At 44.1% G+C, this 485000-nt stretch overlaps 24 protein-coding genes, 2 long non-coding RNA genes and 1 other non-coding gene across 57 annotated transcripts in view; 4 read left to right on the top strand and 23 right to left on the bottom strand.

Moving 5' to 3' along the window:
- The window catches only part of btaf1 (BTAF1 RNA polymerase II, B-TFIID transcription factor-associated), a 26342-nt gene extending 5637 nt beyond the window's left edge, over positions 1-20705 (bottom strand). For 2 of the 3 annotated variants that reach the window (XM_035400409.1, XM_035400410.1), the window contains exons 1-29: positions 20288-20704; positions 17854-17977; positions 17476-17590; positions 16826-16969; positions 15565-15773; positions 14787-14920; positions 14281-14410; positions 13946-14014; positions 13535-13624; positions 13109-13204; positions 12668-12844; positions 12235-12375; positions 11898-12022; positions 11554-11674; positions 11117-11224; positions 10740-10889; positions 10260-10402; positions 8809-8983; positions 7852-8055; positions 6549-6969; positions 6097-6281; positions 5627-5780; positions 4818-4927; positions 3994-4195; positions 3429-3577; positions 1972-2124; positions 737-858; positions 203-370; positions 1-51 (exon numbers count right to left, since the gene is read on the bottom strand). The exon at positions 1-51 is cut by the window's left edge and continues 27 nt beyond it. In XM_035400409.1, the coding sequence (XP_035256300.1) occupies positions 1-51; positions 203-370; positions 737-858; positions 1972-2124; positions 3429-3577; positions 3994-4195; positions 4818-4927; positions 5627-5780; positions 6097-6281; positions 6549-6969; positions 7852-8055; positions 8809-8983; positions 10260-10402; positions 10740-10889; positions 11117-11224; positions 11554-11674; positions 11898-12022; positions 12235-12375; positions 12668-12844; positions 13109-13204; positions 13535-13624; positions 13946-14014; positions 14281-14410; positions 14787-14920; positions 15565-15773; positions 16826-16969; positions 17476-17590; positions 17854-17977; positions 20288-20301 (4184 nt within the window). In that variant the 5' untranslated portion in view covers positions 20302-20704. Of the gene's footprint in view, positions 52-202; positions 371-736; positions 859-1971; positions 2125-3428; positions 3578-3993; positions 4196-4817; positions 4928-5626; positions 5781-6096; positions 6282-6548; positions 6970-7851; positions 8056-8808; positions 8984-10259; positions 10403-10739; positions 10890-11116; positions 11225-11553; positions 11675-11897; positions 12023-12234; positions 12376-12667; positions 12845-13108; positions 13205-13534; positions 13625-13945; positions 14015-14280; positions 14411-14786; positions 14921-15564; positions 15774-16825; positions 16970-17475; positions 17591-17853; positions 17978-20287 lie in introns of all 3 variants that reach the window. The other variant, XM_035400411.1, reaches the window with a different exon arrangement.
- Positions 20706-25427: 4722 nt separating this feature from the next.
- ccnj (cyclin J) lies at positions 25428-29791 on the bottom strand. Of its 5 annotated transcripts, none has more exons than XM_035399658.1 (6): positions 29571-29791; positions 28747-28911; positions 27884-28094; positions 26577-26876; positions 26137-26296; positions 25428-25841 (listed from the first exon to the last, which is right to left on the bottom strand). In XM_035399658.1, exons 2-6 carry the CDS (start codon positions 28777-28779, stop codon positions 25481-25483), a joined length of 1065 nt encoding a protein of 354 aa, XP_035255549.1. In that variant the 5' UTR covers positions 28780-28911; positions 29571-29791; the 3' UTR covers positions 25428-25480. The 5 variants fall into 5 exon arrangements, with proteins under 5 accessions (XP_035255549.1, XP_035255547.1, XP_035255550.1 ...); XM_035399656.1 differs by having other exon boundaries at positions 28824-28911; positions 29571-29787; XM_035399659.1 differs by lacking the exon at positions 28747-28911 and having other exon boundaries at positions 29571-29786.
- An 18687-nt stretch (positions 29792-48478) lies between these two features.
- On the bottom strand, positions 48479-55487 carry LOC118217806. Of its 4 annotated transcripts, none has more exons than XR_004763302.1 (5): positions 55344-55487; positions 51428-51517; positions 51100-51246; positions 50275-50341; positions 48479-49676 (listed from the first exon to the last, which is right to left on the bottom strand). It is a non-coding gene; the product is annotated as an uncharacterized LOC118217806 (long non-coding RNA). The 4 variants fall into 4 exon arrangements; XR_004763303.1 differs by having other exon boundaries at positions 51100-51197; positions 51383-51517; positions 55382-55484; XR_004763300.1 differs by having other exon boundaries at positions 51100-51197; positions 51383-51517; positions 55344-55482.
- Positions 55488-55809: 322 nt separating this feature from the next.
- Positions 55810-64472, bottom strand: LOC118217766 (protein SPEC3-like). Its single transcript, XM_035399779.1, has 3 exons — positions 63850-64472; positions 58932-59126; positions 55810-57405 (listed from the first exon to the last, which is right to left on the bottom strand). Exons 1-3 carry the CDS (start codon positions 64004-64006, stop codon positions 57368-57370), a joined length of 390 nt encoding a protein of 129 aa, XP_035255670.1. The 5' UTR covers positions 64007-64472; the 3' UTR covers positions 55810-57367.
- Positions 64473-65567: 1095 nt separating this feature from the next.
- On the bottom strand, positions 65568-96405 carry LOC118218203 (heterogeneous nuclear ribonucleoprotein L-like). Of its 3 annotated transcripts, none has more exons than XM_035400699.1 (13): positions 95753-96405; positions 81157-81275; positions 76577-76814; positions 75598-75683; positions 74706-74802; positions 74322-74394; positions 70533-70613; positions 70038-70252; positions 69535-69656; positions 68345-68546; positions 67713-67770; positions 66998-67096; positions 65568-66540 (listed from the first exon to the last, which is right to left on the bottom strand). In XM_035400699.1, the coding sequence occupies exons 1-13, from the start codon at positions 95963-95965 to the stop codon at positions 66485-66487; spliced, it is 1659 nt and encodes a 552-aa protein (XP_035256590.1). In that variant the 5' UTR covers positions 95966-96405; the 3' UTR covers positions 65568-66484. The 3 variants fall into 3 exon arrangements, with proteins under 3 accessions (XP_035256590.1, XP_035256591.1, XP_035256592.1); XM_035400700.1 differs by having other exon boundaries at positions 70533-70604; positions 95753-96404; XM_035400701.1 differs by lacking the exon at positions 95753-96405 and adding an exon at positions 92990-93454.
- A 5316-nt stretch (positions 96406-101721) lies between these two features.
- galm (galactose mutarotase) lies at positions 101722-111879 on the top strand. The gene is made up of 7 exons (XM_035400263.1): positions 101722-102605; positions 103333-103487; positions 105600-105806; positions 106557-106638; positions 107165-107315; positions 107775-107949; positions 111143-111879. The coding sequence occupies exons 1-7, from the start codon at positions 102419-102421 to the stop codon at positions 111218-111220; spliced, it is 1035 nt and encodes a 344-aa protein (XP_035256154.1). The 5' UTR covers positions 101722-102418; the 3' UTR covers positions 111221-111879.
- Positions 111880-114993: 3114 nt separating this feature from the next.
- dhx57 (DEAH (Asp-Glu-Ala-Asp/His) box polypeptide 57) lies at positions 114994-128037 on the bottom strand. The gene is made up of 22 exons (XM_035400262.1): positions 127799-128037; positions 127217-127417; positions 125765-126696; positions 125313-125494; positions 125008-125129; positions 124679-124874; positions 124350-124474; positions 124101-124234; positions 123359-123413; positions 123009-123247; positions 122631-122747; positions 122361-122457; positions 121447-121620; positions 120998-121198; positions 119999-120275; positions 119614-119709; positions 119314-119397; positions 118711-118848; positions 118105-118179; positions 117756-117890; positions 116997-117197; positions 114994-116356 (listed from the first exon to the last, which is right to left on the bottom strand). Exons 1-22 carry the CDS (start codon positions 128020-128022, stop codon positions 116213-116215), a joined length of 4149 nt encoding a protein of 1382 aa, XP_035256153.1. The 5' UTR covers positions 128023-128037; the 3' UTR covers positions 114994-116212.
- Positions 128038-128051: 14 nt separating this feature from the next.
- Positions 128052-129547, bottom strand: LOC118217985. The gene is made up of 3 exons (XR_004763341.1): positions 129224-129547; positions 128399-128635; positions 128052-128167 (listed from the first exon to the last, which is right to left on the bottom strand). It is a non-coding gene; the product is annotated as an uncharacterized LOC118217985 (long non-coding RNA).
- Positions 129548-133826: 4279 nt separating this feature from the next.
- Positions 133827-143627, top strand: mat1a (methionine adenosyltransferase I, alpha). Its single transcript, XM_035399487.1, has 10 exons — positions 133827-133845; positions 134439-134711; positions 136896-136973; positions 137750-137872; positions 138498-138610; positions 139173-139316; positions 140049-140267; positions 140593-140775; positions 141068-141201; positions 141680-143627. The coding sequence occupies exons 1-10, from the start codon at positions 133842-133844 to the stop codon at positions 141780-141782; spliced, it is 1374 nt and encodes a 457-aa protein (XP_035255378.1). The 5' UTR covers positions 133827-133841; the 3' UTR covers positions 141783-143627.
- Positions 143628-145914: 2287 nt separating this feature from the next.
- Positions 145915-158733, bottom strand: zgc:154058 (uncharacterized protein LOC795538 homolog). Its single transcript, XM_035401161.1, is given in 9 exon segments — positions 145915-147586; positions 147588-147753; positions 148549-148726; positions 148859-148986; positions 150490-150557; positions 152735-152821; positions 153044-153091; positions 157513-157782; positions 158232-158733. Coding segments are annotated over 8 exon segments (822 nt in total). The 5' UTR covers positions 157578-157782; positions 158232-158733; the 3' UTR covers positions 145915-147504.
- Positions 158734-162703: 3970 nt separating this feature from the next.
- On the bottom strand, positions 162704-169220 carry ftr14l (finTRIM family, member 14-like). Its single transcript, XM_035401159.1, has 6 exons — positions 167505-169220; positions 166494-166589; positions 166092-166325; positions 165494-165653; positions 164635-164694; positions 162704-163356 (listed from the first exon to the last, which is right to left on the bottom strand). Exons 1-6 carry the CDS (start codon positions 168018-168020, stop codon positions 162833-162835), a joined length of 1590 nt encoding a protein of 529 aa, XP_035257050.1. The 5' UTR covers positions 168021-169220; the 3' UTR covers positions 162704-162832.
- Positions 169221-171374: 2154 nt separating this feature from the next.
- On the bottom strand, positions 171375-178263 carry si:ch211-198a12.6 (uncharacterized protein LOC563253 homolog). 2 transcript variants are annotated; one of them, XM_035400301.1, is made up of 2 exons: positions 178088-178263; positions 171375-175348 (listed from the first exon to the last, which is right to left on the bottom strand). In XM_035400301.1, exon 2 carries the CDS (start codon positions 175201-175203, stop codon positions 173557-173559), a length of 1647 nt encoding a protein of 548 aa, XP_035256192.1. In that variant the 5' UTR covers positions 175204-175348; positions 178088-178263; the 3' UTR covers positions 171375-173556. The 2 variants fall into 2 exon arrangements, with proteins under 2 accessions (XP_035256192.1, XP_035256193.1); XM_035400302.1 differs by having other exon boundaries at positions 178100-178262.
- A 9374-nt stretch (positions 178264-187637) lies between these two features.
- On the bottom strand, positions 187638-206299 carry stox1 (storkhead box 1). Its single transcript, XM_035399443.1, has 4 exons — positions 205611-206299; positions 191669-191821; positions 188855-191108; positions 187638-188138 (listed from the first exon to the last, which is right to left on the bottom strand). The coding sequence occupies exons 1-4, from the start codon at positions 205939-205941 to the stop codon at positions 187997-187999; spliced, it is 2880 nt and encodes a 959-aa protein (XP_035255334.1). The 5' UTR covers positions 205942-206299; the 3' UTR covers positions 187638-187996.
- Positions 206300-214925: 8626 nt separating this feature from the next.
- On the bottom strand, positions 214926-238707 carry ccar1 (cell division cycle and apoptosis regulator 1). 4 transcript variants are annotated; one of them, XM_035400344.1, is made up of 26 exons: positions 238408-238707; positions 237456-237612; positions 234958-235133; positions 234551-234697; positions 233808-233840; positions 233178-233374; positions 232420-232546; positions 231595-231708; positions 228782-228974; positions 228444-228585; positions 227940-228095; positions 226852-227077; positions 226497-226610; positions 225910-226076; positions 224845-225055; positions 223715-223798; positions 223002-223190; positions 221919-222110; positions 220908-221153; positions 220673-220808; positions 220208-220296; positions 219636-219776; positions 219225-219345; positions 218796-218978; positions 217887-218092; positions 214926-216233 (listed from the first exon to the last, which is right to left on the bottom strand). In XM_035400344.1, the coding sequence occupies exons 2-26, from the start codon at positions 237565-237567 to the stop codon at positions 216180-216182; spliced, it is 3756 nt and encodes a 1251-aa protein (XP_035256235.1). In that variant the 5' UTR covers positions 237568-237612; positions 238408-238707; the 3' UTR covers positions 214926-216179. The 4 variants fall into 4 exon arrangements, with proteins under 4 accessions (XP_035256235.1, XP_035256238.1, XP_035256239.1 ...); XM_035400347.1 differs by having other exon boundaries at positions 231595-231669; XM_035400348.1 differs by lacking the exon at positions 231595-231708.
- Positions 226308-226372, bottom strand: LOC118218620. The gene has a single exon (XR_004763500.1). It is a non-coding gene; the product is annotated as a small nucleolar RNA SNORD98 (small nucleolar RNA).
- Positions 238708-240420: 1713 nt separating the features above from the next.
- zgc:110319 (uncharacterized protein LOC796111 homolog) lies at positions 240421-247364 on the bottom strand. Of its 3 annotated transcripts, none has more exons than XM_035401185.1 (8): positions 247239-247364; positions 245762-245862; positions 245406-245541; positions 244660-244726; positions 243026-243137; positions 242502-242568; positions 242119-242293; positions 240421-241061 (listed from the first exon to the last, which is right to left on the bottom strand). In XM_035401185.1, the coding sequence occupies exons 1-8, from the start codon at positions 247301-247303 to the stop codon at positions 240990-240992; spliced, it is 795 nt and encodes a 264-aa protein (XP_035257076.1). In that variant the 5' UTR covers positions 247304-247364; the 3' UTR covers positions 240421-240989. The 3 variants fall into 3 exon arrangements, with proteins under 3 accessions (XP_035257076.1, XP_035257078.1, XP_035257079.1); XM_035401187.1 differs by having other exon boundaries at positions 245406-245547; positions 245768-245862; positions 247239-247352; XM_035401188.1 differs by having other exon boundaries at positions 245780-245862; positions 247239-247352.
- A 1790-nt stretch (positions 247365-249154) lies between these two features.
- si:dkey-228d14.5 (uncharacterized protein LOC796266 homolog) lies at positions 249155-257358 on the top strand. Its single transcript, XM_035399669.1, has 8 exons — positions 249155-249197; positions 249289-249496; positions 253404-253451; positions 253954-254016; positions 254888-254955; positions 255868-255998; positions 256423-256600; positions 257085-257358. The coding sequence occupies exons 2-8, from the start codon at positions 249432-249434 to the stop codon at positions 257270-257272; spliced, it is 741 nt and encodes a 246-aa protein (XP_035255560.1). The 5' UTR covers positions 249155-249197; positions 249289-249431; the 3' UTR covers positions 257273-257358.
- A 7337-nt stretch (positions 257359-264695) lies between these two features.
- eif4e1c (eukaryotic translation initiation factor 4E family member 1c) lies at positions 264696-276988 on the bottom strand. Its single transcript, XM_035401109.1, has 7 exons — positions 276854-276988; positions 274664-274755; positions 268950-269045; positions 268318-268381; positions 267676-267789; positions 266747-266886; positions 264696-265832 (listed from the first exon to the last, which is right to left on the bottom strand). The coding sequence occupies exons 1-7, from the start codon at positions 276869-276871 to the stop codon at positions 265718-265720; spliced, it is 639 nt and encodes a 212-aa protein (XP_035257000.1). The 5' UTR covers positions 276872-276988; the 3' UTR covers positions 264696-265717.
- A 4669-nt stretch (positions 276989-281657) lies between these two features.
- Positions 281658-320064, bottom strand: tet1 (tet methylcytosine dioxygenase 1). 4 transcript variants are annotated; one of them, XM_035399942.1, is made up of 12 exons: positions 319804-320064; positions 317022-318623; positions 303302-303352; positions 297261-299460; positions 297046-297136; positions 291009-291102; positions 290313-290521; positions 289930-290080; positions 288011-288100; positions 286328-286465; positions 285551-285857; positions 281658-285187 (listed from the first exon to the last, which is right to left on the bottom strand). In XM_035399942.1, exons 2-12 carry the CDS (start codon positions 318447-318449, stop codon positions 284073-284075), a joined length of 5874 nt encoding a protein of 1957 aa, XP_035255833.1. In that variant the 5' UTR covers positions 318450-318623; positions 319804-320064; the 3' UTR covers positions 281658-284072. The 4 variants fall into 4 exon arrangements, with proteins under 4 accessions (XP_035255833.1, XP_035255832.1, XP_035255834.1 ...); XM_035399941.1 differs by having other exon boundaries at positions 319761-320063; XM_035399943.1 differs by lacking the exon at positions 303302-303352 and having other exon boundaries at positions 319761-320063.
- Positions 320065-322658: 2594 nt separating this feature from the next.
- On the top strand, positions 322659-326371 carry LOC118218165 (40S ribosomal protein S24). Of its 2 annotated transcripts, XM_035400618.1 has the most exons (6): positions 323079-323100; positions 323556-323621; positions 323810-324019; positions 324356-324469; positions 325255-325274; positions 326287-326371. In XM_035400618.1, the coding sequence occupies exons 1-5, from the start codon at positions 323098-323100 to the stop codon at positions 325258-325260; spliced, it is 399 nt and encodes a 132-aa protein (XP_035256509.1). In that variant the 5' UTR covers positions 323079-323097; the 3' UTR covers positions 325261-325274; positions 326287-326371. The 2 variants fall into 2 exon arrangements, with proteins under 2 accessions (XP_035256510.1, XP_035256509.1); XM_035400619.1 differs by lacking the exons at positions 323079-323100; positions 325255-325274 and adding an exon at positions 322659-322742 and having other exon boundaries at positions 326287-326366.
- On the bottom strand, positions 325717-338686 carry gcfc2 (GC-rich sequence DNA-binding factor 2). Of its 3 annotated transcripts, XM_035400615.1 has the most exons (17): positions 338297-338686; positions 336761-337003; positions 336212-336312; positions 335198-335298; positions 334541-334724; positions 334021-334144; positions 333320-333383; positions 333115-333209; positions 332051-332250; positions 331238-331382; positions 330305-330426; positions 330126-330202; positions 327972-328038; positions 327664-327810; positions 327412-327551; positions 327198-327311; positions 325717-327155 (listed from the first exon to the last, which is right to left on the bottom strand). In XM_035400615.1, exons 1-16 carry the CDS (start codon positions 338613-338615, stop codon positions 327215-327217), a joined length of 2226 nt encoding a protein of 741 aa, XP_035256506.1. In that variant the 5' UTR covers positions 338616-338686; the 3' UTR covers positions 325717-327155; positions 327198-327214. The 3 variants fall into 3 exon arrangements, with proteins under 3 accessions (XP_035256506.1, XP_035256505.1, XP_035256507.1); XM_035400614.1 differs by having other exon boundaries at positions 327003-327311; XM_035400616.1 differs by having other exon boundaries at positions 327003-327311; positions 335198-335295.
- Positions 338687-339029: 343 nt separating this feature from the next.
- On the bottom strand, positions 339030-371432 carry LOC118218049 (polyunsaturated fatty acid 5-lipoxygenase-like). Of its 3 annotated transcripts, none has more exons than XM_035400420.1 (14): positions 350274-350423; positions 349170-349368; positions 348494-348575; positions 347180-347302; positions 346526-346632; positions 345980-346152; positions 345481-345627; positions 344691-344894; positions 344471-344557; positions 343782-343951; positions 342936-343057; positions 341921-342021; positions 341272-341442; positions 339030-339794 (listed from the first exon to the last, which is right to left on the bottom strand). In XM_035400420.1, the coding sequence occupies exons 1-14, from the start codon at positions 350421-350423 to the stop codon at positions 339615-339617; spliced, it is 2016 nt and encodes a 671-aa protein (XP_035256311.1). In that variant the 3' UTR covers positions 339030-339614. The 3 variants fall into 3 exon arrangements, with proteins under 3 accessions (XP_035256311.1, XP_035256312.1, XP_035256313.1); XM_035400421.1 differs by lacking the exon at positions 350274-350423 and adding an exon at positions 371283-371432 and having other exon boundaries at positions 339615-339794; XM_035400422.1 differs by lacking the exons at positions 339030-339794; positions 341272-341442; positions 341921-342021; ... (9 more) ...; positions 349170-349368; positions 350274-350423 and adding exons at positions 358879-359303; positions 360480-360650; positions 361132-361232; ... (9 more) ...; positions 370208-370406; positions 371283-371432.
- Positions 371433-376830: 5398 nt separating this feature from the next.
- LOC118218050 (polyunsaturated fatty acid 5-lipoxygenase-like) lies at positions 376831-388932 on the bottom strand. Its single transcript, XM_035400423.1, has 14 exons — positions 388783-388932; positions 388460-388658; positions 387540-387621; positions 386226-386348; positions 385546-385652; positions 383846-384018; positions 383349-383495; positions 382157-382360; positions 381937-382023; positions 381257-381426; positions 380414-380535; positions 379249-379349; positions 378600-378770; positions 376831-377452 (listed from the first exon to the last, which is right to left on the bottom strand). Exons 1-14 carry the CDS (start codon positions 388930-388932, stop codon positions 377273-377275), a joined length of 2016 nt encoding a protein of 671 aa, XP_035256314.1. The 3' UTR covers positions 376831-377272.
- A 3365-nt stretch (positions 388933-392297) lies between these two features.
- Positions 392298-401505, bottom strand: LOC118218333. The gene is made up of 3 exons (XM_035400925.1): positions 401460-401505; positions 393651-394350; positions 392298-392446 (listed from the first exon to the last, which is right to left on the bottom strand). The coding sequence occupies exons 2-3, from the start codon at positions 394249-394251 to the stop codon at positions 392298-392300; spliced, it is 750 nt and encodes a 249-aa protein (XP_035256816.1). The 5' UTR covers positions 394252-394350; positions 401460-401505.
- Positions 401506-410313: 8808 nt separating this feature from the next.
- LOC118218047 (polyunsaturated fatty acid 5-lipoxygenase-like) lies at positions 410314-423668 on the bottom strand. Of its 3 annotated transcripts, none has more exons than XM_035400417.1 (14): positions 423377-423668; positions 419982-420180; positions 419412-419493; positions 418461-418583; positions 417823-417929; positions 416620-416792; positions 416123-416269; positions 415451-415654; positions 415231-415317; positions 414033-414202; positions 413597-413718; positions 412552-412652; positions 411911-412081; positions 410314-410755 (listed from the first exon to the last, which is right to left on the bottom strand). In XM_035400417.1, exons 1-14 carry the CDS (start codon positions 423524-423526, stop codon positions 410576-410578), a joined length of 2016 nt encoding a protein of 671 aa, XP_035256308.1. In that variant the 5' UTR covers positions 423527-423668; the 3' UTR covers positions 410314-410575. The 3 variants fall into 3 exon arrangements, with proteins under 3 accessions (XP_035256308.1, XP_035256310.1, XP_035256309.1); XM_035400419.1 differs by lacking the exon at positions 423377-423668 and adding an exon at positions 422654-422752; XM_035400418.1 differs by lacking the exon at positions 423377-423668 and adding an exon at positions 421562-421654.
- Positions 423669-428787: 5119 nt separating this feature from the next.
- On the bottom strand, positions 428788-438589 carry slc25a16 (solute carrier family 25 member 16). 4 transcript variants are annotated; one of them, XM_035400763.1, is made up of 10 exons: positions 438199-438589; positions 436987-437125; positions 436418-436510; positions 435780-435913; positions 434992-435055; positions 434710-434831; positions 434525-434591; positions 433467-433629; positions 431640-431708; positions 428788-431249 (listed from the first exon to the last, which is right to left on the bottom strand). In XM_035400763.1, exons 2-10 carry the CDS (start codon positions 437078-437080, stop codon positions 431093-431095), a joined length of 963 nt encoding a protein of 320 aa, XP_035256654.1. In that variant the 5' UTR covers positions 437081-437125; positions 438199-438589; the 3' UTR covers positions 428788-431092. The 4 variants fall into 4 exon arrangements, with proteins under 4 accessions (XP_035256654.1, XP_035256652.1, XP_035256655.1 ...); XM_035400761.1 differs by having other exon boundaries at positions 438224-438589; XM_035400764.1 differs by having other exon boundaries at positions 438350-438589.
- A 2791-nt stretch (positions 438590-441380) lies between these two features.
- On the bottom strand, positions 441381-447152 carry ankrd1a (ankyrin repeat domain 1a (cardiac muscle)). The gene is made up of 9 exons (XM_035399859.1): positions 447071-447152; positions 445824-446009; positions 445561-445686; positions 445011-445118; positions 444814-444912; positions 444573-444671; positions 444249-444347; positions 443635-443733; positions 441381-442218 (listed from the first exon to the last, which is right to left on the bottom strand). The coding sequence occupies exons 1-9, from the start codon at positions 447092-447094 to the stop codon at positions 442120-442122; spliced, it is 939 nt and encodes a 312-aa protein (XP_035255750.1). The 5' UTR covers positions 447095-447152; the 3' UTR covers positions 441381-442119.
- Positions 447153-485000: the final 37848 nt, after the last annotated feature.

Below are 485000 nucleotides of genomic sequence, written 5' to 3'. Positions count from 1 at the left end.
ACATCATATGATGCGACCACAAGGTTGTGCTTCTTCACCTGGTGTTGTAATCTGAAATAAAAGCAGTCATTATGCTCCAATACTGCAAAGGAAATGAATCTCAATCGCAATAGCAACTCTACTATGAGTAACGAGATATGCCATTCTTAGCCCGTAGAGTACGCCCAGGGTCAAAGGTCAGCGTCTGAGGGCCGCTTCTCACCTTGCTCGCTCCGTTGGAGGGCCGGTGTAGTGAAGCGGGTTGAGGAACTCCTTGGCGCAGAACTTCCCCACCTCGTCCACCCAGTGGCCCGTGAGCGTAGGGGGACACACCACCAGGGAGGGCAGAAACCCACAGTCGGCTGCCTTCGTCTTCGCATACTCCTGCGCCCTGTGGGTAGGAGCCGCCTCCCTCATCATCATCATCATCATCGTCATCAGCGCTTTACTTTACTTACTCCCCTTTAACTAGGACTCAATAAAACATGCATCTGTTCAGCACACAGACTCACCGGCGGAGACCGTAACACCAGCGCTCTGTTAGACCGTTCTACCTCTGGTAGCACCAGTCCTCATTTCACATAGGGTATATGAGGACAGAGTGGAAAGTGGGTTATGGGGACCGTGCAGCGTTTGGCTTGTGGGGACAGTGTAGAGTGGTCTGTGGGGACAGTGTGGCGTGTGACTTGTGGCTTGTGAGGACAGTGTGGTTTGTGGGGACAGTGTGGTGTTTGGTGGGGGGGGGAAGTTGAGGTACCTGAGGTAGTGGTCCCCTGCCAGAATGCAGATGGACTGCAGGGTTTTCCCTAGCCCCATGTCATCACACAGGATCCCGTGAAGCTTGTACTTATTCAGGAAAGACAGCCAGTTCACTCCATCCTGCGGAAACACACACACACACACACACACACACACGTTCACAGAGGGTTTGAATTACAGATCCTCTTAGCTGTCACTTTCTGGTCAGGAAAAGGTCAGATTTTTTTTAAAATCCCATAAAAATCATATTCAGGGCTGGTGCACTATGAACAGTTGCACTTGCTTCATTTCCAGATGAGCTCCAGATTTCCATAATTTAAGGTCAAAAGTCTGTCAGACACTGTAAAAAAAACATAGCCTATATATAGACACAGAAACAGCATATTGGAAGAACATTTCTTCAGAATACCATTTCCCCATTGTGAAATTACACACAACAGTGACTAAGCACCTTGCAGAGAATAACCTTTCAACTGATTCACACAAGTCTGATTGACAGCCCATTGCAGCTCCACCCATTACAGCACTCCTGCATGCAGTCAGTATTTCTTCAGAAATTGCTGATGTCATCCTCCTCTCTCTGGCTCTAGTCCTCCTCCTCGGCTCTAATGATAAACAGCTCACTGGCGCATCGTCTGTTCTCTGCACCGGCTGCTTTTTAGGAGATTAATTTCCGCCCCTCTCTCAGAGAGATGGGACGACGTGGGGGGGCTGGCAGGAGCCGCAGGATAGCTCAGCCCATTTAAATCTCTACGTTCCTTCAGTCTGAAAGCAGCATGCTCTCGTGCTATTGCCCGCCTACACGCGCATATAAAGTGGTGGCCATTTGTAAATTTGGCAGGAGGGCACCTGAGAAACAGAGCTAGAAAGCTGGAGTGTAGAGAGGGTGATGGAGGAGGAGGGGGGAGGACAATCACTCACACAGCACTGGGGATCAATGTAACGGATGGAGACACACACGCGCTCGCACACTCACACACGCGCTCGCTCTCGCTCACACACGCTCGCCTACTCACACACACGCTCTCGCTCGCTCACACGCGTGCTCTCACACTCACACGCACCCGCTCGCTTTTTCTCACACACACACACACTCACACACGCGCTCGCTCTCACTCACTCACACACACGCTCGCTCGCTCACACACACGCACTCGCTTGCTCACACACACGCACTCGCACCCGCTCGCTTTTTCTCACACACACACACACACGCGGTCGCTACTCACTCACCTGCTGGTACTTCCTGAGTTCAGCTTTAATGGGCACAGGGATCTTGTAGTTCTCCAGCTTGCGTCCGTCCAAAAGCTGCTCCAGGAAGTGCCTCTCCCTCGCCTTCTGCCTGATCAGATCGTCTGACATGTTGGGTGGGTCTGGTATCCCCGCCTAGACAGCCACAACCACACAGTAATCAGTTACACATCCACAGAGACAAGTACATCGCATTTATTGACTGTGTACCGCCTGTTAAATTCCTGTTAAAATTACCAATACATTTAACAGGTCTTACCCAGAGTAACTCACAGAAGAGCACATTATAGAGGTTCAGCCAAACATCAGGGCCAATGCAAAACAAACACAAACATGGCAATATATGCTATGCTATATGTGGAAGCTGAATGACATCACCGATGGACACGCCAATGCCCAACTGCTGAGTAAATGCAGAGACACTGCCATCAACTGGACAACCGACAGTATAACACCACCTGAGGAGAGGAGTCTCTTCCCAGCTCAGTGTCTCTGGCTTGGATGCACAACTAGCAGGGTGAAGGCAGAAATCACAGGAGGAGCACGACTGTGCGCACTCAACCTAACCTGCTTATGTAAATATACTGCAGGAGCTTTACAGCGTGCATTTATACAATGCAAACTGGGTAAGAACAGAAACGATTTAAACAAATGAAATTAAATGGACCAAAGCAGTTGTAATAATGTAATTTAGTGATATGAAATACAATTTAGCAATGCAGATTAAATAATTGTAATGTAACAAAATTATCTAATGATGCACCGCAATAATTTAGTCATGTAATTCAGTAATATGTAGTGATGTTGTACAGTGATACATAGTGATGTAGCAACATGTAGGAATATGGATGAAGTAGTGTATGTAGTGTAGTAATATGCATGATGTAGTGTAGTCATATGGATGATGCAGTGTATGCAGTGTAGTAATATGGATGATGTAGTGTAGTCATATGGCTGGTGCAGTGTATGTAGTATAGTCATATGGCTGATGCAGTGTATGTAGTGTAGTAATATGGATGATGCAGTGTATGTAGTGTAGTAATATGCATGATGTAGTGTAGTCATATGGATGATGCAGTGTATGCAGTGTAGTAATATGGATGATGTAGTGTAGTCATATGGCTGGTGCAGTGTATGTAGTATAGTCATATGGCTGATGCAGTGTATGTAGTGTAGTAATATGGATGATGCAGTGTATGCAGTGTAGTAATATGGATGATGTAGTGTAGTCATATGGATGATGCAGTGTAGTAATATGGATGATGTAGTGTAGTCATATGGCTGGTGCAGTGTATGTAGTATAGTCATATGGCTGATGCAGTGTATGTAGTGTAGTAATGCAGTATGTAGTGTAGTAATATGGAGGATGCAGTGTATGTAGTGTAGTCATATGGCTGATGCAGTGCACTAATACGTAGCGTAGTAGCATGCAGTAATACCTCCAGCGGTAAGAGGCGTATGAGCGTGGCGAAGCACTGCGTGGCCATGAAGCGCACGCTGTCACTCTGGTCACTCATGCGGCCCAGCACCGGCACCACCAGCAGCACGATGTAGGGCACGATGTCCACGTCCAGCTGCTCCATCACGCCTGAGGCTCGGTCAAGGAGCACACGCGTGTATACACACGTATACAAACGCACGTGTATGCACATGTACACACATACACGTGTGTGTGTGTGTGTAGATTACGGTTTTTTTCCACATGCACACGTACGTACACACACACACACACACACACACACACAAATCCAAAAGACTGAACAAAATATTGCATTTTCTTTCACTTTGTGCACATTTCGCACTTTTCAAGTCTAAACAAGCAGATTTTAGCCATCTATTTTTGATGAGCCTTGTTGAAAAAATGACTGCAGGCCTTTTCTTGTCAATTTTTCCCCCCTTCTGTAAAACTAGAGTAGCTCTTGCCCTGGGCAACATTCCTATGCATGCTCTTGGACTTCAATACCCAGAATCCCCATGGGCCCACATGGTCCACAGTAAGGATACAGGCCATGGCCTCAATGGCGCCCTCCTGCTTGGTGCTGTCATCAATCGCCCCGAGCCAGGGCAGCACTCGCTCCAGGAAGACGTTCATGGTTTCCATGGTAGCGATCTTGCTGAGCACTCCTACGTTGCGAGCTGCCATGTGACGCACGGCCGTGTAGGGGTGCTGCAGGCCGGTGCACAGGTGAGGGAGGTGCTCCAGGAGCTGGGGGGGGGGGGGGGGGGGGGGGAGATAACATCTTAGGCCCAGGCATTCATGCATTTATCCGTGAGACTACTTACACAAACATACAAACGAGTGTGTGTGCGGTTTGCCATGACAGTGAACCAGAGAACAGCAGCGCTGAAGAACTGCACTTTGAACTTTACATTTAGAACACCATAAAAAGCACACTGCCTCTGTAATGGTGGATGTAATGGTCTACTACAGTCCTGAACGGTTCAAAACAGTGATCTTCTGGTTACCGCACCTCAATGCACCTCAAATACAAACTGTTAAGTTTAAAGACAATGCTTACACTTTAATGATATTTGAGATCTCTGCCAAGGTACATAATTTTAATTATTTGTATCTGTGCAAGACCACTGAGCGCAAGACAGGGGAAATGCTCATGTAACCAGAGGACTTTGTCAAACACGTATCTATATAAACAGAGCAGCTGCCCTACAGCTATACACACAGAAACAAAGTGTGGACCCATTTAAACTTGTGTTAATGTGTTACCATTTCTCCGAAATACACCCATTTCCCTGCACTGCCGGACATGGGCCTTTTCTGAAAACTTCTTAAATGGGAAGGAGGGTGCAGACCCGCCCCCCCCTCTTACCAGCGGGACGAGCTCAGGCGACATGGCCCCAGCAGTCACCTCCAGCACCTGCAGAGAGCTGACCAGCTCCTGGGCAGCAGAGTCGCCCTTTTCCAGATGCAGCCTGTAGTCTGTCACAACACAGAGAGCACGGTTCACCTCAATACACACAGGGTTAGAGCTCTGAACACATGGACTAATCACACACAGGGTTAGAGCTGTAAACTCATTGACTAATCACACACAGGGTTAGAGCTCTAAACTCATGGACTAATCACACACAGGGTTAGATCCTTAAACTCACGGACTAATCACACACAGGGTTAGATCCTAAAATGCACTGACTAATCACACACAGGGTTAGATCCTTAAATTCACTGACTAATCACACACAGGGTTAGATCCTAAAATGCACTGACTAATCACACACAGGGTTAGATCCTTAAACTCACTGACTAATCACACACAGGGTTAGACCCCCAATCATAAATACTAATCACACACAGGGTTAGAGCTCTAAACGCATGTACTAATCACACACAGGGTTAGATCTCAACTCGTGGACTAATCGCACAGGGCTACATCTCTTCACAGAGAAAGGGTCTGTTAGATCCCTACACTTAGACTAATCACACGTATGATTAATTTCCAGCTATACGGGACTCATCTCATCAGACACAAGGTTAAAGCAAACACACAGAAACAGGAATGGATGACACAAATAGACTTCACTCCCTTCAGTCAGAGTAAAAACACAGATCTGGTTTAATACAAGGAACAAATCGGCACTGGCATCCGTGCCCTTTGAAGGACGGGCAGCAGGGGCGTACCGAAACCGTGCCCGTCCACGACGGCCTTCAGCAGTCCCACCATGGAGTCCCAGAGGTAGGGCAGCACCACCGTCAGCTCGGGACCAAAGTGCCTGGCGACCGTCATCAGGCAGAACTCCGCCCCTCTTCTCTGAATGAGGCAGGGTTTCTTACTCTGAGAAACACAATCAGTCATCATCACAATCAATCATCATCATCACCATCACCCTCATCATCCACCGAGCTCCATCAGGTTCACATGAAGGGCTTAGGTAGACAGGGTTGACATTCCAGATTTATAGCAAAAACCACAAAGCCAAAGTGCAGCTTTCACAGAAGCCTCTTTTTCCCCGTGATTTATTTCACGTGTTTAGTCAGCTCAGATGCGTTTCTCACGCTGAGGTTGAGAGAATTCGGCCGCTACCGCACGTCACGGTTCTTTATCATGCGACACCTGCAAGTGTCGCCCCCCCACCGCCCTTCGAGCTCACCTCGTCCATATCCGCGGCGACCATGCTGCCGGGGGGCAGCTCAGCCGTGGGCGTTTTCGAGGCCTTTGGAGTGGGGCCCCTCTTGCTGGTGATGGCGAAGGCCGCCCTCTGGTGGCGGTACAGGGTGATGATCCCTTTGGTCTTATTGACGACGTGGTTCATGCCGTCTTTTTCGGGGATTCCCGCTGAACCATGAAGGGCATAAGAAAGCACACCGTAAAGAGCGGTTCATGGGTTTCAGTCCATTCTCTGCCAAACATCCAATCAGTGCCCACCCTTAAAGAACACTGATCTGTAAGTCACAGAATCTTTCATCTAGAATCGTGCCATTTTGCCTGAGTGACTCCTGATGACCAGTAACACACATTATGTACTGTGGAAATCCAGTGTCATTAAACCAAACAAGCCATGGTAAGATGTGTTTTTAAGTTCTTCCGTCCCTGGACCCTCACCTTTGGCGGTGTCGTGTGCGGGCGGCACGGGGCAGGCGGCGGAGGGGGTGAGCAGGGGGTCGACGCAGACGGAGGCGCAGAGGTTCTTGATGATTTTGGGGTTGGGGCAGGGCGAGCGGGCCGCGCACTGCTGCAGCAGCTTGGCGGTGAAGGCGGCGGCGTAGCCCTGCACCAGCGTGTTCTCCTCCCTCTTCAGCGCCTCCATCAGCGGCCGGATCACCGGGTTCAGCTTGTCGGGCAGCGCCTGCAGGTTGACCACGGCGCAGGCGGCGAACATGTGCACCCGCTGGTGCAGGAGCTGCCACTCCTGGCCCGTCTCCGCCACCGTGGCCAGCACCTGCTGCCGCTTGCTGTCCAGCGGCTGCCAGTGCCGGGACTTCGTGGTCAGGCCCGCGGTGGACTCCGAGAACACCGTGGTCACCTGGGCAACGAGGCGCGCACAAAACGACAAAATATGAAATAGTTTGAAAACTTTGAAGTCTTGTTCTTAAAAAAATATCAAAAATTGAAATGAATGTCATTTGCCACATTAATTTCCAGCTAATGAAAATGGTGACTCGACATTTAAGGTCATCGACCTCAAAGCACATACGTCTGAACTGGACCGAGGACATGGAAAATCATACATAAGCAAAACGGAGAACTGAAAATCACCTTTGACCCCAAGAAACCAGGATCTGATGACTCACTATGGTGCGATATGACTGTACACCCAGGGACACCGGAGCAGCAAATATTACCACCGCAAACAATCCTGCCATTCATCACTTTGAATCAGCAATCATAAAGCTGCCTGTAGCACAATGGAAACGGCTGCAGGCCGACAGGCACTTCTCACCGTCGCATTCTCTCCTTTCTCCGGTGTGTTCGGAACGAACACAAGCGCTACATGAGCCCACTGTTAAATAAACTCCACCATTATGGCTCTGCATCAGATAACGCAGAGGCACTTTCACGCAGGAAAGTCAAACGCTGTCCCCTCTTATCTCCTGTTTGTTTATCGCCCCCGTGCCACAGCGTCCGGCTCCCGGTGAACGGCACAGTCACCTCCACCTGGCTCTGAATGCCTTCTCAGGGGGCGGAGACCGGGTGTGTGTGTGTGTGTGTGAGCGTAAGTGTGTTTGTGTGTGTGCGCTTTTGCATGAGTGTGCGCAAGACTGCGCATATGTGTGTATGCAAGACTGTGTTTGCGTGACTGTGTGCTCGTATGCGTGACTGCACGTGTGTGTACGCGAGCGTACAGTATCTGAGTGAGTGTGTGCGCGCACGCGCGCGTGTGTGTGTGCCGTCCGTGCCAGCTCACCAGCTCGTTGGCCTGGTCGATGGTGAACACGCTGCAGGAGACGCGTTCCCCCACGTCGATCTGGGCGTCGGCCAGCAGGGCCAGCAGCTGCTTGCACTCGTTCTGCATGCGGGTGAAGGGGATGGCGATCTCGTCGTAGTACAGGTGCTCCGACAGGATGGCCAGCAGGCGGGGCTGGACCGCGGCCGACACCACGCTGCACTCCTGGGGGGGCGGAGATGGGGGGGACGGAGATGGGGGGGGACATGGCTCAAACGCACAGCCCACAGAGCCAAGCTTCCTTAGGCAACTTCCGTCTCCAGCGCTCCCTCTCCCAGAATAAGAGGTGGGAGAATCAGAGGTTCTCCATAGCAACCAGATGGCCAGCCCCTACGCTCCTTCTGTCCAATTCCTTACTCTGAGGTTCCAATTGGTAATTCTGCAGCTATATTGAGGTTTATGAATATTCACAAAGAGCTTTACCACACGGAGGATAATTTGTCATCTAAGGGTCCTTGGTTACACCACTTCCTGAATATTCCTAAAAGAGCTCAAATCAACATGTACTCTGATCTAGGGTGCAGTAGATGTGCATAGACTCTGGCACCAGGGTGTACTAGGTTCACATGGTCAGTACTGCTTATAGACTCTGGTACCAGGTTGTAGTGGGTTCACAAGGTCAGTACTGCTTATAGACTGTGGTACACCAGGTTGTAATGGCTTCACATGGTTAGTATTGCTTATAGACTCTGGTACCAGGTTGTAATGGGTTCACATGGTTAGTATTGCTTATAGACTCTGGTACCAGGTTGTAATGGGTTCACATGGTTAGTACTGCTTATAGACTCTGGTAGCTGGTTGTAATAGGTTCACATGTTTAGTATTGCCCTTAGATTCTGGCACCAGGTTGTAAAGGGTTCACATGTTTAGTATTGCTCATAGACTCTGGTACCAGGTTGTAACGGGTTCATAGCCCACCTCCTGCAGTGCGGACCATTCACACAAGACCAGCGCCACAGCAATGCGCTGCAGGGCCGACTTGGAGTTGAGGTGGAAGAGCAGGAGCTGGGCCAGCGACTCGGCGGGGCGGATCTCCTGGGCGCTGGAGTTCAGGCGGGCATCGCAGATACAGCGGCACAGCGCCCCCAGGAGCCTGCGGGAAACATTACAGCGTTTCCACACAGACAGCACAGCTGCAGACACAGGGCTTTACTCCACTTCACTGACCTCACAGACTCAGCTACAACATTCACATCTTCAGGGTTGAGTTCTCTCAGTCCCCACAGACACAACTACAACGTACACATCTCTCAGTCTGCACTCCCCAGACCCCAAAGTGAAAGAATCCCCAAAAATAGTGCAATCTTCATCAAAGAACAGGAAGGCTGATCACACATACAAGCATCCTCTTGGATGCAGACAGAGACACAAATACTACATATCAGATGTGTCTAATCTGATCAGTAAAGGGTTGGTGCGGGTGCAGGTTTATGTTTCAGCTCAGTAATGCGACACCCGATTCAACTAATTAACTAAAAACCGGCGCCCACACCGCCCATTTTTTGATAAGACTGGACGCCCCCTGCTACAGACCATATGACCTCAAAACATTCGTGCCACTGTAAAACAATCCACATACAAACAATGCAAATGCGCATTTACTCACGTTAAATACTGCCAAACAAGGACGTGCTTCAGCATTGGTTAAATGAGACGCTCACTGAGAAAGCCTCCAGAGTTCAGAGTGATCTCCGAGGCCGAGCTCAAATTCACAGGCATTCTTTACCTTTTCTATAGCAATTGCCCACATTCAAACCCTGGTCGTTTTTCCACTCGGAACGCTAGCTGATGTCATATCCTTTGTAGGGAACGAACACAAAACGAACGGAGAAACCTGCAGGCGGTGGCATGACCCCACCGCCCAGCTCTCCTCCTCCGTTCAGATTACACTTTTTAAATCCCCTTCCTGTTACTCGGGTCTTTAAAATGCTTTTTTCCTTTCAGGACTCACAGGCGTCGATAACGCCAAGGCTGAGCCACAGATGGTGCGCGTGCGTCACGGGGCATTCTGTCGATCGGAGGCTCACGCCAACGAAATGAAAAGGCTCGAGCGAGTTGAGCGAGGGCCAGATTTCGTGAGCGCTCTGCGTTTCAGGCGAGAGTAACGGCACTTCGGGGCACGGGGTCAGGTGGCAGCAGGACAAGGACACCCGTGGGCGAGTCATAAATCCAGAGCCCGTCCTTCGCTTGCGTTGGAGAGAGGCGCCTACCGCGCACGCAAGCATTGTGGCGAATGACATCACAGGCTGCGAAACTGGCCCTTTCATCGGGTTGAGAAGCGGCCTGTTTCATCAGCGCATTCAGCAAAGGTGTCCCTTTATGCAGGCGGTGCAAAAGCGAAAATCGAGAAGAGGAAGAGCGACACTTACTTTGCGGCCATGAGGCGCGCCCGCATCACCACGTAGTCCCGCGTGGCGTGGTCGTCGGTCACGGTCTCCGCCCCGGCGATGTACTCCTGGACCGTCTCCTTCACCGGGTTGGGCCCCTGGCGAGGCTTGGCGCCCGCCTTCTCCTGTTAACCAATAGCACGGTCAGAACGGGCGAGAGACACACCTCCCCAGTGCCACTCCTCCTCCCACCCCTCAGCCATGTCCCCACAGACCGGCCCCCATGTGGTACTCATGCAGGCTGGAAGACTTCACTTTGCATAGCTTTAACTTACCTAGTTTGGCAGTGTACACAAACACGCGCACACACGTACAAGCACTTACACACACGTACACACATGCACACACGCACACACGCACACAGGTACACAGGTATACAGGTACACACACACACACACAAGCACAGTTGCTCTAATTAGTTCATTAACTGCAGTTGCGTTTGTAGCTCTGCTTTAGCCTCACCTTGGAGCGCACCTTCACCTCCAGCAGCATGTTGAGGTCGATGGGGATGTGGGAGGGCTGCATCATCAGGCAGAGCCACGCCCCCATCCAGGGGCAGCTGGCTGCCACCACGTACTGCTGCGGGGCTCGGCCAATCAGCTCCATCCAGACCTGGGGAGGGGAGGACCAGGGCACGGTCACACACCGGTGTGTGTACACACGAGAGAGCGTCCATGCATGTGGGTGTGTGTGTGAGTTGGCAGTTGGGAACATTCCTTTGGGTGTGTGTGTGTGAACTCTTGCATGCAGCCATGCAGTGCATCGCAGTGACGCATGTGTGCAGGTGCATGCATGCATGTACATCACTGTGCAGTTGCGGTTGGGGGGGCACATTATACCTTCTGAATGAGGTCCAGGATCCCCTGGTTACTCTCCAGGATGCAGGACTGGAAAATGTGCCTCAACATGTCCTGCAGGATGGGGGTGAGCCAAACTGCACAGCTCTGCTGCAATCACACACACACACACACACACACATATTAATTCACAAATAGACTGTTGTGATGGAGCATGCCAGCCCAAGCCACAGATTCAGCAGAGCATTTACAAAAAGTGTTAAAAACAACATCAGCTGCAAAAACCACACATTTTATTCAGCAGTGTCCCGCTTTCATCACATTAACATGCATCAATCCTGGAGTAGCAGGCTAGCAAACCTGACTGGATTTCTATGCCTTTTATCCTTCAGATGTTGGGTAAATCTGGGCCCTGGCGTGAAACCGAGCTGTGTCCCAACAGCAGCAAGACCTGAACTGGCAGCCCCCCCGGCGCTCACCTGGTCGGCTTTGGACAGGAGGGTGAAGAGGGTCTCCAGCGCCGCCCGCCGCACCGAAGAGATGGTGTGCCGGAGGAAGGGCCAGACCCGCGGGACCAGAACCGTGAGCGACTGCTGAATGCTGGGAAAACAGAACCCGGACAGAGACCACACGGGCCTTTATCAAGTGCCTGTCACATGGGAAGCCCCATCTGTTACCAGCCTTTGAGTCATAACAGAGCAGGACAGCCACTAAAACCAAAATCTGTGCCATCGTTTCTGATAAGGGTGCCCCCTTCTGGGGACCTCGAGGCACAGGTATCCCACCCACGCATCACCACTGGGGGGCGCTGAGAGCAAGGTACCTGCACTGTCGGACCTGGGGGTAGGTCAGCAGGGACGACAGAAGGGTCATGATGCTGTTGGTGGAGGCGGTGAGGTCGTCCAGCTCCAGAAGGGCGTCCCACAGCGTGTTCACGATGAAGGGAACCTAAACACACAAGCACACACACATGCTAACAGCGCTACAAAGCTAACCAGGAGAGCCCCCTGCCTGCACATATGAAAAAATCTGGAGAATCTCCAGGGAAACCGGTTCTACTGTGAATGGCGGCCCCAGTGCATGGCACGCGCTCGGGTCCGGCACGTTTAAAATGAGCCGAGCAGACAGGGGTGGGGGTGGGGGGGGGGGGGGGGGCTGACCTGAGCGGGCTGCAGCTCCACGAGCCCCTCCACCACGGGGATGAGGGCGGCGGCCGCCACGGCTCTGACATCATCGTCCAGGTCCTGCAGCCCCTCGGTGATGGCGGGCAGCACCCTGGGGAGCAGCGCCGCGATGAGGTCCTGCCGAAAGGGGGCGGGGAAAAAAGACAAACATCTCAGGCATCCGCGCTAAAATTCCAAATACATACCAGACGCGCACACACAGGCACGCACACACACGCGCACACACGCACACACACAGGCACGCACGCCAATGGAATGGAATGGAATGCAAACATTCAATAGTTATTATATGGCAGTACTGCCAGTCCACAGACATAGGAGACAAAATCTCTACTGTAAATTAAAAACAGCCAAAAATAGCACGGTGAGAAAGCGGTTACAGGAAGTGAGGAGGAGGGGAGGAGTTTACCTGTCGGACCGCCAGGACGTATTTGATACCCAACAGGCCTCCGTGCCGGACCTCCCACTGATCTTCTGTCAGCAGCTTCAGCAGGATGTCCACAGTCATGGCAACCCCGCTGTCCGTCATGTGCCGGAGGGCCACGCCCAGTGTCTGGGCGCAGGTCTCCCGGACAGGCGCCACCACCTGGAGGGAAGGATGAACTGCATGGTGACAGTGCCAGAGCAACACTCATTCCCCTCCTCACCACATAAGCACATTCCAAAACACTTTGCAATCTTGAAGCTGGATCTATATTCTCCAAGCCCCACCCACCACAGCACACAGTAGTGATGCATGTATCCAGGAATAAAAGCTGACTTCTCCGACAGTCCCAATTCAAACATTTAATTTGCACTCCCCACCCACCACGCCCTGCAGCCTGAACAAAAAAAAAAAACTAAATCTCACCTCGTCAGACACAAAGTCTCCAAATCTGTCCAGCGCGAAGACGCAGAGTAGCCGTATGACCAGATCTTCAAGCCATTCCTGATGCTGCCGTTCCATCTTGACAAAAGGTCAAAGTTGTGTTAAACTCAGAAAATGACTGGCACTCTGCTGAAGCTGGTTTTGGGCCCTGTACTCTGTAGAGCTAGTCTCGCTCAGGGAACAGAAAGCCCTGAAGAATAATAGAGACCAAGTCCCTGCCAATGCTTTATCTCAATTACTGCGATAATCACAACAGTCAATTTTATACAATAGTATACAAGCCTTTGCCAAATGCAGTGGTCACTGGTTGTCAATATCCAGAGTCTAAGACACCTTTTAGGTTTTAAAAAAATAATAATTTTTTTTTAAACACAGAGAACAGTGTTGTTGGAGAATTTCAGGACAAACCTCCTCCAGCGTACATCCGACCAGCTTCCCACCGCCGGTGCCGTGACCTTTTAGGATTTCCCGGAGGCCTGTCCCAGCACCGTGACGAATCTACAGGAGAAACCCCACTCCAGTCATAAACTGCGGGATGAGTTCTCATTTTTGAATTTTTTTGTTTTCATACTAATACACTTGAATTTGAATGGAAATGAATAAACAAATTGATGATTAAAAAAACAGGACATGGTAGAAGAGCACAAAACAGTACATGCTGCTCTTCTTTCATTTTGTCATTCAGCATCAAAATTAATTCAGAATATTTATGCGATTTAAGATTTAATATGAATAAACTATGATTCACACCGCCTTCACTAATCTCACAGAAAAGCCTCTAAAATGGCACTTCTTAATGTCGCTCTTATAAATCCTCACCTCCCAGGACGGATTGAAAAGGTCATTACAGAGCTCATCACAGAAGCTCTCCAGGGGCCACTCCTGGGTCTGCACAGCAAGGACAAGCACATTATTATTATTATTTTAAATACAGACATTTCACCATTATCGACCGAAAACTGAGAAAATACAGCCATTTCCAAATATCCCTATAACACACGCTCATCTAATATGATATATACTTGCAAACAGACCTGTTGAAAACCTGCAAACTTCACATTAGATTTTAAAAAACTGAATTTTCTATTTAAGTAATTCTGCACACTTTTGTGCCACAGAAGCCCAAGGGGTTTTTCCCCCCACCCTCCACGTACCTCCTCGAACAGGCCGGTGTTGTCCGGGACGTTATCGATTAAGACTTTGTGCTCGACCGCGGGCTGGTCGATGACGACGTTCGTCGTTTTCCTGCGTTTCTCCTCCGGCTCCCCTTCAAAGCTGTCATTACTGAAGCAGGGCCGACGTCACGTCGGTCATGTGATCAGGACATTCCTACATTAACTGCAGTCTTCCTACAATTTGCGCTGAAGTTTCTATGGTCAATGTACATAATTATCTATATTTCCCTCTGCAGTTACAAAGGACAACATACAAAATTATGAAAATACTCCACTTTGGAATAAAGTAGACCATTTCAGAAATGTTAAAACAGGATATTTCACAAACTGTCTGTTGACATTGTTCATCATATAATCTCACAATCCAGGACATGCTGCACCTACAATTTTGAAATACAACCAACAAAACATGCCTAGCACATGGTGATTTCCTATTCAGACGATGATAAAATATTGTACAGTCTAAAAATGTCCATTAATGATACCTTTTCTCATTGGGGTCCATGTCTCTTGATCGTTGTTTGGCCACCAGTTTTGCCATCCTCTTGGCCTTGTTCTTCTGTCGATTGCTCATGCCTGGTCGGAACTCTGAGTCTATCAGTTCAGCCGCCTGCATGGTCTGCAAAACAATCCCCACATTAAATTGCAACCCTGAAATGACCGGCTTTCTCAACGCATAGGATGTCCTGAGCTCTGCAACAGCAATAGTCATGCAGCTCAGAGCATTACTCCCACCAAATTCTTCCATGATGATTACATAAGAGCAAAATCATGTATAATATAAGCTTCAGTGCTACAAATCAAAAATGTACCCTTCTAAGAACAAATGAGGAGGACAGGAACATGAGGTCCCCCCCCCCCCCATACAATGCCTACAGGCTGAAGACCGTCCTTAACCAATGAAACCTTACCCAATACAAGGCAGCCCCACCCATCCCCGAGAGCCTGATAAGGGCTGTGGCTGATAAAGAACCTAACATCTGTGTTCTGTATCAGGACCTACAGGCTGTTAGAAAAACCAGCCTCATCACCAGACAGATGGGTGCGTACCCTTGAGGTTAAAGGACAACACCTCAGACACTCAGCGAATCGTGTTAATAACAACAGACCAAGTGACTCAGCCACTCCACTGCAGCGCTACTCTATCTTCAGGAGAACGAAACCCTGGCCCTGGCCAGCCGCAGTGCCTGAAGGGTCTACGGGAGGGAAGCGGGGGTCTCCTAAATGACAAACGAACGGGACGGGGAGGACGGGCAGACTCACCGTGTGGTTTCGGGAGCTGGGACAGGCCACAGGCCGCCCTCCCTGGGCCTTGAGCCCCGCGGGGCCGCAGACGGCGGGGTTGTAGTCCAGGTCCTCGTCGTTGAAGAGCTCCTCCGTGTCCATGCCGATGGCCGCGCCCATGTCCAGGCCCAGCTTCTTCTGCAGCAGCCTCCTCTGACGGGCTAAACGCTCCTTAGGGTCCACCTCACCTGGGGGGGGGGGGGGGGCAGGACAGGTTAGACACTCTGGGATCGGGGGGGGGGGGGGGGGGTTAGCCACACTGAAAGACTGGGAGGAACCACAGGAGAGATGGTGCAGCACTCAGGGAAGCCCGCAACCACACAGAGCTCAAAGCTCTGCTCAGAATGTTAATCATCTTACAGATTACATGATTTACAAGGAGTTTTATACAAAGTCTACAAACTGATACATTCTAATTATATTACTGAGTATGGTCAGGATGGCATCAGTTAATAGTGAAAGGATTAGGAACATGACAGGTTGCTGGGCAGTTAAGTAAATGAAGGACTCGACATAGCCTATGTTAAAATGTCAGGTTGTTGTAAAAGAAATAAGTCTTCTTCTGTGGTCAGCTGCATCACCACTCACAAACTCAGTAAGGCCAATAGGGAGGAAGATATGACAAATAAAGAGCCCGGGAACAAAAGCCACTTCAGTGAGCAATGGAAAGAATGAGGAGGGGAGCAAAAGACAGCAGAAGGAAGGGCTTTGCCGCAGAACTGCAAAAGCAATCCAATTCGCACAAGAGAATGAGGTAGCAAGCGGGTGCAGTTTATGTGAGGAAGATGGCTGATAACTTCTGTATCTTTTTTGACTGGGCCTGGGTGTGAAGGAATGAGGAACATCTCCAACCACAGTCTATCACCTCTTTTACCCGACATCAGAGCTGAGTGCAGAGTTAAACATTACAACGTATGCATTTAATCATACAACAGTTCTTGCTCCTTTCCATATTAATTTCGCGAGCAATAGTGAAGGGTCAATGTGTGCCAGTGCTTATGATGTGATGCTTGGTACAAACATCAGTGAGTGCTGGACAGACATTTAAAAGCACAATCACTCATCAGAGTGAGTATACAAGGGGAGATAGAAGTTGGCTTTTTATGTCACCTTAGCCTATCTGGCTTCTCTGACAGCCCGGCGCCAAGCAACGTTCTTCTGGTCCGATGGATATAAACATGCAAACCTTCCAAACATCTTCCAACATATAACGCAACGATGACATGGAGGAGAGCCTTGCCTGCTTTGTCATCCTGGACCTCGAACTCGGCACCCGCCGACCCCAGGAGGGACGCTCCGTGCTTGAGCAGTCGGGAGATGTCGAACCTGCTGAAGCTCAGGCGGTCGGGCAGGGACTCCTCCAGGGAGCAGTCGGAGCAGGACTCTGGAACGAGAGGGAAAACGGAGTCCTCGCCATCATCGTCCCTCACCACCCTGCCCACAGAACACCCCCGGGCTCCCAGACAGCAAACTGCCCGCCGTGCTACTTGGCCCGGCGACCAGACAAAGCCCACACAACAAATGTTCAAATTCCACACGCCCACCCGCTGCCCCAACAAATAATCCTGAAGCACAGAGATTCTCTGCATACAGACCTAACTAATCTCGTAGAGAGAGCTCACTCATGTAGACGTGGAAGATGCCGGATGCAACGGCAGGGGCACCTCTGGCCAGTGCTTCTCCCTTAAGCTTAATCACTTGCACACACACAGAGGCAGTGATGGTGAACTTAGGCTAAAAATACAGTTATTGGCCATTTTGCTAAGTTCTGCCATTCCAATTATAAAAGAGGAATGTTTCCACAAAAAAACATCTGAAGACCTTCAAATGTTTCCTAGCATTAAGAAAAAAAAAGCCCCTGAAGGAGAGCATTATAAGATGGAATCTCACCATCTTTTGGTTTGGGGGCGGGGTTCCACTCCGGAACATTCTTCACGATGGCCTCCACAGCCTGCCCAGCTGCAATGCGCGTGTCCCAATTTGGGCTCCTGAGGTACGTCAGAACCTTAAATAAACAAGAACAAGAAATAAAACAAGCTTTTAATGCGATGTGCGGTGCAAATGTGTGAGAAGCACAAGAGGAAAGTCACGACTTTCGTTCTATTTATAAGCAAGAACACAAAGAGGAACCGTAGCTTCTGTGTTACATATTAACTCTGTGATCCCGGAGGGCACAAAATAATGGCCGAATTTAAATGCCTGTGACCTTTCTGGCCCCAGTCTTTGATTTTCCAGCGCCAGACAACGTGGAGTCGGTGTGCTGCTCACCTTAGTTATCAGGTTGTTGAGCTCGTGGGGGTGCAGCTTCACCACGTCACCCAGCTGCTGGGCGGCGGCCTTCCGTGTCACTGGAGTCGTACCCGTGTCCAGTAGGATAAACAGACGGTCGAGCCTAATGAAAGAGGAGAAGAGAGAAAAGGAACAAGGATTGAAAGAACAGCAGGGGATACCAAGAGAAGGTGAAGACATAGAAAAATTCAAGGCTAACAACAATATTATCAGGCAAAACCAGCCTCATCATTGAAAATAAAATGGAGACATTAACCTAGCTTACATTTTGAGGAAAACATAATTGCCTTGGTTTTTACAACAGAGTACAAGCAACCAGTCATTTGCAGTGAAGAATTAAAGAGCAGATTAAATGCTTTAGGTGGTGAAATCAGTTCTTGAACACTGACAGCAGACTCCTATAAACCACCAAAGAGGTGGCGAGGTGAGGCTCCGTTGCCCCCGATTTGCATATTTCCAAAGCACGGCCTCCTGGATCATTGGAGGCCAATGGAATAACTGCACAAGAGGGACAAGCCCCTTAACCTGGGTCAAAAAAAATGAGCTAAATTCTGTTGTGCGCACTTTTAAACCAGCTCAGCATTACCAGCTTAACTTAGTTGCTCCAGCTTTATCTTAAAAAAGACAACACAGCAGACTTGAGGAAAATCTGCATGTGCAAATCTGGTATGAGCAGAGATACACTGAAGTACTGGATATTCATATTGAGGGAAAGGAAATTAATAAAATGGCATGAAAATCTGTCAGGGAGAGGCTACCTGTGATGCACACCTGTTCAGCTCAAAGATTTGCATCCCTCTCACAATCCCAACCCGATTTTTCTTTTTGAGAATAATATTAATATAATCCCATTGGTAAAGACCTTCCCGAAATGACACAAAACCCGTTTTAGAAAAATGCATGGGTTATATAACTGTAGCATGCACCAATATATTTTCGTTTCTACAGTGGAAAAAAAACGCAACTTTTACGCGCATTAGCATTCCAGATTACAGTTTACAACACCGACACTGCCAAAACATTCTGAGAGGAGGAAAGTGCCAAGAGGAAAATGCATGCTCCAATGCAAGCAAGGGAATCTGGCAAGGCAAGATGACATTACACTGCCAAAAGCGGCTAACAACAACACAAACACTCTTGGCAACATGTAATCTCAACCTCACACGGTTCTATAATGTTTACCTAGCCACTAATAGAGGTCACGGTGAGTTAGACAGCAACTGGGTACCTCAAATAATTTGTTAAAGCCTAATGCCGCAGAAGGATGCATTACCATAAATACGATCATTATTGAGGATCAGAGCAGTACTTGTGATTTAACACCGTTCACGTTGTTACATATTCGCCACACTCTATATTTTTTAATCCAATGGAAAAATCAATGACAGTCACTGGTACACCAAAAACTGCAATGGCATCGATGTTTTTACAACGTCACCCAAGACACACAAACACACACACGCACGCACGCACGCACACACACAATGCGAGCACACACGAGGTGAACGAGTTTATCATGTTAACTTGCAGAACTATAAATAGAAAAGATTGCGGCTAATAGGGGACTAACGCTCAATTTCCACTTATTAGTAAGAAACAATAGGAATATTCCCCCACTCTTCATCCGGTCCCTCGATCTACTAGCTAGTTATCTTGGCAGTGACAGTCCTAGCTACGTTTGCGACCTACAGTATGCATGACAGAACACGCCGCTGGCTAGGAAGTGCCTAGCCCAGCAAGCAACATCTAGCCCACGCTGGCTTGCTGGAAAGTCACAGTAGCGTTAGCTAATCGCAGAGCAGAATCTCTGGAGAAAATTAGACAAGAGTGTAATCTAATTAGCCAGCTAACGTTCGCTAAATAGACAGATGCTTAGCAGACAGCTAACCCACATGCAAACAGACCAGGCTACTCCGGACAACTAACGTTACCTACCCAGCCAACTAACGATACCTCCAACCATGATTTAGCCGAATGCCTCTATAACTAGTCAAAATCAATCAATCCGGTTAGATAACTATGATCCAGTTAGCTAGATAAATAAATAACTAAAGTACATACGTAGTGACCCAATTAGCAAGTAAGCTATACATTTAAACCGTATCTAATAAACCAAACGTGTAGATAGCAGGACGTTGAACTTAGCATCACAAGCTGGGTATAGCTTCGGTCACCATCAACCACTGACCCGTTTATTTGCTATACAGCATACGTAGCAAGAATGAGATAAATATGCACAATAAAATTAGATTTAGCGAGCTACTTGGGTCTTACCAGCTATCCAACTTGCTAGCCTAGCTAGCAAGGCGAGAACCACGGCCTGGCTTGTGACACATGAGCATTCTATTGTTGTTAGCTGGCAAACCAGTTGGCTTTTATTCGCCTTCTAAAAAACAGAGAAAACTAATCCCACCTTGATACGGCCATGCTGATCAACTAAAAGCGTCGCTGTGATCTCTCCCGATCCGTGCACCAGCAGAAAGACAACATGAATTCCCCTTAAATTTTGATACGATTATAATCTCAAAAGATCCGGTGGCTGGACAGGCCCAGATCTGTCGCGCACCATCCGAATCCTGGCAGTCGTTGGGCGCTCCTAATTCATAGCTTCAAAATAGCTCCCCCTTTATTCTTGAACAACTTGCTTCACACAGCAACGATCTAGATTACACTTATATCGCTTCAGACCCTAGATTATCCTTCAGAACTGCTACCGCGCATGTACTTCAACCTAATCAGATATAAAGAGTAATTTTGTTGTTCACAACAGAGAAGCCAGGAGGCTGGTTTTATATGAGGAGCCATCTTGCATTTATTCCTTCCTCCATGGTAGCCGCAGCCTGATTGGTTACATGGGCTACAGACGACCAATCAAAAATCATGTTTTAAGGGGAAGCAAGTAGCTGGGAGAAATTCTGTGCAGGAAATGGTAATCTTTTCGCAGACAGAATGAAACCCGCCCCTATTTATGTCAATCATACAGACCACGCCTCCTATTATTAAGAAGCAACGAGTGGCATACAAGTGAGGTTTTTGGATAGAAACCCCTGTAGACAAGTTAGTGCTCTCACTAATGAAATAACAAGGTTTTATTTTAATCGCCGCCAGAATGTCAGTGGCTTATAGCGAAGCTTTCCAAATACTGGCTTAATTATTCTGTGGACCGAAATAATTGACATCAGATATATTTAAATAACCAGACACTACGTACGTTTGCATCGGGTTTAATTTATGTATATTAAAGATGTACCACATTACAATGAATTATGGGGAGAAATGTATTTAATTCGAGGGAATTTGAACTATCAACTATTGATTTTTAACTATCATGTTAACAGAATTTTCCCATACGGAATAAAACCCATCCAATGGAGAATGTTGGCTTGGCCAAGTAATTGTACACATTCTGTGTTTTGCATAGACCAAATGTGCTGTGAAGACTGCATTGTGTCGGTCCTCTGCGCAGTTTGAAAACTGGCTGAACATTTTGAGGAAGAGAAAAATGCACTCTTCTCCTTTTTGCTGCTGTGCTTAAATGTCCAGAATAACTGCAGTCACACTTTTAAACTCCAGAATATCCTCATGCACTTATCATGATGAATTTGGTGAACCTGATTACGAAGCTGACCTGAAGATTTGATTTAAACTGACACCAAATGTCCATTTCTGAGCTTCCACCCATAGCACTCACAAAATGCAGACAAAATTAGCGGAGGTTTCAGATGTTTGTTCCATATGGATTGAGTGTTTAGATTAGAGAGAGATTCGATCTTTGAGCACAAACCACCATTTGCTATATTGCTTTAGCAAAATAAGTCAATTTCAAGACCTCTCATTGCCAGCACAGAATGTAAGGTGATGGATGGAAACAAAATCCACTTTGATGGACTTTGTATCCAAGGCAATGTAAACTGACTTTAACCAATTCCAACACATTATTTTGTTTTCTATTATTCTTAGAATGACTGTAGTTAAAGCAAGCTTTTAAAACATGTCCAATCCATGAACAGCAATAACAACTACAACAACAATAATAATTATAATTGTAGTAATTATTATTAGTAGTAGTAGTAGTAGTAGTAGCAGCAGCAGCAGCAGCAGCAGAAGCAGTAGTAGTAGTCGTATTAGCAAATTTCAAGAACATAGAAAACCCACATTTGTGTCCAAAAAATAACATGTAATGCAACTCTGTGCCTACAATAACATTTGCAGTAATCATGAAACCATCCATATAGTGACAAATACAGCATACAACACTATCCTTACAAGAACACAATAACATGCATTCTTGTCCCAACAATAGCAGTTGAACATGTGGGAAAAGAATAGAGGTTACAGTGTAGGGACAGACTGTATTTGCATTTTCTTTGCAGTGTTTATTCATTGAAAACTACAACCCAACTCAACCCAGTATTCAAATCAATGCATTAGAAAGTGTATTTCCTATTCTAAACCAACACCCTAGGTATAACCAGTATCTCCATCAGAGTCTGTGCTCTAGGTTTTGTGTATAACATTATAATGTTGAAGATCCTAAATCTGTGTATTATTTCAGATGTAAAATAGTAACCTTCTGGTAAATATGTTAGTCTTTCCAAAGCTATTGGCCAAAGTTGTGATATCCCTGAAGTTAATAGCCTTTTAAAGCATGCCTGCTTCTCCAACTCATTAAAATTTTCCAATGACCTAATATTTTTATAGGCCAAAAATATTTTTTAAATGATCTGTCTCCACGTAGAATAACAGTGTTTCTGGCAGAAAAAGCTTCCTGGTTGGAGCTGAAGAAGCAGGTCAACTCAACACTTTTCACTATGTGTACACCTCAGTAAGCTTGTGATGCTGTGCCAGATTTAGCTTTCCTCCACAGAAACACATGTCTCACAGCCAGTGCCTGAAGATTCCATAATATTCAGACAGGAAGCCAGGTGCAAACATTAGCATTATCATAGTATATTATTTAGGTTGTTGAGGCCAGCAGTAGTCATGCCACAGTGCTGTTTATCCAGCTGAAGATTGTAGTCAAGGTGATCAAGTTTGCTTCACACACCTTGAGGATTAACAGACCAGAAATATCTTTTATTGAGGTTGACCAAACCCACGAACCTTAAGTAGCATGGTGGTCTTTAAAAATCCCAGGATGGTGGCGGGTGCTCACCATAAGAATAATGTAGATCTGCTCAAACAGGTGTAGGTATATTTTAGAACTGAAATCACAACGAGGTTTACACAGCAAGGTATTTTGCCATATGTCAGATAGTAAGACATTTCAGGTTATGTCCTCCATTTAATAGCACAGTGAAGGTGCCCCATCTATGAGCTAAAACTGTGGCCAGATCCCTCCAATTAATATGCTTATTATTTTAGAAAATTAAGTAAGTTACCTTACTTAGCATTTGAGACATCACCGGTCTGGTTCAATTCAATCTGAAACAATATCCTTCATATCTGACATTGATTTATGCACTTAGCTCCTTACTTACCTGGTATTTGGCTTGTTCCTTTAGTTTGTCAAATTAATAAATATGCTTATTTTATTAACATGTTAAGACAACATAGGAAACTTAAGCAACCAGTATGCCTAGTTTTGGGAATACAGACCTCAAGGACATTAATGTTGCTAGATTCTCTTTTCTATCTAAAAGTTAATTGATTAATGCCACAGCTTGGGTAGGAATTCCACATATCTGGTGCCCCAGGTCTATTTCAGTCACTGATTTGAGGGAAGAATGAATACAAACAATAGTCCTGGCCTTCAGGGCCAAATGTGTGTGACTCGCTACCCTATAAATTCATTTGTAAATCAATGCCATCTGGCGTTGACTCTGGTAACTGCAAGTTATTTCAACCCATGCTGTCACCAGTTTTCCAAAGGCATGCAAGCACAGTAGCACACATACAGTGTTCTGGACTGTGTAATGGAAATATCACCTGCAGCTGGTCAGTTGTGTAGAACATTATGAGGCTAGTCAGTTGGGTTACTCAAAACTTCAGTCCTGCTGTGTGTCTGGCCTACCAAAGTTGACTTTGCATGCCTGGGGTGGATTCCATATTTAACAAAATTTCAAAATGGTGTGAACACTTAGCTCAAGAAATACTGCGGAGGGTTGGCAAAGGAGCCGATAAGGTTTGTTCCTCCACTTTGGTTGCTGCCAGCAGTACCCAATACTTCCAAAACCTGACGTGCTTTCAGGACCGTGGACAGCGCCGACATCGCATACAGCTATGCACAGCTGAAGCTGATTAGTAATCAGCCCAGGTTTTGCTCATGACCTTCCCGGTCCTGCTATACAGGTACAGCCAGCTGTGCTTTGCATGGGGAGCAACCTACGTCCGCCAGTGCACGGACAATAGAATGACCACAGGCAATCACACCAGTCAGGCATCATTTACGTTCTTGCTCAACCACTGCCCTGCACAGTAGTCCATCTTAACACCGTACCAAGATCCCATTGAATTGACCACACTCTGGCTGAGGATTTCCATTTCAATAAACAGGTTCACTTTTACCCAACATTTACACAAGTACATGAAACCACAACTTTGAAAAGAGCATAACAGCCCATTGATACAATAGGCCTACATGTATTTAGTTCAAAGTAGTCATTTAGTAAGTGTGAGGTCAGATACCCTGTGTATTTGTAATTCCTTTTCTTAAAGAATGACAGATTAAACATGACAACTGATAACTGAAACTAAAAGCAAAACAAGATATAAGAATATACAACTCACAAGTTGCCTTTATTAAAATGGTTGTTTTTTTAAGTGCACAGCACTCATTGTAAATTCACATGCAGATGTGAATGTGGAATATTCATACAGCAATTACAGCGTTCTAAATGCAGAACAATCATATAAAAAAAACACTTACTGAGATGAAAACAATACTGCCAAATAACCAAGGAGCTAGGAGCTACTTAGGGAATTTAATGAGGTAGCATACTGTGGAATGCTAATGTGCATCTCCTGATCAGCCATATTACAGATTGGGAAAACATCCTTCAGATACATGCTGAAACAAGTCTCCCACAAATACTGAGCACAGGTTCATGAAGAAAATAAATGCAAATGAAACAGTCCAATATAAAGTATCAGAATAATAATTTAAGTAGTTCAAAGATACTAATTTACATTCAACATTCACGAGGTAGCTGTGCTTTTAAGAAATACTGGGCTGGACACAGGTGCTTTGTTAAACGATACATATGGCACCCCACCTTCATCTGTTATTCGATGAATGTGCCTTCTTTGAAATGTATTCCCAAGAAAAAAACAGGTTCTACAAGAAAGCGAACAAAAATTAAATTACATATCCAAGTAATTATATTGCACAAAATTTGTAAACTTAAACCTTATTTTACAATACAGTGCTGAACTCCTGATATTTTTCATATATTTTCTTCAGTACTTTTTAAATTAAAAACAGTTTGAAGATTAACACTGCTCTTAGGCTCAGTTTGCCTGCCCCATTCCCAAGAAAAAAAAGACTTAAGAAAAAATAAAGATGCTTTTCCTCTTCAGATTCTACCATCCCACCCCACCCTACCCTACCCTACACCCCACCCCCACCCTAAACAGGCACAACTGCTTTTGTGATGAGCTCCCATGATCACCGGTCAAAGCAGGGGGGAGCACAGGTGTAGTGTGTGTTAACCTGGTAGCCCCTGTTAAAGGGGACGCTAGGTTTGGCATCCAGAGGGGCGGAATGGGCGTGGCCAACAGGCTGAAGGTGGCCATGTGATTGGGCGCCTGACTGCTGCGTGTTGAGGTGGGGCATAAACGGAGCAGAGCCGTGAGTGGAGCCAGGTACGGGCTGACAGGGCTGCTGGGGGAAGTGCTGGGCGGGGCGGGGCAGGTAATGGGGCACGGTGGACACCTGTCCCTGCACGGGGAACAGCGCCTGGCTGGGCTGGGGGCTGGGCTGCTGGTGCTTCTGCCTGTTGGCCTCTTTCACATCGTTGTCATGGGCACTGAAAAAGAAAGAAAAGAAAAAACGCAGGACTGTCCTTTAAATTCAGAGATAGCAGGGATGTGCAGTAAGGAGCACTGAATGGGCAGCAGTGCCAGCCAATCAAGGAGCAGACTACCGTCATGAGTGTTCCCTGCCTACTGGTGGCTTTCATTCAGCAAACTAACAGCTTTCTATTAACACAAGCATCGGACTGCATGAAACTATTTAAGACCTAAATGACTAGACTGGCCAAGCTTTGTTTGTAAGACCAGTCTAACACAAGGTAACACAAGGGGCAGGCAGACGACACTCACATGAGGAGGCGCTCAGCGCAGGCTGACAGGTGATCCCAGGAGTACACCGTGAGGCGCTGGAGACGGGACGGCCAGGTGGGGGACAGGCGCAGGACGACCCGAGAGGAAGCCACGCACGCTGCAGCCACCAGCGACGGGGCGTAGCTCAGGAACACCTGGTCTGGAGAGAAAGAGGACAGGAGGGGAGATATCCCGTGTCGGACTGGGTTTGGAACAGCGCCTCAGCCAATCAAAGACGCCAAGTTCAAAACTGTTTTAGGCAATCGTTTCTACGTTTCCTAAATCTACCTCCCCTACCCCCCAAGAGTACTACTCGCGCGCATCATGTCCTGAGGAGCGGATTTATTTTTAATTCCCCTTCTTTGGACCATTAATGACATTGGCTTAATAATCGCTCTTTAAATACAAAGAGTACAAAACCACAGAGAGGCGGGGCCCACCTTGGAGTGACACCTCCAGGAAGTAGTCGGCGTACTTGGCCACATACAGGCTCGTCTTCTCCAGGCTGGCCACCGGCCAGCCGCCGTGCAGGTCGGACTCCTGGACGGTAATGGACAGGTAGTACTCGATGAAGTGGGCGGCGGTGGGCAGGTACAGGTTCCACTGAAAGGTCTCCAGCAGGAGAAGCTCCATGTGCAGCAGGCTCTGCTTGGTCAGCACAAGATTCATGGAGCTCATGCAGTCCAGGCTGTTGAGCATGTCCAGCTTAGGGACACGATCCTCCCTTTCTTCAAACTTACCTGGAATTACACATCATTATTATTATTGTTATTCTGACATTAATAGTACTATTAATATTCAGTTAACAGGAACAACAGTTTGAACACAAACAGTGAGAGCCACTGACTTTGTCACAAAGCGGTTGCACAATTCATGTTTGACATGCTGATGACAACAAAAGCAGTAAAGCACATTTTCTCCCATCTCAGTCACTGATCCCTTTCAAAGCTGTTGTTGACCTCACAGTCGCGTCAGTTACCAGTTACCCGTTTGCTTGACTGCTCAGCTTGGAGAGACAGCCTGATCTAGGCAGTGCTTGTGCGTGGTATGATGCTTCTTCCATGTCACGATGTCATGGTGTAAACGGTACTCACAGGGATGTTCAGAGACTTACCTTGGAAGCTCCTTGGTCTTCATGGTTAAGTCTTTGCTTCAAATTCAATACAGACACATGAGATCTACTATTGTTTATTCTGAACCACTATTATTGCACACAGACAGAGGCCATTCAGCTAATTGGGTGGCTCGTTAAGGTAATTTGTTACACCAGAATTGATTAAGGTTTGCCACAGTAAAAGGGTCTGAATACTTATTCAATGCTTATATTTCAGTTTTTTTCTGTAGTTTTTATATTATATTATAGTTTTCTATAATTTCACAAAATATGACAACATAGGGAGGGTCTGAACACCTTTGTAAGCCACTGCACAGCTGCGGTGATGAATGATCAAAGCATTCACTCTCCTATATGAATGCAAGACAATTTGGTGGGGCATTCACTCTTCAAGCGGTTTCTGGGCTCAGAAATTCTGGAAACCACTGATACGGACTACCATAGACTGCTACTACAAAGAATGAAAATGAAAAATGCAGAATGCTGTCCATTTTTCTAAGCAGATCAAACAGGTGATCACATAGTATCAAATCTTCAGATGATTAGAAAACAGAAAAGGACTGGATTTAAGAAAGATTATGACTTGACTTTTGGTGACGATGAGAGACTTGACTCGTCGTGTCCTGTACTTACTGGCAAGAAGCAGGCAGGAGAGGGCAACCACGTGCAGCTGCTGCACAGAGATATCATAGCGATCCATGACCAGGTCCAGCAGGTAGACAGCCAGGTGCCTTGCCGTGGGGCAAAGCCTGAAGCGATTACTCACAATGGCAATTAGATCTGCAAAGTACCTCCTGAGGGTGAGTTGGGGAGACTGCCCTTTGTAGGTTGGCAACTTGAGCTCCTGAGCGAAAGGCAAATTTACGAGCTTAAAATAAGCTGCAGCAAATGGTACTGTCTGGTACCACAGAACCATGCAAAGCTAAGGCATTTTTTCAGTATTTTGTTTCACCTTATTTGGAAGAAACAGCCCAAATGAGGTTCTCATTTAAAGAAAAATGCACATCTCTCAGTTCTCAAATGATTCTCGCTGCTGCCATTATCAAAATTTGCATAGCCCCAATTTCAAAGTATCAAACATCAATTAATCAACAATTTTATCCCATTAATTCAACATTATGAAACTTAGCTTCAAGCCCGTAATTTGTTTGGGAAAAATGATATAATGCCTTAGTTAGACAAACTTTTTACTCAATTTTCCATTTTTGCAACAAAAAAAATGCTCCTGCAGCTAAAGACGGCATATGAGAGCATCAGTGGAATTTGACCTGCGTTAAGACCCAAGCATTAAGCCAGGGGTAACTGGTTGGTGCAAAAACAAACCTACACAAAACCAAAGTTTGACAACTCTGTACTGATGTAACTGATGTCAATGCGGTGCTTCGCACAACCACACAATGAAGTAAAACACCATGTTTTATGAGGTGTTAATATCGTATAAAACATCTACCACCACTAGGAGCTCATGTTACAAAAATGAAAGCGAGTGAAATTACCGACAACAAAATGACCCCGTCTGAAGACAACATCGGGATGAGAGTAAATAGGCGAATTATTCACAAAGAAGCCGTACTTTGTAGCGAAGAGCTTGGTATATGTCTCCGGCAAGTTGGCCTTTCCACCACTCCACCTCTAGCTCCATTAGAAAGTGTTGGGCTTGCCTGCAACCGAAAATATGATAATAATTGATGTATTTCTTCTAAAAGTCATGCGTAACAGGGATCTGTACACGACTCATTCTAAAGATGCTCAAGTTCAGATACTGGCGTGTTCGAGTTAATAGACCATTTCAGTTATTTTGCACCAATTCGATGCCAATTTAGGATGGCTGTTGCTTGACATGCGCCAGTGAAACCACTTTGATTAAACTAGCAAACAACCTCCTATTGGTTTTGCGGTTTGGATCCTCCTCAGCGTGCCAAATAGATTCGCGAAATAGGAGAAACAGCTGTGTTCGCTCTCTTCATGTAGTGGAATCAAGTGCTATCTAAATATCAGATCAGTTTGTGATCGTAGTTAGAATTGTTTGTTGAAAAATAATGGCAGCTTCCCAATGCTGATGTCAATTCACTAAGTGACGCGATAACGAATATAAAAGGAAAGGAGAACGCCAGCTTTCTAGATCGCGGGTATAGGAAAGCGCTTCATAGCTTCGAGATAAGTCGAGATCTCATTTTGTTGGGAAACTGATTTCCAGAGAGTCAGCCTATTATTTGCCTTGCTGTCACCTTGCCTAATCAGTAACTAGCAAGCCTGGCTTACACTGGTTAAGAAAGTTGTTCATCTGAAAGCGATGAGATCGAAATCATCTGAAACTTACCCCAACGCACTCAATATGCAACGTAGCCTAACAGAAATATGAATCAGTCGTCTGCTTTACTGGATATTCAACTTGTACTTCAGTCAGGACGCCGTAAAGTTCGCCTCCTCCATTGTTAAACAGGACTGTACAATACACCGCTGTGGACACATGCTTGAAAACTCTTGCCAATTGAAACTCCCCTTACACGCCGCAGTTCTCATATTCATCCAATCGGAGCTGCGGATTCATGTAACTTCGCACAAGAACTACAACTCGTGAAAAGGGGGAAAAAGATGTTTTAACTATCATTAAACTCATCTTTTAAATAATTGATGAACATATTGTGCACTGATTAACTCATCTGTATTTTAAAAGGACACGCTTTAAAATGTTATTGTAGAGATTTATGCCACCCATACAGCCTACCAAAATATCAGAAAACTGAATATGCGCAGAATTGATTAAAAACAAACAATATAATCCTAATATAATTGTACTTTGTACAGTTGGGTCACATGATTGCATTTGCAGGCGTAAAGCTGCGGACATTTATTTGCAAATTCACTGTCTTTATGGTTGGCCATATAGGGTGGATGTGATTGGCACTGTGAACAGAATGAGCGCTCATGACCCCAGACTGTAAAATGTAGGCCAGTTCATCTGAATACCCAGTCACAGAAACAGTGATAACTTCTCCAGTGTTTCCCTGTAGAGATGCAGTATCAGTGATGGAAGCAGAGAAAGAGAGAGAGACTTGTACATAATTAACTATGGATGCAATGGGTGGGAAGCAGAAGAAATAACTAAGCAAAATGGCCTCTGAGCAAATCAACAGTGTAAGAGAGCAGCCTCCTTTGAATTTGCCAAGGTTACGATTGGGATGCATCATGAAGATACACAAGAACGGAAGACAGCTTCCACTCATAGGTTCCATTGATTCCTATGGGAGCTGCTGTGATGCATGAGCAGCATCGTGGCAGGAAGTGGTAGGCAGGAAGACCCAAATTAATCTCTGCTTCAGATACTTATAATCGTAATCAGACGCTTACAATGACCTACATCTGAGTCATGAATCATAAATGACATGCATCCAAACAAGGGAGTATTTGTAAGCGTAGTGTAACGCAGGTTATTTGAATCGCCGTGATATTTTAACAAATTACCTAAACGAGCATAATTCTCTATTGAATTAATGTTTATTATATTCTATTGATAGGTAGTTGGCGCCCTAGTGGCTTAATTCGTCGGGGAAAAGCCTGCGCGGGAAAGTGACGTACATTTCTATTGTACTCCACTTACTTCCGGAGAGAGAGAGACTCCGGAACACAGCTAGCTAAACTTGAAAATAGATCGAGAAGGTAAGTTGGAAAAAGTAGAAAATGAAGAAAAACTAAAGTGGGAGATTCTTGCCGAAGGAGAGAGAAACATTTTTGTCGAATATCGACCGTGTTAATTTTATTCAGACATTACGTGCATTTAGATATTCCTTTGAGTTAGCTTTAGCTACCATACGTTATTAGCCGGCTAGTTGTTGGTTAATATTGAGAGATACGTATTTATTGCTCTCTAAGAAAAAAAAAAACAGTCGGAATACGATTTTAATCCGATGAGTTTATAAGTATTAAACTAAATATTTTGTTTTGTGAAATTTCATTATAGTCAAATGGTCAGAGAATTATAGGCTACTGGCTATCCTGTTTAGCTAATTCTTTTTTTGGAAATTCTATCGGTTGGTGAAACCGATTGCGGCTAATACAGGCTAATTGGGCCAATTCTGATTTAACTGATGTAAGGGATTTGGAATTCATGCACAGTTTCATGTAATGTGGTTTGGGAGAAATATATTTTAGAATTGGTATTTCTTACTGAAACATAGTTATTTATGATAGTCCTCGAAATGCAGTTGGGTAGTTGCTCTGCACATTGTGTGCAGGCTTGTTTTTTTTAAGCTTATTTCTCAGACTGAATTGTTACTGCTCAAGTCATCATCATCCCAATGTCAGACTGAATTGTGGTTGCTCAAGTCATCATCATTCCACTGCTGCTCTACTAATCACCATCTTTGACATCTTCATCGTAAGTTATCTAGCTTTAAATAGTTTTCTTGCTGACTTGTTCACCAAATGTGGATAGCGGTTACCCTGGTTTTGTACTCTACATCCAAGGTACGTTAAAAAATATTTTGAAGTATTAATAGCCTTGTAGGCTAATTTGCTGTGGTTTAATATCGGTTGAAATACCATTTTAGTCCCGTTGATCTTTAGTTATGATTTCAACGGTGTTTCAATATTAACCGAGGGTGCAAAAGTGATGAAGAATCAACATAGGAGTGATGTTGATTCTGTAAAATTAACGTTGACAGCGTAATGTTGATGTAACATAGTTTCAATGATTGTTTGCTGTCTGGGATAGCAATGGGACATGACAAGGAAACCAACAAAGGAATTTATTCTGCCTTACCTGCTCGTCTTGTTGACCCATGCTGTGCGGCCACATTTTCTATCGAAGGTGTGCAGCGTGAATCCATTCTAAATACGGGATCCCAAGTTGCAACCATTTCTGAAACCTTTTATGCCGCTTATTTATCTTTTCTTCCCATTCAACCCTTATCTTGGCTGCGTTAGAGTCCTCCGAACCTTACCCCCTACTATCACTGGTATAGAAGAGAAGCTGACAGCCTTAGCTCTCATTGTTCCAGAGTGTCACTTCAACAGCCAGATCCCATTGCTGATTGGTACAAATGTTCTACTGCGTCTCTACCAGTGTGGCATAGAGCATGAAGGATCAAAGTTATTGGAAAGGTCAGACACTTCCATTACTTCTGCAGCATGCTGCCCATAGTAGTGGAAGTGGAAACCGTGCATGTTCTGTTAACCTGCATGGCAGAAAGACTGTGTACTCAGAGATGTCAGGGTAGGCAAGGCCAGTTCCCACACATCATTCGTTCTTGAGCCACCTAAGTCTTCCTCAGTGCCTGGTGGTTAATTCCTGGAGTGTGCATTAGTAAATATCTCTTCTAAGGCTGCAAACAAGATCCCTGTTGTCATTAAGAACATGACTGACCACAGTGTCATTTTGCCTCCGAAGCGAGTCATTGGTGAAGTTTTCACAGTGCAATGTCTCATGCCACTGAACCGGGAACAGTTTCCCTCACCCACATCCAACTTAGCGAATGGGAATATCTATGTTGATTTTTTAAATTTTTATTTATTGTTTTTAAATAGAAACAGAAGATACATTATTCTGACAATTACCTTTGATCTCAGTGACTCGCCTGTTCCAGAGGAATGTAAAAAACGCATCATAGGTACGCTTAATTCCATATCAGATGTCTTTGCTACTGATGAGTTGTCATATGGCCACACTACTGCTGTGAAGCACTATATCAAACTAAGATGACTCACCTCCTACCCCTAACCCAAGGCCCATACACCCAGGAGACTGGGTGGCTGTGAAACAGCACTTGAGAGAGTTTCTTGATGCTGGCATAATCAGAGAATCCGAAAGTCCTTTTGCATCACCGCTGGTGCTTGTAAAGAAGAAGACTGGAAAGATCAGACTTTGTGTTGATTACAGAAAGCTGAATGCTCATACCGCCCTCCCTAATATTGAGGAGACATTACTTCTTAAGGAGTGGAAGAACCTTGAGCTTAGAGAAGGAGTGTTAAACTGGAAATCTTCTGACCGTGGCCATGAAATCCATAAGCTTGTACTCCCAGGGCAATTCAGAGAGCGGGCCCTGAGAGGCGTTCATGACGAAGTGGACCATTTAGGGTCTGAGCGTGCACTCACCCTTGCACGTGCCAGATTTTATTGGCCTAGAATGGCAGAGGCTGTTGAAGAAAGATGTTGAACATGTGAGGTGCACCTGGAAGAAAGTTAGAAAACTGCCCCATGAAGAACATACAACCTACCTGTCATGGTTCTGTGTTCCTGTCTGTGTTTTCCCTGTTGGGCTGCCAGATGGCGGTACTTCTGTTTTGTGTCCTGCTCCCCCTGTGTAATTGTATGGTTGTTTTCAATTGTCCTATTATTGTTTGCTGGTTGTCTCGTTTTCCTTTCCCTCTCTGTAGCCTGATTGTTCATGGTGCCCTCCTGTGTCTCATCAGTGTCTGTTCTATTTAAGTTTCCCTCTTCCTTAACTCCGGTGCTGGATCCTTGGTTGTGTCTGGTTGTGTTTGTGCGTATGCTTCTACTCATGTACCTGCTCCATGTGTTCCTGCCCATGTTCTGGTTTCCTTGTGTTTTTGGATTTTCTGGATTTTCTTTGTTCCTGTGTTTCTGAAGTTTTCCTTTGTTTTGGAAGAATTGCCCTGCGGGGCTTTTTGTTCCCTTTGTCCCCTTTTTTGTGAAGTAAAGTCTTTTGTTCGTACCCTTTTTGGAGCTTGTGTTTTTCCCCCTCTGCATTTTGGTCCGAACCCCCCACGCATCCTGACAGAAGGATCCAGCCAGTGCTGGACCCAGCAGAGGTTTTTTTTCTCTCCCTTTTTCCTTTTCTCTCCTTGGGGTTTTTTTGGTTTTTTGTTTATCATGCCACCGGGGTGGTGGAGTGACCCGGAGGACTCGCCACCCAGCGACTGGGAGCTCGACCCAGTTTTCGCCCTTGAGCCTCCCAGTGCCCGGGGCGGGCGGTCACGGAGGCGCCGTGGTCAGGCTGCCTCCCGGTCGGCCAGACCGCCAGCTGCTCAGCCAGCGGACCCCTGGCCTGCGTCTTTTGAAGGATCTCGGCTGGTAATTTTTCCAGGGCCCGGTCCCGTCCGGCTGCCCAGCCGGGTTCCCTGGGGTCTGTGTTCCTGTCCCCTGCCCCCGCGGCCTGCCCTGGCCGCTGTCCTGCAGGCGAAGCCACCTGCCTCGCCCAGTGTCCACGCCTTGCCCCCTAGTGTCCACGCCTTTCCCCCTAGTGTCCACGCCTTTCCCCCTAGTGTCCACGCCTTGCCCAATGTCCGTGCTCCCCCTAGTGTTCCTGCCTCGCCCAGTGTTCTCGCGCCCCCTAGTGTTCTCGCTCCCCCTGGTGTCCACGCCTTGCCCCCTAGTGTTCCTGCTCCCCCTAGTGTTCTCGCTCCCCCCAGTGTCCGTCCTTCCCCTAGTGTTCTCGCTTCCCCTAGTGTCCGTGCTCCCCCTAGTGTTCTTGCGCCCCCTAGTGTGTCCAAGCCATCGCTGCCCCTACCGAGTGCCCAGAGACCTCGCCCCATCCTTGCTCCCAACCGTGTGTCTGCCTGTTCACCTGCCCCCTTGTCTATTTGTCTGCCCGCCTGCCTGTCTGCCCGCGTGTGTGTCAGCCAGTCCGTTGGCTTGTTTGTCGGCCTGTCGGCAAATCTGTTCGCCCGCCTGTCTGCCTGTCTGTCGGTGTGTCAGTCTGCATGTTTTTTGTCATGTCTTCCCATTTGTCAGGTGTTGTCAGAGTTCACCCCTCTCTGTCTGTCCCTCAGTATGTCTGTAGGTCTTGCCGTGTGTCTCCCCGCCTGCTTGTCCCTTTGTCTGTCCTGGTAGGTCTCCTGGTGTTGTTGAGTCGGTGTCAGTCGTTTCTGTCTCGTGTCTGCCTCGTCCTGGTCCAGTCCGGTGTTTGTCACGTCCCTGTCCAGTCCGGTGTGTCGGTCTCGTCTCGGTCCCATCCGTGTTTCTGCCGTGCCATAGTCCAGTCCAGTGTTCTGTCTCTGCCATGTCTTAGTCCCTTCCTGGGTTCTGTCGTGTCTTAGTCCCTCCCAGGTTTCTGCTGTGTCCAGTCCTGTTCCTGCCCCAGTCCTGAGTCCAGTCCAGTCCTGTTCCTGTTCCTGTCCTGAGTCCGGTTCCGGTTCCTGTCGAGTCCTGTCCTGAGTCCGGTTCCTGTTCCTGTCGAGTCCAGTCCCGAGTCCTGTCTCCAGCTCCCACCCTCTGTTCACTCCCTCCCCAGGTCGGCCTCCTGGGGAGGGGGGGGTACTGTCATGGTTCTGTGTTCCTGTCTGTGTTTTCCCTGTTGGCCCGCCAGATGGCGGTACTTCTGTTTTGTGTCCTGCTCCCCCTGTGTAATTGTATGATTGTTTTCAATTGTCCTATTATTGTTTGCTGGTTGTCTCGTTTTCCCTTCCCTCTCTGTGGCCTGATTGTTCATGGTGCCCTCCTGTGTCTCGTCAGTGTCTGTTCTATTTAAATTTCCCTCTTCCTTGAGGTGCTGGATCCTTGGTTGTGTCTGGTTGTGTTTGTGCGTATGCCTCTACTCATGTACCTGCTCCATGTGTTCCTGCCCATGTTCTGGTTTCCTTGTGTTTTTGGATTTTCTGGATTTTCTTTGTTCCTGTGTGGAAGAATTGCCCTGCGAGGCTTTTTGTTCCCTTTGTTCCCATTTTTGTGAAGTAAAGTCAGAGGGTTTCACCTGAACCTACGGAGAGTTCCTATGCCCAGGTGGAATATGAAGAGCAGACAAGTGTCATACCTGACAGGGCACTTGACGAACCCCAATGTTCTGTTCAAGAAAGACGTACACCTCGCAAGTTCACCTACGATGAGCTTGGAAAGTCCTTGATTCTTGCTCTTAGTTCATTCTTTGAGATATTACAGGGTATCCTTTCCCAAACTTTCACTGTTTCAGAAAGTTACTCATGCAAGGGTCCACACTCATGCAGAGACTCATGTGGTTTAGAGGGGGGAGAGCGTAACCCAGGTTATCTGAATTGCCATCATATTTTAACGAATTACCTAGACGAGCATAATTCTGTTTTGAATGAATGATTATTATATATTTTATTGATGGGTAGTGGTGCCCCCTAGTGGCGTTTTAATTCATTAGGGAAAAGCCTGCAGGCAAGTGATGTACATTTCTTTTGCACTCCTCCTACTTCCGGAGAGAGAGAGACAAGAGAATTCCAGAATGCAGCTAACTAAACTTCAGAATAGATCAAGAAGATAAGTTGGGTGAATAGCAACCATGTTAATTTTATTCAAACACTGCATTTTGGATATTCTGGTGAGTTAGCTTTAGCTATAATTACTAGCCAGCTAGTTGTTGGTAAATATTGAGAAATACGTATTTATTGATTTCCCTAACTAAAAACCAGTCAGAATAAGCTTTTAATCTGGTGATTTACAAGTATTAAACGAAATACTTTCTGTCAAATAGCCAGAGGATTTTAGGGTACTAGCTATCCTGTTTAGCTAAATCAATACAACATGGTGCTTTGTGCTTTATTCCCCTATTGCTTTATTGGAAATGCTGTCGGTTGGTGAAATCAATTGCGGCTAATCAGGTCAATTTTTATTTAGCTGATGTGAGTGAATTGCAATGCATGTACATAGTTTCATGTAATGTGGTTTTGGAGAAATATGGTATATTGTAGAATTGGTATTTCTTACTAAAATATAGGTATTTATGATAATGCATGTAATGCAGTTGAGGAATTGCTCTGCACATTCTGTGCAGGCTGTTTTTTTTTAGTGTATTCCTCAGACTGAATTGTTTCTGCTAAAGTCATCATCATTCCACTTCTGATCAACTAATCACCATCTTCGACATAAGTGGAGCCACTGGATGGACAATTTGATGGGAAAATAAGGAAGAAGGACTAGTATGAACTTCAGTGCACTCATTATATATATAAAAATGAAGGGAAACAAACACAAGAGGCCTTCCTCTATTCTGATCGCTTTTTTTGGATTCTTAACTGTTGGTACATTTTCTAATATTTGGTTTTTAGATCTGTTTTGTTTTAAATTTAAAATTGGAGAATGTTTGTTTTCATTGGGCCCAGCAACCACAAAGTTATATTTGTGAGGTTTCTCCTGACACATTGGGCACATTCTAGTCTAGTACCTGCTCGTTTATTATTCAGCTAACCTGAGATAAAAAAATTATTCAGTTTTAAATAGTTTTCTATCTCACTTGTTCACCAAATGAGGATGCTGGTTAGTTACCTACCCTGGTTTCATACTGTACATTCAAGGTACATTTCTGAAATTTGAGTTCAAATGTTTGTTTAAACTGGAAGCTATACAAAGGACGGGAGAGATTAACTCAATCATTTTCTATTAGGAATCTGTTTTTGATGGCTGTTGTAAGGGAGTACTACACTGCAGTTTCCTAAGGTTATCCAGTTGTTGAGTGAGTTATTTCTGGGATGGTTTAAGTGCTGTTATAGAGTACTTACCCACTTAAAATCTGCAAATCTCCTCATAGAACCTAGATATTCACTGACCTTCTAACCTAATGATTCAGGCAGCGGGTTACAATAGCACTATTTTCAAATGGAATTATTTAATTGAAATCATGGTCAGAGAAAATTGAACTCAAACATTTATATAGGTCAACTTACAGTGTTTACATGTTACATGTTTACATTCATTTAAACAACTGGATAAACTTACTCTACCAACTTGGATCACATCCCCCAATGCGTATACCTTACTTCACTCTAGTGTTTCTTTTGCGCCTCTACATCATGAAACCTATGCACTTGTTGTACGTCGCTCTGGATAAGAGCGTCTGCTAAATGCCTATAATGTAATGTAATGTAATGTATAACCTGGATGCTGCATGGGGAATTTTTACACAGTATTCTCTGGTTGCATAGTTATGCTGACCTGTCCACTTAAATTCCATCATCAACCTCCTCATCCTACCCTTTACTGTTTTTTTTAATGGTATAGTGGCTTCATATTCTCCCTAAATTGTTGTTTCATGATGGAAGGAGGAAGACTTCCTGATCTGGTTTCATATCAGCAGAACACCTGTGATCAGGTCCATACCTTTTTACAGTCTGATCCATGCATACAGACGGGTGACATTAAAGGAATTACCAACATAAAGTGTCAGAGTATGGTGTTGGCCCACCACAAGCCACTGAAACAGCTTCAATTCACGTTGGCATAGATTCTACAAGTCTCTGTCACTCTACTGGAGGAATGATTCACATCATTTTCATACTCATCAAACCATTCAGATGGGTCATGCCTGTGGTGAGTACTGAGCATGCTCAGATGGATTATGCCTGTGTGGTGCACTGCGCATGCTCAGATTGGTCATGCCTGTGGAACACACTGAGCAGGCTCAGGTAGGTCATGCTTGTGGAATGCACTGTTCCAAAAATAGAAAATCAAAATAGATATGACTTTAGTCTTATGTCAAAAATGTGGAACAAATATTCCTGCTTTATTCATTGAGTTGCAATATAAATTATTTTTCTGCAATATGAAGGAGAAATACAATCTATTTTAAATGTTTTTATGATAGAACATGTTTTTCATTAAAAATAGGCAAAATAGATAAGACTATAGTCTTATGTCCAAAATGATAAAATGGGGTCAACAATTTTAATTCCGTTCGTATGCATTCAGTTGCATTGTAAATTATGTATATTTATGCAATATGAAGAAATAAATCAAATACAATGTATTTTAAATTTTTTATGATAGAAAATGTATTTTATTAAAATTAGGCAAAATAGATAAGACTATAGTCTTATGTCCAAAATGATAAAATAGGGTCAACAATTTTAATTCCGTTTGTATGCATTCAGTTGCATTGTAAATTATGTATATTTATGCAATATGAAGAAATAAATCAAATACAATGTATTTTAAATTTTTTATGATAGAAAATGTATTTTATTAAAATTAGGCAAAATAGATAAGACTATAGTCTTATGTCCAAAATCAGGAAAAATGGTCAGAATTTTTAATTACTATTTTAAGCATTCAGTTGCATTATAAATTTTGTATATCTATGCAATATGAAGAAATAAATCAAATACAATGTATTTTAAATTTTTTATGATAGAAAATGTATTTTTTTTTAAATTGGCAAAATAGATAAGACTATAGTCTTATGTCCAAAATGATAAAATAGGGTCAACAATTTTAATTCCGTTCGTATGCATTCAGTTGCATTGTAAATTATGTATATTTATGCAATATGAAGAAATAAATCAAATACAATGTATTTTAAATTTTTTATGTTAGAAAATGTATTTTATTAAAAATTGGCAAAATAGATAAGACTATAGTCTTATGTCCAAAATGATGAAATAGGGTCAACAATTTTTATTCCGTTCGTATGCATTCAGATGCATTGTAAATTATGTATATTTATGCAATATGAAGAAATAAATCAAATACAATGTATTTTAAATTTTTTATGATAGAAAATGTATTTTATTAAAAATTGGCAAAATAGATAAGACTATAGTCTTATGTCCAAAATGAGGAAAAATTGTCAGAATTTTTTATTGCTCTTTTATGCATTCAGTTGCATTATAAATTATCTATATTTATGCAATATGAAGAAATAAATCAAATACAATGTATTTTAAATTTTTTATGATAGAAAATGTATTTTTTTTTTTAATTGGCAAAATAGATAAGACTATAGTCTTATGTCCAAAATGATAAAATAGGGTCAACAATTTTAATTCCGTTCGTATGCATTCAGTTGCATTGTAAATTATGTATATTTATGCAATATGAAGAAATAAATCAAATACAATGTATTTTAAATTTTTTATGATAGAAAATGTATTTTATTAAAAATTGGCAAAATAGATAAGACTATAGTCTTATGTCCAAAATGAGGAAAAAATTGTCAGAATTTTTTATTGCTCTTTTATGCATTCAGTTGCATTATAAATTATCTATATTTATGCAATATGAAGAAATAAATCAAATACAATGTATTTTAAATTTTTTATGATAGAAAATGTATTTTATTAAAAATAGGCAAAATAGATAAGACTATAGTCTTATGTCCAAAATGATAAAATAGGGTCAACAATTTTAATTCCGTTCGTATGCATTCAGTTGCATTGTAAATTATGTATATTTATGCAATATGAAGAAATAAATCAAGTACAATGTATTTTAAATTTTTTATGATAGAAAATGTATTTTATTAAAAATTGGCAAAATAGATAAGACTATAGTCTTATGTCCAAAATGAGGAAAAATTGTCAGAATTTTTTATTGCTCTTTTATGCATTCAGTTGCATTATAAATTATCTATATTTATGCAATATGAAGAAATAAATCAAATACAATGTATTTTAAATTTTTTATGATAGAAAATGTATTTTTTTTTTAATTGGCAAAATAGATAAGACTATAGTCTTATGTCCAAAATGATAAAATAGGGTCAACAATTTTAATTCCGTTCGTATGCATTCAGTTGCATTGTAAATTATGTATATTTATGCAATATGAAGAAATAAATCAAATACAATGTATTTTAAATTTTTTATGATAGAAAATGTATTTTATTAAAAATTGGCAAAATAGATAAGACTATAGTCTTATGTCCAAAATGAGGAAAAAATTGTCAGAATTTTTTATTGCTCTTTTATGCATTCAGTTGCATTATAAATTATCTATATTTATGCAATATGAAGAAATAAATCAAATACAATGTATTTTAAATTTTTATGATAGAAAATGTATTTTATTAAAAATAGGCAAAATAGATAAGACTATAGTCTTATGTCCAAAATGATAAAATAGGGTCAACAATTTTAATTCCGTTCGTATGCATTCAGTTGCATTGTAAATTATGTATATTTATGCAATATGAAGAAATAAATCAAATACAATGTATTTTAAATTTTTTATGATAGAAAATGTATTTTTTTTTAAATTGGCAAAATAGATAAGACTATAGTCTTATGTCCAAAATGATAAAATAGGGTCAACAATTTTAATTCCGTTTGTATGCATTCAGTTGCATTGTAAATTATGTATATTAATGCAATATGAAGAAATAAATCAGATACAATGTATTTTAAATTTTTTATGATAGAAAATGTATTTTATTAAAATTAGGCAAAATAGATAAGACTATAGTCTTATGTCCAAAATGAGGAAAAATGGTCAGAATTTTTAATTGCTCTTTTTTTGCATTCAGTTGCATTATAAATTATCTATATTTATGCAATATGAAGAAATAAATCAAATACAATGTATTTTAAATTTTTTATGATAGAAAATGTATTTTATTAAAAATAGGCAAAATAGATAAGACTATAGTCTTATGTCCAAAATGATGAAATAGGGTCAACAATTTTTATTCCGTTCGTATGCATTCAGATGCATTGTAAATTATGTATATTTATGCAATATGAAGAAATAAATCAAATACAATGTATTTTAAATTTTTTATGATAGAAAATGTATTTTATTAAAATTAGGCAAAATAGATAAGACTATAGTCTTATGTCCAAAATCAGGAAAAATGGTCAGAATTTTTAATTACTCTTTTAAGCATTCAGTTGCGTTATAAATTATGTATATCTATGCAATATGAATAAATAAATCAGATACAATGTATTTTAAATTTTTTATGATAGAAAATGTATTTTATTAAAAATTGGCAAAATAGATAAGACTATAGTCTTATGTCCAAAATCAGGAAAAATGGTCAGAATTTTTAATTACTCTTTTAAGCATTCAGTTGCGTTATAAATTATGTATATCTATGCAATATGAATAAATAAATCAGATACAATGTATTTTAAATTTTTTATGATAGAAAATATATTTTATTAAAATTAGGCAAAATAGATAAGACTATAGTCTTATGTCCAAAATCAGGAAAAATGGTCAGAATTTTTAATTACTCTTTTAAGCATTCAGTTGCGTTATAAATTATGTATATCTATGCAATATGAAGAAATAAATCAAATACAATGTATTTTAAATTTTTATGATAGAAAATGTATTTTATTAAAATTGGCAAAATAGATAAGACTATAGTCTTATGTCCAAAATGAGGAAAAATTGTCAGAATTTTTTATTGCTCTTTTATGCATTCAGTTGCATTATAAATTATCTATATTTATGCAATATGAAGAAATAAATCAAATACAATGTATTTTAAATTTTTTATGATAGAAAATGTATTTTATTAAAAATAGGCAAAATAGATAAGACTATAGTCTTATGTCCAAAATGATAAAATAGGGTCAACAATTTTAATTCCGTTTGTATGCATTCAGTTGCATTGTAAATTATGTATATTTATGCAATATGAAGAAATAAATCAAATACAATGTATTTTAAATTTTTTATGATAGAAAATGTATTTTATTAAAATTAGGCAAAATAGATAAGACTATAGTCTTATGTCCAAAATCAGGAAAAATGGTCAGAATTTTTAATTACTCTTTTAAGCATTCAGTTGCATTATAAATTTTGTATATCTATGCAATATGAAGAAATAAATCAAATACAATGTATTTTAAATTTTTTATGATAGAAAATGTATTTTTTTTTAAATTGGCAAAATAGATAAGACTATAGTCTTATGTCCAAAATGATAAAATAGGGTCAACAATTTTAATTCCGTTCGTATGCATTCAGTTGCATTGTAAATTATGTATATTTATGCAATATGAAGAAATAAATCAAATACAATGTATTTTAAATTTTTTATGTTAGAAAATGTATTTTATTAAAAATTGGCAAAATAGATAAGACTATAGTCTTATGTCCAAAATGATGAAATAGGGTCAACAATTTTTATTCCGTTCGTATGCATTCAGATGCATTGTAAATTATGTATATTTATGCAATATGAAGAAATAAATCAAATACAATGTATTTTAAATTTTTTATGATAGAAAATGTATTTTATTAAAATTAGGCAAAATAGATAAGACTATAGTCTTATGTCCAAAATCAGGAAAAATGGTCAGAATTTTTAATTACTCTTTTAAGCATTCAGTTGCGTTATAAATTATGTATATCTATGCAATATGAAGAAATAAATCAAATACAATGTATTTTAAATTTTTTATGATAGAAAATGTATTTTATTAAAAATTGGCAAAATAGATAAGACTATAGTCTTATGTCCAAAATGAGGAAAAATTGTCAGAATTTTTTATTGCTCTTTTATGCATTCAGTTGCATTATAAATTATCTATATTTATGCAATATGAAGAAATAAATCAAATACAATGTATTTTAAATTTTTTATGATAGAAAATGTATTTTTTTTTTAATTGGCAAAATAGATAAGACTATAGTCTTATGTCCAAAATGATAAAATAGGGTCAACAATTTTAATTCCGTTCGTATGCATTCAGTTGCATTGTAAATTATGTATATTTATGCAATATGAAGAAATAAATCAAATACAATGTATTTTAAATTTTTTATGATAGAAAATGTATTTTATTAAAAATTGGCAAAATAGATAAGACTATAGTCTTATGTCCAAAATGATAAAATAGGGTCAACAATTTTAATTCCGTTCGTATGCATTCAGTTGCATTGTAAATTATGTATATTTATGCAATATGAAGAAATAAATCAAATACAATGTATTTTAAATTTTTATGATAGAAAATGTATTTTTTTTAAATTGGCAAAATAGATAAGACTATAGTCTTATGTCCAAAATGATAAAATAGGGTCAACAATTTTAATTCCGTTTGTATGCATTCAGTTGCATTGTAAATTATGTATATTAATGCAATATGAAGAAATAAATCAAATACAATGTATTTTAAATTTTTTATGATAGAAAATGTATTTTATTAAAATTAGGCAAAATAGATAAGACTATAGTCTTATGTCCAAAATGAGGAAAAATGGTCAGAATTTTTAATTGCTCTTTTTTTGCATTCAGTTGCATTATAAATTATCTATATTTATGCAATATGAAGAAATAAATCAAATACAATGTATTTTAAATTTTTTATGATAGAAAATGTATTTTATTAAAAATAGGCAAAATAGATAAGACTATAGTCTTATGTCCAAAATGATGAAATAGGGTCAACAATTTTTATTCCGTTCGTATGCATTCAGATGCATTGTAAATTATGTATATTTATGCAATATGAAGAAATAAATCAAATACAATGTATTTTAAATTTTTTATGATAGAAAATGTATTTTATTAAAATTAGGCAAAATAGATAAGACTATAGTCTTATGTCCAAAATCAGGAAAAATGGTCAGAATTTTTAATTACTCTTTTAAGCATTCAGTTGCGTTATAAATTATGTATATCTATGCAATATGAAGAAATAAATCAGATACAATGTATTTTAAATTTTTTATGATAGAAAATGTATTTTATTAAAATTAGGCAAAATAGATAAGACTATAGTCTTATGTCCAAAATCAGGAAAAATGGTCAGAATTTTTAATTACTCTTTTAAGCATTCAGTTGCGTTATAAATTATGTATATCTATGCAATATGAAGAAATAAATCAAATACAATGTATTTTAAATTTTTTATGATAGAAAATGTATTTTATTAAAAATTGGCAAAATAGATAAGACTATAGTCTTATGTCCAAAATGAGGAAAAATTGTCAGAATTTTTTATTGCTCTTTTATGCATTCAGTTGCATTATAAATTATCTATATTTATGCAATATGAAGAAATAAATCAAATACAATGTATTTTAAATTTTTTATGATAGAAAATGTATTTTTTTTTAAATTGGCAAAATAGATAAGACTATAGTCTCATGTCCAAAATGATAAAATAGGGTCAACAATTTTAATTCCGTTCGTATGCATTCAGTTGCATTGTAAATTATGTATATTTATGCAATATGAAGAAATAAATCAAATACAATGTATTTTAAATTTTTTATCATAGAAAATGTATTTTATTAAAAATTGGCAAAATAGATAAGACTATAGTCTTATGTCCAAAATGATGAAATAGGGTCAACAATTTTTATTCCGTTCGTATGCATTCAGATGCATTGTAAATTATGTATATTTATGCAATATGAAGAAATAAATCAAATACAATGTATTTTAAATTTTTTATGATAGAAAATGTTTTTTTTTTTTAATTGGCAAAATAGATAAGACTATAGTCTTATGTCCAAAATGATAAAATAGGCTCAACAATTTTAATTCCGTTCGTATGCATTCAGTTGCATTGTAAATTATGTATATTTATGCAATATGAAGAAATAAATCAAATACAATGTATTTTAAATTTTTTATGATAGAAAATGTATTTTATTAAAAATTGGCAAAATAGATAAGACTATAGTCTTATGTCCAAAATGATGAAATAGGGTCAACAATTTTTATTCCGTTCGTATGCATTCAGATGCATTGTAAATTATGTATATTTATGCAATATGAAGAAATAAATCAAATACAATGTATTTTAAATTTTTTATGATAGAAAATGTATTTTATTAAAATTAGGCAAAATAGATAAGACTATAGTCTTATGTCCAAAATCAGGAAAAATGGTCAGAATTTTTAATTACTCTTTTAAGCATTCAGTTGCGTTATAAATTATGTATATCTATGCAATATGAAGAAATAAATCAAATACAATGTATTTTAAATTTTTTATGATAGAAAATGTATTTTATTAAAAATTGGCAAAATAGATAAGACTATAGTCTTATGTCCAAAATGATAAAATAGGGTCAACAATTTTTTTTCCGTTCGTATTCATTCAGTTGCATTGTACATTATGTATATTTATGCAATATGAAGAAATAAATCAAATACAATGTATTTTACATTTTTTATGATAGAAAATATATTTTATTAAAATTAGGCAAAATAGATAAGACTATAGTCTTATGTCCAAAATGATAAAATAGGGTCAACAATTTTAATTCCGTTCGTATGCATTCAGTTGCATTGTAAATTATGTATATTTATGCAATATGAAGAAATAAATCAAATACAATGTATTTTAAATTTTTTATGATAGAAAATGTATTTTATTAAAAATTGGCAAAATAGATAAGACTATAGTCTTATGTCCAAAATGAGGAAAAATTGTCAGAATTTTTTATTGCTCTTTTATGCATTCAGTTGCATTATAAATTATCTATATTTATGCAATATGAAGAAATAAATCAAATACAATGTATTTTAAATTTTTTATGATAGAAAATGTATTTTATTAAAAATAGGCAAAATAGATAAGACTATAGTCTTATGTCCAAAATGATAAAATAGGGTCAACAATTTTTATTCCGTTCGTATGCATTCAGATGCATTGTAAATTATGTATATTTATGCAATATGAAGAAATAAATCAAATACAATGTATTTTAAATTTTTTATGATAGAAAATGTATTTTATTAAAATTAGGCAAAATAGATAAGACTATAGTCTTATGTCCAAAATCAGGAAAAATGGTCAGAATTTTTAATTACTCTTTTAAGCATTCAGTTGCGTTATAAATTATGTATATCTATGCAATATGAAGAAATAAATCAGATACAATGTATTTTAAATTTTTTATGATAGACAATGTATTTTATTAAAAATTGGCAAAATAGATAAGACTATAGTCTTATGTCCAAAATGATAAAATAGGGTCAACAATTTTTATTCCGTTCGTATGCATTCAGTTGCATTGTACATTATGTATATTTATGCAATATGAAGAAATAAATCAAATACAATGTATTTCAAATTTTTTATGATAGAAAATATATTTTATTAAAATTAGGCAAAATAGATAAGACTATAGTCTTATGTCCAAAATCAGGAAAAATGGTCAGAATTTTTAATTACTCTTTTAAGCATTCAGTTGCGTTATAAATTATGTATATCTATGCAATATGAAGAAATAAATCAAATACAATGTATTTTAAATTTTTTATGATAGAAAATGTATTTTATTAAAAATTGGCAAAATAGATAAGACTATAGTCTTATGTCCAAAATGATGAAATAGGGTCAACAATTTTTATTCCGTTCGTATGCATTCAGATGCATTGTAAATTATGTATATTTATGCAATATGAAGAAATAAATCAAATACAATGTATTTTAAATTTTTTATGTTAGAAAATGTATTTTATTAAAAATTGGCAAAATAGATAAGACTATAGTCTTATGTCCAAAATGATGAAATAGGGTCAACAATTTTTATTCCGTTCGTATGCATTCAGATGCATTGTAAATTATGTATATTTATGCAATATGAAGAAATAAATCAAATACAATGTATTTTAAATTTTTTATGATAGAAAATGTATTTTATTAAAATTAGGCAAAATAGATAAGACTATAGTCTTATGTCCAAAATCAGGAAAAATGGTCAGAATTTTTAATTACTCTTTTAAGCATTCAGTTGCGTTATAAATTATGTATATCTATGCAATATGAAGAAATAAATCAAATACAATGTATTTTAAATTTTTTATGATAGAAAATGTATTTTATTAAAAATTGGCAAAATAGATAAGACTATAGTCTTATGTCCAAAATGAGGAAAAATTGTCAGAATTTTTTATTGCTCTTTTATGCATTCAGTTGCATTATAAATTATCTATATTTATGCAATATGAAGAAATAAATCAAATACAATGTATTTTAAATTTTTATGATAGAAAATGTATTTTTTTTTTAATTGGCAAAATAGATAAGACTATAGTCTTATGTCCAAAATGATAAAATAGGGTCAACAATTTTAATTCCGTTCGTATGCATTCAGTTGCATTGTAAATTATGTATATTTATGCAATATGAAGAAATAAATCAAATACAATGTATTTTAAATTTTTTATGATAGAAAATGTATTTTTTTTTAAATTGGCAAAATAGATAAGACTATAGTCTTATGTCCAAAATGATAAAATAGGGTCAACAATTTTTATTCCGTTCGTATGCATTCAGTTGCATTGTAAATTATGTATATTTATGCAATATGAAGAAATAAATCAAATACAATGTATTTTAAATTTTTTATGATAGAAAATGTATTTTTTTTTAAATTGGCAAAATAGATAAGACTATAGTCTTATGTCCAAAATGATAAAATAGGGTCAACAATTTTTATTCCGTTCGTATGCATTCAGTTGCATTGTAAATTATGTATATTTATGCAATATGAAGAAATAAATCAAATACAATGTATTTTAAATTTTTTATTGAAAAATTGCAGCTGCAAGGTTTCAGTAGCAAAATCAATCACACCTCACAGTTTATTATATAGAAATTTTAATTCTGTATTGATAAATAAATAAAGGAAATAACATTACAGACAGATGAGGTCTGTTAACATTGCACAATACTTGTCAGAAGGGGTGGAATTGGAGTACAGTACTCTGCCTTTAAAGTTGAACATAAATTATGATAGTGACATGAGTTACACACATTTTTTTACTGTACCCAACCCTTCCACCAAACTGGCTATTTCTTACACATGCACCACTCATAAATATTACATTTAAAATAGTACCCAGAAAGCAATGACAGTTTTGGTTGGAATTCTTACTGCAACATTGGTGCATCTGGTACTGATGTTGGCACAAGACAAGACAAAACAAGTCATCATATGAGTATCTTTCACTAGAGAGGGAAAGTGCAGTTTTACAGGAAATAAAATCCATTGTAGAATTCTGAACCCCTGTTGCCATTTACATATCCTTGGCTTTTATGGTGTAGGCCACATAGACCAGATAACATGCATTGTTTCATACGAATGGAGAGAGACAAAATTTGAAGCAACAAAATATATAACAAAATTTCCACTACAATGATAACAGCTCTAAACTGTGCATGTTTTCTTCCACAGTTAACCATAGAACACCTGTTGGAAATAGGCCTCAGAAAAGGCAGTCGTGAAGAGATTCACTGGGCCACAGTGCAGCTACCATAGACCGCAAGTTATCACTGAAGTTAATGTAGCAGCAGTCATGCGGTCAATCTCTGAAATACCCCTGAATCCAAAAAGCACAACCAGCTTATAAATGTAAAGTAAAACATAAAAACACATTCTAAGCCAGCCTTTGATAATACAGACATTCTCACTTTAAAACCCTATGTTTAGGAATAAAGTACTATAGTTTCAAGAGAACGACGTTCACATGACAAATACCCTGGTGAACCCCTTGCAGGGGATCTAAGTGGAATGCAGTATATGTTGGAGAGGAGCCAATGAGCTGGCAGTATATGTTGGAGGGGAGCCAATGGGCTGGTAGTAAGACGTAGAGCCAAAGCTGTGGCAGCGTTCAGAAATGTCCAACCACAGCGGAAGGCAGTAGAACTTTTGTCCTGCAGTCCATGGGAAAAGCACGCTGAGCAGAAGCCGGTCGGTTCGTCTTCAGCCTGGCGTGCGGCGGACCCGGCTCTGGCAGACGAGCCCTGATGGAGTTGGCCACACTCCGCTTCGATGGCGTCCTTTCATGAGGCGATCGCTCAAGGGCTTCAGCACCTGGAGGAGATGGAAACACGAGCGGACAGGACATCAACAAAGAAGGGAATTAAAAAAGAGAAAGAGCACTAACGGACGAAGCCGTACTCTATGCGAATTGAAATTTTGCTAAATTAATTAGCATACAAGTATATATATTTACAAGACAAGACAAAGTTTTAGTTCTACAGCCTTTAAAAATATACAAGTACAGGTGTTCCACAGGTAGAGTGAAGGGACAGAGGGGGGAAGGAGAGAGGGGTGAAGGGACAGAGGGGAGAAGGACAGACCTATGAAGGGATAGAGAGGTGAAGGATTCATACTAATACATAATGGATCCATGAGAGTGAGCAGGATTTAGGGAGAAATCTTGCGCAAACCTTTGCCTTCCACAATAAAATTCTACACACTGTACCTACTAAGTGTAGTGTAATGTGTAGTCTTATGCGTATGTCTTCTATCTGTTGAGCCTAGACTGCAGACAGAATACACTGTAGTCTATGACAAGTGCAGGCTTCCGCAGATAATGACCACTGGAATAGTTTACAGTAGGGCGGGTGCTGCCAGTTCCACTCCAGGCACCACAGCAGCGAGACACAGCAGATAGGTGCACGCCTACCCGCTCTTCTGACGTAGGCTTCCTTGGCTCCAGCCACGGCAGCAAGGTTGTTGGCTTCTGCGGTTGCCTTGGTAACAGAAAACAGAGCCTCAAGGTCATATACACTGGGGGGATTGAAGAGCTTATGCCACCCTGCTGACCAGGTTAATAACAGCTTGAATAAAGAAGTGTAATATTTCAGTGGCCAAAGGCTGTGACCAGTGAAAAACTGAAGCCGAGACTCGGCTCCCAGGACAAGAGGAGATTAAAACTGTCAAGCCTTTTATTAGCAAGCCAGCATGACACAGCAGGCAACCACACAAGGATCCAGCCATTACTACCATCAAGAGCCTCAACACAAAACCACTAATACAATAATTGGCATTATCACTCTATCAGAAGGCTTTCATGAATGATTACCATTACTCTTATTCAGTGAAAATGCTCCTTAAGGTGTAGCAGCAAGATCAAGGACAAATTCTCAGCTGTATTAGTTGATGACAAAATGTCTCAACTTGATCCTTGACATAAAAATGCTTGAATGGGGTGTAGGAGACTATTCTTTAAGATTGTACAATAAAACTAAGGAACAAACACCAAGCAAGGTCACTTCACACAGACCTATTCAGAGTAAGTTGATGCAGAATTCAATAGCTTTCAAAGGACCTTCAAGGATTTTCAAAGGTTTCAAGAACACCATTTGCAAATGTGTGCACTTAAAATTTACATAACAGCGGCCTGCTCACTGCAGGGGTGTAGCACACTTTTAGGGCCCCCGCTGGCCCTAAAACAATCGATTGACAGGCTGTGGTTTCAGCAGCTCTCAGCCAGGTGTGAACAGCTCACCTGTACAGAGCTGGTCACAGTGCTGAGAGTTAAACACGGTCTCTGATGGTGGACTGACTGTCAAAGGCCACCTGAGTGTCCATGGGGAGAACAGCAACCTGTAGAAAAGCAGAGGGGGTACCATAATTCCTGCTTTGATGTGGACACCTGTATGCAGCACATGAAGCAGAAAGGGGAACGCATGAAACGCTCTCAGAGGAAGCCTGGTTCTAAATAAGAGAAGCCAAAGGTCACGTTCTGCAGTTGGGGGTGGGGGGGGGTGGGGGGGGGGGCATGTGCGAACCTTCCTCCCATCCGGCTTTTCCTCCACAAAAACTTCCCTCCACACCTGTATGCTTGTGGTCTCCCTCTCACAGCACCCCCTCCAGGTGAAGCTAGTCAAAGGGTCTCCATTGCCCCCCAGCCAGGCATCACAGCCCTGCAGGAGGGGGTCAACAGGCAGCAAGAGCGTCATGATGTCAAATGACCACATGAGGGCACTGTGCAGCCATCATTCACAATCTAAGATGAGTCGCCAGTTCACACACAGACACAGATGCACACAAACACACAAGCGTGCAAGTGAGCACACACACCACACACGCAGACACACGCGCGCAACACACACACACACACCTCTCTCTCACAGGACAAGATGAAGGGCCCTAACAGCACTCTTAATGTAAATACGTCAGGTGAGCTCAAATCCAAGCACACCCTCAAGCAAACGCGAAGTGATCAAACTCCAGGCTGTTAGGGAGGGAGCAGGAATTAATAATTAAAGCAGTTAGATCTCTCCACATTGTGGCAGTTAGCAGAGCACTACATGTCCCAACACAGCCAGGTCACACAGCAGAAAAATACCCCAGTCAATCCCAATGCAGCAGGTAGGCTAACGCACGTTTCCTCTGCCACTAAATCAAGGACTCCCAAATCGTTCCAGGTCCTTTCCTGCACAATGAAGGACCCATAAACCCGTATGACAGGCTTTAAAACAACTGCTGCAGTCCATCCACAAAGAAACATAAAAATGGCCTCAATATAACTGAAAATGAGTTCGACCCAGAAACTCCAATCTGAACAAACTATTTCTCGCTTTGTATGGTCTTAACCTGCACCGATTTCTAAGGGTATAAATATCATGATGCATGGACATGAACAACCGTGGCATTTTTAAGAATACGCACATCTTTGAATTTATTTCTCCAAAACAGAGGGCCCAGCAAAAGCCTGTTAGTGTCACACTCGCACTCCAAATTCACCTCAAATTATGAGCCGCACCAAGCAGCCATACTTCCAGTGGCCACTAAAGCGAGACAGGACTGCATGTAAAAATACTTTCCCTGAGCTAAATGACCTACAATCATCATGAACACACAGGCAAAAATACTTTCCCCAAGCTAACTGACCTACAGTCGTCATTAACACACATGTAAAAACACTTTCCCCGAGCTAACGAACCTGCACTCATAAATCACAGAGCGTAAATTGATCCACATACCGCATCCCCGGGAGTAAGCCCGGGCACCCCGCTTCCATTCCACACTCTACAGCCCCATCTCCAGCACAAAGCCGCTTCCAGCAGGTGCCTGATCTTGCCAATGCCCCCCCCCACCCCCCCTCGCCCGGGCAGAGTGACAGCCGACATAAAACTTCCGTGGGAAACATGAGCCGTATCCGTGGCGATTTAATGGGCCCTCTGCCGCTTTTAGCTGGATGGAAATCAGGTAACAGAAAGAAACCGTGCTTAAAGGCTGCTCAAGAGCACATTATGCGTTCATCCAAATGGCCCAGCTGTAATCATGATAGCCGTAATAATAATAATCAAATGCCATCTAGGAAGGTAAAATGGCACTGGTGAGAAAATGAACAGGAACAGTAACCGTGGCATTTACACTCAAGAAACAAAACTAAGGTATCAATGGGTTTATGAACTGCACCAAGGGAGTCAAACTCAACACTGAACTCTTACTAGCTTATATTTCAACTGCTGCTCATATTAATTAGCCCAAATTTCATTGCCTAATTTCTCCCCCAAATGAGACGGAGGAAGACTGCAGGCAAACATGTACCTCCCCACAACAGTGCATTCTGGGAAAAGCAGCACAGGCCTACACTGGCAGTGCAAGGAAGTCTGATTCCCAATTTTAAACAAAGAGGGACACCATCAGGGTGAGGTCAGTACTGCGGGCACACCTGAACACCCTCTACCCGCACCTGAGAGAGCAGGAACCCACACCCAAATCACAGGCCCAGTGGTACAGAACCAAGCTTAATGACATCTACGGGCTGCTTAGCCAATCAAATATAGTAAGACTGGAGTTTCCAACACTCTTTCCAGCCTGGTCACAATCACCCCAAGCATCTAAGCTACTACTCTGGGTCCTTCTGAGCCACTCAAGAATCAATGCTTACAAATGAATAGTAGTCACTCAGTACGTGGAAAAAAAACTTTCCTAGCATCAGTGTGTAACCGACCTTTGACCCATTTCCAGCTATGCCCTCTGACAGGATACACGGTAAATCTGCAATTCATGAGAGTTCACATCAATACCTGCCACTCACACTTAAGAGTCCCCCGGTTTCCACTCACTGAACACCCTCCACTACAGTGCACTCATGTTCAATCCCCAAGCTTAAGTGAAGATCCCAGTAATTACTATAAAACCCACTTCCTGCAAAGTGGAAAGCCCTTAGACCTTTTTAAGCAGAGAAACTGTAAGCAAAATGCAGGAGTGGTATTTGACTTTTACCATACTGCACAAATCCTAAAACCAGCTCTGCTAGCTGCGTTTATTTAAGCCTGAGAAAATGATAATTAATTGAAGACCAAAAAAGGAAAAAAGCTCCAAGTTGAAATGTCTCCCAAACAATAAGAGCGAAGGCCACAGCAGACTGACTCATGTTCAAGGCCTGAGAGCAAGCAGACCAAGCAAGAATTCATATTACAGCCTGGCCGTCTTCGTTTTCATTTTGACCATTTGGAATAGGAAGTGGGAAGGTCCGTTCTGGTACTCAGATAAACATGCACAAGCGAGTCACAGAGGGCTAGTTAGCCACACCGCTCGAACAAATACCCAGAGAAAGAACAGAGGGACAGACAACAACAGCAGCGCCCCCTCCTGGCACACTGAATTACTGCTATAAATGTAACTATTTTAGTAGAGCCAGATCATAATCCCAACTCCTGTCTGTCTGCAGACAGAAATTTTACTCCGGTGCTGATCTTTCTCTATCCAAGCAACAGTTTCCAGTCAAATAGCTCCATGTCCCCTAACACACACCGGCCAATCTGAGATCGTGACACCTGCCACTCAGACAGCTGGCTCCTTGACCAAAGTCACACACAAGGCCAGTGTTCAAATTTAAATGTGACAAATGTTTGCACCAAGGACAGCATAGGCATTACCCTCTGCCACACATGCAACACTACTTTACAAACTCAATTTAAGTTCTCAAAGTAAGCTTCTTAACCTGGGGGAAATTACTATCAGTGCAGTTTTGCTCAGTAATTCACAGGAACCAATTTTATGCAAAACTGTAATTTATTGTGCACCTTGTTGGACTTAAATTACAAAATGAATGAATTAAAGTACACTTTAAAATCGCGTGTTTAACAGAAAACGGTCTGACTGACTGCGTGGGCTCCCCCAGCAAACGGTCTTAACCACAACTACAATCATAGCATCGAAGGTATCAGTAAAATAAATAGACGTCCAATCCACCATGCCCAATAACGAACTAGTCTACACGAAACGACGGGCCGTTCATAATTCTACCAAATTACACTCCATCAATGATCTGAAATCACATGCACATTCAAACCCCATTGTGATCTAAAGTAATCGTAGGCATTTAGGCTTCTGCGAGCACTGATGACAATATACGATGATTCGTTATTGTGGCGCTATAGCCAGGTGATGTTACAACAACTTCCTAGGAAAGGCGAAATCAGGATTCATTGGTGGGATAGAGGCGCCGCTGAATCACAGCGCAGTTAAAAACGAACAGATCAGGTGATCAGAACTAAAGCACACGCCGCATACTCGCCTCTCACCAGACTAGGACCAGAGACTGTAAAAAACGGCCAGGACATAGTAAAACACACACCTGCCGATACACCCGAGAGAGCAAACGAACACACATCCAAACACACAGGTGAGAGCAAACACAAAGGACGGTTCCAGGTCAGTCATCAAACATCACAACTTTTAAAGATTCCAAGACATTAGGTACTCCAAAACGTTTCTTGCATAAACTATTACCGCCGTTCAAAACGTTGTTGTTACAGATCTGTCCTCACCGGCTCCGATTCCTCAGCACGCTGTGCGGCGCCATCTTGTTCCGTTGGGATTAAATTATCTGACGTCACAGAAAAAGACCCCCGTTGCCTCAAATTCAGGAGCAGGCCAGACAGTGCAGGCCGCAACTCCGCTAGGTCTTGAACCACGAACCCGCGGATGCAAATCAGTCCCCGTGAGCACCCCGTGGATGATGTTTTTAGGTTCATATGATCGCTCACTTAATTAGATTTTGCGGAAATGTTAATTGAATAGCCTACCAATCTTTTGTTGGCTTCACTTTAACATGTACCTGATTTAAGTTATTCGTTACACAGTTGTGTTTTACGAGCGTGCGTTCTAAGAACGATACAGGCAGACAACTTTTTGTGTTATATTTACCTACAGAATCAAATCAGTTATACTCAGTTGACTGAGTGATGACGCTCAGTGGAGCCAAAAACAATTTATTTGACAAATAAATAAGCAGAGGTGACTTCTCTCAAAGGGAAGAATGTTCAAGGACAATATTTATAAGCATAAATATGTTGCTTAGAAAACAAAATAGCCTAATTTTACTTGCAGACACCACTCCACAAAACACATATTTGACAAACAATTTATAACATTTTAAATATAGGAAGTTAAATATATACATGTTCAATTAAAAGCACAATCAAACCGATTCAGAACCTAAGTGGGTGCAGAAATCAGCAAACATAACATGACCCCTGGACTGGAAGAGAACTAGGACACACTGAAACAAAAACAAAAAAAACCATTTACACAAACCTGTGTAACCTTATATGAGTTAATACATATTGGAAGAATGGAAGCAGATCCCTGCAGCAATGTTCCAACATCGAGTATAAAGCCTTCCCAGAAGAATTAAGGTTGCTATAGCAGCAAAGGATGGACCAACTCCATGTTAATGGCCATTATTTTGGATGAGATGTTGGATGCCAGGTCTCCACACACTTTTAGCCATGTAGAGTATCTCCACACAATTCCTTGTTATTCCTAGTTTTGATGTTATGTAGTTCAAGTAAGTTTCCAGAATCAACCCTTGCCCACACACTCACACATATTTCAGATGAAACAGAGACAGTGTTGTTTGAGGATAACAGCATTCAAAGTGGTTCGCGTACATATTTCAAATTCAGAACTGTAACAAAGCAATGGGGAGATATGTTTATATCTATGTGAAAATCAGCAAGACAATCTGCCCCATGTCTGCCTGATATGGATGGTTTTTTTTTTCTTTCAAACTTTGTGCACAGAATCCAGGATTCAAAGTTCATTCAAAACTAAAAAAAAAAAAGAGTTTCCTGCTGAGATAAATCACACAAAAAAAAAACCCCATCAGCTTTCGCTCAAATCTCGATGCAAAAGCTGCGAGCTGTCAAGCAGAGATCACAGAGTACATAGCTATCAGCCTCCATGGCTCACAGCACCGCTGTAGCAATATTCTTTCTGTCCGTACTGACCGAGTTTGCAGATATTTCACTTTCCAGATAGCACTACAGGAGATTTTCAGGAGACAAGCCCGAGGTACACCCTGCTGCTGAAGATTGCAACGAGAGAATTCCGCCTCCGAGCTTTCAGCTTTTCCCCAGATGAGATGAAAAACTTGACTTACACTGGGAGCCTTGGGGGGGGGGGTTACCTTCCTACCCCAGCCTTACTTTAGATTGAGTAGCAGAGCGTGCTTCTCCTCAGTCCACAGCAGTGTGGAGACAGACAGGGCCATCAGGGCCAGCGCGATTGGTGCAGGAGTTCAGAAAGACGGGTCACAGCACGCGGAGAGGCGGTGGATTCCGCGGAGGTGTTTTGGAAAGAATGGGGTGTTTTGGAAAGAGGGGATGTCCCGGTGTATTCATGGGGAGCAGCCCAGCAGACCGTAGAGCAGAGTCTGACAGTCACTTGGGTGGTTAGTCTGGGTCAGAGTCTCCATGGAAGGGGAGGGGGGGGGGGACACAAACATTTTTTGAGGGCGTTCTTGGATGACTTCAGCTGATAATAACAACCTGGACTTTGCTGCTGTGATCTGTAGAGAATAAACCAAACGCTGGGTTATTTCACAATCTGTAAAAAATATGTTTTTTCTGTTTTCCCTCTAGTGTACCCTATGTACACACCACTGAATTGAATAATATCCACCTAATATCCAAGTAAAAAATCTATGCCACACATTATTGGATTATTTCTAGGCCAGGAATAGTAAACACGAAATGACTATACAGCACACTCCTGAATGTATAATATAAAATCAGTAATGAGCTATATTAAATGCTCAAATATTAGAAAGTATCTGCACACCTGCCTAGCCTTTGCCAGAATATTAGCATATGAAAAAACCACCTTCCACTACTAAGAAGTTTAAAACCACCAAAACAGCGGTAAACCTGCCTGGTAGAGGATGCAAGTGCACCCACACACAGCGAGACAGCAATTTTTCTAAGAAATGTATTTGTAATATGAGAAAAGTGTTATTTTCATTGATTCCACTGAATAGTTATTTGAGTAGAATATTTTTCTCACGTTCAAGAACTAAAGTACAGTAGAGTACTTGTATTATTGTATTATTTATCTACCCATTCTTTCTTTCTCACCTTTATCATTTGAATAATTTTGGATGGCACTGTTTGTGTTTCACAGTAGTTGAATTAATTTTTATTTAGAATCTGAAATTTCCATCTAATATTTTATATATGCATCTCTGTTTGGGAGTAATCAGGAACCGTGCATTTTAATACTTTTTTTGTGGTTTGTGAAAAGGGAGAATTTAAACAGAAACACCTTTTGGAACTATGCTAATTTTTCTTCCTCAACTTGCCTTCACTGGTCATTTAAATGAAGAGTCCAAACCCCTTTCCTCTGGTGTGTGACAAAATTTGTTAGTGAGTGATATGTGATTTAAAGGGATCGATACACCCCTACCCCCCATGCTGGGAATTCTCCTGCCGCTACATGATGATTATCTCACTTTCAAGCGCAATATTACAGATTAAATGGACTTCTGACCTCCTGGCCTTCTGCCTACTTCAGCTTCAGTTCCACTTTTTCTGTCTTTTTCTAAAGGCTGTACAAAGCTAAAACTGTGCTTTAGTATGCAGTTAAAAAAACCACATAAATGGAATTCATTTATTTTTCCACAGAGCGAGCGAACATGGACATCACTGGAATGAAAAGAGGGCAAAAGGGCATTCTCCGAGCCTCGGCACAGTAATTCAGTTTAAGTGCTCTTTGTGTACACCCAAATGTGACATTTTAAGGGATTTGGCTGAGGAATTCCTGTATGATGCCAAGGTTAGTGTGGAACAGTAAATGAGGTGGGGGGGGGGGGGGGGGGGGGTTCACTCTCCTCCTAAAACTCTGCCAACAGGCTGACAGAAAGGACTCTGAGAGAGTTATGGAATTTCAGACAAACACTTTCAGTGGAATGGCGCTAGCATTACATGGCCCAGGTATTGATTCACCTAAGGGCTATAAACTCATTGAATTCACCTAAGGGCTATAAACTCATTGAATTCACCTAAGGGCTATAAACTCACAGATATAAAGCAAACCTACAAGACTGCTGCAGCAAGATGACTCCCCAGACGAGGCTCCACAGCCAGCCAATCAGAAGGAAGGTGACAGTGAAGAGTTGAGACAGGCCCACCCATAGGTTGATGCAGGCCAGCACCAGTGGGTCTGCCTCTTGGCCCCGCCTCTTCCTGGTGTTCTGGGGACAGCAGAGCAAAGCCAGGCCAGCCAGCATGGTGCCTACAGCCGGGAGAGGAACATAAAGCACAGCCCTGTAAGAACTGGGGGACCCCAGCATTAGTATCACTGCACTGGGGGGCCCCTGCATCAGTATCACTGCACTGGAGGACCCCTGCATCAGTATCACTGCACTGGAGGACCCCTGCATCAGTATCACTGCACTGTGGGACCCCTGCATTAGTATCACTGCACTGTGGGACCCCTGCATCAGTATCGCTGCACTGGGGGACCCCTGCATCAGTATCGCTGCACTGGGGGACCCCTGCATCAGTATCACTGCACTGGGGGTCTTCTGTCTCAGCATCACTGCACTGGGGGTCTTCTGTCTCAGCATCACTGAAATTAAGTGAACCGCAAATGTGGCAGCTGTTGGACCAGCCGTAGCCAGCAACTAGTCTGGGTACCCCCACAACAAGGGGGGGGGGGGGGGGTTCACAGGGGCTGGCGGGTATCACATAACAGCCACAGCACTGGATAAACATGCCAGGGAGGCTCCGCGCACCCTGGATTAGACGTGGCGTTCTGATGTGGATCAGCCAGTAATGCAGGGGCATAGGAGTGATTTTGAACCCGCACCGGATGCAGACAGTTGTTCAAAGTGCTGTCATTTTAAACTTTTACACTTTAATCACAATTAAAGATCACCCCCCCAGCACAGAGACACCCAGAGAGGCTGCGATGAAAGGAGTCTCTCTCTCATCTTTTTCAGAGGAGAAGAAACTAGAAAAAGGAGCCAGGCGCTGAAACGCAGCTGCTGCTGTGTTTCCATGGAGACTGAGAGAGATTTTAAATGTTAAAATGTCTGTCTGTCTGTCTGTCTGTCTCTTGCCTGCCTGCCTGCGTGCCTGTCTGTTTCTGACTGCCTGTCTATTTTAGATCTTCCTTTCACCAAGAAGAATCAGTCAGTAAAATTCAGACAGCAAAAAAAGAAAAAAAAACAGAAAGAAGGATTTTTACTTCAGAGTTTGAGAAAGCTGAGAAAGCTTTTCATCACATATTGCAGGTAAAGTTCTGGAAGGTAAACATAACAGACATATTCTGTCATATTGGGAATAAAGTACAACCACACAGGCAGGCCTGTGTGCTGCTTTTTTGTACAGGACGCAGTGATGAGAGTGCTAGCTTTTATGGCTTTTCCTTATGTATTTTCAGAAACCAAATATTTTTAAAAATATTACTTTCACAATTTTAACCGACACCTGTTGAACACTGGTAGGATACTGGAAGGATACTGTAAAATGGAAGCCAGGACTCACATTTAGTCCTGGTGAGCATCCCTGCACCACAACTGTGCCACCCGCTGCTCATATTTAATAATAAATCACTTTAATATTGGCCATTTAATTTCAGTTACACTGGTGATGTTCATCAACCTTTATCACACTGTGTTAACGGTACTAGTTGCCCAGGCAATGTTTGACCGTACCGCATTATTAATGGGGTAATAAAGGAGTAATAAAAGGGTAATAATGGCGTTATAAACGCATGCTTGGGCTGAGTTTGTTCAGGGGCGCTACTTTTGTAGACTTAATAAATACTAAGTAATTACAATGTGTCCATTTTGTGTTTAACAGGAATCACCCAGAAAGACTCATTTCAGGGGGAACCTAAACAGGTACGGGGACTAGTTGGTGGAGGTTGTGCCCTGCTCCCCTAGATATGTTGGACGTATTAGGCACAGTGTGAGCAGTGTGTGTTGGTGTTGTTGTGTGTTGCAGAATTTAAGGTTGAGAAGCAGCTGTCGTGGCCCACAGGCTAGAAGGGGCTCTTCCTGGGGGGCCCTGGGGCCGACGGACCAGCCTGCAGCAGGGATACTAACACATGTACCCTTGCACAGAGCTGCACATTCTCACTTTGCACGGACGATTTGCCAGAAAACTGGTTAAATAAAGCGCTGTACAGTTCTTGGAATTTTGTCTTGTTTTTTTTCTTTAGCTTTTTCTCATTTAACAGAAATAACTGCTACATTTAGATGGTAACTGAAATATGTTAAATGTCAAATTACATGAAACTTACATTCCAACATCATTTTATTTCAGTAGCTTTATTAATTAATTCATTTTTTTAAATGTGAAGCACTTCATGGCCTTGACTTGAAACTCACTCAGTCCCTCCCACGTGTTTAACAGGCTGAAGATTCTCCACAAGGGGGAGCTATTAGCCAGATAACTTCGTATCAATGACACTGTGTGTCCTGGTTATGAAACGATTGTTTGCAGAGGTGGTTTAAAGTGCAAGGCAGAAATGGCCTTGATAATTTGTGGTTAACATGTGAACTGCGCTGTCATGGAATAGTTTGCTGCTTGAATCTGAACCTCTCCTTGCGGGCTTTCCTCTGCAGTTGCAGGTACAATCACTGCTTTTCCACACCCACTCCAGTTTTAAGTCATCGTCATTTATTTAAAATGCATTTCACAGAAGTCGCAACACACCGACCATTTAAAATGCAATGAAAGAAGCAAATCAGCGATATAACAAAAACTGAAAATAATAAAACACTAATTTAAGGGCCGTGCGACCGGTCACGGTGGGCTGTAGGAGAATGAGAGAAGATCTGTTTTGAGTTTCGATTTTAAAATATCAACGGAACTTGCTTTTCTAATTGATGAGGGAAGAGCATTCCAGAGATAGGGAGCGCAGATCCACTACATATAAATAGCAGATCAAAATGACTATGCGAATGATACAAGATATACATATTGATTCAACTGTAATATGGACCACTTAGTGACACAACCTATACTTTCACTGAGAAATCGGTAATATGCGTACAGGTAGGTATAAAGAGCTAGCTAGCTAAGTTAGCATTAGAGCTAGCATCACATGGCTACTAAACTATTAGCGGTATTACTCCTTCAAAACAACATAGTACATTATTATAGGTGCTTATGTCAGGAAGGCACACAAATACTCCTTTGAATTATAACAAGTGGAGGAGCTAGCTGGCTAAACTAACCAAGTGGATAGTGGTTGCTTCTTTAGATGAGTGGTGAACAAAGATTTTAAAATGGTATATCCACCCCATCAGAGCCTCAAACCTGCCCAATCTTGAAAGAAAAAACCTGTCCAAGTTTTATCCACAACAGACACTTTTCTAAGTTTGTCTTCGACTTGGAGAATGGAATAAAAATAACCCCCTCCCCTCTAAACATTCAGGATAACGCCTGACAACAACAACAGCGTTTAACCACCCACAGGAGCTTTGTAACTTGTAGGTAAAAACATTTTTTTCATTATCAGTTATACTGCTGCAGATCTGCCATTGTCTGCAATGTCGGAAGAAATGTTATAGCAACCGTCCCTAAGCAGGGATTGGTGGACTGCAGTGTTCATTCATTTGCTAAAGCAACAATAAGCATTTTTGAAAAGTGGCCACTATCCACTTGGTTAAAATGTGGAGGGGGGGGGGGGGGGGGGGGGGGGCACATCCCCCTCAGTTATAGTGGGTCCTAGGCCCGTGCAAGAATGCCATATCCTGCAGGGGTGCAGGGACTAATGCGCTGTGCATTCGTGGCAGGCAGATAAAGCCATTAGCACACTGTAAGTGCAGAAGGTATAATTTGGCAAACGAGGAAGGCCAAGCAGATGGCCTCTTTTGAGATCCGAGACTCATTAAACACGCTTTTCAGTGTTCAGCGGGGCTGAACTTGCTAACTCCAGCAAGCTTCAGGTCTAACAGGCAGGTGGTGTCAGAACTGGCATATTCTCCACATCACATCAAATCTGAGAGACTGAGTAGGAGCACTTTGATCTCCACATCACTGTACCTGGCACAGACACAAGCTGCTGCCCTTCAGACAGATTTGACAGGAGGCCAAATTGTGCCTGCTTTGGGGTTAACGTGGAAAACCTCTCCTGATTGGCTCCTCACGGTCTGCAGCTGTTAAGCACTCGTTAACACTGTAGAACACTCAGGGATTCAAACGCTGTCACCGTAGCGACAACATACAAATTCTAAGTGGAACTGCGCCATAATTTAAGCCTGATGATGTGACACTTACACTGCTACTGACAACAACGCAGTCCAGCTGAGTGCCTAGGTACAGGAGCTATGATCTCAAATGCAGGAGCCCTGCAGGTTTAGTAAACCTGACTGAAATCATTAGATTAATTTCTGAGTACAAGAGAGAGAAAGGGGGGAGTGTGTGTGTGTGTGTGTGTGTGTGTGTGTGTGTGTGAGAGAGAAAGAGATGGTACTGACAAGTTGTGGAAACTATGCGGCAGTAACATGTTAAATAAGCCTCATGTGATGTTAATACATTTCAGACTCCGACTCAGACAGTACCTACAGAGCACCCACTGTTGCACCAACAGGCTGAATTCAATGCAATAAATGATTCAAAGTGCCCACACAAATCAGATCAGTCAAAACCAAGGGACCTCAGTAGAACTACATAAGACCACTGTTCAGCCATAAGCTAATAACTGAATAAAGCTTGTTTCCGTCTCAACTGTGCTGATCCAAATGGCTACAACACAGGAGCTGCTACCTCCCTTCTGTCTGTCTGATGACGTCAGGCTGGTTTGCAGCCAAAATTGACCTCCTGAATAACACCAGCATGAACAGACAACCAGATCCTTCATCAACCAGATTCTTCACCAACCAGATCCTTCATCAACCAGATTCTTCACCGACCAGATTCTTCATCAACTATCCCCTAAGCCTCATGCAGCATTCTGGCTCTCTACCTGTGCTCTTGCCGGTCTTTACCTGTGCACTTACCTGTGCCTGGGAGAAAGATGTTGAGGAGCAGGCAGGTGATGGCCAGGTGCTTGCTGAGGTTAGGAATGGCTCCCAAAATTCCCACCCATTTTCTGTGGATCCCCACTGGGCTGTGCCTTCGAGGGGCGTCTCCAGTGCCCTGGCCTTCGGGCATCATAGTGACAGGGCGCTTTTGGGCCCCCAGCACCACTCACCAGGGCACAGGGGCCGATTCGTGAGGGGTCTGCTCCCAGTATCCCTCTGGAATGGATTCAGCAGGGGACAATACAGCCCTGCGACCTGCTCCCCCAGCAGCCTGCACCTGCCAAAACTCCACACACTCGCTTTGTGTGCACCCCGTAACCATGGCAACCCCCCCTCCCTCCCACTTTTGATTTGACACGTATGGATCTTTCCGAAAGAGACGAAAGGGCTGTTCATTAAGCGGTTGCTCCTTCAGGCAGGGCGTGTGTCATGGTGTGGTTCCTCACCCCCTCCTACCTGCTGGTGGCCATGACAACACATGTGATCCATGTCGTATGCATGGCAGGCTGGGCAGTCTCCATGGTGATGTGCAGTAGGCTGCCTCAGAGCCCTCCCACTGGCAGTGTGCCCATGACAGCAGAGCCCCCAACTGAGCTCCACCTGCTCCCACAAACCCCCACTTGCCCCTACATACCCCCACCTGCCCCCACATACCCCCACTTGACCCTACATAGCCCCACCTGCCCCCACATACCCCCCACGTGCCCCCACTTGCTCCTACATACCTCCACCTGCCCCACATACCCCCACCTGCCCACACATACCCCCACCTGCCCCCACCTGCCCCCACATACCCCCACTTGACCCTACATACCCCCACCTGCCCCCACATACCCCCCACGTGCCCCCACTTGCTCCTACATACCTCCACCTGCCCCACATACCCCCACCTGCCCACACATACCCCCATTTGCCCCTACATACCCTCACGTGCCCCACATACCCCCAATTTCCCATACATACCCCCACCAGCCCCCACATAGCCCAATCTGCCCCTACAGTACATACCCCCACCTGCCCCCACATACCCCCACCTGCCTCCACACCCCCTCCCCCCTCCTCTCCTATCCTCAGGTGTCTGCAGGCTCACACTCCTCCACACGAGCTCTGATAGAGTGCCTGACCTGGTGTTTTCTTACTCTCATACACACCCAGCTTAGCTGGAGCCATGAATGAGAAAACAAACCTGCTGCCCTTAAACTGAGACCCAGCAATATTCCCAAAACACAAGCGCTGGGACACACTCGAAGCTAAGGTCATTTCTTGTAATCCTTGTCTAATTCATTGGTGCCTGAATAAATATTTTTTATTAGAATTTTATTTTTCTGAAAAGGAGAGCCTTGACCATACTGGATTGATTAGCCTGGCCCTTCTGAGAGTTTTTGTGAAACCACAGTCATATCCTTTTGTTGTAATTTCATCCAGCACTTTTTCAGATGAGAACAGCTCCAGAGATTTAAATCAAATAAACACTACTCTATGCTTTTTCCTTTCTATAAACTCGCAATAATTCAGTCGTGGGACTTTTAGATTAAAAAGGGAACTGGGTCCCTGGCATCTCCTTTGAAATGCATTTGATTAGACAAAAAAAAAAACCAGAGGTACAAGACTGGGCTCCTAAATTGCATTACATTCCAGACTTAAACAAGAAGGCGCAGAGCAGTAAATCAAATCAAACGAAGAAGACGAAGCAGCAACCGGCAAAACGTTTAATGACCGTCATGCTGACAGCTAAAACCCCAGACATGGCCGTGTGCACAGGGGTACAATGACATCAACACAAAGCCTGGACCTTCATGTGTAAACACTATACAACAACAGAGCCTAAAACTCAAAATGCCCCCTCCCAACAGTAAAACTACGCTCTCCTCTCAGACACCAGGTCTTAGATCATATGTCAGCAGTCCTAGCCCAGCCCACCCAAACCCAATTTCAAATACTATACACATTTATATATTACAATGTGGTCTAAATTTTACAAGGCTATAAACACTTTGTTCGTTGATCTTTAGAGAGGTTGGCCAGGCTGTTGTACCCAGTGAATTCAGCTACGCTACACAGATCGGTGTGTTTGGTTAGCGCTACACAGCTCAGTACAGGCCTGTGACATCACTTATATATGTAACCATGGGCAACCGTCAGACAGGCCAAACAGGTACATTATTTTTAAAAGCCAAAGACAAATCCTGGTGGATGTGTGTGTGTGTGTGTGTGTGTGTGCACGTGCGTGCGTGGCTGCGGGTGTGTACCTGTATGTTTACGTATGTGTGTCTGTGTGTGTGTGTGTGTGTTTGTGTGTCCATGTGTGTATGTGTGTGTTTGCCTGTGTGTGTGTATATGGGTGTGTGTGTGTGTGTGTGAGTGTGTGTGTGCATTCAGATGGAAACTGAATACAATAAAAGCATCTGTGTTTTGCTCTTGTGTATTAGCGGTGTGTGTGTCCTCTTGTCGCAGGGTGTGTCGCATTGGGTTGTGATGAGGAAGGAATCTTCATCCTGCGCTCCTCCTCCTCCTCTTCCTCTTCAGTGCAGCTCCACTCCTGCCCCTCTGCTAGCCCCTCCTGACCACACCTGCTGGCGCCCCACCTGGCCTGCCCCGCCCACACAGGCTCTCACAGGTGTGAGGAGGTGGAGAAGCACAGCTTCAGGGTGTAGGGATTGGAGCCATCTGAAAGGAGCAAGAGCAGCAGCACGTCCGTTCAGCACTCCCTGCCATTACTGTACATATACGCACAGGAGCCCGAGACAGAGTCCGCAGTGTGACCAGAACCTGCCAGAGGTGGCCAACATCTGTGCCGTTAAACCACCTCCGAGCTGCGTGTGGCAGGCCTGTTTCAGCCCAAACCGTGAGCCCATACAGATTCAGAAAAGGTTCTGGGGTTTGGACCACGGTGTGAGTTTGGGCTTAGATCAACGTTAGAGCTGAGGGCTCTGTGGGAAGTTAGTGCTCGGGTTACCGTTGGGGGGTTGAGGTTGCGGTTTTGGTTGTGGTTGAGTTTAGGATTGAGGTAGCTCTAGTCAGGGATAGGGGGTTGAGGGCAGGGCTTGGGGATGACGTCATGGCGTTGGGTTTGGGACAGAATGCCTTCTGGGTGGCAGGCAGACCTTAATCTGACAGCACTCACTTGGTATTCGGATCTGGTAGTGGTTCAGCACCGTCAGCACCTCCACAGCATGCGTCTTGGTGTCAAACTCTAGCAGCCCCGAGATGGTTTTACTGGAGGCTGTGGGGAAAAAAGGAAAGGGGGGCATCAGTAAAAGGGGCTCCCTCCATGAGACACGGCACCACCTGACCAGGAGGAACACCATCTCCCCACCTCCTGACCAGGAGGAACACCATGTCCCCACCTCCTGCACAGGAGGAACACCATCTCCCCACCTCCTGCACAGGAGGAACACCATCTCCCCACCTCCTGACCAGGAGGAACACCATCTCCCCACCTCCTGCACAGGAGGAACACCATCTCCCCACCTCCTGACCAGGAGGAACACCATCTCCCCACCTCCTGACCAGGAGGAACACCATCTCCCCACCTCCTGCACAGGAGGAACACCATCTCCCCACCTCCTGCACAGGAGGAACACCATCTCCCCACCTCCTGACCAGGAGGAACACCATCTCCCCACCTCCTGACCAAGAGGAACACCATCTCCCCACCTCCTGCACAGAAGAAACACCACCTCCCCACCTCCTGCACAGTAATAACAACTGTCCTGCCAAGTTATGGCAGCCTGCCCAGCTGGCTGCAACTTTCTAATGCTGAATATTAAGAATTCAAAGACAAATGGAAGCCATAGTTACATACATGACTTTGACAGAAAAGAGGCCTTCGTACTTACGTTTCGCATCAAACACCTTGAACTTGACAAAACCAGGAACATCGTGGTCTGTACAAAGCTGTTAAAAAAACAAATTACACACAATCACACCACAAGCACACACACACACACACACACGCACACACATGGATGCACACATATACACAATAGAGAGCAAAGTATAAAGGCAAGGATCTTGAAAAGAGTCGAGTCATTCTTTGTGCTTATCCAACAGAACGTGCTATTCTTCTGTGAGTATTGAAAGAACTCGATTAACCTTGAGAGACATACAATGCCTCAGCCAGACAATCCTTCCACTAAACTGCTACCTCCTACATTTATCTCTTATTGTTGCGAAGAGAGAAAGACTATCTTTTAAGACAAACTGTATTGGCTATTAAGAGGACTATGTGTTTAAACACAGCAACATGGTGTTCATCGCCTTAAGTGGAATCAGAGACCATTGTGTCATGGTTTTTGATTCCACAAAAGATGATGACCACCATGTTTAAATTTTTTTGCTGTGATGTTAGATAGAGGTCAGCTCAACAGAAGTGAGGCGGGAGATTCATAGGCATACTGAGCATGCTCCATAACCTCTCATCTCAGCATTTTAACTGGGGGGGGGGCCTCCTCCCGGGGGTGGGACTCACCCTCAGCAGCTCCTCCTGGGTGACGCAGGGCGGGACGTTGTAGAAGTGCAGCACGCAGGACGGCGGCTGGATGATGTTTTTGGAGGCCTGCCCCGCGCTGGTGAAGCGGTTGTTTCGGGTCATGGCGAAGTCTTTGTAGCTGCTGGTGCCGTCCTCCAGCTCAAACACCTGACTGGGGATGACGGCGTGTTGCTTGGATACGCTGTAGGGGTCGGGGGGGGGGGGGGGGGGGGGGGGGGGGGGGGGGGGGGGGGGGGGGGGGGGGGGGGGGGGGGGGGGGGGGGGGGGGGGGGGGGGGGGGGGGGGGGGGGGGGGGGGGGGGGGGGCGTTACAGGAGAGGCGAGACAGCCTAATCTCTCTCTGTCTGAATCTCCTCGGCTGTGCCTGATACAGCCTCAGCTGCAGATGGGCTCCCAATTCAAAGACCCAAGCCTTTAAATTGCAAAAAAAAAAAAAAATCTATTTAAAATGTGGTGGACGGCTGAACGCCATAACCAAACATGACATCCAAGCTATCAATAGCAACAACAATCTCCTGGAAGGATTTATTATGATATAAAGTCACATTTTGTGGACAAAATAACAATTGGAGAGCTACTGATTATTTTCTTGCTAACCAATAATTCCATGCTACAGTGAAGTGAACTTTCGTGGCACATACGCGTTTTCATTTTGGACCACATTTGCATTGCAGCAACTAGGAACTGTTGACGGGGGGATCTGCGATTAGTGGGCATTGCTTACAGAAATAAACAACTAAATACAAAAAATCTTTTTGGGCGGGGGGCAAATCTATTTGGGTGGGCCACCCAACTCAGTGTATGGGAAACACAGGTGTGCGCATATGTGTTAGTGTGCACGTTTGCATGTGTGTCTGTGTGTGTGTGTGCATGCATGCGTGCGTACATCTATGCGTGTGTGCGTAAGACAGTTCTGTGTATGACTCATTACCACTACGTCATGATCATCACACTCATTATTATTACGTCATGATCATCACACTCATTACCATTACCTCATGTTGATCACGTTCATTATCATTACATCATGATCATCACGCTCATCGTTACTGCAAACAGTCTAATGTGCCGTTTCACGCCTCTTGTCAGAAATACCAAAGGGCGTTCCGGAAGCTGAGAGAACAGGCAGGCCGTGGGTGGGATTAAGGGGGAAAGAGAGGAGGCACTTACCAAACGTTGAGCCTCTTGCCAAACAGCTTTATGCTGTTGAGGTGTGTGATGGCGCGGTCGACGGCGTACTCCTCGCCCATCTCCACCAGCGCCGTGCCTGGAACGCTCTTCATGAACTTCACCTGACGCGGCACATGCAGGTGAGCGTGCTGAGCTTTACGATTGGCTACCACGCGTTCTCATTATGACATCACCACACAGAGTACAGCGTGCATCGTTGAGGTGACAAGCACAGAAACAATGGCATCTCAATCACTCTCCCCTATGACTCCAGGTGAACCTCTTTCTCCTGCCAAAAACCAATCAACTGCTACAAAACAGCATTAGCTTTCACTCTCTCAAGCACTCTGCAGCTAACAGCGCCAACAGTACTTCATAACACCCATTTATATTTTTGGTTGAATACGCCAGCTGGTCAGAGCAAGGGCGTGGCATACTTCCAACCAATCCTACTTCATTTTACATGTCACCCTCTCGTTCCAGCCAATCACAACTCTCCTCACCTTCTCAATGTTGCCATAGAGACAGAAGAGGTTGAAGATCCTGGTGCAGTTCATATTGGCGGGGTGCAGGCCGCTCACCATGGCGACGGAGCTGGAGGAGTGGGGCATGTAAGCGGAGGACTGGGGCAGCGGGTACGCCACCACGTCTGGGACGTCCTGCGAGCTCATCTTGTACCTGTTGTTGCTGGGGAGGGGCAGCAGGGGGCAGTGTGTACCTGAGGAGGTGAGAGGGACACGCGCATCACACAGGGAGGCCTGACGTAGCACTTCTCCTCCCAGCAAATAAATAAATAAATAAGACAAAAATAATAATAATGCTCTATTCAGAGCTGGCAGCCTCTCCAGGCCTAGGCAATAACTCGCTTGGCACTGTACTCAGCACAACCTGTTCTACCAGCTCTGTGCACTCTCTAGCACACACAGAGGGGTTAGGACTATGTGCTCAGCTGGGATAACGCTAGGACACACAGCCATAGAGGGGTCAGTTCTGCTTACCGTAGCCATTGTCGCTGTAAGAGGACGGGTGCTCTCCCAGGATAGCCTGCCTGTGTCTCCCCTTCCCACGTTCTGAAACGCCCACACATTCAGAGAGGAGGATAAAGCACCCAAACACAGGGAGGGACAGAGACGACACACAGCACGCACATCGACGACACAAACATAACACAAACACGTGACGGAAAAATAACACAAACAAACACGGGATGAATAAGCTACAGGCTGCTATGCTGCTGGGGGCTAACAGCTAAAGGTCTGACAGACTGCAATCACGTCCAATTTCACAAATAAGTGGCTGTGCAGTCTCTCGCTCAGAGGCCAGCCTCTACGTACTGAGGCAGGATGACGACCTTTTAAAGGTCACAGTTACAGCCGAACAGCTTCAGGCCAGACACGGAGACATTACTGACGATACAATATTTACATACGAAAGGTGCATTTGGTGGCTTTCGTTTTGAGCCCACGTCAGGTAAACCAGCTGAGAGGACACTGGAACACACAGCCGTGTATGTGCGGTTGCGTCCCGCTTGGACGCAGCATGCTAACGATCTCTCACAAACAGCGCAGATAACGCCGAGCTAAACGGGTTCTGTAGGTCTGTTCTAAAACAATAACAGGAGCTGCAGTGATTTTTTTTATATACCAAGCATGCTTCCACCAGAATTCAGGTTCATGTCCAGACAAGCAAAGAAAACAGTTGCAGCTCTTACCCAGCTAACATGCAACATTCAAAAAAAGTTTCTTTTTTTCTCCCCCCCCCCCCCCCCCCAATGGCACTACAACAGTAGAGCATCAAATGTTAGCTGGGTAAACAGAATTAAAAATAACATGTGAAAGGGCACCTAGGATTGTAACCTGAACATAAATCAGCAATTTATCATTTAATTAATTCAAAATGTATTTTAGAAAATAATTTTAAATTATCCAGAAAAAAATGAACCCCAGTGAAAGTTTTTGTTTTGACACATTGTGCTTAGACAAAATCAGAGAACGGTACAGAACTACTTTTATGTCCAAACAAAAGCATTTCCTGGGTTTCATTTTCCTCTCAAACTGCCTCTAGGTGCCTTTCGAATGATAATACAGATCGCGGAACAGAAGCGGGGAAGGAGGACGGCGGGGCACATTTTCACAGAGTAGGTTCACATATTTCGGGTCTTGCGTGTCGTATCGCAACGCGGGGGCGAGAAAACAGTACCTGTGCTTCTACCATTAGCGTCAGCCGCGACGGCAAGGGCGGCCTTTCAGCACAAGCGCAAAACATCAACCTGTGTTACATCATTTTACAGTCAGTACGGCACAGTCAGGGAGGGGCCAGAGCGAGCGGAGGCACAGAGCTGAAGAAAGCAGCCACTTCCTGCCCCGCTACTCCAAACAGGCGGGCGGGGATTCGGGGAGGAGTCACTTGGCCACACCCACACGCCGGGGATAACAAGGTGGCTGCAGGCTGTTGTTTGGGCAGTTCAGCCTTGAGAAGCTGGTTAATGCCCTAGTTTCAATGCTTTACCGCCCCAGGAAGACCTGCTTGTGACAGTGCTGGCTATTACCTGGATGTGGGCTCTACTGTGTCTCTTCAGACAGGAGGATCACTGCTTTCTACAGCAGGGAGGATCACTGCTTCTACCAGGATCTAGTGGATCCCCGATGCATCAGGGAGGAGTGGAGATGTTATTCAGCTCTACGTGCCTCCACTCGCGTACAGCAACACTAACAATCAATTCATCACTGAGTCAAAAACAATTCACAGCTCATTGATAAAAACCCAACATTCCACACAGCTGATACATAACAGAAAAATGTCAGCACATTCAGAGTTAAATATTCTCTCAAATCCAATACAGAAGACATAAAGCAGACCCTGGGTTCAGCAGTAATGTCAGGTGTACCTTTCCTTTGCTGGAAAAGAAAAAAAATCAAAAGCTTTAACACCAATTTTAATCTGGTTTGTACTGCACAATGTTAATGTTCTCAGATAAACGAATGAGCATAAAAATAGCATTTCCTTTTCATATAGAGCCAATCAGGGGCTTACTGCTTTTCATGCTGTTAATTAGACATTACCCCGTATTAAACCCTCTCACCAAATCATTATAATCTCATAAACTCAAGCACTCAAGATCTGTCTGTGGTGTCAGCCATATGCTCTTTGAAGTGCTAGTGGAAAAACAGCAAAAAAAGACAGAAGACTTTCCACACAGGAATGTGTCACTGAAGTCAAGGTCAGCTTTGAATACATTCTATTCATCACTCTTTTGCAGTTAGCAAGGGAGGCTAATCGAATTAGATGAAAAGGCTTTTGAGTTTTCTCTATAAGATTTGGATTCTTTCCAGAATCAGCAGAGCCCATCTCCTCTTTGGCCCAGGCACCCTGTAGTATTTCTAAACCAAGGGAAAGTCCAGAGCTGATCTCTGAATTCAGACAACATTTCGCAAACAGATGAACTGGTGAAAGAGTGGACAGCTCTGACAAAGGATGTCTCATCAGAACAAACCAAAAGAACAAAAAAAAATCTGTCCCCTTTGCTTTGGAAAGGGTCCTGCTCGAGTCCCAGCAAATAAAGCTGAAAGTGTGAATTGGGACTGTGGGAATGTTCTTTTGGAGGCCAGTCCTCCAGGACAGAAGGGGGCGCTCTTCCTGCGTGATGAGGCGGTGCATGCGTTCAGGATGAGTGTCGGGAAGACTGTTCTCTCTGTCTCTGATGGTTTAGGGGTGGAGGGGGTGCATGTTGCCGTGGAGGGTCAGCCTGGAGTTCCTCCTCTCTGTCCCCTGAGAGCGTCTGGGCAGTGCAAGACGGGGGGGCGTGGCTCTGCTTGGAGAGGGAGGCTCGCTCGCTCACTCACTCTGGTGATGCTGGTGTGCTGCTGGCTTGACTGCAGGTCTAGGGTCCGCTGTCACTTTGATCCTTCACAGCAGGCGGTGGGGGGGGGGGGGGGGCGCTAGAGTCACAGTGACGGCTTCACACACTCAACACTACAGCAAGGCGGGGGGGGGGGAGGAGGAGGGGGGCAGGCCAGCAACAGTCTGCTTGTCGGACATAACCATCCAATAAAGATGCACCTCAAACCTGCCTCGCAGCAGCAGGTTGTGTGTGTGTATATATGTGTATGTGAGTGAGTGAGTGAGTGAGCGAGCGTGTGAGAGTGAGCGTAAGTGTGACACACACACTTACGCTCACTCTCACTGTGTGTATGTGCGTATGTGTGAGTGTGTGTGTGCTCTGCAGTAGGGCCTCAGTTGTGTGCTGTGTTTCTAGTTTCTTTGCTTTGTTTGAGACAGCAGGCAGATCTGAACACAAACCCATCAGCTTCCCTCCCTGAGAGCAGCCTGCCAGGCTGATATCTACACCCCAGCAAGAAAGAGCAACAGCACAGGAAGCACACAGAACGAAAAACACAAGCGCTCTTCATCGCTAGTTTCCGCACTGCTACGCTACTTAAATTCAGTTCAGGATTTATACCTGCAGGGCTGTGAGAGAGTCTGGGATTCAGGCAATCCCCCGGCCTTCTCAGGGACATTCACACAGTGTATCACCTTAAGGGTCTCCCACCAGTCTGAAGCAAAGACAGATCATACACACACACAAAAACACATACACACACAGGCACACGCATACACACACACACACACACATACACACACACACACACAAAAACACATACACACACAGGCACACGCATACACACACACACACACACACATACAAATGCATGCACATAAACAGGCACGCACACACACCCACACACGTGCGTGCACACACACACACAGTGAGCAGGTAATTCTTTTACCTCGTCTGACCAGGTATGGCTTTGTGTAGTCCCAGCTGTCGTTATCATTCCTTATTACATTCAGGCGTGTCGGCTGCAAGAACACAAATGAGAACAGTGCTGACATCATCAGAATGAGACATTCAGGCATCTTGGCCGCAAGAACAAAAAGGAGAAGAGTGCTGACATCATCAGAAGGAGACTAAGCATATGTACTCACCAGGAACCAAACAGGATGACAGTAAATGAGACAGACAGAAATATTTTACTAAACATGCATGTCAATTTACAATGATATGAGAATGCCTGAATAAGACAATAAGACCGCAAGAAACATTAGCCCATTAATGTGAATGCTTATTAACGCTGATATCATCAGCATGTAAGAGATGGTGAAATATTTACCCGGGCATATTCGATTTTCAGCGTGCAGCACCCGGCATAAATATCTGCTCCGTTGAGAGCTGCTTTTGATTTCTGGGCACTCTGGACAGATTCAAACCTGGACAGCAGTTAAGGAAGCATTTAAATGTACAATCATCACTACAAGCACATGCTGCTCGTTTACTGGTTCTCAGAAGCATCCCGTTTCCATTTTGACCTTGGCTGCACAGAGAAATCGACAAACACACTTCAGAGGGCTGAACTTCTGTGAGGTGCAGCAGTTCACATAAAAACCCTCACTTCCGCGAAGAGCCAAAGAGAGGTGGCAAGCCACAGCAAGCGCGTCTTTAGGCACATGGGCATCAGAGGCGGGAGTCGCTGGTTAGACACACACTGACTTCATAGCAGGGTTTTCACCAGCGAGGTGCTCTCACACCATTTCCATGACTGGCTCCGTGACAACAGCGCCTGCTGCGCCACATTAGATATGGAGAGGCCCATAATGCCATGGGGTTCTTCGGTTTGTTGGAGTACTGAAGACATCTGTAAGCCCCTGGGCATCAAGGCAGTGAGGATCACAATCATGCATCCTGCTCTACACCCCTCCCTCCATCAAACCCACCCTTCATCTCTGATTGGCTCATGTTAACTCCCCCCCCCCCCCCCCCCCCAAAACCCATACTTCACCACTCCCTCCACCACACCCACCCTTCACCTCTGATTGGCTCATCTGTCATCCCCCTCCCAAACCCACACTTCATCCCTGCACTAGACCCCGCTCTTCCAGAACACACCCCACACCCCTGACTGGCTGATCTATTACCCCTCCCTCCCCAGAGCCCGCCTTCCACCTTCCTGATTGGCTGATGTGTGTTTTCCACTCCACCCCCAGAGAAGTAGATGAAAAGGATACTCCACCATGGCCTGGATCCCGTTCCTCTTGAATATGACGATTCGCAGCACGTTACCGATCGGGTTGCACACCGTGTACAATACATCCTGCCAATCACACACACACACACACAGATGCACGCACACACACACACATACACACACACACACACACACACACACACACACACACACACACACACACGCATAAAAATGCACACACACAGAAAGCATTACTTACATTAAGCACAAAAACATGAAAGCGACATTTTTCTATTTATTTATCAGGTGAGAGAAACTTTTTAAACATTTGCTGTGACAAACAGGTTCATTAATGAATGCAGCTAAGGTTTTTTAGTGATGGGGTACAGTGGGGTCTAGGTTCTTACCATAGTGATGGGGTACAGTGGGGTCTAGGTTCTTACCATAGTGATGGGGTACAGTGGGGTCTAGGTTCTTACCGTAGTGATGGGGTACAGTTTGTTCTAGGTTCTTACCGTAGTGATGGGGTACAGTTTGTTTTAGGTTCTTACTCTAGTGATGGGGTACAGTGGAGTCTAGGTTCTTACCGTAGTGATGGGGTACAGTGGGTTCTAGGCTCTTACCATAGTGATGGGGTACAGTTTGTTCTAGGTTCTTACCGTAGTGATGGGGTACAGTTTGTTTTAGGTTCTTACCGTAGTGATGGGGTACAGTTTGTTCTAGGTTCTTACCGTAGTGATGGGGTACAGTGGGGTCTAGGTTCTTACCGTAGTGATGGGGTAGAGTGGGTTCTAGGCTCTTACTCTAGTGATGGGGTACAGTGGAGTCTAGGCTCTTACCATAGTGATGGGGTACAGTTTGTTCTAGGTTCTTACCGTAGTGATGGGGTACAGTGGGTTCTAGGCTCTTACTCTAGTGATGGAGTACAGTGGAGTCTAGGTTCTTACCGTAGTGATGGGGTACAGTGGGTTCTAGGCTCTTACCGTAGTGATGGGGTACAGTTTGTTTTAGGTTCTTACCGTAGTGATGGGGTACAGTGGGTTCTGGATGGACAGCAGCAGCACTTTGTTCCCGCTGTTGGGGTTGTCGGCGTTGGTGGGGCGCGTGATCCTCTTGCTGGTGGAGTAGTTGAAGAAGGCTTGTTGCCCGGCGATGTAGACGGCCTCGCTGGCCCCGCACGCCACGCACTTATCCGCGCTCTCCACCCCCTCAAACTCCACCAGCGCCTGCCGCTTGAAGGGCATCATCATCACGTAGCTGCAGGGGACAGGCAGAGAGACAGGCAATGAGACAGGCAGCGAGACAGGCAGCGAGACAGGCAGTGAGACAGGCAGCGAGACAGGCAGTGAGACAGGCAGCGAGACAGGCAGCGGGACAGGCAGCAAGACAGGCAGTGAGACAAGCAGTGAGACAGGCAGCGAGACAGGCAGCGAGACAGTCAGCGAGACAGGCAGCGAGACAGGCAGTGAGACAGGCAGCGCGACAGGCAGCGCGACAGGCAGTGAGACAGGCAGCGAGACAGGCAGCGAGACAGGCAGCGGGACAGGCAGCGAGACAGGCAGTGAGACAGGCAGCGGGACAGGCAGCGGGACAGGCAGCCAGACAGGCAGCCAGACAGGCAGTGAGACAGGCAGCGCGACAGGCAGTGAGACAGGCAGCGAGACAGGCAGTGAGACAGGCAGCGAGACAGGCAGTGAGACAGGCAGCGAGACAGGCAGCGAGACAGGCAGTGAGACAGGAAGTGAGACAGGCAGCGAGACAGGCAGCGAGACAGGCAGCGAGACAGGCAGTGAGACAGGCAGCGCGACAGGCAGTGAGACAGGCAGCAAGACAGGCAGCGAGACAGGCAGTGAGACAGGCAGCGAGACAGGCAGTGAGACAGGCAGTGAGACAGGCAGCGAGACAGGCAGCGAGACAGGCAGCGAGACTGGCAGCGAGACAGGCAGCGAGACAGGCAGCGAGACAGGCAGCGAGACTGGCAGCGAGACAGGCAGCGAGACAGGAAGCGCACAGCACACCTCTTCAGACAGAACGCTTTTCAGCTCGCTCCCTGTGGAGAACGCGCTTTATTTCAGCATTTTAAAAAGCCTGGGAGTGTAAGCAATGCGTCCAGACAAGACACTGAATTTCGGGTAGAGGATTGTGGATTATGAGGAGACATACATTCTGACTAGGGCAATGCATCAAAAGTGATTCACACAGCCTATTAAGACTATAAGATAAAGTAAAGAAAGCTGAACAAAATAAACAGCACGGGTAATGAACTATCTTGTATGCACAACAAATGGGAAACTTATATTCTTTCATCCTAACACAACTGCCCACAGAAAAAAAAGAAATATTTATTTTTCCAAGAAAGATTAAGTGTTACAAACTGGGTGCTGTGCCAGTATTCAGTATTACCGGTTACCGCGGAAACAAGTGGACACAGAGGTGATGCATGAATTAGCAGGGTAATGGGGTGACTATTTTTTTCCACTGTTATGCTGACTAAAGTGTGAGTGCAGCACCTCAGTGCACTGGCCAGATGCACTAGACCAGAGGACGAAGCGAGTGGGCGGTACACACACTGACACTCTCACCTCACGTCCCTTTGAAGTCTGCCGCAAACGACAGCCAACCGCAAAGGATACGCACCACAGACAGAATGGGGGGGGGGGCGAGTAGAGCATTTAGACTGAGGGACTGGTGCCAAGCTATTTAATAATTTAAAAAAAAAAAACTGAATGAATGTTGTTGTCTAAGTAGTCTTCTACACATTTGGTCATTTTTAAAAATACATTTAATTTAAATGGTCTAATAGTACAATTCAGCCACAAGATATGTTGAATCTAAATACGTTATTGTTAATGTTAATTAATAATATATATTTAATTAATTATCAGTACATATACCCAGGTTATTTCCTACACAGTATACCGTGTACCCAAATTTTAATACGAGCCCAGCCATAATTCAAACACCTAATACTTATTTTCAGTAAAATCCAACAAAGGTTGGAGCATCATATGCCACTTTTTAAGTTAATCTCTTAGGGAGATGAACCGTTCTTAGGGAACTGTATTGTGGCCTCCCATAGCAACGGTTGTAGATCGATAAAAACACGGTTGCATCCTAGTGACACAAAGTCTCCAATCTTCCATCAGACACCACGGTGCCAACAGGCTTTTTGGAAAGGCTGCCAAAAAAAGGCCTCTTTTTGAGCACAATCAATAATAATAAGTGTCTGGAGTTTGCTAAATAGCATTGAAACTCTGTTTGGATCTGAGGGTTATGGTCAGATTCGACCAAAATGGAACCTTTTTGTCCACCTACCAGCTGTGGGTTTGGCATTGGAGAAATGCTTAATGTCATACCCGTGGCGAAATGTGGCGGCAGATCTTTGGTGTTATGGAGTTGTTTGCATAAACTAACCCTGATTAGCATAAACTGTTTGCATAAACTAACCCTGATTAGCATAAACTGTTTGCATAAACTAACCTTGATCTTATTAAGATCAACAGAATCATCAACTCCAGAAAGTGCCAAAAACGACCTGGCATTTCCCCCCCGCCTGCCAGTAAGCCAAAACCTGACCACAAATGGACCTTTCAGCAGGACACCGACCACAAGCAAACCTCAAAGTCAACTGAGAAACGGTTAACTGGTCTTTAACCGGCTCTCTCCATGCGGCTCAAACCTAATCCAAAATTTATTCGTGGGTTTTAATTGAAAAGGGGTCACGCAAACAAATACTAAAGAATATGGTAGGATTCTTGCTTGCTTGCTGAACAGCTTACTCTACAGGGTTGGAGTCCTGATCGATGTGGTCACTTCTGGCACTACGATCCTTACTTTACTCTAGTGTTTCTTTTGAACCTCTACATCATGAACCAATGCACTTGTTGTACGTCGCTCTGGATAAGAGCGTCTGCTAAATGCCTGTAATGTAATGTAATGTAATGTAAAGAGTCTGCAGGCTTTCACAATGACTCTGTACGGAGGAACCTGAACTGGCGAAAGAAAACAGAGACTTTCCTTTTACGTATCCATTTCCTGTTCTGCAGGGCCTGCGTTTCCTCTCCGAGCTCACGACACGTGGACAGAGGTGTTCTGTGTAAGCTGCGTTGGAGACAGCCGGCGTCTGGGACGCTGCACGACTGTGCTTTACTCCCGATGTAGCGCATGGAGATCCCCTTTACATTACATTACATCTATTTGGCGGACGCTTTTATCCAGAGCGACGTACAAAAAGTGCATTTCATGGTCATGGACAACTACAAAAAACACAGGTTCAATAAGATACAATACTTATTTTGTACAGCTATTTCTAGCCAAGAGCACAGTTTAGTTCACACAGGGAACATTATTCTGACCTGACCTCTGCAAAGCCAAGTAGGCAGAAGAACAAGCTACAGCATCAGGACGAATACAAATGACCAAAAAGTGCCGGGATGGGGGAACATGTAACGAGTGTCATGAAGGGGGGGGGGGGGTGGATTTAGAATGAAATATACAGAGTGGTGGTAGTTAGTCCAGGTATAGTCTGAAGAGATGAGTCTTCAGGCCACGGCGGAAGATGGGTAGTGAGGGAGAGGTCAGAAGAGGGACGGGGAGTTCGTTCCACCCCTGGGGCGCTAGGGTGGAGAAGCTCTGTGATCCCTTTGCTCGGCTGGGAGGGAGTACAAGGCGCCCCGCTGTCGGCAGAGCGGAGTGGTCGAGCAGGTGCATAGGGTCGAATCACATCAGTACTGCACCGGAGGGGCCTAAAATACAGCCTCGAGGCGTCCGCAGCAGTTCACAACCGTAAAAAAAAAAAAGAGAGAGAGCCTGCGGGGTCAGCGCCCGAGGAGAAGCGTGCGCTGCAGCACAGAGCAGCGGGGACTGAGCGCTACGCACCGACACCGCGCTACGCACCAACGCCGCGCTACGCACCAACGCCACACATGCGCAGTACAGAGGGGCCTTTCTTCTGAAACCCACAGGTCCGCTGCAAACATGTTCTTTCGGTGGAAATTAAAAACGGGTGGAGCAGTGTGTGCTGCTCAAGGCCTTCTGGGTTCAAAACAGAGGCTCTCTTCAGGAAATGCTGAGAATGGACTCAGTGATGTAATGATTCCTATGTGATGTAATGATCCCACTAAACCTTTCCATGCATACAAAGAAGAAAAAAAAAAATATATAAATGGGCTCTAGGCAAAACAATTTAGCTGGGAACATTTGTAGCTGCAGGGGTCACCAGTAGACAATGTTGAAATGTTGCTGCAAATATGCAGGGGAAGTCCCATTTGCTGTTGCTAATTGAACAATCAAAATGTTCACATGAATGAATACTAAATATGTAATTACTAACAGTGTGGGGGAATTTCCTTTAAATGGGTTTTGACTGGTTTAATGCCGTTTTTTTACATTCGCTCTGTCATTCATCTGTCCATTAATGTTGCCATTTGTCATGCAGTTAGACTCCAGGTCAGGAAATCAAGAGAAATCTTACTGTGGTTCCAACAGTGGAAAAAGGAATCCTAGTCCCACAGCCCCATGTTCACAGCTAAATAGCAGACCTCAGGCCCTGTTAGGGTCAAGCTGTAAGACAGGTGGTCTGAGGAGGGGGGGCTCTTACCAGATAGTCCCAAATTTCTCCAGAGCCTCCACCAGGTCAGCCTCCACCACAGACTCACAGAGCCCCCGCACGTGGACCACCGGAGACGGGGCGATCCTGTGGGCGTCGTCCCCATTGTCCTGGAACACAAAGACAGGAGGGAGCTCAAAGGTCATAGCCTGAACATCACAGAGAAAAAAACACCCAACCGGACAGCAGAGGTGGGTGATCCAACATTTGGCAAATTTGCTTCCTAAAGAACAAAAATGTACCTCCACTGTACCTTTATTTTTCAGAGTGTAACATTATGATTCCATGTTCAACAAAGTTCACAAACCACATAAAATCAAAACATGAATATGAATTTGCAAAATTAAACACCGATAAGTAAATCATAACTAGGAACGGTCTCAAAGCATGATGCAAAAATTTGATACAAACTACTGACAGCAACTTTACCACAGTATTCTGAGAATATGAAGACAAACACGAGCCAAATACAAAACACAAACAACTAAAGGGCAAAAAACACAATAAACAAGTTAGAAATTAAAACTAAGGAGGTGTGTGATGAATAATTTGTTGTGATTGAATAAAACTGTTCTTTTGTGCGGCTCACCTCAAACACAATCTGTGAGTTCACACAAATTAAAATGGCATCTCTGGCAGCAAAGATAGACCCGCCACCTGCTGGGTTTAACACATGACTCAGTCCTCTCCTCTCCAATGCCCACAGCAACAAGCCTGTGCCAGAAAGCTCCAGCAACACAGGACATGAGTCAAGCAAGAGCACTTCCGCCAGAGCGCGAGCCAGGCCAGCTCTAAAAGAGCTCATCTTTACCGCATGCCCAAACCAAATAAAATATTCAGAAGGAAACCTTAACTCTGGCATGCATGCTCTCTCTCTCTCTCTCTCTCTCTCTCTCTCCCTCCCTCCCTCCCTCCCAGAAGGCCACAGGAGAAAAGCAGAAAAACAATAACACCCATAGAATAAGAGTGGAAATGCCAATCATGATTCTCTTCAGACAGGAGATCAGAGCAGCAAGCAGAGGGTCTTCAGGTTCAATAAACCTTTATAAGGCATCTGTAGGTCATTGGTCTCGATGGGCTGAATGGCCTGCTGGTTGTGATTTTTCCCTGCATCTGTAAAATGCTGTGGGGTCTGTGGATGAACACCAGCATCAAATCTCATACTGATACCATACACTTTCACATTCAGGTAAAAGAAAATGTTCATTGTCTCTGAGAAAAAAATCAATCAATCAATCATTCAACTAACCAATCAATCAATCCATAAAATTTTACCCACAAGCCACCACATTCCCTTGACTGACCTGAAGTTTCTCACTTAATTTCCCAGAAACCCTCAAGAGGAAGGCCACCTGCCACTTACCCGGAAGGTTCTGCCCCAGAGCCTGTTTCTGCCCCATTGCCACAGGAGATCTGCTTTCTACCCCACTGCCACAGAGCCCAATATCTGCCCCCCTCTGCCACAGAGCCTGTTTCTGCCCCACTACAAGAAAGCACCTCTCCACTCTCACCAGAGCAGGGGAACCAAATCCTCACAGCCCTTATATTCAAAATGAGATTCATCTCAAACTGTCAACATTTCTCCCTGCCCTGCAGAACAAAAGCTCTTTCGTGGGGGGGACACAGAATGAGATTCCCAGATTAATAATGGTCGGCCTACAGTGGCTTAAAACAGAGATGTCCTTGCAGCAGGCTCTCACATGAAACTCTTTCATCTGGTGTTTTTTAAAGGGAAGGACAGTCTCACACTGTGTGAAGCAGGGTAAAACACAGAGACACAGAGGAGACAGTGAGCAGAGCAGGAAGTGGTGCACGCAGGTTTCTCGCCGAGGTTAACTGCTCTGCCCTCTGTGACGTCCATTTAGCCCTCTGTGGGCTAAGGTGGCACTGAGACTGATACAAAATGTGTGTTTGTGTGTGTCTGAGTGTGTGTGCGTGTTTGCGTCTATGTGTTTGTGTGTGTAGAGTTCTCTCCCCACTCTCTCTCTCTCTCTCTCTCTCTCTCTTTTCAAGCAGTGCAGCCACTCAGATGAGACTGAGATAAGATATTTCTTTCAGATTATTATTATATTACACCAGATCTTCCTGTGTTTAGCTCCCAGTCAAGACTCCCTTCTGCACAAGAAACTGCCGATGTCCACGCAGTCTGCAGGATGCACACACACACTTCCGTTACACAACATCCCTGTGCAAGAGAGACGCAAACACACAGACCTGGTCCTACTGCTCAGGGTCAAACACCTCTCCGTTTCTGCCTGATGATGCCACTTCCCCCGCTCACACATAACGAACAGGGATGGATTTAAATTAGCTCACAGGTGTGACATTCTAGCCTTTATGTCACACCTGTGAGTTAACTTTAAATTAAGTCACAGGTGCGGCATAAAGACTAGAGATCCTGTGTGGTGCAGTGCACTACTAAGCGCAACACAACAAAGTCATTGTGCTAAATTGAGAAATTTTATGCGACTTCATGCAATAATCCGTTCTAAAATGTCAACACAGAAAAAAGCCTGAAAAAACTGAAAAACAAAAACACCACAGAACAAGAGTGGAAATGTGAACACAATTCTCCTCAGACAGGAGACCAGAGCAGCAAGCAGAGGGTTCGATAAACTTTAATAAGGTATCTTAAAAAATGGCAACAAAACGGAGCAAATCCACTTTTCAAACAAAACAAACAGGCTCATGACCTTTTTCACCTTGCACCCCCTTCTGTTCAGTCAAACATTTTACATTTTACAAACCTCTGCACTTTAAATAATATGGCCTATATTTTAACATGGGTTATTTATCCTTCCTTTTAAAACAGAGGATTTGACTGAGGTTTTTAAATTCACAAAAAGGCTTAAATTCACAGGCTTAAAGTGTCAACGCAGAAAAAAGCCTGCCCACAACAATACTACACCTCTGTACTATTTAAACAATGTAAATATTTTCTTTGTGAATTTTCCACAGCTACATTTTCAAACTTCAAAAGCATTATCTTGGTTGCATCTACCACTTCTCTGAAGTACTGTTGCAAAATCTTTATGAGACTTACATCTGCATGGTGCACTCTATCTCCTCCAATAATACCAGTTACACAGCCTGAGCCAGTACAATCAACACGACTCACTTATGGCTGCTTGCTTGACTCAAATCAGACTTGTTCACCTCAGGAGTGTGAAGCCTGATTGGTTAATATTCGCCCTTTGTTGCATTTAACATGTTTCCTCCAGGGAAACACCACACAGCAACACAGCTCACTCTCCTGGGTGCGACCCAGGACTCGAAAAATGTGTCCTCCTTTCCTCCACAACCACCTCGTCTCCAGCATAGCCGGGAAACCGATCGTTGTGTCCTCCCTCCCTCCCTCCCTCCCTCCAGTGCCCCAATATTGACAAGGAGATGAGCAAAACTGCATTGGCGAAGCGACTTCGAGCTCGTCTCCTCCCCTCCTTTCCTCCACATACCTCCAGGAAGGAGAGGAGTGGTGTTCGGGGAGTGGAGGAAAGGAGGCGAGGAGTGAAAAGCATTGGGACGCACCCTCTGACTAACCACTGGAGCAAAAGGCTGTGACCTTTCGACCCCCGTCCTTAAACGCACGCAGCAAAAAACGGTAAGATATCAATCTCGCCTTCCCCTGCAGGGAGAGAAATGTGCCCAATCGGCGGTGTAACCCCGATTGGGTGTAGAGAGAGATTAACGCACGCTTCTGCACCCTGCAGCAAACGCTTTCGCTTACAGCCGCACCGCAACAGCGCACTCTCGCCGACGCCGGCACCGCCTTCTTCAGAGTGCAAACGATTTGCTCGTTTGCACCAGAGCGCGACGATGCTGTGCTGGGTTAACAGGCATCGTGCCACACCGTTCTGTGTGAGGAGGCAACTTTGTTCCTCACCTCGCCTCACCTCAACGGGGCGGTCGTGCGGAACCCCCGGTCTCACACGGAAGCTGCGGTCGCCGCTCCTGCGGTGGGAACGCTGCACAGAAGCGAGATGCGGTGGCATGCAGCATGCAGCAGGAAGCATGCAGCATGCGACCGTTTCACAAGAGCCCCTGCAGCCCCTGCAGAAAGGTGCTTTAGCGGGGGGGGGGAGGGGTGGGGTGGGGTGGGGTGAGGTGGGGGGCGGCGGGGGGTCAGATGGAGGCCGCTGTTAAAGGTGTTGGAATAGTGGGCTGCACGGCACCAAACCTTTTTTTTTTTTTTCCCTTCCTCCCAGCTATTTATAGCACACGGCTGACATTTAAGGTGTGGCTTCAAATGTAGGCCATGCTGCAGGAGAGTATGGTCACAGAGGAGGGGGCGGGCACAGGGCACTGCGACAGGCTACCAGTCAGCCACCAGATGAGCCTGAGAAGTGGGTCTGTGTGTGTGTGTGTGTGTGTGTGCGTATGCGTGCACTCGTCTGCATGTGTGCGTGCACGTGCATGCGTGCATTCGTAAGAGCGCATGCGTGGGTGTGTTGAGGTTGTCGTTACAGATGCTGAAAGAGGTCAGATCAGGTGGAAATAGACAGACTCCTCTCAGGCTTTTGGCACAAACGAAAGGCCCAGTCTGTAACTTCCACTGCACTTGGCTAACAGGTTCTGATTCTGTCCCTCTGCCCCCGGGTCAGTGTGTTAGACCTCAGGTCAGCGTGTTAGGCTAACAGATAAAAATATGGTCCTGTCCCTTCAGCCATCAGTTCACTAAACAAACTGCAATGAGCTAAGCACCTTATAACAGGTGTGCTATCTAGGTGTCTTATATTGTCATGTGATTCTTTTGTATGTTTTGTATTGTATTTGATTTTAATGTTTTGCACATCAACTGCCCTCTGGGATTATAAAAAAAATTCTGAGAGACAAGCCCACAATAGAGAGTCCACAGTATAGCATTTTCAGACCCAAACGCAGACCTGAGAATGCATAAAGACAAAACAGCACGTTTGATTTCAAAACTGGACCCCACAGATTTGATTTTAAATTCACCTCTAATAAGCTTAATTTTCAGGGGTGCAGTGGGGCTGGGGGGGTCAAGCTAGGGGCGCAGTCGGGCTGGGGGGGTCAAGCTAGGGGTGCAGTGGGGGGCACCAGTGGGGGGTTGGGGAGCGGGTGTAGATCTCGCAGCACAGAGAGCACATTGGCCATACCCATCCTGTTCTGACCTCCAGCAAACTGCTGAGTCACTGCCAGGGAGGGGCACCCGTCCCCCCCGAACGCCCAGATCGCAGCACTGCTGCCAGCGAGGGAGGAGGACGCACAGAGGGGGTGGACACGAGGTGGGGGGGGGGGGGGGGGGGGGGGGGGGGCACACAGAGGCGGAGCCTGCAGCTCTGCTCAGGACTGATGAGCATCATCAGCTCGGAATTTGTTTCGGTTTTCTTTTTTGACCCATTTCTGTGTGAGAAGAAACCAGCTTCAACCCGAAGGCGAAGCGTCACCTCATCGCTGTGGTGCCTATTTTAGAAAAGCATAATTCTGACATATTAACTGACTTATAATTGGCTGAGCTGAACCACAGATGAGTTTCAGAAGCCTGTACAGCGTAGCCTAGTTATGCTCACAAACTGCAAACTGTGATCATATTTTGGCTTGGGAGGAGGGGGGGCTGTGGAGTTGTAAAAAAGCTTTTTATTTACCAAAAACACAAAAAGTCGATTTTGTGTTTTTTTAAATATGATTTTATATGCATAACTTATCCTCTAATATTCTAAAAAAAAGGGGTTGTTAGTAAAAGGCTTATGCTGAGATAACATTCACAGAAATACACACATTCTCATTTTGTCCCGGCTATGAACAGCATTCATTTAAGACACAGCAGAGTATTTTTGCATGGTCAAAAGTAATCACTGAAATGTGAAAGTGACAACTTTGCACTAAATATTTTTAAGAACACTGACCAAATGACCAAAACCCACCACATCATTTTTCACAGATGCAATTAATGTAAAACACAATCCCCCTACTTATGACCCTAACCCCACCCCCTATTTAATGGCTATTTATCTTGCCTGTTCCTGGGTACACCAATAGTCATCCTCCCCCCCACCCCCCACCCTCCGTCCACCCGCCACCCCTCCCCTCCCATCCCCCCTGGGAACCGTACACTTTCAAGCCCAGGCCCCTAATCACAATGTCTCCGACCGCCAAATTCACACCTCCTCAGTGACGGCACGGTTTGCCGCCAGAGTCACATGACACGGACGTGGCCCTCGGGCCTTTTGCGGTGCATCGACCGGGGGGGGGGGGGGGGGGGGGTCCGACGGCAGCCGTGACAACAGCGGCCATGGAAACGGCTGGCTCTCCCCGTGGGCCCCCGGCGCAGCGTTGGCGCGTCGCGGCACAGAGGGAGCGGTCGCCGCTCCGGGAGCGGCGGTCTGCCGGGGAGCCCTGACTCTCTCTGACTCCAACAGTCGCTACTGAGCGCGCTCAGAAAACTAAGCCTCTCCTCCGCTGCAGGGATCCCAATCCAAGCCCCCCCCCCCCCCCCCCCCCCGTCCATCCTGCACTGAGCGCGTGCGGCACTCGTTCTGTTTCCAGGAGATAAGGCAGCACGACGACTACATTTTAAGGTCAACTTCGACTCATCTAACAATGTGCTTTCTTCTCTTCAGAAGATAGCAGTTCTTTATTTTTTTTAATGTTTTTTAATGCTTCTGTACAAGCACAGCTACTGTAAGAGTGGGTAAGAGAGCTATGGCAAAAATGGACAGTAAAACCCAGGCCACATTTTTTGACCATCCTGCATTACCGCCTGAGCACTGGTGTCACAACTGAGGATGGTCCGGCTGTATTTGTAAAATTTTAATACACTATTCTCACTGCCAGTCGCACAACAGTGCTTTATCCCATACCACAATTCCGTATGTGTGCACACACCCACACATGCGGGCGTGCTCTCTCACAATCTCTCTCCCTCTCTCTCTCTCTCTCTCTCTCTCACACACATGCACACACACACACACACGCAGGCGTACTCTCTCACAATCTCTCTCTCTCTCTCTCTCACACACACGCACACACACACACACAGCGGCCCCTTCATACCTGCAGGCATGAGTTTTGCTGGGGGAGGGGGTTGGGGGGGGGCACAGTGCCACACAGACTAATCCATTCCCTTTTAACTCGTCCACACTGAGAGCCACTTAGATCGCTGCAGAGTGGGGGCGTGCATGGCTCTCTTAGAGTGCCATTAGCTAAGGACATTTCAAAGGCAATCTGCCACGTAGATTTAGATTTCCTCCAGTCAAAATCAAACGCTAAGCCGTATACAGCGTTTCCAATTTCCGACAGTGTGTAACCAATGGTAACACAAATCCAAACCACAGAAAAAATTAAAATAAAAACGCAACAACAAAAAAAAAAAACCCCACTTTAATTGCCCATCCCAGCTGGGTTTGTGCACTCTGATTTCCCACAGTAGCAGATGGGAATGGGGGGGGGGGGGGGAGGCACCAATCAATCACACTGACGAAATTCACCTGGAGGCTAACTGATGCTGCAAAAACACAACGGCTTCATCTCCAGCACATTGGCTTACGCAAAACATCACCACTCTCAATGCTGAATGCAGAAGGTTTGCAAAATAATAGAAGAAAAGCACACGGAAAGAATTGCAGATCTACAAAAATTAAATAAAAATGTTTAGAGAGACAGAGAGAGAGAGAGTGTGTAGGTCCGCATTTGGGTTTGTTTGCATACGTTTGATGTTCAGTAAAGCCTTTTCTGTATTCAGAAAAACCTTAACAGCGTATTAATTGCGGGAGGTCTTTGAACATGAGCGTGGAGAACACAGAGAGTGAATCACACGCATTAAAACAAGTCAACGCAACACACAGCCTGAAAGGCAGCCTGAAACAAGCAGCAAAAAAACCGGGCCACATTTGCACCAATGCAGGTACAAGCCCCAATAATGCACCTTCTAACATTCAGCCCGCAAAGACACAATCACATCTTTATGTGTGTGTGTGTGTGTGTGTGTGTGTGAGTGTGTGTGTGTGTTCTCTCCCGGCCAAACAGCACGCTTCTAATTACAAGATTGGCTTCTGTACCCTACTTTCATAATTGCACATTGACACTCACTGGAATTTTTTTGCTTTGATTATCTCCGAACTTTAGAGTTTTCACCCAAGTATCTTAATGCTTTCACCTGGCTCCTCTCTGGGTAATTTCTCCACCACTCTTCCTCCATTTTGAATCAGCCTTTCATATGTTGCACATGAGACAGGACGCAGTGTAAGACAATGCATTCTGGCGGCTGAAAAATGGCTCCTAGATTCAAGGCTACGTGCTGCCCATTCTAACCGTGGTCAGCTGTCTTTGAAAATCATGGACACGTACACACAAACATACTGGAGCTGTCACAGGCAATTCCAGTTCAAATGTGGAGGTCCACTCACCAGGGTTTGCCATTACAGTACATATCATTTACACCATGGCTCTGGGCAGTTTGTTTCTAATCCATCTTTAGTCACTAAGAGGGACAGCCTTGGGGGGGGGGGGGGTTGCAGCATGCAGTTTGCAGCGTGAAGTTTGCAGCGTGCAGTTTGCAGCATGCAGTTTGCAGCGCACAGTGTGCAGTTTGCAGTGTGCAGATTGCAGTGTACAGTTTGCAGCGTGCAGCATGCAGTTTGCAGAGTGCAGTTTCTAGCATGCATATCATTTTTTTATTTTGGCCACACGGTACAGCCAGTTTCTCCTGATGTCACAGCTCTGAGGCGATCCCAGTGTCCGGCTTGTTAGCCCTGAACACACAGTGCAGAGTTCCTGAGGGAACCCTACTGTGACGGACTGTGGCTACACTTCTGCTCATCTGGGTTTCTTTCACATGGAGTTCGGAGGCTCAGACCAAATCCTGCGGCAGGGGTGTGAGCACTAAGTGCATCTGACCTCCAATCTGCACAAACATTACAAGATTGCATCTCTAAAATGTCATGGGAATATTTCCCCCAAAACAGACTCACCCACAGGGATCAGGTATATTTCACTAGTCTCTGCCCATCCAGGTGATATATGAATGAGTTCATCTAAGATGATAAGCCTCTCAAACTGTGTGGTCTGATAAGATCTTATGAAAATAACTGCAAACTATGCAGGTGCACAGGCACAGTGCATTTTGCTACTTTCTCAGGAAGCTGCAAGCAATCTCCAGAAAACTGCTTTTCTGCATCAGAGCCAGAACGTGTGACATTTCCACTGTGTTGCTAAAAAAAATTTCAGTTTCGAAAATGCATTCAGCATCTATCCGCAGAGAATCATTCAGGCTGTTCAATCACAAATACAAAGGCCTGGAGGCTGGGCGGATTTCACACAAACTTCACACAACAGATATAGAGGCCCCGTGTACACCACAGCAGGGACAGCAGTGTAGTGCTGATAATGAACGGGCACTTGCAGCTCACAGATGGACTGTACAGTTATGCAGCCATGCAGCCATGGTGCCATGCCACCCCACAACCATGCAGCAATGCAGCCATACAGTCATGCCACCCCACAACCATGCAGCAATGCAGCCATGCAGCCATGCCACCCCACAACCATGCAGCAATGCAGCCATGCCACCTCACAGCAATGCAGCAATGCAGCCATGCAGCAATGCAGCAATGCAGCCATGCCACCTCACAGCAATGCAGCCCTGCAGCCCTGGAGCCATGCAGCCACACAGCCACGCAGAGGGCAGCCGGCGATAAGATGCAGGCAGAAAACCGACAATCTTGTCATTACGTATTCTCCACTCCAGCAGCAGCAGCAAATCGGGCAGAGCTGATTGTGGAGCCTCGGGGACACAGAGCAGTCAGTAGCATCCAGTTAAGCTCTTTGTGTCTGCTGTAGAAAATCTTTATAAAGCCAACGGGGCCACACAGTCCTGGCAGAATGGCAGGCAGGCTGGAATGAGCAGGATACACAATCACATCATTGACCTGTAATAGCATCAGGGCGAGGAGTCTGTGGAGAGACCCCATGAAAAAACAATGATGAAACAACCGTTGAAGATTCATTGAAAGCATAAGCATTGCCCGGGGAGCAATGGACTCTCCGCTGCGCCACGGTCAACTTTAAAATAAAAAAGCCTGTGCATGAAATTTCAGGATCATCACCAGAAAGAATGCCCATGCCATGCTGCTTATAAACACATCCATAACAGACAGCTAGAAATAGCTGGGTGGGGGAGGGGGAGCTGTCATTTTCTGATTTCACAGGCAAGATTCTGTCAAGTAGAAGCAGTTTGTCAAAAGCACCCTGGAAGCAGTAGGCACCGATAGCCCACTTCAGACCTATTTCAGAATGAGCCAATGCTAGCTAGTGAGACTGGAGTGAGGCCTACAGCTCATTACAAACATTAGGGCCATCATCACAGAAACCTTTGTCTGTTTTTTTTTTTTGTTGTTTGTTTTTTAATATTCTTTTTTTTCCCCTTGAGTTAAAAATCCAGGGTAAAACTATTTAAAAAAATAGATTTCACGCAGCTTGGGAAAAGGCAGCGTCTGAGAACAGTGCTCCCAGTGGACCTCTGACACTTTGCAATGCTTGGAGCCCTGCTGTGTTCCGTTCTGTCCAGTGGGAGTCAGCAGAATTGCTCAGCCGCTTACCGCAAATGTCTGTCCTCAGCCTTGACTTCAAATGGCTACGTCACAAGCGTAAACAGGGCCTCCATAATATCAACATCAGGCCATAATACCCAAAAACAGCTGATAATATCTGAAAAACAAACTTTCCTGCAATGGCCAATAAGCCAAGCTTACGACTGAGATGATGACAGGACACCTTTCATGTGCTGCTGATGCTGTATAGGAACACTCCAGCCTGGGTCAAATATAAACAGGGCATTACTGGGATTTTAAAGCAATACAGCAATAAAATGTATGCGCAAAAACTCAATGTGTATTATCTTTATCTGACCTATCAAACAATATCATGGTATGGTTAGTGGTTGCCATTTACTTCTGCTACATCACATTTAACAATGAAAGCGTCTTTCATTTTTTGTGTTAATGATGTGATTTATATAAATCCACAGTAATGAAGACACAAGGAGTATAAATCATGTTGATCTGTGAAACATTAAAATGAAAAGCTTTTCATGCAGTTGATTACGGCGATTCATTATTTTGAACAGACATTCTCAATTATTTTTCCTCTTTATCTTATTATATTCAAAGAAACCAAATAGGCAAAGACACATGGAGCAAATATGGATGAGAAATAACAAATATAAACACAAAACAAGAACCAAACTTTAGACTGGTTTAGTCACTGTTTATGTGATCTCTCAAAAGTGTCCTTCCTCTTTTACAAAAAGTTTAAAATGGGTCCATTTGACCCAAACTGAACATAAGGAATACATGAAAACGTCATGCAAAAAAAAAAAACACATCATATAGTCACCTGAACAGCTTTTATTCTTTTTTTTACTTATAGTTTTTTACCAGCAAAACTCACAAGCAAAGCTATACAGACTCAGTAGCTATGTGGTCATACGTTATGCTTAATAATAAAGGGAGTACGTTCAGATGTTTTGTTATGAACAATTACATTTAAATTTGCTACATTTTTCCTTAAAGAAAAATTCACATTTGTGCTCATCTGCTTCTTCTATGAACGTGTAAACTTGGTTGCAATTTGCATCTGTGTTTTAATTACATTGTATAAACACAGGACAGACTACTTTGAGAGGACAGACACGTCCCTCGATCAGTTTTCTTTCTCTCTCAGGGCTGTGCAGCCGATCTCCGCCAGATGCATACTACATTAGAAAATGAAAATCAATACCTAATTTCTTAGAAGACCTGAGCTCCGCTTATAGCAGTTTAGTCTACAGTCCCATTAAACATGTCGCAAGAGAGGAAAATCACGTTACTTTGCAGGGTGGACAGGAGGAATCCAATAGAGCAGCAGGGGATTCCTCTTGTGTCCAGATGTTAATTGGGTCAAAAGCCTGCGAGGCACTTCTTATGAAACTGCGCCAACTCTGCATCCTCTTGGTAAAAATAATAAAAAGGTAGAAGGCACAGGGGTTTTTCATTCGTCAGAAGAAAGTCTTGCGCCCTGGTTGCCATTAAGCATTTTAACGGACAGGAGTGATCACACACCAGCGCTAGACCTCGCTTCCTTTTATCGGGGACACTTCTGTTTTACAGTGAGGGAAGGGAGACATCTTGTGAAAATGTCCGGATTACGAAACGTACGTGTATTTCACCTTCTAGGGAAAAAAAATTGATTGATCGAAAATTTGCTATCCATTTGTTGTGGACAGGCTATCAACATTATAATTTATGTAAAACCAGCAAAGATAAACACATTGTCTCCCGTATCAACTGCACGACAGCTGTGCCGGAGTCTGTTTTACACCGCAGGATTCCAAGCTTTTCTTCCGCGATAAGGGAAAAGCCGGTTACACGAGGAAGATTTGTGGAGCCGCGCACTTGCAAACGCCACGGTGTTCCGTCGATAATCTCGATAATGCGTCCACGCTTTGAGGCGGTAGTCCACTGGTAATCACTGGTACGTGCCCCTACCCCTCCTCAAATTCTGGGTTTAATACTAATTGTTGGATGGAAACGATAGCGAATGATGTCTTCGGAAGAAGGAGATTCATTTACGAGCATATTCCTTTATGCTGCAAGCTGGTTCCCGGGCGTTCAATTACATTACCCATTCGAACATACACTAGAGTAGGCAGCTTGTAATTACCTATAAATTAAAACGAGTGGACAAGGTCCACAAAGGCCACACACAACAATTAAAACATGTGTGCTGTCATTGGCATAAAAACAACAGACTTTTCCACCGGGTTTTTTGACAGAAGACATGCCAAATATGGACACACTTGGTGGCAGAGCCATCCCTCCCACTAGGCAGATCAGGCACTGCGCCTGGGGCACCACCTTCTCGCTCAGGGCCCCACCGTCTTGCCCAGGGACCCAGCAGCAGCACTGGTTTCCAAGCAAAAGAATCAGAAGGTACCAATGGTTTGGAGGGGACCCCCAAAATATTTTTTCTTAAGGCCCCCCAAAAGCCTAATGATGGTTCTACTTGGTGTTCATGCCGGGACATCACATTATAAAGGCCTGCCACTTTTTTTGCACTGTTACATGAAAAGGCAACATTACACCCTCTATACAGATTTGTTAAAATAAATTTTTAAAACACATGACGTCATTTTTAACACACCTCCAAGTCTATTTAAGGATAAAACATTTTGTGTTACCCTCAACACAATCTGTGTCAAAAAGTCTCCCTTTGTAAGACATAAATTGTATATTTGCAACCCAACATTAGGAACTATGACACAAAATGAGTTGAAAGTAACACACAAGGAGTAACACAGAAAGCGTATTAAAACATCATTTTTGAGAGTGTAGTTACTGTAATATAGAGTTCTCAAACTACGTAATATTTCCCCAAAAACCCCCGCGAGATTTGGCATGTTCATATTATGGTTTTTTACTTCATCTGATTTAATATGAGAAACTATGAAAAAAGATGTAACTAACAACAGCTGAAAATTGTAACTGATCAATACCATAACAAGTCAATCCTGACCCACATACGAAAATCTTGTTTTCTGTGGTAGACCATTTCATGATTAGTTTCACCGGTGTTATTCGTAGTTTGTAACAGGCTCAAAGTTATTTTGAAACCTTTGCAAAACATCTTTCGCTATAGTATACTAAGATCCCGCCTGAAGTCAACCTTCCCGGGCTATTAGACTAAATATTGATACACAGGGGAATAACCAAAAAGAATAATTATATAAACTTTCATTTCCCATGGTAAAGTGCAGAATTTTGCTACATGTTAAGTAGGCTAAATGCCGAAATGTAGCCCAAACCCTTTAACTTCACAATACAGTTGGCGCATAAAAAAAGGCGAGCACTGAACTATATTAGCATCTGTAAGCGTCTCTGAATTCAATTTATATGCCGTTTATGTTACGAACACAAAGATAGGATGTGTTTTCAAAATGATATCCATCAGTAGGCTATAGGCCTATTCAAAGTATAGTTTCTTGTTGTCACAGGAAATTCTATTTAAAGCTGGAAAGATTGCCTGTGATTAAGTGAGATCCCATCGATGAATTCACTTAAAGCTACACTGTTTAAGTTCCAGGGATGGAGGACTGTCCTTTAAAAAAAAGAACAGCATATGATGTGATGGCTTGTCCATTCCGCTAATGGTAGCGACTGTTCTGCGCATCTCGTAAAATTCCCCATCTCAGCAAAGTCTTGCCTGCAGATTATTTCTTGCCTACAGATTTACAAGCTGAATAGGAAAGGAATGGAGGTTAATTTGACCACTTAAGAGAGTGAATTATGAATTCACTGTGATGTACGATTAATTAAAATGACAGGTTTAAGCCTAACATAACATATATTAATATTATATCAGTTAAAATAACAAATAAAATAAAAGGTGTACGTATAGCACGCGGTTTAACCAACGGTCGGGTAGGTTGTGCTGTAAAGTTAGTTTTACTGTCTTGTTTATGTAGCTAGCTGTTAATAAAAAACAAGTCAGTAGAATAAAGATAACCTGCAAATGAGCCGCGGTCCATGTTCGTGTGTTCACAGACACAGCTAATACAGCATCTGGCAAATTAGCATACTTAAACTTAGCTCACCCTTCGTGCTGATCCGTATTTCGATGTTGACCAATGGGCCCTCTTTTCGCCACCTGGACCAGCTACATCCTCCTCGTCTCCTAGCAGCCCTGTTGATGCGGAGTCTGAATCCTCTCCTTCTTCCAAGTCCTCGCCCTCCTCTACCTCCGCCGTCTTCAGCCGCTTGGGCGCCCTCTCGTATTCCCCTTCTTCGTACTCCTCTACGAGAGACATTCTGCCAAAAGGCAAATTAAATGCGACGACAACAGCGAATCCTTTAAATGCACACAGACGGGCCAGTCGTGCGAACTTGTCGAGCGTCTCTGTCCGACTGTGTAATTCTCCAGTCGGTGCGTAAAAGGGTAAAGCCGAATGTCACACTCCAGACCGCCTCCTCGTAACTGTACCGTCCCTCTTTGTTCACACTGCAGCGGTGACAGCTACGGCCCACCTCGCAGATCTCCCATTGGACAACCTTCGCTTGCTTCTTAAAAATGTGACCGTTGGTTGGTTAAAGTAACTGCGCATTAACAGCAGGGAACGCGAGCCAAAGACACTCCTGCAGTGGGCAGCACGTAGCGCTGAAGCTTCGTGGATCCACCTGCAGTGGTCGACGAGCCACCGGAACCACGCGCGCATAAGGCAACAGTGACTGACAGCACCGCCACAAACAGCTTATTCAAGGATGAGAGAAAATCGGGCAGAAATGTCAACGTCAGAGCCTTTCTGACCGATGTGATTTTTTAGTTTACACAATATCCAGATTAAAGTTGTGAACAATATTTGAATGTCGTTTTGTATGTTTATCAAAAGATTTTATTATTACAATGAAGTGCATCAACAGGACGCTATGTAAAGTTTCCCAATGAATATCGGCATGTATTAGGCTTCACAGCGAGTTTAATTTTTTATAAGCATCTTCGAAATTGTTCCCTTTGATATGTCAGTGTTTATGATAAAATTTAAAACAAACTTTTATAAGTGTGACATGCGGAAAATAAATTAACAGTTTTTTTAACATAAATTTAAATAAATAAATAATAAAATAATAAAAGCCCCTGATTAATATGCATAAACTGTAATATTACTATTCAATTATAATGCATATAAATCAATATTACACTCAACAAATAAGGAAGTACATGCATAAACGTAAAAACACAGACACACATAGACACAAACACAGAAAAGGATATACACCCAGAGATGTTACTCATTTAGATATTTTCTCACAGGCTTATATTCAGTGCTTCAGCACAATGACTGAAAATATTCTAGTGAATTCAGCGTGTCCACAGACTGCTCTCAGCCACCGGGCAGCAGAAACTCAAGAAACAAGGGTAGGGCAGGAAACAGGTATAAACTTGAATTTTTCCTTTATGCGCCTGATTACAAAATCAAAGTGCTAGTTCTGCTTTGCAGCTTCCGTGTCTTCAGAGGCCTTTCTACCACCCAGACGGAGGCTGTCGATTTCAACATTTGCACGCACGTCTTCGTAGTTTAGATTGTCAAACAATTAACTATCTGGTGCAAACTGGCAGGTGAATGTGTGACGATCACGTTGAACCCAGGATGCAACAACAAGCACATCTTCTGTTCGTGTTATTGTTTCCTGCTCTGTGAACGGAGCGGAGCTACGAGTAGCGCCCTGACCGGGTCCTAATCCAGGCAGGATCTGGAGATCCCCCCTCCCTGATGAGCTGTGCTCCACTGCATGAATTTCGGCTCGTGTGTCGGGGCCTCTTGCAACACCGCGGCCCTTGACACAGTACTTGGGCGCTGCCAGGTTTCTCTGGGCCAATGGAAAGAGCACCACCTGTTGGTGTCCCAGTGCGGTGCGTTACATTGCCAGGCACGGGCTGACCTAGTAGGAGGTCGGACTTCAGAAGGTGTACGCCCGCCACGGACACGATTAAGATCGGCCATTTACACACTTTCGTGAGGAATTTCATCTAAGATGGAAAGAATGAAACGAGAAATTAAGCTTTGTGCCTCTTAACAACATGGGAGATGATTTAAGGTTGTATTCAGTACATATCAGACTAACTTCCCCAGGAAAGATTAGGGTTGTAAGGGATGGCAGTTGACTGTTAGAATGAAAGCATGGTTATTAAATGGCTGCAGACAAGGACTGTGTAACTGTATCCCTGAATGCTCAGGATCTCTCTGGAAAACTATTATCATTCAGATTAAGGCATCGTCAGGCCACACCACAGTCAGAGAGTTTGGTGTGTGGTCGTCATGGCCAGAGGAGATGGAATTTAAGAGGATGAAGTGAGATGAAAATGACAGAGGTGATTATTCTGAGCCTGTGAAAACAAGTCTCCTGACCAGACATGAAAGACCAAAACAAAGGGACGGTAAACTGGCATTGCGCTCGCTGCCTTTCCAACAGCATCCGTGATCAGATGAAGCAGTGCACTGCCTGCTGATGACACTTCCACTGTCTGCGCGAGTCATTTCTGCTTTTTCCACAAAAAATCCGCGAGATGAGTAGTACGGCAAGAGCACCGCGCATTTATCCGCAGAACCGCGGCTCTGAAATAACGTCACCGTCTTTCACATCCCTTTTCCGAGTGAGTCAACACAAGGTAAATCTGCAAATTGAAAGTCAATAGAAATTGTGCAGATCTGTGTTGAGCCCTGTGCATTTTCATGTCCTTTTCTAGCCTACACTGCGAAAATGTCAACATCGTACACTTCTCTCCATGCAGTAAAATATATTTTTTTGTACACTTACACAACGCTTAAACATACACACACCCTTTAAACATACACTAACACAGCCCTTAAACGGACACTAACACAACCCTTAAACGAACACTAACGCAACCCTTAAACATACACTAACACAGCCCTTAAACGAACACTAACGCAACCCTTAAACGGACACTAACGCAACCCTTAAACGGACACTAACGCAGCCCTTAAACGGACACTAACGCAACCCCTAAGCCTCTTTCACATCTCTTTTCTAATGTAACACTCCCATAACCTGGGCAACTACGCAGCTACCAGCCACAGTCAGCGCGCGCACAGTCGGGATTCAATATGAGAATGTGAACCCAGATTAGATAAATAACCTTTGAGACACCTGGAGAATCTGGCTTTGATCATTATATTATTTATTTTTTTAGAAGACGGCCAAGCTTCATGCAAGGCCTTTTGTGTCTACAAAAGTGTGCTTCAATAATAATAAACAGAAATATTGGTTTCCTTCACAAATTTGACAGGAAAGCCAAGATTATTTTTGCAGTTATGAGAATGAAGCAATGAAGAATATCTTTTTGTACAAAGCTGCGATCTGGTGGAATAGACTTCCCTCTGAACTGAAATCATGTGCATCGGAGAATCATTTTAAGATATGCTTAAAAGGATGGCTGTTAAATGCTGTGTAACCCTTATTCTTTTAATAATATAATCTCCCAGTGTGTTGTCTGTCCTTTAGTGAATGTATTGTCTTATCTGTTTGTATTGCATTAACTGTACTGTATTGAATGTTTTGTCATGTCTATGTTTGAATGTCAGAGGACCACAATGGAAACAAGCATGTTGGCTTTTTTGTGTTTCTACCCTCAATAGTTTTGAAAGGATTACTGTCTGCCATGCAGTCTTATGACATTTCCATTTTAAATGGTCAAATAAACTCATTTGTTCATTTACTCATTCTTGAGAAGTTATTTGAGGCTGATTTTGTTTAGAGCCCAGTGCTTCAGGCTAATTGTGGAGCCTCAGTGTGAATGAACACAGATGGGTTTTGTAGGTGAGGAATTTTTGTGTCAATTTCAGTCCATATTCCAGACAAAACAGTTTATCTATCCAAGGTTGCTGCTTGCTTAATGCATGTTTTTCCCAAGAAGGTAAGAGAGTTGAGATTTTTTTTTAAATTATACATGTTGAGCTGCATGGCTTCTTATTTCACATTTGGTTTTAACTAACCGTCTCTTCCTCCTAATTAATAGATAGCAGGTAATAGAGCGACAGGGAGAGAGAGCCACTGGGTTTTATTTTTATTTTTTTAAAATCATACAGAATACAGATTGCATTTATGGGGGGGGGGGGGCGGGGGGGGCTGAAACACATTAACTGTTTTCTGTGAGACTGAAAAGAGGACAACAACAAATTCGGCTTCACGCTAGGATACATCCCTTACAACTATATGACACTTTCCCGGGTAGATGGCTGCTTGTTCATGTGAAATGCCTTCTGGACACTGTAATTGACACGGTTATTGTTCTGAATAAAAAATTTTGAATTATTAACATAAAAATATTTACGACCACCTGCATAATTACTTTTGCATTTTGACTCAGTGGTGCTTTCTTTTGTAACTGTAGCGCAACAGATTAAGTTATGGTTAGGTTAGGGTTATGGTTAGGTTATAGTCAGGTAATCAATTCTGAATGGGACCAGCAGACCTCCACTGCAGCTCATAATTCATTATAGTGTGTTAAAGCCTTCACTGTAGCTTGCCTGCACTGATGTAAAGAGATATTGAATGCAGTCATTTATTGGCCAGTAACTGATTGGTTTAGATGCAAAGTTTTCCTGGTTTAAATTCTGTGGTGCTCATCTGGCTCTCAGCTAGGGAAGAGGCAGCAGAAATTAATCGTATAGCAGCGGCTCTGATTTCTCCGTTTATCTGTTGTTGGAACAAATGATGCCCTGCCAGTTCTTAATGGAACTAAATGTAACATGTGGCTTCGGTTGCTACCACCACCATTCAAAGGCATTTAAATGCCTTGCATATTCACATGGTTACTATAGCAACTGATTCATTCAGCCATCAAAAGGAACTTTTTGAATAAATGCAATATAAAGCACACACACACACACACGCACACACTCAAACATTCACACACTGACACACTGGCACACACACACACAGACACACACTCACACATACATACACACACCAAAGTTCTAGAGTTCATTCTAGGTTTTGCATTTGCATTTGGAGTCTGTTGCAGTTGTCTCTCAACATGAGGACCAAAGAAGTGTCAATGCCAGTAAAGCAGGCCATCATGAGGCTGAAGAAAGTCATTTAGAGACATAGCCCAAACATTGGATGTGTTACAATTAACAAACTTGCACATTAAGATGCAAGAATAGAGGTAGACCACAGAAGACCACAGCAGAGGGATGACTGTAGAATATGTTGAATTGTGAAGACAAACTCATTTTCAAATGTTGAACAGATTAGAATGCTCAATAGGATGTAGGCATCAAAGACTACTATAAAGACTACACCAGCATAACCTCAGAGGGTTCACCGCAAAATGTAAACCACTGGGAAACCTCAAGAAAAGAACAGCCAGGTTAGAGTTTGCTAAAAAGTTTTTTATATATAACTTTTAGAACAATGCTATATGGACAGATTTGAGAAGGGAAAGGAATAAGGTACATCACCACCCCAGAGCTCAGTTAAAAGTGTACCAATCAGACTGTACTTTGGTCATCAAAGGCGTTTGTGTGACTCCTGTATAAATGATAGGTCCCTACGATATTTTTCCTTTTTAAAGTGAATACGAACAGTGGAATCAATTAATTGAAATAACTGATTTTGTTTCACACTAACTGCACACAATTAATCCCGTATTGGACAAAATGCAGGTCAATTACTAATGTAAGCTAAAAATATATGAATTACAGTTAAATGGAGTGCAATGCCATTTGTATAATGTGTACGATCCCCGGAATAATGTTTTAATTGTACTCATGGTTTTAAATAAACCATGAGTATAAACCATAAATAAATAAATAAATAAATAAAATGAAAAGGGTCAATTTAATAAAAACTACAATACGAGCCGGATAGCTATTGGAATCAACTGCTGATCTCAGATCAGCGAGGTTAAGCTAGTCAAACATACGTTGCGTTTATGTACGTTCTATGATAGGAAGTGGAGAAGGTAGGAGGGGCCAGGCGGTGAAGCCTAGGAAGTAACATGAAACAGCCTCTACTGCGCATGATTGAGGGCAAAAGCGCTTGCTGCCAATTGAATTCAATGTAGAAAACCAAGATGATTTAACAACCAAAGAAAACCTCATCGGTCCAGTTTTTATGATCATACATTTCATAGTGAGTAGCAGTTTCGGAAAAAATAGTAGTCTTGGTCCAGATGTCTTGGGGAAAAAATAATTAAAATGTGCATATTTTATTACATAATACCTATTTTTGCTATCTGCTCTTCATATGAAACCTAACGGTCGTTAATCGGGTTTCAAAATACCATCAGGGACGTTTTATTTTGCCTTCAAAATCTGATATTCCGTATTCACTTTAATAGGAGCACCAATGCCGTGCCCTCAACATGCGCAGTACAGACTTACTTCCGGGACTTCACATGGTTAGCTGAAGGCGTCCTTCCTGTCTAGATAAATGTGCATGTCTAAAGAATTTAAGTTATTGTGTTCGCACTTTCAGCTGGCCGTGTCAGCTATCTATGCGCGTTTCATCACATTCAGTAAGCCCCGTTTTCGAATTTAGCTGAAACTATTTATTCAAAGCTTCGTTGCAAAAGAAGATTTTTCACTTTGTTTGAAGTGCAAGAAAGCTTCTCACATTAAAGCAGCAAGCTAACCATAGAGTGCATATTTATATGAGTAGGAAAATCATTGAGTTTGTCATTGAGATACAAGCGAAAAAGACTTCTTTGCGAAGTAGGCTCTGAACATTTCATAAGAATGACAGAGGTATCAAAGGAAGAGTTTGGGGTGATACCCGGGCAAGGAAGTGTGGAGAAATGGAAGTTAAAATCACAAAGTGTTACTATAGAAATTATATCACTTGGTTGCATTATAACATCGTTGAAGACCCAAGACAAGAATGGAGAAATGGATGACATCGTCCTGGGATTTGACATCCTCGAAGGTAACCTTAGGTTTTCGCGCAGTCGTGTATGAACAATATTCAACTTAATTAAAATTGTAAAAATAAAAATTGTAAATCGATATCATTAATGACAATATCAACCTCAAATAGAGGGCGTATAGCCTACATAAACCACAAAATCGCGTGATTATACGCCAGTGGTAGAAAACATACTTACGGGCAATAGATCAGCAATAAAAACTTGGAAAGTCATTTAGAGCTCTGAACGTTTTAGTTTCTTTCGATTAGTTTACCGGTGTCTCACATGCAAGCTTCTATATTTAAAATGCCAATGTAGCAATACACATTTGCGATAAGGGGCCCGTACATCTTGTTAAGATGGGGAGGGTCTTTTGTGTCGCTTACTTGCTGCATTTTTAAAAATTGATTTATCATAATTAAAATGACTGAACCGATAATGTCAGCACCGTGATTGTGCTTACTGTATATTTAGACACTTAAATGAGAGTGGGTTTTGAATTATTCTAAAGGCCTTGCATCATGTTTTTTTATGAAGGACCACATCACTCAAAAACAAGTGAAACCGGGACGTATAAGAAACCATTGGGTGGGCAGCATTCCCAACGGGTTTTTTTGGGAATGTGTTGTGCATTGTTAAACACAAGTTAAACCACGGACGTTTCGGATTTTTTCGCTGTCACGAGAGGGTTTAGAGTTCTATATGATGGTACTGCGCGACAGGGAGTGACAATAATGTTTCCTGCAGGCTATCTGACAAATCCCCGATACTTCGGAGCTGTCGTTGGACGGGTGGCCAATAGGATCGCCAAGGGGAAGTTCACGATCGATGGGAAGGGATATCAGTTGGCCATCAATAACGGGCCAAATTCCCTCCACGGGGGGCTGAAAGGTTTTGACAAGGTAAGATGATGAATATATGAAAGAGATACGTAATAAATAATAATCTGAGAGAGAGAAAAAATTCATTTCAGCAATACAACACCTCCTGGACTCTTCAGAAAAGCAGCATTGAAATGTGTGCATTACATTACATTACAGGTATTTAGCAGACGCTCTTATCCAGGGCGACTTATATTGTATCCAATTATACAGCTGGATATATACTGAAGCAATGCAGGTTAAGTACCTTGCTCAAGGGTACAATGGCAGTGTCTTACCGGGGAATCAAACCTGCGACCTTTAGGTTACAAGACCAGCCCCTTAGCCATTATACTACACTGCCACTGTGCATGTGCGTGTATTCAGTGCTATTCCAGTTCGGTTTGAGGTAGTCATTTTCCAGCTCACTGGTTCCTCAGTACCCTTCAAAACATTTCCTCTGGTCTAGTAGCTTTCCTGGCTTCAGTTCTGCCAGCAGCAAGTAAAATGACGGCATCCCGCGGGGCCTTTCAGGACACCAGGGCCGCCCTTTTCATCCGGGACTCAGTTTGAGTGCTCCGTTCTAAACACGCAAAAAAGTGCAACAGAATATTCTTCTCTGGGGAAAAAAAAAAAGACGACGACAGATTTCTGAAATGTCCTCATGCAACCAAGCCAATACTTAGACCCGCCCCCTAAGTGGTTGGCTGCTGGTGACAAAGTGACATCCTCTCACTAACACTGTCACCAGGAATCATCGGTATCACCATGTTTGCCATGTCCCAGTGGCTATTAGAATGAGGCTTTTACCCAGACCTGTATTGAAGCAATGGACAGAGTTCAGTGCGTGCCACACGCTGAGTCCGAACAGTCCAGCCTCAGGCCTCGCCGCTTTCCCTCCACATAATTACATTTCAGCCAATTAATGCGCAGTGAATGCTGATAATGGCTCTGCAAATAGCACTCCGCTACCGTATCCACTGACTGCCCTGCGAATCGAAACCTATCAAAAATTCCAGCCCCTGATGGTCGTGGACAGATGGGCAGATTTGCTGACAACCTGCCCAGATCCACTGAGGATATTTTGTAGTGCTTGCACTCCACAACCCTTATTATCACGTCTCTAGTGGAACAAAACAAACACCAGTACTCATTTCGGTTCTGAAAATATATATATTTTTTAAAAACTCAGGAGTCTCATTACACAAAGGTGTGAAAGTGTGTAAAACAAAAAGAGTGACACACACACTCACGCTCAGAAGGCCTTTAAATTGCTAAGAGCCAATAACTCACACCATAAGAAGAAACAATCAGATTGAGGGGGGAGCTGGGATCTGTTATGACTCACTCAGCCTGGTCTCACACACACACACACAGTACAGTGGCTCGGAACAGTGGGTCAGAACAGCGGGTCGGAACAATGTTGCGGAACAGCATTGTGGAACAGTGGGTCAGAACTGTGGCTTGGTACAGCGTCACAGAACAGTCGCTCGTAACGCTGCCATCCCCTCTGACCCAGGAACTGTGTTTGTGCTGCGGCAGGATTATAAACTGCGTTTGTGTTGCGGCAGGATTATATACTGTGTTTGTGCTGTGGCAGGATTATATACTGTGTTTGTGCTGTGGCAGGATTATAAACTGCGTTTGTGCTGCGGGAGGATCATTAACTGTGTTTGTGCTTGGCAGGATTATAAACTGCGTTTGTGCTTGGCAGGATTATTAACTGCGTTTGTGCTGCGGCAGGATTATAAACTGTGTTTGTGCTGCGGCAGGATTATAAACTGTGTTTGTGCTGCGGCAGGATTATAAACTGCGTTTGTGCTGCGGCAGGATTATAAACTGTGTTTGTGCTGCGGCAGGATTATAAACTGTGTTTGTGCTGCGGCAGGATTATAAACTGCGTTTGTGCTACGGCAGGATTATAAACTGCGTTTGTGCTGCGGCAGGATCATTAGCTGTGTTTGTGCTGTGGCAGGATCATTAGCTGTGTTTGTGCTGCGGCAGGATCATTAACTGTGTTTGTGCTGTGGCAGGATCATTAGCTGTGTTTGTGCTGTGGCAGGATTATTAGCTGTGTTTGTGCTGTGGCAGGATTATTAGCTGTGTTTGTGCTGCGATAGGGTTCATTAGCTGTGTTTGTGCTGCGGGTTTTAGGCCATCTGGACGAGTGAAGCCACAGCCGACGGTGTGAGGCTGTCGCTGACCAGCCGGGACGGGGAGGAGGGCTACCCTGGGGAGCTGAGTGCCACCGTCACCTACAGCCTGCAGGGAGACACCCTCACCGCCCAATACCACGCCTCCTCCAGCCAGGCCACGCCCATTAACCTCACCAACCACTCCTACTTCAACTTGGCTGGACATGTGAGATCAAATCGCCTATCAGCATCCTCCCCTCCTATTCGCATATCCAATCAGCATCATTTCCTTCTATTCACCTATCCAATCAGCATCCTCTCCTTTTATTCACCAGTCCAATAAGATAGCACAACATAAATAAATTGTACCTAGTGCTCTGGTTACCTACAGACTCTAGATAGTATCTAACACTGATCAGCAGTGGAGCAGAGCTAGAATTTCTCAGATTACCCTTCTTAACTAACATTAGCTCAGGCGTGTCTGTAGGATGGCCATCTCCCCAGGCACAGTCTAAAAATATTACTGTTAGCATTAAGGCGAGAGAAACCATAAATATCTCATCGCATTAATATTTTGCCATTAGCTCTGAAATTGGAATTAAGGACAAGTAATTTTTGCACATTAAAAAATGGAGGCATTAAGCATTTAAAATTTAGGCGTTAACTCGGACAGCCCTAGTTTTTTAAAAAATGGATCAATATGATACAGCATACTTTACTTATTCTTTATAAGTTCTTCATCATTTAGACTGTAAGAATGTCCCACACATGTATGACAGTGTGCATGTTTACCCCCCTCCGCAGGTAAATGGGATTAAATCTTATTTTAGTGTGAAAAACTTACTAGGAAACTGCATTTTGTGCTCGTCAGGTGTTGAAATTGAATCGCTTCGCTGAAGCCGGTGTTTGTTCAGTGAGTGTTTTATGGCTGTAATGATGGTGTTCTGAGCTCTTTGTGCTGAACGTGCTTTTCCAGGGGACCCCAGACATATACGACCATCAGGTGTCAATCACAGCTGATGCCTACCTGCCTGTGGATGACACTATGATTCCCACAGGTCAGATGAACATTTCTCTCTGTCACTCCTTTATTCTCAATAAATATATTTTTCTGTTACGTACTGTATGTGTGGCTGTGCAGTATAAGACACACTAATGAAAACCTTGGAATTTCTTTGTGGGTTTTTAGCATTCCATGCCACTGAAACTGATGAGAATGTGTAAGAGTGAATGTGAGTGAAAGTGAATGTGTGAGCAGTGAGCTGCTTGCTGTGGCAGTGATGAGGTCATGGGGCAGTTTCTTAGTCACTCTCTCTCTCATGATCTCTCACATGCTCTCTCACTCTCCCTCACATGCTCTCACATCCTCTCTCTCTCTCTCACATGCTCTCTCTCTCACACATGCTCTCACATGCTCTCACAAGGGTGGGAGGGGCCTATCCCTGACTGCACTGAGCTGAAGGGTGGGAGGGGCCTATCCCTGACTGCACTGAGCTGAAGGGTGGGAGGGGCCTATCCCTGACTGCACTGAGCTGAAGGGTGGGAGGGGCCTGTCTCTGACTGCCGGTATGCTCACCTCCGCAGGGGAAATCAGGGCTGTAGATGGCTCACCCTTTGACCTCCGAAAGCCTGTGCTGATTGGTCCACGTTTAAAGGAAGTCCCAGGACCAGGTTTCGACCATAACTTCTGCCTGTCATCTCCTGGGGAGCCCCCGGAGGAGCGACCATGTGCCAGGTCAGATGGACTGACTTCCTGCATTTCCACGGCAACTGCAAACCTCACATCCCCATCAGCTTCCTGTCTGTCCAATCATGCTGATGACTGGGAACAAAGTATCAGTGCATATATTTATACTCCACATACATACATGCATATATAGCACAGACTATAAGTATTTGGACAGTGGCATAATCTTTGTTGTTTTGGCTCTGTACTCCAGCACATTGGGTTTGAAATCCACAGTGAAATCCATTACACGGTGACTCCTCCCACTCTAACCCCATGCTTACCTCATTATGCAGTGACTCCTCCTACTCTAACCCCACACTCACCTCATTATGCAGTGACTCCTCCCACTCTAACCCCATGCTTACCTTATTATGCAGTGACTCCTCCTACTCTGACCCCACACTCACATGCCAAATTATGCATTGACTCCTCCCACTCTAACTATCCCTCCCCTTCTCCCTGCAGGGTGCACCACCCAAAGAGTGGGCGGGTTTTGGAAGTGAGCACAACCCAGCCGGGCGTGCAGTTCTACACCGCAAACTTCCTGGATGGCAGCCTGCGGGGCAAGGGCGGGGCCACCTACCCCAAACACAGCGCCTTTTGCCTGGAGACCCAGAACTGGCCCAACGCCGTCAACCAGGTACGGAGTGGTGCCGCTCAAATCCCAAACACAGTCCAGCCCCCCCCCCCCCCACAGGAGACATGATAGACTGTCTACCGTCATCAGTTTGACTAATGAAGTTAAGTCAAGCTTATGCCATTAATATTGATTGCTTGCTTTGTGTTATTTATTTAGCAGAATAAATATGTATGTTGTGAGGTTTTGTGATTAAAGCTTTCAGTAATTTCCTATCATCTGAAGGCCTCCTTGGCAGCACCCTGAGGCCCCATTTTGGGCCCCGGCCCACCCTGTGGAGAACCACTGTGCTGTGTCGCATGCTGAAATGTTCTTTTTCCCTTCTAAGTGTACAAGTCAGCAGCTCTTCTTAGAATATTTCAATTATAAATATAAAATGTGTTCTAGAGAATTGATAAATTACCAATGAGACCAACTACCTTATAAGATCACAACTGACTGTGTAGATGGATCTAGAATAATTTGCCATTATAACTTTGAGCAAGGCCATGAAGCTGATGAAGAAATGTTTTCAGTAGTACGTAAAGTAAACCATAAACAGCTTGAATCTCTGGTCTGAAAACGTTTCCCAGTCAGTGTCACTTAGGAGTTGTACACACAGCTGCCGGTCTTAAAAAGTAAATAGCTGATAATGGTTAATTGAGTTGGTTGGGAGAAAATGCGTCATGGAGCTGAATCAGGAATTTGGTTCAGTGCTCAAATTGCATTTGTGTGAACACAAACATTTTTTTAATGGAATGAGAGTCGACCCACTGTATCTCTGTACTCTTCGGATGTGGCTGAATACCAAGACCCTGTCAGACACTACAGGAGCTGCAATTTGTCATGTTCTAATGTGCTTTCTAGAAGAGGCTCAAATGTCAGACATAATGGGCACTAACTGGATTTTTGCCATCTCTTTGGGCTGAGAGTGCAGACAGCAGAACCTGGGCATTATCCAGGTTTTTGTTGCCGTAGCGATGGCCATCCAATCGGGAGGATCCCGGACCATCAGCCACACCCAAAATCCCATTCTCTAGGATGGGGTGGGTGGGCAGATTTTAATCCAGCCTTATTAACTGCACAGAAAAGCTGCAGTAAAGCAGAGTGAGCTACAGGTCTGATGTGGTGGGGTGAGATCTAGAGTCACACACGCACGGCGTACCCACTACATGTCGCACCCCTCCCGTGTGCCGAAGCACCTCAGGCCACGCCCACCTCTGTGGCCGTCAGTGATCCCTGTCCATCTGCTGCAGGTACATGTCCTGACCTGGCATCTCGCTCAGGTTCAGGAGTACAGAGGAATTATAACCAGACCAATTATAACCCCAAAATGTAGGCTGGCAGGGTGCTTATAACCCCATAATAAAGGCTGGCTGGGTGCTTATAACCCCATAATGAAGGCTGGCTGGGTGCTTATAACCCCATAATGAAGGCTGGCTGGGCCCTTATAACCCCATAATGAAGGCTGGCTGGGTGCTTATAACCCCATAATGAAGGCTGGCTGGGTGCTTATAACCCCATAATGAAAGCTGACTGGGTGCTTATAACCTCATAATGAAGGCTGGCTGGGCCCTTTGTGGACTGTGGTCTATAGCGCTTCAGCTGGGATGTGTAGCCTGAGCGTAAACAATGCCACTGCTCTAATCCCCATGTCACACAGAGCTTTTAGCTTCCGCGCTTTCAGGCGCATTAATGGCTGGCAATTTGGAGGCTGGTAATTACAGCATTTGTGTTGGAGCAGGGCTGGATACGTGGGCCGCATGCTTAGCAGTGCCAGCCGGTGCTGACGGGCCCAGCGCTTGATTGCTGTTAGCATTGGATTGAGTTCAAGAACAAAGTGAGCATCCAGACATCAGATTGAGAGGCACGGCCATTTGCATATATATCAGAAAAGACGGCACTCAGCCACGGCGGAGGGGGTAAGGCACATTTACCATTATGTTACATTTATTTGGCAGACGCTTTTATCCAAAGCGACGTACAATAAGTGCATTCCGAAGGTCATTGGAACCGCTACAAAACACAGGACCAACAAAGTACAATATTCATTATGTAACAGTTATTCAGAGCCATGAACACATTAAGTCCAGTTCACACAGTAAGCATAGACTAGGTCAGACGGTAATGTTAAGTCAAACTAGGAGGCAAGACAGCGAGTTACAACATCAAGATAACGATACAAGTGCAATATAAGGGCATGGATGGAGGTACATGTGTAACATGGAAGTGCTGCAGGAACAAAGTAGAAGGATTCAAGTGATAAGAGTGATCCTATGTTGCGAGTGCCCTGCGGAGGGGTGATAGTTAGTCCAGGTACTGTCTAAGAGATGCGTGTTCAGACTGCTACCAACAGCACCGCCTCACCGCCCCCCTCATATTTCCTCAGATTGGTAGATATGTCCCTGTTTATTACGCTGTGCAGAGGCAGCTGCGAAGCGGGTCGCCTCTGTGGAGATCACATACAGCTAACGGGCTCGCTAGCAGCAGCATATTATCATATGAAACAAATTCACAAAAGCTTTAGGGAGCTGCTGATGTATAATCATCCTCTGTCTTTTCCAAAGTGGGCTGATCTACCACAGTCATTTTAAAAGGAGGCTCTCAGCAGGGATTACGCAACTTGTAGCCAAAACGTTTTGGTGTACTTATCTACTACCACGGCCCTTGGTCATGTAACACAGGTGCCCTGGAGACGTACCTCAGACTCCACAGTACCCGAGCAATCACCTCCTGCCTGTCCCTAGCAGCCACAGCAGTCTCCATTAGCCACACATGGCATTCAAGTAATCCATTGCAGCCTCCCAGAATGCAATTCAGTTGCATAGCGACAAACACAAGAAGCTGTTGCGCTGTGCTGGAACTGAAAGTAAAGTCCACCAGTGGGTGGTTATGGAAAGATGATTTCAGTACGGACGGGGCTTTACAAAAGAGCTAAGCTAAAAACACCATCCGGTTTGCACTTGTGGTAAACGTCTTTACTGACCTGGCAATGCAGGAGTGTTTACTGCAGTAGTTTGCCTTCCCTAACCCTAACCAGTGTCGGCTATGCACGTGGCCCTAAGCTCGGCTAGCAGCGTAAGAGAAAAGGAAGTGAAATAGAGACTGTGAGCACTGGAGCTACAGATGGGGTTTCTGGATTAGGGACTGCTTTAGCTGCAGAAACTGCCGCCCTGCCGCCGCACCTGTTGGACTCACCGTGACCTCCACTTTCCAGCCCGAGTTCCCCAACACCCTGCTGAGGCCAGGAGAGGCCTACAGCCACACCACACGCTTCAGCTTCACCACCGCCTGAAACCAGCAGAGGCCTATAGCCACACCACACAGCTTCAGCTGCTCCACTGCCTGAGACCAGCAGAGACCTACAGCCACACTACAGCTTCAGCTTCACCACAGCCTGAGCCCAGCAGAGACCTACAGCCACACTGCACACTTCAGCTTCTTCAGAGGAGTCCAGTGAAGCACCACAACTCATCTCACTTGCATTGTGGAACACGTCACTGCTCATGTTAAACCACACGCTTACTCCAGCCATGTTACAGTAAACCACACGCTTACTCCAGCCATGTTACAGTAAACCACACGCTTACGCCAGCCATGCTGAACCACACGCTTACGTTGGCCATGCTACACCATGCGCTTACATTAGCCATGCTGAACCACATGCTTACGTTGGCCATGCTACACCATGCGCTTACATTAGCCATGCTGAACCACACGCTTACGTTGGCCATGCTACACCATGCGCTTACATTAGTCATGCTGAACCACACGCTTACGTTGGCCATGCTACACCATGCGCTTACATTAGCCATGCTGAACCACACGCTTACGTTGGCCATGCTACACCATGCGCTTACATTAGCCATGCTGAACCACACGCTTACGTTGGCCATGCTACACCATGCGCTTACATTAGCCATGCTGAACCACACACTTATGCTAGCCATGCTAAGCCACACACTTACGCTAGCCATGCTAAATCACGAGCTTACTCCAGCCATGCTAAACCACATGCTTACGCTAGCCGTGCTCGGCCTGTAGATAATTAGGGACAAACATGTTACAACGACCAGCTCAAAATTCCATGTAAACATTTTTGTTTATTCCACTCTCCAACTCCGGCAAGTACGTCTCCTCAATCACTGCTAACACCCGGGATGTCTGCGCTAATTTTCTTTCACAGCTGACTGAGCCAGAGAGGAGGTTGCGTGCATTAGGTGGCTGACATTGTGCTCTGGGGCTAATGAGGCTATTTAAAGACGTGGGTAACTGCAGGGATCCTCTGCCAGTCCTGTGTGATCAGATGGAGATGTGACTGAAAGCCAAGTGAATGACTTCACTTATGCTCTAACAAACACACTGCTCTGCCTTGTGACTTTTCCACCATGTCTGGCGTGTACTGCAGTCATATCAAAAGGTGGTAGGTTCATCTGTGTATACTCAACTTGCCAAATTTCTCTCAAAGCAAACCATCAGAGGGGGAGGGGGAGAGAGAGAGATGTACATGTGTATAAGGCTAATCCCTTACCTCCTCACAGGGGACCAAAACTGACCGCAGATCCAGACTTGGGGGGGGGGGGGGTGGTTCTAACTGAAGCAGCTCTGGATACTGGCAGATGTGGTTTATCTGAGATGCACATCATAGACCAGCTCTGTTATCTTCATTCCAAGCAGGTTCTCCTGTGGGAGCGTCTTTTTCTGGTTCCTCGGCCTGTGTCTGCTGCACTTTCTGGTTTTGGAGAAAAAATAAACAAATCACCAGAAGTTTTCTCCTTCTGTTTCCCTTGGCATTCTGTCTTTAACTTACTGAGAAACCTTCTGTTACAGCAGGTCTTTACTGACCCGCGTGCTGCCGCGTGGGATTCTGTGAAAGCTAACCACAGGGAAGAGGGTAGATTCAAACCCACTTTAAATTGCATTAAATTCCACTTTAATGGCCACCAACTCATTGCTCAGTACACACTCAGTATGTCCTGAGCGATTTTTATAATAACGTGCACAAACACTGAAATTAGTTTCCCGCTCCAATTATACATTCATGTTAACTACCTGATAACACAAGCCCATTCAAAGTGTTCCAGAACTACACAGCTGAATGATTTAATATCAACATTGCAATTACAACAGCAGTTCTTTTTAAATATAAATTACAATGTGGTCGATGGCTGAGAATAGATGGGAGCTATGACTCACTTTGAGCCGATTGCTCACACTATGGGCTTGACTGTAAGAAAATTTGTTCACTCTATTCCCTCAGCTGGGGTGTGAATTAAAGATGATTCTCAGATAAAAACACAAATAAAAGAACATCAGCCTCTCATCTGTAGAAGGCACTGACTGCACCCTCCAGCTGCTACAGTCAGCCAGAGCCACACCAACCGGCTCTTCAGACAAGAGAGAGTACGGGACCTTGAGCCAGATCTTCTCGCCTGCACAACATGTACCACAGAGGAAGAAAATACAATGGTGGTGGTGATGGTGACTATTATTATTATATGCATTTATTTAGGTACCTTTTCCATACAAGGACAAAATCATAATTGCAAAGGAGGAGAAAAACACCAACCTGGGTCTCCTTGGAGACGGGGTCACATGGGTCTCAGGCTAGAGCTTGCCCAGGCTGCTCACTCGGGATCTGATGAAGCTTGAAAATCCCCCCCCCATCAGTTCTCACTGGGGGCAAACATCCCCCGTAATTTGATATTCAAATATTCCCTGCATCAGTGGACTGAATATTCTTAAATCATCACTGCATGACACCACTTTCTCACACAGAGTGCACATAATGACTCAGTGACCCGAGCTCACCCTTCACTTGCTCTGCATCGCTCACTTATTTCAGCCATTACACCCCTCTTCATGAATACTGATGGAGAAAAAATCGGTTTTGGGAACATCTTCCATTTTTGTTATTTAATAAGCATTTGCATAATGGCCAAAGGAACCGATTGGAAATCTTGCAGTTGGATATCTTAACAATCAAATATTCCAATACGTCCATAATTCAGGCGCACATGTAACTTAAAAATACAATCACAAGAGCACAATAAGAGAACATTTAACAATGGCTGATTTTTCTCTGTGAGGGAGAAATCATGCACCATAGAGGGAGGAGTTTCTTCATTGACTTCAGTGTATGGCAGAGCTTCAGCATCACTGCACTTTGAGCATACAGAAAAGTGCTATATAAATGCATTAATTAATTAATTAATTCATTCATTCACTTGCCATGAAAGCCACACACTGCATCTTCTGCACCCCTGCACCTTTCAGCTCCACAAAAGAACACCCCAGGGGGACACCTGCCCCAAGATTACCTACATAAACCTCCCTTTCTGGAAGGAAAAATGTAACAAAAAAAAGCTGGTGCTGTGGCTCCAGTTTATGCATTTATCCCATTCCAGATCCATCAAAGAAAATGTCAATTTTTTCCTCAGCTGGTTCTCAGTGGGGCTCTTGAGGTGAGCTAAACTTGGAACTGAAATTTGATGGTCCCTGTGGCGTTTGTACTGAGGTCAGCAGCTAGATTAGCATGGATTTACCCTTTGGCAACTTCACATGGCCAGGCTTAAATTCATTTTGCATCAGAAATGTGTTCTGGGAGATATGATTTAATATCAGATAGGAGCCACAGAGCCCCTGCCAACACAGCGTCTAGTTCTCATCTCCCACATAAGCAAGACAATAGCAGGCCAAGCTAGCCAAGTAAAAGGCGATTCACACTGAGTATATTAGCTCATTGAGTACAGCTAATTAATATTCAAGGTAGATCACGCAGTAACTGAGAATGCTCTAGCTGCTTACTGTTCAGCCATTTTAAAAATTACATTAAGCCTGCATTACTGGACTCAAGAAAATACAAAACCCACAATGCATTGAACCTTGGAGAAGATGGGCTTCAGCAGCAGAAGACCACGCTGGGTTCCGCTCCCGCCAGCTAAGAACAGGAAGATGAGGCTACAGTGACAGTGTCCTCGTTGCCATACAGTACCACTTATGGGCTCGAACCCCAGGTTTAAAAAGAGCCTACCACCTTGGCCCAAAAACAAAATCGAGCCAATCCCATGTTGTTCAGGCAATGATTTATTTGGTGTAGTCCAACACAGAACAAATGTTAGTTCTGCCTTCAAATATACACTTAAATTTCCTTTGGCAACATCAGACCAAATCCTATTTTGATAGCCCTTTGAATTTAATTTCCATGATTTTCATTTGAACATTCCTTAGGCACATGCCAAAAAAACCGCACAAGTGGAATAATATTTGACATGGTTTTCTTTTACAACCTGCTATGGTTGCGTTAAACGTCAGCACATATAAAACACCACACTCTCTCCATGCACCCTCGTTACATTAAGAAAATCCAATGTGGATTCAAATGCCTTCCACAATAATGTGCAGCATCACACAACTCAAGTTCTATTTTAAGCACTAAACTAGACAATGAAGGAAAACGCATTTGAAGCCTTGTAAATATAACAGAGTCATTCCTTTTTCTTTTAAAAAAGTGAAAAAACCCTTTTCTGCTCGCTCCACCCAGAGTAGCTCCAGGTGTGGCCATGCCAGTACTTGGTGCGCTGGTCTTAGTGGCTCTCTGGCACTCCATGAGCACTGTTTTTGACTCCATCTTGAGCTCTGTGTGAAGCTTCTCTGCTCGGCTTAGTTGTTGATATCAATCTTCACCAAGAGGCGTTGCTATGTTGATATCATTTGTGCCATTAGAACACCTGAAATCTCAGCATTGTATCTGAAATAAATTCTTCAAAAAAGAAATGTCCTGTCTGAACTAATAAAAGAGATTATAATTTTATTTTTCAAATATATGACCTCTGGTCATGTTCAGGGCAATTTAAATTAGTTGCTCAATTAACTGTGCCTGGCTTCATTTAATAATTATTAATTTATGAATGCCGGATCATGTTATTATATTTCAAACATGTTTGGGCTGAAATAGAAGCCAAATGGCAGATACACCCAGTTAAATGAAGCCAGATGCAGATTTCTACTCCTATCACCCGAACCCAAAGGCCAACGAATCAAAGTCTCTGCTGGAGACAGAAGCGAGTTTCCGTCAGAACCAGGACAGGGAGACCCCGCCTAACCACTGCCTGTGGCACAGGGCGTGGGGAGGTGCACAGGGAGGTGAGTCCTCCAGGTGAAGCACAGCGGTTGGGCAGTCCTCCAGGTGAAGCAGAGCAGGAGTGGCCACATAGGGGCGTGGCCGCGTACAGGGCGTGGCGAGGTATGGGGCGTGGCCACGTATGGGCATCAGTCCCTCGGCGCACTACTGGGTGGAGATGAGCTTGACGATGGTGTGGATGATGCGTGAGCCGCGGGGGCAGCTGCACAGGTCCATGCTGGGCTGGCGGATCTTATCCTCCAGGAGCTGGTCCAGCTCCCAGCGAAGCTCCTTCAGCAGCTCAGCCACCTGCACCCCAGAGACCCCCAAACCCAAACATCAGCACCCCACTACCACAGAGACCCCCAAACCCCAACATCAGCACCCCACTACCACAAAGACCCCCAAACCCCAACATCAGTACCCCACTACCACAGAGACCCCAAAAGCCCAACATCAGCACCCCACTACCACAGAGACCCCAAAACCCCAACATCAGCACCCCACTACCACAGAGACCCCAAAACCTCAGCATCATCACCCCACAACCACAGAGACCCCCAAACCCAAACATCAGCACCCCACTACCACAGAGACCCCAACCCCCAAAATCAGCACTGCAAACTACATGAGCTCCTGACTTCTGCGATCAACCCAGTTAGTAATTTTATAAGCCCCTGATTTCTGGTTAATCTCACTGTGGTACAGTTATGGGGGAGTCTGTATAACAGTTATAATGGCATCACAATGACAATTTACAGACATAACATTTTTAATTGATAAATATCTGTGCTGTGTGTGCATGCATGCATGCTTGTGTATGCATATGTGTGTGTGCAAGCACGTGTGTGTATGTCCACGTGTGTGTTTGTGCACACGTATGTGCATGTGTATGTGTGGTTGTACGTGTGTGTGTGTGTGTGTGTGCGTCTGCGACGTCGCGGTGCACCTGGTGGGACGCAGCGGCGAAGCGGATCCAGCCGTCGTCCAGGGAGACGATGAACTCGCCCTTGTGCAGCTCCACGCTGACCTGCCCCCCTCCGAACAGGACCAGGGGGTACACAGACACCATGCTGCAGTCCCGGATGAACACGCGGCTGGTCTTCACCTTCTCGTGGTACACCAGGTACGGGCTGTCGTAGTGCCGAACCTGAGGGACAGAGCCGTGATCGCACTGGGCCAGTCGGGAAATTCGCTTAACTTACATTTTAATACTGCTTACGTTACTCGGCGTAATTTAGGCTTCACTACTGCCCATCTGCACAGCTGAACATTTTACAGGTGCAATCTGTTTCAAGGACTTTGCTCAAGGGTTCTACAGCACTGCCCAGCCCCCACCCTGGGATCTGAACCCGCAGTGCCTCTGGCGGGTGGCGGGACTGCGCTGTATCCCTGTGAGAGGAACGCAGGGCAGGAACAGAGCTCAGTGGGGGCGGAGCTAGCCGTGTAGTTGACAGAGGAGGGGTGGATGTGGACACAGCGGGGGCGGAGCTAACCGTGTAACTGACAGAGGAGGGGTGGACGTGGACACAGTGGGGGCGGAGCTAACCGTGTAACTGACAGAGGAGGGGTGGACGTGGACACAGTGGGGGCGGAGCTAACCGTGTAACTGACAGAGGAGGGGTGGACGTGGACACAGTGGGGGCGGAGCTAACCGTGTAACTGACAGAGGAGGGGTGGACGTGGATACAGTGGGGGCGGAGCTAACCGTGTAATTGATGGAGGAGGGGTGGACGTGGACACAGCCATCGCTCTTGGTCATGAAGCGCAGCTCCTCGGCCTTGGGCTGCATTTTCATCGCTCCTTTACTGGTCAGCTTGTACTTCCCCTGGGGGGCTCGAACCTGCAGCACAACCACACCCATCAAGCTTTACCAGCAACACAGCCACACCCATCAACTGCACACATACTCAAGAAATCAGCACTTACTTTTAATGCCCTTCCATTCACTGGTTGTTTAAGCATAAATCCGAGTAAACTTGGATCTTGAAGTTGAAGGTAACAAGTTCAGCATTGTGTGCTGCATACAGGAAGTGAGCGGAACACTGGAGACTCACCTGGACGACGTTGGGATACAGGGCAGCGCACAGCATAGCCGACATCAGCTTGGTGTTGTCTGAGTTCAGATTGGCCTGGGAAAGGAAACAGGACAGCGACTCAAACCTGGAGCTACTCAAACCACAGCGACTCAAACCACAGCTACTCAAACCTGGAGCTACTCAAACAACAGCTACTCACACCTGGAGCTACTCAAACCACAGCTACTCAAACCTGGAGCTACTCAAACCACAGCTACTCAAACCTGGACAGCTGCACTGACCTCTGCCTCAGTCCAAATCAGCACTTCCCCAGTTACCCGCCCCTCAGGCAGCTGTATTCACTGTCATACCAAAAGCAGCACTTCTGCTTAAGTTCCTGGGATAGCGTGCTATTGCGATTCTCGTAATCATTACTTGGTAATGATCGACAGCTTGTTTGATATTTACAACGTAGCTGTCATGGTGCAATAAAGGTTTACTGAAAGCTAGTGTGCGAGTTCCCCTTCTCAGACGACGGCTTTGACAAACACCACGTGGCCACACCGCCCAGCTGTGTGACTGCGGCCTTTGTGCTTTAGGGACAGTTCAGCTGGGGCCGCCTGTGTGCTGTGACTGCTCACCCACCTCGAAGCCCGTGGCTTCCAGAACGCCGTCCGTCCCCCTGCTGCTCATGCGCTCGATCACCCGGGCCTTCAGGCCCTCCTTCACGAAGCCGATGTCCGACAGCAGCTCCGCAAACTGCCTCTTCAGGCTGGAGATCTCCTGGGGACCAAAAACAGCCTCATCAGTGAAAAACCGCTAAGGAAGCTGACAAGGCAATCTGCTTTTGGCTTAGCGTAAGCAGACATAACAACTAACAATCATTGTACCATTCACCCCTACAGCAAACAGTGAATGAGCAGCGATGACACAGCACTTTCAGAACCTGCCCATCACTCCCTCATATGAACCCCACTCTCACTGCAGTAAGAGCATTCTCATCTGGAGATTACTGTGATTGGACAGCGAGTGAGAATTCCCACCTGAAGATTACTGTGATTGGACAGCGAGTGAGAATTCCCACCTGGAGATTACTGTGATTGGACGGCGAGTGAGAATTCCCACCTGAAGATTACTGTGATTGGACAGCGAGTGAGAATTCCCACCTGAAGATTACTGTGACTGGACAGCGAGTGAGAATTCTCACCTGGAGATTATTGTGATTGGATGGCGAGTGAGAATTCTCACCTGGAGCCCTCGTGAAGACAGGAAGTTCTCCCTGCAGTACAGGAAGCCAGCCTGATTTCCGTTCTTGGCGGCAGCACTCCAGCCCTGTAGAGGGAGACAGAGTGCGTTGAGGACAGCACCTGGCACTGCACACAGCAGATATGTGGAGCTTCCTACAGGCGTACACTGCGTCACAGACGTACACGCGTTCATCAGCTCCATCTGACACCATTTTCTTTTCTGTACTCAAACAGGATGGACAGGGGGCTATACTCAAACGGGATGGGCTAGGGGGCCTTACTGATACGAAACGGGACGCACCTTGTACGCCTGCAGCAGGGCCAGGTGGTCACTGTTGGCCAGAGCAAAGCTCTGCTTCCGGACATTCGCCTCCTCACGCTTGTCCCACGGAGAGACCTGTATTTGGGACAAACAGGGGGGGCATAGCAGGTTGAGAGGACATTACGGCAGGAAAAACCAACCAGTTCTCTCCTGTCTTTATCAAATCAATTCAATTTGTATAGAGCATTTTACAGAAGACTGTCACAAAGACTCTTTACAGAATAGCAGAAAAAAAAGCAAAAACCAGGGCAGAACACCCAAATAGCAAACACATTCATAATGCATGTAACAGAAACGTAATAAGGAATCTATCCATCTTCTTCTGTGGTTTTGTGGTCGCTGCTATGGGATACGCGTCTCTTACAAAGGGGGACTTGAAGGCGAGGCTGGCGGCGATGGTGAGGGCGGGGTCCAGGCAGCGGAAGATGGCCCCGAACAGCATGAGCTTCCCGATGCGCACGTCCACGGGCAGGCAGGCCAGGTGGTACCCCAGCGGGGTGAGCTTCTCGTCCGCCGTCAGCGCCCCCAGGTCCTGCAGCCGCCGCTCGGCCGCCTCCACGCCGGCGGGGGAGGGGGGCTCGATCAGCCGCGAGAACACCGACTCCAGGGACGTCTCCGCGAACACGTCCAGGATTTTGATCCTGCGAAAGGGGAGAATGGCGGATTTAGCGGGTTACCTGCGTCTCACCTGGAGGCCAGCTCATACAGGGGGGCTACAGGGGGTTACAGGGGGGCTACAGGGGGGCTACAGGGGGTTACAAGGGGGCTGCAGGGGGGCTATAGGGGGGCTGCAAGGGGGCTGCAGGGTGGCTGCAGGTGGGCTGCAGGGGGGTTGCAGGGGGGCTATAGGGGGGCTACAGGGGGTTACAGGGGGGATGCAAGGGGGCTGCAGGGGGGCTATAGGGGGGATGCAAGGGGGCTGCAGGGGGGCTGCAGGTGGGCTGCAGGGGGGTTGCAGGGGGGCTATAGGGGGGCTACAGGGGGGCTACAGGGGGGATGCAAGGGGGCTGCAGGGGGGCTATAGGGGGGCTGCAAGGGGGCTGCAGGGTGGCTGCAGGTGGGCTGCAGGGGGGTTGCAGGGGGGCTATAGGGGGGCTACAGGGGGTTACAGGGGGGATGCAAGGGGGCTGCAGGGGGGCTATAGGGGGGATGCAAGGGGGCTGCAGGGGGGCTGCAGGTGGGCTGCAGGGGGGTTGCAGGGGGGCTATAGGGGGGCTACAGGGGGGCTACAGGGGGGATGCAAGGGGGCTGCAGGGGGGCTATAGGGGGGCTGCAAGGGGGCTGCAAGGGGGCTGCAGGTGGGCTGCAGGGGGGTTGCAGGGGGGCTATAGGGGGGCTATAGGGGGGCTGCAGGGGGGCTGACCTGAGGCAGAGCTGCTCCAGCGGGACTCTCTGGATCTCGGGCAGCTGCTGCTCGGCGAGCAGGTGTGAGAAGCAGTGGCTGGTGAAGAGGTGGAAGCAGACGCCCGAGGCCACGCGCCCGGCTCGGCCACGCCTCTGCAGCGCGTTCGCGCGTGACACCCACGACTCCTCCAGGCTCTCCATGCTCTTAGCGGCGTCGTACCTGTGGGGGGGGGGGGGGGGGGGGGGGGGGGGGTCAGAGGGGACGGGATGAAGGCGACGAGGTGGTGTGTGAAATATGGACCGTCTGTGGCTACGTGGGTTTCGCTCAGAGGCATGCTGGGATTCCAACCAGAAGCAAATGTCAACAGCGTACATTTCACTGAGCACAGCCATGTGACTGAGGCCTTTCTGTTCCCATCAGCTGTGTGTGTGTGCGTGTGTGTGTGTGTGTGTGCGTGTGGTTGGCACCTTTTCTCCTTCATCTTCCCCGAGTCCACCACGTACACCACGTCGTCGATGGTGACGGAGGTTTCGGCGATGTTGGTGGAGATTATGATTTTGGTGACGCCATCGGGCGGGCGCTGAAACACAGCCTGCTGCTCCTCATTGGACAGAGAGGAGTGAAGGGGTAACACCACACACCTGCAACACACACACACACACCACTTAGTCAATAATACCAGAGTATCAACACCACACACCTGCAACACACACACACACACCACTTAGTCAATAATACCAGAGTATCAACACCACACACCTGCAACACACACACACACACCACTTAGTCAATAATACCAGTGTATCAACACCAGACACCTGCAACACACACACACACACACACACACACCACTTAGTCAATAATACCAGTGTATCAACACCACACACCTGCAACACACACACACACACACACACACACAGTCAATACAACCAATACTTCAACACCACACACCTGCAACACATACATACACACACACACACACACAGAGTCAATACAACCAATACTTCGACACCAGACACCTGCAACATGCACATGCACACACACACACACACACACACACACACAGTCAATAAAACCTATATATCAAGACCACACACCTGCAACACACGCACACACACACATCACTCAGTCAATAACACCAGCAGATCACTTTAATATCAGCTTATGCCTCCATTGAATAAGATCCATAACTCCACCCTAGCAAGCGAGAATGGCACTATTAGTGGGTGTGCAAACAGACATCGTTCCTCAGGACCGTGTGCACATCCTATCAGCCACACACTCCACTGCAGCCTCACGCAAGCAGTTAGCCCACAGTCACAGAGCTACGGCATGCGGCTACTCCACACACACAGCGTTGCCAGGGAAACACTTTTCACACCGTTTGCACTTCCTGTTGTTGAACATCCTGTTCGACTGCAGCTGCTCGTACAGCATCTTAATCTCAGCCAATCCGGGCAGGAAGACGAGCACCGCGCCTGCCGATAGGAGGAGAGCAGGGTCATATGACTGCGGCGCACACAAGGACAGCATCATCCCACGTCCCTCCCCGACACAGCCAAAACTAAACATTACCCCTCCGGGCAAGCCCATGCCTGTGTCATAGTGCCCCCTGGTGGCCAGTTACAATTCACGCCTGTGTCTCAGTCACCTGGCGGGTAGTTATGGTCTCCATTCACAATCCACTCCAGCAGACTCTCCACCAGGTCCATGTTGATCTTATCCAGGTCCATGGCAGCAATGGTCTTCAGAACAGACTTCTTAGTGTCTGTTTTTAACACAAACCAGCCAATCAATCTCTCAAAGTGACTTTGGTATTGTACTTTATGTTGTTAACTCTTCTGTGCAAAATCATTTTGAGTGATTGATTTATGTTAAAAACAGAATTAAGTCTCGACTGTCGAAACGCATATTGATCGACTGACCAGTTCACGAATAAAAATGCACCCGCTAGGGCATCCGAAAAACATTTTGGGCAGAAGGCGCCTTATCGATTGCGTTTCCTCGTAAGCACTTGATGAGACTGCACCTTTGTATCGGACAGAGAGCTCCTGCAGCGTGAGCTGCTGGTCAGGGATGGAGTCCTTCACAAAGTCCGTCTTCTGGAAGGACATGTAGGACCAGACGTCCTCCTCCAGCTGGTCCACCGCCACCCTGCTGGAGCCCTGCTGCTTCCCTGGGGGGCCCTGCCTCCCTGGGGGGCCCTGTTTCCCGGAGGGGCCCTGTTTGCCGGAGCGCTGGTAGGGGCTGCCGTCCTCGATCACATACCTGCGTGCAGAGAGACCACAGAACCCAAACCATCACCCGAGGGCGTGTGCAAGACAGTCTCCGGTAATTAAAGAAAAGACTGTTTTCTGTAAAGATGCTCCAGTGACTTACTTTGTCATGGCAATGGCGTCTTCTAGGAAAAACTGATCAACAGGAAACGTGCGACCTGGAAAGAGAGGAAGTGCTCCTTAATCTCCAAGATGACTGAAGGATTACAGCGTTACATCATCATAGCTCATATTATACCGGACATTCATCAACAAATCAGTTTTCATCGTAGCCATTACCCTGTAAAAATCTGTTACATTCATGAGCTATTTATAGCAGCTATAAAAAAACCACCAAAAAAATGAGCCATTGGCTCTCGTACTAAAAGACTAAATTGAGACAGCGGGATGTAAGTGTAGGTCCAGCAGTGGAGAGGGGTGTCTAGGATATGATTGGCGGGGCAGTTGTATGTGAACATGGGTAGAGAGGGGTACCTGGTATGTGGATGGCGGGGCAGTTGTATTTGAGTGAGGGTGGAGAGGGGTACCTGGGATGTGGATGGCGGGGCAGTTGTATTTGAGTGAGGGTGGAGAGGGGTACCTGGGATGTGGATGGCGGGGCAGTTGTATTTGAGTGAGGGTGGAGAGGGGTACCTGGGATGTGGATGGCGGGGCAGTTGTATTTGAGTGAGGGTGGAGAGGGGTACCTGGGATGTGGATGGCGGGGCAGCTGTATTTGAGTGAGGGTGGAGAGGGGTACCTGGGATGTGGATGGCGGGGCAGTTGTATTTGAGTGAGGGTGGAGAGGGGTACCTGGGATGTGGATGGCGGGGCAGTTGTATTTGAGTGAGGGTGGAGAGGGGTACCTGGGATGTGGATGGCGGGGCTGTTGTAGAAGTACTGGGAGAAGAGCTCGGCATTGAGGGTGGCGCTCATTAAGATGATCTTCAGGTCGGGTCGCTGAAGCATCAGGTCCTTCAAGACCAGGAGCAGGAAGTCACTGCCGGGGAAACCAGTGACATCATCACTAACCAGACTCTAATGAGGCACCACAGATCCTCCACAGTCCCACAATCCCCCAGTCATGCTGGGTCCTGCAGGGGCAGGGGGCTCACCTCTCCTCGGTGCGCTCGTGCACCTCGTCCACGATGACGTGTGTGATGCCGGGCAGGTTGGCTTCACCCTCGAGCCGCCGCAGGAGGACCCCCGTGGTGCAGTACAGCAGCCTGGTGGCTGACGACTGGGGGGGGGGGGGGGAGGGGGGGGGTCTATTAATGCCAGCTCCATGTACACAAGCAAATTCAAACATCACACATTTCGGGCAGAACAGAAATCACTTCGGCGCCACCGCATGCTAAGCTAAGCGTTTCTCCATGGAAGAACCACACTTCCCGGGCGCGGAGCGGAGCTTCGCTGTTGCATGCTGGGATGCGGGGGGACTGACCCTGACGGTCTCCAGGCGGATCTGGTAGCCCACGGAGCTGCCCAGCCGCTCGGCGCGCTCCTGCGCCACCCTCTCGGCCACGGTGATGGCGGAGATGCGCCGCGGCTGCGTGCAGATGATGTTGGCGACCCGGTCGGCGGGGCCCTTCAGAGTCTCGTCCAGGATGAACTGAGGGATCTGCGTGGTCTTCCCGCACCTGGGGGGGGGGGGGGGGGGGGGGGAGAGAGAGCCGGGAAGCGGGACCGTCAGAGCACGCACACGCAGCGGGCAGCACAGAGCGCAGAGCACCCCCGCGCGACCGGGAGCGACCGCCGGAACGCGAGACTCACCCGGTCATCCCGCTCACCACCATAACCTGGCTCTCCCGCAGAAGATCCAGAATGTTCTCCCTCTCCCGCCAGGCTGGGAGCTTCTGCCTTTGCTCCAGCATCGCCATAAAGCGCCTGGAAGACTGAGCAGAACACGGTAAACTGCACATTCCTACACACTCAAAAAATTCTATTTATTTTACTCCATTTTTTCCGGATTGGTTGTAATACTGGTTGTATTTCCATGAGTATTAATGTGAGGCAGATTCCTACAGTGCAATTCCTGCACTTTCCAGTGCAGGTTGACTTCCTGCTTCAGAGCTCACCCGTTTCCTGCTGAACTCCCTGCACAGTTTGCCGTTCTCTTGCAGGAGACCCTCCATTCTGGTCTCATATTTCTGTGCCATTTTCTTCTTCAGGTGAACGTAGCTCTCACTCTCTACAACCACTGGGGTCACCTCCTCGTCCTGCTCCTCCTGCTCCTCCTCCAGCTCTGGAGCCTCCTTCGCTGAGAGACACAAAAGACACACACATATATGTACGCACATACACACATACACACACACACACACACACACACAGCTATACAATGTTTGCTACTGCACAAAATGTTACTCTCACTTATCCTGTAGGCACGTCACAGTAATTAAACACAGGAAAATGTAAGTTATCTTCTCATCAGTATCAACAAACAGAAACAAATTTTTTTATTTTATTTTTATACTGGTCTGTGGGAAGATTTGTGACCCTATCAGCACAGGTTTAGCTTGGCACTAACCTTGTGTGCCACGGCTGTTGATGGCACTGTTGGTGGCGCTGTTGTTGACACTGTTGGTCGCACTGTTGGTGATGCTGTTGATGGCGTGGTTCTCTGATGTTGCGCTGGTGTTCTTGGCGTTCCTGGTCTTCGCGGAAGTGACGGCGGCGGGTGGGGCCAACGCAGGCGGCGGCGCCAACACAGGGGGCGGGGAGCTGTACTTGTGATGGGCGGCCGACAGGAGCTCCTTCATCCTGCTCTCGTCCTCGAAGCAGGTGATGAGCGTGTAAACGACGGGCTCGCCGGCCTGGGCGGCGGACAGCGCCTCCCCAAACAGCAGCTCTGTGACGTGGAGCCGGCCCGCGGCCCCCAGCCGCTCGTCGCTGGTGCTGAAGGCCACCAGCGGGGGCTGGAACGGGTAGCGGTTCCCCCTGGGGAAGCGCACCTCCAGCTCGTACTCGGGGGCAGAGTAGCTGCTGAAGCCGGGCTGGCTGGGGCCGGGGGGGCCCGCGGGGGGGCCTGCGGGGGGGGCCCCGGAGTCAGTGGGGAGCTGGTGCTTGAATTTGCACTTGTCCCCAAATCGGCACCCCGCCCCCTTCAGGTAGAACCTGCACACGTCCTTGAGCAGGACCTGGCCGTGTTTGTGCGCGGGCCGGTCGGGCCCCGCGCTCGGACCCGGGGTCAGGTGCTGCAGGTCCAGGGACACGGTCCACACGCTGTTGGCGATGCGCTCGGCGAAGCGGTCGCCGTAGATGGCGGACAGGGCCATGGCCTCCTCCTGCCGCTGGGCCAGGCACTCGTCCATGGGGATGGACCGCAGCCCCTCCCCGGGGGCCGCCCGCGACCCGTACCGCTCGGCGAACACCTGCTGCAGCAGCTGCTCCAGCGTCGCCCCCACCTCGCCCCCGCCCGACTCCAGCGCCTGTCTGCTGCGCTCGCGGTCAAAGCCGTACCTGCACAAGAGCAGCATGTCATAAACCTGCACATCATCACACCAAATCATACATCATAATACCAAACCATGCACCATCCTACCAAGCCATACATTATCATACCAAACCATACACCATCATACCAAATCACACATCATCATACCAAATCATACACCATCCTACCAAGCCATACATTATCATACCAAACCATACACCGTCATACCAAACCGTACATTATCATACTAAACCGTACATTCATACCGAACCGTGCATTAGCATACAGAACCATGCATTAGCATACCGAACCATATATCATACCAAGCCATACATTATCATATCAAATACCACATTATCATACAGACCTGTACATCATCATAAAACATTTTAAGTTATCATCCAACTCCTCACTCACAACACAAGAGCAGGGTTCTGCTATATTTTCATATCATTACTGTAGATGGAGCTTTTCCCATCTGGCATTTAATAAGAGAAAATCAAAGTGAAGGTGCATTTGAGCCCAGGCTCCAGTAGAGGGCAGCACCTGCTCAGACGGCCCACGGCGAACAGGGACACGGCAGGCTCCGCAGACGGCTGCTCTTCCTCAGAGTCCTCCTCGTACACCGGGCCTTCGGCAAACTCCACCACCTCGTCACGCGTCTCCCAAAACTGGCCTTCCTCACGGTAATCCAGCTCATCGTACTCATCCTCCCCCTCCTCCTCCTCAGCGTCAGAGCCCGAGTACCTGAGAAGAAAGAGACAGACCATCCAGGTGAACACCATGTCACAGAGGAAAGAGAGAGAGAGAGAGCAATAGAGAAAGATGGAGAAGAGCAGAGGAAAGGAAAATCTACGCTCAAGGCCTCATGGTGTGCAGTACTGTACTAAAGCCCTCCTACCAAGCCAGAGAGAGAGAAAAGAAAGAGAGAGAAAAGCAGAGGAAAGGAGAATCTACCCAGCGTGCCTCATGGTGTGTGTACTAAATCCCTCCTACCAAGCCAGACAGCTCACCAGTGGAAGTGCTCACCATGGAAATTGTCACCAGTGGAAGTGCTCACCAGTGGAAATGGTCACCAGTGGAAGTGCTCAACAGTGGAAATGGCCAAGAGTGGAAATGCTCACTCACCTGTCCTCCTCACAGTCCTGCGACTGCAGCTCCTGCAGAAGCTCCATCACCTGGGCTTGGTTGTCAGAGGTCATGTGGATTCTCTGCAGGGGCATCTGGGGCAGATCTGCCCTAGGCCGGGCGTTGCTGCTACTGTTTCCGTTGCCGCTGCCACCGCCGCCGCCAACACCGTACTCCGGCCTCCGCCTGGGCCGCTCGCTCTGGAAGGCCTTTGGCAGCCCCATGCCCCGCCCCCTATCCATGCCCCGCCCCCTCCCACCACCCCTAGCCCCTCCTCCTCGTCCCATGCTGAACCCACGTCCTCCTCTGCTGGAAGCCCCTCCTCCTCGTCCCGTGCTGAACCCACGTCCTCCTCTGCTGGAAGAAGGCCTGCGGACAGAATAAAACATAGATTGTGTGTGTTTGTAAAACACACACACACACACACACACACACCCAGACAGACACACACACACAGACATGCACACTACACGCACAGGGTGTGAGGCATTACCCATGGCTCACTGTGAATGTGTAGGCAGTTTTCACATAGCAGAGTGACAGTGGTGTGACAGGCCGTTACTGCAGTGTGTTTCCTGTGGAGGGGATTCACTGCCCTACCTGCTCGGGCGGGCAGGTCCTGCATCCAGGCAAAAGTCATCTCCGTCATCCCAGTCACCGTAAGCTGCTTTCCGACTGCCTCCTCCGCCGCCTCCTCCGCCGCCTCCGCCGCCGCCTCCGCCGCCGCCTCCTCCTCTGCCACCTCCTCTACCTCCTCCTCCTCGGGGCTTATTGAAGCGACCCCCACCCCTGTTGGGCTTGTACCTCCTCTTCGAACTCATTTCCACCCTCTCCTCTCTAAAGAACAGCAGTACATGGGCTGATTCATGAGCATGACCTGCCAACATTAATGCTCACAAACACCATCAGTCACAATCAAACGTCTTACTAATGTACAGCTCCGTGCAAGTAGTGTCATTTTAGCCAACGCATTTCGTGAGGGTAGAACATGTGAGGGTGAATATGTTTCTATTCCTGTAATAAACACTTAAAAAATATACACAAAATATTTGCTTTAGAAAACATAGTCCGTGATTAAGAGCTAACCGTATTCAGGAAACGCAAGGTGCAATCCTTAAATGTGACATAAGCTATACCTCTTTGACAACTCTAATTTGCAAACCAAACTCTTCTAGTCTCCAACTTCTGCTAAATACAGCCAGCTTGCTAGCAATTTCCAAATGTCTGTTAGCTACAAATAGTCTACCCTCACCAGCTTCTAATATCTAGGTATCTACCCAGCCTACTAGTACAAATCTCAGAATACGTATTTTCAGTATAACAACGTCGATCATGACGTAGCTAAATATAACTTATACAAACGAGCTGATGAGTAATGTTAGCAACAAGCAAACTATGAACAATATGTAACCAACCGGTACTTACCTATGTTAGCTAGCTTGCATAATGTCCTATCCAACCGATACCACCTTCTTTCTTTTACACAGTAACGTTAAACGTTTCTTGTGAGGTTTGAAAGTCTTCCCAAGAGGTTTAAGTGCGTAACCACATTTTCTAAATTGAATGGAACAGAACACATGACTTTTTCAAGAAATAAACGTTAGAAAGCAGCCGATTTTCAAGCCTTTCGCTTTTCTTCTCCACACAACCGGCACTTCAGCAGCGCTTCTCTCATTGGTTCCCGTCAAAGGTCAAAGGATTTGATTCCGGTAGTTCTGGTTTAAGTGCGTATGTTGATGGTGATCATTGACACTACTGCTTAGTATAGGGCAGGTGGCGGTGTCCTATCTTATGCAAAAAGGGCCAGTGTGGGTGCAGGTTTTTGTTTCAGCCTAGCACTACAGCACCCGATTCGACTAACTAACTAATCACGGTCTTCAGTCAAGACCTTGATTAGTGGAATCAGGTGTCTTAGTACTGGGCTATAACAAAAACCGGCATGCACACCAGCAATTTTCGGATAAGATTGGACACCCCTGACTTAGTACGTAGCGTTTAGTGATTTTGTGTATATAGTCCCTCTGGACTCGGAGTGTCACTGTTGCTCATATTTCTAAGGTGGATGTGCTAATGTTCTCTGGTATTTGTTGGTCATTCTGGATAAAAGCATATGCAAATGAATGTAGTGTAATGTTACTGTTGTAGGTGTCATTTTTAGGTGGTGTGAATAGGAAATGGTTTGGGTAGGAGTGGGGTAGGGAAAGGCCCTGTCCTGGGGGAAGGCTGCTCTGGGGAAGGCAGGTCTGGGAGTCAGTGTCAGAGGCACAGATTAGGTACTCCTGCACACACACACATGCGCGCACACACACACACGCACGCACACTCATGTATACACACATTTTCTGGTCAATGCTGCAGTTATCATACTGACAATAATATTTATTGGTAAAAATACAAAGCCAATAATTTCCCACAAGGACATGTATTCAAAATAAGTGTTTTTTTTTCTTTGTCTAATGTCTCTCCTTGTAATTTAAAGTTGTGCCATTTGGACAATATGCAAATTTTGTGGATGAATCAGGGACAGCCACTGCGTGCCACTCGAGGTGAGGGGGGGGGGGTCTTTTCATGACCCAGACCCAGCCCAGACTTCATGTCCATATAAACCCCCCCCCCCGCCCCCCCCCCCCCCCCCCCCCCCCCCCCCCCCCATCTTGAGTGATATGCAGTGGCTGTCCCTAATTCATCCACAAAATTATAATATTGTCCAAATGACACAACTTGAATTAAATTGTAGTCTCTGACTCTGACAAATTTGTACAAAATGGCGGCACGAAAACTGCACTTTTGCGGTTTCAAAAAACACTTTTCACAAACCCATGGAAAGCCAATGGGTGACATCACAGTCACTTTGTCCATATTTATTTTCTACAGTCTATGGTTCCAGGAAGCAGCAGAGATCTCCAAGGATAAGATAATCTTGCTATCGTTTGTCACTATTGAAGTAGTGATATAATCAATCTGAGGTGAAAAGAGCCGTTCGGTTCACAGAGTTCGCAACAGGCCCAGAAGTGACAGGCTTTAATATCTCATCTTTTCTGGGTCAAGACTGAAGTCACTTCAGGTCTCCAATAACACATCTACCTGTCTGTCTGTCCCCCCCCCTCCCCCTTATGGAGCATATTTGAAGGAGGTAGCCAATCAGTCAAAGGAATTTCAATTCCACCTACTATTGTGAACACTCCCCAACAGCTATTGGCTGCCTGTGCACACACCTCCACAATCTGCAGCCAATCATGCAGGCGTATGAAAGGAGAAAAACAGAATGCAGGCTCAGAGTGTTGACCATCAGCCAGACGCAGGGGCCTGTATCATGGACAAATGCACTGAGATAAACCCCAAACAGCTCTTTTTTTTGCATTAGTCCACTTTCCAGATTTTGGAAGGTTTCGGGTTTATAAGCACAGTTGTCCAGATAACTCAGTAATCCTGCTTTGTGATGAAGGCGCTGGAACAGAGAAGGTGTTGACTGGTTGATTAATGCCATGTGACTGTGCAGTTAGCTGCAACCAGCTGAATTAAAAATACATAGATCACTTACATTAGAGTTCAACCAAATCAGTTTGGCTGAGCAAAATACAATTTACCTGCAGCCACTTTAACCGCCCTCCCAACAAATAGACAACTAAATCCGTAATATGATACAAATTTCTCTCAGTGGATGTTTCTAAGGAGTAAATGAATATACCTTTTTGTAATAAACATGGGTTGCTGTATTTTTACTGCTCTCCAGCATATGTCAGGCTTCATTCCCATGACAACCATGGCCTTGACCACGTTGGCTGGGATGGTTCTCAGTCCTCAGTAGCCATAGACTGGAACTGACTGGTTCTCAATCAAGCAAACAAAACACACACACACACACACACACACACACACATGCATGCACATGCACACACAAGAAAACACACGCACGCACATGCACACACATACACACGTACATGCATGCACACACACACACACACGCACACTTACACTTTCCAGTAAGACCAGCCTTGAACATAAAAAGCTTTGCTTGTGTTGCAGCGTGTCTTTGATCACAGCTATCTAATCTTGTTTGGTGAAGTTTTAGGCAGAGAATTCTGCACAGACTAGTGGGGAGAGGAAAGAAACCTTCTCTTGCCTCTGAAGGATGACTTTTCCTGAATAATACTTCACATAGCCACAGAACCTGGTCTACTTAAAGTTAATACCATTCTAACAACCTGATTGCCTTCTGTGTGAAATCCAGTGCTAATATAATTCTCTCTTGCTCTCAGTTCTTTACTTTCATCTGAAGTGAGGTCATCCATCTTCCCATGAACGGGAGACAGTTGTTCCACAATTAGACACATTAGATACAGTGTGATTGAAAAGTAGAATCTAGCGGGACTAAGCAAAACTAAATTTGTTTGAAAATAATAAAATCAAGCTTTACATATCTGAAATAAGCAAATCTCAATTAAAAAAAAAGGTTTTAAAATGTTCCTGGGCGTGAATAGTGTCAAATGCCCAGAAGGTATCTACTAGGTCCACTTTTTTAAACAACAGCAAACAGGTTTGCTTAATTCATCCACCGGAAAGGTGAAGTGACTGGTCATGGTGGCACATGCACACTGCCCAATCAGAGACCAGCAGAGATGGGGAGCACTACCCTGCTGTCTGTTTAAAGGGACAGTTACTTTCAGTTTTTTTTCTGCTATCATTTCAGTTGTATTGTATGATTTCCATTGGCCAAGGCAGTTTTATTTGTGTGAAGAAGGATTTTTCAAAAACATACAGACGTTTTGGTCTTCACTCCCAAAGACCCCTGCGGTTGTGTTGTTAGGACACAAGCACAGGATGCACGTGCCAAAGCAAATAGTTCCAACCACAAATTCTTTAAAAATATAATTTGTTGTTTGAGAAATAACGGGGTAATGTCCAACCCTCTGGAGGTATAATGTGGTTGTACACCATTATAAAGCCAGCGATGCAGTTCTAGAAACTTCTGTGATTATCTAAAGTATCATTCACTGCACATTAAAACTGTCTGGGCCAAAATAAATCATAAAAACCTCAAGAAAGCAAAACTGCCCCTTTAAGCTAATTTCTGGAGGTACCCCTAGCTCAAGGCAAAAGTTCACAGTTCACCCTTTTGACTCTGTTTGTCAGGGACAGCGCTGTACTCATTTACTAGAGTTCTGTCTCTTCTTCTGCTGTCCAGCCTAGTAATGGTGTACTGAAAAGACCCGAAAGACATGCTCCTGTGCATCACCTTCCTGATTAAACGACCTTTTATAAGGTTGGGTTTTCAGCGGAAAATTTCCTGACACACAGGGTGTTCAGTGACTTCCTTTTACCTTTGTATTTTTGATTCATGTATATGGAGTTACAGTATCAGGATATCAGTCGCTATTTACCTATCCTGACAATTGACCATACATCACCTGCACTCACAAAAGTCATAAGTCCTTGACTCATTATGAACTTAAATGGGGGTAGAATTTCCTCAGCCAAACCAGGAAGTAACAAAGTCTATGCCACCCCTGAGAATGGGAATACGGTTGTAAGATTTAGTTTTCAAATGTCGACAGATTGAGAATGAAAGCCGCCACTGCATGTCACTGACCCAGGGACACAGGGGGTTGTGCAATCCTGTTTGATTATACACACCAGTCCGTTCTTGTCAACAGTGGATCAGACGCGCTCTCCACATTTCTACCGTACTATCAGTCATTAACCGTCACTGCTGCAGAAGCTGGAAGCTCCTGTCAATTAACTGGGCATCTCTACGGCTGTTTAGTGAAGTCTGTAAATATTTGAATTCTTTGTTCAGCAGACAAAAATATGCCAAAGCAAACGGTGATGTTCCCCTTGGTTGGGATGACCTTCTGACCACGGGACGCAGCCAGAGACAGCTCTCGGCTGAAGTCCGTTTCCACTGAAACAGGCAGCTGAGCTGTGGGTCTGCACTACGGTACTGATACCCAGTGTTCAGCCAGGGTTGCTCTGTGAACACGTTTGTGGAGACAATTGGAATTTCCGAATTAGGGAGGATTTGGACATTTGGACACAGCCCCACATGGGTGCCAAATTATTATTATTTTTTTTTTTAAAGAAAGTTTGAAAAAAACCATCACTTCCTGACTCACACTGCTGCAAACATGCAATGTTCTGATGCCTTTTTTTGCACTGTTTGAATATTATTATTATTATTATTATTATTATTATTATGTTGTTGTTGGTCATACTTGTTGCATGTTGTATATGTGGTATGTTTCGGTGTATTGTATGTATTGCATATTGCTTTTCCAATATGACTGTAGTTATCCTGCCAATAAAGCAAAATGAAATTGAAATAGAGAGAGAGCGAGACAGAGACAGAGAGAGAAAGTGTGTGTGTTGGGGGAGATTGGGAGAGAAAGGGGGGAGCGAGGAAGGGGGAGGGGGAGAGAGGAAGAGGGGGTAGAAAGAGAGAGAAAGCTCAACCCCAAAAACCCAATTTCACCAGCCTGCTTCCCTAGATGACTCCCACAGAGGACACCCCAGAAGGGGACACAAAGGGTTAAATTAAATCTCCAAAAGTTCCAGTCCCCTCCCTCCCTCAGCACCACCCCTATGCAATGATCTGCCCCCCAGGTCACATGATGCGTGTGCGTTGTCCCCTAACCTTATATAGGAGTGTGTTTGGATTGGACCCTGGAGCTCCATGCCGTAGACAGACAGCCAGCCAGCCAGGACTCAGCACGCGGGAATATCAAGCCACCTTCGCCCCCCTTTCCCCGCAGTCTCAGCCTGCTCAAAGAGGACCCCCCCACCGCACCGCACAGCACCCCACACCTGCTCTCTGAGCCCCTGGCAGCGACGCTCACCATGGACCGGCTGATCGACTTCGCGCCTGACGACGGCTCCTTCATGTTCACCTCCGAGTCTGTGGGCGAGGGCCACCCCGGTGAGTTTCTGCCCCGCACATTCCCCCCCCACCCCCCCAATATCCATTGGGGGGACCGAGCACGTAACCGCAGTAACCAGGGGGCAGCACATATGCCAGGGCATGGGGGGGAAATCATAGGCTAAACACAAGTTAGGCATGAACTCCACAGGTCACAAACATTCTACAGGCTGTGTATTCTGCCAATGTTTATAAAGTATTATCACTGGTGCTCAGTGTGGCTCCTGTGGTATGCATGTAGCAGAGTGTAGCAGCAGAACCCAAAATTTATATTTGAGAAATAACTTAAGCCTTAAGGACTATGCAACATGTTAACGAACAAGAAAACAAACTTAACTCCATACAGCATTTTATTGTGCTATCAAAGTTATGAGATGCTGTTACCTTTCAGCTAGCATTCATCAGAGCTCTGTCATCTACAGAATTCCACGTAACAGTTGCACTTCATTATCACTGTTCTATTATTGGTTTACACATACACACACGCCTCACACACGCATATATACACCCGATCTGGGTCAAATACGTATTTGTTCTGGATTCAAATACTTTTCTGTTCTCTGTTGATCTTGCCTGGTGCAACTGAGCCTGCCAATAGGACCCAAAGGTGGGGTTTGCACTTTTTGAGAGTGTGTCATAGGTTCCAATACACCAGACAAACTTAATAAAGTGTGGAAAAGTATTTGAAGCCAAAACAAATATGCATTGGACCCAGGTCTGATACACACGCACACACGCTCCCCCAACACACTGTTTTGGGGCACGTGTTGTTAGGTAATGTTTGTAAAGGGTAGTGTTGACCTGAGATAGGAGCTAAGCTGGACACGGCCCGTATGGGAACTGACCAGACCTTGCGTTCCTTATCGCACGGCACGCTGGGTAATCATGCCACGAAGGCTGGTCACCTGGAACCTGCAGCAACAAACAAAAATCTTGTTAAACCTGTTGGCAAATATGTTACAGTCAAGAGTCAGTCAGGAAATGTATATTTGGCAGGAAGATGATTTTACTCTTCTAATGTTGCTGCTTGGGATCAGAGACCAGAGATCAACGATCACAATTCATTTAAATCTTTTCCAGTTTCCCAGCTGATACCCAGAGACAGCAGGTGTATCTCGAGTATCTTTTTTAAAAAGAAAAATTATTTATTTATTTATTTATTTGCAATCTCCCAGCCCACATTTAGCATGAACTGTCAGCACCCTCTTGCGGGCCAGTAGAGCTCCCGTTTTGGTTATTGCTGTCTGATGAAATCTGCTTTAGCTTTGCTTCAGCTGCCTGAACGGCAGTGATAAGATAACAGGGAACAGCTGCCCTGTCCCGCTGCTGCAGACCAATGCCGTCCATCTGCCGGGAAACGCAGACCGAGCAGAGACCAGGGGTGTATTTCACAAAGCAGGATTACTGAGGTAGCTGGATAACTGTGCTGTGTAAAGCCCAGAATGGCTTTTTACTTCGTTCCCTGTTCCAGATTTGGGAGGGTTCCAGGTTTTTTTACCCAGTGCAGTTATCCAGTTAACTCCATAACCCTGCTTTCTGAAACCGGGCCCAGGAACACGTTCCACAGCTTGCTGCCCTGAGAAAGAAAAAGAAAACGCACACCTCGTTCGCCATGGCGCAGACCAAGGGACTTGGAAGTAATACCGTAAAAGAAAGGTCGCACACTCTTTTTCCTCCGATGCAGTTTTTAACAGCCATCGTTTCAGCAGAAAGCTGCTTTCATCAGGGCTTCCACAGCTTTCTGTCAACATATTTTTTCTATTTGAGTAGATCTGTGTGTCCTTTATTTGAAACGTAATGCTTGCCTGTGACAGGCAGCATTCCTTATGCAGGTAAAAAGGGGAACCCCCACACCTTCCCCCTTTGAGTCCCTGACAACACACAACACAGAGAGGCATTTACAATTCTCTATGCTAAAAAACTATTATCAAACTATATAAAATACCACACACACACACACACACACACACACACACACACACATCCAGACACACACACACACACACAGACACGCACACACACATCCAGACACAGAGACAGACACACAGATACACACACACACACACACACACACACACTATACCTACACAGTGTAGGATGGTACACAGCACAATGCTCGGTGGCAAACATATTTTGATAGTACATCACAGCAGCAGACATCTTTCTTTCTTTCTTCAACTACAGACAAAATCTGTGACCAGATCAGTGATGCAGTTCTGGATGCTCACCTGAGAGAGGACCCTGACGCCAAGGTGGCCTGTGGTAAGTGGGGAGAAGGGTGGGAGTGAAGTGGGAGGGGACATAATCCGAAAGCACAGCATCATTTAACAGGAGAGAACAATGATCTTTGATTGGTTAATGCCAGTGTGTGACTGATTGTGACTGATTGGGCATGGTAGCACCACCCAGTTTGAGGTTCATTACCCTTCATTCATGTGTCCTTAAGGCAGATACACATCAACCAATCACAGAAATGAACAATAGTCTGGACCAATCGGCGGGGTCCATGTCCAGAAGCTGTCAAGTTAGAGCTGGGTGATACACCACAACAATACTTAAGAGAAATAACTAAATAATTAATAATGAAGGCTCCTCTAAAAGTGATGTTCTAACAACGGATTCTTTTTCTAGATGACATATTGTAATATGCACCAAAGTAATATGCACCAAACTTGTAGTGTAGTCTAAATAGGAGAAATCCAATAGTTACATCTTAACGAGACACGAAAGCATTTCTTATTGATTTGAGTTTTTTCTCATGGGGAATTTTGTTGATTTTATTACTCCCATTAAAGTTGTCTACAGTTTCACACTGAAATTCATTTCACATATTATTCTTGTCCTTTGTCTTACCTCACCTATCACTACTGCCATTTTAGTTTTCTGTTGCGATTTTGAACTTGAATGATTGCTTGATCGATTGATTGAATGACCGACTGATTGATTGGCCAGCTGATTCATATGCACCAGCACACATGGTCCAGTGTGCTGCGTTCATATGCATGTCCAGTCCTGACTTCGCCCTGTGGTTACCATAGAGACGGTGTGTAAGACCGGCATGGTGCTGCTTTGCGGAGAGATCACGTCCAGCGCCAACGTGGACTACCAGCGAGTGGTCAGGGACGCCATCAAGCACATCGGCTACGACAACTCTGACAAAGGTGCAGCCTCAAGGCCAGACCACAGTCACTCCAAACCATAGTTACACTCGCACATTCACATTCAGACACTCCGACACTCTCACACATATTCTAACACTCTCTCATCGTAACACTCCAACACACACACACACACTCAAAGACATTTGAATACGCTCACATTCTAGCTCACTCACACATTCACAAACTCTCAAACTCTCACATTCTAAGACACTCTCACAAACTCTCACACTCACATTCTAGCACACACACATTCACAAACTTTCACACTCTCACTATTCTAGGACACTCACACACTCACATTTTCACACACCCACATCCTCACACTTTCCTACTCTACACTCTCACACTCTGACATTTATTCTGGAACATTCTAAAGCTCTGCACTGTTCTCAGACAGTCTTAATAAGTAAACTCATTTTACATTTTGACCTGAGACTTCCCCCATAATCTCAATAAAAACCTGCACAGGCCCGACAAGACTGGAGCTGTGTCCCTCCGGTGCAGAGCAGCTGATATTTGTGCAGTGAAAACTGCTGTTTCCTGTGTGTCTTTTACCCCCATTTCCTGTGTGCCTTGTTCCCATTTCCTGCATGTCTTACCCCCGTTTCTCTTTCTCCCTCCTCAGGCTTCGACTACAAGACCTGCAATGTGCTGGTGGCTCTAGAGCAGCAGTCTCCCGACATCGCCCAGGGCGTCCACATTGACCGGCACGAGGAGGACGTCGGAGCTGGGGACCAGGTGAGGCCACACCTGTAACAGGAATACTGCATATGACCCACACCTGTAACAGGAATACTGCATATGACCCACACCTGTAACAGGAATACTGCATATGACCCACACCTGTAACAGGAATACTGCATATGACCCACACCTGTAACAGGAATACTGCATATGACCCACACCTGTAACAGGAATACTGCATATGACCCACACCTGTAACAGAAATACTGCATATGACCCACACCTGTAACAGGAATACTGCATATGACCCACACCTGTAACAGGAATACTGCATATGACCCACACCTGTAACAGGAATACTGCATATGACCCACACCTGTAACAGGAATATTGCATATGACCCAAACCTGTAATGAGAATACTGCATATGACCCACACCTGTAACAGGAATACTGCATATGACCCATAATACTGCTTTTATGAACCTCTGTATTATTATTATTATTATTATTATTATTATTATTGTGAATAAGACTACAAGCTCATGTGTACCCCCCTCTCTGGTCCTATATGTGCGCACAGAGGGTCTCCCTGATGAGGTTTTTTTTTTTGGCAGGGTCTGATGTTCGGCTACGCCACAGATGAAACGGAGGAGTGCATGCCACTCACCATCGTCCTGGCTCACAAACTCAACGCAAAGATGGCCGAACTCCGCCGCAACGGGACCGTCCCGTGGCTCCGCCCAGACTCCAAGACACAGGTAGGAGAGCCCTGCTATCCAGCGCCATGGAAACACGATCGCAGGAAACAGAATCCTGCAGGGAGCCGCCCACAAACAGCGAGACAGGCTGCTGTAGCAGGAGTGGGAGAGAGGCAGGTTGCTGTAGCAGGAGTGGGAGAGAGGCAGGTTGCTGTAGCAGGAGTGGGAGAGAGGCAGGTTGCTGTAGCAGGAGTGGGAGAGAGGCAGGTTGCTGTAGCAGGAGTGGGAGAGAGGCAGGTTGCTATAGCAGGAGTGGGAGAGAGGCAGGTTGCTGTAGCAGGAGTGGACAGCAAGACAGCCAGGTGATGCCAATTTAGCCTCTCCGGTGACACATCAGTCAGGCCAGTTTAATTAATTTTTAGAAATAAAAATATTTTGGAGCTCTGGCAGATTAATCTAGACCAACACCGAAAATATAGGCGAACAGGCTGAAGGGTCTCCACCGATGTAACACCAAGGCAGACAGCACTGCGAGTTACTGCAGGAAAAGGTACTGGGTTATAGGATAAAGGTCCTCCAACAGATTCCTCAGAATTACAAAACCTGGGCCTGCCATCAAATTAATGATCAAATTAATGGACCAATCAAATAAGAGCAGAAGTTGGTATGAAATCCGAAAAGGGGCATGGCCACCGCTGTGCACCTGTCCAGGACAGGATGTTCTGTGAATGGAAGGTGGAGAGTTTCTTAAGTTGGGCTTCCCCCCCCCCCCCCCCCCCCCCCCCCCCCCAGGTGACGGTGCACTACTCCCAGGAGGGGGGTGCGGTGATCCCCCTCAGGGTGCACACGGTGGTGATCTCGGTGCAGCACGACGACAACGTCACCCTGGAGGAGCAGAAGCGCATCCTCAAGGAGAAGGTCATCAAGTCCGTGGTTCCCGCCAAGTACCTGGACGAGCGGACCATCTACCACCTGCAGCCCAGCGGCCGCTTTGTCATCGGCGGGCCCCAGGTGAGCCTGCCCGTACCCCGGTGCCAAACATGGCCGCACAGACTGTAACGGGCTTCGTTGTTCATCTCCCCACAAACCGCACAGTCCCCAAGTGTTAGGCGCCCACAGGCTTTTATCGAGCGCTCAATGATAAAGAAAACAAACGAACAATCAAACAAGCCAAACACACATGACAGGAGAAGGGATTAGACCATACGTTGCTCCCACATGCATCTCTTATTCCAGAGCCCTGTGGTCTCAGTGCAGGTAGAACAGATAAAGTGTTTAACAATCACTGTGATTGCCTACAGCTGTTCTTTGTGACACACCAGCCTGTTTTTGGCAGGGAGATGCTGGTGTGACCGGGCGAAAGATCATTGTGGACACGTACGGGGGATGGGGTGCCCACGGGGGAGGGGCCTTTTCCGGAAAAGACTACACCAAGGTGGACCGTTCGGCTGCCTACGCTGCACGCTGGGTGGCCAAGTCACTGGTCAAAGCCAAGCTCTGCAGGAGAGTCCTGGTGCAGGTGAGGCGTAAATGCACACACGCGTCCCTACAAATCACTGCTGCATGTGGCTATCCTGCACGCACGCCCACGCATGCGTCCCCACAAATCACTGCTGAATATGGCTATCCTGCACACACAAACGTCCCCACAAATCCCTTCTGTACGCACATTTCCCAACACATCACTGCTGCACACAGCTATCCTTGCTATCCTGCACATGCATGTGCCTCCACAAATAACAATGTTAAAGCCCACCTGTGTGGGGGAGTCCCGTTGAACCCCCTACTTGCTCTTTGTGTCCGTGCTGCAGGTATCCTATGCTATCGGCGTGGCCCATCCGCTGTCTGTCTCTCTCTTCACCTACGGCTCATCCCAAAAGTCAGAGAAGGAGCTGCTGCATATTGTCAATGAAAACTTCGACCTCCGGCCGGGGGTCATTGTGAGGTGAGCTTCTCCAGACCGGTACAGTGGTATCCTAATTCTGGAACTATTCCCACTGTTATACAGTTACCAGTATAAAATAATTTATTTCCAGTGTAACACATTTACTGTTGTAATACAATGAATTACCCACTGTAATAATTATTCACAGCATTGGCCAGGAAGAGACATAGTAGCACAGCCCTAGATTATGTTAGAACAGGGCAGGCAGTAGTCGGGGTGGACTTGTACCTACAATTTCATAAAGTACAATTTTAACACCAGGAATAATGCTGGATACAGCTGCTGGGGCCCTGTTACTCAAATCGTGGCCCTACAGGGCATAGAACTGCTGGATTCCTGCCCTCCCTTTACCTGGGAGTCAGGTGTGAAAACCAGGGTCAAATTTGGATATGAGTGGCACATAGACACATTTGAGTGTCTATGTGCCAGTAGATACAGCTCTGTCGAGCACTCTGTCACTCTGAGCGTTTGTCCTCAGGGATTTGAACCTGAAGAGGCCGATCTACCAGAAGACTGCGTGCTACGGTCACTTCGGCAGGGCCGGGTTCCCTTGGGAGGAGGCCAAGGAACTGACGTACTGAGGGCGCCAACGTACGAGGAAGTTCCCCCCCCGTCCTCACTCTTAAAAGGGGGGGAGGGGGTCCCTTTAATGTACTGGTTCAAACATCAACCCCCAGTATCAGCCCCCTTTCTGTAAAACCTTTTTTTTTTGTTTTTGTTTTGAGTTTTCGCTGTGAATTTACACACAGCGCACAGATTACCAGATTTCCTGATGCCTCGTGACATCACGGGCCGCATCAGTGTTCGGGAGATGCATTGGTCACACTGATGTAAAATGTACAATATAAATTATGTAAATTGTTGCCAGTCACAGCCGCACAGCAGCACCATCACCCTTTAAACAGGCATATCACAGAGCCTTTTCAGCGGTCAATACATTCCAGTTCTGCCCCTTACCCTCGGACGTCAGGACGCCCTTCTTAACCCCGGAAAACAAGCCATTCAGGGATGGGACTCTGGGTCCACACACCACTCTCAACATTTCGCCTTGGCATTGCTAAAAAAAAAAAAGTCACATGGTGACCGCCTTCCCCCCTGTCCCCCTTTTGTAGGTCACAGGTGAACACGTCTGCTTTCTCATACTCATTTTTTGTTAACTTGGCAGCGGTTTGATAAAGGTATGATAAAAACAGCCATCCGTTTAAGACGGGTTAAATTTTTGGCTGTGACCGCTTCTGGCTCCTGTGTTTGTCATTAAGGTTGGGGGTCATTTTTTAATTTGATGACGTGCGAACAGTTCTACGCTGTTGCTAAAGTGATTTAAAAACACCACACCTTTTGGCAAAACAGGCAGATCACAGTAAAACAGTTACATAAGACTGAAAGTCTGCGCCCTATCGACCCTCTGCAGAAATTCACCCTGTACCACCAAACTGCAGCTTTTGACAGAACACTTATTTTAAATGTTTACACGTGATCTGTGAATATCCGACTTAACATTCTCATCAGTAACACTTGCAAAAGCAAGTGTGTGTGTGTGTGTGTGTGTGTAACTTCTTGAAGACATTTCAGGGATTTGAGATGTAATGGGATTTCTTTTAAATCCTATTTGTGCTGAGGATTTGCAGGTGTGATGGTGTGGCTTTTTAACTGGATTTATCATTCACATAGGTATAAAGGTATAGGTATTTTGCGGAAACTGTATGTGGGAATATATAAATGCATTTCTGTGGTACTACTAGGAGGGGCACTACAGATGTATACAGATATTTTTTGTGCTTTGGGATTTGGGTGCAATTTGGCCTTTAAGTAATGTGGGCCAAATCAATGTGTTCAGTCTTAATTTACAGTGTGTCTTGACAACGGGACTAATGTACCCAATGCAATATACTGTAACTATATTTTTATAATTTTATTTTTTTTTCAAATTATGCTTTCCAAAAATTGTTTATTGGACAGCTTAAAATCATTTTCTCAACTGAAACATTTTATCTGCGCAAATACCATTGTGCATATGGTATCTGTTTAACTTTCATATTTGTAAAATCTGACTTTTGCCATCATTATATCCTATCATAACTTGGTTTGTTAGCATGGAAACTGCCGCATATGGCCATCATGCACACACGTGTCCCCACAAATCACTGTTGCATACAGCTGTTCTGCACACACACATGCACACACACGCACGCACACACACACGTCCCCACAAACTATGCATATTGCTATCATGCACACACACACAAGCTCTCCAGCCCGTTTAAATGTTCAGTGCTGCCCAGTGTCCTGGGAGTCATGTGACAGCGACTCATGGCCCATGGCCGTTAGCAGACCACGTTTACGGGGGCATGATCCCCAGTAATATTTTTCTGTGCCCCATATACGTTTTTTTGCATTGTCTAAATAAAATCTCAACAGTAAGTGTGGTGAATTTGGTTTTGATATTTTATAGAATAAATTAGTCCCAAATAATGACCACTACCGCTGTTAAGCAAGCAGTTAAGACAGTGAAGGGGGGAGGCAGGGGGAAGGGGTGGGCTGGCTCCATTTACCAGATTCTTGCCATTACACTCAACTAGGAAATGCTTTATATTTGCTTTTATGCTTTGTTTAAACCCCTTTTTTCCTTCTGTTAAATAGCAATCCCCCCTCCCTTTAAAATACTTGCAGAATGGCCCCTGGACTTACCCAGTACTGCCCATCTCCATGGACGCTTCTGTGAAGGAGGCAGAAAAAAGTAATTATGGGTTCCGTAATTCTCATTGGTGCTGCTCTTCAGAAAGCCTATAGTACACCTGTACAGGGAATATCTCCATACAGAAAGCCTACAGTACACCTGTACAGAGAATATCTCCATACGGAAAGCCTATAGTACACCTGTACAGGGAATATCTACATACAGAAAGCCTATAGTACACCTGTACAGAGAATATCTCCATACGGAAAGCCTATAGTACACCTGTAGAGGGAATATCCCTGAACACAGTTTCCAGGTGTCGATTACACCCTCTCACCCACATTCCTGTCCCCACAGTCCACGCATAATCTTCTCAATCCATAAAGAAACATGGCAATGTGTTTGTGTTGCTGGAGGAGTATATATTACCATCACAATAATTCTGTTAATTCTTCTAATTCTGTGTGTTTGTTTGTGTGTGTGTGTCTGTGTAGGTGTGTGTGCGTGTGTGTGTGTGTGTGTGTGGGTGGTTGGGTGTAGGTGAGAGAGAGAAATATATCAGAGTAAGGTAATATTACACAAGAAAGACAAACATGCCACAATCATCTCTTGATGTCCTTTTAATGACCTAAATGATCCAAAGACAAATGTATCAACAAACTTTGAACTCAAAGGAACTTCTCCTCTCTCCCTACACAAAAAAGAAAACAGAAAATTGGGTGATGAGTCACACAGCAGAGTGGGATTGGACCCCACACACAGCAGAGTGGGATTAGACCCCATACACAGCAGAGTGAGATTAAACCCCACATACAGCAGAGTGGGATTGGACCCCACACAGCAGAGTGGGATTGGACCCCACACACAGCAGAGTGGGATTGGACCCCACATACAGCAGAGTGAGATTAAACCCCACACACAGCAGAGTGGGATTAGACCCCACGCACAGCAGAGTGGGATTGGACCCCACACACAGCAGAGTGGGATTGGACCCCACACAAAGCTCGCAACAGGCTTTGGTTTGATTAAAGGCACTTCTTTTCTCCGCTAGCTGATGAGCTGTCCAACGTGCACCTCCCACCAAAACGCAATGTCCACGATCGCTGTGATCACCAGTTAACAGAAAGTGTCAGTGAAATGGCTGTAATCCTTTGGCGCGGCTGTCAGATCACGTCCCCATCAATAGGGAACAACCCCCCCCACCCCAACCCCACCCCACCCTCCGACACTAAAACATAGTACATGTACTCAAACTAAGAATACCTTAAGTGATTACTTAAGGTATGATAAGACCCGGCATACAGAACTCACACAGCTACAGAAATTAATGTACAAGTAACACTGTGCATATAAAAATAACAGCTCTTAACTTCCAAAATGTATTTTTTAAATATTTTATATACACATATAGCACATTGGTGATGTAACCACTGCTCCTGAGAATATAACAACGCATGGACACTGAGCATGACAAGGCTATGGCACTAAAACCAGGTGTCCAGGCTTGACAGGGCTATTGCACTAGTACATATAGTAACACAATATTCAGCAAAAATAAAATGTTCACACCTTGCGATTATATTCTTAAGGCCACTTCTATGAACATATTAGTCATTCAAATCTACAACACGAAGACACATATTCTTCTTTTCTTCACACATCCCAGTTTCTGATGTTTATAAAAACAGATGCAATCCTGATTTAATCTATTTGGAATGTGAAGGGCCCAGGCACTTTAATGCAACACTGTGGAAGATGCTTGGGCTTGGCCATCTGGAAAATTATAACACGTATGAGTCAAACACTGCAATTCCCAATAGTGACACAAGGGGGTGATAAAGGATTAGGTTTCACCAAAAAGAATAGTTCACTTATTAAAATACAATTTCAGATGAATGTATATTTGCGATTGGCTCAGACCGTTTTGTGTGCGATGAATGATATTTTAGATATTTCCAGACGTTTCTGACAACTTGCCGGCTTTACAATGACAGGTTTAGGGTATCCAGGGTTTCGTGGTTTAAAAAAGAAATATAAAACAGTTAAAATAATTACAAAGCAGCTTGTCGAGGAACAGCATTTACTGATATCAGATTCGCTTTGGTTCCTTAAGTATGCATCCCAGTAAAGCACTCTGAACTGTAACTGAGCAAATTACTCAGTTACACAGCAGGTATAGTCGTAAGCGTCCATCGATACACAAATACCCGTTCAGATGTTTTTTTTTTAAATAGTGAGAGGTCTTTATATGTCCATTTCCAAGGTCGATAGGCCTTATGTTACTTTGGGAATGTCTTATCGCTCCTTACAAAAATAGATTTGACATTGAAGGCAGAGAATGTACACTGTTACTGATTTGTCTCATGTATCGAGTAAATAATAAACGATAACAAACGTGGCCTACTGGCTTGGCCCAACTCGCAATGCAGCAGTTCAACACGTAGGGCGCTTTGGTCAGTCACTGCAACAGCCAAATTTTCAGTTCAGTCTGGTCCTTTCAGTTGGCGACTAGAAAGGCTGATATCTTATTCCAGAATAATAGGAGAATCCAAGGAAAAGGAGGGTGAGTGCAGTATTAATTATGTACTGCAGTAAATCCTTTACTGTGACAGCGCATTCGTTTAACCCATCGTAGTCTTCCGTTAGCAGTTCCACAGACACAGTGGTTCAGCTCTACCAAAAAGGCAGTGTAACCCACGTGTTGACAAAGCGGAGCACAGGGACTTCATCAAATAATCGGTTTACTTTCACGCACAGTCAGGCAGAGCTCTACGGCGCTCCCATTTTAGAAGCAGAGGCTCCTGAAAATTGACGTGTGCCACCTGGAAAAAATCATTTAGGAGCACATCTACCAACTGGGATGCATTAGTGTGCTCCTAAAATTTTCAACTTAGGAGCACATGTGCTCCTTGGAAAAGTGTATCGCCCTGACATATGTGGTAGCCTGGCTAAATATCCATGGTTCAAACATAAGGTTTTGAATGACCTCCCCCCAAAAAAAGTAATACAATTATGTATAATTTTTTCAGCGACTGTAACATAATTTAATGGACCACATTTAGAATATTGGTCTTTGTAAGGTCTGCCCTGGTGGCATGCGATTGGACCTTGAGTACTTCCTACAGCATGTTGAACAGGACGGTGGCAGTGTGGTTTAGGTTGGGAACTGCAGTGAATCCCGCACTTTATGTGCGATCCACTCTGGAGTGAAGTGACTGCCGACGGGTGGCATTTAGGGGCCCTGTGCAGGGATCAGCGATTTGTGAAGACTTTGGTTTTCCTCCTTTCGCTCACATAAGATCATCCCTGGGCCTGCTCCCCCAAGGCACCCAGCAGCAGAAATTCCCAGCATCCCCCTCTGAGCACGGCACCTGAAGGCCCTCTTCTTGTTCTGGCTGTCCGTCGAATGACATCACAGCAGTAGGTAGAACAGAGGCACTGCAGTGTTCTTTATTCCTTTAATTTCGCATCCAGAGTGAAAAATTCCACCGTGCCCTGGCTCCTCCTCCAGGCATGGAGAGGAAGCAGTGGAAATGTACAGAAGCTTTGGCATCTTGGAAACTGGGGGTGGGGCCGTTAGCTCCACCCACCTGCCTCCAAAGTCTGCATGTTGATTGATGAGGTCATCACAGGAGGTCTTGGGTCCTTCCTACAGCCCGGAGGTTCTCCACCTGGTGCTGGCTCGCCCCTCCCACAGACTCCATCTTGCCCCTGGGCCCCACCCTTGGCCAAAACCATCAGAGTGTCCCCAGACACGCCCCCAAACTCAAACGCAAACGTCCCGTAGAAGAGCATGATGATGAGGCAGAAGACCCACTCGAAGACCGCCGAAGCGTGCTGTAGCACAAAGCTCTCCTGGATGAAAAACACACCACCTAGAGGACAGGAGGTTAAGGGCATGGCTTTGACACTGGTGGACACAGAGAGACAGGCTGAGAGCAACAGCGTGAATCAGTCAGACTAAAAATAAAAATGACTAGGTGGATGGAAAGCAGTCATCCATAAGGAGACTGGGTTTTTAAAGGCTATTTTAGGCATTGGTAGTGTGACCGTTTAGCTATTTACTGTTTGCTTATTGCCCAGTCAGTTATGAGCACTAGCCATTCATCTGGTCATGCCCTGTTGAAAAATAAACAGTCAGTAGTCTATCCTCGACCTGTTCCTAACCCTAATCTTTCCCGCTTGCCTCCTTACTGTAAGAGCTATTATTAGAACGGTAAGTTCTGTTAATAGCTCAGGCTACGGGAAATTCAGGGCTTTTTCTCTGTACTATGATAAAACTCTTCAAAAGGCCGTTACCATTTTTTAAATCCTTTTCAAAGCTCATCTCTTTTTGAATGAACTTTTTATTTTTTGAAATAAATTTTATTCCTGATTTACTTGTTTCATTCCTGGTATTTTTATTGTGTGCGCTGTTTTACTTCTTCCTAAGCACTGCTCACTGGACTTTTATGAGTTATAAAATAAAGTATCTTTATTTTAAGAGTGTTTGGCTCTCAAATTTTATCTGGAAAGTGCTCAGAATGCTGACATGAGAAGCACAGTATTATTATTACGTTTCTATTGTTATTATAATAAACTAATAGATCAATATATAACTATATGATTATGATGATTATTTTTACAGAGGGACAGCCCCCCCCCCCCCATCCCCCCAGTTGAGAGGATACTGAGCACCAGGGAGACGAACGCCAGCAGGCTCATGGTGCAGCGCAGGTAGGCCATGTTGTAGTCGCTCTGCGTCTTGGCCAGCCGGTAGGAGAGCGCGCACTGAAGGCACAGGAACAGCATGCTGGTGGGGAAGGCCACGCCGGCCCCTACGTAGTGCAGCACCTTAGCGTGATCCACCTATCAGAGCGCAGAACAGGGATGGGGGGGGTCAGCACAGGCCCCAGGATACCCCAACGCGCCGCCCCCCCCATTACATTACAAAACAAAAAGGTTTTGAAAAAAAAAAACTGTTGTGGCAAATCTGCCTACCTGGAAGTTTCCCACCATGATGAGGCCGGCAGCACAAATCCAGCCGGTAGAGAGGCCTGCTGTGTTCAACATACAGTGCTGCTGCTTCTCAATCACATGGGCGTATCGTAAAAGAACAATTACCATTACTGTACGGGGGGGGGGGGGGGGAGCGAGAGAGCGAGAGAGAGGGGAGAGGGAAAGAGAGAGGGAGGGAGAGAGAGAGAGAGAAAGGGAGGGAGAGAGAGAAAGAGAGAGAGGATTAGTATACAAGACCATTGACCCTATCTAAATCGATTCAGCTTATCATCAACTACATAACGTTTAACATGACAGAATCGAAACAACCCGTTTTATAATTAACATCAGTGTACAGTTGTGAGTATTAGGCATTAGCATTTGTGCAATTTTAAGTTATGAGTATTAGGGTATAGTTATTAGAATTAGTGCATAGTTAAGTTGTGGACAAGGAAAACCCACTTCTCTGGAGCCAGGGCATTTTTGCCGTGTGCGAGGGGGAGTGGCAGCGTGCATTTACTGGCAATACAGCGCCATCTGCTGGGAACCGTTTAAACAGCAGCCACTGTCCTCCTGTGATCGGACACCTGTAGCATCGTCCATACACACCTGCTGCATCAGCAGCTGTCACAGCTCCACTAAGCTTCCAAACTCTACATGACAGGTCACTGAAAATTTCAAACGGTAGCCATAGGAACAGAAACCCCACCCGCCCTCTCCTTCCCCACATCCTCTCCTGCCCCCCCCCCCCCAACACACACACACTCTCTCTCTCTTTCTATCTTTCACTCACTCACATACACACACACACACACAAACACACACAAACACACACAAACACACACAAACACACACACACACACACACACAACACACACACCCAGCACTTAACACAGGAAACTGGGTCCAGGCCATTGTTAAACTCGGCACCACACCTCGGGTTAAAATAAACCCTGTCATGCCGGGAAAACATGCATCTCAAAATAAATATTTTGTTGTTTTCAGAAAGGAAGAGAGTCATTAGCCCCCAAGGAAGCGAGTGAATGTAGTAAATGTAAAGCCAGCGTTTGTAGAAAATTACTTATGCCAAAGAACATAACACCAATACTACTACTACTAATAATAATAACAATAATAGATTAAGTTTGTGATTCTTAAAAATGACATGTATGATCAATGTGTCTTCTGATGAATCTGAGACCGGACGCTTTTCTCATGTGTTTACATGCTACCCTAATAAATGCAACTAACTGATGAAGGTCCATGTAAACAGATCTGTATATTATTTGAACATTTAAACAAATGGGGATATTTATTGGTATTTACTTGCAGGATGTATACATTACATTAAAACTAGATAATGTGTTTACTGCCTTGTTACATTTTCCAGAGCAAAGACATTATTTCTGAACTAATTACAAGAGCAGGAGTATCGGGAGTCAATACAAGAGCAGTGTTTCCCTCAGCTCCTCTGTGGCAGAGAGAGGAAGTCCTTCTGCTTCATATCCCAGTATTCTGATGGTCTTTTTTAATGCTGTTGCATAAGGCCTGGATCCTGATTGGCTATGATCAATCTGACACTCAATAAGAAAGGGGAGTAACGATTGGCCCTATTCCTGCGGCTGGAGACTCACCCATGAAGGAGCCGGTGCTGCAGATCAGGCTGAAGAAGCAGCTCTCTGGTGGGAGGGTGCCACATTTACTGCAGTGAGAACAAACATGGGGGGGGTGAGGTTAGCCCCTGAAGCCCAACCAGACTGCCCGAAAATAGGCCTGAAGCCAAAATCAGTGTGGGAGTCTGTGGATAACATCCTGCCCATATGCATGCACACACATATGTGCACAGATACATACATAAAAATATGTACAAGCACTCACACACATACACACACACAAACAGATATACACATAAAGACATGTACAAGCACTCACACACACACACAATGTTTACATTCTTACTCAGCTGTGATATACAAAACTCTGCAGAAGAGCAGACTTATAAAAACAAACTCAGTTTCTTTTCCTGTCAACGGGCAAAGGCCCAACCCTCTCGGCTACAGGGGAATTCCTGTCAGCCAGGAGACAGTGGCCCTCAGCTCTCTGTGCACTACTTCCAGGAGCGGAATCAGCCGTCAAACACCAGTCAGGCTGTGTCACAGAGGTGGGAGGTGCCGGGAGAGGTCAGCCAGGTTCCTGTTTTTCACCACGGCCCCACCAGCCCCTCACCTTTGTGCTGAGCACCGCCATTTCTGTTAACGCCGAAATATTCCAATTTGACTTTCTGAAAAATTAATTTAGGGGTGTGATCGAGAACAGTCAACAGCACAGGACAGAAAGAGAGAAAAGGAGGAAAGTAGGAAGCAAGTATCTGGTGGGTCTCTAAACTGCAGGAAAAGCTGGGGGCCAAACGCAGAGCGCATTCCCTGCAGCTAGGGGCCAAACGTACAACGCATTCCCTGCAGCTGGGGGCCAATCGCACAACGCATTCCCTGCAGCTGGGGGCCAATCGCAGGGCGCATTCTCTGCAGCTAGGGGCCAAACGTACAACGCATTCCCTGCAGCTGGGGGCCAAACGCACAACGCATTCCCTGCAGCTAGGGGCCAATCGCAGAGCGCATTCCTTGCAGCTAGGGGCCAATCGCAGAGCGCATTCCTTGCAGCTAGGGGCCAATCGCAGAGCGCATTCCCTGCAGCTAGGGGCCAATCGCAGAGCGCATTCCCTGCAGCTGGGGGCCAATCGCAGAGCGCATTCCTTGCAGCTAGGGGCCAATCGCAGAGCGCATTCCCTGCAGCTGGGGGCCAATCGCAGAGCGCATTCCCTGCAGCTGGGGGCCAATCGCAGAGCGCATTCCCTGCAGCTGGGGGCCAATCGCAGAGTGCATTCTCTGCAGCTGGTGGTGGGTTGCTGCAGTCAGGCTGGACTTTACTCACAAGTCACCATGTGACCTGCAGGAACTTAAACTTGCATTACAGTCAATGTCATGGCGGGGTCCCCATAGGCACTGGATTAGCAAAATCACCTGACTAAACGTACCATTGACCGTGACCCTTGAAAAAGCCATTTGTATTCCAAACAGATGGAGAGGAATCAAAGTAACCATGGATGATGTGTCAAACAAAAAAGGTCTTTGTGTGACTGGGTGTACCAGCATCCACCTGGTACCATGCACACAGACAGGTTCAACATGTTTTCTGCACCCAGCCAATTATCCACAGATGCACAGATGGTTACAGGAAAACTAGACCAGGGCACCCAGCCACTCTCCCATTGGCCAGCTCCATCCAGCTCATTCTATATAGGTCGGTTTTGATTGGCTGTCTCCAGGGGTATGGAAGGGATTTCCCCCTAAAAATGGCTGGCTTACTATTTTAGCCTCTTAACATAATTCATCAGACGAAAGGGAGGGCTGGAAATAGGACATAATTTAAAAATTGCATTAAAGCTGAGGTCTGTGAGCGGAACCGAGCGTGCCTTCTCCAAGGAAACAGTACAGGGCTGAACAGAGCGCCTTATTCCCAGTCTACTGTGAGCATATGTGTTTATCTCCTTGCAGCAGAATGACTTTATGAGGACCTGGAGCAGGTTCTGTCAGTAGTGTGACTTTATGAGGACCCAGAGAGGTTCAGTCAGTAGCGTAACTTTATGAGGACCCAGAGCAGTTCTGTCAGTAGTGTGACTTTATGAGGACCCAGAGCAGTTCTGTCAGTAGTGTGACTTTATGAGGACCCAGAGCAGTTCTGTCAGTAGTGTGACTTTATGAGGACCCAGAGCAGTTCTGTCAGTAGTGTGACTTTATGAGGACCCAGAGCAGTTCTGTCAGTGGTGTGACTTTATGAGGATCCGAGCGGGTTGTGTCAGTAATGAGGAAAAGCACTGACCTGATGAGAGGCACATTGTCCAGGGTACAGCATAGCACAGGTCCTCTCTGCAATGGCAGCTCCATCTCACAGGACTGGTTATACAACCTAAACACACACCACACACACACGCCACCCCCCCGCCCCACCACACACACACACACACACAGATACACACAAACCCACACAAACACGCACAGGTAAGACTTTGGGGGGCCTCAACCTACGGTCCTCATATCCACAGGAAGTTGACTTAAAACGATGGCACTAGCACATTTACTGTAGTTTAGCACACAATTTAATCACAGAAGGAAGGTGGGCATATAGTACCAGTTATCCACTGGGCAGACATGCTGATTGTGCAGAGCCATGGCGTACCTGCAATGATAAGAAACATTAAAAGAGCTAAACCTCTTTATCCAGCCCACATCTGCATTAATTAACTGATGCTGCCCTTCCGTGTCAGATATGAATCTGTGGCAAATTAATCTACAGAGAACTACGTCTCGTCAGCCTCATCACACAGCTGTGGTTAAACTGCCAGCCCCCCCCCCCCTCCACCACCACCACCACCAACACCACGCCCCCTCCATCCTCGCCCCCCCCCCCCCCCACTCTGTCTGGGCTGTCTGCAATTTCTTAATTTCTTAGACAGGTACTGATGAGATGCTACATGTTACTGCTGGAAAGGAAGACAGCTGCGTTCTTTTAATCAAAGTGCATTCTTCAAACACGAGACACATGCATCACGGAGGCAGAAACAATTACTTCCAGGGAGAGAGAATTCAGAACATTTACATGAATGCTTGCTTTTAATCCACTTCCTTTCTATGAAATGAGAAGCAGTCACTAGTGTCATTTCCCGCCCCACAAAAACTTTCTAAACTCTGCCTTCCCCCCCCCCCCATCTCAAATAACTGTTTTAAATTGCATTCTAATTTCCACATTATTTGACATATTTTACTTAAACACAAATACAGTTCAATCATGGAGAAGCTGATGACGTGACATAGCCTATCTCTGTGTTTGTTTGTATGCTACACTGTTAGCAGTACTACAGTACAGCTTCAGTGTACTGAAAGTATAACCTATGAAAACCTCACTATTTAGGGCATTTTAACAGCTTTTCGAGTATCATATTTAATTTTGTCTCCATCCCTGAAGTGTCCTCATGACTGAAGGCCTGTCCCATCACCAAAATGTAATTTTGGGACGTTGCAAACACACAGACATACACACACATACACACAAACACACACACACAAACAAACACGCACACACAAACACAAACACAGACACACACACATAGGGACCCACACAGATAAACACAGATATAAAAATGCACACAGACAAACACAGACACACACACACACACACACACAGGGACACACACAGATATAAAAATGCACACAGACAAACACACACACACACACAGACAGGGACACACACAGATATAAAAACGCACACAGACAAACACAGACACACACACACACACACAGGCGCACAAATTGGTAAACACAGATATAAAAACACACACAGACAGGGACACACACAGATATAAAAACGCACACAGACAAACACAGACACACAGGTGCACAAATTGGTAAACACAGATATAAAAACACACACAGATAAACACAAACACACACACACACACACACAGAAGAGCACCTGGTCTCTCTGAGTGTGCTCTCTATGCAGCTGAGAGCAGCCGCGGGGTCAGCTACAGGCTAAACAGTAATTAGCAGTGCGTTCATCTATGGCTGCATCATCAAAGGTCCGGAAAGCATTCAATCACCTGGAGCCTGTGCAGTGCGCACACAAATTACATTTAGCAAACAAACATTCTGCCATCTATCCAGAGCTGCGTTATGAATAACCACCTTCAACAGCACACCACACTGAGCTCGCAGACCAGACTAATCCACCTTCAGCAGAATACCACACTGAGCTCACAGACCAGACTAATCCACCTTCAACAGCACACCACACTGAGCTCACAGACCAGACTAAGCCATCTTCAACAGCACAATGAACTGAGTTCACAGACCAGACTAATCCACCTTCAGCAGAATACCACACTGAGCTCACAGACCAGGCTAATCCACCTTCAACAGCACACCACACTGAGCTCACAGACCAGACTAAGCCATCTTCACACCTTCAGCAGAACGATACACGGAGCTCACAGAACAGACCAATCCACCTGACACACCACACTGAATAAACTGTGATGGTGTTTTTCAATCCTTCAAATGAAGGGGGGGGAGCTCAGATTTCCCAGCTCATCTGATCACATGATCATCTGATCACATGAGGGGTTTACACATGCACCTCCGAGGCATTAATAATGATTTTGCACATCTTAACAACAATGGATCGCTGCAGTCCATGTGACTGTATGATTTTGAACCACCAAAGGCCCTTTTCAGTGAATGGATGCTTTTGAAAAAGCAGAAGTGCTCCTGAATGAATACTGGATACACCTCCCCACTCCCAATATTTACACCCGAACAAACCAGCCAAAACAAGAGCATTCATGCAGCATGCAGGAGGAAAACAGAGCCGCAGGTCATCTGTAATCGGGCTAAGCTTTTCCAGCAAAAACCAGTTCTATTTCTCAGAAAGAGGAGCACATCGCTCTTGTATAAACACCAGGGCATGTTCTGGACACAGCTTGCATGGCCATGTCAAACATAGGCCCAGAAGGGGACCTGTGGGTTAATGAACCCTTTCCTGATCTGAGCTGAGTGTCTTGTGCACCACGCTCTGAGACAGCCTAGTTCTCACAGACCTCTAATGTTGCATGAAACTCCAGGAAAAACAACCCAGCCCGTCATAAGAATGGGGCATCTGTATGGAAACTCCGGGACCAAATGCGTGGCAGTACACCCCCAGGGTGTGCATTCCTGACTAGCGCTGATTAAAGAGTCACAACTTGTTTCCTTCAGCTCACAAGGAGGCAGAAGTGAGAACAAACAGATGGAAGACTGTCTGCACTCTGCCCACTAAACTCCACCCACTGCCGTCACCCTGCTCACTAAACTCCACCCACTGTCTGCACCCTGCTCACTAAACTCCACCCACTGTCTGCACCCTGCTCACTAAACTCCACCCACTGTCTGCACCCTGCTCACTAAACTCCACCCACCGTCTGCACTCAGCTCACTAAACTCCGCTCACCGTCTGCACCCTGCTCATTAAACTCCACCCACTGTCTGCACCCTGCTCACTAAACTCCACCCGTCTGCACCCTACCGACTACACTCCGCCCACTGTCTCCACTCTCCTCACTAAACTCTGCTCACCGTCTGCACCCTGCTCACTAAACTCTGCTCACCGTCTGCACCCTGCTCACTAAACTCCACCCACTGTCTGCACCCTGCTCACTAAACTCCGCCCACTGTCTCCACTCTCCTCACTAAACTCTGCTCACTGTCTGCTCCCTGCTCACTAAACTCTGCTCACCGTCTGCACCCTGCTCACTAAACTCTGCTCACCGTCTGCACCCTGCTCACTAAACTCCGCCCTACTGACTGCTCCCTGCTCACTAAACTCTGCTCACCGTCTGCACCCTGCTCACTAAACTCCGCCCTACTGACTGCTCCCTGCTCACTAAACTCCATCCACTGTCTGCACTCAGCTCACTTAACTCTGCTCACTGTCCACATCCAGCTCACTAAACTCTGCCCACCATCTGCACTCTGCTCACTCAGCTACGCCCACTCTCCCTAACTCAGTCACACTACTAAAGACCAAAGATCGAAAGAAGATTGCTCACATTATGAAGTAGCTTCCTCCCCTGGCGTTTTGTGGTAAAGCTGTCATAGCCCAGACTGATGTTCCACATATTTTGCACCTTGTGATCACTACGAGGTCCTGACATTGTATTTTGCATCCAGGCAGGCATATATAGAGACATCTTCGTGCCATTAAACTGAAAAAGAATAGCTGTGTTTAATGTTCTAAAGAGACCTTTATCCTTCATCTCCACAAGATACAACCAGGGCCTTTACTACCTGCCGAGGTAAGGACAGCAAAGTGGGCCTGCATGAAAAAGTTCAGTTCATCTCTTCTCCCCCCCTCCTTGCATAACTGCCAGGCCTTCCTGGAATGGTGGAATTACAGTGGGTGGGGCAGCGAGGTCCCGGAGGCAGACACAGCACAGACCAGCCCACATGTAAACAGCCCCACCAATTTAGATTCTGAACCATCTCCGGTTAGCAGTTATGAGATTTTGGCGCAGTGTGAGAAGGAGAAATGCTGACACGTGTTGTCATGGTACCCAAGAATGCGAGCAGGCTGGAGATCATGAAGAATGCAGGCCAACATTAGGACCCAGGACTCCTCTCCTGGAGCCCCAGCGCACTGGGCGTCTTGCCTCCTGCGCGTAACTTTGACAGAAGGTTCTGGTAAACCAAACAGGCCAATTATGCTTCAGTTTAATTCTGCTGCTGCTCTCACAGCCACTCGGGTATTAAGTTACAAGGGCAGTTCCCTAACCATTATATTACACTGCCACCAAGGTAATATAATATTATTCCCATTCCATATAGTAGTGACTCATTCGGACCAAGTTATTTCAGTTTCTCAAAATCGTCAAAATTTATTTATTTATTTATTTATTTTATTACAAATAATTTGTTGCACAAATCACCGGCATTGAAGGCTGAATAAATGTCAAAAGCTATTAATGAATTCGAGCCAAATACACAGGAACAACATCACAGTAAAATGCATTTTCCAGCAGATAGAACTGCGATGTTTTGAGTGATCACAGACTGTTGTAAGATACTCACACGACCCATATTCCGGTGATGGTGAAAGCAGGGAGGCTCACAGGTAAAATCATCCAAATGGACATCTCCGACCCTGGTTCACAAGCGAAAGTGTGATTCCAAAAACAAGTCGCCTTTCTTCCGCCCTCGCCTCCCTCACCAGCTTCTCCTCGATAAGCATTTACCTCTGAAGCCAGGGAAATCAGCCACTTTGTATTTACTCCCACGGATACACAACTTTTGAAGGACTAACCTGTAGCAGGCTGCTGATAGCAAGAAAGTATCTTCTCTCTGGAACGGCAATGAAAAAAAGTGTTCAAAACGCCGTCATTTTATTGGGAAACACAAAACAGATCATGGCAATATTACAAAATAACAACAATACTAACCTACTGCTTCAAATGAGAAAACTCTGATAGATCTAATAATAGTCTAGTGACCAAGTAAAAACTGAAATAGACTCTGGTGTTTTATTTTTTTCCATGCATACTCAACGCATAATGTGGCATATTACACCAGATGACTCAGAGTCAGTTAGGTAGGTATCCTACTTGTGCGAGAATGAAACACAAAAACAAAGTTATTTTAAATAATAACTACAAATCTTACTGCAAGATATTTTGAACTTTAACGAATCGAGCAAAATGGCTGAATGATGTAGTTCACGTATTAGCTGGGTATGTAACTTCGGCAGCAAAGATGCTGCTTTGAAGCCATACGGTGAAATCTTTTCATCTTACCTTTTCTCAACTGCAGCCAACATACGGAGATCTTTTTCGGACACGGTTAGATTCTTTTTCTAATTGAGCTAATTCACAGTTTTGTAGAGCATGAAGAATGTACTTCTGTCAAACGAATATTTTCTCTTGTTACAATTCTCCGGCGCAATCCGGTCCGTGTTGTCCCAAAAATATAACAGCTACGGCAAAGACTTCCACTACAAACTCCGTCCAAGCCAAGATCCGATGTGTGGCCGTTTCGCACCCCCATCTCTCATGCTCCGTGAAAAATGAAAAAGCGTGTTTTGGGGCGCTGTGCAGACTCGTGCGTCTCCCCTTGTGGACGTCAGGAGCAGGAGGCTGTAAAACAAACCAGCTGTTTCCAGCAACTCCCCCTGCGGGGCCCGGCTATTTTCCTTGTACTTTTCACAGGTAAAATTAGCCTCAGACTTTAGTATGCCCTTTCCTTTAAAAAGGGGTCTCATTGTGCCGTCTTTTAAAGAGCGTCATCTTCATAACTCACGCTGCTCCTCTTTTTGCCCATGAACTGAATGATTGACGCAGCGATCCATTATTTCTAAACGCAATCTAGATCTTTACTCCATTTACATTTTTTTGTAAATATGGATAGTACTATATATTAACTTGATATCCAAATTATTCATTTATTTTAACCACTTGGAATAACATGCTTTTTGGTGTAATTTAGGTAAACGCAACCGAAACAACATTTCATATTGTAGGCTAGTCAAATGCAGGCTCAAATGGCCTCGTTTTCAGCCTCTAAGAAAGACAAAATTCATACAAGTGTCTCACAATATATAAGGTGGAATGTGATGATGCGTTTGCGCCGAAGGGGCACAGACAGTGTTCATTCGCTGTGGAACATGGTGGGCCTTACGCTGGTCCTGTGGATTGGGGTGGACGCGCCGCTGATTAAGGCCAGTGTTCACATGGTGTTAAATGGTGTATACTTTTGATATTTTATCAATCAATGTTCATAAACTTTGTCTAAACATGTTAATTCAGATTAAACCAGATTAAATTCTATTCAAAATATGAATTCACTGAGTTAATTAATTGTTAGTCTTAATATATCTCATGAGTACTCTCAACTTTGTAATAAATGTACGGACTCTCTTGGCACCAAATGTTTTAGAGCTGTCCAAGAATCAAATCATTTTGGGATGGTGTTCATATAGCAGTTGAAACTATGTTTAATATCAGATTCAGCAAATCTCCTTGGCATTATCTTCTAGGGGCTGACCCAAGTGTTTGCTTCAGTCTAGTTCAGGAAATACTCATTGATTACCTGAGACAACAATGTATGACTCAGATAGCATAAATATTGCCCTTTTAAAGACTATTTTAAGAAATATGTGGGAAATCAGATTTTTTTTTTTTTTTTTGGGAGTATGTGATTCTTTATTACTGTTTTTGGATGATATTGGGGTCGTAGTGTAGTAAATCTCTCTTTGCCTGTCCTATTAGCTGTCCCGTTTATATTGTCATAATAGTTCATTATATACACTGACATATTTCATGTTACATAGAAGACTTAGTACAGCAGAGGGAAGCCTTTAAACCTTTTGTACCCATATCCGAGGACATTCCACATTTAAACAGAAAGTAATTCTTTTTATGTTCCAAATGTTTCTTTTTCAGATTATGTTGTCCAGTTTTTTCAGATAAAGAGGAATGGTAGTGCCCCTCCCCCTATTGTTTTCTTTTCTTTGCTTTTTTGATTGTTTGTTTTTCTTTAATTTGCGGTTGCATCATTGTATGTTAAGCATGTTATGTACATTGTTACATTATGTATTGAGTATTTTATGTATTTGTACATTATGCACATCAGGTCTAATGTACATTTAGTATACATTGTATACATTAGCAATTCTCAATCGACAGTTTCCCCCAATTTTAACAATCACATGCTTGTGTTATCTTTGTTATTCAAATGCAGTTTATTAAATGACTGCTCCCAAAACTGTTTGTGAGGCCAAACCCCAGTGCCGATATGATTAAAATGTAAAGATAAATTCAACCTTTAAAATAAAGGTTGCCTTTTAAAGATAAATGATCTTACCCGTAAATGATACATTCTACAAATGAATGATAAATCTTACAGATAAATAATACATTTTAAAGACAGATGATAAATCTTACAGATGTTGGTTGAATCCTGGCCTGTGTTTCTACCGTTGTCTGTGTAAGACACACACACACACACACACACATGCACATGCGCACACACGCACACACACACACACACAACCCCCCCCCCCCCCCACACACACACACAGGAGATATAAATCGTCCACTTGTGAGGGGACATTTAAAGTTCTCCCCAGCGAGGCGCCAGGACTCTGAGCAGCAGAGATTTGGACAGCAGCCAGCAGCAGGGCTGACAGGAACAGGCCCGGAAAACGACCTTTCGGCTGCATGTCTAACTCCCCGCCCCTCCCTGTCTGAGCTCCTGTAGCTCACTGTAACTCCCCGCCCTGTCTGAGCTCCTGTAGCTCACTGTAACTCCCCGCCCCTCCCTGTCTGAGCTCCTGTAGCTCACTGTAACACCCCGCCCTGTCTGAGCTCCCTGTCTGAGCTCCTGTAGCTCACTGTAACTCCCCGCCCCTCCCTGTCTGAGCTCCTGTAGCTCACTGTAACTCCCCGCCCCTCCCTGTCTGAGCTCCTGTAGCTCACTGTAACACCCCGCCCTGTCTGAGCTCCTGTAGCTCACTGTAACACCCCCTCACCCTGTCTGAGCTCCTGTAGCTCACTGTTACTCCCCCCGCCCTGTCTGAGCTCCTGTAGCTCACTGTAACTCCCCGCCCTGTCTGAGCTCCCTGTCTGAGCTCCTGTAGCTCACTGTAACTCGCCGCCCTGTCTGAGCTCCCTGTCTGAGCTCCTGTAGCTCACTGTAACTCCCCGCCCCTCCCTGTCTGAGCTCCTGTAGCTCACTGTAACTCCCCGCCCCTCCCTGTCTGAGTTCCTGTAGCTCACTGTAACACCCCGCCCTGTCTGAGCTCCCTGTCTGAGCTCCTGTAGCTCACTGTAACTCCCCGCCCCTCCCTGTCTGAGCTCCTGTAGCTCACTGTAACTCCCCGCCCCTCCCTGTCTGAGCTCCTGTAGCTCACTGTAACTCTCACAGTTTACAATGAATGCACCCCATTCTCACCTTCTTCTCAATCTTAACAGCAGCACTGGGGTGTTAAAAATTTAACCGAATTAGGCTTTACATTATTATGTAATTTGCCATTACATCATTCTACAGGCCACATTCTACAGGTGTGTAAACCTGTATCCTGTCCTGGCCATGTGAAGAAAACTAGTAAAGTGTAAACATTTCCAGACTGTCCATTTAAATTTAAATTTAAAAAAACTGACACTAAATCTGATTCTTGTTATCAGTTGGGTGCTATAAAATGGCGCCTGGCTAACCTGATGGTCTTTTGGGAGCAATCCCCATTTACACAGTTTTGCGGTTTAGCTGTTCTTCAGGCTTTGAGCCCGTAGGGGAAGCCAGCGAGACCTCCAGCTCATCTCCTTTGTGTGTTGTTTGTCAGGCTGAAAGCCAGCTCAGTACTGCCATCTGCTGAAGTCAATTTCATTGCTCATATCTCATTCACAAATGCTTTCAAAGCAAAAGGCCTCCGAGGAAGGGGGGAGGTTTTAGCGAGAGCTTGAGCTGTGTGTTCAGAAAAAGGCACACTGGGATTTTAAAATGATCACACATCCTTTTATGTACACTTATTTGATCAAGAACAATCCAGCTAATTCAGTGTAAATAGTAAGTGTTGTAATTACAGACATTTAGCAGACGCTCTTATCCAAAACGGCTTACAGAACTTTTTTTTTGTACTTTTGTTATTTTGTAATTTTTGTTTTGTAATTTTATAATAGTATAAAAAGTCATTTATAGCAAAAGCAAAACAAAGCTTCATCAAACAGTGACACAGTCAGTAGATTGGCCAATTCTCAAACTAAGCTTAATTTAGCTATGATAAAAGAGTGATAGACGTTAAACTTGATACTGAGGAGCGTGTTACAGTAACAGCTGCACATGATTCAAACAACAAATTGCATTTATGAGCTAATTATATTAATTTATTCCCCAGCAAAAACTAACAAATCTCTCTGGTAGCCTGTTAGGTTAAATGAAAACGAATCTAATTTTCCTAAGTCAGGGCAATTCCCCCCTCCCCGCCCACACTACTGCCCCACTATCCACTACCACACTACTGCCCCACTAGCCACTACCACACTACTGCCCCACTACCCACTACCACACAACAGACCCCCTCCCCTCCCACACTACTGCCCCACTATCCACTACCACACTACTGCCCCACTACCCACTACCACACAACAGACCCCCTCCCCTCCCACACTACTGCCCCACTAGCCACTACCACACTACTGCCCCACTACCCACTACCACACAACAGACCCCCTCCCCTCCCACACTACTGCCCCACTATCCACTACCACACTACTGCCCCACTACCCACTACCACACAACAGACCCCCTCCCCGCCCACACTACTGCCCTACTACCACACTACCTTTTTAAGGGCCCCACCTGTACTGGAATACCCCCCGTTTTGCCTTTCGTTTCCCCGCAGCTAAAATATTTTTACGGTGGAGCCGAAACCCCACACCCCGAATCCCGGGTAGAGGGCCTCCGTGAACGTGGTCTGGACCTTGTGGATCAGGGTCATGGTGTCGGTCACGCTGTAGAAGGCCAGGTTTCCGGCCCGGAAGTCCAGGAAGACGCCGATGCGCGAGGAGCCGGGGAAGGGCACGGTGGTGCTGGCGTTGTTGTGCACGAAGGCGCACTTGGCCTCGGAGCAGTAGAGGCTCCACGACTTGTCGTTCCAGCCGAAGTTGCACTCGTTGCCGCTGGACTTCCGGCTGATCCCTTTGTAGGACACGGCGATGTCGACCTCGGTGCCCTTCCAGTCCACCTCCCAGTAGCAGCGCCGGCCCGACAGCCCCTCCCGGCACAGCGCCTGCTGCCAGTTGGCGAAGCGGCCCGGGTGGTCCGGGTACGGCAGCGGCTCGCTCACCATCTCCAGCGCCGTGTTGCCCTCCAGCAGCCGCAAGCTGCGATGCACCGTGTTGGGGTCCAGTCTCAGCTCGCAGGAATCTGAGACACAGGGAAAAAAACGGCTGCAGAATGAGACTCTGCTTTCCCCCGGCAGGTTTTGGACAGAGAAAGGCCTCGTTTCACGTGTTAATTGTTAAAGGAAAAAACTCCTCGTTAAAACACTAGCATTGTTAGTAAAAGCTTAGCAGCAACGTGAAATTCATTGCATGGTTTATTATCTGATATTTGTAATATATTTTACTTCATCACTATTTCAGATTTTTCAGTTGCTATCCTGTCAGGCTTCTTCTAGATCAGCTCCAGTGTGTTATTTTCCTACTTCCCCAAGAACTACTTTCACCGCCCCCCCTTTGTGAGAATGTGAGCTAAAAGCTGTCTGAGATTGTGGCCACACCCTCAAACCCCTCAAAGCCACACTGTCGCATTCTGGACTACTGAGGCTGCAAGGAGGGTGGCAGAAAGTTAATTAGCAGGGATTCAAGGCGAAACCCCTGACTTGTTGTCCCTAATGACCTGAAATGAATGTCTGAATGCTTATAGTTGGTGCTATAGTGAGCTGAAGACACTTTCTCCATTGTGCTGGCTGTGGTAATATCACGGTACGATGCCACATCATCAACAAAACTTCAACTGCGAAAAACTCCAAAAAAAATAGGGAAATATAACATCACAAAGCAAATTCTGAAAATGTCAAAGTCTTTCAGGCTGGAGTTTTTTTTTGAACATTAAAAGGTTTGTGATAACATTTTGATTACTTCCTTCCTCAGATGGGGGAATGAGTCATATAACCCACCTCTATGTGTCTCTGCACCACACACCTTATCTGTGAAACTGTATAGACACTTTTGAATTTCCCATTTTGTTTCTTGATATTAAATGTTTCTGTTCTTCACTGCCACATACAAGAAGCTCCATGGCAGAACCACAATATTACGCCCTACAACTATTGCAGGAGTGTGTAAGCTGGACCTCCTATAGTACTGTTTGTCACCTATAGCCTATAAAATAGTCACTGGGTCTCCTGTAGTACTGTGTGGCCTGTAGAGTGTAAAATAGTCACTGGCTGTCCTGTAGTACTGTGTGTGTCCCGTAGGGTGTAAAATAGTCTCTGCCTCTCCAGTAGTAGTGTTTGTGTCCTGTAGGGTGTAAAATAATCACTGTAAAATTGGTTTATGTCATATTTGGTTTTGTTTGTCCTTTGCATACAACTATTGAGAATTATTAGCTCTTGAAATGTTCATAGAGCGCCCCGACCCATCACCATCCACCCCCCCCCCCCACCCCCACCCCTTAAAGCGCGTCTCCATGGGCACTCACGCTGTAAGAAGTCCTCTCTGGTCCGGGGTTCGTCAGCCTGCAACACATTGACCTCTTTCACTGTGGAGAGATACGGAACAGAAAAGAGGCCCATTTGTGCATTTGAAACTTCGCTTGCTCTGTGAAATTCAGCAGCCCCTCTCAAAAGACCTTATTTGGCTGTGTGCCAGACATCATACTGAATAGAGAGGAATTGTGCCTTCTTAATTTACATCTCTCTTATAGAACATCAGGAGCACTAGGCGTACAAAGAGTGAGAATATTATCTGAAAAGGTACATATTTGAAGCGGTCCGTTCATTTAATTTAACCACTGAGGCAAAGAAAACCAATACACTGTAATACAGCTGAAATGGGCTCTTATTTATGAAGGACAGCACTTTGTGCACTTGATGACGGATTCACACCCTAAGTGATACAATTAACACATTTACTGGTTTAAGGCACACCTGTGTGGCTCTTAACACTTCCCTTATCTGAAGTTCCAATCAGATATAGATGCAAGGCGTCTTTAGACACCTCTATGCACCCCTCTAGACAACTCCATAGACACCTCTGAACTAGCTTTCGTCAATTGAATGTTCCGTCACTTCAGCAGATAGCTCTTGCAGGACTTGGCTTGTCAGGGACGGGAGGCTGCTCATCCAATCCCAGCGCAGCGTGTAAAGAGGATGGGAAAGCCTCTCTCTCACCTCCAGGCACGGCTCTCCTCCTCATCACTTTCAGACCCATTTCCAAACTCTTATGAATGAATGAATGCATCCAATCTGGGGACCTTAGTGTTTATGCTACATTGCAGGTCTTTTGCTCGATTCAGAAGAGGCTCCCATCAGAAGCCTGGCTGCCCTAGCCCCACCCACCTGTGGCTGAGATATTGGCCAGCTCTCCTTTGCATGTCTCCTCCAGCCGTTCTTTCAGTTCAGAGATGGCTTTCTTCGTCGGACCGAAGGACGAGTGTGGGTCCACATTGATGCTGGAGATGTCCTCGTACCCAGAGGGGGAGGAGAGCATCTGCCAGCTCTGCGCCAAAGTAAAGAGAGAATTAGCCTTGTGTGTGCCAGACCTGTACCTCTCTACTGTGAGCTTATAACTCTACTGTGAGCTTGTATCTCTACTGTGAGCTTACAACTACTGTGAGCATGTATCTCTACTGTCAGCTTATATCTCTACTGTCAGCTTATAACTCTACTGTCAGCTTATACCTCTACTGTCAGCTTATATCTATCTGTGCCTTGAACTTATCTCAACTGTGAGAATCCAAAGGGACTTCTACCTCTGTTGCATATAGTGACATTTGTAACATCACAAAATGCAACTTAAGCCAAAAATGATTTCAATGGTCAGATTTCCCTATAATGGCCATAGTAAGGGAGATGTGTTGGGAGCGGTGGTCAGACTCCCCTCTAATGGCCATAGTAAGGGAGATGTGTTGGGAGCGGTGGTCAGAGAGGGTGTTACCTGCAGGAAGTGGATGTGGTCGTCGGAGTGCGAGAGCTGCTCCAGCTCCACGTGCCTCCTCCTCAGCTCGGACACCTCCTGCTCCAGCTGGTGCAGGAGCGACGTGGCCCGGGTCACCACCGCCCGCTCCTGGGCCAGGACCTGCTGCTTCACCTCCGCGTGCCACCGCTGGACGGACCGCACCAGCTCTGTGAAAATCCGCTCGTTCTCCTCGATGGCCGTCTGCGCAGAGTTCTGTCAGGAGATGCACATTTCACTTTCAACGGCTACTTGGTCCAGCTCTGAGCCCCGATTGGCCCGTTTCTGGGCCCTGACTGGTCCGGGCCTGAGAACTGATTGGCCCATCTCTGAGCCCCGATTGGGCCCTCGTTTGAGTGGGCGGGTCATCCCAGTATTACTCACCTTGACGGCTGCCACTGCTTGCTTCAGATCCTGCCACTTCTTCACCCTCCCCTGGATTCTCTGCTGTGACTTCAGTAATGTGGCCCCAAGCTGCTTCTGCACATCAGTAGTTCAGCCGTTACATTTCACTGTCTTAAAGGGAACCTCACAGGGACAGCTGTCCAGATTCTCTGATCTAAACAGTATATGGATAGTTCACTATGATGGGTTAGGATCTAACACTTCTCTCTCACTTACACGCGTGCAATCTCACTCACTCTGCATACACGTGTACACATACATACACATACTCTCTCTGAGTTTGTCCTTTTTAAAAAAATTGCATTTTATTTGGTTCATACGTGACATTTATTTGGTTCATACGCGACACTGACATGTTTGTTACCCCTTGCTATTCTGGCATCCAGACCATTATGGCAGGTCTAAGTGTAGAGTGTAGAACCGTAGCAACTATAAACATCAATTTCAGCTCATCCACTTTAGATATCGGTCAGCTCGGTCTCAGGGTGAAAGCAGCTTTGGGGGTGAGTTTAATGTTCAGATTCCTGAATGACAGTTGAGTCTTCACTAGCAATATGACTATTGTGAAATGCTATTGCGCCACTTGGCATAAAAATGCTTTTGATTTTTTCAGATGGCTTAAGCAATGAGCACTAGTCAGCGACTGCTACTCCTATTGCTTGGATAATGTGACTAACCAATAGCTGGAATTATTTTTAGTTCTGTACTGTTAAGTCTGCTGTATGATTAGAAGAGACAACAGGCCCCTGTTATATTATTCAGTACAGTTTTCGGAACGTAATCTTTAAAGATACGTCATCAGTTTTTCTTTAAGCAAACAAAACCAAACAAACAAAACTAAACAAACAAAATGCCCATCCCTACAGAAGGAGAAAGAGCCACTGACTTTTAAAGACAGAACACATCGCCGACCGACGACTCACAAACTGTGACTCAGATTATCAGTGTGGGTGAGAGTGGGTTCCTGCCAGGCCACGGCGGGTCCAGTACCTGTCTCTCGGTCCTTTCCGTGGCGGCAGAGACGATCTCGTGGTTCTTGTGCTCCTCCATCATGCAGAGCACGCAGACGCACTGCTGGTCCGTGCGGCAGTACACCTCCAGCAGCTTGTCGTGGTTGGAGCAGATCTTCTCCTGGATCTGCCCGGCGGGGCCCACCAGCTTGTGCTTCATCAGGGCCGGGTACTCGTAGTGCGGCTGCAGGTGCCCCTCGCAGTACGAGGCCAGGCAGGCCAGGCAGGACTTGGTGGCCCGCCGCTTGGTCCCCGTGCAGATATCGCACAGCACGGTTCCGGGTGCGGGGGCGGCGGCGGCGGCGGCGGCGGCAGCGGCGGCGGCAGCAGCAGCGGCGGCGGGAGGGGCTCGAGCGCCACCACCACCACCACCGCCGTTCAAAGTAGCCGACTTCCCTGTTTTTCCCAGAGTGCCACGGCGGTCCCGGTCCCGGTCCCGGTCCCGTTCCCGTTCCCGGTCTCGGCCTCGGCCGCCCGCGATGCTGGACCGTGACATTCCGACGTGTGCTGAAGCTCAGAAAGCAGAGGAGTGACTGCGGAGCCAGTTTCAGTGAAACCTCTCGAGCGAAAGGAGGCGGGGAAGAATGCACGCTATGACTAAACTTCAGGCTGAACCGGAATGCCCGGTTAAAGACCACAGCGAAAAGGCGTGTGCAGAGCTGCTGTTCAACATTCTTTTATTCTCGTTTTATCCTTTACTTTTCTGCATTCCTTGAGAATCATTATGTACCATTTTATGTTTATTATATATTTTTAAAATCTATTTAGTTTACCCTTATTTAACCAGGAAAGTCCCTTGAGATTAATAAGTTCTTTTTCAAGAGAGATCTGGCCAAGACCGCACACCACTACGGTTATAAGAGTATGAAAAAAAAACTAAAAGCAATAGGGCATATACAGAGTAGACATACAATAGTAGATTCAGCTGAGGAAAAGCATGTGCACTTCAATTACACAGTCATTGATCATGGCTCTGAACTCCCCTAGAGACAAGATTATTAAAATGAAGAGTATTTTGAAGATTATTCCATGACCAAGGCGCAAAATAAGAGAGGGCTGTTTTACCGGTCTCCGAGCAGACCCTGGGTACCTGGTAGAGCAGCCATCTGGTGGAGCAAGACTGATAAGTGCAGGTGGAGGGGAGGAAGCTATACAGATATGAGGGGACTTTACCCAAAATGGCTTTATATATAAAAAGAATGATGTTTGTGTGAAAGATTAGGCCTTCAAATGAGCTATGTAGATAAAGGGTGGATATAAATTGAGTGGACAGATTATCATCAAAGCTAAAATCAGGATATCAGGCCTAACCAGACTTGTATGATAAAAGGGGTTTTGCGTGTTTAGCGCACTGAGCATGTGCAGACCGGTGTCCCCCAGGGGGACTTGCGTTATGCTGTGCTGACCTGCTGCTGGATGATGGATCTCCATGCGACTGGGCAGTAAGAACACGCTTTACTGTCACCTGCAGCCTTGCATTGTACTTCATTATTAATCACAGGCATAAGCCTAAATATCACACAAGAACCTCTGAAAACAAATAATGATGCTAAAAGCCTGAGGATGAAGAGAAAAAAAACAAAGAGAACAGGAAGTGAGCAGGCAGAGAACAGGACGTGAGGAGGCAGAGAACATGAAGTGAGGAGGTAGAGAGCAGGAAGAGAACAGGAAGTGAGCAGGGAGAGAGCAGGAAGAAAACAGGAAGAGAGCAGGCAGAGAACAGGAAGTAAGCAGGCAGAGAACAGGAAGTGAGGCGGTAGAGAGCAGGAAGAGAACAGGAAGTGAGGAGGCAGAGAACATGAAGTGAGGAGGTAGAGAGCAGGAAGAGAACAAGTGAGCAGGCAGAGAGCAGGAAGTGAGTGGGCAGAGAAAAGGAAGTGAACAGGCAGAGAGCAAAAACAGAACAGGCAGAGAACTGGAAGAGAGCAGGCAGAGAATAGGAAGTGAGTAGGAAGAAAACAGGAAGAGAGCAGGCAGAGAACAGGAAGTGAGCAGGAAGAGAGCAGGCAGAGAACAAGTGAGCAGGCAGAGAGCAGGAAGTGAGTAGGAAGTGAGCAGGCAGAGAGCAGAGACAGAACAGGCAGAGAACAGGAAGATAGCAGGCAGAGAACAGGAAGTGAGCATGAAGAGAGCAGGCAGAGAACAAAGCCCAGATGAGCCAGTGAGGGAAATCATTTGGCTGCCGCTGTACAAAAGGCTCACAGTGAAGTGCAATGGACTGGTAGTGTTCCCCACACATCGTGCTCATCCTGCTCAGGGGAGCACAGGAGGGGATTGGGAGAAGCAGAGGAGAATCACCAAATCATGTAATCAATCAAAGAGTCAGGAAGTCCCTCAGAGCAACTCCAAGGAGGAAAGGAAGACACCTGCACACTGAAAACAGGCCATTGTCACCTGAGGGGCCGGGTCAGACTCACCTGCACACTGAAAACAGGCCATTGTCACCTGAGGGGCCGGGTCAGACTCACCTGCACACTGAAAACAGGCCATTGTCACCTGAGGGGCCGGGTCAGACTCACCTGCACACTGAAACAGGACATTATCACCTGAGGGGCCAGGTCAGACTCACCTGCACACTGAAACAGGACATTATCACCTGAGGGGCCAGGTCAGACTCACCTGCACACTGAAACAGGACATTATCACCTGAGGGGCAAAGTTGTTTGTGCATCAATTTTTATGCAGTCCGTTTTTTAATGAAGCCCCATGCTTCATAATCTGAGGATGTGGCTGGTATCACGTTACCACTGGAAATGAGTTTCCTTGATTAACATTAATACGCTTAGAATAAGCACCGTTATAATTATTCTGCACCTCTACCACCAACTAGGTGGTATGGATGCAAATTCAGACGGCATGTACTTTGGCTTTAATTGCATGCAACTCGATTAAGTTATGAATGTAAGTGAAATGGCTGATGACAACTTGCATGTGAATGCAGTTTGAAGTAAAATTTCATAGTGCCAAGCTAAATATTTTATGAGTATACGAGCAAAAAACTAAAAAAATTGTTACATTTATAGCACCTCTCCCCTATTTATACATCATTTGATGCAATTGGATATAATTCCATGAGAACGTCCAAAATGTGTGCTTAGTTTATGCAAATAGGCTTTCTCTCTTTACAATGGAATGAATGGGAACCATCTAAGCCCTATTTGAGCAGGAAAAACTGACAAACCCACTGTGTAAATACAATTGCTGCCTTGTTTTACATATGCCATGCATACATTTGACTAGAATGTAGGCTGCTTACCGTGAATGAAACTCGGGCGAAAATGCTGTCAGTTTCATTAATTGCATGTTGATACCAGTACAATGCAGGCACAAGGATGGAACCATTACTAAACACATTTTAATCAATTGAGGAATCTTGCATTAATATTCACAAACATCTCAAATACTAAAATGCTATAGAGTATAATCTATATGACAATGATCACAAGGAAATTAGGCTAGATAAATCACATTTTGCACAAAATGATACTCTGGATGAAGGGGCATGGATTAACTTGATATGTACATTTATTTTTAATCACGGGCTACTTTCCTTCAGATTTATAAGGGAAAGCATCACTTTCGGACCACTAAGGCGTTCCAAGAAATGTTTTCAATCATCAGATGCCAAGTGCCCCTTGCAATGCTCTACTGACTGTGGAAGCAGCTTAATTTTGAAAAAGTGCTCTATGGTGAGGACTGCAGATTTGCACATGCATATTTTTCTAACTCAAAGTTGCATGTCCTTTTGAAAAATTTACCCACTCATGTTGCTGCCATATAGCACTTGTAGTATTGTGGACCATTTCAAAGAATGCACACTCGTAGCAAGAAAAAGAAAAAACCAAGGATGCAGAATTGGACAGTCAACCTTTATTTATCCATAAATGTGCCACTCAACAAAGATTGGGAGACGGGTGGAACAGCCTCGACAGAGAGGCGCCAATCAAAAATATGGATTAATGGTGGAACTTCTGAACCTCAAACTATCTACACTGAGGCCAATCAACAGACAGGGAAATTAAAAAGACGATAGTAACGTATTGTAAACATATATCCATATACAGAGAAGCGAAAAGGAAATAAGTATCGAATGAAGTCAAATCAAAACAAGGGTTAGTATGAAGAGGAACAAAAGGAGCGATTGCAAAACCTTACAAATATTTTCATTGACAGCTCGGCATACATTTCTACACACAGCATGCAATAAGGCACCTATATCTAACACAATGAATAAGCCTATGCTACTATAAGTGAAGCACAATTTTTATCCAAAAACATTTTCTCAACGAAAGAAACCAGGATCAATAACGTTCACTCCCATAAAAACAATATTCCGTTCGTTTCCCTTTCAAATAATCCAAACCATATTTTAAAAAATACATCAGTTTGTAAAAGAGAATAGTTGTTTTTTTTTGTTTTTTTCATACACAGAACAGTTAAGTAGAAAGCGCAAACCAATGGAATCTTGAAAATTTGAAAGAATTCAAATTAAGGTTCTTCAGTAAAAGCAAGCTATTATATACTCTGTACGTGTTGGTAAGTATACTCTACAATCTATTACTATGTCAAATTGGATAGCTTGTAGAATGTAATGCAGTCAGAATATAAGTTAACTATATGCTATACATTGCTAATTCAATTAGTTTCCAAAGCAATAGCAAGGAATATTTTGAACATTTGTAAATATGCACAATCACTTATTGGTAACATACATTTGGTATTGTACCAAACCACTGGCTAGAACTAGTCTGTAGAAGGAATATTCTGGACGCAAGTCAACTTCAAATCTTGTGAGACCAAAAACAGTTGATATTTCTTCTAGCGCTTGATTCTTTTTTTTAACCAAATGCATTTTGGTCGTGCACGTGAGCCGTTTAGACCTAGTGGAGGAGGACACGGTGGTAACCTGCGATCGAACAAATGGGGAAACAGGCTTTTATTTCGGCCCTTTCCCCGCTGGGCTGCGTGGGCGTGGCACCAACTGACATCACGCCGAGCGCCCCCTAGAGGCACAGCTCACAGCCGGTGGAAGAGGAGAGTCCACAAGCACAAGATCACTGGACTGTGTCAAATGCAGATCATTGCCCGCTTCCTGTACAAGCGGTTGCTCAGACACTCATTTTGAGCACAGCTGTATTACTCTAGAGATGAATGGAAGAATCTGATTTCCGCCCCCCCCCCCCAGTCAGCTGTTTGTCAAACCTCTTCCCACACTACTCAATTTTAATTAGGCCCCCCCAAAATATAAACAGTGGCATTGTTTTCACTTGATGGAACCATAACCCTTTGCTGACATTTCCAAATATCGCCAGTGGTACCTCAGTTGTATGCATGCGCTGGGGGGAAAAACTAAAACAAACAAACAAAAAAAAAAAAAAACTAAACAAAACAAAAAACATCCCATTTAACCAGGAAGAGACTTGCCGGGCCTTGGTCCAGAATAAAGCTACACGTTTGTAACTCAAAAACACACTATCCACCTATGAAAAACCACTGCTTATTTACATTTATCTACTGCTCAACACCACCTGAGTCTTCAGAGCTCAAAACAACATTGCAGCAAGGTATACTAACCAGTACTAAAAGAACCGACCCGCCACAAGAATGGATATAAAATATTTACAGAGGATGTTTTCCTTAGCATTTGTATACCTCAAGTATCCAGATTTAACTGCCACTAAACACGGTTCAGGGGCTCTGAAGCAAATTTATAATTTCAGCACCATGGTCAGCAAGGACACAGGCCAAATTTTAGACTCCATTCCCAAAAACATGATTTGTTCAAATTCATATTGACCGTTTTTTCTTTGTTTTTTTTTTCTTTTTAAACGGACAAGGCTCATCAATCAACGCTAGCTGTTAGCAAAGGGTTACAGTTCTGACACTGGCTACCGACTCACGCTTTGTACAAATTTTACGGTTTTCTTTTTTCATCACTTATAGAAGGAAGTCATCATCCCATGCTCAGCGATTATGTTTGTCTAAACCAAATAGCGGGGCCACAAGTAAAAAGGGTTGATCACGGGGCGGAGCTATACATCTTTGTGACGTATTCTATGGTGTCTGGCCAGGGAGGACGAATGGTTAAAACCCTGTCCGCACTGGGAGCACCTGTACGGTTTCTCGTTTTCGAGCAGCTGCTGGTGTGTCAAAATGGCGGTGTGGGGGAAACCTTTACCTGACGGAGCAGGGGTGAACGATTTCTCATCCAGCGAGTGAGTTCGCTGATGTCTGTACATAGAGGAAGAGTGGATGAACTGCTTTCCGCAGTGGTTACAATTGTATGTTTTGCCGTCTGAGTGAGCTCTTTGGTGCCGCGACAAAGAGGACGAATGATTGAAACTCTTCTCACAATGATTACAGCTGTAGGTCTTCTGGCCTGTGTGAACCCTCTGGTGCTTAATAGGGGCCCCGTACTCGCTCACGTGCGCCCTCTGGTGCTTAATTGGGGCCCCGTAGGGGAAGCCCTTCCCAGACTGGGCTACCCCGTACATCTTCTCCTCCGAGTGGGTTCGGTTATGTCTAGAGAGGGAGGAGGAGTGGTTGAAACTCTTCTCGCAGTGGGAGCAGCTGTACGGCTTCCCGCCCGAGTGCAGCTGCTGGTGTTTTTTAAGGTGGCGCCGCCTAACGAAGCTCTTCCTGCACTGGTTGCATTTGTACGGTTTCTCGCCCGAGTGAATTCGCAGGTGCTCCTTTAAGGTGGAGGCCGCCGCGAAACTCTTGCCGCACTGACCGCAGCGGTGGGGCTTGCTATCGCCAGCGTGGACCCGCTGGTGCCGCTTCAGGCTGGACGCGGTGGCGAAGCCCTTCCCGCACTGAGCGCAGCTATACGGCTTTTCGCGCGCATGCATTTCCTGATGCTTTTTAAGGTGACGCCGCCGGATAAAGCTCTTTCTGCACTGCGTGCATTTGTATGGCTTGTCGTCTGCATGCATTTTCATGTGTTCCCTCAGAGTAATGGCCGCCGCGAAGCTTTTCCCGCACTCCGAACACCTATGCGGTTTATCACTCGAATGCATCATCTGGTACGGCTTTAAGTTAAACGGATCGATACAACCCTTCCCCACCACGTCTACCCCCTTTAAGTGAATTTTCTGGTGCTCTTTCAGGCTGGCTTCAACAGCAAAACTCTCCCCACACTGGATGCAGCTGTAGGGGTTAGTCGCCTTGTGAACCTCATAGTGTTGGTGCAGGTCGGACGCACTGGAAAACAGATCCCCGCATTCATTGCATTGCAGGCCCTCATGAATGACAACCCCATTCTCAGACTCCACCGTCAGCTCGCCTGCACAGTGCTGCAGATCACCTTTGTCATTCTTCATAAGATCACCCAACAAACTCTCATGGGACTCGCCCTTAATCTGATTGGCCATGTCTGCGCCACCAAAGCACTGCAGGTCTGTCTGATGCTCGGCCTTGGTGTAGTCATGATCAGTCTCTGTGATTATCTGGTCGGTCTCCACGCAGGTGACGGAGCCCAGCTCGGACGGCCCCAGCCCCTGCACCTTGCTGAGGTCCGCGCCGTGGATGACCAGCTCGCCCTCCCTCTTCTCGTCCAGCGCCATGATGTCGGACCCGGGCGGGTAGTGCACGTCACTGACCTGGCTGTGCGGGATCACGCACTCCGAGCCCAGCGTGTCCAGCCCGGACGTGTCGCACTCAGTCTCTGACTCGGCCATTAGTACGAACTCCAGTGCACGAGCTGGGGGGTCCCCGGAAGGGACCAGCTGGGTTTCCTGTTGTGCCTCCACCTCTGCAACGCTGTCCTGCCGCTCCACACCTGGGTAGTTCTCTCTCGCTACAGGGATCGCGACACCTGGGCTCCTACGGAAACAACAATCACCTCCAACTCAGACAAGAACTAGCAGCCCCACCTTCCAAATAAGGGGAACATGACAAACACCCGACCGGTTACCCGGAGACCATGTTCATAATAACATGGTGCTAAAATTGTAACCAATGGTGTGACCGTTAAGCGGACTGCCAATCAAAACTGAACTTCATACAAATGTCCATACAGAATGGACAGACCCTCCAATGAGCATGTTCAGGCACAATCAAAATGGAACTTATGTCCCCATTTTCAAATGTAACTTCTGCACAGCGTGTAATCAAAAATGCCCTAACTTTCAGGACAAAAACCAGATTTAGAGATTGTTGCACTAATGATGCTCATCAGACTGGACCAGTCACATTTCTGCTTTTACCCGACTTACCTTAACTCAGGAACAAATAACCGTGTTACAGTTCTGGTACTTGATACTTGATAGTAAATGATACTCCTCATTTTAAGAATGGTTGAACATTTTTAGTAAATTACACAAGTTTTAATTCTAACTTTGACAGTCATTATTAAAAGTAACTAATGCTCATTTCCAGTTTAAAAGAATATCATATACAGCTAAGAACATGGATCTAATGACTCGGAGCACAGTTGGGTATTAGAACATGCAACACAAGTATCATTTTGTCTGATTAGAAATTTACAGCCATATGAAGTACCAACAGCAAAATCCCTGGTGCACTTCAATTCCGATAACCCTTGATGACAAATTGCTACCTTTCTGCATTCACGATTAACTAATGCAACAATAGCTTCGTGCACACATTTTGCCGCCCCCCCGAATACCCAACATCCTTCACTGAACATCGGCATGGAGCACCCTTCAAATAGATTTGCGAAGAAACGAAGGAGAGCATCAAAAAGTAATCTTGGATATTTTGAGTAAGGAACTATGTCAGGCCCAGCATGACCCAAGTCTGGTGTTATGGTACACTTGCGTTAAATTAGCTACAACAATGTACATTACACGCATGCCGGACCACTGCATAGCCGGTCTGCTAAAGGAACACAGGCGACTTTAAAGGGGAGCTGATAAATCAAAAAGTTTGAGCAATGTCAATTTAAAACACACTGAGTTAATCTACCGGTAAAAGGGATAAACTCGCCCTCAGTGGAATATGGTTCTGATAATGGGCATGTATGGGTGCAACCATCAGCACACGTTACAAGTGCCGCTATTTTTAAATTAGTGATGCTGAAGAAACTTTGCTATGTCTGTTGGCCGTTTGAAATATTCGCATTTTCCATGTTTAAATAAACAACTTCGTTTAGTCATCTTAAATTAATTTCGTTAAGCAACAAAATTCAACGAATCACTTCTGCAATTCTCTTCATGTATCAGGTTCGTCCAGGCGCCAAACCGGTAGCTAGCCAGTCAAGCAAGCTGGCTAAACCAAGCCAACATTAGCTCGCTAACTAGCTCGCTAACTAGCAGATAGCTGGCTACCGCATCAAGCTATTATAAGGTTTCTAGCCAACCGAGAAGCGGGCTTTTGGCTGGTAATGCTGTCTAATTAAAACAGCCACCCTGACATGTAACACTAAATCACCAACTAAGTCGAACTGTGTGATTTGGATGATGTGAAACACATAGTTTTAATTTTAATGAAAAATGCATTTTTCCACAAACACAATTTCATTTGTGACGAACAACGACACGTCGCTACCATTAGCCAGTTAGCTAGCGATTAGCCAGCTAACTAGCAGCTAGTATCTTACAGGCTGCACATTCAGTTACTGAACACCGGTATAAAGCTGCTTTACATGGAAGAAACTCGGTTACCTAGTGCGCTTGAATGAAGAGCTGCTAAAGCAGGGGCTTAGAGACACGGGATTTACAGCAGGATTTACAGGCCTCAGGGAGCAGGCATCTTAGCTATGCCACTGCGGTTCGCAGCAACCCTAAGATGGCCGCCGCAGACTTCCGCCCTTCAAAGCGCATTTTAGCTACAAAAGTACCGCTCAGAAACAGACTAAATGTTCATGGTAATATTCGAAATACGGCAACGAAAATGTTTTACGTGATCAACTAAGCAGATGTTTGGTCCACAATGTGTGGAGGCGGCCTCGGGGATTAGGGCTTAGCTTTAGCTTTGGAGGGCGATAAAACGCCCGGGAAAGGCGGCACCATCTTATATAACCAGCAACAATGCGCCTCCCTGCACCGCCGCCATGCTACACTTCTGCGGGTAAAACGCAACCGATCCATCAATAGTTTTAACATTATGCAATTATAATGCTATTAAAATTGGTGCTGGGTGCTACCACACGGCCTAAACACGAATTACCGAATCGAATTTAGCTATACTGCGGCGGAATTTATTTCTGTCCATACTGGCGTCAGGGCCCAGTATTCGCTAGCCAGCTAATAGCGAGCTAGTTAGCAGCTACCTAGCCCGCTACCTGCTAGTTAGCGAGCCAGCTGCCATTTTGACAAAACCCAGTACGGATCTGGGTTAAGATTCTATAAAATACGATTTCAAAGTATTCCATTGCAAAAAAAATACTCGCTTCGGCATGATCCTATTCGTTATTCAATGCGAACGAACGACGATTTTACACAAGCGCAAAAAAAACCTTCAGGCAAGGGGTGCTGCGAGGGAGGGAACTAAAACACAGCCATACTAGCTGGCTGGCTACGGCTATCTTCCAGCCATGTTAGCTCGCTAAACCACCACACAAAACCGGTAATAAACAGAGGGGCGATTTATATACACTACCTGTATATTTACCTTCCCGTATAGCCTTTAATTGTTTCGGTTTGTGTACGTTTATCGACGAATACTGTATTTTTTCGCTTCGACTTCCTTAAGCTTTTCACCCCGCCGCTTCTCCTCCGTCTTCCTCTCTCAGCAACGCTGGCGCCACTGGGCTGATGGCGCCAATAACGCTGAATCGCTCAGGCAAATGCTTTATGCGAACCTACCGCTAGGCGACTCACTACTGCCACCCTCAGCAGCGGATGTACGTAAAAATAGCCAAAGTCAAGCAAACCCTAACTTGCAGTGTTTTCATAAATATCTAGCCTACTGTCATCCGAAGCACGTACGTTTTGTAATGTCTCGAAATGTGAGTGAAAACCATGTGACCGTTTATTTTATTTTTCTTAATAATAACTGCCACCCATCATATGTGTACGCCGTTGAAGAATTACTTTCATTACTTTTAAGCATTTGCATGGACATTGTGTGTTTTTTTTTGTTTGTTTGTTTTTTTTACTTTATAATCGGAACAAAAATGTATTTGGTTCCCTATGGCAAAGGAGAAATAACTATTGCTATGTCCAAAGATCGGTGTTCTGCACGTAGACACTTGCATACAACCCTGTTTATTTTAAATAATCCCTGACACTGAACAGATGTTTCATCAGACAATTGGAACAAAAGAGGGGATTGGATTACCTCCGCTTGTGTGAATGGAAGTAACCTAAAAATGGGTGTAATGGTCTTTAGAAAAAAACGGCCACTAATACAAATATTTTTCAACCCCTGTTAGGTATGCAGTCAGGATTGTGCCTTGTAGCACCACATACAGTAGACATCCAGGGAATCTTAAATTAAGCTGTAATGTTTTTTTTTTTTTTTACACATTTTTACAAATTTTGGTTTTTTTAAAGATAAAAAATAGTTGCAGATCTTGTATTGAAAGCATTTCAAATTAATATTGCACAAAGCTGTACATATCTAAGGTAACTGAATTCAGCAGAACAGTTTCTCAGAAACAGGTAAATGTATCCATATAAAAGTTATACCAGGCAACTGTTATTATCCTGCTATTATGTTTTTTTTTTGCACTCACCCAATAGCTTATGTTTATTATATTACTTTTACTGAAGCAATTTGTTAACTTTTAAATAAATTAATATTTCTCTCCAATTTCCTTTTTGCTCTCTGTAGTGTCTTTATGACAGTTTTCTGTGAAAAGCACTATACAAAACAAATTGAATTGAATTGAACTACCTCACACAGTTTTACAACAGCTACCCCTTGGATTCAAACCTGCAAACATATAATTATGAGGCTAGATTGCTCACTGCAAATGACCAAATATTTGCAATTTGTACCCTTTTGAAAAAAATGACCTGTTTTCCTTCTGATATAAATTTTCTAATAAAATTTTCAGATGTTTAAAGTCTCCCTGGACAGTTATCATACAAACCCGATTATATAATCAGCCCCATCTCTACAGTAAGGACCATGGCCCTACTGTCAGCCCACAGAAATGAAACCTGGAGTGATGAATCAATTTTACCTACCTGGGAAACATTAAAAATGGCATTACTGTACCACACCTTCAGCATGACTTAATACAGCTGAAGAAAAGCAAATGTACATGTTTAAAGACAGCACATGCAATAAATGCATATTAGGTTAATTTCACAGCATAATCAGCATCACATATATCAAAGAAGACATCGTAATTGCATGTGGGCTCAATCCAGATTTGTGCAGATTGGTACTTATGGTTTAAACCATAATTATTTGTGTTGAGTAAGAGTGCTGACAAAATTGTGCCACTCAATTCTACTACAGATGGTCTGCTTGTCTTGCTACCTAATGAGGCTGAATGAGAGTAGCTGATTGTGGAATTTTGGCCACATCCAAATGATGCATTAGTTTTACCCACATAGGGAATTACACAGGGGCTACAAGTCCCCCGCTGCACCATATGCAGAAGCGCATAAATGACAGAGCTTACATGGCTAATGCGTGACTGCATGCAGCACTGCACTGACTCCAGAGGCACGATTTGCAAGTCCAAGACCAAGCACTGCTGCAGCGTATGCAGCACAACCTGGCGATGTTTGCATGTCCAGCAGACCAAGGCCGGCCTGCCGGTCAGGCAGCCAATGGGAGCAGATTAGGACAATGAATCCCAGGAGCTTGTGTGCACAACAGCAGGATGGGCTGTAGCGCTGAAGCAGTATTACGAGCTGTTAATGTGTGGACTGCCTACGTGTGAGACCGCTTGTAACGGCCCATGTAGCAGGAAGGAAACTGTGGAGCATTCTGGGCCAGGCTTAGTGCTGTGCTGGACACACTTACTGTCGGTAAATGTAAAGCCAGGATGGGTAGGGTAGAATGGTCCAGGCCTATATACATATGTATGCATGCTCTAAGCTCTTCTGTAATTGATGTGTTGGTAACAGATATTTCCAGCTTTTGTTCATATATGAACCTGGGACCAAAATAATAGTTAATTGTTAGCCATTCTGCTGTTGTCCATAGGCCTACATAGAACTATAGAGTAGACTGTGGAAGCAGTTTGTGGTGAAAAGGCGGTGACTGGCTATATCTGGTTGGCATGCCGAGGAACAGGGTCACAGCCTTTTGGACACTGAGAAAGCAAGGATTTCATTTTAGGGAGCTGTCACAGTCACAGCTTCATCCTTTCACATGACTGTCTAAAGGGATGAAATAATGACAGCATATGTGCAAGTTCACACAGAAGAATCCCTTTTTAGTCCAGTGGCTAAAAGAATCAGCACAAAGATTGTGAAACGATTGCTTGTTTTCAGCCCAGTCCAGTTGCAAGTCCACACCAGGGTTTTCCTCACGCTGTCCAAATTAAAGAGCTCTTTGTTTGCTTGAGTTTGTGGGCCGCAGATCCCCCACAGTGATGCCCCCCCCCCCCAACCCCACCCCACCCCACTATGCTCTTTCAACTGGAACTCAGATTATGCCTGCCTTTCTCAAAGATCTATATCTATGTATATTTGCCTTTAAAAGGTGCCTAGACCCATCCTGTCAGAAAAAAAAGAGAAAGTGTGTGATTGGATGTACCAGTCAACCTTGAAATGGCTGTTCTGTTTTCTGGGTGTGCGAGTCGAGCTGGTCTTAAAGAAAACTGACAGCCTTTACTGCAGTAATGTCGTTGCCAACAGATGGAGCATTTTTCCCACCAAGAACAGCCATCTTGGCTCTTTAAGGTCCCTGAAAGCTTTTAGCACTAAAGTGTAATGTGTACTTCTGTGCTGACGTCAAATTGGCATAAATCGGTTTCAAAAACCGATAAATAATTATAGGTGATATTATTTTCTAGTCTACCCACTGTGTACATATACACTTGATTTCTTTATTTTGCTCCTGTGTAAATTATTGCTGAACCACTTCCTTTGGGTGAATCCCAAGCCTCACCTACTATCACCTGACAGCTGCAGTATTCCCAGTTTTCGCAGTTTGTTATAATTCCCGCTTTTCCATGTTTTTCATCGTTCCATAAGTACCACAGCTTTAGGATTTAGTCAGTATTTAAAAGGGAAAGTTCACCGTTAAAATGAATGCTGCCTATTCCTTTTCTAACCCGGAAAAAAGTCTTTTTCACCTCATAATAGCAGCACCCCTCGTGTATTTTTGCAGATTGGATTTTGAATGGAAGTCAAAGTATTGACTGTGGTGATACAAATAGTGGATATGACGAAATTATTGACTACAGCGAGGTCGGCACACCCCCACGCATCACACATAGGACCCTATTTTGGTCACAATGGTAGACAATGTGCCAGGGTGCTCAAATTGATGTGGAATAAGAAGAAGAAGAAACATGAGGGAGAACAGTAAGTCCACTTTTTCAAGCCAATTTAAAAAAAAAGAGACTTTGGTTGTTAGAAACATACACATACCTGTTACACTGTTTTGAACCAAATCTTTGAATTTCGTCATAGAAACAGGACTATCAATCTTTACCAGTTTTGACATCATGTTACAAGAGAAGGGTGCTTTATATAACTGCATAAATAAAAGTTGTCTGTGCCAATTTAGAAAAACAATAAGGTACTTTTAAAAATTACTTACATAGACCTTCGCCAGTAATCAAAGTAGCTGTAATTAGGATCTAATTGGAACTGTCACTTTCCTACATGCTTTCCTTCATCTTCTTTTCAGTGAGCAGCTATCTTTGCTTTTGTTTGTGAAATGTTAGATTTCATGCTTGCCTTTTATATTAGAAAGCAGCCTGGATTATTTGTAGCACTTAGTCATAAGGTGTGTAATATTATAACAGACCAATGCATGTGCACTAAAGAAAAAACGAACAAAAAAAAGAGATATGCAGATGCGTGTGAATACATAAATCAGAGTACAGATAACATGTTTTGAGCCTTCCAGGGTTTGGTCTGAAACAGCTGCAATTAAATGTGTTTTTGATACACATCTTACAGTGTAACTTAACCCTTTAAGGTGTAAGATCACAAATACATGATTAGAATGTTCTTAACGGAACATTAATGTAATAATATCTAATGCTGATGCAACAATCACTACTGGTAATTGAAAGCAATGAAGTTCTAGAACATGTGACGCATAATTCTAATTCTAATTCCTAACAATCAAAACCTACTCTTCATAGGGTTCATGATGCTTTGCACCTATGGCTTTGGGTCAATTCTCTTACAAGTCACCCTTTGAGGTTCACTTTATATCAAGCATTTTATACCAAGCATTTCATGATTCTGAATTGTAGTATATCGAGGTATCGCTGTGACAGACACCGCTTTGATAGTATTTCAATTTGTTTTGATGGAAGGAAAGTAGTTTTAGTGTCTTGCTCACCTTTTTTAATGAGCTTGATATTGATGAGGCATAAATGTTCTGCTACCTCGGCTTTCTCACAGGTCTGGGTGACTGAGAAGGACTAGCAGACTGCAGAGCATCTCAGGAGCGTCAATGAAACAGCTGAAGTGGATGAACTCAAAAAGATTTCAAAATCTTAACAATTTTAAACAAGAAAAAATATGGACAAACCACAAAGCATTATTTTAGGCTTGTATATAGATGGGAAATACCCAAACTAAACAACGAAACCGTCGCACAAGTCAAGTGATACTTTACTACCCCATTTTGGCTGCCTTAATAAACAGGCATAATACACAACAAAAATATTTTTTTTAAATCCACATCAAAACAACACAAATTTGAAATCTCATAAAACCTTATGGCTGGAATGACATCTTCCTCTAGTCTTGACAGCATAATTTGCATTAAGGAGTCTTTTTTTTTTTGATGTTGAGGTGCCATAAATGTCCACGTGGCAACTGCATCTCCCAGACATGTACAAAGACATGACAAAATTGCCTTCACTGGTATTTGCACGGAAGGAAAGCAGAGCAAGGAAACTCCACCACACCCACCAGTAATTTATTTTTCTTAAACAAACTGTTTCACTACAGTGCCTAGTCATGAAATGACCAACATTGGCCTGAACTGAACTGGCGAACGGAGGTGTGCCTAAGGTGTGAGGAGAGACAGTAACACGCGTGTATGAATGCCCCTTAGGCACACCTTCGTACAGGTGCACCACTCTGCTCCCACCTGTACGAAGGTGTGACTAAGGTGGGAGCAGAGAAAATGGTGCACCTCCAGAGTAGTTAGAAGCTGGTTTACAAAGAATAAATGAGCCGTGGGGTTTGTGTGCCAGGTGGGGGCATTTGTGTGCTGGGTCCTCTGGCTGCTCCTTCGCTGGTCTACGCTCGTTGTTCTCCCCTGCAGGAGCAGCCTGGTGTTAGCCGCTCTGCTCCTGCAGCTCCTCCTCTTGTAGGCCCGTGTCCACGCCTGCTCCGTACTTTGCCCCCTCCCCCGCACCCTGATGTTCTCCTTGTGCGTCTCTTCGCTCACTCACCCGGCCTCATCTAGGGCCTGATCTTCTTCAGCCGGGCCTGTGAGCACACCTCCACCACCCTGAGCAGAGCAGCCCAACTCCCTCCTCCCTCCTCCTGGCATGGCACCTTCTCCTCCATCTCATGCACCTCCTCCGTCTCCAGCTGCAGCCTGGACAGCGAGTGGCACTCCGTCTCCACCAGTCACCCCCAGGCCTCCTCCGATACCCCCCTGCCAGGCCGCTCCTCACTTTTCCACTCTCTGGCCTCCACATGCGCCTCCATCAGCTGCAGCTGACCCTCCAGCATCAGAAGGCTGTAGGACTGCAGCTTGTCCAAGATCACCTCCCTCTCTACATGCTTCTCTGTCTCCCGCAGCTCCTGCACGCACCTCCCCTGCTGTGAGGCCTGCACCGTCAGGGCCTCCTCCAGCCTCTCACAGAGAGCCCTGTTCTCCTCCTTGCACCTCTGCTCCCTCTCCTTCTCCTTGGCCTTCGCCTCCATCAGCTGGGTCAGTGCTCGCCGTCTCACCTCCTGTTCCTCCACCACCTCCTCCACCCTCTGCCGCAAGCGTGCATTCTCCTCCTTGCGGCTCCTCCAGCACTGCTCCAGCTCTCCGTGCTGCTGCTCGCTGTCCAGGGGCTCCTCGGCCAGCCGCTCCATCCGCTCCTGCTCCACCCTGCCCTGCGCCCGCTCCTGCTCCACCCTGCCCTGCGCCCGCTCCTGCTCCACCCTGCCCTGCGCCCGCTCCTGCTCCACCCTGCCATGCGTCCGCTCCTGCTCCACCCTGCCCTGCGCCCGCTTGTCCTCCAGCTCCTCGGTCGGCACGGCGATGCGCGCGCCTCTTCTCGCTCGGCGGCCTTCCGCCGCGGGGTCCTCGCGGCGCTTGCGGAGCACGCACTGCTCCAGCGACTCGACCATGCTCCTGCAGCGCCCGGCGCTCTGCAGCACCTCGGACAGGCGCCGCCGCAGCACCGCCACCTCCATCCTCGCCTGCGTCAGCTCCTGCTCCTTCAGGCTGTCCAGCAGCTGGATTTCAGTCAGGATCTGCAGCAGTCTCCTGTTGCCTCCCAGCAAACCCTGCCACAGCGGCGCCATGGCGGCCTGCTGCCTCTCCTGCAGCACTGGGCTCGTCCCCTCCTTTAAAAACAGCAGGGACAGCTTCTTCCCCATCACGGCCCCCTAGTGGATTTAGAGCTCACCTCCAGGAACCGATTGCTCAAGAATATCAGCTTGCCCTGTCTTCGTGGGTGGGAGTCACAGGAAAATTCCATCTGATGACGATGAAAATGTGTTACTCTTATAGCTTAGAAGAAGAAGCTTAGAGAAGTTATGCTTATGACATCACAATACTTGTGTAAGATTGTACTGCTACCAGGATTCCACACAAGCTCTCCCCTTTGTGATGTCAAAATGTGATATTCTAATCTAGAATGTAAGGTATGATAGCTACCTACATTACAACTATGCAACCAAAATTATATACCTGCTTGCACAAAACATTGGCATTCAATGAAAATCCATCACATTTTATGATGGTGCAAGGTATCATTTTAAACACATTTGAATTGTGCTCTTATTTCAGCTGTTTGGTTTAAAAACAGAAGTGGACAAATATAAGGAATTCCAGAACTACGTTCATAATATTTATTTATTATTATTAATTTATTATTTGTTAAAAAAAACTTTCAGTGGAATAAACTGGCCATCTATTGTGTCCATTGAGGTTAAAATATATGCATATAAGTGTGTCACCAGACACCAGTGCATGGAGTATTCTTGTAGCAGTGGGACCCCTTTACAAGCACAAATGTCCTGATAATGTAAATGCAACCTACAATGACTTGGCAGTATTTACTAGATACTCTGGGTTTTTACTCAGGGTTAGGGTTCCTGCAAAGATGTTTAATCTGGGGACCTAGTACTGCAATTTATGCCAAGATCAAACCTCAGGGGAAAACAACACATAGGCCTATTTGAAAATAAAAAATTTGTCAAATTTGATTTAATGCTCAAATTAAAATTCAGCAATGACATTTGGTGGAATAAATCACATTACTAAGACTACCATGAGACAAGGAATAACAAGGAAGTGTGCTTAAGAGCAGATGTAGAATTAGAAATTCAAAGAGCAGGGGTGTCAAACTAAATGGTGGTTTCCTTTCAGTCAGCTGCCATTTAAGGCAATGGGAACAAGGAGTGCGGATTCCTTAGCCAATCAATGACTTAATGGACCACTGGTGCCGGAAACACTGAAAACCAGCAGACACGGAGGCCCACCAGGACTGCAGTTTGACACCTGTGTTATAGAGGCTGTAGGAAAGCAGGGGAGGCTGGGATTGGTTGGAACGCAGTTGATTTCCAGGCCACTAGGGGGCGCTGATCCCTGATCTGCTGTGGGGACAGCTGAACACATGGGACTACGTCAGAAAAATTTTACCAACATTAATTTGGAAACCAGATACTCTCTGTTGTACTTTTTCAGGAGAAAAGCACAAGTTGTCTGTGCCATTGGATCAGCAATTAAAACATCCACTACAGTCTGGAATAACTAGCAAGCTACACTACAGTATAGTAATCTCATGACTCATCTTTATAGGTGTAATGTTAACAGTATTTGCATAAATCGCTGCATCACTGCACAAAAAATTTGGTTAGCTATCTATTTAGCTAACCATCAGTAATCAAGTTCACACTTACAGAGTTCCAGAAGTTGGATTGCCAATTGTGTGTGTGTGTGTGTGTGTAGGAGTGTAGGAGACAGTTCTGAGGTTTTACTACCCAGTGAGGCCTATCAAGATATCAGCAGATGCATCACAGAGTAGGCTCAAACAGTGCAGTTCTCCTGCAGAAATACAATGATAACTGGCAGCCAACAGCATAGGCGTCGCATTCAATGACAGACACAGAGACACACACAGACAAGGAGCTGCTCAGCATTACATACGCATATGAGAGTTCAGTTTGTGTCACGACAAGCAATCAGCAGAGAGACTGATCACAAGCCCTTGATTGCATTGTTCCAGAAGCCCAAGGATCCTGCAAATGCCAAAACAGAGGAGGACATGAATGCCCATGCAGACATGATTGCAAGCACCCTGCCTGTAGCAGATTTTTAAAAAAGAATATCTGCATGATTTTCTTTCTTACAGAGTGCTTGTAATCATGTCTGTATGGGCATTTATGTCCTCATCTGAAACATGACAAATGACAAAAACATGACACCATGAGAAACCTGAGGGAAACGACCTTGGACAGACGGTCTAATATGAAATAAGCCTGCTTAGCAGACACTGCACAGTATGGGAACTGCAGAGCGGAACTATCTGTGGTCAATGACATCATCTACAGGGGAACCAAAATAGTCACCCCAAAGAGTCTAAGAAAAGTGATGCTTAAAAAGAGCCATGAATTTCCATTTTAGCCTATATTTTATTACGGACACAGGGCTGGATTCCTCCCAAAATTTCTTTTCACCAGGAAGTTTTAAAAAAAGAATTTGTTTTTACCTCACTTGCTTTTTTTTTTTTTTTTTTAATTTGTTTTCAGGAAGGGGGTTCCAGCTAAGGCTTTGGAAGTTGTTCCATTGACCCATTGTGATCATTATACACTTAATTTTTATTTGAAGAAATTGCCAATAAGCCCAATAATCTCCAATAATGACCAAGACAAGGAGATAATTCTAGACTCATTTGTCACATTTTAATTCCTGGCAAATGTCAACATGAAAAGTCAGAAAATGAAGTGTTGATAAAATATTGAACTCATTTTAGGTTTTAAGACCCCTAAAGTGTAAATTCACAGAAAACCTTGGGACCTCAGAAATAAAAGTCCCTCTGACAGAACAGTACAAAAATATTATTTTACACCAACAATCCATCATGCACAGGTCTGCAAATACACAATATAGGGTATGGATACTGAGCACCAGAGACATGGTAACCGTTTAAACTTTTATACACTGTGTATACATTTACATTTATACAATAAGACTGGAAGAGCCAGCGCTGAACGTCATATACAGTAACTGCAGTGCTCATACGTTCATGGTGGACGCAAGCTGCAGTACAGAGTTCTGGGGCCTCATGGAGTGCAACGTCTCCAAGTCCTGCAGGAAAATCCGCTGCTTCAGCCCTTCCACAATCCCCGAGCTGCTGGAGGTCAGGCTGACTCGAGTTCTGTGGGATAAGGGGCGGGGGGGGGGAAACATGAATGGTGTGTAACTCACATGACCACTTAAAATAAGTAGGCAATCCTGAATATTACAGTGCCCGTTAACAGTTTCAGAAAGAACTGAAGCATTTCATATGATAGTTCTGATTGGGAGGATTAGTGCCTCACATGGGCACCAAAACAAGGAGCATGAAATAATGCTAAATACAATAACACATAATATAAAGCAGGAACTATTTACAGTACTATAAAATAAACTTTTGAATGCAGCTTGCAATACGTCACATTCCTACATTTAATTCTGCTTCTAAAATTTTTTATTGTGATGAGACAAACTTGAATTTTTATGCATGCAGTCTTTATTTTCATTAGGCATGGCCTGCAGAATAGACAAATAGATGTTAAATAGGTGTTAAATCATAGCTTTTGAGCGACTGATGCTCAGCTCACTTGTCAAGTACTGTATTACTGAACATACAGGCCAGCACAGCTGCCAGATTCATCTGCACATTATAATGTGGAGGAACCGTTTTCTGTAGGGTGAAGTTTAGCCCAGTGTGAAGTTTAGTGCAGTTTAGTGTAGAGTACACTTTAGTAGCCACATCTGATTTCTAGATAATATTTCAGATTGGATAAGGCCCTAGATGGAAATGAACTTTAAGGACTGTAATCTCAAACCCAGGTTAAAATGTCCCGATTACACTATGACCCTTACGCTCACCTTGGAGAGTCGATCCCGCTGTCCCCCGTGCTGCTGTGGTTCTCCACCGCCTCCCCCGCGCCGGCTCCTGCAGGGGCGCCCTGACTGGCGGCAGCGGGACGAGGGCTGCCCGCGGCTCCCTGGTGCTCCAGCTCCTCTGGCCGTGGGCCGCAGCCCCAGCTGAACGACCGGCTCTCGGCTTCATCGGCAGATCTGTGCAGCGTCTCCGTGTCCGAGTCCGCCTCGCTGCCCTGGCAGCGGTCGAAGATGCAGCTCTGGACCACTTCGTTGGGCTCTGCTTCTCCCCCGGGCAGCAGCGGAACCTGGGGGGCCTGTGCAGGAGCTCCATCAGTCTGGGACACGACTGAGTGCCGCTGGGAATTCAGCTCATGCCACCTGCAGTCCACTTGTTGACTGGTTCCTAATACAGGCCCCTGGTGCACCCCAACCTCCTCCAGAAAAGCACAGTCCCGGTCCCCCTCAGTGGAGGACTGCTGATAGAAAGGGATCCTTTCTGATTGGCTCACATCGCTGCCCTCGTTCATGGAGTCCTCATTCAGATAGAGGGAGCTGCAAGCATCGTCATCCTCCACCGCCCGCTGGTAGAGCGCCTGGTCTTCATCTGTGCAGCTGTCGCTCTCTGTTTGTCCCGAGTCTACCCGCAGGCCACCGCTCTTTAATGGCTGTGGAGTGTGCTGCTGTGAGCCACAGTGACTGAGGCTCTGCTTCACGTCCCCCTTGCCATCTAGCTGTTGGGCAGACAGACCGAGTCTGTGTTGGGCGGTGGTATTTGGCCCAAATGGGGAGGCTGCTGTACTGCTCTGATGAGTGATTTGGGGTGGAAGCGGATAGGCCATAAGGTCACTATCCTTGTGGGGTGCCTGCCTTGTGGGGTGCCGAGGATGTAACCTACCCCCTGCGTTCCCATCCTGAGAAGCCTTATGCTTTGTACCCTTCCCATTATCATCCTCTAAAGCCCTGCCTCTTGCTTTAGACTCTGTCAGTTTCTTCATTTTGTCTTCTATTCTCAGGGTGCTGGTCTCCGGGTAACCAGAACTGTAGTCTCCAAGAAGCTCTTTGACTGGTTGGCTGTCTAATGTCAGTGCCTCGCAGGACCTGTCAATAGTGGTCACCGGTCTCCCAGTCCTGTTGGTGGATTTCTTTGTTTGGGATGGATCCCAGGACTTTGACCTGTGCCCCGCGTGCTCCCTGCTGTCCCCCGTCTGCCTGCTCTCTTCTGGCTTCCTCACTGGCCTACCCTGGAATGGGTTGTCAATTCGTTTCTTAAACACATTTTTGGTGTCCACAGGAGAAGAATGTTCATAAGCCTGAGGGACTGGTTCATCCACAGCCACCTCAGATCCAAGCAGGGAAGGAATGTGGTCCAGGTCTGGGTCAGCGGGGCAGCCTAAATCCTTCATCTTCTCCCTCTGCTTCTCCCTGGAGGAGCGTGTTTTCCTCTTGCTGCGGGCGGCCCTGGAGGAGGACCTCTTGCCAGGGACCTTGGCTGACGGGTGCCGCTGCTTGGAGGTCAGGATCTCGGTGGACACGCCCCGGTCGACCCCCTTGTCTCCACCCTTGTCTCCACCCTTGTCCTCCAGCTTCTTCATCAACACCGTGTGGCGCACCAGGTTGTCCACAGTCAGCTCAGGGTTAATGCGTCTGATGATGGCATGCTCCAGGTCCCGAGGCAGGTTGTTCAGGTCTTCCTCGTCCCGAACAGGCCACTCCGCCGGGGGGAACTGTCCGGAGTACGTGGCATACTCCTTCTTGGGCTTCTCCTTCTTCCCCACGTTTCGGCGGAAGAAGCTGAGGCCAAACTTGCGGCCCGGCTTCTCCTTGTCCTTGCGGCTGGTGGTGGACTTGCTCATCTCACTGGGCTGGTAGTGGGTGGCCGTGGAGGTGGACTGATGCTGGATGGAGGGCTTGGGGTCCCGGGGCCACCGGAGGCTTTTGGCTGTGCTCTCAGCGACGGAGTGCTGGTCCAGGACGGACGGGGCAAAGCAGCTGCAGGACTTGCAGTGCGCCACGGAGGGGGGGTCGGCAGTGCTGTCCATACAGCTCTCGCTGCTCAGCAGGTAGGTGATGGGCGGGGGGGAGGGGAGGTCGTTCTCGCCAGAGGTCCACCAGTGCTTGTCCTTGACAACGCTGTTGGTGATGAAGTAGGTCTGTGGAGTGACGATGAAGTAGCCTTCACCTGTGTGGTAGATCTTCCTCTCCTTTATCAGAGAGCCCAGAGCATTGTACAGGATATCCTGGGTGGGAATGGTCATACCTGCAATGGAATTTTACTTTCATGTAACTTAATTTGACTCTTTTTGCCCAATTTGGAGTTTCTCAATGCACTGCTGTATAAATGTCTACCTTGTACAAATGCAGACGTTATGCAAGTTGCTCTGGATAAGAGTGTCTGTTAAATGCCTGTAATGTAATGTAACGTAAGCCAATGTATAATGTCTCTCTGGATAAGAAGCACTGCTAAATTAATGCAATGCAATGTAAAACAATACAATGGTTACAAGGCAGCCTGAATGTTTGCCCCCCTCTAACACACAGCAGTGGAACAGAGATGACTCTAAGCCCAGCTTTGGCAGTAGGAGGGTAGCTGTGTTTACCAGGCTGTGTTCCCCTCAGGACATAAGAGAGCCCGAGCCTGTAACTGAGCACCAGCCTAAGCCTGTGCTGGGTACCTTTACCAATGGAGGCACTCAGAGGTCCCACAGCTCTTACAAACAAAATCTCTAAATGACAGGACAGATACTGCTGGACAAACAATAGTTTTGCGCCAACCAACACAATGGAATAATCCATCCGCAGGTGGCGGGAGGAGGTTACCTGGGTAAGCCTTCATCATGTGGCTGAACAGCGCCTCCTGGCTGACGGTGACCTGCGCTGCGTTCATGTCGGATATGACAGAGCAGAGCACTTCAGACAGAGGGATGAACTGGGACTGCACGATGGGAGCCATCTGCATGGGAGAGAGGTCACCTGGAACACACACACACACACACAAGCGTCATTATCTCAGTCAAGAGGACAAGTTTAGTTCTGTAGTCCACACATATCCACACAAGCAGGGCGTTCCTGCAAAAGAGCATCCGTGCTCAGCGAACCTAACCGGGGTAAATAAAGGTTAAATAAAAAAAAATGTTACTTTAAGCTTTTAAATTGAACCACCAGCTGACTGCTCTGCGCTATCTGTGAGACCCTGGTGAGCATCATCAGTAACTCAGCCGAGTGTGTGCTGTGAACAGACAGAAGGCTGGGGAAGGGAATCTTTACCCCTGGCCCTCAGAGTGCAGCTGAAATCATCCATTCACAGCACACAACACAGAACAGACAACGCTCCTAAGACGTTTAAGCATGCCACCCTCAGCCGTGCCAGTAGATGGCGCTCTTCCCCTTTTCTCAATGCAGCGCCACGTTTTGTGGGAACAGCTGTGCGGGAGCACTTTCACACAGGATCAAGAGGGGGGCGGGGCTGGTGAGTGACTGACAGCCTCAGGACGGTAAAGAACACCACTGTTCCTGCGCTCAGAGGATGTCCTGTCCAAATCCCCTCATTGTCTGTGTGCCTTTTTTTTCTTTTTTTTTTTTTTTTTTTTTTTTAAAGAAAAGAGGAAAAGAGGACCTTGACCTCAATGCTGCTGCAGGAACATGACATAACCGTGGGAAACACAGAGCGGCACAGAACAGAGCAGGCTCCAGCAATATTGAGAATTATCAATATCAATATACTGATGGAAAATATCTAAATAATTGAATATATTCAATATTTCATGCCAAACCATGGCATGTGACCGCATGTGTACTGGAAATAAAATGCTACACGATCCAGTAACAATTCACTTCATCATTCTTATAATAATTATGTTTTTCCCCCTCCAATTTTTTACCAGAGTTACCAGAAATGTAATCCAAAAAAACCTGTTTTGCAACATTTGACAATACAGGGGGAATTCTGCCTAGAAAAATTAGGCTAAGTCTTAAGCAGACTTAAACACATTTTACGCACTTGACTCAAAATCCTATCCTGATTCAGACCTTCCTGGTGACCTATAAAATAATTTGGCTCTGTCAATCATACACTATGATAAAGCTGCGCTTTGTTGTATATTACAGTACACATGATTGTTTTATTCTGACCATAGGAACAGAAGAATAATATTGAGTACCTGCCAATCATTGTCACTCAGCCAATTGTATCCTGATGTTGCTAAGGTAAAATCCAAACTTTGTTTATACTGGCATGAGTTGGTTTGTATTCCTTTTAAAGTATTCGCTCAAATCAGCTGTGTGAGAATTGACAACAAAATCTCAAGACCTATTGTTTGATTGGCAATGGCTTTTAAATTACCTATTTATTCCTGATACTCCCAAAAGACAGTATTTTTAGAAACATTAAAGTCTTTAAACTATGAAAAGTCTGGTTGTCGGCAAGCAAGCACAAGTTGGTTACTTAGTTGGCTAGCTAGCAATGTGGAAAAAATGCTCCTGACTTGTGCTAACGAAACCCTGATTGTGTTAGGTTTGGACAGGAAATCCTATTATAGCGTTCATTTACAATAATTTTTAAATATAAGGTCTGTTGGGAAACAGTGAAAATTTCATATGAGCTTCATACTGAAAATCATCCCTGGACCCTAGTGCAGAGCAGCACAGAGCAGCAGTACAGAGCAGCATAGAACAGCACATAGAGCAGTACCGAGCAGCAGCATAGAACAGCACATAGAGCAGTATCGCACAGCAGCACAGAACAGCACAAAGAGTAGGACAGAGTGGCACACAGAGCAGCACTGAGCAGCAGCACTGAGCAGCACACAGTGTGGGACAGAGTGGCACACAGCAGCAGCACAGAGCAGCAGTACAAAAGTCTAGAAATGACAACTGAATCTTATTTGAACCTGATCTAAAAATTAAAATAACTTTATCACTCTGGCTGTCAAGGATCAATGACTGATCCTCACAATGCTTTAAAACATCTTTTTCAGTACTGTTGATACATTTAAACTGTCCGTCATTAAATGTACAGATAAATTTTGTTATTATTTACCCATTTCTGAATCACCAAAAAGTATTTAAATATGGTCATTTTGGTAAGTGAGCCAAGTATGGTGTGTCAAACAAAACATTTTCGACTTATAGTCGGACCAAGAGCTACTGCTCACAATGTTCACTGGACCAATGGGATTCAGGCAGACAAAAGACCTCATTATTTGCATTTCAAAAGTTCTTCCAGAGTATGTTTGTGTACTGGAAGAACGGGACAAGGAGGCCTGGGGCGAATGAAAGGGGGTGTAGATTGGGGCTCCTGTTCTCTCAAACATTAGCAGGCGTGACTCTATTTGGGGATCACTCTTGTAACTGGCCTCTCTCCTGGGGGAAATGGCTCTTTGGATCCCTGTAACATGAGGAAGCGCGTCCGACATTCGGGCTCTTTGTTACATACAATGCGAGCACCACCGCCCCTCGGGTGCCATGGTAACGCCTGAAGCGGGGCAGGGGGGGGACTGGTGGCGGGACGAAGTGTGCAAGGCCACAGCGCTGCTGATGGGGGCGCCATGCAGAACACTCAACTAAACAGGGATGGGGGGGGGGAGTGGGGGAGTGACTCCATGAGTGCTTTAAACAGCCATATCAAGAGCCATCTCATATCAAAATTTCTGTATCCATCCCATGAGGAAGTTCAGTGCAGCATTTAATTTATGGATATTAATGGCACAGTAAGTGTGCCCATGGAAGTGTGCCTTTGAAAGACAAACAAATTACTATGCAATGAGGACTATCACAATATATCAAGATTTTGCCCCCTCAGACACATCAACTCAACCAAAGCAACTCAAGGTGAGAGATATGGTGCCCAATTGAAATTATTTACAAATCATGTGAAATACTAACAATGAAACTAATTGATCCCAGCCTCTTCACTTTCTGTACCATTTCAGCATCTCATTAACTCTCATACTAATTCAGTACCTCATTAATACTCATACTAATCAATATCTCATTCACCCTTCACCCTTAAAATATATTTTATGAGGGGGACCCAGAATTAGTGGTTATCTACTCAGATTACCGTTAAAAACCAGAAACAGAAATCATGTGACCCGTGAAAAACCTGCAGATCAACTTACATATTTACATAGAGAGGGTGTCAGATGGTCAGGTGACAAGAGAGACAGAAACCGGGGTTTATGGGATTAGCAGCTGTGTAAGCAAACTGTGAGTAAAGTGTAAGAGTAGGGAGCCAGGGACTGTGCTCTCTCCCAGTGGGAATACGGTATAATAATGTTACCCATAATGTGAAATGCATAAACAATTAGTGTGGTTATAGCACACATATAAAATCATCTCTTAGTTCTCAGAGTGAATGTTTTTCTTAAAATGGTGGTACTTGGTGGTGTGTTGACTCCGCCCTTTGAGGTTAAGGTGAGACATTAATGTGGTCCCATTAACTTGGGAGCATCGCTTGGGCGAGCAGTCTAATGCAAGACCTTAAAATACGGCCTCACATAAACGCAGTGTCCTCCTCGGGGTTACGCTGTGATTGCGCTACACCACACTGAGCCCTGCCCCAGTCCGGCTGAGGGGGAGTCTGGATGCACTAAAACAAATCTGGAGATGGCTGGAGAAATCAAGGTTTTTTAAAAACCATTATTAATGTCCTTTTTTCAATCTGGGAGGGAGCAGAACTCCTAAAATGGAGCTGAGAAAGAGAGCGGAGCTGGCCGATGTTCCCTGCTATGGCTGTAAGCCCAGGCAAGGGCAGGTCTGACTGGGTGGGGCAGATGCCTGCATGCTGAGAAAAGGGCCTCAGCTACAGGCCCCAGCAAATGGAGTCCAATGCTTTAGCTAATAATGACACCATACGCTACAGTCAGCTACATGCCCCAGCATACAGAGTCCAATGCTTTAGCTAATAATGACACTGCACCCTACAGTCAACTACAGGCCCCAGTCCATGAATTACATTGCTTTAGCTAATAATGACACTGCACCCTACTGTCAGCTACACTGCAGGATGAATGAGTTGTATAATTGAAATCATACTCCAGGGCTTTTAAAACCCCAACTGAATTATGACAGGCAGACATCTACATAAAGCACTCTGCTGAAGAGTCTCTCTACTCACTGACTGATGTGATCCCTTACAGTCACAGGAATCACATTTGCAGAGTTTGATTGCATTATGGGATGCCTTGGCACAAACACTAGGCTGATTCAGGGAGTCCATGCTGAACAGACCAGCAGAAATCACACTCTCACTGAGAGCTGTGTCAGAGCACACAGCTGCTCCGGACACGTCCCAAACCAAGCTACCTTTACTTCTTACCTTTACTGCTGTCCTTAACTTCTTACACTATATGACCAAAGGTATCTGAACACCCCTTAGTCTGTGGCCGTTTTACATGGTTTGGGCTAGGCCCCTTGGTTCCAATGAAGGCTAATCTTAATGTTACAGCATACAATCACTTGATTCGCTGGACCTCTGCCCAAGTTATTGCAGGTAATTATTAGCCAAACAGAATAGTCTACTGTAAGACATCACATAACAAGAGAGCAGAGAACTGACTTCAGTTCACAGCATGTTCGTGTGCGTTGCGTACATGTTGGCAGCATGTTTGTGTGTGTTGTATACCGGTTGGCCGTATGTTTGTGAGTGTTGTGTACAAGTTAGTTTACTGTGTACAATGTTAGCCTCTAGCATGAACATTCTCAGAACTTTTCCTACAGGCTACAGTTTCCATGGACTCCCAACCCGCAAAAGCATTTAACCGGAACACGCTGCCCTTTGTGCTCTCACAGTCTGGCTGTGGGGGCAGCACGGGGTTGCAGGGTTCCCTCCCCTCCAGTACAGCAGTTTATCATCATATTAATAAACACACTGGTGATCCCACACATCTGAGTGTTCATATCCAAACCCCCACACACCTGACTGCACGTATCCAAACCCCCACACACCTGAGTGTGCGTATCCAACCCCCCAAACACCTGAGTGTGCGTATCCAACCGCCCACACACCTGAGTGTGCGTATCCACACCCCCCCACACCTGAGTGTGCGTATCCAAATCTCCTCCCACACCTGAGTGTGCGTATACAACCCCCGAAACATCTGAGTGTGCGTATCCAACCCCCCAAACACCTGAGTGTGCGTATCCAACCGCCCACACACCTGAGTGTGCGTATCCACACCCCCCCACACCTGAGTGTGCGTATCCAAATCTCCTCCCACACCTGAGTGTGCGTATACAACCCCCGAAACATCTGAGTGTGCGTATCCAACCCCCCAAACACCTGAGTGTGCGTATCCAACCCCCCACACACCTGAGTGTGCGTATTCAAACTCCCACAAACCTGAGTGTGCGCGCATTGAAACTCACATTAACCCTAACCCAATCCACATAAACTACACAATCCTGTGTTTTTTTTTTTTACAGATGTATTAACAGTAAACACTGTAATTAAATATTTTGAGCCCTTGGGGTGTACAGGAAATTTGACTTATTCATTTACAAAATAAATGAGAAAAAAAAACCCAATGTTTTCAGCAAAATGATTTTGAATGCAATGTTATAAATACCAATACCGATAATTCATTACCTTTTATCTGATCATAATTACAATCTCTAATCCCCCTTCTAATCACACACACACGCACGCACCCTCCGTGTGCCAGCACAGCCTGTTCTCTGGGCCCACATTTTCTCGTATTTCTTATCTCCTGCACTTGCTTATCCCCTCCTTCGCTTTTCCAGTACACCTCCCTGCCTTTCAGAAAACCCAAAGCTGCAGAATCTTATCGGCAAGAACACATATCAGCTCTGTACAAATCGCATTCTCTGCAGCTTCCACCTAAGCAGTGTGAGAGTGACCGATGGAAAGAAACGTCTATGGTGCCCGACATGCCACAAAGCCACTCTAGGGCTGCTGGGAAGGCCCCATGCTTTTGGAAGGGGTGTCTTCATTTCTGCCAGCAGTGTGTGTGAGGCAGGCCACGGCCACTCACATGAGCACTGAAAGAGCTTTATGAGTCCCGGTCCCATTGTGGGTGGAGCCAAGAGTGATTTGGAGTGGGTGCTGGAGGCAGACTGAACGTCTCACCTCAAGAGTTAATCTTCTGCAATAAGATCTGTTCCGACTAAGACCCTCCCTTTCAAGGTGAGGCCACAGCTGGGAATGTCACGGGATTACACACCAACACAGCTTTCACATCTGGGAATGTCGTGGGATTACACACCAACACAGCTTTCACAGCTGGGAATGTCACAGGATTACACAGCAACACAGCTTTCACAGCTGGGAATGTCACAGGATTACACACCAACACAGCTTTCACGGCTGGGAATGCCACAGGATTACATACTAACACAGTTTTCAGGGATGGGAATGTCACATTATTACACACCAACACAGCTTTCACAGCTGGGAATGTCACATTATGACACTGTAACCCAGCTTCCATGGCTGGGAACGTTGCAGGATTACAGACCAACACAGTTTCCTGTGAAAAACAGAGCATTTATTTTGCCATTTCCCGTGGCGTACCACCAGCTATTCCTTCATACAGTTATAGAAACATGCAATTCCATTTGGCTGAGTGAGAAACTCGGGGCAGCTTCAATGTTGGAGCTGAAGTACCAACACTGATAAAGGTGAAGTGAAGTAGACCCACACACACACACACACACTAATATCAGGAAGAGATGACAGACCCAAGAGATTGCATTTTAAAGGAAAAGAGGAGGTAGACAGAGCTAGACCCATTGTACACATAGAGAAATACCAGGAATTCACCCAGCCAAGTGCACAAAGCACCAAATTAAGTGAAAATTGTTTAAAAAGAAAGGGCACTGCACGATTTAGCATACCACAGGTAAAACCAGGACCGCATCAAATTACCACCTAAAGAAAAGCTGCTTTCCTGCTTACAATGGGGGGGGGGGGGGTTGATGGAGGGAATGCAGACGAAAGAAAACACCTGCCAGACAAATGGTGGGGAGAGACCGAGGCCCTTCCGAACATTTGTCTCTTAAAATTTGTTTTCACAAACACAACTGGCTCACAACACAACCTCATATCATACCCAATATTGAGTGAGAGGACTTTTTCCCCAAAAACACACTTATTTATTCAGACAAGCAATGAAATAGGCTACCTTCTGAATTAATCGCAGACAAACCTCAACAGGATATCCTAACCTTTAAGAACCTTGTAGCTTATAAAGATAAAGCAAACTCCCGTCTTGTAAGTCAAAGACAGCCCAAAAGGCACTGTTCCCATGAGTATTAAATCCTTAATCTCCAACAAACTGCCATGTATGTGTGTGCACCCCCCCCACACATAATCTCCCACTGACTGGCAGGTATGTGTCCCCCCCCACCCCCCACACCTAATCTTCCACTGACAGCCATGCATGTGTGTGCCCCCACCATACATCTAATCTCCCACTGATTGCCATGTATGTGTGTGCCCCCACCATACACCTAATCTCCCACTGATTGCCATGTATGCCCGCCCCCCTCCTCAGAATTCTTGCTTCTTCCCTCCCTCCCTCCTAACAGAGAGAAAATGCAAGAATCCTGGGTTTCCGTTTCACACAAATCGATCTGTGAAGTTGGGCCATTCCTAATGTGTTTGGAGCAGCTGATCCGGACGCAGCACGTAAACGTAACCCTAAGCATTCCCACAATCCCAAACAAGACAAGCTGCTAGTGTGGCTAAGATGCTCCACTAACAAGTGCTTAAGTTACTTAATGCGTTTACATCCAAATACATCGAATGAAGGGAAAGTTTTATTCTTATTCTTATTATGACAAGAGTAAAAACAGAATTCCATCAGGAGCATGAAGGCAAACTGCACTAAATGATTGTAGGGTTACACCCGAGTACTTTAAAGAGAAAAACAAATCCGTCAAAAATAAGTAAAAATAAATAGGCTAAATGATCCCCAAAGTGGTACTCATGTACAGGAATAGGCAGTGGATTTAGCTGTTGGTTGTGAGTTAAGTGCTTTTCTATGACTGTCAGTAAACTCCACCTAGCGCAGTTAGGGTTAGGGGTTAAGGGTTAGGGGGTAGGGGGAAGTGCAGTTTGGGTGAAGGGAGCCAGCTTCCTGAGCAGGGGAAAAGGATGTAGGGATGGCACAGAACTGCCGTGTTCGTGAAAGGGGGTCAAACTTATCAATGGAGGATGTGGCCTCTCTTCCTATGTGGTCTAATAAAAGCATACTTAGTCAAGAAACAGTAAACACACACACAAGTACACACACACAAGCATATCAAGTATACACACAAACACTCAAAAAACACACACAAGCATGCATGCAGAAACACACACACCAGACTCATAAACAAAAATTCTGGATTAATTTTATCACCCCAAAGTTCAACAATACACCAAAAAGTCACCCATTAATACCCCAATAACACCCCAACCACACCTCAACAACAAGAATGCCGGACTCACCCATTTTTTCTCAGCTTTTAATCACTTCAAAACACACCAACTTTACAACCTGTGAAACTAATCTGAGGACAAAGGTTTTTCAAGCTCAAAACGGTAAATGTTCAAGGTCTATTTTCAAGGCTTAGGCTATTTCAATAAATGTAAAAATGTTAAGTTTTCCCTACCCTTGTTTTTAAAGTAGCAGAGACGTGTTCAATTTTTACATTTTTGATAAAAATCAGGGTTCCTAGGACGAAGCTTAGCAACAGTCGATGGGACGGTAGCTGTCATGGTCCATTTTATCGCTATGGCAACATCTCATTGGCACCATACTCATACTGTGAACGTGGAGCAGACACACGTACAGGTAAAACCTCAAAACTAGTGATTACACCATGTTAAACCAGAGCAAAAGCAGTTGGCTACCTGCCAACACTCCATACCCCAGTTTATTTCCCCTGAGACAGAGTCACGGTCATATCTGTGAAATTCCAGTGTACATGGTTCATTTTTTTTCTAAAGTCTCATGCCTAGACCCCGTAATTACCGCTTGCAGAAACTTCAAAGATAATTTGTGCGCATACGTACACAACAGTGCGATTTAATGAAAGAAGAAAAAGTGGTCCTAATGAGGAAAATGTTTGTGTTCTTTTACAAGCATATGTTTGTTGAACTTTGACCCCCCTGTATATGAGGAACATCTGGTGTATTTATTTGGTGTGGTCAGCGATGACCCCTGGGGGACCGATGGGGTGGAGGGCAGGGCTCAGCACACGGGGACAGCAGGGCATGTCACTCAGAGAGGAAGGCTGAGTCCTGAGTGCTTTCCACGGTTAACAGGGCAGAAAAGAAAGCCCAAGAAGCTTTATGAAAAAAGAACCCGTTTGGAACTTCCCTCCTCATTAGAGTCCAAACTGCAAGTTTCACTCACATTCATCCAACTGAAGGAATGGCAAGAGAGGGACATAACACTTTGCCTTTGACCATGCACTCGCAGAGTGAGAAGCATTTCCAGTAAAAATGGCTCACAAAGGCTGATGGGATACATGATCACATCCATCTCGCCTCCCTAAAAGTCCACTGCAGATACAGAGCAACTGCCAACCTTACATTTTCAAGGATCTTTCAAAAATACCGGCTGAGTGAATTCACGTTGTCACTTGAACAAAGTTCAAAGCAAATGGACATTGTTTCGTTTTTTTAATGATACAAGAAGGGTCCATTGTGCAGAGTGATGCTGGACAACTAATTACTATAGAGATGCTTAGCATGAATATTTTACCCCCAGGATTCTGCTGCTATTTCAAGCACAATCCTGCAGTTATTTAATAATGCAGAGGCCACAAACAGACATGGTGAAGGAGGCCTCCGATTTCACCTGAACACACAGGGTGAAAAACAAGGCCGATCTACGACCAACCAATGATATGCAAGGCTACAAAAACACATGGGAGAGATGACTGACTCAAATGAGAAAGACTTATGTGAAAAAACTTGCATTATATAATGTCTCCAAACCTTTAGTCATAGAATAACCTTAATCCTATACCAAGGCCTAGATCACAGCTAAAGGAAGCTTCAAAGACTCATATTTTCTTATTTAGCAGCTAAACAGTATAATTAAAATGCCACTGAAAATGAAGCTCCATCAAAGTCTGAGTCTATGAAATACAGACACATACTTTGAGAGATTACGCATTTAGATGCAGAAACTATATAACCTTCATTTTAACTGTATCATCTCCACATGAGCCAGCATATCAAAGGATGCTAATTTCACTTATAATATAAGACATACAATGGTATTATAATTCCGTACGGGTGCTGGTAGACATGCATTTTCAAACGGAACACAACTATACCAGAACTGGACAACATTGAAATCCAGAAGCCATAATATTCAATTTCTTACATCATTGAAGGACTGCTGTGAGACACAAATGATCCCAACCAGAAGTCCAGCCAGATCTTTAACCCAGCAGCAGTGAGAGTGATGATCCCACACAGCAAATCAAGCCGGTTATTTAACCCAGCGGCAGTGAGAGAGAGATGATCCCACACAGTAAGTCCAGCCAGATCTTTAACCCAACAGCAGTGAGAGAGTGAGTGTCCCACAGAACATGTCCAGCCAGATTTTTAACCCAACAGCTGTGAGTGAGTGATGATCCCACACATCAGGCAAGTGCTATTTTGTGTGAACATCATGGTGGTCCTTCGGAAGGCAGAAAAATGGCTCTTCGTCCTCATTTTACAAAAAGGAGCAGTGGCAGCCTGGGAACAATCACTCTTTTACTTCCAGGGACAGAACGAGGGAACCAGCCTCATAAATCAAGTCTTCAGATTCCTAAAGCCAGCATTACATTAACCCTTTCCTTCACGCCCAGCATAACACAAGCACATACCATTATCCACAAACCTGGACTTGACTTTCTAGGAACATTTCTGTCAATTGGCAACCTAAAGGAGTTTTGTACAGGAGGGAATTCACTACATATCAATACAACTAGCCTATATCTCAAAATCATGACTGGCGCAGCCATTTATCTGCTGTTAAAAGAGGTGTACATTACCTATCATAAAAAACTCGTATACTGGAAATTCATCCTTAGCAATGAATATTGAAAACTGAAATTAGAAGTGAAGAGATCCATTAAATTCTCAGATAGGATGTACAATTTGCATTATGTGTGTGTGTTTATGTGTGTGTATACGCCTGTGTGTCTGTATCTCAAGAACAGCATCTCTTTCAGACTCTGTATCCACTTTAAGGGGGACAGTTTTTAGTGCATAACAGTCGAGCTCACAGCCAGTGTCAGGGATCTTGCTCTAACCCCAACCCTTAGCCCAAATCTCTGCAGCAGAATGTGTGCATATTAGCTGTAGCGTCTCAGACGCACATTAAGCCCTGCAGAGCTGTGCTTCTATACAGACCCTGGGACAAGAGGGAGGGGAGGCTGGAGACACTGCAGTCATACTCAACCCCGCCCATCGTAAAAACACACTACAGCCGTACTCAGCTCTGTGTATAGGAAAGACACACTACAGTCATACTCAACCCGCCTCCCCCATAGAAAAGACACACTACAGTCATATTTAACCCCCCACTGTAAAAACACACTATAGTGTGTAAAGAGATGTGGAGCTTTTTCAGCAACTGTCCTTTCAATTATACTGCTTGTCCTGATATTTAAAAGCACAGATCTGGTCCATACAGACCAACTAACATGCCAAATAAATAAAGCTAGTGACATAGCCTATATTAGCAGCTGCTATTGGGTTTGCCCCATACCAAGAGAGGATTAAAACTAATATTACATGGCAAATTAAGTTGAATGTTGTTACAGGTTATATTTGTCACAAGTCTAATTAGAGAAAATAAAACATCTTGTGCCTTATTACACAACTAGTGCAACAATGCAATACATGATTTACAGAACATGCTGTCATTATTTCCAGTGAAAAATACATCCTGAGATGGAGTCCCAGACCCCAGTGCTGGTCAGGGCAGAGAGGGGTAAAGCAGGTCACTGCCTCAGGTTAGACATAAATACTCAGAATCAGTGGGGATAAAAAGCTCTCTTTCCTCTCTGTATAGACATACAGGCAATGAAAAATCTACAGGTGATTCAGCTAATTTGCATCAAAAACTAACTTGTATAAAGTTTTTTACTGTATGTTTTCAACAAATGCAGGATATTGACAGTTAACAAAAACATCTTACAGTTCCGATGCACCAATACTAAAGAAACCTGATACAGATGGTCAGGTCCATGTGCAAGTTTATCTGAAAGGCAAATATTTGTGGGAATTTTCATCAAAATGAAGGGAAAATTGAAAGGATGATTGACATTGATATTGTTATGACAGTATGGTGTAAGTACATAAAAGATTATTTATATAGCACCTTTCAAGTTCAAAGTGCTTCACATAGGCCTAAAACATACATAAATGAATAACTAAAATAGATACATGTAAAATATAAAATTAAAATAAAAACAATAAAACAAACATACAAACAAAGCCACACAACAAAGACCAAGCAGGGACTTCAACTGAACTTTACTGTACTGCGGTCATAAAACACTTCATGCACTTAAATATGGGCCGAATGCCAAATAAAGGCCTAATGCTAAAGCCTTTGTTCCTGAAAAGGCTCCGTAACAGTTAGACATGTGTTATCTAGAGGGTTGCACATTACAAAGGGCCCTAGGTAAACAGCTCATGTTTTCAAAAACGTTGATGCCCCCGTTAATCTGTGCAGCTTGCTTCTTCTGGGGTCGCTAATAAATTTGGCAAATGGCATTTAAAAATAGCAGAAAAAAGATAATCAGGCCATCTACAACAATACACATTCCGATATATTGTGTTAAATGCGAGTATGTATAGCTAATCACAGATAGGGACAGACAAACAGATCCATCGCAAACAGGCGAAATGACCGGGCATTCCGTCATGCAGTTTGTACTATCTGACATTCACTCAGTTTCCAAAAGTTGATAACTCGAAATCCGCACGAGACAATTGCCTGAACACGATGGACTAAGGATTGACGTATACAGTTAAAACAATCAAACGGAGAAGACCACAACCAGTGAACAACCTACTGGCTGCCACAACGCAGAGCACTGGACAGTTTGTCTACGTTCCCACACTTTTCATTTACTATTGCACAGCCACACTATATGTCTTTGGGAACTATTTTAAATTATGCACGCCAAAATCACTGCACAAGAACACAGATCAGTTTTATAATGGGCAGGCGATCTTCGAGCTTGGCTTGCACAGCAAATATAACATAACGTTGATTTGAAGCTCAATAAATTCCAGAACCTCGAGGTTCTGGAATTTAGAGCACAAAAACGATTGAGTTTTTTTGTAAGAAGTGAGTATCAAGTAAGCAAACTTTCCAAAAAATAAATAAATAAATAAGGTCAGGTTAGGTGGGTCTCTGATCTGTAGGAAGAGATTTTCGCCCCATGCGTGTAAACACGAGAGAGAAAACAGAAGACCGAAATAACTACAGCTCCGGACACTCGGTTGGATCTCAGGTCCTTGTCAATTTTCACGCCTTTATTGTTTTATTCTTTTATCGCGGCGGGCTGCTAAGTGCAATGTAAACACCGTTCACTCTACAGTTTCACTCGCATGCATTTCTTCCAGCGTTCCGTCAACACCTTGAAAAGGTTGTTACACTTCACGGAAATAGGGTGCAGTTACTTTTTAGTAGTGCGTTATCAGCAATTGAGGAATGTTTTGCTATTGGAGTGCATCTTAAAAACAACAATGAAAGAATTATGCGCACTAGTGAAGGAAGCCGAAATGGAGACTTACCCACAGCTCGGATGTTAAATCCTCTCGGAGACCGCAGCGCCCTTCGCATCCACGCTTCCCTCACTACTTCCAAATGGTTCGCATTCCCTTGGACTATGAGCACAAAATTCTCCATCCAGCCCTGGAAATAAACCTCTGCCATGGCTTTGACCAGTCTCTTATTCCAAAAGCTTCGCGTGTTTTGCGATTTAAAATCCGCAAAAATTTCTCTACCGCTCGCGCTGGACGCATTGTATTTCCCCCCAGCAGTTCTCGAGCTCTCTTCGTCCTTACCAAAGACCAGCGCGAGAGACGCCGGGGACAGCTGCACAACCCGCTGCTGTTGGGACATGATTCTGATATGTTAACGTCAAAAATCTCCTTTCATACCGAAAACATTCGCGTGAAGACCTTCCCCTCTCTAAAAGTATCGGATGTTTCGCCGTTTACTTCCTTGATCCAACCTACTATTTGTCACATTCCTCCAAGCTACTACAGAGGCTAACCTGTAGTGTAAATGCCTGGATAGTTTCTTCTCGCTTCCAAGGTAACCCGTGATGACGGTGGCAGAAGGGGCGGTATTGAGAGAATTAGGCACTGAAGATAGACCAATTAAAATAGTTAAACTTGATCACAAAGGCGTGCTTTGCTTGGGCGTAGGTTACCAATCTCGAGGTCAGGTGCAAATAAATCGTCTGGAGGTGTTTACAACTGTGTTTGGGGTCGATGCATTTGACGTCATACTAAAAAGAAAAATTGATTATTTCGACGTAATTTTTAAAAGAAATTGTATGAAATCCTGTTTTGCAAAGAATGTTAGTCATTTGCTGGTCTAATAAAAAAGGATGTATATGTACAATATTAATTTGTAAGTTTGTGTGAATGCAATAAATCATTGGTGTATTCCACCAGTATTTTTTTGCTAATTTTAATTGCAATTACATCTCTTAAAAACGATACTGATGCACTAGCAATGCTAACTTAAATAATCTACTACACTTCGATTTGCTGAAAATACTGAGCCTTATGTAGGGTGTGTGCGTGCGTGCGTGTATTTCGGCTTCAAGATTTTCCCTGGTGAAAATACCATTCTAGACATCCAGGCAGCAATACAGCAATTTTTAATGCGGATTTTAAACGGGAAATTTTAAGTGCATCAAAATAATTGACAGATAATAAAAATCCAATATTTATACAGGTCATTGTTAATGTGGAGCTTTACACCAGGAATTAATATTCTCCACATTAGGAAAAGACACCACCCTCAAAGATGCAAACATATATTTTATAATGAATCATGTTTCGTTTTAGTTTTTACTTTGAGCTGACACCACTGCAAACGGATTAAAATCAGATCCCACATCTCTCTCTCTCTCTCTCTCAGGGGATGGTACAAACACTGGGCCTCTGTTCTGGGGTTTTCACATAAAGTTGCAAACTTCTCCACATCCAAAAGCATTCTGGGAAGTTTATAGGCTCTGACACAAAAGCAACTTTTGTTGAGGGCTTCTATCGCAGCACAGTGTTTCCTGGCCCGTTGTCTTGGGTTACCACCTTGGTAACAAGATGGCAACACCCTGGCAACATGCGGGCTACACACTGGAATATGTTTGCAACTCGCCAGCAACACACTGGCAACACGCTGGAACATGCTGGCAAATGTTCCAGGTAAATATCTTTCAGAGGGACATATAAAATACATTACAAGCTCAAAACAAGCTTGACGTAAATGGACAGAAACTAGTTTATATTTATCGGTATAATCTGGTGGCAGAAAGTAAATATGGCATACTTAGAGAAAGGCATATATGGTGAATAGTTTTGCCATTGTATGTGCCAGAGCTTGTGTGTTGGGGTGCGTAGTAGAGTGTGTGTGTGTGGGAGCGTGTACCAGATTGCGTGTGCTGGAGTGTGTCACATCAGTCACAGTGTTGGTCAAGTGCACATGTGGTTATTTTATTGAACAGTGACTGGAGCCTTCAAATCAAAACAAAATAAAAGCCATCCCTCCAAACCCACTGGTAGCAAAAGCATCACATGCTGGGACACTTCATATATTAGAGGTACAATCAAAAGAACCCAAAGCTTTGGTTTTACATGACTAGGGCCCCCTGAAAGGGCTCTCACTTTAAGGCCAGTCCTGGCACAGGATATGGCACCTCTGAACATTTCTGCTAGATATTACCACAGGCAATAATAAGAGATGTGCAACATACCGGAACAAGGGGAAGAAAGGGACATGTAGGTCAGTGCATTCTGGGTAAAAAGGATTCCCACAGCAGACCCCTGAAGGACAGGCCCTTTTGAAACTTGCTTTTCTCTCCCCCAGTCCCACGCTGTTTGGGAGTGCCAGGAAGTGAAAATCAACTGCATGTCCTGAGGTTACATTAAACATCCAGGAAGGAAACAGCCCTCTGTGTTGTGTTTGGGCCGAGCTTTGTTTAGCAAACGTGTCACCAATGTCAGACGGCGGTGGCTTTTTCCAAATTAGAATAGTGTATATTGGCAGCAAAATGACTGCGCAGATGTGAATGAATGACTGAATCTAAAACCCACTTCCTCTTTCACATTTGGCAGCTGCAGGCCCCAGACACAGAACGCAGACTTGGACCTTAACCCACACCCTGTCATTTAGGAAAATGCAGCATTCAGTATGTGACCACAATTACAGTACATATTAAGTTATACTGGATACCAGTTTGTAGCCCAGTTTCCGTAATGGGCGTGTGAGCTTGATCAGCATACATCACATGTCACTCAAGTCTAGCATGCATCTAGAAACTTGGCTTTATGGGTTTTCGGTTGCTGTGCTTGTTTCGATGTGCCGGACATCGAAAAAGGCAAGACCTAATTTGCACGTCTGAGTATCTATTGTTTCTGCAATCACTGTAAATAAGCCTTTCAGAACAAACCCATGTACGTTTAAACCATTGCCGATTCGTGGACCTTTGTCCCCACGTCAACCGTGGCAAAATGTGCGGAGCTCATCAAGATCCAGTGAGTGAGTTTCTATTTGTTTAACCTGAGGAGGGAATACTTTGAGGTGCTGTTACCATGGTGATCAGTGACCTGCCCGGAGCTGCCAGAGATCAGTGGGGAAAGTCTAGACTGTCTGGGGGGTGGGGGGGGTTCCAATGAGTGATTTGGGTAATCTGTTCATCAAAGGAACGCCTGTGCCTTCAGTCTTCACTTAACACGTGCAACACCTGGACACACACACGTTCAACATGGCTGCTCGTAGGGCTGTTTGTAACGTTGTTTTCACAAAGGTTCCAACGTGTCTTAATGTTCTTGTTTACTCCGGAGGAAGTTTCCTCATTAAGTATGCAGCTCACCAATCTGTGCAATTACAGGGGCACACATGGTTCGCTGCTGCCCTAGAGAGGGCAAAGGAAGCTTTGGTCTGCTCTCTCTCAGATCTTTACTGTGTGTATTGATGTACAAAAAAGCAGCAAACACACACAAGGGCGCTTTAACACAGTCCAGACTTCCAACATAAAAAATTAAAAAAAAAAAAAAATCAATGTCCTGCTCAGTGCAGACTTGAAGGAGACCCGTAATTCAATATGAAGAAAAACAACCCACGAGCGACCGTAATGAGCGCAGTCCAGCTCGTAAAGTTTAATTGCGTCAGTAAGATCTTAATGGGTCATCTTGCTTTAATGTCAAAGTTTGTAAAAGCTTTCAAAAATGGCACTTAACTCCCCAGGTCACACAAATTAAATTGCTCCTTGGTGGGCCGGGGGTGGGGGGGGCATTTTTCTAAAATGGAACCAGTGTCCCTTCCTTGATGGTTGATGTGTTGAAGATGATCCTGCCAGACCTCTTGGGGAGAAAAGCATTATTTGACACACGTGTTTTACTGGACTGTGTTTCAGGCCACAGCGCACAGGCCCATAGGGAAATCAGAGGTGACACTGTGCTAAGCACCAACATTGATATGCTGAGTTTGACTGAATCTGCCACGGGGCGGCTTCAGGTGAAGCTGTGTTGCGTTCATGAATCAACGCAAGGAAGATCTCCCTGCTTAGGTCACGTGGAGTACTCTATGTCGTTGCAGTATTGCCAGAATGTTGGGATGGAAGGTGGGGGGGGACACCAGCTGGGCCCCTGGTGCAGTAAAATCCCCTGTGGTCAGAATGTCGTTGGTTTTTCACTTTACCTTAAGGCTACAGCAAATGGTTGAAGTCCTGGTGTTTATAGAGGTTCAAAATAAATAAATAAATAAACCTCACAAAATGATACATCATACCCCAGAATCAATCTGACCTCCGATGTCTGAAAATGGGGAGTTTAACTGAATTTAGCGCTAGATAATGGTAATTCCACCATTTGCTTCTCATTAGTGTCAATGGCACTCCCATTCTTCTCTCTTCAAAGAGTTCCATTATGTAAAAATAATGGAATTTTTGCTGTAACTGTTTGTGAAGGGAAGTAAAGCCACCACCATCCATGGATATTTTTCCACAACAAAACTCAAATCAACCAGATACATTTTTTTCCACTTTCCCCAGGAAAAGGAGTGGAGCGGGTCAAAGTCCCTTCTTGTGTTGTGATTTGCATGTAATTAGGCCCCACGGAGCTGTGCCTGCCACCTGCAGTGTGTCAGTTGTCACCACTCCTCCAAGGCCATGACTGAACAAACTTCACCATTTTATACGGAAGGACCAAGCGGGGGTGGGGGGGGGGGAAGGTCACCGCTGGCCCTGCCGAGGGCCTCCAGATCAGATCCTTCTCCGGTGAGGAGACAAGTGCCCGTGCGTGGAGCTGTAAGGGCACGAAAGAGGGCCGCCACCCCAGCCATTCACCTAAAGGCCCAGCCCCTGTGGTCCAGCCGGAGTCAGCCAAGGTGGGAGACCAGCATGTTGAATGTGCATTCAGAGTAATTAGACCCCGCTCCCCCACCCCATGGAAATTCCAGTCTGGCTCCCCTCACACCTCTAACTACCTCTCTCTGGAAGAGAGAAACTTTAAGAATGGCTTCAAAGAGCCAGAGTGGAGGAATGTCAGCAATTCATTTTTGATTCCAATGGTGAACAGGAATGGAAATTTAGCTTAACTTTTTTTTGTTGTTGTTGTTAATTACATGTGAGTGTCAACGTACCGCTTCCAGTGCCACAGCTTTAAAGTGAGAATGGGAGAGTTTTTTTGTTATCATTTTCATGGCAGACGCTGTCCTTCAGGGTAACATAAAAGGGACCTATTAAAAACCTCCTTTCCACTCCACACAGGAGAGGGACGTTGGAATATTGAAAAGAAGCCCATATTGTAAGGACATTTTAAAGCACTCAATGTAGCACCAAACAACCTGCTTTATTTATTTAGTTTTTCCTCTGAAGAGGCACTATTGTAACACTAGTAAGTACACAGCGGTGAACATGAAATCTGCTACAGTTTTCCCAGTTTAAGCGACCTGGACTTTTCCATCTGCAGTTTTTCCAGTTTAAAGGGTGTGTATTTTTCAAGCTGCTGCTTTCCCAGGTTAAAGTACGTGGGCTTTTCCAAGGTCTGGAGGATTTTGCATTTACATGAACAGAAGCTTTACAGAACAGCAGGGAGGGCAAACAGAGTGCCACCGACAAGCTGAGCTGACATGTTGGGCCCCCCCATCTTGGGGGGGGGGGGGGTCAACATTTAAGTTCTTTGTCATGATAAAGGGGACCTAGCCCCTCACCTACAGGCCCTCAGCTGTGGATTGGATTAGCAGATGAGGACTGACAAAACTGAGATGAGTAGAGACTCCAGCTGAGCTGGAGGAACGCAAAGTAAGAGGAAGTACAGACACAGACTGGGGGAGCATAATGAGATATGAGCAGAGTAACACAGCCCATTCTCAGGAGGGGAGTGACACCTCCACATTTAGGAGGGGAGTAACACCTCCATACTTAAGAGCATAGTAACAGTTCCACACTTATGAAGAGAGTAACACTACCACTCTTAGGAGGGGAGCAACACCTCCACGTGTAGGAGCAGAGTAACCCTGACCCTGGGGCCTGAGGGGAAGGGGGGCTTTTAAAAGAGAGGGGGGGGGGGGGGGGGGTTAGAAGGAGGAGTGAACATAAAAGATCATTTTTTCAACATAGGCAGAAAGCAAAGGGAATTGATTAAATATATTTTCCCAACACAGTAATACTGTTTTTGAATCATTTACATAGACCACAAGGGTTGCTGCTCAAGTTAAACAAAATAAAACTGTGCCTTTCAACCCCATCCTATGAATTAATTGTAACCAAGAAACAAACCTTAAATATTCAGCATTATAAGCCCCTTTCACATCGGCAGGTTCAATTATCCAGGTTGGGTAGTCTGTTTCGAGTGTTCGCACATGACATGGCCTTTCCGTATCGATTAGGCAGGATTTCGACCTTCCAAAGCAATGCAGGACAAATATTAACATCAGGCCTATGTTAGTTGTCTTTAAACCAGCCGATTATTTTGCTAAATAACAGTTCTAGCAGAAATGTAAATCCTACGAACACAACACAATTGAAGAGTAAGAGTTTTAAAATAACTAAATGGTAGGATTATTACCCAGTATAGCTCAGTTGCACAGTCCCAAATAGCATTACATAAACAATAGGAGCAATATTATAGTTGTTTTTGGTAAAATGCAACAAAAATAATTATGTTAGCCAAGTGAAATAGCTAGCTATATCTGCATTTGATACGTAGTGCTTGCTAGCTTGAAAATTGGGTTACAAAAGTTTACCAGAGAGAAGTATTGCATAGGCAAGCACACAATAAATTCATGATAATTTTGTTTTCTAACAATAGGAAAGCCATGTCAATCAAGGACAGGAACAGTTTATTCCATTCCTAAAATAAATTCTCACATTTCCCTTGCAAAATCACACAATGCAACTCCAATATCTCGTATCTTCAATGTCTCATATTTGTGCCAGAATTGTTGAGAGGACAGATTCAGTAAAGTATTTATCAAACAAACTGCCAGAAACAAAAGGTCTTACGCAAGAATGTCAAAACATTTTACGTGGTTTATCTGGGAATGTTGCTGCTTTTGTTGCACGCTAGTGCCGAGGCAAAGATTATTTCCGTAAATATTACCAGGTCCTGACCCGGAAAATGGGTGGAGCGTCTTCCATGGAATGCATGTGTGAAAGGGGCAAAAGCCATTGGTGGTCCAAGCCCATTTCACTTCACTGTAGCCCCTTTTAGCACAAGCAGCCGAACCCTTAAATGTTCCGGCAATTTTCCGTGTCACCCTCGTGTGTGAACATTTTATTTTTCACGTAAGACGTTCCGCCAATCCTCCGAGTCAGGACATTTACATCAATTGCCCTGCGTTGCTTCAGGTAGACATATCCAGCCTTGCCTAATCTATCCAGAACTGTCACGTCATGTGTGAACAGACATGACACTTTTCCATATATGAGACCAATGCGTGAACGGGGAAAACCACTACCAAGCTTACGTTCTGCACCCAGCTAGGCACTACGATATTCATGCCACACCTTTTCCGGTCTTGGACTTTCAGTTTATGAGCATCCTTGTTAGGATGAGCTGTTTTATTACTGAATCTGAAAAAAAACTATTGCTGGACTAAATAGAGTAAGTCCTTAAAGGAGCTAAGTGGTTCTATCTTTTCAAATGATGGAATTCTGCAAACACTGGACTTTCCAATATCTGCCCATTAACCACAAAATTAAATGAGAGCCCAAAAAAATGTCAGTGCTTAATAGTGACGACCCCTATTGCTGAAAACTTTTTGACAACAAAAAAATCCATTTTTCACGATAAACGTGGGCCAAGTTCACGGCAAACACAAACATAACGAACCAACATAACCATCCTTCTGAGCCACAGGACTGTATACCAATAACTTGGTATCACAGCGTTATTAGGTTCTCAGTGCATTTTAACCCCCTCTCCACCCCCCCACCCCCCACCCCCCACCCCCAACCCACAGCCGACGATCCTGCATTCAACCGAGCTGCCCCGAGAGTGGCACTTTTACCCAGGGCTCAGTTCTGGGGGGTTGGGTCTGGACAAAAGGGCCCTGTTTTCTGAGCAGGAGGGAGGTTCTCTGTACTGCCCACTGTTCCAGGATCCTGTTTCAAAACATCCTTCCAGACCCTGAGAGTCTCTGTAACACACTGATCTCAGAGCTCAGAGTCTCTAACACACTGATCTCAGAGCTCAGAGTCTCTAACACACTGATCTCAGAGCTGAGTCTCTGTAACACACTGATCTCAGAGCTGAGTCTCTGTAACACACTGATCTCAGAGCTGAGTCTCTGTAACACACTGATCTCAGAGCTGAGTCTCTGTAACACACTGCTCTCAGAGCTAAGTGTCTCTGTAACACACTGATCTCAGAGATGAGTGTCTCTGTAACACACTGATCTCAGAGCTGAGTCTCTGTAACACACTGATCTAAGTGTCTCTGTAACACACTGATCTTAGAGCTGAGTCTCTGTAACACACTGATCTCAGAGCTAAGTGTCCCTGTAACACACTGATCTTAGAGCTGAGTCTCTGTAACACACTGATCTCAGAGCTGAGAGTTTCTGTAACACACTGATCTTAGAGCTGAGAGTCCCTGTAACTTTCATACTAATTATGGTGATATTTTAAGTTCAGATTTTATGGTTTCAGGTTTCTCTTCTTAGGAAGCGTTATGGATGCAATATGATTGTTTTCAGAATTTGTATTTTGGCTCACAGCTAGCATTCAACTAAGGCTTTAGTTTAATGATGCTACAGGGAAACTTGCTGTTCTGGGAATGTTTTTAGTCAGGTCCGTTACTATTGCTCATATTAATTGGGTGAATGCACTTCTGTTTTTCCAATGTTGTGAATATCCCTGGAAAATGGCGTCTTCTTAAATTAATGTTGTGTATTATGGAGGAATTAAAATGGCTTTTTCTAAGAGTTATTCACCCTGTCTCCAGTGTTTCCAAATTTTCATTATACTGCAATAATTTATTTTCTTGAACAGTAGCTTTAATACAAGCAGGACTGTGAAGGCTTTTCTATGTACTGCTGGGTTTATAATGTGCAGTTTATAACAGGACAGGACACAACACCCACGGTCTCAAAGTGTTTATGGGGTAATGGTGCCATTTATTTACCTGACAACTGCTCCCCCTAGTGAACTACAAACTCAAACAATTATGCTTGTGGAAAACAGATGGGTACATGGACGTGAGGGTACAGGCAAATCATTTGGACTGTCAACCCAACCTGTGCTGCTGCAGTCAACCCAACCTGTGCTGCTGCAGTCAACCCAACCTGTGCTGCTGCAGCTAACCCAAACTGTGCTGCTGCAGCTAACCCAACCTGATTGTACCAAAAATACAAAGGGTCTGGAGCAGAGAAAGGCTAAAATGAACCACTTTTATTAGCACAGGACAACCATAGAGTACATTTTAAATAGAAAAATAATATGCATTATTCTGCTTTGGACTCATGTCTAAATCAGGTCTTTCTTTCCTTTAAGCACACCCCATTCATTGTAATCATTTCCACAGAGAACATCAGGCAGAACCAGAAAGAAACAGTTGCTCTTCAGTCACTTTCAGAACGTTCACGCATGTACGTGGAAACTCAACCATAACTATAAAACGCTGGCTGCCACTCGTCTTAGTGTAAATATTTAGCCAAACTCGTCAAATTCCCTTTTTATATGAACAAACGGAATAATTCACAAACGGGGCTAGCCCTGTTAAACACAATCTGAAGGCAGAAAAAAACTGTGACTTGTGCGTGTGTGTGTGTGTGTGTGCGCACGCGTGTGTTTTTTAAATACGATTTAAAAGGAGATTTACTCCAGAGTTGGACTGGGGGGAGCTGCATGCAAAGGAAAGCGTGTAAAGCGGGGCGTATATGTCTTAGCCCGGTCGCAAGAAGGAAAGAAATGCTCCGTTAAAAATGTGTTTATTGATCAGCCAAGTCACTGCAATATAGAGGAACGCTGCCGAACAGCGTCTGGTTTCGTACTACACTGCTTTCACGCGCGGTCCTTATCAAAGCCTTCTCTTTTTTTGAAACTCACACCACTTGAAACATAAATAACACACTATTATTGCTAATTAGACCTGGATAAGTACAGCACACACATACTGGCACAAACTATTTGGACAGAGGGATTAGACAGGATAGCAAAATAAACTGTTTTAAATAGACAACCTTCAAAAATTAATATTAATTGAGCATTATTTTGTAAAAAAAAAAAAAAAAACCTGTCTCTTTTACGAAAGACCAATAAATTTCAACAGAACCCTCAAAACACTATTCTAAACAAAATAATGCTTTTAAATATAAACTTAAAATTAAGCCTTATTATTTGAACATATTACAACTGAGATAATGAACCTATTTAATTTTAAACAAGTTATTTTGTCAATGGATTCCTTTCATTTGGATAATATGTAATGTACGAGACCTGAAATCAGTCACTACAATGACCCGACAATCATCCATAAAACTGTATCTGGGCACAAAACAATTAAAAATCAATGATCCAAAATAAAACAAGCATTTGAATGGTTAGTGCTTATGTACAGTTTTATAAGAAAGACCATTTGAGGAGTTAGTGCGTATTTACAGTTTCATAAGATCAGAAAGGCAGCTCATTCAGATCCATTGGCCTGGGATTTTTGGTCGCTGTCTTCAGAAGGAACTTCCTGGAAAACAAAATGAATTCCTTCACATTATTTTTTTTGTGTGTCTATATTTTCCGAAGAAGAACTCATTACATAAGTTTAAGAATTGTTTTTCATACTTAAAATACTGTATTTTATAGTAACTGGACAACAGGAGCAGAACCTCAGATTTAACTTAACCATTTAAGCCCGCGGGCCACTAAAGTTGCCGAAGTCTCTTTTTCCGCCTGTGAATATTTTTAGGATGATTATAGTTGTTTAAAGCTCTTCCTAAGGTTATCTATGTGCATGCCAGTTGTTTTTAATGCATCTACAGTCATCCTAGCTCTATTCACAGACGGAGAAAAAAGTGGTAGGGACTTCGGCAACTTCAGTTGCCCCCGGGGCTTAAATGGGTTAACTGAATAATACGCAATTATGCCTGAGCAAGCTCAGCATTATCACAGTCACACTTCAATTTCCACAAAATCCAGAGAGGCAAGCCTCAGCACGTCAGCCGAAGAACACAACGTGGGAAAGTCACAGGAGTATATCTGTGAAACTGGCACAATTAATTATTTTTTCTCTCGTCACGTTTAAACATCAGCGATCAAGTTATAACAGCTTGTCTTTCAGAAGACAAAATGTGGCATTGTTCGGTACAGTATTTAATTTGTTTTCTGAACATATCAGACTGCCCTACTTGTCTGATCAGGCATTTCACTTGTCCCAGATAATTGGACAATCAAACGATCCTTAATGCCAATGCTTCATGAAAATGTAATGTACGAGGTCTCAATTACAAAAAAGATAAAATGAGTATTAAACTGATTTTTGCTAGAGGCAAGACTCAGTAAATGTAGTAAGAGTTCAGTGTACTCTATTACATATACTGTATCTGCAGAGAAAAACTATCCCAATCAAGATTCAATTTGCTGAATCTGAAGGTAATTTTCAAAGCTGTGAAAATTTCTTGATAATTTCTTGGTAATTTGAGGTGGTAAAACAGGAAAAGCAGGTCACACCATTAGTGTCGATAAAGCCCTGCGCTATTTAGAATATTATGAGCAAATGGTTCAATTTTATTGAACTTTCTTTTTCTCTTCCCATTTTAACTGGGCTGAAGGAGAAAATATTCAGGAACAGCGACCTGGGAACAAAACATCTGAAGATCTGATGAGATCAAACCTGTCCCACAACCCGCGAGGATTCAGGACTGGATGACATGAGTAAACATGCAGAAGTAACGCATGAGGACATCGCACATTGCTTTAATTTCTCCTCTCTTGGTGCTGACAGGCCTTCGATGCAAAACTAAAAAAGCAGCAATGCAGTGCTAATAAATGCCCATCCGTTCTCATTTCTGTCAGAAATAAGGTGGATAAAATCAGTGTAATATCAGAGTTTTTTTTCTTTCTTTAGCTCTTTATGCCCAACTATTAAAATTATGATTTTGACTGCACAGGGTCTAATTAATGCCAGTTCCACCAAATTTAATCCTGAACTACATTTTGCAACTGCATGGAAAAACAAACGCACTTTGCCTAGTTCATGGAGTTCTTTACCAATCAACATTGGCCACATATAGTAAAGCATCGCACCAGACCTACGTGTAAATCCTCTTCAACCCCTGAGAAATTCAATTTTTTATTCAAGTACCACCAGACATGATAACAATCAACAGTCTGTACATACCTTTTGTAAAACACCTTGCAATTCCTTAATCACTCCATTCAGGTTGGTGACCGTTTTGTGCAGCTGATCTTCGAAGGAGCTCTTCGTCTGCTCCGTTGCGCTCAGGTTCCCTTCGGTCTGCGCAAGCCTGGCCTTCACGTCCTCCAGCTCTCGCGTCAGGCTGCGATTGGTCGTTTCCAGGTGCGATATGTGTTTCGCATCCTCATCTGCAAGGGAATCGCATTTGGGCCCGATACAATTAGCCAAAGGGGAAAGGTGCAGCGCCAGTAGTCTTGTCTGGGACAGGGGCATCAACCACAAAGAAGATTTCAACTGTTGATGGGCTGTACCAGCAATTTAAGTTGACTTAATTCTGCACCTTGAGCAAGTAATTGATATTTAAGATGATTTTATCAAGATCCTGCAAATTAAGTAGATGGGAGAATTTGAAAACTGTTTTGGTACATTTTTGAGACAAATACAAAGGAGCAAGAACAAGCAGATCGGCTTTAGTACACTGCAATAAATAAAAATATATATATAGTTTTATTTTTTATTTGGCATTTCCCATCCCAGTCGAATTTGGAATGTCAAATTCTCAAACTAATCACAATCCTACTCATATATGGGCCCCTGCTGCCAGCTCGGGAGAGTGAAGGCAATCCGCCGTTCTTCGCCAAAACAAGAAGCTCTGCCAGCCAGATGCTTCTTTTCACACCTCGCTCGAACAATGAACGCACAATCCCTGATCATATCCCACCCGTATCCCTGAGCAACGCAAAGCCAATTACGCGCCGCTCCCGTGGGGGCAGCCAGCCAGTCAGAACTGGCGTGGGCCGGACTCGATCCGAGACTGTGGTGCTCACTCACAGCGAGTGAGCTGCTCGTCCAAGAGGGTAAGAATTACAGCCCGATGTCTTGGCTACGTACCCATTTTAGTGTCCTGTGTCATCAGCTTCTGCTCGATGTCCTCTCTGGACTTCTCGCTCTTCTCCAGTTTCTGCATCATGCTGCTCACGTCCACCATGGCCCCGTTGTACACAATCAGGCTGCCAGACTGGGGCTCGCTGGACTCACGCTTGTACTTGTGGGAAGGCAGCAACGCCGTGTTCCCTGCAACACACCAGCGAAGCTCATCAATTCAAACACCGACAAAACAACCAGTCACATTTCAGAGTACTTTTATCACTAATATTAATAAATTTCAATGAATATAGCAGGATAATTTGGTGCAGACCAGGTTAGTTCATTCCCATTCTGGGATCATTGCCAGACTGAATTCCAAGCCTGGGATCATTCCCTTACTGAACCCTCAGCTTGGGATCATTCCATGACTGAACCTTCAGCTTGGGATCGTACCTAAAAGGCTATCCAGGGAAGCCTCAATGAAAGAGGGGCAGCCTTCGTCTTTTGCTCGGTCGGTCAGTTTCCTGTAGAAGCACGACTCCTTCACAAAGGGTCTATTTAACAATTTCTTGACCTGGAAAAGAAAAAAAAAAAAAGAAAAAAAAAAAGATTTGCACTCAGGAGATCCCTCCAGCAGCTGTGAAGTCAGCAGGGTTTCCACCGCAGGGCCAGTCCATGCACTAGAGCTGGGTCTTTCGAGGATTGGCCATCCAGCAGCAAAAAAATGGAAAAATGCTACACAACTGGGCATGTAGAATTTTTCCATTTTTTTTGCACATGAAGCATATTCAGGCATAAAGGCATGTGTGAAAACTGCGCGCAACCCAGAGAGCTGGTTTAGGATTTGGCGAGTGGCATCCCTACCTGGGCCCGGGACAGGTGCAGGCCCAGAGTATACATGATCTCCTCCACGTCCTTCTCCAGCAGGTATCCACAGTGACTTTGATCAAAGTACACAAAAGCCATCAGGAGGTCTCTGTTGTGTGTGACCATCTGCTTCTTCTCCTGTCACAGACAGAGAAACTTTCATGAGTGTGAAGACACACTAAAACTGAGCAGAACTATACGTATACATTTACTAAACCGAGTGAACATGCGAAAAACTCTGTTCTTATTTCATACAGCATAAACATATTTGAAAACAAACAGAATACTTCATAAACCCTGAAAAAACCTCAGGACAGGTTGAATAAAATAACAGCAGTGACCCACATATTTCCAGTGGAAGAACGCCAAGTAGTTACATTTAGCACTTCATAACATCTGAAGAATTACCAAGCAACTTCGACTGTTTTATTCTGTTTGATAGCAAACTGTTAATGTTTTATTGAATTAAGTTGGAAGTGATGCTATTTTTAATTCTGTGAAGTCAGGATGAATCCACGTGAGACTCAAGTCTAACGATCGGCAGAAAGAGGGCGCCACCGGTGGCCCACCTTATCTTTTGAAGACCTCTCTTTCGACTTCCTGTCATCTCTCCGATCATCCCGCCTGTCCCTTCCATTAGAGTCTTCATCATCTTTATCTGAAGGAGAGGAAACAAGGTCTACACTGTGGATGTGCACGACTGGATAAAATCAGCACCAATCAGACCACTGCTGTGAAGAATGACTATCCAACCGTGGGGATGCATCACTTGGAAGGCTGACAGAAAAAAAGTTTTGATTAGATCTTAATTGCTTCTGCCCTGATTATTGGTTATTAGCATAAAGTAAAGATTGCAGCTACACAATGGGAAGAAGCTTACTTTGAAATATCAAGCTACTGTGTATGCCTCTGTTTGCCATAAAGAATTTAAATTCTTAAAACTGGTGTATATTAATTGATTGATTTTTAAAGTTACAGTAGCAGTTTGTTTGCTGTTGTGGCACGCGGAAGGTTCCGGAGCCTCAGGCCCGTACCATCATAATCTTCATCATCGGCCTCCTCTGCCTCCATGGGGTCGTACTCCTCCGCGTTCACGTTGCTCCCCTCATCCTCGTTGTCATCCTCATCTTTGGACTCCTCCTTCTTCAGCGTTCTCTCCTTCTCCTCCTCCTGGTGGGCGGGGACATCGACACACTTCTGTCAACCAGAGAGGTCAAAAGCTCCCGCCCTTTTAACTATTCGATCCATCCACCCAAATGTTTCACCCACCTTTTTCTCCTCTCTCTCCTCTTTCACTTTCTTCACCGCTGGCTCTCCGTTCTCGTCCTCCTTTTCCTTCTTCACGTCCTTCTTCTCGGCCTCCCTCTTCTCCTCCCTCTTGTCCACCTCTTTCTTGGCCTTGTCCTTCTTGTCCTTCTTGTCGTCCTTGGAGGGCAGGGAGGCCAGAGCTTTGTAGATCCTGAAGCCGAAGTCTCGCTGGAGCATCTCGTTAAAGAGCTCAGCAAACAGAGACACCTGGAATGCCGAAGACATGGAGACCAGCTGCAGGTTAGCCGCTGACTCGTATGACCTGTCACTAATAACATTCAACAATAAAAGTGAAATTAAAGTGCACAAACACTTACAGGGAGATCAAACTTCATAGCACTGCAAGTAGTTTAAGTAGCACGCCACATATATATTGTGTTACTCATGAGGGAACCCTATCTAGTCGGTCACCTTTCTAGAGTACAAGCTTTCATTGCCTAATATGTACATGTTTCAACACTGGAAATAAAAATCTTTCCCATGAAATTGTGGATTTCTCAAGCAATCCAGAAGTGATATTTAATGGCACATTCAGAAGTGGTGTATATGGCTTTCCAAACAGTACTTCAGCTTTTCAGCCAACCTCCATCTTTGCCATATTATGAGAATCTCATCCTTTTTTTTGTATGAAACTCGTTTACCATATTGTACAGTAGCCACGCTGTTCAGCCAATCCAGTATAGTATAAGGTTTATCCATAGAAAGTAAAAAAAAAAAAAAAAAAGCTATGTAAGTCGCTCTAGATAAGAGCGTTTGCTAAATGCCTGTAATGTAATATAACGTAATGTGTAACTGTTTAATGTCACTTGCCTTAGTGATAATGATCTTAATGGAGCTAGACTTAAAGGGAGAGGAGTGTTTGCCAGAGTATTTACAGCTTATCTATGGAGATTGTAAGTGCTTATCGGCATTTCCCCGAGTGATAACGAGCCTAACGTGGCTGGATGCAGAGGGAGAGCAGAGACGGCTCACCTCGAAGGAGTGCTCCTTGTTGTCCTCCAGCCGGTAGTCCAGCAGGACGCTGAGGGACATGATGCTGCAGTCGAACTTGCCGTTTTTGGCGGCCCAGTTGGGGTGCACGATGATGGTGGGCTCGTCGGGCAGCACGTAGCGTCGTTCCCGCCGCTGCCGCTCCAGATCCTCCTGCCGCTTCCTCTCCTCCTCCTAACGGGAAATCACGCCATTTTACTCAGCAAAGCTCAGCCCTCTCCTCCTCCTCCTGACGGGAAATCACGCCATTTTACTCAGCGAAGCTCAGCCCTCTCCTCCTCCTCCTGACGGGAAATCACGCCATTTTACTCAGCAAAGCTCAGCTACACCAGCAGTTTCCTCTGTCTGCCTCAGTCTAAGACTGAGTCAGACCAAAACGAGGGAAATTATCTGCTGATTATATGGAAGTTGGGCGTAAGAATCTAACTTGTTTTGTTTTGTAATATTTCCCTTCCCAGAAAGTGGGTCAACCCCGCTGTGACTCAGCAGGACAGGTGTATCTGCGCAAGAGTGACTCAGCAGGACAGGTGTATCTGCGCAGCTGTGACTCATCAGGACAGGTGTACCTGCGCAGCTGTGACTCAGCAGGACAAGTGTATCTGCGCAGCTGTGACTCATCAGGACAGGTGTACCTGCGCAGCTGTGACTCAGCAGGACAGGTGTACCTGCGCAGCTGTGACTCAGCAGGACAGGTGTACCTGCGCAGCTGTGACTCAGCAGGACAGGTGTACCTGCGCAGCTGTGACTCAGCAGGACAGGTGTACCTGCGCAGCTGTGACTCAGCAGGACAGGTGTACCTGTGCAGCTGTGACTCAGCAGGACAGGTGTACCTGCACAGCTGTGACTCAGCAGGACAGGTGTACCTGCGCAGCTGTGACTCAGCAGGACAGGTGTACCTGCGCAGCTGTGACTCAGCAGGACAGGTGTACCTGCGCAGCTGTGACTCAGCAGGACAGGTGCACCTGCGCAGCTGTGACTCAGCAGGACAGGTGTACCTGCGCAGCTGAGATTAGGCAGGACAGGTGTACCTGCGCAGCTGAGATTCGGCAGGGCTGCCCACTCTACCTCTCGGTCCTCCTCGGAGCGGGCCGGCTCCTCCTCCTCCACAGGAGGTGCCTCGGGCTTCTCCGGCTCCTGGGCCTCCTCCACCTGCTCCTCCACCTTCAGCTGCTTGGTGAGGCGGGCGATCAGCTGGGACTTGAGCCCCTTGGAGCTCAGAGCTCGGCTTTCTAGCTCCTTCCGCAGGTCATTCACCTGTAGAGAGCACAGCAGAGCACCCGCTTTACACCTTTACCTGACACAACCTCCCCTTCATACCCCATCACTTCCTTTAAGGTTTCTGTGGGTGAGGAGAACATGTTAACATACATACGGTAGGTCAGGGCCGCCCAATACTATCCTGCTGGTTTTCATTTCAACCCTAATTTGGCACACCTGACTCACTAGCAGCTCAAGGAGACCTCTAGCTCCTGGCTGAGGTGTGATGTGTTAGGGATGGAGTGAAAACCTACAGGAGAGTAAATCTCCAGGTGTAGGGTTGGGCAGCCCAGCTTTTGAGAACAAAGCCAAATTCCCATGTCACATTTCATCTTATCTACTCATGTCCCCAATATAAACTTTTCCAACACAATTAAAGCCATAATAATTACCACAAAGTACAAGGGGAAACTATTCAAAGCACAGATATCATAGAGAAAAAGCAGCATAACAGCTCATTTTTGGTGCCGTGGTATTGATTTTTTTTTTTTAAATGCAGTCAAAGTTTATCAGTCTCCTACCTTCATTGACTTCGGGTCAAGTTTGGCCCAGTGAGTGGGAGTTGTGACCTCCTTCGAATCCTCTTCATCCTTCTCCTCTTCGTCCTGGAGGAAGCAAAGTTAAGAGAAAGAGACAGGGAGAGAGAGAGAGGGCGAGACAAGAAGAGGGTAAACTAACCACTCCCTCTATCAGTGAAACGTGAAACAAAGTAGATCCGTGCAAGTAGAAAGGTCACAGCAAGGTCACAACTGTCTCATTGCCTCCTCCTATTAAGTTCTCGATTGGTTTCTCAAGGTCCACTGCTAGGGTACACGGAAGCTCTCTACCCTTTCACAAAACCAAAATGCCACCCATCAGCCAATCAAAGCCAGTTCTGTGGAACACAAAAAGGTAATCAATGACAGTAGGTCCAAGAGGTGTGTCGGACAGATTCTCTCAAAGCTGGTTTCCAAACTCTGTGTGTGTCAGTGAGAGCCCCTGGGCCTAGCAGTCATCCTCTATCATTATCATTAATCTTATTACTTATAGTAACATTTGGCTGTTCTTCACCCAACCAACTTCCCTGGAAAAATCAAGCGCTTCACAAGAGACTAAGTACAGTCCAATCAGGGAGTACCGTACAATAAAACTCGACAGACAAGAGACGGGACTCAGGGAGTTTTGGAGTTCAGTAGATACTGAATTAAAAGGAATCAAAAAGGGAAACAAAATGGGGCTAAAACAAACATATTTACACAACTGGCGCTCCAGGTTCCAGCATACTTTTTAAAAGCTCATTACTACCTTGTGCTTTTACCTTTTTAATCATTTTTTTGGTAATTTGCAGCTGGCATCCCAGCAGTTATTTTTCAAATTAAAAACCGATTTTTGTAGCAAAATAATAGCTACATAAACTTCAATATTATGAACACAGATTGGGTTCCAATGGACGAGCTGGAAACTGTTTTGCCGGTTGAGGCAGTGTGGCGAAGGTACGAGCTAAACTCCTCCCACTGTGTGTGACGCCTGCGTGACGGGGGAAGGGGGGGGGTTTGGGAGGAAGTAGGCGGGGTGGGAGTGGCCTGTGTGTTGCGTGCGATAGGTGTGTGCGTGTGTGTTTCCTGTGCCTGTGAGAAGCGGAAATGAGGAGAAAGGGATTAGCGTTCAGTGCCTGTTCTGCATCAGCCTCCTTTCGTTCAGCCAAGAGTTTCTCTGCCAGCTGCTCCTTGAGTCCGCGGGACAGCCCCTCCCACTCTGAGCGGGTAGGAAGACAATGCCAAACATCCGGGAGAAATAAAACCACTGTCTCCACATGAGCGGGGACTGTCCGCCCTTTGTGTGTCTCCTCAGGGCGGTGATAGCGAATCTCTGCAAAGCGATACCTGTCGCAAAGGAAGAGGCGCATTGGAAAGAAAGATCCCGTCAGACATCTCACAAGCCCCACCCACACTCTAACAAGCCCCGCCCACAAAGACCAAAGACCCACCCCTCGACCCATCTCCTCTGGGTGCAGCTTAACATTTGAGCTCCCCGCCCACCTCATCACTGTGACAATAAGCCCCTCCTCACCCACAAAATCTTTTTTATAAACATTTTTTTTTAAAAGGGGGAAAGGGGTCTGCAGATCTCCATGGTAGATTCTCACGGGGAACACCAGCCAAACATTGTGGAAATGCACAGGCAAAATGCAAAAAATGGTCGAGCAAGGGTACACTCCCTCTCCACCATACAGGGTCACACAGAATTTCTCCACCTAACAGGGGGTCATACAGTGTGACTGCAAAATGTCTCGTTGAGACACAGAGGGGCTTACAGGCCCAAAGTTGTTAAAATGACACTGAACCAAAGACACAGTAAAAGCAGGTTAAATGTGTAAGATATTTTAAAGTACAGGAAGTAAGAGAGGGGGATACTGGTGCGGCTCCTCCTGGCAGTGGTAGCATCGGTGCATTCAAACGACGGGACTGCAGCACAACATTAGCCAGCAAGACAATAAATAAATAATAAAATAAATAAATGTAATAAATAAATCAAGAGCAAATGAAAGACTGAACCAGGACAAAAAGAAGCATTCAGAATATCGGGAAACGGGATTGGGGAGAGACCCCTGACACGGTTCAGTACTGTCCATATGCACTTAGTTACTGGGCCTAGGGCAGTCCATCAAAAGCTCAAACTCGTTTGAACGAACAAAGCAGAACAAATTTGGAAAGTTTCGGCGGGAACATGCACTTACCACTGCGTGCATAAACTCAGATCAATGCCTGTCAGGGCCTTACAACAACGTATGGCTGTTTTAATGAGCACGGAGGGGTCTTTCTCAGGCTCTGCGCCGTCCAGGGAGGGGGACCAGTGCCCCCCAATGGCCATGGCCTCGTCCTTGCCCCTCATCCCAACAAGGAACTGCAAACACCAAAACACACAGGCAGGCCAATCAGAAACATCCTGCTGCAAGCACAACATACAGACGGGCCAATCAGAAACACCCTGCTGCTTAATATTTTACATCTGGGTGCACTATTCCGCCGAGTTGTTTTCGTAGTCAGTTTTAATGTGCAGGCGTATACTGCTGCTGCTAAGTTGACCAGGTCTCTGATAAGAAGATTTATAAAATGACGAACAGACCGGAGAGCCATCCTCAGTTAGGGTTGTTCCACACGTTGGGTTCAGTAATGGAATAGGATTCTGACATCACAGGCGGCTCTCCACCACAGCGGCTCTCGAGCGCTGTGGAACTAGTCCTTCAATCGTTCATTAAACGGAAGATAACCGTGGCGTAGCGGTTCTGCGGGGGCCTGCCCCTGAGCCAGCAGGCTGTCGCACCTTGATGAGGCGGGCAGGGTGCTGGAACGAGTCTCGCAGCTCCTGTGTGTCTTCGGCCAGGGCGCAGGACTTGTGGTACAGCTCGTCCAGACTCGGGTTGGCCAGCAGCATCACCTGCAGATTCGAGAGGAACCATTAGCGCTGGAGGTATGTAGATAAGCCATATATGGTTACCACAGCATTAAATAAGCTATGTCCAGTTACCATAGCACTGTACAAGTCTGACTGACAAGGTTACCTTAGCACTGTACAAGCCTGAGTGACACGGTTACCATAGCACTGTACAAGTCTGAGTGACAGTTACCTTAGCACTGTACAAGGGTGAGTGACACGGTTACCTTAGTGACATGGTTACCTTGGCACTGTAGGTGTGGTTGGCATCCGGCGGGTCCAGAACAGCGGTGTTCTTGACCAGCGAGTCCACCTCCTTGTGCATGATGTGGAAGTTGCAGTAATTGCCGAACTGGAAGGGGCGGTGGAGGGGGAAGGCGTCCACCCAGGTGAACTCCGCGTGGAAGAAGTCGCTGGGGATGTAGAGGCTCTGGTACCGACGCCGCAGCTCCATCATGTCACAGTTGTACCTGCGGAAAGGTGGAGAAGTACGGTCATGCCAGGAAAACAAGTAACCCACTGCCTATGATCAAGATATTCGTACGATGGGAGTCAAGTCTCTGTCTGATACAGAAGCACTTTTCTCCTATTGGTATCACGTAAAAAAAAATAATAATAAAATAAAAAATAAATATATATATATATATATATATCCTATCAAGCACTAACCCTAACCCTCTGGCAGGCCCTACCCAGAACTAGTAAGCCAGGAGTACAGGGTTACACACGCACTTTATTCACATTTACACAGTACTGCAACCAACCACTTTGCAATTGTGTCCAATACAGAGCATTGACTGCAGTATTTATGTGCGGAAATAAGTATTCACGAATTTTCATGAACATATCTATAGATAAAATCACCAGATGGAATACAGGACATTATTTGTGTAATACGGAATTTGAAGTCAATACTTGTTAGATGCATGTCTGTATCGAGCATTTCTGCTCAATATACAACCTGTGCAGACAATGCTGCAGCAGACTGTAAAAATGTGCACTTTTTCCAGGAGCGTATTGAGAGTAATATCTTATTTCAGGTTTTTCCTGTTATTGCAATTCTTTTTCAATGTTCCTTTCCAAGCTAGAACTACATTACTCCAAATGGGACACAACTGACAAATCTCTCAGAAAAAACGAAAAGAAGCAGACTTGAGTATGATTTCGGCGAAAGCATCATTTCCATGCAGAAAAACAGCAATGAAAAATTCACGCTCCTGTGAGTTTTCTGTGAGATTCAAGCTTCCGTGAGTCTTATATGGACGGCAGGAGATGCCTGCTTATACTAGCAGTGTCTGAGGAGGGGTGCAGGTGCTTTGGGACTCCACCCACCCGTCCAGGGAGAACTTAGAGAACTGCACGGTGTATCGCGGGACCACCCGGCGGGGACGTCTGGGGGATCGGTCCCGACGAGGGGAGCGGTCTCGGGAGCGTTTGCGTGTGGGAGACCGCTCCCTCGACCTCCGCCGTTCCCGCTCTCTTTCGCGGCTGCAGGAGAGAGAAACATGTTTCAACAACAGAAGGAGGAGGCGTGGTTGGCATGGCAACAGGGCGTGCGGTTGGCATGGCAATGAGGGTGTGGATGGGCATGGTGATGGGGGCGTGGTTGGCATGGCGATGGGGGCGTAGTTGGCATGGAGATGGAGGCACGGTTGGTATGCCGATGGTGTGGTTGGCATGGCAATGGAGCCGCGGTTGTCATGGCAATAGGGTGTGGTTGGCATGGCAATGGAGGTGTGGTTGGCATGGTGAAGGAGGCGTGGTTGGCATGGCGATGGGGGCGTGGTTGTTCTGGTGATGAGGGCGTGTTTGACATGGCGATGCAGCTGAGCTCACCTGCGGTCGTCCTTCCTGAGGATGAGCTCCGGGCGGTCATTGCGGTTTGGGAAACGGGGAGCGGGTTCCAGCCGACGCACTGGCTGAGGCTGCGGCATCATCCTCACAGGGGGCTGAAGCAAGCCTCCTGAAAACACACACTCTACATACGTGCACACACACACACAGTTTAGACTAATCAACTAACTAAACAACTTCTAAGAAACGAGCAGCTTGCAATATTCATTACTAGATATCAATCAACTATTAAACCCCCCAATAAGACCAGAACACCACTTTCATCCTGAGGCCCATTAAAGAGCTTCAGGTGTGATGTCACAGAAGTGGGCGTGACCTACCTTTGGGGGGCGGCTGTGGCAGGAGGGGCTGGGGGGGGTTCTGCAGCAGGGGGGCCAGGGAGGCTGCAGAGAGCTGGGCCTGCAGGAGGGAGGGCGGCGGTCCCTGGGCAGGCATGCTGAAGGTGGTGGGCGGAGGCAGTGACTGCAGCATGGTGGGGGCCGGTTTCATCATGCCGGGGCCTGGGGGCTGGCTCTGAGACAGGGCAGACAGAGAGGGGGGGAGGGGTTACACTCCTCATTAACACCACTCCACCCTTCTTCAGTCTGAACCAATTTTCTAAGAGTGATTTTTATAAGGTTAGTCCACACTGGGAACGGCTGACATTTGCAGTATCTGTAGCTGGAAGAGAGGGCTAAGGGCAAGAACAGCACAGGGAGAGAGAGCACAGAGAGAGAGGGGGCAGGGAGAGAGAGCACAGAGACAGAGAGAGAGGGCAGGGAGAGAGAGCACAGAGACAGAGAGAGAGGGCAGGGAGAGAGAGCACAAAGACAGAGAGAGAGGGCAGGGAGAGAAAGCACAGAGACAGAGAGAGAGGGCAGGGGGAGAGAGCACAGGGGGAGAGAGCGCACAGGGAGAGATCGGCACAGAGACAGAGAGAGCGCAGGGAAAGAGCGCAGGGAGAAAGCGGCACGCCCACGCACGCCATCGTCTCGTCTGACAGCACTGCAGCCAGAGCTCAGGCACAGAAATGGTCAGGATTAGGGTTAGAGGCCAGATTAGAGCTGTGATGAGAGGGACAATCCAACCACGAACCACTGTGGTGCACCGCTGGGCACAGTCAACAACAGCACGGTCACAGTCCGTACCAGCAGTCAAATACAGTCAGTACCAGCACAGTCAAATACAGGCAGTCAGTACCAGTACAGTCAATACAGTCAGTACCAGCAGAGTTAAATATGGTCAGTCAGTACCAGCAGAGTCAAATACAGTCATTGTCAGCACAGTCAAATACAGTCAGTACCAGCAGTCAGATACAGTCAGTCAGTACCAGCACAGTCAAATACAGTCAGTCAATACCAGTATTCAACAAGTCAGTAACAGCACAGTCACATTTCACACTTTCTTAAAGCAGGCCTGTGTGTGTATGCATTTCAGAAAGAGAAGCATCCCTAATGAAGCACAGATTTATCAAAGGAGTCTGAATATTTCAATTAAAAACCACCTACAAAAGCAGATTTACTTAAAATGTTGCGTATTTCTGAAACTCTCAAACTCTGAGGGATTTGTTTTTCTTCATTATGACAGGAGGAACACTACAAAATCCTCCACCTGATGTGTCACACATCAAAAATAGGTTAACTTACAGGCATTGGGTGTGTAGGTGTAAAACACAATGAGTATGCAAGTGCGAAAGTGTTCCACTTAAAACTAAATGCGTCATGAAAGTACAGCTGTATCACAGAGTCAGACTGACCAGCCCACTGAACAGACACGAAACCGGAAGTAACATACGCAGCTACGCTTCATTAACACCAAGCTCTTTATCGCCGATGCAAACAATGAGCACAAAACTGAACAACACTTTTCATATGAAACACAGTCAGCATTGCATTTTAGCTAAACAGCACAAAAAGGGAAAATCAGGAGTATTTGATGTAAAGAAAAGCTAGAAAGTTCAGAGGACAGAGATATCAGGACTCTGAAAAGGATATAGAAAGAGAGTCACTGCAGTCATTTTTTAAAAGCTATGGGATGTTGGCTCAGAATAACTTTGTTGAAACGAGTAACTCAACAAAAAAAAACAAAAAAAATCCCAGGGGACACACTGGTGATTAACATTTGATTATTGGTTAATTTAAACTAAGGTTTGTCCGCTATAAAATCAGAGCAGCCCATTTAAAAATAACGTGATACAAATTTTTACTAGCATTACAATATAATCAAGATTTTATGGTGTTTTGTAGGACATAAGGGTTCTTCTGTGAACAGAAGCTGTTCTAATTCCTGGTGACAGAACTCAAACAGAACAAGAGACAAACCAGCATTAGCGCCCTGGAAGGTTAAGATAGTTTTGTAAGATTTACTAGAGCAAAGATATCACATCCATGAACACAAATGACTCACAGACTACTGAACCCAAAGAAGAGTAGTTAGTGCAGAGAGCTCGTTCATACCATCCCTTTGCATTTCAACTGCTTTCACTTGGACTCGATTTTTTTCCCCACTGACCCTTTTTTCTTATTTGAAATGTTTTCCTAACATATTCTTTTTCACTCCAAAAATTTTGAAATGCTCAACTGCAACTGCAGGCCTGTCTCAGTAAAGGACATCCTGGCGATTCTGGGAGGGTGCATGCCTCGGGCGACCTGCAGCGGCTCCAGCGCAGGGGTACTGCGCCGCTGTCGCGTGCAAACAGCCACACCTGCGGAAACCGCAACGAGGATGCAGGGAGGTTCCCAACTGCAGAAGCCCTCCCTCCCGGGAGAACGCTACGGGACTCCGGGTAACACTGCTGCAGTTAAACAGCCCTACTGCTCATAACGGCTGGATCACCTGCACACCTGCTCTATATGAAGGCCCAAGCACAGCACCTGAAACACACAGGGACCAAGGAGGAAGAGCCTGAGCTTCGCACTCCTCTCAGCTCCTGCGCTGGGGGCAGCAGAGTGCTCCTGAGGGGCAATCGCTTCCTCTAACAGTCAGCTAGCAGCTGTGAAACTTAAAACACAGGTCAAAGCTACAGGAGTCAAGCGGTATGAGATGGGCTGTCTGAGCCATGAGAGAAGAGAGAAAAGGAGGAAGAGCTACAGAGGGATAGAGGGATAGAAGTATGGAGGGATGGAGAGATAGGGGGATGGAGAGGGAGGGTTACATTTTGTCTCGAGTCCACCGCGGAGTGCATTTCAGAGTAGCGGGGCAATCCTGCATCAGAGTAAAAGCTCACGAGCTGTGGGGAGACTGGAGGTAAGGGCTGAGGCTGCTGTAGCTACATGGGGATTAAAAGAGGAGTGAAAAACCGTTAACCCACACACACAGCACGCGCGCGCACACACACACACACACACACATACAAACACACACAAACAGCATACACACACACTGCTAAGCACAGCATGCACACACACACATACACTCACAAACACAGCATGTGCATACACACACACTCACAAACACAGCATGCACACACACACACAGCACGCGCACACACAAAGTCACAAACACATACAAACACACAAAAACAGCATACACACACACACTGCTAAACACAGCATGGGCACACACACATACACTCACAAACACAGCATGCACACACACACACACACACACACACACACACACACACACACATTGCCACAAACAGAGCATGCACACACACACAAACAGTCACAAACACAGCATGGACACACACACACATACACAAACCAAACACACACACACTGCCACAAATACAGCATGCACACACACATACACCCACAAACACAGCACACACACACACACACACACACACACACACACAGTCACACACATAGTCTCACACACACACACACACACACACACACACACACACACACACACACAGTCACACACATAGTCACACACACACACACACACACACACACAGTCACACACATAGTCTCACACACACACACACACACACACACGGCTGTCCCCTCCCTGCTGGACCCGGCCGGCTCACCGACTGCGAGGCCAGCTGAGGCAAGGTCTGAATGCGCTGGGCGTTCCATTTGAAGGGCATGTTGGGATTGTAGACCGCCTCCACCAGAACCCGGTCACCAACCTGGGGCGTCTTCCCCTTCACAGCACTACGAAGACAAGCACAATCACCTCAAATCCGCAACATCTGCACAACTTCAACTGGAAAGAGTTCGCACTGATGTTCAGTTCTCTGGCCTTAATTCAGGCGTCAATTATCTTCCTCATAACACACTTTTGCAGAAAATAGCCAAAATCTGCTTTGCCAAACTGCGATTGGGAAAAAGAAAACTGAATGCTAACTGAATCAAAGCTTTTTTGTAAGATGCCTGTGAGGACTTAAACTGTTTGATGGGAACTGAATTACACTGAAAAAAAAAACTTTTTTATAACAGGACTGTAACTTATTAAAAAACAAACAAATCAACCGTATACTGGTTAGAGTGCCACAACTACAAACATAATGAACAGCATACAGATTTAATGACATGTGGTGTGTCAAAACTCAGCACTGAGTTGAACAAACTGGAAAAATCATAGTGGACATTTCAGGCCCTCCCATAGAAACGGGTGTTAAAATGTGAGGGTGGCAAAATACTCGTCATCTTGAGTGATCAACAGGGAGCTGACTGCGTCTTTATTGGTTTGTCTCAGCCTTATTTGTGCTGATGGTGGCGCTGTCGCCCACTTCCAGAGGCGGAGCAGAAGGGCCGTCCCGCCTCGCCCTGCCCCGCCCCGTACCTGAGCTGGAAGAACACGTCCTCGTCCACGAAGCCGAAGGTGTCGTGCAGCTTGTTGACGACCCCGGTGAAGACGCGCTGCTTCTGGGGCTGCGCCTGCTGCTGGTGGCTGGAGCGGGGGCTGGGGTAGGACACGGTGATCTGGGCCGTCTGCTGCGGGTTCGACAAGCTGAGGCTGGTCGGCAGGGCCACAGGGGGCTGCGAGCACGAGGCAATTCACACGGGGAGGGTGTGAGCGAGGAAGAGCTGGGGCTTATTAAGCCAAACCACAGCACACAGCACAGGAGGGAAACACTACCAGTAAACATCCACAAAAAAATATGGACAACGCAGATGGAAGATTCGTTTTCACTATCCGGACATACGGCATAAAGTGCTTTTTATAAATAATTAAAAAGATCTTCCCATATGGCATCTTTAGCTAATGCAGTTGAACAAGTGAGAAGGAGAGCAGATATAGTGCAGTAGGGTTAGTGTTTGCGTTAGGGCTAGTGTTTCGTGCTAGCTTTAGTGTAAGGGCTAGTGTTTCGTGCTAGCTTTAGTGTAATGGCTAGTGTTTAGTGTTAACATTAGGGTTAGTGTGTAGTGTTAGTGTTAGCATTACGATTTGCGTTTAGGGTTTTGCAGTTACCTGTGAAAGCAAGGCCTGCTGTGGCTGTGGCAGCTGAGGAAGAGAAATGGTGCGATGAAGAATCATATTTCAGCTGAAGCAGGTGGGCTGCTCACATTCTGCTATACTACAATAAGCCATCACACTGTCAAATACATCACTAACATCCTGTCTGTGCTTTATGACAATAAACTATTACATTGTAAAATGCGTCATTTCCTTGTATCAGTGTCAAAATCCTTTTAAACATTTAGTCTTGGGGGCATGAAATATTCTGAAAGGCAATGGGAATGCAGCTGACAGCACACAGCTGGGGCACTGGCGAAAGTCAATGAGAATTCAGCTAACAGCACACAGCTGGGGCACTGGCGAAAGTCAATGGGAATTCAGCTAACAGCACACAGCTGGGGCACTGGCGAAAGCCAATGGGAATTCAGCTAACAGCACACAGCTGGGGCACTGGCGAAAGCCAATGGGAATGCAGATTACAGCACACAGCCTGGGCACTGGTGAAAGCACACAGTGTGCTTCACTTTTCTTACCAAAGACCATGTGCTAAATCCCTGGTGGTACGCTGTACTCACAGTCCAATGTCCAACTGCTGTTTATGGTCTTGCTCACAGTCACTGACATCTCACTGGAAGTCTTCATTTGAGTCTCTGATTGGCTGCTGCCCTGACGCATGGGGACTAAGCTTTTATATTTGCTCTTTCAGGGCAGAAGTGCAACAGGCCCGCGTTCCTGTAACTCCCCCATGTAACTACCTGGTGAGGGACATTGTAGAGGGTCTGCTGTGGAGGCGGAGCCTGTGGTGGCTGCGGCGGCTGCTGCTGCTGCTGCTGCTGCTGCTGGTGCTGCTGCTGCTGCTGCTGCTGCTGTTGATACTGCTGCAGGGCGGAGTTGATCTGGGACTGAAATTTCAGAAGGGTTAATACTGCAGCAGAACAGTGCTGCTTGGACATGTCAGACAAGCACATTACGTTACTGAGAGTGTCCGACATCACTACAACGCATGTCGCATCAGTGCATGTTGCATCACTACAGCGCATGTCGCATTACTACAGTGCATGTCGCATCACTACAGCACGTCTGGCATCACTACAGAGGATGTCACGCCACTACAGCGCCTGTCGCATCGCTACAGCCAAGGGGACGTTTCTCAGGAGCTGACCTGTTGCAGGGCAGCGGCTGCGGCGGCTGCTGCTTGCTGCTGCAGAGCTGCGGTCTGCTGGGAGAGCTGGTAGTTGGCGGCTGATTGCGAGTTGAGAGAAGCCGCTGCCAGCGCAGACTGCTGGGAGTACATGGATGGGGAAGCACCCAGGAGAGAGGGCTGCTGCACACCCAAAGCTGGAGAGAGAGAGAGAGAGAGAGAGAGAGAGAGGAGGGGGGAGAGATGAGAGGAAAAGATAAAGAGAAAGACAGAAGAGACAGAGAGGAGAGAGAAAACAATGCTTAGCACTTTTCCCAATGACATATCTTAACCTTCAGCCGCTGACACACTACAACAAATAATAATAATAATAATACAGGTATTAACAGTACTTTGCAGATAATACAACCTATAACATAACAAAAAATAAACACATTAAGCAAAGACATATTAGAGCCATGGAAATAACAACATGAAAACAGGTCACACAATAGAAATGCCAGAAATTACATTAAAATAATAACAAAGAATAAAAATCAAGCTTAAAAATATGAGTTTTCGAAACTAGAGACTGAAGCATATCATTTGGGGGTCTGCACAGAGAAAGCTCTTTTTTCACTGGGGACTAACACACACGGGGCGACATAGCTCAGGAGGTAAGACCGATTGCCTGGCAGTTGGAGGGTTGCCGGTTCAAACTCCGCCCTGGGCGTGTCGAAGTGTCCTTGAGCAAGACACCTAACCCCTAACTGCTCTGGTGAATGAGAGGCATCGATTGTAAAGCGCTTTGGATAAAAGCGCTATATAAATGCAGTCCATTTACCATTTACACACACACAACTTTTATAAAGATCTAAAGATACACTGTGGCAGGTAGGGAGTGTAACTCAGCAATGCATTCAACGGCGAGCACAGTACATCAACGCCAACAAAGTAATAAATAAAATCTTTACATTTTATTCGAAAAACTCCTGCACCTCCAGTCTAGGCTAAGACTGAAATAATACAGTCCTCTTGTTTTTAATAGTGAATCTGCAGTCTTGCAATGTTCGTAGCATGCCTGTGATACCTTTTTACTCAAAACTCAGCTTTGACTCAAAGATGAAAAGAATGTTCTCGACTATCAGGGAGGACCTGAGATACAAAACTACAAGAATAGGACCTGGCTGTTGCTAAGAACTCAGCAGCAGAACTTCAGTTGGTGAAAACTCCAAGCGCTTACAAAGCAATAAACATTCAAAACATTTTTTTAAAAATGGCAAAACATTCAAGAAAAATAGCTATTTTACTTGGCATTGAGCTTGACAGTGCACGTTCTGCATAAAAGGAAAAGAAATGAATGCAGTGTTCTCATGCAATTTGGCCAAAAGGGGGCATTTAACAGCGAATAATACTGGCCCCAATATGGATCCTTGCAGAACTACATGGGATTAAAGGAACAGGGAAAGACACATAATACAACTGCCACTGACACTGTCCATCACAGAGAGAAAAGAACTGAATGACTCAGAAGACGTTCAGCAAGACCTAGCCAAGTTCTTAGGCAATTGATCAACACTGACTGACCCAATCAACAGCAGGAAATGCAGACCTAAAGTCTAAAAGAAGTAAAAATGAAGCTTCTTTCCCACCAGCACTCATCAACAAGTAATTTGCTCCTTTAGCAAGGGCAGCTTTAGTGTTCCGATCCAGATACTAATTTCTTGTAAGAAAGGTTTTTCTTACTCAGCAAAGTTAAAACTACTCATCTAAATATCAGAAGACAAACCTTCAGTGAGAAAATGACACTTATAAATGTTAGGGTCTATAGTTATGGATAGCAGAGGTATCCAGGTTGGGTTTCTTAATTAAAAGTTGAACCATTGTATGAAGAATGAATGAACAGACCCACTAATTGAGAGGATATCATATCACACTGTACAGTACCAACCACTTTTTATAGTCACATGGTGCAGATCACAACAAATAAATAGGATGAGGTTGAATGATTCACAGAATACAGTTAGCTTATTAGCAAAGAACACAAACCACTAAGTCGCGCTCGACTAGACGCACAGTCCCAACCACCATTTGCAGAAATCGGCTATTTCGTTTAATAAGTGCCATCACGCATTAAAAAAAATACATATAGTCGTCCTTAATCTGACAGAGAAGAGTAAAGGGATTATGGAGTTCTCTCAGCAACATCTCAACCAGGAGTGAGATGTAAGCGCCAGATCCAATTACATCTCATAACACTCGCGGCTTCTCACTGGACACAGCCAACCCCTAGATTCAGTTTCATTTTAGTACATTACGCTTCCAACCTCTGATCTTGACTGAATCTCTGGGAACTACATATAATGATGACACCGTGCCCTTTAGATTTCCAAAATAAGCTATTTTGTCTACATAAGGTATTTATGTCTAAGCGAGTCTAAATTTTAATAACGAAATATAAACGACATTTAACGGAATTGTTAAACATTACAGAGCACGTAGTAAAAAACAGGGATTTTAAAGCCACTAGGCATACTTACAGTGCAAACTGTTCAAGTCGAGCGATTGTCCTGAGTGTCCAGGCTGAGATACCGCGGTGGCTGCGAACTGTGCCGCCCACGGGGGGTTCTTCTGTCCCCCAAACTGAGCCATGGGTCAGGTCTCAGGTTTCTTGGCAGAACAGATCGTGCTGCTTATCTGTTAGAAAGATTAATAACAGACTGCTTCTGGAAAATCACTAACGTTAGAAATTGGCGCATTCAGGAATTAACATGAATTAACTAGTTAGCTAGCAAGGTATATGGTTCAAGGTCTAATTAACTTGTATAAATGCAAACGCTTGCAATGAAGCTAGCGAGTTCTTACACCAAAATAATACATTTGGCAAAACAAGTTAAACTAGCTAGCTAGTGGGTTATCATTATGACGTTAACATGTTCGGATAAAGTGTTAAACTAAACTCCAAGCGGAAAATGTAACTCGTTAGCTGCTGTTGGGGGGGATCCCACAACAATAACTACAGGACTTTCAATCGAAAGTAGAGAAGTCTACAAATTTGCCGATAAATCCAAATAAATGCAAATCAAATGTATTGCTAGCGCCCGAGCTCGCAGTTCATGAGTTCGACTATACCTAGCCTCTGCTAGCAATATGGTTTAACCGAAACGAGCTAGTTGGTGCTACCAATGTGGATTAGGATGATGACCCATCTGGTGCTAGCAATATGGGTTAAAATGAGTTGGCTGGCCACTGCGCCGCCTAAGCGAGGTGTTTTGTTTTCGTGCAAAATGGGATAACCGAGGCTCCAGGCCTTAGTAGCTAGCTAATACTATTTATCATAGGTACATAGCGAGCTGGTTTAAAGCAGCATGATAAAATTATACCTCAGCCGTATTATTTTTCAGCTACAATGCACTCCTGTTGTGTATTATGGAATTCAAGCGCACTTATTCCACAAACAAAAATGACATAATTTATTGCTACTAAGCTTACCCTCGTCTTGTTCATGCACCGGCAGAGACAGATGTACAAACTGGAAAACACCACAGAGCATGCGCTGTCCATGCTCTGCGCACGCGCTGTTTCTCCGGGCTTGCTTATAGTCTGGAAAAATGACCTATTCTCTGAGATATCGGGGCTGTAAATCGTCGCTGTAAATGCACGAAGCGCTGCGTGCGTGCGGTTACACAACAGTATCATTGGACCATCTAGTTATTTTAAACAAATGCGACTAAAAAAAGCTGATTGTAGCTACACCGTATGCTAAGGACAGAAATCACACATACATGGCTCTGTTCGCTGCGACTACTATATTGCCCTTTCACTCCCTCTCGTGGTACAGCGTCTGTACTGTAGGAGGAAAGGTGGTGAAGACATCGATAGTTCCTCACCCAGAAATATACATAATTGTTTGCTGACCTTGCTTTTCGACATGATTTGTTGATCATATTTTAAATCTACTTCAGAAATGCCATATTTTCATAATTATCTTTTGTAGCTACATTGGGCGTTTCGTCAACATATTCAAGATATTTGCAGCAAACTTACCACGTTACAGAGTTTCCCATCAGAAGCCCCCCCGAAGCCCCAGGTTAAGTACTGTTCCCAAACACAGCTCTCAAAGTGGGATTGCTCAAACCAGCCCATGGCAAGAAGAAAACCAATGGACACTTAAAGCAAAGGATAATTTATGAAAAATAAGTAAATTGGTAAATGTATTATTAATTAGTATTATAGTTATTTACTGTAATTATATTGCCCCGTCCATCTCATGATAATGAAGAATTTATAATGCAGGCTAAAACTCACCTTCTGTCTATCCTCTCTCAGCTCTCTCTCTTTTCTCTTTTGAGTGTCATGCCATCAATGTCACTCATCCCACTAATCTTTACATTGTTGCGATCTATTGCTCACCAGACTCTCCGGGAAGCTCGATGAGCTAGACTAGACCTCCTCAGCTCCTTCCCTGAGGATGGCTCCCCGCTAATCCTACTGGAAGACTTCAACATCTGCCTGGAAGCCTCCAGTCAACTGTCTTCCTGCCATTGCCCCACTCGTACAACCCCACTTTACTCCAACTCAGCAGGCAACCTCCTCTATCCCATCACCGTGAGAAACTGCTCCTCATCCGACTTCACAGTGATCCATATGCACCAATCGGATCACCACTTTAGTCGCTTGCTCCCTCCATCTCTCCCCCTTCCTCCCCAACCTCCCTTCCTCCTTCTCCCTCTCCTGTCTGCAGTCACCACTGCTTTTCCACTCTTCATCCTATCCATTTCCTTTTCTCATCCCTTAGCTGGCTCTGCCACGGGTTCTCTCATTTCCTCTCTCCTCAGCCTTTGAGTGAGAGACTGAGAGAGTGGCGTGAGGGCGTCACATTTGAACTTAAATACAGCCAAGACCAAAGATCTGATCTTTGACCTCAGACGGAATCCCATGTGACTCAAACCTTCAGTAGTTTAAAGAGAGGAGATTGAGGTGGTGTCTGAGTACAAGTACCTCAGTATCCTCATTGACAAGTGACAAGGGCATAAATGCAGTGACTGCCTTCAGGAAAAGTAGACGTTGTGTGTATTTTTTATGTTAAGTCTTTTAATGTTGACAGCACTAGTATGAAATCTTTCATTAAGAGTGTACTCACATATTGTTTGATTTGTTGGGTAATTGTGTAACTGGTTAAATTCCTTTAACTGCTTACCACTGGCACTGCGTGCACCAACAGCACTTAAGACTTAAGGGTAGTGGGGGAAAAAAACTTTTAAAATGCAGGCTAAATGCATATATATATTAGAAAATTATAGATGAATTATAGTGAAAATCAGTAAATATATATATATATATATATATATATATATATTGGTGAAGAAGACATTGCAGGATCTGTCCAACTACAGAATGAAGGTTGAAAGACAAAACCACTTTAACCATTGTGGCATGGACTGAATATATGCCCAGCCAACAGTAATGTAGGGACTAAACTTAAGTTCACAAAACACTTCAGACTTATAGATGAATAGCAATTGAGCCATTTTATTTAAGGGCAGGAAATAACTCGCTAAACTTTTAAAATCTGAGCAATGGATGTTGACATAAATGGGTCTTTACATCTTACAGAAGAGCATTCTAGAAACTAATTTAATGGAAAAGTCATTTTGAGGAAGACTTCAAGACCATAGTTTTCCTGTGCATTCCTGTTAGAAAACCTCCATCAAAAATAGCCTTTTACATCAAACTGCCGTGTGATAGAAACACAAGTGCCTTCCTACCCATCTGATAACAGCCTGAAAATAATAATAATTGTCAGTATTTACAGTCTCACCTGAAGCACGTGACAAAACACTAAATAAAATCTGGTTCTCTGTAACAGATTCTAAATTTATACCAATCTTCAGAAATTCCATTTGGATTTTCAGAATGACTTGAGATATCTGGAAAGTGCAATTCAAAAGACACTTGACTTGCAAACAAATATTGCACTAAGGTCCTAAATGTACAATACAAGGTCTAACCATTTAGCTAGTAAGGTGTGCACATGCATATAGACTGCACGTGTGGTCGGGAAGCGGACAGCATTAGGAGTCTTGTAGTTTCCGTTCCAATTCCGTAAAAACGCGTTCATTCACTTCATCCACCTCATCTTCCACCTGTGAAAAAAACAACAACAACAAAGTCTCCCTTATTTGTGGTGCATTGATGAGCCCCACAGTCTCTGATCGAATCCAGACCATGCCAGTGACCAGTAGCTCCATAGGGCAATGTCCAACTGCCGCCTGCGTAGCCCAGAGTATGAGAGGGTTCAGTTGGATAGGGTTCGGCGTTACATTGCTATCTAGCGACGCCTGCTGGTTGATCAGGTGCCTGTGGACCCCAACTCCACTCTATGTGAGCTTAGCTGTAGTGTGCAGTGAAAAGAAGCATCTAGTGACACCACGTTTTGGAGGACACATATCATTAGAATAGGGATTGGATTTTAATTTTATCGGCAAGATAAAATGCGACTGAACACCTTGAGAGACTGGATTAAATCTAGTTAACATCACCCCAACTACTCCCATCTACACAGCCACTGAGCTACTCCCCCTCTACACAGCCACTGAGCTACTCCCCCTCTACACAGTCACTGAGCTACTCCCCCTCTACACTGCCACAGAGCTACTCCCCCTCTACACTGCCACTGAGCTACTCCCCCTCTACATAGCCACTTAGCTACTCCCCCTCTACACAGCCACTGAGCTACTCCCCCTCTACACAGCCATGCTCATCTGCTGTCACTAGGCATTGTCAGGGGGTCCTGTCACTCAGATGCAGAAAGGAATTTGCGGGTCATAGCTGCCGTACAGGAAAATTTGTTTTGCAGTTTGTCGCACTACTAACTCATTATGGCACTGAAGATTTTTATTCAATTAATTCTCCCAACAGGAGTACTATGAAGCTGGATCAGTCCAGTACTGAACACTAGCACTGGTGCTACACTGCTTGAGCAACACAACCAGTGATAAACACCAATCTTAACACTTAAAGGTCTTTGTATCACTAGCAGCTTGAAGCAGAATGACAGCTGGCACAGCCATCGTAAATAAACGCCTTGTACAGCCTACAACTAGAGCCTCTTAGAACACGGATGTGTAGTGTACAAGAGGAATGCAAGAGCTTCTCAAACCCAACATCTGCGGCTGAGCCTGCTTCCTGGTTTTTGCTCACCTGTAGCACGTCATCCACTTCGGGGATGTAGAACTGCAGCATGTTCTGGATGCCATTCCGGAGGGTGACTGCGGAACTGGGGCATCCTGTGCAGGACCCCACCAGCTTAAGCTTCACCGTCCCATCCTCGAAGCCCTTGAAGATGACATCACCACCGTCCTCCTGCACAGTAGGTCTGTTGAGATAACATACAAAGAAGCTCTAACAAGAGGAGCTCTCACTGCCCTGTGTTGGGTGTGTTGAGTCTCATTTTAGGGTTATAAGTAAGTGCACTTCATGTAGTCTGTTTGCTGAAATATTAATCTAAATCAGCTGGAATGATCAATCCATGTCACATAAATAATTTTGAATAACTCTCTTAGTATATCGCATTGTAGTTGTACCTTATACGTGTGTCTAGAAGCTCCTTAATCATGGAAACAACTTCATCTTCATCCTCTTCTGACGGGCCTGGGAAAACATGTCAAATAAAATTCTGATGTTCAATGTAAATATACATGCTGGGTTACATAGACTGAAACAAATTATGGTCCATTACCTGAACTTTGGGATTACTCAATTATGTTCCCATTCACTCCATTCCTTTATTGGACAACAGGAAACGGGTGGCCAAAACTCACCCCACTTTATAGTGTTTCATTAATTGCAAAACATAAATATAATTTGTTGCACTTACACTAAATTTTACATATGTGCATAATGCAGTGCACTAGGACTCAATAAATCCAAACGACCACACAAAATAAACATAACATAACATAACATAATGACGAGAACAGGTCATTCAGCCCATCAACACTCACCATTTTCCTGACTAAACACCCAAACACCCAAAGCACAATGCACAGACATTCAGTACACAGTGCAGACTGGCCAGCAGTAAGGATGTCAGTGTTTTAATGCTCACCACTTTCTGTGTGCACCTCTCCCGTAGTTATGGGACCTCCACTCTCAAAGAATTTAGTGATGACCTCAATCACATTACGTTTGATGTCTGCCCACTCCACATCATCATCCCTCTGTTTACAAACAATATGAACATGAATTAATATTTAATACTAAACATCGCTTTTTCAAGGTAACCTGGCCAAGACAGCACACCATTACAGAGTTACAAAAGCTAACATGTTAAAACAGAACAGAAATTTAAAACAAGAGACACACTAGACAGCAATAAATAGGCTACAGGTTATGGCAAGCAATTTCACTCTTCAGTTACAAAGTCCTTCAGGCTTTGAGACCTCAGAGAGACAAAGTCATGAAGGTGTAGGGCGTTCTCAAGGTTATTCAAGTACTGAGTAAATGCTGGGACTCGTGTCCTCACATTCACTTAGTGTTTGCCCATATGCAAAAAAACTTCCATGTTAATATTTGTCTCCCAAATATAAAACATTAATCTAAATGAATCTGATGAGTACAAGACAGACAATTAAATGTCTGTCTTGTACTCATCAGAAGGGAACTGTGCGAAGTTCATTTTTCCTCATATTTCTGTACATATTTAGTATTGTCACATTTGATTTAGCTCTTCCCAAGATCATTTTCAAATATTCATTTGAGCTTTGAAACAGATTTTTGTATGTGCTGTGTAAATTATGGTGTGAATTTCAATACAGTAAAAATGTCAATGACTGCAAGCTAAAATTTGACGCATTTCACAAAAGAGCTTTGTCATGATCTCATGATCCAGCCATGCTGTACAAGCTGCTTTGGAGTTACTTATAGTCTATTTTTTTTAAACCACAAACCTGTAGATCGACCCTATATTCAGCCCTTATGAAGCCAGCAGGTCATGAGAAACTGCAAGTATCTAAAGCATTCTTCATCACATACATCACACACTGTGTGACAACCCTGTGGGAAGATGTGGCAATACTGGTTTTAACCGTAATGTTCTAATTGCGACAGAGAGAGAGAGAGAGAGAGAATATTCCACACCTAAAAACGTCAAACAAATTCATAACAATAAAATCTTCCACCTTCCCCCTCAAGGGTTCCCGGCGAAAATAATAAACCAAAATAAAGTCAAAACAAAGCAAACACGGCGGGACCAGTGGGACCAGCTCTTCGGCTTTTCCGCCAGGTTTTCTGTCACTTTATCAACTCAAACAGATTCGCTCTTTCTCTCTCCCTGCGTGCAGTATCAGTGCCGTACCACAGACAGGAGCACACCTTCGGCCCTGGTGAATTCCTGTTTTCCTACTTCACAGTCCAGAAGGACTGTATTTCTTCAGTCTACACAACTTGTTTTTAGTAGAAAAAACCTTCATAATTGATTTTTTTTTGCTACATTAGATGTTATAACTTCTGGGTTAGAAAAGACACAAAATACAATCTTTCAGCCATGACGGTGTCCCGTTTTTATAAAAATATAACAAATATGTTTAAGTTTTTCTCATGGAATGATCAACTCCAGGAAAAGTCATCAAATCTCATACTGAAAAAAAAAAATCATTTTGGAGATTTAAATTGCTATTAAACTTAGAAAGGGTCATTTTTGACCCCGAGGACAACAGGAAGGTTAACAACCAGAAGAGGTACCTTTGTCACTGTGATGAAGTCAGGGCCAAAGAACACACTCTTTACCCCTTCCACCTGAAAGAGGTCCCTGGGGAAACAAAGTGAATGTATGTTTGGTATTTCGATCAGTGATTACACTGATCATGACGTTGACCAACCCATAAGGACACAGCAGAGCATGCTATATGAGCTTCAGGCTTAAAACCAGTCCTTATTTTAAGTTCACACATTTAATTAGACTTTCTTAAACTACCCTTTCACTCCTTTATCAAATGGCTAAGAGCCATGATCTCTTGCATCTCACTAAGATCTTTAAATAGCTTTTTCCTTTCTCGCTATGAAGTTATATTTTCTGCTTGCATTAAAATAACCTAACATAACATAACAACGAGAACAGGCCATTCAGCCCAAAAATGCTCACCTGACTAAACTGTACCTAGTGCTGTGATTACTTACAGACTAGATAGTATCTAGCACCGTATCAAGCCTGGTCTTGGAAATCCCTAGAGTTTCTGTCTCTACTACGTGACCTGGCAGGCTATTCCACACATTGACTACTCTCTGTGTGAAATTATTCTTTCAAATGTCTGTATAGGATTTGCTTTTTTGCTAATTTCCATTTATGTCCCCTCATTCTACCTACAGAACTCAACCTGAAGAAGCTCTTGAAGTTCAATTTGTGAATCCCCTTTATGAATTTAGAAGCCTCAATCAAATCACCCGTAAGTCTCCTTTTGCAACTAAATGCTGTTGATAAACATACTAACCTGGCTAATGGAGAGCATTCAGCTGTGCTCTCTTTGGGAAAATCCAGAGTTCCTGTTCCCAGAACAGGTTTGCCCGGAAGGAATTTCAAACTCCTGGGATTTGGAGTGTCCAGAGTCTGAACTGACAAGCTTCTCACTGAAACAGCAAAGGAGGATGCAAAGCAAAGGCGGATGTGAACACAACCTAGCAGAATAACTTGCAGGAGTAGCCTACAGTACATACTAGCAAAGAAAAGTAACTTTTTACTTCACATTATCTATAAAAGCTAAAGGCTGAATACTTTCACCATGCTGTAGATTTGTGTAAACAAAAAAAAAAAACTGTTGATACTGGGTTCAGGTAAATCAGTACTGACTTAAAAGGCGATTCACACCTGGTTGGTACAGAAGCTGTGCTCTTCTGTTGTTTTGGTCGTAGCATGTTAAGTAGAACCGATTTTTCCCTTTGTTGGGAAGCCTACAATAGAAAATGATTTAGTTATTTTATTTAATACATTGTCAAATACCATATGCTGTACAACATGCTAAGAAAAGTTGACACTATACATTTTAAAACACATATAAGACACAGTAATAGATAGCTAGCAACCAATTTATTGGAATTTATTGGCGTTGACACTCCCATCTATCTATCCACCGATGTAGTATCCATCTGAGAATACTAAGTTTTCACACCTGGTTCATTTCAGCCTCTCAAGTGGACTCAGACCGATGACTCAGCATTTTTTTGTGCTTATGTGAACACTCCAAACGAATTCAAACCCCACTGAAACAGACCAAACCCGGACCACCTCAGGAGACGGTCTCAGCACAGTTCGTTTCACCACTTGATTTGTGCATTTGCTGTACACTTTAATACCTCAAGACTTTCCGTACATGGATTCTATGCAGCTGCAGTGACTTCTGAGCGTACCCAGCTAATAAGAAATAGCAGAATGGCTACAGGTGTTGTTCTCGGGAATTGTGTGGTTAGAATAAACCTGTGCTTTTCTTGCATCAACATCCTCAAAATGTAGCCCAACCAAATGATAAACACATCGGCAGAGGCCATCTTAAATAAAATGACCCTAAATCAGGGGCTGACATAAGTGGAATTAATGACATTAATGGAAGAAATATGAAAGTGAAAATGACTATATATTCTATATTCTAAGTACATAGAATTGCCATGCACTTTAATATTTTTGCTGTTAATGCATACTGGTGTAGTGGCGTACTACTTGTGTCAACTCCTGCCCATTATCCAATGCTACAGGAGTGGGTGAGAGAGTTCTAAATGAGCTGTTATATGAACAAATGGTCAGAGATCTCATCAATGCTTAAATGGACCAGAAAGAGAGCCACGTCCTCTGTCTTCAAGTCCACGTAAAAATGTGAACACATAAAAATAGTTTATTTTATAGCTGGTTCACTTTAAAAGAAGAGACTTCGGTTAATTTAACAAGAACTACATGTGAAAACACCCTGAATAATGCAACATTAGCTAATGATGTCTGCTAGCTAGCGCCAATACTGCTCGTAGCACACATGTGCTCATCTGTTCACAACAAATCGATCAGAAGGCTGGCGGTCGTTGCTGGCTATTCTTCCCTCTAACGTTACAGTTTTTCCTAAATTTGTCTAATTTCACTTACTCCCAGAAGCATCCTAATAATTGGAAGATGGTCGCTTTAGCTGCTGCCTGGCTATCAAGTGAGCCCAACTAAGGTTGAGCTAATTCGCTATTCAATGGGGCCCTATAATGACTTCACCGCGTTATATTGCCCAGTTAGAATTCGATATCAGACAGCATTAGAGCACACGTTAAATAGCGAAAAGCAAGAAAAGACGAACCTGTTACACACAACCGATCGTGACCACAAGATCTGTAACAGACTCCATCTTCTGATCGCAGCCATTTCATTTGTTTTGAAATTCAGGACCTCTATGATGACGTCATTAAATGTCCTGCAAGAAAAAATGATTTTTTTAACAGAGACCGTTAATTTTCCTAAAACAGAGTAACATAACACATTTATTTTCTCTGTCTGGTTTGGTTTATCTAATTTAGAATATGTAACATTACTTTAAATATGCGGCACCGTGTAGGCCACCTATAATTCAGAGATGTCCAACGGTTGGCAGCGAATTCACTTTGAATGGAGTGGAGGGTAAATGCAGATATTGTGATATCGTGAGGGTCGATTGAACATTGTTTTCCTAATTGTTTATACACAGCTATGTTTTGTTCTAATTTTAAATATGATATTGCTAGAAGGTTGGGTAAAAAAAAAAACTATATTTGGATCCAGTGAAGTATCATTTTATTATAGACTAATGCTACTGCTACTTTTTCACATGGGTGTGTTTGATAACTTTTACCATTAATAATTTCCATTAAATTATTTCCTTTTGAGTAATATTATGTTTTATCTAAAGATCTGAAACCATTCAGTGAGACAAATATGCCATAGAGGAAATAAGGAAGGAAATACTTTTTCAAGACACTGCATACAGTTCTGTGGTCTGAATCGTTTGAATGAGTGGGAAAAATGATATGCCGCTACGCAGGTATTTTGGCACAGTGAACTATTTTTACGATGAGCAACCTGCTAACTAAAATGCTCAGACCAGTATGAAATACACTTGCTACCTTGCTTGAAATGTAAAAGTCTGCACAAACATGGCATTGTTATTGAAAAGTGAACTAAAATATAACACACCCCATGTCATACAATGTAGTTTGTTATGAAAGTGAAAATATACACGGTAGGCCATCCTATGGTATATTAAAATTTAAATACAACAGCTACCCTCTGTTTAATGCAGTTAAATACAAAGTAGGGCATGTCAGACATGGAATGTCTGTTTATAAGGTTCAATTACACTATTATTGACTCATTTAGTAATTTTGAGCATCAAACACTTAATTTCCTGCATTCTGGTGAATTTTTATGCGCCAATTTGTGCCTTTTCTGCATCAATTTATGGCGGTATGCTTCTTTCATGTTTTATAACAAATACACATGTTCTAAATATTGAGGGGAAGGTATCCCCTGCGTCCCCCCCGAAATCTACGCCTATGATTGTAAGCCTTGCATCCTTTAGTGCAACTGATTGGCCAGTCTGTATTCACACCTGACTCCCAGGGAAAGGTAGGGAGGAAAACCAGCCGTTCTTGGACCTTGAGTGCTGTGATTTGAGTAAACAGGAATCTAAACTCTTCAGAGCCTAAGCTTTTTCTTCCCCATTTGGTAAGCCAAATCATAACTGTATCTTGACTGTGGGACAGCTATGTGAAGTGTGACTCGGTAAGACACTGAGAAAACTGTGGTAGGTCTTTAGGTTGGAGCACTAGAAGCAAGTTTTCGGAACATGTTTTAGAGAATGTCACACTCTATGCAAGCCAGCTGGGTAGGCCAATATTTTTGACAGGTGGCCTCACTGCCCTTTCAACTGGTTAAGTTATGACCTCAGAAACCTCAACAGTCTGTTGCCAAATGCCTTTCAAATGAAGTGCACAAGTTAGACAGGATAGGTTTTCATTGAGAGCAAACGGCCGGACAAATCATGGCAAAGTACAGAGTTAACGTGGCTCTACACTGGCCTCCCTGATGGCTTTCAGAGCCCAAGGGGCTTTTCTAAACACAGAGAGAACCCTGGAGGTGGGACCTTTCCCTCCTCATCTACCTGTAGCTCATGGGATTGGTGCAGTGAATCTGAGAGGGGAGTGGCTAACTGGAACTGAAAGAGTTACAGACGTGCTCCTCATAGCATGATCCCTCACAGGGAGGGGAAGGAAACCATTGGCAGGTACGAGGCATTCTGCGTCTCTGCCATTGGAAAGTTTAGTGTGGAGACAGGAGAAGAAGAATAAAAAATAACGACAAGCCCTTTTGTTCAGCTATATAATTACAGGAATGTGACTATACGCAGCCAGTCGATAAAAACCCAGAGGTGGAATTTGGGAAGCTTCTCCTTGGAAGGTTGAATTTGGGAGTCCTTCGGTGTCCTGTGCTCTTGGTCCATTTCGTCCACCATCCAGACATGACTTGGTGGGTCCTCCTCCCCATCACCCTCTCTACTGTGACCTTCGTCGGCTCCTGGGCTGTGTAAGTGCAGTTAATGTATTCACTGCGACTTTTTTCAGAAATCAACGGGCTCCTGAAATCATTGCTATGTATTTGAACATATCCTGGTGAATGCCAGCTGAAATATAAAACCAAAGTTAAAATTGTTTTTGTGTACAAAAATGTTTTTATATTTTAGTACACAAGGAATGAACAGTTCAATTCAACAGTTCAGAACTTTAATGAGGGCTTGAATGGTTCAGGTCACGCACGTATATCCTGGCTGTCTTGAGCCTTGGATATTATATTTTATTATATAAAGAACAACAGACTCTTAATTTAACTTGACTTTAAATGTGTTTTAGAAGTCAGTGAATCATTTTATCTGTGTTTCTTCCCCACAACTTTAATTTATGTCAAATTTTATGTAAATGCTATAAATTGTAACTGAACGTGCTATCACCCAAGATAACATATAATGTCAGGCAGAATGTAAATTTCCCTGGCTGCCTGTGAAAAGTTGTGTGTCAAGTCTTCTGTTCAGTTTCTTTTTTGCATGTGACAGAACGCTGAGTGTAGCTTCCACGGGAGAGTAAAACTTTAATGGATCCAACAAGGTTGAAAACATAGAGATCGGAAAGGAAGGAATCGGTTTGAATCACACAGGTTTTCAGCCTTTATTTAAAACAGAATAACATTTTGGACATACATGATGTCTTCATCAGAATCAAACAGGATCAATAACCACTATTATCAGATTCACACCTCCCACCGGGTACATCAGATAGGAAATTCCAAGTAGCTAAACCAAGAGTGAACACCTACGGGCAGAGCTAAAGCCTGTCTCAAAACCTTTCTACCATCATGTAGGTTTTCATTCCAATCTTTATTTGGCACATCTGGTTCTACAAATTGGCAGGTTATCAAGATCTCTCGCGGTTGAACAAGGTGTGCTTTGGAGTGAAACCCTACAGGACGTTAGATTGCCAGGAACAGTGTCGGGCAGCCTTGCCCATAAGGCATCAAATAAAACAATACCAGTAGAAAAACAGAAAATTCATACATAGAAGTTCACTACAAAAAGTAAAACACATGGAGGAGATATATATATATCCTTTATTTAACCAGGTAAAAGTCTCATTGAAATTAAAATCTCTTTTTCAAGAGTGACCTGGCCAAGAAAGCAGCATAAACATTGTTACAACAATAACACAAGGATACAAACAGACAACTGTCATACAATACAAATAAGTGAACACAATATCCAGTTAAAATGCAATACAAGGTCAAGGACATAGACAGGTACAATTTTCTAAAACGAAACAAATGAGACATACACCACACATCGAATAATTATAACAAAAAAAGACAAATTTAAAAGTCATCCAAGCCAAAAGGCACAATGGTGTTCAATGTGAGTATCCAATGTGCTTCGCTGGAAGAATTTTATTCACTATGTAACTATTCAGTGCAGATGGGGATATTTTTTCAACAGAAATTTTGGGAACATTTTTCTCTGTGTTAAAACGATTCTCTACACAAGCCACTGATTGAACCAACCGGATGAACCAATCAGTCATCATGTGTGACATGGTGTTGTTAAAGAATGCAAAGCTCCATTTCCAGACTGTTTAAGAAAACATGCCTATCACACAGAAACCTCTGCATATCTCTGCCTAGACGTCAAGAGGGAAATGAAGCAATTGAGGGTGCGGTCCTAAACCTAACTACCACACTGGCCATACCACACTGATTACAGCACACTAACTATAACACACTGACTATAGCACACTAACTATACCACACTGACTATAGCACACAAACTATACCACACTGACTATAGCACACAGACTATACCACACTCACTATACCACACTGGCTATAACACATTGACCATAACACATATAGTCAGGAATATATCAAACCTGAAACAATATAGAAAATTCACGAATCACATATGGGTAGACTTGTACATTCAGAACAAATGATTTAGCTTCTCAAAAGTAAAAAAAAAAAACAAAACATTGAATTAATGTATGAGATAGTTTTATGAATATAATAAAATAATGTTAGTTTGATTGGTTCACTGGTTTTATAATAAACAGGCCCTTGGTGATATTGCACTTTTGTATTCCTGACATGAACTCTAACATTCTCCATTTCCATAAGTCTCCCTGGATAAGAGTCTGCTAAGTGATGGTAATGTAACGTAATGAATTAGTGCTGTGAAATATCATTGATAAATGGAGGTCCCTTGGGTTTCACCGTTCCAGTTATATATAGCTATTTCAATAGTACTTTCCCGTTGTTGTGAAATTCAGGTATAACATGACAAAAAAAAACAACAAAAAAAACACATTGCTGGCAGAGCATTTTAAAATGATGAGTCCACAGAATTGAGCGAGACTAAGTACCTGTGGAGGGGATAAATGGCAGTTCTGTAGTCCACACAGTGCATTGTTCTCTCCTGGTTTTGCTTGATGCTGCACCTGAAATGTTTACTTAGTGTGAAACGTCTGAACATCTTGACTTTTTATATGTTCAGTGGCTCTCCACATCAAATGCATACACACACGCACTCATACACACATATACACACACGGACACAGACACACGCACACACACACACACACACACACACTCATACACACATATACACACACGGACACAGACACACACACACACACACACACGCACTCATACACACATATACACACACGGACACAGACACACACACACACACACACACACGCACTCATACACACATGTACACACACGGACACAGACACACGCACACATGCACACGCTTGCGCAGACATATGCGCACGCACACAGGCATGCGCTCATACACACATATATACACACACACACACACACGGACACATGTACGCACACACACACTCACGCACATACACGCGCAGACATACACGCACGCACGCACACACACACACACACACACACACACAGGCACATATGCACGCACACCCACACACACGCCTAATGGAAGGGGATATTTCAGTAACTGAGTAAATGTTTTTTCAAGGCATCGGGCCATTTGCCTTGATGGGGACAGAAAAGTATAATGAAAGATAATGAGAGGTTTCAAAGGTTTTTAAAAAATGAAAACTTAACATTTGTGTTATCTGATGTTCTTGGATGTGAAACACAGATACTTCACACAATAAATATGAACTTCAACAATTGTTCAGGCAAAACCACAGGTATTACTGTATTACGGTATGAATTACTGGTGTTGGTGTACAATGGGCACTGTTGTCCAATTACACCCTTGTTTAGCCTTTTCTGTGGTTCTGCGTTGCTTAAATATCCTGTTGTCTAAGATGAGTTTGTAGCCTCTGTATAGCATGTAATTTGTGTCAGCTAGGTGGAACACTGAAATCTGTGACGTCAGTGACAAACAATAGACAAAAATATTTGCCACACCAAGGAATGTAACCATTGTTTACGGTACTGTTTTTCCCATTAATAATTCCAGGTTGTCCCTAATGATAGATTCCAAAACTTCCAAGAGATGCAATATTCCAAGATTCTCTCATTACTTCTGGAAAATATGTGGCTTTTCCATACAGGAATTTTTGTTTCCCTACGCTGACTCACAGTAAATTTGTGGCCATAATGATTGATGGAATGATTTAGGAGAGGGAAGTTTAATCTTCCAGTTACAAGCTTCTGTACAGCAACCACCCAGGTCCTGGTTACTCATTAAACGGACAGGATCTCACAGGTGCAGCTGTGCAGCTTTGACAGGACTGCGGGTGGGAGCCTTGAGCCTCTCAATCCAAAATGAATGTCTGGATGGCCTCAACTCAAGAGAAACAAAATGGCAATAAGTTCATGTTCATATCTAACCTGTGTGTGTGTGCATGTGTGTGTGTGTGTTTGCGTGCGTGCGTGCATGTGTGTGTGTGTGTGTGTTTGTCTCTTACAGATATGGCCTGGCTGTGTTTCATAAACATGTGTGCCCCCTTAGCAACTGGTGAGTGAATTCAGTGGTCTCCTTCCAGAGCAGCAACAGTCCCCCATCTTCATACCATTCACTTCTGTTCACTACATTTTAAGCGCATAGATGTTTACTAAAGCAGAATGTTTAAACAACTGAAGTAATTACAAATGTTATTCAAATGAACTACATTGGATTGTCCAGGTTATCTTCTGTCAGAAATTCAAGGGGGCATAGGTGGAAGGGAAATTCAATACTGATATCAGAAATTATTTTTCACACAGTTGTCAATATGTGTAACAGCTATTCCAGGCCATAGACCACTGTTGTGTTTAAGTCCAGCCTTTATGGAGTACTCCAACATTATGTATTCTTATGTTCTTATGTTAAGACACCTTGCAAGCAAATTTATTGACACACCAGTGATGTGGACCTGATCACTGGTTATAAAACTGGTTTCCCGAGCTCTACAGCAGGCTTCCTGTTTCCTGTTTCATACTGCTGCCTAATTATCACCATATGTATGGTTTATCATCAGGGATTACAAGAACTCCTGTGACTCCAATAACTCAGAAGCATGCTGTAATGTTCCCACCATAAGGTAAGACATTTTGCTGTGTGCTGTCAACAATGTCAGTCTGGTACTGACAAATAACAAAGAAAAACAATGTGTAAGTAAAAAAGCCAAAAAGTGTTTTATAGAATATATATTTCAAAATTAAGTGTGAGGACCCAGCTTCTTCCCGTGGAGTGAAAGATGATGCCGGGACTCACCAAGACAGCAAACACTTTACTGAAGAAAGTAAAAGTTTATTGTAATCACACTGGCCAGCGCGAAGGTCACTGAAACACAATACAAGTTTGCAGTACAGCAACCCACCCCGCACTGGTCTTCTAGCCTCGCATACCCTCTTGGGCCTAGACTGGGTATGCATGTCCATCCTATCTGCGAGGGCCCATCTCTTTGTTCCCTAATGATGTCTGTTTTATACATAAAAAACCTATGCCATTAGTGTTGCCTGATACCGTATGGTGTGACTACTTCCAGAGGAGAAAAACTACAAATCCATCATAAACCCCAAAATACTCATTATTTTGCCTAAAATTTCTTTCTAGCATACAGCTTTTTAAAAAGGGTATTGTTCTATACACTCTTTCAAAGAGCCTAAAATATCCCAAATTTTTGTCTCAAATGAAGTCACTCTGTAGCAGTGTGTGCTAGCAAACATTTAAGATTTTACATATGCTGATAAAAGTATGAATCCATGGGTTATTAGAAATATAAACTTAGAGGAAGTAATGCTGAATAACGTCCAAACAAAAGGAGGAACAGCGCTGATTGGCTGGCTCAGCTTTAATGTAAATTACAGAGCTGTATCTCAATACTGCTATGTGGACAAAATGCCACTCATATTAAATGACTTTTCCTTTCAAAATTACACAAATGAAAAACATTGCTTCCTATTTTGCAGCACCAGTGGAAGAAGTGCACCAGAAAACTCTCTGTTCACGGCCATTACAAATGCAGGCTCCTTCCTGTGTAAGTAGAGTCCAGTGTTATAAAATGATCATACTTATAGAACTCATAAAGTTCTACTTGACTTGACTTGACTTGACTTGTCTTGACTTGACTTGACATACCATACTGCAATAGGACCAGTGTGTTGCACTGCTGTACACCAGGAACCATAGTGTGATATGTGGACTATACTTCCATGGCCTCCCTTGCTGTCCTTCTATTATGTTGAGTAACAGTGATTGTGATGATTACAGTTTTAAACGATAAAACTGGTAATTTTCTTTTTTTTCCAGTCTCATCAACATATCCTATGAAAATACTAAAACCGAAAGTGTTTCTGTCCAACTCACTATGCATTCATCCTACTAACAATTATTGTCCATCTAGTCAACGTCAATGCCAATATACAGGATGCCAATATGCCAATACAGGAACTCATAGAACTCCATTACTGTCCAAAAAAGTATGAAAACAGGTGAAAGAGACACACTGTTGCTCTGGTCAGCATAATTCACCATTACCAAGAGCCTGGCCTTTTTCTGGAACAGCTTTATAAAGTGACAATGATTGCATTTTCCATACATGGAAAGTAGTTTAACATGGCACTGAAATACTGAAAATAGTCCCCATTTAAAAGAACAATTTGCTCTGTTTTTAAGTACATTTGATAAAAACTACACTAGCCATGTTTTTCATAATAATAGGTTGCATTTTCTGAAAATGTAAATATGTCTTTCTGAGCAATATTTAATGAACTGAAATTAATTACTTTCCAGGTTGAACGCTAAACGGGGTAGGAAAATTTCAAAAAGTGCCGAGAATTGGACAGAAGCATTTTTTTTAGTCTTTTCATGGGATTTGTTTGACGATGCAGAAAATTACCGGTGTAAGAGACCACGCCCTTCTAACCGACCATGCCCTCTTCTCCCACAGTCCTGGTGTTTGCTGTCTGCCACCACGCCCACATTATGGAGCGGAACCACGGCCAGGCCCTCCTCAGCAAGGTGGCCCTGGCCTTCGGCTGCGTGGTGGCCGGCGGGGCCTTCATGGCGGGGAACTGCAACGTAAGGGCCACGGGGGGCTAGCCTGCACGCGGCGTCGTGCGCTGCTAATATTATCTGTTTTCAGGGTTACTTACAGTTACATTCATGCTTTTATTCCAACAAAAAATGTGTATACTGTACCTCCAGCATCTCTGCTGATCTGTAACGGGCTGATCTCTCCACAGTCAGCGCTCTTGTTGATCAGTAACGGGCTGATCTCTCCACAGTCAGCGCCCTTGCTGATCAGTAACGGGCTGATCTCTCCTCAGACAGCACACTTGCTGATCAGTAACGGTCTGATCTCTTCACAGTCAGCACTCTTGCTGATCAGTAACGTGCTGATCTCTCCACAATTAGCGCCCTTGCTGATCAGTAACAGGCTAAAGGCTGATCTCTCCACAGTCTGTACACTTATAACCTGCTGACCTCTGCGCCTCTCTTCCAGCCAGGATACCTGATGACGCTGCACTACCTGGGAGCGGCGATCAGCTTTGTGTGCCTGTGTTTCTACAGCCTGCTGCTGACCCTGCTGACCAGCAGGTGCACCCTCAGCGGCCTGGAGTTCCTGCTCTACCCCGCGCGCATCATCTTCACTATCATCCAGGTCATAGCCACCATCTGCTGTATCCTTCTCATCCACTCTGTTCACACCGGAGTTAAGAACGTGTGCAAAATCAGAAAATTAAGTGTAAAAGATACAAAGGTTACCAATATTCCACTTTTAGTGTCATTTCTTGCACTCAGCCCAATTAACCAACCGACAGCTGAACTATAAAATAAACAATGGGGAACCTCTGTGTATACAGAAACACGCATCCCCAAAGAGTATCGTGTTGAGTCTGAAATCCTGACAGTCCTGATATGTTGAACCTCTTGATAAACGGTAAGTAATTGTTTTAGGCACTGCTGGCTAGGTAATCTTGTTGATTGAAGGCATGATTACCTAGCTTATGGATGGCCTCCACAGTATGGTACCAAATTTGGACCATCCCTGTGCTATGAACAACCGGCCATCTTCTGCTTGCCCACTGCGTTCCAAACTGTGGGTGGTGGGGAGGAGGAGGGAGGGGGGGCAGAAGATTGTTTTCTTTAACTAAACCCCACTAGACTGTGCCTTTTTTGCCAAGGACGAACACTTCTACAACCACCTATCCGCTGTTTTCGAGTGGATTCTAAGTGCCAATATGGAGCTCTTCGAACTCAGTTTTGTTGTGGAGTTTTACATTTTTTCATCATCCATGTTGTCAGTACTGTTGGAGAAAAAAGATGAAGAAAAGTCTTTCATTTTGTCCTGATACACTCCAACTTGAGTTTAAAAAAATTTTTTTTACAAACTTAATTCTGAAAGTCATTTATGCTGAAAGTACTTGAAAGCACTTAACATGGGCCACAGGTTTCACAGGCCTGTGAATTCCCTCATGCCATGTTTTTAATGCATTTTAATGGTTTATACATTAGGTATTTTATTGCTAATTCCATTTAAAAATGATTATTGTAAATAGCCAAAATTTTGAGCTATCTGACTGCTGTAAATTGGCTGCACTTTTAATGCATCAAAAGAACAAATATTCTGTAATAGTTTTATTAATGGCCTTTTTCCTTTCAACTTTTTTCCTTTCAACTTTTGTTGAACTTTTTAAGTGAACATGTTTTGTTTATCCTGTTGTTATATTTATGAAGCAGTGGATTTTAAATGCAAGGAAGATTGTTATTCCTCAATATCTTGGAATGAGTCATATGTTTAGTCATACTTTGACTATGGTTTACAAACTACAATTGTAATTCCGGGTTACCTCAGAGTTTAGCATTTTAAGAAAGGTACTGTTTTAAGAGTTTGTGGCAATTGTAATAAAACTGACTTCTGAATGGCTGACATTTGGATGGGAGAATACTAGATCTTCAGATTTTTATGAATTAGTAAGAAATGTACAAGAAATATCACAGGACACTTACAGTCCAAGTGCAATAAACGTCATGTTTAAAGTTGTCTGCATTTCCTATGATCACACAAATGTCAGTGATTGAGTGTTCTCAACATGACAATACTCAGTGATGAACAAAGAAAAGATATGAACTTGTGTTTTACTTACTATGCAATGTCAAGATCATTCAGCAAAAGCAGAAGTACACCATATGGCCAAAATTATGGGCATTAATATGGTGCTGGTCCACCCTTTGCTGCTATAACAACCTCCACTTTTCTGTGGAAGGCTTTATACTAGATGTTTGAGCATTGCCGCTGGGATTTGCTTCCATTTGGCCAGAAGAGCTTTAGTGACGTTGGGTGCTGATTGGGTGATTAGGCATGGTTCACAGTTAGCTTTCCAATTGATGGGGTTGGATGGGGTTGAGATCAGGGCTCCGTGCAGGCCAGTCAAGTTCTTTTACACCATTCTCACAAAACCATTTCTTTATGGACCTCACTGTGTGCCTGGGGGCATTATCATGCTGAAACAGGTACGGGCCTTCCCCAAACTGCAAAGCAAAGAATTGTCTAGAATGTGAAAGTGATTGTATGCCGTAGCATTAAGATTTGCATTTACTGGAACTAAGGAGCCTAGCACAAACCATGAAAAAAAACAGCCGCAAGAGGCGTCCAGATACTTTTGGTCATATGGTGTACAAAAAAAAGACAATACTTCAGGGAAGTATTGAGAAGCCAGCTGGCTAGTGGATACAATGTAGTTTGCAATTATGCTGGATCAACCCCTTAAAGTACCCCTCCAGATGTGTTTTAAAACCTTAAAATATATTCTATATCAAATAATTTGTTTAATATGGTTTTTCCAGCAGAAAATGATCAATAAACATCTCCACACCTTTGCCCTCATTGAGAATGCCAGAATCTACGAATATGCAAATTAGCAACACTTGCTGCCGTGATCCCGGGATATAAAATTGGAACGGCATCCAGATTCAAAATCAATTCCTCTGCGAATCCCTTTGAGTTTTGCATGAAGTTCTGGAAGTAGTCATCGGTAAAATGTGCGCTAAAACAGATTCCCTTTATGCTGTCTGTTACATCGAGGCAATTTTTATAGGCAAATTCCTTGCATTTTTGTTTTAGAACGGACCTTTGGTTCACCTTTGGTAAAAAGTAGTTCCATCCTTAATATTTCACCCTAAAACTATGCAGTCTGACACGTTCAACACATCAACTGACACAACAAATGTCACAACAAATAGTCAGATTTCTGTGCACTAAGGTTTCAGTTTACCACATCAGCTCTCCTATATTCTACATATCTTTGCATGATGGACCATGACAGGTTCGCAATATTTGTGACATTACAAATCTTGCTTGCACGTGTACATTTTCAACTTTAGGGACTACAGGGAAGTATGGAGAAGCAGTGTCTGTCTACAGTGGAAGAATGTTAAAAATGCACTCTGGTGCATGTTCTGTACATAAATCAATCTTCTAAAACTTCAAATCTTCAAAGAGGAGTTAACCATTTAAAAAAATACGAAAAACAAGTTTTTCAGCAAAAAAAAGACCAAGGACCACACTTGATTTCATGAAAGCGTTTGCACACACTTTGAGTCACATTGGCCTATTTTTTTTTTTACATTCATTCCATTTTTTTTTACAGTGAAATTTTAAATAAATCTGGTCACATGATATACCGTTTGAAAGTGTTACAACAAAAAATGAGATAGCTTGTCCATTGTTTACTTAAAATCTCTAGAGGAATTATTGTTGTCTGTTCCACAGTTGCATACACATCAAAAGCACTGTGTGCATAGGAATGTTATTATCTCCAGTTTGTAAAGGCTCTCTGTAACAAGATGAGCCCATCTGCATGGTCCTCTGACCAGTACTAGCCAAACAGTCCCACAGTATAGCCAAGGGGACCTGCCGTCCACCAGCGACGACTCGACATAGACAGTATAATTTCTGCCCTGTAGGCCTACAGAAAACCACCAGCTAACGGCAAGATGTTGTAGCGATGACTGAGATGCATTTTAGCCTGTGAAATTACATTTCTAATGGTGTTAAGACGTTAGGCTTGCATGAAAGGGAAAGCATTGTTTCTCCTGTGTAAACAAACCATGTTTTCCTCATGCATGCTGAGAATGTTCTGTACCGGCAAAAAAATTTAAAGCGGAGCTTCCGTTACTTTGTTTCAGTAATATTTTGAGTAATTCTGGCTCTTGGAAAACAAACTCCCTAAGGTTTCGCAAAATTGTTTGTGCATGAGGGCGAATGGTAAATGGACTGCATTTATATAGCGCTTTTATCCAAAGCGCATTACAATTGATGCCTCTCATTCACCCATTCACACACACACACTCACACTCACACACCAACGGTGAAAGGCTGCCATGCAAGGTACCAATCAGCTCGTTGGGAGCAATTAGGGGGTTAGGTGACTTGCTCAGGGACACTTCGACACGCCCAGGGCGAGGGATCGAACCAGCAACCTTCCGACGGCCAGACAACCGCTCTTACCTCCTGAGCTATGTCTCCCCCTTTATAAGTTATAAGACTTGGAGCACCGATTAAGGAAATGACAAAAACTGACGACAAGATTGAGGGTCGGTCAGCTGGCTGCGCTGCGTAGCTGACCTGACCGTTTAACACCAATGGCAAACGCAGGTTTTACGAGGGTTGTTGCTTCGGAGTGAACGCAGTATTGGACTCTCCAGTTGAAGAACAAAAAATGGAGGTAAACCCTATTTTCACTTGCGCCATTTGCACACACTGAGTCATTCCTATGTGCTCAAAGGCTTTCATGAAATAAGGTGTGGTCCTTGGTCTGTTTTAACAGCAGGCAGGACAAACCAGTTCCACCTTTAAGTGTTGACTTTAGTTGTACTGATGTAATCAAAATTAATGTCAAACACACTTAGTAAATGAATACATAAATAGTTACTGATAAAGGAACTTTTAATAAGTCAGTCCACCTGTGACCCGTTTCCAGTGTAGTTGCTTTTCAATAAAGTTCCAGTGATAATGTCCAACAAAAGTGAAAAATGTAATCATTAAGTAGTACAAATGTCTTCCTAAATGCACACAGTGTACCAGTATGTTCCTGCAGTACAGGTTTGTGACGCATCGCTGGAAATCATTTGCACGTTTGCCTCCCCACCCAAACGACACCTTCGTCGCAAGAAACAAAACCTCTTAGGTAATCGCTGCCCCGTCGTGCGTACTTGGCCTACTCAGCCCCTTTCAGAATATAACGCAGAAGCACACTGCCGCCCACATAAGCGTCCATCAAGCGGGCTTCATAATTCCACAGGGCTTTATTCTCGGGTAAAGCAATGGGAGAGCGGCCTGCTGACGTGCGTCCGCACCCACAGAAGAGTGTTATTAAAGTGTACGCCTCGTCTCTCCGGACTCCAGCTGCCACCCAGGGCAGGCCTGAACTGCTTGAATGCTGCCGTCTGCTATTAATATTTGTACAGTGTCAGGTGTAACCAAGCAGCTTGTGGAGTTGGAATTTGACCCAGACGCGTATGGAAAAACCAAAGCGTGCGGGTTTACTTTTCTGTATACTGTTTACTCTGCGACATGAGGCTTAATTAAGATAAGTGAGGCGTCTGGCTAAAATACACACAAACTGAAATTGAATCCTACAACAAGTGGTTAGACTAAATCAGGGGGTATACAGTCTAATCTGAAAATGGCAATGTAGGTGCAGGTTTTTGCGCAAAACCAAGACATCAGTGGCCTCATTCATAAAATCATTTTGGAATTAATCCTAAATGTGAGTGCACCATTGTTTCCTAAAATGTCTAGACACGTACAATTGTTTCAAAACATGACCCATTTATAAATCATAAATCTTAAATTGTGAACAATGCACATGTGAATAAGCTCATTATAGTACGCTGCCAGATGTATTTTAAAGCCTTAAAAAATATTCTACATTGAATAATTTAACAATCATGGTTTTTCCAGCAAAAAATGTCCAATAAACTACTGAAAATGGCTTAGTAGCATCCGTACACCTTTACACTCATTAAGAATGCCAGAATCTATGAAGATGCAAATTAGCAATGCTTGCTTCTGTGGTCCCAGGATATACAGTCGGCACGGCATCCAGAATCAAAATCAATCCCTCTGCGAAACCCTTCGAGTTCTGCATGACTGTTCTGGAAGCAGTCATCGGTAAAATGTGCACTACAAACACAAATTCCCTTTGTGCCATCAGGTACAGAGGCAATTTTCATAAACAAATTACACCCTTTTTTTAGTTTTAGAACGGGCTCCTTTGGTAACGAGTGGAACAAAGTTCCTACCTCAGGACTGCACCCTAAAACTGCACGGTCAGCCATGTTCAACACATCAACCGTCACAACGCCACCAACTAGTCAGCTTTCTGTACACTAAGGTTTCAGTTTAACACGCTGCTGTCCAATAATTTGCATCTTTGCATTGTGGACCATGACAGGATTGACATTTGTGACATCACAAATTTTGGTCGTACGTACATTTCCAACTCCAGATTATAGGGAAGCATGGAGACACTCTGCCTACAGTGGAAGGTGAAAAAGGTTCAAAAATCTTACTGCACAAAAATCTAAATTTCACTCGTAGTGAAAGTCACAGCTCCAAGAGGAGTTAACCACTAAAACACGCTTTTTTCGATGGGGCTTTACATGTTATACATTTCAATATTGCAAAGCTTTCGATTTCTTACAATGATCATATTTCAATAGCGTTGTCATTGACAGCTGTCAATTTAAGCCTTCTGTTGCTTCTATAGCTCTCAACTATATAGCATTTCTGTATGTTATCTGTGATCTACATTTAAATTGTGGATTGGTTTTAAATTCTAAAACCAAAAGGCATGATTTCAAATGTCTATATGGTGTACGATCACATTGGTCAGTGATGGCTACAGATTTGCCACAGACCCTCATGGCATAATAATTCACCCATAAAACTATTATGTTCTCTCTGGCAACCGGGTAAACAAGAAATGTAGATTGATTCTTTTGAGAATTCAAGTTAGCCTTGCGTTTAGATAAATGCAGTTCATGATATCTCAAAAGTCAAATGTAGCTGGGAAAACAGGAATGACAACTTGGTGAGGTCTACTCAATGGAATGTGACCATTTCTTTTTTTCTTTTTTGTACATAAGAGAGAAATTTCAGCTACCAGTTCTCAGAGGACTGTCTGAATCACTGAGGTGAAAACACTGAGTACAAACATTAATAACACAAAAACAATGTAAACAATAAGTTTATCAGCATCCTGCTGATGATGATGCAGATTCCTAGTAGATTTCGAATGGACACTCGTCCGTTTCATCCATCATTTGAATTCCAGAGAAGTGTTGCTTAGGATTTTGGTGACAGAGATTTACTTTCGCCCGATTTTCTGGACAAACAAAATATGCGATTAAAAACAGTAACTGCTATTTGTCCTATCCCCAAGGCAAAGGCCTTTGACTTCGGACTCTCTCACACGCCAGGGGGATGATCATAATTTTTTATAATCTAATAACTGTCCGCAACAACTCAAGCAACTGCTAATACTACAATGATGGATCAGAGGGGCTAAAATTCCCCTCTGATTCATAAGCAATCAATCTGCTCTTTGTATACAGGCTAGCAGAAGTGATTATTCATGATGTGTTATTTCCATTGAGCTGTAAGCGTTTTCATGAGCGTTTGAAAACAAGCATTTCTATGTACGCAAAAAAAAATCAAAGGCGAAGTGTGGTTTTTTCCTAAATAAAAGGCAACTTCTTACGATAGCCATAATGATAGACATTCCAGTGGCAAGTAAAAGTCCTAAAAGCAAGCTACTACTTACCCTCGCTAAGATCTACCCATCATGACTTTTGTCCCTGCTTGGAAACCCAGTATATGTTACAGTAATCATAGTGTTGTGTTTTTCAAACTAATTTACATAGCTTTCGAACGCAATTTACAGCTTTCTTCTAGCTGAAACTACAGCTTAGCTTATTCTACTGCGTACCGACTTACTTGCACTTTGCATTTTCACGAGTGCATGAGTGGAAGCTTAGCACACGCTTTATTGGAGCTTTGTTTATTTATTGGAAAACACTGCAGACACTGCAGTAGTGGAAAAAGGGAATTCTATTATTGCAAATCGCTATGATTAAATATTTTTGTTCATTTTCCTCCTTGTGAGCTCTCACTCTATTGTGATCAGGTTTACTGCTGACAAGCCAGCAGCCTGGCAGCTGATTGCAGGTCAGAGAACTCAGCAAAGTAAAACCAAGTGGTTTGATTGTTTTCTAATTTCTTTTATATTGTGTGATAACTAACCATTATGAACAATTATAATTTTGGAGATAATGATGTTTATTTAAGACAGGGGATTCTTACAAATGTTATTCTTACAAGAATTTAAGTGGGGTTTAAGGGGTTAAATTTACAAAGAGATTTTATGGGAATTCTGCAAATAATGCAACTGACTTAAAAGCCAGCTTATAGCCAAGTAATGGCACAGCGAGCAAATTATAATTTCTTAAAACTTCCCTTCGCTACTTAAAACACCGGCTAGTAACCAGTATCCATAATAAGGCATTTTAGACGGCTAATTGCATTTAGCTGAATTTTCCATCAGTGTCTCTGTTGCACAGCAGAACCCAAAGTAGGTGGCCTAAAGGTTCTCACCTCCTTCAAAATAGAAAAACCCCAAAATATATTGACCCTGATAAATGTACTGAAACAGCCTAAAACTGGACCCTATTAAGGCCCAGAAAGAAAGCACACACAAAAAAAACAACCACTTGAATCTGACGTTAATGCAAAGCACTTAACCTTTACTTGAAAGAACTTAATATACATCCTGAAAAAAAAAACTGATAATAAACACACATTAAGAGCAAAATCAATCATGATGGATTTTCTTATTTTTTTGCAGTAACCTCTGAACAGAGCGTGACCTGGTGAATGTCAACAGCATTGTTAGGCAGAAACAATAGTGAGAAGCCAGTCCAAAAAAAAAGCATGGGCATCCACACCTGTAACCGATTCAGTACAACTGTATAAAATACCATCAAGCATCAGCCCATAGACCTAGCTTGCTCGGGGAGAAACATGGTTTTCCTCCAACTTTGGTTCACCTGCAATGCACATATCATAAATAACCATGTGTGGGGGTTGGGGAAACAACAGTCCAAACTAGTCCTACAAGCAGGGACTTTCAATTTCAGAATGGCCAAAAGCATAACGTGGTCATCGTCGAGTCGGAAACGAAGAGCGGTGGGGTAGAGACGGGCGTGAGCCCTGACCTGCTGCAGCTGACTACGCGCTAACGCACGCCAGCTAGCGGACTCAGGGAAGGCCCTTAAAGGAGAACCGCCCCTTCCCCCCCCCCCCTTCCCCTCTGGCACTGAGAAACATTTTCATAAGGATCAGTTTTCTGCATGAGATCAAGAAAAGCAAAAGCTAATAAATGTTGTTTTTTTTCTTTCTTTCTTTTTTTAAATTCAAGCCTTGCCACCTCCTCAGCTAGGGTAGTCAGTATTAGTCGTACACGTTTCCCAAAACTACTATTCTTTTATCATTATTAATCTTCTAGTTAAACCCAATAGGCTTCAGCTGACGCTTGCGCCATCTCTCTTGCCTGTCCGTTGATCAGCACACCGACGCTGTGCTTCCGCTGATCAGCTAAGATGAAGGATTATTGTACATATTTAAACGGTTTTCTTTAAAAAGGACACTACAGTAGTTGACAACTCAAAAAGTATTAATAATATGATGCAAATGGATAATTTTATAAACCTACAGCAAAACAAAACAAACTTCTTCAAACTGTGTACATATTCTTCGTCGTGGATCCGCTTTTGCTAGAGGTGTCGTCATGTGACTGGTAGCCAATGAGGGCTTTGCTGGGGATGTTCAAACGCTCTTTGTACTGTTGCCTGCAGTTGAGAGATGACAGACAGCGTTGCGACACAGAGTGAGAATACACATGCACATCTGAAGCACATTTAAAAGGAAGAGCTTCGCAAAAGATTTAGCAAAGAGCAGGATGGGAGGTGTAGTCCAGAGCTTAAGATTTCAATGCGTATCTGACATGGACCAAACTACACCTCCCATGGGCAACTTATGGAAGTGTCATTTGCTTTACCTTCCCTACACAGCCCTAATGAGTATGATGTGCGCATATGCCAATGCTGAGGAGTGGGAACATGCTTAACACACACACAATATGTTTAGAATTTAACATAGCGTTATTCTGTGGTTGTTTTTGCATATACTACGCATACCCTGACAGAAACCCAATACACAACTGCAATGTGTTAGGCCTGTCTATTTTTGTAATTCTGTTTGCACAGCACCACCAACTAACTGGTGACTGTGAGTAGTATTTTTAATGTTCAGCACAAATCTCACAGTAGCAGTTTGTGCCATCTTCATTTAAAAAATTAATTATCGTTATAATTAAATGGTTAACAAACAAAGAGGTTTTCAAAAACAAATAAGTCACCGAACACATGGTGGATTCGGCAAGGTGAAGAATGTGTGATACATTCAGCCCCCTGTACGGTTAGCTCCCTGTGTGAGCTCATAAAGACATTCAAAACTACATTACTGCCACCTAGTGGACAAAAGGGGAGCAGCCTGAGCACAACCATTGGGCAGCAATAGAAAGTCTAAACTAAGGAATTCAGGGAAAATCCGGCATCCAACACATTCCAGTATCACACAAACAATTTAAGAAAATTGTTTTAAAATTTTCAAGTTTCATCAAAGCTAAAATAAGTACAATAACTGAAGTGAACTTAAATTATTGAAATTAAAACAAAAAGAGCGAAAGGTTAGTCAGACTCACCCTATTGTCATAATAGCGTCCCTATTTTGGCAGTTTCCAGTCCAGATGGCTAATTTGTCCCCCTTTGGCCGGACGTTGACCACAGCCCCACACACATCATCGCTGGCCTCATCGAACGACTCTCCGATTAAGCACAACAGCTTCAAAAACAACCACAGGCGTACAGGTCAGCTGACTGGCCACCACTATCCCCTCATAGCAGCTACAGTACATGGTCTCCATGCCGACAGGCGTACAGTCCACCCACATCAGATCCCTGCTGACCACTGTGTTCAAGATGTGTGCCTGAGCACTGTTAGAGGCAGAATGCCATGACTGAGCACTGTTAGGCAGAATGCCATGACTGAGCACTGTTAGAGAGGTAGAATGCGATGAGTGAGCACTGTTAGGCAGAATGCGATGACTGAGCACTGTTGGAGAGGCAGAATACAATGACTGTGCACTGTTAGAGGCTAAATGTGATGACTGAGCACTGTTAGAGGCAGAATGCGATGACTGAGCACTGTTAGAGGCAGAATGCGATGACTGAGCACTGTTAGAGGCTAAATATGATGACTGAGCACTGTTAGAGGCAGAATGCGATGACTGAGCACTGTTAGAGGCAGAATGCGATGACTGAGCACTGTTAGAGGCTAAATGTGATGACTGAGCACTGTTAGAGGCAGAATACAATGACTGTGCACTGTTAGAGGGGCAGAATGCGATGACTGAGCACTGTTAGAGGCAGAATGCATGACTGAGCACTGTTAGAGGCAGAATGCAATGACTGTTCAGCAAAGATCTTAGAGTTTACAGTTGAGAAAAGATGCTCAATAGCAGTGTACCTACACCATGATTTCAGTCAACCACTGCTCTGCTGTGGTGTGGCCTGACAGCGCCGTTTCGGCACAGAAAGCCTAAAACACTCGCCAGGAGCGCGCGGGGCTCACCGTCTCCATCCAGTAACGGTCGAGGTCGTTGTGTCGCTGCTGCTTATTGAGGGTCATTAACCACCGGCCTCCCAGTTTATTCCTGTCATCCTCCCACATGGGTTTGATGCCATCCTGAAACAGCAGGCAGAAAAGGGTTTGTCGATCCTTCAGTCTTCAGAATCTAGCAAAGCACCGTTCCGCATGCACAACACGGCAGAACAGCACAGGCGGCGCACAGAACTACAGAAAAAAAGTACAATTCACAAAAAAAGGAAAAGGCCGAACTCGCAAGAAATGATGTTTTACTGGCTGAGTGAATGTGGCCTTCCCGGCGTGAAGCTAAGACTAACCATGCAGAGCCTTACAGGGCTGACTGATTGAGGCCTTCCCGGCGTGAAGCTAAGACTAACCATGCAGAGCCTTACAGGGCTGCGAGCACAGGGCAGACAGGATTGGCCTAATCGAATCCATTTCCAAGAAATATAATGCGTATCTGTATGTGCTGTTACTAATGGTGAGATAACCGCAAACAGCATGCAGATGATAACGATCCGACTATTCACTACAAGGGAAGAGAATTTTTTTAAATAAGCCATTTCAAAAACACATTATTCCCAGATTTCCCATGGAACAGGAGGTGATGGCTACCCACGGTCTTACCTTAAATAAACAATAGTCACATCCATACCCAAGCTTGCTCGGCTGCTGTATGTGATTATATAATCTAGAGGACAAGATCAAAGGGACAGGTTAGTGCCTGTAAGAAAATGATCACAACAATGCACAGAAAGACCTATATTCAGGTTTGCTGCTTTAAATCTGTGTTCATGATTTCACGGTGGCAAAGACCCTTGTCTGGTATTAAGGGAGGCAGGTAGATACTGAACAGGGACAAAGGTACACTGGGTGTTGAATGGAATTGCAGTTTACAATGCCGTTTGATAAAGACAAACCTAAAGAGATGAGAAAAACCACAGAGAACTTCTGCAGGGCCCGGGATAATGTGAACTCGTTTTGAGGTGAGCAGCAGTAAACATGGGGCCTGGCACTAAGCTGCTACCTTCAGGGAAAGTTAAGAGGAGCAGCCAAATGTCCACTTTTAATATATCTGACGGGAGCAGGGAGCCCAAACCCATCTCTTAATGTAAACAAAGAGCAGCCATGTCATCTAAGATTATTTTAAAAGGCGTTTGAAAAAGAACACGTCAGTCTTTTTTTCCGCCGTCCAGCTCATGTGCAGAATTTACGGTGACGTAATGCTGGTGGTGTGGAGCCCAGGGAAATGGACTTACGCCCAGAAGTCTTCCACTGTATCAAACTTGGCAATGAGTCGAAGGTTTTCTGTCCAGCTTTTGCTTTTGTCATTTTTGAAATACCAGAGGGCCCATCTGTAGACGAGAAAGGAAAAACACTCTTTTAGGATCGCCTCTCGTTAGGCCAAGCGTTCGGACGGCCAGCTTCCAGGTCACTTCAGGACACCGCTGTCACTCTCTCTCCCCTTCACCGAGTCCACCGCCCTGCAGAGAGAGAACTGGCAAATGGCTGCCATGTTCCCACAATGCCGCTGTGAGAACTGAAGCTGCTGAGCGTGCTCATCAGGGGTGGAGCCCCGTATACCTGTCAATTCAGTACGCCAAACCCTCTGATGGCGACAGCCCCCACACACAAAGGAACAAAAATTAGGGGAAAAACCCAGCAAACCCTGGTGAATTCTTTTGGAAGGAAAGTTTTGGATTACTGAAGTACAAGTTGATCTCAAAATTCGTCTCCAGTGAAGTATTTAGAAAATTTTTCTGTTAGCTTCCTGCTCATCGAGAATTGCGAACAAAAGCGAATGACCCGAAAACAGGTCTGAAACGTGAGGAAATGAACGGCAGATGGGGAAATGTGTTTGGCAGACTGTCTGATGTGAACGCACCTCAGGTGACGGTTGCCTTAGAGACCTCCGTTCATTCACTCTGGAAAAATTTCAGCCGAGGTAAATCTTTAGCTAATGAAAACAATCATGATTCTAAAGCAAATTTAGTCAGGACAGAATGTGTTCTATCCTGTTAATTAATAGATTATTATCATGCGCCTCCACTTTTCACAACAACCAATTCCAGCTCAGGCAAGCTACTTTGTGTTACTGTTACTTTTTTTTTTTCAAACGTAGATAAGAGACCAGACACCAACATACAAACACTAACAAATACACACACACAAACAAACAAGCACACCCACACACCTTAAATACTGTCTATTCCAATGATCTACTCTAACTGGTACTTTAGGGGAAGGTAAAGGAGGGGGGGTGGCTGGTATTGAATGTGAAAAGCTAGACTGCCGTGCTGGATTCCTTTAGGCACAGATTCCACCGCTCCTAGCCGACTCACGTTACACATCATCTGGAAGGAGAGGCAGGCCTGCCAGCTGGGCTCCCAGCACACTGCACCCACAGCCATAAAGCAGCCTTAGGCTGCACTTTCAAAGGCCAGCAAACTGGACGACATGAACCGAGCGCTGTGACATCATCAAACCTGAACGAACGCAGAGCAAGCGATGACATAATGACAGGCTTTTAAAAGCGCCTGCTCAGGCCCCGGGTGGGTGCCAACGGTGGCACGTAGAACGGACACACACAACTACAGCGAGGAGCAGTTAGGTCTACTAATCCACATGAATAAATTTAACACGAAGGGGAAGCTCTGACTCTGTGTATGGCCCCCCCCCACCCCCCCACCCGCACCCCCACCACCGCCCCAGTCCCGTCTCCACGGCAGCACACGCACCGTGAGGCAGGGCAGTGAGGGAAAAGCACAGAAAGGCCTGGAACATGTCCGAGCTGGTGAGGTCAGCACTTCTCCCACCTACGCTCGCGTGAACGAGAAAAGGGCGAGGTGGGGGAGCAGCGGGGACTCGAAGGTCATCCTAAAGCTGGGGTCAGAGAGAAACCTGCCTCTGCTGTGGCATTTACAGCACTGGACCAGTCCACAACAGTAGTAACCAACCGACCCTGGTCCTGGAGATCTACCATCCAGTAGGCTTTCACTCCAACCCTAACAAAGCACACCTCACTCAACAGTGAGAGGTCTCATTGAGCAGCTAATTAGTAGAGTCAGGTGTGCTAAATTAGGGTTGAAATGAAAACCAATAGGATGATACAGTAGATCTCCAGGAACAGGGTTGGTTACCACTGGTCTACACAGTGGGTTCATACTATGGGTCTACACTGTGGGTTTGTACTGTGTAACTAAGTGTGCCAGAACACTGCCAGTACTCCAGCTGCAGGGGGCCTGCAGGGAGGGGCCTGGGTACTAATGACCTGGCACTGCAGCATAATGGAAAACTTTATCAGGCCTGTATGACGTCAATATTGACAAGGACGCCTTGAAATGTGGCTCAGAGCTTTCACATTTTCCATCTCCCTGCTTAATGCTGACATAAAAACCTCAGTAACAGCACAGACTGATGACTGTTTTCCCTGCTATCATTACTCCTGATCAAACTGGATTTAATAAAGTGTAATTAAACTCATTTACCTGATTCCCCCCCCCCCCCCCAAACCCCAACCCCAACCCCAACCCAACCTCAGGACCATAGACACATATTCAATGTTATTTATAGGCTTTCCAACACTGGCATGATGAATCTTTTCAGATGCAAAGAAAGGTTTTTTTTCCGCACAGAGGCTGCCTTTATCATTTTCCGAGCCGCCTTGACAAAAAGTGTCGGTAATAATAAAGCCCATTTTACAAACGTTGCGCACAGCGGATTAGTGCCATTTGAACATGCAATGACAGCAATGCTCCAGAGTGGCACCGTAGTGTATTCAACACTAACGCACAAACTTTTTCTACCAAAATATAAGCATAGCTAGTTGAAGCTACATGTTACATTTACAGAATAAAAAATTCTGAGCACATCCACTTAGTCTGATGTGACTCACAAACTGTGTTGTGAGCTGTTCTATAGCAATGAGCCGATGACCTTAAAACAGCTCTGACAGACCCTTAATTACACAGCATTAAAGCTGTGGTAGAAAACCTTTTTTAAAAATTGCTAAATGACCATGATAAATCTGTAGCAAATGGAGTATGACATTTGTTGAGAGAAATTCAACGCCACATATCATGTTTAGGTATTCTAAACTTGCTTTTGAAACTCCTCTGGTCTCTAGTTTGCTTTATTATTTTACTGAAGGTTTAGCACTAGCATGATTGCTTTTGAGGCTTTGGGCATGCCCCTAAAGTCATAACTAGAAGTGATTCTTTTGCTTAACCGCAAACCATCAAGAGACCAAACCGTTGTTTAAAATTTTTTATTTTTTTAAACACATCAAAAGAATCACTTCAAGTGATGCCTGTAGGGGCGTGCCCAAAGCCTGAAATCTTGCTGGTGTTAACGTTCAGTAAGATGGGATGTGGTTTGATTTCAGCCGAGTTTGCCCTCTTAAAGTGCACGAGGGGGCCCATGAGCAGACTACTGCCAGATCGACCAAAAGAGTGTGCAGGGAAAAAGCCATTTGGAGATGAAAGAGAGAGCAAGGCCATGACGGGCAGTTTGTAAGGTCTGTGTGATGCAATAGGGACTCGATGCAGCTGACAGAAACGGGGGTTTATGGGAGCAGATTTCTTGGGGCACGACGCCGGGGCAGATGAGTTCTGGACATGCCGGAGTTTATGAAGAGAGCCGAGGAAAAGGTCACGGCAGTCATGCACGAGAGAGGAAACGAGTCCCGGCACCAGTGCGGGCGAGGCAACTTTACACGGTTTTTGTGATAAAGTACATCGGAGCTTAAAAGCAGAGTATAGTAGCAACGTATCCCCCCAAATCTGCGATTTCACAGAACCCCCCCCCCCAACTACCCCTCCTACAAAGAAATCCTGAAATCCCAGGAGAAACAGATCTGTTCAACAACGACACAGCACGCCATCATTTTAATGTTTTATTTAATTTACAATTGCCTGAAATGCATTTTAGTGTGGTCTGATTTTATCTGGTTTAAGTATATATTCTATGAAATGTATGAATAGAACTTTAACAAGAATTTCATCAATATGAGTGTCAAAGTCTACTTTGTAATTAGTAATGTATTCTATGAATCTCAAAATACAATTTCTGTCATTTTATTTGTAAATATATTATTTACTTAACTAAAAGTAATTCTATACTATCCTGCTATTCCCAATGGTGACGTTGTGATGTCTGTCAGATGCGAGGCAACTAATATCACCGTTTTATAAATCTATGGTCTACTACCCTTCCTCGTAACTTCAGGAAGATACAGGCTGTCAGGTAGCTGCGCAGGTGTCACCTATGCTCTACAACCTGGTTTATGAACAGGGGGTCGGCAGACCCCTGGGGGTCCATGGGGTCCCTGGCCAGGCTTGATATGCAATGACTACACATATATGGGAAAATATTTCAAAATATAAAATCTATTTTCAAAATATGACCTAAACTTATGATGGGGATCTCATGGATACCTCAGAACCTGGGTGGGGGGGGGGGGGGTCCCAGGATTTAAAAAATGTTGAAAACCCCAGCTTTACAAGGACCAGCATGGGCCGTTACCAAATTATATAGGCATTCCCCAAGTCTTTTCCCATTCACATCGGGCATATCAGTAGGATACTGATGGAACCAAGGTTCACTTCACATCTGTTACCACTAGGGTGGAAATGCACATTCTACAACTTTAAATCTTAAGAACATAACCATGACAAAGAGACCAACTGCAGTCACCGTGGCGACCAGCTGCCAGCGGCTCAGGGGCGTTCCTGAATATAGACCACTCTGACTGTAGGACTGTAGGATGTTTGACCAAACATCACCTCCACACAGGGCAGAAAACTAACCTTTTCATCTACTGGCCACAGTGCCTGGTGCATCCAAAAACTAATCAGTCATTTTCACCATTTTTCCACACAACTAGATATTTAGAATAGAACAGGGCCTTGTGACGGGTGGTTACCGGCCAATGCAACTGATAGAGTAGACAAACTTATCAGCCACAGATAAAATTCACCAGTATTTGGCCAGCGGCTGGTGTTAATTCCGCACCCAGCCTTCATGCTTTCCAAACATTTCTAGGACTGCCTTTTCCTGGGTCAAGGGTTTTATGGCTTTTCTTTTTTATTCCTTTGGGAAAATTAATAAAAATGACTAAACTAAATGACTTTGTTTAGTATAAACTGACAATTTCACAATTTTAACAAATCCAGCTTTGATTGATTGATTTGATTATGTAAAGACCAAGGGAAGTGACATCCTGCCACAATACCAAGTCAAAACTGATTTGCACTAAGCATGTTTCAATTTCAGGGCTGAACCAGACACCACAACCAAAATTACACCAATTATCAAAGACGGATAAAGCCATTAAACATCACCCTATCTACATTAGCTTTTTTAAAGGCATTTTCGCCAGTTGTCCAAATCCTAGGGAGAGTAGCACAACATGTGCCTTTTCTGCCTAAACAAACCAACCCCTGAGCAAGCAGAGCAGATTAAGGTCAGTGGCTGATCTCAGGATGCCACCATATCAAGCTGCCACTATACGGGTTGTGAACCGTGCAGGATGCTTCCACAATTTGGTTTTTCAAACAGATAGCATCTGTTTACCCTTAGCATCTGAGACGACATTTAAATCCTCAAACCGTACTGCTACTCATGCAGTGCCCTGCCGCTGCGGCGTAAGGCAGGCAGCTACATAATGAAACGGCTCCATTCCACCCCTTCCATAATAATGACCGGCAGAATTCAGCAGCAGAGCCGACTCTTGCGACACCCGGCCCTAATGTGATACAGCACATTTTCAGCAACACGGGGCAGAGATTCAAGGCCAAGAAGCTGCTGGCACTCACTTCAGAATTTCCTAGAGAAAAGCAAAACTTACCAGTTCTAATCCAAAACAACAACGGCAAGTGTTAAGACGGCGACCTGTGCGTAAGCGAGAAGGCACTGTTCCTTTCCTTTTCAGACACTAGGCCATCAATGGCAGTATGTGGCAGTGCACTGGTACCTGTTTTGCAATGGGTGTTTGATGTACTGTTCGGGGTTAGCAACTGCAGAGAGAGTAGTCTCAGTCGGTCCTTCTTCAGTGTCAGCTGCGCGCTGTTTAAAGGGAGAAAGAAAAAATCCTCATTTTCACATATTGGACAAGAATGGTTGAAATGTGCAGAGCCACACTGCCCTTCATTCTATGTGCCAACAAATTTTCAATGTTTATGGTTTCTCAAAATTTCTCACCAAAATACACCGATCAGCCACAACATTAAAACCACCTGCCTAATATTGTGCAGGTCCCCCTCGTGCCGCCAAAACAGCTCTGACCAGTCGAGAGTTTTTTAAATCATGTGGAAATAATTCACCCTCTAACAACATCTTAGCTTTTTATAGCCCTGTAGCAACTAAAAATGTAATAAACTACAAATAGTGTAATAACTCCCAATAATGTAATCCATTTCAAATTTTTCATGTAATAAAAACCAAAAATGTAATAAGTAGTAGTAGTGTACTTTATTGATCCCTGGGGGGAATTTTCACTGTTGCAGCATCAAAGACAACAAAGTAACACAATCAGATACAAATTTACAGTAGATACAAAATATCAGATACAAATATACAGTAGATACAAATATATACAGAAATCCAAATATACCAGAGGACACCTTCAGGAGTCCATGCCTCCATGGGTCAGAGCTGTTTTAGCGGCACGAGGGGGACCTACACAATATTAGGTAGGTGGTTTTAATGTTGTGGCTGATTGGTGTATACTACAGAAGTAATCTAAAAGATGTATTGCGGCTAATGACCATTTCAGGTGAACCCGGTGTTGAAAACCTGATTCTGTTATAATTCACTTAACATGTCCCACTACATTTCCCCAACGTGAACACGTGTCAGTTTCTAAGCAAAACCAACATGCCAGTTGTGTGTTACTCCAGCGAAAGTAATTATTTGAGAAAATGACATGACTGGTCGCCTAAAGTTAGCTATTGTGGGTTGACAACGTAGTCTGAAATCTGAGACATTGCCAGCTATGTGCATCTTTGTGCAACCAAACTAAAATGACTTTAAGGCGGAATTTCTATCGCAGATGTGTTCTTCTGAGAAACTGGACGCCTTTTACCCGCTCTTTCACTAAAATTTAGCTGTAGACGCGAATCTAGAATTGTCTTCTTAGTAGCCATGATTAGTATGAAGCCAGTTTCATACATCTGTACACATAAAGATGCAAGATGTTTATACGGCTAACGTTTTAGACAGTTGACTGAATCCAATGACTGAAACGAATGAGCTAGCTGGTTATTCAGCGGCTAAAGTTAGTTATCATTGGTGAAACGATTAATCCACAGTTGTTGTGATAAAGCTACAGATCGAATACTAAAAAAAAAACTACAGCGTGTGTAGAAGAGTACGTGTCCTTCTTGGCTAGCTAGCCAGTTATCTATAACGTATTTTGAAACGCAAGCGTTTTCTTTGATGCTTAACAGTCGAGGATGTAATTTAATAGGCTTCATATTAAGAGCAACATATTCTTAGCCAACGGTAACTACTACAAGAAAACACTGGCTACAGTTGATATCGAAGTCATAATAGAATGCGTTGTATTTGAAGGAATGGCCCAAATTACAGTGTCTCAGCCCTTTCCTATGCAACGTTACTTGACTCAAGCTGTGCGAATGCGGTTCATTCAGCGAGCTTGCTAGCAAAGCTAATCAGTAATGCTGTTGCGGTTAGCAGCTAGCACTAGCAAGCTAACGTTAGGAAACTAGCAAGAACAGGAACACACGTGTCTTGTTTGCAATTCCATCATACAAATGAATTGACTGTCTAAGGGGACGTGGATAGCTACGGCCCTAAATTAAATTTCACCCAATGAAGCTTCCAATAAAATTAAACCGTAAATATAAATCAGTTGAATATGTATCGACCACAACTGTCCAGTCCATGTAAACCAAGTCGACACTAGCCAATACCACCCCTCAATCCATTAGCTAGCTAGCATAGTAACGTTAGCATTTGGGATGAACATGTTGGAACCCAGACAGTAGCACTGATATAGCTTCTCATACTATATACTCCCATTACACCTCCCTCATTGTACCGTAATATTTACACGCGGCACTTGGTGCCATCTTAATCGTATTTATGTGTAATTCCTGGTCGACTAAGACCTCCAGCTGCCCGACACCTCATTCTCCCTTACCGGCTCCGATGTCGCCATCTTGCCTGAATAACCCTCCTGCCGTTCGGCGCTGCTGCGTCACACGAGCACGCGCAGAACTACGGCAGCCGGCTTAGTGCATGGCTGCATGTGTGTGGCAGCAATGCATGACTGCATGGCCGCGTCCGAATCAGCGTACTTGCCTACTACTGAGTATACAAGTTGCACACAAGTTATATACAACTTGAATACTCAGTAGTAAGCAAGTGCGCTTATTTGGGCACAACCCGTGTGTGTAACAGCGAGACTGCGTGATCATGACTCATTCATTACTCATATTTCCCTTTTTTACTCCATTTACTATGCGTGTGATGTAGTTCCACAGCTTTGGTAAATGATCCTTACTATCCTACATTTTATTCATCGCAGTTTTCAGTATATTACTTTAAGATTTGATATAGTAAGTACTTTTAGAACAAACGCAATACTACACAGTTAGTCTATGTTCATAAAACCACAACTGTAAGAAATAATTAATGCTGGAAATGTACATTTTTAAAAATGTTTTTTAATTATTATTCTTTTTTAATATGTGAGACTAAACAGTGGGAATAAACATCAGGGAATAAACATTTAGAAAAATCAATACAAGCAGGGTAAAGCATTCTCAGGACAGCAGGGGAAATAATTAAAAGTGTAAAACAGCTGTAAAAATAAAACATTAATTAGTGGTGGAACATTGTTTTCTTTGTCATTCCTGGTAGACAATTAAAGATGATACAATCTACCACATAACACTACTGTGACCGTACATTAAATTCAAAAAATGTATCTGACCATACATGAAAACTGTTACTATATTGTTTACTACGCTGACAGAAAGTCAGCAAGTGTGATGAAGAGACAGTGCTCAGTTGAAAAATATCATATTGGATCAGCATTATGTAAACTTCAGGTTCTCCATAATACAATGAAAGCATGTTTTGTATTGTTGGAAAAATAATGTCATGGGGAACAAGTTGGTGTCTTTAGTGGTGGGGTGCTGACTAAAGATTTTGATACCTATGGGTCAGTGCCAGCCAGATACAAAGTTTAACCTGGTGTGATATGCTTACAGAGGTAGTGCAAGGAGAATCATTGATATATACTGTTTTTCCATAATTGTGTCTTCATTTGAAGACTTATTGTTTTGCTTTGATCTTTTTGTATGTAAGGAGAGAAGTGCAAAGGGCCAGGACATTGGGACTGAGACAGGTAACTCACCTGGCCCATGGGGAACACTGAGACTCCGACAGGTTACTCATCTGGCCCATGGGGAACACTGAAATTCTGGCAGGCTACTCACCTGGCCCATTGGGAACACTGAGACACCCAACAGGTAACTCACCTGCCCCATGGGGAACACTAAGATTCTGACGGGTTACTCACCTGCCCAGTGGGGAACACTGAGATTCTGGCGGGTTACTCACCTGGCCCATGGGGGACACCGAGACTCACCAACTCACCAGACAGGTTGCTCGCCATCTCTCTGCTGCATTAAAAATAAGGTTGCTTGGCTCTTTTCTGAGTGGGTGGGTTTTTTAAATATATTAATTATTTAATATTCATGAAACAGTAGCTCTGTTAAGAAAATATTTAAGTGACAAAATTTAGCTATGATGCAAGTCTTTTATAATAATTCCTTATAGAAATGGGAGGCTATTAGAAATCCAGAATTCTGCATAGGAGCTACCAGTTGCCAACCTGCGATTTAATTTGTCAAATGTTCTTAAGTTTCAGAAAATATAGTGCAGTAAATAGTCTGAGAAAAATGTAAATGTGGTCATTAATTTGAAACTTAACCCTGAAGTCAGTTTTTATTTCAAAAAGTTCTCCCCACCAAAAAACATGGTTAAAAATGTACACATTTTCTAAATATCTGTCTCCCATCCTGGAAGAATTAGCCAGAATAACACGTTTCAAAACCCTGTAATTCCCAAAAAGTAATGTGTATTTCTTTGAACATGGAACAAGTGGTGAATTCAAATTCAAATTTTAGACTTCACAACCCCCAGTCCCTCACCCACAGGAATACTGTAATGGTAACACATAAAATACTGTGCTGGACTTTTTACAGTTTGGGTGCCACCTGCCATGCCTGTGAAACATGGCAAGCACAAGCAATTTGACTGAGAACTTTCTAGAACAGAAGGTACTGTATGGTCTACATGAGGACACTCTGTATATAGCAGAGTCAAAGAAGGATATCTCAGATGTAGGCCACAGTAAGGAAACTAACTACATAACCACTTAGAAAAATCAGATTAAAAAAAAAACATTCAGGCACTAGACAGATCAATAAAATACAGAAATTTTAAGTTTGCCTTGTGTTCGTGCATTTTCGATGCAATTTCCCAACCCTTATCCCTTAACAGCACAACCAATTGTCAGAGAAATCATGAAGCAAGTTAACTGCTGTTTCTTGTAGCCCACAGCCGATAAGAATGTCCACATTCTTCAAATATGAAAAAAAACTATGTAACAACGTGTGCAGTCAAAACTACAAAAAAATACGCAAAAACAGTTCAACTGAAAAATATAAATATATCTTTATTTTAAAATCACCCATAAAGGTGGGCATCATTAGGAATGCTGAATTTAGGATCTTCTCAAGTCTGTAAAATCGATAGTTACCTAGCATTTACGTACAGTAATACATTTCAACCAGAAGCAGAATAATAAAAACCTTGGTCTACAACATGGAAAATACAGTTAAAAACTCAAGAATTTACAACAATTGGTTTCACATGGAAAATAAAAAAAGTTTACATGTAGCTGATGTCCACTTAAATCTTATTTCTTCCTATAATAACCTCTAACTTCTAAAGAGCTGGTGTTGGTTACATGTCATTGTCTTGTGACAGGTTCAAGTTACACACAGGTACAACTCAAGAATCTTCAAGTAAAATGAGCAATTACACAATTTCACAAGACACGTCTCTTCTGCATTATGCACTGCTCAAATAAGGAGAAAAATGGAGAAATCTCACAGTTCTGAATCACTGCCTTGCATGTTACATTCTCAGAAAAGAAGCTTACATTCCTTATCACTTTGATTAAGACTACTTGCCCAATTTCCATTATTTATGCTGTGGAAACGATCTTTCTGTAATACAAAAAAGCATTTTTTTTAAACTAAAGGTAATCCCTTTTAATCTGTCATGGGAAGGACACGTAACAATACGCACACAACAGTCTGGAAGACTATATTTTCACAACCTGTATCCTGACTAAAATAAAACTGAGTAACATAAAGGCTTCAGACCTGAGAAAATAAAAATAGCTAATGATTGATAGGAAGGGGTTAAGCTGTCCGTTTCTTAAAACAGCCAAAATAGCTTAAAGGCTACACAGAATAGCGGTTTGGGCGATAGCTGCAAATATTAGTCAGGTTTTTTTGTAATCTCTCTGGGGTCTGTATATTCATCATTTTGGCTTTGCTTCTACATGGGGCATTTCTGGGACCTGAACAACATACAGATCCACTGCAGGGGGTCTTTTATACAGTCCCAATTTCCCTGGCATATATCAGTGAACAACACATAGCAAACAGCCACCATATAAACAGGTTTCCCTGACAAAGAAAATACAAAAACCCAGTGCAAACTGACAACTGCTACGTCACACACATACACACACACGTACACACATACACACACACACACACAGGTTCAATGCTTACATACACACAGTAATGATTTAGGACTCAAAATGGTGACATTTGAGAATTTGCAAAACCTTCTGAGAGCTTTGAAAAGACTAACATGACACATTAACTTGGCCACTGTGAACGATCTTAAACCGGACAATCTGAAATCTGTAAAATTTATTTCCAAACTAATGTGACCTTATTAGGATTTTGAAAAAGATGAAGATAAGGCTGTTGCTATTTCATAGACCAGGGTGTCAATGATTTCAGGAAACTGTACAATACATTTAAAATCACAAGAAAGTACAAAAAAAGGAAACCCTTTATGTAAATATTGATTATGGTTTTTCTTTAACTATGCTTGGCTGTTGTCTGGTCATGACAGCAGAGTCTGCAGTGGCTGAACATGTGGATAAAAGCACAATCCCACAGATAAATCAGTTTGAAAAAGCACCAATCACTCAGAGCCATCGAAGCTCAAAGCTCGGCTCATTCATGATGAAAAGGATGAGTGACACGCCCAGCTACCATATCTGTTGCAGCAAATGAGTGCCATTACAGCAGTGCTGTCACATGCCTGATGTGCGGTAATGTTGCCCAGAGGGCCAGGAATAACACACTCTGGCACTTAGCACATTGAAACCAGTGTCTCACAGCATTTTCCATGGTGGAGTGACGGAGGGGCCCGGCTGCACTTCCTGCCCCTGCAATGTCCAATAGCACCATGACAAGGAGGAAAAGGTTCTGCTCAGGCAAACTTCTGTAGGGCTGAAATCCTGAGCAGGGTGACCATGCTTCGAGCCGCCTGGGGAAGGGGGGGAGGGGGGGGAGAACTATTTGGAGTGACCCCGTTTTGAGCTGCCCAGTAGGGGGGGGGGGGGGGGGGGGGGTATTTGGAGTGATGCTTTGAGCTGTCCAGGGGAGGTCATTTGGAGTGACCTTCCACTGACCTGTCCAGGGGAGGTCATTTGGAGTCGGTCCTGCTCTGAGGTCACTAACGATACGGCGTTGTCCCACGCCAGCGTGACAACCCTGGGAGGGAGATGCGGCCCCCAAACTTGTGGAGAGCAGCACACCTTTAAGCACCTGCGCTGATTAGCTAACGCAGCCCAGGTGCGTGTGCCCTCTCCACCAGCCAGGGCGCAACCGAGACCAATCCGCCTCTCCGGCGGACCGACTGCCACAGGCGTGTTAAGCCATTATTCAGGCAGCGGTGTGAGGTAAGGCGCTCTCTCCCTTTTGCACCGTTTAACTCCCTTTAACATGAAACAGTGTTGCAGAAAAAGCGGTAGTCAGCACCAGTAAAAGCTGCCAACCTCCACACATGCCTGCGATACAAGATCACTTCTCTTCTGATTTTAACATTCCTACACTCTTCCTCCTCTGACATACTCCAACTCCACCTCTATCTGGCGTTATGCTCTCCAGCTGAAAGACCCGGCAATGTGTTTCATTATGCGGAACTGAATGAAGCCACATAAGGCAGGCTTCTGGATTAAAGGATTACAGCTCAGGGACTTCAAGGTTTTCACGTGTAGTTGTGCCTTTGTTGTTGTTCTTGTCGCTGTTAAGCTTCAAAGACCAGGTAGAATGATCTGAACACTGCTGTTCTGAACACAGTCCAGACAGAGCATGTGCAGTACAAAGCTTACGCTCCATTTCTGCTGGAGAAATAAATCGGCAATCTTTTGGTAGCAAGCACCGTTAATGTGAATGGCAAACAAAAGCTTATTTAGAAGAACAACTTTGTGCACCATATATTGTAGCACCAAGATAAAAAGCAAAATACATGCTTAAAAAGAATTCAACTCAGGTCTTAAATGCGAGCAAAGGTCCAAAAAGCCCTGTGACAGAATGCCTGTAAACTTTACATTTAAAAAAATTTAAATCAACTCAAAAAGCAAAACAGAATTAGATTTCATAGTTACATATAGCACAGCACTTTCTTCCCCCATGGATGCTTTGAGATGTTTGCAAGGACCAAAGAAAGGGTCAAGGAGCAACAATCCCTGTGTTGCTACAAACATTTTAAAAAATCATCTGGAGGCTATAAGCTAGCTTGTTGGGGGGTCTTTTGATTGTGGCACACACGCCAACCTGTAGATCCCCCACACTTCTGCAGAGAAAAAGGAGGGTTCACTACATGCCCTACACCTGCGTCATACACCTTTACCATGTGACCATATGACTCGTAGCCCCCCTGAGGACAGAGCCATTCGAGTCAGGTCATTGGTTAACCTCGGGAGCAGTTGCCTGGCTGTGTCATAAACCCTACCTGGCACAAACTGTACAGGGATGCTCTGCATGAGTAATCCATGATACAAAAGCGAGTTTAAACCCACGTAAAATCCGTGATTGCGATCGTGCTGGTGAAAGACCAGCCCGAGTATGAGGAGTGATCCTGCTCAGGGGTAATCACCCATCATCTGTCGAACCGCAATGTAATTACATCCAAAGACGGACTGTCAAGCTTTGCATTTAGCCCATGATCTCATGGTCTGGGAATTTTCAAAGCTTCTTTGAGGAAAGGGAATCGCTTTGTGTGATTTAAATGACCAATTTTAGAAGTCCTGCATCTCTGAATGCGGTACATGACGTTACACAATTATTGCTTCAAACAGCACGTCGTGTTGGTAGTCAGCTATTACAAATGTGAGGAGAAACCGCTGAATATTGTACACCACAAAGCGACACGGACAGTGAAAAGAAGACATGGATCAGGTACGTGGGCCTCGCCCAATCTCTATCAGTACAGATTTGAAGTTGATCTATTTCAAGTTATGCTTTAAAAATAAGAAAGTGCTTTTCAACATGTCATCTTTGTACACTGTAAATATGCTCATGTAACAAATCCAAAACCATATAAAAATAAAGTACCTTTCCTTCATTGTCATAATTAGCCAAAACACAGTTGGAAAAGGAATATTTCAGGATAATGCTACATGTCTTTCAGTACAAAACAAAATTAAAAACTCACCTATGAAAACAAGAATATGTCCATATTTTTCTTTTATCTTGAATGTATTTTTTTCTGCAACAATGGCACCACATGAAATCCATATTCATTAAAAACTCATCCTATAAAAAGAGCACCAGGGACTGGTTCTTATGTCCAAAAGCACATCAATGCGAGCAAACAGTAAACAATTAATGTTTCACTGTAAAATTAGAGTGTTTACTCTTTGCAAGCAACATGTAGGCTGACACACAGCACAATTGCAGTAAACAGGCTTGATTAAATTAAAAACAGCTTTGACAATGATCAGAATAAATAATCTCACCTAGGTATGTATGTTCTTTTTCAATTTGTATAGAAAACCTGTTGAAAACATTTTCAAAATCGGTTTTGGAGCACCATTCTGGTTACAAAAACAAAACAAACACAAATAATGTGCATGAATATGCACACACACACACACACACACACATACACACTTACATAGATACAGAAATACTCACAGTTAAAACCCAAACTGTAAACCCTCATTCTGGTGACAGCTGAGATGAAAGTAAAAATGAAAGAGGAAGAGCAGACGGCGGTAAGGTGACTGAGGTACGGTCCGGCAGGGCGGGTCACGCCCAGCGGCTGTAGGGACCGGTGACTTGGGTCAGGGCGTACGGGGACGCGGTGACCAGCCCATCCCGCGTGACGGACGGCGCGTGCCGCGTGGGGACCTGCAGGAGACCCGCCTCCTTGGGGAAGACCTCCTCCTCCTCCTCCTCCTCCCCGCCGTTCCCGCCGCCCGGCCTGGCCTTTTTGGCTTTGGACTTGGACGGGCTGGCCTCGGCCCCGCCCACGCCCCCCAGCCCCGCCCCCAGCCTCTCGGCCTCCTCCTCCCTCTCCCTGGCCCGCTCGGCCATCTTGGCCTCCCACACGGCCAGGCCGTGGCCGCCCTCGTTCAGGTTCTTGTGCTGGTAGAAGACGAGCGAGACGCGGGTGGGGTGGCTGCGGTCGGGCTTGACGATGGGCGTGGTGGCGTGCAGCTCCCGCCGGGCGCACTCGATCAGGATGGAGCCGTGCGAGGGCGCCACGGCGACCCCGCCGATGTCCTCGTCCAGGAAGTTGTGCTCGCTGTCCGACCACACCTCCTCGCATTTGACGCCGCCCGAGGCCAGGGCAGGATCCTGGACCTCCCCGTGGTACCCGTTGGGCCTGCTTCTGAGGCCCTCTTGGACTTTTGGGGAGGAGTCTTCAGAACTGCCCTCGCTGGACGGCCTGTGGAAAGAGGACCGGCAGCCTTCCTCACCCACCTCCATTTTGAGAGCGCGGGGGCAGCCCCCCACCCCTGGAGAGCTTAAACACGCTGCGGAATCGGCTCCCAGCTGCTGGTTGCTAAGCAGGTTCTGCTCGCCGACACTGAGCGAGTATCCATTGACGACTGGGCCTGTGGTGCCGTACTGCAGGAAGGGAGTTCCGTAGTTGGTTCCGTGGCTCCCTGGCAGGCCAAGATACCCATAAGGGGGGCCAGAGACACCGGGCTGGAGGGGGGAAAGTGCCTCCACGTCGGGGACGGGTGCTGCAGGGATTAAAGGGTATGGACTACTGACGTTATACGGGACAGAAGAACTGTAATTCTCAGCTAAGCAGTGCGCAGTGGCAGGTGTTTTGGGCAATTTCAAAGGGCTGTAGTAAGTCTGGGGCTCCATTTTGAATGAGGGCACCTGCTCAGCTAAAATGCTTTTGGAACCTGTGGAGGGAACAGACACGTCTGTTAAAGGGATGGAATACATTTCTCACAGAACTCCAACCACCCATTTCACTTAAATGGGAAATCACGTTAAATAAAGCAATATAAAGTGCAGCAGAATGCTCATAATTATGGTCTTGTGTTTCTGGTGGAAGGATTTTGTGCCCTGTAAGGTGGTTGAAATCCATGTTTTTTTTGCAACATACAATCAAACTCAACCATTAACTTTAAAGTTGACATATTCCTGGTGAACAAGGTACTGATACTGTATATTTTCAGCTCAAAGGCAGTGAAATCACTGCACACTTTCCTAAAATCCCCAAATTAAAATCACAACGTCGAATGTCAGGAGGGCGTCCGTACCGCTCTCCGCCTTGGTCCTGACCAGGGCGGCCTGCTTCTTCTCCTGGAGGGCCTGCCTCTCGGCGGAGGCCTTGCGCGCCTCCAGCTTCTTCTTGCGGGCGGACTTCGCGGGTTCGGCCAGCAGGCGGACCTCGCGCGGGAAGGCCGTCAGCACCTGCAGGGCCCCCGAGTGCATCTTGGCCCACTGGCCCTCCGCGCAGCCAAACTCGTCCCGCTCCGAGATCTTGTAGAGGGGCAGCACGTGCAGCTGCTCGTCCTCCGGAATGTTCCGCACCGCCCGGTTGTCCTCCTTGGTTAAAGTGCATACCTGCATGCCGGGGGAAGGGGGAAGATACGTCAAGGGTTGGGTCAACAATGGGTTAACTTTGTACTCAATCAATCAATCTGCACTCTGTTGCTTCTGTCTGTGTGTTCAATTAAGGTGAAAGATCTTTAAAAAAAAACACCTATTATGCGTTATGCGTATGTTTCTATTATGCGTTGGTGTCAACACAAAGAAATGCTTACTAATTAAACAGTTCTTCATAGTTCTTTACAGCACAATGGCAGGTTATGTCCTATGAGAAATACATTGCAGGTTTGAGTGGATCTGGTTTGAGGTTTGAGTGGACGCTGCATTAGGTCCTCCCAACAACAGGTCAGACACCTGCAGACCACCAGATGTGTTCAAGTACAAAATCTGCCACTCCTCAAAATAGTCACTGGCTCTCCTGTAGTACTGTGTATTAGCACAAAAACAAAAGTGAGTGCTGGTGTTCAGCAGTTAAAGACACACACCACGGTGCTCCCGTTGTTCATGTTGTGCGTGTCCTTGTGTGCATGAGCACAGAAGTCCACGCAGGCGGTCACCCCCGAAAAAGGCTTGCCCTCCTTTAGGCCCAGCCGACAGTCCTGCCCCGCATCCTCCTGCTCCACCTGAAAAACAAGCCCAAAGGTCATATCTCAGCCCAAAGATCATATCTCAGCCCAAAGATCATATATCAGCCAAAAAGTCACATCTCCAACCAAAGGTCATATCTCCACCTTTCAAAGGTCACTGGCCAGTCAGGCCACCAAGAACCCTATGAGAGGTAAACAAGAAAGGCACTGATAAGCATTCATCTAACATTATTTTGTAGAACTATAAAATAATCAAACTAATTGATGCACCCAATTTAGATATTTTATTTAGGTGCAGTCCACATAAACTGCTATAAATAAAGTACCCAACATTCTATTTGTATCAAATTGCTTCCTGATAACAATTAAGACACGAAGAATCTAAATAAATGGTCAAAATCCACCCATGGACGCCCCAAATGCTTGATGAGTAGCATGAAGCTATGGTTTAGAGTACTGTTCATTCAATCTAATGTATTCTCAGTGAATATGGTTATTTTCCCCTGTATAGATAGATGTATAGTCACTGAAGTTGTTTATGATCCATTATATAATATGATAGTACCTGTTTCTGACAACTAGATGCCGCTTTATGTTAACATGTTAACATGACGTCTGTTAAAAATTGTTTAAATTGCTATCATTTGAAAGTAAAGTTTTAAATGAACATTGAAGACATGTTTCTTCTTCAGACTTTTTAATCGAATAACAGAAACAGCACTGCCTGGTGGTAAGAACCAGGAACTACAAGACTATGATGGGACAAAACACAAACCTCCTAACCCGTGCAGCTAATTGAGCACGCAACCACACAACATGCCTAACAGTCTTCCCAAGTGTGCTGATGACACACTGCTTCCCATCTCACTTCACTGGCTGCCTGTTACAGCTTGTATCATGTTTAAAACCAGAGTGTCGGCCTACAGGGCAGTGAATGCAACACCCCACCCCACCCCACCACCCCCCACACCTCCATTAAATCTGCAGACTCCACACCCCGGGCAGGTTTCTCCACTCCACAACCACAAGCCGACCGACTTCCCCCTCCCTACTTCCCCCAGTCACAATGCCTGTCTGTACTGGCCCTGCAGTGCTGGAACCACCTTCCCATAGTGGTCAGGACAGCAGGCTGATTGGCCATCTTCCTACACAGACTGACATAGACTGAAGACCCACCTCTTTAGACTGAATCTAACCCCTTACCCATCCGATCCCTACCTCATAGCATTCCCTCATTTGGTACTAACTCAGGTTATGATATTTTAATGAATTTAGGAAATACATTTTATGGTTTTATGTTTCTGTTCTTAGGGCTTGCTGTAGATGCAATCTGCATATATTCAAAGTTTGTATTTTTGGTCAGTACTTTGTTAGCATAGTTAACTTGCACTAGGGCTTTAGTGATGTTGCATCTTTACTCACTAATCTGGGAATATTGATGGTCAGTTCTGGAACAATTGCTCATATTAATTAGGTGAATATGTTCCTCCTGTATTGTAAGTCCTTCTGAACAACAGCACCGGCTGAAGGAATGTAATATAATCTATCATGAGCCATTATTCCCGGTTTCACGTGTCTTACCTGATTCTGAAAGGCTTCTGGGGCAAGCTTCTTATAAACAGGGGCCAGGTCTGTGGCTAGACTCTGAAGATTCTTCTCTAGCTTCTCCTCCTTTGAAAATCAGAAAGACAGCAGGTCACTGGTGGAGACGGTGAGAGAGAATCCGCTTCATCCCCGGTCTTGAAACAAAAAGCTGCTTATTTGCTTATATCCATTCACAGTCAAATGCTTCTCAAGAAAAATTAACTGCAGCTAAGAGGGACTGCACTTAGGACAGGAGAGCTCCCCTGATGTTCATAGAACAGTAGGGGAGGGCCCTTACACTCTGGACAAGGTAAAATTAAATTCCCAGGTGCAGTGATAAGGACACTGTACTGCGGGAGATACCTTCCTTCAGTTGAGATGTTATAAAGAGGTCCTGACTCAATGTGGGCATTAATGAGTCCAGTTTGAAACAGTGCGGGTTTTAACCCCGGAATCCACCGACAACACACAACTCTCCTTCCTTCCTTCTGATAAGCTAATCTTAGCCGGCATTTTGGCTTCCAATAGGATATCTCCAACTCAATGGCAGCCATTGCCCGAGGCTCAACTTGGCTTAAACTGAGATACTGCATTCCCAACCACCCTCCTGCTTGACCTTTCCTTCACCCTGGATGGCATCTCTGTCACCCTCTTTATCTGTTGGCAATCTTGGAGTGGTACTGAACAGCAAATTGTCCCCTTCCGGGAACATCCTGTTCGTGAGAACTGCAGATTCAACTTGTACAACATCCAGAGAATCCGCCACCAACTCCAGGTGCTGGACTACTCCCGCCTGGGCTACTGGCCTCCCTGCTGGCCTCCTCGCTGGCCTCCCTGCCTCTGCCACCAGACCTCGCTTTCAGCTACCCTCTTTTTTTCTTTTTGCATTTCATTTTGGGATAATGTTACAGATGTAGCTGTGTAAAGATAGGTTAGGTGTCTATTGCCATTTCTTTTGTTACAGCACAAACTGTTGGTTTGTCTGGCTACATCTGATTATGAATGGGTCTTCTGTTCTTTCTCAAGCAGCTCTCTGCTTCCCCAAAATTGATCTGACGCAGGATCACATGCTGTGCTGTGATGTTGGGATGTGGCCACTCATCAAAGCTTTTTGATACCACTTCATTCACCTGTTACTGTTCTGCTGTGATGGGAAAGTCTGGCTGTCTGGCTCAGGTAGGCCAGCAGAAATTCCTCTGTTGAGCTCAGACTCTGAGTGACTCATAGTTGGATCACATGATCATGTCTCCTAGCAACCCTGGACTCTTTTCACTCTCCAGGATTTTGCTGACATGGATTGTGCAAAAGATCCCTAAAGACTTCCACATCTCAGTTAATCCTGAAATAAGGCATGTCTGATATAACAATAATTCCGATCAGGTCAGAACAGGTACATGTGCCAATCTTAAACTAAAAATAATACATCAGTATCCCGCTTAAATCTGACTTGATTATTTTTAATAAAATACTTGCACAATCCTTGTGGAGTTTTGGAAGTTCTCCAAAGTGTGATACATCATACATGGATTTGTACAGTTATTTACCTTATGATTATTATCTTCTCCTTATTATGGACTATAATTACTATTGTATGAAATCAAGTAGCTGTCAGGAGGGAAAAAGAAGGGTTTGCGGGCTCCTGTAGGACAGGGAAAGGAGGGTTTGGGGGCTCCTGTGGGACTGAGAAAGGAGGGTTTGGGGGCTCCTGTGTAACTGAGAAAGGAGGGTTTGGGGGCTCCTGTAGGACAGAGAAAGCAGGGTTTGGGGGCTCCTGTAGGACAGAGAAAGCAGGATTTGGGGGCTCCTGTAGGACAGAGAAAGCAGGGTTTGGGGGCTCCTGTAGGACAGAGAAAGCAGGATTTGGGGGCTCCTGTAGGACAGAGAAAAGACGGTTTGGGGGCTCCTGTGGCACTCACCTCCTGTGGGTAGTCTCCGAGCAGCCGAAACTTGCGGGGGGTCTTGCTGCGGGCGAACTTGCAGCCGTTGAAGTACATGCTCCAGGAGCAGCCGAAAGAGAAGGAGGCGCCGCAGGTTTCCGGGTCCAATCCCTGACAGGCGCAGGTGCGACTGCAGCAGAGCAATCAGAACAGGTGTGTTTGAGAACGAGCAGCAGAGCGATCGGAGCAGGTGTGTTTGTGAACGAGCAGAAGGTGCCAAACTCTGGCTACTCTGGCTGAATCAAATGGGCGAGGCTCTGCAGTCCTATTTACACTTTTCGAAAAACATGAAAATCAGCTCTGTGCCACTGGTGATTCATCACAGTTATAATAACGGGCGCAGTGAGAGGTGCGGGGCTCACTCTTCGTTGAGGGCGCAGCGCCGGCTGGTGGGCGAGCCGTATTTGCACAGCGTTTGGGTCAGGTCCTCGTAGAGCCGGTCCGCCACCGCGCGCGGGAGGCCCTCCCACGCCAGGATGAGGATGACCACCACGGCGTCCTGGCAGGAGTGCCCCGCCCGCTGCCTCACCAGGCACAGCAGCTTCTCCTCAGCACTGCTGCGGCGTATCACCTGAGACACATGAGCAGATATACACACACATATACATACACATACATACACACACACACACATATATACATATACATTTGCACAGGCGCACACACACATTTATACATATAAACACCCACAGGCACATGCACATGCACACACACACACACACATGCACACAAGCACAAAACACAAACACACACACACACACACATACACAAACATATTAAGATCAGTAATGTAACCGAGGAAAGGAAAGACTTTTGCTCTGGTGCCACTGAACATCTCAAACACTATTCTCTGACTATTACATCACTTTTTGGCAAATTCACTGTTTTACAGGGTGTAGGAACACAGAGATTAAATTCAGTAATTCCAGGCTCCACTGAGGACGCCAGTATACATTATCACTTACCGCAATTAGTTTATCACCATAATAATTCTTAAATTGTTACGCACTCTTTATATGATAAATGTCATAAATATCTTTGCTGAACAGATTACTCACCCATTTGGCGATGGGGCAGCCCTGAGAGCTCCTGCCCTCCTTCCCAGTGTACACCACCACCTCCACCCGCACAGCGTTCCCCTTCTGCCCGTACCTACCCCGCCAAAAAACATGCCCCCATCAGCAACACACCCACTTCAGCTCAAGCTCAAGAACAACCCCTGTGCCCACACAGTCACATGCACACCTATCTGGTCATATACTGCAATGAAACTATACTAAAACACAATACACTAATCCTTGAGTGAACTATTTAAATAATACAGTGAGTGCTGTAATGTTTGGGACAAAGATATATTTTATTGATTTGGTTCTGTACTCTGCAATTTTAGATTCGCAATCATACAATTCACATGTGGTTGTACACGTGTGTACACATTCTCGGTTTTTATTTAAGGGCTTTGTGATTTCTGAGCTCACCAGTGTTCTCTTTCTTCTTAATAATGCTCTTAATAATAACGGTTGATATTAGTTAGGCTAAAATTTGATCTACGTCCCTGACGGATTTTCTAATTTCTCAGCCTCATAACGGCTTCCTTGGCTTTTATGGGCACAGCTCTGTTCTTCATGTTGATAAATGCCAATAACAGACTCAAAAAGGCAATCACAAGGCAAGACTCAAGACTAGATACTGAAAGCTCTCTTATATCCGCGCTAAGGAAGCAACTGCACACACCTGACTAATCAGAAACACAGTGACACCATATTATTATGACGCCCTGAAATGGGGGAACTATTTATACAAAGTGCTGTCATTTCTACATGGTGAAACCAAAATGTATATAAATGTCCTTCGATAAAAGCTGAGAATGTGCACTTTAACCACGAGAATTGTTTGATTGCAAATATAAAAATCTGGAGTACAGAGCCAAATCAATAAAACATATGTATTTTAAGAGAGGTTATTTTCTGATCTATTTAATATTCACAATTTTCAAATGTTTTCAGTCCATTAGTAATTGTGCAGGCCTTCCTGACTGACCACGCATTGCTTGAACACTAATCTACAACTACCCCCCTTTAAAAAAAGAAAATAATTGAAAAGATAAATTCACCTTGGCCTGGCCTCAATCTGCCCTTATCTTTAACAGAACGAAACATTGTTAAACAAGTGCACTTTACAAGTGCATTCTTCTTAGCAGTTTTCACTAGCATAATTAAACTGAGGTAGAGGCAAGCATTTTGTTTTTAACTTGGAGTCAAAGATTTCTTGACTCTAGGCCATTTTTGTAAAAGGTTACACTCATAGCTAAGATATGAAAGTGCTCTAACTAAAGGGAGCCATTTATCAAACTTCAGAAACAAGAATGTGTGAGCCTGCGAGGGTTTGCGGTACAGGGCCCCTCTGACACAGCGCTGAGGGTTTCCTGTTATAACTCGCAGGGCGTGTACAGCCTGATCCACTGGCCTCTCCCTTCTCTGCACTGCGCATGCTTAAAGCACACACTAGGGGGCGCAAGACAGGAGTCCTGGCCGAGCAGCTGCTCTTCAGCAATTTGCACTGCATAAGTAAGAGAGACATTTAACTGATTAAATTAAAAACTGAAGGTGAATCTAACTTTCACCTAATAGGTGAAAGTGCGGTTACATGGTCACTAAAACTAACCATTTGATAATGAAGAATGCAAAGACAAAGAAAATGATGATAATGAGCCATACCTGCATTGTCTTAATAAGTTAAAGGGAAAAAAAATTTGATCAGTTAAAAAAAGTGCTAACTCTGTTTGTAATTGTTTGCAATATAGCACAAAAAACACTATCAGAACATGGGACATTTATTCTTCATGGCTTACATAGCTATTTCTGGTATTATGTGGCTAAAGAGGATAAAAAATCCATCAAAATATAAAAAGCACCTAATTCAGAAAAATTAACAGCATGTTAAAATTCTAGGTCTGCGACTGTGGTTGGAAAGAAAACCCACATACACAGGGGCTCCCCAGGACTGAGGCTGGGAACCTCTGCCTTAGGGGACTTACTCCCACGTGCACCGACTGGAGTGTGAATTTGGGAACACAGCGGTGCGGAGCGCGGAAGTATGCGGTTTGAGACGCAGCCAAAATCTTGAGCCTGATCTACATCTGGGAAACACGGAAAGTCTCGAGAAGATCCAGCGTTCAGCCTCCAACTCCAAAAGGCAGGCTGCTATTGACCCTGGATGTTTACTACAATCAGGTATGATTAAAATTGAGAAAGATGATGGAAAGCCTATATGCCCCATGGCAACAATGATTGTCATTAAGCTTAAAAAACCAGAGCTGGAAAGTCTAGGGGACAGAAAGAAAAAGGCCTACCATGTGTAGCTTCCACCTATGAACCCAGCCAGCTGATTTTACTACTTCGTTCTACCTCCTGGCTGAAGAATTGTGCTAATTAGCAAATCCGGCTGGTTGAAACAAAATACTGGAGAGGACTTTTACTTTCTGAACCTGGATTTTCCAAGTTGGGAAAAAAATAACTGATAATTGTCGGTATGGTTTTTCCTCCCATCTCTAACTTTCATGGGGGGGTAACATGGGGCAAGATTCCCCCCTTTTACACATTCATATGATTTAAAAAATTACTTAAAAAAAGGTTTAACATACTGGTCCATCTCTCACAAATTATGCAAGAAACCGATGCAGAAAACCAAACAAAATATTTTTCATGTTAAGTGGGTATAGTTAAGTATAGTTTTATGTCATGGGGAAATGGAAAAGTATTATAAAGAAAGTATATATAGTTTAAACTTGTAATTTCAATTACAATGAAAGACAAATGATCACTCACACTACAGATTTACTCTGCATAAAATAAAATAAGCTAATAAACTGCATTGTGCTAAAATAACTAATTTTTTAGCACAATGCTAATAATAAATATTAAAATAACGTGTTATATCCAAATAAACCACAATGTAATTACACCAAGATTTATTAGAAATATTTGTTACAATTCATTCCCTTTATATATATTGATTAATTTCATACAATTAACCAACTATTACAAAAACCAAACTTAAGAAAAACATCCACTAAGAAGAGTTAAAACAATTCACTGAAGGGACAGAGAGGACTATGATCAGGAGCAAAGAAGGACTGTGGTGCTCCAGGGGATTCTGTGTGAAATAAAAAATAAATAAATATTTCTATACTTACTTCCCATTAAGAACAACATACAAAAGATTGTGTGTTTATTTTTTCAAACCAAAAAACATTTGTACAAAAAACATAAACACTGCAACTTCCTTAGCAACTGCAACAGCAGGCACAGGTTCATCCGTGACCTCAGCAGCCAGGAAGTCGTCATCCTGGAAAATCCCACTGTTGAGAGGTCAAAGTCCAGTCACCCGGAAGCTGTTGACCCCCCTTTCGACAATGGCCACCCTCTTGTATGCCTTCACCAAGGAGCCCAGCCAACTCATTGATGTCAAACTCGCTTTCTTGGGTGACTGGTCACCCAACTTTCACAAGCCTGGTTGTGGGTGGCCTTCAGGTCCTTGAACAGGGTCCTGTCCAGCAGCTGCAGTTTGTGGCTGCAGTGGGGGTGGCAGGGCAATCATGACGATCCCTTTTTCTCCCTTGCAAAAGGACTGCCTTTTTGTGAGAATGGTGCCCATCAAGGATTAGGATATGTGTCTCATCTTTTAAAGACTTCAATCCACCCAGAGTCTGAAGCTCTCCTTGTTGATCCAGGTGTTACCCAATTTAGCAGCAGGTCGTTCCAGCACTTGTGCAGATCCCCGTTCGGCACTTGCCATCCTACCCACCAGATGAATGCCCTTTTCAGCAAAAACATTCTGGAAAGTCTGAACGTTCTGGATGCCAATTTTATTCATATGCCAAGTTCTCACAGGATAGATATCCTGAAAGATTTTGAGCTGTTCTCAAGTTCTGAAAAACTGGCCGATTTTAGACTTGTTAAAACCAACTGCGCAGGTTATGTGGGCTATGATGTAATAGTGGATTAGCCATAATATATGGGAAGACACCATCTTTGATGTTTCTTTCTCTATGGAAAGCATTTTGGTGGTTTAAAGGAATGGAGCAAAGGATTGTGTTTTGTTTAACGTTATTGTTGTCTTTATGTTTAATCTGATAATGTCCTATGTACTTACAGTTGTGTTCTCTGTGGACCACAGGAAGAATAGCTGCTGCTTCTGCTGGAGCTAATGGGGATCCTAATAAATGAAATGCTGGTGGCCTGTGGAGTGTGAACAGACAGGGATGGATGGCCAGTCCACACCTGCTAGCTGTCCATGTAAATGGACGTTTGATCCCAGTCTTATGGGCCAAATGAAAAGAGAGTTTCCTCTGATCTTTCTCATACTTATGCAGAAAGACTGGCGATTTCCCCAGATTTCTTTGGCCTGGGTTGGCCACATTCTTGTGTTTATGCCACCTGATGGTTTTTGGCGGTACATTAAACCTTCACGATGCACCCTAGATGGGTTCTCCACCTTGTATGCTTTTCAGAGCATCAGCTATAGCTACACCGTGTTGTCTTCCTCTTGTAGTTCCACATCTTTGACTGTTTCTGTGTGAAACAAAAAATTTTTATAAATACATTTTTTCCATACATTCTTCCCATTCATAAAGTTACAAAACAGATTGTGTTTATTGGAATATTATAAGGAAGGAGGAAACATCTAGCTATCTAATCGAGCATCTAGCTATCTAACTAGTTATAGGCGCATCTTCTTATCTGATATTTGAATACTGGACCCAGGAGGAAAATCTTTCCCCATGTAGTTAAGACAAATCAAGTATAGGCATACTAACTTACCTAGACCCCCAGACTTAACCATCTACTTAACCACTGACTAGCTGTCAAGCCAAAAGCAGTGATGCCCTCAGGAAGAGTACTGTATGTTAACTAGCTAGGTAGCAAGCTAACTAACTTTTCACCTCAACTTTTAAATTTCATCAAGCACATTAGCTAGCTTGCAAGCAAGCCATCAATGGAATGGACAAAATTCAGATGTTAGGTAATGTAGTAGCTATGTATAAATACAGCTAGGTAGCTACATATTAGGCAGCGAAAAAGGATAGCAAAGACACGCCTGGGGGTATCTCTCTCAAACGTCTTGCCTCACCTATGCTCCACACAAATTGTAATCTTTAATATAACAACTGATGAACTAAGTGATTATCGCCCTTAAGGCTTCACTAATGACATGTTACAGTTGAATACATAGATTAATCTTCCTAAATATACATTAACAACACATTTTTAAAGAACAAGGAGTTACATCAACTTACCTCAGAACTGATTTGGTGAAATAGCTTCAACCGTTGAGTTGTTTCACTTGAAGAGCTCAATTGGTAAAGAAAAGTGGGATCCAAGGAATGTGTCGAGAAAAGATTTGGTGCCGCCTAGAGCTTAAATAAATCATTACAGGGGGGCATTGTTCTCATGTTACCTATTGGTAAGGCAGCACCCAGGGCTAACAGACTAATTTGGGTAGACCTGCTGCTGTTATACATTCCTAGGTACTGCTAGCATTATTGTAATACATTTTAGAGTACACACTGGGGTCTATATGCAGAGGCAATGGCCCAGGAAAGTGGCATGGGGCTTATTGGGGAGTTGCTACAGAGCCAGGGGGAAACAACATATTTGAAGTATGTGATACTCACTTAGGAATGCCATTTCACTTAGCCAAGAATACAAGAGTATCCACTACAAATGATTCATACTCACATGCTCCAAATACACATTCTGTAACAGTCACTTTGTGTAATGCACACATTCTGCCCTTTCTCATTTTCTGCCTGAATATCAGTAGCAGTTTGGTTAATACTTACCAAGGTTTCACTTACTGTAAACTTAAAGATTGTTCTGGGGAATCAGGCCCACTAACCAAAGCTGATCTTCTGTACTAGTTCAGCATGTGGGCTTGAAGAACACACAGAGGCAGCTATGCTGGTACTTCTACATGAAGTTTAATGCAACAAAAAATGTAAAATGTGTGCATGCAGCTTTACTGATAATAACTGCACTGGACTGCATGCAGCTTTACTGGACTGCACTGTCAGAGTGATGAAGCCGTTCCTACCTGTTTTCCATCATTTCCCGCACAGCTGCCACAGTTGGGCCTGATCCAAGGTGAGTATAATATGGCCCTTCTTCTTTTTCAATTATTTGCTCTACAGAGAGATTCAGAAAAACATTGGTGCCAAATATAATTGACGACACAAAAGCATTTGCAACAAGATTCACATTTTTTCAGCTGCCTGAATGAACCAGGTGACACATGAGGGTCTGACTTACCCATGCAACCGCAGTGTGAAGGGCTTGTGCCTTTTTTCGATGGGGTGTCAATTAAATTCTTGGTTGGTGTATCCAAGAATCTGAGAGGAGACTCCAGAAAACTGTTAAGAGTGTTTTTAGTGGGAGTGGATTCCCCGGGAAAGGTTGGGTTACTTCCTGCGCCGCTGGGACTTGAAATGGACAGGACAGTGACTGACCCTGAAGCCTCCACCTTGCAGTATCCCTCATTGGCTGGAAAAGCTGGTCTCTGATCTCCTGCAGAGCTCTCAGTCACGGCTCTGTCGTGAAACGCAAGCCTGGGGTCGGAGATTTCACTGGGCAAGCAGGCCTCTGTAAAGCCCGCCTGGAGCGTAGCACCATTACGTAGAACATCATCGGACTGCGATACCTGAGTAATTAAGTCATGCTGACATCTCGGTGCCAGCGGAGATTCCGGGTGACCATTCCTCTGGCCGTGATCTTGGTCAACATTACAAATACGCCCGTCATCATGGGAGCCAATGGAAGCAGCCAGCTTTGGACTTTTGCAGGTGACACCGTTCTGAACCCAGGACCCAGAAAAAGGTGGCCTCTCAGGCTCTCTGCAGAGGTTGGTGCCTTTCTGAAATTGATGCCTCTCGTGGTAAGCTTCTGCTATATATCTTTTAAGGTCCATTTGGGCTTGGGGAGGAAACAGGTTCTTGTGGTGGCCTGTCACCTTCTGCAGCGGGAATACTTTTTGGACCTTGGTCTTATGAGGGGTCTTGCCACTGGCTAACCGTTTTGGGAAGTCGGACTCATGGCTGTTATCGCTCTTGTTGGCGTTGACCTTTTTCTTTGAAATTCTGGGCTTGGAAGGTGTGGTTTTGGGCTTCTTGGGGGTAGGCTTGTGCAGGAGCGAATGGTAGCTGTTCTTAATGTTCTGGTCCTTTGTACTCTGCGGGGCAAGTGGACGGGCTGTGCTTACAGTGCTCTGCTTGTGACTCGATTCAATTATGAAGGCAAGCTGTGCCAACTGAGCTGCCACCTCCTCCTCGTCCTTATTCCTTGTGACTTTGCTAAGTGGCGGTATCCTTTCCTCCTTTTGGTGCCCCTCGAAAGTGCCGTCTACCCTCTCCACTCGACAAAGTGTATGCTCACTTCTCCTGTTAAGATCTTGGTCCTGGTTATGGAAGTGCTTTTCACAGTTGATACATGATGACATCCTTTCCGCTTCTGAGCTGGCCTCTAAGAGGTCCTGCAAGGACAGCTTGCCTATTGTGGAAAGGCTGTGTGAGCTGTTGGTGAAGTTATTTTGCTTACTTAATGGAGATTGGATGACAGAGGTTTGGTTTGATGGTGTGCTGATTACTGGCACTTTGTATGAAATAGTATCTGATGCCAACTTGCTCTGCTGTGGATCTAAGTCTGTACTTGAAGCCAAACTTGATGAGTGCCTGTATTCGTGGGGCTGGCCCTGGTCAAGTGCTTGTGAGGGGGTCATTAGGGGTGCTACTGCAAGTTGGGTTAGGGCCTCGATAGCAATAGCTTGCTCAATACTGATGTGTCTTTGCTTGACCAAGGACTGCACGCTTTGCAAAGAGAGCCTTTGAGCATCTCTCCCAAGGGCAGGGTCAGCGATTAGCTGAGTGGGAGTGGTAGTAGCATTTTTAGGGCAAGCATTGCTAAAGATTTCCTCTGGTTCTTTCTTCAAAGTGCACACTGTGGGAGAATGAGGGCTATAGAGCTGCTCCTCCTTATTCGAAATCGAGAAGCAAACGACAGCTGCCAGTGTGGATAGGGCATCCTCAAATCCATCACTGCTCCCCGAGTCCCTAACAGACTGTTCGCCCGCCCATGCACACGGCTCCTCCATCTTGATCTTTTTTGGGGGGGAGGCTGAGTCTGTCGCCGAGGCGGGTTTTGAATTTGAGCCGAAACTATGCTGCATGGAAAAAGTTCTTTGGGGTGCAGAGGGCAGGTCCACACAGGCACCACCATTTGGTTTCATATCTCCTGGATCCTGGTGAGGGACCCCGCTGACGTGCTGAAGGAGGAGCTGGCTGACGTCGTCTCCGGTCCTGGGTCCCGTCTCCAGAGGAAGTGCCACATCATCCCGTGAGTATCTAACTCCTGGGGGGTCTGCGATGACCTTCGAGGCCTGCACATATTCTGGGAACGGCCAGGAATCTTCCATCTGGTGTGGTTTTGTGCCATTGACCGAGGCTTTCTCCAGCTCACCCTGGGCACAAGAGAGAGAGAGGTCTGAGCATGTCAACAGAATACTTTATTTTGGGGGACACACCAGGTGTGGCACAAGAACAATGTAATAAACCAGACCGATAAGTAGCAGTGCTCCACCAAACAGCCTGCCATACAGCAGAGTGTAAGGAAGGTCCAGCAATATGAACAAATGCAGAAGCACAACAGTAGAGCAAGGCCATTGTCCAATATATAATAAAAGGGCAAGAGCTTGGCTTCTCACTACAGAGAGAGCCACAATGTGAAAGAGAGCAAGACAGAGAGAAAGGGAGAAAGGGACAGAGAAACAGAGAAAGAAAAAAACAAAAAGAGAAGGAGAGAGAGAGCGATAAGTAGAAAGAGAGAGAGAGGTATAGTTTAAGGACTGCAGTGGGGAGGGAGGTAGACACAGGCTGCTATATCCCCTTTATGTCATGTGACCCGCTATGTGAGTGTATGAGCATACATTATATTTACTCACAGAGGACCTTTCTGGTGTGATCTTGCTACTTTCTGTCTAAAATGTTGAACAACCCATTTCAGCAATTCAGTTTAAGCACCTTACTCGGGAGTACCCTTATATCCCATGAGGCACTGTCAGCCCACAACCTGGAGCTTATGACATGAGCTTATTACATACCTGCAAATCCACATCACCACAATTAAAATGAACCATCTGCCACTCAATATCCTGTGATACCTAAACCCTAACTACCGGAATGTTTGCTTGTTTCCATATAATAAATGTATGTACATTAACACTTAAGGAAGTTAACTAATGATTACACTAACACGTACAGCATTTTAACAATGCTTGCATTAAGACTCAAGGAAGTTAAACAAAACTTACATTAACCTTACATTAACACTTAAGAGTAGTTAAAGATTGCTTACATCAACCTTACACGAACACTTAGGGGAATTCAACAATACTTACATTAATACTTAAGGGAATGGAACAGTGGCTTGTTTATTTTTGACCATATTTACTTTAACTTGATCCTTACATTTTTCTTCTCTCTTGAGCTGCAGCCTGAGTTCGCTATGTACTGATGCAGCGTGGGGAAACATGCCTTCACTTAAGATCAACCCTCACACCAAATAGAGGGTGATGCAATAGTTTGGTTGAAAAAGGGGTGAGGCAATAACTTTGCTGCCGATGCAATTATTACAACTGAAAGGTAACTTACAGCACTCTCCTACTCACTTTCTGATTGAAAATAAAAACTAAAACAACACGGGATGTGATTTTCTCCAAACTAACCTGCTTTTTCCACAATATTACAGTAACGATCCTCTCCAACAAGTAATCAAACTTTGCACGAATCAGTCAACTTTCAGGTTTAACAGCCGCCATAAACAGTACAGAAATGGACCATGCTGAAAAAAAAATCCCGAAATGTATTATCAAGACATTGCAATACATCATAATATATATGAAAAAATAATTGCTACTTCCACACATTCCAATATATTTGTCTTATAAATATGCTGCTGTGAAATGCATTTATCATATGTTCAAAAAAGTTAATGTTTTTACAATAATATTACAGTGTATTTCATATTCCATTGGTGTGCATGTATAATACAAGAGGCGGTAAGTGTAAGCTTAGGCATCTGTTATGGAAATTAATTTTTCATGATATCACTGCAAATTTGTAATGTAACAGCAATTATTCCGGAAATAGCACAAGACATTAATAACTTCAAACACTAGCGGAAGACACAATAAGATTCCACATGAGCGCTTCCATATGGTATTCACACAGCATTGAGTCTGGTGTTCTTGGTATTTGCTAAATGTAGGGAGTCCCTATACGCTGAACACAGATGCACTATCAGTTCACTTTCATCAGACCTAGTAAAACTGGTGGGGTCAAACTTTGCTTTAAATTAATCTGGTTTAATTCCTTTTCTGCTTTGAACCCAACGTAACCTCCTATCAGCAAAGGGGTTTTTATTCTTTATCACACTGAGTGATCATACATTTTGAATGAGGACATGGATCTCCAGCTGTGTCAATCCACCAAAGTGTCTAAGACATTTGAGATCCATGCTCCCGTCTCCTTCAAAGCACCCATCACAGCAGTGAACTGTGATATCTCCATATTAATAAGCAGAGCTGAATTGTGATATCTCCATATTAATAAGCAGAGCTGAATTGTGATATCTCCTCAGTAATCAGCACAGCTCAACTGTGACAATGCCATATTAATATGCAAAACTGAACAGTGAAATCTCCATATTAACAAGCAGGTCTGAAGTTTGTTATCTCCATATTAATATTAATAAGCAGCATGCCATTATCCAGTACGAGTGACATACAATGCTTTTACCTGTTTTGCATAGTATCCCAAAGTGTTGCTTTAATTTTGTGATCAGAGATTACACACAACGCATGCAGCCATAGGCCAGTAACATTGCACGTTCTGGTGATGCACTGTTCCTCTGAGAACACACTTTCCCCAAAACTCACTGCTTTTTATTCACATGTTCACTGTTTAAAAAGCACAGCCATTCCAACGCCAGCTGGTTGTAGGGAACTCTGCCCGGTCCGATGGGGATTCGATACTGTACTCACAGTGAAGGGAGGTAATTACACACGACTGGGTTAGTTTCTGGTCACAGCAGCTTGTCTTAATTTGGCAACACAGCAAAGCAAAAAGCACAAACTCCTTAAGCACGACTTGACTAATTAGCACCGAGCGAAAATAAAACTTACACTCAAGATAGCCGTGAGGTTTAATTTACCGCAACCAGCAGCCAAGTGAACCAGGCAGCGACGGCGCAATAACCTTCCACGCCGCGACCGGCGACGGAGGTGTTCCTTCTGCTCGTTTAAAGCATGTCATGAGTCAAGATTTTGGAGGCTGTAGCGTTACCTCCTTTGTTCTATTCTTTTGGGTTTCCACAGCTCTGGAAGCCGAGGCACAACGCGCGGTCGACTCTGACTTCAGAGCGCCGTTCAATAGCGTCTCCCTCCCCTGCCTCCCGCATAGCAACAGGGCTGAGATTGCTCCCAGAATTCTAAGGACCATCCCCCTTCAGAGCAACGGCTCCTGGGGAAGTTAGCGTAGTTAGCGGAGAGGCAGCATTTAGCCGTAACAGTCAGGGGACTGGCGACAGGAGCAGCACAGCACCACAGCTGCCTGTCCTGAGAGTGTAACAAAACCTGTGGTGATCAGCTTTAAAAAAAAACAACAACATGTCAGATGCAAAGCAGCACAGAGCAGCTCTCTGTGCACGAATCCATTAAACACTCCGGTGTGTCTCAATATGCAAGCACAGGTGTTTTAAACAGCCACAGAATTCAGTTTTAATTAGTTATTTACAAAATCATTAATTTTATGCAAGGCTGAACATCAGTCAATCTTCATAATCTCAGGTATGCATTTTTATTTTTATTTTTTTGCTTTATGTAAGCAGCTTTCACCTTTGCAAGTCCTCTGATGCTCTAAGGAACTTCAAACGCAGAAAAGTACCAGCAATAGCGGCATAATCTCACGCTGGTGAGCACTTGGCACAAAATTTTCAAAGCAAACTTCCTTCCTGGTGTCGGTGAGCTGCACGAGATCATTACAGCTAACCTGTCTCTGAACAACAATTCACAAAATTCTGTTACAATTTCACAGACCAATCATAAGCAAACCTGGATAAACACAGGCTACAATTCATCTGAAAAAAAAGACGTGCAAATCTGTGATACAAATGCAGCATTGCACTTTCAAAGGAACAGCAGATGCTTTCACATTACTCTTAATAATAATGGATTTCCTGAAAAAGCTGAGCCGTGTCTGAACCACCAACATTACTTCAGACATGAAAAAGTGGGTGCCCGTTACCTTGGAAACTCGTCTCTTTTTCCGTGGTTTGGCAATATCCTTGCACCCCAACTGCAGAACAGGAGCCAGAACAGACCTCATTAACGTAAATCAAAATGAGAAATAATAATATTTAACACAGAGCAGCCAGATGCAGAGAAATGATTCCAGACTCAGATAACAAAGATGCAAAAAAAAAACTGTGATTTTTTTCTTTCTTTCTTTTTTTTACCTTTTCCTTTTTCAAAAGCAGACCCTCAATTTTGGGTAACATATCTTACAAGGTAGCCATCTTGCTTCCTTCAGCTTCAAAAGAATAACTGGCTACTGTAGCTGATTCTTCTGCAAGCTGAGCCCAGGGTGTCATGATCAGAGCGCTGGAGAGCAGTGGCAATACTGCAGACAGGCAGGGCAAGCCTTTCGCAGACGCAGACAGCCCCTGGCCAGCCAATCGCGTGGGACTTTAGCGGCTTGTAAATTATCTTCCATGCCTAGACCCTCCTAAACAAAGGATCCCCTATGTGGGCTTTTACTCTACAACTACGCAGGGGAGAGAGCCACAATCTGCGGACTGGAGTTCTTCCAGCACTGGACTGGACTGAATCTACAGTACTCGGTTTATGGCCGTTTGAACTGATACAGGGAATGTGGATATTGTTTGTTGGGTTACTGTTAGGTTTGCACAATTGCACAGAATTATATTTATCCATGTGTTTGAATTAATACATGAATTAAATGTAAAGCGCCCTTCGAATTATTGACAAAAAAAAAAAAAAAGATCAAATAAATACAAGCTGTCCTCTTATAGTGTTTCATGAGACTGGTGAATATAGTGGAGGATCTTAGATCAGGACAAATGTCTTGGCACTCACTGGAATTCATAATTCCATTCACCTTAACCAGAGCCCTAGGACCAATGCAAGCAACCCCCATAATATCACAGCTCCACCATCATATTGCACCGCAGATGGGACCCTTTTTTCAACATAAGTATCTCTCTTCGGACTCCAAACCCTACCGCTGGTATGCCTGGCTGAAGACTTATTTTGGCGACCACAACCACCAGTTCTAATAAAAGTTCCGCAGCCATGTAAGCAAACTCCAAACACCCCTCTTTGCACAATGCCCTCAGTAGAAGCTTTTTTCTGCGCACCTGCCCTACTGACCCAAGGCTGGTGTGTAATGGTAGATCTGGACACTTGACTCCAAATCTACTACATGCGCTGAGGAAAGGAGGCACTTGCATCCTCTATCAGGCATGTTCACCGCTGTTCCAGTAATTTTAAACTTCTTCTTAGTAGTGGAAGGCGGTGCCTTTCTTTAGCTTTTACTTGTTTGTCCCCATTTCCAGAATTTTGAAGGTTCACAACCCTTTGTATTATTTCTTTAGAGGGCTCTTTGCCTTTCCCTGTGCTGAAGGATGACACATGAATTTTACTGTTACCTCATTGTTACACCCCAGTTAAACAGGAAGCCATGGAGGCCACAGTACAGTTCCCCAAGTCCAAGGTTAACTTAGAAAAAGTAGCATGTTAAATGAGGATTATTCTTGTTCTTGTATTTTTAAATAATTATTAGCACTGGAGATAATTGCTTTATTCACCCAGTTTGTTCATCTACTTTGTATAGAGCACACTGTGTAACTCAAAACCTGCATTGTTTCTTTCATACAGCCTTCTTAGCTAATCTTTATAAAGCTTGTAAAAAAGTTTTGATGCCACTGTTTTCTATGTAAAATATGACCAGATATAATTATGACTAATAATTGCCAGATATAAATTTGTCCAATGAAGATCTTTAGTATTGTATGTACTGCCAGTACTCTATGATATAATACATAATTTAGACTTTATAAAGCACTTTAAACTGAAATATGAACTTCATAATCGCTCAAGCAAATCACACTCAGAGAAGCTAGCAGGTTTATCTGTGAAGAGCAAACATTTATATTTTAAGTAACTGAGGCTCAGGTTTTGATATTGTGCAAATCTGTCCACACCTGCCGGTATTACAAGGTTTACTCATGCATTTAATCCATAAATGGCACCCGGTGAGCCAAAACATCAGGCGTTTCATGCTGCAGAATGTTGCTTAGTCAGAACTTGTGTCTGAATCACCGCAGAACAGACCTGGATCAAATAATTATTTGAAATACATTAACCCTTTAGACACCAGTAATGATCCTTCAGACTCTGGATTATTTTACAAGAAGCATTTATGTACAAAGAATCTTGTTGTGTATAGAGATAATAAGGTTTGTAAGGTTTAATAATTAGATTCCTGGAGAGGGTGGCGCAGTCCTGACCCACAGACCCGTCCCAGCACAGACCTAACCTCAGGCTCTGTTAGGAACCCATCAGTCACAGACTGTGCAACCTCATTTGAGGTTGCCTGATATACACCTTCAGATATAATATTAGTTCCTACGTACATAATTGAGCAGTCTAATGTATCTTAGTGTTGCAATTTTTATAATCAGCTTGAACATGTATGTATGTCTTTGTCCAGTATTTTTCTATGTAAACGATAATATTCATGCAAAGGAAATTACTTATGTTTGTCAGCTTTTCACACTTTTTTTTCAAATCACATAAAAACAAAAATACAATAATAATCTTAAAAAACCAAAATACCAAATATCCTGCTCTCTCTCTCTCAGCTTCGCAGAAGGGCTTCAGACAAGCGATTTAGCCAACAGTGACAATGCTAGATTTTAAATGCTAATTTTCAGTATTTAGAGATGCTGTTATCCAGACTGAGTTACATTACTTCACATGCAATCCCTTCATCTAGTTGGGCATTTACTGAAGCAAATCAGGACAAGTACCTTGAAATGACCCCACCTGAGAATCAAAACAACAGCCGGGGACTTGCGAGCTCAGTTCCCTAACCATTATGCTATAAATCATATTACTATGAAACAATAAGATATGAGGCTAATTGAGAAGGGATTGTTAGCGGTAACTATCAAACCAAGCTCTAATACTGCAGCTGGTAGGCTACAGTGCCATGATAATATTCATAATAAATAGTAAGTATCAGACATGATAATCCAGTACAGTCTTTACAGACTTTAAAAAATATGTATTACAGCCCAACAGTATTCAGGGGAAATAGCTCTTGCCTTTTTTATTTACTGAGGAATCGCCAAACGGCAAAGTGTGTTCTCAATACAACGGGGTGTGGAGACGCTAGTTAAGCAATAAAACCATTTTGCTGCAGGTTAGCACATAGCAACATCTTGCAAATGAAACCACGAAGAACCGGAGCATCGTCATATTCTTTTTACCGAATATTTTTCTTTCATGTGTTATTTTGAGATACCATTTCCAAACGAAACGAGCCGTTTTGCTACTTCGTCTGAATTAATATTTGCGTACACTTTCTGCAGTGATTGAAGCCACATATTGATCTCAAAACTGTTCCATGATAGATATTCTAATCAAATTGCAAAGTTCACAAAGCAACGGCACGACCGTCATGTTTAACGAACGAGTGACATTCCAATGTTCAGTTCGAACTCGGCGTGCACACGACAAAAAGCGTGACTTTTTGCTGAAAAAAATCAGGTGGTTTCGTCAATCGCAGCCTCTCTCACGCTGCTTTGGTACAGTCAGTACAATACAGTTCAGTGAGTCAAGATTGATGCGTGACTCCTGCGTAACCTAAGCGTCAGGATCACATCAATTCAAAACGGAGAGGCACTCTAACTCAGCCTCGACTTCAGTCTTTATTTTTACAGAAATTACCAAGATCTACGTAATCAATTTCGCGATATTCCTGGCGTGACAAACCACCAGTGACTCAGGACGAACAGACGGAACGGGTCGTGAGTAAAGCAGTCCTGTTCGTGCCGTTAATGGCTTGACTTGCTGAAAGCGTCCACGCTGAAAACAAAGTACTTGAACAAATGCCAATGTTTGAGAGCACTACTGAAAAGAACAACTTGCACCTGCCACCAAGTTGTAAACTAGGCTAATGTTTTGAAAGAAATAAAATCATACCAACTCTCAATATTTTTTTTATATTGTCTCTTGACCAATGATTTGTCTGTATAATCAGTTTCCTTTAGAAACGCCTATAACCTGTAGATAGATAAATAATTTATCTACCAGGTATAGCTGTTTTGCTCAGCTATATTACAGTGCATCCACCCTATGTGTTGAGTATGTTCTGAGTGCGAACAGACTAGAAAGCAGAGATAATCAAAAGAAAATTTGATAACCATACGTTTGTTTTTGTCTTTAAAAGTGTTACAGGGAGTCAAAATGTGTACATTTTTTAAATGCATTCCCATACAGATTCCCTACCCAGGATATATTCCATTTGTCCACTGACAGCTTTCCAATCAGCTTCATGGATTGGACTTACTCTGACCTTTCTCTCAGCTCGTTTGTATTGCCAATGATTTAAAATTCAAAGTAAGGTGTAGAAGTGGAGAGTAATGGACTTAAGCTGGGCAGTTTTTTTTTTTTTAGTACAGCAATCCTGAGTTACACTTCTTTTGATCAGGACCATCAATCTATCATCTTTCATCTGGGCTACAGCAGTGCTTTCCTGGTTGACCTACCAGCCCGTACCGTCAGGCCCCAGCACTGGGCCCAGAATTGCTGCTGGTGCTGCCTGGGCTTTTCCACCTTCTTAAGTTCACACAGGCCATACCGCCATTTCAGCATCCTTCACTGGCATCAGGTGCCTCTCTCCATTAAATCCAGATCTCTCACACTCATGAGCTGTGAGTGGTTTAGACTACGATCACACCCATTCACTCCAACCAGACTGCCCTGTTCAGCATCCTCCTGCCAGCATTCACTGGCAGTCTTCCACAAACATCTAGAAGACCTAGCCTACCATTTCAGAATACACCTCAATGTTTCAATTTTTTTATGTTTCTATTAGACATTACAAATATTTTTTTGTTTCATACAGAGAGTAGTAGAGGCAGAAACTCTGGTGATTTTCAAGACTGGGCTTGATATGGTGCTAGATAGGCTACTAGCTAGTCTGGAGGTAATCAGAGCACTAATTTAGTCAGGAAAATGGCATGCATTATTGGGCTGAATGGCCTGTTCTCGTCATTATGTTATGTTATGTTTATGAAAGAACAGAAAAGAACCCCTCTCTACACTCATCTGTTAGGCTCTGAAACATGGACCTTGATGGTTGAACTCATAAAGCTGTAACTTCATATGTGCAGTCAGGGCAGGAAACTAACATTTTTTTTTCATCCACTGGCACCACACAGTGGGTGTTGCATCCCAAAATTCACCAGCCAATTTCACAGTTTTACCAGACAGCTAGATGTTTAGAATAGAACAGGACCTCCAAGCAATAGGTGGTTACCTGCCAAAGTCAGTGATTGGTAGGGCAAACTTACCAGCCACAGGTAAAAATGACTAGCTGGCAGCAGCTAATTTCGTACTCTGAGTGCAGCTCTCATGGGGTTTGACTGCCATGGGTGCCACGCCTTCTACAAGGCTTTGGCTGGGAGTTCCCGCCAAATAACTAAATTATACACTGTCAATTGTTCATATGCAGAAATCATACACCAAATAAATGAAATTTGCTGGGAGCAAATTATGGAAACAATCTCACAGAGCACTAAAAACATGTAATTCACTGAGAGATTAGAGGTACCTTTCATACAGAATATATACATTTGTTAAAAGTTTGTACAAATACTTTGCGAACAATTATCTGCATTTTAAAGATACAGTTATAAAGTCTCATGATAATCCAGGAAATTTTAACTCGAATAGTAATTAAGGACAAATTGCCTTTAAATTATCATGTTGTAAGTAACATAACAGAAAGTAATTGAACTGTAAAACGCAACCTGACATGTTTGTCTTTCAGCCCCTGCAGTTTCAGGTTATCTTACACTCTGTTGGGATTTCGATAAAATGTGGTCTTTGCTTTTAAAAATCTTTTCCACAGCATTTCAATCTTCGTGATGACTGGCAGTAACCAGAAACGGTGCCGAGGGCCAGTCAACACGGCAACACAGCATGATCTGATTTCCCCTTGGGGCTCGTGTCATGGAGATGGATTCTGCGTGACCTCAGTGTTCTGGGCGAGAGCCTGATAAACATTTCGTCAGCTCACGCTAGGAGTGTGAGGTCAGCAGCTATTGCTGGGCGTTATGGTCTAGGGTGGGGGGGTTGAGGGGTGGGCAGACACAGGCTTGGGGGGGGGGGGTGGCTGCCGTGTGCTGGTCTGAGGGCCCTTGATGTACACAGCTAAGCAGCTGCAGCCTTGGGGGGGGGGGGGGGGGGGGGGGGTATCTCGGGGAAGCTGGCGTGTGCAAAAGTTTGTGCGACTCAAACGGAGTCGGCTGTGCTCCAAACACTCACCCAGAGAGGACAGGGGACACAACAGATCTGTTCTAACCTGCAGGAACCAGCCACCACAGGGTGCCAGACCAGAAACAGTGCAGGTACCACATCCACCGTGGGCATGGAAACGGCCACAAATCACCTGTGTCTGATACAATCTGCATTACCCCCAGTTACCTCTGTACATTTACTGCCCTGGACACACCCCGGAGCCTGTGGCGCTGTGGCCCTGTAGCTGGGGCCTGTATCTGACAGAGTATTTATTTACACACCCGGTTACGCTGGTACACCTCACACCCCTCAATGTGAAGCCTGTTGCTCAGGTGTTAAAATGTCAAGGGAGTCAAGTACTGTTTAACAGAGTCGTGCAATTGCCACCAGTCCATGAAAAAGAAGAAAGAAAAAAAGAAAGCACTTAAAGCATCTTATGTATAACACACACAGCTACATCCTGGGCCTGTCAGTCATTAACTGAAAATATGATAGATGAGATATTGATGTAAGACCATGAAGCAACAAATGAAAATGTGCATTTATTGGAAGACATTTTCAGACAATATTCTTCCCAGAAGTTAGGTTTGTAGTGTCAATCGAAAAAAAAGGTAAAAGTATAAACAGTAGCATGTAGAAAACACAAATAAATAAACAGAAATAATGAAATAATAGACTCAATTTATGTATATATAATAATAGTTCTCCTTTCCAAGATTACACTTGCTTATTTGTTTGTGTTCTGCTGGTACATAACTCATACATTTAAAACCATCTAAACAGAAAAGTGTATGAAACACCATAAAACAAAATCATTTTCATCAACTGGTGAAGACCGCATTCATCTGATAACGCAAGCAAGCCGTTAAATAACAGGCGGAGACCTGAAAATCGCACTGACGCTAATGAGGAGTGAGCAGCTGAACAAACGAGGACAGATTTAATTCTTGGGATGTTTTTTTTCTCTTTTCTTTTCCCCTTCGTTCTGCGTTCGGTGGCGAGAGGTTTCTGCTCCTCCAGATGCCTATTGTTAGCCTTAGCAGCGCAGAGCTGTACTGGACCATGAGCAAGCTGCCGTTTCTATTCATGGCGGTAAATGAAGTGGCACGGCTTCAGAAAGCCTGAAGCTCAGGGAGAATGGTAGGAGCAGACTGACGGCTGCTTCTGGCTGCTCAAAGTTCACTAAACACGGCAGACTGAAGCTCGCGCTATATTCCACAGTCAAAAACGATCCAAATACAGGACGAATTAAATTTTTAAAAAGCTTCTTGGATATTGTACGTACGTTACAAATTCTTCAGACTAGAAAACGGAAAATGTTGTCTAAGTTGACCAACGCCATATATCTTTACCATAAACATTTTTTTGGGAAAATTAACGGCGGACCGATTTCTGCACGCGTTCACCTATAAACGGCCAGACGTTGATCACTGCAGAGAGACAGTTTGGCGCTGAAGCAGATCGCCGCGGCTGCGGTAGGACCCCTGTCTTGTCAGCACTCTGAATTAATTAAACAGTGATAATAACGGCCGCATACGAGCACCTGGTGGTGCTCACAATGGCCACTGGCTACGCCGAGCTGTGCACCCCCCCCCCCTATTTTCATGTCTGTTCTTTTGGCTGCGGCAAAGTTTTAGTGGCCAGTTTAGCAAGGGGTGAAGTTAAATGTTCTCATGCGCACAATATTCTTCCATGGCAACATTAGGGACAGTCTATCCATGAGGAGATTAGCATAACAACTCAAGGGGTGTAATGCAGTAAATGCACTGGAAATTTGTGTGACGTGAAGAATTATCAGCGTTTGAATACAAATAAATTTTTTATTCTTTTCTCACATTAAAACATTCAAGATGACCTGGGGAAGAGGGGAAGCAGTGAAAAAATGACAGACATCACACATTTGCATGATACAGTAAAAGAAACTATCCTCCACTGCCTAAGTCCAGACAGTACACTAATAATGTTCCACAATTCAGTCAGTCCTCTATCAGAGTCCTGTAGAGCAACTGCTTTCAAACTCAGTCCTGGGGCCCACTATGTATGCTGGATTTTTGTCACAGAAATTATCCTGATCAGTTAAGGTTACTGAAAGAATGCTTTGTGCTCAAATTAAATGCATTTCATTTTGGTTTGGTTGGTACATTTCCAGTTGCAGCTCTGTCACTGAACTGTGAATTTTTCACAAATAGTTCAGTTTCAGTGACCAGTACACTCTCAGCAGTTAGAACTCCAATGGTTTTAACTGTCAGTCTATAGTTGCATAGTTCAATTCAGGAATGTAACCTCTTTCTAAGCAGATAATTTGTCGTACAGCACATTACAGTAAACTAAAGCATAAGTTGATCTGACTCATGAAAGTCCTGGGATGTGAATATGGATGCAGTTACTTTAGACATAATGGGACCTTAAGAGGAGTAAGTATCCTTCAGTAGACATTAAAGCCTAATTAAGAACAATTAACAGCTCAGTACTATTCAGAGGTTTCAATCATGGCAGTGACTCAAAACCTTTCATACACAGTGGGTCTGCACAGCTGAGTCCTGTTGTACAGGGCAGTCACACGCCTCATATCAAAATCAGGTAACCCCCTAACCAGGTGTTCAAGGGCTACACACCTTCCAGTTTTTTTTTTTTTTTTTTTTAAACTGTATGACTGAGTGAAGAGCAACAATAAGTAACTTTATAACAATACATTTTTAAAAACAATTCTCCTGGCTGCAGAGAGGGAATTCAGAGAGAGGGACGTCTTATGAAGCCACACCCCCTTAAAATGCCCAACCCCCCCCCCCCTTTGTTTTTTTCATCTTGGCTTGGTGTAGCACAAGGGACTCCCAGCTCCTGACTATGTACAAAATGAAATGGCAGCATTGACACCCCCCATCTTTAGGAAAATGAACACTGGATCACTGGATATAGTGAGCACTTCTATTCACACATCAAATCCATGATAATTTTAACCAAAATCACTTTATAAACCTGGAAAGAGCTCCTGACTGAGCAGCAGCCCCACACTACGTGCTCCAGAGTGGAGCACGTGCCTGTCTGCGCTCTCCCCCAATCAACAACAGGGGCTGTGATGAGCACTGAAGCACGAGGTTGCTGCCCCTCATTCCCCCCTTTAGAGTCAGTTTTGACCTTATTAGGTCAACAGCGCATCAGAAAGCATGAGAACCAGGGGCTGTGTGGGTGATGTTCTAAAGAGCGGCTCAAATTATCACCGGCAGCCATTTCTGTCCCCATTGTCACCGCCATTCCTGCCGTTGGCCACACGTTAGACGCACGCTGGCGGTGTCACAACCAGACTTCTCCGCAGGCCTTCCTTAACAAACTGCCAAAACGGCCTGGTAGCCCGAGCGGCTGAAACAATGACCAGCATAATGAACGCGGTCACCAAGTGGTGCTCAACCAACACCCCAGCCAGGCCTGGCCTCCTGGGATTCAGCCACACACTGGTACAGTACGAGTACGGCAGGTAGCCAACAGTCACCTGCTCCAACTCAGCAGCAGCACACAGCAAACTGACTGACAGGGGGATCATGGGTAATTTAGATTTTATTTCCTCTGCAGGGGACAAAACTAGCATTTCCCAGCACTTTTTGTTGTATAATTATAATTTTAAAAAGTTACTTTCACCCAATTTTCAATAAGCAGTCACAGTCATATGCCGGCTGCATCGCTGCAAGCTGATTTCATTTCAAGAGCACTGCAATAAGCTCGCATGATCCTGCAGAACACATGAAAGACATTTTTTTCAAATGGCTAAACACCAATCTCCTGTATTCTGTAAGCTATTTTAATTAGCACGATATAATCTGGAAATAAAAATTTGTCAAAAGCATATTCAAAACAACTGAAAACTGACTGTCAATAAATACAACCGACTGCATCACCGATTGATCCCTATCCCTACGCACTGCCGATAACACACTCAGGGTCTCAAACCTACGCGCTCGTGCTGGAGAGAGAGAGATTTTTAATGAGACTTGTGGCCGTGCAGGTAAGCTGTGTTTGGAGACACCAGCTGCGCTAAATTTACCAACCCGCCAGAAAAAACGCTGCGCGTTTGTGACGGCAGGCTGAAACCGTCTCCGGAGCCAGAGGTCAAGGTTACATCACAGTGTAACCATGGTGACCGTGCCTCTGCCCAGCGTGGACCTGGCTTTGCCTCACGTTTGCATGTTGTCGTTCGCGCGGAGCCTACCCACTGGCAGGGAGCGTTCTTTGCTGTGAGGGAAGGCTGACACACTTTCAGGCTTCCCTAAACTGGAAACGTCACGACACGGCACGGAGCCTTACTGAACCAAAATCCACCCGGCATGAGTCAAGTTGTACGTAAGCAACAGGTGACATTAAAAAAGTATGCTGTCTAGGTTAGCCTGATCAAGCTCAGCTGACTGATCATTATAATGATGACAAATGGCACAGCAGAATAGCTAGGGGAACCTGATTAGAAACGCCCAGTTTTCTAAGGGAACGTTTATAAAGGCCCAGTTTGCTAAAGGAATATGTTTTAGTCATTAACTATATCATAGATTAACGCAAGCTATTATAATGTCATAATAAAGCACTGCTTATCTAATCTACTTACACATTATTTTTAATAAAGAATTATAAACATATTAGAGTACTAGATCTTATTTGATCTAGTAATGAGAGCGAAATTCTACTGCATCTCCTTTCATTAAAAACCTAACTGATAACGCTGACTTCTCATCTCCTGTACTGTGATTGGCTGATACACCTGCACATATTGCACACATGCAACAAATCCGCATTTCATGTAGTCTCAGGTTTAGTTATTTAGACTACACATTTGCTCAACATACTAACAGTATTCCTGATTAAAATAAATAAATAAATAAATAAATGAACCCGATTCTGTTAGGAATGGAGAAATTAGATTTGTATCGACTTAAATTCTAAAATTTGAAACTTTTACAAATTTTAGCTATATGTTTAGGGCTGCCTTTTTTGGTTCTAATGTTATGCTCACTTTAGCGACATCTTTTGTGGTGCTGGTCTTTCTCACATGTAATGGCAGAGGAAGGGAGGTGGCTTTCACTGCCAAACATACTGTGCCTGTCTGAAAGAAAGTCATGGCCAAGGGGAAATAGTCCTTGTACCGAGCTAGCAAGTTAGCGCACGTCTCGCTGCACAAATTCCCATTGCTTCTGAATTAGGAAATATGCTTCGTTGCTGTGACACAGTGCGACTTCAGTCGTGCACATGCTTCAGTCACGGACGTGAGCATCATTTATCAGTGATGTGAAGGCCATTGACAGTTAAGCAGTTGACGGGCTTTTTTGTACCAACATCAGTGAAAACACAGCACCGGCACATCGCTCACACACCCCTGGGGCATTGCTGCATGTGTGTGCAGGTTACCATGGGATGTTCCTGATATAGAGCCAAACGGCCTCACAGTGCACAGTACGATCCAATCGCTCGCGCTCTCCTGCAGCTGCCGCAGGGATCGTGCGTCTCCCAGTTTACACGAACTAGCATTCAGCCCCTTCAGAACTGACTGGCATATCCTCCCAATGTGCAGTCATCGATGGCATAAGGGTCCATCCGATAGGTCTGCTGCCTGTCACCACACTATTCACTCTCAATCAACAACTTACCGAATGGCATCCCACTGTACTCTGGGAGCACAAGATGGGTTCTCTGAATACAAAATTACCAAACATTAAGAGACCTACTTAAATTCACCCCAAAATAACAAACCCGCTTAAATTCCCATTTTTAACAACTCCAACAGTAGTAATAATGCATTTTATTTTGCAATGTTACATTTCAAACGTAACGATATGAAGCACACAGTGCCCTCCAAAACTATGCTAACGGTAGATTGAAATTTGCTGTTTTTGCTATACTTTTGGAGTTAAGATCAAAAGACAAAATTATAGACAATTAGCCTTTATTTCATGGTATAGCATTTCACAAACAACATTACAATAGTTTTGGAGGGCACAGCCTAATCGTTGATTTCTCTGTGTCATACTGCAGCTCTTGGTTTGCGGCTTAAAATTATTGTGGCTGGGAAACAGGGAAGCTATTATTCACAGCTGGGTGTAAACCACTGCTTAATGACATCATAAATTTTTTTTATAAAACAATGGCAAACTGACTGTCATCCCAGGTGCAAAATTCCATGCAAAATCTCAAAATTAGCCTTCAGTTACTGCACAACTGCCAATTAGGAAATATCCTAGATTATTTTGATGAGATACAGAATGACCTCAAAGCAAACATGCACTGTATGTCATGCCTCTAAAACAATATAACTATATTACAACCAGAGAAGTCTTCGGACACAAATTAGCCTATATTATTCACTACCACCAGTGGTTACAAATAAAAGCAAAGTTGAAATGGTAACAGATGAAATCTACTAAACCGGCAGTCTCAAACTCCAGTCCTAGAGGGCCACAGTCTCTGCTGGTTTTTGTGATTTCCTTTCAACTGAGAGCCAATTTAGGCCTTGGAAACAAGATGTGCAGACTCTGTAGCCAATCCAGTGAATTAACTGGAGCACTTAAGTGCAGGAACACATCAGAAACCAGCAGACACACTGGCAGGGCTCTATGCTTACTTTTTTTAACAAATACTTGTACCCCCAATTTGAAAAATTTAGGGGCATGCAGTTTTGTTGAGCACTTTAACATTAACGTATCATAATTATAATGTTACACAGACACACATGCAATCACTAATAAACACGTGTGCTGTTTGTATTCTTTCCCTTCACTGTTATAAACATCTGAATTGATAAAACCTGTTTCAGTGAACCGGACTGATGATACCAAAAAATAACAACAACACAGGGCAAACACAAATGTTACAAACAAAAAATGCTTTATTGTCTAAGCCATTCACTGTGGTCCTCTTGAAAGTTAAACAGTTCTCTTCATATATATCTTTTTAAAATGTTTTTTTCCCCCATGTTCACACACAGAAAAATTTACTTGCACATGCAAGTGAAATGCTCACACCATAGAGCCCAAAGTAGCCCTCTAGGATTCGACTCCTAGATCCCTATATTAGACCATCAGTAGAGGGTGGGCAGAGCCTCTCTCTCAAAGGGTGAAGCCACACGTCCGCGGACGAGATTGCCTGGCATCACTCTCACCTCCCACAATTGGTCACTTGTGGGCGTAATAAAATTTGAAATGGCGAACAATTTACACGTCGGATCTTTAATCTGATCGGTTATCACACCGTGTTTCCTGTTCACCGGGTCGGTTCACCTGCCTGCCTCGTGTTGCCAGCTATCCCAACATGCATTATGGACGCAACAAATCGCTCCTCATTGAAAATGAATGAAGGCAATTCAATCAGCAGACAAATTTGCTTCTCATAGAAGGACATGTGGCTTGGCCTTAACCACTAAGGTGGACAAAGCAGAATCTTACCTCAGCCAATGACAGAGCAGAGGGCTTCTTCCTCAGCTCCAGGCACTTCCTCAGTTTGCAGATCTGATGGCCGGTCTTGCGGTTGAGGCAGCAGCTGCAGGCCCCGCAGCTGTCCTTGCGCAGGCACGGTTCGCAGGCCCCACATCGGCTCCTCTTCTTCCTCTCCTTCCTCTTCCTCTCCTGCTCCAACCCCAGGAATGAGGCTGGAGCCTCCAGATCCAGGAGATTGGGGCAGCCCAGCTCAGACTCTGTATCAAACCAGGACGGGTTGCTTTCGGAGCTGCAGGAGAGCTTGCTCTCAAGACTAAGGGTCATCTTTGGCATAGAGTCTGAGCCTGACGTGAGGCTGCTGACTTCTGATCCAGGGAAGAGGAGTGATGGAGCCTCTGCATCCGTGTTGGGTCCCACTAACGGCTCGAAATTTCCGGAGTATTCTTTGGTCTCTTCGATGCACTGAGCCAAGATGTGGAGTCCCGTTTCTTGGCTCTTGGTCTCTTGAGGTGTAGGGTAGTGGTCTACTATTGCACAGACCTGCGGCGGCACATTCGCCGGCTTTGGACTCACAGGAGTGACTTGGGGTACCTGATCGTCGACAAGCAACAAAACAGAGCACACCTCTTCCTGCGTTTCAGCACCTTGGTTCAAGTCCTCCTCTTCTTTTGAGGTCTCCATGACGGACGAGTCTGGGAGAGCTGGTTCTATTGGGCACTGGGGACTTAGATCAGCAGTGTGCCCCACCTCCACAGTGAGCACCGACTGTATTGACATGGTTTGGTCCTGATCTGTGCACTCAGGAGCAGCATCACTAGGTTTAGCTTCTGCACTCGTGCTCATCGAGCACAGAGGCTCATTCTCCTCACCGGAAGGAGGCATCCCGTCCTCAGCAGGCTCCTCAGCGACCTGCTCAACGGGGGGAATTACAGGATGGCCCTGGCTGCCCGGGACAGACACCTCCGCCCCCTGCTCCTCACACCTAGCTGCAGAATCATGTTCCGGGTTGCGCCGCCCTTTCTGAACTCCACCCAGCTGACCCCGCCCACTAGCGGCCCGGTTCCGTCTGTTGGGAAGCAGGGCTGGTGGGAGGCACTGGAAAACTGAGGTGCCGCGAAGAGACTTCCTTCGACCATAGAGGTCTTCAGATAAACCGTACTGGGCCAGTGGATCTTGAGAGCACCTAAGCCGTATTGACCCTGAAGCTCTGGCACTGCCCTCGTTAGCGAGTTTCCTGAGACGACTGCCCTGCTGCCCTTTAGTCGGCTGGCTCCTTGCTGCAGATCTCCCCGTCTCCTTAGCCTTCTTCTGCACGGTCTTCCCACGGGGCTTGCTGGAGTTACAGGTGCGCCTCTTGGATACAGGCCGGGTTTCCTTCTTCCCCACAGTCCTCCCCCGAGGCCGAGTTTTCCTGGAAGGCTTGGGACGGCGGGGCATATTTCAGCTGGACGAGGGTATGGAGGCGGGGAAATGGGGGCGCAGTCATGGGCATCAGGCAGCAGTTCTTTGCTGGAGCTTCTAACTCTAGTTCTTTTTTTTTTTTTTTTTTTTTTACTTGTAGATTCAGGATACAGTGGCCTATGACTTCATTTTTGCACTTTGCCAAGACAACTGCAGGGGAAAAAAACAGCAATCAGATGAAACTGATGACCTGATTTATGTGCATATACATAAACAATATCTAGCCTCTGTCTGCACATCTGTATGTAAATATTAAATACCCATAGTCTCTGGTTATGAGCACATTAGAACAATCAGGAAAGCACACAAAATTCACTGCAGTCAAACACGTCAAATATGAACCTTGTCACAAGCCTAATAGTATAGCATAAATATGGAACACAGCACAAAACACAAAACTAACCAAAGTGGATCACGTTTCCACGTGATGCATTTTTTAAATGCCAAACAAAATATTTGGGATAGTAGAGCGTATGTAGACAGCTATATGCCGCATGTGGAAGGATTTCATTATTTTCTGTTGTAGCATATCTTATGGTACCATACAATAAACTCAAATAAAACAAGTTCACTTTTATTTCACAGAACAGCAGTTTATAAAAGATAAAACTGAACCAAACGAATGCATGGCTTTTTCTTGTCGTGTTCCTTTAAGAAATGGAATGGCGATGGCCCGTGTAATTTGGGTAGTCACCTTCCGAAGTGACAACACTGAACACCCTGTCAGACGAAGACACACGACACCCTTTACAATCACAACACATCAAATAAGATGCAACGTCTCGGGTTTACGTGTTTAATATTTGCAAACTGCTTTGTCATTTGCAAGGTACTACTTAATATAAGTTTCGACGGATAAACGGACGCTACCGACGTTTTTTCAGATAGCTAGCTTGCTGTTGTACTAGCTTGTTAGCTGACAAGCGAACGAAGCATAGATCGATCGGTAAAATCTTATTAAGGCATAAATACATTTGTTATATCTGTTGTCAAGATAGGTACTGTGTCTGCCGCGGTCGCCAGTGTGCTGGACACCAGTGGTCGGTCTGTGCGCCAACTTGCTCATTCTAGCTCGAGTTCATAACTTTCAGGGCTAGTTAATCAACTCCAGCCAGCTAGCTGCTGTAGCAGCACCAGTAGCTATAGCCATTAGCCAATTCTGACTAATTTTCTCACACACGAGCTTGACCGATTCGGTTAAAGCAAATGACGCTAATGTTGCATTTATTATCTGTGCCATTTTATTTACATTTTCACTTTAATAAACACCCCAAATACTTTACATACCAGAAGGACAGTTGCACTGCCTGGATTGCTAATAATACTCCACCTTTGCAAGACACTGCTGATCCATGTATTTCTTTTAAATATAGTTAACAGCACCACTTTAATACGGTAATACATTAAGGCAAACCTCGAAGCATATGTAAAGTGTTATGTGCGTTATTAACACACTGCTATGCTATAGAGTTAAAGCACCAATTAAAATGACATATCTCCTCAGCTAACGTTTACGTAGGATAGTCCATTCCAGGCTGCCCCTCTCCCAGACTCGACCTACAGTCACCAGTCAGCTCGGGCTCTTTAATGGAGGCTTGTTGGAAAGACTAAAAACCAGGGACAGACTCTTACTAGTGCGGAAGAATCAATGCCATTTTCTGTCAAGTTCACAATAGCAAGATTTGCCATAATTCGCCAAAGGAAATTGTTTTGCTTTATCTTTTTAATTTACCTGGAAAATGTAAATATACTGAAAGTAAAGCTAGTATACACGATGGTGTAGGCTAAGATTAGGCTACATTTGGTATGTTTAAATGATAACCATATGACCTATGTACAAATATAATACCATACAAATATCTGCTTCATTTTTCAGTTATTTGGTTATTTAAATATGTTCATTTATTTGTTCTTCTGTGAACAAAAAAGAAAAAGTTGGGCAGAAATTATACTGATTTTTCCCAAGCATGCAGTATGTTACATTATTGTTTTACAACCATGTTGCAGTTTGAACTTGAAGCTCAGATTAGTATATAGCTTACTCACATGTGCACACAATGTTTTTACTTAGTGAATTTGAGCTAAAATGGATTGTTCACTTTCTGCAGTTTGTATATTATTTCAGTTTCATTGTACATTTGTGATTGGACCATACAGTTTTTGAATATTTTATATTTTGACAAAAGTTTCTGATGATCTGCCTGCCCTGCAAAGGCTGTTATAAGGGCATTTGGGAGTTTATGGTCTAAAAAGGAAAAATATACCGCAAGTAAATCCAGAGCATTTTGTACAGTGCCAGTATGTTTCCAGAAATGTTTTTGCATTTCTTATTCACAACTATAAACATAAATGGGGTTTTATATTGTGACAATATTTTTTGCCTTGAGCGCAGCAGTCCCAGGTTGCGTGTATCACATGATACTGCTCCAACCGAAAATAGGATTAAACGTAAATTTTTGAAGAATAATTGGAGCATAGAAATACATAAAAGTTTGGGAGGCATTGCCACTGTACAAGCTGCTTTGGTGTTACCTAAATTGTGTTTTCTTACTTCTGACTGAAAACCCCCAAATGCCCCTATACCCCTATGCCCCAATATATGAGGGTTTGTCTTGAGGTGAAATAATAACGTGACTGAGACAACAGTACTGAATCTGCTTGCAACAGTTGTGTCCAGCATCCCCAACGACACATGGACAAATCCAGCCTGATCTTTTTCTGTGTAAAATAACTGAGTTTGTAATTAACGGCACCTTGCAACCAATAATTAGCTTGCCATCATCAAAGTCATCTTACATGTGGTGACCTCTTGGTGGCTACTGATTTGTGAAGGGGCATTTATGTTGCCTGATGAACTTCAGCAGACATGAGACCTTCACTTCAGACAAATGAAAATGTCCTGTTCCTGCAACCCTGTTCCTAGAGATCAACCATCCTGTAGGTTTTCACTCCAACCCTAACAAAGCGCACCTCATTTAACAATGAGAGCTCTAGTTGAGCTGCTAATCAGTAGAATCAGGAGTGCCAAATTAGGGTTGAAATGAAAACCTACAGGACAGTAGATCTCCAGGAAGAGGGTTGGGCAGTCGAGTCAGCCTTTGAACTAAGTGCCTTTAAATGCTGAGAAAGCTTAGGAGATTAAAATTAACTGCAATTGATACTGAGGGATGTGGCAAATACCAACATCAGGGCTAGCCAACCATCTTCCTGAAGATCTACCATCCTGTAAGTTTTTAATTCAACCTGAATGGGACAGGCTGCATGCTGAGCTTATCCCAGCATGCATTGGGCGAGAGGCAGGAATACACCCTGGACAGCTCGTCAGTCCATTGCAGGGCAATGCTGTGCACTAGTACAATATTATTTTACTCTGCCAATGGTCTTTACGTTGTCTTTTTTTTTTTTACATACTTCTTTCACAGTTATCCATTAAGTACAATTATATTACTGTGCAGTGTTTAACACATCACTAGCCCCTCCCTAATTGTGTAATTAGCAAGGCATCTCTGTTGATTGCCTGCTGAAATTCAGTGTGATGGCCCATATGTTTATGTACTCAATTATTTCTTTGGGCTTTAAATATATGCAGTTATAGGTTTTATATGGTCTAAGACTTCAACAAGAAGTAAGAACTTTGCACTTAAGCAATCTCCTTAAGCATTACAAAATGATAACTGCCTGTCAACATCAGTCAATACAATTATACAATTTAACAATTAACTATACAAGGACGAAAGTATTTATAATTGTGGTTAAAAAATTTTTTTAAGAAAGAATAAATATTTTCAATAATCAGCCTATCAAATATAATTTGATTATGTAAAGTGCTGTCTGTAGCTTTTAACACATGGAAGGTTGGTATGTCAGACTTTGTAAGCAAGTTAATTGACAGATTGTGCTCATAAAGAATGAATAGGGAAATATATACAGAAATAAATTAATAAATAAATACAAATATGAAGTTAAAAATATAATGAACATAAAAAATATCACTGAAATTAATTGCATACATTTATATTTCTATGTCAATTTCCAGATTTATTTATACATTTTAGATTATTATTAATTTTTTATATTTCAACATTTATTAATTTTATTTATTTATGATTGTGGCACTCGTGTTCCATAAAATGCAATGGGCTTCCGTGCATCTTTTCAATCAGGCAAACACTTAACCTTCTTAATGCGACATTCGTTCAGGCATTTTCTTGGCCGTCAAGGGGTCCTTCTTTCTTTTTCACGTCCCTGAGTGAGGCAGCTGCCAAGATGGTGAGTTTAGTGCTACTAAAATCTGAGCTTAATCCCCATATTATCATTGCCATCCTTATAATTTTACAGTCGTTATCGATTTTGTGGTCTTTATTTAAACTACTTTAATGAAATACCCCAATCTGAAATAAACCGAAAGGCATTTATTTTGAGTTATCTGAATGGACCCGGTGAAGCCTAGTGGCCTATCTAGCTAGCGAAGTCTTGTCGCACATTGTGGGCGAATAAGTTTGCTAGCTTTTAATTTCACGAAGCACCTTCGTCATCCCTGAAAGTTGCCTTGAATGGCACTGCTTTTGTTTTTAATTTTGCGCCAAAGCTTTTGTCCTCCGCATACCTATTAACAGTTTGTGCAATGGTAATGCTACTAGCTAGCCAACTCACTTCAAAAGTTATTGCTAGCTAGAAAAAAATGTACATGCAGACCATGTCCAGTATAGCATGGCCAGTGTTAAAATGTTATGATAGCTAAATTGTGGCGAATGCGTTGTTAATGCCCCATTAATAGACTATTATTTATACACCGAGATTGACATACCATCTGCAGCCCGGTACGACGTGTTCATCTTGCTGTGCTTGCTTGGTTTCGCTTGCTAGTCTGGTAAATTTTACTCGGCGGTTAAGTTGAGTAGTTGGTACTACTTAGCGTATGAACGCTGCCGAAAGCATTAGATATGTCCGGGTTGTTTTGCTTGAGTTAAGGCGCATCGCATTGCAGTTTGCTAGCTAGTTGCTCATGTAAGCATCCATGTTTCTTACCCTTGTACACTTGTGACATAAATGCTTGTTCACCCCACGTTTTGTTTATTTCAGAATGACACAGTGACCGTCAGGACCCGAAAGTTTATGACAAACCGCTTGCTTCAGAGGAAGCAAATGGTAAGCATCACCTAAACGAACATAAGTTCTAGCTGGATTTTTACATCAGCTTGTGCTTTCCTATAAAGCTCAATTGCATGCCACAATATCTGTTATCAACTGACTTAAAAATGTGAGTTGGTTGCTGTGGTGACCATCGCAGTGTTGTCATGAGTGTTGCTAAATCTTGTGTGTCCTGAATCCTGAAGGTTGTTGATGTCCTACACCCTGGAAAGGCGACGGTTCCTAAGACTGAGATCAGGGAAAAGCTTGCCAAAATGTACAAGACCACTCCAGACGTGGTGTTCGTCTTTGGCTTCAGGACACAGTTTGGTGGCGGGAAAACAACAGGCTTCGCGATGGTCTATGATTCTTTGGATTATGCCAAGAAGAATGAGCCCAAACACAGACTTGCCAGAGTAAGTCACTGGGATTGGAGTTTGCATTGTGGGCACAAATCAGGGCAAGGGCTACGTTTTTGACCTGCCATCGTGTTTTGAATGAAAGATCCTAGTTCAGGTCTGTGCAGCACATGTAGCATTACATTTAAAGGGATTTGGTCAGTCATATCACTGGTGGAATATATAGGAGTTTAGTAAAGAGAAACTTGTCGCAAAACATGATCTTCATTTGTGAATGCCCATGGCTGTTACTGCAAGAATTTAGCTCAGACGGCTGCATGCACAAAAATTAGTTCTGTAGAAGCTTTTGTGTTGGTCTCGCGTTGACCAGTGCATTCTCAATCTCCTCAACAGCACGGCCTGTACGAGAAGAAAAAGTCTTCCAGGAAACAGCGCAAAGAACGCAAGAACAGGATGAAGAAAGTCAGAGGGGTTGCCAAGGCCAACGTTGGTGCTGCTGGCAAGAAGGTAACGTGTTTGAGCTGTAGTGGACTTTACGAACGCACATCTACTCTAGAACATCGCTTTACCACCTGCTTATCCATTTGTGTTCCTTTTATCCAAATGAAGGATTTACGCTTTTTTCTTTTTTTTTGCAAATTATCTGTTGCATTTTATTATTCCGTTGCCTTAATTCTTTGCCATCTTTCTTTTTATTTAATGGTCATCTGGACAACAGAAGGTAAATTCTGTTTTATAAGTAGCGTTTAGCCTTAACAGCACCACAAATGCCTTAAACCCCTAATTTCTGTTTGTGTTCAGATTTAAGATAAATAAGCAGTATATTAAATTGACTAAATTTATAAGGTAACAATTACAGAAGTACCTACCATGCCTTAAAAAAAAATTGTATATAATCACACCCAGTAGTCTAACAAAGCACATCCTCAAAAGTTGTCACCTGGATAGTGTGCAATCCACTGATCATTAAAGACCAATGAAGCTATAGCATAGCTTTGTTTCCGGGCAACTGATAGATTTGAAATACTCTCTATAGATTTGTGATGGTCTCTTCTGTTGCCATAAGAAATCAAGTAACATTTTATTTTAGCAAGCATGAACATAATTAACCTCTGATTCACTTATTTGACTGAAATCAAGCACGCACTTATACGAAATATTACTAAGTATAATAAGTGCTTTGAATGTGGGGTGGCTACAAGAATGACTGGAAGATAAGTTTATGGATGACCGGGGACCATGTTTAATTTGTCATTTTTACTTTTCATCATGCTTCCCATGGATGATTTCAGAAATGAAGTTTCTGTTACAGGTAGAGCGGAATGAGCACGGTGTTGATTTGCAGTCCTTTCCATGTTTGGGTGCAGCCTTTGTTCTTTGCATGATGCTGAATTTGCTTATTCTTTTTAATGAAGGAAACCGATTTGACTATCCAGTTTGTCATGCATGAAGGGCTATTTCATGTCAAGGGATTTAACCGTCTTTGTCAGGTGTTATGTTGTCAGTTGGATACGCACCTACAACCTCAATGTCACCGCACAAGATGTTTTAAATATGCATTTTCCTCACACACATTGTCTTTGGCCAATGGAAAACACAAACTGATAATGGAATGGCTCAGTGAACTATCCTTTTAATGAAAAACAACTGTCATTAATTTAGTTCTTAATTGTACCAACCGAAGGACCGACAATTACAAAGCATGCCATCTTTCAACTTATCCATTTGGCTGGTCACAAAGAAAAAGGAAGTTCACCCTGTCAGAGTTGCAGGGCTTGAAATTTACTGCATTGCAACAGTTGAGGGGGTGTGGCAGGCTTTGTCATGCACTATTGTGACGTCTGTGACATCACAATAGTGCATCTTCCCTGTAATAGTGCCTAGATGAGCACATTCTGATGGCAGAATTCCATCATTCTTGACTCAGCCTGTGCCATAGAGAAGTACACATCCAATACAATTAATATTAGACTGTTAAAACCAAAGAAAGGCAGGCTAGTTTCCCTGCAGAAAACATTTTTGGGGTGTTGGCTTTAAACTGAAATTTAAGATGCAATAACTTCCACGGGGGTAGTCAGACCAATTTGTTACATTACAGCATTTTTAAACCATTCTCATTTTGGCACCGGTTGAGTGTTCCTTGCGCTTTTAAAAAGAATGATTTTGCAGTGCACATTGTCCAGTAGTGTATGGTAGAGTTCACAAATTACAGCTGCAAGCTAATAAAGTCTTGCTTATTTAGCCTCGTTTAAAATTTAGTGTAGAACTGATGTAAATTTTACGAGCGAAAATGGTATGTAACTATTTTATTCTTTCTTTTGCAGTGAGACCAGACATTCAGGGAATGGCGTCCTGCTCAAGATGTTCTTGTATATTGTCATCAAATAAATTGTAAAGAAAAAAACGTTTTGAAAACTGTAGTTTCTTTATAAATTAAGTGTCTGAGGGGTGTCAAACTGAATCCAAACTGAGGCGGCCACAAGTTTTTGTGGTTTCCTTTCAATCAGCTGTCTGTTAAGGCCTTGAACAAGCTGTGTGGATTCCTTAGCCAATCAATGACTTAAATGAAATATTTGTGCCGAGAACACCCCAAAAACCAGCAGACAGTGGCCCTCCAGGACTGGAGTTTGACACCTGTGCACCAGTGGTATTTCCAGGCAGATCCCCATGTCAGATTTCTTTTAGTATCTGGTGATACCAAACTAAAATACTAAGGATTTGTGCCCAGTGCAAAGTGCATTTGCACAGGCTGTCCTATACTTAATTTGTTATATCTAATCAACTACAAGCCAGCTTGATCAAAAGTTATGTTGATGTCTTGTACAAGAGTAACATTTGTCATAAAAGCAATTGGTTTAGAAACTGATGTTGGATATAGTGGTACACTAATGCACACTAGAGTATCCTACTGTAATCCTCCAGGTCTGCTGCACTACTTCATGCAAAGCCTTTACTTGTTAGGAATTGTATTGGTGTTCATTAGACTGAGTCTAAACAAGGGTTCCCCCCCCTACATGAAAATCTAGTTATCAAATTTTGAAAAAATGTTCTGTTAAATGATTGTGAAGAATAATTTCAAACAATTATTTACCACAGATTTATGAACCAAGAAAACACTGTTTGACAAAGTACAAAAATACAAAATTTGACAGCTGTAGGAAAATAAATTATATCCATGAAGTTGTTTTATACATGAGAACAAAGTAATACATGCAGTAATTTGTACAAATCTACCTACGAAAACCTGAGTCCTTAAAATCCCTCAAAATGGTAAGTTTCGACTATATCTGTCACACTGTCCAAAGCCTTCATGTTTCTCAGAAGAATCAACAGATCAGTGACAATCTCCCTACAAGATAAAAAAAAAAAGAAGCATTTTAGCATCCCGACACTGTTCTTGCTTAGAAAGAGCAATAAATCAAATCCTAAGAGATGAAGCAGCGCATTACCTTGTAATGGCGGTGAGTGGGTTCTTTTTGCACAGTGCATGTGCAGTCTGGTGTAGGTGCTCGCTGAACATGCGAAGCTCAGGAATGGATGCACCGGCGTCCACATCGTCAAACCAGGACTTGGGAAAACACACAGCAACCTACATAAGAGCAGGAGATACTGGGTTGACAATCAAAAAACTATCATGAGATTATATCACAGTATTATTAGGTTTTTTTGCAAGTTCAAACACTCGACAAATAAATGAAAACCTTTTTGCATTTCTCTACAGAATGCCTTTCGCACGGTGCACTCCGGAGAGTTATCATGAGGTAGCGGCTCAGTAGTTTGGTCAGTCCGAGCTCTATCAACACGTCCTCTGGAACCAGACCGTGCCAAAGCGTGATGTTGTACAGAAGCTACGAAAGAAAAACACATTTTTAACGAATCCAGACACACATTACATTACAGGCATTTAACAGACGGTCTTATCCAGAGCGACTTACACAACTTTTACATATGCATTTACATAGCTGGGTAATGGATATGCAATATGTATGGCTGTTCAAACAAAATGTACCTTTACAGCAGAGTAGAACTGTTTGTCTCGAAACTGAAACTGTGGGGAACTTGCATCATCTAAAAACCTGTAAAAGGAAACATCAGTTTTAAGCCTTTTTGGAAGACCAAATTGGACAAGATAAATCGGCAGAAGCAATATTTTTTTGGCCATTATCAGCTTGTTCTCCACTAATATATAGTATCGGTTCAGTGACAGAGAGCGTTTCCCTTCTGTGCGGTGAGTTAGGAAGCAAACTGCCGCACCTCACAACGTGCTGCCTGGGATTGCAGGTGAACATGCCGAGAGGAACACAGTGTTCTGCAGCGACAGCATTTCATCATCCTGTACGCATGCGGCTCCCAAATTTAGCTGCTCGTCCCATGACTAATTCAGGATTTTTCCCAGTACATCAGAGTAGAAAAAGTGTGAATGGAGAAGTGCTTTAATTAGCGGTGCATTCCAGTAGCTAGAAATGTTTTGTATCCTGCGAACATCAGCTGTAGCCACTGCTGATAACGTCATCATGTAATAGCATGGTTTTAACAGCAAAAAACTCCAATACCTCCAGTGAAAAAAAAATGCTTTTTTTGTAAGGCAGTTTTGCACAATTGTCAATTTGTCATTAAAGTGTTCAAAATCTGTGATACTGAATATCATCCTAACCTATCCAACTTCTCAAATATCGACAATGGGCCTCATTCACCAATATCTTCCCAAGTTTTTTCTTAAATTTGTTCTTTAGAAAGATCCTAAGAAAAGTCTACCTCAGATTCATGACGTGTTCTTAAACCGCAGAATTGTTCGCACATGTGTTCTTAAAATGATGAAATGTTAAATGTAAAGCGCGTGCCAGTTGTTCCTAATTAGCATAGGTAAACGCCCCGCCAATCCCCATAAAAGGGCATGAGACTGCAGGGCCGTGTGCACACACAGAAATCGAAAAGAGAAGTTGAGAGCGAACGAAGTCAATAATGCCCAAACGAAAATCTAAAGACGCTGGAGCACCGGACTCCAAACGTAAGAAAAACGTCAGTAGTTCTGAAGTGAAGATATTGCTGTGGGAAGTGAACAGCAAACGACCTGTCATATTTAGTAGCGTCAGTAGTGGATATAAAATAACACAAAAAAGATGCATGGGATGCTATTACTCGTTCAGTGAACGCCGTATCCGGAGAAGGGCGCACAACTGATTAAGTAAAAAAATGGTTTGATATCAAATCTGAGACAAAAATAATATTAATTAAAAAATGCTGGTGGGCCCGGGCGCAAGGAATTGCGTGTTATGCATTCAAACGACAAAGCGCTTCTCGTCATATTAATACCGCTAATTAAATCAACCGGCAGTAAACTGCATCGGAGTAAACCCGTCGCTGCACAAAACACTGCGCAAAAGATGTATTGGCAGTCATTTTGGTGTCACCCCCTTAGTGACGACCCTGAATAAGTGTTCTCTTCTTCAGCATGTCCATGTCTTTAAAAAGTGTTACCTAAGTGCTTAGTTTGTATTCAAAATTTAAACATTTGCTTTTGTAGTATAGACCAAACATGGCATAATTGAAACCCTCCAAAATAAAAGGTCACTACAATGGTTTTATTTTTATCATTTATTTACAGATGAACTCCTGCTGAGGCAACCACCCTCTGAGGCGGAACCTGGCACTTTAATGCTTTGTAAAATAATTATTAATAAATATTATTAATGATAAAAATATTATTGTAATTTAAATCCTATAATATTATACAACTGTAGAATTGAAGAAAACGCAATAACCAATTATTTTGCACAAACATGTCAGCACTCAAATGTGCGTAAGTGTGCTCTTGAGTGTGCGTAGATTCTGTTCTTACCTAAGAACAAATCCCAAATAAGAAAACATTGGTGAATGTCAGAATCTTAGTGAAAACTGCGTAAGTGGGTTTTAAGAAGAAAATTCTTCTTAAGAACGGTTGGTGAATGAGGCCCATTGCCCCCCCAAAAGCCATATTGCACATTCTCTAAAAGACACGGGGATGTATGCATTAGAAAGAGTTTTTAAAAAGCAGAACTTAATATGCCACCTTAATAAACACTTCACACGCAATGTCAGTGATCTCAAATGTAGAAACGTAAGCTTTTAAGCTGGATAAGGAACGTTAAAAACACATAAGGCACATCAGACTGGCCTTGCTCACCTTTTCGGATAAAGAGGGATAAAGACATCGACATCCACAGCGCTCCTCAGTCGAACTGCAACAGCTTCTAAAAGAGCCTAGGCAAGACCAGAAACAGCTTCTGTTAGTGACTGCAAATCAGAAAAAATCCAGACAGAGACACACGCACAAACACACACAGGGGAAAAAGGAGCCAGCACCTTGACAGGTTTGCTCTGTTCCCCAGAGAGCATCTTGTAGTCATCCAGTAGAGTTCGGCAAAGACCGGCCAGGCACTGAGACTGTCCCGTGGATAGAGGGTCCCAGATTAGCTCCACGAAACCTGCAGGGTGGCATTAGGAAACAGACACAGAATGAGCCAACTGTGCAAGTTTGCCCGGGTGTGCACATCATTCATCTCTCTAACAGTTTTCACTGAGTTTGACTGGCTCCAGATCAGGTGTTCAAATATGTTGCCAATAGTGAGCAATCTTACAGTGACCTGTGAATTCAGTGCACTTGAATGTATAGGAATTTAATTGCGTCTGCCACTCAGTCTTGCTGTTTTTGAAAGCAATCTGAGAGCACTGTATGTACATTTCTGAATAAAATTACAATTACAAAAAAAAAATATAGCTAGTCTAAAATAGTCGTAATCAAAACGCACATCGAACGATGTTCAAAATGTGTCTCAAAGACAGCAAAGTGGTAAACACTGGCGAATTTAATGCTGACTTAAGAAGGTTATGCTTTTTGTAGTGATGGGGTAAGATATCAAGTGCAGGTAGATTTTGAAATTTTCCATAAGCATACATGTTTGTCATGAGAAAACCTTTTTGGGCCATTGACCCTGCAAGTATAATCCTCTACTGAAACACACATTTGACAACGGCTACAGAGATGCACGCATAACAACACGTTTAGGGTTAGCAGCCTCCATGAAAAGGTAGCAACCAGACCAGGGGTGGCGCTCTTGTTCAGAACAGTAGAAACACTTAACTGTACAGCACAGCAAGCCCAATTCACAGACTAAGGTGACTGATATGGCCCAAGAATTCCTACCATTCTTTAAAAAATTATTTTTCTAAATAGTAAATGCATGATCGAAGAATGTTGGGTATTACACAAACCCAACATAATACATCGCGCCTCACCTTGGATTTTTGGCAAAATTGACTTCTCAATGATAGACTTTAGAACTGAAATGTCTGTGTTCTCTGCCTCATTGCATCCCTTCCTGAGACAGAAGTCCTCTACAGCAGAATACCAAGGAAAGGCCTCAATGTCCTTGCAGTCAGGCTGAAAAATCAAAATGTCAATGTTGTAAATGGTAGTAGTTATTAAATATTTGTTAATATTATCATTAAAATAACTTGCCGTCTCATGTAAGCTAGTTTCCTTCAAAACCTCTCAAGCAGAATTTGTCTTTTGAATAACTTTTGCACAAGTTCTGACATTTGTTTCCAGAGCACAGTTAAGATTGATGCCAAACTGATGAAAAAGCAACCAATGACAAAATCACTATTTTACAATGGCCCTCTCAGCAAAGATCTAAGGGACCCCCAAAGCTAAATGTATGGACAAATAGTAAACAATCTCATAAAAGACAATAGAAGGTGTAGCTCAGTAGGGTTATCCCTGCAAAGGTGTAAAAAGTGGGGGGTGGGAGTTAGGCTTGTTCCATAAGCGACTGTATTAGTGTAACAAAAAAGCATTTCATTATGGTACAATAAAATAGCACACAATTATTCAGAGTGATTTAAATAAAATGGAGAATATTGGTGTTTGTCTTCGAAATACAAAAGTACAACATCGCAAAAAGGCAAACGAGGCCCATTTACAATATTCTATTTCTGTATTCCAGAGACCAACACTGATCTTCTCCACTTCTGCATGTCACTTTGCATGAGCACATCTGCTGAGTGACTGTAATGAACTGCAGTGACCGAGTAGAAAAAAACAGGTACATTTAAGGGGTTCCAGCCGATGAGCTGTTGTCTGACGAGAGGGGCGAGGAGTTTGGGGATGCAGAGGCTGATGTACGCGTTGTCGTATGACTCCGAGAACAAGAATCTCCATTCGTTAAACTTGCAGAGGATGTTCTTCACGTCCGAGAACTCTTTGTGAACGTCCGCAAAGATATTCTCTGCTTTCGTCAGGATCTCATCTGGGACAGGAGACATGATCAAGCGCAGGTTATTTCAATCTGGTAACATCCTATTCACAGTGAAGCAGATTCTGACCCCAAGGTTACTTACCGCCCAATTTGGACAGTCAAAAATGTGTTTCCTGGCCAACCCTCTGTTCTATCCCTGCCATGCCCTCTGTCGATTTGGGGGAGGCAGTTAGCATGTGTGTGTGCATTAACAGGCAGCTAGCATGTGTGTGTCCACATTAGCAGGCTGCTAGCACATGTGTGTGTATATTAGCAGGCAGCTAGCATGTGTGTGTCCACATTAGCAGGCTGCTACCACATGTGTGTGTATATTAGCAGGCAGCTAGCATGTGTGTGTGCATTAACAGGCAGCTAGCATGTGTGTGTCCACATTAGCAGACTGCTGACACATGTGTGTGTATATTAGCAGGCAGCTAGCATGTGTGTGTGTGCATTAACAGGCAGCTAGCATGTGTGCGTCCACATTAGCAGGCTGCTACCACATGTGTGTGTATATTAGCAGGCAGCTAGCATGTGTGTGTGTGCATTAACAGGCAGCTAGCACATGTGTGTGCATAAGCAGGCAGTTAGCATGTGTGCGTGTGTGCATTAACAGGCAGCTAGCATGTGTGTGTGCATTAGCAGACAGCTAGCATGTGTGTGTGCATTAGCAGACAGCTAGCATGTGTGTGTGCATTAGCAGGCAGCTAGCATGTGTGAGCATTAGCAGGCAGCTAGCATGTGTGTGTGCATTAGCAGACAGTTAGCATGTGTGTGTGCATTGGCAGACAGCTAGCACGTGGGTTTTGTTAGTCAGTGGAGATGCTGAACTGGGGTCCCGGGAAATGGATTTCGAGGGGTTGGCCTTATTCACACCTCTCTTCCTGCACAGCTCGGCAGCCTCCTCAGGCAGGGGTTCGTCGTCAGCCGGCAGGTTCTCATATTCTGCATCTGCCGTCTCGCAGGACTGGCTGTGGCGATGAGACGCACATCAATGCAAGCGCTTTACCGCCATTGTTAACAGCAGTTAAACGGAGCAGAACCAGAAAGCAACACACAGAGAGATGATGAAGGTCCATACCTTTGCTCCCGCACCTCTAACTGCGCTTTGTCTCCATGTCCGTTGTCGGATGGATCCGTGCCATCTGTTGTCGGTTAAGAGAGAATAATATCATTACAGCATGTAAGGTATCAAACCTCGCCTCCTACAGCTACTTTGTTCAAGTTATTTTAATTCCTCAAAGATGGCTTCGCTCATTGCCCCTCTGAGCTGCATATTAATATACGCTTCTAGCCCTCAGCTTGTCTATTCCCAGTGATACAAAATATCAGTATGATACATTGTAATGTTTTATGAAATATGAATTCACTCTCATGACGTCACAGTGCATTACCTTTTCTACTTACATTGAGATACGAGTCTGCTCCACTTCACTCTTACTGTTACTTTAATATGCCATTCTTATGAGCTTTGTTTACGTATGAAGCTAACAGTTGCTACATTGGTTTTATTATTTGGCTTAGCTTTGGGGCAATGCATTTACTTAATTCATCGCTATTTTTTTGTTGCTGTTGATTCATTACTCCTGTCTTTAAGAGATCGATTAATTTAAAATCTGAACAGCTGAGGAATCTGTAATTTTCCTGGGCGTGTATATAAACCACTGTCATATCTTCTATTAACATTGGAGTGCTGTGGATTGAATCATAATTGGCATAGTAAGACGTATCGGGCGAGTTATAACGCATTAAACCAAGCCAGGCAGCCACAGAGGCACTCACAAGCCAGCAGCTGGAGACGAGTGGACACCTCCCTCACAGACTCACGCCTGCGGGACAACAGCACCTCCGCCTGGTCAATCAGGAGAGTGTGCATGTCCAGCTCCACTGCATTTATCTCCACCACCTGACAGAACGACAAGCACATAAACTAATCAGCAACTCTAAGATGCAACGTGGACTCACTGGACTGGGATGTTTGCAGAACCGTGTGTACACATGCGGTCTATATTTAACATGCTTTTACGCTTTGGAAACAATTTTTAGCATTGGACATAATCCACATCCATAAAAAATGTCTTCTTGTCATGCAGCAATTGCGGACATTTTAAGATGCAGCCAGTAGGGGGCAGCACTGAATCCACTGTAGTAATATGACAACTTGAACTTAATTTACTTTTTTCCTCTACTCTGTAAAGCGTCTTTGTGACAGTTTTCTGTGAAAAGTGCCATACAAATAAAACTGATTTGATATGCAGTGCTGCCATTAAAAATGAAAGCACTAAGGCTGTACAGAACACACCTTCTCTCCTAGGCACTCCAGCAGGTTCTGGGTGTAGAGCCCCATGCCCTTGTAGAACCTGTGCTGCTCGTGACTGGACCCGCTCTCCAGCTGCTCCAGGGTAGCCTTGGCGCTGTCCATGTCCAGCTGGACCCTCTGCAGGTCCATCACACTGCGCCGGCTCACCTGCCTCAGCGTTTCCAACCTGCAGGGGGAGGCCTTCACCGTTCACTCGCTCGCTCAAAACTTTTCCTCGTTTGACAAGGTGCCTGGAGCAGCTTCAAAGGGGTGTGGCCTAGCTCCAAACTGACAGAGTTCAGTGCAGTGGTCTCCAACCCTGGTCCTGGAGAGATACAGGGTCTGCTGGTTTTCATAGTGACTCTGCACTTCATGAATCAATTAGAGCAGTTGACTACACAGTTAACTCAACTCACCTGGTGTCTTGGGTCTCAATTGGGTGCTGATTTTAAGGTGAAAACAAAAACCAGCAAACCCTGTAGCTCTCCAGGACCAGGGTTGGAGACCACTGGTTTAGTGTAACAGAAACCTTAACCCTCTTCATAGCCCACACCCCTTAGGCCCCTCCCATTAGGAGCAGCTCCAGCTTGCTTAATTTACCAAATCCCCCCCCCCCCCCCCCCCACACATACAAAGCCTGTGAGAATCTGAGCGACTTACTTTGCACTGACTCTCTTCTTTATGACATCAATGCTGATTTGCGGAAGAGATTCAGGAATGTTGTATTTCTTTTTCTGCCTTACGGTGTCCTGGGAAGAGTGCTGTGGACAGGGATAATATTAATTTCATAATTTCCATCAGATTCTGTAGTGTCAGGCTCTGTTTAAGTATTACATATTATATTACAGGCATTTATCAGACGCTGTTATCCAGAGCGACTTACACTGTATCCGATTACACAGCTGGATATATACTGGAGCAATGCACGTTAAGTTCCTTGCTCAAGGGTACAACGGCAGTGTCTTACTGGGGAATCGAACTGGCAACCATTAGGTTACAACAAGACCAACTCCTTAGCCATTATACTACACTGCCGCCTGTCTTCCATAAAGACTGTTTATGAGGTAGAATCAGCAAATTCATGTTGAGCATACATAACATTTCTTAATTTGAGTGTGATATATGTACATAGATGTGCTTAAGCATATACATTTAAGCACATAACATTTGCAAATGCTAAACTAGAAGACAACACAAGCACACAGGACTGATGAAGACGGTGTCCATTAAAACAACCGATTCTACTAACCAAGGTCCTTATCAAGGACTAAAGGCTCTAGATTGTTTAGTTGAATTAGGTGTGTTATTACTTGGTTGGAACAAAAGCCTGCACCCACACTGACCATTTCTGGATATGATTCAGAACCCCTGCCCAAAGGACAAGCCACCCCTCTCCCTTTTTTGTATTTTTGTTTTATGCAGACAGAAAGCAGAGGGGGTAACATACACGGTCCACAGCTGAGGAAGTGCCACAGCGTGGATCAAACCCCCACCTGTATGGGGGCAGGGGTGGGGTATCACATGTGGTTCAACAGTTGGCTACCATACAGACAGCACCGCAAGTGCACTGGTTTACAGGACTATTTAATTTATTTTAGTCAAGTCTACAGTCCCGTCCTGTTTATACTCCTACAGGACAGATGAAGAAAAACTATAAAAGACCAGCTGCTGTACCTTGTACACCCTGACCCCTTTTCGGATTTGCTGTTCCTCCCACATCGTCTGGTCCTCGTCTTCCTGACTGTCTGTTCCATCCTCCTCACTGTCACTTCCACCTCAAACGAGAAAGAAAAAAAAAAAGTAAAATTCACCCCAATGCAGCACTCTAAGAAGAGAGCTTTCCATCCCTGAAACACGCAGGGACATGTCGGCCAAAGAGGACCCTTGTGAAACTGTTAAAAACTTCAATAAATGAACCTGACCCATAAATTTCTGCCACTTCTGGTGACAAATGTAAGCCTTTTAAAGTCAGTTTCTCTGACTGTGTGATTGAAAGTCTTATATCCAGCTCACAGTCTCTTTCACACACCTTGGCAAAAAGGAATCACCAGAATATTACTTTAAATGCAAAACACCCAGAGCCTCTTTGACATATTACACATCCCAGAAATATTGAGAAAACCATTGTTGATGTAAACAATACATCTGCACAGCCCGGTTCTGAATGTGTACCAATAAGGGATAAATACAGCCTTGTAATACTGTTGCTGTTTTGAAACTTACCCATTTCCTCAGCTACCCTCTCTCTAAGAGTTTTGATCTTGGGAGCAAACTGGATTCGGCGCTCGTGGTCATCGTCCTCGTCGTCGTCATCATCATCATCATCAGCACCGTCCCTCTCCGACTCTTCCTCTGATGAATGAGAGCCCTCCCGTTCCCGGGCCAGGGGGATATAATCTTTCCGTGCTCTCGCCTCTCTCCTTCGTCTCAGTGCTGCACGGATCAGCTTCGCATCAGGAATACCACCTACACGGATCAAAGGGCACGAAAAGTTTACACAGTGAGCCACAGGACTCCATTCAGATATTTATTACGCCACATACAATATGCTACAGCTGTTGGATTTTTGGCACCAATTGGGAAATTACGTTTTTGGGTCACCAGCCACAGCGGCTGGTAGATGCCCAAATTTTACCAGTCACACCAACCTTTTACCACACTTAAATTATTTATTTATTTTAAAAAATATATAAACATTACAACATCCTTGATTGTCATAGCACCACTTGTCAGAAAATAAATATTTTTTTGTGTGCTTCCTGGTTACCGGCAGCACAGTGGATAGCATTGTGGCTTCATAGTAAGAAGGTCCTAGGTTCAAATCCCAGCCAGGGTCTTTCTGTGTGGAGTTTGCATGTTCTGCCTGTGCCCATGTGAGTTTTCTCTGGGTACTCCGGTTTCCTCCCACAGTCCAAAGATGTGCAGGCTAATTAGAGACTCTAAATTGCTCATAGGTATGAGTGTGTGAGTGAAGAGTGTGTGTGTGTGTGTCCCGTGATGGACTACCAACCTACCAATCTGTCCAGGGTGCATTTCTGCATTACTGACTCTTGACCCAATACATGCTGGGATAGGCTACAGCCCTCCCACGGCCCTGACCGGGAATTAGCGGGTTAGATGGATAGTGGAGTCAGTTGCTGGCCTTTTCACACCAGCTAAGTGCCACACCAGAAAGAGCGTCACATCTGGAAATGCCCCAATACATAATACTTTTTTCGTGAATGCAAGGCGGCTGTGTGTTGGTCATAACGCTTTAGCTAGCTGCAAGCCTCGAACTGTTGTCAACTAGTCACTCGCCTGCTGACTTCACTATTTAGCACACGTTCAGCCAGAGAGGCAGGTGTAGCCATATAGGCCTATACTATATATGTCTATGGGTGTAGCGACTAGTTGGAATGAAAACCTGCACACTCTAGGCCCTCCATGGCACATGATTGGGCACCACTGATGCAAATTCACTGAAGCCAAGTAAAAGTGACTTGCTGATAACCGAAATCGCGTATAATACAAAATTAAACAAAACATCACGTTTAAACGCAGCGGCTTTTCTTCAGTCAGCTTCAAGTCTTTCCTGTACTATTCTAGGCCTATCGCTGGTATCGATAATTGTACAAAAGGTGCTATATAAAGTTCATTATTGTTGTTGTTAATTAAACCTAGACTACAGTTCGCTCTACAACTAGCTATGGGGGCCTTATGTTTACGTGCTAATAGCTTACTCCAGCGAACTCTAGCTAACTTTAACTACACTAACGTTACCTTCTTTTACATCAGACGAATTTAGCGCATCATTCTTCAGGTTTTCCTTCTTTTCAGCTCGTTGAAACAGTTCCCCGTCTGTAACAGCCTTGTTTTTATCGTTAGAATCTTCAGCAGTAGTCTGTGACTTCGTTTCATCGGTGGCCACCTCCGGCTTGGAAGAACAGGAAATTCCCCTGCTTTGCGGCAACTTTGACCGTCGTAGAACGGGGGCTGGTTTAATGCTATTTTCTTCTCCCTCGTTAGTTTTCTGTTCCTCTTCTTCACTTGATTCATCCCGCCTTGTCCTGAAGTTTCTTCTGGGCTTTTTACTGAACATGATTTAAGTAAAATCCGCCTGGCTAACTTTAGCCAAAGGAGCAGCAGCTGTCTGAAGCGCACAAGTATGAGGCGCTGTTGTGGACAAAAGTCGGTCGGAAAAACGCGAGAGGAAACGAACCATTTTTTTTAGCCTGAAAGTGGTATCAGCAAGGTGAGTATTAATTGAAATACGTTCTATTTTCTGAATCCAGCCGTTTTAACCATTAACGCCCTGATTTGACACCCAGCGCTCTGGATACCGAAGTGCATCAACAGTTAAAACACCTCACTTATCTAACAAATATGTAAAATATATTTAGGAGATTTAATTTGGTCATTATTATCAAGGATATCAATTAAATTGCCAAATTCATTTATAGGCAGAGCAAATTGTTGGATCAACCTTTATCAAAATGTACAACTCACAACCAGATGAAAATGAAGAAATTTATTAAGATACAACAAATACTCATGTCTAATCTAAAGACGAGGTTCAACCACATTAAAACAATTAATAAAGGTTACAGACATGGGCAGTCACACAAGAAATGAATGAAAGCAGATACCAAACCACAGTTTTTGTCCCAGAGTAATCCAATGATGTGCGAAGACCAAAATTCAAAAACCAAAAGACAGCAGAATATTCCAACAGAACAGAGATGAAATGTAGAACGCCAGACCTAGATGTAGGACTCAGATGCCCATTTCCAACTATTACAAAACTGATTATAACTAAAAGAGAAGCTGCATATTTTATGTAGACACACTCACACCTCCAATACCCCCGCCCCCCCCAGTTCCTGCTCTGTATCATTTCTAAGCTATGCTGGCTGAGCGCTTTGAAGCCTCCTATGGCTGAGAACAGCCAAATAGTGAATTACATCCCTGACAATAGATTGGCTTGCGCTACCCTTAACTGATTTTTTTTTTTTGCTGATCTCAACCAGTTGAAGGTGAAAAGAATCATCAATTTTTTTTGTTTTATTCTTTGAAAAGAGTATTGTAGAATTGCAGCCTGCTACACAGCCACGCTGTTGGGGATGCGGTCGGGGCTCAGGAGGCAGTAGGGCAGATTCTTGCCCTTGTTCCTGGCCTGTATCAAACGGACCACCTCCGCCAGCTTCTTCCGGTACTTCTCCATGGCCTCCTTCACTGGCATCTCAACGAAATGCTTGTCTGTGTACATGCCCAGAAACAGCTGTGGAAAACAGTGCTAGCGTTATTCCCTCTGTCACCAGAAAAGGTTGCGCCAGAATGCTCACCACACATTAGCGAAGGTGGAGAGGGAGAGAACATTTATTTAGCCAATTAAATCTGGGGATGATTTTTAGCGGCAAGTTTTTGCGAGAGCCAGATCTGGGATTTGGCCAGGACACCGGGGAACCCCCTACTCTTAGGGATAAGTGTCATGGGATCTTTAATGACCACAGAGAGTCAGGACCTCGGTTTAACGTCTCATCCAAAAGACGGCATCTCCTACAGCACAGTGTCCCCGTCACTGCACTGGGGCATTGGGGTTTATTTGTACCAGAGGGAAGATTGCCCCGTGCTAGCCCACCAACACCACTTCCAGCAGCAACTCAGTATTCCCTGGTGGTCTCCCATCCAAGTACTAACCAAGCCCACACCTACTTAGCTTCAGCCATTTGGCAGGAGCAGAGTGCATGGAGGTATGGCTGCTGACCGTATTCTGTTGCTTGCCAAAAATGACCCCAACCCGCCCTCTAGTGTACAAAGGAAATATTACCACTAATTCTCAGAGTGAAAAAAACGTTTCATGGAACTGCCATACATGCACGGAAGTTGTATCCCTCATTTGCAGTTGGTTCAGTGCAGAGACTGTAAAAAATAGTGTCAACAAAACATCCCTGGCTGAGGCCTGGTACAGTCATCCCAAAAAAATCCTCCTCAATAAAAAAAAAAAAAAAAATATATATATATATATATATATATATATAATATTGGTAGCAATTGTTAGCATTGGATAAATAGGAAATAAGGCCACCCTGGTTAGCAAGCATGCTAAATGACAGAAGCGACACATGCTTTTGTGCAAAAAATGTAAAAAGTACAAAATTAAATTGCCAACCAGCTCATTTACCTAATTTATAAAGCATTAGCCTATTGTCTTGGTGGCTACACATTCTAAAACAGATGAAATATTTTGTTGGGAATGTTAGCTAGCCAGCATGACACTGACATAACTAAATGTTTGTCCAGCACAGAAAAAATTGAGGTGAGTGTGAGTGCTGTCAGTTGTGCTGATAAGGTATGTAGCAAGTTGTACAAAGTTGAACTTGGGGTACATGTTTGGAACAAATAAAGTTTGGTAACCACCGTTGAAAAAAAAGAATGGGATTTGACATCCCACAGTGGGAGAAAAAAACTGTTCAATTAAATGATTCAAAGATAAAACTACAGACCACTTCATTCAGTTTCTGTAATTCCTACTTGTAAGCAGTTCTTATTTACTTTACAGTCTGAACATTGCTTTGAATTAATAAGAATATTTAAGGGATGGGTACAAACAGCAAATTACCACTGTAAACTTGGCTTTCTTAAATAGCACATTTCATCCAAATGCAGAGCAGCATTTTTGTATGGTAAACACAGGGTGCTATTAATGATGCTGCAGCTGTAACAGGAGTAGAGAAGCTGTAATGCAGGGGCTGTACCTCATTATCCTGGAACCGACTTAGGGCCCAAGAAGCCCCCAGGTGCCAGCAGGTCCGGCCGCGATCGGGCAGGCTCTCGATGATGTATGCGGTCGTCGCCACGCCCTTCTTCGTGGGTGGGGGCTTCCGCATGGTGGAAGGGCAATTGGGGATCCAGGAGTTCCAATGAAACTGCGTGGTACACAGAACACGGAGAAAGCTGAGGAGGCCCCTCCCACAAACCATCTGTCCCTGACCAACATGTCCGCCAGGTTTAAATTTTATTTTTTGATGGATAATTTTTTACGCACCTCAAATAAAAAACTGTTGACCATTTCCAAAGTCTAGATTAAAAAGCAAAAGGAGATGGGACATTTGCTGTCAGAGCCCCTGGACTCTGGAATGCCCTGTCTGAAGAGATCAGGCTTGTTCAGTCTGAGTCTCTTTCAAGTCCCTTCTTAAAACTAATTTTTACAGAGATGTACTATTGTAAAAATTTAGGTCTAGTGTTTCTTAAATAAATATAAATAAATAAAAAAAGGAAAACAGTGTTAGGGTTAAGCAGGGATTAAGGTATTTAACATAATTTATTGACCCAGGTTTGGATAAGAGTCTGTCATATTGCCATGCTCAGCCTGAGTGGATGTATCGCAAGGCAACGGGCACCTACTTGGCCAAAGTTGACAGCTGCATGCTGTGCAGAGGCGGTGAAAATGATGATGGTCAAATACTCAATCAGCTGCTCACGATTCTTCAGAGATTTGGGAAACCCTGCGAATGGATGGATGTGGAAATAAGAAATTACATCATTATGCAGGCACAACATTTCACAGAGCACGAGAGGACGTATTTGTGGACAAAACTGCATCAGTCTTTGAGGAAAGTACTATAGATAATCTAAGGCTCCATCCCTTCATCAGAGTTTTGAATGTTGTGCTCATATGTGCTCAAATTACAGCACAGTCTAAAGGCCATGGCATTTATTGCACAACACACAGGATGTTTTGACTTCGGTGTAACCACTTTGCTGTAATTAAGCTCACCACACCTTTTAGTCTAGACGTTCCTTCCCTGCACAATGGAAAGATGTTTTCCTCTCCTCCAGGCTAATAATGATTTAAACACTGACTGGTTCATTTAGAAACCTTCTATGAAATATCAAAGTTTACCTTATTTTTAAATAGTTTCCCCATTTACATTACATTTACTATCTGGCACCCTCAGAGAATCAGTGGAGCTGGAAAATTCTGGACAGTAGAACATGCCCAAAAGATAATGTAGAGTTACATTACTACATTATTATTGTTTGAGCCAATTTATAATTTTATTGGGCCCCCCCTGCTGGCCAAATGATAAGGTTCTACTGCATTCATCTAGCATGCATAACTAACTAATTTAAAAAAACATTAATAAAAAAAATATATTTGAAAAAAAGATTTACCAAGCACATATTACAGTAATCAATATTTTCAGTTTGATTTTCTTATATTCATGTGAAATGTATGTAGTTATTTCCTCTCAGTTGAACAGCACAAAATTCACAGGAACAGGAAATAAACCCATTGCACCTGTGCTATATTAATTGCATTGACCCGTTTTCTTTCTCTTTTCTCAATAACTCTTTTTAATTTGGCACAATATATGCCTGATGTGATGTCATTTTTAACAGACATTAGTTTTCCCACCAGAGTTATCCCCGTTCTGCATCCCAAACATGCACACGTCCTTGACAAAGGCCTGGATTTCCTCATCCTCCTGAACCACATTGTCACTCTTGTAGTAGATGTGCACGATGTCTTCTACAAAGCTGTGAAGGTACCACAAACGCATGGTTTAGTAAGAATTCACACTGGCTATCAAAGCCATAGTTTGTCTGGATTTTTTGAAGATGGAATTCCATAAAAACCAACTCTGATCTTTTAATACATCCTTTAGTAAACACATTTTTTCAATTTTTGTTAGTATTTCAGCTCAAATAAATTGAGGTTGATTCAGAGAGAGAAGACTGATACATTTGCAGTGTGTGGTTAGTTTTTATACTTTTGGATTCATTTAAGGCTCTACGCACCTGCAGTTTATGCCAAACAATTTTTTTACCATGCAACGTTTTGCAAAAATTGTTTTATCTATGGATTACTATCAATTTATCATAAAACAGTGGCCTAACAGTTATCATTAGATGCAGCATTTTAATGGCCAGCAGCGGAATCGCTTTCTTTATGAATTCATCATGAAACAGCTGGCTCTCCAGTTAATTTAATTGCATGTCCAAATGTGCTGAAAGATTTTTTAGGTTCTACCCATTTTCAGTGAAGAGAAAAGCTCCCCTTTAAAAACAAAAAAGTTATGATGATTACCAGCACAATAGAAAGGAGCAGAATAGGAACTGCTTCCCTGATGATGTTGCATTCCCAGAGCACTTTGTTGAATTCATAACACCATTATGCTGTTTGTTTTATGGCAACATCAGAACAAAGCAATGATACCTGCATGATGCTAATGAGCATGGTCATCACTGGCAGTCACCTTACCTTTTGATGGCCTCCCAGACCTTATTTCCATCGTCTCTGTAGAAGTAATCAGGAAGGTCCTCCATTCCACTGGCTTTTATGGCTTCTGGGAATACCAGCGATTGGTATGTGAATGTCTTCATGGCCTTCTGCACCAGCTCAACATGGCCTCCACCACCAACTACATTGGCCTACAAATCCAAGCACATTGTGACATCACTGGTCACATTGCAACACAAGCTTGCCACCCCTAAAACCAACATTCACTGTGTAATACACTTTTAATTGTTGTTTGAGTAAATAAAAACCATGCACAACCCAGCACTGCAGTGGTACAGTGGTTGCGTTCTAGCTACTTCGGAACACGATGAAAAACTCGAAGTTTTTTGGTGAAAACCTCTAAGAAAACATAGAGAATGGACTGCTGAGGATTTCATTCAAGTATTTGCCCCCTTCCTGATTTCCTCCATTATTACATATGCATTTGTTTACTGTCTACCTGTGTAAACTGTCACTCATGAAGTACTTTAACATGCTTAACGATGCCCTGAAATAAATAGCTGGAGCCCTTGTTTCACCTAATGCGGGTTGCTTGCCTCTAGAATGATATCGTACCAAAGGTCAAGTTTCAGCCGAGATTACGTGGCACAATAAAGGTTAGTGACAACATACAGACAGAGCAAAATGCTGAGAACGTTTCCTGAAACTACCTTGTCAAAGAGGCTGTTTTTCCCAATAAGCTCGTCCCTGCCTTTGGTGTTTATGGCAATGGTGAAGCGGATATGGGGTATGATCAGCTGTGAACAAGTGAAGAGACGTTACGAGGGCCCTAGGTGACAATAAGGTCAATGTAAAGCTGGTGCATTTTCAATTGACTTTCAATGTTTTTTAAAGTTTCACAGTTTCAAATGTGCTCTTGTGCTTATGTACCTTGTACACAGGATGGACAGCTGGAAGCTGGCGGAACAAGGCTATCCCAAAGACCTCAGAGATCAGGTGAGTGCGCAGGAGGTGCGTGACGGTCTGGTGGACACTGAAGTCGGACGATCGCACCCACATCTTCGCCAGCGTCCAGTCACAATCCTCATCATTTGGGAGGAAAATTGGACTATTCTCCCCAGGATTTTGTCCCAGCTGTTAGAGCAAAGCAGTTTCTTACAGCCATTAAAGGCTTAACAATTTTTAAAAACCTAAAACCAAAAAGGTGGCATGACATTTAATCTTTTTTTGGCCTTGACAGTCTTCTATACCCGAAAAAAAAGTTAGCATTGTTAGTCTGATGCTCTGACTATGGGATTTTTCAGGTCGTCTGCCAATTGCTAAGCCACTCTACTGTACATCAAGTGCCACTGCACACACAGTACCTCCAAAAACAATGGTTCATTCAGCCTTCAATATTGGATTCAAACTTCTTCTAATACAGAAATTAAACTGGGGGCGAAATTAAAGCAGTCTTCTTGAGCTTGGTAGGTTTTGGTTCGAACCCCGGGCTTCTGAGTGTGTCAAAGTGGCCATGAGCACTCAATGGCCTTGTTGCTCTCAATGAGCTGGTTCAAGGTCACTTTGGCTAGAAATTCAGTTTGGCTGAGATGGATGAAGATTCTGATGCAGTTGAATAACCACAGTGGAGGGTGCATACTGATGGTAATAAATTGATTTTTCTTGATGACAGCATATGAGCCTTGTCAGCATTTTTCACAAAGAGCAGTAATTAAATTACCTGAATAGCAATTGGCTGGATTTTGTTCTTGGTGTTCTTGTACAGCAGGCAGATTGGGGCAGCCAAATACTGAGATGTGGATGGGTCTGTCCTGTTGGGTGTGATATTTTCCATGATCTCATAGTCAACAATGTAAATGTTTCCTGCCTGCACAGAACACAAACAGAAAGGTCATTGGAAGATTTACCATGACAAAGTTGAGTAAATTGTTAAACACTAACTAATCAAATGCTGTTTAGCTTGAAAGCAGTTTTAGTCAGACATTGTTTTAAACCAGTCACTTTCCCTGAGGTGCAGAATCATTGGTTAAAATTTACAGTCTCACTTTCTAAAAAACACTGGCTGTATTGCAACCAGTTTGAAACTGTGTTCAAGCAACTGTAGTTCTGAGGAAAGTAACACAAATCACAAAATGGGGGTAATATAAATCTCTCTCTACAATTTCTAGATTCTGAAATACCCCAATCAATATCTATTGCAGGTGACTTTGAGGACTCACCTTGATCTCCTCTTCCAGAGTGAGGTGTCGCTCCAAGCAGAACTCCACCATCTCATGGGTGACGGGGAATTTGGCTGGCAGCTTGGTGCACTTTCGGATCATCACAGGGTTGCAGCCGTTGAGAAACTGGTATGCGAACACGAAGTCCTCCTTCCAGTGCTGCATCAAGTACTCTGCAGAGCAGACGTGCCTCTGAGCAAGAAGTCGCCCTCTTGCTTTGCTCAAACACCACTATGAGATGATCTCTGCATCTTACAGTACATATCTGATATGACCATCTGACCAATACACACTTATTACATGTATTTAATCAACCACTCTTAGAATGAGCAGGTATTTGAAGTAATTCCAATGGGTGCACCACCTGGACCATTCGGCCATCTTAATGTCAACAACCAAACAAAAAAAATATATGATTGGGAACTTTCTTGCACTGGAAACAAAACACAAAAATATAATGAAGATAACATCTGGGGAAAATACAGTTTGGTGCAACTTGGTTTCAATAAATAAAATAAGCTGGGCTCAGAAAGGAGAGGCTCCAACCTGAGGCTGTGTTGGACATCTTCACAAATATCTTCTTAAAATCATCAAAGTCATCCCAGGAGCTCTGGAACTTTTCCATGAATTTGTTCAATCCGAGGTTCTGAATCCTGCTCAGAAAACAAAAAGGAAGCATTTTACCAGGTGAAGTATCCTCTATTAACGGACAATGGATTCAGCCCTTTATTTTCTGTGCAATCAAACGGGTCTTCTTTGTGCTGGCACTCTAGATCTGAGATTGTCCAGCTAGGCCAGCTTTGCCCACCTTGTGGTTCAAGTAACAATAAGTAACAATAAGTAATAATAAGAAGAGGTTCCCCTTCCATTTGTAATAAAACAATGTAGTTTTATTGTGTCTCATTTATTTTCTATTATTTTATACAATTCTTTCCTGCTTTATTGTACCCTTTTTTCTTTTTTCCCCCTCTGTCAAGCACTTTGGGCTGCCACTTGTTGTACGAAAGGTACTATATAAATAAAGTTTACTATTATTATTATTACTGACAGAATACCATTGAGACTATTAGTACATGATATTTAAGCATATAAAGTGATTTAACTGAGAATATAACTGGGTGGCACAAAAAAGAGGACAGCACAGGTGCCAAGGCCAGTGTTGAACATGCCACAGTGTAAGCGTATTTGCATCATACTCACGCCTTAACATAGTTGATGGTGAAGTCCATTCCTTTCTTACTGTCAAACTGGATGTCCAATGGAAGCTCCTTGTAGGCATTGGCATCTATGCTCATGGGAAAACCTGGTTGCCACTCTCTCCATCTTCAAAACGAGTAAGGGAGAACATTCACCATTAACCCTAGTTAGATTCAATGTCAGCATTTAGCAGAACAGGGATACTCAAGTCTGGCCTTTGAGTCCAGTAGTGCTGTTTGTTTTCTTTTCATTGATTGAGGTCTGTCACCGACTAGCCCAGTGACTCCACTCACTTGGTGTCTGGGGTCAAAATCAGTCTGATTAGAGGGGAAGAGCTGTGTAATTCCCATTCAGTAGGCACTGGCGCCCACACCACTAGGGGGCAGGAGGGAAAAGGAAGCTACAGAGAAATTGGAATGCTTCTCGATGTCACTGAACTGAGGACTGATCTGAAATTAATGAAGACATCTGGGTACAACTGTCTGACTTGTTTTTTGTGACAATTACGTTGCTGGTCAATGCAAGGTGCTTGTTGCATTAGGTCCAGTGGAATGGATTTGTCTCAGTCACAGTGGAGAAAACCCTACGCACCTGTGTTACGTTAGCTAATCAGCCCAGGTGCTTAAAGGTACGTTCTTCTCCACGGTACGGAGACGAGAACGGCAGCACACACAGAGAGAGCAAGTTTTCGAGTTTCATTTTGCCGCAGCACAAAAAGAAAGTAAACCTGCCGCTGAAACGCTGGAGGAGCTGGTCAGCTGAAAAGCGGGATAGCTACGAGCAGCGAGCTGAAAAGCTGCCACTCACTTTTGCCTTTTTTTTTGTCTTTTTTGTTTTAGTTTGTTGTTTTAGTTTATTGTTTTTGCCCAGAACCCATGAGGGGGAAGCGTGAAGGTGTTTGTTTATTTGTTTTCGTGTTTGTGTGGGTGTGCTCTCTCTCTCTCTCTCTCTCTCTCGTCATGCCACAAGTGATGGTGTTTCCCGGAACTGCCGCGTCTTCCTCCCAGGGGTATCACACCGGCATGGGAGAGTGCTATATGTAGGTTTTGCCATTTAGGTTTTTGTTGCATTAATAGTTATACCTATCTGTTCATAGGACAGTGACATTTATGCATTCATAGGGCTCTGTGATATGCTTCTGGATCTATTTGCTACTCAAAGACATTTTCCATTATATGCAATATAGGAAAACAATATTGTAACAGGGTTATTGTGAACAAAGTTTTCTCGGTCTGTTCCTCAGTGCAGATTTGTTATTTATCATGTTAGTGGCAGAGAAGTTGAAACAAATATGAGCACATCATGCTGTGATCCTACCTGTACGTCGTCTTCCTGGTTTCCAGCTCTTTGCGTCTGTGTTCTTTCAAAAGGCTGGTTTTGTCGTCTTGCGGCAAACGTGCTACATAAACACAATGAGTAACTTACTGATTTGAATCAATCGTGTTTTGCTTCGCAGAGCCAAACCTTATAAATAGCTCAAACACATTGGTGATTTGACAACTGGTGATTGCTGCACCACCCAGTCTTAGGTTTCATGAAACCAAACGGTTCTCCTTCATAGTGATGTAACAGTAATACACCAAGGCCCAGTCCCAATTCGAATCACTCTGCCTACACGCTAACACACATTCTGTGCGTTCATCAGGGTGCAAATTTCATGATCATTATTCAAATTACGGTAATCATTATGTGTAATGCAAATGTACCGCTTCAAAGTAGCTCTCTGTGCAAAACTGTTAAGTGATATTCTTTTAAGTAGCGATGATTTTTTATTGACAATAATTCTCTGTAAATTCCAATTCGGCAGAACATACCAAAAGTGCGTCCCACACACCTGTTGCTTTTTATGCTCCTTATCACCTCAATGCTTGCCCTCGCTTGTGAGTGGTCCTTACATCAGTGACTTATAATTAAGCAGAACTCGACACAGAGGGGGACTGATTAGGAGGGGAATTGGGACCGGGTTTGAGTCTCTGAAATTGCATACACCTACCCCGGCCATCTCTGAGGACCACTTCCTGGTCATTGACCACCCATCTGTAACAGGGGAACTCCAAAGTCTCTCCGCTTGGGGTCTTCACTTTGATGTACCTGCAGTACCAGTCATTTTTCACAATGTACTTCCTGTTCTCAATCTTCACCAGCTCGATTTCGCCGAGGTCCTCAGCCACTTCAATGTCAAACCCGTCCACCTGAAGTCAGACAAAAATGATTGCGGTCAGGGCAGTGGTAGCAAACAAGGGAGAAAACGGCGACGTTCACAACCTTAGGGCTCTTGACTCTACTTGGCATTTTGTTTAGCCTTCTTTTGTCATCTCCATTGGCAGAATTAGCAGACTTAAAATTAACGCTTTTTTCCATTTTCTCCCCAAGTATGGGTGCGCCAGTGTGGGCCAGAAATTCTTTCCCACAGCCACCTCCATGCTTTGATGGCGCTTCATTTGCACCCTCCTTATGTGCCTCCAGATTTTGGCTCTTCTGTTGGCATGAGATCCCATCGTGCCAGTTACAGGGGGAGTGTTGTGATCAGGTTATGAAGCAGTTTCAGTTTTCTTTTCCTCCATCTGTACTCGAGTTGAATGAACTTGCTTGAACCCTGCCTCTTTCATGTTGCGCTTTAATAGGACCGGCTATAAATCATATATATAGGCTATAAAGAACAACCTTTGTAACAGGCTCATGACCAAACTGCTGTTCAGAAAACTGTCGTAGATAAACTGGTGTCCCTATAAGTAAAATTAAATCTTATTTAAAAAAACAATTAAAAAAAAAAAAGGAAGCAATGTGCTTCCATAGTTAAGTAAAGTTAGGTTCATTTTCTTTTGTGAAAATGAAAATTAATTTGTGAAACATTTTAAAGTGAGGCTAGCTACAGTGATGCTTTAAAAAGTTAATGCAGATGTGAAAAGTCCAGGGGTCAGAAAGTAAAAGATCTCCCATGCGCTCCATCCACTCAGGAACTCAGCCAGCTGGTTCACCTCCTGGCTGAAGAGTTGTGCTAATTAGCAGATCCTGGTGAAATATCAGGGAGGACTTCTACTTTTTGAACCTGGATTTTCCACCTCTGATTAAATGTGACAGCTGAATGTGTACTTACCGCCCCTCTTTCAAAATCATTACGGAAAAATTTGTTCAATAAAGTTTTCTCGCTGCATCTCTCTGTTCCTACCAAGGTGAGGTAAATGCAAGCATCCGTGCCAGAAAACAAGTCGTTACCGGTGGCAACTGTCACAGTGTAGCAATGCATCGCATCTGTCTCGCAGTAATAGCCCACAGAAAACGAGGCAAATCGTCTGAAATTACACCAGTTACAAAAGTTCACCAGAGGCGTCTTTTGTTCTCAGTTTTATCCCTACAGAGATCTATTCGTTTCCTTGCACTACCTTGCATATATACACTACCCTTGATTCCTCAAAACTAAAGCACACCTCTTCTTCCTTCAGTTTTATATGGACAGGCTATAAATCACATATTTCTAGCTAAATCATCGTGCACGTAACTGGGCGATGAGTCACGCAAGCACATGCTCCCTCTATATATACACTGCATGGCCAAAAGTATGTGAACACTTGCTCATCCAACATCTCATCCAAAAGTATGGGCATTAATATGGAGTTGGTCCACCCTTTGCAGCGATAACAACCTCCACTCTTCTGGTAAGGATGTTGGAGCATTGCGGCAGGGATTTGCTTCCATTCTGCTCGATGAGCATTAGTGAGGTCGGGCCCTGATTGGGCGATTAGGCCTTGCTTGCAGTTGGCTTTCCAATTTCCTAAAATAGCTAGCTGGATAGCTAGAGGTAACATTAAGACTGTGAAATGAGTGACCGGGAGTGACAGTAAGAAGGCAGATTTGATTATAGCTTAACCCCTTAAGTCACACTGGCCTGAGAAAAAAATTCCACTGCTTGAGCTTCCGTTAATTTCTTTCAGAAACATTTAAAGTAATACCAACTCCTGGAAAACAAACTCCAAGGGCTACCTTTCAGAAGAGACCTGGATTGTACATTTTGTCAAAAGGGTTCAAGAATAGTAACCATTTTACTTAGGGTGTGTCATTTTCAGGCTTGTGTTTAAAAAAGAGGGCGATACAGAAGGGGTTAAAACTAATGAACTCAAATTAAATAAAAATGCCTCTTTTAATCCTTAAATATTATCAAACTAACACCACTAAAAACGATTACCTTGTTATGATTATTGCAATTTATTCTTTTTTTCTGTTAATATAATTGCATTTTTTAATGTGTACAATCTACTCCTCCATTGCTAAACCCCCCCCCCCCCAAAAAAAAAAAACAGCACTGCTCAATACTGTAAAAGATATTTGCTGCATGTCCGCAGTTCTATGAACTGAAAATACAGCATGTGACACTGAGAACATTGCTGTCAGTTCTTTTATGTTTAATTAGAGGCAATTTATGTAGACGGATGGAAAGAGACAACATGATAACTGATTAACCTGAAGGCTCTATCGACCTCTTGCTGAGTAATGACTGAATCGCAGGTGAGAAAACTGCCCTCGATCAGGGCTTCCCAAACTTGGTCCTGGACCCACCTGTGTATTCTGGTTTTCGTTCCAACCACAATCGCAATCCCAGAATTATAACAAGCTGTTCATTTTTCTTAATTAGGTGTTTTCCTGTTTAGAGGGATTGTTTACCCACTTTTAAATAATCCCTCTAAATTATGTCTGAAATTGCTTTGCATGCGATAAAGAATAAAACTTATATGTTGTTATTGTTCTGCATTGTGCTACTTTGAAAACAATGACATTTCTTTCTTTAACTTAACACAATTCAGGTTTGGCTCAATATCATTTGCTTTGTCTTTGAATTCTTGTTTATCTTCCAAATAGTTAGTTTTAGGTGTGACCAGGTGTCCACACCTTCACCAATCAGGAGCCTATTAATTCACCTTAGTCTTTAATGAGAAGTTATACATATTTTTATGCAATTGTTTGCAATATAACACAAATGGGAATTACATTTTTTCTGGTATGTATAGCCACAGTGAGCACCATAATTAATTGGACAGTGACACATTTTTTGTTATTTTGGTTCCGTACTCTAGCACACTCATAGCACTCCTGAGTTTGAAAGGATACAATGACAATGAGGTTGAAGTGCAGACTGTCAGCTTTAATTTGAGGGTATTTTCATCCACATTGGATGAACCGTTGAGAAATGACAGCACCTTTTGTACATGGTCCCCCCCATTTTCAGGCATCAAAAAAATATTGGACAGTTTAACATAATGTAGAATAAAGTAAACTTTTTAAATATTTGGTCGCATATCCTTTGAATGCAATGACTGCTTGAAGTCTGTGACGCATAGACATCACCAGATGCTAGGTATCTTCCCTGGTGATGCTCTGCCAGGTCTGTACTGCAGCCATCTTCAGTTCCTGCTTGTTTCGGGGACTTTTTGTAAAATGCATGTTCAATTGGATTCAGATCCGGTGATTGACTCAGCCAGTCAAGGATTTTCCACTTTTTGGCCGTCAAAAACCACTTCGTTGCTCTAGCAGTATGTTCAACTTATTAAAATTCTGGGATTACACAAGGGGCTCTCCAGGACCGATTTTGGGAACCCCTGCCCTATACAAACTGGTGTCCCTAGAAATTGAAAAAAAAAAAACCTAATTAAAATTTTTTTTTTGCAGTGGTAGCAATGCGCTTCCATAGTTAGGTAGGTTAGGTTCATTTTCTTGGAATTTGTGAAACATTTTAGGGCTATACAAACTAAAGTGATGCTTTAAAATGTAATATGTGAAAAGTCCAGGGGTCAGAAAGTAAAAGTCCTTCCATGCATTTCGTCCACTCAGGAACTCAGCCAGCTGGTTTCACTCATTAGTTCACCTCCTGGCTGAAGAACTGTGCTAATTAGCAAATCCTTGTGAAATATCAGAGAGGACTTCTACTTTTTGAACCTGGATTTTCCACCTCTGATTAAATGTGACAGATGAATGTGTACTTACCGCCCCTCTTTCAAAATCATTACGGAAAAACTTGTTCAATAAAGTTTTCTCGCTGCATCTCTCTGTTCCTACCAAGGTGAGGTAAATGCGAGCATCCGTGCCAGAAAACAAGTTGTTACCGGTGGCCACTGTCACAGTGTAGCAATGCATCGCTTCTGTCTCGCAGTAAACACAGAAAAATCGTCTGAAATTACACCAGCAACAAAAGTTCACGAAAGGCTTCTTTTGTTTTCAGACAGTTTTATCACTACAGAGATCTATTCCTTTTCTTGCACTCTAACCTTGCGTACATAGGTTACCCTCGAACCCTCAGAACCTGAAGTTTAAGCACTCCACTTTATATCAGCCTAAGTATTTTCAGGTTTTTGGTCGAACTGCTCTCAGGCTTAAAAGCACACCTCTTCCACTTTGCACTGTAATAGGACAGCCTTCACACCATTTATATTTACTGTATGAATGCATCATCGCCGGGCCTATGTAACTGACTCAATAAATCATTTAACTGTTGACCCCATGCCAGAATCTCTCTCCCTTCGCACGTAGGGGGGGTGAGGGGTTGGAAGGTGCATCCTATTGAAACAATTTTCTTGCTGACACTATGTACTTTGTGGTTAGAAGTTGAAGTTGATTTCAACTGCATTTGTCAAGGACAAAGTTACATGTTGATACCATAGGCCTGCAATGAAACCCCCAAATCCTTGATGCCAAATGTAACATGTAATGCTCATGTTATGACTCTCCCGAGTGACATTCAGTAGACACCCCCAGTCATCAAAAAGATGCCATACACACTCTGTACATACTGTTGGCGGCTTTGCTCTAGCTCTTCAGCACTGTCCACTGGCATTTTTCTTTTTGCACAATGTCATTTTGTACAAACAATAAATATATTTTTGCGAAACATCCAATTCTGTCCATACACACAGAGTGCAGAAGGCACCTTAATTTCTCATCGTTGTCAGTTTTGGCTACTGTACATGTACCTGCGGCAATTCTTAGGGAAAAAAAAATGTTTTGAAAAAATTTACCTGTAAAATGAGGTACTACATGTAAAGTGAATGCATGGTGTCAGGAAAATATATTCAAATGGTATTTCAGGGGTAACTCAACCGAGTGATACCATACCACAGTTTCCCAACCCTGCTCCCTGGAGTTCTTCTGTCCTGCAGGTTTTCATTTCAACCCTAACTTGGCACAACTGACTCTACTAATCAGTAGCACAACGAGCTCTCTTGCTGTTGAATGAGGTGTAATTTGTTAGGGTTGGAGTGAAAACCAGCAGGATAGTAAAAAATCCATGGGAGTAGCCTAGTATTTTTCGTCTCCATCTCTGGGCTTTCTTTGGTTAAGAACAGATTGACCACACTTTTCAGTACATCAAAAAGAACTTGTATTTTGATGCAACAGAAATGTACAAAAAAAATAAAAAGTAGCCTTTGGTATAATCAACAAATACAGCATTTACACTTAGATTTACCAATTTTGCAGAAAAACAAAACAAAATCACGAGGCAAAAAAAACCAAAACTTTTAAATGCCACCGCATTTAAACGTCACAATGACCGAGTTCCCTCAAATATGAAAGCAGACCATCAAGACTTACATTCGAAACCTGAAGATATTGTAAAAGAATCTATAATCCAATAAATCTTTTTAAACAGCAGCTCTGTTAAAAAAATAGTAGACAATGGCATTATTTACAGCGACCTGAATATGTATGTATTTGTAAATGTATTTTTTCCTTCTACACCAACCAAACTAGTGCTTTAAGATTCAAAATCAGTAAGTACAAAATGACTTCACACAGCTAAACACATGGTATACATTCTAAGCATTAATACAAAAATAATTTGGAAGGATGAAAGGCTCTCCTCATAGCTGCAGGAGAGACAGATCACTGACACACTCATAGCTGCAAGAGAGACAGATTACTGACACACTCATAGCTGCAGGAGAGACAGATCACTGACACACTCATAGCTGCAGGAGAGACAGATCACTGACACACTCATAGCTGCAGGAGAGACAGATCAAACCCAAACTGCTCCACACTCTGTCATTGTCATCACTTTAATCAGTCAGCCCAGTGTCTGCCAGGAGCGTGTAACCACCCCATAAGAACGTTTCTGCCATTTTCATTCAGGGATTGTTTCCTTGCCACTGTTGGCCTTGGCTTGCTCATGGGTAGGGGCACCAGTATATCTAGGGCACATGGCCCAAAATTATTCCAAATTATGCCTCTACCTTTTTACAAATTTTAACAAATTCATTTTTGATTTTTGATTTTTTCCGTTTGAGCCATTTATTTATTTTTTTAAACCTACAACGCTGTAAACCATTTCATTGTTACGATTACTCTAATTTAATAATGTTTTGTGCAAGTTATTATTGTTATATGTAGACCTACTTCCCATTGCTTAGAAAGGACAAAAGCAGTGCTGCTGAAGTCAGCACTATAAAAATGTCTGCTGTGTGTTGGCGGTTCTATGCACTGAAAGTAGCAAGTGACAGTGTGGGAGCACTGCTGTCAATCATCATTTGTATTTAACCCTAAGGGGTGAGATCACAAATATGTGATGAGAATGTCCTTAACTGAACACTTTAATGCTGATGTAACAATCACTGATTTAGAATTTTGAAAAAATAATAATAACAACATTCCATAAATCTACTTTTCAAAGGGTTCATTAACGGTAATTCAGGTAGAGTACTAGAGAGTGATAACTGACTAACAAGAAGACTCTCTCAACCTATTGCTGAGGAATGACTGAATTGCAGGTGAGAAAACTGCCCGAGATAAACTGGTGTCCCTACTTACAGTATGGGGGCTTGAGGGCCTGTTCCATAAAGGACTGTGAGGTGCTTTGAGATCCGGGCCCTTCATGAAAAGTGCTAAACACGAGTTCCAGGCCAGATAAACAGCAGCCCTTGTCGATGCGTTCAGGCCCACTTACGATATGGTCTGTGCAATGGCTCCGGCTATCCCGCCGCACAGCAGGTTAACGTGGGTCTTCAGCACCAGGACGTCCAGGTTGTCTGAAGAGGGGCGTCCCAGCAGCTCCGGAGCGTGGGCCAGGCCCAAAGTCTTCAGGGTGCCAAAGGTGAAAAACGAAAAGCCTGCAGGAAAGATGGACAGAAAAGGACAGGAAGAAAATAGTCAAGATTAAAAAAAGGGCCCCAAGTTAAAGATATGATTGTATATGGGGAATCTGGCAATAGATCTGCATTTGGGGAGGCACCATCACCTAAATAAAATAACGCGATTAATTGCGTTCTCAATGTTTAACATGCCAGGGAACAGGGAACAGGACCCAACAACAAACATTTATGTTGGGTGGGACATTTATACATTCAACAGCAATATAGCTGCTAGTGTTAGGGACCTGGGGTGGTGTCCAGAAGATTGCATGTTCTGTGCCTGGTGAAGAGCTATTGGCTGTAAATACATTTACGTAGCATTGAGTCGCTTTTATAAATGTCATACTGTATAAATGGATGTAAGGTAGGCCATGTCACCCTAATTAAGGGTCAGAGCTACAAATGAATTACATGTTTGAAATAAGAGTAAAATAATGAATAAACAAATAAACAATTTGGATACCATTCGAGACCTCCAGCTCTCTGACTATTTTTGAACAAAAACTTTCACTGATATTCAGGTCATAATTTTTCTTTAATATCTGCATGTCATGGCTCCTGGAAGCCAAAGAACTAGTGGTCCCCCATCCTAGCCCTGCCCTTGTTTCTCCGGCTTAGCTTCCCTTTGTTATCATATCTCCTTCTCTCTCTTTCGCCTTCTTAAAATATCTCAATAAGCTCATCTGGAATAACAGAGTTGATAAGTCTTTCTTGAAAACATACATAGTAGCTAGCTAACTAGTTGCATAGAAAAACCGAATTCCATTGTTTAGCGTTTCTTTCATTCTTCTCTCTGCCGTGCACTTAACGTTGGACAGCTAACGTAAGATAGCTAGCTGTTTACATAGCTTAAACTATCTTAATCTTACTCTGTAATTTACAGCGCATTTATTCAAAACAAATATTATATAGTTCGTTTATAACAAACACCCTGGGTTCGTTAATTAATTAATCCATGATTGACAGCTGTTCTAGTCACTTATCTTGGTTCATGCCAGGTTCGTTGGACTGCGAATGCAGCTCCATGGAAACACCCGGTTTTCGAATACTCAGCTATTTTCTAGAGTCAAAGTCGTTCGCTTACTTTAACCCAGAGACTGTAAAAAAATAACCATTGTTTAACCATTACTATCGGAGAGGATTTATTTAGATTATGTTACAGGGTGAGGGCATATGAAAGGGTTCCACTGAGGTGTTACTGGTGTCAGGATTATGGACACGTGGCGGCAGTTTGTAGAAGACAGGTGTAGAAGGTGTGGGAAAGATGGGTGTTCGGACGAGGAGTGCACGGTGTCTAAAGACCAGGCAATATGTTTTCACTGTGGGGGAAATCATGAAGTGGAGGCAAAACAGTGTGAAAGAAGAGGAAAAAGTGAGATAGAAAGAACACGAGTGCAGAACAAAATAACATATGCTGAAGCAACGAAGAGAATGAGGGCAGAAACCGGAACTGTGAGGAAGGAACAGAATAGAACTGAAACAGAGGGAAAAGATCAAGTGAGATACAGATGTATATGGAGAGAAGAAGGTTCTTTGCATTTATAGCGATGGTGATCAATTGTGCAAGTGACATACAAACAAAATCAGAGAGGATCAAGATGGTGGTGGACGCAGCGAAAGATATTTGGGGAATAACGGATGTGAAGGGGGATGAAATACGGAATTTTGGCGATTTTCGAAATTCCCCTGCTTTGCGGAAACTTTGACCGTCGTAGAACGAGGGCTGGTTTAATGCTATTTTCTTCTTCCTTGTTAGTTTTCTGTTCATCTTCTTCACTTGATCCATCCCGCCTTGTCCCGAAGTTTCTTCTGCGCTTTTTACTGAACACGATTTAATTAAAATCCGGGTGAGTGAGCAGCAGCTGTCCAAAGCGCACAAGTACGAGGCGCCGTTGTTGACAAAAGTCGGTCGGAAAAACCCGAGAGGAAACGAAACATTTTTCAGCGTGAAAAGGTGTCAAGGTGAGGATTACCTGAAATATGTTTAATTTTCTGAATCCAGCAGTTTAAACCATTAACACCCTCATTTGACATCCAGCGTTCTGAATACCGAACATAAGTGCATAAACTGTTAAAACAATTGACTCATCTAACATGTAAAATATATTTATACTATTTAATTTGGTAATTATTATCAAGGATACCAGTTAAATCACCAAATTCATTTATAGGCAGAGAAAACAGTTGGATCAACCTTTATCAAAATGCACAACTCACAACCAGATGAAAATGAAGAAATTTATTAAGATCCAACAAATATTCATGTCTAATCTAAAGACGACGTTCAGCTACCTTAAAACAATTAACAAAGGTTACAGATATGGGCAGTCACACAAGAAATGAATGAAAGCGGATACCAAACCAAGGATTTTTCCCAGAGTATTGCAAGGATGTGCAAAGACCAAAATTCAAAAACCATAAGACAGCAGAATATTCCAACAGAACAGAGATAAAATGTAGAACGCCAGACCTAGATTCAGGACTCAGATGCCCATTTCCAACTATTACAAAACTGATTATAACTAAAAGAGAAGCTGCATATTTTATGTAGACACACTGACACACCAGTGAGACACACTCCCACCTCCAATACCCCCCCCCCCCCCAGTTCCTGCTCTGTATCATCTCTAAGCTATGCTGGCCGAGCGCTTTAAAACCTCCTATGGCTGAGAACATCCAAATAGTGAATTACATCCCCGACAATAGATTGGCTTGCGCTACCCTTAACTGATTTTTATTTCTTTTTTGCTGACTACAGACAGTTGAAGGTGAAAAGAATCATCTATTTTTTTTTGTTTTATTCTTTGAAAAGAGTATTGTAGCATTGCAGCCTGCTACACAGCCACGCTGTTGGGGATGCGATCGGGGCTCAGGAGGCAGTACGGCATATTCTTGCCCTTGTTCCTGGCCTGTATCAAACGGACCACCTCTGCCAGCTTCTTCCGGTACTTCTCCATGGCCTCCTTCACTGGCGTCTCAACGAAATGCTTGTCTGTGTACATGCCCAGAAACAGCTGTGGAAAACAGTGCCGGCGTTATTCCCTCTGTCACCAGAAAAGGTCGCAATTTGCGCTGAATTAGGGTAGTTTGCCTCAGTGAGCTGAGGTGCCAGTGAAGGGCATTTACCTCACCTCTCGTTGTGGTGTCGTATTAAAGGAGGAATGTGGGCCTCTTCTGGGGGGCACTTTTAGCTACAGCACTAGATGCTGCCCCAAATACTGTGCAGAGCTGCTATTTATGACCGTATTCTGTTGCTTGCCAAAAATGACCCCAACCCGCCCTCTAGTATACAAAGGAAATATTACCACTAATTCTCAGAGTGAAAAAAACGTTTCATGGAACTGCCATACATGCACAGAAGTTGTATCCCTTATTTGCATTTGGCTTCAGTGTCAACAAAACATCCCTGACTGAGGCCTGGTACAGTCATTCCAAAAAGAATCCTCCTTAATAAAAAATATATATATATATAATATTGGTAGCAATTGTTATCATTGGATAAATAGGAAATAGGGCCACCCTGGTTAGCAAGCATGCTAAATGACAGAAGCGACACATACTTTTGTGCAAAAAATGTAAAAAGTACAAAAATAAATTGCCAAATTGCTCATTTACCCAATTTATAAAGCATAAGTATATTGTCTTGGTGGCTACACATTCTAAAACAGATGAAATATTTTTGTTGGGAATGTTAGCTAGCCAGCATGACACTGACATAACTAAATGTTTGTCCAGCGCAGAAAAAATTGAGGTGAGTGTGAGTGCTGTCAGTTGTGCTGATAAGGTATGTAGCAAGTTGTACCAAGTTGAACTTGGGGTACATGTTTGGAACAAATAAAGTTTGGTAACCACCGTTGAAAAAAAAGAATGGGATTTGACATCCCACAGTAGGAGAAAAAAACTGTTCAATTAAATGATTCAAAGATAAAACTACAGACCACTTCATTCAGTTTCTGTAATTCCTACTTGTAAGCAGTTTTTATTTACTTTACAGTCTGAACATTGCTTTGAATTAATAAGAATATTTAAGGGATGGGTACAAACAGCAAATTACCACTGTAAACTTGGCTTTCTTAAATAGCACATTTCATCCAACTGCAGAGCAGCATTTTTGTATGGTAAACACAGGGTGCTATTAATGATGCTGCAGCTGTAACAGGAGTAGAGAAGCTGTAATGCAGGGGCTGTACCTCATTATCCTGGAACCGACTAAGGGCCCAAGAAGCCCCCAGGTGCCAGCAGGTCCGGCCGCGATCGGGCAGGCTCTCGATGATGTACGCGGTCGTCGCCACGCCCTTCTTCGTGGGTGGGGGCTTCCGCATGGTGGACGGGCAGTTGGGGATCCAGGAGTACCAATCAAACTGCGTGGTACACAGAACACGGGGAAAGTTGAGGAGGCCCCTCCCACAAACCATCTGTCCCTGACCAACATGTTTTTTTATTTTCTGATGGACACTTTTTAAGCACCTCAAATAAAACTGTCAACCATTTCCACAGTTTAGATTAAAAAGCAAAAGGAGATGGGACATTTGCTGTTAGAGCCTCTGGACTTTTGAATGCCCTGCCTGAAGAGATCAGGATCACTCAGTCTGGGCCTCTTTCAAGTCCCTTCTTAAAACTCATTTTTACAGAGATACTTTTATTGCCTTTGTTTCCTAATTTAGGGGAAGGTTTAGTTTAAAAAATACAAATAAAAATAAATAAATAAATAAAACAGTAAGTGTTAGGGTTAAGGAGGGATTAAGGTATTTAACATAATTTATTGACCCAGGTTTGGATAAGAGTCGGTCATATTGCCTTGCTCAGCCTGAGTGGATGTATCGCAAGGCAACAGGCACCTACTTGGCCAAAGTTGACAGCTGCATGCTGTGCAGAGGTGGTGAAAATGATGATGGTCAAATACTCAATCAGCTGCTTGCGATTCTTCAGAGATTTGGGAAACCCTGCAAATGGACGGATGTGGAAATAAGATATAACATCATTATGCAGACACAACATTTTACAGAGCACAAGAGGACGTATTTATGGACAACACGTATGTCTTTGAGGACAGTACTACAGGTAATCTAAGGCTCAATCTCTTCTTCAGAGTTTGCGAATGTTGTGCTTATATGAAGAAGCTGGATAGCTTTCAAATTACAGCACAGTCTGAAGGCCATGGCCTTTATTGGACAATGCACAGGATGTTTTGACTTCAGTGTAACCATCCTGCTGTAATGAAGCTCACCACACCTTTTCTATAGTCTAGACGTTCCTTCCCTGCATACTGGAAATATGTTTTCCCCTAATCCAGGCTAATAATTATTTCAGCACTGACAGGTTCATTTAGAAACCTTCTCTTGAAAATATATAAGTTTACCTTATTTTTTATATAGTTTCCCAATTTACATCACATTTACTATCTCGCACCCTCAGAGAATCAGTGGAGCTGGAAAGTAGAAAATTCTGGATAGTAGTACATGCCCAAAAGATAATGTATGTGTTTCATTACTACATTATTATTGCATAAGCCAATTTATAATTGTTATTGCTCTAGCGCCCCACCTGCTGGTCAAATGACAAGGTTCTACTGCATGTATCTAGCATGCATAACTAACTTTGAACATTAACTTAAAAAAGAGTATATTTGGGGGGAAAATTGAATTACCAAGCACAAATTACAGTTATCAATTAAAACTTTTTCAGTTAAATTGTCTTATATTATGTTTAAACATAGAGAGACTGAGTTATTTCCTCTCAGTTGTCCTTAGGAAACAGTGCAGGATTTACAGGAACAGGAAAAAAATCCATTACAGCTGTGCTTCAGTCATTGCATTGACCATTTTCTTTCTCTTTTCTCAATAACTCTTTTTAATTTGACACAATATACACCTGATGTAATGTCATGTTTAACAGAAATAAGTTTTCCCACCAGAGTTATCCCTGTTCTGAAATCCAAACATGCACACATCCTTGACAAAGGCCTGGATTTCCTCATCCTTTTGAACCACATTGTCACTCTTGTAGTAGATGTGCACGATGTCTTCTACAAAGCTGTGAAGGTACCACAAATGCATGGTTTAGTAAGAATTCACACTGGCTATCAAAGTCATATTTTTTTTTTTACAAACAATACAAACAGAAGGAAGGGCAGTCTGCTCTCCTTTAAAAACAAAAAAGGTTATGATTATTACCAGTACAATAGAAAGGAGCAGAATAGGAACTGCTTTCCAAAAGCTGTTGCTGTCCCAGTGGTCTTTACTGAATTCACAACACCATTCTGCTGTTTGTTCTATGGCAACATCTGACCAAAGCATTTATACCTGCATGTTTCTAACGTGCATGGTCATCACTGGCAGTCATCTTACCTTTTGATGGCCTCCCAGACCTTATTTCCATCGTCTCTGTAGAAGTAATCAGGAAGGTCCTCCATTCCCCTGGCTTTTATGGTTTCTGGGAAAACCATCGATTGGTATGTGAATGTCTTCATGGCCTTCTGCACCAGCTCAACAAAGCCTTCATCACCAACCCCATTGGCCTACAAATCCAGGCACATTGTGACATCACTTGCTAGCCACCTCTAAAACCAACATTCACTGTGTAATTCACTGTGAAACTGTCGTTTGAGCAGATAAAAACCAAGGCCATCCCAGCACTGCAGTGAAACAGCGGCTGCGAACACAAAGAAAAACTTTCTTCGGTGAAAACATCTAAGAAAACATAGAGGATGGACTGCTGAGAATTTAATTCTAGTATTTGCCCCTTCCTGATTTCCTCCATTATTGCAAATGTATTTGTTTACTGTCTACCTGTGTAAACTGTCACTCATGAAGTACTTTAACATGCTTAACGATGCCCTGAAATAAATAGATGGAGGCCTTGTTTCACCTAATGCGGGTTGCGTGCCCCTTAAATGATATCGTACCAAAAGTCAAGTTTCGGCAGAGATTGCTGGCACAATAAAGGTTAGTGACAACATAGAGACCGAAAAAAACGCAGAGAACATTTCCTGAAACCACCTTCGCAAAGAGGGCGTTTTTCCCGATGAGCTGCTCCCTGGCTTTGTGGTTTATGGCAATGGTGAAGCGGATATGGGGTATGATCAGCTGTGAACAAGTGAAGAGACGTTACAACAGCACTAGATGATAATCAGGTCAATTTATCATCCTGTCTATTTTAAAAACAAAGGGCAGGCGGACACTGGATACTGGAAAAAGGTCAGGAACAATAATCAAAGCAATAATATCTGTGGTTCAGTGGATTAATATCGCCTTCAACAAAATAAAAAAAGGAATATTTCTTATTTTGAAAACAGCCTTTTTTAACCATACTGTAACCCACCACTAAAGATATGAACATCTGTTACCGCCTGATCAGTCAACCTGTCACTTTTCTTTGATTAAGTTTTTGAAAATGACACTCATTCTCAATGTGCTCTTGTGCTTATGTACCTTGTACACAGGATGGACAGCTGGGAGGTGGCGGAACATGGCTATCCCGAAGACCTCGACGATCAGGTGAGTGCGCAGGAGGTGCGTGACGGTCTGGTGGACGCTGAAGTCGGACGATCGCACCCACATCTTCGCCAGCGTCCAGTCACAATCCTCATCATTCGGGAGGAAAATTGGACTGTTCTCCCCAGGATTTTGTCCCAGCTGTTAGAGCAAAGCAGTTTCTTACAGCCATTAAATGCTTAACAATTCATAACAAATTCTGATTCATTACTAATTATTATTCATTTTTTAAAAAACCTAAAACCAAAAAGGTGGCATGACATTTAATCATTTTTTGGCCTTGACCGTCCTCTATACCCGAAAAAAGTTAGCATTGTTAGTCTGATGCCCTGAATATGGGATTTTTATGGTCTTCTGGCAGTTACTAAGCCACTCTACTGTAAATCAAGTGCCACTGCACACACAATACCTCCCAAAACAATGGTTCATTCAGCCTTCAATATTGGGTTCAAACTTCTTGTAACGTAGAAAACAAACTGGGGGCAACATTAGGGCAGTGTTCTTGAGCCTGGTAGGTTTTTGGTTTGATCCCTGGTCTTCTGAGTGTGTCAAAGTGGCCTTGAAATACACCTAAACCCCGTTACTCCCAATGACCTGGTTTACACCTTGTATGGCTGCCTCGATCGCCACTAGTGGCTGAGTGTGTGTGAGTGAATAAGAGGCATTCATTGTCAAATGCTTTTTGCAGTTGTTGCTGGAAAATGCGCTATATAAATGCAGTCCATTTGCCATTTTACTTTTGGCATGAGAAATGCTCTTTTAAAATCAGCCAAACAGAAATGCTCTTTTAAAATCAGCCAAACATTGGCTAAACATTTAGAATATGTTATTAAATGTCTTTAATAATATATATCTTTTTACAATTTTTTTTATAACATTCAATTAAATTAATAAAATCAGCACACTAACTATGTATACTACCTAGATAAGAAACCAAATGTCACTGCAGTTACTCAAAGCATACATTGGTCTTAACACATCCCTGTTTCTGTCTCCCTGTTTCTGTCTGTGAGTATGTGTGTGTGTGTGTGTGTGTGTGTGCATGTGTGTATATATACATATATACACAGACACATATGCCTGCATACATTTGCCATTCTCATTGACACCATTATGTTTTCAAGGTTTTACAACAGTTACACAAACTCACGCAAGAGCTATGCTGTTTTGACAACCAGGTTGTTAAAGGAGTACCATGGTGATTTTCACACTTTCTCGGTTTTATGTGCTATTTGCACAAGCGGCATTGAAGAAACACAATGAGTAAAGTATTAACTATGTCCGTTCTGTATTTTTGGAGAAATATGCGTTTTAAATTTATCGTCCTATTTTCAACCGGTTGAGAAAGTTGTCAACTTGGTGCGTCACGAACACAGTAACCACTCCCCTTTCCACGCCCCGTAAACCCATGGATAACTCGAGATCCATAGTTTGCGCCGCTGGCTTACAGGCAAGACAATGCAAGTATTTGACTAACGTTAGGTTTACTTAAATTAGAGTGCCTTTTAAGGACTATTAGATTATTTCTGGTTGTATTCATTTAGCTAGCTAGCTAACGTTAGCTAGCTAGGTAGTTTGCTTTCATAAGGAAATGTTATCGATAACGTTAGCTAGCTAGTTTGCTGTTATGAGGACGTTATAGTTGTGCTTTTATCTTAACTTGGCTAGCTAGATAGCAAAAATTATAATTGGATATAAGTCAACGTCCTTACCTTAGCTATCTATCGATACTTGATATACTACTAAGCTAGCTAGCTTGTGAAAAGTCTCCCAAAAATAGCGGGTATCATGGGGGTAGCTATGGTAACGGGGCACGGTCTGTCAATCATAGCTAACTGACAGTTCTCATTACCACGCCGAGACGGTTAGGGTGAACTTTTATAGTGGGAAATTTAGGCTTAGAAAAATACGTTTTAAAGTACATTGAAATGAATGAATAATAATAAAAAAAATTATGCACATTTGTTTTGTTGTTGCCTAAAGACAACTGGGAAGTGTCACGTTCAACCACCATGTTACTCCTTTAAAAGTTTCCTGAGAATCTCTATCAGACTTTGGATTGTGGTGGCTATAAATTCACAGCAGAGATGGTTAAAGGTTAAGATGTAGTTGAATAACCACAGTGGAGGGCACATACTGATGATAATAAGTTGAGTCTTTTCAGCATTTTTCACAAAGAGCAGTAATTAAATCACCTGAATAGCAATTGGCTGGATTTTGTTCTTGGTGTTCTTGTACAGCAGGCAGATTGGGGCAGCTAAATACTGAGTTGTGGATGGGTCTATCCCGTTGGGTGTGATATTTTCCATAATCTCATAGTCAACAATGTAAATGTTTCCTGCCTGCACAGAACACAAACAGAAAGGTCACTGGAAGACGTTACATTTACCATGACAAAGTCGAGTAAATTGTTAAACACTAACTAATCAAATGCCGTTTAGCTTGTAAGCAGTTTTAGCCAGACATCTTTTTTAAACCAGTCACTGAGTCACTGAGGTGTAGAATCATTGATCAAAATTTGCAGTCTCACTTTCTAAAAAACAGTGAGTTTCAGTGCAACCAGTTTGAACTTGTGTCAAGCAACTGTAGTTATGAGTATAGTCACAGAAATCAAGAAATGGGGGAAATATAAATCGCTCTATAATTTCTAGATTCTGAAATACCCCAATCAAAATATATTGCAGGTTACTTTGAGGACTCACCTTGATCTCCTCTTCCAGAGTGAGGTGTCGCTCCAAGCAGAACTCCACCATCTCATGGGTGACGGGGAACTTGGCTGGCAGCTTGGTGCACTTTCGGATCATCACAGGGTTGCAGCCGTTGAGAAACTGGTATGCGAACACAAAGTCCTCCTTCCAGTGCTGCATCAAGTACTCTGCAGAGCAGACGTGCCTCTGAGTAAGAAGCCGCCCTCTTGCTTTGCTCAAACACCATGCCTATGAGATGATCTCTACATATTACAGTACATATCTGATATGACCATTTTAACCAATACATACTGTATGAGGTGGCGAAGAACAAAATGCAACTACAGATCTGAAGCTTAGTCAATGTAAGAGGGCATTCATTCCCTTTGAAGGACATGAAGAGAACAGTCACGTTTGCTGAGATTTCTTGAGTGATCTGCAGAGTAGGTACAGTATATCTTCTTTAGGCCATGAAAACATTTTAACATTTACACTTTAAACATACGTGTATGTACTTTCTCGTCACAGTTTCTCCATGATGCTTTCATAATATGAAAGGCACATAAATGGAAGGCCCAAGCCAGGGAAGGTTTTATGAAATCAATAAAAATGTCCACTTTTCAGCTCCAGAATCCCAACCGTGGCCACATAGTCTAGCCCCCCCTTTATTTTCATTCACCCTCCTGCTCTTCCAATAATATACCACAACATTTAGGGGGCTTTTACATCATTTTTTGTTTTTGACAGCATTTGACGTGTTTGTGAAGCATAATCTTATCAGGCATATGATGTCAAACAATGCTTCGGTCACATCTTGGGGTGCTTGGGGAAAAGAGTGAAGTATAGCCATCCAAATGAACAAAGAAATTAGAACGTGCTTTTTTGTCATTGTAACTTTATAAATGGATGTATGTTTGCACATTATACGTGTGTGTGTGTGCGTGCACGCGTTTGTGAATCATGATCTTATTAGGCTACATGTATTCAATCAACCACTCTTAGAATGAGCAGAAATTTGAAATAATTCTAATGGGTGCACCACCTGGACCATTGGGCCATCTTAATGTCAACAACCAAACAAAAAATGTATGATTGGGAACTTTCTTGCACTGGAAACAAAACACAAAAATATAATTAAGATAAAATCTGGGGAAAATACAGTTTGGTGTAACTTGGTTTCAATAAATAAAATAAGCTGGGCTCAGAAAGGAGAGGCTCCAACCTGCGGGTGTGCTGGAGATCTTCACAAATATCTCCTTAAAATCATCTAAGTCATCCCAGGAGCTCTGGAACTTTTCCATGAATTTGTTCAGTCCAAGGTTCTGAATCCTGCTCGGAGGAAGCATTTTATTGGTGAAGTATCCTCTTTATATTAATGGTCAATGCATTCAGCCCTTTATTTTCTGTGTAAGGTCTTCTTTGTGCTAGTGCTGGTGCTGGTGCTAGATCTGAGATTGGCCAGGAATTGTTTGAGGATCCAACACCAGAAAGATGAATCAGAATATTATAACTCGGGATATTATACAGTTTTATTGTGTCTTATTAATTTTGTTATTTTATCTAATTATTTCCTGCTTTATTGTACCCTTTCTTTTTTACCTCTGCCAAGCACTTTGGGCTGCCACTTGTTGTATGAAAGGTGTAATATAAATAAAGTTTACTATTATTATTATTATTACCGACAGAATACCATTGAGACTATTAGTACATTAGCAATGATATTTAAGCATATAAAGTGATTTAACTGAGAATATAACTGGGTGGCACAAAAAATAGAGGACAGCACAGTTGCCAAGGCTAGTGTTGGACATGCCGCAGTGTGAATGCATGACATCATACTCACGCCTTATAGTAGTTGATGGTGAAGTCCATTATTTTCTTACAGTCAAGCTGGACTTCCAATGGAAGCTCCTTGTAGGTATGTGCATCTATGCTCATGGGAAAACCTGGTTGCCACTCTCTCCATCTTCAAAACGAGTAAGGAAGAACATTCACCATTAACCCTAGTTAGATTCAATGTCAGCATTTAGCAGAACAGGGCTACTCAAGTCTGGCCTTTGAGTCCAGTAGTGCTGCTTGTTTTCTTTTCATTGATTAAGGTCTGTCACTGACTAGTCAATGAATCCACTGACATGGAGTCTGGGGTCAAAATCAGTCTGATTAGAGGGGAAGAGCTGTGTAATTCCCATTCAGTAGGCACCAGCGCCCACACCACTAGGGGGCAGGAGGGAAAAGGAAGCTACAGGGAAATTGGAATGCTTCTCGATGTCACTGAACTGAGGACTGATCTGAAATTAATAAAAACATCAGGTTACAACTTCCCAATTTGGTTTTGTGACAAGTTATGTTGTGGGGGGTGGGGGAGGGGGGGTGGATGAGAAGGCTTTTGTTTATTTGTTTTTGTATTGGTGTGGGTGCTCTCTCTCTCTCTCTTGCCATGCGGCAAACGACGGTGTTTCCTGGAACTGCCGCGTCTCCCTACCAGGGGTGTCACACCAGCGGGGGACAGTGCTATATATAGGTTTTGCCATTTATGTTTTTGTTGCATTGACAGTTATACATATCTGTTCATAGGACAGTGACGTTTATGCATTCATAGGGCTCTGTGATATGCTTCTATATCTATTTGCTACTCAAAGATATTTCCCATTCTATGCAATATACGAAAACAATATTGTAACAGGGTTATTGTGAACAAAGTTTTCTTGTTCTGTTCCTCAGTGCAGATTTGTTATTTATCATGTTAGTGGCAGAGAAGTTGAAACAAATATGAACACGTCATGCTGTGATCCTACCTGTACGTCTTCTTCCTGGTTTCCAGTTCTTTGCTTCTGTGCTCTTTCAAAAGGCTGGTTTTGTCGTCTTGCGGCAAACGTGCTACATAAACACAATGTGTAACTTACTGGTTTGAATCAATCATTTAGTTTTGCTGTGCTGAGCCAAACCTTTTAGCTCAAACACATCAGTGATCTGACAACTTATTGCTTCACCATCCATTATTAGGTTTCATCAAACCAAACTGTCCTTGTCCTTAGTGATGGAACAGTAATACACCAAGGCCCGGTCCCAGTTCACCTCCTAATCACTCCGCCTACATGCTAACACGCATTCTGTGCGTTCATGAGAGTCGCCATCTTGTACAAGGGTCAGAACTGAGTGAGCAAAATTTCAGTGAGGGGTAGTAGCTGACGCTCAGCCCTCTGATGTGCCCTCAATAATGAGGACATTAAAGTGCTGGCTTAAAAGCAAGTTCTGACCCAGCAGGCATTGTGTAGCTTAATGCCGTTGCCAGAGTCTTGAAAGCATGGCAGAGCTAACCACATTTACATGCAATTTGACTGCCATCTCATGTCTTTTCTAAAGACTATTGTCATGGTCATTGCAGTATTGTCTTGTTTGCAAACAAGTGTTGTCTCAAATGATGCAAATTTCATGATCATTATTCAAATTACAGTAATCATTATTTGTAATGCAAATGTACCGCTTCAAAGTAGCTCACTGTGCAAAAAATAATTCTCTGTAAATTCCAATCTGTAAATTCCAATTCGGCAGAACATACCAAAAGTGCGTCCCACACACCTGCTGCTTTTTATGCTCCTTATCACCTCAATGCTTGCCCTCGCTTGTGAGTGGTCCTTACATCAGTGACTTATAATTAAGCAGAACTTGACACAGAGGGGGACTGATTAGGAGGTGAATTGGGACCGGGTTTGAGTCTCTGAAATTGCATACACCTACCCCGGCCATCTCTGAGGACCACTTCCTGGTCACTGACCACCCATCTGTAACAGGGGAACTCCAAAGTCTCTCCGCTTGGGGTCTTCACTTTGATGTACCTGCAGTACCAGTCATTTTTCACAATGTACTTCCTGTCCTCAATCTTCACCAGCACGATTTCCCCGAGGTCCTCAGCCACTTCAATGTCAAACCAGTCCACCTGAAGTCAGACAAAAATGATTGCGGTCAGGGCAGTGGTAGCAAACAAGGGAGAAAACGGCGACATCCACAACCTCAGGGCTCTTGACTCTACTTGGCATTTTGTTTAGCCTTCTTTTGTCATCTCCATTGGCAGAATTAGCAGACTTAAAATTAACGCTTTTTTCCATTTTCTCCCCAATTTGGAAGGCCTAGTTGTGTTCGTCAGCTCTCATTGGAGTAACCTCCACTATTAATTAGTGAGAGAGCTACATAAAATGAGTGGTTGGAATGAGCTCCTTGTGGCGTGCACAACAGCTAGGCCGAGTATGGGTGCGCCAGTGTGGGCCAGAAATTCTTTCCCACAGCCACCTCCAAGCTTTGATGGTGCTTCATTTGCACCCTCCTTATGTGCCTCCAGATTTTGGCTCTTCTGTTGCCACCCATCGTGCCAGTTACAGGGGGGTGTTGTGATCAAACAGGGTTATCAGGTTATGAAGTATTTTCTGTCATAGATAAACTGGTGTCCCTATAAGTAAAATAAAATCTTTAAAAAAAAAAAAAGTTTTTGCAGTGGAAGCAATGCGCTTCCATAATTAGGTAAAGTTAGGTTCATTTTCACAAATTTATTTGTGAAACATTTTAAAGTGAGGCAAGCTAAAGTGATGCTTTAAAAAGTTAATGCAGATGTGAAAAGTCCAGGGGTCAGAAAGTAAAAGTCCTCCCATGCATTTCGTCCACTCAGGAACTCAGCCAGCTGGTTTCACTCATTAGTTCACCTCCTGGCTGAAGAATTGTGCTAATTAGCAAATCCTGGTAAAATATCAGGGAGGACTTCTACTTTTTGAACCTGGATTTTCCACCTCTGATTAAATGTGACAGATGAATGTGTACTTACCGCCCCTCTTTCAAAACCATTGCAGAAAACCTTGTCCAATAAAGTTTTCTCACTGCATCTCTCTGTTCCTACCAAGGTGAGGTAAATGCGAGCATCCGTTCTGGAAAACAAGTCGTTACCGGTGGCCACTGTCACAGTGTAGCAATGCATCGCTTCTGTCTCGCAGTAAACACAGAATAAATCGTCTGAAATTACACCAGCTACAAAAGTTCACCGAAGGCTTCTTTTGTTTTCAGACAGTTTTATCCCTACAGAGATCTATTCCTTTGCTTGCACTCTAACCTTGCGTACATAGGCTACCCTCGAACCCTCAGAGCCTGAAATTTAAGCACTCCACTTTATATTTTCAGGTTTGTGTCGAACTGCGCTCAGGCTTAAAAGCACACCTCTTCCACTTTGCACTGTAATAGGACAGCCTTCACACCATTTATATTTACTGTATGAATGCATCATCGCCAGGCCTATGTAACTGACTCAACAAATCATTTAACTGTTGACCCCATGCCAGAATCTCTCTGCCTTCGCACGTAGGAGGGGTGAGGGGTTGGAAGGTGCATTCTATTGAAACAATTTTCTTGCCGACACTATGTACTTTGTGGTTAGAAGTTGAAGTTGATTTCAACTGCATTTGTCAAGGACAAAGTTACATGTTGATACCATAGGCCTGCAATGAAACCCCCAAATCCTTGATGCCAAATGCAATACATGTAACATGTAATGCTCATGTTGTGACTCTCCCGAGTGAAATTCAGTAGCCACCCCCAGTCATCAAAAAGATGCCATACACACTCTGTACATACTGTTGGCGGCTTTGCTCTAGCTCTCCAGCACTGTCCACTGGCATTTTTCTTTTTGCACGATGTAATTTTGTACAAACAATAAATATATTTTTGCGAGACATTCAATTCTGTCCATACACACAGAGTGCAGAAGGCACCTTAATTTCTCATCATTGTCAGTTTTGGCTACTGTACATGTACCTGCGGCAATTCTTAGAAAAGAATTTACCTGTAAAATGAGGGAATACATGTAAAGTCAGGTGTCAGGAAAATATATTCAAATGGTATTTCAGGAGTAACTCAACCAAGTGATACCATACCAGGGTTTCCCAACCCTGCTCCTGGAGTTCTTCTGTCCTGTACGTTTCATTTCAACCCTAACTTGGCACAACTGACTCTACTAATCAGTAGTACAACGATCTCTCTTGCTGTTGAATGAGGTGTACTTTGTTAGGGTTGGAGTGGAAACCAGCAGGACAGTAAAAATTTCCAAGGGAGTAGCCTTAAGTTTTATTCGCCTCCATCTCTGGGCTTTCTTTGGTTAAGAACAGATCGACCACACTTTAAAGTACATCAAAAAGAACTTGTATTTTGACGCAACAGAAATGTACAAAAAAAAATAGGGATGCAATTCTTTTGTCATGCAGTTTTAAGCACGTAACGCACGGGTACATAGACTCGCATTGTTTCTGGACATCAATGCTAACCGTTGGTGTGTGTAAGGTTCATGTAGATAGACAATTGACTAGATTGCCTTCTTTGGATAAGTAGCACATGGCTTCAAATGGTAGAAAGTGGTATATCCATGGACTGTGGGTGAGATAGCGCTTTAAAAGGGCGTTTCAGCGCTTGCTTAACCATCAAAAACCCTGTGGGGTCACGGCAGGAATTGGACTGTAGCAATGACCTTACTAATTATAGCATTAGTGATCAATTGTGACCCACGTAAAAGGAATCAGTTGGCCCAATACCCTGGGTAGAAGAACGAATCTGACACGGAGGAAATGTCAAACACAAAAGAAATCTTTGAGCAGCGGGGTGTAGTAGTACCTTCCTTCTACTCCCACATGGTGAGGAAGTCAATCTATTTTGCAGTTTCAAACAAATCCATATAGGCACATGTTGTGCACTGCTGGTTTAGCAGAACTGCTCAAGCTGTTAGCACAAATGGAGAGTAGAGAGATCATGAAACATACAGTTAGGTTAACCAGCTGAACTATTAATGCCAAACACTGGCTAAGCAGATACAAGGCAAATTCAGTGCCTGAGTACCCAGACTATTCAAAAAACTATCTGAGAAACTGCCAACCTGCTGCTCTTTCAATAAAACCATTGGCACACAAACAAAGTGCTGCATTGACACTGACACAGTAAGAAATGCCTCTACCTTTTTACAAATTTTAACAAGTTCTTTCATTTTTGATTTTTTCTGTTTGAGCCATTTATTTATTTTTTTAAACCTACAACGCTGTAAACCATTTCATTGTTACGATTACTCTAATTTAATAATGTTTTGTGCAAGTTATTATTGTTATATGTAGACCTACTTCCCATTGCTTAGAAAGGACAAAAGCATTGCTGCTAAAGTCAGCACTATAAAAATGTCTGCTGTGTGTCTGCGGTAGCAAGTGACAGTGTGGGAGCATTGCTGTCAATCATCATTTGTATTTAACCCTAAGGGGTGAGATCACAAATATGTGATGAGAATGTCCTTAACTGAACACTTTAATGCTGATGTAACAATCACTGATTTAGAATTTTGAAAAAATAATAATAACAACATTCCATAAATCTACTCTTCGAAGGGTTCATTAACAGTAATTCAGGTAGAGTACTAGAGAGTGATAACTGACTAACAACAAGACTCTCTCAACCTATTGCTGAGGAATGACTGAATTGCAGGTGAGAAAACTGCCCGAGATAAACTGGCGTCCCTACTTACAGTATGGGGGCTTGAGGGCCTGTTCCATAAAGGACTGTGAGGTGCTTTGAGATCCGGGCCCTTCATGAAAAGTGCTATACACGAGTTCCAGGCCAGATAAACAGCAGCCCTTGTCGATGCGTTCAGGCCCACTTACGATATGGTCTGTGCAATGGCTCCGGCTATCCCGCCGCACAGCAGGTTAACGTGGGTCTTCAGCACCAGGACGTCCGGGTTGTCTGAAGAGGGGCGTCCCAGCAGCTCCGGAGCGTGGGCCAGGCCCAAAGTCTTCAGGGTGCCAAAGGTGAAAAACAAAAAGCCTGCAGGAAAGATGGACAGGAAAGGACAGGAAAAAAATAGACAAGATTAAAAAAAGGGCCCCAAGTTAAAGATATGATTGTATATGGGGAATCTGGCAATAGATCTGCATTTGGGGAGGCACCATCACCTAAATAAAATAACGTGATTAATTGCGTTCTCAATGTTTAACATGCCAGGGAACAGGGAACAGGACCCAACAACAAACATTTATGTTGGGTGGGACATTTATACATTCAACAGCAATATAGCTGCTAGTGTTAGGGACCTGGGGTGGTGTCCAGAAGATTGCATGTTCTGTGCCTGGTGAAGAGCTATTGGCTGTAAATACATTTACGTATCATTGAGTTGCTTTTATAAATGTCATACTGTATAAAGGGATGTAAGGTAGGCCATGTCACCCTAATTAAGGGTCAGAGCTGCAAATTAATTACATTTGAAATAAGAGTAAAATAATGAATAAATAAATAAACAATTAATCCCTTTGGATACCATTTGAGAGCTCCAGCTCTCTGCCATTTTTTTTACAAAAACTTTCACTGATATTCAGATCAGAATTTTTCTTTCATATCTGCATGTCATGGCGCCTGGAGGCCAAAGAACTACTGGTCCCCCATCCTAGCCCTGCCCTTGTTCCTCCGGCTTAGTTTCCCTTTGTCATCATATTTCCTTCTCTCTTTCGCCTTCTTAAAATATCTCAATAAGCTCATCTGGAATAACAGAGTTGATAAGTCTTCCTTGAAAACATACATAGTAGCTAGCTAACTAGTTGCATAGAAAACCCGAATTCCATTGTTTAGCGTTTCTTTCATTCTTCTCTCTGCCGTGCACTTAACGTTGGACAGCTAACGTAAGCTAGCTAGCTGTTTACATAGCTTAAGCTATCTTAAACTTACTCTGTAACTTACAGAGCATTTATTCAAAACAAATATTATATAGTTAGTTTACACCAAACACCCTGGGTTCGTTAATTAATTAATCCATGATTGACAGCTGTTCTGGTCACTTATCTTGGTTCATGCCAGGTTAGTTAGACTGTGGCTGGCTTGCTTGAACGCCTTCTGGGCTCCCGGCTGTGAAGTTGAGCAGCTGTCCAATCAACACGGAGATAAGCATCGCGCACCAATCAGCGAGTAATTTAAGATGCAGCTCCATGGAAACACCCATATGAAACACCCGGTTTTCGAATACTCGGCTTTTTTCTAGAGTCAAGTCGTTCGCTTAGTTTAACCCATTTTTTTACAGTCTCTGGTTTAACCCAGAGACTGTAAAGAAAACCCCATTGTTTAACCATTACTATCGGAGAGGATTTATTTAGATTATGTTACAGGGTGAGGGCATATGAAAGGGTTCCACTGAGGTGTTACTGTCGTGTCTAGGAACCGACAGAATTCAAAGTGCAATCATTAATGTGTAGAAAACTACTTCACGAGGTAAAAGACACCACAGCAGCAAGCTCTTCAGAAAAGTTAGACTTTATTTGCACAGGTGCACAAAGCCGGATCAACTCTGCAGAATTGACACAACTCCCCTTAACACATTTCTAAAAATACTAGCCATCTGTCCTTCTTGACACCACAATGATTTTAATTTCCTGTTTTGGGTCGGCCTGACCTTCTTGGCACCACAATGATTTTCTGTTCTTTAGATGATAACGTTATTGTGGAATGTTACCCCAACTTTCCCTTAAACAAATGTTAGTCTTTATTCTGTAATGTTTCTTTAAGCATACAAGTTACAGGATTTATAGCCTCCTGTAATTTTCCATATGTATTCAGTTTACATAAGGGTCACTGTAAAAATGTTAGTCTTCTAGTACTTCAATAGCGTTTTGTTAGTTTTGGAAAAATATTCGTCTTCTAGCACTTTTACTTGGCAATAACGTTTTGTTAGTTTTGGAAAAATATTTGTCTTCTAGCACTTTTATTTGGCAATAGTTTTCTGCTGAGTAAGTATGGTTTTTTTTAAGCCTTCTGCGTTTGCTTTTTTTCTACAGTGGATACTGTGGTTTCTTGCGTTTCCATAAGCTTAGCTGCAACTACTGATATAGGTTTATTGGATTACATATTGATTATATGAGTGTATAGTCATACATGTGATATATTTTTATCATGAAGCATCGAGAGTTTGGAGGAAACAGTTTGATCAACATTGATGGGAATTCCCTAACTTTAACATGTGACGTCATCTCAATCATGGGGAGTCTCAAGATTTTCCTACATTACTGGTGTCAGGATTATGGACACGTGGCAGCAGTTTGTAGAAGAGATCACAGGTGTAGAAGGTGTGGGAAAGATGGGTGTTCGGACGAGGGGTGCACGGTGTCTAAAGACCACGCAATATGTTTTCACTGTGGGGGAAATCATGAAGTGGGGGCAAAACAGTGTGAAAGAAGGAAGAGGGAAAGTGAGATAGAAAGAACACGAGTGCAGAACAAAATAACATAGGCTGAAGCAACGAAGAGAGTGAGGGCAGAAACCGGAACTGTGAGGAAGGAACAGAATAGAACTGAAACAGAGGGAAAAGATCAAGTGAGAAATGATGTATATGGAGAGAAGAAGGTTCTTGGCATTTATAGCGATGGTGATCAATTGTGCAAGTGACATACAAACAAAATCAGAGAGGATCAAGATGGTGGTGGACGCAGCGAAAGAGATTTGGGGAATAACGGATGTGAAGGGGGATGAAATACAGGGAATTTTGGCGAAATTGGTGGTGGTGGCCACCTCCGGCTTGGAAGAACAGGAAATTCCCCAGCTTTTTTCTCTAAGCTATGCTGGCCGAACGTTTTGAAGCCTCCTATGGCTGAGAGCAGCCAAATAGTGAATTACATCCCTGACAATAGATTGGCTTGCGCTACCCTTAACTGATTTTTATTTCTGTTTTGCTGACTACACCCAGTTGAAAATGAATAGAATCATCAATTTTTTTTGTTTCATTCTTTGAAAAGAGTATTGTAGCATTGCAGCCTGCTACACAGCCACGCTGTTGGGGATGCGGTCGGGGCTCAGGAGGCAGTAGGGCAGATGGTTGCCGTTGTTCCTGGCCTGTATCAAACAGACCACCTCTGCCAGCTTCTTCCGGTACTTCTCCATGGCCTCCTTCACTGGCGTCTCAACGAAATGTTCATCTGTATACATGCCCAGAAACAGCTGTGGAAAACAGTGCCTGCGTTATTCCCTCTGTCACCAGAAAAGGTCGCAATTTGCGCTGAATTAGGGTAGTTGGCCTCAGTGAGCTGAGGTGCCAGTGAAGGGCATTTACCTCTCCTCCCGTTGTGGTGTCGTATTAAAGGAGGAATGTGGGCCTCTTCCGGGGGGCACTTTTAGCTACAGCACTAGATGCTGCCCCAAATACTATGCAGAGCCACTATTTATGATCGTATTCTGTTGCTTGCCAAAAATGACCCCAACCTCTAGTGTACAAAGGAAATATTACCACTAATTCTCAGAGTGAAAAAAAAAACGTGTTTCATGAAACTGCCATATATGCACTGTTTCAGTGTCAACAAAACATCCCTGGCTGAGGCCTGGTACCGTCATTCCAAAAAAATCCTCCTCAATAAACAAAATATATATATATATAATATTGGTAGCAATTGTTAGCATTGGATAAATAAAGCATTGGAAATAAGCCACCCTGGTTAGCAAGCATGCTAAATAACAGAAGCGACACATGCTTTTGTGCAAAAAAAGTATAAAATTAAATTGCCAACCAGCTCATTTACCCAATTTATAAAGCATTAGTCTATTGTCTTGGTGACTACACATTCTAAAACAGATGAAATATTTTTGTTAGGAATGCTGGGCAGCATGACACTGTCATAACTAAATGTTTGTCCAGCGCAGAAAAAATTGAGGTATGTGTGAGTGCTGTCAGTTGTGCTGATAAGGTATGTACCAAGTTGTACCAAGTTGAACTTGGGGTACATGTTTGTAACAAATAAAGTTTGGTAACCACCGTTGAAAAAAAAGAATGGGATTTGACATCCCACAATGGGAGAAAAAAAACTGTTCAATTAAATTATTCAAAGATAAAGCTACAGACCACTTCATTCAGTTTCTGTAATTCCTACATGTAAGCAGTTCTTATTTACTTTACAGTCTGAACATTGCTTTGAATTAATAAGAATATTTAAGGGATGGGTACAAACAGCAAATTACCACAGTAAACTTGGCTTTCTTAAATAGCACATTTCATCCAACTGCAGAGCAGCATTTTTGTATGGTAAACACAGGGTGCTATTAATGATGCTGCAGCTGTACCAGGAGTAGAGAAGCTGTAATGCAGGGGCTGTACCTCGTGCTTCTGGAACCGACTAAGTGCCCAAGAAGCCCCCAGGTGCCAGCAGGTCCGGCCGCGATCGGGCAGGCTCTCGATGATGTACGCGGTCGTCGCCACGCCCTTCTTCGTGGGTGGGGGCTTCCGCATGGTGGACGGGCAGTTGGGGATCCAGGAGTTCCAATGAAACTGCGTGGTACACAGAACACGGAGAAAGCTGAGGAGGCCCCTCCCACAAACCATCTGTCCCTGACCAACAGGTCCGCCAGGTTTAAATTTTATTTTTTGATGGATAATTTTTTACGCACCTCAAATAAAAAACTGTTGACCATTTCCAAAGTCTAGATTAAAAAGCAAAAAAAGATGGGACATTTGCTGTCAAAGCCCCTGGACTCTGGAATGCCCGGTCTGAAGAGATCAGGCTTGTTCAGTCTGAGTCTCTTTCAAGTCCCTTCTTAAAACTCATTTTTACAGAGATGTACTATTGTAAAAATTTAGGGCTAGTGTTTCTTAAATAAATATAAATGAATAAAAAAAGGAAAACAGTGTTAGGGTTAAGCAGGGATTAAGGTATTTAACATTATTTATTGACCCAGGTTTGGATAAGAGTCTGTCATATTGCCATGCTCAGCCTGAGTGGATGTATCGCAAGGCAACGGGCACCTACTTGGCCAAAGTTGACAGCTGCATGCTGTGCAGAGGCGGTGAAAATGATGATGGTCAAATACTCAATCAGCTGCTTGCGATTCTTCAGAGATTTGGGAAACCCTGCGAATGGATGGATGTGGAAATAAGAAATAACACCATTATGCAGGCACAGCATTTCACAGAGCACGAGAGGACGTATTTGTGGACAAAACTGCATCAGTCTTTGAGGAAAGTACTATAGATAATTTAAGGCTCCATCCCTTCATCAGAGTTTGTGAATGTTGTGCTCATATGAAGAAGCTGGATAGCTTTCAAATTACAGCAAATTCTAAAGGCCATGGCATTTATTGCACAACACACAGGATGTTTTGACTTCGGTGTAACCACTTTGCTGTAATTAAGCTCACCACACCTTTTAGTCTAGACGTTCCTTCCCTGCATAATGGAAAGATGTTTTCCTCTCCTCCAGGCTAATAATGATTTAAACACTGACTGGTTCATTTAGAAACCTTCGGCTAGAAATAGCTGTACAAAATAAGTAATTGTACCTTACTGAACCCGTGTTCAGCAGTTGTCTACGATCATGAAAATGCACTTTTGTACGTCGCTTTGGATAAAAGCGTCTGCCAAATGAATGTAATGTAAATGTAATGTAAGAAATATCAAAGTTTACCTTATTTTTAAATAGTTTCCCCATTTACATTACATTTACTATCTGGCACCCTCAGAGAATCAGTGGAGCTGGAAAATTCTGGACAGTAGAACATGCCCAAAAGATAATGTAGAGTTACATTACTACATTATTATTGTTTGAGCCAATTTATAATTTTATTGGCCCCCCCCTGCTGGCCAAATGATAAGGTTCTACTGCATTCATCTAGCATGCATAACTAATTTAAAAAAACATTAATAAAAAAAATATATTTGAAAAAAAGATTTACCAAGCACATATTACAGTAGTCAACATTTTCAGTTTGGTTTTCTTATATTCATGTGAAATGTATGGAGTTATTTCCTCTCAGTTGAACAGCACAAAATTCACAGGAACAGGAAATAAACCTATTGCACCTGTGCTATATTAATTGCATTGACCCGTTTTTTTTCTCTTTTCTCTAAACTCTTTTTAATTTGGCACAATATATGCCTGATGTGATGTCATTTTTAACAGACATTAGTTTTCCCACCAGAGTTATCCCTGTTCTGAAATCCAAACATGCACACATCCTTGACAAAGGCCTGGATTTCTTCATCCTCCTGAACCACATTGTCACTCTTGTAGTAGATGTGCACGATGTCTTCTACAAAGCTGTGAAGGTACCACAAACGCATGGTTTAGTAAGAATTCACACTGGCTATCAAAGCCATAGTTTGTCTGGATTTTTTGAAGATGGAATTCCATAAAAACCAACTCTGATCTTTTAATAAATTCTTTAGTAAACACATTTTTTCAATTTTTGTTAGTATTTCAGCTCAAATAAATTGAGGTTGATTCAGAGAGAGAAGACTGATACATTTGCAGTGTGTGGTTAGTTTTTATACTTTTGGATTCATTTATACTTTTGGCTCTACGCATCTGCAGTTTATGCCAAATAATTTTTTGACCATGGAACATTTTGTATTATCTATTAATTACTATCAATTTATCATAAAACAGTGGCCTAACAGTTATCATTAGATGCAGCATTTTAATGGCCAGCAGCGAAATCGCTTTCTTTATGAATTCATCATGAAACAGCTGGCTCTCCAGTTAATTTAATTGCATGTCCAAATGTGCTGAAAGATTTTTTAGGTTCTACCCATTTTCAGTGAAGAGAAAAGCTCCCCTTTAAAAACAAAAAAGTTATGATGATTACCAGCACAATAGAAAGGAGCAGAATAGGAATTGCTTCCCTGATGATGTTGCATTCCCAGTGCACTTTGTTGAATTCATAACACCATTCTGCTGTTTGTTTTATGGCAACATCAGAACAAAGCAATGATACCTGCATGATGCTAATGAGCATGGTCATCACTGGCAGTCACCTTACCTTTTGATGGCCTCCCAGACCTTATTTCCATCGTCTCTGTAGAAGTAATCAGGAAGGTCCTCCATTCCACTGGCTTTTATGGCTTCTGGGAATACCAGCGATTGGTATGTGCATGTCTTCATGCCCTTCTGCACCAGCTCAACATGGCCTCCACCACCAACCCCATTGGCCTACAAATCCAAGCACATTGTGACATCACTGGTCACATTGCAACACAAGCTTGCCACCCCTAAAACCAACATTCACTGTGTAATACACTTTTAATTGTTGTTTGAGTAAATAAAAACCATGCACAACCCAGCACTGTAGTGGTACAGTGGTTGCGTTCTAGCTACTTCGGAACACGATGAAAAACTTGAAGTGTTTTGGTGAAAACCTCTAAGAAAACATAGAGGATGGACTGCTAAGGATTTCATTCAAGTATTTGCCCCCTTCCTGATTTCCTCCATTATTACATATGCATTTGTTTACTGTCTACCTGTGTAAACTGTCAGTCATGTAGTACTTTAACATGCTTAACGGTGCCCTGAAATAAATAGCTGGAGCCCTTGTTTCACCTAATGCGGGTTGCTTGCCTCTAGAATGATATCGTACCAAAAGTCAAGAGATTACGTGGCACAATAAAGGTTAGTGACAACATACAGACAGAGCAAAATGCTGAGAACGTTTCCTGAAACCACCTTGTCAAAGAGGCCGTTTTCCCCAATGAGCTGCTCCCTGGCTTTGGTGTTTATGGCAATGGTGAAGCGGATATGGGGTATGATCAGCTGTAAACAAGTGAAGAGACGTTACGAGGGCCCTAGGTGACAATAAGGTCAATGTAAAGCTGGTGCATTTTCAATTGACTTTCAATGTTTTTTAAAGTTTCACAGTTTCAAATGTGCTCTTGTGCTTATGTACCTTGTACACAGGATGGACAGCTGGAAGCTGGCAGAACAAGGCTATCCCGAAGACCTCGGAGATCAGGTGAGTGCGCAGGAGGTGCGTGATGGTTTGGTGGACACTGAAGTCGGACGATCGCACCCACATCTTCGCCAGCGTCCAGTCACAATCCTCATCATTCGGGAGGAAAATTGGACTGTTCTCCCCAGGATTTTGTCCCAGCTGTTAGAGCAAAGCAGTTTCTTACAGCCATTAAACGCTTAACAATTCATAACAAATTCTGATTCATTACTAATTATTATTTATTTAAAAAAAAATCTAAAACCAAAAAGGTGGCATGACATTTAATCTTTTTTTGGCCTTGACAGTTCTTCTATACCTGAAAAAAAAGTTAGCATTGTTAGTCTGATGCTCTGAATATGGGATTTTTCAGATCTTCTGCCAATTGCTAAGCCACTCTACTGTACGTCAAGTGCCACTGCACACACAGTACTCAATGGCCTTGTTGCTCTCTGTCAGGCTGCGTGGGGGGGTTTGGACCCAAATGCAGAGGCAAAAATGCAAAAACACCAAATGAAGGGAACAAAAGACTTTACTGCACAAAAGGAACAAAAGGGAACAAAAAGCCTTGCAGGGCAACTTCTAACAAACAAGGGAAACTACAAAACGCAGGAACAAGAAAATCCAGAAAAATACAAACACGAGGAAACCAGAACATAGACAGGAACGCATGGAGCAGGAACTTGAGGAGGGGAGCACAGAACAACCAGACATAACCACAAGAATCCAGCACCTGAGTCAAGAGAGGGGGAAACTTAAATAGAACACACTGATGCGACACAGGAGGGCACCATGAACAATCAGGCCACGGAAGGGGAAGGGAAAACGAGACAGCCAGAAAACAATGATTGGACAATTGGAAACAATCATACAATTAACACAGGGGGAGCAGGACACAAAACAGAAGTGCCGCCATCTGGCGGCCCAACAGGGAAAACACAGACAGGAACACAGGACCATGACAGCTCTCAATGAGCTGGTTCAAGGTCACTCTGGCTAGAAATTCAGTTTGGCTGAGATGGATGAAGATTCTGATGCAGTTGAATAACCACAGTGGAGGGTGCAATACTGATGGTAATAAATTGATTTTTCTTGATGACAGCATATGAGCCTTGTCAACATTTTTCACAAAGAGCAGTAATTAAATTACCTGAATAGCAATTGGCTGGATTTTGTTCTTGGTGTTCTTGTACAGCAGGCAGATTGGGGCAGCCAAATACTGAGTTGTGGATGGGTCTGTCCCGTTGGGTGTGATATTTTCCATAATCTCATAGTCAACAATGTAAATGTTTCCTGCCTGCACAGAACACAAACAGAAAGGTCATTGGAAGATTTTCCATGACAAAGTTGAGTAAATTGTTAAACACTAACTAATAAAATGCTGTTTAGCTTGAAAGCAGTTTTAGTCAGACATTGTTTTAAACCAGTCACTGTCCCTGAGGTGCAGAATCATTGGTTAAAATTTACAGTCTCACTTTCTAAAAAACACTGGTTGTAGTGCAACCAGTTTGAAACTGTGTTCAAGTAACTGTAGTTCTGAGGAAAGTAACACAAATCACAAAATTGGGGTAATATAAATCTCTCTACAATTTCTAGATTCTGAAATACCCCAATCAATATCTATTGCAGGTTACTTTGAGGACTCACCTCGATTTCCTCTTCCAGAGTGAGGTGTCGCTCCAAGCAGAACTCCACCATCTCATGGGTGACGGGGAACTTGGCTGGCAGCTTGGTGCACTTTCGGATCATCACAGGGTTGCAGCCGTTGAGAAACTGGTATGCGAACACGAAGTCCTCCTTCCAGTGCTGCATCACGTACTCTGCAGAGCAGATGTGCCTCTGAGTAAGAAGCCGCCCTCTTGCTTTGCTCAAACACCATGCCTATGAGATGATCTCTGCATCTTACAGTACATATCTGATATGACCATCTGACCAATACACACTTATTACATGTATTCAATCAACCACTCTTAGAATGAGCAGGTATTTGAAGTAATTCCAATGGGTGCACCACCTGGACCATTCGGCCATCTTAATGTCAACAACCAAACAAAAAAAAAATATGATTGGGAACTTTCTTGCCCTGAAATATTATAAAACTAAAATATAAATACAGCTGCGAGCAGCAATGAAGGGGCCAAGCATGACAGGGGCACCAGGCAGACAAGCAACCAGAACGACCCCTGAACAAGACACCAGTCCATTGCAGGGCGAACGGCATAACCCTCTACCATTCTGCAAAGTTTTGTAAAAACCGACCAGTCGGTTATAGGGGCCGCCACAGACTTCCATGACAGAAAGCAATTGAAGCATTTGTCAAAACAGTTTAATTTGTGGAAGATCACAGCTGTAGGACAAAAGATGCCTAATTTTCGGGAAATCTAATGGGCGGGGCTTATGGGTTCTAATTAGAAACTTGTTACCCTTGACGAGTTCCACATATGTGCAAAATTTCATGACTGTGGCTCAAATGGGGACGGAGATATGCTTGTTCAAAATTACCTAAGAAAAATACTTTTTTGCTCATGACAGCGCCACCTCTTGGCAAATCGGCGTCATTTTTACTCACTGTCCATATAGAGTTCCCCAATATATGTGTGCCGAGTTTCGAAAACATCGGCTTAGCGGTTATGCCTAAACAGAAGATGAGCTCTCTAGCGCCACCACTTTGCTTGATCGGGCCGAAAATAGAGGGTTAGCCTCCTCTCATGGCTGCTGATGTGCCTACCAATTTTCGTGGTGATCGGAGAAACCGTTCAGAATTTACAGACCTTCATGTTACAAGCCACGCCCTCCTCAATTTTCATTGGCTCATTGTGGCCATTTACATTGCTTTATCAAAATTCTGTGAATAACTTTTGGTCAGGACCATCTGTAGATCATATGGTCCGATTTTGGTGGCGATCGGATCAACGCCCTAGGACTAGTTCGCAAAAGTAGGTTTTTTAAATTATTCAAAATGGCGGGAAATCTATTATGACGCGTTTTAACGGCAATCCGCACAACTCTAGGGCAAACGGTTCAAAAGTTATAAGCAAAAATGTACCGTGAAGTTTGGCCTGTTGGTGGCGCTACAGAGTTAGATGGATTGACCCCAAATTCGATGCCTGGATACATTGGGCTATCCTTGATCAATGTGCCAAATTTCATAAAAAGTTACCAATGGGTTCTATGGGCTGCCATAGACTCGCATTGCAGAAATAATAATAATACTAACGATTACAATAGGTGCCCTGCACGTTCGGTGCTTGGCCCCTAATTAAGATAACACCCAGGGAAAATACAGTTTGGTGCAACTTGGTTTCAATAAATAAAATAAGCTGGGCTCAGAAAGGAGAGGCTCCAACCTGCGGGTGTGCTGGAGATGTTCACAAATATCTCCTTAAAATCATCTAAGTCATCCCAGGAGCTCTGGAACATTTCCATGAATTTGTTCAGTCCAAGGTTCTCAATCCTGCTCGGAAAACAGAAAGGAAGCATTTTATTGGTGAAGTATCCTCTTTATATTAATGGTCAATGCATTCAGCCCTTTGTTTTCTGTGTAATCAAACAGGTCTTCTTTGTGCTAGTGCTGGTGCTGGTGCTGGTGCTAGATCTGAGATTGGCCAGGAATTGTTTGAGGATCCAACACCAGAAAGATGAATCAGAATATTATAACTCGGGATATTATACAGTTTTATTGTCATTTTGTTATTTTATCCAATTATTTCCTGCTTTATTGTACCCTTTCTTTTTTACCTCTGCCAAGCACTTTGGGCTGCCACTTGTTGAACGAAAGGTGTAATATAAATAAAGTTTACTAGTTTACTTATTATTATTATTATTATTATTATTATTATTATTATTATTATTATTATTATTATTACTGACAGAATACCATTGAGACTATTAGTACATTAGGTATATTTAAGCATATAAAGTGATTTAATTGAGAATATAACTGGGTGGCACAAAAAATAGAGGACAGCACAGGTGCCAAGGCCAATGTTGAACATGCCACAGTGTGAGCGCATTGCATCATACTCACGCCTTAACGTAGTTGATGGTGAAGTCCATTTCTTTCTTACTGTCAAACTGGATGTCCAATGGAAGCTCCTTGTAGGTATGTGCATCTATGCTCATGGGTAAACCTGGTTGCCACTCTCTCCATCTTCAAAACGAGTAAGGAAGAACATTCACCATTAACCCTAGTTAGATTCAATGTCAGCATTTAGCAGAACAGGGATAATCAAATCTGGCCTTTGAGTCCAGTAGTGCTGCTTGTTTTCTTTTCATTGATTGAGGTCTGTCACCGACTAGCCCAGTGACTCCACTCACTTGGTGTCTGGGGTCAAAATCAGTCTGATTAGAAAGGAAGAACTGTGTAATTCCCATTCAGTAGGCACCAGCGCCCACACCACTAGGGGGCAGGAGGGAAAAGGAAGCTACAGAGAAATTGGAATGCTTTTCGATGTCACTGAACTGAGGACTGATCTGAAATTAATGAAGACATCTGGGTACAACTGTGTGACTTGTTTTTGTGACAAGTTACGTTGCTGGTCAATGCAAGGTGCTTGTTGCATTAGGTCCAGTTGAATGGATTTGTCTCAGTCACAGTGGAGAGCCCACGCACCTGTTAATCACCTGTGTAGCCAATCAGCCCAGGTGCTTAAAGGTATGTTCTTCTCCACGGTACGGAGACGAGAACGGCAGCACACACAGAGAGAGCAAGTTTTTGAGTTTCATTTTGCCGCAGCACAAAAAGAAAGTAAACCTGCCGCTGAAACGCTGGAGGAGCTGGTCAGCTGAAAAGCGGGATAGCTAAGAGCAGCGAGCTGAAAAGCTGCCACTCAGTTTTGCCTTTTTTTTTGTCTTTTTTGTTTTAGTTTGTTGTTTTAGTTTATTGTTTTTGCCCAAAACCCATGAGGGGGAAGCGTGAAGGTGTTTGTTTATTTGTTTTCGTGTTTGTGTGGGTGTGCTCTCTCTCTCTCTCTCTCTCTCGTCATGCCGCAAGTGATGGTGTTTTCCAGAACTGCCGCGTCTTCCTCCCAGGGGTATCACACCAGCATGGGAGAGTGCTATATGTAGGTTTGGCCATTTAGGTTTTTGTTGCATTAATAGTTATACATATTTGTTCATAGGACAGTGACATTTATGCATTCATAGGGCTCTGTGATATGCTTCTGTATCTATTTGCTGCTCAAAGACATTTACCATTATATGCAATATAGGAAAAGAATATTGTAACAGGGTTATTGTGAACAAAGTTTTCTTGGTCTGTTCCTCAGTGCAGATTTGTTATTTATCATGTTAGCGGCAGAGGAGTTGAAACAAATATGAACACGTCATGCTGTGATCCTACCTGTACATCTTCTTCCTGGTTTCCAGCTCTTTGCTTCTGTGTTCTTCCAAAAGGCTGGTTTTGTCGTCTTGAGGCAAACGTGCTACATAAACATAATAAACAGAAACTTACTGGTTTGAATCAATCGTTTAGTTTTGCTGTGCTGAGCCAAACCTTTTAGCTCAAACACATCAGTGATCTGACAACTCATTGCTTCACCATCCATTATTAGGTTTCATGAAAGCAAACGGTTCTCCTTCATTGTGATGTAACAGTAATACACCAAGGCCCGGTCCCAATTCAAATCACTCCGCCTACAAGCTAACACACATTCTGTGCGTTCATCAGGGTTCCAATCTTGTACAAGGATTGTCCCAGAACTGAGTGAGCCAAATTTCAGTGAGGGCTAGTTAGGCCCTCCGACACTCCCTCAATAATGAGGAAATTAAACTGCTGCCCTACAAGCGAGTGCTGACCCAGCAGGCATTGCGTAGCTTAATGCAGTTGCCAGAGGCGTTAAAGCATGGCAGAGCTAACCACATTTACATGCAATTTGACTGCCATCTCACGTCTTTTCAAAAGATTATTGTCATTGTCATTGCAGTGTTGTCTCAAATGATGCAAATTTCATGATCATTATTCAAATTACGGTAATCATTATTTGTAATGCAAATGTGGCGGTTCAAAGTAGCTCACTGTGCCCAACTGTTAAGTGATATTCTTTTAAGTAGTGATGATTTTTCAGTTCGTCAGAGCAGACCAAAAATACGTTCCACACACCTGCTGCTTTTTATGCTCCCTATCACCTCAATGCCTGCCCTCGTGTGTGAGTGGCCCTTACATCAGTGATGCTTATAATTAAGCGGAACTCGACACAGAGGGGGATTGATTAGGAGGTGAATCGGAACGGAGTTTGAGTCTCTGAAATTGCATACACCTACCCCGGCCATCTCTGAGGACCACTTCCTGGTCATTGACCACCCATCTGTAACAGGGGAACTCCAAAGTCTCTCCACTTGGGGTCTTCACTTTGATGTACCTGCAGTACCAGTCATTTTTCACAATGTACTTCCTGTTCTCAATCTTCACCAGCACGATTTCCCCGAGGTCCTCAGCCACTTCAATGTCAAACTTGTCCACCTGAAGTCAGACAAAAATGACTACGGTCAGGGCAGGGGTAGTAAACAAGGGAGAAAACGGCGACTACTTTTTGAACCTGGATTTTCCACCTCTAATTAAATGTGACAGCTGAATGTGTACTTACCGCCCCTCTTTTAAAATCATGATGAAAAAATTTGTTCAATACAGTTTTCTCGCTGCATCTCTCTGTTCCTACCAAGGTGAAATAAATGTAAGCATCCGTGCCAGAAAACAAGGCATTACCGGTAGCAACTGTCACAGTGTAGCAATGCATCGCTTCTGTCTCGCAGTAATAGTCCACAGAAAACTAGAAAGTGTCAGAGGATGTAGCGGTAAGACGTCGGTTGTCTTACAAGAGATTAAATAATGAGTAACCGTATACCAGAGTGTTTAAAGAGCACAATCTGACGCTGAGAATTACAGTGATGTGATGACATGCACAGCTGCTACTAAACTAGGCTGCTCAAAGGAAAAGGAAATGGGAGGGGTGCAACATCCTGTGATAACATGACCGCTTCCCCCCGGCCCCCCATCCACTCAGCATTTAGGAAAAATCTGGCACCCAACATTCAAATGAAAAAAAGCATCTCCAATTCCACTGAGCTTCCAGTGCACACACCAGCTGCGACATTTAAAACTGATAATTACATTAATTTACTGAAATGGAACACATAAATAAGAAAACAACAAGGAAGACTAAATATAAGCTTATAAAGATCAGTCATATCATTTCATTAAAGTTCCAGACAGGCAGTGTCTTGTGTTAGGATATTTTGCCCTTATTCGTGGAGTCAAATGCAGGACGATGAAGAACACGCTGACAAAGTTTCCTCAGAGGATTTGTGGTTTAATTCAATGCGCAAGGGAGAGACAGACCCAGCACACTCGGGCGCTGCGCTGAGAGAATCTCTGCCCATCACACTGTGTGGTGTCTAGATATACAGTTTTCATTCATACACATCAAAAGGTTGAGTTAAGTGGCGGACCGGAGACAAATGGTCTTGTCCCTTCCTGTGGACCCTCGCAGCCATTTAGCATAGGAATGTGACCTCCTTGCTGCAGACACTAGAGGTGTTATACGGAGACACACTACAGAGGTGCTAGACATACAGGCATACAAACTACAGACACAGCATGGTAGGAAAAGGAAACACAATACACTACATACAGTCTAATATATATATCGTACTACATAGTTACTAAAACAGGGAACCTATCAGTCCCCCATTTTGTATTTGGAAATATGGTGCTAAATGCCATATTCCCCATAACCTATTTAGGCCTATACCCCCAGTGAGCAAACACATGGCAACAGTGGCAAGGAAAACTCCCCTAGCATAAAGGGGAGAAACCTTGGGAGGAACCAAGGCTCAGCAGGGGGGACCCATCCTCCTCGGGTTGGCCTGTGTACAGTTCTGGTGAGGAAATCAATTTCTCACAATTTAAAGATTGTCCAGAAGTTTTCCTGGGTTTTTCAAACCCCACAATTGACAGTTTACAACTCTCCATATGTCCTCGTTGCATTGGAAAGATCCCCATCCAGTTTGATTAAAAGTATGGTCCCAAGTCCAGCTGTATCCACTCGCTCTCCATATGTCCTCATTGCATTGGAAAGATCCTCATCCAGTTTGATTAAAAGTATGGTCCCAAGTCCAGCTGTATCCACTCGCGTTGGTGCACATTTGAGAACTGCGGATCCGCATATCTTTCTGCCTTAAGGTGTGTTAACACAAACCGGCTTCCCAGTACTTTGTGGGGAAGAAGGATTGAGCTGCGCTTCATGCTGTGTTGGACTCGTGTACTTTCTCAGACGAGTTAGGTGAATCCATGTTGGTATTCCGGTCAAGCGGGCAGCTGATGGGGTGGTGAGTAACACAGTATGTTGTCCAGTCCAGTGAGGGCCGAATGTCTTTTTCTGGAAGGACTTCACCAGGACTTGGTCTCCGGGTTGGACTGCGGGGCTCTCCTCCAGGTCTGTCACTGGATCCGGTATTGTCCGTGGGTCCTGTGGTACACACTGAGACAAAAGCTTACAATATTCCAGCAACCTATCTCCCATCACATGCAATTCTCCTCCTGCAATACACAAATCCCCGGGAGTCCTCATGGGTCTACCTGTTAGCATTTCAAAAGGAGAGAGAGATTCAGGATTAGTGGGGCCTGCTCTTAGAAAGAAGTACAGCCGGTAAGTGTGAAACCCAGTCTTCTCCAGTGCCTGCAAACAACTGTTTGGTTAGTTTGTTTTTTAAGCTGCGGTTCGCACGTTCCACCAGACCGGGGATGAAAAGGGCAGTGAAACTTTTGTTTAATCCCCAGTGCTCGGCATACTGTTTTAATGATTTTTCCTGTAAAGTGAGTACCTTGATCACTGTCAATAACACATGGCAAACCCCATCTTGGAATTATTTCGGTTAATAGCAGTTTTGCTACGTCAGTTGCTGTGTTGTGCGCTGTTGGAAATGCTTCTACCCATTTAGTAAAATGATCAATGAGTGTCGTGTCTAGGAACCGACAGACTTCCACGCCAATCGCCAATCTGTAGAAAACCATTTCATGAGGGAAAAGACACAACAGCAGCAAGCTCTTCAGAAAGTTTAGACTTTATTGCACAGGTGCACAAAGCCGGCTCAACTCAGCAGAATTGAGCCCCGATTGTCAGTTTTGCACACATTTTATACACAAATTGCGCCCACAACCCCCCTTTTACACATTCCTAAAAGGTTTTTTTTGGCACAGTCTGGAGTTTGTGGTTTCCTGTTCATAGGTCAACGTGACTTTCCTGGCACAAAAATGACATTGCTTTCTGTACTTTTTCTTTTTTTTTTTTACTTTATTCAGGTTACACAGGGGTCACAGGTGTTAGTTTTCTAGCATATTCTATTAGGTAATAACGTTTTGTTAGTTTTTCTGGATTATATTTTTAGTAATACATGATTAGTTTTTGGTTAGTGTTATCTGCCGGAATTATTATTTGATTAGTGTTTTCTGCTTAATGAGTAAGTATGATTTTTCTTAAGCCTTCTGCATTTGCCTGTTTTCTACAGTGAATACTGTGGTTTCTTGCGGTTCCATAAGCTTTGCTGCAACTACTGATATAGAGTTATTGGATTACATATTGATTATATTAGTATATAGTTATACATGTGATATATGAGTGTATATAATTTTTATCATGAAGCATTGAGAGTTTGGAGGAAACAGTCTGATCAACATTGACGGGAATACCTTAACTTTAACATGTGACGTCATCACACTCATGGGGAGTCTCAAAATTCTCCTACATTCCCCCCTTTCGGGGTCAAAACTCATGGCCCCGAAAAACTCCCCTCGCTGTATTCTTATTCTAAGCGTCAGACAGCGTCGGGTGTGCACCACCCCATGTATATTATGCTGCCATAGCAGCATCCAAATGTATCAGATTCCTCAATGTAACGTTGTTCCCATGGTACCTCCAACACTCTCTCCAGTCGCAAAATTTGATTATACATATCAAAGCTGTATATATTATTCTAAGTGACCCCACAAAGTTATCATACACAATTTCTTAACACGTTGATTCGTAGCACGATGTGTTGCTGCAGTCCTCATAGGTGGTAGGTTCCTGGTATATCTTCCAATCCAGAGTATGCGGTCTGCGCGTCACTCCACTGGAAAGCCGGCCTGCGATTCTCGTACTGGACCCGTAGGGGCACTGTTGGTGGTGTTGCTCCCTGGGCTGGTGTCAGCGCCCGCAGTCCCTCCGCTCTCCCCGTTTTCTGAGAGCAGAGCTGCAGCTTCTTCCTGGACACCTTGTGTCCCACCAAATTAAAGCATTTTCTGTTGGCCTGAACTGGAGTTCTTCTGCTCTCTTAACCATAGGTCCTAAGTCCTTAGCTTGGTAGCCTGGATTGACTTTTAACGTTATGTGTGGGGCCGCACCTTTGTCCTGAAACCACTGCTCAATCCATGGGGTCCTTTCTACATTTAACGGTGCTCCTTCTTGTCCTATCAGGAGCGCGCTTGACACCACATATTGTCGTTCTCTTTTTCCCTTACCCCACTCTCTTTCTAGATCTGGATCCTGGTAGGGATCGAACCTCATTGTACAATGTAAGTCATATTCTGGCTCAGTTGCCTGCGGGATCTGAGCCTCAACATATTTTTGCCAAGTGCTCCACACTTGGTCTTTTACTTGTGTCTCAATATCCCCTACCCAATATACATTTGCCATGTGGAGGTTTTCACTTTTCATATTGTACATTCCTGTTAAATCTATTCCCCCTCCTTCACAGTTTATTTTTAGTCCTAAGGCCAGAATTGCATCTCTTCCTAGAAGGCTTACGGGGGAATTTTTGCATACTACTACCTCTAATTTTGCTTCTTTTGCGCCTATTTTTATTAATACCGGTTTTGTGGTCGGGCTTAACATTGTTTTCCCAGAGAACCCTACTGTTTGAATAACTTCTCCCGACAATGGCAGATGTGAGGCATATTCTTTCTTAATGCATGTACATGTTGCTCCAGCAGTATCTATCATCATAGGGACAATTTTCCCTCCGATTTGTACATTTATTATAGGCTCTTGTTCTGGTCCGTTTGTTATCATTACATGCTGCCCTACTCTGCCTGGGTTCTCTGGGCACCCCTATTGGGCACCTTGATAATTCACAGGTCCTCCACTCTGATATGGGGGCCTAGCCTGGGGAGGTGGGGCCAAGTTGGGGTAACCCTGCGATTGCTGAGGCTGATTAGACACCCAGGTCCCCTGGTTACCTGGGTACATCCCTTGGGTGTTTGGACACCATCTTTTTATGTGCCCCTCCTGACCACATCCATAGCAAACTATGGGGCCCTGTCTCTGTTGATTAGGAAAACTCTGTTGGTTCCAATTTCTATTTTGCATGTTGTTATTCTGATTCAGCTGCCCTTTCCACTGATTATTTTGACCACCATTCCCTGGCCCTCCCCCCCTTTGTTACCCACCCGGTTGGGTGCCCCCCTTTTTCATATTACCTTGCATGGCCACTGGGTGAGGGATGCCGGAGAAGTCGTAGACCACCGTCGATGCCACTTTTTCCGCCTCTTTTTCTTTGGCTCTCAGCTCCTTTATTTCTCTCGCCTTTTTTTCTTTGGCTCTCAGCTCCTCCAGCTGCAACTGCAGTAGCTTCCTTTGAATGTCTTTTGTTTGATCTTCCAGTTTTTTCCCCTCTTTCCGCTGCCTGTCCACAGCGTGCACCACGTGATCCACAAACTCTCTGTGTGTCATGGTATTCAGTCCCACCACCTCATCGAGGCGGCGCCCCACTTCCGGTGACATCCCCTCCTGGATGGCTTTGCGGAAGAGGGTGGTCATTATGGGATCTGCCTGTACGTCCTTTTCAGTTAACAATCTCCACCTGCGCAACTGTGTGTGGATGTATGTTGCCGGTAGTTCATTGTCTTTTAACGGCGGTCCCGTTAAGGTCGTTATGTCCGGTCGTGCGGGATACAGGGCTCGCAGAGCAGTCCAAACAACCCCACGCACGTTATCAAACGGCCCACCGTCCACTGCTGGAGACTGCGCATGGTTTCTGTCAAAGTCAGCCTGCTCAAATATGTCCAGCATTGTTTCCATCCCCACAACCTTCCCCAGGAGAGCCTTCAGGTCCCCCACAGCCAGGATCCGGCCTGTCGTCTCCTCCTCCAGCACCCTGATCCAGTGGCTTGCTCCATTCTGCAAATCAGGGAGATTGGTTATTACATTATGCATATCTTGGGTGGACCAGGGAATGGTAAATGGTAAATGGACTGCATTTATATAGCGCTTTTATCCAAAGCGCTTTACTCTCATTCGCCAGAGCAGTTAGGGGTTAGGGGTTAGGTGTCTTGCTCAAGGACACTTCGACACGCCCAGGGCGGGGTTTGAACCGGCAACCCTTCGACTGCCAGACAATCGGTCTTACCTCCTGAGCTATGTCGCCCCAACATGGAATGTATCGGGATACACCCCCTTCCCTAATCAACAATGGTGCTATAGTATTGCGGTTATTAGCATTATGGCTATATCCTTCTGCTGCTGGGTTATGCCGGGTTGGCGGTCTCTCTCTTATGTTTTGATATCGCCCAGCTAAATCTCCTCCCACCTGTGCAGGCCCCTCTCCCCCGTCTGACTCTTCTGCCTCGCTATTGTTTGTCTGGCATACCTCATTGTCGCTCGCCTCACTCTTTTCTGCTGGGGAGAATTCCTCCTCCCCTTTATTGTATTTATATTCTGTTTGGGGGATTTGCTTTCTATTTATAGTGTCTTTTGTCAAACATGGCTTATGTTTTTCTCGGGACTCTGTTCTCTTGGTAATTTTTGGCTTCAGCTGTTCCCATGTGTTATACGGGAGCTTTTCCCATCTAAAATTTCCCCACCCCGCAGTTTCGCATTTTTTTGGTGTTTCCTCGTCCCTTTTTGACCCCACCTGTTCAGGCTTTTGGCATATTTTAGACGTTTGCTGTTTTTTCTCAGTGTTTCTTATCTCTTTTGCCTTTTTTATTAACCGGCTATGGTATTCATCATACTGGCTATATTTTTCTTTTAACAGCTCTTCTAACTCCTCTACCTCCTTGTATTCTCTCCTTAGCTCTGTGACCCTTTTTTCTATTTTTCCCTTTTCTTCCTGGAGCCGCGCTCTCTCTATCTCGAGCTGTTCCTCACTTTCCTCATGTTCTACCCACCCTTGTATCTGAACCTGTCCTTTTACTACTGGACACACTGTTACTGCAGATGTTACCGGGCCTATTGGGTCTCTTTTATTTCCGCATGTCCTGATGACTGCGGGGTATACGGAGGAGGAATTATTTCTTCACTGCGATCCCCACTCATTCCTACATATTTTTCTAGGGAAGCGGACCTAAACCATCCTAAAATTCTTTTTTCCTGTTCTCTTTTTCGCTTTCTTTTTTCTGACTTGTCTCCTGTTCTGTAATTTGCTATTACCCCTCCCATCTGATCACATATTTCTCTATCAAACGTACCCTCTTTAGGCCATTTTGTCACCATTCTTTTTTTAGTTCTTTTTTTCCATTTTCCTGATATATGTTTGTGGTAGGGTGGGCGTGGTTTTGCGTTGGCTGCAGAGAGAGAGTGGGCGGGGCGGCTCTCGGAACTCTGCGCCACGGCTGTTGGGGTTGTGAAACCGTAAATCTGTTATTGTGTATTGTGAACAGAAAGCCGCGTGGCGGCCGAGAAATAAAACAAGATGCAGTCGCGTCCTGAAAAATTAACGCGTCTCTCTCCTCTCTCAAACGAGCGGTAGCACTCGACTTGCTACAGTGGTGGCCCGTACGGGGAGCGGCAGGAAGAGAGAGAGGGAGAGAAGGTCAAAAATGGACCCAAACCGGAGCGAGGCGGCGCAGCCTCTCGTAGCGCTGGCACGGATGCTGGAGGGGATGGCCCAAATGCAGGAGAGGCAGGCGGCCGTACACGCAGAGCAGATGGAGGCTCTGCGTGCACAAGCCTCCCTCCAGACCCAGGCGCTGCGACAGCTGGCTGCCGCCGGGGAAACCAGCTCCCGGGACCCGCCGTCCCGATCCCCTCTCCGGATCCACATCCCCAAAATGACAGCCGACGATGACATCCAGGCATTCGTGGAGAGTTTTGAGGTGGCAGCGGAGGCGTGCCAGTGGCCCCACGAGGAGTGGGTTGTACACCTCCTGCCCCTTTTAACTGGGGAAGCCCAACAGGCGGCGCATGGACTGCCGCCCGGAGCCCGGGCGGATTACAAGACTGTGAAGAGGGCGATCCTGGACCGACTGGGCTGCAGCTCGGAGGATTACCGGCGCCGGTTCCGGACGGCGAAACTGGGGGCGGAGGACCGTCCCTTCGCATACGCCCAAAGGCTAACCCACATGGCCCGGCGTTGGCTGCAACCAGAGATCCGGTCCGCCGGGGGCGTAGTGGAGCAGGTCATACTGGAACAGTTCCTGGAAGGGTTGCCGGAGGGAACGGCCAATTGGGTGCGCTGCCATCGCCCGACCAACCTAGAGGGGGCGGTTACCCTGGCGGAGGACCACCTAGTGCTATACCCCAGCGCCCAGCAGCAAGCACGGCCGGAACCGGCGCCCAGGAGGAGACCCCCTCCTCGTACTGGCCCCTCCCCTGTCCCCAGGGCTCTGCCCCCTCCCTTTCCTCAAACTAATCCCCCCTTTTTTCCGATTCCCTCTCCAGGTCCAGGCTCAGTGGCGGGGGGCTCCGGCTCGCAGAGGGCGCCTCAGACGCTCGGACCGGGGTGTTGGCGGTGTGGACAGCTGGGTCACCTGCGCCGCGATTGTCCACTTATGGAAGTGGGGCAGGTGGTCCGGGTGGTCGGGCCGCCCACTTCCGCTCCCGATCAGGAGGGAGCGTACTACATCCCGGTAAGGGTGCAAGGGAGTGAACGCCGGGCGCTGTTGGATTCGGGGGCTATGCAGTCCCTGATCCAGCAAAACCTGGTTCGAACCGAGGCATTGGTAAAGGCACCCTGGGTTTCCATTCGGTGTGTGCATGGAGATGTGCACAAGTATCCGGTAGTACCCGTGGAAATTTGTTACCAGGGAAAAACGCATATTGTGAAGGCTGCGGTTAGCTCCCGGCTTGCGCATCCCCTAATCTTGGGTACTGATTGGGCGGGGTTTAGGGAGATTTCTAGAAACATGCTGGGGTTGCGATCACGACCGATAGGGAAGTGTGACGTGTGTGCTGTTGACGGTGGTGACGCAGGGCCGTCCGACACGGCCGGGGCGGGGAGGGACCCAGGCGAGCCTCCGGTTGAGACTCCCCGGGGTCCTGTATTCCAACCCGCGGAGGATTTCCCACTCGAGCAGTCTCGGGACGACACCTTACGCTTTGCCTATGACCAAGTGATGCGGACTGATGGTCAGCAGGTGCGCCCCGATGCAGTACTCTCTCACCCTTATTTTTCTATTATTAGGGACAGGTTGTATCGAGTGTGTCGTGACGCTCAGACCGGTGAAGAAACGACCCAGTTGTTGGTACCCAAAAACCGCCGGGAAATGGTTTTCCAGGCGGCTCATTACAACCCCATGGCGGGACACTTAGGGTATGATAAGTCACTACACCGAATAATGGCTCGGTTTTACTGGCCGGGCATTTGGGCGGACGTACGTCGGTGGTGTGCGTCCTGTCCCGAATGTCAATTAGTGAACCCCCCGGCCACCCCAAAAGCGCCTTTGCGCCTACTACCCTTAATAGAGGTTCCCTTTGATAGAATTGCTATGGACCTCATCGGGCCATTTGAACGGAGCACCCAGGGATACCGTTTCGTGTTGGTCTTGGTGGATTATGCGACCCGGTATCCCGAAGCAGTACCGTTGCGCAATATTTCAGCTAAGAGTGTTGCACAAGCTCTGTTTCAAATTATCTCCCGGGTCGGAATCCCGAAAGAGATTCTGACTGATCAGGGCACTTCGTTTATGTCACGTACACTAAATGAGCTATACGGATTACTGGGCGTCCGCTCTATTAGAACCAGTGTATACCATCCCCAAACAGATGGGCTTGTGGAGCGATTTAATAGAACTCTGAAGTCCATGATTCGAAAGTTCATTCACGACGATAGCCGAAATTGGGATAAGTGGTTCGTCTCTCTATTATTTGCAGTGCGGGAGGTTCCCCAGGCCTCCACGGGATTTTCTCCCTTTGAACTGTTATTCGGTAGAAAACCTCGGGGAATATTGGACCTAGTTAAAGAAAGCTGGGAGGACGGTCCAAGCCCCAGCAAAAATGAGTTGCAGTACGTCATGGACCTGCGAGCAAAACTCCATACACTGGGTCGGTTGTCACGGGAGAATTTGCTCGAGGCTCAGGAACGTCAGCAGAGGCACTACAATAGAGGGACGAAACTACGACAATTCTCGCCGGGAGATAAAGTCCTGGTATTACTTCCAACCTCCAGTACAAAATTACTCGCCAAGTGGCAAGGGCCCTTCGTGGTCACACGACGAGTTGGGGAGGTTGACTATGAGGTGGAGCGTGCTGATAGAGAGGGAGCGAAACAGATTTATCACCTCAATTTATTAAAAGCCTGGAAAGAGGTGGTGGCTGTTTCTCTGGTAACGGTGGATCAGGAGAGGGACGAGCTGGGGCCGGAGGTAGTAAATTCAATCAATCAGACCCCACCCCTTTCAGATAGCCACCTCTCGCCAAGTCAGAGAGCAGACCTTGCCATGTTGCAAAAACGGTTTGCGGATGTGTTTTCTCCCCTACCAGGACGCACGAACCTCATACACCACCATATCGACACCCCCCCGGGAGTAACGGTACGTTCCCGCCCCTATAGACTGCCGGAGCACAAAAAGAAATTGGTGCAGGCAGAAATAAAGGCCATGCTGGAGTTGGGTGTAATAGAGGAGTCCCGCAGTGCCTGGAATAGCCCCATCGTGCTGGTAAGTAAGCCGGATGGCTCTATTCGGTTCTGTGTGGATTATAGGAAAGTGAATGCTGTGACACATTTTGATGCCTATCCTATGCCTAGGGTCGACGAACTCCTGGATCGGCTGGGCACGGCTCGTTTTTTCTCGACACTGGATCTGACTAAGGGCTATTGGCAGATTCCCTTGTCTGCAAAGTCCAAAGAGAAATCGGCTTTCTCCGCTCCGGACGGTTTGTACCAATTCCGAACACTTCCGTTTGGGTTGTTCGGGGCCCCAGCCACCTTCCAGCGCCTGATGGATCGGCTGCTGCGTCCGCATGCTGCGTATGCTGCTGCCTATCTGGATGATGTTATCATCCACAGTAGCAGCTGGGCACAGCATATGCGGCATGTGGGGGCGGTGCTCGAGTCCTTGAGGCAGGCGGGGCTCACGGCTAACCCAAAGAAGTGTGCGATTGGCCGAGCGGAGGTACGGTATTTGGGGTACCACTTGGGAAGTGGACAGGTGCGACCTCTGGTGGATAAAACCGCGGCGATTGCGACCTGTCCACGACCCAAGACGAAAAAAGAGGTGAGGAGGTTCTTGGGGTTGGCCGGCTACTATAGGCGGTTTATTCCGGCGTTTTCACAGCTGACCAGCCCCTTGACTGATTTAACTCGCAAAGGTGCCTCAGATTCGGTCCAGTGGACGGAGCCGTGCCAGCGAGCGTTTGAGAGGGTAAAGGAAGCCCTCTGCGGGGAGCCGCTCTTGTTCACCCCTAATTTCTCTCTTCCTTTTATCCTGCAGACCGACGCATCGGACAGAGGGCTGGGGGCTGTTTTGACCCAGCAGGTGGAGGGAGTCGACCGCCCGGTGCTGTACCTCAGCCGCAAACTATCCCAGCGGGAGGCGAGGTACAGCACGGTAGAAAAGGAGTGCCTCGCCATCCGGTGGGCGGTCGGGTCCCTGCGCTACTACCTGCTGGGTCGCCCATTCACCCTCTGTTCGGACCACGCTCCCCTCCAATGGCTCCACCGCATGAAGGATACCAACCCGCGAATCACCCGGTGGTATCTGGCTCTACAGCCCTTTAATTTCAAGGTGGTTCATAGGCCGGGGGCGCAGGTGGTGGTGGCGGACTTCCTCTCTCGCCCCGAAGGGGGTGGGGGGGGTGGGGGGGGGGGTCGGTCATCGACCGGATGGCTCCCCGGCCTAAGTCGGGCGGTGGGGGTATGTGGTAGGGTGGGCGTGGTTTTGCGTTGGCTGCAGAGAGAGAGTGGGCGGGGCGGCTCTCGGAACTCTGCGCCACGGCTGTTGGGGTTTATTAATCAGCACTGAGGGTTAATTGTTTGATTGATTGACAATGTGCTGATTACCTCGACAGTGAGCCTGGACGTTTAAAAGCTGATCGACAGAAAGAGAAGCGACAGAACAGGAGACGGAAGAAGAGCTGACGGGCTGTCAGCCGTGAATTGTGAAACCGTAAATCTGTTATTGTGTATTGTGAACAGAAAGCCGCGTGGCGGCCGAGAAATAAAACAAGACGCAGTCGTGTCCTGAAAAATTAACGCGTCTCTCTCCTCTCTCAAACGAGCGGTAGCACTCGACTTGCTACAATGTTCTATCTCCTTTTTACAATTAGGATATTTTCCCGTGATTATTTCAACCGGCGTTTTCTCTCCTTTTTCCATTATTTTATGTTTACTTTATACTTTTATTTTATTCTCCTATTTAAAGATTTATATATATTTAACCTTTATTTTATACCTTCTACACACTTCACGTTTCTTTACTTATTTTCCCCCTTTTTCCTTTATAGTGGCACGTACACATAAATCACAATTTTTCCTCAGTTGCCTCAATACAACGTTACTTCCGCGCAAGCACAAGCATCTAATCTAAGCATAAACACAGTTTAACAATATTTTACCTTACCAACAATAGTTTTTCTCTTACTTTATACCTCACAGGACAGTGTTTTTCCTAAACACGCTTTTACCAGAGCTCTTGCAGATGGCCTTTCTTGGGTTTCTCTCCTCCCAAGTCTCTGGCACCTCTTTTTAAAACAACAGCATCAGTGTAAACCTTCAGAAGCAAAAATATATTCAAATATTATTCCTAGTTCCGGTTCCGACACATTTTGCCACAAACACCTGCATCAGTGTAAACCTTCAGCAGCAACAATGTATTTAAACACTATTCCTAGTTCCAGCACACTTTGCAACACAAAAACAGCAACAGTGAAAACCTTCAGCAGCAACAATGCTTTTAAACACTATTCCTAGTTCCAGCACACTTTGCAACACAACAACACATATCGTCCTTTTACTTATACCACACTCAATTCACTCACGGTTCGTTGTGCACGTTTCTGAAGAGCTCGCTGCTTTCTTCCCTTCAATTTTTGGTGTTAGTGTCCGGGTTGGTTTTACGAAAGGATGATACCTTTTTCGTATCCCGGACGAGCCCCCAAATGTCGTGTCTAGGAACCGACAGACTTCCACGCCAATCGCCAATCTGTAGAAAACCATTTCATGAGGGAAAAGACACAACAGCAGCAAGCTCTTCAGAAAGTTTAGACTTTATTGCACAGGTGCACAAAGCCGGCTCAACTCAGCAGAATTGAGCCCCGATTGTCAGTTTTGCACACATTTTATACACAAATTGCGCCCACAACCCCCCTTTTACACATTCCTAAAAGGTTTTTTTTGGCACAGTCTGGAGTTTGTGGTTTCCTGTTCATAGGTCAACGTGACTTTCTTGGCACAAAAATGACATTGCTTTCTGTACTTTTTCTTTTTTTTTTTACTTTATTCAGGTTACACAGGGGTCACAGGTGTTAGTTTTCTAGCATATTCTATTAGGTAATAACGTTTTGTTAGTTTTTCTGGATTATATTTTTAGTAATACATGATTAGTTTTTGGTTAGTGTTATCTGCCGGAATTATTATTTGATTAGTGTTTTCTGCTTAATGAGTAAGTATGATTTTTCTTAAGCCTTCTGCATTTGCCTGTTTTCTACAGTGAATACTGTGGTTTCTTGCGGTTCCATAAGCTTTGCTGCAACTACTGATATAGAGTTATTGGATTACATATTGATTATATTAGTATATAGTTATACATGTGATATATGAGTGTATATAATTTTTATCATGAAGCATTGAGAGTTTGGAGGAAACAGTCTGATCAACATTGACGGGAATACCTTAACTTTAACATGTGACATCATCACACTCATGGGGAGTCTCAAAAATTCTCCTACATGAGCACCAGCACATATTTCTTTCCCCTACATCCTGGTAGAGGACCGATGAAATCAATTTGCAATTGGGCAAACGGTTGTTCTGGTCTGGGCTGTTGTCTCATTCTTACTTTGATGGTTGGTCCGGGGTTGCATCGAGAGCATGTGATACACCTGCGGACATAGTCATTGATGTTAGTGTTTAATTTTGGATGCCACCATGTTTGCTTCATCCGACGTTGCATGCGCCATGCTCCATCATGTCCTAAGGAGTGATATAAGCTAACCATAGTACTCATCAAAACAGCTGGTAGGATCACTGTGTTGTTTGGACCCCTCCATATGTTGTCTTCATCTGCCCACCTATTCCCATTTGAGTGTGGGTCTGTACCTTTTGTGCGAGCTTTAATTTTAATTACTGCCACTTTGGTAGTTCAGTGGCTTTATGCAATTTTCTACCATTCCCCCATTTTGTATTGGTGATCCTGCACTGGTGGTAAATCCCCTGTTAGCCCACAAGTTCAGGTAATCATGTACTACTCCAAATGCATAACGTGAGTCAGTGTATATGTTTACATTGTTCCCTCCCATTACTGTACACGCTTCTGCCAAAGCCCATAATTCCGCAACTTGTGCTGACTGATTCACCAGTCTACCATGTTTCACTAACTGTCCGTTTTGTGTACACACAGCCCATCCCGTGTTTTTTTTTTTTTTTTTTTTAAATATAAAAAGATGAACCATCAACATATAGGTCAAATGCACCCTGAATGGCGATTTCTTTCACCCTGTGGTTATCAAAATTACCTTCCCCTTCTACACAACAGTGATGAGGTTGTCCCTCATCAGGATTTGGGAATAGGGTAGCTGGGTTCAAAGTAGTTATACGTTTTAAATATACTGATGGCATCCGAAGACTTGTTTCCCATCGAGTCCATCGAGCCACGTGTACTGCTGTCAACCTTTTTCTTGACAAAATAGACAGAACAGAATGAGGGACTATAACATCAATTTCCTGTGTGCTAATTAACGGCAACGCTTGATTTAAGGCAATGGAGGCAGCTTCAACGGCTTGTAAACAGTCCGGCATCGCTTTTACAACCACATCTAATTTAGAGGAGAAATATGCAACCGGCCTTTGTCTGTCCCCATGCTTTTGTGTCAGCACCGCCGCCATGTGTCCTGTATTTACATGAGTATATAGTGTGAAGGCACAAGTGGGTTGGGGAGCGAAGTGCGAAGTTTTTGTTTTAAAATGGAAAAAGCCGTCTCACACTCAGACGACCATTCTATCCCGTCATGTGGACCCCCCGCTCCCTTTAAGAGGTCGTTTATCGGTTGAACAATTGTTGAGTAGTTGGGTATATGGGTCCGACAATAATTAAAAATACCAAGTATTTTGCGTAGCGCTCGTACTGTAGTAGGTCGCCGACACTCTGTTATGGCTTCAATTCGGTTTGTGGTCATTCTCTTACACCCCTGTGAAACCATATACCCTAGATAAACGACTTCTGTTTGTACGATCTGTGCTTTGCGTGGGTTACACTTCACACCATGTTTTGCCAGATGTTTTAAAATAACATCTAAGTCTCTGCGATGCGTGTCCCTATTTTGTACGAAATTAATAAATCATCGACATATTGGCACACACATGATTTAATTTCAGGGAGGCTATTAATTACATCAGCTAACACACATTGCTGCATATTTGCCTTTCTCTTCAGTTCAGTGCCTTCTCTGAAATTACCCCGGAATCATTTTTGCTAGGGAATGAGGGATTAGTTCTCGTTGCTTTCCCATATCTTTTAACCATAGCTTTTAATGCCGCTGCCATTAGATCCCCGCATAAAACTTCTTTCTCCGTCATCATTCCCGTAGTTGGTAGCCCTTCAGAATTACGCGGATTAGCTATTATGAGCCGAAAGTATTAACTACACGAAAGGAAAAAATGCGCTTTTACTCTTATATTATATGGGTTATATATACTATATTGTGTACACATATAACAAACATATCACGTAGGCCTAACACAACAATACGTTCTTCTGTAGACATGACAACACTAATGGAGCTCGGAACAAAACAACATTGAGTGCACTTTCTCGCATTCACTCGCATTGGTAAACAACCTAGGTTCTCTTCTTGCACACACTTTGGCACGCAGCCCAGTTTTTTCACAATTCGCAGTGTTACTCCGAAACACTTAGGCTACTAACAGCAATCAGCAACACCAAAACTTGTCCAACAAATTATTACACAGACGCTCCCTCGTCTGATGTGTTCTGACCCAAAACGACACACACAGGAAATATCCCACGTTAGGCTACTGTTTAAGGAAGGTGGACGCTACTTCGCCCGTGAGCCCGACGTGGCTCGAAACGTGTCCTTCTGCCAAATACCGACACACGTTACTGTTTTAAGGAAGGTGGACGCTACTTCGCCCGTGAGCCCGACGTGGCTCGAAACGTGTCCTTCTGCCAAATACCGACACACGTTACTGTTTTAAGGAAGGTGGACGCTACTTCGCCCGTGAGCCCGACGTGGCTCGAAACGTGTCCTTCTGCCAAATACCGACACACGTTACTGTTTTAAGGAAGGTGGACGCTACTTCGCCCGTGAGCCCGACGTGGCTCGAAACGTGTCCTTTTGCCAAATACCGACACACGTTACTGTTTTAAGGAAGGTGGACGCTACTTTGCCCGTGAGCCCGACGTGGCTCGAAACCAAGCGGCCAAAACCAGACTTCGTTTTTGAAGCTCATTTCCTGGTGTTGTAGTTCCTGGTTGCTCACTAGCGCCACTACGGATGGCTCCAGTATAGGTGTTTTCATATCCGGTTTCCATGTAAGTCTACGGTACAAATGCGATCAAAATACAAAGTCAATAATTTTTTCTCACAAGAACAAATAGTCATAATAGGTGTATTTTATTGGTCTTATGACTGTCCATGGGTCGATTTCATGGTTTATTGCGTCATTTGGGCACAGTGCCAATATTTGTTCTGGACCAATGAGGTACAGCTTGCGTCACTTCCGGATTTGCTGAGAAACATAAACTGAAGATAACTGAACATAGCCTAATTGTATTTTTAATGTCATACATATAACGTGATTACATGACACAGTACAGTCACGGATGGAAATTAAACTCCGTAAACATCTGATAATATATTTTAAAACATAACGGCAGACAGTCAGCTAGCCTCGTCAGCTACTGTGACGTCACCCATTGCCTCTCCGTGGGTCTGTAAAACACGTTTTGAAGCTCAATGGCGGGCGCGGCCATGTTCTCGATTTGGAGCCAAAACCATAGAGTTAAGCGGTCTTGTGATTTTGACAATGTGATTGACAGTCCGGTGCGGAAAAGCCCATCAGCCTGAACGAACGATTGCACTACGAACTTGAGGCTAGCTGACTGTCTGCCGCTATGTTTTAAAATATATGATCTAATGTTTACGGAGTTTAATTTCCATCCGTGACTGTACTGTGTCATTTAATCACGGTATACGTATGACATTAATAATACAATTATGTTCAGTTATCTTCAATTTATGTTTCTCGGCAAAGCTAATATGCTTAGCTAGCATATCAGCTTTCCAGTGAGCTAGGTAAGCTATCCGTGGTTAGCTCACGCATTAGCAATATGAACTACAGGGGAAGAACATCGACTGCACTGATGGTCAATCAATCAGAGATGTGTAGACTACTGGTGATTTGACTAGGCTAATTTTCATATAACTGTCTGGTAGACCTGCTGTTAACCAAGCAAGTTATCGTCGTAGGTTTTCGCCACAATCAGTTAACGAGCCTTTAACTGCTACTACTCCATCACCGTTTGCGGTGTTTAGTTGCTGGGTGATGCTAGCTGACCGATCGTTCGCAAGTCATTTTTACCGAATAAAAATAACACTGTCAGCGGTGATTAACAAATCTACCAAGTATTTTAATAACTGATCTACAGGCGTGTAAATATGACAACGCACTTTGAAGAGCAAGTTTTCCACCTGTTGCATAAAGACAAAAATAATGTACATTGAATTTCTAACTATTATTATTTTCTTGCTAGCTTCTAGCTTTGTCACATTCGTGCAGCATAGCCCAGGTAGACATTTACGGAATGTACACGACTGACAAGCCGTCAAACACGTTTGACAGATGGAATATTTGCCGGTTAGGGTTAGCTAGCTAGTCAAATGGCTTGGTAGCCGAAGTAGCGAACTGTTTTAGCATAGGATACTGGACTACCACATATAGCAAATAAGCGTTAGCTGATTATGCTTTCTGCCAACTAATTATTTGGTTAAGTGGGCTAAAGGAAATAGTAAAAATGACTCGGCTACCGCAAAACTTCAGAGGAGGATTATTTTATGGTCGTCTAGTGCAGCTGTAAATAGCACACGCTATAATGAAACCACTACAAAATGGGATGCCTGCATTTTCTGACTTCGCACAGGTGGACCGTGGTCGGACCAAGCGGCCAAAACCAGACTTCGTTTTTGAAGCTCATTTCCTGGTGTTGTAGTTCCTGGTTGCTCACTAGCGCCACTACGGATGGCTCCAGTATAGGTGTTTTCATATCCGGTTTCCATGCAAGTCTACGGTACAAATGCGATCAAAATACAAAGTCAATAATTTTTTCTCACAAGAACAAATGGTCATAATAGGTGTATTTTATTCGTCTTATGACTGTCCATGGGTCGATTTCATGATTTATTGCGTCATTTGGGCACAGTGCCAATATTTGTTCTGGACCAATGAGGTACAGTTTGCGTCACTTCCCGATTACTACGGAGGACTGAGCTACAGTAGGGGCTACAATCTGTGGTCACTGGGGTGGGAGGTGGCGTCTCTTGGCCTTGACATTGCGTCTCCGACCACGGTCCACCTGTGCGAAGTCAGAAAATGCAGGCATCCCATTTTGTAGTGGTTTCATTATAGCGTGTGCTATTTACAGCTGCACTAGACGACCATAAAATAATCCTCCTCTGAAGTTTTGCGGTAGCCGAGTCATTTTTACTATTTCCTTTAGCCCACTTAACCAAATAATTAGTTGGCAGAAAGCGTAATCAGCTAACGCTTATTTGCTATATGTGGTAGTCCAGTAGCCTATGCTAAAACAGTTCGCAACTTCGGCTACCAAGCCATTTGACTAGCTAGCTAACCCTAACCGGCAAATATTCCATCTGTCAAACGTGTTTGACGGCTTGTCAGTCGTGTACATTCCGTAAATGTCTACCTGGGCTATGCTGCACGAATGTGACAAAGCTAGAAGCTAGCAAGAAAATAATAATAATTAGAAATTAAATGTACATTATTTTTGTCTTTATGCAACAGGTGGAAAACTTGCTCTTCAAAGTGCGTTGTCATATTTACACGCCTGTAGATCAGTTATTAAAATACTTGGTAGATTTGTTAATCACCGCTGACGGTGTTAATTTTTGTTCGGTAAAAAGTGACTTGCGAACGATCGGTCAGCTAGCGTCACCCAGCAAGTGAACACCACAAACGGCGATGGAGTAGCTAGTAGTAGCAGGCTCATTATCTGACTGGCGAAAACCTACGACGATAACTTGCTCGGTTAACAGATCTACCAGACAGTTATACGAAAATTTGCCTAGTCAAATCACCAGTAGCCTACACATCTCCGATTGATTGACCATCAGTGTAGTCAATGTTCTTCCCCTGTGGTTCATATTGCTAACGCGTGAGCTAACCACGGACAGCCTACCTAGCTCACTGGCAAGCTGATATGCTAGCTAAGCATATTCGTTTTGCTGAGAAACATAAATTGAAGATAACTGAACATAGCCTAATTGTATTTTTAATGTCATACATAACGTGATTACATGACACCGTACAGTCACGGATGGAAATTAAACTCCGTAAACATCTGATAATATATTTTAAAACATAACGGCAGACAGTCAGCTAGCCTCGTTCAGGTTGAGGGGCTTTTCCGCACCGGACTGTCAATCAAATTGTAAAAATCACAAGACCGCTTAACTCTATGGTTTTGGCTCCAAATCGAGAAAATGGCCGCGCCCGCCATTGAGCTTCAAAACGTGTTTTAGAGACCCACGGAGAGTCAATGGGTGACGTCACAGTAGCTGTGTCCATATTTTTTACAGTCTCTGGGTCGGACCCGCAATGTCAAGGCCAAGACACGCCACCTCCCACCCCAGTGACCACAGATTGTAGCCCCTACTGTAGCTCAGTCCTCCGCAGTAATCCGGAAGTGACGCAAGCTGTACCTCATTGGTCCAGAACAAATATTGGCACTGTGCCCAATTGACGCAATAAATCATGAAATCGACCCATGGAGAGTCATTAGACGAATAAAATACACATATTATGACTATTTGTTCTTGTGAGAAAAAAATATTGACTTTGTATTTTGATCGCATTTGTACCGTAGACTTACATGGAAACCGGATATGAAAACACCTATACTGGATCCATCCGTAGTGGCGCTAGTGAGCAACCAGGAACTACAACACCAGGAAATGAGCTTCAAAAACGAAGTCTGGTTTTGGCCGCTTGGTTTAACCCAGAGACTGTAAAGAAAACCCCATTGTTTCACCATTACTATCGGAGAGGATTTATTTAGATTATGTTACAGGGTAAGGGCATATGAAAGGGTTCCACTGAGGTGTTACTGGTGTCAGGATTATGGACACGTGGCAGCAGTTTGTAGAAGAGATCACAGGTGTAGAAGGTGTGGGAAAGATGGGTGTTCGGACGAGGAGTGCACGGTGCCTAAAGACCAGGCAATATGTTTCCACTGTGGGGGAAATCATGAAGTGGGGGCAAAACTGTGTGAAAGAAGGAAGAGGGAAAGTGAGATGGAAAGAACACGAGTGAGGGACAAAATAACATATGCTGAAGCAACGAAGAGAGTGAGGGCAGAAACCGGAACTGCGAGGAAGGAACAGAATAGAACTGAAACAGAGGGAAAAGATCAAGTGAGAAATGATGTATATGGAGAGAAGGTTCTTGGCATTTATAGCGATGGTGATCAATTGTGCAAGTGAAATACAAACAAAATCAGAGAGGATCAAGATGGTGGTGGACGCAGCGAAAGATTTGGGGAATAACGGATGTGAAGGGGGATGAAATACAGGGAATTTTGGCGAAATTGGTGGTGGTGGCCACCTCCGGCTTGGAAGAACAGGAAATTCCCCAGCTTTGCGGCAACTTTGACCGTCGTAGAACGGGGGCTGGTTTAATGCTATTTTCTTCTCCCTCGTTAGTTTTCTGTTCATCTTCACTTGATTCATCCCGCCTTGTCCTGAAGTTTCTTCTGCGCTTTTTACTTAACATGATTTAATTAAAATCCGGGTGGATAACGTTAGCTAAGTGAGCAGCCGCTGTCCAAAGCGCACAAGTACGTGGCGCCGTTGTGGACAAAAGTCGGTCGGAAAAACCCGAGAGGAAACGAAACATTTTTCAGCGTGAAAACGGTGTCAAGGTGAGGATTACCTGAAATGTTTAATTTTCTGAATCCAGCAGTTTAAACCATTAACACCCTCATTTGACATCCAGCGTTCTGAATACCGAACATAAGTGCATATACTGTTGAAACAATGGACTCATCTAACATGTAAAATCTATTTATACTATTTAATTTGGTAATTATCATCAAGGATACCAATTAAATCACCAAATTAATTTATAGGCAGAGAAAACAGTTGGATCAACCTTTATCAAAATGCACAACTCACAACCAGATGAAAATGAAGAAATTTATTAAGATCCAACAAATATTCATGTCTAATCTAAAGAAGACATTCAGCTACCTTAAAACAATTAACAAAGGTTACAGATATGGGCAGTCACACAATAAATGAATGAAAGCTGATACCAAACCAAGGATTTTTCCCAGAGTATTGCAAGGATGTGCAAAATTCAAAAATCATAAGACAGCAGAATATTCCAACAGAACAGAGATGAAATGTGGAACGCCAGACCTAGATGCAGGACTCAGATGCCCATTTCCAACTATTACAAAACTGATTATAACTAAAAGAGAAGCTGCATATTTTATGTAGACACACCTCTGAGACACACACTCACACCTCCAATACCCCCCCCCCCCAGTTCCTGCTCTGTATCATCTCTAAGCTATGCTGGCCGAGCGCTTTGAAGCCTCCTATGGCTGAGAACAGCCAAATAGTGAATTACATCCCCGACAATAGATTGGCTTGCGCTACCCTTAACTGATTTTTATTTCTTTTTTGCTGACTACAGACAGTTGAAGGTGAAAAGAATCATCAATTTTTTTTGTTTCATTCTTTGAAAAGAGTATTGTAGCATTGCAGCCTGCTACATAGCCACGCTGTTGGGGATGCGGTCGGGGCTCAGGAGGCAGTAGGGCAGATTCTTGCCCTTGTTCCTGGCCTGTATCAAATGGACCACCTCGGTCAGCTTCTTCCGGTACTTCTCCATGGCCTCCTTCACTGGCGTCTCAACGAAATGCTTGTCTGTGTACATGCCCAGAAACAGCTGTGGAAAACAGTGCCGGCGTTATTTCCTCTGTCACCAGAAAAGGTCGCAATTTGCGCTGAATTAGGGTAGTTTGCCTCAGTGAGCTGAGGTGCCAGTGAAGGGCATTTACCTCTCCTCCCGTTGTGGTGTCGTATTAAAGGAGGAATGTGGGCCTCTTCCGGAGGGCACTTTTAGCTACAGCACTAGATGCTGCCCCAAATACTATGCAGAGCTGCTATTTATGACCGTATTCTGTTGCTTGCCAAAAATGACCCCAACCCGCCCTCCAGTGTACAAAGGAAATATTACCACTAATTCTCAGAGTTAAAAAAACATGTTTCATGGAACTGCCATACATGCACAGAAGTTGTATCCCGCATTTGCAGTTGGTTTCAGTGTCAACAAAACATCCCTGGCTGAGGCCTGGTACAGTCATTCCAAAAAAAAACCTCCTTAATAAAAAAAATATATATATAATATTGGTAGCAATTGTTATCATTGGATAAGTAGGAAATAAGGCCACCCTGGTTAGCAAGCATGCTAAATGACAGAAGCGACACATACTTTTGTGCAAAAAATGTAAAAAGTACAAAATTAAATTGCTAACCAGCTCATTTACCTAATTTATAAAGCATTAGTCTATTGTCTTGGTGGCTACACATTCTAAAACAGATAAAATATTTTTGTTGGGAATGTTAGCTAGCCAGCATGACACTGACATAACTAAATGTTTGTCCAGCGCAGAAAAAATTGAGGTGAGTGTTGTCAATTGTGTTGATAAGGTATGTAGCAAGTTGTACCAAGTTGAACTTGGGGTACATGTTTGTAACAAAAAAGTTTGGTAACCACCGTTGAAAAAAAAGAATGGGATTTGACATCCCACAAGGGATGGGAGGAAAAAAAACTGTTCAATTAAATGATTCAAAGATAAAACTACAAACTACTTCATTCAGTTTCTGTAATTCCTACCTGTAAGCAGTTCTTATTTACTTTACAGTCTGAACATGGCTTTGAATTAATAAGAATATTTAAGGGATGGGTACAAACAGCAAATTACCACTTGGCTTTCTTAAATAGCACATTTCATCCAAATGCAGAGCAGCATTTTTGTACAGTAAACGCAGGGTGCTATTAATGATGCAGAGTAGAGAAGCTGTAATGCAGGGGCTGTACCTCATTATCCTGGAACCGACTTAGGGCCCAAGAAGCCCCCAGGTGCCAGCTGGTCCGGCCGCGATCGGGCAGGCTCTCGATGATGTACGCGGTCGTCGCCACGCCCTTCTTCGTGGGTGGGGGCTTCCGCATGGTGGACGGGCAGTTGGGGATCCAGGAGTTCCAATCAAACTGCGTGGTACACAGAACACGGAGAAAGCTGAGGAGTCCCCTCCCGCAAACCATCTGTCCCTGACCAACATGTTTTTTTTTTCTGATGGACACTTTTTAAGCACCTCAAATAAAACAGTCGACCATTTCCAAAGTTCAGATTAAAAAGCAAAAGGAGATGGGACATTTGCTGTTAGAGCCTCTGGACTTTTGAATGCCCTGCCTGAAGAGATCAGGATCACTCAGTCTGGGCCTCTTTCAAGTCCCTTCTTAAAACTCATTTTTACAGAGATACTTTTATTGCTTTTGTTTCCTAATTTAGGGGAAGGTTTAGTTTAAAAAATACAAATAAAAATAAATAAATAAAACAGTAAGTGTTAGGGTTAAGGAGGGATTAAGGTATTTAACATAATTTATTGACCCAGGTTTGGATAAGAGTCTGTCATATTGCCATGCGCAGCCTGAGTGGATGTATCGCAACAGGCACCTACTTGGCCAAAGTTGACAGCTGCATGCTGTGCAGAGGCGTTGAAAATGATGATGGTCAAATACTCAACCAGCTGCTTGCGATTCTTCAGAGATTTGGGGAACCCTGCAAATGGACAGATGTGGAAATAAGAAATAACACCATTATGCAGGCACAGCATTTTACAGAGCACGAGAGGGTGTATTTATGAACAAAATGTACTGCAGCAGTCTTTGAGGACAGTACTACAGATAATCTAAGGCTAAATCCCTTCATCAGAGTTTGCGAATGTTGTGCTTATATGAAGAAGCTGGATAGCTTTCAAATTACAGCACAGTCTGAAGGCCATGGCCTTCATTGGACAATGCACAGGATGTTTTGACTTTGTTGTAATCATCCTGCTGTAATGAAGCTCACCACACCTTTTCTTTAGTCTAGACGTTCCTTCCCTGCATACTGGAAATATGTTTTCCCCTAATCCAGGCTAATAATTATTTCAGCACTGACAGGTTCATTTAGAAACCTTCTCTTGTAAATATATATTTACCTTATTTTTATATAGTTTCCCAATTTACATCACATTTACTATCTGGCACCCTCAGAGAATCAGTGGAGTTGCAAAGTAGAAGATTCTGGACAGTAGAACATGCCCAAAAGATAATGTGTTTCATTACTACATTATTATTGTTTGAGACAATTTATAATGTTATTGCTCTAGCGCCCCACCTGCTGGTCAAATGACAAGGTTCTACTGCATTTATCTACCATGCATAACTAACTTTGAACATTAACTTAAAAAAGAGTATATTTGGGGGGAAAATTGAATTACCAAGCACACTTTTTCAGTTAAATTTTCCTATATTATGTTTAAACATAGAGAGACTGAGTTATTTCCTCTCAGTTGTCCTTAGGAAACAGTGCAGGATTTACAGGAACAGGAAAAAAATCCATTACAGCTGTGCTTTAGTTATTGCATTGACCATTTTCTTTCTCTTTTCTCAATAACTCTTTAATTTGACACAATATACACCTGATGTAATGTCATGTTTAACAGAAATAAGTTTTCCCACCAGAGTTATCCCTGTTCTGAAATCCAAACATGCACACATCCTTGACAAAGGCCTGGATTTCCTCATCCTTTTGAACCACATTGTCACTCTTGTAGTAGATGTGCACGATGTCTTCTACAAAGCTGTGAAGGTACCACAAATGCATGGTTTAGTAAGAATTCACACTGGCTATCAAAGTCATATTTTTTTTTTTACAAACAATACAAACAGAAGGAAGGGCAGTCTGCTCTCCTTTAAAAACAAAAAAGGTTATGATTATTACCAGTACAATAGAAAGGAGCAGAATAGGAACTGCTTTCCAAAAGCTGTTGCTGTCCCAGTGGTCTTTACTGAATTCACAACACCATTCTGCTGTTTGTTCTATGGCAACATCTGACCAAAGCATTTATACCTGCATGTTTCTAACGTGCATGGTCATCACTGGCAGTCATCTTACCTTTTGATGGCCTCCCAGACCTTATTTCCATCGTCTCTGTAGAAGTAATCAGGAAGGTCCTCCATTCCCCTGGCTTTTATGGTTTCTGGGAAAACCATCGATTGGTATGTGAATGTCTTCATGGCCTTCTGCACCAGCTCAACAAAGCCTTCATCACCAACCCCATTGGCCTACAAATCCAGGCACATTGTGACATCACTGGTCACATTGCAACACAAGCTTACCACCCCTAAAACCAACATTCACTGTGTAATACACTTTTAATTGTTGTTTGAGTAAATAAAAACCATGCACAACCCAGCACTGTAGTGGTACAGCGGCTGCGTTCTAGCTACTTCGGAACACGATGAAAAACTCGAAGTTTTTTGGTGAAAACCTCTAAGAAAACAGAGGATGGACTGCTGAGGATTTCATTCCAGTATTTGCCCCTTCCTGATTTCCTCAATTATTACATATGCATTTGTTTACTGTCTACCTGTGTAAACTGTCAGTCATGTAGTATTTTAACATGCTTAACAGTGCCCTGAAATAAATAAATGAGCCCTTGTTTCACCTAATGCGGGTTGCTTGCCTCTAGAATGATATCGTACCTGTCACGATGCGTGCGGGGGTTCGGACCCAAATGCAGAGGAGGGAAAAACACAAAACTCCAAAATGGAATGAGAACAAAAGACTTTACTTAACAAGGGGGGAACAAAGGGAACAAAAAGCCTCGCAGGGCAACTCTTCCAAAACAAGAGAAACTTCAGAACCACAGGGAAACCAAAAAAAAAAAAAACACGTGGGAGCAGAACGTGGCAGGTACACACTAGGTAGGAACACGAGCAAGGACACGCAATCAACAACCAACAAACAACAAGGATCCAGCACCTGAGTCCAGGAGACAGGAACTTAAATAGCCAGACACTGACGAGACACAGGAGGGCACCATGAACAATCAGGCCACGGAAGGGAAGGGGAAACGAGACAGCCAAGAACCAATAATAGGACAATTGAAAACAATCATACAATTCCACAGGGGGAGCAGGACACAAAACAGAAGTGCCGCCATCTGGCGGCCCAACAGGGAAAACACAGACAGGAACACAGAACCATGACAGTACCAAAGGTCAAGTTTCGGCCGAAATTACGTGGCACAATAAAGGTTAGTGACAACATACAGACAGAGCAAAATGCTGAGAACGTTTCCTGAAACCACCTTGTCAAAGATGCCGTTTTTCCCAAGGACCTCCACCCTGCCTTTGGTGTTTATGGCAATGGTGAAGCGGATATGGGGTATGATCAGCTGTAAACAAGTGAAGAGATGTTACGAGGGTCCTAGGTGACAATAAGGTCAATGTAAAGCTGGTGCATTTTCAATTGACTTTCAATGTTTTTTAAAGTTTCACAGTTTCAAATGTGCTCTTGTGCTTATGTACCTTGTACACAGGATGGACAGCTGGAAGCTGGCGGAACATGGCTATCCCAAAGACCTCAGAGATCAGGTGAGTGCGCAGGAGGTGCGTGATGGTTTGGTGGACACTGAAGTCGGACGATCGCACCCACATCTTCGCCAGGGTCCAGTCACAATCCTCATCATTCGGGAGGAAAATTGGACTGTTCTCCCCAGGATTTTGTCCCAGCTGTTAGAGCAAAGCAGTTTCTTACAGCCATTAAACGCTTAACAATTCATAACAAATTCTGATTCATTACTAATTATTATTTATTTTTAAAAAAACCTAAAACCAAAAAGGTGGCATGACATTTAATCTTTTTTTGGCCTTGGTAGTCTTCTATACCCGAAAAAAAGTTAGCATTGTTAGTCTGATGCTCTGAATATGAGATTTTTCAGGTCTTCTGCCAATTGCTAAGCCACTCTACTGTACATCAAGTACCACTGCACACACAGTACTCAATGGCCTTGTTGCTCTCAATGAGCTGGTTCAAGGTCACTTTGGCTAGAAATTCAGTTTGGCTGAGATGGATGAAGATTCTGATGTAGTTGAATAACCACAGTGGAGGGTGCATACTGATGGTAATAAATTGATTTTTCTTGATGATAGCATATGAGCCTTGTCAGCATTTTTCACAAAGAGCAGTAATTAAATTACCTGAATAGCAATTGGCTGGATTTTGTTCTTGGTGTTCTTGTACAGCAGGCAGATTGGGGCAGCCAAATACTGAGATGTGGATGGGTCTGTCCTGTTGGGTGTGATATTTTCCATGATCTCATAGTCAACAATGTAAATGTTTCCTGCCTGCACAGAACACAAACAGAAAGGTCATTGGAAGATTTACCATGACAAAGTTGAGTAAATTGCTAAACACTAACTAATCAAATGCTGTTTAGCTTGAAAGCAGTTTTAGTCAGACATTGTTTTAAACCAGTCACTGTCCCTGAGGTGCAGAATCATTGGTTAAAATTTACAGTCTCACTTTCTAAAAAACACTGGCTGTAGTGCAACCAGTTTGAAACTGTGTTCAAGCAATTGTAGTTCTGAGGAAAGTAACACAAATCACAAAATGGGGGTAATATAAATCTCTCTACAATTTCTAGATTCTGAAATACCCCAATCAATATCTATTGCAGGTTACTTTGAGGACTCACCTCGATTTCCTCTTCCAGAGTGAGGTGTCGCTCCAAGCAGAACTCCACCATCTCATGGGTGACGGGGAACTTGGCTGGCAGCTTGGTGCACTTTCGGATCATCACAGGGTTGCAGCCGTTGAGAAACTGGTATGCGAACACGAAGTCCTCCTTCCAGTGCTGCATCACGTACTCTGCAGAGCAGACGTGCCTCTGAGTAAGAAGCCGCCCTCTTGCTTTGCTCAAACACCATGCCTATGAGATGATCTCTGCATCTTACAGTACATATCTAACATGACCATTTTAACCAATACATACTGTATGAGGTGGCGAAGAACAAAATGCAATTACAGATCTGAAGCTTAGTCAATGTAAGAGGGCATTCATTCCCTTTGAAGGACATGAAGAGAACAGTCACGTTTGCTGAGATTTCTTGAGTGATCTGCAGAGTAGGTACAGTATATCTTCTTTAGGCCATGAAAACATTTTAACATTTACACATACGTGTATGTACTTTCTCGTCACAGTTTTTCCATGATGCTTTCATAATATGAAAGGCACATAAATGGAAGGCCCAAGCCAGGGAAGGTTTTATGAAATCAATAAAAATGTCCACTTTTCAGCTCCAGAATCCCAACCGTGGCCACATAGTCTAGCCCCCCCTTTATTTTCATTCACCCTCCTGCTCTTCCAATAATATACCACAACATTTAGGGGGCTTTTACATCATTTTTTGTTTTTGACAGCATTTGACGTGTTTGTGAAGCATAATCTGATCAGGCATATGATGTCAAACAATGCTTCAGTCACATCTTGGGGTGCTTGGGGAAAAGAGTAAAGTATACCCATCCAAATGAACAAAGAAATTAGAACGTGCTTTTTTGTCATTGTAACTTTATAAATGGATGTATGTATGTACATTATACGTGTGTGTGTGTGTGGGTGCGCGTGTGGGCGTTTGTGAATCATGATCTTATTACATGTATTCAATCAACCACTCTTAGAATGAGCAGGAATTTGAAATAATTCTTATGGGTGCACCACCTGGACCATTGGGCCATCTTAATGTCAACAACCAAACAAAAAATGTATGATTGGGAACTTTCTTGCACTGGAAACAAAAAACAAAAATATAATTAAGATAACATCTGGGGAAAATACAGTTTGGTGCAACTTGGTTTCAATAAATAAAATAAGCTGGGCTCAGAAAGGAGAGGCTCCAACCTGCGGGTGTGCTGGAGATCGTCACAAATATCTCCTTAAAATCATCTAAGTCATCCCAGGAGCTCTGGAACTTTTCCATGAATTTGTTCAGTCCAAGGTTCCCAATCCTGCTCGCAAAACAGAAAGGAAGCATTTTATTGGTGAAGTATCCTCTTTATATTAATGGTCAATGCATTCAGCCCTTTATTTTCTGTGTAATCAAACAGGTCTTCTTTGTGCTAGTGCTGGTGCTGGTCCTAGATCTGAGATTGGCCAGGAATTGTTTGAGGATCCAACACCAGAAAGATGAATCAGAATATTATAAATCGGGATATTATACAGTTTTATTGTGTCTTATTCATTTTGTTATTTTATCCAATTATTTCCTGCTTTATTGTACCCTTTCTTTTTTACCTCTGCCAAGCACTTTGGGCTGCCACTTGTTGTACGAAAGGTGTAATATAAATAAAGTTTACTATTATTATTATTATTATTACCGACAGAATACCATTGAGACTATTAGTACATTAGGTATATTTAAGCATATAAAGTGATTTAACTGAGAATATAACTGGGTGACACAAAAAAATAGAGGACAGCACAGGTGCCAAGGCCAGTGTTGAACATGCCACAGTGTGAACGCATGGCATCATACTCACGCGTTATAGTAGTTGATGGTGAAGTCCGTTGTTTTCTTACTGTCAAACTGGACGTCCAATGGAAGCTCCTTGTAGGTATGTGCATCTATGCTCATGGGTAAACCTGGTTGCCACTCTCTCCATCTTCAAAACGAGTAAGGAAGAACATTCACCATTAACCCTAGTTAGATTCAATGTCAGCATTTAGCAGAACAGGGCTACTCAAGTCTGGCCTTTGAGTCCAGTAGTGCTGCTTGTTTTCTTTTCATTGATTAAGGTCTGTCACTGACTAGTCAATGAATCCACTGACATGGTGTCTGGGGTCTAAATCAGTCTGATTAGAGGGGAAGAGCTGTGTAATTCCCATTCAGTAGGCACCAGCGCCCACACCACTAGGGGGCAGGAGGGAAACGGAAGCTACAGGGAAATTGGAATGCTTCTCGATGTCACTGAACTGAGGACTGATCTGAAATTAATAAAAACATCAGGTTACAACTTCCCAATTTGGTTTTGCGACAAGTTATGTTGTGGGGGGTGGGGGAGGAGGGGGAGGATGAGAAGACTTTTGTTTATTTGTTTTTGTATTGGTGTGGGTGCTCTCTCTCTCTCTCGCCATGCGGCAAACGACGGTGTTTCCTGGAACTGCCGCGTCTCCCTACCAGGGGTGTCACACCAGCAGGGGACAGTGCTATATGTAGGTTTTGCCATTTAGGTTTTTGTTGCATTGACAGTTATACATATCTATTCATAGGACAGTGACATTTATGCATTCATAGGGCTCTGTGATATGCTTCTGTATCTATTTGCTACTCAAAGACATTTTCCATTCTATGCAATATACGAAAACAATATTGTAACAGGGTTATTGTGAACAAAGTTTTCTTGTTCTGTTCCTCAGTGCAGATTTGTTATTTATCATGTTAGTGGCAGAGAAGTTGAAACAAATATGAGCACGTCATGCTGTGATCCTACCTGTACGTCTTCTTCCTGGTTTCCAGCTCTTTGCGTCTGTGCTCTTTCAAAAGGCTGGTTTTGTCGTCTTGCGGCAAACGTGCTACATAAACACAATGAGAAACTTACTGGTTTGAATCAATCGTTTAGTTTTGCTGTGCTGAGCCAAACCTTTTAGCTCAAACACATCAGTGATCTGACAACTCATTGCTTCACCATCCATTATTAGGTTTCATCAAACCAAACTGTCCTTGTCCTTAGTGATGGAACAGTAATACACCAAGGTCCGGTAATGCAAATGTACCGCTTCAAAGTAGCTCACTGTGCAAAACTGTTAAGTGATATTCTTTTAAGTAGTGATGGTTTTTCATTGACAATAATTCTCTGTAAATTCCAATTCGGCAGAACATACCAAAAGTGCGTCCCACAAACCTGCTGCTTTTTATGCTCCTTATCACCTCAATGCTTGCCCTCGCTTGTGAGTGGTCCTTACATCAGTGACTTATAATTAAGCGGAACTCGACACAGAGGGGGATTAATTAGGAGGTTAATTGGGACCGGGTTTGAGTCTCTGAAATTGCATACACCTACCCCGACCATCTCTGAGGACCACTTCCTGGTCATTGACCACCCATCTGTAACAGGGGAACTCCAAAGTCTCTCCGCTTGGGGTCTTCACTTTGATGTACCTGCAGTACCAGTCATTTTTCACAATGTTCTTTCTGTCCTCAATCTTCACCAGCACGATTTCCCCAAGGTCCTCAGCCACTTCAATGTCAAACCTGTCCACCTGAAGTCAGACAAAAATGACTACGGTCAGGGCAGTGGTAGTAAACAAGGGAGAAAACGGTGACGTTCACAACCTCAGGGCTGGTGTCTGGTGTCCCTATAAGCATGGGTGCTGGTGAGAAAAGATTTTTTGACTGAACTTTTTTTTTTCTGGTGTCCAGGTTGCACGGCGAAGCTTGTTTGCATCCCACATGTGCAATACAACGTGTAGGCCTAAATTAGCATTTGGCTATTATTGAGTCTTAAAATATATGAATTATTTAAAATCATCATTTGGCACAAATAGTCTATTTAGTATTACTGCGTGGGCCTCCTTAATAGAATAGAATAATTATAAACTCAGCGTACAATCCCAATCAGTTCCTTTAATCGCTTAATCAGAGTACTGCAAAAAAAATAACACTTTCGCTACATACGTTTCTTTTCTAAAATGGGCTGAGAGGTGTAGACATTACTTAAAATAACTGTAATGGTTAAATGAACGTTGGATTGCATTCACCTTTTATCATCTTAACAGGTCAAACACAAAACTGTTGGCAACTGAATGACAGAACATAATTCTCTCAGGTTCAGCCTTGAAAACATGAAGAAAAAAACTGCCAATTGGGATGAAATGACTCCATCTGCTCACAATCCAGTTTCTCAATAAAAAAAAAAAAAAAATATATATATATTATTAATGGTGCAGTTTCGTGCATTCTGGGCCAGTGGCTGCTGGTGATAAACATTTGGGGGCGGGGGCGCAGTTTTGAAGCAGCACTTCATACCCGTTACAACCCGGCTCAGAGGTTAGAACAAAAAAGGGAGACACTGGAAACGAATATCAAATAATCCAGGAATTTAATATAGCCTACCCAATATAAACAGTTTAATGCTTATCCTTTCAAATTCAAAACAAAATTCAACAGTGATTCAACCTTGATCCATGACGTTTATTCACCTTTAAATAAACGTCGAAATACCGGCTGGGATAGTAATATGCGAGGTTTGCTTGCGAAAATGCAGTAGACTAAATGTTAGTTCGCTGGTTAGCGTTGTTATCGTACCGCCTGGTACTCTTGTAATAACGTGCAGCAAAGTTAGAAAACCTGACAGCGATCTAACCAGAGTAATTATTCACGAAGATGACGTTTCATACAGGATATAATGTTACATTCAGTCATCATTTATCTTTAGCTACTAAGCTAAACGTCAAAACAATCCTATGCAACGCCGTTTCGAACGGGTTTCATATTATAGACAGATAGACGCTCTCGTTATCTTGATTTATATGTTTACCACTAAATGATAGTACAGATTAAATCACTACCTTCTACAAGAGTCAGATGGGGGCTTTAAGGTATTATCGTTAATAATTGAGTCAATCACTGATACTAGCGTACCTGCTTGCAATGCATAGACGAGTGTGTGCACTCCTCGACTGGCAATTTTCCTGCGACTTTTTAAAACAATAAAGGCAGCGTGCAATTCAAAAAAATGACTGACCTGGCGTCCTCAGATTCGAGGACGCCGATTGGCTAAATTTATCTGGCTATGTCGATGGGCTATGTCATATTTTGTGAAACAATAATTTTGATTAGACAATAAAGTGAACGATGGCCAACCTGTTACTATGCAGATGCGCATTCATAATATTAACGGACACAATAATGGGAGAGGGACGGACGGGGAAATGCCAGTTCCCGGGTGCATAAACTAGCTACCTCAAGTTTCAAACTTAAGTTTGTCCCTTATGCAAAATATTTCCCTACGCTAAGGGGTTCATTTAGCAGCGTTGCATAAAGCCACTTAGGCTGTCTCCTTGCCTAAGTGACTAAGGCTGGCTTTACACTGTGCAACTTCACGCAACTAGTTGCAGGTTGCAAGTTGCCTGCAGCATAATTTCCATGCAACTTGACAGTTACACGAAGCAATTAAAAAATAATCAAGTTTCATGCAACACCGTAGTTTATTTCACTAAAACTAGCTACCTAGATTGGTAAATTTCCATCTGCGTCGTATTGTTTTCTTGTTTTTTGTTAGCTAACGTTAATCTGAAATTTGCTGCCGTTCCTCTCTTGACACCCGCTTAATTTTACAGAGCGGAGAAGAAAACCTGAAACAACACGTCTAGTTTTCAACTAGAAATCAACGTTGAAATCCCGCCTAGTGCTCGCTGGGTATCCTTTAACGTTACGTGCGGTTATTTCACAGCATTTAGCCAGCTTCTCCAAAATGGACAAAGATAATACAAAAATAAAAATAAAGCCAAACTGGACAGAACATGAAAATGTTGTTTTACTGGAATACGGAATCTACTAGCTACTGCTAGCGAACTAACATTATTATGCATACGAGAAAACGAGTTAACGGCAGTAATTGAACAATGTTAACGGAAAGCCTTGGACCCACAGTACCCTGAGCATCTACGAGTTGATAATTCACATTTGCATGTATTTTTCACATGAATTTACTACTTTTATGACATTTCTTACCTAGTCAAGTAGTACAATTACCGCAAGCTGCAATGAACTACGTATCTGGGAAGCTGCTGTGTATTTCTTTGTACGTAAACAGCGTGTGCAGTTATTTTGCTTAAATTAACTTCTGGCCAATGGCTGCAGCTTGAGTCGAGTCAACTCTCTCTCCAGTCAACTGCGCGTAGCTACACGCATAATGGATACGAGGATCTATTAGCGGTAAAAAAAAATAAAATAATAATAATAATAATAATAATAATAAAATAAATAACTAAATAAACGGAAAAGTCATTAAAATAATTAATTTGACGGAACAAATAATTAATTTGACGGAAATCAGTCTGTAGACGGAACTCTACCACCCCTGTATAAGTAAAATAAAATCTTATTTAAAAAAAAAAAGTTTTTGCAGCGGAAGCAATGAGCTTCCATAGTTAAGTAAAGTTCATTTTCTTTTGTGAAAATGAAAATTAATTTGTGAAACATTTTAAAGTGAGGCAAGCTAAAGTGATGCTTTAAAAAGTTCATGCAGATGTGAAAAGTCCAGGGGTCAGAAAGTAAAAGTCGTTTCACCCACTCAGGAACTCAGCCAGCTGGTTTGACTCATAAGTTCACCTCCTGGCTGAAGAATTGTGCTAATTAGCAAATCCTGGTGAAATATCAGGGAGGACTTCTACTTTTTGAACCTGGATTTTCCACCTCTGATTAAATGTGACAGCTGAATGTGTAGCTACTTACCGCCCTTCTTTCATAATCATTACGGAAAAAATTGTCCAATAAAGTTTTCTTGCTGCATCTCTCTGTTCCTACCAAGGTGAGGTAAATGCGAGCATCGGTGCCAGAAAAAAAGTCGTCACCGGTGGCAACTGTCACAGTGTAGCAATGCATCGCATCTGTCTCGCAGTAATAGCCCACAGAAAACGAGGCAAATCGTCTGAAATTACACCAGTTACAAAAGTTCACCACAGGCGTCTTTTGTTCTCAGTTTTATCCCTACAGAGATCTATTCCTTGCACTACCTTGCATATATACGCTACCATTGATTCCTCGAAAACTAAAGCACACCTCTTCTTCAGTTTTATTTGGACAGGCTATAAATCACATATTTCTATTGAAATCATCGCGCACGTAATTGGGCGATGAGTCACGCATGCACATGACCCCTCTATGTATACACTACATGGCCAAAAGTATGTGAACACTTGCTCATCCAACATCTCATCCAAAAGTATCGGCATTAATATGGAGTTGCTCCACCCTTTGCAGCGATAACAACCTCCACTCTTCTGGGAAGGATGTTGGAGCATTGCGGCAGGGATTTGCTTCCATTCTGCTAGATGAGCATTAGTGAGGTCGGGCCCTGATTGGGCGATTAGGCCTTGCTTGCAGTTGGCTTTCCAATTTCCAATGTAGACTGACGGAAAGAGGCAACATGATAGCTGATTAACCTGAAGGCTCTATCGACCTCTTGATGAGGAATGACTGAATCGCAGGTGAGAAAACTGCCCTCGATCAGGGCTTCCCAAACTCGGTCCTGGACCCACCTGTATATTCTGGTTTTCGTTCCAACCACAATCGCAATCCCAGAATTTTAACAAGCTGTTCATTTTTCTTAATTAGGTGTTTTCCTGTTTAGAGGGATTGTTTACACACTTTTATATAATCCCTCTAAATTATGTCTGAAATTGCTTTGCATGCAATAAAGAATAAAACTTACATGTTGATATTATGCTGCATTGTGCTACATTGAAAACAATGAAACAATGACATTTCTTTGTCAGCCAAACCTGAATTGTGTTTTAACTTAACACAATTCAGGTTTGGCTCAATATCATTTTCTTTGTCTTTAAATTCTTGTTTATCTTCCAAATAGTTAGTTTTAGGTGTGGCCAGGTGTCCACACCTTCACCAATCAGGAGCCTATTAATTCACCTTAGTCTTTAATGAGAAGTTATACATATTTTTATGCAGTTGTTTGCAATATAAGACAATAAGCACAATAAGAACATGGGAATTACATTTTTTCTGGTATGCATAGCTACAGTGACCACCATAATTAATTGGACAGTGACACATTTTTTGTTATTTTGGTTCTGTACTAGCACACTCATAGCACTCCTGAGTTTTAAAGGATACAATGACAATGAGGTTGAAGTGCAGACTGTCAGCTTTAATTTGAGGGTATTTTCATCCATATTGGATGAACCGTTGAGAAATGACAGCACCTTTTGTACATGGCCCCCCCCCCATTTTCCGGCATCAAAAAATATTGGACAGTTTAACAATGTAGAATAAAGTAAACATTTTAAATATTTGGTCGCATATTTGGTCGCAATGACTGCTTGAAGTCTGTGACGCATAGACATCACCAGACGCTGGGTATCTTCCCTGGTGATGCTCTGCCAGGCCTGTACTGCAGCCATCTTCAGTTCCTGCTTGTTTCGGGGACTTTTTGTCTTCAGTCTCCTCTTCAGCATGTAAAATGCATGTTCAGTTGGATTCAGAACCGGTGATTGACTCGGCCAGTCAAGGATTTTCCACTTTTTGGCCGTCAAAAACCCATTCGTTGCTCTAGCAATATGTTCAATTTATTACATTTCTGGGATTACACAAGGGGCTCTCCAGGACCGATTTCGGGAACCCCTGCCCTATACAAACTGGTGTCCCTAGAAATTGAAGAAAAAAAAAAACCTAATTTAAAATTTTTTTTGCAGCGGTAGCAATGCGCTTCCATAGTTAGGTAAGTTAGGTTCATTTTTTTAGAATTTGTGAAACATTTTAAGGGTATACAAACTAAAGTGATGCTTTAAAATGTAATATGTGAAAAGTCCAGGGGTCAGAAAGTAAAAGTCCTCCCATGCATTTCGTCCACTCAGGAACTCAGCCAGCTGGTTTCACTCATTAGTTCACCTCCTGGCTGAAGAACTGTGCTAATTAGCAAATCCTGGTAAAATATCAGGGAGGACTTCTACTTTCTGAACCTGGATTTTCCACCTCTGATTAAATGTGACAGCTGAATGTGTACTTACCACCCCTCTTTCAAAACCATTGCAGAAAAACTTGTCCAATAAAATTTTCTCGCTGCATCTCTCTGTTCCTACCAAGGTGAGGTAAATGCGAGCATCCGTTCTGGAAAACAAGTCGTTACCGGTGGCCACTGTCACAGTGTAGCAATGCATCGCTTCTGTCTCGCAGTAAACACAGAAAAATTGTCTGAAATTACACCAGCTACAAAAGTTCACCACAGGCTTCTTTTGTTTTCAGACAGTTTTATCGCTACAGAGATCTATTCCTTTTCTTGCACTCTAACCTTGCGTACATAGGCTACCCTCAGAACCTGAAGTTTAAGCACTCCACTTTATATTAGCCTAAGTATTTTCAGGTTTTTGGTCGAACTGCGCTCGGGCATAAAAGCACACCTCTTCCAATTTGCTACATTTGCTCCAATTTACAAACTACATTTGTAAAGGACAAAGTTACATGTAAATGGTAAATGGACTGCATTTATATAGCGCTTTACAATTGATGCCTCTCATTCACCCATTCACACACACACACACACACACACACACACACACACACACACACACACACACACCAATGGTGAAAGGCTGCCATGCAAGGTACCAATCAGCTCGTTGGGAGCAATTAGGGGTTAGGTGTCTTGCTCAGGGACACTTCGACACGCCCAGGACAGGGGATCGAACCGGCAACCCTCCGACTGCCAGACAACCGCTCTTACCTCCTGAGCTATGTCACCCCCACACCCCTACATTGTAGGCCTATGATACCATAGGCCTGCAATGAAACACCCAAATTCTTGATGACAAATGCAATACATGTAACATGTAGGCCTAATGCTCATGTTGTGACTCTCCCGAGTGAAATTTAGTAGCCACCCCCAGTCCTCAAAAAGATGCCATATACAGTTGGCGGCTTTGCTCTAGCTCTCCAGAACTGTCCACTGGCATTTTTATTTTTGCACAATGTAATTTTGTACAAACAATAAATATACTTTTGCGAGACATCCAATTCTGCCCATACACAGAGTGCAGAAGGCACCTTCATTTTTTCATCATTGTCAGTTTTGGCTACTTTACATGTACCTGCGGCAATTCTTAGGAAAAAAAAAGTTTTGAAGAAATTTACCTGTAAAATGAGGGACTACACGTAAAGTGAATGCATGGTGTCAGGAAAATATATTCAAATGGTATTTCAGGGGTAACTCAACCGAGTGATGCCATACCACAGTTTCCCAACCCTGCTCCTGGAGTTCTTCTGTCCTGCAGGTTTTCATTTCAACCCTAACTTGGCACAACTGACTCTACTAATCAGTAGCACAATGAGCTCTCTTGCTGTTGAATGAGGTGTAGCCTACTTTGTTAGGGTTGGAGTGAAAACCTGCAGGACAGTCAAAAATCCCAGGGAGTAGCCTTAATTTTTTTCGCCTTCATCTCTGGGCTTTCTTTGGTTAAGAACAGATCGACCACACTTTTCAGTACATCAAAAAGAACTTGTATTTTGACGCAACAGAAATGTACAAAAAAAATAAAAAGTAGCCTCACTTTGGTATAATCAAAAAATACAGCATTTACACAATATTACAGAAAAACAAAACAAAATCACAAGGCAAAAAAAAAAAAAACTTTTAAATGCCAGCTTATTTAAATGTCACAATGACCGAGTTCCCTCAAACATGAAAGCAGACCATCAAGGCTTACATTCGAAACCTGAAAATATTGCAAAAGTATCTATAATCCAATATATCTTTTTAAGCAGCAGCTCTGTTAAAAAATAGTAGACAATGGCATTATTTACAACAGCCTGAAAATGTATGTATTTGTAAATGTAATTTTTTCCTTCTACACCAACCAAACTAGTGCTTTAAGATTCAAAATCAGTAAGTACAAATTTACTTCACACAGCTAAACACATGGTATACATTCTAAGCATTAATACAAAAATAATTTGTAAGGATGAAAGGTTGTTGAATTATTGCATGTGGTTTATTAAACAAATCACACAAACTGTGAATCTAAGAGTGTGTGAAGAGGTGGCTTCACTTCACAGAAAATAAAATGGCTGCCCTTTTCCTGAAACAAAAAACTGTTGATATGTCCTTTGATTGGGATGAGACATGCCACAAAAAAATAAATAAAAAAGACCGGTACTGTGGATACTACCAAGGAAATATTCAGAGCAATACCATTCAACATTTTATTCATACAGAGAAGGTAAATGGTAAATGGACTGCATTTATATAGCGCTTTTATCCAAAGCGCTTTACAATTGATGCCTCTCATTCGCCAGAGCAGTTAGGGGTTAGGTGTCTTGCTCAAGGACACTTCGACATGCCCAGGGCGGGGTTTGAACCGGCAATCCTCCGACTGCCAGACAATCGGTCTTACCTCCTGAGCTATGTCGCCCCGTAAAAAGGTAATGAAGCAAGTCAAATGTCACCAAAACAAGTGAACAAAAAATACTGATTCAACGCTTCAAACTTGTGGACAACATTAGGGATAATAGTGATAATTCACTAAATAGTTAGCAAGCTTAAAATGGCCAATTTCTTTTTGCAAGGGGCCTGGCCCAATAATCCACAAGTTGCACTTATCTGACAACTGGGTTCACAATGACTCCTAAAACACTTACCGAATCTATTGTCAAACCATTGAATGAGCAACAGTTAATTTATTTACAGTTCTGCTTTGCATCAAATCTAAACCTTACCAAGTAACTACAGTATATATGCATAACTTTAGAAGTCACAGCAGTGTTCCAAAAACAGCTTGTTCAATTAAACAAGTGAAAAGGAAGCACAATAACCATCAGTCAGTCACGTTCAAAGATCTGAAACAGCCGTTAATCCTCCCTGTTTTGCGTTAGTCCAATATTTTTTCTGCTATATTTTGTGTTCCCAGATTTTACCCGCTGCGGCACCATGGTGACAGGACTGTCCTGCTCTACTTTGATTGCATGTATTCACAGTGTGTTTGTTTCATTATTTTCATGAGCGTCTCTGTAAAAACAGTTTTCAGCATAAAAAAAACAACAACAAAAAAAGCAACAACTTACAATGAAGCCCCAGTCTTTCTATCCCAGATGATGCTGTCCAGTTTCCGTTACAGTTGTTCTGCGCTGCCAGTCAGTTGTTTGGAGCGAGACATTTTCATCAGTGCTGCGGAGAAGACTTGAGATTGGATTCGGCCAGGATTACAGGGGAAATCAACCTGTGCCTATAAACAAACGACCACTTTCAAACATTTCAAACAAACACCAAGTCCTCGATGGTGGCAGGTGGACAACCTCAATTTGAAAGCAGTTTGGGAATCTTCAGGGGTTCTGCACCGCATGATTAAAATGCAGGGCCCAGCTGAACGAATCGTCATTTTAAAAAACCTAAACACCCTTCCAATCGATGGGCCCTTAAGGGAAGAACAATGTGAGCAGATTCATAAAAAGACTAATAGAACGGTTATTAGTTTGCTGAATTTATTGCAATGCAGAACCACACCTCAGGGAAGTGTAGGCTGCGGTGGGAATCAATTTATAGGGCAACATAGTAAAGGTACCATATATATTTGTCCATTACAAATATATATTCATATATATATATATATATATATATATATATATACCTATATACCCGTTACTGCCCTTGAAATCAGGTAATGCAATAACCTTCTCAGAGAACAGTTCTGATGGCTGAAATGAAAACTAAAGAGCGAAGGCTTCCTATGAGTGCAAACACAAATCCTTATATACTAATTAATCAATGCCACTCAGTCAACTGAGATCAGATTTACAACCCGTTTCTTTGAAAAAAATCCTTAAATTAGTAAAAAGACAACTCTTTCAAGTACACAGTGACCATGACAACAGCATCTTCTAAAAGAAACGGAACCTTTTTTTGTTCTTTTTACCTTTTTCCAATACTACACCTTAATATAGCTGGCTATCATATACTAGAAATGGCATTGGACCCCATTACAGTGGATTTAAGATCAAACCTCTTCATCACATACATTTCCACATGAATTACTCATGAATTAATATTTAATAATAACAGGTGAAATGTGAATAATTCAGAATCGTATTCATAATTTCTCAAGTGCACCAGAGCCCGCAAAACAAATGACAGAGCACAACTATTGCCATTAAAGTGTCAGAGGATGTAGCGGTAAGACGTCGTTTGTCTTACAAGAGATTAAATAATGAGTAACCATATACCAGAGTGTTTAAAGAGCACAATCTGACGCTGAGAATTACAGTGATGTGATGACATGCACAGCTGCTACTAAACTAGGCTGCTCAAAGGAAAAGGAAATGGGGAGGGGTGGGGGGTCATGGCTGCAACTTCCTGTGATGTAACATGACCGCTTCCCCCTGCCCCCCATCCACTCAGCATTCAGGCCAAATCTGGCACCCAACATTCAAATGAAAGAAAGCATCTCCCATTCCACTGAGCTTCCAGTGCACACACCAGCTGTGACATTTAAAACTGATAATTACATTAATTTACTGAAATGGAACACATAAATAATAAAACGACAAGGAAGACTAAATATAAGCTTATAAAGATCAGTCATATCATTTCATTAAATTTCCAGACAGGCAGTGTCTTGTAAAATAAGAAGCTATCTATGGAGCCTAGTGACAAGGCAGATTGCATGGACAACATTACCCATCATCCTCTGCTGCAAATATGATTTCATAGAGTGCAGCTCAAAGTGTTGCCATGGTATAATATGTTTTTTTGGGGAGGGGGGGGTTTGCTTAGTATCAATCTAAAATCCAGCTTAGACAGCTGATGACTTTACTGCCCTTAGTGACAGTTGCCTATCAACAAAAGGCTACAAAAGAGAGCAGTTGGCATCCAAACAACGTCTTTCATCAAATCCATCGACAGCTAGCAAAGGTTGTATCAGTGCCTGAACATTACAGACAAGCCAACGAGAACCTTTCCGATCATGTCACACAGCCACGTTTGACGTCACACTTCCAAATGAACAAGCCTGAGCAACTTCGCCAACAGTTGCCAGGAGTCAATTCTTTTGTCATGCAGTTTTAAGCACGCAACGCACAGGTAATTAGACTCGCATTGTTTCCGGACATCGATGCTAACCGTTGGTGTGTGTAAGGTTCGTGTAGATAGACAATTGACTAGATTGCCTTCTTTGGATAAGTAGCACATGGTTTCAGAAGGTAGAAAGTGGTATATCCATGGACTGTGGGTGAAATGGCGCTTTAAAAGGGCGTTTCAGTGCTGCGTACGAAGGGCTGACGCGGGCAGTTGGTGGCGGAATGGCGGTTGCGATGTCCCCGCGGGTTCGGGGGGGGTGGGGGTAAGCGTTTGCGCAGGACCTCGCTGGTTCCCTCTCGCTCTCGTTCAGGCGCCTGCAACCGGCCCCCTGGCATAGGGGTCGGCGGAGTCTTTTTTTGGGTTGGCCCAAGTCAGTTGAGGTGCAGGACCTGCTTCATGAACTCGTAGGTGGTGAAGGCCACAGCCTGGGAGGGCACGCAGCGGATGTAGTTGAGCGACAGGCCGCGGTACAACCCCTTCTTCACGCCAAACTGGCTGTACACGTACTTTAAGGTCCTGGTCAGAGTACTGTGAAATCAACAAGCACTTTATCAGCATCTTGATCCATGTTTCAGTGAGCTGGAGCATTTCCAAACACATTTAAATGGCAGCAAAAGCAGGAAGATTCTACGTAGATTCGGTTTGGTGGTGGAATGCAGTCTATGTAGATTAAGTTTGGGAGTGGAGTGCATTCTATGTAGTTTCAGTTTGGGGGTGGAATTCAGTCAATGTAGATTTATTTTGGGGGTGGAATGCAGTCTACGTAGTTACCGTTTGGGGGTGGAATGCAATCTATGTAGATTCAGTTCTGAGGTGAACTGAGGTGAGTGTGATTTAACGATGAAAAGGCAAAGCAAACTTGCCAAACAGGGAAGAGTGCAGGGGTTTTTAGAGCGACACGGATACGGTGAAACTTACAGACATTTTTCAGAGTCTGGGAGGACGACCCCCAGCTGCATTCTGCGTCGAGCCACATCCAAAGGATAGCTGCAAGAGAGACAAATCACTGACACACTCATAGCTGCAGGAGAGAAAGATCACTTACACACTCATAGCTGCAGGAGAGACAGATTACTGACACACTCATAGCTGCAGGAGAGACAGATCACTGACACACTCATAGCTGCAGGAGAGACAGATCACTGACACACTCATACCTGCAAGAGAGACAAATTACTGACACACTCATAGCTGCAGGAGAGACAGATCACTGACACACTCATAGCTGCAGGAGACAGATCACTGACACACTCATAGCTGCAGGAGAGACAGATTACTGACACACTCATAGCTGCAGGAGAGACAGATTACTGACACACTCATAGCTGCAGGAGAGACAGATTACTGACAGTCACACAGTCCCTCAATACAGACGCTTCTGAGACACATTCCAAGAACTGTAGTTGCGCACACTGGGGAAGGCTTAAGACATGCACAGTTTGTTGGATTTAACCGAAATCACTCCATAGTCTAACACAAACTGCTCCACACTCTGTCATTGTCATCACTTTAATCAGTCAGCCCAGTGTCCGCCAAGAGCGTGTAACCGCCCCATACGTTTCTGCCAATTTCATTCAAGGATTGTTTCCTTGCCACTGTTGGCCTTGGTTTGCTCATGGGTAGGGGCACCAGTATATCTAGGGCACATGGCTCAAAATTATTCCAACTTGCTTTACAATCAAAAACCCTGTGGGGTCACGGCAGGAATTGGACTGTAGCAATGACCTTAATACTTATAGCATTAGTGATCAATTGTGACCCACATAAAAGTAATCAGTTGGCCCAATACCCTGGGTAGAAGAACGAATGTGACACGGAGGAAATGTCAAACATAAAAGAAATCTTTGAGCAGCTGCTCTTTCAATAAAACCATTGGCACACAAACAAAGTGCTGCATTGACACTGACGCAGAAAGAAACGCCTCTTCCTTTTTACAAATTTTAACAAAGCACCACCAAAGAACAAGAGGAGGCTGTAGAACAACTTTTATCATATTTAATTACAAACTTTAAATCTTTCATTTCAGATTTTTTCCGTTTGAGCCATTTATTTATTTTTTTAAACCTACAACGCTGCAAACCATTTAATTGTTACAATTACTCTTATTTAATAATGTTTTGTGCAAGTGATTATTTTTATATGTAGACCTACTTCCCATTGCTTAGAAAGGACAAAAACATTGCTGCTAAAGTCAGCACTATGAAAATGTCTGCTGTGTGTTCTATGCACTGAAAGTAACAAGTGACAGTGTGGGAGCATTGCTGTCTATCATCATTTGTATTTAACCCTAAGGGGTGAGATCACAAATATGTGATGAGAATGTCCTTAACTGAACACTTTAATGCTGATGTAACAATCACTGTTGGTAACTGAAAGCAAAGGGGTTCTAGAACACTGATTTAGAATTTTGAATAATAATAATAACAACATTCCATAAATCTACTCTTCGATGGGTTCATTAACGGTAATTCAGGTAGAGTACTAGAGAGTGATAATTGACTAACAAGAAGACTCTCTCAACCTATTGCAGAGGAATTACAGGTGAGAAAACTGCCCAAGATAAACTGGCGTCCCTACTTACAGTATGGGGGCTTCAGGGCCTGTTCCATAAAGGACTGTGAGGTGCTTTGAAATCGGGGCCTTAATGTAAAGTGCTATACAAATAGAACTTGAACTGAATCGAATGTACAGGAGTTCCAGGCCAGATAAACAGCAGCCCTTGTCGATGCGTTCAGGCCCACTTACGATATGGTCTGTGCAATGGCTCCGGCTATCCCGCCGCACAGCAGGTTAACGTGGGTCTTCAGCACCAGGACGTCCGGGTTGTCTGAAGAGGGGCGTCCCAGCAGCTCCGGAGCGTGGGCCAGGCCCAAAGTCTTCAGGGTGCCAAAGGTGAAAAACGAAAAGCCTGCAGGAAAGATGGACAGAAAAGGACAGGAAAAAAAATTGTCAAGATTTAAAAAAGGACCCTATGTTTGAGGGTAGAATCCGTTAGACTGGAGACATGCCTTGCATTTCTTTGGCATGGCACACTGGGACTTCGTTTGGACACGCCCAATTCAGGGATACAGTATATAGAGAGCAACAAAATCTAATCACCGACTGGGCTATCCACCTAGGTGGCTTGATTTGAACTTCATACTTACCTAAAATGAATTTTAAAAAGGACAGTTTTTAGTTATACAAGAATAAGCAGTCAGTGTCAAGCTTTGCTAGCTATGGTGATTTCTCACCCCTCCCCCAATCAGTTTTGCTAATGTAAGCTAGCTTAAACTAGCAAACCATTTTAGCGAGCTATACCAGCACTGCAGAAAATACCATCTCATTACTTGCCCTTTCCTCTTTTCCTTTTTCATAGTTTTGCATAGTCGTGTGGTCCTAGATTCTATGGGTTACAAAGAGACAGGGACATATTTTACAAAGAGATGAGCATGTAAAAAAAAGGCGTGTGACAGGAAGTATAAAATACCAAATATTGAAAAAGTAGTCAGAAACTGATTATTATTAACTGATTATTTCTCTTTTTGAGAAGGAGCTGAGCAGAGATAACATATCTTGAGGTGTCAGCATGGGAAGACCGACATAAAAACTGAGACAGAAATGACAAGTAAGTCTGGCCTGACTGTTTGCTGAACACAGAAAGGTAACTTAGGCTGAACTACACAGTCCTGAAACAATGTATTGTTTTTAGTAAAACAGAGTTAATTGGGAAATTTAAATCAGGAATAAGCAGAGAAATTGGCCTGTAGTTTCAGGAATCATTCAGGAGTGCATTCTACTACTGCACAGCGTCTATTTCTCACCTGCGTATGGCGCCATGCCAATAATGGTGGGTGTTAGCCCTCTGTAAAACCCAGAGACGCCTCCTTCCTGTAAAAAGGAAGAAAAAAAAACATTAACCAGTACTGTGTAATTCTGAGGATTTTTCCCCAATATCCCACAAAAAGTAAACATGAATGAAAGATGTTCATGTCTCAGATGGACATACCTTCTGGTAGATGGTCAGGAAGGCGTTGGCGATGCCTGTGTATCTGTGTTCCCCTTTCACTTGAAATGCCAGCCGGGCACGGATGACATCCAAGGGGTAAGTGCAAATTACTGCTGTCATTCCTACAGGTAAAAACAACAGGTACATGGAGTTAAATCTAAAGTTCAATACTTAGTAAGCAAAATGCAAATTGGCTACATTAGATATTACAATTGAACCCATTTAAATGTGGACAACCCCCAGTTACTCCTACCATATTAAATAGAATAACAATGACTTTACCAGCCAGAGATCCAGCCATAAGCCGATGTATGTGTCCAGAGATTCCAAGCCGTTTGCTTAGCAACTGTTAAAAAAGCGATTCAGAGCATTTCAAAATGCACGCATGTACAAAATCCATCTTGCATTGATATATTTATGTACTTACACAGTGTATGCACGCATGTATATATAAGTGTGCGTGTGCAAAAGCAGAAGTAGCTTGGATAAATGGCTAAATCCCAACTCTAGTGCTACTACTAGAATCATCCTGATGCACATGTTCATTATGTTGTTTTTGTACTAGTTGCTTAAAATTATACAGCATACATCAGACCAACCACATATCAGTTAAAAATGCTTTAAAAAAGAACATTACATACACATTCCATTTGTTGACTCAAAGACTTAACTTTGAAATAAATACATAAATAATAAATATCACTGTCATAAAAAAAATAAAATTAACTAGCAGACAGCCAAATATTTGCACAATGCCCTGCTCACGCCCCGATGAAGGATACAACGCACAACAATGCACTTTACAATTGTGGTGATGTCATACACATTGTGACCCCAATTATATTGCTTGGTTTGTTGCTTTTTTTCTTTTTTCTTTTTTACTACAGGGAATTGTCTTCCTGGTGGGTACAACTGCGTCCCGTGATCGCACATGTAACACCACCAGCTGCCGTGAAGGTCTTTCATTCTATTTTTACCACGGAAACAACCTCAGAACATTCTGCATCAGCACGAAGGAGGCAATAAATCTCCCGCAGGGCAAATTTCACTCAAAATGTAAAAAAATGCACCTTCTTGTAATTGTCAAAGGCCATAAACTGAATGGCTCCATATGGGAATATCCTGACCATCATGGCTCCGTTCCCCTTGTACAAGCCGAGGTAGCCCTCTTTCTTTGGTATGGCGCGGATAGTGGCGACGACCCCTACAATTCAAACAGAGCTAAAACTGCATCCACAGGCCCATTGTCAGCCACGCCAAAACAAAAGCTATGGTCAGCAGAGGTTCTTACGTTTTAAGAATACGCTTAAGACAATAATTGTTTCTTCAGGAGCACTGCAATAAGTCATGCTTTTTTGTTTAACCAGCCTGATGTCTGCAATCATTCAAGGACCTTCTAATGGGAAGACCTGGGTTGAGATCACAACAAGCTGCCAATATGCTCACTGAACTTGAATGGCGATTGTTAATGAATTACCAATTTAAAATATGAATTACAAAAATCAAGCTGGCACCTTTGGCAAGTTTGTAATACACCAACTGACTATACATACAGGCCTATATGCTTTTGAACATGCATGCTTAGTGCATTTGGGCGTTAGCCTCAGTGCTTGCAAAGAAAATTTAACATGGGTGATTGTCACAGTCATCAATCTTTCACAGAAGCAGGGAGAGAAAAAAACCGCACTGGCTCTTAAGACCCACTGACCAAGGTGTTTGTAGTGGGGATTCTGCGCCTGCAGTAATATCTTCACTCTGTCCAGAGGAGCAATGGTGGATTTGGCACAGCATCCTGCAACGCCTTGACAAGAAAGCACACGCATTAATGCCAGCCTGAAATTTTTCACTGGATTTGTTTTCAGTGCTATTGTGTAAACATACGTTTATGCAGGTCTGTTTAATTTTGCAAGATTAAGTAAACTGTAATACCCAGCATTTTGCAATATCCAGCATATTTCAATATGCAGCATAGTACACCATTCATGTCACCACAAACCAACACCCTAGTTGCAAATATTTTAATCGCATGTTCGCTATACGTGTCATCCGTTTCTTTGTCTAAAGCCATAAAATATATAGGAAGATTTACTTTTTAACGCCTCGCATGTTAAAAAATAAATCACTGAACAGGACTGAAATAAAGCTTTACTGAACCATGTACTTATGCCTCAAATTTTAACACGTCTTAACCATTCTCAGTAATAAAGTCTATTAAAATCTATTTGACAAACCCTTCAAATTGTATACCCGCGAAACATGCAACAGAAATCATATTACCGCCAGCTAGAAACGAGCGAGCCCAGTAGTAGTCCCTAGGTGCTGGTTTTGGTATCTGAGCACCAGTTGCAGAAACAGGCGCCTCAGTAGCCATCTTGCATATGTTCAGGGGCCAACTTCATCTACATCTAGGGTGCATCTTTATTAAAAAAAAAAAATTAAAAAAAAAAGAAAAAACAGATATAAAAATGTTAAAAACATATATAATATCTGAAACAATGTCAATTTCATCAACCGTGTGAACGCTAATGAGTGACTGATAAAGGGCTTATAGTACTGTTATGTTATATATATATTACTGTTACTATATTTATACTATAAATATAAATACTATTACTATATTTTTATACTATAAATATAGTAATAGTCACCGTCAGGTGAGAGGTTTATACTACACAATGCTACCTATCTAAATAGCAGCTACTTCAGAGTACACATCTGGGTAGCCTGCAGTTAAAAGTCACAAAATTTGCATAAATAATTTGCACATCAATGGTAACCATACACACCAAGAATGCTTTCTATCAAACGCAAAACTGTTTTCAAATAAATAAACCATTCTTCCTCATACAAAGACTTGAAATGAAGGGAGGTGTATACAAACCCGGAAAAGATATTACGGACAGCTACCTAGCTACTATTGTATTAGTGAACTGTCTCACAAAAAATTAGATTGCTATCAGTCTAGAATGCAACCACATTCACCAAGCAAGAAACATACATTGCAAAACTAGCCGGTTAACGTTGCACAATTACGTCAAAGGACTTTCGAGTTGATGTCGAGTCAAAATTTATTCTAGTAATCTGGCTAACGTCGTTGACAATATAACTCGGAACATAGGTCACGAATTCACTTAGTAGACGCATTAGTAAACTTGCCAATAACTTGCAACGGATTAACAAAAGAAATCAATACAGACACATATCACTGATAATAAATAACTTGACAGTAAACTGTGCTACCTTCATGGGTTGCTATTCTTCAGAGGTTAACACAATGCAGGGGACTAGCTCGTGCAAGCTATGTGTTAGCTATGTCCGTGTAGCTATAGAGAACCAGAATGTTAGTTGGCTACCAACGGGGAAGCAAGGTCAACTGTCAACTTCGTGTTGCAACAGGGTAGCTATATTGTAGCGAGCTATATTGTATTGTCAACAGACAAAACCGTTACACTGTAATTTAACGTACTAGCTTGTTCAAGAAAGTCTTACACGTGTTCAAGTTTCAGTTTACAACCTTTTTGCTCGAGTCCCCGATGATTCCATCTTACAGTAACAATACAGAAGCTGGCTAGGTAGCTAGCTAAATTAGCCAGCTATTATCTTCGCAAATTTATGAATACACGTGTTTTATAAGGAATACCAATCATCTTTCGATGTCCTTCATTCCCTGACTTCGGTCGCAGATTGATTACATCAGTGGTGTTTCCGGAAAATCAAGTAGGCTGCCGGGCATGTTCAAGACCACCCAGACGACACATTAGCATTTAAAAACAGAAAAGCGGCTGAAGTCCTCCCGAGCTGGAAAATGTAAATTTACTCATTATGTAGGTAATTGCTGCAAAGCATTCGTACGGGATAACATAATCCCTGCTTTTTAACCCCAGTCACCGACCGTGTTCCGGATGTGAAATGGGATTATGATAGACAGCAGGGATGGAATTCGTCCTGCTTTATCAGGAATTCCTGCTGTTTGGACACACCATTCCCACTGATTTATTATGGCGATTCCTACTTAGCAAGCAGTCTTATCAAACGGGGCTGCGCATGCAATTAATCTAATTTACAAGATTTTTTTCTTCTTAAATTATGTAACCTGGTTTCTGTTGTTGGGGTGGTTAAGTGTATGGACTTACAAAAAAAGTCTGCATGATAGCATCCATGCTCCCGAAATAAGCGCCAAAATTCAAGTGATGAAAATTGCCATTAGAGAGATGTCCATTAACTATTATTAGCAGTGTCTACATATCCCTGAGTTTAACAGAAAAACAGTAGGTAATTCAGAAGCCGGCTGTGATTTGACCACATCTTTAAACAGCATCATAACACCTGAAGTGATAATAGCAAACTTGAAACACAAAAGTCTGATACAAATTCTCAATAATTATTAGCAAGCCTTTTGCACTAAACCACTGTTTCACCAAGAGTACATTATCATCAAAGAATTAACTTATATTTGTATGTAAAATGTCCACTGTTTCACATTGCGAGGAAAGTAATTGTAGTTACAGATCAAAGCCATATTACTAAAAAAAAGTTCAATATTTAGTCCCCTATGAGTCATTGAATTAAATTCTGATGTCAAAAATGCTTCCCTTTGTCATAGAAGATGTTTGCAGCTTCCCCTTGAGAGGAATTGTTTCTGTCCCACTGTATTAAATATGTTCAATAGAGCATCAGACTCTACACAGCAGCCAGGCATTACATTCTGCAACCTGTGTGTGCCTGGACCAATCCCCTACATGCCTACCCTTCCTGACCATGTCTCTGTCTGTTCTGGGCCCTGTTCTGTTCTGTACACTCTCAAAGCTGCTGTCAAACAAGTATGAAATCTGCAGGAGCGATAAAAGTAAGGAGAGATATTGGTATATATTTAAAGCACACAGGTGTTAGCATTAGTACCAAAGTCTGTTGTGATCCTGATTCAATACTGGGTTGCTGCACCAAAAATTGCCAAGTATTAACCACCATGTGATCACAGGATATTACTACAGGGAGCTGTTGACAGCCGTGCATTTAATCTTTATCGTATGATAGTTCTGTGAATTACTGGAAGAAATAAGAAAATGTCACAAAACACCTCCTCTGAGAAAACTTAATCACATTTTCAAAGAAACAAGACTGTTGTCATGGTCAGGAGTTGAACCCAGGACTGTTTATTAACAGCCAACAACCTTTCATCTCCAGACCATCTGTGAAGCAGTCAGGATTAGTACATCTTGAAAATGCTTTCCCAAATTTGTAATTTGCAGGAGAGCTTAAGGCAAATACAGATGTTGTAACTGAATTCAGTAAAAGTAGGCTGATGTTCCTGATGCCTCAAAGTTTGGCATTGACCCAAATTCCCACTAGGGTTTCTGCAACCATATGCTTTATATATGTAACCACTAATGTCAAGATGAGTTACTTCTGGGGGCTGCTGGGCAAAAAAGACGGACGCGATGTTCTCAAAATACTGAAAAACAGCTTTAAAAAAAAAAATCTAATCTAAGAGATGAAAAGGAGGAGAGGTATTTGAATTCATTAAAAGCATATAGATGAGTTTTAGTCTCTTAGACAGGTGTGCTTCTTAATTTTATTTCAGATCACAATTTTTTTTCCAGTGCTAGTTTTGTACATAGCTAGTTTCTGTTTGTTTGTGACAATAACCTTGGACCTAAACAGTGTACAACTGAGGACAGTATTCAGTTAATTTAATGTATACTTCTTTAAGGCAGTTCCATTACTTACAGGAAGGACATGTAACCACATGTGGGATACCTTTTGGAACCTTATCTGTGAAGACAGGAAGAGCAATATTACTCTCTCAAAATGTTGTCAAAAAAGAAATCGACAGAGGAGGAAGCACTAAGGAGAAATAGCAGGATCCCGGAAAAGCACACTAATGTTAGTGAAACTCCAATGTCTACCATGACCTGGATTTGGACCAGGGTTGCTGTAGCCACGATACAGAGTATCCACCACTATACAATCACAGCATGTTACTTGAAGGAGCCGTTGACAGTAAAGCTTTTCATCCTCCTTATTATATTTCCATGGATTACTGGTAGAAATGAGAACATATTACAACCAAATGACAAACATTTCCTCTGAAGAAACAGAAGCACATATTAACTAATTACTACAATTTCCATAGCAGGAGTTCAGCCCCAGTACCATTTATAAAAACCAGGAACTCTGACCCCTAGGCAATATGAATGTATGGGAAGCTTTTGGAACCTTCCTCCTGAAAACAGAAAGAGCAATACTCTGCAGGGGAGGAAACAGTAAGGAATAGTATCTAGATTCCTTAAAAGCACACAAGTGCTAGTGATGCTCCAAAGTCTCCAAGACAGAATCATTGCTTGTCACAGTACTCATGCACTCAAGTATTAATCACTATGCAATCACATAATGTCACTTCAGAGAATGGTTCACAGTGGTGCCCTTCATTCACGTTATACTTTATGATATTTCCTTTAGTTATTGGTAAAGACTTGGAAACTTTGATAAAACATCCTGTTACATACCAGAATATATATGGCTAAATGCCTGTAATGTAATGTAATGTAATATATGAATCCCAGGCGGTTTTGGTTAGGTAAATCCAAGTATATCAGTGAGTACAAATTTGCTTTATAGCATACAATAAGATACCACAGAATCACTTGTTTTATAAAGGAAAAGACAAAATGCTTATCAAAGCACTGCTGTTATTTATTCCCATTAAATAGCTTAAATAAACAAAATGTACAAAAATATTTTAGTCATAAATTACAATACATTCAGTTTGTGCATTACATTTGAGTTTCTTTAACAGACAAGTCCTTACACAACATCCTCTCTTCAACATTCTCTTGACCAACTGTCAGACACGGCTTCAGTTCACTTCAGACACTAGTCTACACACGTTACGTGTGTGTAACATTCTTTTGCAATGTTCGTTTTACTCGGCTTGCATGTGTTAGCCAAAACATTTAGGTGTATCCCAGGAAAGGAGAACCCATACCTTTTGCAGTTGTCAGACTGGTCTTGCCTTATGACGCAAAGACATTTTATCTCGAAGTAAACTTTCCAAAAACTGTAACTCGCTTTCCAAGAATACATGCCAATTTATTTTCGAAGAACCATTACTTTTTGCAGTAGTCAGACCGGTCTTGCCTTATGACGCAAAGACATTTTATCTCACAATAAACTTTCCAAAAATAGTACCTCTCTTTCCGAGAATACATAAAAATCAATTTTCCATTTTCCTTTCTGTCGCTTGTCATTCTGAATGTCATAAATATTCTCAATAAATAAACGTACTTGAATATGCTTCCAAAGCACTAGCCTATGGCTCATTAACTCAGTTTTACATTGACCTGCAATGTTTTTCCACACAATCAGAAATATTAACAGATAAAACATTTTCACTCAGATATACACTCGGCTTCACAGGGACGGACAGTTTGTGTCCTCTTCATAAGTGTTCAGAATGTCCTTTGCTCCATTTTGCCACTTAAGAACACACTCCAATGGGGACTTTCCCTCCTGAAACCAAGAAGAAAAAAAACGTGTGTTTTCTTGGTTATTCACATTCATCTTGAACTGGGGTCATATTTATAAAACCTCTCAAAGCAGGAATGGTGATCTAGGATCAGTTTTGCCTAGTCCATAGCCTCACCATATCTATTATGAGCTAAAAAGCTAAACTGATCTCTTACTCCAAAATGCTTTATGAATGTGGGCCCTGCATTTTATAACAGCCATCCTAAAAAAATTTTAATAAAAGCACCAGCACAAGTACTGTATGTGATAATATGGTAAGTTAATGCAATGATGCCATTCCCACATCAAATGGATAACTTGATGAACACGAGATGAATAAGATGTGGCAAACGCATTGCTCATTAATTAAGTGACACATTATGAAGTGTTGGTCCAAGCCACTCATGCATTACACTTTGATGTGCACACAGCTAGTTCTAAACGTGACATGCTTTCAGAGGATAAAGGCAACCTGAGCATTTCAGAGCATTCGAGAGTGCATTCTGCGACCGAGCAACCTTCTTCCATCATGGTGATGAACTGCTCATGAACAGACTAACATTTAAAGAGCAAATTAAAAGCATTACTGCTGCAAGAAACTGAAGCCTGTGCATATGTGCACATTTATACTACACGTGCAATTTATCAGTAATACTATGTATACGTGCCCCACCAGCAACTCTGATGAATATCACATTTTTCATGTGTGCGCATTCTCCATGTTTTATTAACTAGGCCCCTGATTTCAGGAGCACATTGTGACAACCTGAAATTTCAAGGACGTAAGGCCATAGGAATCTGGTAAGTGCTGCTGGGGAATTTGAATTTGTTCCTGTAGCACTTTCATGTTACACTTGTACCTCCATCCAGCACTTATATTGCACTTGTATTGTTATCTTGATGTTGTAGCTTGTTGTCATGCCTCCTAGTCTTGACTCGACATAACTTTCTGACCTAGCCTATTCTCACAGTGTGAACTGGACTCAATGTGTTCATGGCTATTATTAACTGTTACATCATGAGTATTGTACCTTATCAGACCTGTGTTTTGCAGGTGTTCCAATGACCTTTGGTACTTGCACGTATTGTTCATCGCTTTGGTTAAAAGTGTCTGCCAAACAAATGTAATGTAATGGAATACATTTGCCTCTAGGTGGTGCTGTGGTCCTTGAAAATTCATTCAGTTCATTGCTGGGATTGCGCATCATAGAACATGCTTTTCGACTAAGGGTTTTGATTCACCCAAGCAAAACAGAAAGAACAAATAGATACAGATGAAATCTCAGAGCAGAAAGCATCGTAGTGGGGGACTGAGCCGCCCAGCTGTGTAGGTAGAGTTGTATATGACTTATATAACACAGCTCTATGGACAGCATCACAAGCCTCATACAGCTTTTGGGCACCGTTGACTGTACTTACGCAGTTCTTGATGGTCAGATTGGCACCGTATAACAACAGCAGTTTAAGGAATTTGAATCGGTTTATTCTCACAGCGTCGTGCAGAGGTGTGTCTCCGTCCTGTTTGGGCGAAAACAAACACAAAACTGAAAATGCCTGGTTGTTTGTAAATCTGAACCGTTTTCGCCTGTGTTGTGTATTTTCATTGGTTGAAAGACCGAAAGCCTGTATCTGTCAGCATAAATATCCAGAGGTGAAATTTTAGTATGGTCTGTTCACTGTCAAAGTTACATTTTATTCTTATAGAATGATACAGCTAAACACTTCGTTCCACCATGATAACATTAAATGCCATAATTCTGATTGTGTAACCTGATTAAAAAAAAGATGATTTCACTTAGTTATCCCAGTGAATACGAATATTCACGAATATTACATTGGTTTCGCCATCCTGCAGCTTGAAAGATACACAACCCAGATTGGAAGAACCTGAGTAAACAGTCAAAAGGATTCCCTAAAATCAAACACTGGGGTGCAGTTCCCCCATTGGTTTAGCCGCACACACTATTCAAAGCAATGGCCCTTTGGGCCTCAATGCAACATTTTCACGAATGGAGTCTAGGTATAATTCTTACCATGTCTTTGGCGTTGATATCGGCCCCGCACTGAATCAGATGCTCAGCACACTCGTAGTGGCCAGTTCGAACTGCCACATGTAGTGGAGTACTCAGCAGCTAAGATAAAACCATCAAGAGCCATCAATAAAAACAAGTTTTAATAAATCAGCACCATAGTTCACACCTTCTCAACCTTCAGTACAGCTGTAATTGTAAAAATAAAATAAAAATTCTGTATTTCAGTCCCGAGTTCCAGATTTGATAATGTGACGTTGTGGTCGGCCATCTAGAAGTACCACTGCCCTCTAGTGTCCAGAAAGCAGTAGTGCAAGCAATCTGTACCTTGTCTCTGGCCCTGAAATTTGCCCCGTGGTTCAACAGCAGCTCCAGTACTGGCTGACTGCCTCCCCGACAGGCCCAGTGAACAGCGCTGGACTCCAGCTGTGGCGGGAAAATCAGCACAGCGCGAACTTCATTAATGTACGCCAGCAACGCGCCAACAAAATTTTAAATTCATCACATTTATTTGGATAATTGCACATAGGTTTTCTTAGCAAATTAAAATGCTTTTTTTAAAACATACCTTATCTCTGTTCTCAATCAAAGCCCCAGCCTCTAGCAGTCTTTTCACAATCTCCACATGGCCCCTTGAGCTAGCTTGGTGCAACGCAGTCCGTTTAAACTGAAAGGAGAGGTGTTCTATTGAGTCTTTGAGCTCTTTGCCTGGAGTAGGCATTAAAATTTCCATTCTGCCATGTAATGCAAGCAGGGTTGACTCACATGGTCACAGATGTTGGGATCTCCGCCGTCAGCTAGGTACTTTTCAATCACAGGCAATTTATTCTCAATAGCGGCTTTCAGGAACATATCCCCATCCACCACAACAGGCTGAAGAACAGAGAATATATGATTTTAAAGCAATGCATTTCCTGTTTTTTGACTTCTGTAAACGATTTGGTAAATGGTTTATCCAAAGAGCTTTACAACTGATACCTCTCATTCACCCATTCACACACACACTCACTCACTCACACTCACACACCAAAGGTGAAAGGCTGCCATGCAAGGTAGGCTACCACTCAGCTCGTTGGGAGCAATTAGGGGTTGGGTGTCTTGCTCAGGGACACTTCGACACGCCCAGGGCGGGGGATCGAACCGCTCTTACCTCCTGAGCTATGTCGCCCCCGATTTGTTACCTACAGGTCAACCTCCCTTTTCTCGTCATAGTTCCCAGGGACAATTCAATTTAAAAAACACAGGTTTCACATCCCAGCTTCTAGAGTTAGCTATCAGGTTGAGAAGGTGTTCGGTATTGAAGACCATCCCTTACCACAGCCTCGGGTTTCGGTTCCGCCTTCTTAACTGGCACCCTCTTCGCCCTCCTCCTCTTCTTCAGCTTCAGAATATTGTGAAGGTCTTCCACCGTTTCCAGCTTCAGCCGACCCGCTCTGTCAGTCTGCAGCAACAAAATGAAGCAGCGCATCAGTCTTACCGCGGTCGAGATGAGAACCGAAAAAGGCTGTGCTTCATATTTGTGCATTAAGCTTAAATTAAATGAGTGACCAGACTAGACTAGAGAGATTTTTGCATTACTTTTAATGATATCGGGTAGAGGTCCTCTGGCGGGCTGTCGTTTGTGGTGGCGGCGGAAGGGAGGTCACTGTGAGACGGTCGGCCATCTTGTTTCTCCTGAGTGACGGCCGTCTCGTACTCTCCCTCGGCGAAGCCTTCCTGCAGTAGCCCTCCGCGGTTTTTGCTCTCGCATTTCTTGCCTACGACCTTTTAACAGAAAGGGAAAACTTGCGGTTGCCGTTGGCTCTTTACCCCACAAAAGTCGCTGCATCCCTGGCGACCCCCTGTACCATTTTGCCCGCGCCTGATGCCAGCATGGGTGGGCACGAGACTCTTACTTGAGTGCTTACTCACACCATAGACATCACTAAAAGCATATCAGTATTACTGACGCTTTAAGCACTCTGTCCAAGGGAAGAGATTTCTAGTAGCTTCCAATGATGGAAACTTTGTACCAGTAAAAGTTGGGTATAATATAAAACTGCATGTGCTATAATGAACTGAAATGAGATGCGTCAAGGTATGTGTCATGTGTATTGCTGCCTTCCTCTGAGCACCGTAATTTATGCAAAATTTTCACATCAACATCCAAGCACCTGAAATCACCACTGCAGATAAAAGGAATCATTGAGGACAAGGTTATATTGGCATTGTACACAAGAGCATTTATAAAGCTTTACTATTAATAGGTAATTATTACATTAATTATTGATGTATAAATGTGTTTAATGTGTGTTCTGAGGACACTGAAAGTTTGCAGAAGCTGAAAAGATATTTTAAAGAATGAGAGAAATGTTAAAATACAGTGCAACAGACAGACCGTTGGTTTACCTTAGAGGTGGTTTAAAAGGTTTCAATCACAAATATATTAAGCTGACATGTCTGCACAGTTTAAGCATAAGCCAGCAAAAATCTCCTCCAGTCCAGTCAAGCTCCTCAAGTTAAAGCAGTTTGGCTTTGTAATTAAATTAATAAACCCCACTGGGACTAAAAGTTTTCATTTAAGGACAGCAAACAAAATAATCAATGTCCATTGATTACATGGCACAATACATAGGCCTAAATGTATAAATATAAACTACTTTGGTGGTGGGTGAGGTGAGTTCCCCTTCACTGTAAAGCACTTTGAGCATTTGTAAAAGTGCTATATAAATGTAATTAATAATAATAATAATAATAATAATAATTTTTTCCTTTGATACACAGCAAGAAAAAAAAAAATACTGAATGGATCAATGATCCATCCCAAACATCCTTGTACCACTTACCAGATCTTCGACCAGCAGTCCCATGTTTGCCTGTGATGTGAATTAGTCCCAGCTGCTAAGCTCCCGGCGTGCCCCTGTGGTGTGCTTGTGCTCTGTGTTGCCGCTGCGGCACATCCTTTATATAAACGTGGAGCCACTGAGGAATGAGATCATTTCCAACTACTGGGGGAGGGGGGGGGGGGTGCGGTCTACCGCCTCGTCACGCTGGCCGTCCTGCCACATACTGAAGCATGATCTGATGTCACCAGACCTCAACTTCCCAAAAAAAAAAAAAAAAAAAACTTCAGCGACTTGACAGCTTCAAAGCTACCCTCGTCTGGCAGCACGGATCAAGGTGAAAGCTGGTGACCAGTCGCGCCACGCCGCGCGCGGTGACTGAACGGCAGAGAAATGCCAGGACTCTGCCCTGCCCTCACGCGCACTGGGAAAAGACGGCATGCCATGATGACACTGGCGCAGAGGGTAAAACTGATGAAAAAAATCAATAAAAATATGACCCGAAGCTTAGTGCATTAGTGTTGCTATTTATGGGGTACTAACTGTGACTTCTGCGACCGTCCTATTAATAGTAGCCAGTGTCTGCTCTTATGAAATTAGTTTAAAAAAGCTATCGACACTCATCAGTTAAAAAAAAAAAAAAAAAAATGGTTCGACCATTTTGTTTCTTGTAATGGTTTTGTTCTTAACGCCAGTCCATTAGCGTTAATGAAATATTATTAATAGTAGGTTAAGCATTTTTGTGGTGCTATTACCATATAACCGACCACATGAACAAGCCAGCAGTTAGCAGCTGCCGTTTCTAATATGAACAAAGGTGTAATTGCCAATAAAAATGTATTTTTTTCTCATTTTCAAAAAACAAAAAAAACAGGATTCACTTAAACATATTACAAATGGTCTCAAGGGTATGCGCAGACTTTTGAGGGGCAGGGGCTGAAGCCAAACATTTTATGAAACCTCCCGCTCTCACACATGCACGCACACACACATACACACACAGACTTGTGCGCACCATGTACCTGGTTGAAAAATTCCAGTTGAAGGTGTCAATGAGGTGACTGAATGTTCTGTTGACTGTGAACGTTAGTGTCACGTCACTCATGAGAAAAGAGCAGCTGCTGCCCCCATTGCCCTATCATCTGACATTTTAGTTTTATAATGACTACGGTTATTTTATTATGTTTAATAACAGTAATCATAAATATTACAATAACAGCAGCAACAACACAACAATAACAATAATATTTTTTATTTGGTCCAGGGGGCATTTCAGCCAAGAAGGACAAAGGGGCATCGGCACGAGCCACTGTAGTTACCCCCTCTGCCAACCTACTCTTCAAAGGGTTAATGGTGTTTTACAGAATATTCCTTTGAAGGACAGAAAGGACAGGTAGACTGGAGTTGGAGACATACAGGAAATGGCGCATCCTTGTGAACACAACGGTTTGCATGTATAGAGTGAAAATGCGCACACTTACACACAGCCACACAGAGCCACACACGGACACATACTTCTCAAAGTGCACACATAAATACTGCCACACTTACACACACACACGCACTCACGCACTCTCGCTCGCACTCTCGCTCGCACTCGCACACGCACACCACCCCAGACACAGATATACCACACACTACTCGATTTGACATAGATAAGGCTGCATAACTCCAGTAAAACCCCCCATAAACAAAGAGAGACCGCAACAACTCTACCCTGCATAGATAATTCCAAAGCTGTTGAGTGATGTTACACTAACTGACAGTGGACACTGGACCCCCCACTTCTGTGGAAACAGTTTCCGGAAGCTTTTGGTTTGTTTGCATTTGTGGAAAATGTGGCATCTTCAAGTATAATGAGCCAGTATTGGCAAGCTTCTAGGCCTGGGTGGATTTCCTAAATGTGAAATATAATGTGCGAATGGTTTCACTGGCAGATACACATAGGCTATGATATGATGCACAAATCCCAGAGGTGTGTATACTTCTATTGTCCTGTGCTATTGTGGTATTTTTAGTGGTTTATGTGATTTGGTAGCAGCCTATAAAATAGTCAGTGCCTCAAATCCATCCCTGGCCAAAGAGGTGCCACATTAACTGCAGTTTTCACATGGTCACTGCCAGAGAACCATCCATCCATTATCTATACCCGCTTATCCTGGGCAGGGTCACGGGGGTGTTGGAGCCTATCCCAGCATGCATTGGGTGAGAGGCAGGAATACACCCTGGACTGGCAAACAACGAACCACACCTTCCAAAATAACCTTTCAAGATTCAATAACCTCATTGCTCACAGTCAAACATATTCTTAATAATAAACAAACAGTTAAATTAAAAATATTATCAATAATTTGAGTGAATGGAAGTTCAAGGTAAAGAAACATTAGCTTCAAATAAATGTATCAGGCAATTGTATATACAATTTGGATATTTCTTTGTAATATTTTTTGGTATCAAATAAAATGTAAGTAGGTACAATTCTGCATTTGTACAATTATTCTAGCAGATGTGTGAAAGGAATGTATTTGATCATAATGAGGTCATTTCCATCTATAAATCGTTATAGATGGTAATGACCTAAATGATATACAGCTGTAGAAGATTATTTTTTAAAGGCAAGATTTCCTCAAATCAAGTTGGTTTCAAGTTCAAGACCAGAGGATCATTAAACATGTCATTTTGAAACTTGCAATACGTATTCTATATAAGTGCAAACGTCAAAGTTTTGCAGATCATAATCACAACATAGTAAAGCCAGGTAAATTATAAATATGGTGTATGGTGGTGTAGTGAATTGAAAACATATACTTTCCATGTGGAGAACACAGATTTTTGTTTGCCATGTCCTATATTCATAAACCTCACTGTACACGGCATGAATGACTTGTTTTCTTGCAGAAAAAAATGTGCTGCGTTATAGTTTGTTCAAAAGCAAACATTCATAACACAATGAAGCAAATGAAGAGTTTCAACCTTGATATGTTGATGACAAAGATGAAGCTGTTCATCCGTACTGAAAAGCATGAAAAAAACCTTGAAATTAATTCTCCCCTCCTTTGTCTGACGTTGAATTGTTAGGTCAGCGAAGAGAACATTATATCGTTCTGATCCATTGCAAACCACCCCATATGTTTTTAATCTTATTTGCATGGGTGGGCATTTCAAAACTTAGAGAAATTATCCTGACCCACACTGACACATCACTGTGCACATGGTCAAGACTCTTCTTACGTGAACCTTGTATCCAGGGGAACATTGTTAACTGCCCAACAGTTACGGAACTGTACTATGTATACACACAAGTATAACTTTAGTAAAATTACCTTACGGAAAAATATTACGTATGGACATAGCTCTGACCTTAGTGGCATTACATCATGGAAAATCGCTATGTATAGACATAGCAAAAAAAATTTTTGGTGCAATGACAAACATTGTTTGTGTGCTGTTCAAGAGAAATGAAATGCAAAAATTGGGAGGGGCCTGGATATGAGACAGTTTAGCAGTGAAACTGGGAGAGGGAGGAGCTAAATTTTGAATTCAGCCATTTAAAAAAGAGTTCTTAAAAGATGCAGAAATAGATAGTCAGGATTAATTTAAGTGCATTAAAACTAACTTTTCAGATGATTGACACATCAGCAGAAACTGCAGAAAAGACAGATTCTCTTGTTCACCTGTCTAAAACTACATAATCTTCTGCACTACTATGTAGAACTATATAGTGTTATGCATTGTCGTAATATATAGTATAGCTTCTCTATTGAGAGAATCTTTCTTCTTATTATTCTCCCTATGTGGTGCATCATTATGTATATAAAAATAAATGGGTCACAATGTAAATGATGTGGATTGGGTGTCAGAGGGCACTTTATTAAACACAGAATTTGACCCAGGGGAGGCACGTGTGGAGAACCCTGAAGAGTCGAGACAGCTGCAGCGGTTGGGGGGGGGGGGGGGGGGTGTCATCCACTCCCAGTCTTTAGACATATAATTACCCTGGTCCCCCGTGGAATATGGACAAAGTATAACTATCATAAACATTTGTGCCCCAAGCCCAAGCTACAGGCAAGCCCCATTACAGCAGTATCCTGCACAAACTCGGGAAGGACCTCACAGCACCAGAGTGGACCTTTAAACCGCCTGACATTATCGGGCCGGTTCTTTCCCATGCTATGTTCCGCCCACTGGACCACGGCAGGCATTACCCAGAAGGCCTTCACAATTCCTACGGCTGACCCAGGGAAGCAATGGGGGAAATGTGGGATCATACAGGACTACTGACCACAGCTGTCACTGGCATGGTTATAGCCTCTGTCACTGAAACTATTATTGTTGATAATAATAATAATAATAATAATAATAATAATAATTAGGGAACCCAGTCAAGTGGGCTCTTTGAAATTCCTGCACCAGGTCCCAGTATAACCTGATAGATATCACAATGCATGTTCATGTGTCAGAGCAGACATGATCTCATTTTCCCTGTCAATGTCCCATGACTGGAAAAACAAACAAGCACTGTCCGCTGGGTAAACCTAGTTCTGTGAAAATGTCCTGACAAGGATGCTGGAGCCAGGAACAGGTTTAGATGATTCCATTGGTGGTTTATTTGCCCTTGGATTGAGTTACTAAAACCAGTTTGCATTTGAAATGTGCTGGTCTCTCTCTTTGGCAGGAAAAAATCCAGTAGGAATGTGTTACATGGAGAAGGACACACAGTCACTGTGCCAACCAACGTTTGCAGTTGGCTCGGTGCACATTGATGTTTGAATGGAATATCTGAAGGTCATACGTACATTATTTGGGCATTACATACACAGTGAACCCTTTAGTTTTCAACTTTATTTTATTTAGTTTATTTTACAGGGATAATGCGCAATATTTCACAAAAAAACTTAGTAAATGAACTTTGATGCTTTGCATGAGAGTTATTATACGTTTGTTAAATGATGAGTATGTGAGTATTACATTTATTTGGCAGACACGTTTATTCGAAGCTACGTACAATAAGAACATACCAAAGGTGACTGGACAACTACAAAACACAGTATTACATATTGATACTTGCAGATGATAAGTGTGTGCATAATACAAACTGGTACAGTTAGCTTAGAGGCCCAGGGAAGGCTGATGTTACTGATAAACAGAGGCCATTTGTCATTTCACACAGGCACACAGTAGAATGTCCAGTGTTAATTCAACTCCAACGTAATTTAATTCGACACATTCCAGAGTGGGACCAAATAGTATCTGTTAAGAGTTGAATCAACACTGGACATTTTACAGGGAGCAACATGGCCACATTCTATTGGTTCACATTTGACCAATGAGCCAATAAGACTGCATGGTTTTAGACATAATTAATTGTTGCTAAAGGGACTTGGTGCAGAAGAGAGGACCCTTCAGTCTGGATTTGCACTTTATTAGACACAGACCATGACGTAAACTGACAGCGGAAGTACTTTAGCGTTTCTGTTTATGGGACATGCTCTTTCTGTAGCCGAAGAGGAAATGCAGCAAGCATGTTGTTAGAATCTTTTGTTAGCCAGAGCCAATCGGCGCTCACTGTTGTTGCCAGGATGACATGAGGAGAGCTTGGAGGGAATTCTATGAACTGCAATAACCTGTTGAGTGGGGATGTCAAACTAAATTCCCTTGGGGCCATAATGTCTACGGGTGTTTGAGGTTTCCTTTTAATCAGCTGCCAATTAAGGCCTTGAGAACAAGGCATGTGGGTTCTTTAGCCAATCGATGACTGATACCAGTAGACACTGCGGCCCTCCAGGACTGGAGTTTGACACCTGTGCTGCGGAGGATGACATGGAAATCATGTAGGTCTCTGGCTTGGCTAGCTGTTATTGTGGCCCCAGATTTGAATCATTCAGTTTCAATCATACAATTTAATTTGAAACCGAAGCATTTTGAATAAGAAAAGAGGTTCCCATTATTTTTCCCGCTCAGCTTGTATTCACTTTTTTTTTTTTTTTTTTTTTTAGGATTGCACTCCTCGGTGTCAAATTTGTTGCCTTGCTCGTTTCTGATTGGCTGGTCCCCATTGTTGCTGTTGTTGTTGTTGTGAGAGTACTGAATTAGCCTACTGCACTGGGAATAATTTTATAAATAATAGCGAGGATACACATATTCTAAAAGTGACCAGTCCCTTTAAAGCATGCGAAAACATGGGAGCCGGCCAGTCTGCAAATAAAAATATCCCCACAGTTTACAGTGCGCTCAGAAGGACACGAGAGCACGCTTTCTCCTCGCTGTTCACTCTTTAGGGAAACTTGGCTGTCATCAGCTCACCAATCAAAAGCAACAGTGCCACAGAAAACAAGGAACTCAATGCGGCTTAATCTGTACAGACACATCGGAGTTATGAAGACGTCAAAGCTGACTTGTCTGGTCGTGGATCCTGCGAAAAACGCTAGCCATGGGCACATAGTCTCCGCCAGCACAGAATGCTTGGTCCACTGACCCAATGGCTACCCAGCTGAGCTGGGGGACTACAGACTGAGAAGCGACTTCAGGCCAAACATGTTTTGGATGACTCCTGTGCTTGCCAGCATCCTCCCCAATGAACCCTTTAAGCTGTGAGGTCACAAATAGGTGATTTGGGTGTTCTTAACTGAACACTCCTAATGCTTATGTAACTAGTGGCTAGAAGACTGACTTAGAATGTTGTGAAACCATTCCAAACAAACTACTAAATGGTAAATGGACTGCATTTATATAGCGCTTTTATCCAAAGGGTTAAAAGGAGCATGCAGCAGCTATGAGACAAAAGCCAACAGTTGTGTTTGGCTACTCCAATCTGGGAGAAAATGTAATGATTGGGGATAAATATATGTAAAATATGCAAATAATGTATAACTGGAAGGTAAAAAGAAAACCAGCAGTTTTGAGGCAAATGAAAAATATACAGTACTGTGCAAAAGTCTTAGGCACCTGTAAAAAAGAAAATGTTGTACAGCTAACATGCTTTCAAAAATAATGAAATGAAAGGTTATAAATATCAAAAAAATAATAATATAAAAAACAGTAAATAGTTAAAAACTAAATAAAATCAATGTTTGGTGTGACCACCATTCGCCTTTAAAACTACATCAATTCTCTTAGGTACACTGTCCAGCAGTTTTATAAGAAAATCAGCTGGTAGGTTGTTCCAAGCATTTTGGAGAACTTGCCACAGTTCGTCTGCAGATTTTGGCTGTTTTGCTTGCTTCTGGCTCTCCAGGTAATCCCAGAGACCCTTTATCAAGTTTTTATCTGAAAAGTAATCTATTACTTAAAATATTACTTTATTTAACAAAATACAAAAATGTATCTGTAAAATTTCATTTTTTGGAAAATTCATGTTTGGAAATCCCAAATTTGCTCTTTTCTACTGACACACTAAAGAAAACAAAAAATAAACATATACGACCAAATATATACTATATGTTATATTTATATCTAGGGTGCCTAAGACTTTTGCACAGTACTGTACAACATTTCCATGACACATATTTCCTTGATAGCAAGTGTCCTAAAATTACAGCATGTTGTGGAATTTAACATATAATTTAATGTAGTCTAAAAGCATATTCAGATGTCAACAAAAATATGTTCAATGCTGGATGGTGGACGTTAAGAGACAGTTTAAAAAAAGTTATCACCAGATCACTCATAGTCTGACGCTGAGAAACTCTAGGTTGTGATTGAGCCTCCCCACTGCACGAGATGGATTTCCAGATTACAAACCAGCCGACAAGGTGAACGTATCGTCACCACTTTAGGAGGAAGCCGTTGTCACTGCACGCTACTAACCGACTTCCGGCATTCCGGATTGCATCGGGTTGCGTCACCCGTGCCAAATGCTGCGCGGCGGTCGTGCAAGCCTGCGCGCATTTGCAGCGAGCCGGCAGACATACAGCGTTTATATTTGGAGAGGTCTCACTTGAGCTAAGAGCAGCAGGGTAAGTGTGGGATATGTGGGTATGCATTACAGGGGCACTTCTTCACTGGCAGGAGCACTTTCTACAGATTCCTCAGTGAGGAACTGTGTGAGAAGTTCACTGCTCTGGACTGTACTTACACTAAAAGCTTTTGTAAAGAAACATGAACTGAAAAGAACAATAATCTTGAAAAAAAAATGGAAGGAAATGTCTATTAAACTTAAACAGCATCTGTTCTAGACTCATATCCAGCCATTCAGTCACAGTCATTCACTCACATCCAGCCATTCAAGTTACAGTTATTATTTAGTCTGCCTTTGCTTGGGCCACACGGTGCAATGTAACTCAAAACCTACATCACAAGACGTGTATAGAGAAACACACAAGGTGTCATATTAGGGTATTGTGACATGGTTCTATTTTGAGCATCATCATCACCATCATCACCGGCTTCACTGGGGATTAGGAAATGCCCTGCTGTGTCAAACAGAAGCTCGGATCTTGTCCCAGGGCAGTCGGCATTAGTCTCACAGGGGCGGAGCTTGCCACATCGGCATTTTTATAGAGGCCCACCGGTCGTTTCCACTTTCTGTATCTCAAAGCCCATGTGGAACAGGACCATAAAGGCAGTAGACTCTACCAGTGCTGTCATAAAATGTGATTATAGTCAGTATTTAAGGGTTCATGTTTATGTTGATGACTGGCTATCCACTCCCTGTGCCGTTGTTTTGGCCAGACATGATGCCTGTCTTTTCTGCCCTCCCAGTGGTAGAACAAGCCTCCCACTGTGGTCTGGACAGCAGAATCATTGGCCATCTCTTGACACATCTCTCTGGTTCCCTTCTCCATCCCCACCCTCTACATTTCAGCTTCATTCTCTCTGAGGATGTCAGCAAACTTTCACCCAGAAATAACAGATATAGAATTATAGTGTTAGCACGGAACTGGGGGCAGTTTGAAAAATATTACTATAGTATATCTTTTTTATTATTGTATACTGCTATACAATAACATGTTGATGTTATACATGTTAAGGACTATACTTGTGTAGAAATATACTGGACTTAGCCTGTGCCAATCCAGTAAGCCTTATATAGCTGCTGCAGTGACACTGTTTTAATCAGCTGCGAGTGACATCGATACCGTCCTCGCTAACCAGGACGCTAACGCCTCCTACACCGGGTCACGCTCTCCCGAGGGCACTCTGAATCGGGGGAAACTGGCTAAGCCGCCCGGCTGTCATTGGGAGCGGTACCGTGCCACGATGTATCCTGCCGGGGAACGGCTTTCCGAAAGACACAAGCTTCCGCGTGACGGAAGGACACACGCGCGGCGTGGATGCGAGCGACCGCGTCCGCTCGGCAGAATTGGGCGTGGCCACATTCCGGAGGCAGACAGACACGTGGTGCGACCTCACTGAAGACAGGAACCGTCAGCAAAGGACACATTAGCCCACCATATTTTGAAGAGCTCCTTATGCAATATCCACAAACCTCACATATTAGCTAATGACTAATGTTTGCCTTTGAACAGCAGATCTTCTCATTTTGCTGTTATAATGCCTTATTTCTCACGCAGGGCTCTTCAGGAAATCCAGGAAAGCTTGCTGTGCCTTCAGGAACGTTTTCTGGCCTTTTCTTATAACAATTTAACCATTAAACTCATTCAATGACATTGACTATCGGTGGGCAGGAGATGCCAAACAAAGTTTGTTCTTGAGCAGGTGATTCAAGGTCACTCTACTGAGATGTAGGCTACACAACTGAGGAGCAGGCGCAAGATGCTGACAGTATTGCTATTTACGGTGGTGATGGACTGTCTTGCCTATTTATTAGTCTGAATATCTTCTCTAACAGCTGATCAACAGTCTGTGATCACACAGTTAAGGCTGAGAAATGGCACGCCTGTCTCATATTTATTTCTGACCTCACTCGAAAGACTTTTCAGTTTGAGAATGGCATTCAAACAGTGGACCTGGTAAATGTCTGATAGGAATCTGTTTCCAATTTATAATTTCAATTATAACCTAATCACAAATACATCTATTTTTAGCGCTATACAATATGAATTTCTGCACCCTAATCCTGGTGACGGTTGTTTGAACGCTCATAGCATATACCATGCCTGGATGTTTTCGTATTGGAAAGACAAAGTCAAACCCCAAAACTGAAATGGCTAAAGTGACTGAGATCTGCTTTATCCATGCTAAGCTGCTGTTCCACCTGAGACAGAAAAAGTTTTTCTGTATTTTCCCCTCCTAATCCATGAACCATATATTTTCCCTGGTATGTTTGTGGATATATAATACTGGGAGAAGTGAGAATTTATAGCAAGAAACTTGGCGATGTTAAAAACAAAAATGTGGGGGTTAAAAAAAGCAACATCCCTCCCCCCAACCCTGCCCCATTCTGGTGCCCCTTATTACAAGGACACTGGGAGGACATTCTTAAGAATTGTAGGGCAGGAATAGGGTGGATACCCTCAGATGTTGGTACAGGTAGCACCTTGTTAATGAAAACATTATAAGCTTATCCGTATTGCAGTTACAACAGCAAATAAATAAACAATTCAATGTGTTAATCTGTGACCATAAACAGATCGAACTATGTATGTAGTGTCACCCTTCTACGAAAGATGAATCACCGTAACGGTGACAGTGCGAGTCACTCTTCTGGGATGATTGTGTCCCGAACTCCAAAATGCCGGCGTCACAGTAGCCGGGAAATGGGCCGGGGTCTTGGCTGCGCGCGATGTCGGTCGCGTTACCGCTGCAAATTTCTGTCTCGCTCGCGGGATTCTGAGGGATAACCCGATATGGTCAGAACGAACGGCAGCGCAGCACCCCGTGCTCTCTCGAGAGACGCCACGGCCAACCACGGGAATCTGAGAACGCGCAGAACTTGTTTGTCAATGTCGCTCTTATTTTATTGCTGTCTTCAGTACATACAGTGACAGTGACATAATTAATATTTTTGACAGGTGGTGGAATGCTGCTTATGCCTTGCTGGGAAAATAAGTGAATGACATAATATAATCATGAGAAAAGTTTTTGTATGGATGTGACATGTTCGTTTCATAAGGTGGTACAGCTGACAGTTCCATATTGGGGAATGTTTAGAGGGCATCTAGAAATTAAAAGCTTGGTGTTTAACTGTTTAATGGTCTATGCCTTTGCCATGGGTTCTGGTGGGAATATGGTGCATGCACTACAATGACATGTCAAAGTATGTTTATAAAACGAATATTTGTGTATTGTATTACACTTTCTCTGAGAACAACCTGCTTGATCCCCACCAGTCTGGCTTCAGGCCTGGCCACTCGACTGAGACTGCACTCCTCTCGGTCAGTGAGTCACTCCATGCCGCACGAGCAGCCTCCCTCTCCTCTGTCCTGATTCTTCTAGACCTCTCCGCTGCATTTGACACTGTGGACCACTCTACCCTCCTGTCCTCCCTGGCAGCATCAGGGATCCGCGGCACAGTCCTTGACTGGATTGAGTCCTACCTCTCTGACCGCTCCTTCCAGGTTGCCTGGGCGGGTAAGGTATCACCACCACGTCCCCTCACTACCGGAGTTCCCCAGGGCTCAGTCCTTGGTCCCCTTCTCTTCTCCATGTACACCAGATCCCTTGGCCCTGTAATATCTGCCCATGGCTTGTCCTATCATTCCTATGCCGACGACACACAACTCTTTCTCTCCTTCTCCCCATCGGACTCACAGGTCCCCGCCCGCATCTCCGCTTGCCTGAGGGACATACAGAGCTGGACGGACAATCACCACCTGAAGCTCAACCCGGGAAAGACGGAGCTAATCTTTATTCCTGCTCTATCCTCTCCCCTCCTCGACTTTTCCATTTCCTTAGGGGACACCGTAGTGACATCATCACCCTGCGCCAAGAATCTCGGAGTGATGATGGACAACAGGCTGTCCCTCTCCAACAACATTGCAGCAGTAACCCGGGCATGCAGATTTTTCCTATATAACATCCGCAGAATCCGCCCCTTTCTCACCACCTACTCAACCCAGCTCCTGGTCCAAGCAATGGTTCTATCCCGCCTGGACTACTGCAACTCTCTTCTGGCTGGACTACCGGCATCTGCCACCAGACCCCTGCAGCTCATCCAGAATGCTGCGGCTCGTCTGGTCTTCAACCTCCCCAGACACTCCCACGTAACTCCCCTGCTCACTACCCTCCACTGGCTGCCTGTTATAGCTCGCATCAAATTCAAAACATTGGTTCTAGCATACCAGGCAGTCAAGGGATCAGCCCCAGCATACCTTCAGAAGATTTTCAAACCCTACATGCCAGCCAGATCCCTCCGTTCTGCTACCTCAGGACGCCTAGCACCTCCCCCTCTTCGCACCTGCACTTCCAGAACACGTCTCCTGTCTGTTCTGGCCCCACGATGGTGGAATGACCTCCCTGTGGAGGTCAGAACAGCTGAGACTGTGAACAATTTCAAACGACGACTGAAGACCCACCTCTTCAGGCTGCACCTCTCCCCATCCCTCCCTTCCCCCCCTGTAAATGACTAAACTTAGGGGTGTAACTAGGCAGCTGTTTAATAGGTGACTTAGTTGATGCGCCAGTCTTAACGACTACTTGTATTTTTATTTATTTTTCCATAGATTGCGTTGTGGCCGTTCTCGTTGTTAGTGTTAATCAGTTTAACCACCAGGGTCCAAGTTGAACTATGCGGTTGTTCCCTGTACTTGGACCGGTACTTCTCTCTAGGGGTTTCGTCATACTTGTTCCTGGTTTCTGGTTATACACTTTGTTGTACGTCGCTCTGGATAAGAGCGTCTGCCAAATGCCTGTAATGTAATGTAAATGTAATGACTTTAAGCCGCCGACCGGAAAAAAATGCAGCCGGCTAACGCTTTCAAAGTTCAATAGCTCCCAGACAATAGGGCCTAGGACCATCAAACCACTGCTAGAGTGTTCACAGACAGCGGCCCCGATAAGCAGAGCCTATGCTTCGGGCGCTACCACCCCGCGCGATTTTACACGAATATTTCCAACCCTGACTTTAAGCCGCCGACCGGAAAAAAATGCAGCCGCCTAACGCTTTCAATGTTCAATAGCTCCCAGACAATAGGGCCTAGGACCATCAAACCACTGCTAGAGTGTTCACAGACAGCGGCCCCGAGAAGCAGAGCCAATGTTTCGGGCGCTACCACCCCGCGCGATTTTACACGAATATTTCCAACCCTGACTTTAAGCCGCCGACCGGAAAAAAATGCAGCCGGCTAACGCTTTCAAAGTTCAATAGCTCCCAGATAATAGGGCCTAGGACCATCAAAGCACTGCTAGAGTGTTCACAGACAGCGGCCCCGAGAAGCAGAGCCTATGTTTCGGGCGCTACCACCCCGCGCGATTTTACACGAATATCTCCAACCCTGACTTTAAGCCGCCTGACCGGAAAAAAATGCAGCCGGCTAACGCTTTCAATGTTCAATAGCTCCCAGACAATAGGGCCTAGGACCATCAAACCACTGCTAGAGTGTTCACAGACAGCGGCCCCGAGAAGCAGAGCCTATGCTTCGGGCGCTACCACCCCGCGCGATTTTACACGAATATTTCCAACCCTGACTTTAAGCCGCCGACCGGAAAAAAATGCAGCCGGCTAACGCTTTCAATGTTCAATAGCTCCCAGACAATAGGGCCTAGGACCATCAAACCACTGCTAGAGTGTTCACAGACAGCGGCCCCGAGAAGCAGAGCCAATGTTTCGGGCGCTACCACCCCGCGCGATTTTACACGAATATTTCCAACCCTGACTTTAAGCCGCCGACCGGAAAAAAATGCAGCCGGCTAACGCTTTCAATGTTCAATAGCTCCCAGACAATAGGGCCTAGGACCATCAAACCACTGCTAGAGTGTTCACAGACAGCGGCCCCGAGAAGCAGAGCCTATGCTTCGGGCGCTACGATCCCGTGCGATTTTACACGAATATTTCCAAACCTGACTTAGAGCCGCCGATCGGAAAAAAATGCAGCCGGCTAACGCTTTCAAAGTTCAATAGCTCCCAGACAATAGGGCCTAGGACCATCAAAGCACTGCTAGAGTGTTCACAGACAGCGGCCCCGAGAAGCAGAGCCTATGTTTCGGGCGCTACCACCCCGCGCGATTTTACACGAATATTTCCAACCCTGACTTTAAGCCGCCGACCGGAAAAAAAGGCAGCCGGCTAACGCTTTCAAAGTTCAATAGCTCCCAGACAATAGGGCCTAGGACCATCAAACCACTGCTAGAGTGTTCACAGACAGCGGCCCCGAGAAGCAGAGCCTATGTTTCGGGCGCTACCACCCCGCGCGATTTTACACGAATATTTCCAACCCTGACTTTAAGCCGCCGACCGGAAAAAAAGGCAGCCGGCTAACGCTTTCAACTGTTCAATAGCTCCCAGACAATAGGGCCTAGGACCATCAAACCACTGCTAGAGTGTTCACAGACAGCGGCCCCGAGAAGCAGAGCCTATGTTTCGGGCGCTACCACCCCGCGCGATTTTACACGAATATTTCCAACCCTGACTTTAAGCCGCCGACCGGAAAAAAATGCAGCCGGCTAACGCTTTCAATGTTCAATAGCTCCCAGACAATAGGGCCTAGGACCATCAAACCACTGCTAGAGTGTTCACAGACAGCGGCCCCGATAAGCAGAGCCTATGTTTCGGGCGCTACCACCCCGCGCGATTTTACACGAATATTTCCAACCCTGACTTTAAGCCGCCGACCGGAAAAAAATGCAGCCGGCTAACGCTTTCAATGTTCAATAGCTCCCAGACAATAGGGCCTAGGACCATCAAACCACTGCTAGAGTGTTCACAGACAGCGGCCCCGAGAAGCAGAGCCAATGTTTCGGGCGCTACCACCCCGCGCGATTTTACACGAATATTTCCAACCCTGACTTTAAGCCGCCGACCGAAAAAAATGCAGCCGGCTAACGCTTTCAAAGTTCAATAGCTCCCAGACAATAGGGCCTAGGACCATCAAACCACTGCTAGAGTGTTCACAGACAGCGGCCCCGATAAGCAGAGCCTATGCTTCGGGCGCTACCACCCCGCGCGATTTTACACGAATATTTCCAACCCTGACTTTAAGCCGCCGACCGGAAAAAAATGCAGCCGGCTAACGCTTTCAATGTTCAATAGCTCCCAGACAATAGGGCCTAGGACCATCAAACCACTGCTAGAGTGTTCACAGACAGCGGCCCCGAGAAGCAGAGCCTAATGTTTCGGGCGCTACCACCCCGCGCGATTTTACACGAATATTTCCAACCCTGACTTTAAGCCGCCGACCGGAAAAAAAGGCAGCCGGCTAACGCTTTCAATGTTCAATAGCTCCCAGACAATAGGGCCTAGGACCATCAAACCACTGCTAGAGTGTTCACAGACAGCGGCCCCGATAAGCAGAGCCTATGCTTCGGGCGCTACCACCCCGCGCGATTTTACACGAATATTTCCAACCCTGACTTTAAGCCGCCGACCGGAAAAAAATGCAGCCGGCTAACGCTTTCAATGTTCAATAGCTCCCAGACAATAGGGCCTAGGACCATCAAACCACTGCTAGAGTGTTCACAGACAGCGGCCCCGATAAGCAGAGCCTATGCTTCGGGCGCTACCACCCCGCGCGATTTTACACGAATATTTCCAACCCTGACTTTAAGCCGCCGACCGGAAAAAAATGCAGCCGGCTAACGCTTTCAATGTTCAATAGCTCCCAGACAATAGGGCCTAGGACCATCAAACCACTGCTAGAGTGTTCACAGACAGCGGCCCCGATAAGCAGAGCCTATGCTTCGGGCGCTACCACCCCGCGCGATTTTACACGAATATTTCCAACCCTGACTTTAAGCCGCCGACCGGAAAAAAATGCAGCCGGCTAACGCTTTCAATGTTCAATAGCTCCCAGACAATAGGGCCTAGGATCATCAAACCACTGCTAGAGTGTTCACAGACAGCGGCCCCGATAAGCAGAGCCTATGCTTCGGGCGCTACCACCCCGCGCGATTTTACACGAATATTTCCAACCCTGACTTTAAGCCGCCGACCGGAAAAAAATGCAGCCGGCTAACGCTTTCAATGTTCAATAGCTCCCAGATAATAGGGCCTAGGACCATCAAAGCACTGCTAGAGTGTTCACAGACAGCGGCCCCGAGAAGCAGAGCCTATGTTTCGGGCGCTACCACCCCGCGCGATTTTACACGAATATTTCCAACCCTGACTTTAAGCCGCCGACCGGAAAAAAATGCAGCCGGCTAACGCTTTCAATGTTCAATAGCTCCCAGACAATAGGGCCTAGGACCATCAAACCACTGCTAGAGTGTTCACAGACAGCGGCCCCGATAAGCAGAGCCTATGCTTCGGGCGCTACCACCCCGCGCGATTTTACACGAATATTTCCAACCCTGACTTTAAGCCGCCGACCGGAAAAAAATGCAGCCGGCTAACGCTTTCAATGTTCAATAGCTCCCAGACAATAGGGCCTAGGACCATCAAACCACTGCTAGAGTGTTCACAGACAGCGGCCCCGAGAAGCAGAGCCTAATGTTTCGGGCGCTACCACCCCGCGCGATTTTACACGAATATTTCCAAACCTGACTTTAAGCCGCCGATCGGAAAAAAATGCAGCCGGCTAACGCTTTCAAAGTTCAATAGCTCCCAGATAATAGGGCCTAGGACCATCAAAGCACTGCTAGAGTGTTCACAGACAGCGGCCCCGAGAAGCAGAGCCTATGTTTCGGGCGCTACCACCCCGCGCGATTTTACACGAATATTTCCAACCCTGACTTTAAGCCGCCGACCGGAAAAAAAGGCAGCCGGCTAACGCTTTAAATGTTCAATAGCTCCCAGACAATAGGGCCTAGGACCATCAAACCACTGCTAGAGTGTTCACAGACAGCGGCCCCGAGAAGCAGAGCCTATGTTTCGGGCGCTACCGACCCCGCGCGATTTTACACGAATATTTCCAACCCTGACTTTAAGCCGCCGACCGGAAAAAAATGCAGCCGGCTAACGCTTTCAATGTTCAATAGCTCCCAGACAATAGGGCCTAGGACCATCAAACCACTGCTAGAGTGTTCACAGACAGCGGCCCCGAGAAGCAGAGCCTATGTTTCGGGCGCTACCACCCCGCGCGATTTTACACGAATATTTCCAACCCTGACTTTAAGCCGCCGACCGGAAAAAAATGCAGCCGGCTAACGCTTTCAATGTTCAATAGCTCCCAGACAATAGGGCCTAGGACCATCAAACCACTGCTAGAGTGTTCACAGACAGCGGCCCCGATAAGCAGAGCCTATGTTTCGGGCGCTACCACCCCGCGCGATTTTACACGAATATTTCCAACCCTGACTTTAAGCCGCCGACCGGAAAAAAATGCAGCCGGCTAACGCTTTCAATGTTCAATAGCTCCCAGACAATAGGGCCTAGGACCATCAAACCACTGCTAGAGTGTTCACAGACAGCGGCCCCGAGAAGCAGAGCCTATGTTTCGGGCGCTACCACCCCGCGCGATTTTACACGAATATTTCCAACCCTGACTTTAAGCCGCCGACCGGAAAAAAATGCAGCCGGCTAACGCTTTCAAAGTTCAATAGCTCCCAGACAATAGGGCCTAGGACCATCAAACCACTGCTAGAGTGTTCACAGACAGCGGCCCCGATAAGCAGAGCCTATGCTTCGGGCGCTACCACCCCGCGCGATTTTACACGAATATTTCCAACCCTGACTTTAAGCCGCCGACCGGAAAAAAATGCAGCCGGCTAACGCTTTCAATGTTCAATAGCTCCCAGACAATAGGGCCTAGGACCATCAAACCACTGCTAGAGTGTTCACAGACAGCGGCCCCGAGAAGCAGAGCCTAATGTTTCGGGCGCTACCACCCCGCGCGATTTTACACGAATATTTCCAACCCTGACTTTAAGCCGCCGACCGGAAAAAAATGCAGCCGGCTAACGCTTTCAATGTTCAATAGCTCCCAGACAATAGGGCCTAGGACCATCAAACCACTGCTAGAGTGTTCACAGACAGCGGCCCCGATAAGCAGAGCCTATGCTTCGGGCGCTACCACCCCGCGCGATTTTACACGAATATTTCCAACCCTGACTTTAAGCCGCCGACCGGAAAAAAATGCAGCCGGCTAACGCTTTCAATGTTCAATAGCTCCCAGACAATAGGGCCTAGGACCATCAAACCACTGCTAGAGTGTTCACAGACAGCGGCCCCGATAAGCAGAGCCTATGCTTCGGGCGCTACCACCCCGCGCGATTTTACACGAATATTTCCAACCCTGACTTTAAGCCGCCGACCGGAAAAAAATGCAGCCGGCTAACGCTTTCAATGTTCAATAGCTCCCAGACAATAGGGCCTAGGACCATCAAACCACTGCTAGAGTGTTCACAGACAGCGGCCCCGATAAGCAGAGCCTATGCTTCGGGCGCTACCACCCCGCGCGATTTTACACGAATATTTCCAACCCTGACTTTAAGCCGCCGACCGGAAAAAAATGCAGCCGGCTAACGCTTTCAATGTTCAATAGCTCCCAGACAATAGGGCCTAGGATCATCAAACCACTGCTAGAGTGTTCACAGACAGCGGCCCCGATAAGCAGAGCCTATGCTTCGGGCGCTACCACCCCGCGCGATTTTACACGAATATTTCCAACCCTGACTTTAAGCCGCCGACCGGAAAAAAATGCAGCCGGCTAACGCTTTCAATGTTCAATAGCTCCCAGACAATAGGGCCTAGGACCATCAAACCACTGCTAGAGTGTTCACAGACAGCGGCCCCGATAAGCAGAGCCTATGCTTCGGGCGCTACCACCCCGCGCGATTTTACACGAATATTTCCAACCCTGACTTTAAGCCGCCGACTGGAAAAAAAATGCAGCCGGCTAACGCTTTCAATGTTCAATAGCTCCCAGACAATAGGGCCTAGGACCATCAAACCACTGCTAGAGTGTTCACAGACAGCGGCCCCGAGAAGCAGAGCCTAATGTTTCGGGCGCTACCACCCCGCGCGATTTTACACGAATATTTCCAAACCTGACTTTAAGCCGCCGATCGGAAAAAAATGCAGCCGGCTAACGCTTTCAAAGTTCAATAGCTCCCAGATAATAGGGCCTAGGACCATCAAAGCACTGCTAGAGTGTTCACAGACAGCGGCCCCGAGAAGCAGAGCCTATGTTTCGGGCGCTACCACCCCGCGCGATTTTACACGAATATTTCCAACCCTGACTTTAAGCCGCCGACCGGAAAAAAATGCAGCCGGCTAACGCTTTCAAAGTTCAATAGCTCCCAGACAATAGAGCCTAGGACCATCAAACCACTGCTAGAGTGTTCACAGACAGCGGCCCCGAGAAGCAGAGCCTATGTTTCGGGCGCTACGACCCCGCGCGATTTTACACGAATATTTCCAACCCTGACTTTAAGCCGCCGACCGGAAAAAAAGGCACCCGGCTAACGCTTTCAAAGTTCAATAGCTCCCAGACAATAGAGGCTTAGGACCATCAAACCACTGCTAGAGTGTTCACAGACAGCGGCCCCGAGAAGCAGAGCCTATGTTTCGGGCGCTACCACCCCGCGCGATTTTACACGAATATTTCCAACCCTGACTTTAAGCCGCCGACCGGAAAAAAATGCAGCCGGCTAACGCTTTCAATGTTCAATAGCTCCCAGACAATAGGGCCTAGGATCATCAAACCACTGCTAGAGTGTTCACAGACAGCGGCCCCGATAAGCAGAGCCTATGTTTCGGGCGCTACCACCCCGCGCGATTTTACACGAATATTTCCAACCCTGACTTTAAGCCGCCGACCGGAAAAAAATGCAGCCGGCTAACGCTTTCAATGTTCAATAGCTCCCAGACAATAGGGCCTAGGACCATCAAACCACTGCTAGAGTGTTCACAGACAGCGGCCCCGAGAAGCAGAGCCAATGTTATCGGGCGCTACCACCCCGCGCGATTTTACACGAATATTTCCAACCCTGACTTTAAGCCGCCGACCGAAAAAAATGCAGCCGGCTAACGCTTTCAAAGTTCAATAGCTCCCAGACAATAGGGCCTAGGACCATCAAACCACTGCTAGAGTGTTCACAGACAGCGGCCCCGATAAGCAGAGCCTATGCTTCGGGCGCTACCACCCCGCGCGATTTTACACGAATATTTCCAACCCTGACTTTAAGCCGCCGACCGGAAAAAAATGCAGCCGGCTAACGCTTTCAATGTTCAATAGCTCCCAGACAATAGGGCCTAGGACCATCAAACCACTGCTAGAGTGTTCACAGACAGCGGCCCCGAGAAGCAGAGCCTAATGTTTCGGGCGCTACCACCCCGCGCGATTTTACACGAATATTTCCAACCCTGACTTTAAGCCGCCGACCGGAAAAAAATGCAGCCGGCTAACGCTTTCAATGTTCAATAGCTCCCAGACAATAGGGCCTAGGACCATCAAACCACTGCTAGAGTGTTCACAGACAGCGGCCCCGAGAAGCAGAGCCTATGTTTCGGGCGCTACCACCCCGCGCGATTTTACACGAATATTTCCAACCCTGACTTTAAGCCGCCGACCGGAAAAAAATGCAGCCGGCTAACGCTTTCAATGTTCAATAGCTCCCAGACAATAGGGCCTAGGATCATCAAACCACTGCTAGAGTGTTCACAGACAGCGGCCCCGATAAGCAGAGCCTATGTTTCGGGCGCTACCACCCCGCGCGATTTTACACGAATATTTCCAACCCTGACTTTAAGCCGCCGACCGGAAAAAAATGCAGCCGGCTAACGCTTTCAATGTTCAATAGCTCCCAGACAATAGGGCCTAGGACCATCAAACCACTGCTAGAGTGTTCACAGACAGCGGCCCCGAGAAGCAGAGCCTATGTTTCGGGCGCTACCACCCCGCGCGATTTTACACGAATATTTCCAACCCTGACTTTAAGCCGCCGACCGGAAAAAAATGCAGCCGGCTAACGCATTCAAAGTTCAATAGCTCCCAGACAATAGGGCCTAGGACCATCAAACCACTGCTAGAGTGTTCACAGACAGCGGCCCCGATAAGCAGAGCCTATGCTTCGGGCGCTACCACCCCGCGCGATTTTACACGAATATTTCCAACCCTGACTTTAAGCCGCCGACCGGAAAAAAATGCAGCCGGCTAACGCTTTCAATGTTCAATAGCTCCCAGACAATAGGGCCTAGGACCATCAAACCACTGCTAGAGTGTTCACAGACAGCGGCCCCGAGAAGCAGAGCCTATGTTTCGGGCGCTACCACCCCGCGCGATTTTACACGAATATTTCCAACCCTGACTTTAAGCCGCCGACCGGAAAAAAATGCAGCCGGCTAACGCTTTCAATGTTCAATAGCTCCCAGACAATAGGGCCTAGGACCATCAAACCACTGCTAGAGTGTTCACAGACAGCGGCCCCGATAAGCAGAGCCTATGCTTCGGGCGCTACCACCCCGCGCGATTTTACACGAATATTTCCAACCCTGACTTTAAGCCGCCGACCGGAAAAAAATGCAGCCGGCTAACGCTTTCAATGTTCAATAGCTCCCAGACAATAGGGCCTAGGACCATCAAACCACTGCTAGAGTGTTCACAGACAGCGGCCCCGATAAGCAGAGCCTATGCTTCGGGCGCTACCACCCCGCGCGATTTTACACGAATATTTCCAACTCTGACTTTAAGCCGCCGACCGGAAAAAAATGCAGCCGGCTAACGCTTTCAATGTTCAATAGCTCCCAGACAATAGGGCCTAGGACCATCAAACCACTGCTAGAGTGTTCACAGACAGCGGCCCCGAGAAGCAGAGCCTAATGTTTCGGGCGCTACCACCCCGCGCGATTTTACACGAATATTTCCAAACCTGACTTTAAGCCGCCGATCGGAAAAAAATGCAGCCGGCTAACGCTTTCAAAGTTCAATAGCTCCCAGATAATAGGGCCTAGGACCATCAAAGCACTGCTAGAGTGTTCACAGACAGCGGCCCCGAGAAGCAGAGCCTATGTTTCGGGCGCTACCACCCCGCGCGATTTTACACGAATATTTCCAACCCTGACTTTAAGCCGCCGACCGGAAAAAAATGCAGCCGGCTAACGCTTTCAATGTTCAATAGCTCCCAGACAATAGGGCCTAGGACCATCAAACCACTGCTAGAGTGTTCACAGACAGCGGCCCCGAGAAGCAGAGCCTATGCTTCGGGCGCTACGATCCCGTGCGATTTTACACGAATATTTCCAAACCTGACTTTAAGCCGCCGATCGGAAAAAAATGCAGCCGGCTAACGCTTTCAAATGTTCAATAGCTCCCAGACAATAGGGCCTAGGACCATCAAACCACTGCTAGAGTGTTCACAGACAGCGGCCCCGAGAAGCAGAGCCTATGTTTCGGGCGCTACCACCCCGCGCGATTTTACACGAATATTTCCAACCCTGACTTTAAGCCGCCGACCGGAAAAAAATGCAGCCGGCTAACGCTTTCAAAGTTCAATAGCTCCCAGACAATAGAGCCTAGGACCATCAAACCACTGCTAGAGTGTTCACAGACAGCGGCCCCGATAAGCAGAGCCTATGTTTCGGGCGCTACCACCCCGCGCGATTTTACACGAATATTTCCAACCCTGACTTTAAGCCGCCGACCGGAAAAAAATGCAGCCGGCTAACGCTTTCAATGTTCAATAGCTCCCAGACAATAGGGCCTAGGACCATCAAACCACTGCTAGAGTGTTCACAGACAGCGGCCCCGATAAGCAGAGCCTATGCTTCGGGCGCTACCACCCCGCGCGATTTTACACGAATATTTCCAACCCTGACTTTAAGCCGCCGACTGGAAAAAAATGCAGCCGGCTAACGCTTTCAATGTTCAATAGCTCCCAGACAATAGGGCCTAGGACCATCAAACCACTGCTAGAGTGTTCACAGACAGCGGCCCCGAGAAGCAGAGCCAATGTTTCGGGCGCTACCACCCCGCGCGATTTTACACGAATATTTCCAAACCTGACTTTAAGCCGCCGATCGGAAAAAAATGCAGCCTGCTAACGCTTTCAAAGTTCAATAGCTCCCAGATAATAGGGCCTAGGACCATCAAAGCACTGCTAGAGTGTTCACAGACAGCGGTCCCGAGAAGCAGAGCCTATGTTTCGGGCGCTACCACCCCGCGCGATTTTACACGAATATTTCCAACCCTGACTTTAAGCCGCCGACCGGAAAAAAATGCAGCCGGCTAACGCTTTCAATGTTCAATAGCTCCCAGACAATAGGGCCTAGGACCATCAAACCACTGCTAGAGTGTTCACAGACAGCGGCCCCGAGAAGCAGAGCCTATGTTTCGGGCGCTACCGCCCCGCGCGATTTTACACGAATATTTCCAACCCTGACTTTAAGCCGCCGACCGGAAAAAAATGCAGCCGGCTAACGCTTTCAAATGTTCAATAGCTCCCAGACAATAGGGCCTAGGACCATCAAACCACTGCTAGAGTGTTCACAGACAGCGGCCCCGAGAAGCAGAGCCTATGTTTCGGGCGCTACCACCCCGCGCGATTTTACACGAATATTTCCAAACCTGACTTTAAGCCGCCGACCGGAAAAAAATGCAGCCGGCTAACGCTTTCAATGTTCAATAGCTCCCAGACAATAGGGCCTAGGACCATCAAACCACTGCTAGAGTGTTCACAGACAGCGGCCCCGAGAAGCAGAGCCTAATGTTTCGGGCGCTACCACCCCGCGCGATTTTACACGAATATTTCCAACCCTGACTTTAAGCCGCCGACCGGAAAAAAATGCAGCCGGCTAACGCTTTCAAAGTTCAATAGCTCCCAGACAATAGGGCCTAGGACCATCAAACCACTGCTAGAGTGTTCACAGACAGCGGCCCCGATAAGCAGAGCCTATGCTTCGGGCGCTACCACCCCGCGCGATTTTACACGAATATTTCCAACCCTGACTTTAAGCCGCCGACCGGAAAAAAATGCAGCCGGCTAACGCTTTCAATGTTCAATAGCTCCCAGACAATAGGGCCTAGGACCATCAAACCACTGCTAGAGTGTTCACAGACAGCGGCCCCGAGAAGCAGAGCCAATGTTTCGGGCGCTACCACCCCGCGCGATTTTACACGAATATTTCCAAACCTGACTTTAAGCCGCCGATCGGAAAAAAATGCAGCCGGCTAACGCTTTCAAAGTTCAATAGCTCCCAGATAATAGGGCCTAGGACCATCAAAGCACTGCTAGAGTGTTCACAGACAGCGGCCCCGAGAAGCAGAGCCTATGTTTCGGGCGCTACCACCCCGCGCGATTTTACACGAATATTTCCAACCCTGACTTTAAGCCGCCGACCGGAAAAAAATGCAGCCGGCTAACGCTTTCAAAGTTCAATAGCTCCCAGATAATAGGGCCTAGGACCATCAAAGCACTGCTAGAGTGTTCACAGACAGCGGCCCCGAGAAGCAGAGCCTATGTTTCGGGCGCTACCACCCCGCGCGATTTTACACGAATATTTCCAACCCTGACTTTAAGCCGCCGACCGGAAAAAAATGCAGCCGGCTAACGCTTTCAATGTTCAATAGCTCCCAGACAATAGGGCCTAGGACCATCAAACCACTGCTAGAGTGTTCACAGACAGCGGCCCCGAGAAGCAGAGCCTATGCTTCGGGCGCTACCACCCCGCGCGATTTTACACGAATATTTCCAACCCTGACTTTAAGCCGCCGACCGGAAAAAAATGCAGCCGGCTAACGCTTTCAATGTTCAATAGCTCCCAGACAATAGGGCCTAGGACCATCAAACCACTGCTAGAGTGTTCACAGACAGCGGCCCCGATAAGCAGAGCCTATGCTTCGGGCGCTACCACCCCGCGCGATTTTACACGAATATTTCCAACCCTGACTTTAAGCCGCCGACCGGAAAAAAATGCAGCCGGCTAACGCTTTCAATGTTCAATAGCTCCCAGACAATAGGGCCTAGGACCATCAAACCACTGCTAGAGTGTTCACAGACAGCGGCCCCGATAAGCAGAGCCTATGCTTCGGGCGCTACCACCCCGCGCGATTTTACACGAATATTTCCAACCCTGACTTTAAGCCGCCGACCGGAAAAAAATGCAGCCGGCTAACGCTTTCAAATGTTCAATAGCTCCCAGACAATAGGGCCTAGGACCATCAAACCACTGCTAGAGTGTTCACAGACAGCGGCCCCGATAAGCAGAGCCTATGCTTCGGGCGCTACCACCCCGCGCGATTTTACACGAATATTTCCAACCCTGACTTTAAGCCGCCGACCGGAAAAAAATGCAGCCGGCTAACGCTTTCAATGTTCAATAGCTCCCAGACAATAGGGCCTAGGACCATCAAAGCACTGCTAGAGTGTTCACAGACAGCGGCCCCGAGAAGCAGAGCCTATGTTTCGGGCGCTACCACCCCGCGCGATTTTACACGAATATTTCCAACCTGACTTTAAGCCGCCGATCGGAAAAAAAATGCAGCCGGCTAACGCTTTCAAAGTTCAATAGCTCCCAGACTAATAGGGCCTAGGACCATCAAAGCACTGCTAGAGTGTTCACAGACAGCGGCCCCGAGAAGCAGAGCCTATGTTTCGGGCGCTACCACCCCGCGCGATTTTACACGAATATTTCCAACCCTGACTTTAAGCCGCCGACCGGAAAAAAAATGCAGCCGGCTAACGCTTTCAATGTTCAATAGCTCCCAGACAATAGGGCCTAGGACCATCAAACCACTGCTAGAGTGTTCACAGACAGCGGCCCCGATAAGCAGAGCCTATGCTTCGGGCGCTACCACCCCGCGCGATTTTACACGAATATTTCCAACCCTGACTTTAAGCCGCCGACCGGAAAAAAATGCAGCCGGCTAACGCTTTCAATGTTCAATAGCTCCCAGACAATAGGGCCTAGGACCATCAAACCACTGCTAGAGTGTTCACAGACAGCGGCCCCGATAAGCAGAGCCTATGCTTCGGGCGCTACCACCCCGCGCGATTTTACACGAATATTTCCAACCCTGACTTTAAGCCGCCGACCGGAAAAAAATGCAGCCGGCTAACGCTTTCAATGTTCAATAGCTCCCAGACAATAGGGCCTAGGACCATCAAACCACTGCTAGAGTGTTCACAGACAGCGGCCCCGAGAAGCAGAGCCTATGTTTCGGGCGCTACCACCCCGCGCGATTTTACACGAATATTTCCAAACCTGACTTTAAGCCGCCGATCGGAAAAAAATGCAGCCGGCTAACGCTTTCAAAGTTCAATAGCTCCCAGATAATAGGGCCTAGGACCATCAAAGCACTGCTAGAGTGTTCACAGACAGCGGCCCCGAGAAGCAGAGCCTATGTTTCGGGCGCTACCACCCCGCGCGATTTTACACGAATATTTCCAACCCTGACTTTAAGCCGCCGACCGGAAAAAAATGCAGCCGGCTAACGCTTTCAATGTTCAATAGCTCCCAGACAATAGGGCCTAGGACCATCAAACCACTGCTAGAGTGTTCACAGACAGCGGCCCCGATAAGCAGAGCCTATGCTTCGGGCGCTACCACCCCGCGCGATTTTACACGAATATTTCCAACCCTGACTTTAAGCCGCCGACCGGAAAAAAATGCAGCCGGCTAACGCTTTCAATGTTCAATAGCTCCCAGACAATAGGGCCTAGGACCATCAAACCACTGCTAGAGTGTTCACAGACAGCGGCCCCGATAAGCAGAGCCTATGCTTCGGGCGCTACCACCCCGCGCGATTTTACACGAATATTTCCAACCCTGACTTTAAGCCGCCGACCGGAAAAAAATGCAGCCGGCTAACGCTTTCAATGTTCAATAGCTCCCAGACAATAGGGCCTAGGACCATCAAACCACTGCTAGAGTGTTCACAGACAGCGGCCCCGAGAAGCAGAGCCTATGCTTCGGGCGCTACGATCCCGTGCGATTTTACACGAATATTTCCAAACCTGACTTTAAGCCGCCGACCGGAAAAAAATGCAGCCGGCTAACGCTTTCAATGTTCAATAGCTCCCAGACAATAGGGCCTAGGACCATCAAACCACTGCTAGAGTGTTCACAGACAGCGGCCCCGAGAAGCAGAGCCTATGTTTCGGGCGCTACCACCCCGCGCGATTTTACACGAATATTTCCAACCCTGACTTTAAGCCGCCGACCGGAAAAAAATGCAGCCGGCTAACGCTTTCAATGTTCAATAGCTCCCAGACAATAGGGCCTAGGACCATCAAACCACTGCTAGAGTGTTCACAGACAGCGGCCCCGAGAAGCAGAGCCTATGCTTCGGGCGCTACCATCCCGTGCGATTTTACACGAATATTTCCAAACCTGACTTTAAGCCGCCGATCGGAAAAAAATGCAGCCGGCTAACGCTTTCAAAGTTCAATAGCTCCCAGATAATAGGGCCTAGGACCATCAAAGCACTGCTAGAGTGTTCACAGACAGCGGCCCCGAGAAGCAGAGCCTATGTTTCGGGCGCTACCACCCCGCGCGATTTTACACGAATATTTCCAACCCTGACTTTAAGCCGCCGACCGGAAAAAAATGCAGCCGGCTAACGCTTTCAATGTTCAATAGCTCCCAGACAATAGGGCCTAGGACCATCAAACCACTGCTAGAGTGTTCACAGACAGCGGCCCCGATAAGCAGAGCCTATGCTTCGGGCGCTACCACCCCGCGCGATTTTACACGAATATTTCCAACCCTGACTTTAAGCCGCCGACCGGAAAAAAATGCAGCCGGCTAACGCTTTCAATGTTCAATAGCTCCCAGACAATAGGGCCTAGGACCATCAAACCACTGCTAGAGTGTTCACAGACAGCGGCCCCGAGAAGCAGAGCCTATGCTTCGGGCGCTACGATCCCGTGCGATTTTACACGAATATTTCCAAACCTGACTTTAAGCCGCCGATCGGAAAAAAATGCAGCCGGCTAACGCTTTCAAAGTTCAATAGCTCCCAGACAATAGGGCCTAGGACCATCAAACCACTGCTAGAGTGTTCACAGACAGCGGCCCCGAGAAGCAGAGCCTATGTTTCGGGCGCTACCACCCCGCGCGATTTTACACGAATATTTCCAACCCTGACTTTAAGCCGCCGACCGGAAAAAAAATGCAGCCGGCTAACGCTTTCAATGTTCAATAGCTCCCAGACAATAGGGCCTAGGACCATCAAACCACTGCTAGAGTGTTCACAGACAGCGGCCCCGATAAGCAGAGCCTATGCTTCGGGCGCTACCACCCCGCGCGATTTTACACGAATATTTCCAACCCTGACTTTAAGCCGCCGATCCGGAAAAAAATGCAGCCGGCTAACGCTTTCAATGTTCAATAGCTCCCAGACAATAGGGCCTAGGACCATCAAACCACTGCTAGAGTGTTCACAGACAGCGGCCCCGAGAAGCAGAGCCTATGCTTCGGGCGCTACGATCCCGTGCGATTTTACACGAATATTTCCAAACCTGACTTTAAGCCGCCGACCGGAAAAAAATGCAGCCGGCTAACGCTTTCAAAGTTCAATAGCTCCCAGACAATAGGGCCTAGGACCATCAAACCACTGCTAGAGTGTTCACAGACAGCGGCCCCGAGAAGCAGAGCCTATGTTTCGGGCGCTACCACCCCGCGCGATTTTACACGAATATTTCCAACCCTGACTTTAAGCCGCCGACCGGAAAAAAATGCAGCCGGCTAACGCTTTCAATGTTCAATAGCTCCCAGACAATAGGGCCTAGGACCATCAAACCACTGCTAGAGTGTTCACAGACAGCGGCCCCGAGAAGCAGAGCCTATGCTTCGGGCGCTACGATCCCCTGCGATTTTACACGAATATTTCCAAACCTGACTTTAAGCCGCCGATCCGGAAAAAAATGCAGCCGGCTAACGCTTTCAAAGTTCAATAGCTCCCAGACAATAGGGCCTAGGACCATCAAACCACTGCTAGAGTGTTCACAGACAGCGGCCCCGATAAGCAGAGCCTATGCTTCGGGCGCTACCACCCCGCGCGATTTTACACGAATATTTCCAACCCTGACTTTAAGCCGCCGACCGGAAAAAAATGCAGCCGGCTAACGCTTTCAATGTTCAATAGCTCCCAGACAATAGGGCCTAGGACCATCAAACCACTGCTAGAGTGTTCACAGACAGCGGCCCCGATAAGCAGAGCCTATGCTTCGGGCGCTACCACCCCGCGCGATTTTACACGAATATTTCCAACCCTGACTTTAAGCCGCCGACCGGAAAAAAATGCAGCCGGCTAACGCTTTCAATGTTCAATAGCTCCCAGACAATAGGGCCTAGGACCATCAAACCACTGCTAGAGTGTTCACAGACAGCGGCCCCGAGAAGCAGAGCCTATGTTTCGGGCGCTACCACCCCGCGCGATTTTACACGAATATTTCCAAACCTGACTTTAAGCCGCCGATCGGAAAAAAATGCAGCCGGCTAACGCTTTCAAAGTTCAATAGCTCCCAGATAATAGGGCCTAGGACCATCAAAGCACTGCTAGAGTGTTCACAGACAGCGGCCCCGAGAAGCAGAGCCTATGTTTCGGGCGCTACCACCCCGCGCGATTTTACACGAATATTTCCAACCCTGACTTTAAGCCGCCGACCGGAAAAAAATGCAGCCGGCTAACGCTTTCAAAGTTCAATAGCTCCCAGACAATAGGGCCTAGGACCATCAAACCACTGCTAGAGTGTTCACAGACAGCGGCCCCGAGAAGCAGAGCCTATGTTTCGGGCGCTACCACCCCGCGCGATTTTACACGAATATTTCCAACCCTGACTTTAAGCCGCCGACCGGAAAAAAATGCAGCCGGCTAACGCTTTCAAAGTTCAATAGCTCCCAGACAATAGGGCCTAGGACCATCAAACCACTGCTAGAGTGTTCACAGACAGCGGCCCCGATAAGCAGAGCCTATGCTTCGGGCGCTACCACCCCGCGCGATTTTACACGAATATTTCCAACCCTGACTTTAAGCCGCCGACCGGAAAAAAATGCAGCCGGCTAACGCTTTCAATGTTCAATAGCTCCCAGACAATAGGGCCTAGGACCATCAAACCACTGCTAGAGTGTTCACAGACAGCGGCCCCGATAAGCAGAGCCTATGCTTCGGGCGCTACCACCCCGCGCGATTTTACACGAATATTTCCAACCCTGACTTTAAGCCGCCGACCGGAAAAAAATGCAGCCGGCTAACGCTTTCAATGTTCAATAGCTCCCAGACAATAGGGCCTAGGACCATCAAACCACTGCTAGAGTGTTCACAGACAGCGGCCCCGAGAAGCAGAGCCTATGTTTCGGGCGCTACCACCCCGCGCGATTTTACACGAATATTTCCAAACCCTGACTTTAAGCCGCCGATCGGAAAAAAATGCAGCCGGCTAACGCTTTCAAAGTTCAATAGCTCCCAGACAATAGGGCCTAGGACCATCAAAGCACTGCTAGAGTGTTCACAGACAGCGGCCCCGAGAAGCAGAGCCTATGTTTCGGGCGCTACCACCCCGCGCGATTTTACACGAATATTTCCAACCCTGACTTTAAGCCGCCGACCGGAAAAAAATGCAGCCGGCTAACGCTTTCAATGTTCAATAGCTCCCAGACAATAGGGCCTAGGACCATCAAACCACTGCTAGAGTGTTCACAGACAGCGGCCCCGAGAAGCAGAGCCTATGCTTCGGGCGCTACGATCCCGTGCGATTTTACACGAATATTTCCAAACCTGACTTTAAGCCGCCGATCGGAAAAAAATGCAGCCGGCTAACGCTTTCAAAGTTCAATAGCTCCCAGACAATAGGGCCTAGGACCATCAAACCACTGCTAGAGTGTTCACAGACAGCGGCCCCGAGAAGCAGAGCCTATGTTTCGGGCGCTACCACCCCGCGCGATTTTACACGAATATTTCCAACCCTGACTTTAAGCCGCCGACCGGAAAAAAATGCAGCCGGCTAACGCTTTCAAATGTTCAATAGCTCCCAGACAATAGGGCCTAGGACCATCAAACCACTGCTAGAGTGTTCACAGACAGCGGCCCCGATAAGCAGAGCCTATGTTTCGGGCGCTACCACCCCGCGCGATTTTACACGAATATTTCCAACCCTGACTTTAAGCCGCCGACCGGAAAAAAATGCAGCCGGCTAACGCTTTCAATGTTCAATAGCTCCCAGACAATAGGGCCTAGGACCATCAAACCACTGCTAGAGTGTTCACAGACAGCGGCCCCGATAAGCAGAGCCTATGCTTCGGGCGCTACCACCCCGCGCGATTTTACACGAATATTTCCAACCCTGACTTTAAGCCGCCGACCGGAAAAAAATGCAGCCGGCTAACGCTTTCAATGTTCAATAGCTCCCAGACAATAGGGCCTAGGACCATCAAACCACTGCTAGAGTGTTCACAGACAGCGGCCCCGAGAAGCAGAGCCTATGTTTCGGGCGCTACCACCCCGCGCGATTTTACACGAATATTTCCAAACCTGACTTTAAGCCGCCGATCGGAAAAAAATGCAGCCGGCTAACGCTTTCAAAGTTCAATAGCTCCCAGATAATAGGGCCTAGGACCATCAAAGCACTGCTAGAGTGTTCACAGACAGCGGCCCCGAGAAGCAGAGCCTATGTTTCGGGCGCTACCACCCCGCGCGATTTTACACGAATATTTCCAACCCTGACTTTAAGCCGCCGACCGGAAAAAAATGCAGCCGGCTAACGCTTTCAATGTTCAATAGCTCCCAGACAATAGGGCCTAGGACCATCAAACCACTGCTAGAGTGTTCACAGACAGCGGCCCCGAGAAGCAGAGCCTATGTTTCGGGCGCTACCACCCCGCGCGATTTTACACGAATATTTCCAACCCTGACTTTAAGCCGCCGACCGGAAAAAAATGCAGCCGGCTAACGCTTTCAAATGTTAGATAGCTCCCAGACAATAGGGCCTAGGACCATCAAACCACTGCTAGAGTGTTCACAGACAGCGGCCCCGAGAAGCAGAGCCTATGTTTCGGGCGCTACCACCCCGCGCGATTTTACACGAATATTTCCAACCCTGACTTTAAGCCGCCGACCGGAAAAAAATGCAGCCGGCTAACGCTTTCAATGTTCAATAGCTCCCAGACAATAGGGCCTAGGACCATCAAACCACTGCTAGAGTGTTCACAGACAGCGGCCCCGAGAAGCAGAGCCTATGTTTCGGGCGCTACCACCCCGCGCGATTTTACACGAATATTTCCAACCCTGACTTTAAGCCGCCGACCGGAAAAAAATGCAGCCGGCTAACGCTTTCAAATGTTCAATAGCTCCCAGACAATAGGGCCTAGGACCATCAAACCACTGCTAGAGTGTTCACAGACAGCGGCCCCGATAAGCAGAGCCTATGCTTCGGGCGCTACCACCCCGCGCGATTTTACACGAATATTTCCAACCCTGACTTTAAGCCGCCGACCGGAAAAAAATGCAGCCGGCTAACGCTTTCAATGTTCAATAGCTCCCAGACAATAGGGCCTAGGACCATCAAACCACTGCTAGAGTGTTCACAGACAGCGGCCCCGAGAAGCAGAGCCTATGCTTTCGGGCGCTACCACCCCGCGCGATTTTACACGAATATTTCCAAACCTGACTTTAAGCCGCCGATCGGAAAAAAATGCAGCCGGCTAACGCTTTCAAAGTTCAATAGCTCCCAGATAATAGGGCCTAGGACCATCAAAGCACTGCTAGAGTGTTCACAGACAGCGGCCCCGAGAAGCAGAGCCTATGTTTCGGGCGCTACCACCCCGCGCGATTTTACACGAATATTTCCAACCCTGACTTTAAGCCGCCGACCGGAAAAAAATGCAGCCGGCTAACGCTTTCAATGTTCAATAGCTCCCAGACAATAGGGCCTAGGACCATCAAACCACTGCTAGAGTGTTCACAGACAGCGGCCCCGAGAAGCAGAGCCTATGCTTTCGGGCGCTACCACCCCGCGCGATTTTACACGAATATTTCCAACCCTGACTTTAAGCCGCCGACCGGAAAAAAATGCAGCCGGCTAACGCTTTCAATGTTCAATAGCTCCCAGACAATAGGGCCTAGGACCATCAAACCACTGCTAGAGTGTTCACAGACAGCGGCCCCGAGAAGCAGAGCCTATGTTTCGGGCGCTACCACCCCGCGCGATTTTACACGAATATTTCCAACCCTGACTTTAAGCCGCCGACCGGAAAAAAATGCAGCCGGCTAACGCTTTCAATGTTCAATAGCTCCCAGACAATAGGGCCTAGGACCATCAAACCACTGCTAGAGTGTTCACAGACAGCGGCCCCGATAAGCAGAGCCTATGCTTCGGGCGCTACCACCCCGCGCGATTTTACACGAATATTTCCAAACCTGACTTTAAGCCGCCGATCGGAAAAAAATGCAGCCGGCTAACGCTTTCAAATGTTCAATAGCTCCCAGACAATAGGGCCTAGGACCATCAAACCACTGCTAGAGTGTTCACAGACAGCGGCCCCGAGAAGCAGAGCCTATGTTTCGGGCGCTACCACCCCGCGCGATTTTACACGAATATTTCCAACCCTGACTTTAAGCCGCCGACCGGAAAAAAATGCAGCCGGCTAACGCTTTCAATGTTCAATAGCTCCCAGACAATAGGGCCTAGGACCATCAAACCACTGCTAGAGTGTTCACAGACAGCGGCCCCGAGAAGCAGAGCCTATGCTTCGGGCGCTACCACCCCGCGCGATTTTACACGAATATTTCCAACCCTGACTTTAAGCCGCCGACCGGAAAAAAATGCAGCCGGCTAACGCTTTCAATGTTCAATAGCTCCCAGACAATAGGGCCTAGGACCATCAAACCACTGCTAGAGTGTTCACAGACAGCGGCCCCGAGAAGCAGAGCCTATGCTTCGGGCGCTACCACCCCGCGCGATTTTACACGAATATTTCCAACCCTGACTTTAAGCCGCCGACCGGAAAAAAATGCAGCCGGCTAACGCTTTCAATGTTCAATAGCTCCCAGACAATAGGGCCTAGGACCATCAAACCACTGCTAGAGTGTTCACAGACAGCGGCCCCGAGAAGCAGAGCCTATGCTTCGGGCGCTACCACCCCGCGCGATTTTACACGAATATTTCCAACCCTGACTTTAAGCCGCCGACCGGAAAAAAATGCAGCCGGCTAACGCTTTCAATGTTCAATAGCTCCCAGACAATAGGGCCTAGGACCATCAAACCACTGCTAGAGTGTTCACAGACAGCGGCCCCGAGAAGCAGAGCCTATGCTTCGGGCGCTACGATCCCGTGCGATTTTACACGAATATTTCCAAACCTGACTTTAAGCCGCCGACCGGAAAAAAATGCAGCCGGCTAACGCTTTCAATGTTCAATAGCTCCCAGACAATAGGGCCTAGGACCATCAAACCACTGCTAGAGTGTTCACAGACAGCGGCCCCGAGAAGCAGAGCCTATGTTTCGGGCGCTACCACCCCGCGCGATTTTACACGAATATTTCCAACCCTGACTTTAAGCCGCCGACCGGAAAAAAATGCAGCCGGCTAACGCTTTCAATGTTCAATAGCTCCCAGACAATAGGGCCTAGGACCATCAAACCACTGCTAGAGTGTTCACAGACAGCGGCCCCGAGAAGCAGAGCCTATGCTTCGGGCGCTACGATCCCGTGCGATTTTACACGAATATTTCCAAACCTGACTTTAAGCCGCCGATCGGAAAAAAATGCAGCCGGCTAACGCTTTCAAAGTTCAATAGCTCCCAGATAATAGGGCCTAGGACCATCAAAGCACTGCTAGAGTGTTCACAGACAGCGGCCCCGAGAAGCAGAGCCTATGTTTCGGGCGCTACCACCCCGCGCGATTTTACACGAATATTTCCAACCCTGACTTTAAGCCGCCGACCGGAAAAAAATGCAGCCGGCTAACGCTTTCAATGTTCAATAGCTCCCAGACAATAGGGCCTAGGACCATCAAACCACTGCTAGAGTGTTCACAGACAGCGGCCCCGAGAAGCAGAGCCTATGCTTCGGGCGCTACCACCCCGCGCGATTTTACACGAATATTTCCAACCCTGACTTTAAGCCGCCGATCGGAAAAAAATGCAGCCGGCTAACGCTTTCAATGTTCAATAGCTCCCAGACAATAGGGCCTAGGACCATCAAACCACTGCTAGAGTGTTCACAGACAGCGGCCCCGAGAAGCAGAGCCTATGTTTCGGGCGCTACCACCCCGCGCGATTTTACACGAATATTTCCAACCCTGACTTTAAGCCGCCGACCGGAAAAAAATGCAGCCGGCTAACGCTTTCAATGTTCAATAGCTCCCAGACAATAGGGCCTAGGACCATCAAACCACTGCTAGAGTGTTCACAGACAGCGGCCCCGAGAAGCAGAGCCTATGCTTCGGGCGCTACCACCCCGTGCGATTTTACACGAATATTTCCAAACCTGACTTTAAGCCGCCGATCGGAAAAAAATGCAGCCGGCTAACGCTTTCAAAGTTCAATAGCTCCCAGACAATAGGGCCTAGGACCATCAAACCACTGCTAGAGTGTTCACAGACAGCGGCCCCGAGAAGCAGAGCCTATGTTTCGGGCGCTACCACCCCGCGCGATTTTACACGAATATTTCCAACCCTGACTTTAAGCCGCCGACCGGAAAAAAATGCAGCCGGCTAACGCTTTCAATGTTCAATAGCTCCCAGACAATAGGGCCTAGGACCATCAAACCACTGCTAGAGTGTTCACAGACAGCGGCCCCGAGAAGCAGAGCCTATGCTTCGGGCGCTACGATCCCCTGCGATTTTACACGAATATTTCCAACCCTGACTTTAAGCCGCCGACCGGAAAAAAATGCAGCCGGCTAACGCTTTCAATGTTCAATAGCTCCCAGACAATAGGGCCTAGGACCATCAAACCACTGCTAGAGTGTTCACAGACAGCGGCCCCGAGAAGCAGAGCCTATGTTTCGGGCGCTACCACCCCGCGCGATTTTACACGAATATTTCCAACCCTGACTTTAAGCCGCCGACCGGAAAAAAATGCAGCCGGCTAACGCTTTCAATGTTCAATAGCTCCCAGACAATAGGGCCTAGGACCATCAAACCACTGCTAGAGTGTTCACAGACAGCGGCCCCGATAAGCAGAGCCTATGCTTCGGGCGCTACCACCCCGCGCGATTTTACACGAATATTTCCAACCCTGACTTTAAGCCGCCGACCGGAAAAAAATGCAGCCGGCTAACGCTTTCAATGTTCAATAGCTCCCAGACAATAGGGCCTAGGACCATCAAACCACTGCTAGAGTGTTCACAGACAGCGGCCCCGAGAAGCAGAGCCTATGCTTCGGGCGCTACGATCCCGTGCGATTTTACACGAATATTTCCAAACCTGACTTTAAGCCGCCGACCGGAAAAAAATGCAGCCGGCTAACGCTTTCAATGTTCAATAGCTCCCAGACAATAGGGCCTAGGACCATCAAACCACTGCTAGAGTGTTCACAGACAGCGGCCCCGAGAAGCAGAGCCTATGTTTCGGGCGCTACCACCCCGCGCGATTTTACACGAATATTTCCAACCCTGACTTTAAGCCGCCGACCGGAAAAAAATGCAGCCGGCTAACGCTTTCAATGTTCAATAGCTCCCAGACAATAGGGCCTAGGACCATCAAACCACTGCTAGAGTGTTCACAGACAGCGGCCCCGAGAAGCAGAGCCTATGCTTCGGGCGCTACCATCCCGTGCGATTTTACACGAATATTTCCAAACCTGACTTTAAGCCGCCGATCGGAAAAAAATGCAGCCGGCTAACGCTTTCAAAGTTCAATAGCTCCCAGATAATAGGGCCTAGGACCATCAAAGCACTGCTAGAGTGTTCACAGACAGCGGCCCCGAGAAGCAGAGCCTATGTTTCGGGCGCTACCACCCCGCGCGATTTTACACGAATATTTCCAACCCTGACTTTAAGCCGCCGACCGGAAAAAAATGCAGCCGGCTAACGCTTTCAATGTTCAATAGCTCCCAGACAATAGGGCCTAGGACCATCAAACCACTGCTAGAGTGTTCACAGACAGCGGCCCCGAGAAGCAGAGCCTATGCTTCGGGCGCTACCACCCCGCGCGATTTTACACGAATATTTCCAACCCTGACTTTAAGCCGCCGACCGGAAAAAAATGCAGCCGGCTAACGCTTTCAATGTTCAATAGCTCCCAGACAATAGGGCCTAGGACCATCAAACCACTGCTAGAGTGTTCACAGACAGCGGCCCCGAGAAGCAGAGCCTATGCTTCGGGCGCTACGATCCCGTGCGATTTTACACGAATATTTCCAACCCTGACTTTAAGCCGCCGACCGGAAAAAAATGCAGCCGGCTAACGCTTTCAATGTTCAATAGCTCCCAGACAATAGGGCCTAGGACCATCAAACCACTGCTAGAGTGTTCACAGACAGCGGCCCCGAGAAGCAGAGCCTATGTTTCGGGCGCTACCACCCCGCGCGATTTTACACGAATATTTCCAACCCTGACTTTAAGCCGCCGACCGGAAAAAAATGCAGCCGGCTAACGCTTTCAATGTTCAATAGCTCCCAGACAATAGGGCCTAGGACCATCAAACCACTGCTAGAGTGTTCACAGACAGCGGCCCCGATAAGCAGAGCCTATGCTTCGGGCGCTACCACCCCGCGCGATTTTACACGAATATTTCCAACCCTGACTTTAAGCCGCCGATCGGAAAAAAATGCAGCCGGCTAACGCTTTCAATGTTCAATAGCTCCCAGACAATAGGGCCTAGGACCATCAAACCACTGCTAGAGTGTTCACAGACAGCGGCCCCGAGAAGCAGAGCCTATGCTTCGGGCGCTACGATCCCGTGCGATTTTACACGAATATTTCCAAACCTGACTTTAAGCCGCCGACCGGAAAAAAATGCAGCCGGCTAACGCTTTCAATGTTCAATAGCTCCCAGACAATAGGGCCTAGGACCATCAAACCACTGCTAGAGTGTTCACAGACAGCTGCCCCCGAGAAGCA

The sequence above is a fragment of the Anguilla anguilla genome, chromosome 18 (assembly GCF_013347855.1).
Source record: "Anguilla anguilla isolate fAngAng1 chromosome 18, fAngAng1.pri, whole genome shotgun sequence".
Lineage (NCBI taxonomy): Eukaryota > Metazoa > Chordata > Actinopteri > Anguilliformes > Anguillidae > Anguilla > Anguilla anguilla.
Note: the sequence above shows the minus strand (reverse complement) of the source record. Positions and strands in the feature narration are given on the sequence as shown.

Bases quoted from the DNA above. Each gene is read 5' to 3' on its own strand.
- ccnj (XM_035399656.1), bottom strand. From the start codon at position 28,892: ATGGAGCTAGAGGTGGAGTGGTGGAAAGGCCAACTTGCCGGAGACATA. The intron at 26,297-26,576 runs GTGGGCCCCGCC...CTTTCTCTCCAG, and splicing joins CCTGGAGGTGTCACTCCAAG to ACCAGGTGTTCCTGAGCTAC. The intron at 25,842-26,136 runs GTGAGTGTCGTC...TTTCTTTTTCAG, and splicing joins TGCGCTGAGCGCCTCCTCAT to TGCCCATGACAACGATGTGA.
- LOC118217766 (XM_035399779.1), bottom strand. From the start codon at position 64,006: ATGATGCCCGAAGGCCAGGGCACTGGAGACGCCCCTCGAAGGCACAGC. The intron at 59,127-63,849 runs GTAAGTGCACAG...TCCCGGCTGTAG, and splicing joins CATCTTTCTCCCAGGCACAG to GCACCATGCTGGCTGGCCTG. The intron at 57,406-58,931 runs GTAGGTTTGCTT...TATTCTCTACAG, and splicing joins CATCTTGCTGCAGCAGTCTT to ATCACAGCAGCAAAGTCCAG.
- LOC118218203 (XM_035400699.1), bottom strand. From the start codon at position 95,965: ATGTCTCTCGTAGAGGAGTACGAAGAAGGGGAATACGAGAGGGCGCCC. The intron at 74,395-74,705 runs GTAAATATTTCA...GTGTTCTTGCAG, and splicing joins TGAAAATCGAATATGCCCGG to CCGACACGCCTGAATGTAAT. The intron at 67,097-67,712 runs GTAAGTACGAAG...TTTTCCCCACAG, and splicing joins CAAGGTGTTTGATGCGAAAC to CCTCCAGTAAAACCATCTCG.
- galm (XM_035400263.1), top strand. From the start codon at position 102,419: ATGACAGAGGTATCAAAGGAAGAGTTTGGGGTGATACCCGGGCAAGGA. The intron at 103,488-105,599 runs GTAAGATGATGA...TGCGGGTTTTAG, and splicing joins GGCTGAAAGGTTTTGACAAG to GCCATCTGGACGAGTGAAGC. The intron at 106,639-107,164 runs GTCAGATGAACA...TCACCTCCGCAG, and splicing joins TGACACTATGATTCCCACAG to GGGAAATCAGGGCTGTAGAT.
- dhx57 (XM_035400262.1), bottom strand. From the start codon at position 128,022: ATGGGGCTGCCAAAGGCCTTCCAGAGCGAGCGGCCCAGGCGGAGGCCG. The intron at 127,418-127,798 runs GTGAGTGAGCAT...CTTTCTTCTCAG, and splicing joins CAGGACTGTGAGGAGGACAG to GTACTCGGGCTCTGACGCTG. The intron at 126,697-127,216 runs GTGCTGCCCTCT...GCTCTTGTGCAG, and splicing joins GCCGTGGGCCGTCTGAGCAG to GTACGGCTTTGACCGCGAGC.
- mat1a (XM_035399487.1), top strand. The intron at 134,712-136,895 runs GTGAGTTTCTGC...CTTCAACTACAG, and splicing joins TGTGGGCGAGGGCCACCCCG to ACAAAATCTGTGACCAGATC. The intron at 137,873-138,497 runs GTGCAGCCTCAA...CTCCCTCCTCAG, and splicing joins CTACGACAACTCTGACAAAG to GCTTCGACTACAAGACCTGC.
- ftr14l (XM_035401159.1), bottom strand. From the start codon at position 168,020: ATGTCACGGTCCAGCATCGCGGGCGGCCGAGGCCGAGACCGGGAACGG. The intron at 165,654-166,091 runs GTAACACCCTCT...ACTTTGGCGCAG, and splicing joins ACCACATCCACTTCCTGCAG to AGCTGGCAGATGCTCTCCTC. The intron at 164,695-165,493 runs GTGGGTGGGGCT...ATCTCTCCACAG, and splicing joins GGCCAATATCTCAGCCACAG to TGAAAGAGGTCAATGTGTTG.
- si:ch211-198a12.6 (XM_035400301.1), bottom strand. From the start codon at position 175,203: ATGGCCGAGTCAGAGACTGAGTGCGACACGTCCGGGCTGGACACGCTG.
- stox1 (XM_035399443.1), bottom strand. From the start codon at position 205,941: ATGTCCCAACAGCAGCGGGTTGTGCAGCTGTCCCCGGCGTCTCTCGCG. The intron at 191,822-205,610 runs GTAAGTCTCCAT...TGTGTGTTCCAG, and splicing joins ATTTAACATCCGAGCTGTGG to GTGACCTCTCTCCCATGCAG. The intron at 191,109-191,668 runs GTAACCTCCTCC...ATTCCATTGCAG, and splicing joins CATGATGAAGGCTTACCCAG to GTATGACCATTCCCACCCAG.
- ccar1 (XM_035400344.1), bottom strand. From the start codon at position 237,567: ATGGCTCAGTTTGGGGGACAGAAGAACCCCCCGTGGGCGGCACAGTTC. The intron at 232,547-233,177 runs GTACGGGGCGGG...TTGTCTTCGTAG, and splicing joins GACGTGTTCTTCCAGCTCAG to TGCTGTGAAGGGGAAGACGC. The intron at 226,077-226,496 runs GTGCGACAGCCT...TGGTGTTTGCAG, and splicing joins ACCCTGCCCGCCTCATCAAG to TTCCTTGTTGGGATGAGGGG.
- zgc:110319 (XM_035401185.1), bottom strand. From the start codon at position 247,303: ATGGCTGCGATCAGAAGATGGAGTCTGTTACAGATCTTGTGGTCACGA. The intron at 244,727-245,405 runs GTTAGTATGTTT...TTGTTTCCCCAG, and splicing joins GAATGCTCTCCATTAGCCAG to GGACCTCTTTCAGGTGGAAG. The intron at 242,569-243,025 runs GTGAGCATTAAA...ATGTTTTCCCAG, and splicing joins AGAGGTGCACACAGAAAGTG to GCCCGTCAGAAGAGGATGAA.
- si:dkey-228d14.5 (XM_035399669.1), top strand. From the start codon at position 249,432: ATGACTTGGTGGGTCCTCCTCCCCATCACCCTCTCTACTGTGACCTTC. The intron at 249,497-253,403 runs GTAAGTGCAGTT...TGTCTCTTACAG, and splicing joins TTCGTCGGCTCCTGGGCTGT to ATATGGCCTGGCTGTGTTTC. The intron at 254,017-254,887 runs GTAAGACATTTT...CCTATTTTGCAG, and splicing joins TGTAATGTTCCCACCATAAG to CACCAGTGGAAGAAGTGCAC.
- eif4e1c (XM_035401109.1), bottom strand. The intron at 267,790-268,317 runs GTAAGACCGTGG...CTGCTGTTTCAG, and splicing joins GTGACTATTGTTTATTTAAG to GATGGCATCAAACCCATGTG. The intron at 265,833-266,746 runs GTGAGTCTGACT...TCTCAACTGCAG, and splicing joins GACGCTATTATGACAATAGG to GCAACAGTACAAAGAGCGTT.
- tet1 (XM_035399942.1), bottom strand. From the start codon at position 318,449: ATGCCCCGCCGTCCCAAGCCTTCCAGGAAAACTCGGCCTCGGGGGAGG. The intron at 303,353-317,021 runs GTAAGATTCTGC...CCTGTTCTGCAG, and splicing joins CTGCTCTGTCATTGGCTGAG to TTGGGGTGCAAGGATATTGC. The intron at 297,137-297,260 runs GTAAGTCAGACC...ATCTCTCTGTAG, and splicing joins TTCACACTGCGGTTGCATGG to AGCAAATAATTGAAAAAGAA.
- LOC118218165 (XM_035400618.1), top strand. The intron at 323,622-323,809 runs GTAAGCATCACC...TGAATCCTGAAG, and splicing joins TGCTTCAGAGGAAGCAAATG to GTTGTTGATGTCCTACACCC. The intron at 324,020-324,355 runs GTAAGTCACTGG...TCTCCTCAACAG, and splicing joins CCAAACACAGACTTGCCAGA to CACGGCCTGTACGAGAAGAA.
- gcfc2 (XM_035400615.1), bottom strand. From the start codon at position 338,615: ATGTTCAGTAAAAAGCCCAGAAGAAACTTCAGGACAAGGCGGGATGAA. The intron at 333,384-334,020 runs GTGAGTGCCTCT...AACCGACAACAG, and splicing joins TCGTCTCCAGCTGCTGGCTT to ATGGCACGGATCCATCCGAC. The intron at 332,251-333,114 runs GTGTGAATAAGG...CTCCTGTCCCAG, and splicing joins CGAGCTGTGCAGGAAGAGAG to ATGAGATCCTGACGAAAGCA.
- LOC118218049 (XM_035400421.1), bottom strand. From the start codon at position 371,432: ATGCATTGCTACACTGTGACAGTGGCCACCGGTAACGACTTGTTTTCC. The intron at 345,628-345,979 runs GTGAGTCCTCAA...TGTTCTGTGCAG, and splicing joins CTCTGGAAGAGGAGATCAAG to GCAGGAAACATTTACATTGT. The intron at 341,443-341,920 runs GTAGGTGCCCGT...TGTACCACGCAG, and splicing joins CAGCTGTCAACTTTGGCCAA to TTTCATTGGAACTCCTGGAT.
- LOC118218050 (XM_035400423.1), bottom strand. From the start codon at position 388,932: ATGCATTGCTACACTGTGACAGTTGCTACCGGTAATGCCTTGTTTTCT. The intron at 379,350-380,413 runs GTGGGAAAACTA...ATCCATTCGCAG, and splicing joins TCAGAACAGGGATAACTCTG to GGTTTCCCAAATCTCTGAAG. The intron at 378,771-379,248 runs GTAGGTGCCCGT...TGTACCACGCAG, and splicing joins CAGCTGTCAACTTTGGCCAA to TTTCATTGGAACTCCTGGAT.
- LOC118218333 (XM_035400925.1), bottom strand. From the start codon at position 394,251: ATGGAAACAATGCTGGACATATTTGAGCAGGCTGACTTTGACAGAAAC. The intron at 392,447-393,650 runs GTAATATGAAAA...GTGGGACACAAG, and splicing joins TCACCCAGTGGCCATGCAAG to GTGTCCAGGAAGAAGCTGCA.
- LOC118218047 (XM_035400417.1), bottom strand. From the start codon at position 423,526: ATGCATTGCTACACTGTGACAGTTGCCACCGGTGACGACTTTTTTTCT. The intron at 418,584-419,411 runs GTAGGATCACAG...CTCGTTTTGAAG, and splicing joins ACCAGGAAGAAGACGTACAG to ATGGAGAGAGTGGCAACCAG. The intron at 415,655-416,122 runs GTAATTTAATTA...TTGCTCTAACAG, and splicing joins TCCAGCCAATTGCTATTCAG to CTGGGACAAAATCCTGGGGA.
- slc25a16 (XM_035400763.1), bottom strand. From the start codon at position 437,080: ATGGCTACTGAGGCGCCTGTTTCTGCAACTGGTGCTCAGATACCAAAA. The intron at 435,914-436,417 runs GTCAGTGGGTCT...TTTGAATTGTAG, and splicing joins TCCCCACTACAAACACCTTG to GGGTCGTCGCCACTATCCGC. The intron at 433,630-434,524 runs GTGAGAAATAGA...TCTTTCCTGCAG, and splicing joins TGGCATGGCGCCATACGCAG to GCTTTTCGTTTTTCACCTTT.
- ankrd1a (XM_035399859.1), bottom strand. From the start codon at position 447,094: ATGGGACTGCTGGTCGAAGATCTG. The intron at 446,010-447,070 runs GTAAGTGGTACA...TTCTGTTAAAAG, and splicing joins GACTGCTGGTCGAAGATCTG to GTCGTAGGCAAGAAATGCGA. The intron at 444,672-444,813 runs GTATGTTTTAAA...TTCCCGCCACAG, and splicing joins TGATTGAGAACAGAGATAAG to CTGGAGTCCAGCGCTGTTCA.